The following is a 564,338-nucleotide window of genomic DNA, read 5'->3' as shown; positions in this document are numbered from 1 at the left end:
AACTAAAATAAAAACAAACTTAATAATGTAAAACAAAGAATAACTAAGAAAAAAAGTAACATTCACATAGAAAAGTAAAAAAAGAAAAAAAAAGAAATGAAGAACTAAATAATTCCATACATTGTGTTCCAGATCAAAATTTACCCTCAAATGGTTCAGGAATGAAAAGTAGTCTTAAACTTCTGAATATTTTGTAAGTGATGATTATAAAAAATAAATATAAGATGTATTCTAACTCAGAAAACGGGGAAATTACATAAAATTGACATTAGAAAAAAAGATGTGGAATATTCAGAATCCAGTCTAGGAAGGAAAAAACTCTGTCTTTCCAATTCTAAAAGTTAGGATGATGTGTATAAGCAGTAGAAATGAAAATACAGTTGAGTTTTTGTTGTTATGTGGCCCTTTTATGAGCCAGAAATTTTTTCAAACTGTAGTCAGTTAAAGGGTGGCCCCTGAAAATATATTTCTAAGTCCTAACCTCTGATACCTGTGAATATGACCTTTTGAAAATAGGATCTTTGCAGATGTAATTAACTTGATGATTTCCCAATGAGATCAATCTGGATTTAGGATGGGACCTAATTCCAATGACTGGATAGAAGAAATTAAAGGAAGGTCTGAGACACATAGCCATGTGGCGACAGAGGCAGAGACAGAGTTCACTGGAGCTATGCTGCCACAAGCTGATGAAAGCCAAAGGTGGCCGTCAGCCAGCAGAGCTAGCAGAGAGGCAGGAGGTGGATTTCCCCTCAGAATCCTCAGAGGGAACCAATTCTGTCAACATCTTGATTTTAAACTTCAGACTTTGAGAACAGTGAGAGAGTGAATTATTGTTTTATTTGTGATAGTTTATCACAGCAGCCCCAGGAAACTAATATGCAAATGGTTTTACACTTTCTATTTTATTTTTTTCTTCAAAACTCATTAGGTCGTTTTATGCTTGCTGTTCCATTACTTAGATGATGGAATCTGGGGCCAGGCATGCTTACTCCTGTAATCCCAGCACTTTGGGAAGCCAAGGCAAGAGAGTGGTTTGAGCTACAGAGTTCAAGACTAGCCTGGGCAACAAAGTGAGATCCCCAGCTCTACAAAAAAAAAAAAAAAAAAAAGGAACTAGGAAAACTAAGAATTTATATAAGGCCAAGCACAGTGACTCATGCCTGCAATTCCAACATTTTTGGAGACCGAAGCTGGAAGATTGCTTGAGCTCAGGAGTTCAAGACCAGCCTGGGAAACATAAGAGAGACTACTCTATTAAAAAAAAAAATTAGCCAGGCATAGTTGTACATGCCTGTAGTCCCAGCTCCTCTGGAAGCTGAGGTGAGAGGGTGACTTGAGCTCTGGAGGTCGAGACTGCAGTGAGCCTTGAGTGCACCGCTGCACTCCAGCCTTGGTGACAGAGCAAGACTCTGTCTCAAAAATAAATAAATAAATACATAAACAAATAAAAAGTTCACATAGTTTCACAAAGTAACACAAGTAATAACAAAATATCAAAAATAACAAGATGCTATAAAAAGAACATTCAAACAACAAAATAGATTGTGTCAATTCAAAATACCACTATAAAGTAATAACTTTAGTGGAATATTAGGAAAATAAAAAAGGCTATTGAGCACTTTGAAAACTTTGCAGATAACCAAGGCTGCAACCTGAAGTTCCAGACAACATAGCACTTCTCATATTCTACAAGAAAGATTTCCAATTAAATTTTAGATATCATGCTGTACATAAAACTGTATAATATCTAGGACTTTCCCTCCAGAAGTTCACAATTTGTATAAACAAAGAATGAAAAATAAAAGAAATACTTATCTGCAGACTCTGTAGGTCTCCACCTCCTCTCTTGTCTGCTCTGGGTGGCCTAAGGATATGCTTGCCTTGGGAAGGTGCAAGCACTGTGGGCTCAAGAGTGGGGAGCCTCTTTCCCTGGTAAGGGGAGGGCACCATTGGGATCACTGGTGCCATCTCCTGCAATGGATCTTCTGATGTTGGGTCGAAGAGAACCTCAGGAGTTGATTTCCCTGGGCGCGTGGAGCGGGATCCTTCCTTAGCTATCTGTCCCGTTGCTCCTAGTATTGCTGCTGCCTGCCCTCTTAGCCACTTTGGGGGGTCTAGCACCAGCTGTCACCAAGTGTCTATGTATGGGAACTGGTCTAGGTATCCTTTACCAGTTACCTTGTGCCACACCTTAGAAACAAGGGACCTGTCCAGGCTTCCTTCTGATGGCCAACCCACTATTAAAGTTGGGTAATCTACTTAGCATGAAGTTGTAAGTTCCCCTTGTAGTCTAGTGGTTAGAATTCTGCGGTCTCACAGCCGCGGCCCGGGTTCGATTCCCATTCCGGGAACCAAGAAATGGTCTGGACAAGACATGGACAAAACCACTCAGACACCAAATTCAAAAAGGAAGAGGGTGTTTTTTTCGGCCTGGAGCGTCGGCAGACTCGCGTCTTAAGAGCCGAGCTCCTGGAAGGAAGACAGAGTTCCTGGCCCTTTTCAGGGCTTACAACTCTAAGGGGTTCCACGTGAAAGGGTCGTGATGGATTGAGAGCACATGTGCTTAGAGTGGTGAGGGGGTGGGGGAGTAATTTTTTCACCTCAGGCCGGCTTATCAGTGGCACCGGCTGCTGTTGCCACTGACTTCATTCCTGTTGTTTTTCAACTTTTACTTCCTCCACCTCTTCAGAGACAGGAGACAGTCAGAGAAATGGCTTCTCTCCTCAGGGCGACAGGATGATATTACTTCCAATATCGCAGGGGGTGTACACACCCCTGTGAAACTCTTCCTACTATCCAGAGGGAGAGAGAATGATATTACTACCAATACCGCAGGGGGTGTACACAGCCCTGTGATACTCTTCCTAATATCCACAGTGAGAGAGTATGATATTACTCCCAATATCGCAGGGGGTGTACACAACCCTGTGATATTGTTCCTAATATCCAGAGAGAAACAAGATGATATGACTCTCAATATCACAGAGGGTGTACACCCCTCCTGTAATATTGTTCTTACTACCCTGGGAGGGAGAGGATAAGATTACATTGAATATCGCAGGAAATGCACACCCTCCCCCTCTGATACCCTTCCTAATATCCAGAAGAGAGGATAATTTTACTCCCCATATCGCAGAGGCAGTACACCCCCTGTGATATTGTTCCTAATATCCAAGGGGGGAGAGGATGATATTTCTCCCAATATCGCAGGGGTGTTCACATCCCCTGTTACATTATTCCTAATATCTAGGGGAGAGACAATTATATGACAGCAAATGTCACAGGGTCTGTACATCCTTTCTGATATTGTTCCTAATATCCAGGGGGAAAGAGGATGATATCAAATACCAAAGGGTGTGTACACCCCCCCCCCCACCGCGACCGATACTGTTCTTAATATTCATGAGGGGAGACGATGATATTACTCCAAATATCGCAGGGGTTGTTCACGGCCCCTGTGATATTGTTTCTAATATCCAGGGAGGTGGGGGGAAGAAAATAATATTACTTCCAATATTGTAGGTGGTGTATACCCCACCTGAAATATTGCACCGAATATCCAAAGAGGGAGAGGATGGTATGAATACCAATATCGAAGTTTGTGTACTCGCCCCTTGTGATATGGTTTTTAATATCCAGGAGGCAGGAGGATGATATTAGTCCCAATATCTCAGAGGGTGTACGCTACCCCTGTGATATTGTCCCTAACTTCCAGAGGCGAGAGGATGATATCATTCCCAATATCTCAGAAGTTGTACATCCCCCGTGATATTAGGTTGCTCACTCCTGTAATCTGAACAGTTTGGGAGGCAGAGGCGGGCAGATCACCCGAGGCCAGGAGTTCAAGACCAGCCTGACCGACAGGGAGAAACCCCCATGTCTACTAAAAATACATTAGCTGGGTATGATGGCACATGCCCATAATCCCAGCTACTCAGGAGTTGAAGGCAGGAGAATCGCTTGAACCCAGGAGGCAGAGGTTGCGGTGAGCCAAGATTGCACCATTACACTCCAGCCTGGGCAACAAGAGCGAAACTCCATCTCAAAGCAAAAAAACCAAAAACAAAAAACCAGCATGATTTCAAGAGCAGAAAGAATAGCTTAAAAACTAGCATAATGAGAAAGTTAGGAAGCTTCTTATCAAAGCATCTGGAAATATGCAAGAAATTCTTGTGAACTAAAATTTTCATACTGTACTATCAAACACTAGAACTCACTTACTCCATCTTTCTGTATTTTGGGACCCAATTATCCACTTCTCTTCACTCCCCATCCCACCCCTTTTCTTCCCAGCATCTGCTAACCACCTTTATACTCTCCACCTTCCTGAGATTCCTTTTGTGTGTAGGTGTGTGATGGAGTCTCTTTCTGTTGCCCAGGTTGGAGTATACAGGCACAATCCGGGCTCACTGCAACCTCCGCCTCCCAAGTTCAAGCGCTTCTTGGGCCTCAGCCTTCCAAGTAGCTGAGACTACAGGCACGTGTCACCATGCCCAGCTAATTTTTTGTGTTTTTAGTAGAGATGGGGTTTCACCATGTTGGCCAGGTGGGTCTCGCACTCCTGGCCTAAAGTGATCCGTGCGACTCGGCCTCCCAAAGTGCTGGGATTACAGGCCTGAGCCACCACACCTGGCCAAGATTTTCTGTTTTGTTCCTACATATAAGTGAGGACATGTAATATTTGTCATTCTGTGCCTGGCTTATTTCTCTTAATATACAGACCTGCAATCTCATCCGTTTTTTCCACAGTGGAGAGGATTTTATTCCTTTTGAGGCTGAATAATACTTCATTGTGTGTGTATACCACAGTTTCTTAACTGAAACAAATTTCTAAACAGCAAATATTTTTAAAATGTCTCAGAATGTGAAACTATAGGGATACTGTGCCCATTTTATTCTTTTCTATTTCCCATTTTATGTATATGCAAGTGTACAATAAAGCAGCAATCAATGTGTGTATAGATCTATAACTTCAACAAATGTAAAATGAAAATGCTAAGTGGTGGCTGGGTGCGGTCGCTCACGCCTGTAATCCCAGCACTTTGGGAGGCCGAAGCGGGCTGATCACCTGAGGTCGGGAGTTCAAGACCAGCCTGACGAATATGGAGAAACACTGTCTCTACTAAAAATACAAAAAAAAAAAAAAAAAAAAAATTAGCCGGGTATGGTAGCGCATGCCTGTAATCCCAGCTTCTTGGAAGGCTGAGACAGGAGAATCACTTGAATACGGGAGGCAGAGGTTGCAGTGAGCCCAGATCGTGCCATTGCACCCCAGCCTGGGCAACAAGAGTGAAACTCTGACTCAAAAAAAAAAAAAAAAAGAAAAGAAAAGAAAAGAAAAGAAAATGCTAAATGGTAAGAAAAAACAGCATAATAAAACTTTGTATGGTGTTGAAGGACAACGCATTTGAAGATAATATTTGAAGAAATCATATTACAATTAACTTCTTTTCTTACTTATTGGAGCTTGATGCCTCCAAAAACTTCATCACTGGAATCACCTCTGGTGCTTTAAAAAAAAAAAAAAAAAAAAAAAAAAAAAAAAAAATCCATATACCTACACAGGTGCAAGTAAATCAGAATCTCAGGTAATGAGACCCAGGCCTCATCATTCATTTGGAACCTCCCCAGGTGATTTGATTCAAAGACAAGATTGAGGACCGGTGACATGGATCTCTACATACAACCTGCCTAAATAGATTCTCTAGAAGCAGTTTATAAAGAAATTCCTCATGAACTCTGGAAGAGGATATGAATTTGATGTACAGTATGTCCTCACTTATCATCTTTGAAAGTCTCTTGGAAACTTCACCTTTAAGCAAAATTATGTATAGTGAAACCACTTATTCCTCATCAACATCATAACAATTGAACCCAACAATGTTGTTGGAGGACCTGCTGTACATTGTTTCCATAAAGTCAATGTTCAGGGAATTCCAAAATGAAGTGAGGACTTCCTGTATATAAAAAAATTGTTGTGATTCCACCTGGATGACAGGGTTATTGGTCAGAAACTAAAGGAGGCCACCTAGGTATAGAGGATACAGCATGAGGTTTATGCTACACAAAAGATCCCAGAATACTCACCCATTCCAGTTAAAGGCAAAATGAAGAAAGGAATATTCACATAGGAAATGTGGAAATGAATAAAAGCCATCAAGCAACAACAATAATGTGACTAAGGGGCAGGATTTGCAGATGTAGAGATTTAATGTGGTTGACCTTTCTCACCCACACAAGAAAAAGGATGGAGCAGATCTTGAGATAACAGATCATGAGATTCGACTGTTCTGCTGCGCAGCCTCCACAGGGCACTTTGAATGTCCCTATTTCTCAGGCTGTAGATGAAAGGGTTCAGCATGGGGGTGACCACAGCGTACATCACTGATGCCACCACACCATTCCTGGGGGGTGGTGACACAGCTGAAGTCAGGTACACGCCAATGCCTGTTCCATAAAATAAGCAAACAACTGCCAGGTGAGAGCCACAGGTGGAGAAGGCTTTAGACTTCCTATCTGATGATGAAATTCTTAGAATGGAGGGGACATTGTTAGCGTAAGACAAAAGGATCCCTGAAATGGGAAGAAAACCAAACATAATACTATCTAAATATATGAATATGCTATTGATGACACTGTCAGAACAGGCAAGGTTGAGAAGTTGAGATGGGTCACAGACAAAATTGGAGATTTCCACATTCTTGAAGAAGGTGAATTGTAACACAATCCAACTGTGCAGCTGGGAATCCAACAGGCTGAGGAAAAAGGACACCAAAACTAAGAAGACACCAAGGTGAGGATTCATGATGACTGGGTAGTGCAGGGGGTGACAGATGGCCACAAATCGGTCATAGGCCATCACTGTCAGGAGCATGTCTTCTATACATGCAAAAAGGACAAAGAAAGACATCTGTGTCAGGCAGCCCGCATAAGAGATGACTCTGCTATGCGACTGCATGTCCACAATCATCTTGGGAACCATGGCCGAGGTGAAACCGATGTCAGCCCAGCACAGGTTGGAGAGGAAGAAGCACATGGGGGTGTGGAGGTGGGAGTCAGAGCTGACAGCCAGGATGATGAGCAGGTTCCTCAGCACCGTGACCAGGTACATGGACAGGGACAGCCCAGGGAGGACGGGCTGCAGTTCTGGATCCTCTGAGAGTCCCAGGAGGAGGAATTCTGAGATACCTGTGAGATTCCATGGCTCTGTGTGTCTTGGACACCTTAAGAAGAAAAGAGGATTGGAAAAATAAAAGATAAAAACCAGCCCTTAACGCTGTGTGTATATTTTGGATGCAAGCAATTCACAAGGAACATTTTCACACTTGAGGACCATACACTGTCAGCAATATTTCTCAGGTGTGACAAACCCAAAAATCTCAGAATTATTACATGATTTACTTTTTTGCTATTCAACTCTTTCTGTACATACTACTTTAGAGAAAATCCACTGAAGAATGTTAGAAGACCAAAATGTAATACTTAACACATCCGTGATCTCAGTAAAATACGGCCTACTCTTTTCAGAAACAATAACATGCAATAAAAATATTCTTCTCTCTTTAAGAAAAAGATCTCAGTCTAATTGAAAAAAATTAAGCAGCAGTGAAATACACTTTATTTTATTCTGACACAAATTCCTTTGATGTAGAGTATTTAAAAGGACGATAGAAGAGCTAGGACTGCATTATCTAAAAATGAAATCGAACCTTATACTTCTTAATCGGAAGACCTTTTAGCATGCTAGTTACTTTTCATATTTATTGCCATCCTTAGGTTTTCTGACATCATTTCTTCATAAAAGTACATACACACTCAAATATGGGAGCTGTGTTTCCAAATTAATTGAATATATAACTCTTGGCCGAGTGCGATGGATCACATCTGTAATCCCAGCACTTTGGGAGGCCGAGTCTGATGGATCACCTGAGGTCAGGAGTTCCAGACCAGCCTGGCCAACATGATGAAACCCCATCTCTAGTGAAAACAAAAGAAAATTAGCTGGGCGTGGTGGCGGGTAACCCTAGCTACTCAGGAGGCTGAAGCAGGAGAATCCCTTAGAACCTGGAAGGCAGAGATTGTACACCCTGTGATATTAGTTTTGATATCCTAGGGAGATGTTGCTCCTGACATCAGAGTGGGCATACACCTTGTGATATTATTTGTAATATCCTAGAAAGATATTGCTCCTAATATCACAGTGGGTGTACACTCTGTGATATACAAATAATATCACAGGGTGTACACCCACTGTGATATTAGGAGTAATAACTTCCTAGGGTATTACCAATAATTTCACAGGGTGTACACCCTGTGATATTAATTGTAATATCCTACAGAGAAACTACTCCTAATAATACAGTGGGTGTACACCCTGTGATATTATTCATAATATATTATGGAGATATGACTCCTGCTATCACAGTGAGTGTACACCATGTTTGTACATCATGTGGTATTATTTGTAACAACTTAGAAAAATATTACAGCTAATATCAAAGTGGGTGTATACCCTGTGATGTTATTTGTTATATACTAGGTAGATATTACTCCTAATATCACAGTGAGTGTACACCATGTGTGTATACATTGTGAAATTATTGGTAATACCCTAGGAAGATATTACTCCTAATATCACAGTGGGTGTACACCCTGTGATATTATTTGTAATAAATTAGGGAGATATGACTCCTAATATTACAGTGGGTGTACACTCTGTGATATTATTTGTAATGTCCTAGGAAGTTATTACTCCTAATATCAGTGTGGGTGTAGACCATGTGTATACACTCTGTGATATAATTCGTAATATCCCAGATATTTCTCCTAATATCACAGTGGGTGTATACTCTGTGATATTTTTCATAATATCCTAGAGAGATATTTCTCCCAATATCATAGTGGGTGTACACCCTGTGATATTACTTGTTATATACTAGGTAGATATTACTCCTAATATCACAGTGGGTGTACATCCTGTGATATTATTTGTAATAACCTAGGGAGATATGACTCCTAATATTACAGTGGGTGTACACTCGGTGATATTATTCATAATGTCCTAGGAAGATATTACTCCTAATATCAAAGTGGGTGTACACCCTGTGTGTACACTCTGTGATATAATTTGTAATATCCCAGAGAGATATTTCTGCTAATGTCACACTGGGTTTACACTCTGTGATATTATTCGTAATATCCTAGAGAGATATTGCTCCCAATATCTCAGTGGATGTACACTCTGTGGTATTATTCGTAATATCCTAGAGTGATATTACCTCTAATATCTCACTGGCTATACACCCTATGATATTATTCATAATATCCTAGGGAGATATTATTTCTAATGTTACAGTGCCTGTACACCGCGTGTGAACACTCTGTGATGTTATTCGTAATATACTAGGGAGATATTACTCTAAATGTCCCAGTGGGTGTACACCATGTGTGTACACACTGAGATGTTACTTGTAATATCCTAGAGAGAAATTACGCCTAACGGTACAGTGGGCGTACACCATGTGTTTGTATTCTGTGATGTTATTCGTAATATCTTAGAAAGTTATTATTCCTAGTGCCACAGTGGGTGTATACCATGTGTGTACACTCTGTGATGTTATTCGTAATATCCTAGGGAGTAGTTCTCATAACATCACAGTGGGTGTACATCACGTATGTTCACACTGTGCTGTTATTGGTTATATCCTGGGTAGATATTACTCCTAATGTCACAGGGGGTGCACACCATGGGTGTACATTCTGTGATGTTATTCATAATATCCTAGGGAGATATCCTCCTTATTTCATAGTGGGTGTACAGTCTGTGATATTATTTGTAATATCCTTGGAAGGTGTTACTCCTGTTATCACAGTGGGTGGACACCCTGTGATAGTATTTGTAATAACCTAGGGAGATATTGCTGCATACCCTGTGATATTACTTGTAACATTTTAAGGAGCTATTTCTCCTAAAGTCAGAGTGGGTGTACAGCCAGTAATATTCTTCCTAATATCACAGTGGGTGTACATCATGTGTGATATTTTTTCTAATATCCGGGGGGGTTAATATTGCTTCCAATATCACAGAAGATGTACACCCCCCTGTGATATTGTTCCTAATTTCCAGGGAAGGAGAGGATGACGTTATTCCCGATATCACTGACGGTGTACCACCCCTGCCGTGATATTGTTCTTAATATCCAGGAGTGGAGAGAATGATATTATTCCCAATATCACAGGGGGTGTACACCACCCCTGTTTGATATTGTTGGTAATATTCCAGGAGTTAGAGCATGAAATTACCTCCAATATCACGGGGTGTGTAAACACCCCGTGATATTGTTCCTAATGGCCTGTGAAAGAGAAAATATTGCTCCCATTATCACAGGAAGTGTTCACCCCTGACAATATTGTTTTCTAATATCCAGGGAAGGAGAGTATGATATTACTCCCAAGGTTGAAGGGGGTGTACACATTTTTTGTGATATTGTGTCTAATATCCAACAACTTTTCCCTAAAGAATTCTAATTTCTCTTATTTACATGTGTCTATAAATTTTTATTTATTTTTTGTAGTTGATTTTTCCCTTCAGCCTGAAAGAGCCAAAGTCATATCTTCCTGTATGGAGATTTGAGAAGCCTGAATGTTGGATGTGACCCTCAAGATGATCCCCGTATCACTGCAAAATCGGAATGTTTTCTCGTATGGGGCGCTCAGACTTTCACATCTGGCAAATACTATTGGGAGGTTCATGTGGGGGACTCTTGGAATTGGGCTTTTGGTGTCTGTAACAATTATTGGAAAGAGAAGAGACAGAATGACAAGATAGATGGAGAGGAGGGACTCTTTCTTCTTGGATGTGTTAAGGAGGACGTTCACTGCAGGCTCTTTACCACACCCCACATGTGGTGCTATATGTTCCAAGACCTAGCAGCCGAGTAGGATTATTCCTGGATTGTGAAGGTAGAACCATGAGCATTGTTGATGTTGATCAAAGTTCCCTTATATACACCATCCATAATTGTGCCTTCTCACCTCTTCTCAGGCCTATCTTTTGCTGTAGTCACTTCTGACCAGAGACAAATCAGAAATGTGTCCACATGCTGTGGGAACCCCTTTATCCCAGGAAGCCCTCTTTTTTGTGCCTTGTCAAAGAGGACAAACAAGTTACATTTAACTTCTTTAGTTGCCTTCTAATGTCATCACAACTCATTAATAGGGTTTCTATTAAATATGGTGAAAACACTATAACCATGTGTATTGGTTCTTTGTTTAATCATTTTTGGAAAATCATTACCCATGATGCATGGCAGAGAATATATTCTCTGGTTTTTCATTATTTCTGAATGTCACAAAGTGAAATCAGAGATGACAGAGGTGTCTAAATGAAGTTAAAATCAATGGAAGAAAATAGGGATCTTGTGCTTCATGAAAAAACTTGGAGTAAAAAGACTCAGTGGTAACTTGGAAATATTCTCTTTCTCTTCATCTAACAATATTATACTTATCCATGTGTTTTATTTATGAATCTATACTTTGAGGTAATCTTATTTGACCTCCTATGCTGTGCTTATCTTTGTAAATCTCATCTTATATACAAATGCTCATGCCTTATTAGAGTGCTGTTCTACAGTGAAATTTACAAGGTGATCAGGACAATGCTGGATCAATTAAATATTCAAATGGACATAAATGCTCACCCCTACCTCAAACCATACACAGTTCATTTCCACATGGATTCATGGTCTGAAGGTGATGAGAACACAATAAAATATTCTCAAAGAGAAAGATTTCCTAACCAGGACAAAAAAGTAACAATTAAGAAGGAAAATTTAGTTAGTTTATATCAAAAATGATTCTGTGTTTCAAAATATACCATCCAAGAATTAAAATGCAAACCGAGTGGAGAAAAATATTTATCCCGACATATATGCAATAAAATATAATACATGTGATTAAGGATTGTAATAAATAAAAGAAAGTGAACCCAATATAAAATTGGGTAAAATATTTGAACAGGCACTTCATAAAATTGGAGCCATAAATAACTAATAACTGGCCAAATATGAAAAAGGGATTACTTTTATTAGTCCTCAGAATAGTAAAAATTAATCCGTAAATTGAACTGCAGGCCTCCATAAAAATTAGTAAAATTTAAAGACACATAAAATTGTGTGTTGTGAAAGATAAAGAATCAATGAAAGTTATTCATGGCTGGAGGGATATAAACTGAAACAGCTTTTGGCAAACTGACTATGAGTATTCCTTATGCGCTAGATATTCTAATTCTAAAATATGTTCCACAGATTACCTATGTGTATTTCAAGATAAACACAATGTTGATCATTGCATCAATTTTTATAGTAGCTCCAAATTGGAGACATAATAAATATTCATCAATAGTAGAATTGCTAAATAAATTGTGATCTCATCATACAAAAGAATCCTATAAAACAAAGATAATAACAATGAAATGTAACAAATTAATGAATCTCAAAGAGAAGTTTAAGAAGAAGAATTGAAACACACAAATGTTATATTACAGTGTTTTATTTAGATAAATTTCAAACTCCATTAATTAATATTAGAAGTTAGAATATTGAATATTTTGGAAGGTGATCGTTAGGAAACTTAAAAATTAACCAGGATAAGATACAGGAAGCATTGCATTCAAGGAGAGAAACTGTAATTATTTTTCATGAATAAGAGAATTAAATATTTTTAAAAAATATTTTAACATGTAAAATAAGGAGTTTGACATAGATGAATTTGATGTTATGCCTAATTTTTCAAATGCATATATATATAAATAATTTAATTTATGGTAAGTTAACATCATCATGAAGACATAAAACTTTTTTTATTATTATACTTTAAGTTCTGGGGTACACGTGCAGAATGTTCAGGTTTTTTACTTAGGTATACACGTGCCATGGTGGTTTGCTGCACCCATCAACCCATCATCTACATTAGGTATTTAACCCAGTGCTATCCCTCCCCTGTCCCCCCACCCCCTGACAGGCCCTGGTGTGTGATGTTCCCCTCCCTGTGTCCATGTGATCTCATTGTTCAACTCTCACTTATGAGTGAGAACATGAGGTGTTTTGTTTTCTGTTCTTGTGTTAGTTTGCTGAGAATGATGGTTTACAGCTTCATCCATGTCCCTGCAAAGGACATGAACTCATCCTTTTTTATGGCTGCATAGTATTCCATGGTGTATATGTGCCACATACATTTGTTTTACAGTCTGTGAAGAGATTCAGTGAATATCACATTTAAAGACCTGTATTTACCTCCCCGTCTCTCCCGTGTAACAAAACCTAAAACTACAAAGGAAAAGATAAGGAATATCATTGCCCTTGGGACACTGGTAAAACTAATTGAACTTTGGAGATGGGAAAACAAAAAAGAGGAAAAAAATATGTGGAGGATTTAGATGTACACCTGAAGTTTGGACAGGATCATTAAGAAGGTTCCAGCCATGAAGACCCAGAAACAGTGTCAACCTGTGACTGAGCTTCATCAGAATGACAGAGTATGCTTCTCCATCCTCATCCCCACTCCCAACTAGGCTAACAATTGTTGAGTAACAGGTCAAAGCAGTGTCTTCTGGGGGACTGAACGGAATTTGAAGGGAAACTTAAAGGTGAGGATACAGCAGATACTGAGAAAAGCTGCTGAACCAGTCCAATCCGAAACACAAAGTAATGCTAGATGAGCAGGAAACCTATGGTGCACTGAAATTAACTCTAAGAGGAACAAGACCCAAAACCAAATCAACTCCTGACTAGATTGATTCAACCTTCTCCCTCAAAACACACACATTCAGCCTAGTAAAAGGGAACACATGTTGGTTTTGCTTTCTATATTAGTCTACTCTACACAGTTCACTTTTTGAGTAAAACTTACCAGACATATATAGAAACAGAAAAGATACATAAAGGAAACACTGTTAAGAGACTAAGCAATAAATAAAGCCAGATTCAAATGTGGCAGAGGTGTTGGAATTACCTTTCAAGTAGATCTCATAGGTACTGTTTTAGAAGCCCTTAGTAGGGTATAAAGCCTCCTTTTTTTTTTATTATACTTACGTGACAAGATCATCCTTTTATCCTCTTATATAAAAAAATTTCTAATCCACATTCATCTCCGTATTGGCAGTTACATTTTTTGACACTTTACAAATATTAGTCCACTGTCTTATTCTTACATTTATGATTGTGGAGCAGTCTGTTGTCATTCTATTATGTGTTCCCTCAAAATGAAACAGTTTATTTTGGCTTCTTTTAAGAGATTCTTCATCTTCAGTAGTGGTTTCAAACTTAAACACATCATCATGAATCAGCCACCAAAGAAGAAAATTACTAAAAATCAGCCAAAATATATTGTTTTGCACATTCAATACAAAGTAAAGTTATATTTTACACATCCAAAATGGGGATTGGTTGGCTTCCTGAATTCATTTGTTTACTCTGAAAAAATTATCAAACATTATACCCTTGAATATGTTCTCTCCTCATCTTCTCTAGTTAGCTCTACTTTGTGCTACAGCCAATCACACATGATGCTGTTTATAAAGCACATACATGATACTCTCATCCTCGATGTGTCACTCACTCTCCTAGTTTACCTCTGTTTGTCCATCTGTGAAGCCCTCATGACATATCTTTATATCTATTAACCAATTCACACTTTCTGCAGCTTCATTTAAGTTGCTAAACAAAGTTTTCACTAAACAGCAAATTTTACTTATTTCACTTTTTATCAATATAAATTATAATTTTTATTCTTCAATGTCTGCCAAATGTGAAAAAAAATTCATGTATATATTATATATATTTATATATGTATGTGTTATATGGATATACACAAAATTGCTATTGGTAAAGGTGGTTTTCATAGGAGCCTATAATTACTAGAGATTTTATTTTTCCTTAAAGATATTATATTTCCTTAAAGATATTCTATTTCTTAATTTATAATACAGATAATTCTTATGCTTTTATTAAAAACATAAAATAACAGGCTGGGTGCAGTGGCTCACGTCCATAATTTTAGCTCTTTGAGAAAATGAGCCTAGCAGTTTAAGGCTGCAATGAACTGTGATTGTACCACTGCACTCCAGCCTGGGCTACAGAACCAGAATATGTACATATATACATAAATTGACAGTAATGCATTAAAACCTGAAATCAAGTTTTAAAAGCAACAGCAAAGTGCATTTCCAGTCTAGTTCAGTGACTATTAAAATTAAAGCCAACTTCAGGCAAAACATTTCCAAAAACATAAGACAAAAAACAAACACAAAGAAAAAGGAGAAAAAATATTCCAGACTTTTGAAGACATTTATTAAAATCATAAATTGATGGTATCCTCTTTCTCATCTTTTGATGAGTAAAATAAAGTACCCCAAAAATTATCTACAAATTTGGTATTTGAGGGTTCTTTTGTTGTAAACTCAGTGGTTCTTGATGAGAGGAAGTTTAAAGTTTATTTATGGAAATTAGCCAAGGTGTCGAATCAATCATTTTTTCTCCTCTGGTGAAACCTAATCAAGAACCCTAATGGCTATCCCAAACTCCAAGAAACATACAACCTTTTCAAAAGGGCTGTGATTTTTCAGAGATTCAATACAAAGAGGTACAAGGAGCCAAACTCATTCTTCTCTGGGACACACAGAGTGGCTTCGGAACTGGCTGTGAAGATGTCTGAAAGCTACTATCACTATATGGTGAGGCCCTGATCCCTGATCAGACTTTATATTATTACTTCTACTGCAAGTATCAGTGAGACCATAAGTATATTTCTAGGGTGAGAACACAGCTAACAGAGGAGGAGTTCCTGCTACTTTTCCAATCCAAAACAGACTGCGCTATGTTTAATTTTTCAATAAACTGAGCTTGTTTCTATAAGTGATGTCATTTGCTTACTTAGTAAAAATGTTTTTACACTTACTTTGTCATCCTGTCTTCCTACATACTTGTGAACTACAGTGAAGATTAATTTTAGTTGTATCATTTATGCATTCCTTAGTTGTTCCTATGTATTGTAAGAACACAGAAAATAGTTTTCAGATATTTTACAATTTTATACTTGCTGTATATACTAAATTTTATTGAGAATATTTTATTCTATATGTTGTGCATAAATGTAATACCCTCTGTTATAAAGGTGGCACACAAATATATGCGCAAGACAGAATATTCTATAATATACAACTTAGGTAATGCATTGACTAATTTGAGGATAATATTGTTTTAGAGTATACTAAATGTCTCTTTAGCATTTCTGGGTGAAATCTGATCAAATTTCAGAATGTTCAGTAAATAAATAATGGTTATATAGAAATTATTTTGCAGTGGTGGACTGTGATTGAGATTCTTCAAAATACTTTAAAGGAGAAAATTATGATATCTAAATGAAACAATGGGAGAAAAATCTCAGTTAAATACCATTTCCTAAACTAATCACTTTTTTATTCTTTTGTACAAAATCAATCTTTTCTAAACCAATCACAACGAGCATTAAGAATGGTTTTCAGAGTATTCAGGACCCATCATCTAATGGTATAAATTGGTCCTAATTTCATCCCCTTAAACCTCAAGCTTTTTGGAGTAAAGTCAAAATTCAACAAAACTGAGGATTCTTTTGTTTTCTTCTTTCTTTCTTTCTTTTCTTTCTCTTTCTTTCTTTCCTTCTTTCCTCTCTTTCTCTCCTTCCTTCCCTCCTGCCCTCCTTCCTTCCTTCCATTCTTTCTTTTTCTTTCTTTTATAGGTCTTGCTTTATTGCTCAGGCTGAAGAGAATTGGCTCAATCTCAGCTAACGGCAACATCAGGGTTCAAGCGATTCTCCTGCCCAGTCTCCTGAGTGGCTGGGATTATAGGCATGTGCCACCACTCCTGACTGATTTTTGCATTTTTAGCAGAGACGGGGATTCCCCATATTGGCCAGGGTCGTCTCCAACCTGATCTACCAGCCTTGGTATCCCAAAGTGCTGGGATTACAGGTGTAAGTCACCACACCTGGCCTCTCTGAGGTTCATTCTTCTATGCAAAAGAAAAGGGTAGTATGTAGTGCCCTGTGAGTTATGCATGAACCCAACAATTTTACCTACAGATCTGAGAGCTCTCTTTGTACCTCAGGTTCTATTTTTGTCTTATACAAAATAAAGCTTATTCTACTCTAGACAGAAGTTTATCATTGAGTTACAACCTGAGTCAAATTTTGCTTTGGTCTGTGTTTCTCCAGGGCATAAGATGAAGAAGTTTGAATGATACCTTTCCTAATTTCCTTCCTTCAGGAAAATGGTCTCAGAGATCACACAAGCCTTCCAGAAAGAGCCCATCTGTCTCTTCTGTCTGAACTAACTCGTAGATCCCATCACCACAGGCTGTGTCCCCAGCTTCTGTAGACCCTGTCTCTGCCTTTCCTGGGAAGAAGCCAAAATTCCTACCTGCTGCCCACATTCAGGGAACCATCACAGCAGGAGGACATCAAAACCAATATTCTTCTGAAGAATCTAGTGTGCATTACCAGGAAAACCAGTCTCTGGCAATTCCTGAGCTCTAATGAACAAATGTGTGGAACCCACAGGGAGACAAAAAGATATTTGAAGAGGTGGACAAGAGCCTGCTTCATTTGCTGTTCTGGGACACTCAGGAGCACCAGGATCACAGACACTGTGAGGGGCAGCTAAGGAACACTGGGTAAGTGATGGCTCTGAGAGCACTTTGAAAGCTGGAGGATGGCACAAGTAAAGAGATTAGGGGGAAGTTGAAGAGCATGATGATTAGTCTGTTCTGTACTGGATGTCATGTAGTGCCTAGGTATCAATGATAAAAATTTCAGTGGAATCTGTGAGAATACCTTCCTTCCTTGAACTTACATTTCACTGAAGGAGTGATGAAGTTAATAATCATTATAATAATTTGACTATTTAGTGTAATGTTCAAGGCACTGTAAAGAGCTCAATATCAGGAAGAGTTTCTGGCTATCCAAACTACAAGTTCAAAAGGCTTCTATATAAGAAACCTATGTACCAACACTGGAAATAATAGAATAAAATATGCTAGAATTAGCAAGGCATGGTGTCAGTAGATTCCAATTCTGCTGCAAGATGCCACATTATCTATAAATTAGCCCTGCTTATGATTTTCCTATAAACTTGTTGCATTACATGTTGTGGTTCTACAGTCTGAGATCTTCCCAAATCTTTCATATCTCATCAGTTGATTTCTTTATCACTGGGGGTCTGAAACCCAAAACGATTTGCTTCTCTGATGTTCACATTCATAGTTCTTTTACAGGAGAAGATCATGAAGCAAATGAGATCTTTATGGGCAAAAATTCAAGAAAACCAAAGAAATTTAAGTGAGAAAAGCAGGAAACCCAGCCAGTGGATTGTAAGTATTAGGCCTTTTCCCTCAGATTCAACCTCAGACAGACATGCTAGAAATGTATCCACTTATCACTTGAATGGAAATCGTGTTGGTTAGGATTTGAGGAAGATTTTTTCTCATGGCTTCCAATCCTGAGGGTACAATGCAGCATTGATTACTGCTCAGAGAGAGTGGTCAGGCTATGCAGTAGGGAGACTTGGTACTAAAGACTAATTTAAAAACACAGAGATCATAATACTGCAAACAATTATCTGTGAATCAACCATTAATTCCAATGGCTCTCATGTAGGTTTTTCAATATCAAAGGGTATATATTGAAGAAATGATCAATAATAACCTTTCTTCAGGTGTTTCAGGAAGTCATATAATGAATAAAAGTGGTATGAGAAAAGAATGAATTTGACTTCTAGTATTGTTAAGAAACAATAAAGATAAATGAAAGAAAGGGAGGAATGATTGATTTCATGGTTCTGAGAAGTAGGAAGACACAAATTTATGTACATAGCTTATTGGTAGAATACATGAGTCAGTCTAGGCTTGGTGTCTCAAGTCCATAATCCGTATAATTTGGGAGACCGAAGCAGGAGAATCACTTGAGACCAGGAGTTTCAAACCAGCCTGGCCATCAACATAGTGAGACCCCTAACTTTATTATGAAGAAAAGATGAAAGAGATAAAGAAAAGAGAACCTGAGTTAAAGTGAATAAAGGATGTGTAAGAGGAGGAGGATGAAGTCAGAATAAATATGTCATCTAGGAAATCCAGGTCCCTGCAGTGCTATGTGCAGCTATGGGCAGAGATGACCAGAGCTGAGTAGAGGAAGCTGCATTCAGTTCCCTATGAGAAGTAAAACAACATATAGAGAAACTTACAGAGGATGACAGAAAGATTTTACAGCAACTTAAGAAAAGCAAAAACGCAAAATGGTTCAGAAAAAAAAAAACACCTAAGAAAAATCTATAAGGAGCTGATGAAAATGTGCCATGATCTAGATGTGGAGCTGCTCCAGGAAAGAACCAATAACATGCCTAAAAAATTTTTATATTATTTGAAGTTCATACCTTACAACAAGCTTGTCCAACCCATGGTCTTTGGGCCACACATGGCCAAGGATGGCTTTGAACATGGCCCGACACAAATTCCTAAACTTTCTTGAAACATGATGAGATTTTTGTTTGTCATTTTATTAAAGCTCTTCAGCTATAGTTAATGTTAGTGTATTTCATGTGTGGCCCAAGACAATGCTTTTTTCTAATGAGGCCCAGGGAAGCCAAAAGATTGCACACCACTGGCTTAGGTGATATTATTTATTCAACACCATAGATGTGTGTGTGTATATATATGTATATGTGTGTATGCATATATATATATATATATATATATATGTATATGTGTGTATGCATATATATATATATATATATATATATATATATATATATATATATATAAAATATTTAGCTCCTGCTGCTAAGATGGAGGATCTTTTCCAAATAGAAATAACATAGACAAAATGTAATTCTTTTCCTAACCATGAACAAGCAAGCTTGTGGAATTTTTAAGTGGATATAATTTTCTATTCCCATTTATCAAAATTGGCCACAGAGAATATTACCCTCTAGTAAACTTCTTTTGTAGCTTGCTTTTCAAAAACAGAAAAAAATTAACTTATTTGTGACTATCCCATTTTTGTCTCCAATTTAGCGAAATGGAGAATTTGGGGAAGAAAAACACTTATTTCTTCCTCCTGTTTGTTCTTAATTTATAACATATTATCCTTTAGAAACAAGCCCTGGGAAAGTCCACTTTGTAGGCAGTTGATTGCAGCAATGCATGGCCACACATTTCCTTTCCTCTATTCACCACCAGGGCTTTGAATTCATCAAGAGTTTAAAGCCATCCTGTAAATATGTTGTACTGGGATCAACTTTGGAAATGAAAAGGAAAAGGAATTTACAAAGCATTTCAGGGATGGCACTATTCTATACTTTACCAAACCTAAAGGTTGGGTTGGAAGAGTAGCCCATTTCTGAAGCTTTTCTTGTTTTCTTTGCAGGATTTGGGAGACATATTGACCAAGTAAGTTTGGTCTCAATGCAAACTGGGGTAGCATGAGAGCTATTAAGTGGATCAAGCCATTTCTAACAAAATGAAGACACAACTTATGGAAACTCAATTGTTGGCATATGCATACATATGGGTTCAACTGGCTATAATTTCCTGTTCTCCTTTATGAAAAATTAACCTTTTTCCTCCCTGTGGCTATTGAATAAGTGTGCTTCCAGACTCAATACAGCAGTTTTTGAAGCACAGCTGTTTATGATTGTGGATTTCAAGTCATAAAAATGTTTAGGTGCATGAACTAGTTTTTTCCCAGGTGGTAGGTGAGTGAAGTAAGAAAAGAATATAAGAAAGATTCCCTACAAATGGCTCAATCCTATCTCATGAATGTGGAGATACATTGCTATATCAGGAAAGGGTTTTAAAGGTGAATTTCCATTGAATGATTATTTGTTTTTAAATCCTGTGATGAAATAGTTGGTATTAGAAAGCGCAATTGTATTTTCCTCTTTAAAGGAGTGAGTCAGAGCAGTGGCACATGCCCCAGTGTGTGAGCTCAGAGATCCGTGCTCAACCCATCCACTGGACTAATGGACAGATTCCACCACCTCCAGGTGAGTGTCAACCTGCTGAAGTGATGAGCACACAGTGCCCTTCAGGCATGGTCTTTCTTTCTTTGCTTTCTTTTTTTTCTTTCCTTTCTTTCCTTTCTCTTTATTTTTATTTATTTGTTATTTTTTTTTTGTTTTTATTTATTTATTTATTTATTTTTCTGTGGAGTCTTGCTCAGTCCCCCAGGATGGAGCGCAATGGTGCCATCTCGGCTCACTGCAACCTCTGCCTCCCAGGTTCAAGCGATTCTCCTCTCTCAGCCACCCAAGTAGCTGGAATAACATGCACCCACCATCATGCCAGCTAATTTTTTTTTTTTTTTTGTATTTTTGTAGAGCTGGGGTTTCTCCAAGTTGGCCAGGCTGGTCTTGAACTCCTGACCTTGGGTGATCTGCTTGTCTTGGTCTCCCAAAGTGCTGGGATTACAGGCATGAGCCACTGCTCCTGGCCTCAGGCATGGTTTTCTACAGGCAATTTTTTGTTCTTTATTAATCTTTCACCTTATAAAAGGGAACAGTCTGTAAATAGCATTTATAAGCATACTTAGTAATACAGTCCCTATGATCATATGGAAACAAATAAATGAAAGCTGGTGTAATGGTAAATGTGATTCAGTCTCCCTTGGGTCTGGGCCTTTTGGGTTTGGGTCCCTCTGTGCGGCCAAGGCAGGTCAGTTGCAGAGAGATGGTCCAGACCTTGCCAAATGGTTTCTATATGAGGCTTCTGGGTCAACACTCCCTTTCAATAAAGACCTGGGCTATGATGACTCCAGCCGTGTTCTGCGCCACAGTGGGTGGAGTGCTCACAGTGGGTCCTCGGGCCATGGGAGACCCCATTAAATACACTGAACAACATGCCATCAAAGCACTTCCCATCTGACACTCCCCAGGGCCCATAGAAAGCCACAGCAGCATCACAGCCTTTGCCAGCACAAAGCCCAGTGTCCTTTCGGTTTATCTGTGTGTATGAGTACACACACTTAGGCTCGCCTGTGCACACACTCACACCATAGTGTACACTGTCCACAGTGGCACTGCCTGCTACTTAGGGCTGTGCCTCTTATCAAGTCTTATTTCAGGCTGGCTCAGCATGAGGAAATTATGTATGCAACACTGAGTTTCAACTGAGTCACTGGAAAATTACTCAAATCAATTCAGGTAGTGTGTGTTTTTCTTTTCCCTGTTTCTTTCAAAAACAACCTCCAGAGGAGTTTTTAACCACTTATTTAAAATGTTAATGAAGGAACCTGTGAGTGCAGAGGCACAGAAACGAGCAGCTGACTCAAGTTATTCCAATGCATAAGCAAGTTCCAAATGCACTGAGAGGCGTGGATGGGAAGATGCAAAGGGTGCCTTAGGAAGAACTGCTTTTGTTGTAAGCCCTTGGCAGCTCCCAGCATGCATGCTGTGACGACATTCACCCCACTGCACTCATCATCATCAATGTGACTGTTGTTTTAGAAGGATCTGTTGTGGTCAGGGTTCCACCTGTCCTTCCCCATACCATGGCGCTCCAGGCAGTTCCAGGCAGGTGCCGGCCAAAAGGGACTGGGGTAGAAACCAAGGACCAGGCCCGTAGAAACAGGGATCCTAGGGGCTTCCAAGGGGGAAGACCGACTGCCAGGTGCGGAATCCACAGAATGACCCACCGGGGAGGCAGAAGGACATGCACAAATCCCTGGGGAGTGTGTTAGAATTTCCCCAAATACTGTAAAATGGAAAAGTGCTTGCACTTTATCACGTGAAAGACTAATGCTATGTAGGAGCTGACACAGCACGGGAGGACTATGACCACCTAAGGAACAGTGAGCTGTGTCAGGACAGAAATGAGCAAGCTTGAGTCTCCGGGCACATCTCAGGAAACAGTAATGCAAGGCGCACGTCAGGGCTGTGACTCACTCCTCAGAGCAGGCTTGGGTCCCCAGTGTAAGAATGAACAGACAGCCCTCCCACATCATGTAGTGTGGATGGTGGGGCTGCAGGGCATGTCGTGCTCTTGCCGGTGGGCTGCCAGAGACATGTCAGACCCACTTCTTAGTGAGGGCCCATTCATTTCCTCTCTGGGTTGCATTTCATCATAATCACTCGGTACCCACGATTCTTCCTGACAGCCTGAAACAGCAGGCTTTGCATCCTTTTCAGGCCTGGGGTCTGGTCCTACCCCAGGGGCTTCTGTTTCACCCACAACAGATTCGCCTCCATGCCAGAGACACTGCTGACAGCAGGGAGAGAAGCGAAAAGAGGGGTCCAGCACAGCCCTTCTGCATTCATATATCCTATTTTCCATCCAACATCACAAACTCCTTGTCTCCTGCTCCCAGGAGGAACCTTGGGTCTCAGGAGTGGTCAATGCTGAGATGACAAAGCCATTGCAATTCTGATCTCCATAGTCTTGAGGCCTCTAGTGTTGCCAGGAGGCTGTCAGGAGGAGCTTGAGAAGAAAGAGGCCCACGATGTTTCACAATGTTTATCCCAAGTGGAGCCAAGGGACAGCCTCTGCACACCGAGGTAATTCCAGATGAATTGCTCCACGCTGTTCCCTCCTCCTTTCTGGTGTTTAGTGCTGGCTGACTGTAGAACACTTTATTCACAGAAGCAAGTAGAAAAAAATGTCACTCTTAGTTCACATGCTCCAACGTCAGACTGGGAGTGACCGGTTCTGGAGGGAAGAACCAGGACTGGCTCACTTGTGTTCTCATCAGCCACCTCCACGCACACGGAGGTGGATTTCACTGGTGTCAATACACGCATTCACATCCATGAGAGGCCACTCAGAGGGGCAGAAGCAACTTCACACCCACCATAAAGCCACTTCTGCTGCCAGAGTCCCCAGTCTCCAATCACCAAGAAATTCTCCACCAAGGGGCAAGCTCCAGCCATCTAACTTGTAATCAGTAGCATCAACATTGTCTGAGAAATGTTTATTCTGTCCAGTTTAAGCTTACTTTACACAAACACTAAAAACTAGTAAAATAGATTTTAGCTTTTCCTCTAACTATATTTATATATAAATCCCTGAGAAGGTAGCTGTCAACTTGAAATTCACTATCTACAGCTCCCCGGAAGATCAGACTTCCCAGTCCCACCAGAGCGCCCCATGCAGCTGTCATTTTCTCTCAAGTTGCATACACTGGCCAGGTAAAGGCAGCTTCTACTCAGCAGGCAAGTGGCCCTCTCACCTTCAGATTTGCCAAAGAAATCCGGGTCCTGCCCTACACTTGCTGGCTCGGCAGGCTTTTCAAAATGCAGGTATCTCTGGAGCCATTTTGTGAACACCAGGAGCATCACTGGACAAGCCCTGTGCTGGCCCCAGGGTACTCTGTGCACCTGGGTAAGGCTGGAACACACTGGGGACAGGGACCCAACATACTCACTCCGCAAGAGCGTGGGACCTGGGGAAATCGCCAGTTGTTTGCTGTCCTGCCATTGCCGTTCTACACATCCCTGGAGACTATGAGCATGGGTTGTGGTGCCGTAGTGGCTGGGCAGTATCAGAAATGTCCATTTTTCACCTGGAAGCAGCAGACACCCAAGGCTCAGGGTAGAAGTGGGGGCTCCATACCATTCCCAGTGCCAACTTCCCATGGCAGAAACAGGAAGGAATGTCTGGCAACCCACCAAGGGTCAGACGCCACATCAGCCTGAGCAGAAGCTGCCTGACACTGGCTGTTCCAATGACAATTAGACGTTCTTGGGAAGGTGGCGCCCTTTGTGGGAGCTCAGGATGGGTGTCCTGGAAGTGCCACTTAAATGGCACTGAGGCCTCTCAAAATCCCTGTGTTAGAGCTGCAGCTCTCCATGTGGGCTGCAGTGCAGTCACCTATGGAGCTTTAGGACAGGCCCAAGGCTCAGTTCCCTGGGCCAGTGCCTCAATAACTTTCGCAGTTCGGCTTGGAGAAGCGAGCCTGGGAGACCACGTGGCACTGCCTGGCTGGGTCCTGGGCTGACAGAGGTGAGCGTGGGGCTTGTGGTGACTTGGTAATGCTGTGAATTATGTACGTGTGGCAGGAAGGTGCCACAGTGCTAAGGCCCCGCATCTTGGAAATTCCATAGGGTCCACATGAGGATGAACTAAACACCAAATGCAGTCCTCAAAGGAATAATAAAACAAATACCCACATAAGGGAATCTCTGGAACTGAGTCTGGAAGAGGGGGCTGCCTGGTCCACTCCAGGAGAATTTGCCTAAAACAAGTTTGCTTCTCATTGCATTCTCTTTGCTTCTTCTAAACATCACCTCCTCTAGAGGTTACATTACACCCCATTCCTGTAATTTACATCATTCTGGGCTCCTTACTCTTGTTGCATCCTTTTTTACATTTTAAGGATGCCTAGATTCGATTTACTTAAGAGCATATACGGCTTAATTTTATATTTCTGGTAATCATTTATTACATTTCCCCCATTTTATCAAATGACACATTTTTCTCATGTCTATTTTAATATGTTAAAGATTTTTGTATACAGTTTATCTAAAACTCCTTGCTTAAAATGAGTTTAATTCTAGCAATACAGACATGCCTATCTCTGCATTGTTTTATAATTTGACGATAAATGTTTTTCCTCAATATATGACTGTATTGGATAATACTTTTTAAAAAGATACAATAAAATCTGATCTCTCTGTCTCACTTGATCATGTGGCTGAACCAGTCAATCCCTCCATCAAATAGAAATATCCGGCATCACTTAATCTAATTAATAAAAACATCCACCCATGATGAGAAGACCAAAGCAAACAGCCCAAAAAGGAGAGAATCCCATGATTTCTGTGTAAAGTCCTACAGATATCATAAATATTTATTGCTGGAAACAGTGTTTTAAATAAAAGGTCTTCAGGTAAGTGTATAAAAACTTCCTTGGATACAAGGGACCCTATCACTTGTAAAACTTGGCAAATTGGACAACAATTAAAAATACAAAATTACACAGAAAATATCCTTTAATAAATTGATTTTTTTTTAATTGAGACGGAGTTTGGCTCTTGTTGCCTAGGCTGAAGTGCAATGGCGCCATCTTGGCTCCCTGCCACCTCTGCCTCCAGGGTTCAAGCGATTCTCCTGCCTCAGCCTCCCGAGTAGTTGGGATTACAGGCATGTGCCACCACGCCCGGCTAATTTTGTATTTTTAGTAGAGATGGGGTTTCTCCATGTTGGTCAGGCTAGTCTCAAACTCCTAACCTCAGGTGATCCGCCCGCCTCGGCCTCCCAAAGTGCTGGGATTACAGGCGTGAGCCACCGCGCCTGGCCTAATAAATTAATCTTTAAAAAAATCTTAATTGAGGTTCTCTAAAGGGAGCCTTTTAGGGAACATGCCCCCTAGGTGTACTGATTGCTAGGGTGGCTGGTGTGAAGCGAATCGATGTGGCTCCCCCAGCCCCTTTCTGGGAGCATCCTAGAGAGACAGCGTGGAAACGCGCGCTGCCCGGTGGTCCCGAGAGCTGCCATGGTGCCCAGCCCCGCGGCCTCACCCAGCCCTCAAACCCCGTGCCAAGCACCCGCGGACTCTCACGTCCTCTTCTTCCAGGGCGGCGGGCGCTTCTCCTGCACCTTGGCCTGGCGCCTCTTCTCGGCCTCCTCCGCCTCCCGTTTCTCCTCCTTGGCCACCTTGTAAGGCCACTTGGGTATCCGCAGGTGGCCGCTGCCTTTATGCTGCCCTTCCGCGCCGGCCTTTTGGGTTGGAAGGTGGGCGCGGGCACCTTGCTGAGGCGGACCTGGGCACCACCACGCTGGGCCCCAAGCTGCTCTGCTGCAGGCACTGCAGGGGCAGGAGGCTGGCCGTCCGCGGGGCGGGGGCGGCGGAGCCCCAGGACCCCGGCAGCCGGGCAGGTGGGAGGCCGGCTCTTGGGGAGGCCTTTGTGGAGCCAGCGGCCGCTAGGCCGAGCGGCTTATGCTACTCTGCGCCCTCCTCTTCGCCCGCCTCCTGCGCCTGCCTCCCCCCACCCCTCGCCGCGCCGCCGGAATTTCCTGCGCCGCCAGGATTTCCTGCACCGCCAGCCGCCTCTTCCCCCAGCACAAGGTGCTCTCGGGGCACATAGTCTGGCACGCGAGGGCCCCGGCGGGGCTGTTAGAGGCTCGTGGTCATCCTGACCATGTGGTCCAGGGCGCCCCGGTCCTCTGGGCCCCGCATGGAGCGCGGCGTCAGCGCGGACAGCTCGCAGTCCCTGAGCCTCTGCAGGCAGTTCTTGGAGCCCTCGGGCTTTTGCGGCCTCTCGGGGAGCGGCGGCAGCTCAAGCTGGTACTTTTTCCCCAACAGCTCCCGGCAGGGGCGCTCCAGGAGCCTCTGCATGAGGCGGACGTATAAGTGGCCACTCCTCTGGCGACATCCCACGGCGGGGGCCCTCGCGTGGACACCCGCCCCTGCTAGCTCAGGGCTCCGATGCGATCCGTTCGACCCTGCATGGCGGCTTTCAACCCGAACGCGTCCCTCCTTCAAGATCAAGACCCTGAACGTAGTTCAACAAGTAGTTGGTGATGATAGCGTGCCCTGACTGGGCCAGGATAGCCTCTTTAGTAAAACAGCCACGAAAGTCATGAAACAGATGCTCAGCTCCTTTCTTCATTTTCACTTTAATTCGGTGATGCCTCTGTGTCTGTCTGACGACATCTCTCCTGGGGTCTGTGATTCTGCTGATGGTCTTCAGTGCCTACTGAGAAGGGTTCCTGGACATCATCAGGTATGAAAACCTCAAAGCTCTCGGTCCTCAACGTGAGAACCCTGGGCCAGCGGCATCAGCCTCACCAGGAAACCTGTTCTTCTGCTCATTCTTGGGCCCCACCCCAGGCCTATTCAAAGAAAGACTCCAGGGGCAGGGCCTGGCAGCCTGTGTTTCCACCAGATCTGTGTTAAAGCTCAAATGAACCAGCCCACGTGATGCTGACCAGGAAGCACAAGGCTGAGAGCCAGTGTCCAAGGCAACGGTGCCCATGGGGCCAGAGGCAGCTCCTGCCTGTGCAGCTGTATTTAGGGCTGCGTTCCCCTCCCTGTCCTGCCAGTTGACGTCAGTGTGGGGTTACTCAGCTAAGGCCACCACGGTATATCCACAAAGCCGTGGTAGCAGGCGACATTAAGGCTGGTCCAGCCATTGTGGTCAGTCTCCTGCGCCTTCTCAACGCTCACCCCTCGCCGCACCAGCGTCCGCAGCAGCCCCATGCCTCCTGGACGCCCTCCTCCGGGACGCTCTCCAAGCCCTCGACGCCGTGCTCCTCCTCGTCCTGGAAAGGGTACAGAGTCGTCCCAGGCTATGCTGCAGGTGTGGGGCCCTGGAACTCTTTGTAGTCAGCGCGGTCCTCCTCGACCTGTGCGCCTAGGAGTGGGGACGGCGGTGGCGGGGTCATGCAGCGCTCCCAGCCACCCTGCGGCCGGGTCCCAGCCAGCAGCACCATGCCAGCGGCCGGAGGCGTGGGCTGGGGGCCGGGGCACCGTCCCGGAAAACCGGGCGCGCCCCAAGGTCCCTGCTTCTCGCTTCCGCGTCCCCAGAGAAGCCGTAGCTCCCGCCCCCAGCCCGGCAGAAACCTCCTTTCTTTACATTATTAAGTTTGTTTTCATTTTAATTTTCTTAGGACATTGATAAAATCACTTTCGGATTTTTGAGATTAAAAATTAAATAATTTTCATCTTTACCCTTTTTAAATTTTTCACACTTTATTTTAATGCTTTTATTCTTTTGTAAATTTTAATTATTGTAATTTATATCTTCAATTATTATGGAAGAATTTTAGAAAAGTCTTTTCACATAATAAAGACTAATTAATGAACTATTATTTATTCTCTCCTCTATCTCAAATACGGACTTTAAACTTTTAGAACACTTTTTGTTTTGAGACTCTTGTTACTTATGTGACATTTTAACTATTCACTCTTCTAGTGAATTTTTAATGTCATTCAAAGGGTACATCTTTCTACACTGAGAATTAAACAAAGTTCTCAAAAATATTCTCAGATAATTTAGAATTTCACCTTCCACTGGCATGTTAAGTATGTTCTCCTTCCCTTCTAATGCATATTTTCCTCACACGTCCTCATGTTATACTCCTTATTCACCCTCCATGCAAGAGGTGATTTTATTTATTTATTTATTTATTGAGACAGAGTCTCAGTCTGTCACCGAGGCTAGAGTGCAGTGGCATGATCTCGGTTCACTGCTATCTTTGCCTCCTTGGTTCAAGTGATTATCCTGCCTCAGCCTCCATAGTAGCTGGGATTGCAGGTGTGCACCACCATGCCCCGCTAATTTTTGTATTTTAGGTAAAGACAAAGTTTTACCATGTTGAACAGGCCAGTCTTGAACTCTTGACCTAAAGTGATCCACCTGCCTTGGCCTCCAAAAATGCTGAGATTACAAAAACAGCAACTAAACGCTGGAATGATGACTGGGAACTTGTCTAGAGTCTCCAGTGATTATCCTCCTTATAACAAGGCAGAAAGCCTTCCTCAGAATTATCTGGACTGACATCACTCATTGTCCAGACCTGTTAACAGCAACAAGTGCTGTGAGTCTCAAATGTGCTCCTTCAATAATGCAGTAGAAGGCCTGAGTTTCCACATAATAGTATCCTTGAATGCCTGGAGACTTAAGGCACAAGAATGTATTGATCCTATGAACTTTATGTTTTGTAAAATTTCAGATTATGTGAGGTGTTTGGACAAATTAAGTTTCAGGGTGATATCCACTATTGAGACAGAAAATTAGTTTAAAGAATTAAGACCTCAAAGTCCAGAATGAGAAAAAATTGTTTTTCTTAGAGCCTCCTTATAACTGTCTTATTTGTTTTATAGATGTAAGTACTAGAGGACAAGCTCTACCTGATATAGCTGGCCTAGACATATGCAGATTTATTAATTGTAGAAGAAATAATTATACCTTTCAGGTAAAATGGCTATGCAAAATAATTAGTTGCTGTTTTTGAGACAAGTTCTCACTCTGTCACCCAGGCTGGAGTGCAATAGCACAATCAGAACTCACTGCAGTCTCAAACTCCCAGCTGGTCTCAAGCAATCCTCCCAACTCAGCCTCCTGAGTAGCTGGGACAACAGGTGCACACCACCACTCAAGGCTAATTTTCTTTTTATTTTTGGTAGAGATAAGGTCTTACTATGTTGCCCAGGCTGATCTCAAACTCCTGGCCTCAAGTGATTTTTCTGCCTTGGCCTCCCAAAGCACTGGGATTATAAGTATGGCCACTGTTACCAGCCTTAGATCATTTTTTTTAATACAGATAGCTTCCCAACTAAAAATATTTTATTAGAATTCTCTGAATTCAGCAAAGCAATGTTATTACTGACCCAGTCTTCACTTATTTTCAGCTGACATGGAAGAACAAAATTACCTTTATTTTTAAATTTATTTTATTTTATATTTTCAAGGTGCAAAGTATGTTGTTTTGAGACACATATACATAATGAAATGATTACTATAATGAAGAAAATTAACAAATCTATCATATCACTTAGCTGTGCTTCTTTTTTATGATAAGAACACCAAAAATCTAGTCCCTCAGAATATTTCCCAAAAACAATACATTATCAAATATGCCTACAGGTTGTACATCAGATTCACTTATTCTACTACGCCTTTACAACTTTTGCCCTTCATTTACCTATTTCCTTCCCACCAATGTAACCACCTTTTTTAATGTATTGAACTTTTAAAAATAGATTTCAAATATGAGTGGAACCATGAAGGATTTTTCTCTGTGTGTCTGTCTTATTTCACTTAGGAAACGTGCCATTTACATGCCTCCTAAATTTAGTACAGAAATAGAGTGCTAGTCAAGAATGTGTCTCAGTGTTGTTATATTAATTTTTTCCAAGTTATCCTCTTTATCAATTTTTACTTTTTGTACTATAGAAAAGTCAAAATTATTGTATTAAAAAATCTGTAACAAGGCTATTGATAAATAACTTCTTTTAGGGATAGAAAACTCAGGAAGTTCAAGATTTCTGGATTAATGATTGACAATGTTCTTAGTGGTCCCTCTTTGATTTATTTCAATTGTAAGTAATTCTTGGTGATATTCTAACATAAATTCTGACAGGTGAAGAGAATAAATAAATTAAGTATCTCTAGGAGAATCAATAGAATAAGATTATCTTGGTTAAATAGCTAAGAAAGTATGCTAAATAGACACAAAAACTTTTTCATCTTCCAAAATCAGAGTTAAATAGTAAATAATCGTAAAGTAGCTAATTCTGTCTTTCTGCAAAAGTGAATCTGAGCTAAATTAGAAGAATGTCAGGAATAAATTTTTCCTTGAAAACTAGGAACAAATAATGTAATTAAATTATGAGGCACTGACTGTTGCATACAGTTTTATGTTGCATAGAGTTTTAGCATCAACAGAAAAGCTTACAAAACATAGGTGAAAATCAAAAAGGAGTGCTGGGTTGGAGCCCTAAGGTGAATAATTTTATCATCTCAGATCACTTGGAAAAAGGCAGCGAGTCCAAAAGAAGCTGGTGATAAGCTTTCTCTCTGCTAACCCCTAATGTTCTGCATGAAATATGTGGAGGCAGAAGAGAGACAGTTTATTATAGAGTCTACGTGGTATAGAGCGAAGGAATAAGAACATTTCTGATAAGTATTTTCAAAATTTGAAGAATCATTCCTATATAAATCATTCATTTAAGAGACTAAAATACAAGTAAGATGTTTCTTGCCACATAACCCTCAGCTTAGCCAGGCTCTAAAAAGGACAACACTGGACACCTTGACAGTGGTAAAAAGCAGGGTTTACTCACTCTTGAATACTAAGATCTGGTGCTAACCTTAGGCAGCAACTTGTCTATTTGGTTGAGGTTCAGCTCAAATCTCTTGGGTTATTTTCAGTTGTGCCAGTCATTTAATTTATTTTCTGAATCAAATAATAAGAATGGATATGGTTTTGAGTGTAAACAGCATTCCCAGATATATCTTACAACTTGGTGTGCCATCTGCCTAATTTTGAACCTATAGGACGGGAATAACTGCATTGTGAAAAATACCAGGTGATTTCCTTAAAGCCAAATACTCTTGTCCCTCCTACTTTTCTTTTGGCTTTCCTGCTGCATGGGACGTGGCAATAAATGGCAGTTTTCTGCACACAGAGATAAAATTCACTTGTTGAGGATGTCAATCTTCTTGACAACTCCTATATTGGTACAAACATGTGAGAGCAATGCACCTTCTGAATCATTTCAAATTTGTGGTCTTTGTTAGAGCAGGTAAGCCGGTGCCCTAGGAGACATAGCTATTAACGTTCTATTATAGAATTTTCCATTCTGTATCATCTGGATTCTTATTTAAAATGTAGACTAATTTTGTTCTTTCTACTGCATAAGAAGGTTTATACCACTTTATGCTTAGTAAATAATTAAATTTATATGTCAGTTTAAATAAGGACAGTCTCCATTGTTTTAAGTCCTTTTCCTGTTCCCCATCATCTTATATAGGAAACTTCCTCTTTCAATGGTTTATATTAAAAAACCTAAGACAATTGAAATCAACCCTATAAAAATTATGCTACAATTATTTTAAACCCTAACATAATAGTATTATCTTTGATATGAATCTGAAAATCAATTTATTTCTTATCTTTTGATAGATATTCATTAGTATGTTCTATCCTATTTTGTTACTTATATTTTGGAAAAGTTTCTTAACGTTAGAATAATATTTATACGTATTAACTCCTCTACTTATCCATTTATTCATCTTATTTATTGTGTAATCTATTCTAAAAATTTCACTGGATAATGGTAATATCTTAGCAAAGAAGACAAATACTGCCATTGCTTCCTTGGAATTTTCAATCTGGTAGTAATAAGTATAAGAGTTTTCTGAATATTATAATCTGATATAATATACTCAGAGAAGATGTTATAGCAGAGCAACCCAGCACTGAAAAACTGTTGTATGAGCTGAAATGTGATTAATAACTAAGATGTTGAGAAATAATAAAGTCTGTGAGGTCAACTTAACTTGGTCAGACTTAAAAAGAAAATAAGCACTCTTCTTTATTCTTTATAAGATAAGGTATCCACTACTTCATTTTTCTACCCCAGCCTGGTTCAAATATACAAGTAAGACAAATGGTTTATAGTGTGTACACACAGAGAGTATGAAAACCTACTCTCTGAAAAAGAAATCAGATTAAACAAAACGTATATTGTATGATTTTGTTTATCTGAATGCAAAAACCTAAAAAGTAGATTATGTGTTCTGAAGGAATGGGGGAGGGTGAATGGAGAATAAATGTTAATGGGTATTGGGATTCTTCTGGAAGTGATAAAAGTGCACAGGCAGTAGAGAGTTCTGATGGCTACACAAGTGTGATATGCTAACAATCTCTGAATTAAATACATTAGAACGTGACTTTCATGGTAAGTGAATGAATCTCAACAAAACTTGTACAAAAAAAGCCATTATTGATGTTCTAGTAAAGATTCCACAATAATTTACTAATTAAAATAACTTAATTAACAAATGTACACATTCAAGTTGGTTATCCAATTTATAACCATAAAGTAATTACATTCCACGAAGTTACAATGAGCTCACAGGCTCTCACACATAGGGTCTTAGGACACTATTTGCCTCATATATGGGATGTCACAATAAATCATCATGAAACCAAATTTTCATGTACAACCAAAGCAAAAGAAAGGCCTCAGAGGGGAAGAGAAGGAGGAAGGAGGAAAACCATAGATAGGAGAACCTTTAGAAATATCAAAAAAACTCACAGATCCATTATCATAATCCAGAGACACCCCAACCCGACCCAGAGGCCTTTGTACATACTGAATTAAAGGTGGAGAGTTGGTGGAGAGACTATAGTGATTGCTCCTCTTTGAGGAAATTTAAAAAAGTGTTTCATCAGAATCAATAGCGATATTGGTATCTGCTGTCCTGGAATCTGAACAGACTCCCAGAATCCAGTTGGAGGAGTGGGTCACATCCACTTCCCAGTAATGCCTGCAGGAGGTGAATGCTTGCGCTCCCCACACAGCAAAGCTCTCCACTCCGTGGGGATCCATGGGTGCACTGCGACGGTCATCTACAAATATCACATGTCTCACATCCTCAGAAAGGCTCATATAGCAAGAAGTCATTTCCGTGCTCAGAGCGTTATCCACTGACAAGGAAAAAATATTATATTAGTGAGTGTTATGAGGGACAGAGGCTCTGTGGCCCAATTATTCACTTCATTTGCTCTTCTTCCAACAAAATACAGAAAAAAGGAAGCCAAGAGAGTTCAGACCCATGCATCCATGAAGATAAAATGTTATTACAACTCTACAGCACAAACAATTATATATTATTCCTTAATGTCTACATCTGCATAGTTTGTTTCAGGACATATCTAAAATGGTTTTTTTTCTTCAATAGAAAACTCTTCTTGTGTTATTTGTCTTTAAGATCATCAACAGGTAGACATCAATTTGCTATGATATGAGTATTGGAATGTATGTTATGCCTGTTATGGACACAAACATCAAAAATTTGGTAGAAATTAACACACGTAAAGTTTTTAAGTTTCTGAAAAAAATACTCTGGCTTTACATTATCTGTTTAGTCCCTGATTCAATCTACTCTGGGTTCCTGCCCTCTGCTACCTAGACCTGCTCTCTAGAATGGGCCTAACATGGTTAAGCCATGTTCACAGATCCCTCACCTTTCAGTTGTTACGATATGTATCTGATGGCATTAGAATTGTCCTGATTATGGATATTTTAGTCATTTTATTTGTTGATCAAAATGTTCTGATTTTGTAAATAATAAAGATTACTTGTAGAATGCATGTAAATGCACATAGTATAGAAACAATTAAAAACCATTATGCCAAATCTAAACCTTCAAAATTGAATTAAATTGAATAAACACGAAATACTGATGCCACCAGGAGAACTAGTGTCTTCATAACTACATGATATGAATATTCTTTGTCTTCTTATTCTGCAGATAAACTATGTATCTTGCTTTACATTTTCATCAAGCTGTAAGTCAGGAAATTGAGTTTTGATCATTGTAATATTACTACGCAGGTAGAGAAGATGCACATATTTTGGAAAAGTATGGGTTACCTACATGTCAAAAACAATAAAACTTAAATGGGAAAATCCTGAGCCAAGGGACCCAATAAGGAAATAATTGGAGGCTGGACTGCCAAGCAGCTGGCTCTTACCTCTGAAGTTGTTGAGCATGTCTAGGACTCCAGTTATGCACCATGAAATGAGCTCTGGGTTCACTGGCTGGGGCTTTTGCATCTGTGCCAAATCACTCCTGCAAAAAATGGCCTCAGTGATATTTCCAGGCCCAGAGCTAGTCACACAGTCATACAAAGATATCATATTTTCATAGAAGATGTTTCCTCAGAATTCTGCCAGTTTTGGTTAACTGGGTGTACATTTTATTCCACACTCTAGGGGCCATAAGGATGTTACTTTTTCTAAATTTTACTGGCGTAAAAATCAGTGTGTCCAGATATGTTATTCTCAGACATTATACAACTTCTGAAGTCATTAAAAGTCATGGGCTGCCTCTGCCCATCACACTCCCTGAGGGTATGCAGAAATTCTGGAAATATTTCAGAGAGCAGAAAACTCAGATAAAAACCTTTGGGACCTCAGCCGGCCGTTGCCACTAATGCTAGTCAGTGTCTAACAGAGAATGTTCACTGAGACAAAAGGCTTTAATCTTTTGTGCAAAACAAAGGAGTCTAATTCCAGCCTGAGAACCCTGCTGCTGAGGGTCCTGAGGCAACCATTTTCCTGAGGTCTTTCCTAGTACTGGGTGTATGGTGATGGAGCAGGCCCGGGTCATTGATGCTTTTAGGAACAAAACCTCCCTCCTCAGCCTATCCTTAGGGAATCTCTGTCCTCCCTCTGTCTTTTTTTTTTTTAACCTCCCACCCCTCTAGAGTAGAAGACACCTCTATGATTCCTCAGAGTAATTTTGTATTAAGATCTGTGGGGTAGGGCTGGACAGGATGGATGGATTGGGAGAACAAACTTCAGAATGGCAAATTGTTTTTACGTATATTTGAATTCATACAAATTTTAAGATGAAAACTTTCCAGACCAGAGAAAAGAAGACCTCAGGCCCTCTTTTGAAACAAAATCAGAAATAGCCACTGAGAATGATGTTAGTACCTCAACATGTGTACATCCCCTTCATTCGCAAGAGAACAAACTTTTCAGAAATAGCATTTTTTAATGTAAACTCACCTTGCTGATACATTTCCCACATCCTGCAAAAAAAAAAGATACTCTTAATTATGAGACTTTTCCTTCTGCATCTTTTCTCACACTCTTGTTTCTTTCTGTTTTAGTGTTTTAATAATGTATATCTTTTTATTCCCGTCTAAGGAATCATTCATGTCTATGTTAATAACAGAACCTCAACTTAACAATGAAAAGCTTCATCGTTTTCATAAGAAGAAAGGAGCTCAGCAAGAGACGGTGGAGTAAAGCAAAGATATCTAGGTTTCCAGTGTCATTAATTTCCTAATCTTATTTCCAAAGAAAGTTCTGACCACACATGACAACTATTAAAACAAAGCAGAGAACCATATGAGAAACAGAGTACATGGACATTGATGAGCAGCTTTTACAAACCTTGCCCAGGCCAGGGAAGACTCTCAATGTCTTCAGCAAATCACTGTTGTATGGGACATCAGAGAGTGAAGAGGAACTAGGGCATATACATGGAGTATTACTAACCTTCCCCTTGCCTAGAGTTCTAATGATTTTAGATGATCTCTCTGTGTGGATAGTACTCCAAATTATATTGAAGAGAACTTTGTTATATGTTATCTACTAAAATGGCAAAAATTTCCCAGAGACTACCAAGGTATGCAGTAATAAGTGACTGGACAAATGCAATGGTGGAAGTCAGACAGCATGTGTCACTTAGCTTAGAGCAGTGACATATGAAGGTGACATTTGCATGTCCTGGCAGCATTGTCCAGCAAAGGCTTCCTTTCTTTGGGGATGGACCCTCCCTCCTCACCTGGAGCAGCTCCACGTCAGGCATGTGGCACGTCTCCCACAGCTCTCTGTACATGTCTTTCATCCTTTCTAAATGTTGGGTCATTCTCACTTGACTGTCTTGTAGTTGTTGGAAAAGCTCTTTTGCTTCTCTTTCCAGTTCCTGCAGATGCAGTTGCTCCTACTTATCGAAAAATAGACGCATCTTTTGATATTGAATATTGATTATCACCTTCCTTAATGACACATAGTCCTGCAGAGACATTTGGTTAAAAGGATTACATGTTCTCACTCTCAACAGAAAACTTCAAATAATTATATGCTGGGTGTAATCAAGCAATTTATAAACTTTGTGCCTCACTCTTTCAAAGAGTCTTGAATATTTGCTATATTTTTCTATTTTTTCCTATTTTTTCAATGCTCCTATTCTCTCTCCCTTTTTAAATCAAAACCTGTATAAAGACTTCTAGTTTCTCTCACTGTGATGCTTCTTCACAGTTCTTATTGAGTCAATTATTTCCTCTATTAATCTCTGTTTTAGGATTTTTCATGTCTGATTTGCCTAAATGTTAAAAAACATTTAGCCATACACCATATTATGCAGTTGTTTTTTACTTTTACTATATTTTTACTCTATATACTATTCTATTTCTTTCATCTTCCTCACACTCAATCTTAGTGAAATGTTGTCTCACCTGCAGTGTCTGATAAGGTTTATACCAACCTTCAAATTTGAACTAGAATACATATCATGCCGTTTATCCAATATACTAGAATTAATTTGGCTAGCTTGTGTGGACTTCTCTGTTTGCAATTCCTATTATATCAATTGAAATCACTACATTTTCTTGGGATGAAATCACTATCTTTTAACTGGTAGTTTGAATTTAGCCAAAAAGTGTAAGCCAACATTGTGTTTATTGGCATAAAAACAAAGGAAACATTTTCATTCTTACCACTAATGAATGAAATTTGCTAGTTTCCTGATTTAGATTGTTTTGTGTCTCTTGATTGATTTTCCATAAATAGTCCATTTCCTTTATAAGTTTCTCCTGCAAAAGAGGCAAGAAGCTTAGCAATAATGAAGACAGTATAGTAGATTTCATCCCCTTATCAATAAAAAAGGCTGTTATTGAAAGAAACATAAATTTAAGTTAGAGTGGAGTGGTCAGATTTTTCCATGTTAAACAAATTTGGTTCTAATAATTTGGATGTGAAAAGTGATAGAAACATAGAGAGTTTTAAGGGACCCTTCAGATAATATCATCAATTTTCTGAGAAACTGGCTTTTATATAACCAGACTTTGAAAAGTGTTCTTGGTGCAAACCTCCTTTAGTGAAGTCTCAACACAGCTATGATTAGAATGTCAAATTAGTCAGCAACATTGAAAGGACACATTTATGTGTTATGATTGACATGGAATAATCACCACTTCCACCATCTGCATTCTCATCACCATCATTATCACAGGCCCTCATCATTCTTATTTGGGATTCTACACAATTCAAACTGCCTTAGAGGCATCATGTACCCTGCATTCCTGAGCAGCCCATCCTATTGGGCTGTGGCTGTGAGCCATGTGCTCTGGTGACTTAGAGCAGGGCCCACAGAGCAATCTCTTATCAGCCTCACAGAAGAGCTCCTTAGTCTCCTCGTGGAGCACACAGATATTGTCTGAGCTGTTGATATTCTGAGGTCTGGTCTGTCTGGCTAGGAAAGCCAGCTTTTTGAGTGCCACATTGGTGTTGAAGTCGGGCTTCTCTGAGATTTCTCTGCACTCAGGGCAGTGCATTGGTGCTCTGCCTTCTTCCCAGCAGAGGCGGAGGCAGGGCCAGCAAAAGCTGTGTCCAGTCAATGGTGACCGGGTCTATGAAGTAGTTCATGCAAATAGAGCACATGAGCTCATTCTGGAAGGCTTGCGGGGTGTCTGAATCCATGTTTCAGAAAATTTAAAAAAAAAAGTGAGAATTTCTTTCTCTTATTTTTATTTGCCCCAATGAAAAGGAAAAAAAAGCCGGTGGACAATTTTCCTTGTCTACTTGAGCTATGTCCAATATGTCTAATAAGTTAGCTCCAGTACAAACTGAGACATAGTAAATGCAAACATGCTGGATTTATAAAGTTTTCCCTCAATAGCCATTGAAGATTGGGTCCAGGACTCCCTTAGATACTGAGCTTCTAAGATGTTCAAGTCTCTTATTAGTAAATGGTATGGGATTTGCATGTAATCTAAAACTATCCTCCTGAATACTTTATGTCTTGATTACTTTGAATGCCTAATACAATGTAAATGCTGTATAAATACTTGTAATGCCATACTGTTTAGGAACAGCAAGAAGCTTGTTAAAAATATGTACATGATTGGCAGGGCGCGGTCACTCACGCCTGTAATCCCAGCACTTTGGGAGGCCAAGGCGGACGGATCACAAGGTCAGGAGATCGAGACCATCCTGAATAACACGGTGAAACCCTGTTTCTACTAAAAATTAAAAAAAAAATTAGCCAGGCATGGTGGCACGTGCCTGTAGTCCCAGCTATCTGGGAGACTGAAGCAGGAGAATCACTTGAACCCAGGAGGCAGAGGTTGCAGTGAGCCGAGCTCACGCCACTGCACTCCAGCATGGGTAATAGAGTGAGACTCTGTCAAAAGTACATGTTCAGTACAGCTGCTTTTTTCTTCCTGTAAATATTTTTTATCTGAGATTAGTTGAATCCATGGGTATGAAATTTATGGATATGAACAACCAACTGTGATTCAAATAAGAAAATGAGATGAGAATAAAATACCTCATGGTATTTTATTAAACATTTTGTTAAACAAGTCATGCTCTCAATCATTCCCAGTTACTTAGACAAGCTTAAAGCCTAGGCAGAGGGTAAAAGCTGGGATGATTTCTGAGTCACTTACATAAGCTGATTAACGAAGAAGCACATTCTGAATCTCGTCCTGTCTCTGTCATTCTATCTCTTTTGATGATTCCATGATGATAATATATGAAAGACACTTAGTATCTATGCTATTATTCTATACTCCCTGCCTCCAAACTCACCTATAAAGTTTGCTCAGACAATTATAAATGAAGTAGGTTTTATCTAAGATTGATTAATCAGAGTGGACTGTCAACTCCTAAAATTATCAATCATTAAATTTGTCCCTTTAACTTTAATATCAAACTCTTCTGTTCAATACATTAAACGTAAATAAGTTCTATTATTTTTAATTTTTTTTTCTGTTGTTGAGACGCGGTCTCGCTCTGTCACCCAAGCTGGAGTGCAGTGGCGTGATCTCAACTTACTGCAACCTCAGCCTCCCAGGTTCAAGCAATTCTCCTGCCGCAACCTCCCGAATAGTTGGTATTACAGGCACCCGCCACCACGCCAGGATAATTTTTTTTGTATTTTTAGTAGAGACGGGGTTTCACCATGTTGGCCAGGCTGGTTTCTAACTCTAGACCTCAAGCGATCTGCCTGCCTCGGTCTCTCAAAGTGCTAGGCTGCAAACATGAGCCATTGTGCCCAGCCGATTAAATCTATTTTCAACAGCTTTCAAATCTAGTCTACAAACTGCAAATTTTGAAGAGATAGCAAATAGACGTTTGCAACAAGAATTTTCAAAGTAATTCAACATTTTTAACATTTACTTTGGTGTACATTATAACCATTACTACAGGCCCACATTCTAGTGTACATTTTAGGTATTTTATGGGTTCTATCATTTCACGAAACTATGGAAATATATCTTTTCACATCTAAAAAATCTAATAATACAGAATATAGTCACATAAAAACAATCAAATAGCAAGGGAACACAAACCCTATGTTACAAATTGAACATACTTTATATTGATTTTCTGTAAAATCACTAAGACAGTTACTTGTTTGCTTAGAAAAGACCCAAGCATGCTGCCAGGTAAATTTAAAGTGTTTTGAAGAGAAAAGGTGAGCATGATGGGTTTACTGCAAATTTTATACTCACAAGGCTATTGTGAATGGTCTCAGTCTAGAAGCTCTGTAGATATCCAGATTAGAAGTAACTCCTGGTGCTCCAAAGCCCAGCAGCCACGATTCCAGTGGGTCCTCACTGAAGGAGACAGAAATCTCTGGACAAGCATCCCTTTAAAGGGTATGGGCCCACGAAAGACCACACTCACTTCCTGAGATTGATTAGATTGCATGGAAAGGGGTAAATTGGCTGATTAGGTTTATAAAGTATTGAAAACCACACCTGAGGGCTCAAAGCTCAACAGACAAGTTTGGAATGAGATGCAAGAAAGTTGACTTAACACAGGTTATTCAAAGAAATATTTTAATTAGCCTGGCGTGGTGGCTCAAGCCTGTAATCCCAGTGCTGTGGGAGGCCCAGGTGGGTGGATCACGAGGTCAGGAGTTCAAGACCAGCCTGGCCAAGATAGTGTAACTCGGTCTGTACTAAAAATACAAAAAAATTAGCCGAGCTCGGTGGCAGGCACTTGTAGTCCCAGCTACTTCGGAGGCTGAGGCATGAGAATCACTTGAACCTGGAAGGCAGAGGTTACAGTGAGCTGAGACAGCGCCACTGCACTCCAGCCTGGGAGACAGAGCGAGACTCTGTCTCAAAAAAAAAAAAAAAAGAAATAGTTTAAGTATAACAATTATTTCATTAAATATTATCACTTGCTAACTTTTTTTTATTTCTTTTGAGACGGTATCTCCCTCTGTCGCCCAGGCTGTAGTGCAATGGCTCAGTCTCAGCTCACTGCAACCTCTGCCTCTCAAGTTCAAGCGATTCTCCTGCCTCAGCCCCCCAAGTAGTTGGGATTACAGGCGCCCGCCACTAAGCCCAGCTAAGTTTTGTATTTTTAGTAGAGATGGGGTTTCACCATGTTGCTCAGGCTGGTCTCGAACTTCTGACTTCAGGTGATCTGCCCACCTTGGCCTCCCAAAGTGCTGGGATTACAAGTGTGAGCCACTGCACCCCGGGCCACATGCTAACTTTAAAATTTTGTTTCTCACTCTGTTTTAAAATTATAATTGCTTAAGTGCCTAGCCGTTATTTATCTGAATATGTTCAAAGATAACACATTAACTGGGATTACCAACACATCTGTGCTGTGTAACTCTCTTGTTTAAAAAAGTATAGCAAGGAACTCAATTGTGTTTCACATAATTGTATATATAATGGTTGATAGAATTAGTTGTATCAGCCTGTTTTTCTTATTTTTACTATTTTATGACTATTTCCTAATGATTGTTTTATATGAAAATAAAATCTGTTTTTATTCATCCACCTTTTTGAATAATTTTAAAACTGATACTTTACATATATGTACATAACTGTCTATAACAATGTTATGTATTCATATTTTTAAAATTATATAATAATTATTTACACAATAATAATTAGTATTATTACTTTTTTTTGAGATGCAGTCTCGCTCTGTCACCCAGGTTGGAGTGCAATGGCATGATCTTGGCTCACTGCAACCTCTGCCTCCCAGGTTCAAGTGATTCTCCTGCCTCAGCCTCCCGAGTAGCTGGGATTACAGGTGTCTGCCACTGTGGCCAGCTAATTTTGGTATTTTTAGTAGAGATAAGGTTTCACCAAGTTGGCCAGGCTGGTCTCGAACTCCTGACCTCAGGTGATCCGCCTATCTCGGCCTTCCAAAGTACTGGGATTGCAGGCATGAGCCATGGCACCTGGCTGCTATTTACACAATAATTATGTGCATAATTATCTTTAATAGTGCATGAAAGTTATTTTTAACACAGTTGCCATACTAACAGATTTTGTTGTCATTTACCATGATTTAATAAATCACCAATGTTTACACATAGTTGTATTCATAAATTATCTAATGTTTGGCGATTTAGGTCATTTCTATAAACTTAAAATTAACAAACCTTGCTAGAAGTTGAAAAAGTAAAGATCTATATAAAAGTCACCATTTACATATTAATAGACATTTAAAAAATTATAAAAGACAGCACATCCCAGAAAAAGATGAAGTGGCTGCCTTTTTAATCAGTCCATGGCATTGCAAATTAGTATGTTTTCTGAAGTGTCATTTGATCAGCATTATGCTTCAAAAAATATATCCAATAAAGTTAAGAAAAGATAATCATAGATACATATATGCAGACTTTTCCAGAAATGTTCTTTGAAAACTGCTTCAAACACTTCTTAAAATGTTGCATATTTTCTACCTAAGTGTAGAGAAGAAAGACTTTCTAGTATTGTCACTTATCAGTCAAAATTCAATTCTACATTTTGTAGACTGCCCTGTATTAGACAGAAATAAACAATAAGCAACTTACGAGATGCATATAAAAGAATAAAAAATAGTTGCAAATTTTAGTGCTAGAAGCTGAAAAAGTTATTATCTATTTTACTACAACTGTGTTATCATGCAGGATAGGTAAGAGAGAAAAAGCAATATTTCCTTACCTAACCAAAAAATACTCTGTCATTTTGACAATGAGAACACTTGGACACAGGAATGGGGAACATTACACACCGGGGCCTGTTGTGGGGTGGGAGGAGTGGGGAGGGATAGCATTAGGAGATATACCTAATGTAAATGACGAGTTAATGGGTGCAGCACACCAACATGGCACATGTATACATATGTAACAAGCCTGCACATTGTGCACATGTACCCTAGAACCTAAAGTGTAATAAAAATGTATATATATAAAAATACTCTGTCATTCAAGTGAAAAATCAGACATTTATTGATTACCAATTCTATGCTAAAAACTGTTCTAAGTGCTTCACATGTTCCAGCTTACTTAATCCTTACAGCGACCCCATGAGATAAATAATATTTTATACTCATTTGAAGATCAAGAAACGTAAGAATAGGAAACTTTAATAAGTTGCCCATAGGCATACTCTAATTAAGTAGGAGAACTAGGGTTTGGAACCAGGCCATCTGTCTCTGAAAACTGCTTTCCTTTCAGTTACATTAAATATGTTGCCAAAGTATGTTCCTAAGGCACCAAATTACATACAATATTTTGGGGGGATGCTTCTCGCATGCTGGCAGAATAGATCAGAAAGTTGAAAAAGCTTTCAAGTATTGTGCAGGTTTTGGTCCTTTTTTTTGAATAATAATATGCACACTGTCCTACATCTACCATACTGTCCAACTCTCTTAATGACATGACAAAAAGCCTGTGAGCATGCTCAGCCACACCCCATAACTAAGGCATTGTGGAAATCCTAGTGTGAAGTGCAGCTCTTCTTTTCAAAACACAGAATGTCTCAGAGGGTCTCATATGTGCGCTACTCTGATTACTCACAAAATGAGTGTCTACTATGGACTCTCCTTACTGGTAGAGATTGGAGCCAAAATTGTAACAAACCTGCAGGTTCTGCACGTGTATCCCGAAAATTTAAGTAAAATTTTTAAAAAGTGTAAAAAAAAAAAAAAAACAAGACTAAGTCCATAAAGAGCTCATGGTCTAGTAGTTCATACAAACGAAAGGACAGTCATCCTAAAAGTCTTCATAAAAGAAATGACACCTAAGCTGAAATCCAAAGGATGAAGGTAGTCTTTTCTTTTCTGATAGTAAAGTCTATGTGACAGCAGTTGTCATGAGAAAAGATTTTGGGACCTGGTATGGTGGCTCATGCCTGTAATCCCAGCACTTTGGGAGGCCTAGGTGGCTTGACTGGTCAGGCGGAGAAGTTCAAGACCAGCCTAGGCAACATGGTGAAACTCCATCTCCACAAAAATATAAAAATTAGACAGGCACAATGGTGCACGCCGGTAATCTCAGCTACTTGGGAGTCTTAGGCTGGACAATTGCCTGAGCCCAGGAGGCAGAGGTTGCATTGAGCCGGGATTGTGCCACTGACTCTGGCCTGGATGACAGAGCGAGACCCTGTCTCACACACAAAAAAAACTGTTAGTTCTGTTCTTTTGCTGGGTTGATGTCCTTGTATTCTATCTAGGCCAGAATGTTTCTGAAATGCAAATATGCCTACATTCCTAGCTGCTTAACCTTATTATGGGATTTTGATAAGCTACAAGTAGTTACACTCGTCTCGATGTCTTCCAAAATGTACTTCATGTATTTGGTGCTCAATGTATGAATCGTTCTTCCCACAAATGCCTTGGATTCTAGTAAGGGTGAGTTCTTTGTAGTTCTTTAACTTGCCATAATCATCCATATTTCTATTATTTTGTATAACATGATTACCTTGTCAGTGGAAATATAAATACGTAAAATTACTTTGAAACACTGTGGCATTGCCAGTAGAATTGACGATCAACAAATTTTATAACCCAGACATTCCAGCTATCAGAAGATACTGTCAGGAAAGAGAATCTATTGAACATTTGCATTAGGAGACGTGTTCACAAAATCAAAATACAAAAATCATTCCAAATGTACAACAGCAGAAAATGAATAAATATATATTTTATTATGCAACGTTTATCCAACTTTGGGTTATCCACTACAAACTCACTCTTGGTTGTTTACATAAATAGATCTGGACCCTTTAAATATTTTTTCTTTGCCACGTGTTAAGATGTCAATTTTTGTGAGTAGAAAGCACTGGAGAGAAATTCCAAAAAAGCGCTTCCAATCTGCTTTGGAAATGACACCTCCAGTGTCTGGCCCGGAGGGCATACAGGGATACACCGATGACCAGATTCTGTAATTCAGGCTGCTGCTATAGCACGCACTTCCTGAAGTTCATGGTGGCCAGGAGAACTCAGCAGCCGTGAGCTCCTCCTGATACTGTCCTTTGCCATATTTGCAGTGGAGCCCGTCTAGCATGACATTTCTTCATAAACAGCTTTACAAGTGGCCCAGAAGGCAAGTTTCTGGGGAGCTCTGAAGTGTGGATTTAAAGCAAGTTTTTCAAGCACAACAGCACAGCGACTTCTTTTTTTTTTTTTTTTAAAGAATTCTATTGATGGTATCTAAACAGCTAATGAATGTAGATAGCTAACATGAATGAGAAATATCTGTGCCAGAACATTCTGAATCTTAGTGTGGAAAAAAAAATACATGTCTTTGTATCACAATTCCCATTTTCAAATGTGAGGAAAGTGCCACAACATAAAATGTTACCAAACAGATGGGCGTTTTTCAAGATGCAAGAGCTCTAAAAGTAATTATATGTATATAATTATATACACCACATGCAGGTACACACAAACCCACCAGCAATACCACCACCATTGTCAACTTTCCACATTATTAAAAACAGCAAGGATGTTGAGTATTTTATTATGAAAGCTGAGTCCTTCTTGGTCCTATTTGCTGGCTCTATTTTTTTTCCAGATTTCTGGTACCTGGGAGTTTTCAGAGTCTGGAACAGACAGTGAGCCATTATAGAAAAGTTTAATTAAATTAATATTCATTTTTCATGCTTCTAGTTTTCCTTCACCTTACGTGGAATAGGACTATAAGGGTTTTTCATATTAATTTATGAGATGTAGTTAAAAGGAAATATTGGTAATGCATTGGTGTGTCAAACTGTAAACAGTGGTCCATTAGACGCGTTATAGGTTTGTCTTATGTAATATTACATCATATAGAAAGGGCAGCAGTCCTGAGTTTACCACTGTCCTCTCTGTATAATGTTATACATTTTTAAATTTTAGGGATTATCAAGTTTACCTCCCATTTTGCAAGAAAGCAGTTGACATTTAAAGAGGTTAAGTAAATTGTCTAGAGGTCAAGGAGCAAATTATCCACGTTTTCAAATTCTTCAATTCCTGTGTAAGCTTTCCATTTATTCTCAGCTCAGGGAGTGGACCTCATGTTTAAAAAAAGTGATAAAAGTAAGCAAACAAATGGCAACCATCAACAAAAATGACACAATTCCCTCCTTTGGAGTGTCGTGAGGGAGTTATATGTTATAAAATTCATTATTGAAATTTGAGGCATGAAAGTTCATGGCCCAAGTAAACTGGGGGCAGAGACTGGGTTAATGGAAAGGCTATGTAGCCATTAATGGCTCATCCCAAGCATAGCTGACCATGACCTCCACTGTGTGCAGTGGAATCCTGGGAAATTTAAGAGCTACTCTCTAGTACGCCGAGACTTTGTAGGCCCATTCAGAGAACTTAATAAAACAACATGGTTGCAGGTAATGGCAACAAGTTTTGTAGCTCAAATCACCCAAGACATTTAGATATGTATTCCAGGCTGTTAGTTTAATGTTTGCTGTATGTACCATGTAGTCATTTCTGTTAATTATGTTTCTTAACTAATTTTTAGAAAGAGTACTCTATTTGAGTGTTCACAACTGATAGGGAAAAAGGTGGGAATGGGAATGGGAAACTGTACAAATATTTAATGACTCTAAATATTTGGGAGAACTGAGGAAATGTCACATGGATTATGGTGCTAAAAAGGACTGTTATCTAATTGAGTTGTTTGTCCTGATCCATTTCCTGATCCTTATCTTATTGTACTATTCCATCTTCTGCCACTTAAATTCACAGAAACAAAATGCAAGCAAACGTCTTTCTTCAACCTGCCTTCCCAGACTGATTTAATAAAAATGGCTAGATTTCTAGGAAGCACAGCGACTTCTTAACATTCAGTGAGGCCAAGGGGTGAGGGGACTCTTCATTGGAACTTCAACTTCACCCTGGAAACAATGGCAATTCCTTATATGTGCTCATCACGTATTATTTAGACTTCTTAGATTCTACTAGACAATATTTCATTGCTCAAATGCTGTTATAAATAATCATTCTTTATATTAACTTTCCCTATTCACATTATTATATGTTTTCTCTGTCTTGATGGACCCTGAATCTTACTTTCATTTGAATAAATGCTCTCTATCTATCTATCTATCTACTTATCTAACTATCTAAACCCTTAAAGACCGGTGGAAAAAAAATCAAGTACCATAAAAATATACATGGTATGATTTTACTTATAAAAAGTTCAAAACTACCTAAAGCCAAAACGTAAGACATGTAAATAATATAGCCACGTGTGATAAAATTATAATGAATAACAGAGCAAATAAAGATAAACACAAAATTCAAGAAAGTGAATGAGCACAACTGTCATTAGTGCATGGAGAACCAAAAGATATTGGAAATGTTATTTTCTTAATAAGGTTAGTAGGTTCACAGATATTCATTTCATGACAATTTTTCTCTATACTCGTGTGTTACATTATAGTCTTTTATATAAATAAGATATTTTTGATAAAAAATAATGATTTCTTATGCTATAGAGTGATCACATTTACTAAAAGTGTAGTTTAATCGGTGTCCCAACTACTGTGCTGAGATAGTGATCCTCTCAGCCTTGGGAGGCCAGGCAGGGCGTGAGACCTCTGGCTTGGAGCAGTTGTGCATATTCCGCAGTGTGCTCTATGACAAACTGATGTTTTCCCATGTGTGAAGCGTCATGAACACATTAGACTTGATTCTCTGATAATGCCAGATGAGAGTTTCACAATATTTGTCTATTCCCCTTGGATTTAATACTGAGTTTGATTCTTCCACTTCAGAATAACCTTGTATAATTATAAATTTTAATGTTTTATTTTTAATCCATGACAAGAAAATAAAACATATACACAAACATATATATGAACACTCACATAACTTTATATAATATGTAGCTTCATTTCTAATATACTAATTTAAAAATTCATCAATATACCCATCATGATTCTTTCTGAGTGTTATATCACACAATTCAATATAGGTTCTCTAAAGAATCCTCATAGGCTACTTGGTTCAAAGCCTCTGAAGCTGCCTGCACTGTGAAGGCAGCAACAGAAATCTTTCTCTTCACTTCTCCCCTAGCCTTGCAAGGGTCCACCTTGCTTTTAATTTCAAACAGAGCATTAGAAATTCCTGGAAATGACTCCCCTGAATACTTGCTGTGGCTGCTCGAAGCATAGATGACATGCCTGTTGATAAAACAGTAGGCTGTTTACTAGTTGCCCAAATGATATAGAGGAGAAACATAAGAGCACTCAGCAATTCTAACATTGAATATTTCTAATTTAACAATTAGAACAAGCCACTTGTCAACTGAACCTCCACATTCAATCATCTCTAAAGACTCCTCTGGCCAGGTGCGTTGGCTCAAGCCTGTAAGCCCAGCAGTTTGGGAGGTTGAGGCGGGTGGATCATGAGGTCAAGAGTTCAGGACTAGCCTGGACAGCATGGTGAAACCCAGCCTCTACTAAAAATACAAAAAATTAGCCGGGCACGGTGGCATGTTCCTGGAATCCCAGCTACTCAGGAGGCTAAAGCAGGAGAATTGCTTGAACCTGGCAGGCGGAGGTTGCAGTGAGCCAAGATCATGCCACTGCACTTCAGCCTGGGCTCCAGAGCAAGAAGACTCTGTCTCAAAAACAAAACAAAAGAAAACAAAACAAACAAACAAAAACAACCAAACATCAAACAAACAAAAAAACTTAAAGTGGTAAGTGGTTCAGTGCTACAATAGTAACAACGGTATAGTAACCACAGCAATCATGCTCAGTATTAAAGTATTTACTTACAATTTTTCTAATTCTTTAAAATAAACTACGCACAGTTGATATTAGTATTTCACAGAGGAGGAAACTGAGGTCTGAGAAATCAAGTGACTAAATGATTTGTCTCAAGGCACATTACAAGTAAGTGTTGATTTTTTAATACATTACAATAAATTATAGCACAACTGTGATCATCAAAGTCTTGTTTGTGATTAGCCAACCTTCTATTGTAATTTTTTGTCCTTTTTAAAAAAGTCACACTACCATGTTAGAATATGTAACATAAAACATGAAGAATCATCAAAAACAATTTTGTAATGTTTCACATGACCACGGCAGAAGAATGTTTTATAGAACAGGCTGAGACAAATCTGTCTAGGACCTAGGAAAGAAGGACAAACACGGAAGTAAAGAGATAAATAAGGCCAGGAGTGGTGGCTCATGCCTGTAATCCCATAAATTTGGGAAGCTGAGGTAGGAGGATTGCTTGAGGCCTGGAGTTGTAGACCATCCTGGGCAACATAGGGACACTCTGTCTCTACAAATCAAAGTACAAATATTAGTTGGGCATTGTGGCATGTGACTGTAGTCCCAGTGATTTTGGAGGCTGAGGTGGAAAGATTGATCAAGCCCAGGAGTTTGAGGCTGCAGTGAGCTAAGATTGCACCACTGAACTCCAGCGTGGGAGACAGTGTGAGAAGCTGTCTCTTAAGAACAACAACATAAGCGAGGGCGATGGGTAAGTTAAAAATATGCTGCCATTGGTCAACCAATCAAACTGTTTAAAACATGCTCTTACTCCCAAACCTGACGCTTTGATAATCCCTGGACAGAAAGATAGAGCCATTTCTGGCTGTCCAATGACCTAACTCCGTCTGCAGTACATATAAGATCAACCTGGGGATAGTCCATGTTTGGCAGAAAAAAATTGCAATAGTCAAGATTTAGGAGAGAAAAAAACCTCTACATATAAAACATGAGAAAAAGAATAAATAAATATATGTTTATTATATAAATTATATATAGAGAGATTTACTTGGTTTTGTGTATACATAAACAAAAATATATTTAAAATAGGAAAGGGACTAGAATTATACACCTAAGACTATAACCATGATTTTATATTTTTCTGATGGAATTAGGGAGATATTTATTTTCAGTTGTTGCTTTCTTGATCTTAACATTTTCTAAAATAAACACATATTCTTTTAAAATAAGAAACAAAAAGATACTGAAAATAAAGCTATGCAAAAACTATATTATACTGTATGAGAAAATATTATATTTATCATTTACTACATATATTTTGAAATTTTCTATTGGCTTGCAAGAAATCAACTATGATATTTTTCCACCGTACAAAAGGAAGAAAAAGTGATATTATAAGTGGGAGTCATTTTTTATTTTCCTATCTATAAAAACGTCTATCTGGTAACCCTAAGTACCAATAAGTGCTCATTACAGAAACATCAGTTGATCATTCATAATTCTTAATAATATTGGAATGATAAATGAACATAGTTATAACTTCATGAAAATGTTATTTCTACACACAAAATAAAAATTTCAGAACAAAACTGAACTTAATCAGTCTTCTCTGGGAATTGGTTCCAGGACCCTGATAGATATCAGAATTGGTGCATACTTAAGTCCTGCAGAAAAGACACGTATATATGAAAAGTAGGCCCTCCTCTTCTGTGGAATTAACAAGCTGAAAGTGAGCAAACCACTAAACAAATCAAATTGACCTATCAGAATAATAATCTAGATTTTAGTATAAATTATTTAATATTTCATCTTTTCAAGTGATTTTTCCAAATAATGTAAGTACAGCATTCTCAGAGTCTGATAAGACTTTCTGGATTACCTTGCTCTGCCTCAGTGAGGAAAGGTAGCTGTGTATGTGGAATCTGAAGCCACATCTGACCTCCCTTGGGTTAACTGCCCATAATATAACTCCCACCACATGCTTAATGCCCTTTGATGTCCTGGTCTTCATCTTGTTAAGACAGTGAAGTAGGCAATAATATAAAACAGAAAATATTTCTGAAAAACATGGCTAAGAGTCCAAATGGAATGTAACAGTTTTGTTTTATTTTGTTTTGTTTTTTAGAAAAACATTCATAATTCTCTTACTTTACATTATTCATTGGTTCTTTATTAGCTACATCTGAGGTTCTCAGATTCAAGCTCATGTAATGAGTATCATTCTTTGGTAAGTTCTAACGTATCAAAGGTAAAGGAAAAATAATTGTTGAGATTTGTTCCATAGAAATAAATTTACTCACTTAAAAGCCTTTTTTCTGGGTTTATGTCCTTCCTACTTTGTAATATTTTTAACAAAATCATTTTCTGTATGCAATACTAATATTTGAAAATATAAGTTTGAAAACAAAAAAAAAATTTTGGCAAAATAAAGCTTACCATCATTAAAAATAAAAAGTTGGCCCCCCATATGTGTGGATTTCTGTCCTTCAATACAGTATTTTATTTTATTTTCTTAAGAGATAGAGTCTTGCTCTTTCACCAGGCTGGAGTGCAGTGGCGTGATCATACCTCACTAAAGCCTCAGACTCCTGGGCTCAAGCAATCCTCCTTTCTCACCTTCCTAAGTACCTGGGATTACAGTGAATACTGTATTTTCTATCCAACTTTGCTTGCTGATGTGAAATCTACAGATAGAAAGGGCTGACTATATGTATTTTTTTAAAAACTGTGGACCGGGCGCGGTGGCTCACTCCTGTAATCCCAGCATTTTGGGAGGCCGAGGCGGGCGGATCACCTGAGGTTGAGAGTTTGACCAGCCTGACCAACATGGAGAAACCCCATCGCTATTAAAAATACAAAAAAATTAGCCGGGCGTGGTGGTGCATGCCTGTAATCCCAGCTACTCGGGAGGCTGAGGCAGGAGAATCGCTTGAACCCGAGAGGCTGAGGTTGCAGTGAGCCGAGATTGCGCCATTGCACTCCAGCCTGGGCAACAAGAGTGAAACTCCATCTCAAAAACTAAAAAAAAAAAAAAATTGTTCTTAAGTAGACCCGTGCAATTCAAATCAGTGTTCTTCAAGCATGAAATGCATATTTTAAATTTCTATAATATGCAAATTAAAAACAATAACATACATAGCTACCATATTTTTAAATCTTATAAAATACTATTCTGCTGAGGCTTATGAAAGCACAGAAACAGCTGCATGTGCCAATGGGAAAAATGGTAGTGATTTTTATTTACATTGGAATAATAATTAACTGATAAACCCAGATATACAAATATAGGCAAGACTTTCTTCAACTTAGGTATCCTAGTAATCTACTCACAGAAGTAACATCAACATTAAAATAAGATAATCTACTAATGTTCAGTAAGATGCCTGGCAAATTATAAATATTTGCCAAGTGATAACTAACAATATTCTTACTTTTAAAGCTAAACCTATTAGGAAACCAAAACATGGTGTTTATTTCAGTCTTTCTACAATATCTGGATGCCCACTACGCATCAAACACTCCCTGCTTTCACAGAACTTACATTCCAAATGGAGTGATGGGATTGCTATTGCAGTAAGAATGATTCCGTCTAATTGAGAGTGTATCAACAAACTCTGAGCAGACGAACAATGAGTCACCGAATTCAATATACCAATTCTGTCACAATGTAATTAATGAGAAACAATTGTTACATTAAGAAAGTATTAATTATTACATTCATTACTTTATTTCTTACTTTTTTAAAATTTAGTTTTACTAGCAGTTAGCATTTAGAACTGGCTGATCGCTTCCTATGTGCCAATTACTCTTTCGAATGTTTATACAATACGTGATTTTTAATCTTCAGAGCAATTCTGCAAGTTGGGCAGCGTAGTAGCCCCATTTCACAGATAAGATAACAAAGGGTCAGGAGTTAAATAACTTGCCTATATTCACACTGAAATGGGAGGTCCATATTGTTCTTTCAACTGCACCCTGTTGACAAAATGAAAACAGGAATAACCTATAATAGGAAAACCTCTATAATCCGGATTTCAGCTGTATTCAATATTTATGAATTTAACATCAAGAACTCAGATTTTGTAATAGTGTATGATAAATGAAACCCAGAATGTCTGTTATCCCATAAACAGTTAAGACAATCAAATGAAACATAATTTCAATAAAATGCTATGGGTTTCTGAATCAAATTCACAAGGCATTCTTACAAATACAAAAATTGATGTGGCTACACATAGGTAAATGCACACACACACACACACACAAACACACACTTCTCTTTCTCTGTATCCTGTGTTAACACCCTGTATTCTTTGATACAGGGGAAAGAAGTCACACAAGAAAAGCAGGATGAAGACATGTCTCTTCCTTAGATTTCAAAGTTTTGGTTGAGAAATTCAACATTCAGCTTAATTGACTTAGTGAGAAATTACTATTATTATGTGCAACGCACTGCTCACATGTTTCAGGAATTGTAAACATCATATAGAGACACAGACTAAATCTTTACTATCATTTGGAGAAAATGAACCAAATATAGAAATACTCAAGGAAGAAAAAGCTGTGTGTCCTTAACAAACCATAATTCAAACGATGAGGCATTTTGTCAGGGAAAGAAAACATCATTTTTCTTTTAAAGATAGAAAATCAGCTTCATGGAATACGCCATGTTTGAAATCTGCTTAAATTTTCATATTCACTGTTGACTTTTTACCCACATAAAAAAATTGGAAAGAATTGTAAACAATAAGGAAACAATTCTCCCAATATTTCCCTGAAGATAACACAATTATTATGCTAATTAATTAACTCCCTTTAAGTTTTCCTATATTTGTTAAATAAAATTAATCAAGTTATATTTGCAATTTTACATCCTTTCTGCTTGCTTCTTATTTTGTTATAAATATCTTCTTATATTGTATTTCTAATAATCAATTTTTTTTTTTGAGATGGAATCTCGCTATGTTGCTCAGGCTAGAGTGCAGTGGCAGGATCTTAGCTCCTGTCAACCTCTGCCTCCAGGTCTCAAGCCATTCTCCTACCTCAGACTCCCGAGTAGCTGGGATTACAGGTGTCTGCCACTGCGCCTGGCTAGTTTTTTATTTTTGTTTATTTATTTATTTATTTTTTGTATTTTTAGTAGAGACGGGGTTTCGCCATGTTTGCCAGGCCAGTTTCAAACTCCTGACCACAGGTGATCTGCCCACCTCGCCCTCCCAAAGTGCTGGGATTATAGGCGTGAGTCACTGCGCAAGGCGTCTAATGATCAATTCTAATTATTATAAAATGTTCAAATTGGTGAATATCAACTTATTTAGTAATTTCTCTTAGGAATAGGTTATTTTGAAATACTTGCCATTATCATTTTAGAACTCAAGTTTTTTTCAAAGCAGTCTTTCTTTTCCAAAATTGAGACTTTTTCTTAAGAAATAATTCAAGAAATGAAAATACTTTGATAAAGTATAGAACTTTGTGACAGCTGTTTGACACTTTAGCAATACATAACTATCACTTTCAAAAAAGGTTAATATAATTCACAATATTATCAGAAAAGCATGGGGAGCATATGCTTCAGTGTACCAACTAGAGCAATGGGCACTACCAAGGTATAAATTGTTATGCTACTGTGAGCAGCAGAACAATAGTGAAAGGGTTCCATCTAATCATTTCAACATGGAAGCAAACTTTTTATTAGGATTTCTTCCTAATATCAACATATTCAGCTAAAATATTTTTCATTTCCTGGGGAATGATATAAAATATTAATAGCTATGAGAAAACATACTATCACTATGGAATGCAATAATTATTGCATGAGATAAACACAGGGTTTCACAGAAAGATAAAGCCTTTGAGTGTTCACAAAGAAATTCTCAGATTATTTGAATGATATAAAAAAATTTAATAAACTTAGAGTTGACCCTTGAACAAAATGGTGATTGGGGTGCCGAGATCCCACGAAGTCAGAAATCAACATGTAATGTTTGACTTCCTCAAAACTTAGCTATCAATAGCCTACTGTTGACTAGAAGCCTTACTGATAATGTTAGCCGTTGATTAATGCATATTTTATATGTTATACTGTATTTTTACAATAAAGATAGCTAAAGGAAAGAAAATGTTATCAAGAAAATCAAAAGAAAATAAATTTACTATTCATTAATGTAATAGTAAATATAATTAGTGGAACTGGATCATTATAAGGTTTTCACCTTCATCATCTTCATGATGAGTAAGCTGAGAAGGAGGAGAAAGAGGAGGGGTTGTTGTCTCAGGGGTGGCAGAAGCAGAAGAAACTCCAATTATAAGTGACTCACATAGTTCTAACCAGGGTTATTCAAGGATCAACAGTATATGTAAGTCAAAAGTTTTAAAATTATATTATCTTTCATTTTCTAAATAAAATTAAACTACACTACAAAAAAAATTAATGAGAAATTCCTGAGAATTTCAGGCAGATAAACTGGGGAGGGGGTGTTGGAAACTATATACAAGATCCATCATACTACTGGAATTCTATATAGTTCACATATGTGATTTACACATATATCATGAGAGAGGCAGTGCTTAGAGATGTAGCAGAAAAAGTAGCATAGCGTAGTTGAAGATGGGGCCTAAATTCATGGCTGAACAATCTGTATTGATTATTTATTGATTCAAACATAAAATGAATACTGCTAAGAGAAGTGACGAAATGAAAGTACATATATATTCTGAAAGGAGTACAGATTTCCTGACGGAAAAGTAAAAACAAACAATATATATTTTTTTTGAGACGGAGTCTCACTCTGTCACCGAGGCTGGAGTGCGGTGGCGCGATATGGGCTCACTGCAAGCTCCGCCTCCTGGGTTCACGCCATTCTCCTGCCTCAGCCTCCCGAGTAGCTGGGAGTACAGGCGCCCACCACCGCGCCCGGCTAATTTTTTTGTATTTTTTTTTAGTAGAGACGGGGTTTCACCACCTTAGCCAGAATGGTCTCGATCTCCTGACCTCGTGATCCGCCTGCCTGGGCCTCCCAAAGTGCTGGGATTACAGGTGTGAGCCACCGCTCCCAGCCAAAAACGAACGATATTAAACACACTTCTAAGCACTAAGAAAGAAATCAAATGGCTGTTTGTGAAAGACAGAGAGAGATATCATCAGCTTAATTATTCATATTATAAGTCATCCTGTTTCTTTAAAGGTGATATCTTTAAGGATATTACTTACAATACTTTTTTCTGCAAATTATCAAGTGCCTACTGTGTCTTAATAAGCATTCTAAGCCAATGCAGAAATGAACAAAAGAGATAGATTTTCTGGCACCTAAAGAGCTAATGAGGTTTTGCAGAAATCTGCCTTAAGTTATCACTTATAATTTGGACATATGGACTTTTATCCAGTTATCTAGAGTAGTGCTTGAGTAAGTGAAACTCTTCCCATTCTTGCCAAAGTTATATCACTAGTATTTAAGAACAAGAAATATTTTAATAATAATGACCTTGATAGCTAAAGGACAGTCAGGGCATATAATATCTCACTTTTACATTGGAAATTGGATTAAAACAGGCTGGTCTTATATTTGACTCTCAATTTTTGAGTTTCCAAATTTTCAATGTCTGTTTTTAGGGTTTTGTTTTTCCTGTAGAGAATATTAATCTTCCTTGTCCTTTATTAAATGTTATAATCAAAATTATCCTGTTCTTGTAACTTCAAATTCCTTGGTAAAGTAGATACTTGGTAGAACAATTTTTCCCTCAAGAATTTTAACTTTTATTATTTACATGTGTCCATACTTTTTTTAAAAAAATTTGCAGTTGATATTACTCTGCATCCTGAAAGAGCCAATAGTCATATCTTCCTGTATGGAGACTTAAGAAGCATGAATGTTGGATGTGACCCTCAAGATGGTCCCCGCATCATGGCAACATCTGAATGTTTTCCTGAGTAGAGCGCTCAGACTTTCACATCTGGCAAATATTATTGGGAGGTTCATGTGGGGGACTCTTGGAATTGGGCTTTTGGTGTCTGTAACAATTATTGGAAAGAGAAGAGACAGAATGACAAGATAGATGGAGAGGAGGGACTCTTTCTTCTTGGATGTGTTAAGGAGGACGTTCACTGCAGGCTCTTTACCACACCCCACATGTGGTGCTATATGTTCCAAGGCCTAGCAGCCGAGGAGGATTATTCCTGGATTGTGAAGGTAGAACCATGAGCATTGTTGATGCTGATCAAATTTCCCTTATATACACCATCCATAATTGCTCCTTCTCACCTCTTCTCAGGCCTATCTTTCGCTGTAGTCACCTCTGACCAGAGACAAATTGGTAATGTGTCCACATGCTGTGTAAACCCCTTTATCCCAGGAAGTCCTCTTTTTTGTGCCTCATCAAAGAGGACAAATAAGTTATATTTAATGTGTTTAGTTGCCTTCTAATGTCATCACAACTCATTAATACGGTTTCTATTAAATATGGTGAAAAAACTAAAACCATGTGTATTGGTTCTTTGTTTAATCATTTTTGGAAAATCATTACCCATGATGGATGGCATAGAATATATCCTCTGGTTTTTCATTATTTCTGAATGTCACAAAGTGAAATCAGAGATGACAGAGGTGTCTAAATGAAGTTAAAATCAATGGAAGAAAATAGAGATCTTGTGCTTCATGAAAAAACTTGGAGTAAAAAGAGTCAGTGGTAACTTGGAAATATTTTCTTTCTCTTCATCTAACAATACTATACTTATCCATGTGTTTTATTTCTGAATCCATACCTTGAGGTAATCTTATTTGACCTCCTATGCTGTGCTTATCTTTGTAAATCTCATCTTATACACAAATGCTCATGCATTATTAAGAGTGCTGTTCTAAAGTGAAATTTACAAGGTGATCAGGACAATGCTGGATCAATTAAATATTCAAATGGAAATGACTGAATACTGACCCCTATCTCAAACCATACAGAGTTCATTTCCACATGGATTCATGTTGTGAAGGTGAAGGGAACATAATAAAATATTCTCATAGAGAAAGATTTCTTAACCTGGACAAAAAAGTAACAATTAAGAAGGAAAATTTAGTTAGTTTATATCAAAAATAATGACTTCTGTGTTTCAAAATATACCATCCAAGAATTAAAATGGAAACCAAGAGTGGAGAAAAATATTTATCCCAACTTATATGAAACAAAATGCAATACATGTGATTAATGAATGTCATAAATAAAAGAAAATGAACCCGATATAAAATTGGGTAAAATATTTGAACAGGCACTTCATAAAATTGGAGGCATAAATAACTGGCCAAATATGAAAAAAGGGTTACTTTTATTAGTCCTCAGAATTATAAAAATTAATCCACAAGTTGAACTACAGGCCTTCATAAAAATTAGCAAAATTTAAATACACATAATAAACAACCCCGTCAACATGTGGGCAAAGGATATGAACAGACGCTTCTCAAAAGAAGACTTTCATGCAGCCAAGAGACACATGAAAAAATGCTGATCATCACTGGCCATCAGAGAAACGCAAATCAAAAGCACAAGGAGATACCATCTCACACCAGTTAGAATGGCGATCATTAAAAAGTCAGGAAACAACAGATGCTGGAGAGAATGTGGAGAAATAGGAACACTTTTACACTGTTGGTGAGACTGTAAACTAGTTCAACCATTGTGGAAGTCAGTGTGGCAATTCCTCAGGGATCTAGAACTAGAAATATCACTTGACCCAGCCATCCCATTACTGAGTATATACCCAAAGGATTATAAATCATGCTGTTATAAAGACACACGCACACGTATGTTTATTGCAGCACTATTCACAATAGCAAAGACTTGGAACCCACCCAAATGTCCAACAATGATAGACTGGATTAAGAGAATGTGGCACATATACACCATGGAATACTATGCAGCCATAAAAAATGATGAGTTCATGTCCTTTGTAGGGACATGGATGAAGCTGGAAACCATCATTGTCAACAAACTATCACAAGGAAAAAAAACCAAACACTGCATGTTCTCACTCATAGGTGGAAATTGAAAAATGAGAACACAAGGACACAGGAAGGGGAACATCACACACCGGGGCCTGTTGTGGGGTGGGGAAGTGGGGAGGGATACCATTAGGAGATATACCTAATGTTAAATGACTAGTTAATGGGTGCAGCACACCAACATGGCATGTAACAAACCTGCACGTTGTCATGTACCCTAATACTTAAAGTATAAAAAAAAAAAAGAATCAATGTAAGTTATTCATGGCTGGAGGGGTGTAAGCTGAAATACTTTTTGGCAAACTGACTATGAGCATTCTTTATTGGCTAGACACTCTAATTCTAAAATATATTCTACTGATTGCCTATGTACGTTTTGAGATAAACATAATGTTGATCTTTGCATCAATTTTCATAGTAGCTCCAAATTGGAGACAAAATAAATATTCATCAACAGTAGAATTGCTAAATAAATTGTGATCTCATCATACAAAATAATTCTATAAAACAAAGAGAATAACACCAAAATGCAACAAATTAATGAATCCCAAGTTTAAGAAAGAAGTTTAAGAAAAAGAATTGAAACACACAAATGTTATATTACAGTGTTTTATTTATATAAATGGCAAACTCCATTAATTAGTATTAGAAGTAAGAATGTTGAATAATATTTTAGGAAGGTAATGGTTAGGAAACGTAAAAATAACCAGGATAAGATCCAGGCAGCATTGCAATGAAGGAGAGAAACTATGAGTTTCTTTCATGAAGAAGAGAATTATATATGTATTTTTTAATATTTTAACGTGTAAGAAAAGAAGTTTGAAATAGATAAATTCAATTTTATGCCTAATTTTTCTAATGTGTATATATATAATTTCTTTTATGATAAGTTAATATCAATCAACATTAAGACATAAACCATGCTTTTTTGTTATTATACTTTAAGTTCTGGGGTACATGTGCAGAATGTGCAGGTTTTTTACATAGGTATGCCTGTGCCATGGTAGTTTGCTGCACCTGTCAACCTGTCATCTAAATTAGGTATTTATCCTAATGCTATCCCTCCCCTGGCCCCCCACCCCCTGACAGGCCCCGTTGTGTGATACTCCCCTTCCTGTATCCATGTGTTCTCATTTTTCAACTCCCACTTGTGAGTGAGAACATGCAGTGTTTGATTTTCTGTTCTTGTGTTAGTTTGCTGAGAATGAGGGCTTCCAGCTTTATCCACGTACGTGCAAAAAAACATGAACTCATCCTTTTTTATGACTGCATGGTATTCCATGGTGTATATGTGCCACATACATTTTTTTTACAGTCTGTGAAGAGATTCACAGAATATTACATTTAAATACCTGTATTTACCTCCTCATCTCTCCTGTGTAACACAATCTTAAATTACAAAGGAAAAGATAAGGAATGTCATTGCCCTTGGGACATTGGTAAAACTAATTGAACTTTGGAAACGGGAAAAGATAAAAGAGGAAAAGAAATATGTGGAGGATTTAGACCTACATCTGAAGGTGGGACAGGATCATTAAGAAGGTTCTAGCCAGCCGTGGTGGCTGACGCCTATAATCCCAGCACTTTGGGAGGCTGAGGCGGGCGAATCACCAGGTCTGGAGATTGAGACCATCTTGGCTTTAGTCTCTGCTAAAAATATTTTTTTAAAAAATTAACTGGTCATGGTGGCTGGTGCCTGTAGTTCCAGCTAACTTGGGAGGCTGAGGCAGGAGAATGGTGTGAATCCAGGAGGTGGAGTTTGCAGTAAGCCAAGATCATGCCACTGCACTCCAGCCTGGGCAACAGAGTGAGACTCCGTCAAAAAAAACCAAAAAAACAAAAAGGATTCCAACCATGCAGACCCAGAAACAGTGTCAACCTATGACTGAGCTTCATCAGAATGACAGAGAATGCTTCTCCATCCTCATCCCCACCCCCATCTAGGCTCACAATTGTTGAGTAACAGGTCAAAGCAGTGTCTTCTGGGGGACTGAACAGAATTTGAAAGGAAACTTAAATGTGAGGATACAGCAGATATTGAGAAAAGCTGCTGAACCAGTCCAACCTGAAACACAAAGTAATGCTAGATAAGCGTGAAACTTATGGTGCCCTGGAAATAACTCTAAGAGGAAAAAGTCCCAAAACCAAATCAACTCCTGACTAGATTGATTCAACCTCCTCCCCCAAAACACACACATACAGCCTAGTAAAAGGGAATACATGTGGGTTCTACATGTGTTCTAATGCTTTCTACATTAGTCTACTCTACATAGTTCACTTTTTGGGTAAAACTTACCAGACATGTATAGAAACAGAAAAGATACATAAAGGAAACACTGTTAAGAGACTAAGCAATAAATAAAGCCAGATTCAATGTGGCAGAGGTGTTGGAATTATCTTTCAAGTAGATCTTATGCGTACTGTTCTAGAAGCCCTTAGTAGGATATAAAGTCCCTTTTTTATTATACTTATATGACAAGAGTCATTTTATCCTCTTATATAAAAGATATTTCCAATTCACATTCATCTCCATATTGGCAGTTACATTTTTTGACACTTTACAAATATTAGTCCACCGTCTTATACTTACATTTATGATTTATGATTGTGGAGCAGTCTGTTGTCATTCTATTAAGTGTTCCCTCACAATGAAACAGTTTATTTTGGCTGCTTTTAAGAGATTCTTCATCTTTGGTGGTGGTTTCAAACTTAAAATATCATAATGAATCAGCCACCAAAGACAGAGAAATACTAAAAATCAGCCAAAATATGTTGTTTTGCACATTCAAAACAAAGTAAATTTATGTTTTACAAATCCAAAATGAGGATTGTTTGGCTTCTTTAATTCAATAATGTATTTGTTTACTCTGAAAAAACTATCAAACATTATATCCTTGAATATGTACTCTCCTCATCTTCTCTACTTAGCTCCCCTTTGTGCTACAGTCAATCACACATTATGCTGTTTATAAAGGACATATGTGATACTCTCATCCTCCATATGTCACTACTACTCTCCTAGTTTACCTCTATTTGTCCACCTGTGAAGCCCTCATGACATTTTTTTACATCTATTATCCAAGTCACATTTTCTGCAGCTTCATTTAAGTTGCTAAGCAAAGTTTTCACTAAACAGCAAATTTTACTTATTTCACTTTTTATTAATATACATTACAATTTTTATTCTTCAATGACTGCCGAATGTGAAAAAATTCATGTATATATTATATATATTTACATATGTATGTGTTATATAGACATACACAAAATTGCTATTGGTAACGGTGGTTTTCATAGGAGTCTATAGCTACTGGAGATTTCATTTTTCCTTAAAGATATTATATTTCCTTAAAAATATTTTCTTAAAGATATTCTATTTCTTAATTTATAATAAGGATAATTCTTATGCTTTTATTAAAAACATAAATTAATAGGCCGGGTGCAGTGGCTCACATCGGTAATTTCAGCTCTTTGAGATAATGAGGCAAAACGATCACTTGAGCCCAGCAGTTTAAGGCTGCAGTGAGCTGTGATTCCACCACCACACTCCAGCCTGGGCTACAGAGCCAGAAAATATATATATAATATATGAATTGACAGTAATACATTAATACACTAAAACCAGAGATCAAGTCTTAAAAGCAACAGCAAAGTGCATTTCCAGTCCAGTTCAGTGACTATTAGAATTAAAGCCAACTTCAGGCAAAACATTTCCAAAAACACAAGAAAAAAAAAGAAAAAGGAGAAAAAATATTCCAGACTTTTGAAGACATTTATTAAAATCATAAATTGATGGTATCCTCTTTCCCATCTTTTGATGAGTAACATATTAAAGTACCCCAAAAATTATCCACAAATTTGGTATTTGAGGGTTCATTTGCTGTAAACTCAGTGGTTCTTCATGAGAGGAAGTTTAAAGTGTGTTTATGGAGATTAGCCAAGGTGTTGAATCAATCATTTCCTCTCTTCTGGTGAAACCTAATCAAGAACCCTAACGGCTATCCCAAACTCCAAGAAATGCATAGCCTTTTCAAAATCAGTGTGATTTTTCAGAGATTCAATATAAAGAGGTACAAGGAGCCAAGCTCATTCTTCTCTGGGACACACAGAGTGGCTTTGCAACTGGCTGTGAAGATGTCTGAAAGCTACTGCCACTATATGGCGAGGCCCTGATCCCTGATCAGACTTTATATTATTACTTCTACAGCAAGTATCAGTGAGACCATAAGTATATTTCTAGGGTGAGAGCACAGCTAACAGAGGAGGAGTACCTGCTAGTTTTCCAGTCCAAAACAGACTGCCCTACGTTGAATTTTTCAACAAACTGAGCTTGTTTCTATGAAATGATGTCATTTGCTTAATTAGTAAAAATGTTTTTACTCTTATTTTGTTATCCTGTCTTCCTACATACTTGTGAACTACAGTGAAGATTAATTTTACTTGTATCATTTATGTATTCATTAGTTGTTCCTATGTATTCTAAGAACTCAGAAAATAGTTTTCAGATATCTTGCAATTTTATACTTGTTGTATATCCTAAATTTTATGGAGAATATTTTATTCCATATGTTGTGTATAAATGTATTACCTTCAATTCTGAAGGTGGCACATAAATATATGCACAAGACAAAATATTCTATAATATACAACTTAGGTAATATGTTGAATAATTTGAGGGTAATATTGTGTTTTAGAGTATACTAAATGCCTCTTTAGCATTTTTGGGTGAAATCTGATCAAATTTTGGGTGAAATCTGATCTGATGAAATTTCACCAAATGTTCAGTAAATAAATATTGCTTATTTATTTAGAAATTATTTTGCAGTGGTGGCTTGTGATTGAGGATTTTCGAAATACTTTAAAGGAGAAAATTATGACATCAAAATGAAATAATGAGAGTAAAATCTCAGTGAAATACAGTTTCCTAAACCAATCACTTTTTTCTTTTGTACTAAATCGATCTTTCCTAAACCAATCACAATGAGCATTAAGAATGGTTTTCAGAATATTCAGGACCCATCATCTATGGTGTAAATTGGTCCCAATTTCATACTCTTAAACCTCAAGCTTTTTGGAGTAAAGTCAAAACTCAACAAAATGGAGGTTTCTTTTCTCCTTTTCTTTCTTTTCTTTTCTCCTTCCTTCCTTCCTTCTTTTTCTTTCTTTTTGTAACAGGTATTGTTTTATTGCCCAGGCTGAAGAGCAGTGGCTCAATCTCAGTTGACTGCAACCTCAGGGTTCAAGCGATTCTTCTGCCCAGTCCCCTGAGTGACTGGGATTACAGGCATGTGCCACTACTCCTGGCTGGTTTTTATATTTTTAGTAGAGATGGGGTTTCCCCATATTGGCCGGGCTGGTCTCCAACCTGATCTACCAGCCTTGGCATCCCAAAGTGCTGGGATTATAGGTGTGAGCCACCATTTCTGGCCTCTCTGAGGTTCATTTTTCTATACAAAAGAAAAGGGTAGGATGTAGTGCCCTGTGAGTTATGCATGCATCTGACAATTTTACCTACAGATCTGAGAGCTCTCTTTGTGCCTCAGGTTCTATTTTTGTCTTATGCAAAATAAAGCCTATTCTACTCTAGACAGAAGTGTATCATTGAGTCACAACCTGAGTCAAATTTTGCTTTGGTCTTTGTTTCTCAGGGCATAAGATGAAGAAGTTTGAATCATACCTTTCCTAATTTCCTTCCTTCAGGAAATTGGTCTCAGACATCACACAAGCCTTCCAGAAAGAAAGAATCCATCTGCCTCTTCTGTCTGAACTAATGTGTAGACCCCATTGCCACAGGCTGCAGCCCCAGCTTCTGTAGGCCCTGTCTCTGCCTTTCCTAGGAAGAAACCAAAATTCCTACCTGCTGCCCACATGCTGGGAACTGTCACAGCAGGAGGACTTCAAAACCAATATTCTTCTGAAGAATCTAGTGTCCGTTGCCAGAAAAGCCAGTCTCTGGCAATTCCTGAGCCCTAATGAACAAATGCGTGGGATCCACAGGGAGACAAAGAAGATATTTGGAGAGGTGGAAAAAGAGCCTGATTCATTTGCTGTGCTGGAACTCTCAGGAGCATGGGGTTCACACACACTGTGAGGGGCAGCTAAGGAACACTGGGTAAGTGATGGCTCTGAGAGCACTTTGAAAGCTGGAGGATGGCACAGGTAAAGAGATTAGGGGAAGATGAAGAGCATGATGATTAATCTGCTCTGTACTGGATGTCGTGTAGTGCCTAGGTATCAATGATAAAATAATAAATATAATCTGAGTGTGCTTTCCTTCCTGGAGCTTACATTTCACTGAGGGAGTGATGAAGTTAATAATCATTGTAATAATTTGACTACTTGATGCAGTGTTCAAGGCACTGTAAAGAGCTCAATATCAGAAGAGTTTCTGGCTATCCAAACTACAAGTTAAAAAGTCTTTTCTATAAGAAACCTATTTACCAACACTGGAAATAATAGAATAAAACACGTTAGAATTAGCAGGGCACGGTGTCAGTAGATTCCAATTCTGATGCAAGGTGCCACATTATCTGTAAATTAGCCCTGCCTATGATTTTCCTATTAAACTTGCTGCGTTACACGTTGTGGTTCTACAGTCCGAGATCTTCCCAAATCTCTTTCATATCTCATCCCTTGATTTCTTTATCACTGGGGGTCTGAAACCTAAAATGATTTGCTTCTCTGATGTTCACATTCATAGTTCTTTTACAGGAGAAGATTATGAAGCAAATGAGATGTTTGTGGGCAAAAATTCAAGAAAACCAAAGAAATTTAAATGAGGAAAGCAGGAAAACCAACCAGTGGATTGCAAGTATTAGGCCTTTTCCCTCAGAGTTAGCCTCAGACAGACATGCTAGAAATGTATCCACTTATCACTTGAATGGAAATCATCTTGGTAGGATTTGAGGAAGATTTTTCTCATGGCTTCCAATCCTGAGGGTACAATGCAGCATTGATTACTGCTCAGAGAGAGTGGTCAAGCTATGGAGTAGGAAGACCTGGTACTAAAAACTAATTTAAAAACACAGAGATCATAACACTGCAAAAAATTATTTGTGAATCAACCATAAATTCCAATGGCTCTCATGTAGGCTTTCAGATATCAATGGATATATATTGAAGAAACGATCAATAATAACCTTTCTTCAGGTGTTTTAGGAAGTCATATAATGAATGAAAGTGGTTTGAGGAACGAATGAATTTGGCTGTCAGTATTATTAAGAAACAATACAAATAAATGAAAGGAAGACAGGAATGATTTATTCCATGGTTCTGTCAAGTGGGAAGACACGAGTTTATGTACTTAGCTTATTGGTAGAATACATGAGTCAGGCTAGGCTCAGTGGTTCATGTCTGTAATCCCAATAATTTGGGAAGACCACTTGAGACCAGGAGTTTCCAACCAGCCTGGCCATCAACATAGTAAGACCGTGATCTTTATTATAAAGAAAGGATGAAAGAGATAAAGAAAAGAAAACGAGTCAAAGTGAATAGAAGAGGTATAAGTGGAGGAGGATGAATTCAGAGTAAACATGTCATCTAGGAAATCCAGGTCCCCGGAGTGCCATGTGTAGCTACGGGCAGAGATGACTAGAGCTGAGTAGAGGAAGCTGCATTCAGTTCCCCATGAGAAGTAAAACAACATTTAGAGAAACTTACAGATGATGACAGAAAGATTTTACAGCAACTTAAGAAAAGCAAAAAGACAAAATGGTTCAGAAAAAAAAAATAATCTAAGAAGAATCTATAAGGAGCTGATAAAAATGTGCCATAAACTAGATGTGGAGCTGCTCCAGGAAAGAACCAATAACATGCCTAAAAAATTTTTGTAGTATTTGAAGTTCATACCTTAGAACAAGCTTGCCCAACCCACGGTCCGTGGGCCACATACGGCCAAGGACGGCTTTGAATGTGGCCCAACACAAATTCCTAACCTTTCTTGAAACATGATGAGATTTTTGTTTGTCATTTTATCAAAGCTCATCAGCTATAGTTAATCTTAGTGTATTTCATGTGTGGCCCAAGACAACGCTTTTTCTAATGAGGCCCAGGGAAGCCAAAAGATTGCACACCACTGGCTTAGGTGATATTATTTATTCAACACCATAGATATGTGTGTGTGTGGGGGTATATATATATGCATATGTGTGTATACATATATATGTACCACATATATATATATAATATATATATCATATATGTGTCTCCTCCTTCTAAGAGGGAGGAACTTTTCCAAATAGTAATAACATAGGTGAAATGTAATTCTTATCCTAACCATGATCAAGCAAGCTTTTTTGGAATCTTTGAGTGGATGTAATTTTATATTCCCCTTTATCAAACACTGACCACAGGGAATATTCCCCTCTAATAAGCTTCTTTTGTAGCTTTTTTCTGAAAAACTGGACAAATGTAATGTGGGAGTCAGACAGCATGTGTCACTAAGCTGAGAGCAGTGACATATGCAGGTGACATTTGCATGTCCTGGCAGCATTGTCCAGCAAAGTCTTCCTTTCTTTGGGGATGGACCCTCCCTCCTCACCTGGAGCAGCTCCACGTCAGGCATGTGGCACGTCTCCCACAGCTCTCTGTACATGTCTTTCATCCTTTCTAAATGTTGGGTCATTCTCACTTGACTGTCTTGTAGTTGTTGGAAAAGCCCTTTTGCTTCTCTGTCCAGTGCCTGCAGATGAAGTTGCTTCTCCTCATCGAGAAATAGACGCATCTTTTGATATTGAATATTGATTATCACCTTACTTAATGACACATAGTTCTGCGGAGACATTTGGTTAAAAGGATTACATACTCTCACTCTCAACAGAAAACTTCAAATAATTATATGCTGGGTGTAATCAAGCAATCTATAAACTTTCTGCCTCACTCTTGCAAGGAGTCTTGAATATTTGTTATTTCTTTCTGTCCATCTTTTTCAATGTTCCTATTCTCTCTCCCTCTTTAAATCAAAACCTATATAAAGACTTCTAGTTTCTCTTCCTGAGATGCTTATTCACAGTTCTTACTGAGTCAATTATCTACTCTATTAATCTCCCTTTTAGGATTTTTCCATGTCTGATTCACCTAAATGTTAAAACACATTTAGCCATACACTATATTATGCAGATTGATTTTTCCTTTTACTATATTTTTACTCTATATACTATTTTATATACTATTCTATTTCTTTCCTCTTCCTCACACCCAATCTTGGTGAAATGTCTCATCTCCAGTGTCTGAAAAGGTTTATACCAACCTTCAAATTTGAACTAGAATACATATCACGCCATTTATCCAATAAACTAGAATTAATTTGGTTAGCTTGTGTGGGCTTCTCTATTTGCAATTCCTATTATATCAATTATATCAAACCCCCTCTCTACTAAAAATGCAAGAAAAAAACTAGCCAGCGACAGAGCCAGACTCCTTTCAAAAAAAATAAATAAATAAAGATAAAACTTCTGTTCTGAAGAAACTTAATCATCTATGTTAACACCCACCTACGCCCTGTGAAATGCAATCAATTGGAAGAAAGGGGTGTGGTCTTCAGAGATTTATAAACCGACACTTCAGGAGCCAAGCTCATTCTTCTCCAGAGCCCACAGAGTAGCTTTGCAACTGGCTTTGGGGACTTCCGAAAGCTACCAGCACTGCACTGTGAGACTCTCATCCCTGAGCTGAATCCATCTGATTCGACAGCAAGCTTTGGTGAGAACATAGATATATTTCTGAGGTAAGTACACAATTTCCAGAGAAGGATCTACTATTAGGTTACAAACCAAAACAAAATTTGGGGACTTTAATTTATCTGCAAACTTAGATTATTTTTAGATGGAATGATCTCATTTTCCGAGTTTTAAAAAGGCTCCATTTCTTTTTTAAAATTATTTTAAACATAATCCATAGGTTTATGGATTAAACATGGGCCACCATGTTCAGCTATTTATTTATTTGTTTATTTATTTATTTTGAGATGGAATCACGCTCTATTGCCAGGCTGGAGTGCGGCGGCGCTCTTGGCTCACTGCAACCTCCGCCTTCCAGGTTCAAACGATTCTTCAGCCTCCGCCTCCAGAGTAGCTGGAAATATAGCCGCCTGCCACCACGCCCATCTAAATTTTGTATTTTTTTTAGTAGAGACGGGGTTTCATTATGTTGGCCAGGATGGTCTCCATCTCTTGATCTTGTGATCCGTTCACCTCGGCCTCTGAAAGTGTTGGGATTACAGGCCTGAGCCACCGCGCCCGGCCTTTTTTTTTTTTTTTTTTTTAAATTTATATAAGTATTTTTAGAGACAGGATGATCTAGACATTTTACCGTGTCACCAGTCTAGAGTTCCTGAGCTCAAAATACCTGCCTGACTTGGCCTCCCAAAATGCTGGGATTACAGGCTTGAGTCACCTTCCCTGGCTTGGTTTTAATTTTTATTTGTATTTTAGCAAAACATACATTTAAAACGCTGACTTAACTGTCTAGTGCCTCGTTTTTGTTTTTGTTTTTGTTTTGGGGGGGAGACAGAGTCTTGCTCTGTTACCCAGACTGGAGTGCTGTGGCACTATCTCGGCTCACTGCAAGCTCCGCCTCCCGGGTTCACGCCATTCTCCAGGCCCCGCCTCCAGAGTAGCTGGGACTACAGGCGTCCTCCACCACTCCCGGCTAATTTTTTGTATTTTTTAGTAGAGTTAGGGATTCACCATGTTAGCCAGGATGGTCTTGATCTCGTGACATCGTGATCTGCCAGCCTCAGCCACCTCGGCCTCCCAAAGTGCTCGGATTACAGGCGTCAGCCACCGTGCCCGGCCTCTAGTGCCTGTTATTGCATGATACTTACTCTTTTCCTGACTGTGTGAAAGAGTAATGATAATGCTTCAATTATCATTATCTTTTTGTAAATTGAATTAATTGTCTGTCTTTTAAAGATGTTGTAATATTAACCAGTATATCCCCAAATTAACAGACTGTCCAGGAACAGGAAACATGCCAGAAAGTTTTTGTTGATTAAATTAACATAGCAGCCTAGAAAAACAATGATTCTTAGCTTTACCTTGGAGAGGTAACTTACCTTGATTTGACTGTTTTTCCTTGGAGAGTAAAGGCTGGCTTTTTCTGATTTGGGTCAAAGTATGAGTTCTGCTCTAACATTTTCAAGCAATGTCCTTCTGGAAAAGTCATTATGGATGGTTGTTATAGTTAAATAAAATAATGAGAGTAGAAGAGCTTAGTTAGCTTTCCTTCTCTAAACCAATCACTGGCAATGAAGACTGTTACTGATTTTCAGACCGTTCAAGACTCAAACTTTGAGTTTACAGGTTGATGAAACCCTTGAAGCCCAAGCAATTTGGTGGATACTAACACCTCAAAAAATCCGACATTCTTCCATGCAAGAAAGTAGAGTTTGGAAAGCTGGTCATGTGTTGATTGGAGAACAGTCACTTTTTATAGAGATTGATGTCTCTTTGTGCCTTAGTTTTCTATTTTTCCTATTTCTGTCATTGCAAATTAAAACCTATACTTCTTTAGAAAGAAAGGATATTATTCGATCACGATCTGATTCAAACTTTGCTTGGATCTTTGTCTCTCCAGGGTAGAAGATTAAATTCCTGTGGTTTTCTTTCCTTAGGAAAATGGACTCAGACTTCTCACATGCCTTCCAGAAGGAACTCACCTGTGTCATCTGTTTGAACTACCTGGTAGACCCTGTCACCATCTGCTGTGGGCACAGCTTCTGTAGGCCCTGTCTCTGCCTTTCGTGGGAGGAAGCCCAAAGTCCTGCAAACTGCCCTGCATGCAGGGAACCATCACCGAAAATGGACTTCAAAACCAATATTCTTCTGAAGAATTTAGTGACCATTGCCAGAAAAGCCAGTCTCTGGCAATTCCTGAGCTCTGAGAAACAAATATGTGGGACCCATAGGCAAACAAAGAAGATGTTCTGTGACATGGACAAGAGTCTCCTCTGCTTGCTGTGCTCCAACTCTCAGGAGCACGGGGCTCACAAACACTATCCCATCGAAGAGGCAGCTGAGGAAGACCGGGTAAGAGATAGCTCTGTGATCACCTGAAAGCTGGAGGGTGGCAGAGTTAAAGAGATTAGAAGGATGATGAGAATCACGGTGATTACTCCATTCTTTACTGAGTGCCAGGTGCTGTTCTAGGTACCAATGATGACATTTTGAATAAAATGTGCAACTCTACCTTCCTTCATGGAGCTTGCACCCAAAAAGAGACTGATTAAGTAAATGTCATTATTATTGACTCTACAGTTCAATGCTAATGACATTGAAAAGCTACCAAAACTACCAGTGCAAAGAAAGGTATTTTGGAAATATATTTAATATTACTGGACAAATGAGTATGGGAGTAGCACACTACAAAATCAGGGGCTAGCATAGTGGGTTCTGAAGCAGGATGTTTCCCTGAACTAATTTAGCTGGGTTACAGGAAATCTTCACTCTTCAGTTCCCTAAACTGTTCTACATTCTGAAACCTCAAACTGAAAAATATCAATTAAGGATGAGCAATGAAAAATTTTGTTTTTTTCTCCTCTCACTAATGTATTTATATATTAGATCCCTTGCCTGCTTATACCACTCAGATGGTGGAATCTTTGGTATTTGACTTTCTGTTCAACCTTTAATTCTTTTGCAGGAGAAACTCTTAAAGCAAATGAGGATTTTATGGAAAAAGATTCAAGAAAATCAGAGAAATCTATATGAGGAGAGAAGAACAGCCTTCCTCTTGAGGGTAAGTATGAGACCGTGAGTCCTCCTGACCAGCTTGAGACAGGCATGCTGACAACATTTATATTAGCAACTTGAGTTGAAATTCTCATATGCCAGATTTTGTCATGTGTTTATTCATAGGCTGGAAAACAACCAGACTGTTCAACATAACGATTGTTCAGGTTTTCTGTAAATGCTTTTCAGATAAGTAAAAAATAAATATAAATTCTGAAGGGCAAGTATGTGCTTAAAATTAATAAGTATTTCAGACAGTTTTCTGTATAAAATGAATTATGAAATATTGATTAAATAGTATATAATTGAGAAATAAAGGCATTTATTGGTGAATATGGTATTGTCCGGGGGAAGAAATCGGGTGGGAACAGTAATTTAAGAAATGTGCCTGTGCTGGTGAAATCTGGTAGCAAAGGACCCACATGATGCCAGTCCGAGTAGGAGAAAATGCAACATGAGGAAAAGCTGAGGAGAAGGGATAAAAAATGACTGGGGCAGTGAGAGGATAAATATGTCATTATTGAGAGGAGAAACACAATGGAATGGGGATTAATGTTCTTAGAATGGCAGTGCAATACAGAGTCTATGGATTTGACAGAAGAAAGATAGGAGACAGAAAAGAGGTAGTCGGTTTGAGAGATGGGGGTTAAATTTTTTACTAAGATCCTTTTTGTGTGATGGCTTCTGATCCTGATTATAATATACTAAAAACATTTCTACTAAGAGTGATTGTTCAGGCTGTGAAGTACAGAGATTTGAAACAACAACCTAAGTGAATAACAAAGATTATGTGTATTATCCATGACAATGTAACAATCAATCATAAATTTTAGTTGTTTTCTAATTGTATTTCCGATTTGATTTAAACATTTAAACCTAAAGGGCTTTTTTGCAGGTGTTTGGGAATTGATGAATTACATAAATTTTGAAGGAAGGTCTTGCTTAACTCATCATCCTGTTTGTAAAGGATGGAAAATAAAAGAAGGAATGAGGAGGATGAAGTTGTGGGCTCTGTGAGGTGGAAGTAGGCCTGGGTATATAACCTACAAAATTCATATCCCTACAGGGCGATGTGGTTTTACGGGCACAGATGATCAGGAATGAGTATAGGAAGCTGCATCCGGTTCTCCATAAGGAAGAAAAACAACATTTAGAGAGACTGAACAAGGAATACCAAGAGATTTTTCAGCAACTCCAGAGAAGTTGGGTCAAAATGGATCAAAAGAGTAAACACTTGAAAGAAATGTATCAGGAACTAATGGAAATGTGTCATAAACCAGAGGTGGAGCTGCTCCAGGTAAGAATGGAGGATGCCCCTTGAGACACTTTGTGTTAGCTGACCTTTACATCTTTGCCTTCCATTGGGTACCAAAGACATTATTTCCTCATCTCCTGCACTGACGGTGAGAGTCATTCCCACCGGTTATAGAGATAAACTATAACTCCTACGCTAATCATGGAAATAAAGCTTTATGGAATTGTGCAACTAGATTTCCATACAACATTTTCTACCACAAGCTTCCTCCTCCAGCACATTTCATTAAAACTCTGGAAGAAAAAATTTCATGCTTGATTTGAGCCACATTACACTTTGGGGACTAGCCCTGAAAAAGACCACATTGTAGACAGCTGCAGCAATGCGCAGTCACTACTCACACCTTTCTCTCTCACTCAAATTTAGGGTCCTTAATTTATCAGAAATCCATATTGTCAATAGGTCTTACTGGTATAATTGTTAGAGATGAGAATACATTTTAAAAGAGTGGCAGTAATAGTATACGGTAATTCTAAAGTTTTGAAAACCTAAAGACCAGATAGGCAGAATAGCAACTTTTTTGTGTGTTTATTTTGAGACAGAGTCTTCTTCTGTCACCCAGACTGAAGTCCAATGGCCCAATCTCAGCTCACTGCAACTTCTGCCTCCTTGGTTCAAGCAATTCTCCTGCCTCAGCCTCCCTAGTAGCTGGGACTAAAGGCATGAACCACCACACCCCACTATTTGTGTGTGTGTGTGTATTTTTAGTAGAGACGGGGATTTGCCATGTTGTCCAGGCTAGTCTGGAACTCCTGACCTCAGGTGTTCCACCCACCTTGGCCTCCCAAAGTGCTGGGATTACAGGTGTGAACCACCTCACCCAACAAGAATAACAACTTTCTAAAGAAGTCATTTTTTTTTTCTCTCTCTCTCTACAGGATTTGGGAGACATCGTGGCAAGGTATGTTTTTGGCCGTCAGTGCAAACTGGAGCACAAGGCATGCTATGAAAAACATCAAGCTGTTTCCAACAAAGTGAAAACATAATTTACTAACACCATAATGTGTCAGTGTGATTGTGTGTGTATGTGTGTGTAGTCATGTGTTTATGTGGTATGATGAATGTCATCTATGCCTTTTATCAGACATTAATCTTTTCTTACTTTCCCAAGTGACTCAGGGGTTTATGTTTTGAAGAGTGCAATGCAGAGGTTGCTAGAATACAGTTGCCTCTTTTTGCGATTCAGAATCATAATTAGAGATAAACTATTTGGTGGCAGATAGGGAGAGAGGCATTTATCTTTCAGGGGCAGTAGGTTAGAAATGGAGTGAATAGTTAGAAAGATTCCCTAAGAGCCACAAACCCATCCTAGCGTTGTGGAGGTACATTACGGTATCAGAAGTGGGTTTGAATGAAGCATTTTCTGTTGGAATCTGTTTCTTAAACACAGACATCAGAAAGTTAACCAACTCAACCTACTTCCTTGCAGGAGTGAGTCCGTGCTGCTGCACATGCCCCAGCCTGTGAATCCAGAGCTCACTGCAGGACCCATCACTGGACTGGTGTACAGGCTCAACCGCTTCCGAGGTGAGTGTGGCCCTGTTGGTGGGATCCACATGCAATGCCTTCAATTATGGTTTTCTATGGGCAGCTTTCCCAGTGTAATGATCTTTCATCTAGAAGAAGAGAATAGCCTGTGAATAGGTATTTATATTTATAGTTTCACTATCATCAAACAGACAAAACGAAATAAAAGCTGGTGAAATGTAATAGGAATCAGCCATATAACAAATTTCTTAGAAAAATAAAACATGCAGAAGGGCTCTTTAGGACTTTAGGAACCATTCTCTGATACAATTTCATGTATACAATTATTACATGAAGTATACAGAACTGAATTCAGGACATTTCAATTTCAAATTCAGTGCAGTTAACGACTGATTTGAGTGACAGCGTTTTTTTAAAAAAAATACATTTTTAGGTGATGTTTCATAGCATTTATAATTTTAATCATGTTTTTAATCAACTAAAGCATACATGAGTAACTTATATAACAATGCAAAAACTGAGAATCTGTCAACAATAGGAACATGATTTGGTGGTTGATGAGGTCTTAGATAGAACTCCAGGATAGATCATGACAAATCCAGCAGAATAAAAGAAGTCTGTGCCTGAATCTGGCATGAAAGTCAGATAATTTTTGCAAGGAATCAGCACTTTTCAGAAGGCAGATTCAGGTTTTCTCTTTAAGTATGAATTTGCTAGGTTAAGTGGCAGATCATAATATTTCTGGAAAGTGATAACTTTTTTATTTGGGACTAAGAATAGCTCCCCACCTCATCTCCTGTCCAAAGCCTCCTGCTCTGCCCTGACAGAGACGAGACAATGAAGGTTAATTTTATGGCTATGGACTTGGCTGCAGTGGAGGAGCTTCCAGTTTTTCAGTTGTTATGAAAGGTCGCTAACGAGACATAGACATGACCTTCCTCCCCTTTATACTTTTTGAGTTTATGGAAATTGTGATCATCCTAGTTTAGCCATTTACTTGTGCAGATCTCCTAACACCCTTTGATTCCAACATTTTTCCAGACAGAAGTTTCTTTCTAATCTTGACCTGTGTTTTCTAGTGAGAATCTCTTTCTTATCTGAACATAAGAATTTACAAACTGATTTTCACTGGAACATTCTCTTTTTTCTACAGTGGAAATTTCCTTCCATTTTGAAGTAACCAATCACAATATCAGGCTCTTTGAGGATGTGAGAAGTTGGATGTTTAGACGTGGACCTTTGAATTCTGACAGATCTGACTATTTTGCTGCATGGGGAGCCAGGGTCTTCTCCTTTGGGAAACACTACTGGGAGCTGGATGTGGACAACTCTTGTGACTGGGCTCTGGGAGTCTGTAACAACTCCTGGATAAGGAAGAATAGCACAATGGTTAACTCTGAGGACATATTTCTTCTTTTGTGTCTGAAGGTGGATAATCATTTCAATCTCTTGACCACCTCCCCAGTGTTTCCTCACTACATAGAGAAACCTCTGGGCCGGGTTGGTGTGTTTCTTGATTTTGAAAGTGGAAGTGTGAGTTTTTTGAATGTCACCAAGAGTTCCCTCATATGGAGTTACCCAGCTGGCTCCTTAACTTTTCCTGTCAGGCCTTTCTTTTACACTGGCCACAGATGATCAGGATTAAGAAAACTTACTGTTTGGGAACTCCATATACAAGGGAGCCCTTCACTGTTGATACAAAGAAATCATACTGTTCAGGCTTTTTTGTACTTTAGTGTCACTTCATTTTTATTGCTATTAAATAAAAAATTTGTAAAAGGCAAAACTTTTTGTACATTTTCTTACAATTAAAATAATCTCTTATGGACCATTACCTAAAATACGTATTGTGATTTTCAAGTGTTTGTGAATTTATTGGATGGAATTCTGGAAATATGTGGGTGTGTGATTCCAACTTAATGATCTCATTCAGGAACAACTTTTGTACATCATGGGCAGACGGGGTTTTGTACAATGCACTTGTAAGTGTGAGAGTTCCCTCCTATTAATACAGTAAATTCTACACCTCATCCCTTTGGGGGGAAAAATTTATTTCACACAGAAGTTGTCACTGAATCTTTGGGCTAGAACAGGAATTTAACAGTCATGCATCCTATGGCAACAAAATACATTCTGAGAAATGCATTATTAGGCGATTTCATCATTGTGTGAACATCAGAACACACTACAAAAACCTAGATAGTATATTCATCTACAGACATAGGCTAATGGTACAGCCTATTGCTTTTCTGAGAATTTGCTAGCGATGTCTGAGCAAGAACCAAAAGGGTTTAACCCACATTGAATTCTGCAGCTGTTTAATAAAGCAAACAGCATCATCCAGGGAATAATAGATGTGCAGACTGTCTGCTTTAAAATGTGTTTATATTTCCAATTCACACAGACTGTGAATTCTCATTGACAACCTAGAGACCAGACATAACCAACACCTCATGTTACATTGGAAACATATTAGTATCAGGTAAAAATAAATAAATAAATAAATAAACAAACTAACTAAATTAAACCAAAACAAAAAGTGAAACAAACAAAACCCAGTTCTGATGAAAACCCAGTTTATAGTGAGTCCATTGAGTCTGTCTAGCCACCAGATGGTCATTTTCATGATCACTGATTAAATAATGGAAACATTCTACTTCCAGTCCAGCAGATGATCCTGGCTGATGTCTGAGGTTCATTGCTTGGGGCTGTTACCTAGAATATATTCAAACGGCCTTTCCAGGTAGCTCCCTGGGCTTGCTCACAGCATGGTAGATAATTTTCCACAGTGAAGATTCCCATAGAGTCAGGAGAATTGTATACTACCATTATTCCAGAGAGTAAAACATCAGCTGTAGCCACAACCCTACACAAAGTAAAGGGACTAGAACACACACACAGCAGTAGCAGTCTTGAAGTTACATCATAGAAAAACAATGTGGGATGGAATATATATTTTAGCACTCTTTTAGAGAGAGTGGGGGAGGAATATAACCTACTACACCTACTCTTCCTAAGAAGTGGACACTGAGGATCTATATCCAGAGACTGGGGGTCCTGTAAAACATGAGATCCAACGAGCCCCTTATAGAAACACCATTCAAGTTCCAGATTCCTGGAAAAGGGCAATTGACAATTGACCAGGTAAATATTCTTTTGGAAATTTTCTTCAAGATTTGGTATCAACTGGACAATCATTATGAACACAGCACAGCAAAATCACTGAGGAAGATGCACATGACACTGGAGTAGAGGGGGGGAAGGGGTGGTCCATCTCCTTCAAGATGACCAGGGAGAGACACAGTAATTCTATGTCAATGAGATGAAAAAGGTCAGGGCATCCTTGTCAGGAACCGCCTTCTGATGTCTATACGCGGCTGCAAACTATTCATGTAGGCCTTCTGAATGCCTTGTACTTCCCAAGATTTCTTGATGTTAAGAACCACTGACTGGGGTTCATAGTACGTAGAATACCTTCAGCATAGAGGGTGACAAAGTCTTTCCCTCAAAAGCCAGAAATTCAGAAACCTGTAGCTGAGTCATCCACTGGACCTTACCAGTAAGTGTGGGCTGAAGAGAGAGACACTGGCTTTAACCTCAGATAAAAGCTGTTCCATTCTCATTGCCTTGTAGCCTCTCATACTCAGAAGGAAAGGTGAGGCTCGGTCCTGTGACTGTTCATTCTTCCAGACTGTGAAAGTTTTTGATGCTGACTCAGAGAAATGTCCTCTGTTTACTAAAATATAATATCTATTAACATTCTGCTGCAAAGGAGATAGGCCCTGTCTTGTCGCAGTCCTCTCAACCTGTGCCCATATGTTCCACTCCTCTGGCCCGTACTGAACCATGATGCCTGCCAGAATCACTCTGAAATTCTTCTGTCCCTCTGTCAGTTTTCTGGCCCAGTTCTCAGAACGCAGGTCCCTGTCTGTCCGCTTTGCAATGATCTGTCCATGCCCTTCAAATTCACAACATAAGAAGAGTTGATCATTAAAATATCCCAGAATGGGAAATAGGGGTTCCCTGTTCTGTCTGAGACCAGCAATGCAGATGCAGGATTCTAAGGGAGGAGGAGAAAGCAAAAGTTGGTGTCCTTGAAACTGCTCAGTCACATCCTTGTGACATCTAAAAGGGTAAAAGGTATTCAGGGTTAAATAATTGGAACAGAAGGAGGACAGTCAAGTTCAGGCATATATGGAGAAAGAGAGCTTCTGTCAGTGCCTGACACCAAGTAAAACTCTTTCTTTAATGGAATGCACCCATAAATGTGTCAGAAAAATAACCCTTGGTGAGGAAAACCAAAGTTGCAGAGAACAAGGGATAAAGAAGACAGCAAGCAACATTTCCTGCAGATTTCAAAATAATTCTTGAGTGCTTACATTTCCTGGAATTGCTGTGAGGCTACTGTGTATTATCACCCACTATGAAAAAGTCAGCTGAGAGTAATATGGTATCATGGTTAAGAGCAATGTCTTGAAGCTAAATTGCCTGGGTTTGATTCCCAAACTCACTGCTCATAAGCCTCCTTCCCAGAACAAAGTGCCCTTCTCAAAGCCTTGTGTGTGGGTGTGGGGTGTATGGGTGTGTTAGGCATATTTTTATATAATATAGCAGTTGTATATTCACAGTAATTGTGTGTGTGTGTGTGTGTGTGTGTGTGTGTGTATGTATATATATGTGCTGGGATTATAGGTGTCAGCCAATGCGTCTGGCTTACTCTCACTTTTAACTATTGTCTTAGAAGCATGCATGACTCAATTTGTTTTTCAATTCACGAATATATCTAATGGTTTAGAGAGTTATTTTTTAACTGAACTGTCACGTTTTGCAATTATGATATCTTTATTTCTATTCAACCCTCACATTATTTACTTCTTTTTCTTGTCTAGTTGCATTGAAAAGGAGATCAAGCAAGGTGTTGAACACAAGTGATGATAACAGGATTTATATCTCATTCCCATTCCTGGGTAGAAGCTTTCAAATTCTCCATTAAATATGGTACTGGCTCTAAGTTATTACATTCTTATTAGAGAAAGTTCATGGCTATTTGTTTTTAATAGTGCTTTCAAAATCATAAATGACCATTTCATTGTATCAAATATTTTCTTCCTCTTTTTACAGGAACAATGATATGTATTTCATCCTGTTCATGTCGTGATTACTTATTTCATTTTCTGATGTTACATTAGTCAACCTTTCTAGAATAAGCTCCACTTGGAGATGATATGAGTTTATCTCTCACAAGATTTGACTAGCTAGCTTTTTTGAATTGTTGCACCTATATTTATTTTAGAGTCTGTACTGCAATTTGCATTTCTTGTAACACACTTTTCAGGATCGAATATCAAAATTATATGTTGGAGCTTGGCACAGCAGCTAGAGCCTGTCATCACAGCCCTTTGGGAGGCCAAGACAGGAGGATCACTCGAGCCTAGAAGTTCTGGGCTTCAGTGAGCTATGATCTTGCCATCGCACTTCAGCTTGGGCAACAGAGAGAGAAGCTGTTTACAAAAAGTAAAAGAAAACACAACAGAAAACCAAAGTTACAAGTTGGGAAGTATTACTGCTTTTTTCTGTTCTCTAGAAGGGTTTGTCTAAAAGCGTGTGATTTTTTTTTCTTAAATGTTGTGAATATTTCACTGAAAAAGATCACCAGGTTTTTCGCTGGGAGAAGTTTTGTTTTTTAAATAATAGGGTAAATTTTTAGAATCTAAATCATATCTTAGATTTGTCTATGGTTTCTTCTGTTGGTTTTTGTCAGATATGTTTTTCAGGGAAATTTCTCATTTCATCTAAATCATCAAGTGTATGAACATAAAAGTCATCTTAAAATCTTCTTATTAACATATTAATTTGTGGATGACCTAAGTGTTGGCCTATTTATTTTTGATTTGAACTCCTCTTCTCCATTTTTTAATTGAGTCTCACTAAGAATTTATCAATTTAATTGATCTATTTAAAGAGCCTACTTTTGGTGGGTGTGGTGGCTCACACCTGTAATCCCAGCACTTTGGGAGGCCGAGGTGGGTGGATTATTTGAGGTTAGGAGTTTGAGACCAGCCCAGCCAACATGGTGAAACCCCAGCTCTACTAAAAATACAAAAATTAGTCAAGCGTGATGGCACGTGCTTGTAATCCCAGCTACTCGGGTGGCTAAGGAAGGAGAATCACTTGAACCTGGGTGGCAGAGGTTGCAAGGAGCCGAGATCGCACCACTGCACTCCAGCCTGGGTGACAGAGTGAGACTCTGTCTCAAACAAACAAAAAAAAAGCCTACTTCATTGATTTTATCTACTGTATGCTTTTTAATCAATATTCTACAATTTTTTTTTTTAGATTTTGGCATGAATTTACTCTTGTTTATCTGGCTCTTTGGGATAGATAACAGATGAATTTAATGCTTTATTTCTAAATAACAGATGAATATAATGCTATACATTTTCTTCTTAACATTGTTTTAATTAAATCTCAGAAGTTTTGTTTCTATATATCTTGAATATTATCCCATGAAAAATATATTCATTGCTTTTCTTTAATTCATGCATTTACAGAGACACTGTAAAAGAAAGAGAAGAAAATACTTTTTTAAACCTTTATTTTAAGTATAGCAATACATGCGCAGGTTTGTTACATGGGTAATCTTGTGTCATCAGGGTTTGTTGTATAGATTATTTTATCAACCAGGTCTCAAGCCTAGCACCCATTAGTTATTTTTCCTGATCCTCTCCCTCTTCTAATCCCCCACCCTCCTATAGGTCCCAGCGTGTGTTGTTCCCCTCTATGTGTCCATATGTTCTCATTATTTAGCTCCCACTTATAAGTGAGAACATGCACTATTTGGTTTTCTGTTCCTGTGTTAGTTTGCTAAAGATAATAGCCTCCAGCTCCTTCCCTGTCCCTGCAAAAGACATGATCTAATAATTTTTTATGGCTGCATAGTGGGAATACATTTTCTAGTTACATTATAAAACAATAAGAAACAACTGAAATTAATTTTAATAAAAATCGTTAACCAAATATATCCAATAGGTTTCGACACGATTAACATTACAAACGTTAGTAAGATATTTTGTATTGTTACTTTTTTGTTTATCTGTTTGTTTTGAGACAGGGTCTTCCTCTGTCACCCAGGCTGGCATGCAGAGATGGGCATTCCAGCTAACTGCAGCCTCAACACCCTGTGCTCCAGCAATCCTCCCACCTCAGCCTCCCCAGTAGCTGGGACTACAGGTGCTTGCCACAACACCCGGGTAAAGTTTTTTTTCTGTAATGATGAGGTTTCACAGTGTCGACCAGGCTGGTCTCAAACTTCTTGAATCATGAAACGTCCCACTGCAGCCTTCCAATGGCTGGTATTACAGGCATGATCAACTGCACTCTGCTTTCTTACCTTTCGTGCTAAATTTTTGAAATTATGCACTAGAAGATCCGAAGTAAGAGAAGTGTTAAAAAAGATGAAGCCCCCAAATTGCAAGAACCACAGAGAGTAATAAACTGTGGTCCAAAGGTAATCAGACAGATTTAAACTCATATACAGAAAAACCAATCTAAAAAGAAAAGAAACGTTGATTATAAAGCGAGATTCTTGACTTTGTGATTGCAGACTTTGTGATTAGCAGTTTTCTATAATGGTAAAATCCAGGTCAGGCCATGAAAGTGGAGGCAGAGATACAATAAAGGAGAAGTTCTTTCAACCAGACCTCACAATCTAGTAGAAGTAACAGACACACTAGTAAAGCAACAATCCCAGTACAACATGGAAACTGCCACAAATATCTATCTATTGGACATATAGAATCAAAGATCAAATCGTTTGCATGAGTCTTGAAGAATGAATGGAAATTTTCCGGGTGAATAAACAGTAACAGTTGTCCAGGTTCAGAAAAATGCCTGCATAAGGGAGAATTTGCTGTCTAAGGTGGTTTTCAATACCTGTGATTCTCGGCAGATGAGCAATGCTTTGATGGTCCAGAAAAACCGAGGGGTTAAAAGTGTATTTGTGGAATGCAACTTTTTATAAATCCAAAAAGTAACTTTAAAAGGAGACTGTGGATGGATTTCTGAATCACAAGTAAGGGAAACTCTGTCAGAGAGGACTTCCAACTGGACAATTTCAAATGAAGAATCCTTAGCTCATTTGAAATACCAAGGTCTTAGAAAAAGAGAACAGAGGCCATGGACTGGAGACGAGAGTTTGAGTTTTAAACAGGGTGGTCAGAAAATGCCTCAATGAAAAATTCATATTGAGACAACGTCTTGAAGAGGAAGGCAAACACAAGTGTGTGTGTGTGTGTGTGTGTGTGTGTGTGTGTGTTTGTGTGTGTGTGTGTATGCTTAGAGAGAGAAAGAGAGGCAGAGAGAATTCTAGGTGAAGAAAACAACATGTGCAGTAATATTGAGTTTGTGTTTATTTTGAGGGCTGAGGAACCACAAAGAAGTTTATGTTTTATGTTAAAGTCAGTATGAAAAACAATGGAAAGAAATGAGATTAGATAGACAAAGAAGGCCAGATCATAAATGAAGCCTTATTAGCATAGGTTTTGCTTGGTGAAATGCATTGAGTTGAGCATGCTAGTCTGAGGCTATTTCACACATAATGAATTTAAATAACTTGCCCCAAATTTCAGAAATGAAAATAATTATTCCCTTTCTAGTCAATATAGCTCTAGAGTCTAACTATTAAGCCCGAACTGTCTTACTTTTCTATAAATATGAGTTGGAAAAGAGGAATCCAATTTGTTTTTCTTCTTTATGACTATCTTAGAAAAAACACTTTATCACGAATAAAGTGAATATATTTGGTTAGATACATCTATGTTCGTTGATCTTCATGCAGAAAAGAAAACAGAGTAAAATTTCGTATAGTCTGAGAATTGGCAAGACTAAGAGTTAAAATATGGGATGTTCAAGAGACAAAGAGGAACCAGTGAGATTCAATAGGAGATGAGTACGTCGGTTTTGTTTTTGACTAACCCGTTGTTACTGCAGGATTATGTGAATTTAAAGATAGAAGCAATCAGAGCTGAATATCAGAAGATGCCTGCATTTCTCCATGAAGAACAGCAACATCACTTGCAGATGCTTCAAAAGGAGGACGAAGACAATTTTTAGCAACTCCATAAAAGCGATGCCAGAATGGCCCATGAGAGGGAGATTTTAAAAGGAATGTATGAGGAGCTGAAGGAAAAGTCCCATAAACCAGATGTGGAGCTAATCCAGGTACTGACTGACCATGGGGTATCAGGATGTGGAACATTCATGTGCACAGGTGTTCTTCCTCTTTCCTGAAATGCCTTCTTCCCTGTATTTCCACGACTTCTTTCCAGAAACACATTTCCATAACTCATGCTACTTTGTGGGTAGAGTATAGCCCCTCCCAGGGATTTTACCAGAAAAAAAGGTCCCTCTTACTTTATCCACCAGCAACAAAACTTTGTGGAATGGTCAAGGTAACAGCCCTAATAAATATTCCCCATCTACGGTCAATAATATATTTGGCTTTTTGAACATTTATAAAATAGTGAGAAATTCATTTACATTAGGTCAGTTTGGAGACATGGCAAGACTGGGAGTTTGGGGAATCTAAATATTATTTTTCATCCATTCACTTTTATAATAGGGCCTAGGGAAGATGACTGGATAGGTTCTTCATGGTTACTGCAGAAGATAGACTCTGGGCCTTTTCTCCCTTCACTTGTATAAAGAATGTCTTCAAGACTCTGACTTCACTAGGACATTAATTCATAACAATATGATAGACTATGTTTTTCATTAGAGAAGAAATATAAAATGCTTTCCAGAAGGGAAAATGGCAGGAAAATAATATTTTCAGAAACTGCCTCCAGATCTCACACTGAACTTAGTGGAAGATTCATCTTGTAGAAAGCACAAACCCTTTCTATTTTTTTTTTACAGGTGTTTGGAGACATATTACACAGGTGCACGTGTACCTGGATTTTAGCAGGTGTTCTTTCAGTTTCCACAAATATCAAACAGGATCTACTAAAGCGAAGGCATACATGATCAAGATATTAATATTACTTTTTCCTGGTTCTACTTTTGCTCCCCCACCTTATGTAGTCATCTATTATGTCACCATACTCAGTGATTTTACTGGACAGATGCAAAGAAAGTATTGGGAAAAAAAAGGAGAAAAAGCAAACACCAATACATAAATAAATAAACAAAAGAAGAATGAAAGAAAACAAGCATCTCAATTTCTGATTTTTTTATACCTCCAAATCCTGGATAGGTGAAAGATAAAGTGTTGTTTCCTGGATGGTGGGAAAATCACCAGGGGAAGCAGCAGGAGAGAGAAGGGGAAACTATTTTAGAAGTGAGAAAGTGTGGATGATTTGTTGTTTACATTATATATATATACACACACACACACATATATATACACACACATACACATATATATAATCAGTTGATGCTCTGAAAAATAGATTAAACAAACTGTAAAGGGTTAGAAGCCTGTAAGCCTCTAGAGAAGTCTGGCACTAAAGAAGAAGAGCACACTGACAGGCACCAGCAGATGCTGGCAGCCATTAATGGTAGAATGACATGGAAATCAGCTGAGAGCTCTTGGAGGCGAGCCCTGCTGCTGAGACGTTTTACTGCAGGGGAACACCACCTTCCCACTCCATCCCCCTTCTGGCACACCATTTATCTGCTGAAAGCTGCTTTCACCAACCAATAAATCTTGCACTCATTCTCCAAGCCCACATATGATCCGAGTTCTCTGGTACACTCAGGCAACAACCCCAGGATACAGAAAGCCCTCTGTCCTTGCAAAAAGGCAGAGGGTCTAATTGAGCTGGTTAACACCAGCCAGCTGTGGAAAGGTAAGCTAAAAGAGCACAATGAAACACAAGCCCACTGGTGCTTTTCTTTTCTAATAGTATAAAATCTAAAACTTAAAGAAATGTCAGTTTTATTTACGACTACACTCCAGGAAATAATAACAATCAGTTAATATAACGTCTAGGACATAATGGAAATGTAACAAATATTTGAATAATTAAATTTAAAAATGCATAAGAGAGATTTGAAAACTTTGATGTTAAAGATAGGAGCATTAATTTAATGGTTTGCGTTTTTTAGGATTTTAGGTTGATGTGAAAACCAATTAAATTCTAGAAGCTTATTTTAAACCTCATCCATTTTTCATCTTTTTAGAAAGATTCCTGTTTGTTGGGATGCAGGGAGTATAGAGAGTGTATTAGCACAGAAGCCTAATGTGTGGGTGTGTGATAAAGTCATGGCAGTTATTCATTATTCATTTTATTTATATATATTTGGATAGAGAGATAGACTGAATTTTTAAAATGGAGATAGGGTCTCACTATGTTCCCCAGGCTGAACTCATACTCCTGGGCTCAAGGGATGCTCCTCCCTCAGCCTATGGAGTAGTCAGGAATATAGGAGCTGGCCACCATTCCTGGCAGTTTGTTTCATTTTAATTTAATTTGAGGTCATCCCCCAGGCCATAAGAGAAGAGATGGGAGAATAGAAGAACAAAATGTAGACATATACTCCCTTCTTTCTATTCTCATTTCACCATCATACAATATCCCCTTGGTTTTTGTTTTAATAATTGTTCTGCCACAGTTAATTACACATTCACTAGTGTGTTTCCACTATCAAACGTACTTCTTCGGTATACTGTGGAAATTAACAAATGCTTGTTAACAGAAAAAAAACAAAACCTAAAGCTTGGTCAACATCACTGTCTTCCATACCGGGGAATGAGTGTTGCTGTGGGGTCTTGAACAAGTCTCCTCAAGGTAGGAGGCTAAACTTGACTTTCGAGGTAGGGCTCAGACACCAAACCAAGTTGAGGTTAGCTAAAACAGGGACCAGGCAGAAGCAGCTTTCCAAAAGACACGCCCACCAGTGTGCCAGAGCAGGTTACCATTGCCATGGCAACACCCAGGAGTTATCACCCATTCCATGGCAATGACTTGACATCCCAAATTACCCTTTCTCTAGAAATTTCTGCATAAACCCCTTAGTCTACATGCTATTAAAAGTAGGTGTAACCATGACTGCAAAACTGCTGTGAGCTGCTAATCTCTGCCCATGGAGTAGCCCTGCTCTGTGGGAGCAGCCACAAAGCTGTAACATCACCAGAGCTGAAACGCTACTGCTTCAATAAAGCTGTTTACCTCTACCTTTGGCTTGCCCTTGAATCCTTTCCTGGGCAAAGTCAAGGACTCTCAAAGGTTAAGCCCCATTTTGAGGCTCAGCTTCCCTGCATTGAGCTTAACTCACTTTGCCAAAGTGTTGTCAATTATCAAGCCTAGTGATGAGAGCTTACAAAGCTTACATTTATTGAGAACTTATCATGTGGTACGCATGTGTTTTAAATGCTTCAAATATAAAAACCTCTATAATCCAATATTTACAATAAAAAACTGAACTGTGGGAAATTTAACAGATCTGAACTAAGGCAACTAGTCTCCCACATCTGTACTCTTCATTTTGCAGTGTGTTGCCGTCTCCAGTGAAATGTGGGTAATAGACCAACATTCCAACGACCACTGGTTGAGAGTCAGGTCACATCATGCTGTATCCAGAATTGGTGGGTTCTCGGTCTCGCTGATTTCAAGAACGAAGCCACGGCCCCTGGCGGTGAGTGTTACAGTTCTTAAAGACAGTATGTCAAGAGTTTGTTCCTTCAGATGTTCAAATGTGTACAGAGCTTCTTCCTTCTGGTGGGTTCGTGGTCTCATTGACTTCAGGAGTGAAGCTGCAGACCTTGAGGTGAGTGTTATAGCTCATAAACACGGGGTGGACCCAAACAGTGAACAGCAGCAAGATTTATTTTAAATAACAAAAAGAACAATGCTTCCACAGTGTAACAGTGTGGTAAGGGACTCTAGTAGGTTGCGCCTGCTGGCGCAGGTGGCCTGCTTTTATTCCTTCTCTGGCCACACCCACGTCCTGCTGATTGGTCCATTTTGCAGAGAGCTGATTGGTCCATTTTACAGAGAGTTGATTGGTCTATTTTGACAGAGTGCTGATTGGAGTTTTTACACTCCCTTAGCTAGACAGAAAAGTTCTCTGTGTCCCCACCTGATTAGCTAGACACAGAGCCCTGATTGGTGTGTTTACAAACCTTTAGCTAGACACAGAGTGCTGATTGGTGCGTCTACAATCCTTTAGCTAGACAGAAAAGTTCTCCAAGTCCCCACCCATCCCAGAAGCCCAACTGGCTTCACCTCTCACTGGCACTTGCCGCTGGACTTTGTGGCACCTAGCCCGGGCACTCTGGCATCCCAGAGGGATCTCGTCCCAGACAATCTAGAGGAAAAGAGGGGAAGCGAGAAAGAGACAGAGACCTACTAACGTGGCTAACGATCCCGCGAAAAGGGAACAGGGGTCCCACGCACGGGATTGAGCCTCCTATCAAGCCCAGCAGGCTCCGACGGGCTGCGCTGAGTGCGGGACTTGCCGAACCCTCGCTAGCCCGCAAGAGATGCGTGCGGCCCAGGCTCCTGCTGGCGCGTCTCTCTTCACACTTCCCCTTCAGCAGAGGTAGCCAGCTCTGGCCTAGGCCAGCACCAGAGGGGTCCCTCATAGCGCAGCAGCAGGCTGAAGGGCTCCTGGAGCGCGGCCAGAGTAGACACCGAGGCTGAGGAGGCACCCAGAGCGAGCGAGGGCTGCTAGCATGTTGTCATTTCTCAGTGCCACTAAAGAGTTTATTATAATACCTAACACAATAAAAAATAAATATCTGCTGTAATATTAAAATATTAATAAAAATAATATTTACCACATAATTTACCACTTTCACTCCATCTCATCACTGAATAATCTATAACTTTACTGCAACATCAAGCCCAATCCACCTTCTCTTTCTTTCTCAGGAGATGACTTTGCATCTCATCTTGTCAATAAAATGGAGTTTATGTAATCTTTTACATTTAGGCTCAAAGCCATTTTTTTCATAACCTTAATAGCACCCTTCATCACCGCATTTCAACTGTTTACACAAAAACACAATTTAAAGTTTTTTATGGCTTGGCATGGCAGCTCATGCCTGTGATCCCAGCACTTTGGAAGGTCGTGGCAGGAAGATTGCTTGAGGTTTGAGACCAGCCTAGGCAATACAGCAACACCCCATCGCTACAAAATATATATGTATATATAAGCCATACGTGGTGGCTCACACCTGTAATCTTAGCTACTCACAAGGCTGAGATGGGAGGACCCCTTCAGTCTGGGAGTTTAAGGCTAAAATAAGCTAAGATTGCACCACAGTACTCCAGCCTGGGTGACAGAATGAGACCTCGTCTCAAAAAAAAAAAAAAAAAAAGTTGTATGTGAATATATGTTTACAAAAATGCCTGCTTTGTTCTAGACATGGATTGTTGTGCTCTGGATATATGAAGTTCTTAATATTCTCCTTACATAAGAATAAAAGAATTAATATAAACAAATATTTTTCTGTAATAGAATTAGGAAATTTTCCCAAAATATGGGTAGCATAATATGATAGAAAATATTAAAGGATAATGTCAAAAAACGTAAGAAGATTAGTGTCAAGATTCACATGCTAATGAAGTGTCAAGATTCACATGCTAATGAACTTTCATTATTTATATATTTGAAACAATTGTATCTTATTTTTATTCTATAAGGTTGATTGTGAAATTTTCTGAGGATGGCCAACATGTACCAGGAAAATACGAAGATTCTTAGTGATAAGAAAATATAAAAAAGGACTTACAATGATGGAGACTGTCGGGAATTAAACTGACATACATATTAAGCTACTCACTAAGAATAAAATGATTTCCATCTCATTTACTGTAGAAATATACAAAACACACTTACATCATAAAGAGGAATACAGATGATAGAGAGTGCATATTTTTATAATAAATTGAGAAACCTATGTTAAAACAAAAAAAGGAAAGAAAATATCTTGGATTATAAACAAGGGATCAATTATGACTAATATGTAAAGAATTTGTATCATCTGTAATTCATTCAGTCTCATAAACCTGAGGGTACATTTCTCACAGATACCCAGAATCAGCAAAAACCTCTCATGGGATCAGTTAGGGCACAGGCTAATTTACTCTAATAAAGATCCCAATTTTAAGTAAATGGGGGCTATTTTTTACATCTACTTATCTAAATAGAGGAGGTAATCAAAAAAAAACGACTGTTACTTTCAACAACTGGATTTCATCTCTATTTGCAAGAAAGTGAAATTTGTTGCCATCTCCTGTTCAGCGAGAAAACTGAAAAAGCATCCTGAGCAAGAGGACCTGAATGTCAGGAAATGACGTGGTGCTTTCTACAATACTTCTGTTCCCATCCTCTTCCTTCAAGCTTAGGCATGCAGCACACTGAGCTGCCAGATGTATCTGGAAATGCTGAATACACATTAAATGTTTATTTTTATTTCCTTTATTTTATTTATTTTTATTTTATTTTATTTATTTTTTATTTTTGTTTTTATTTGCCAGAGACAAGGTCTTGCTATGTTGCCCATGATGGTCTCAAAGTCGTGAAATCTAGTAACCCTCCTACCTCAATCGCCCAAAGCATCGGGATTAGAGGCATGTGACACTGTGTCTGGCCTTTTCTTTATCTTTTTTTTTTCTTTGATTTAGAAGAAAAAAAAAATTCAATGACAGACAGAGCAGAAGAAATACCCAGAGCTTGTGTTCAATGAAAATCAGGTGATCCTTTACTAAAGAGTTGCTTTTAGTTCGAACCGGGAATGAGTATTCAGGAATAAGTAAACTCTGCTTTTCACCACTGTCGAGGTGTCCAGTGTTTCCCCATTCAGCAACTGGCTAACTGAGGATCATATGGCAAGAAGGATCTTATGTGTCTTTTAATCTCTTAAATTGGTGGCTAAATCAAGGTGATTATCCAAATTATGAAAATACTTATCAGCAATGCTTCCTTATTCTTTCTGTCTGTACTACCTAGACTGCTTAGTTAACTTTCTCTCTTCTCCTCCTACACATGTTTTGTAGCACTTTACTCGGCAACAGGAAAATTCTATCACCTTCTGAAATTTGTGTCTCTCCAAGTGATCTCACATTGTGGAATTTTACCTTCTGGGCTTTCAACCCAATTTTCCTTTCTGTTTCCACCTAAAGTTCCTGAGCATTCTCTATTGACACTAAAATTTCCATAAGCAGCAGCCATTACACTCTCAATTACCTTGTTACCAATTTTGTTTGTCATTTATTCAAAGAAAATTTTGTAGCTAATCTTATTTAGCTTAGATTTACTTGTACATACAGGTGGTATTAGCCACTAAGGACATTTAAGATATAGGTTGGTAAATTTTCTCAGCCATTAAACCAAAAATTTATTACATTCTTCTGTTTTGATAACTTCTATTATAATTATTATCACCTGGGACATTCCTAAAATTCAGAAATAAAATTAAGGTAAGACACTGGGAACCTTGCCAGTTATATCAGAAACCTAAGATTCCTTCTCACCTCGTGAAGAGGTTATTGATCCATTTGCCTTGTCACATTTTGGGGGGCAGAAGTAAAATTCTTCATAGAAATAAAATTAAAAACTGATGTGGAAACATAGTATGTGTGTAGTTCAAACCAGAGAAGTGATATGAAATTTAAGGAAGAGTATACAAAATGCGAAGAGATCACAGTCTATGATGAAATTCTGGGAAAGCCGTAGCATAAAGATCACATCAAGGAATATGAGCCCAGGAAGGAACTAAGATGTGTTAACCATATACTTAAAAAAAGAAAATTACATGTTGGGAGGCTGAGGCGGGCAGATAACTTGAGGTCAGGAGTTCGAGACGAGCCTGGGCAACATAGTGAAACCCTGTCTCTACCAAAATTACGACAATTAGCCAGACATGGTGGTGGGCATCTGTAATCCCAGCTACTTGAGACACGGGGCTGGAGACTTGCTTGAACCCAGAAGGTGCAGGCTGCAGTGAGCTGAGATTATGCCACTGCACTTCACCCTGGGTGCCAGAGTACGACTCTGTCTCAAAAGAAAAGAAAAGAAAAGAAAGGAAAGTTGTTTGTGGCAAAATAAAGCAAATGCATAATAGTAGCATACATAGAGTTCTTGTCTTGTGTTCTCAATTTAGCCAGCATAATTTAATTTATCATTTCAACTAACTATAGCTGTTGATGCTGCAGACTCAGAGAGGAATGTCTACCCAGGTGTCCTCCCGTGAGCTTTCCTCTGACTCATTGCTAGTAACCAAAAATTCAAGATTATGTAAAATAAAGTTACTGTTATTAGACAATAAAAATTCTACTGCCTTCAAATCAGAAAATGTTATTTCTGTTCTCAGTTCAACTCCTGGTGTGTGTGTGTGTGTGTGTGTGTGTGTGTGTGTGTGTGTGTGTGTGTAATTTTGGCCAGATTTTCTCATATCTCTTCAGGTTTTCTCATTGTATATTTGAAGATATGAAAAGACAAAATTTTTGCAAATTTAGCTAAATGATCAAATTGGCTTCTATCTGTGATTCAAAAATAAGAAAATATCTCATCCAAAAATAGAGAGTTTCTGTGCTGGGTATGGGACAAGAGCCAGTTTCTGTAAGGTTTCTTGAACAGGAACAAAGAAACAAAATAATACAACAAACGAAATGGTTAACATCAGGTTACTCTTCTTGCATAGATGAAAGAATAGAGGACTTCCTTATCATGCTGGCTAAAGCTGGCCTGTTTTGGCATTTGGCTATTATGCATCCGTCCTGATTTTTTACTAAGTCAGGTAAACAATGTAATTAAAAACTCAGGGATGCAGAACTTTAGCATGAATAGCTGCATTTTGATTTGGTCTGTTGGGGCACAGTCCAAATAAATGGAATTTTTAAAAATTTGAATTAACAGAATGTTTTTACATTTATCTCATATTTCTATAGTATTTTAGGATTTAATTTTCTATCCTTGATACTCATCTGAGGTTTCCTTAAAATGTCTGAGGACAGTCACCTAATACATACTGGAATTTTATACTTCTAACCTTTCTAACTTTTAGGAATACACATGAGCTTATTTTATAGGGGGAGCTTAAATTCATTACTTTATTACTTGAAAATTTCAGAAAGAAAATATCTTTCTTTCTGAATTTTCTGGGAAGTAGGCAGAATAATCTGGGAGATAGGCAGAAAATCTAGAGACAACTGAGAGAAGAGGGCAATATAATCACAATGTGGAAAAGAGATCAGTGGCAATTTTTTCTTTTAATCCAATCTTGGAAACAGATCATTTATTCACTCACCCATTCTTTAATCCCAGCCACTTGGAATTCCCTTGTGAGTCTCTTCCCTCACCTGTAGTTTATTTCCAAACATATTCGGGAAACATGCACAGAGAACACTACATTACCCTAATCCTATTAATAAAACAATCACTTTAATAGGAAGGAAGAAGCCTGTACGAATCAAAAAGGATGATCAAGACAAATTTCTGTGATTTTTTTTTGTAGCATCGTGCATGGAGGATCCACATGGTTTCCACAGAGCTGGAGTCATTCAGGGAAGCTTCTTATATCGAGAGTGGTCCAGAAGAATTCTACCAAAGATTTAAGAAGTGTTTTTCTGCAACTCATATCTTCATAAGTATGAAGGGTAAAGATTCTCAGAATACAGTTCATGGATATCTGATTCTTAACAGGTAAGACAGATACTGTCCAAGAGCATTTCCAACAGGATAATATTGAGTAGTGTATCCTTCCATGCACCTGGAAAGCCAGGAATTAGAGAAAAGTATGAAGATGAGAAAGCAGTGTCATCTGCTATTGTTGCAGTGATGGTACAAGCTCCAGCTTACCAAACTATCAGTGGGCAGCATACTGCCATTACTCAGTGAGGAGCTTTAGAACTAACTAGTAATGATACTCTTGGTGCACAAGGACTGCAGAAAAGATAACGGATTAGAGGAGCCACTCTATTGCTGGTGACGTACACAGTGCACTATCTAGAGACCACTGATGGGCAGAGAATGCTAGCAGCCAGTAACCAGGTTGTGGTACCAGCTGTCACAGAAAATGTGCCATCATCCCAGATTGGCATCCTCTATCAGCATTGTGCCTGGAGCGGGTAGGGCATCTTTCCCAGGTCCAACTGCTCAGCTTTTCAAAAGGCAGTGGAGAAGAGAGAGAGGCTGGCCCAAAAAGAAACAATGAAGCATCATGAGAATATTGTAGAAAGTATAAGGAAAATGGGAACAATTTAGAAAAGAAAATGCAGAACTTGGAAAAGCAAACAACTCTTTCATTAAGGACATAAATTCACTTAAGAGGTTTGTTACGGAAAAAAATAAAATAGATTGTGTTTCAATGTATTTGTTGTGTTTATTTGCATGGCAAGTTTCCTGACATTAGCTTTATTGAAAGAGCTATTTGTTCTGAAGAAAAGCAGCAGGAGTATCTCAGATTAGTACTGAAAAAGCAAGGATACCATAAGGAAGAGTTTGGACTATAATAGGAGCTTCACTTGAATGCTGAGTTATAAAATCTGGTCAGGTAGTGGTGTGCAAGATGTTCTATAGGCAGAAAGAGGCAACGGCTAAGAGAGTAGAATAATTTCCATGGAAAGGAGCCTTGGTTGTTAGTCTAGGATACAAGTAACAGACAGAGAGATGGAAGGAAAAACAATATAGGAACATCTCTAGCCAAATATTTCAGGTATTACCATCTTATCCCTCAAAAGTACTTATCTAGGCCAGGCGCGGTGGCTCACGCCTGTAATCCCAGCACATTGAAAGGCTGAGAGCGGCAGATCACCTGAGGTCATCAGTTCAAGACCAGCCTGGCCAACTGGTGAAACCCCGTCTCTACTAGAAATAAAAATAAAAAATTAGCCGGGCGTGTTGGTGGGTGCCTGTAATCTCAGCCAATTGGGAGGCTAAGGCAGGAGAATTGCTTGAACCGAGGTGGCGGAGGTTGCAGCGAGCCGAGATCGTGCCAGGGCACTCCAGCCTGGGGAACAGGGCAAGAGTCCATCTCACAAGCAAACAAACAAACAAACAAACGAAAAACCAACTTATCTAATGCGGTCCCATCTTCTCCAACCCAGAGAGTGTGAGGCGTGGATTCCTTATTTGGTCCTAAGCATTTGGCTGCATGGCTGAGACAGCTCTTCCTCTCAGTTGTGCTCTATGTCCTTGTTTCTCTGCTGTGATATCAATTGTGGGTGTCAGTTTGAGTGCGGACTTTCATGATTGACACGGGTGGCACTTTGTGGTATGTGTGACGGCAGATCCTCATCAGGACACAGATTCAGAGTTAGTTTCTCAGAAAATGAAGATCTCAGAGGGAAGAGCTGTGCCTAAACTAGCCCCGTAAAATTTGAGAATCAGTCAATTACTCTGCAGAAAAAGAAACACGCCTAAAATTTCACATGGAATTGTCTTCATTGACAAGTGTCTTGCCATATTTTAGTTTAGAAACTGTACATATGAGTAGGTGACTATGAAGTAATGGCAACAGTAACAACAAGTTGATAGTATTCCTAAATATAGAAAACAGCATTTTGCCTTTGTGGAAATAGGAGAGAGGACATTTGCACAGAGGAGCGCCAGGCACCATCGGATGAGGGATGGGTACCAAGACTGGAAATGGTTACAAGGAAATATATAAATAGCAATAGATGATAACCACTTTTAATTTAATTTATTTACCAATCCCCCAATTTAGTGAGGTGTACTTTGTATGTAAGATCTAGTTTTGTGATTCTTATTGTTGAAATCAAAGAAAGTAAATGGTTTTGTATCTGAATTGATGAAAACTCCAGCAGTTGCAGCTAACTTGAGATTGGTGAGAATATCCAGAACCTGAACTGATTCTGTTAAAGCAGGAGGTCATATTGGAGAGGTCACTATAGACTCTGTATACAATCTGGATGGATGTTTTGGGGTCAAATTTTGTATTTCTCAAAAAGCAAAGTGGCCTCAATTAACATCAGAGGATCTGAACATATCTGCTCTGTTTTTGTCCTGTGTGAGATGTTGTGAAGTGGAACAAGGAAGAAAGAAAGAGCACAGCCATGAGCTACCATGGTAAGTAGCGGCCCTGAAACCAGAGTTCTCCAGCACAGGGCTGGTCCTCAACAATGAAATACTAGCTGATACTGGGTGTCTAATTTGCAAGAAGAAGACCAACATACAAAGAAAGAGCCTTTTTACTAAGCATTAGGGGTTATGACAGAAATAAAATTTTTTCTAGAAATGATGAGACAGAAGCTAACCACCAAAATTACTCATGCAGGGAATATTGCCATAATAACCAACGAATGCATGTTTTACATGTTGGGAAGAGTTTTCTTAGGACTTCTTAATTTTCTTAGGACTAGCACCAGAAAAAAGCAAAAACATCTGGAAAAGACTGAATAAAAATTCCTTTCAAGGCCAGACATAGTGCCTTATGCCTTTAATCCCAGCACTTTGGGAGGCTGAGGTAGGAGGAAGGCTTGAATCCAGGAGTTCAAGATGAGCCTGGACAACACTGAGATACTCCATTTCTATAAAAATGTTTTTTTAAAAAATTAGCCAGGCATGGTGGCACACATCTTTGGTTCCAGCTACTTAGGAGGCTGAGGCGGGAGGATCACTTGAGCCCAGGAGTTTGATGCTGCAGTGAACCATGATTGTTCCACTGCATTCCATTCTGGGCAACAGAGCTAGAGCTTTTCTCAACACCAACTAACAAACAAAAAAAGGTATTTTATTTCACTACAATATTTTATTTGTATATATTTACATGTGCACATATATGTGTGTGTGTTGATGTATTTTAGAGTAGAAGACAAACTTTAAGTCACTAGATGGATGACAGTTTGAGCTTACATTCCCAAACTGTAGCATGTGTTAGAATTATCCCCAGGGCTTGCTTTCTAGATATTTCTAAACCCCATCATATAAAGCTTATTGTAACTACAGACATCTAAATAATTATTTATGTTAGCTCTATAAGAGATGCATATCTGAGAGTATATTCTTATAGAAGCAAAGATTTCATTTTCAGTAGAAGCTTATGCTCATTAACAAATGGCCATAAAATGTTTTTTTAAAAGATGATAATTTTAAAAATAATATCAGCAAGCTTTTACCATTAAAATCTCCAAGGGGTTTAGTCCTTTTGATATTTTTCTGTACATGTTTTTGTCTAAATCCACCTTTGTCTATACTTTTTTAGAAATTTTTCTAAAATAAGTCATATTTATTTATTGTATTTTAAAGCTCAAAATGTATTTAAACATTTTATTAATTTAGGTTCTTTTAAGTAATATCTTATTATTTGATATGTTCAGTTAATTACTAGTTGGTAACTTTAGATATAAAGTTTTTAAATGGCAAAAGTCTATTTTATAAATTATGAAGCCTGAGGTTGTCAAACCCTAATTTGATCAATGCACAATTTATACATGTATCAAAATATTATATTGTATGTCATACATATGTGCAATTTTTATATATTGATTAAAAATAAAAATTTAAAAATTATTCAAATAAGTTGTCATTTAAATAAAGGTTTTTTTGATTAGTTTGAATTTAGTAAAAATGCTTTAAATAAAATCACCTGAATATTTTTTATGCACAGTACCTATTTCATTTCCCTGAGTTTAAAATTAAATCAGCCATAGGTGCCAGACATTGAGGCTCTACTTGTCTTTTTCCAAAACCATCCATCATGGTCATTAGCATTTTGATCTTCAAATCTAAAGACTGGTAGAAATTGATCAGTACTGAAGGGATTTACCTGTCGATGAGCCAGGTGAGATGGTAGCAGATCCTAGATTTCAGTGAAGAAAGGGCAGAAATTATCAAAGAATGGAATGATGTATTCAAATATCATATAAAAATACTATCAGACGTGGGAGCAGAAATGAAAGTAGACTTGGGGCCCCAGAAAATCAAACATGAATTTGCCACGTGGGTGTTGTTTAATAATCAATGACAAAAGCCAGGCATGGTGGCTCACACCTGTGATTCCAGCATTTTGGGAGGCCAAGGCGGGCGGATCACCAGAGGTCAGGAGTCCCAGACCAGCCTGGCCAACATGGTGAAACCGTGTCTCTACTAAAACTACAAAATCAGCCGGGCCTGGTGGCACATGCCTGTAATCTGAACAACTCGGGAGGCTGAGACAGGAGAATCCCTTGAACCTGGGAGGCAGAGGTTGCGGTGAGCCGAGATCAGGCCATTGCACTCCAGCCTGGATGACAGAGGGTGACTCCCTCTCAAAATAAATAAATAAATAAATAAATGACAAGATAAACCAGCACTAACCACAACTAGAGGGTGTTTGTAGAGGGCTATTTACAGAGATTAGAAATTGAGCTGATGTAAACAATGGTGGAAGGGTAAATCCTTTCATTGGTCCTCTGTACTGCAGAAACCTAATAAGGGAGGGGCTTTAAGGATCCTATAATACATTGGCCTCCAAAAAGCAAGGCTTATTATTTATAGAGGCATTTGGAATTTGCTAGACTGTGGAAATCTCAGAGAATAACATCTGTTATCCAGAAAGCCCAGAGGACACCCAACTCCTGAGCCAAATGCATGAATTTTCCTGCAAGCACTGTTCAGACCAGTTATAGAATATTCAGGTGAGTATTTCCTTTAATTTTTTTCTTTGGGTATAAAAATTGTGAACTTCTGGACGGAAAGTCCTGGATATTTTACAGTTTTATCTGTAACATGACATCTAGAATTTAATTGGAAACATTTATTGTAGAATATGAAAAGTTCTATGTTGTCCGTAACTTCAGGTTGCATGCAGCCTTGGTCGTCTGCAAAGTTTCCAAAATGCTCAAAGGCACTTTTTTATTTTCCTAATATTCCACTGAAGTTTTTATTTATGTAATGGTATTTTTAATTTACAAAATCTGTTTTGTTGTTTGAATGTTCTTTTCAAAGCCTCTTTTTATTTTTTGATATTTTTACTCTATAAAATAGAAAACATGTGACTTTGTGAAGGTTATACATTTTTATTTATTAATTTATTTTTATTTTTTACTTTTTATGTCACAAAAATTAAAAAATAATAATAAAAATTAAAAATTAAGAATTCATACAGCTTCACAAAGTCACAGGAGTCCATACATTATACTTAAGATCAAAACTTACCCTCAAATGGTTCAAGGATAAAAGGATGTCTTAAACTTCTAAGTATTTTACAAGTGATGATGATAAAAAATAAAAAGTAAACAAATAAAAGATGTATTCTAACACAGAAAAGAGGGCAATCACATACAATTGACAAGGTTAATTTTTTTGAGACAGGGTCTCACTCTGTTGCCTAGTCTGAAGTGCACTGATACAATCAAGGCTCACTGAAGTCTTGCCCTCCTGTGCCCAAGCCATCCTCTCACCTCAGCCTCCAGAGTGGCTGGGACTACAGGCACTACAAGTGTGGGTCTGGCTAAATTTTTGTTTTTCTAGAGATGGGGTCTGTCTATGTTGCCCAGGCTGGTCTCAAACTCCTGAGCTCAAGCAATCTTCCTGCTTCAGCCTCCCAAAGTGTTGAAATTACAGGCGTGAGCCACCGTGCCGGGCCCTGTATAAATTCTTAGTTTTTCCCAGCTTCTTTCTTTCTTTTTTTAAGAGACAGGGGTTTCTCACTTGTTGCCCAGGCTTATCTTGAACTCCTGAGTTCAAGTGATCCTCCCATCTTAGGCTCCTAAAGTGCTGGGATTACAGGCATGAGCCTCCACACCTGGTCGCAGTTTCATCATGGAAGTAATAGAACAGCAAGCATAAAATGACCTCATAGAGATTCAAGGAGAAAAATAAGATATTAATAATAAGTGTAAAACATTCGCGTATTACTTTGCTGGGGCTGCTGTAATAAACTATCACAGATGAAACAATAATTTGCTCTCTCACATACTGAAAACCTAAAATTTAAAATCAACATGTTGACAGAGTTGGTTCCCATTGGGGATTCTGAGTAGAAATCCAGCCCCTCCCTGTCTGCTGGTTTCTGGTGGCTGATGGGAACATTTAGCTTTCATTGGCTTGTGGCAGCATAGCTCCAGTGAGCTCTGTCTCCGCCTCTGTCTCCACATGGCTGTCGATGTGTCTCAGATCTTCCTTTGATTTCTTCTATAATGATACGAGTCATTGGACTTAGGTCCCACCCTAAACCCAGACTAATCTCATTAGGAGATTACCAAGGTAATTACATCTGCAAAGATCCTAGTTTCAAAAGGTCATATTCACAGGTTTCAGGGGTTAGGACTTAGACACATATTTTGGGGGGCCACGCTCTTTAACTGGCAATTTGAAAAAATGTCTGGCTCATAAAAGAGCCACATAACAACAAAAACACAACTGTATTTTTATTTTCGCTGCTTTATACGCATCATCCTAACATTTACAATTGGGAAGACGGTACTTCTTTTCCTAAATTCAGATTCTGAGTATTCCACATCTCTTTTCCCACATCAAGTCTGTGTGACTTCCCCTTTTTCTGAGTTAGAATACATCTTATATTTATTTATGTATTTATTTTTTGTAATCATCACTTACAATATATTTGGAAGTTTGACATCTTTTTATCCCTGAACCATTTCAGAGTATGTTTTGATCTTAAACACAAAGTATGGAATCAAATATTTTTTAATTTTTTTATTTTCCTTTGTGAATGTTACTTTTTTCTTAATTACTCTCCTGTTATATTATTAAGTTTTTTTTTTTTTTAAGGACACTAATGAACTGACTTTTTTTCAGATTTTTGAGGTTAAAAATTCAATAACTTTCAAGTTTACCCTCTTCTAAGTTTTTCACAGTTTATTTTAATGCTTTATTATAAATTTTAATTTTTTATTTACATTTTCATTTATTATGAACAATTTTCCAAAAGTCTTTTTCACATAATAAATTTGATATATGAGCTATTCTTTATTTTATCTTCTACCTCAAATATGGACTTGAATTATTATCCAGTATTTTAAAACATTTTAATCTCTATATTAAGGAATTTGTGTTTTGAGGCATGTGATATTATAACATTCTTCACACTTCTAGTGAATTTTTAACGTCATTCAAAGGCTACATCCTTCTGTACTCTACTGAGAATTAAAAATAGTTCTCAAAAATATTCTCACATATTCTGAAACTCATTCTCAGAATTTCAACCTCCACTGACATCTTAACTCTGTTCTCTTTCCCTTCTAATGCATATTTTCCCCCGAAGGCCCCATGTTACACTCCTTATGCACCCTCTATTTAAGATCTGGTTTAATTTAATGTTGTATGTGTTTGTACACAATTTTACTGAAGTTAGGCTTTGTCTTAGAATAGAAGATTATCCTAAAAAGACAAGTGAAAGAGTTATGAGAATTTGGAGAATTAGTTGGGAAATCATGTCCCAGAGGAATTACTTTAGGCAAAACAAAATTGGTAAAAATAAATAAATAAATAAAATAAGCAGTAGTTATCGGATCTGCCATGTTTTCAAGTTCTATAATGGAAAATGCCAGGTATTTTGGAGGCACTTTCCGGAGGAAGCCAAACTTTCACTGAGGCTTAAAGATGACGAACAGTTAACCAACTGAAATTGAAATGTTTTATAATTGTCATTAAATCCTTGATATTTAAAAGGAGAAGCGGTATGGTTCGCTAGAAAGCATTCATTCCCATGCATGGGTCCTGGAGAATCTTTAATTCAGTCTTTTATCACAGGTTCACATTCCCTCATAAAAAGGTAACAGTTGGATGCATGTCTGGAGGAGCTCTTGGGCTTGTCCTGTTGCATCTTTAACTTCTCATCTGCACCTTTAGCTATGGCTATTTGGGCTGTGCTTAGAAAATGGCGATACTCAGGGCACTGTAGAATGAACAGTCTTTCCGGTTTAGGCATTTCTCCTTCCACTTTAGCTCTTGACTCTGTCTTCAGGGCATTTCTGTTCTATTAAGCTTCTTAAGTGATGAGTGGTCTGGTGTTTGCCTTATGCAACTCAATTTAAGATCGGTTCATGCGAGATCTGGCAGAAAGAAGGCTGGGGTGGGGTGCGGAGATGTTGAATATTGCGCATGTAGCATATGAAAGGCAAATATGGATTTTCATTCAGAAATGGGCTATATTTTATTTATATCCTTAAGAGTAAATTAATTATACAAGGGATATATGGCGAATAGGGTGTAATTTTTTTCATTAATCCCAATGAAGCAGAGTAACTTTCCTTTCTTTCTCCTCAGAAATACAGAATCACACATACTGCAGGACTTCCAGAAAGAAATCATCCACTGACTCTTAAAAGTAAGGAACTCTGTGTTCTTACTCTGGTGTTTGCATAACTGGGATCTTATAAGTAAGCCAAAGACATCAAAATGGCTTTGCCTAGAAGCCAAGGCCATTGGTCCAACGCAGACATCTTGAGGTTACTGGAATGCATGGAGAATAATCTCCCATCTGATGACAACGGCACGTTCAGCTCAACTCAGTCACACATGGACTGGGGAAAAGTAGCTTTTAAAAACTTTTCTGGTGAAATGTGCAGACTCAAATGGTTAGAGATTTCTTGCAGCTTGAGAAAATTCAGCACTTTGAAAAAATTAGTCCTGGAAGCTAAGAAATGTGTTAAAAATACAAACAAAAGCCAAAAAGGCAGGAACCATCCAGACTTTCCAAAGAGGCCCCTTACTGCTTATATCCGCTTCTTCAAGGAGAATTGGCCCCAGTACTCCCAAATGTACCCTGGGATGAGAAGCCAGGAACTGACCAAAATCCTGTCAAAGAAATACAAGGAGCTCCCAGAGCAGATGAAACAGAAATATATTCAGGATTTCCAGAAGGAAAAGCAAGAATTTGAGGAAAAACTTGTTCGATTCAGGGAAGAGCACCCTGATTTAGACCAGAAGGGCAAGAAATCTGATATCTCCAAGAGGATTCAAACCAAAGTGCAAAAGAAAGTTCAGAAAAATATTGAAGAAGTGACGTCTCTTCCAAAAACGGATCAATTTTTCAAGAAGGTAAAATTTCATGGAGAGCCTCAGAAACCCCCCATGAATGGATACCACAAGTTTCACCAAGATTCCTGGTCAAGTAAGGAGCTGCAACATTTGTCCCTGAGGGAGCGCATGGTAGAGATTGGCAGACGCTGGCAGCGCATCCCGCAGAGCCAGAAGGATCATTACAAGAGCCAGGCTGAGTTGCTGCAGAAGGAATACAAAGTGGAATTGGATCTCTGGCTCAAGACTTTGTCACCTGAAGATTATGCTGCGTACAAAGAATCGACCTATGCTAAGGGTAAGAATATGGCGATGATGGGAGGCCCGGCCCCCAGCTTGAAACAAACAGATCCGCAGTCCTCATCAGCAAAGGGTCTGCAAGAAGGGTTTGGGGAGGGGCAGGGGCTCCAGGCTGCAGGAACAGAGGCATCACAGACTATTTGGGTAAACTGTCAGGTCTCCATGGAACCAGAAGAGAACAGGAAGAAAGATGGCGAAGAGGAAGAAAGCAGTAACTCTTTAGACTGCAGCAGTGGGGAAGACATGGAAGTTGATGTCTGAGGGCAGTGACTCTAGTGCAGCTTCCTCAGAGGACTTCTAACTGGGACTCCACCTGACTCAGACTCTGCCTGACTCAGACTCCAGGGTCAGGCAGAGTTTCTCCGCAAAAGCCCATTCATGCCATCCGTGTCAAGGAAAAGGGACTGTCCTTCTGCCTCTTTTTACTTCTTTGCTTTTTTTTTTTCTCTTTTCTTCCTTCCCCGCTCTCCTCCTCTACACAAAGTAGGACAGGTTGGAAAGAAGCAACTTGGTGCAGCACCCTCTTACATCAGGATTACAAACCTGGGAGGGACTCTTTGCGGAGAATAAATATAAGTTTGAGCCAATACCAACCTTATCCTTAAAAAACAGACAAATATCATGCCTTTCCCAGTGAATTTTGTGCAATTAAAGCTTCTGGAATGAAGCGATGATTAGATGTAGGATACACACTGTACTAGACTGAATATTTCTGAAGCAAGAAGCTTTGCTTTACTCATTTTTGTTCTGCTAAAGGCAGTAAGAAGACACCCATGAGCCTGGGACCCCGACCTTCCCTGTGGAAATGTTTTTCAGGACTCCTGCACTTAGTCTAGGCTTGGGGATATTTGATGAAAGGTGGGGTAGGTGTCTTAACAAAATTGTTGTACTCTTGATATCTCACTCCTCCACTCCCTGAAGTAGGGAGTTGGTCACTCGCATGCCTGGGAGTAGGCAGCAATATTTCCGTATATATGTCTGACTCTTAGCTTTCATTGAGACTTTTCTTTCTCATTTCCAAAAAAATGAAAATACAAAATAAAAACTTACCTATTTCATTGGAATGAGCTCCTCCACAGAATCCCTTATGACATCGGGTGCAGCATCTCTAAGTGCCATCTGCATTTATTCTTGAAGCTCCAAATATTTTCTGCTGATTCAGGTGCAAGTGAATCTCACCTTAAGCACTCAGGATTGATAGAAAGATGCACAGAAAGACACATATAGATAAATACACTATTCTGTTTCACTATCTGCTCTATGAATTCATGCACCAATATAACATTGTTTTAATTTTTTTTGGTTTACTAATATGTTTGAAAATCAACCTGAGGTTAGTGCCTTCTCAGTATACCTTCATTCTCTTAAACATTTCTGGCTATTTTCATATTTTGTTCTCATGAATATAAGCATCACAGAAGTAGATGTATACTTTTTGTATGAAAACCACTGACTATCATGTGTTTATTTTGTCCCTAGATATCTTAATAAATTTTTATTTAAAAGTTTTTTCTAGGTAAATAAGTTTCAGAAAATAATGAAAATATTTACCATTTTATACCTCTAAATGTATCAGATTAAAGTATCCAGGAGAATGTTAAGCAATAATAAAGTAATATGTTCTTGGCTTGCTTCTGACTTTCAATCTAATGCTTACAGAATTTAAAATCATGAAAATTATGCTGATGTGTACATTTGAAATAAATTATAAAAAAAGAAAATTGCTATTTACTGTTATTATTATTTGGTTAACTTTATAATGTATATCGATTTTTAAAAATTTATTTTGTTAAATTTATCATATATTTATGTAATTTTTCCTTAGTGTATTAGTCATCATCCTTCAGAGAAACAGTAGCACCAACATAGAGAGAGAAACAGAGTGACAGAGGGAGAGATAGAATAATACAGAGAGGAGACAGAGAGGGACAGATACGGTGTCTTGTCGCCCAGGCTGCAGTGCAGTGGTGCGATCTGGGCTCACTGCAACATCCGCCTCCTAGATTCAAAAGATGCTCCTGCCTCATCCTCCTAAGTAGCTGGAATTACGGACACCCGCCACCACGCCTGACTAATTTTTGTATTTTTAGTAAAGACAGGGCTTCGCCATGTTGGCCAGGCTGGTCTCGAACTCCTGACCTCAAGTGATCCGCCCACCCAGAAAGACCAATTTTATGATGAAGAATTGGCTCACAAAATTGTGGAGGCAAAAAATACCATGATCTGCAATCTGCAAGCTGGTCAGTTAGGAAAGCCAGAGGTGTCATTCAATCTGAGTCTGAAGGCCTGGGGACCAGGGAAGCCAATGGTGTAAACCCCAGGTCAAGGGTAAGAGAAGAGAAGATGAGATGTACTAGCTTAAGAAGTGAGGCAGGAACAAAAGGGTCAAACTCCTCTATCATCTGCCCTTTGTTCTATTCAGGAGCTACTGGGGAGGGAAACCTACTTTACAGAGACCAATTCAAGCTGACACATAAAATTTACTATCACACTTTCATTTTCTTACAGATTCTGGGGATTTAGGCATTTTCACCATTTTTTCATGAATTCTAGATGGCTGATGGGTTGAATTTATTTAGAAAATGTATTTGCATATTATGCCCCTTGTTTCGCTTCTTAACATCAAGTTTGCAAAATTAACTTTAAAGATCTGATTCTTTTTACTTCCAATTTAGAAGATACCATAATTCACATTTGCCACTAAGTGGTAGTAAGGCCTATAGCTCAGGCTAGATGGTGAGATGTACAAATGCAGTTGGGGCTTTGCTTGTGATTTTAAATACAGCGTTTTAAAATTCATTCAGCATCTACTCTTTTTTAAGTCTTGCCCTCCTTATGTGTGACACACAGATGAAAGGTACAATTCTTGACTTCGTGACACTCAGAGTTAAAGATGGTATTATTTGGTTTAAAAAGCAGAAGTACTGACAAATAGAAACTGAACTTCTGAGTTTGCTATTATAATAAAATATCATTGGTTAAAATAATGATCTCTTCGCTTTTGTTACCTCATCTATACATTCATGAAGTGGGAATAAAATTACAGTGAGATTAGGCCAGGCATGGTGGCTCATGCCTATAATCCTAGCACTTTGGGAGGCTGAGTGTGGCAGATCACTTGAGGTCAGGAGTTCGAGACCAGCCTGGCCAACATGGTGAATCCTCCTCTCTACTAAAAATACAAAAATTACCGGGGTGCAGTGACACTTGCCTGTAATCTCAGCTACTCAAGAGGCTGAGGCAAGAGAATTGCTTGAACCTTGGAGGCAGAGGGTGCAATAAGCCCAGATCATGCCACTGCGGGCCACTCTGGGTGACAGAGCGAGACTCCATCTCAAAACAAAACCAAAAAAAAAAAACCAAAAAAATTACAGTGAGATTACATATAGGTAAAGGTTACACTTAATGCTTATAAAGTACCTATCTCACAGTAGATTTACAGAAAATGTTAGGTTGATTTTCACATTTTTTTTCCTTTATTCCTTTCATCATCCATATTTCTCCTTTATTTAATTCCAACAAAACCTTTAAGTAATGCATATTACATAACAAGATATATTACATTCAATAAATAAAAATTCAATGAACGATATTTGTCTGCAATGCATAAAGACCTGCACCCTTGCTAGAATTTGATCCCAACTTTGACCTAAGTACCAGAAATTTTAAAAAATAGTGTTGATTCTATGGGTGTGTGTATATGTATGTGTGTGTATATATATGTATGTGTATATGTATAGGTATACACACTATATATATATTTGTACATAATAATGGGAGATCCTTGAATGCAATGCAATTGATAGAAAGTACAATACAATTTTTTAAATGTAAAAATGTTTCTGCAAGGCAATTAAATCAAAATTTATCCTTGATAAAACAAGTATTAATTCAAAAAAGAAGTATTGGAAGTGGAAGTGACGTCCAGACAGAGGAAACAGCATACCGAAACACTCGAAGAGAAGAAGGCCGTGATGCCTGTGGAGAAGCTACTTCTACAATTCTTTTGTTCTGGTCTTCTGTTACACACAGCTCATGGAACCTGCTAAACACATTGAGATCCAGTTTAGAGGCATTCCTTGTTTGCACATTTTAAAAATTTGCACCTTAAAATTCTGAAAAGTTAGAGAGGTGCAGTATACTTACAGACCATTTCCAAACCTCTAAAGAAAAACAGTAAAATCTAGAATAACAAAATCAAAATTCATGAACAATATCTACAACAACACTGAGTGACAATGTACCCTACAAAAATCCCAAATATGAATAGTCACAGACAAATCAGGTGCAACAGCAATATCCATGAGGAATCAGAATCCTTTCAGGATGAAGCAGAGAGGGTGAACAGAACACATGTAGATTTGAGAACGCCCCAAGTCAGCAACGAGGATTCATTAGAAAGTGTGCAAGGTAATTAAAAAAGAGCTGCTGAAACTGAGTAGGGTGGGAGTTTGCACACATCAATAAGCAAGAGTGCAGGATAAGATAAAAAGCGGCTGGGACCATATGGCTTCTACAGCTCTTAAAATAACCAGCCCAAATTCTCTTCCAGGATCAAATTCCATACTGAGAAGAATATACTGGGAGTAAACTACATATTAAACAAGGCTGACACAATAGGATCAAAAAAAGCGAAGGCCCCCATAAAGTAAGTGGAGACAGAAGCAGAACCAGGACAGAGCAAAAAGTCGACGCTCTTATTATTGAATACCTTATGGAATCAACAGGAGAGCTCTAGAGTCAGGATGCTAGGAAAGCTATCTTGACCGATCTTTACCTTATAAAAGTTCAAGTTTCGTTCCATACAAATAGCATCAATAGGACATGCTGTTGTTGTTATTGTTCTTTGTTTCTTATTTAAGGAGAGGGCAGAGGGAAGAAAATGCCTTTCCAAAAATAGTATGCCTTGATATGACTGTTCATGAAGTAACAACTAGCGTTCTTAAAAGAACCTTAGTGCCAGGGATACAGTGAGCTTATACTCTTTGGCTGCAACCTTGACAGAAGTGTCTCTGGGCAGTCCTCTTGGTTTCCAGCCCAGCAGAAATCTCCGCCCCACCTCACTGGATCCAGCTCCATCACTGTGCCTGGCCACCTCCAGCTATTCCTGAAGGTCAATTTCTGCAGTATGTCCTGATCCTCTCCTCCTCCAAGCACTGCTCCTGGTCCCTGCAGTATCCCTCCAGGACCCTACCTAGCAGCCTTTTTGCCCATCCTTGCTCCAAAACACCTCATCCAGGAATGTATTATAAGCCTGGTGTGGTGGCTCACACTTGTAATCCCAGCACTTTTGGTGCCCCAGGCAGACAGATCACTTGAGGTAAGAAGTTCGAGATCAGCCTAGCCAACAAGGTGAAACCCCCTCTCTACTAAAAATACAAAGATTAGCAGAGTGTGGTGACGCATGCCTGTACTCCCAGCTACTTAGGAGGCGGAGGCATGCGAATAGCTTGAACCTGGGGGGCAAAATTTGAAGTGAGTGAGATAGCAGCACTGCACTCCAGCCTGAGCAACAGTGACGACGAGTCAGAAAGAAATACCATAGGTAGAGCTAGAGGTACATATCTATCTACATATCTATGTATCTATGTCTTTAGCTATATATAATATATATATGTATATTATACATATACATGAATATATGTGTTATATATTGTTTAATATGTAGTTTACTTCCAGTATCATATATAATACATTACATATATATATTGCATATACGAGAGAGAGATCTGAAATGTATAGAATCCCTAATAACAAGCAGCTACCACCCCCATCTTTCACAATGGCTAATTACCTGACTGTGTGGTTTACTCTCAGATATGGTACTGTGGACCATGAGGTGTCTCCAGCAAACTATCAGCAAATTCAAGTGCAAGTTTTTGGCTTTAGAAAATGTTTCAATTAAGTCAGCTACACTTGGGAAAGGAGGTTAGAAAAAGGCACCCAAAGGGTTGATCTTGACCATTCCTTATTAGTAGTGGGAAAATTCTGGAGATGAACGGATGTTTGGGGTGGCTGTCTTGCTCTGACAGGAGTAGGGATGGGGGATGGATTTCTCCTCTATTCCTCTTGTGTTAATAATGGCGGGAGATTTTGGTTACTGGGAATAGTATCTACATGAGCTGGATAAAGTGTGAGCACTAAAGGTCTTGGGAGGGTAAAGAGAGGGGCTGCAGGGAGTGCAGGGAGGAGGAACTAAGGCTTTTTCAGAGAGTGTGCAGAGAGAAAGCAGTCAGCTTCTCTGTCCATCATCCACAGCTCCAGGATGAAAGAAAACTCTGCTTCCTCCCTGCACATTCTTTGTATGTGTAAGTGAAAGTGGGTGGGTTAAATTAGTGATCTGAAATGATTATTTTCCAGAAAGACAATTGAACCGCTACCAAAATATGTAAAGGCAGCTGGGGCTTTGCGAGGCCACCCAACCCAACCTCCATATGGGGGAATGAAAGGGGAACCAGCTGTCCCCAGTTCTGGAGCTTTCAGGTTAATCAGGAAAGTGCCAAGGAGGCAGTGGAGGGGTGGGGTTAAATAAAACACCTTCTGTAATCCATGTATTAATGGGCCAGGCTAGGAAAGAAAAACTGGTAAACATGAGTTGATAGAAGAAAAATATGAGAGAAGGTTTTATTTTATTTTTAAAAATAATTTTCAGAAACCAAGTTTGTATGAGTTTTACAGAAGAAAGGACTAGAAATAATGGGAATCAAAATATGTGGGTTTAGCAAAGGAAGTTCGTGGTCAGATAAAGAATGTAGTTCAAAGGATATTGGTGGTGAGATGAAGAACATGGTTTGTGTAAACTGTTGGGTATGAAAGATTTCATTGAGTTGAAGAAAGATGGAAAGTTTCACAAATGAGTACAGCGAACATACTCATGTGGTCAGGAATATGCTTTGTTATGGACAAAGGAGATAGCACAAAAATCAAGTGAAGATATTGGGTCAATGTAGCTATTTAGTTTTATTTCGAAACAGTGGGAGTAAATAAAGTAGGTTTTAAAATTGAGAGAAAATAACAAAGAGAAGGCGAGAACAAGAAAGTGAGAGAGGAAATTAATATTGGAAGGCGATTGTCTGTTGAATAATGTCTCTGAGAATAGCATGGAAGTCAGCTTCTACGTGTAGGGCAAAGCCTTAGAAAAGAAGAAGCAAGTTGCACTAATGGGGTCAGGCTCTGGTTAGCAGGTAGTTTTTGAATTGCTAAAAGAAAAAATTTTGGAAACATCTTATGTCATTCTATGAAGTAATATTCGCTACTGTTTTTGAGAATAAAGAATCAGCGTACAGGTAAAATATTTGAGAATAAAGAAACTAAACGGATTTAGTAATGAGGTTTTTGTGTATTATAAGATAATTAATTATCAAATCATAAGCTACCATTTTTAAATCAAGTGTAGATACTTGAGGGCAAAGAGTTGAAGGCCAGATTTTGACTTCTGGTGCAAATACATATATACATACATACACAGAAAAGAAGGAAAGAAAAGGAAGAAACGAAAGAGAAACCAGTCTCTAATTTTTGGTTCATTCATTGCAACAAATTGCTAAATATCTTAAGATAAAACAAGAAATAAAAAGGCATGAATAAAAGTAGACTATGTGTTCCAATGATTTCATTATTACTTCAGGGTCATGTGAATCTACAGAGGAAGATGATTCATGCTGTGTATTGCAGAGTTTGTCATTTGCTTTATGAGGAAGAGGAATGTCACTTGGAGAGACTGGAATAGGAAAGCAAAGAGAAGTAAAGACAGTAAAGACAGAATGAAATGAAAGGAGAAAGCCGTAGGAGGAATGTATAAGAAACTGAAGGAAATGTACCATAAACCAGACCTGGAGCTGCTCCAGATTAGGACTGAGAACAAGAGAGTCCACTGGGAAAAATGACCTCATTCTCTTTGCCTTCTGTGATGTGTTTGGAATGATGCTTTCATGATGCTTGAAAGTGAATTGCTTGTCTAGTAACAAAAGAGACAAAGTCAGTTTTTCTTGATCCAGGAGCAAAACACAAACAAACAAAAACAGTAGAAAACACCCCAGAAAAAAATTTCCTTTCAAAATTCATTCAATTGCTGAAAAACTGCAGTAAAAAAGTTTATTTGAAGCTTTTTGAATTTGTATTTAAATATATTCAGATATTTAGAAATTTGGGAATCCATGCAATATATTTCCTCGATGGCCATTTCCTGGATACCAATTGCTATAAACTTTGGGCTCACCCATCCTCAGGAATCTAATAAATTAAGCCTTCACTATGAATTTTGTGATGAATGCTAAGACTTTCTCTATTCTTTCTTACCTAATTTTAGAAATGTGTTAGAAAGGTAAATTTCTTCCTATATTCAAGTTTTGAGAACTGTAACAGTGATCAGTCTCATACTGAAGTGGGAACATAGTTTCTTATGAAAATGTACCCTCCTTCATAGTATATTTAGTCTTCCCCTTCTTAAAGGGTAGAAAGATTTTGTTTGTTTGTTTGTTAGGCAGGGCTATTATTTTCAAGGAACTATAGAGAAATCACGTAGAGAAAATTACCATTTCCAATTTTAATTGTCAAAGTGTATAAAGAAATTGACATAACAGCCCCAAATTACGCCAGGACTTATGGGGGAAGGGTAAGTATTTCTGACAGTGTATGGTGAAAGCAGGGTGTAAAGAAGCAAAAGAAAAGACCCTCAAGGATTTGGGGCTTTTGTAGGTAGCAGATGGTGGATTCCAACTTCAAATGGAAAGGCTGTAGGGTGCCCTTAGGGAAGCTGGGTCTGAGGAAGCAGGATGCCTGCCTCAGGTAAGCTTGTCAAGCCCCAGCTTGTGGTTACTGACACTCAGTATTACAGTGGTGTATAACAATACACAAAATAGTTTGTATAATCATCCACGATATTAAAATCATTAGAGGAATATTTATAACAACAGCCACAAAGTCAACTGGCAACTAATTTCACTGGATTTATCCCTTTCTCAAGAGATACTCTGGCAGAGAATTCTCACAAAGAAATCTTTCAAAAGCATATGTGGATTTTCTTTTACTTTATTATACCTATGCATGCTTCAGTGAAAAATCCGTAAATCGGAGACAAAGTGGTTATTTAAAATAAGAGTTATTATTTACATTATTTTTCTGAGAATAAGAGCAAGCTGCTTTTGCTACTCACTTCGAATTATTAAAAATTCTACAAATTTAAATGTTCTAGGGCATGTGAGCTTAGCAATAATTTCTGTTCTTTATAGATTCCAAAAAATATTGTAATTTTTCCCCATTTTTCTGGTTCAGGATTTGCTTGTTATGAATATGGAGTAACCCTTGAACATCAGTAAACTTCACGAGTATTCCTGCTGTCCTGACCCATATTTCCAGTGACAACCTGACATATGTAGACACTATGCAAAGCCCACCTCCATTAGAAGTTTATAACACTGTGTTTTCATGTGACTGTTTTCTTATTCCTGCAGCACATATTTCCCGGGATAATAAAATAACCACTTCTTGCATCCCCCTCGTTTGAAGTTCTGAGACAGCTACTCTTTGGTTCTGATGATCTCAGCATTGCCCCAGCTCCAACAAAATCTGTTTTCTTGATGGCAAGCCCTGCCATTCACTTTTGAAGATATTACTGAGAGGTGGATGTTGGGCAGTGTTGGAACTGGGCTGTTGGATTTTGCAACGATTCTTGGACAATAAGAAATGACATGCTGGTTAACTCCAAGAATTTTTTTCTACATTTCGTGTCAAGAAGGCTACTGGTGTCATCTCAAGACCTCTTCCTCACTATTACCTCAGTATACAGAAAGGCCTCTAGGACAGATAGGGATGTTTCTAGATTATGAATCTGGTATGGTAAGCTTTGTTAATGTGGCCAACAGGTTTCTCATTTGTAGCCTCTCAGGTTCTTTCCCTTACACTCTTAGACGTTTGCACTCACAGAATCAGGGATAGGTCAGTAACATGACTAAAGGTATCAGAAACACCATCTTCTGAAAATGCTAACCTACTGACTACTTGATTTTCTTTATCTGTTTCTATAAAATTTGTACCATTTTTAAATTGCGGAGGTATACATTTGTTTTGATTTTCATTAAACTACTCTCTCTTAGAATACTGTGCATGTCTTTTCTTTTATGCTGTATCTTTTTTTTCCCCTAGATTTCCAAGCCAGCCCAGGTAAATGAATACCTGCGTGTGTTTATCCAAACTGATGGGTTAATGCAAGAGCACGGGGTTCTTCCCCTTGAACCGGAATTTCCTTTTCTCTGTTCCACATCTGCTAAGTCACATTTCATCAAGTGTAAGTTCCAATATTTCTTCAGGGAATTCTTTCTTTAGCTCCTGGGCTAGATTAGGCTATTTGTTTTAAAGACTCAGAAAACCTTATACTTTTCTTTGTAAAACTCACAATGTAATAGTAGGCTTATTTTCTGCTTTTCAAATTACAAGAAAAGGATTGTGTTTGTACTACATACAGTTATATTCCAAGAAAGTAGACAATGGTTAAGATATAACTGATATTCAATAATTGTCTGTTTGAATAAAAGAATAAATGCACAAACTAATTGATGAAAACATATGATACAACTATTTAAAAGGCTACCAAATTTACCCCTGTATTACTATTGATTTTGGCTACTGAATGTAACCAAAATCAACAGGGATACTGAGAAATATTATTTAATGAAGATATAAATTGGATGCTTATCAAATTGATAGGCTCAGTCAATTTTCTTTAGCTCAGGAACAAACTATTGATGGACACAGATCTTAACAGAATGACAATGATACAGATAAAAGACTGAAAACCTGTTAGGTTTTAGTAATTTCACCGATGGCATCCTACAGACAGTTACCTGGGAACATGTCATTACCAGAATAGAAAGTAAGACTCACTTTTTGCTTCAGAAAATACAGAATACTCAGAAGCCTCATTACACTTTAATAAAATTCCAAATTTATTAAGGTCTTTGAAATTTTTAAGACACATGTGCAGTAAAATATCCTTATTATCAGAAATATGTATATTTTGGTCATGTTAACTTGGTATGAAGCCTTTCCTTAAGTATCGACTGGAAATTGATTCCAGGACTCCCCACAGATACCAAAATCTTGGATGCTAATAATCCTCAGATGTCCTTACATAAGATGGTGAAGTATTTGCATGTAGCCTAAGCACATCCTCCAATGTACTTTAATTATCTCTAGATTACTTAAAATACTTAATGCAGTGTAAATGCTATGTAAGTAGTTGTTACACTATATGACTTAGGGAATAATGACAAGCAAAAAAAAGTCTGCACATGTTCAGTGAAAACGTAATCATTCAATTCTTTTCCTGAAATTTTTAAATCCATGATGAGTTGAATCCATGGATGCAGAACCCTATCATATGGAGGGCCAACTGTATATCAAATATCATATTTAATGGTGTATTTTCTAGTATTTAATTTAATTACTGACAATATGGCACACAACAAACATATCAAAAGTTTCTGATATGTGTTTTTTGAATTTATTTAAAGCAAGAAAATAATGCCTCCTTTAATGAGGATTGCTGAGGACAAAGTCTAAAAAAGGCTGACTCCATCTATAAGGAGTAACTCTGATCTACAAGTTTAATGACAGAGAGGATCTCTGAGTTGTTAGTCCACTGAATGTGGGACATAATTGTCAACTTCCTGATCTGTGAAAACAGTCTCCAAGCCACACACGCATTGAATGGTAAAGGATAAAAATCTAACTAACTAGGAAGGCTTAGGCACAACTTTTCAAATACAGATTTAGGTAGAAATAGAGAAAAATAGACATGAATATTGCTGAGTTTCATGTTTAGCTGAATTCATAGTAAATATTTATCATCATGAATATGTTCATCTCAGAAGCCAAAAGCGTACCTACTGTCACTGGAAGGTTGCATATATATGCATATATATGTGTGTGTGTATATAGATATGTATATATATAAAATACATATATTTCAAAGCGGTCATTCATATATATTTTTTCAAGCAGTAAGCTAATTTTCCAAGGACTATTATTATAGATACAGAAAATATACATATATACATGTATATTATATATATATATAGTCCCAGCACTTTTAGAGGCTGAGGTGGGAGGATCACTTGAGCCAGGAGTTGGAGAGAAGCCTGGGCAACAGGGTGAGACCCTGTCTCTCCAACAACAGCAACAACAAAATTACTCAGGCATGACAATTCAGCCTGTAGTCCAGCTATTTGCGAGGCTGAGGTTGGAGGACTGCTTGATCTGGGGAGATCGACTCTGCAGTGAGCTGTGATCTCACCACTGCACTCCAACCTGGGTGACAGAGTGAGAGCCTGTCTCAAAGAAAAACAAAACAAAACAAAACAAAAACAAAAACCTGATTATTTATCCATTCTTCCTTATTGCTCTAATAGCTGTATTCTAACATACAATGAGATTATATACAAGATGAGGATGGTTAAAAGAGTATAATGCTATTAAAATATAAGTGGCTACAGAATTGTATGTTTGCATTACTGCTGTCATTGGAATACAGATCCTGTCACCTTGGTAGTCAGCATAGTACCCAATAGGTAGTTTTTAAAAAATATATTATCATCATTATTATCATTTATTAATGTGGAGAATAGCCTTCCAAAGACAGCTGCAAATGTCCTTGTCACACAGAGGTAGCAGTCATCAGGAACTCTGCTGACCGATGCTTTAGGTGCCTGTTTACAAGGAAGACATTCTGGAAAAAAAAAGTCAGGAAACTTCAGGGTAAAAAAAAACAACAACAACAACAAAAAACACACCTTTCTTCCAAAGTAAGTATTTTCTGACACTCACACCTTCAGGCTGTTGCCCCTGTTGGAAGTGAGAGAGTGACTAGTTACTGGCAGTGTGACACCATGAGCACGCTCCTAGGCTAATGGAGCTGACTGAAGAGCTCCCTCCAAGACAGGTTCCCTGCAGCCCTCCCCTTTCTTTCTTCTGAAAATGTGTATCTTTCTTTTCAAGCCACGACTTAAAGTCTTATTTTGTTCCTACTCTTAGAAGCAGTCAAAAAGAGCCCCATACCAGCCATTTTATCAATCAATGAATTTTAAAGCAGAGGGATAGTAAGGCATTATTTGTCTCTCTGGTCTTGGTTCCTTTTCTGCATACTGCAATCATTCAACTACATCTCACACTCTACCATGTCCACGACACCACTTATGACTAGCGCCTAGAAGACTGAACATCACTTGTGCCTACGTGCAGATAGAGAGAAAGTCGTCTGGTCACGTTACCACTTTGGTGGAAGGCACTCTTAAAAAATTCAACGGCCAGGTCTGCTATTATAAACACTGGGTCAAAACTGTGGTTGACTTCAAAGTGTTCTCAGAAAGTTTGATAATACACTATTAAAAGACAGTTTTCCACCTGAAAACCTCACTGGTGGCAACCTTCAATTGGCCTCTGCATTTCCTCTGAGCAGAAGCATCCAAGAGACGGAATCGTTTGCATGAGGAGTTCTTACTGCCACTATGGTTGTTAGAAAACATGGAATGATCCCTCTGCCCTCCAGGTGATTGAAAGCTATGCAAAACAAGGTTGTTTCTTCCTGAAAGAAGGAAGGAATGGGTAAGAAAACTTTTAAGGCATAAATAATATAAAAGGGCTCACACTTTAAGACACATTGACATGACATTATGCTACAAAAAAAAAAAAAATAGTCATTTTCTCTGATTTGAATTAAGGTCCTTCAAACAGTTCACTCCCAGGCCTGTTTTGTGCAGTTAGTTACAGGATTGAAGTTGGAACATGACTGGTTGTTTGCACATCCTCCAGTTTCCTGGAGCTGCTGGAGGACCCCTGAGGGGCTGTGCAAAGGAACACCAGGCGGAGGCCATGTTGTCTCTTCAGCACAGTCCTCTGAGATAGGTGGCAGAATAAGAGGATTCCAACGTAAAATGTTGCTGTCTGTTTCTGAATAGACACAGCTGTCTCCTCTGCTGAACTCTTCTGGATTTTCTGCACGATCACAGCTGACATCGTTTCTATTATCCTGACAGCACTTTTTCCTCCTCTGTAATAACATACTTTGTGGATGAACCAAAATCACCAAAAACTGCCACGGATACTGTTACAGGGCCACTCAAAATAATACCAACGCTATTGTTGGCAATGGATTGGTAGAAACCCAAAAGAGAGAAGTTCAGAGAAAGCATTGTCAAAGTCCCCTGATGAAGCTTTGTATGTTCCATATTTCTATCCTTTTTTCCATTATGCAACCATGAGCTATGAGTGGTCACAGGTTTGGCAGAACAATGTAGTTCTACAGGTCCACCACCTTTCTGGACGGTAGAGGTGGCTCAGAAGTAAAATAAGGTGCCAAGTCTGAGCTCATGGAAGAGCAGAGAATCATGACAGTAACATATAGCAGTGTCCATATAGATCCAAGATTCACATGCAGAGCGCCAGATTACAGAAGCAGGCAAGGCAGGCTTCCAGAACAAAACTCAAGCCTTGGTTCACTTTCCAAGGTACTACAGTTCAGGGTAATCAGACGCATTCCTTAACCTTGACTCCTTCCTGCTTACTAAGACTTTGATCAGGGACAGGCTTCATGCTGTCCACAGGGGGTCTCCGAAACTCAGAGTAACAGTTGGCTTACATCTTCAGTGATTCGTCTGCAAGGTGTATACGATTGTGCTTCTGGGGGAAAGCAGAGATGCCACTTTCTGTACTTACAATGGAGTTCACTTCAGTGCTAAAAGCACATCATAGCAGTTCTGCTTGTAATAAACTCCGAACTGGCAATCTGCCTTTGAGTTGAGCTGTTCTCCTCCAAGATAAGCTGTTAAGTCATGCCTTGACTTTAGAGCTCTCGGCCGGGCGGGCTAAGCATCCAGAGGTCCTGTGTGGCAGCCGGCTGGGAAAGCCACTCTCAGGTCCTTCCCACTGACGCCTGCCTCAGCGACTATGGTGGCGGCTATGGTGGCAGCGGCTGCGATCGATCCGAAGGGGCCCCTCCACGCACCACGCAGAGCAGAGGAGGGCGTGGTGTCTTGCAGGCCGGGGCGCAGGCGCTGGGTAGGTCAGGCCGGCGCTGGGTTCTTGTTCTTCTGGCATCTTGACGCTGGAGCTGGGCATCAGGGCTCAGGGTAGGGGACCTGGGGCGCGCCCCCGCGGCAGCACTCCTCCAGGCAGAGGCGAGTGGGCATGCAACCGGGCGGGCTCATGGCTGCCAGGAGCATGCCAGGAGCAGGAGGAGGGATCCTGTGAGAGACAAGCGGGGCTGGCTGTAGAGGCCGCCCCAAGTTAAGTAGTTTTTTTAACCCATCCCTCTCCCTCCACTCTCAAGTAGATCACAGAGTCTATTTTTCCCATACTGATGTCTCTGTGTGTTCAATGCTTAGCTCCCAATTATAAGTGAGAACATACAGCATTTAATTTTCTGATTCTGCATTAATTTGCTTAGGATCACAGCCTCCAGCTCCATCCCCATTGCTGTAAGAGAGTTGGTGTGCCCAGAGTAAAGCCCTCCATTTAAGCTCCCATTCACAACTACACTGACTCCACACAACTACACTGACTCCATTCACAACTACACTGAGGACAGACCTTATGGTGAAGGTGGGAACAGCCACTGCTGAAACCTCCATTGCTCAGTAAGCCTCCATGAACATTTCCATTTATCTCATTTGCTCCTGAGAGAGTGGTGCATTACATCATCTGCCCATTACTATCTGATCCTTGTTAGAGGTATCCTGGAGGGTCATATTTCTCTATGATACTCTGCTGGTGATTCTTCCACAGGCACATTTCAATGAAAACCATAAGAATGAGAGCAGCTCACCGGGCAGGAATGCCCTCCCCTCAGCTAGGCCCCTGTGGTCCAGCCCAGAGCAGCAGGAGTCAGGGCGCAGGAATCCTCTCCAACCAGTGCCAGGGCCCTGGAGTGGCTGCCTTCCTGACAGCTGTTCTTGGGGAAGTGCCAAGGAAAAAACCCAGGCCCAGGGCTTTTCAGCAGACTCAGGATTGGCTTTTGTTCTTTGTGGCCTTGGAATGCCAGCGGTTCCTGCTGTGGGCACAAACCACGGAACAGGGCCTATCCTCCCCAGCTCCTGGCAGTGCCCAGGGACCGTTGAAGGGACCAGGGACTCTGCAGGTTTGAGTGGGGCAAGGGAATGAGGTTGAGGCATAGAGAAGATTCAAGAGATCTAACTGGCCTTTTGCTTACCCCAGGAGGGCTTCTGGCACATTCTGAGTGGAGCAAACTTGGGTGCTTCACCCACTCCTTCATGGGGCTAGGCTCACTACAGGGCTGTGTCCTCCTGTGTCATGTTGTGGACCACACAGCGCCTGCCTTCCCTGCATCTGAAGGAGCAGCCTGGAGGGCTTAGGGGTCTGGAACCCCATTTTCCTCTCTATGCTTCAGTGGCTATCCTTGCTGCTTATGGCCCCCACACCAGGGTGGACATACCATTACCCCGAGGGAATGCTAAGCATGGTATTTCCTTCTAACAACAACAGCTACTACTACTGTAATTTACTAAGTATTACTTAATGCCAGGAACTGTGGAGTGCCTTCTACACAGCCCCATTTATCTTTCACAACACCCAGTGAAGCCAGGGCTTTGAGGCAACTGTGCCGCAGAGGGTGCTCTGGGTCACCCATTTGCTGAGCAGCAGAACCAGGATCTGAACTCAGGTCCATCTAACACCTGAACCAGCATTCTCTTCACTACCCCATGGAGTAGCTCCAAGGCATGGACAACTGTAATAACTCCAAGGAAGCATTAGAATAAACTAGAAAATAAACTTAAAAACCGTGTCAGTGTTAGGGGCCACTAGTGGACTGTTGAGAAGAAGCTTGACCCCAGTAACGAGATGTATGATTTTTAGGCCCACAGAGTGGGTAGGTAACTGCAAGAATGTAAAGGAATCAAAGGCTGGTGTCATGGTGAATCCCATCGCTCTCCGACTGAACTCCTACTGGGCTTGCAAAGCACAGACACAGAACACACTTGTGGCAAGAATGAGTGAGTCATCCATTTACACATTTTCTAAACTTGTTTTAAAATTCTTTCTATTTTTAGGCCTACCATATTTTATGTCATGTAGCGTTTCCTTTTATTTGTTCCAAACACCACTCCTTTGAACCTCCTGGAGTGTGCTGTGTCTCTGGTAATTTCTGTCCACTTTGTCCACATTCCCTGCACTTTATAGATTTTGATCCCATCTGCTCTGAGATTTTATTTTTTAAGTAGAATCACTTGCTCCAGTGAAGATGGCCTAGAGTCTTGAGAGAATGATTTTTTTCCTATTTGGGGTCTGGTACCCTTTATTCCATAATGCAGAGAGACCATAGGGCTCACACTGCTGGGCTGGGAATCTGGTGGCCAAAGCCAGAACCCTGGCACATTCTCATACTGGCTGTGTGACCTTGTGCCAATCACTCAACTTCTCTGAGCCAAAGTTTCTATGTCTGAAGACTGAGACTAATAATGGCACTTCTCTTGTACGATATTATGATGTTTAAGGCAGACAAAGTGTTTGGAGCACAGTGAGTGCTCAATAAATGTTAGTGGCTGAAAGTCAAACTAGCCACAAGAAAGATGGCAGAGAAGCATTGCTCATGGACCTTGGTGAGGTGTCACTGTCATTATACCAGGTATACCGAGAGACAGAGAGAGGTCCCAAAAATGGCAGTGGGGCAAGGCGGCTGGGGAGAAGGAGCAATGAGGACAAACTGAGGAGGTGGTCTCTCAGGTGTGAGTGACCTTATTCCTCCCTTCCATCCTAGATCTGACTGTGCACTCTCTGGGGCTCAGGAGTCTTCTCTTACGGCATCCAAGACTACAGTCACAGACTAGAGCCTACTCCAGCAGCTCAATGGGCTGCCAAGTTCTACTGTCTGAGAACTCTCTGAGTTCTGAGAGAGTGTTCCATGCTACCAGGGACCTGTGACTCTGGAGAGCAGAATCCAGAATAGAAGATACCATTCCCATGGCTTCCAGAGCCATGGCGTCCCAGGCTCAGTTTCTCCATGAACCCAGGAGTTGGAGGTTGCAGTGAGCCAAGATAGTGTACTCCACAAAAAAAGATTGTTCTGTAATGAACTGTATGTATAAATATTTTCCTGGAGAGATGAGAAGTGACAAATGGAACTGTGGGAGTACAGGTTGGGCACCTTTAGAATGAATATGGACAAGTTAGCTTCCCATAAACCTAGTCTGTCTTGTCTTTTTGCAGCTTTTGAATATCCCTTTAAAGACTAAAGGTAAGCAGGTAGGGAAGCGTAAGAAGGGAGTACCTGGAGAGATTCCCCAGTCCAGGGCCATTGCCATTTTCCAGGCAGTGACCAAGGTGTACAGAAGCTTAGGATGCACGTCCTGACTGGGTAATGCTCCTGATCCTGAAAGCAGCCTTGACTGCCCACAGGTAACCAGGAAATAAAGAGAGGGTACACGCTGACCCCCTGAGATCCTCGAGCCACTTTGACAAGTCAAATTAGGTGACTGAGTTCAGTCTTATGGTCTCTTGTTCAGGATTCAAGAGATAGCTGTACTGCCATGTTTGAAACTTAGTCTCTCCATTCTAGAGCCCAAGGAGTTGTGAGTTGTGGAAAGCACCCTGGACTCAAAGTCAGAGAGACCTGGGTTCGTGATACCGCTCTGCTCTGAGCATTGACCTCAAATTCTCGGGTTTCTCACACTTAGTAAAACTATACATGTAACAGCCACATCTTATTAGCAGGGTGACGTGAAAATGACTTGTAAACTATTAAGAAATGGAGAAAAGTAAGGGATGAGGCAATTATGATGATCAATATAATGCCATGGTTCCCTCACCAGGACAGCCCTTTCTATTTTCGATCTCCTCCCCTTTGACGTATTTAGCTGTACAAGCATTTACTGAGCATCTACTAAGTGCTGGACTATCTGCTAGGGCCTGGGAACACAGTGGCGACTGAAACAAGAACCATGTCCTCATGGAACCAATAAACAGGTCCTGGTAGGGAGGTATGCTTCGTGCTGTAATGTGGCTAGAGTGTAGAGGTGGAGGTGTGGGGAGCAGTGAGGGTAACCCACAGAGTCTTGGCTGTCCAGAAAAAGAGACCTCTAAGCAGAGACTAGAAAGAAAAGTTGGAATCCACCAGGCAAATGTGAGAATGTGAAGGGTAAAGGTGGAATGTTTTGGTACTGGCAGAAAAAGGTCCAGAATCCAGACAGGGCCAGGTACATTTAGGGAACTAAGTTCAGTGTAGTGGGAAATAAAGTACAGTAATAGAGTGCATGTTGTGTGTGTGTGTGTGTGTGTGTGTGTGTTATCTGTAGTGAGAGCTGAGAGATGGGTCTGGGAAAGTGTGCTGGGTTAGATCACAAAAATCTTTGTAGGCATGTTGCGAAATGTGGACTTTATACTAAAAAGCAAAGGGATCTTAGTTGGGGAAAGTGAAGGAACAGACATGTTTTGGAAAGCTTTTTCTGGCTACAGTGTGGCGAATGGATTGCAGGAGGCCAGGTTGTAGGCAGGGTGGGGTGTTGGTGGGGCACTGTGTTCCCATAATTCTAAGGGATGATGGCAGCCCTGAGGATAGAGGGAAGTGGTGATGGGGATGGGTGGGGAAATATTGTCATAGTCAGCTTTCGACTCTCAATTCTATCCTTGACTGCTGGTGATGGGCTGCAGCCCTGTGAAGACCAGAATGAGTGTAAGCCCCATCCTATCTTCCCATGTCCTTTGGTGAGCTTCAGCTTCCCCAAGCCCAGTAGTCACTGCAAGCAGATATGGCTCCTCCCACCTCAAAATCTTCCAGTGGCCCAGGGGAAGTTTCTGTCTGATGACAGTCAGATCAGAGAAGTGAGGAGGGGATGCTGGTCTAGGACCAATACTGCCATAGATGGGCTGATGAGATGCTTGAGCCCTCACCTCCAAGTCTTGGCTCCAAGATAGCTTCTCAGGGAACTCTTCTCCAATCCCCCTATTGCAAACCAACGCTGCCTCCCCCACCACGCCGCCACCGGCTTTATCCCTTTCACTCTGCTTTATTTCTCTTCACCATTTGACATATTGTCTACTTCACTTATTTATTTATCATCTGTCTCTCCCCAGTAGAAGGTAAGTTACATGAGGGCAGGAATTCTTGGTAGTTTTGCTTACTGCTGTATCCCCAGTGCCTAGAACAGTGTCTGGCACAGAGACAATGCTCAGTAAAAGCTTGTGCTTACATGAGTGTTCGATGGAATGACTGAGTGGCAAGGGTTACACAATGGCCTCATTGTGATGGTGTGGTGCTGGGTGCTGGGCACACAGCAGTTAATAAGATAAACACTGGACTGAAGTCTTAGCTGTGCCTGCCGCTCTTTGGTTCTTGGCAGCTAGTGGCAGAAGCAGAAACTCAGTAGCCTTTTATTGTTTACCTGGGCATGCTGCCTGCCTCTCTCTTTTTTCTGGATAGCTGAGGACCCTCTGAGTAGAATATGGGTGAGAATTGGGCACAGGCCATGGGCAGGGTCAGGGAGTGACCTTCCCCAGATCCCAAGGGCAGTGGGAGACAGCCAGGCCGCTCTCCTCCTCGTCGGCACTCAGTCTCACCACCGAAGGCTCCAAATCTCTGGGCAAAGGTTATAGCACCTGCTGCCCAGGGAACATGTGACCACTTGAGCGCTGCTGGGTTGGAACAATCCACACAATCACGCCATTGTACTAAACATGCAGGTCTCCTTGCCAAGCCACACCTCATTCCAGCACTGCCAGACCCTTTTGGGGCCCTGATTTACAGGTGCCCCAAAGGGGGAGGTATTGTTCTAATGGCCCTGGGGGAGGATGAGGTCAATTCTGTGGGGCTCACTTACTCTGGCCTGCGCTGAGATCCAGGGAGAAGTAGATGGGAGAAGGAGTAAATAACCGCGTTCTAGCTTCAGGCCCTATGAGGAGTGGTAGACAAGATCATTACTGTTTGACTCCTGATGACATTGGCATTGACTATTGTCCTCCAACATTTGCTTTGCTTGGTGAAGACTGTTGAGCACTTGCTGATTTTTCAGAAGTCCAAAAGGTTCCCTTCTGTCATGACTGGGTCCAGAAATTCCCATCAAGTCACTATCCATTCTTGAAGATCTTCCTTCCCAGAACTGGTTCTCAGCAGACCATTAGACAAGGATTTGGTGCTACTGAACTCTTGGTCTGTACAAGATTGTGTTTGTTATTGTCCTTCTAGGAGCAAGGAGTTCTACAGGGCTTTGTACCCTGTTGACACTCAGGCCAAGGTCACTGGTAGGTTTCACTCCACAGGACCATTCAGTGACTGCAAGGAAGTCCCTGCTTAGGCTGTTTATTTTTTTCATTATTAGTAACCGCACAGGAGATGGCATGATGAGGTAGAATCCAATTTGAATAAAGCAACCTTTTTTTTGAGACAGGGTCTCATTCTGTCACCCAGGCTGGAGTGCAGTGGTTTGATCACAGCTCACTGCAGTCTGAAGCCTCAACCTCCTGGGCTCAGGCAATCTGTCTGTCTTAGCCTCCTGAGTATCTGGGATCACTGGCGTACACCACCATACCCAGCAAATTTATTTTATTTTATTTTATTTTAGTAGAAATCAGTCCCGTCATGTTGCCCAGGCTGATCTCGAACTCCTGGGCTCAAGCCATCCTCCTGCCTTGGTCTCCCAAGTTGCTGGGATTACAGGTGTGAGCCACTGTGCCTGGTGTCCACAGGAACCTTGGTTCTAAAAGGCAAGTGAATAAGGATATACCTTTGCTTGGCACATTGCAAGATACTTGAGTGCCTGGCATGTAGTGAGTGCTAAAAAAAGGTGAATCTGAATCAAGAAGCTTAAAGCCAACCAGGGCCATTTTGGGTTCTGGATATTAGTTACAGGTTCAGAGATATCAGTTCTGCTTTATCCCCAATCCTCATCATACCTTTCCACAAAGAGAGAGGAAGAGACTGCGCCAGCACTCACCCTTTCCCATCTTCACTTGCAGAAAAGACCCTGGTTTAGAGGTCAGGACCCAGGCATCTGAGATGCCTTTGCCCCTGACCCTGGCTCTTGGGGGCCAGCAGGTGGTCCCTGTGTCCCATGTTTTGTCTCTCCAGAGTCATCCTCCAGGGGAACACACACACCCTGACCATGGGAAGGGAGGTCTGGCTAAAGGAGGAGGCCACTGCAATGACTGAACACCTACTTTATGAGCAAGCACCAACTATGTGTCAGATGCTGTCCAAAGCGTGGCGTGTCCAACATTTTCACCATTCTTGGTGCCTTATCTCTAAGGAAAAAGGTCTGCAACCTTGAACTTCTGAGTTGGACTGTCTTGGAGACTCCTCTATGCAAGTTACTGTGGGACCTTAACAGGTGATTTAGCCCTTCTGGACCCCCAGTGACCTCACCTGTGGAATGGGGATCATGAGAACACCTTCATTTCAGGAGTTGTGTGAGGATTAAATGAGATGATGAAGCGCATGGCACAGGGCTTGTTAAGAGCTCTGCAAATTTTAGTCATGCCGGTGATGATGAAGAAGAAATGCGAGTGCTCTAAAGGCTCCCCAAGGTGTTATCCTTGGCTTCACTGCTGCCTAGAATTTGCAGCAGGGCAGCAAGAAGGCCCTGATGCTGGCAGTCCTGGGAAGCCTGAGTGTTTCTCACTTGCCTAGTGGCCTGGGGACAATCACTTTCTCCTTCCGCACCTTCAGATCGGGGTCTGAGGGTTGAGTCCCCAGGGCTCTGGGTCAGAGGCACAATGTCAGAGTTGTTCCAAAGGACAGAAAGTCCCCTCTCCTCCAGGCGCCCAAGCCTCACCCTTAACTCCTCTGGGTCAGGCCACCTCCTGTCCCCTCTGCCTGCTGAAGGTGGGAGGAGTAGGGAGGAGGGGTGGGGTAGCAGAGGAGAAGGGCCCTGGAGGAACGGCGAGCCCCTCCAGGGCCAGGGTGTCTCTCCCCCTCCCCGCCCAGAGCACAGCGGACTTTCTCTAGTTCACTCCTCCCAGCGGCTGGGTCTCCAGGTGCCTTCCTTTAATTAAAAGTATTTAGCCTTCCGCTACACTGGCCTTCATTTGTATGGGATCCTTCTTTTTATGCAGCCTCAGTATCAGAACGAGCCAGGAGGTTAACGGAGCGTCGTCCTGCAGCGTCCCGGGACACCAGGGCCCAGCGCGCGCTCTGCTTCCCCGCGCTGCCCTGTGGGATTCCGCAGGTGGCGGCCCTCACAGGTCGGGAGCTGTCAGGTTTCCAGCCCCTCCGCCCCGCAGGGCTGGGCCTCCAGGCGCCAGGAGAGGCGCAGCAGGTTCCCCATCCCCCCCTGGCAAAGCGCGTTCACAGCCCGCCTCTCCGTGGGCTGAAAGAAGGAGGAAGACAGCTGTTTTCTGATCACCTACGTGTGCCAGACACTGGACTGAGTTCCGTGGGTATTCCAGGGAAGGACAGTCACAACTCCTGCCTGGAACTCATAGCTCCTCAGGAGGAATCTGTATTGGTGACTACACAAAGAACTATGACATCAGGTAGCAGGTGGTTAAAAACTGCAGGAATGTTTCACCCGAAGTGGCACTGATTGTTAGAGAAAAGCAGGACACGAACTGTCAGCGGCAGATCCTTACGAATGTTTTTTGTTTGTTTTCTCAGATGAACATTCTGATGCTTAAGATAATCAGGCAAATTCACCAAGGCCATGTAGATGGTGACAGGCGGGCCTGGGGTTTAAACCCCAGCCAGCTGGTCTCCCAGGTCCATCGTTTCCCATTCAGGAGAGGAAGCTGACTGCTTGAGACCAGACTCCTTTCCCTCCACGTACTTGTGCTCTGATGGAGGCTCAGACACAGACCTGGGAGACTCCAGATCATGGCGTTTGTTTCTGACTCCAGTCGCCTCTGTCTCATGGTTCTGGCTTCCTCAACCTACCTGAGGTTTTGTCTGTAAACTGCTCCTGGCCTGCTCACTGTCCCACTCCAGTCCCTCTCCATCCCCAGGCCAACATCCACCCCTTCCAGCTGCCCCAGGGTCTTAGGAGCCAAGGGACAAGAGCAGGAAGGAGGCCTGATTCTTACAGATAAGGAAAGGGAGATGCAGGACGGGCTTCTCCAGTTCTGCTTAAGTTTTTACTCGTTATCCCAGACTGACTCAGGAGTCCCACCCCCTCCCCCTCACTTCTGCAAGCTAGTTCGGATGGTCCTTTCCTACAAATTTCTCTTCCTTGGACTAGGAGACAGGCATCATGGGGGTGGGGGGTGGTAATGGGAGTTGCTGTGTTTCATTTCCATGCAGAGTGTCTGATGCAGAGTAGACAACCAATACATAGTGAATGAATGAATGCATGGGTCATAGATTGGGCTCAGAAGTAGATGTAGACGCCCATGTAAAAGACAGAGGAGGAAACAATGTGGACGAAAAGGTGGAAGGGGTGTGGAATCCCTTAGCCACCAGCATTCTGTAGTCTTCCAAAGAGTACACACCAGGGGTCATGCCACAGCCCCTCCCATGATACTCCCGAGGAAAGCAGGCAACATTTCCTTTCACTTTGCTCTGTGGAGCCTCTGGAACTGGGAGCCTAATGGATCACCATTGCTGTCTGGAGTCAGCCCAGAAAGACAGTCAGTTAATACTATTCTAGGTTCAGTGTAGACCTAGGTCCAGGGACAAGAAAGGGAATGATGAGCTTAGGATTTATTTTAGAGGTGTGCTTTCAGCACGTTTTTAGTCACTCCTTCCCCTTCCCTGCCCGCTGGTGAAGGACCTAGAAGATAAAAGTGTTTCATTAGCACTTTCTCAGCCATGCACCCAGAGTGGGTTGAGCTCTCCTGTCTCACATCTCCTTTGCCACGGGTGCTGTGCTGAGTTGGGGGAAGGCAGAGAGACTGCTTGAAATAATGGCAGCATTCGTATCCCAGAGTAATTTAATAGCATTATCTCATATCATTTTCATGAGCAGTTGATAAGGTTACTGTTGATCTGTTTTACGGATGAGCAAAGTGAAGCTCTGATGAGCTAAACACCATACTCAAGGTCAGGTCATTTAATGACTGTGTGCAGAAATCAGGACTTGGACCCAGGCCTTCCAATTCCAGAGTCTGTCTCTGGGACTAGGGAACACCATCAGGAAGGGAACTGGAATCTGGACAAGATCCTTGAATCCCCAGGCTTTGCCCAGGAAAAGTGGAATCTTCATGAAGAGGTCACTTGGAAGAATAAGACAAGCATCTTGATTGAAATGACACTCAATAGGTCAGGTCTCTTCTCTATTTCAGGCACTATGACTTTAGAGATGTGTTAAAACACAAATATTTTTGTTGGGAGTAGTGTGATGATATTAAGCCAAAGGCTCAGCAGAGTTATTAGCAGACACTGGACCATTCAATGAGCTTGCCATCACTCAGAAACCAGAGAGCAAGACCGTCAGGGAATAGATCTTTAGGTGCAATTTGATGGAGATGCAGGCAGGCTGGGAATGGGAAGGGGATGAGGACAAGTATCTGAGCAGTGAGCTCTGTGAGTGGTGGGATTCGGAAGGCTGCAAGGAGGGCATTCTTAGAAGCTCTCTGAGGCCAGAACCTGGGACTGCCTTATCCTCTCTGTGTCCCCACTGACCTACACAGCTCCTGGTACACGTAGGTTCTCAATATTGAGAAGCAGTAAGTAGTAATTGAGTGTTCCAAGAAGAAATAGTTGAGAGAGAAGGTATGGAAGTAGGAGAGCAGACTGGAAGGCAGCTTTCATGTAGGTGAATTTCACTTTAGGGTTGGAGCCGTGTGAGAGGGAGTGAGGTGGTGTGAACATGTCAGTGTGAGCTGAAGCTCCAGTTTTCTCATAGTGCTTTCTTCACCCCAAAACGGACATTTCCAAAAAATTTTTAAAAGGTTTTGTTGATTTTATTGTTGAATATAAAATTGGGCTGACCCTGGAGTGGGCTGTGATAGGGGTGGGAAAGCTGCTGGGCTTAATGGAGTGCAGACAGGTCCTCAACTGATTTAGGTGAAAAGAAAGGTCTTGATGGGTCTAGAGGCCCAAGGAATAAATACCAACCCTGCACAAGGGAGGCTTGTTTCCACCCAATGCAGACATAATAGCACAAGCAGTGCCAAAGGTCTTCTGGAAATTGTATTCTATTCACTGACATTCTTTAGTTGAAAAAATGGCAAACAATTAGGCCCGATTAGGCAAAAAATATAGGAGATGGGTTATAGAGATGCAGAGATGGGTTATGGAACCCAAGGTCAATGATGCAGCTGAGTTTCAGAAATGACAAGAACTAGGACCCAGAAGGTCACTCACTGGGCTGCTGACCATCTGTTTCCCTCCCTCCCTCCCTCCCTCTCTCTCTCTTTCTTTCTTTCTCTCTCTTTCTCTCTCTCTCTCCATCTCTTCCGCCTCCTCCCCCCTCTGTTTCTATTGGAGCATTGGCTTCTCTTTCTGTATCTCTGCAGGGAAGTTCTCTTTTCCATCAGGCAAAAGGCAGGTCCTGAGATTACTCATTAGATCCTCATGAAGAGAGTGACCACTCCTCTTTCATCAAAGAGAATCTCCTCATCCCAGCCTGTGTTGCTTGACACCCTGGTCCAGTCCACTCTCACTGAGGCTATTGGGGGTTCATTTTTGTGAATAAAGATTGCAGTTCTCAGAGAATAGGAAGTCAAGATCTTTTGGGCTGCTTAGACATCTCGAAGATACTCATTGAGGGTGCTTTCTCAGATGGCTTGGGAGTTTTCTAAATATCTATTTGTCATAATTTCCTATCCAGTGTGCTGGGACTGACTGAAAGGTTGTTATATTCTTAGGTGGGACCAATAGGAAAAGCACATCCAAGATAAAAGTGCTATATTTCCTCTATACTTCTTTGAGTTGCACCACACTTGGGTTAATAGCTCCATTCTAACCATTACCTACAAAGAAGGAGACTGAGAAAGAGAAACAGAGAGGACTAGGAACCATGAGAACAGTGTATACCATGCCCACTGAGGATGAATTACAGGAACAAAGGATATTTTGCCTAAAAAATAGAAGACTGAGGGTGAAATAAAAGTCCTTTTTAGAAAACTAGACAGTGGTTATGAGGAGAGAGAATCCATAGGCTTGGTGAGCAATGTGTGAACATCGTGGACAAGTCAGTTTTGCTTAAGTCCGAGTAGCACGTTTGAGGCAGTTGATCTGCCCACACTGTAATGGGCATTGCCTTAGGAGGGAGTTAATGGCCTATTGCTATGCTACAAGTCTTCTTTAAAAAAAAAATTCAATAGGTTTTTGGGGAACAGGTGGTGTTTGGTTACATGAATAAGTTCTTTAGTGGTGATTTCTGAGATTCTGGTGCCCCCATTACCCAAGGAGTGTACACTGTACCCATTGTGTAGTCTTATCCCTCACCCCTCCTCCCACCCTTTCCCCCGAGTCCCAAGGTCCATTGTATCATTCCTATGCCTTAGCATCCTCATAGCTTAGTTTCCACTTATGAGTGAGAACATATGATGTTTGCTTTTTTATTCCTGAGATACTTCACTTAGAATAATGATCTCCAGTTCTATCCAGGTTGCTGCGAATGCCATTATTTCATTCCTTTTTATGGCTGAGTAGTATTCTATGGTATATACATACACCACAATTTGCTAAGAGTCTTCTTTAAGAGGAGGGTTGATGCTGAGGATGCTAAGCAGAGGAGACTTTGGGGTTGGGGATTTCCAAACCTGATTGATCATGAAATTGGCTAGAGGAGTTTAAAAAATCATAGACTCTTGAGTTGGGGTGGGGAAGAGTCTCCCACAGGTGATTCTAATGGTCATCTGGACTTGGAAACCATTGAATCAGAAGACCTTTAAGGTATGTTCAAATTCGAAATTTTGACAGACTTATCTACAACAAGTGTGGCCCCCAGACTAGCAGCATCAGCATTATCTGGAAACTTACTTGAAATTCCAGTTCTTCAACCCCACCTAAGACCTACTGAATCACAAACTCTAGGGGTGGATTCTAGCTATCTGTGTATTGCTAAATACACAGGTGATTCTGATGCCTGCTCAAATCTGAGCACCACCAATCTTCAGTATTTATTAGTCATTCTATTTTTATTCTATATATTGGAGTCATGAATTCCATTGCATTTACCACCTAATATGTTGTAGCCAGCCTTAAAGGTGGCCACTAGAGAATCCCAAAGGCAAAGCATTCCCTGCCTCCCACTATTTAGGCCCTTGTGTATTTCTTTCTCACATGTTATCAGAGTTAGTCTATACGACCAGTAGAGTACAGCAGATTGATGGTATATCAATCCTGAGTCTAGATTTTGACAGACAAGGCTTCTGTCCTGCTCTTTCTTGGATCACATGTCCACTACTATGTCATGAGAACACTCAGGTATCCCCATGGAGAAGCCCATGTGGAGAGAAACTGAAGCTTCCTGCCAACAGCCATTAGGAACCCAAGGCCTCCAGTCAGAAATTAGGCGACATTGTGGATGTGGATCCTTCAGCCTCAGTCAAGATTTCATATGACTGTAGGACTGGTTGACAGCTTGACTGTAACCTCATGAAAAACCCTGAGCCAGAATCACCCAGCTGTGCAGCTCTTGGATTGCTGACCCTCAGGAATAGATGTCTGAGATAATAAATATTTGTTGTTCTAAACTTCTAAGTTTTGGGTAATTTGTTACATGGCAATAGAGAACTAACACTAAACTCTTATTCTCACATCTGCTCTGATAAATTCCACTCTTGGTCATATAGGTGTTCTGACAGGAGACTCCTCAGAGAATATTTTCACAGCTAGAGAATAAAGTGAAATTTCTTCTTCTTTTTTTTTAAACCGACTTCATTTGAGCCATAAATCTGCCTCTAGCACTGACACTGAAATTTGGTGACACATTGATTCATTCTTGGCATTTTAAATGTGTCTATGATAAAATCCCCTCAGGGAATCCTTTCAGAACCCAGTTGGGAGATATCAGGGGCACTCTTTTAGGTCCAGTAGATGCTTTATTCTGCTTTGGCTGGACATTCTGGCTGGGACAATGCGTCAGCCTGAGGGAGAGGTCACATGGCCTTTTCTAGAGACAAGTCAGAAAGAATGGCAGTTGCAGGGGATGGGGAGTAGTAGTTCAGGCCGGTGATACTTCCCTTCCTGTAAAAGAAACAGAGAGAGAGGCTAATTGGGTCTTAGTCTTTGCATTTTGTATATGTATATGTATGTGCATGCATGTGGGTTGTTCTTTCCATTTACCATCTTGGAAGTCTTCAAAGAATTAGCGTCCACGACCACTGGTCAAACATTATACCTTTTGTTCGTTGCTTTCCCCCTGGTTGGTATTTTCTTGTATGAAAAGGGAGCTACAGAGGAGGGATCACAGAACTGGAGAGAGGGGCAGCAAACATTCTGAGTCTCTGAGGACCAAGGCTAGTCCATGAGAAGCTGGCCTGGGTCTGTGAAGGAGGCCTCAGGTCTCAGCTCTTAAGATTTTCTTCTGGGATTCCAAGACAGTGTCCTCTGCTGCTTCTTTCCACTGGCTGGACTCTGCCTGTCATTCAGGCAGGAGCCACCAGGTGGAGAAATGTGTAGATGACATCCTGGGGACACACACACACACACACACACACACACACACACACACACACAGAGGTTCATTCACAACAAACATTGTACATTTATGAAAGTTAGTTACCATTAATTCTCTCCCGGCCTTTGTTGTCTCATCTTTAAAGTGAAAAGGTTAAGGAAAGTGTTGTGTAATGTCTGTTCTGAATTTCTAGGATTCTATAGTATTGCAGTAATAACAAGGCTTCTTTTACTTTTTAAAAACATATTGCAGGTCCTTAAGGTTATGGGGTCATAGCCATGTTCCCCATTCCTTCCTTTCCCATAGTTTACTTGAGATCTCTCTGAACATCACCTACCACTCAAAGTCAGTTTCCTCAACTTCTTTTTATTTTAAAAATGTCTCTATATTTTCACTTACCTGTTTTTCTTTTTTTATCTCTCTCTTAATTTTGGACACAAACTTTGTGTGCTTTCTTGGATTTCCTCAACTGCCTCTATTTTCTCTCGTTAGGTGCCCAGACAATTCTGAGTTTTCCCTCCTTTTCCAGGCTGGATCACACCATGGGATTTGGTGTTGTGGTGAATGGGGACTGGATGATGCAATCCAGAAGCCCAGGGGGATTTGCTCACTGTTGGGTAAATCTTGATTGGTGGGAAATGGGAGACTGGAGGAAGATGGTCAGATAAATCCTCCTCCTCCTTCCTGCAAATACTTTAAGGTATGATTTCTCCTTGCAAATCCTACAGAGAAGCCCAGCATGTCAAGCAAGCATGTCTCATGAGTGACCTGCTGTATGTCTGTGATGGTTAATTTTATGTATCAACTTGATTAGACCATGGGGTGCCCAGGTGTCTGGCTAAACATTATTTCTCAGGTGTTTCTGTGGGTGTGTTTCTGGATGAGATATGCATTTGAATCAGCTGACTGAATAAAGTAGATTGCCCTCCCTAATGTAGAAGTTCCAATCAATTGAGGGCCTGAATAGAACAAAAAGGCAGAGGAAAAGTGAATTTGCCCTCTGTCTAACTGCTTGAGCTGGGACATCAGTCTTCTACCTTTGAACTGGAACTTACAGCATTGGAATTCCTAGTGGTCAGGCCTTTGGGCTTGGACTGTAGAACTGTATTGCTGGCTTTCCCGGTTCTCCAGCTTGCAGATGGCAGATCTTGGGAATTCTCAGCTCCATAATCACATGAACTAACTCCTTATAATAAATCTGTCTCTCAATGTGTCTCTCTCTGTGCCCCTGCCCCCACTCTGTTCCTCTCTCTCTCTCTCCATGTATAGATATATAGGTCTGTATGTGAGAGATCTATCTCTATATCTATGTATATATCTCTATCTCTACGTTGTATTAATTCTGTTTCTCTGGAGAACTCTGACTAATACAGCATCTTTGCAGCTTGGTGTGAAGTTGCCACTAGGATAGCAATGCGTTTCATCACAGGGCCTTCCATCTGCTTCCATTTATTCCTCACTTTCATTGTCCTGAACTTGCACCCTTCCCCCACATAAAATGTCAGCACTTCAATCCTTGCCTCAGGCTCTACTTTCTATAGGATCTAGGCCAAGACACCTCACCCAGGATGACAAAGTGTCCCTCACCTTTTTAGGCCAATTATGCCACTTGAGTTCTCCTTTTAATCTTTTTCTTCCTCCTCCATATTTTATTAACCATCCTTCCATTGTTTTGAATCTTCAACTTCTCTCTCTCTCTGTCTCTAGATTCTTTCCTCTTAGTCTGTAAACATTCTCAAGTATGTCCATGAAAAGCAAACATTCTCTTTATTAAAAGCATTTAACTCCATCTCTTCATGAACACATTTCTTATAAAAGTGCCCTTACTGCCTCTATTAGTTTTCTAGGGGTGCCATAACTAAGTCCCACAAATTGGGTTGCTTCAGACAACAGGAATTCATTCTCTTGCAATCTTGGAGACCTGGCTTACAAAATCAAGATGTAGCAGGGCCTTGCTCCCTCTGAAGGCTCTAGGGGAGGATACTTCTTTGTCTATTCCAGCTTTTGGTAACCCAGGAGTTCCTTGACTTGTGGCTGCATCACTTCAGCCTCCATCTCCATCTTCTGTCTTCTCTCTGTATGTCTGTGTCTTCACTTGGCATCTTTCTCTCTCTTACAAGGACACAAGTCATACTGGCTTAAGGACCAATCCTAATGACCTCATCTTAACTTGATTACACCTGCAAAGACTTTATTTTCAAATAAGATTCTATTTCTAGGTACTGGGATGAGAATTTTGACATATTTTTGGTGTGTATGATTTAACCCATAAGACCGCCTTAATGTCCTTACTGCTAATTCCTTGGCTTTGTGTAGTTAGGTTTCATTCCACAGGTTTCTCCTTGTATGGTTCCCATGAAGGTCATCAATGCCAAGCTCGATGGCTTTTACTCATTCCCCATCTTTGTGAGTGTCCTGCAGTGTTTGTCATGAATGCCTTTTCCCTCCTTCCTGAAGCTCTCTACTAACCTCACATCCCGGTTACTGTGCACACCTGTGGCTCTTCCTGTCTTTCAGATTACTCCACGTATGCCCTCTTCTCTGACTTTTTCTTCATTCCCCATCTCCAATTCAAGGTTCATTTTTAATGTTGGGGCCTTGGTCACATTCTCTTCTTTCAATACACTATTCTCTGGCCTCCTCCCAACCTTCATGCATCAGTGCTCTCTTCTAAGTAGGGAACAGATATATCTCTCTGGCCTGTTTCCTGAGCTCAGGGCAAGTATTGCCACCAAACAGCCTCAAAAACAATATATCCCCATGTATCCCAAGTACAAGACATCCTCTTTCCTTACACACACACACACACACACAACCACCCCCAACCCCATACTACCATCTATCCATTTTCTATTTTGCCTGTATCTATGTCAGTCTTTGTGATACTGCTCAGAGACTTCTACAGGTACTTGTGGTACTTTGAATGTGGATAGGCCCCTGAAGGAGTAGGTGAGATTAATCCAGTGAATTGTGGCTTATTGCCATTATTGTGACCCAATCTTTAGATTCACCCTATTGAGGCCTAGAGAAGTTTGATCTACACTCGATTCTATCGTCTGAGATACTCAAAGCAGCACCAGAACAAGCATACATATGCAGACAACTTAGGGGTATTTGTTTTGTGGACTGCATATTTGTATACTCCCAAATGTATGTTGAAACCCTAACTACCAGTGGGGTGGTATTTGGAGATGGGGCCTTTGGGAGGCTATTGGGTCATGGGGATGGAGCCCTCATGATGGGATTAGTGCCCTTATAAGATAAAATATGAAACTGCTTGCTTCCTCTCATTCTCATTCTTTCTCTGTCTCTCTCTCTGCCATGTGATGACACAGCAAGAAGATGGCCACCTCCAAGCCAGGAAGAGGGCCCTCATCATGCTCCTGACCATGGTTGTTCCCTTCAGCAGCATGTGAAATAGACGTTTGTTGTTTAAGCCACCCAGTCTATAGTATTTTTGTTATAGAAGCCTGAACTGACTTGACAATTAGGTAGCTCCAGGCCTAGTTTTAGATCAAATGAGGCCGAAGGGCATCCTTGGATATCTTTTCTCTCATAGGTAAATATGTGATCTTTACATTAATTCTGCATTTTTTTTCCCAAAGCCTCTGGTAGAGAGCCTCCCAAATAGCCAGCTTCCTGTAAATGTAGCTGAATGGTGGAATTTGCCTGGCTGCTTCTCTTAGTCAGGAAGCCTGAAAAACTGGCACTAGAGGATCTGTAAATGGGAAGCTGCTGCAGCTTCCTGCAACTCAGCTCCCAGATCCTTCATTCCCTGCCTAGCCAGATAGCATCCTAAGGGTGATGTTTAGGATTCAGCATTAAGGTCAACTCAGGGATGAGCTGCTTTGAATCCTTCATTTCATTGATGGAGGCAGATGTTCTGAGACATTAAGGAACATCCCTATAGTCCCCCAAGGTCTTCTTATATGGCACCTGCCTTTATTTACTTTCTTTTTAGAAAAGATTGCATCATTCTTAGATGGCCATTCCTGGGATGGGCAGAGGGGGCACTCTGTGTGCCCCTTGCCTGCAGTGTGTTGGTGGGAGATACAGTCCCATGGCACATTTTCATCCTGTGACTTTCACCCACAGCTCTGTGGAAATGCTGCCTGGAAGAAAAGCATATCAGGGTACCTTTGGAGAGGTTGTCCTGGGTGGATCCTTAGGGTCTAGAGGTCTCAGCAGAGAGACGAGGGAAAGAAGGAGTGTTCAGGGGTAGTTATGTATTGGGAAATCCAAGCCTTTGTGTGGGTATCTCCTAGTTCATATGGAACCCAAGAATTCTCAACTATTCTCGAGGACTCTGCTTGGACCTTGTAAGGATCCGTGCCTTCCTGGATAGCTGAAACTCGGTGTCAGTCACATTTTCAACAGCTTTTATTGGGTACCCGCCTCTGCGTCTTGTATTGTCATAGCAGTTTACACACAGCAAGCCAGACCAGGAGTGAAGAATTCATGTCATTTGTTATTTTCTTTTATTTGTGAATATGTGTGGGGTTGGGAGACTGGGTGCTAGACATGAGCTGAGGTCCAGGCTAGGCACAGGGAGCTGACAGCTGCAGGACATGCTAATTGGTCTGGGAAGGCCTTTGGAATCTAGGGAATTGGCTTTCTGAGCTGAGGCGGGGTCCAGGCAAGGAGGCAACAGGCTGCAGGAATCACAAAGGGACCGGGGACCTCCATGTACCCAATATCTAGGTCTCATCAGTCGGAGAAACATTCTCAGCTCTTGGTGACCTTGTCCTCCCTCAACACGGTACTCACTGCATATGGACTCATTTGACAATTGCCACAAAGGCTTTGGCCTCAGAGGCACTTTAAGGATATAACAGTAGGAAAGGGAGGCTTGGGGAGCCAGAGAGTCACCCACACAAAGCCCCACACGTGTTCCTAGCAGAACCAGGATACACACCCAGGCTTCCTGAGGCCACATGTCCTCCCTGTGGCTGCCTGGTCATTCCCCTTCACCTAGCAGCTGTCTTGCTCCCATGTAGAACAGCAGGGCCCAGCGGCCACCTGCACCTCGCCATTTCCTCCAGCTCTGTGCTAGAAATGATGCAAGCAGGAAAATCATTTGCTTGTGGACCTACTATGTGTCAGGCACCTGCTGAACAGTAGCATTTGATGCTCTCGACGGCCTTAACAGGTCGGCACTGATCTGTTGATGCTGCAGTCGAGGAGCTTTAGCTTAGAGAGGTTAAATAGCATCCTCAAAGTCACCCAGGTCATGCTCTGCTTCTGGAGGGGCTGGGATGCAGCATGGGAGTGTGACCTCCTGCGCACGGACTGCACGGGCCGCCTCGCAGCCGGCATGGTGAGGTGAGATGAGTTGAGGTAAGCTCGCAGCTCCTTGGTGCCAGCCCTTCCACAACCAGAGCTGGGCGGCAGCAGGCTCTTCCCCAGCTTACCTGGGCAAGAGAGTGAGGACTGCACGGCTGGCGAGTGATACATGGAGAGTGTTGCCGCCTGCCTGACAGGCAGAAGATAAACAGCTCCCCGTTAAATCTCGCTTAATGCTGATATTTATAAATTTATTCAGCTTGTGTTTACCGAATCAAGAGAATGCCTAATAACATAACATGCTTCATCTCACATGTTCCTACTAATGAGAATGCAAGTATTGCTTTTTTTTTTTTTTTAACATTTCATTTGCTTTCCACTCACTCCACCCTGTTCTGTTGTTGTTGGCTTAGAGTTTAATCTGTTGCTAAACACTGGGAAGTCTGGGCTTCTCGGGTGTTAGTGAGGAGAGAGCCAAGGTGGGTCTGGGGCAGTGGCTGGACCAAGGCCTCCAAACTGTGCCCTGTCCTACATGCAGTGCTTGGTGGACATGGAGTTGGCATACCCAAAGGATGGGCCATACTGAGGGAAAATGAAAGTCCTGGTGTCCTCTGCTGTATTTTGGGGTGGCTTCGTGCATTGGGTCAGGGTTGCAGTATTTGGGGGCTTCGGGACAAAAAATTTAGAGTAGAGCAGTGTCCTTGGCTTTGGACAGACAGGAGGATGGACAGAATGACCAAGGAAACATAAGCAACATTTGTGGGGTGTGGTATAGCTGGGTGTGAGGATGAGTGTGTGAGAGGGGTGGAGGGCTCCGTCTCTACCTTTGTTTAATCTGCTTACTGAGTTATTGGTTTTGTTTTTTGTTTTTTTTTAAGAAAGCCTTTCCCTGGCTGCTTATCGCCCCAAGGTCAGCTGTGCTGGCTGCTGCAGGTTCAGTTCTGGGATACCCAGGGCAGTCTTCACCAGGCAGGAGGAGCCATCGGAGTGGGGCAGGGAGAGATGGCAAAGAGATCAGCAAAGCTCATGAGGGTGTTTGGAAATGCATTTGGCAAAGAAGTGATGGTGGAGTGAGATGAGATGGTCTGTGCTGGGCTTCCTTGGGTGGGGTGGGTGGGAGAGGGGAATGAGGGTGCCTGGCCTCAGAGGCCAGGTGGACAATGAGTCGAGTGGGGTTGGGGGGCACCAAGTAGAATTCTGGAGCAGGGAGGAGGAAGGCCGCGGAGAGGCTGTCCAGTGAGGCAGGACCAGGATGGGGGCACACAGGGGACGGGAGAATGGAGGGAGACTAAGTCTGATTCAGGAAAACAAAAACAGAATCTGGGACGAAGCAGTGGAGGAACTGAGACGGGGTGCAGGCCTTCCACAACCTTTCCTTCCCCATCCCACCACATCCTCTGTTTTCCCAGCTCCACATCTTCATACTCTATATCCACCCAGCACTAGATTTTCTTTTTGATGTCTTCTTTTTCTTCTCCTCTCCAACAGCTGTTCCAGTTCCTGCAGGCCACCGCCCAGGAAGAAGGGATCTTTGGTGAGTCCCAACCAGTCAGCCCAGGCTCCTGCAGGCAGTGGTGTTTGCTGGTGGCTGCTGCCCCCTGCCGGACAGTGACAACCCAACTCTAGGAAGGCGGGCTGCAGAGTAGTCTTCTGTCCAGTCGGAGATCTATCCCTCCCTGGGCTTCTTTAAACAAGAGGAGAGAAGCCTGTGCCCAGTGTCTCCCTGTCCTCCCTACCTAGAGCCTTCACTTCTCTCTTCTTTCCAGAGTGTGCAGACCCAAAGCTTGCCATCAGTGCTATCTGGACCTTCAGAGACCTAGGGGTGAGAGGAGCCAGTGTCACCATCTTCTGTCCCCCTGCTCCCACCCCAATAGAGTGGCTCAGGGAAACCCAGCTATGTTCCCATCACCCCACAGGGCTGGCCTGATGGTGCCTCATTAAGACCCTGGGATTTACTTGGTGTCTTCCAGCAATAGACGTGGTGATGGGTTGGAGAAGGTGGGATGGTTTCCTGCCTCTTGGTCTCCCAAATCACTGGCTCATCCTTCTAGGTGGGGTATTGGGGCTGCTTTGAGGCAGCATTTGCACTCAAACACTGAGGCCTAAGGGGTCAGAGGTCTCAAGGCAGGTTTCTGGGGGACAGGCCTGGCCCCTGGGCCATGTGGACACAGTCCCTGTGGTGAGTGCACTCACGGCCCATCTTCCATGGCCCAGGTTCTGCAGCAGACGCCGAGCCCTGCAGGCCCCAGGCTCCACCTGTCCCCTACTTTTGCCAGCCTGGACAATCAGGAAAAACTAGAACAGTTCATCCGGCAGTTCACTTGTAGCTAGAACTGTGAGAAGGAGCCTGTGCTGAGACTTCTGAGCCCCAGAACACAGCTGTGTCCTAGAGCCAGAAGATGGAGAGGAGGCTGCAAACCCTTAGCTATAAATATAATCATTGAGGCTTGATTGTCCCTTGCCATCTCTTGCTTTTTCCCTTCTTTGATGTGATAAACAAGGGGACGACACGAATTGTCTTTTCCCCAGCCCAGCAGCATCTTTTTGGCATATGTGTGTGTATTTGCTCTCTTCTTCCCCAGTCCCACAAAATGCCCCAACTTGTCCCATGAAACAAAGCCCAAAAGAAGACAAACAGCAGAAGCAAAGCTGCTGCTTTGACCTGACGAATTTATTGAAGAGAGCTCTGTCCTTCTCCCTTCTACCGAGAAGAGGCGGCTTGCAGGGCTGGCACCTGTCCACACCTGTCACTGGGCCTTTCCCTGGGCTAGGCTGAGTGGGAGCAGATGCCCTCATCCTATGTGCAGGGCCTGTGCAGGAGCCATCACACCACCTTGTTGATGATGACACCTAGTTCTTCAATCTCACACTGGACTTCATCCCCCTTCTGCAACAGAGCAGGCCATGACAGTGTCAGCCCTTCCGTCAGACACACATACACAAGCCTGTACTTCTCAAGTCTGAGGCAAGCCTGCCAGGCCTTTGGGGCCCTTGCTCTTTGCTTTTCGCTAACCTACCTTGAGAAAGACAGGAGGTTTCCTGAATACACCGACACCTGGGGGGGTCCCAGTTAGGATGACATCCCCTGGGTAAAAGGTAACAAACCTGGATCAAAGCAGAAGGACCCGGTGAGACCAGGGGCTGGCTGAGGTGGCCACAGCCAAAGATGGAGGGCTCAGGTCAGCCTCCACATGTGTGGCAGGTGAAGCGGGGCTGGCAGGACAGCCCCTGTCACTCACTGGGAGACCCAGGCTATCAGGTCCTCTGTCTTGAATACCATCTGGTTGGTGTTGCCGCTCTGGACCACTTCCCCATTCACTCGGCAGCAGATCTTTAAGTTGTGTGGATCTGAAATGCAAAGATGGTACCTTGGAGTTATCCCTTTTCCCCCTCAAACCCCCCAATATTTTACAAACACAACTGTAGGGGTGCTTCGTGACTTGGCAGGTGAAAGGGCTTCAAAGTGCCCACATTGACTCAGTGCTCTATGTTAGAACTTTCTGTATAGACATTGGCCTTCTCAGGCCTCCCCGCATCCCCACCAAGAGCACCAAGCAGTAGTAACAGGGATGGGTTGAGAGGATGTTTCAGACTCTGAAGGGGAAGAGAAAAATGGCTAGGGTTTTTGCCTTGAAAAAAATAAGGGCATCTGTCTACAGCATAGGATGACACCTGTAGATTGACTCAGCAGGGCCAAGCGTGGTGGCTCATGTCTGTAATCATAGCACTTTGGGAGGCCAAGGCAGGCGAGAACTGATTAAGCTCAGGAGTTCAAAATCAGCCTGGGTAACTTAGTGAGTGCTTGTCTCTACAAAAAATAATAAAAACATTAGTCAGGCGTGGTGGTGCGTGCCTGTAGTCCCAGCTACTCAGGAGGCTGAGGCGGGAGAACTGCTTGAACTCAGGAGGTTGAGGCTTCAGTGAGCTGGGATTGGGCCACTGCACTCCAGCCTGGGTGACACAGTAAGACCATGGCAAAAAAAAGACTCAGCATCTATAAAGCAGTGAGGCAATGGTTCTAGCCGGGACAGAGAAGCCTCGTGTACTGGATGCTGGCAGGGGATGGATTACTGTAAGAACATCCTGGCTAACCAGCACTTTTTACTGTTGGTGGTGGTCCTAGTGTTCTACCCCCCTTAAGTAGAGCAGCTGAAACACAATTTAACTTTGCTGAGGACTCTGCATGGGGTGCTGAGGCACTGGGGTCTTTGGTATCCTGGCATGGCTGGCCCATGTGGACACCCCCCACCTCCACCACAGTTGTGGGTGGCTGTGTAAGAGGCTGCGCTCTGCCCTCTGGGGCACTGCCCCCATCCTGGCGCTGTATCCTGACTGTGTGTGGTCAGTGCTGTTCTATTTCCACAGTGGCTGGGTGAGTCACACTGGCTTTCATCTCCTGTAGTGTGGAAAATGCCTTGGCCTTGGGATAACTATGCTCCATGATGCTCAACTTAGATTGTTTCAGAGGTGGCAGCCGCAGGAAGCCCGATCCACCCATCAGCTCAGTGTTCTTTGTAATTTACTTCACGCATGCAGTTTCACATCCTCTGCAGTTGTGTTCCCTCTAGGGGGCTTGGGAAGGAAGCCCATGGGAGAACTCGTGGCTGAGGATAAGAGACTTGCCCTGTATGGAGTCAGCAGTGAAAGGGCGGCCAGGGAGGGCAGGTGCCACATGTACCTGAACCCATGCTCCTCCCTGAAGCGCTGTTCATCTGTGCAATGGTAGGTATAAGGGGGCAGGGACCAGGGACCTACCTGCTACACTGTCCTTGGTCACCAAGGCAGGGCCCAGAGGGCAGAAGGTGTCGAAGGTTTTTCCCAGCAGCCATTGTTTCCCATTACGTCTCATTTGCCAGTCACGAGCACTCACGTCATGAGCCACAGTGAAGCCGGCCACGTGGGCCATAGCATCTGTGGCCTATGGGGGCAGGGGATTTGGCCATACAGGAGGTTAGATCATGGGTGACACCAACACCTATGGCAAGGGATCTCTAAGCTGTTATCCCATGTTAGTAGCCAGAGCCAGCCAAAGGTGGGTGAAGGGAAAGGCAGTGTCAGGGAGCAAGGAGGCTGACTGCTTCCTAGTGTCAGGGACAGCTGGCACCGTGTGTTGGTGAGTGGGGTCAGAACTAGGAGAGGCAGGAGCTGGGGCCTCTGCTGCACTCTGGACTGGGAGCCCACCCTTTCCACCTCACCTTGATGTGCTTGCCTTTCTTTCCAATGACCACGGCCAGCTCCACTTCCCAATCTACCTCCTGTAGGGTGGGAGAGGAACAGTGAGCTGCAGTGGCTTCAGGGCCCACTGTCCATGCTGAGAGGCTGCACACCATGCTGAAGGGCCTCAACCTTTGTCAGTATGGCTTCGCTGCCATCCCATGTTTGCCATCACCACGAACCAGAGCCCAGTGAATGACAAGGGAGGTGTGACTTGTAGACCCATACATTTTGGGCAGTGGCAGACAGCATCATGGGATGCAGGCACAGGTCCCCACACCACTGACTGCAGAAGAGCAACACGTGTCCAGGGCACTGAGTTTAAAAGTCACTCTGGATACTTTTAACAAAGGATAAATACGAAGTAATATCCCCTAGCAATATGTAACCCTACTGTGTGTCAGGCACTGTTCTAAGTGTTTTAATCTATTAACTCCCACAAAGGACTTGAGTAAGCAATTCACAAAAAGGTAACGGACATGGCCACAAAACATGAAGAAATGCTCAGCCTCTCCCATAATCCATAAAATACACTATAAAATAGATATAATTTGGCCTTTAAAATTGGTGGCTCTTTCTAATAATAACCAGAGTTGGTGTAAGTACACCCGACATCCAGATGTTGGTCTCTAATACCACTCCCCACTAAGGAGCACTGGGTTCCTTGGGGAAACGGCCAATTCCAGTTCCAAGACAGACAGTACATGATAAGCCTAGAACATCTTGGCCAGAAAGCTAGGATATACTAAAAGTGACGGGAATGGAGCCAACTTGAAGGCCCCTCACTGGCCAAACTGAGGTCACCTAAAGAATGTAAATGATGAATTACAAACAATTGAGTAAAAACAGAATTCACAGTGATATTGAAGACAGGAATAAAAAGGAGGGAGGCAGCTTTTCTTCATAGAAGAATGCCAGCCAATAAAAACAGAAGGCATGATTGAGAAGTCATTGATCTTGTCTGGGAGTGGTGGGTCACGTCTGTAATCCCAGCACTGTGGGAGGCCAAGTCAGGTGGATCACCTCAGGTGAGGAGTTCAAGACCAGCCTAGCCAACATGATGAAACCCCGTCTCTACTAAACATACAAAAATTAGCCAGGTGTGGTGGTACACGCCTATAATCCCAGCTACTCAGGAGGCTGAGGCAGGAGAATCACTTGAACCCAGGAGGCAGAGGTGTGCTGAAATTATGCCACTGCACTCCATCTGCACAATAGAGTGAGACTCTGTCTCAAAAAAAAAAAAGGTCATTGTTCTCTAACCCCCAGTGCAATAATAGATTCAGTCAGGATGACCACAGGATCCCTGGATGAGATGCTATGGGGCAATAAGATAGTTATGTGATCTCAAACTACCACCCATGGATTGCTTATTACAAAAATAGAAATGCATCTTCACAATGGAGGGACCTAGTGAATGTCAGCTAAACCAAGTGGTCAAATTCTGGGACCACTGACATGAGCCTCCCAGTGGGATACGATGGAAAATGTATAACATCTGCTTTGTAGATCTCTTGATAAAAATGCTTACCCTGACACTAATCATGAAGAAACAACCAGACAAACCCAGAATGTGAAACATGCTATGAGACAACTGGATTCTTCAAGGAAAGGGCAGGGGGTATTGTTTGAGAGCAGGAGTTGGCAAACTATGGCCAGCTCAACATCTGCTATAATCAACTTTGATTGGAAACCCATCATTCATTTCTGTATCGTGGTTTTCACACTATAACAGCAGAGTTGAATTGTTGCAAAACAGAACATATGACACGCAAAGCCTAATATTTACTAATTGGCCCTTGATATGGTTTAGCTCTGTGTCCCCACCCAAATCTCAACTTGTAGCTCCCATAATTCTAACGTGCTATGGGACGGACCCGGTGGGAGATGACTGAATCATGGGGGCAGGTCTTTCCCGTGCTGTTCTCATGATAGTGAATGGGTCTCATGAGATCTGATAGTTTTAAAAATGGGAGTTTCTCTGCACAAGCTCTTTTCTGCCTGCTGCTATCCACCTAAGATGTGACTTGCTCCTCCTTGCCTTCTGCCATGATTGTGAGGCTTCCCTAGCCACGTGGAACTGTAAGTCCAATTAAACCTCTTTTTTTTGTAAATTGCTCAGTCTCGGATATGTCTTTATCAGCAGCATGAAAACAGACTAATACAGCCCTTTAAGAAAAAGTCTATGGAACCCTGTCCTAGATTGAAACCACTAAAGAGATATAACTGAATACAGTGTGTGGCCTTGGTTGATCATGGAGCAACAAACGAAGTAACCAAATTAGAAGTTATCTTTGGGGAAGTCAGCAGTACTTCCGATTGGGAATTGGGGCAATTGGATTTCATATTAAATATTATTCAAGTTAATTTTTTTGGTTGTGATAATGGTGGGATGGTCATGCAAGCCATTGTCCTTATTCTTAGAAGATGCCTATTTACGTTTTTATGACTAAATTGTCTTAATATTTCCAATGTGTTTTAAAAGGTCCCCTCCACCCCATACCCTGCAAAAAAAAAAAAAAAAAAAAAAAATGTGTGTTTGCCATGTGGAGGGCAGGGAGAAGACAAGGGAGAAAAAGGATATATGGCCAAATGTTTACAATGAAACCAGGTGGAAAAGTTATCTGAGTGTTCACTGTATTATTTTCCCAGCTTTTCTATAATTTTCAAGACATTTCTAAAATAAAAATCTGAGAGAAAAAGTAACCAGTGTTAGAAAGGGTATATACACTACTGGTGGATGTGTAAGTTGCTTTTACAATTTTTTAAAAGGCCAATTGGCAGAATTTTTCAAAAATTTTGAAATACTGCCTATACGCTGACATATTTAAATTCCAAAGGGTTTATTCAAAGGAAATAATAATGTATTAATGGACATGCAAAGCCTTTTCCACATAAGGATGTTTACTGCAACATTTATTTATAGAAGCCAAAAACTAGAAACAGTATCCAGCAGTAAGGTACTCAGGAATAAACTAATCTACATAACAAACTCCGTGGTGTCAGGGCGAATACTTAATGGCATGAAAAAATGCTCCTGATGGAGTCTTAAGTAAAAGGTAAGTATATGTACAGTATAAACATATACAGGAGCGGAGAAACACTGGGAAGGTAGACAGAAAAACATTAATATTCCGAGCCATGGGCAGTGGGATTATGGGTGACATAATTTTTTAATGTTTATCTCTATTTTATTATCTACAGTGAAGGTGCATTGCTTTTGTAACCAGGAAAACACGTACATTAACTTTTTTTTTCCAAGGCCAGTGTTACTACTGTGTGTACAATCCTGTAGAGTTTCTGCTGAATGCGCTATTGAGCGAGAGGTGGCTCCAGTAGGCTCAATACTGAGCTCAGAATGCCCTTGTGATGGGCCCAGTGACTAGGGAGGGCAGTGGGGAGACACTGACCTGGCTCTGTGGTGGGAGGACCACCTCATCATAGGGCCCCACGATGGAGCTGGCAAACTTGCTGAAGATGATGGGCTCCTTGGGCACGGGCACGTTCTGTTCTTTGCAGTGGTCCACATAATTCATGCCCACACACACCACCTTATCTGGTCGTGTGACTGGAGCCAGGAAGGTTACCTCCGACCGTGGTAGGACTGGCAACTGGGCAGCCAGGGCTCTGTAGAGACCAGAGCAGGTGAGAGGGTCTGGCTGGGAACAGGTGGGCAATCCCGGGCAGGCTGGGCAGATCCTGCAGCAGCTACAGGTTTTGCTTTTTGAAATCTATTTCCTAGCTCTATCAACCATCAGAGTCAGTGTGAAAATCACTGACTATTGTCCTTTGCTATCAGAGCAGGGCTTTTATTTATCCAGTGTTGATTTCCTCTCCCCCTTAGGTAACTCATGTCCATGTAAAAGATACAAACTGGAATACATGGAAAGGTTTCCCTTTCCCCTTCCGGTTACCCCGTTCCCCTGGCTCTTCGCAGCTACTCTATGGATATTCTTCTCCCACCCTTTTGTATGCAAATGATAGCATACTATTTACATCTTTTAAAAAAACAACTGATTTTGGAGATCTCTGCTTAACAATATGTAACAATACATAGAGAGTGTCCTCTTTATTTCTTGTGGCTGCATATTACTGCTCTATAGAGATATACCCAAGTCCCTAATGAGGGGCATGGAGATTTCCAGTCTTTGCAGAATATGGCAATATGGGAACATACTGTTAATACTGTGAGCTGTGAAACATTTGTATTTTTTTCCATTTTAATAGATGAAAATGACATCTTAAAGTATTTTTAATTTATTGTTCATCAGCTCCTTAGACCAGATTCTATAGGGGTCCAGGCTTCAGGGACACTCTCACCTAATCTAGTCCAAACCCAGGAACCAAGTGTCTTATAGAAAACCTCCTTGCAGTCCTCTCTCCTTGTAGGAGCTGGGAGTCTATATCACTCCCCCAGCTGCATAAGATGCCTTTTAGGACCCCCGGGCCCAGACCCGTCAGTCAGTCCAGGACTTCATTCCCAGAGGAGGCAGTGTGATGAAGTATAGAGTCCTGGTTCCAGCACCACATGTATGGCCTTCAAATTGTTAATCACCTCCCCTAGCTCTCAGTTTTCTCCTCTGAAAACTGAAGATGTTATTATGTAAGATTTCTAAGGATCTTTTAAGAGAACGGGAGAAAAGGAAAGGTGGGGTTACTCTGCTCCCTTGCAAAAGAGCTACCTGCTGGTGCTGTTTCCCAGAGCGGGGAGGGTGCAGGGGGACCAGGGCAGCTGCTTCAGGGCGATGCTGCCCACTTACTTACCTTCTTGCCACTGAGAGGGTGGCCTCTCCCTGCTCTAGGAACTGCGTCATCGTCTTCGGGAGTGTGGGGTCAAAGGCATTGAGGTTGATAACCCCTCCACCATTCCCTGTCTCCAGGCCCAAGTGAGGCCCCACCAGGTGGGGTGCCCGGAACTGCACTAGTCTCATGTCTCTGGAGGGTTGAAAGGGCCACTTCTGAGCCTGCAGCAGAACTGTGAGTAACCTTCTTCTACCAGACACCAGCATCAGAGCCTGCAGAGAAAAATGCAGGATCCAGGAGACAGAGGATCCCAGAGCCATCATCAGGTTCCCTGAAATTCCTAGGGCTATAGCCCGAGGCCCTTTGCCCCATCAACCGTTCCCTGCATACCACACGGGAAGTGGTCCAGGCTTGTATTTTACCTGCTATACTTCATAAGGTGAAACTTTTCTAGAGGAGCAACTACTACATGCTACGCAGTAAGTCCCAGGGATTCCAGCGTTCCTTCAACCAGTGCTTTCTGAAAGTTCCCACTGTGCTTGGCTCTGCTGTAGGTATTGGGGAAACAATGTAGGTGAAACTCAGCCCTGCCATTCTCCCTGCACAGGTCACAGATGTTAACAACTGACGTAAGATTCAGCTATCAGGACTAATGCTGTGAAGATGGTCAGGGGCTCTACCCTTCTCTAGTTTCTGGAGGAAGTGATGTGAGCTGAGCTGGGCTAAATGAGCAGGACCAGGAATTAGCTGGGTGGCAGCCCAGCATGGGCAAGTGACGCTGGTGAAACTGGCTTCACAGTGGCCATAAACAATTTTTTAAATGCTATTTTGGTCCTGTTAACCTCCTACTTAAAATGGTTTCCACTGCTCACATGATCAAGCTAGAACCTCTACCAGGCTGTCCCAGTCTTCTAGGAGCAGCGCCCCCACCTGCCTCTCCAGATAATAATTATTTCGTTTCTCCTGATAGAGAACAAGTTGCCTGAGGGAAGAGGCTGCAGACAAACAACAGGGTCTGGGCCTGACAGCCATCACTTGTCATCTCCCTGGGTCCAGGGCACATGTCTGTCTCTTTCACTGCCCAGCACTGTGCCTGGTGCACAGAAGGCTCTCAGTGACTTTCTGCTGAATGAACAAATAAGTGACAGAAGCAGGGGCTTGACATTTCACTACTTGGGAAAGCTTAGTGCTTGTTAACTTCAGGAGACATGGCTGTGCCTTCCCACAAGGGCCAGTTGTAGTGGCTCATGCGTGATATCCCTAACAATTTGGGAGGCCGAGGTGGGTGGATCACTTGAGGTCAGGAGTTCAAGACCAGCCTGGCCAACGTGGTGAAACCCCGTTTCCACTAAAAATACAAAAAACTCGCCGAGTGTGGTGGCAGCCACCTGTAATCCCAGCTACTAGGGAGGCTGAGACACGAGAATCGCTTGAACCCAGGGGAAGGAGGTTGCAGTGAGCTGAGATCGCGCCACTGCACTCCAGCCTGGGTGACAGACGAAGACTCCATCTCAATTAAAAAAAAAAAAATCCTCAGGGCTCAGATCCTGTTTTGAGTCCAAGGCTCCACTTAAAGACAAACACTATTCTCTTGTTTTGTTCTTAATCCACGTCTGGCCTCTATTCCTTACCACATGGTGCCTTCCCTGAATGGTTCCTTGCTCTTACAACAAAGGCGGTATTGTACAGCCTTCTATGCCCAAAAATGTGGAGGCAGCTGATCCCCAGACTCTTGGTCCTCACCTGGAGATTCAATCTGCCTTGTTCAGTTGAAGATTCATTAGACTTAGGTCACCACTGTTGTGGCCCACCAGTTTGACTAGAAAACCGAGGGCTTTGACTTCTCTGCCCTGCTGTCTTACACAAGCACCAACTGTGCCACTGTCAAAAGGCTGTTCGAGCCAATGTGCACACACTCAGACACTCCACATGCTAACATAACAGTAACTGCTGCCGCTGAATGCCAACTATTAAGTGCTCTACCTACAATGTCTGATTTAATTCTCGACAATTGTGGAAGGTAGGTACTGTTAGCCTCATTTTACAGATGAAACAATTAAGGCTTAAAGAGGTTAAGAGATTTGCCCAAGGTTACACAGTCCTAGAGCTAGGAGAGGAAGGAGCTGGGATGTGAATCCAAGTCCAGGTGACATGAAGTCCTTGGTTCAGAAGCTTGTAATGCAAGCAAAAAAATCCAGCTTCAGCCCCCATCCCCCTACCAAGGCCATTTTAACCCAGAATGTTGTGGTGAGAAGTGGGGACCTTCCATAGGAAATCCTCCAAAGTCTCTAAAGATTGTAGTGAGAAGTAGGGACCTCCCACAGGAGATCCTCCAGAGGCCGTAACTGCTAACAGACATGCGTGGGGAAACTACAGGCGCCCTCTGGCTGTTGCCTCAGGGACGAGGCTGGTTACCAGCTCTCCAAGAGAACCCCAGGCCCCACTGACTGTTCCCTTCCCACATGACACACACATGCAGGTTCATTCCAACCTTACAGCAATCTCCTCAGGTAGAGCGCCCTCACTTTAAAGAAGAGGACACTGAGACTCAAAGGGATGATGTCAGGTGCCCAAGGTACTAGTCAGAAAGTGGCCCTGGGGCTTCTGCAACAACCACTATATCACACAGCCCGAGCTCAATCCAACTCTGCAAGAGTCCATAAGCAAAGGGGCGGCGACATGAGGTGGAAACAGTAGCCTCCATCAAACAAAGCCTGAGACATGGGTGTGCACGTCGGATTCCATCCCACCGTCCACTCGCCTGGAACCCGTGCCGGTCCCCCAGTTTCCCCATATGCCCAGCTCCAGCCCCGACAGTTAGTGAGTGCTCACACAGGTCCGCCCCGTCTGTGTGGTCAGAAGCGGCTGGGGATCCGGTACTAGTTCTGCGCTCCGCGGGAGACCGGCGCCACGGACACCCTTCTGGCCTAGACCCAGCCAGGCTCGTCCTACCTGGCCGCGGCGGCCGATCTTCCTGCGCTGTAGGGTTAGAGCTCGCGGGGCCGAAGGTCAAGGGCGGCGGGCGCCTGAGCACTGCCACCAGTGACCGCAGCCAGCCGGGGAAATGCAGCAGCTGCTAACCCAGGGCCACTCGGCCGGATCACCCGAGAGAAAAGCGGGCGCGATCCTGTGACGTCACAGGCAATGGCCACTAGCAGGGCGCCAATCCCGGAGGGGCGGGCCCATCGTGGGGCGGGCGGCTCCGGCGGGTCTTCAGGCTACGGGTTCAGCCAGGCGCCAGCCGCGTTCTCTGGAGACGCTCTCTCTCGGAGGGACCCTGCACTTGCCTGAACTCGAGAGTGGGCGCTGCCCGAAGGTTTGTCCCTGGGCGCTTCGCTGGCCTCATCCGGTCTCGGCCTTGTTCTGGGCCTGGCGCCTTTCCCATTGTTGGGGAAAGTGGTCTAGGAGACCAAGGCAGCGTGCTGGGTGGCAGAGAATGATTTGTGGCTTCTGATTCTGACATATGTCGTTGAGGAGGGGAGGGATGACTGCCCCCGTTTTACTTATGGAGAACCTGGGGCCAGAGCTGTTTTCCCAGGGTGACACAGGCGGTGAGTAGTGGAGCTGGCATTCCTGACCCCAAAGCGCAGCGTTTCCCAGCCACTCTCCGCAGCCAGGCCTTCACCTGCACTGCTGGGCGCAGGTGGGGAAGTGGGGAAACGGGACTCCATCCCCTGCAGAGGGCAGGCGTGTAGGGAGTGGCAGCTGAACTCCACAGACAGCTACTGCTCAGCTCTTCAGCTGCCGACTTTGAACAGTGTGAGGGGCTCTGTACAAGTGGCCCCCACATTACTCAAGGACCAGATCATCAAGAGCTTTACTTGTCCCACGAAGGAGTCTGGACCTTGTTTACGTGCACAGGAGACCGCTGGAAGGTTCTCAGTGGCGTGCCATGTCCCGACTTCTATTTGAGAAGTTTTTCTCTGGCCACCCGTCTGAGGAAAGGTGTCTGGGTGGGTGGTGCGGTTGAGAACAATGGTGGTGCGGTGCGTGGTGGAGAAGGTGAGTGTCCAGAGATGTTCAGGAGGAAGAACTGACAGCTCTGAATGACAGGAGGTGGAAGTGAGAAGGAAGGAGGTACAAGGCCAACTCCTGGGTCTCTAGCTCGGTAGGTGCAGGGCCGTTCATGGAGACAGGGCTCCTGGAGGAGCAGCGGGTCTGGGGAGAGGATGGTGAGCTCCGATTTGCATGGGACATCCAAAGGGCATTGAACGGTGGGCAGTTGGAGACATGGGTCTGGAGCTTGGGACTTCAGCCTAGCTTGCAGAAGGTCACCACAGATATTGAAATGGAACCTATGGGGGTGGCTGTGATCAGGGGGATTCGCTGAGGAGAACCTGGCACAAGGGTTTCACTAAGCCATAGCTCCCAAAGACTTTCTGAAAAGCTAAGTTACAGCCTGGAAGAAAATATCTGTAAAGGCTATATTTGATAAAAAGACTTGTATCCAGAATATAGAAAGAATGCTTAAAAGTCAGTAGATAAAATCAAACAATTCAATTTTTTAGATGGACAAAATATTTGAACTGACATTTCATCAAATAAGATATACAGACAGAAAATTGGGACATGAAGGCTGGGCGCAGTGGCTCACGCCTGCAATCCCAGCATTTTGGGAGGCCGAGGCAGGCGGATCACAAGGTCAGGAGATCGAGACCATCCTGGCTAACACAGTTAAACCCCATCTCTACTAAAAATACAAAAAATTAGCCGAGCGTGGTGGTGGGCGCCTGTAGTCCTAGCTACTGGGGAGGCTGAGGCAGAAGAGTGGCGGGAACCCGGGAGGTGGAGCTTGCAGTGAGCCGAGATCGTGCCACTGCACTCCAGCCTGGGCGACAAAGCAAGACTCTGTCTCAAAAAAAAAAAGAAAGAAAAAATTAGGACATGAAAAGATGCTCAACATCATTAATCATTAAGGATATGCAAATTGCAAGCGCAATGTGACACCATCTCACACCTACTAGAATGGACAAAGAAGACTGATTATACCAAGTACTGGCAAGAATGTGGAGGACCTGGGATTCTTGTACACTGCTGATGGGATTATAAAATAGTACCACCACGATCGAAAACCATTTGTCAGTGTATGAAGAGAATTAAACATACACCTACCATATGATGTAGCCATTTCAATCCTGACTATTGACAGTATTGAATTTTACCTTAGCCCTTTGCTTCTAGAAATAGTGAAGGTTAAGGAATCCCACCACTCTTTTGTTCCAGAAAACCCCCTACTGGAAAGAACCAGTGACTTTCTATATAACCTGGATAAGACTCCCAGATGCTCCCTTGTTTATCTGTGACCAGGCCAGACACAGACCCTCTAAATTCCCATTCTTGGCCTCATAAATGATTAGCTGGGCTGCTTGTCCCACAGATCAATAAGAACAAAAGCCTGTAACCAAACCTTGGTTCAGATTCTCTCCTTTTCCAAGCCCTTGAGCTTTGGCCCACCCACAGCTTGTGCCAACCCGCAGCCCTCCTGAGGTTCCCTCCTGAGAACAGGCTGTCCGCAGGGTAAGACCTCCTCGATCGTGACACTCTTGCTCAGCCCACTTTCCCATAACAGTTCTTTCTAGCCACGTTTACGCCTCCCTATACAAGATCAGCCCTTTGCCTAACCTCTGAGACACTTGCAGATCATATGGGAAGCCTGCGAGTGGCCGCACTGCAACGTTTCCCTATTGCAATGGTCACCCCCACAACAATCCTTTGGAATAAATTCGCTCCTTATATAATCCAGATTTGTTTTTTTGTTTTATAGTAATTACCTGAGAAATTTAAAAAAAATGCTTATGCAATGGCTTATACAGAAATGTTCACAGCAGCCTTTTTACAAAATCCCCAAACTGGAAACAACTCAATTTTTCATTAACAGGTGAATGTGTAAACACTCTGTTATAGCCACACTAGGGAATACTACCCAGCAATGAAAAGGGACAAATTGTTGATGCAACATGGATATATATCAAGATAATTATTCAGAGTGAAAAAGAGATTAAAAATGAGTACATATGGAATTATTTCATTTGTATAGAGTATCCTTGGGGGGTACTTTCCAAGACCCCTAGAGGACGCCTGAAACTGCAGATAGTACCAAACCCTACATCTGCTACGTCTTTTCCTATATATACATGCCAGTGATCAAATTTAATCCAGATGAAGTTAACCTGGTGCTACACGGTTGCTGTTCAATCAGAATATGTTTCTGTTCACGTCTTCCACCCACAAATCTAATGCCTTTTCCATCCTAACTAAGTGCTTCTCACACACTGTAGCCATAACTTTTGCAGTTTGAGGTGCGACAGCAAAACTGGCACAAATTTCTTTTTCCTTCTTCACAATTTCATGGATAGAAGATTCGTTCTTTCTGTAGCTCTTAGCAACCTCATTATGTGATTTTTGTTTTATTTCCTTAAGTCAGGAGCGTTCCCATAAAGGAAGGCTTCTCTTTGGCATATCGGAAATGCCGACACCACTCCCCTTTTGCTCTGGGGCCATTATGAAGTCAGATGATGGTGCCTTGCACAGAAGCACTGCGGTACCACGACAGTGGATCTAATCACGGAGCCAGCTCATTGGTGACTAAGGGGCAAGGAGGGCAGACGTCATGGAAAAGCTGAACAGAGGAATGATTCTTGTCCCAGGTAGGATGGAGCAGGACAGTGCAGGATTTCATCACAGTACACAGAGCAGCACACAATTTAAAACTTATGAATTGCTTATTGCTGCAATTTTCCAGTTAATATTTTTGGGCCATGGATGACCTTGAGTAACTGAAATTTCAGAAAGCAAAACCATGGATAAGAAGGGACTACAGGCCAGGCGTGGTGGCTCACACCTGAATTCCCAGCACTTTGGGAGGCCAAGGCGGGTGGATCACGAGGTCAAGAGATCGAGACCATCCTGGCTAACACGGTGAAACCCTGTCTCTACTAAATATACAAAAAGTTAGCCAAGCGTGGTGGCGGGCACCTGTGGTCCCCGCTACTTGGGAGGCTGAGGCAGGAGAATGGCGTGAACCCAGGAGGTGGAGCTTGCAGTGAGCCGAGATTGCGCCACTGCACTCCACCCTGGGCAACAGAGCGAGACTCCATCTCAAAAAAAAAAAAAAAAAAAAGAAGGGGCTACAGTACACTAGAAATGCAAATGAATGTGTAGTGACAGGAAACAGGCCAGTGGTTGTTTGGGTGTAGACACCTCCTTGGAGAAACTGCTTGTACCTAGGACAAGAGATGGTGGAGAGCTGGACAAATCCAGGGTTGTAAAACAGAGATCATAAGACTGATGGAATGGAGTCTTTGTGGCTTATAAATTATGAAATTATAAATAAGACTAAGGCCATGCCAGGCAAAAGTCACATACCCCTACACTAAAATAATAAATGTTCTAACTTACCAATTGTCAGATGCTAACTGATGCCCCCAGACTCCAGACTCCATTCCACAAAGCATAACTACAGGTTTGATTGAACAAGAGACTGACTTCAGTAATTTTCTCCTGATAAGACACCACTGACCATGGGCTGGTTCTGGCCAGTTTATAGAGGCTGCGCACTGAGTACCTTTGTGTTCTTTTTTTTTTAAGGCAGACCTGGCTCTGTTGCCCAGGCTGGAGTACAGTGGCATGATGCTGACTCACTGCAACCTCTGCCTCCTGGGCTCAAGCCATCCTCCCACCTTGGCCTCCCAAGTAGCTGGGACCACAGGCACACACCACTGCACCTGGCTAATGTTCTTCTACCTTTTGACCTATAGAGCCTAATTTTAGGCATTTAATGTTATGTTTCCACCCCAAAGTGAACATGGGTTGTATGCAACACACAGGATTATTCAGTTGCATGTGTTAGGATCCCCTCATAAATATTCATAAGGGTCTCATAACTTACTGAATATGTATGTATAGTTCCTGTCTTTGGGCATACACCTCAGCCTCTCCGCTTTTTCCTCTGAAGTGCCTGCTTTTGGTTTCTGCTAAAGGCCACGTTTCCCCACCTGTGGGATGTCCATCCTGCAGGTGGCAACCCTTTCTAAGAGATAAAGCTCTCCTGGCTAAATTTCTACATTTTGTGACTTTTTCCATTGACAATGTGGCTGAATAATCAAAGGGGAAATAAAAGCTTTTGAACCCTGCTTTCTCTATGGCCACCCTTATGATGTGGGTTGGTTTTGCCATGAATTCTTTGTCACTGCCTCAATGCACGCCCAGCCCCACAGGCGGCTTGCTCCTCTCTCTGCCTCACCCTCGCTCTGGTTGGTAACTCGCATGTTTAACAGAGAAAACAGAAGCCCTCACTTGGGGTGAATGCCCTCCATTTCCTACTCCCATGCCCTCAGACCCTCCACACCGGCACCTGCCATGTGCTAGCCCCGCTGATGAGGAACGACCCCTTTCCAGGCCTCAAGTCCTGTGCAGGAGCCCCTGCACCTTGGTTGCCTTACACTGAGAATTACCCCGTATTCCTCTTGAGCAGGGCTCTGCCTCTTCTGCACGTCCTTCCCCCATGCTCAGATCTCTCTATCTTAAACAAAACCAAGCAAAACTCTTCTTTGGCCCCACTTCCCTCCAGCTGCCCCTCCCACATCGCTCACCAACCTTCCTTGGAAAGTCTCCTACAGGAGCTTAATTCCCATATGAATCTTCGCTTTGATTTCCTTGTCTCCCATTCATTCCTCATTCATCCTGATCTGACCTTTGCCCCCATCCTTCCACTGAAACAAGTCTTACTTAAGTCCCCAGTGATTTCCATGGTGCTAAGACCAAAAGACACTTTTGTTGTTGTTGTTGTTGTTGAGATGGAGTCTCGCTCTGTCACCCAGGCTGGAGTGCAGTGGCGCGATCTCAGCTCACTGCAACCTCCGCCTCTGGGTTCAAGCGATTCTCCTGCCTCAGCCTCCTAAGTAGCTGGGACTACAGGGGCACCCACCACCATGCCCGGCTCAAAAGACACTTTTTATCATTACCTCTAAGCACTCTTGGCCTCTCTGGGCCATTTCCCTGTGCTTTAAATACTGCCTTCCCATGGCTTCCCAGCAGAGGTGACTGGTTGCCCTCCAGTATTCTTTCTTTCCCTCTTCCTCAGCAGTAAAACACCATTTATTTGCTAGATATGTGGCTGCATAGAATAGAGAGATTCATTTCTCAGTCATGCTTTGAGGCTACATGAGACCATGAGAGTTAGTCTGGTTAGCAAGATCTAAATAGAAAAGTTTGGGAGTTAAAGGAATTATTTAAAAAGAATCCGCAGTCCCTTACTCTTCACCCTTCTTTCTTTCTGCTGGCTGAAATGTGAATGTGATGGCTGGAGCATGAAGGGCCATCTCTGGCCTTGAGGTGACAGGTTACCGGAGCTAGGAGCTGGATCCCTGAGGATTGTTGAGCTGCCAAACCAATGCCAAACAATGCTCTGTTGGCCTTTTATGCAAGAGAGAAAAAACAAATCTATGGTTTTAAAAGCTACTATTATTCTGGATCCCTGTTACTTGCAGCCAAACATAGTCTCTATTGATAGGTCTTCCATCATATCACATTGTCTTGAATTTTCCTCCTCTATCTCAGTCATTTTTCAGACTCACTCTCCTCCATCCAACCTATAAATGTTGCTGCCTCTCAAAGCACGGTACTTATGTCTCTTCTCACTCAGTAGGATCCCTCAGGCCACATTTTCACAACATCAACTACAGGCTTGATGGTTTAGTTGCCACGTACAGAAAGAAGACTCACATGTGTCCATCTCCATAAACTCAGCTGTTTATTGGACACTTTCATTTTGATGTCTCAAAGGCACCACAAGCTCAACATGAACTCATGATTTTTCCACATCAAATGTGGTCCTCTTCTGTATCTCAGAGGATGTCATGGCATCCTCTGACCATCCACCTGGGCAGACCCCAAGCCAGAATTCAGTCTTTGCCGTTTCCCCACGTCATTCCCATTTGCATCTTCACATCCTGGCAACTTTACCTCCCCACATCATCTGAACCAATAGACTTCCCACCATCCAGGCCAAGACGCTATTTGACCCTGCTGGCTGCACTCCCACTATGGCCTCTGTGGTGATTTAAAAACATGTCCTCAAATTATTTGACATGTCTTCCATGTCCATTGCCTTTATTGCGGGCGGAACCTAGCAATTCACTTCTGACAAGTAGAGTATGGGGGAAGGACCCTGCATTCCTTCCACAGCTAGCCTGTCAGCCTGCTTGGCTGCTGCAAAAAGTACCATAGCCTGGGGGGCTTAAACAGCAGCAATTTGTCACCTCAGTTCTGGAGGCCAGGAGTCTGAGATCATAGTGTCGGTGGGCTGGGTTCTTCTGAGGCCTTTCTCCTTGGCTTACAGGTGGCTGTCTCCTGGCTGCCTCTGCACATGGTTGTCCCTCTGTGCACACATGGCACTTGTGTCTCTTTATGTGTCCTAATTTCCTCTCCTTATAAGGATGCCAATCAGGTTGGATTAGTGCCCACCCTAGAGCCCTCATTTTAATTGCATTACCTCTTTAAAGGCGCTATCACCAAATCCAGTCACATTCTGAGGTACTGGGGTTAGGACTTCAACATGTGGATGAGGAGAGGGCACAATCCAGTTCATCACAACTAGGTTCTAATCAGTGACCCAGCTGCCTCCTGGCTCTCAGGACAGTGCATCAGTCTAGGTCTGATCAGGAGAGAGAAATCACACAGGGATTGGAACAGACTGAGTTTAATACAGGGAAGTAGCAACTATGACAGGGGATTGGAGCCATGAGGGATAGGCTGGTAACAAGTAAAGAGAACTCTAAGGACTAAGGAAGAACTAGATATAAGGAGCAGCCAAGTTGGGCGTGGTGTTTTATGCCTGTAATACCAGCCCTTTGCAGGCCAAGGCAGGAAGATCTCGTGGGCCCAGGAGTTTGAGACCAGCCTGGGCGACATAGTGAGACCCTGTCTCTACAATAAAAAATAAAAAAATTAGCCAGCCATGGTGGTGTGCATCTGTGGTTGCAGCTACTCAGAAGGCTGAGCTGGGAGGATTACTTGAGGCAGGGAGATTGAGGCTGCAGTGAGCCATGATCACGCCACTGTACTCCAGCCTGGGGTACAGAGGGAGACCCTGTCTCAAAAAAAAAAAAAAAAAAAGCAGCCAAACTCCTAAGATACAAGGAAGCACCCAAGGAAGAAGCTCCCACCCCACAGACCATGAGAGCCAGATCTCGCTGGAGACGGCAGACAGGATGCTGTAGTTTTACACTGGTGAAACTCGCTGGAATCTTGCATCTATTGTAGCAACCATATTTCCCTTGGAACCAAATTTTCCCCTTGGTCATCAGGACCCATCGCTGCAGCCACTGGATCGACCCATCGCTGCAGCCACTGGATCAACCCTCTTGTTTTGCCTGTTGATTCAGTGGCATAAGGAACCCAACATGACCAGGAAGCAGTCTTAACTTCTCTGTCTCCTGGGGGAAGCACTGTCCCTTTGAGTACTAATATCTCCAAGCCAGCAGAGCTCAAAGTGGCCAGGACAAGAAACAAAACTGCTGTAAGTGAGGTTATTAGATGTACTCGTGAGAGAAGCACTCCCGCTTCTTATAGTCCATAGACGATGCTGGGCAGGGAAGTTGAAACCCTCTAGAATATGTGTCCTATCGGGGAAAACCTCTGCCTCTTCCATGATGGAGGAGGTCCAGTGTAATCAACCTGACACCAGGTGGCTGGCCAGTTTCCATGGGGAATGGTGCCATAGCAGGGACTTGACATTGGTCTCTGTTGTTGGCTGACTGAGTCTGAGCAGTAGCGTCAGCCAGGTCCACCTTGAGAAGGGGAAATCCACATAGTTGAGACCATGCATAGACCCCATTCCTGCCACCATACTTTCCGCCATCTCTTACTCCAGACAGCCAAATATACTGCTTAAAGTTCTATCTAATGGGAGGACTTCCTTCACCACTGCCCTTCAGAGTCATCCCTGAGTGGGGCTGCCATGTGCAGTTTGTCACTTTTGGGTGGTATAGGCCGATTGTACAGATCCATTAGTAAGTCTTGCTTGAGTTTCTTCTTCCTCAGTAAACTGATCCTAAAGAACATGCAGAAAGCCATAGGCAGGGATGGAGGGAGAGGAAGCAATGCAACTGAACTTGCCATCAAAAGAACCTGAGCCACCTGCTCCTGCAGCTTAGCTATCCCCTCCCCACTGCCTGAGCTCCAGCTCTTATCTGCCACTACCACTTGATGGCACGTCCAGCTTATGACTAGGTGGGTCAGACAATACAGATTGTTTTAGGAAGCTCAGGCCATGTGGTCGCCTGACAGCCCATGGTTAGGTTTTCAGTCTTTACCAAAGCCCAACAGCAAAGCAAGAGGCTGTTTCTCAAAATAAGAGTGATTGTCTCCAGGAGACGGTTTAGACTGGCTCCACAATCCTAGCAGTCCAGCTGTGATGGTTCTATTAGTGCCTTCCAGAGGCTCCACAGCTCATGCCTATTGGCCATGAACACTCCAACTATCAATTGACTTCTGCCTCAGCTGCTATCTAATTGCAATCGGCTTGAGAGACCGTGCCAAGAATCACCTAGTGGGCCCAGTCAAGCCCCGGCCTTGTGACATGTGATAAAGCTCAGTGGCTATGTGGCAATAGCTAAACAGAATAGCCTCCTCTCTGGTTTCTCTGCATCCACTCGGGTCCTTTCCAATCTGGTGTCCATGTTTCAGTCAGAGTGGGGTTTTCAAACACCAATTTAATTTAATACTCCTCAGTGGCTCTGTGCTGCTCTCAGGCTGAGGCCAACACCTTCAGGGTGGCTCTGCCCTGTGGGCCTCTCCCATTTCCCCAGCATTTGTGCCTGGGATCTGGCCACAGCCCCTGGCAGTGCTGTCTCCCTTCCATCCCTCACCCCTTTCCCCAGCCCCTTCCTCCTCATCCTGCAAGCTGGGCTCAAAGGCTGCTCCCTGGTGGAGCACCCAGGTCATGGCGCCTGGCCCAAAGCTCTCATCAAACCATAGGCCTCATCTTCCTGATCATGACATCGGGTGTAAATTTATACTTTTCATAGGATTTAATTTATTAACGTCTTGTCTCTGAAAAAGTATAGGCTCCACCAGGGAAGGCTTTGCAGGTATTCTGCTATTTTATCCCCATTCCCTGGCACAGTGCTGGGTGCACAACTTATTTTTTGTTGGTTTTTGTTTCAATGAATGAAGCAATGGGCAGACGGGGGATCGGGTGGGATAGATGGGATAGATGGTTGTCCCTGCCAAACAGTGTCTTGTCGCTTTTTCCACATCTGCAGGGGCAGCAGGAATGGGGCCCTGGAGTGGGCAGGGAATGGGGTGGGGGCACGGTGGGGGTGAAAGGAGGAGACCAGTGATTCTTCTCCTCTGGGGCCCATTTGCTCTGCCCAGAACACACTTCTACCTACTTGGGAAGTTTTCTGCTGGGAAAGTTTGTCAACAAAGCAAGAAACTTGCGGATTTCTAAATCCTGGTTGGCTGTCAGGAAATAACGGATGCCTGGCTCCTTGGGGCCTTATTTTTAGTTTCTGGATGTTTTACTGTATTTAGTGATTTTTCAAAACTGGGAAAAAGTGCCACCTGGCGTCACATGCTGTGTTCCTGGGTTGGGACACAGCCAGGAGAGCTCGGGAGAGGAAAGTACATGGAGGAGGGGCTGGGCTGGGGTGGGTGCCCAGGCTGAGGCCCTCCAGTGCAGGCAGCCTGCCAGCAGATATATCTCTAAGAGCCTTCAACCCTGGTGTAACCCCACAGCTGGCCTCACGACCCCAAAGGCTCAGGGCCCTGTGCCTGGCCCCTCCCTGGGAGCCCTGCCAGGGCCTCCCTCCCTGTGACCTTCACTTCAGCAGCACTGGCTGAGTCTTGCCTCCCCACTGGCTCGCATAAGTGAATAGTCCAGCGATTGGAAGGAGGTGGCTTCAGGTGCAGTTGCAGGGCTGATGCTCTCCCAGGTTTTGTTTCCTCTCAGTGAGGACTTCCCTTGCTGGCTTCCTTCCATGGCTCCTCACAGTGACAAAATGGCAGCAACAGCTCCAGGACTCACACCTTTGCAGCTTCAGAGATGGGGGAGGAGGGAGCATCTTTCCCAGCCTTCCCAGCAAAGGTCTCCCTGGGCCTTAATGACGATAATCAGGTCATGTGCCCGCCCCTCCACCAATCACTATGACCCGAGGGGGGCAATGCACCCAGTGGCTTAGGCCTGGCCTTGCTCTTTTTTCCTTGGAGGTGAGGGCTGACTCCAAGGCTTCATGGATGGAGAATGGAGGAGGGGTCCCCCAGTGAGACTGGGGGCTACTGGCAGTAGAAGAGGGAGGAGGCTGGGGAGGCAGAAGAGTGGTGCTCGGTCAGGAGACCTTCCTCCTTGCCCTCATGGTGCCCAAGGCCACAAGCAAGAGAGAAGTTCCTGGGGGCCTTTTATCTCAGGCAGAGGGATGGGGTAGACATAGATCCTTTATCCGTGGAGGGTTTGATTATGTTCAAAGCTGGTCAAGAGCTGAACAGAGGGAGCTCTGTGCACGGGTCAAAGAGCAGGAGCAAAGGCAGGTATGGCTGGGCCTGGTGAGCTCCAGAGAAGCCGGGTTTCCTGCTTGAGGAACAGAGAGAACAGAAAGGTGCGCAGGGCTGGCATGGAGCCCAGTGCTAAGACTGATGGCCCTCGGTGGCCAGGCAGCAGTCGGGTGGGGGTGGGCAGGGGAGGCAATGGTGGTCCACTGAGTGCTGCCACCACCACTTAAAGATGGCTGCACTCTGGCGCTGTGCAGGAGGAGGCTGACTCCCTTCCAGGGCCACACAGGGCCTTCCTGACAGGTCCCCGCCCGCTACACAGCCCCTTCGCCAGGACCTCTCAGCTCTGGCCAAAGGCGAACAAGACCCGTATGTTCCCCTTCTAGATCCATGAGATGTTTGAGTGGCGGGGGTGTGGGTGGGGTGGGGAGAGTTTCTTCCTGGTACCATCTTGGCCTCACACAGGCATGAGGTTACTCCTGGCCATGCTGGCTCTGTCACCGGCCCTCAGATCCCCTTCCCTGTGAAGCAGGGCCCCACCTCTCCCCAGCCCCCAACTCTCTTTCCCAATCTCTGACCCCTGTGAAGCTCACCTTGCAGGGAGCTGGACTCTGCACATTCCCTTGGCAATCAGGTGGCTGGGACAAAGTCCAGGCCACCGCAGCTGGCCCACACATGACCAGTGATTTCCTCTCCAGGAATGCCCAGCCTTTGGTAGGCCCCTAACCCAAGGGGCTGGGACCCAGGTGAGAGGGCCAGAGGGCTGGGGGAGGGCCCAGTACCTACTTTGGGCTGGCAGCAGTGCCTCTGGACTTGGGGGCTTGTCTGGGACACAGAAGGTTGATGAGGGCAATGAACAGATCAAAGAACCACCTTTGGAGGAGGGCAGAACTGGGTCAGAGAGGTCCTCCACAGTAGGTGTCAAAGCCTTACTCACTCTAGACAACTCCGCCTGGAATGCGTCTGCCAGAAAGTCAGGGCAGGTGATGGGGATCAAAGGCTCCACAGTGATCTGAACACATGGGAGACATGTCCCACACCAAGGAAGGTTCTGCTCACTCCTATTCTATTCACAGTTCTAGGGGATGTATGTGCCATCCATCGCATCCCCACAAGTGCAATCTCCAGCCTGTGCCCTGAGGTCACTTCCCGCATCACCCCATCACCATCAGGGCCTGTTCTCACTGCCTTCTGCTGTCCCCACAAGACTTGAATTTCCTGACAGCAGGAACTGCGGCCTCTTCCGTGTGGACTCAAGATGCAACTGTGCCCTGTGTGTGGAAGGTGTTTAATAAATGGAGAATGGCACCTGCCTTGCCTAGAGCTGGGAACACAGCGCTTGGAAGGCGTGGGGAGTGAAGGTCAAAGCCTCGCCCGAAGCAAAGACGCAATGATTAGGCTCAGGGAGGGCGAAGCACTGTGCAGCCTCGGGAGCCTGGGAGGTGGCTGTGAACTTGAAGGACGGTGTTGGTGTTCCTGAGGGTTCGGGGCCACGGGGCACAGGTTAGGGACCACAGAGTCCCTAGAGAGTGCAGAAACGTCTCCACCTCCCTGGGGCAGGCCGTGGTCCTGCCAAAGTCCAGGTCTGTGAGCCTCATTTATCTGCAAGGGTCTCCTTCCGTGGGCTCCTGGAAGGCCGCTGTCTCCTGCCTTCCGGACCCGACAGGGGCCTGTGAAGGGTGTGAGTGGGGTTCGCAAGCTGTCTTCGGTCCGGTCCGGAAAGCCTAGCGGGTCACGTGCAGGCTTCTTAGGAGCGCCCCGGGGAATTAGGCCGGGGCACGCGTCATGCCTGTCCCCAGCACCCAGCTTGGTGCACTCGGTGCGCTCGTTACTTGATACATTCAGTTTTGGGGGCAAACCATGTGGAGAGTGAGGCAGAAATAGGAACGTGTATTTGGGGCTGTGAAGGAAATGACAAGCTCCCTCCAAGGAGCTTCCTCGGGCCGAAGGACTGAAGGAGCTGGAGGCCGCGGTGGGGCCCAGTCGCCCCCTGGCGGTCAGTGGGGGACGCAGCACTCGAACGCCTCACTCCTGTCTCCTGCGAAATCTCTCCTGCAGCCGAGAAGCCTGGGACCTTCTAAACCCGAGCGGCCAATTCTCTGGAAAGCTGTGCTACAGGGCACAACGGGGAGGGTGTGGGCACGCTGGCCACCGTCTCTGGACCCGCCTTTCCCACCCTACGCTGTCGAGAGGGCCCTTGTTGGGGTGAATGAGACAGGCCAGGCCCACGGGTGCCAGCGCCAGCTCTGGGCCCTCTTCCCTCCCTATTTCCGCGCAGTGAGAGTGGCCTGCTGTGGCCCGATGGCCCAGACTACCCCTCCTCAGCCTGCTGGTCCTCACACGGGCCTTGGGGTTACCAGGAAAACTGGGGACCAGCACGGATTTGTTTCCAATACCTGGAAACTCCTGAAATGTCTGTCCGCTCTCTGATGGCTTATGGGTGTGAGTCACCATTTCGTAAAAAGGGAGAGATGCAGGCACACGTCAGTGGCTAGGAAGGAGGGACGCCCGTGTTTATTAAGAGACGAGTAGATGTGCATGCGAAATCATCACACCAGCCCTAGCAGAGGAGTTTTGTGTTGTCGTTGCTTATTTTACAGATAAGGGAAACCGAGGCTCAGCAAGGTAAACTGACATTCTCAAGATGACACAGAAAGTTCCCGAATGGAAGCATTGCCCTGCGCCCTAGATGCTACAAGGCTTTAGAGACATGGCATATGTCAAGCAGTCACCTGGGATGTGGACTGGGGACACAGCTCTACTCTGTCCTCAGGGCAGGGTGAGGGGAGCAAGAGGACTCCCCTGCCTTTGCCCCTTTCCCACCCAGACTTCTGCGTTGATGTCTGGATGGGAGCCGCACAGTGCTGGCTCCCAGAGCGGATTGGACCAGCCCCGACCCTGTCCCATGGGAAGCCAATCCATGGGCCATTGAAAGGCTTGGCAGGGGAAAGACATGCCCAGCAGAAAGGGCCATCTTCAGTCCAGTCAACTCCTCTGGGGGAGGTGGGAGTGTGCCCTAACGGAGAGAAGATGCTGCACATGACAGAGAATCGAGGCAGAGGGCAGCCGCGTTTCGCAGAAGCAGTTCTGGGGCAGGGAATGGTCCGCTCCCAAAAGCCAGGCCATGAGATGGTCCACCCATTGCTGGAGCTGGATGTGGTATCTGAACATCCTGTGCTCATCTAAGCCGGATTCTGTAATGCAGGCTCTCTCCTTGTGCTTGTTTTACAGATGAGAAAACCGAGGCATAGAGAGATTGTGTGACTTGCCCAAGGTCACACAGCTGGTGAATGGTGAACTGGGGTTTGTGTTGTGGCAGATGGGTGACTATGTCACAAGGGTGCGTGGGGAGCTTCTGTCTGTCCTGTGTGCTTGAGGCTGACGCAAGAAGCATGAAGGGCGTAGAGAGCAGTAAATATTGAGGGAATATAAAGAAATGCAATGTTACTTGCAAAAATAGTAAAAAAAAAAAAAAAAGTATAATTTCCAAAAATAGCTAATGCAATATTTCTAGCGCCATTGCTCTCCCAGACTTTATCACTTCCTCATCAAGAGATGGAGACTAGTTCTCCTACACTCAAAACTCAGTAGGACTTCATGTGACTCTTGTTGACTAGAACGTGGAAGAAGTGATGCAGCTTGACCTCTGAGGCTAGCTCATCAAAGGCAATACGGCTGGTGCTTGGTTCTCTCTTAGGACACCTGCCCTTGGGAACCGGAACCTAGCTGCCACATTGTAGGGAAGCCCAGGCCACATGGAGAGCCCATATATGTTTCCTGCCAACAACCCCAACTGATGTTCCCGCTTACTGCCAGCAGCACCGGCTATCACGCATGTGAGTGAGTGAGCCTCACTTCTGCCATGTTCTATTCATCAAGACAGTCACATGAAGTCCTACTGAGTTTTGAGGGCAGGAAAACTAGTCTCCATCTCTTGATGAGGAAGCGATAAGGTCTGGGAGAGCAGTGAGGCTAGAAATATGGCATTAGCTATTTTTGGAAATTATGCTGATTTTTTTTTACTATTTTTGTAAGTAACATTGCATTTCTTTAGATTCCCTTAATATTTACTGCTGTCTACACCCTTCATGCTTCTTGCATCTTGGAACTTTTAGCTGGGAGATCGCCTTGCTTCCACATGAAGTAAAGCCCTTTTCTCTATTATCTATTGGTGGCAAAGTCTCCTAAGTTATTTATTTATTTATTTTTTGAGACTATGTATTTTTTGAGTCTATTCCTCCCCAGACTGGAGTGCAGTGGCACCATCTTGGCTCACTGCAACCTCTGTCTCCCAGGTTCAAGCAATTCTTCTGCTTCAGCCTCCCTAGTAGCTGGGATTACAGGCACTCGCCACCATGCCCAGCTAATTTTTTGTATTTTTAGTGGAGATGGGGTTTCACCATGTTGGCCAGGCTGGTCTTGAACTCCCGTCCTCAGGTGATCCACCCACCTCGGCCTCCCAAAGTGCTGGGATTACAGGCGTGAGCCACCATGCCACATTGAAAATATTTTATTTGCCTGGTGTAAAATTCCAGGTTGGTAGTTACTTTTCTCTTGGCAAACTGGACATGCCATTCCCGTCTTTCCGCATCACTGTCACTGAGGAGAGCTGGCAGGCAATCTGTCTCTGGCTGTCTTTGCCATCTCTTTGTCTTTGGTGTTCTGCAATTCACCGTAACGTGTTTAGGTGAGTTCCCTTTTATCTCACTTGCTTAGAACGTGTTTGGATTTCTTCAATCTGAACTGGTGAGTTGGGGAACCCTCCTCCTCCCTCCTCCCAGGCTTTCATTCTTGTCCCTTCCCTGGCATTGTCCTCACAGGGCTTATACTTCTGAAAATAAACACCAGGAGATGTGTTCAGGCAAATATTGCTTTCTTCTGCCCCGTGACCCTCACTCTCCAGCCAAGGGGACACCCAGAATGACTTCCTGGAACTGGGAAAGAAAAATTATCTGGGGGTGAAATACACATGGTGCCTCAGGAAGAAGTCCTCCTGCCCTGTGGGGTCTGTGCGGAGGCTGCAGGGCTGGCGCTTCCCATGAAGGCCACAAAGGCCCACTGTGTGCATCTCGGCCTCACTCGGCCTCAGTGAGGTCACACTGTGAGCCTGAGAATTTGAGCGGCATTCTCTGCCCCCAGAGCCAGCTGTCAAACATTTACCAGCACAGCACCAGGCAGGATCCACGGCTAATGGCAGCAGGGGTGGGAAGAGCTGAGCTGAAGTTCAGAGCTAGGATAAAGCCAACAGGAATCCCTCTCCTTTGTCAAGTTTATTTTATTAAAATATACAGGACTGAATATTAGTGGATGCTGAGAACAGGAACCACCCTCCCAGGCCGTGGCCAAGGGAGACGCTTCTGCCATGCAGACATGCGGCCGGTCTGTGTCCCAGCGTGGGAGGCAGACCCCTCCTGGTTGGGCTGTGCAGCCAGTCTGGCCCCAAGGCCAAGGCCGGCAGGGGTGTGGTGGTGATGCTCTCCTGAGGCCTTGGCCTTAGAGGCAGAGTGACACCAGCTGGGAGGGCTGGGCAGCGGGTGAGGGGAGGGAGAAGATCCCTGAGCCAGGGAAAGCTGATGCCCTCCTGGAGGCAGAGGCCCCCAGTCAGCCTGGAGCCTGGAGCCAGGCGTCCATGCAGCTCCGCAGGGGAGGCCAGGCTGTGTGTGAATGCCGAGGGGCCCCCATGGCCTCCGCCATACTGCCTTTCCTCTGAGGGCCCTGCTCACCCTGGGGCTAGCCTCTTGGGGCACACGGGGACTCCCCGGGCCAGCCCTGAGTGGAGCTGGGCTGGCTGTGATGGAATGTATTATGTGGGAATGTTCCTGGAGGGGCCATGCGGCCTGGGACCGGGTTCCTTCTGGGTGAGGCCCCAATCAGGCGGGAGCAGCATCTCTCTCCTCCTGGGGGTTTCTGCTGACCACCCAGCCACAGCCCTCTCAGCCCTCACCATTGGCTCCAGCTTTGGGCTGGCATTCTCCATCCCCAGATGGAGGGGACAGCCAAGCAGAGTCCCCAGGGTTTGTGCTTTTGAATGTTGGTCAGCCGGGCTGGGCTTTGGGGCCCCACTGATCCCAGGCACAGAGCAGACCCCCAAGGCCTCTTCCCCAGGGCCACCATATTGGGGCTACTGGGCCCAAGCCTCAGCCAGCAGGAGGGCCTGGCCTCCGAGAAGCAGTGTGCTGGGCTCCCACTAGGGCTGCGCCTGAGCTGCTAAGGAATGCTTGTGCTTTTTGTGCAAGGCAGAGGGACGGCGACACTGCTTCAGGAGAGGGGGCTCAGCCAAGCTGCTGGGCCATGGGAGGGGCACTACAGGAAGAGGAGGGACACGCCCCTTCCCAGACTCCTCTGAGCTCTGCCCCGGGCTCCCTGGCTGCCAGTCTCTGAACCACGTTCCTCCCGGGACCTAAGAGGACCTTGGAGGGAACAGTCTGTGCTGGAGGGTGTGTACAGCCCCACCCACTGCATTCCCACTGAACCAGGACTGGGGCAAGGAGAGGCTCATCCCACCCTGTGGAGCTGGCAGAGAGTGCCCTCAGATTCTCCACCACGACCCAATCCCTAAACTTGAAATCCCCCGCCTTCCTGCCATGGAGGGAGAATGGGGCCCAGTGGCCCCTCACCACTCAGGCTTGCCCCACAGTGGGTGGCCTGGTACCCAGCTCTTCCAGGTCAGTGGAGTAGCAGGGGATCCTGGGACCCCCAGGGAAGAATTTCCAGAAAGCTGCAGGCTTGGCCTCCATTACCCCCTCTCCCCCCTGCCCCCCAGCTGGTCCCTCTGGGGTCCTGAGGTGAGGGGCTTTCTAGAAGCATAGGTAGTGGGCAGAGAGTGGCTACGGGGAGGAGACCAGGGGAGCCTGGGGCCGGCCCACTGTGTGGCAAGAAAGCAGAATGGAGAACGGGACGAGGTGGGCTCACACCGGAGATTGGACCCTCCCCTGCAGGGGCACTCGAGCCCCTTCTTGGTGACATCCAGCAGCTGGTGGCCTGCAGACCTGCTCTGTCAGCCACTCACCCAGAGGCAGCCTCGCCTCGCTGGCCTGGGAAGGGCTGGCTGGGGCTCCTGGACTCGGCCCCTAGCCAGACTCAGCCCCTCCCTGAACTCTGTCCCCTCTGCCAGCCCAGATGAATGGCTGTGTGTGTGTGTGTGTGTGTGTGTGTGTGTGTGTGTAGCAATCTGTTCACTTTTTGCAAATCTATTTTTTAAAAGTTTCTTGGAGGCTGCTCCTGGCAGGATGGAGGTTTCTTGGGGGTGGAGGTGGCTGTGGCCATGCACTCCTTTGGACGTGTCCTAGATGACATTCTCAAACAGCTGCATGGAGCTCATGATGTTCTCATCCTGCATGGAGAGAGGAAGGGAGGCCTTCAGGTGCTGGGTGGGCTCCAAATCCGACCCCCTTGAGCAGATTCCCGCCAGGGACTCGGAGCCTGCAGCGACTGCCTGTCTGTCTGTCTTATTGGGTGCAGGGAGCTGGGGGACAGGGAGGTGAAGTAGCTGGTCCGAGGTCCCCAGCTGGTGAGGCACAGCCTGTCTTCAACCCCACTCCTGACTGCAAGCCCATCTGGGATGAGCTGATGAAGGCGATCCCGGCTGGCCTCCAGAGGAGGTGGGCGCTAACCAGGACTGCTCTGGGAGTGGGGCAATAGAGGCGCTGGAGGCCCAGCATCCTGCCCCCTGAGGTGCTCTCTGGAAGGGCCAGCAGCAACACTGCGGAAGCTCTGGTGCCTCCCCACGGTGACCCTCTCCCTCTGGCTGGCCCCATGTCTGCCCCTAACTTGAGGTTCTCCAGGGACTGGGCTGAGGGAGGGTGTGGGGGTAGTGGGGGGATGCTGTGGGCTGCAGGGGTGGGTGGGGAGGAGGAGACTCAGACAAGAGGGCAAGTGGAGCTTGGGGCTGTCCAGGAGGTGGCAAGGGGCCAAGGACAGCTGCCACATCCTGGACTGGCAGGGGTGGGACTGGGGTGAGGGAAGGGGCAGACGCTGCCAACCACCCACCTCCGTGTAGAGCCTGCAGAGAACTGTGGCCCAGCCTCCCGTGCCACCTACCTTCTGACAGGCCTCCAGGAACTCTTCAATGGTCACTACCCCATCCTGGTTCCGGTCCATTTTCTGCAACCCAAGCCATGCCCAAAGTGAGTCTGTGCCCCAGCAGAGACAGCCCCGCCCCTGGCCTGAGGACGCAGAAGTCATGGGTGGGTGGATGGGCGGGTGGGTGGATGGGCGGGTGGGCTCCCTCCACTCTAACTTGTCCCCTGTGACTACTCTGGATCCAGGCCACATAATCCACCCTTCATAGCCACCTCCCAACCAACTGCTGAGGCTCCAAGCATCTCCCCACTGCTCCCCTAGGCCAATTCCCTGAGCCCTCCTGGGCTTGGGTTTCCCAGAATTTGTCCCCATGCTCATCTGACCGCCTCACCTCCCTGAGAGGCAGCCAGGGCAGAGGGAGCAACTGAGTCACAGGATGGCCCATGTCTAGTGGCCCCAGCAAGTAGGAGGCAAAGCCTGCAGCCCCTGCAGCCGCCATGCATACAGGTGAAGGCCCCCAACCTGCTCCTCTCCCAGAGCGTCTTCCTGGAGGAGCCACACAGCTCTCAGGAGGCATGGAGCTCCGGCCCAGGGTCAGCTGCCTCAGGATCCCCAGCTCTGGCCCCCAGATGAGGTCCACAGGGCAGAGCAGTGGTGTAGTTCACTTCTCAGGGGTTCTGACAACCAGCCAGACTGGAGGGGCAAGTTTAACCTCCTCATGGGGAGTAGGGAGGCTCAGAGGGGCAAGCCACTTGCCCGGGGTGGCCCCAAAAGCGAGAGCCCCTTCCTCTGCCAGGCTCCCCTCCCTAGGCAGGGCTGGCGCTCGCTCACCTCGAAGAACCTCTCCACGTGCTCCGCCGGCGCGTCCTCCCGCAGGATGGGGTAGGTGTGGCGGCCCATCATGTCATAGATGGACTTCATGATGGCCAGCATCTCCTGGAGGGGGAGGCTGGCATGAGCCTGCTGCAAGGCCGGGGTGGCTGTGAGGGCCCAAAGGGAGCGGGCGGCATCCAAGGGTGCAGGGCACCTCCAAGGCAGTGAGTGCGAGGGGCCGGACGAGCTGGAGAGAGAAGCCTGTCCGCTTCCAGGGCACCCAGAGCGAGCTTCTGACTCTAGGGGAAGCTCATCTCCCAGAGAAGTGGGAGATGGATTGCTATGTGCTTATCTCCAAAATGTGACGCGGCAGCAGAAAAAGTGCTTGGACCAAACAAAACCTGTCTGTGGGCCCATGTGCGAGGGCTCCCCTCTCCACCCATGCCTTAAGGGACCGCACTGCCCCCTTCACTTGATGGGGGCCAAGGCCAGGACCTCTGGCTTCTCCACTTAAATCTCCCCGAGGCCTTTTGTGTAAGACAGTATGACCGAGAACACTTGCTGAGCTGGACCGAGATGTGTGGTACAGGGTACCTGAACCCACACTCCACACCGGGGTGTCCAGGACCGAGCCCAGGAGAGGAGAGCCCACTGGCTGCTGTCCCTGGGGCCAGTCTCTGGATGGACAGCGGGAGAAGACAGGTGGGCAGCAGGAGCAGGGAGAGGAAGAGCGGCGGGAGGGGTGGAGCAGCAGGAGGGGAGGAGGGGACAATCCCTGCCCCCAGCCCCCTACTACCTCTTTGGTGATGTAGCCATCCTTGTTAATGTCGTAGAGATTAAAGGCCCACTTGAGCTTCTCGTGGACTGTGCCCCGCAGCAGGATGGAGAGGCCAACCACAAAGTCCTATGGGGAAAGGAGAGTGTGGGGCGTGACATCCAATCAATGCCCAGGTTCTAGTTCCAGTTGCTGTGTGGCTTCCACTGAAATTCACGCCTCCAACAGGCACAGAGCCTCCCTAAGAGACTGACGGCATCCATTCAGGTCAGCACAGGGTGAGTGTGTGCCCGTGTGTGAGCGCATGCACGGGTGTGCACCTGTGTGTGTGAACTTGTGTGAGGGTGTGCACCTGTGTGAGAACTTGTGTGAGGGTGTGCACCTGTGTGAGGGTGTGCATCTGTATGTGTGAACCTGTGAGGGTGTGCACCTGTGTGTGCACCTGTGTGAGTGTGTGAACCTGTGTGAGTGCATGCGCATGTGTCTGCATGTGTGGCAGGAGTGGCATGGTAGCTGATACTGATGCCAGAGAAAGATATTCAAATATATATGGTGTCCTAGACCCATTTAATGCAGTGCTGCCGCTGGAGACGCCTGGGGTACTCTTTTAATAAAGGAGGTGCTCTATGTTTATTCTGCCAAGCATCTGCATGGCAAAGGTGCTTGAAAACTTCCAGATTAAATAGCTAGAGGAATGATGCTCAGCTTTTTGTTTGTTGTTGTTTTTAGAGACAGAGTCTCAGACTGTCACCAGTCGCCATCATGGCTCACTGCAGTCCCAAACTCCCAGGCTCAAGCGATCCTCCACCTCAGCCTCCTGAGTAGCTGGGACCACTCGGAATAATCCATGCCTGGCTAATTTATTTTATACTTATAGAGATGGGGTCTCGCTATGTTGTCCAGGCTGGTCTCCAACTCCTGGCCCCAAGTAATCCTCCTACCTTGGGCTTCAGAAGTGCTGGGATTACAGGTGTAATCCCAGGGCCACCTCGCCCAAACCTGGTGCTCAACTCTTGAGTCATGACATGCTGTGTGTGGCCATCGCCTTTGGCATGGGAAACTTTACTACTAATATGACAGAATATGGCTGTTTAAATGGTTTCCATGTGACAACTTCAACTGTTTTGTTACAGCAGTTGGTAGAAAGCAGGTTTTCCCCCTACCTCTTGGAAGGTTTAAAGGTGAAACCCTCCCTGCACCCTGGGGTCCTCCCAGGCTACTCTGAAAGAAAGGGGTGAGAAAGGGGCTGTACCAGCGAAGTGGGACAGAGGACGGTCAGAGTGCAAGGGACAGGGCCATGCACCAAGGCCCCGAGGCCCCTCAAGTGTTAGATTTTCGGGACTGGAAGAAGTCTGTACCATGAGAGAGACAGAGACAGAGGAAAGCGATTTGGAAGAACAAAAATTATCCCAGGAGAAAAAAATTTGACAACAACTATTAGGTTCAGAGATTACAAATCTTCCATCACTAAAATAAGAATAGGATGTCCCAAAAAAGAGGTAACTGGAAAAAAGAAAGAGCTCTTGGAAATTAAAAATAAGAAAGCAAAATGACAGACTTAAAAAGAAAGGTTGGGAGAGCAAATGGAATCTTCCATGAAGTGGAATGAGAAGGCAAATAGCTGGAATATAGGGGAGAACAGAGGATAATGAGAGTTGCACTCCAGAGGGGCCAATGCTGGGACACAGGCAGTTCGGGAAGAACGGGAGAAAACAGAGGAAAGTGGGTAGGAGCAATCAGGAAAGACGATTTCCCAGAATGGAAGCAGAGATTTCCAGTGTCCACCAAGGCTTGGCACAATGCATGAAAACAGCCTGCAGTTTAGCTGCAAGCATAGATCATGGTGAAATTTCAGCAAATTGGGTGCAGAGGATCCTATAAACTTTCAGAGAGGAAAGCAAAGCCAAACAGAAAAAGCAAAATCGGGACCCATCACGGGTCAGTGTCAGCAGGGGCACCTGCTCTGCAGCAGCGCCTGAGGCAGGAGGCCCAGGGAACGAAGCGACCCCCAACTTTGAAGGAGAACAGCTCCCCCTGGGGGTGCTGGTCCCTACAATGGATCAAGCAAGAGTAAAAACAGAATAAAGACACTCCCAGGTGCTCAAACGCTCCAAAGTTACAGCTCACATCCTCTTTTATAGGAAGCAGCTGGGCAGTAAGCCCCTGAACACACAGAGAGTAAAGCAAGAGAAAGGCAGATCAGGGATCCCAGAACCAGAAGGCCCAGCCCAGCAGACAGGGGAGGAAGCCCCAGAGGCACCAGGCCCCAGCGAGGATGGAGCTGTGGGAGGCTGGTGGGGGGGCCTCCTCTGGCAGATGCCGGGCAACAGGTTCAGATGACTGGAGAAGGGCCTGGGCTTGAATGAATAATGAGGTCACAGAACACAGACAAACTAATCATCAGGACCAATGTTAACCGTAGGCAAAGGAAAGGAAAAGATCATCGCAATGGACAACAAGCCTCAGCGAGGGGTCCAGTTCACAAATCAGAGTAAACCAAGGCCTTATCCAACCTGAAGCCTAGAGTCTGTTGGAAAGCTGAACTCCTGGGCTCAAGCGATCCTCCCACCTCAGCCTCCTGGGGGATGGGTGGGGGGCTGGGGGGACGGGAACGTTGTATGTCTGAGGGAGTCCCAAATTCTCACTTGTGGCAGGGGGTGGAAAAGTGGAAGCAAGCTTCTGGGGGACATGGAAACAAGCACAGGTGACTGGCTACAGCAGACAAGGTGGTGGTCACCTGCTGGTTTTCCAACGTGCACCCTGCGAATGTGTTGGACTCCAGTCATGTGTGTGTATAACTGAAGACAATGAATATATATATATATATGTGTGTGTGTGTATATATATGTGTGTGTGTGTATATATGTGTATATATATGTGTATATAAATATGTGTGTATATATGTGTGTGTGTGTGTATATATATATATGTGTGTGTGTGTGTGTATATATATATATATTTTGTTTTTGTTTTTGAGATTGAGTCTCACTCTGTCACCCAGGCTGGATGGAGTACAGTGGTGCAATCTCAGCTCACTGCAACCTCTGACTCCTGGGCTCAAAGTGATTCACTTGCCTCAGCCTCCCAAGCAGCTGGAATTATAGGCACCCGCCACCATGCCCAGCTAATTTTTTTTTTTTTTTTGTATTTTTAGTAGAGACGGGGTTTCGCTATGTTGGCCAGGCTTGTCTCAAACTCCTGACCTCAGGTGATCTGACCGCCTTGGCCTCTCAAAGTGCTGGGATTGCAGGCGTGAGCCACCGAGCCCGGCCAATGAAAATATTTTAAAGAAGCAACACCCAGGTGTGGTGGCTCACACCTGCAATTCCAGCACTTTGGGAGGCTGAGACAGGAGAATTGCTTGAGGCCAGGATTTCAAGACTAGCCTGGACAACATAGTGAGACCTTGCATCTACAACAATTAAAATAAAAAAATTAGCTGGGCATGGTGGCATGCACCCGCAGTCCCAGGTACTCGGGAGGCTGGGGTAGGAGGATCACTTGAGGCCAGGAGGTCGAGGCTGCAATGAGCTATGGTGGTGCCACTGCACTCCAGCCTGTCTAAAAATAAAACAAAAAAAATAAAAATTAAAAAACAAGGAGAAACATTGTTATATTTCTACTATGCCCAAGTTTAGGGAATAATAATCACTGAAGCTTGGGCATGGTTTACACAGTAGTGAAGATTCTAAGTTATCCCTGAAGCCCTGGGTCAGACAGGCCTTCCTAGTGGGTAGCAAAGGCGTGGAGCACACCGTTCTCCTGGGGACCCTGGGCAGGCACCGCTGTCCTCCACCTTATCTTCAGCTGACATGGGCCCCTCAGGTGGTCTGTCTGTCTGCTGCGGAGAAGCCCTCATGTTCAGCCACAGAGCCTGCTGCTAGCAGCTGAGGAATGTCCCTATGCAGTATCCCTTAGCCTCTCTCTGTGTGTTGGCTACAGTAGTGACAGTACTAGGAGATGGTGGGAATGTCCTGTTAGGCCACTGGCTAGTCTCCATTCATAAAGGTAATACACAGATGACCCCAAGTCCAGCCAGCCCATGTCTGAGTGCACGCTGGTTCTAAATTCCTTGGCCATACACAGTGCAACCATGGCAAGTTGTAACTCCATGCTCTGAATGCCAAAGTGTAGGAACCCTGTCACATCCACAGCCTCTGTTCTACGGCTGTCCCCATGGCAGGGGCTAGGCAGGGTGAGGGCTCCAGTGACACAGCATACTTCCAGGTGAAGGTGCACAAGAGTGCACAGGAGGGTCTCCCGGCAGAGCCCGGAGCAGGTGCTCAGCGAGGGGGTGGGAGTCGCATGTGGTTGCTGGGCTTGCAGGCTGCCCTCACACGGCCCTGGATGCCGCTTGGCCACTGGCACATGGAGCAGTTTACTGTCGGGGGAGGTAACAGAGAAGCGGCCGCACCTCCAGATGCCTGCCTGGCTGCCACTTCCAAACTGGGCCTGACTTGATCCTGGGCACTGAAGAGGCCCCAACAGTCTACGGAATCGTTTTGGAAGCTCTGCACGTCCTGGCAAGCCAGATGAGTTGCACGAGAAAGGCCCTGGTGGCCAGAGCGTTCAGCAAATCTGTGTGTGGCGCTGCTCACCTGGGGCTCCCTGCTGCTGGCAAATCCCAGAAGGTCCGTGGGGATGGGAGCAGGAGCCACTCCAAGGTGGGGTGTGGGGATGGCATCGCCCGCTTGGCTCTGTTGAGGTCTGTGTGTTTTCCGATTTGGTCTTTTTGGTTATTCTTTTTGGTGAGCGGAGGGAGGGTATTACCTTTTACCATATCAGTAAACTGTAACTAATATGCATCTTGTCTCTAAGAATATACAGAAAGGGACAGAATCATTGCAGACAGTGTCATGCAGGGTTGCCTTGCATTACAGACGCACGTAGGAGGCTCTGAGGGCTGGCAGTGAGGATGGCCCGGTGTTCTCCAGACTAGATTTGGTGCCTCCGTCCCTGGCAGGATCCTTTGTGACCACTGGGATCCCAGTCTGTGGGGCTCCCAGGATGGGGCCATGGGGGCTTGTGCCCTCCTCCTTCCCAGAGCAGAACACTTTGAAATCGAGAAGTTCCTCAAGGTAAATGTACCTGCGTGAAGCCAGAGGACTTCGTTTCACGTGCAGAGAAGCTGCAGAAGGCCCAGGAAGATGCCAGGGATGAGTGATCTTCTGAGAAGGTGCCCAGCAGAGGGGCCACAGCACAGCCACTGACAGACCCAGCCCAGAGGGCTGCCACCTGCTTCCTTAAAGGGCCACAAGGCTGTCCCTCAGGACAGCGAGGGTGATGGCCACAGGAGGTGAGGGGCGACTGTGACCTTCCTGAGCACTGCCATGAGCAGGGGCTCTGCCGAGCCTCTCAGTCATCTCATTCCTGAACAAGAAAAACCACTCGCACCCCGCCTGCTCCCTTACACCGTTTCCTAAAGATGCTTTACTGCCTGAAGTGTCAGGTGCCTCTTAAAGGGCACCCCAGGAGAGAGGGGCAGGGAAAGGACCTTGAGTCCTCCCTGAGGCTCCTCCATGCTAACCGGGTGTTTTCTGTGTGCTGTGGGGTTGGTATTTCAAATCTGAAAACAAGATTTGAAAACACGGTCTGCTTCTATGTGCAGAGCCCTCAGAGTGTGGCTCAGAGTCGAGGGGTCCTGTGGTCACAGGGCAGGCGGGGAGCGTCAGTGTGCCTGGCGGGCTTGCGGCATAAAAATAACCCGCGCAGCTTATCGACAAGTTATTATTACCCCGTGTGGCCGGGGCCTTCTGGCCCCATGTGCTTCTCTGTGCTTTCCTGTTAGCTGCCCTTAGCCCAGTGGAAGCCAAGCTGTCGGGGTATCGATCAAGCCGGCTCTCAGAAAGGTTTTCCTCCCCAAAGCGGTTTCAGCTTTTCGCCTGCAGCTATTTTTAGAGGCTTGGGCTCCGCAGATGGGGCCTCTCTCCAATGATCCTGTGTGGCGGGGCTGGGGAGGAGCCCAGGCCAGGACCCCACAGGGAAGCTGTCTGGGTGGGGGACAGGCTTCTCCTTCCGCCAGTGGGTAACACCAGGCTTTGCTCTCAGTGCCCAGCTGGGATGAGCCCTGGAGGCTGCTCCGGCTGGGATGTTTTCTAGATATTTTTGGCCTATTTTCTGGGTAACAAGGAGTAAATTCTGAAAATGGAGGTCTCACATCCCACCGTCAGCAAACCAGGCCTCTGAGTTAAGCCCTGATCCCTTTGAAAATGCAAATTCCCGCTGGGTCACTACCACCCGTGTGTGTCTCGGGGGCTCCCTTGACCAGGCAGAGCTGGATGCAAACTCTCAAATGGAAGAAAAGGCTGAGAACGTGGTGCCGGCCCAGCAAAGTCAAACACCCCAGAGCTCACTGGCCCAGGGCCAGCCACATCCACTCATTCCCAGGGTGACTCACAAGATCCTTCCCACCCAGGACCATGGCTCTCTCGACAGCCCTGACAGTGACGCCAGGGTAAGGATTCACTCCTGCAACCACAGGGGCAGGACACGTGGGAGGAATCCGCGAGGACCTACCTCAAAGTGGATGGCCCCGTTCCCGTCCGCATCAAAGGCGTTGAAGAGGAAGTGTGCATAGGTGGTGGCATCTGGGGAGGGCAAGGAAGAGGCTGGGGTGTGTCGGGGCTGCCTGGCGGCTCATCTCCCACCCCAGGCAACCCCAGCTGAGGGTGCTAACTGCGTCCTGGCTTGGAGTCCCTGTTTCCCACGGGACAGGGGCAGCACCAAGCCTCCAGGATGCAAGGGGCAGCAGGAGGGTCCCCTCCCTCCACACTGGGACACAGCAGGGCTGCCCTGCCTCAGACTCACCTCCCTGAGGGAAGAACTGCGCGTAAATGAGTTTGAAGGTGTCTTCGTCCACCAGGCCCGTGGGACACTCCTGCAGCAGGAAGGCACCCCCTCAGCCCTCGGCCACCCCCAGCTCCAAGCCCGACTCTGCATGGTGCCTGGCTGGCCTCTCTCCACCCCCTTGGGGGCTGCCTGCTGCCTGTGGCACTGCTGGGGCCCCCTGGCCTGGGTTGTGGAAAGCCTGGGTAGAGGTGGGGTGAGAGGGAGGAGGGGTGAATAGGAAGGGGGTGACTGCTCCCCCATACCCTCCTCCTCTGTACCAGCAGCAAAGACACGGAGGGAGGAGCATGGCGGCCTCAGCGATGCCCATTCCGGAGCCTGCCCCCGCCACACAGCTTTCCCACAACACATAAGCCCCTTAAAGGCCCCTGGGATATTTACTGTGGCATGGAGAAGTTTCCAGGTCTCCCTGAGCCAGGGTCTCCAAGGCCTCTCCCGGGGGAATGGGGAACACTCACATTCTTAAAGCCCCTGTAGAGAGACTGCAGCTCCTTCTTGGTGAACTTGGTCTGGGCCTGCAGCTGGTCCAGCCCCTCTGGCTGGTGGCGCACCGTGGACAGCTCCAGCTCACTGTCGCTGCTATCTGGAGTGGGACACAGACCAGAGAGTGTAAGGCCTGTAGCCCTGCTCCTCCATCTTGCTCCAGTGTGGCCAGGGCATGGGCCAAAATAGCAGGTGGAGGAACTCTCTTTGCATGACTACCATGGACAGCCACACAGGCTGTGCACTGCACAGAGGGGGTGTGACTGAGTGGCCCACACAAGAGCTGTGCCTCTGCTTTCCTGCCCCCCACAGGGCGGGCCTCCCCATCGCAGCCCCTGCAGTGTGCCCCCCTGTCAGCCGCACAGTGGGACAAGGTGGGAGCTGCTCTTGTCCTAAAGAGGCACTGAACAAGGGGATATAGGAGGGGGAAAGACAGCAAGACAGGCATGAGGGACACTTGAACTTCAGTATCCAATTCCTAGACCACTTCCTCCATGTGGCCCTCCCTGACTTTCCCCAGGAATGGAGAGGGTGCCTCCCTTGGCCCTCAAGGCCTAAGGCGATGCTGTTCAGCTACAGTTGGCAGAGGGGTGTTATTCACATCTGGTTAGGAGGCTAAACCTCCAGGGCTGTGGGGGCAGGGATCAGACCTGTCCTTTAAAAACAATACACAAACTTGGCAGGGTGCGGTGACTCACACCTGTAATCCCAGCACTTTGGGAGGCTGAGGCAGATCACGAGGTCAGGAGATCGAGACCATCCTGGCTAACACGGTGAAACCCCGTCTCTAATAAAAATACAAAAAATTAGCCAGGCATGGTGGCGGGCGCCTGTAGTCCCAGCTACTCGGGAGGCTGAGGCAGGAGAATGGTGTGAACCGGGGAGGCGGAGCTTGCAGTGAGCCGCGATCGCGCCACTGAACTCCAGCCTGGGTGACAGAGCAAGACTGCATCTCAAAAAAAAAAAAAAAAAAAAAAAAAACCACAAACTTGTTAACTAACCATGGCTACATTTGAGGGGGAGGTGCAATTTCAGGTGATTTTTACTTTTTTATTTATGATTTTAAAAAACATTTTCCTAATTTCTTTTGGTGTGACATGCATCACTTTTACAATGCAAAATAAAGCTAGGGCTGAAACAGCACTGAGTGCCCACACCTTGCTGAGCAGCATCCTCGCATAATTACAGAGCGCCACCTTCCCACAGACCCAGGACTCATGGGCCCCGCTGCACCGTCGCCCTGTCTCCCCTGGGCCACACAGAATGGTGGTGATCCATAATCACCCTCATGGCTGGTACTCTGGTGCTGGCTGCTGCCTCTCCCACTGCACAGTGAGCTCTTCAGGGGCAGCTGTCCTGCACAGCTCATCCTGTGCCCGTGGTGCCTGGCATGGTGCTGGGCACTGGTCCTGTGCTGAGCTTGCTCCATACCCAGGCCTCTCCCGAGAGCGTGGTGGGAAAGACAGCCTGCACTGCCCACTCACACTAACCACAAGAGCACCCTGAAAGCTGCTCAGCAATTGGGCTGTTTCTTTGGTCCACACATGCTCCCCATCTCCAAGATAACTATTTCATACCATCCTTCCCCTTAAGTTTCCAGTATCTCCTCTCCCATCCTTACCCTCAGGTTGCTTCCCACTTCACTGAGAAGACACAAGCCATGGAGGAAAACTTCCCCAAGCCCTCACCCCACACCTACCCACCTGCCTGCACCTGGCCCAGACGTCTGCACGCCTGCCTGCTCCATGGCTGAACTGTGCCTGCTCCCAGCAAAGGCAAACCTGCCACTTGTGCAGTGGGTCCCGATCCCTCTCACCTACTCAGGCAAGCGGTGCCAGCCAAGTCTCCCACTCTTTCCTCATCACCTTTTCCCCTCTTCTGGATCATTCCCATCACCATATAGACATACTGTAGTATCTCGAATCCTTAGTCATATTAAGTATAGGCAAACCCTGTAAACCAGCATCCCACGCCAGGCAAGCATCCCACATAGACTCTTCCCCTGCCCAGGGGCCTGCACAAGGATGCTCACAGCAACAGCATTTTTGGCAGGAGAGTTGGAGGCAACTCAGGGGTTTATGGCAGGCAGGATGGGTAGGCAAAATATGGAGGCTGCACACTGGGGAGAACTGTGCCGTGGAGCAGATGTACACACAGCAGCGTGGATGGATGGATGGATGGATGGATGGTAAGAATCCTTTGATTAAGAGGCAGACTTTTCAGACTGGAAAAGCAAGATCCAATTATATCCTGTTTACAAGAGGGATACTCCTAATACAAAGATATATTAAGGCTGGGTGCTGTGGCTCACTCCTGTAACCCCAACACTTTGGGAGGCTGAGGTGGGTGGATCACCTGAGGTCAGGCGCTCAAGACCAGCCTGGCCAACATGGTGAAACCCCATCTCTACTAAAAATACAAAAATGAGCCGGGTGCAGTGGCGGGCACCTGTAATCCCAGCTACTCAGGAGGCTGAGGCAGGAGAATCGCTTCAATCCAGGAGGCGAAGGTTGCAGTGAGCCAAGATCGCGCCATTACACTCCAGCCTGGGTGACAGAGTGAGACTCCATCTCAAAAAAAAAAAAAAAAGATTTAAAATAAAAGAATGGAAAAACATTAAGAAAGCTGGATGTTTTATAATGATACAAGGATTAATTCATCAAGAAGGCAGAATAATCTAAAACAGACATCACCTAGTAACAGAGCTTTAAAATACCTAAAACAAAAAATTCAGAACTAAAGAGAGAAACAAAAAAGTCACAATCATAATTGGAAGATTTTAGCACCCCTTTCCAGTAAATGGTATGACAAGTGACGAAATAAAAGGTTTGAAAAACACCATCAACCAATTTGACCTAATTAATATTTATAGAACACTGTATAATTGTAGATACACATTCTTTTCAAGAGCATATCCTGAGGTTACCAATATATATCAGATGCTGGAACACAGACTCTTACCACAATGGTACTAAGTTAAAATTCAGGACAAGATATTTAGAAAATCTCAAGTATTTGGAAATAAACAATACATTTCTAATTAGCTCATAGGTCAGAGAATAAACTGCAAGGTGATCACATTTTGAGATATTTTGAATTGAATGATTAAAAAAACAGAGCATATCAAAATTTGCTGGATGCAGGTAAAGCTGGGCTGACAGGGAAATTTATTGCTTTCAATTCCTTTATTAGAAAAGAAGATAGGTGTAAAAGCAATGACATAAGCTTCTAGATCTAAGAGTCAGAATCTAAAAAATGCAGAGCAAATTAAATTCAAAGTAAATAGAAGAAAGAACATAATAAAAACAAGAGTAGAAATCAATGACAGGCTGGGTGCAGTGGCTCACGCCTATAATCCCAGCACTTTGGGAGGCCGAGGCAGGTGGATCACTTGAGGTCAGGAGTTCAAGACCAGCCTGGCCAACATGGCGAAACCCTGTCTCTACTAAAAATACAAAAAAAAAAAAGTTAGCCAGGTGTGGTGGTGCACACCTGTAATCCTAGCTACTCAGGAGGCTGGGGCATGAGAATCGCTTGAGCCCAGGAGGTTGGAGATTGCAGTGAGCAGAGATCACACCACTGCACTCCAGCCTGTTGACAGAGCAAAACTTCGTCTCAAAAAAAAAGAAAAAAAAATCAATGACAAATATAAGCATAGCCACAAACCTTATAATAAAGTCATTAAGAAACTCAAGTCACAGGCTGGAAAAACATATCTCCAGTATATGTATCTGACAAAGGACTCATTTCCAGAATACATAATTAACTTCTACAAATCAGCATAAGACTAATAACTCGATTTTGTAAACAGGCAAAAGACAAGGACGTGTCACAAAAAAAGATATACAACTGGCCAATAAGCACAGGAAAAGGTACTTGAAAGGACATGTGAGAATTCATGCAGTGATGGGAAAACTGGAGTACTGGCTCAGCCAGAGTGGAGATACCTCCCTAAGCATCTCAGGTGTTGGCTGAAACCCCAGAAAAGCTATGCTTTAGGACTGTGAACCACATCCTTGAGTAAGCGCATGCTCTAGACCCAATGACAAAGTCAAAACAAACCTACTCTGACAAAGCCTAAAATAAAGTCTGTGAAGATCACATGAGTTGGCCAATAATTTAACTACATGCCAAACCAAAATTTGTTAGCATTTATATTAAAACAATATAATCCATTGCCTACACTATCCCTTTCACAATGTCCAACATACAATAAAAAATAAAAAGACATGAGAAGAAGCAAGAAAATGTGACCATAATAAAGAGATGAAGGATAAGCAGAATTATTAGACTTTTGTTAGAATTATTAGAAAAGAACTTTAAAACAACTATTATCAACACTTTGAAAGAAATAAAGAAAAGAAAGCATAATAGATGAGAATCTTAATAGAAAAATTAAAAACTATAATAAAAGAACAAAATGGAACTTCTAAGCTTGAACAAAACAATACCTAAAATTAAAAATTCACTGGATGGACTGAGTGCAGTGGTTCACGCCTGTAATCCCAGCACCAGAGGCTGAGGCAGGTGGATTGATTGAGCCCAGGAGTTCGAGACCAGCCTGGGCAACATAGCAAGACCCTGTCTCTACAAAAAAATTGCCCAGGCATGGTTGTGTGCACCTGTAGTCCCAGCTGCTTGGGAGGCTAAGGTGGGAGGAGCACTTGAGCCTGGGAGATTGACGCTGCAGTGAGCCATGGTCATACCACTGCACTTCAGCCTGGGCAGCAGGGCAAGACCCCAGCTCAAAAAAAAATAAATTGAAAAAATTGAAAAAAAAAGAGAGAAAAGACATAAGCTACCAACATCAGGAAGGAAACAAGGGAAATAAGTACTAACTTTCCAGACATTAAAAGGATAAAAAGGGGATATTATGAACAAGTCTTCACACACAAATTCAACAACTTCTATAAAATGGACCAATTCCTGAAAAATTACAGACTACCCAAATTCATCCCAGGTGAAAAAGATAACCTAAATAGTCCCAACCAATATTCTTCATGAACACAGGTGTGAAATTTCTCAACAAAATATTAGCAAATTGAATCCTTTGATGAATAAAAAGAATAATACACCACACCAAGAGGGGTTTTCCAGGAACATGAGGCTGATTCAATATTTAAAAATAAAACAACATAATCCACCACATTAATAGTCTAAAAAAGAAAAAAGCACATAATCATATCAATTGATGCAGAAAAAGCATTTGACAAAATTCAACATCCATTCATTAAAAATAACTGGGAATGAAAGGGAACTTCCCCACATTATTAAAGAGCATCTACACAAAATCTATAGTTAACATCATTCTTAACGGTAAAAAACAGAATGTTTCCCCCCCAAGAAAAAAGGTCAATATACAAAAATCAATCACATTTCTACAGATCAGTAATGAACAATTAGAAATCAAAATTTAGGCAAAGGTGTCTCCAGAATTTCAGTGGCAGTAAGATCCAAGAGTCTTGCTCCGGTCTCTTTGATCTGTTTTGGAGCTAAACAGGGAGAGGGAAGGATGGTGGGGGCTTTTTGTGCTACCTGGAAGCTGAGGGACAGTCAGAACTCTGATGACGACATGAAGGGTCATCAAAGGTGTAGGCTTTGCCACTGGGCAGGTGGAAATGTGACCAAACCAACAGTGATTATCAGTCAGGAAGGAGACAAAGTGGTGAGCAGGACTCAAAGCATATTCATTCACACAGAGACACCACTGCTGATGACAGACACTGTACACTGGTAGAGTATGTCTGTTGTTAGCCTGGATGGAGACAAAAGTGTTCACACACAGAAACGGGATGGCAAAGACACAAATTTTGTAAGAGAAATTAAGGATGGCAAAATGGTTATGACTCCCACTTAATTTTTTTTTATTTCCATAGGTTATTGAGGAACAGGTCGTGTCTGCTTACATGAGTAAGTTCTTTAGTGGTGATTTGTGAGATTGTGGTGCACCCATCACCCCGGCAGTATATGCTCAACCCAATTTATAGTCTTTTATCCCTCACCCCCTCCCACCCTTTCCCCAGAGTCCCCAAAGTCCATTGTGTCATTCTTATGCTGTTGGATCCTCACTTTTGGTGACATAGTTGCTGTTTGCTACTATGAGAAGGCATAGAAAACTACCTGGCTGGGAACTGGAGAAGATCTTCAGCTTTTCTGTTTACTCAAGTCTCAGGGTTATTCTGCTATTACAGTACAGCTGATCACTAATTAGAAGGTTATCCTTAGCATGGAAGTAGAAAATGGTGACTTAAAAACTTGTTACTCCAAGCAGCTAGCCTAGTTTGTCCTGCAACTTTATCATGTTTTATAATTTGCATTAAAATGTTAAGTAACAGGCCGGGCGCGGTGGCTCATGCCTGTAATCCCAGCACTTTGGGAGGCCAAGGCGGGTGGATCACCTGAGGTCAGGAGTTCGAGACCAGCCTGGCCAACATGGCGAAACCCTGTCTCTACTAAAAATACAAAAATTAGCCAGGCGTGATGGCAGGCGCCTGTAATCCCAGCTACTCGGGAGGCTAAGACAGGAGAATCGCTTGAACCTGGGAGGCAGAGGTTGCAGTGAGCTGAGATCGTGCCATTGCACTCCAGCCTGGGAAACAAGAGCGAGACTCCATCTCAAAAAAAAAAAAAAAAAAAATGTTAAGTCACTTTTTTATATAAAGAAGTGAATGGATTTTGTAATTTCCTTTGGAATGCAAATTAGAATAAAAATCTTACACACAAATAAAAAGACAGAACTTAAAAAACAATACCATTTACAATTGCTCATCTCACAAATGAAATACTTAGGTATATATCTTGCAAAACATGTATATAATCCGTATGCCAAAAACTACAAAATGCTGATGAAAGAAATCACGGAGGATTCAAATGATGGAAGAAACATAACTATGTTCATGGATTGAAAGACTCAGTGCTATAAAGATGCCAGTTATCTCCAAAATGATTCACAGATTTCATACAATTCCTATCAAAATCCCAGCAAGAGTTTTTTTGTACATACAGACAACATGCTCTAAAATTTATCTAGAAAGACAGAGGAACTAGAATAGCTAAAATAATTTTGTGAAAGAAGAATAAAGATATTGGTTTTTTTATTTTTATTTTATTTTATTATTTTTTTAAGACAGAGTTTGGCTCCGTCGCCCAGGCTGGAGTGCAGTGGCATGATCTCAGCTCACTGCAACCTCTGCCTCCCGAGTTCAAGTGATTCTCCTGCCTCAGTCTCCCGAGTAACTGGGACTACAGGCACGCACCACCACACCTAGCTAGTTTTTGTATTTTTAGTAGAGACAGGATTTCACCATGTTGGCGAGGCTGGTCTCGAACTCCTGACCTCAGGAGTTCCTGAGTGATCCGGCCACCTCAGCCTCCAAAAGTGCTGGGATTACAAAGATATTGTTAAATAAAAAGGTAAGCACAGACTGGGAGAAAATATTACCTTTGCAAACTGCATATCTGACAAAGGATATACAGAATATATAAAGAAGTCTCAAAACTCTGCAGTAAGAAATCAAAGAACTCAAATTAGTAAATGTCAAAAAACCTAATCAAACACTTCACTATAGAGGATAAAACGCTGATAAAATAAGCACAAGAAAGAGGATTAGCATCATTTTCCATTAAGGAAATGCAAATTGAAACCTCAGTGAAATACTGCTATATACCTATGAGAATTGCTTACATAACAAATATTGACAATGTCGGGCGCTTGCAGTGGGGGGATGCAGAGCGACGGGAACCACTATATGTTGCTGGCAGGAGAGAGAAGTGGTACTGCCATGCTGGAAATCACGTTGCCACTTTCTTATAAAGAGGCTCTTCCCATAAGACCCAGCAATCCCATTTCTGGTTATTTACCCAAATGAAATGAAAGCTACTATATTCAACTTTAGGCAAATGTTTAGAGCAATTTTATTCAAAATTGCCCCAAACTGTATATACAAATGCCCTCCAACTGGTGAGTGGATGAGCTGTGGTACATCACACAAGGAAAGATACTCAGCAACAATACGGAACAAACTCCTGACACACGCAAAACATGAATGAATCGCACATGCAATGACGTGAAAGAGTCCAGACTCCAGAGGCAGATCATGTCTGACAACATCCATGGGACAGTCTGGAAAAGATAAAAGGACAGAAAATTACAGGGAAAGAGAACAGATCAGTGGCTGCCTGGGGGCTGACTACCAAAGAGGCAGCATAAGGCAATTTTTTGTGGTGACGACATTGTTCTATATCGCCAGGTGCCCGGTGTGGTGGTGCACACCTGTAGTCCTACCTCTCAGGAGGCTGAGGTGGGAGGACTGCTTGAGCCCTGGAGTTCAAGGCCGCCATGAGCTAGGATCACACTACTGCACTCCAGTCTGGGCGACAGAGACCCCATCTCCAAAAACTAAGTAAGTAAATAAAAATTAAAATTAAATTAAATTAAAATAAATTGTTCCACATCTTGATTGTGGTAATGGTTACATGACTATGCATGTATCGAGATTCATAGAACTAGACAGCCAAAAAGGTAAATTTTACATTAATTTAAATTAGAAAAAATGAGAATACTTAGCTATGGGGAGGAGGGAAATAGGGGTGTAAAAGAGGAAAAACAAATGAGAGGCTGTAAATGGGTCAAGGCTGATGATATCCCATGAACTACAGAGTAGGATGAACTTAATCCTCTTTCCCGAGGGCCAAGAAACAAAATAAGACAGAAACTCCAAACCTGCTGCTATTTCTTCCATTAAAAACAACAAAACTCCTTGACCATATTTTCCCCTAAGCCTTTTTCTCACCTCCTGTAACTCCCTGCCTTCACTTCCTCTCCTCCTGTTCTCCCTCAAACTTACTCCACTCCAAGAAAACTGCTCTTACAAGGATCGTGGATGATCTCCATGTGGTCAATATTGTAATTTTGATTTAAAAAATGACATAAGGGGCCAAGTGCGGTGGCTCATGCCTGTAATCCCAGCACTTTGGGAGGCCGAGGCGGGTGGATGACCTGAGGCCAGGAGTTCAAGACCAGCCTGGCCAACATGGCGAAACCCCGTCTCTACTAAAAATACAAAAATTATCTGGGCACAGTGGTGCACGCCTGTAATCCCAGCTACTTGGGAAGCTGAGGCAGGAGAATTGCTTGAACCCTGAAGGCGGAGGCTGCAGTGAGCTGAGATCATGTCACCGTAATCCAGCCTGGGCAACAGAGAGAGACTCTGTCTCAAAAAAAAAAAAAAAAAAAAAGACATAAGGACAAGGTGTTAATCCATTCTTGCATTGCTAGAAAGGAATACCTGAGACTAGGTAAATTTTTTATTTTTTTGAGACAGGGTCTCACTCTGTTGTCCAGGCTGGAGTGCAGTGGTGCAATCACAGCTCACTGCAGCCTTCCAGGCTCAGGTGATCCTCCCACCTCAGTCTCCCAAGTAGCTGAGACTACAGGCACACACCACTATAACCAGCTAATTTTTTTTATTTATAATAGAGACAGGGTTTTGTCATGTTGCCCAGGCTGGTCTCAAACTCCTGGGCTCAAGTGATCCTCAAGACTGCATTATTTATAAAGAAAAGACGTTTATTTCACTTGTGGTTCTGCAGGATGTACACAAAGCACAGTGCTGGCATCTGCCTCTGGTGAGGGCCTCAGGAAGCTTCCAATCGTGATGGAGGGTGAAGAGGGAGCAAGCAGGTCACGTGGCAAGAATGGAAGCAAGAGACACAAGGGAGGAGGTGCCAGGCTCTTTAATGTATTATATAAATTGTATAAAAGTCAGATTTCACATGAACTCATGGAGAGAACTCACTCATTACCATGAGCATGGTGCTGGGCCATTCAGGAGGGATCCGCGCCCGTGATTCAATACTTCCCACTAGTCCCCACCTCCAACATTGGGGATTCATTTCAACATGAGATGTGGGGGGGGACAAACATCCAAACCATATCAGAAAACGCAAGAGTGAGAGTGAACAACGTATGCCTAATGCCACTTTTGAACACAGATGCAAAACCCTAAACCAAATGTTAGCTAAATGAAGCCAATGGCATTTTTTTAAGTACATCATGATCAAGAAGATTTTATCTGGAAGAACATAAAGAGGAAAAATCACATGAAAATCTTAATGCAGAAAGGGCATTTGATAAGCTTTCATGTCTATTTATAATTAAAATAAACGATGACCAAAAAAAACTCTCAGCAAACCAGGAGTCAAAGGGAAGTTCTTTAACGTGATTTGCTTATATTTGCAAATCACATATTTACAAAAAAAATTACAGAAAATATTGGATTTAATGGCAAAAGCTTAGATACATTCCCTTTAATATTTGGGACAAGTTTGGCCACAGTCCCCACTAATCAATGTCCTGCCAATGCTCTTAGGAAATTTAGAAAAGAAATAAATAGTGTACGAATTGAGAAGTAAAGGATAAAATTAACATTATTTAGATGATAGGGTCCCCAGAGGGACTAAAAGAATCAACAGACAGGAGAGTTCAGTAAGGTTGCCAGATATAAGATTAATCGATACAAAAATCAATAGCAGTTCTCTACACCAGTAATAACCATCTAGAAAATATAATTAAAAATACCAAGATAAACACTCACAATAGCAATAAAACTAAAGAGTATCTCTAAGTAGTAATAAAAACTCAAAGGACCTCTACATGGAAAGATATTCTGAATACATGAGACATTCCATCTTATGGCCACATATTAATGTCATTTCTCCCCAAAGTAATCTGTAAGTAAATTCAGTGCAATTCCAATAAAAAATTCAGTTGGATTTTTTTTTTGGAAAGCTTGATAAACACACACTGAAATGTATATGGAGAAACAAACAATTCATAAAAACCTAAAAAGAAAAATAACAAGGGAGGAGTTTCTCTCAGACACTAGTACATGTTGTATAGTCATTGTAATAAAAATTGTATGGTTGGTACAAGAACAGACAAACGTACCAACAAACAGACCAGAGAGCTCAAAAAAGAGAGTGACGTGTAGGAGGGAATTTCATGAAAGCTATGGGAAAAAAGGTCAGAGTGTTTAGTAGATGGTGTTAGGAAAACTGGATCACCACATAAAGAAAACAATCTAGACTCCTTCCATATCCCACATGCAAATGTAGGTTCCAGGTGCATTAGAGACCCCAATGTGAATGGTAAATGATAGAGCTATAATAAAATGTAAAAGAGCCTCCTGTTAACCTAAGATTCTGGACAGATTTCTTAAAACTCCAAAAGCTCAAACCACAAGGAAAAAAAAGGATGAATCTGATTACATCAAAATTAAAGATTTCTGTTCAACAAAGGTCAGAGTGAGACACTCAACAGAATAGAAGAAGATAGCGTAGAGTGTTCACAAATGATGAAAGAAGAATCTCTAGAGCAGGTATCAGCAGAAAGGGAAACCAGAAAGATGGATACAAACCCAAAAGATGGCTCAATTTCAGTAATAAACAGGAACACGTAAATTAGCATGAGAATGCAGTACCTCCTAGATTGCTAAGAGATAATAATAATGAAAAAATAAGTTTTTTTGGCAAATATGTAGATCAATGGTAATTCTGAAACACTCTAGTGCAGGGGTCCTCAACTCCCTGGGCCGAGGACCAGTACTAGTCGGTGGTCTGTTAGGAACTGGGCTGCACAGCAGGAGGTGGGCGGCAGGTGAGCAAGTGAAGCTTCATCTGTATCTACAGCTGGTCCCCACTGCTCGCATTCCTGCCTGAGCTTCACCTCCTGTCAGATGAGCAGCGGCATTAAATTCTCATAGGAGCGCAAACCCTACCGTGAACTGTGCATGCGAGGGGTGCATATGCAGATTTCTGTTTACTAGTGCATAGGATTGAACTGTGTCCCCTCAACTTCATCGTTGAAGTCTTAACCCCCAGTGTGACTGTATTTGGAGATAGGGTCCTTAGGAGGTAACCAAGGTTACGTGGGGTCACAAGGTTGGGCCCTTATCCCATAAGATTGGTAGCCTTATATGAAGAGTAAGAGAGGCCGGGTGTGGTGGCTCATGCCTGTAATCCCAGCACTTTGGGAGGCCGAGGTGGGCGGATCACCTGAGGTCGGGAGTTCGAGACCGGCCTGACCAACATGGAGAAACCCTGTCTCTACTAAAAATACAAAATTAGCCGGGCATAGTGGTGCATGCCTGTAATCCCAGCTACTCGGGAGGCTGAGGCAGGAGAATCGCTTGAACCCAGGAGGCGGAGCTTGCAGTGAGCTGAGATCACACCACTGCGCTCCAGCCTGGGTGACAGAGCAAGACTCCATCTCAAAAAAAAAAAGAAAAAAAAAAGGGTAGGAGAGACAGCTATGTCTGCCTCCACGTGCATGCAGCAAAAGGCCACATGAAGACAGAGCAAGAAGGCAGCCGTCAGCACACCAGGAAGACAGCCCTCACCAGAAACTGACCCTGCTGGCACCCTCTTCTCAGACTTTCTTTCCAGAGCTGGGAGAAAATACATTTCTGTTGTTTAAGTCCTTCAGTCTGTGTTATTTTGTTATGGCAGCCAGAGAAGACTAAGACATCTGGTATATTGTTGGTCTCTCCCTCTACAGGGTGACCGCAGCAGGGATTCGGGTCTCCTCGCTGCCGTACCCAGCCCTGGAACAGTGCCTGTGCATGGGAGGTGCTCTGGAATGCAGGCTGGGTAGGATCCTCCCAGCTATGTTTCCTAGGGTGAGTTTATGGAGTACTGGCGTGGGCTTTAATTTTAATGTCTCTAGGCAGAGCCTGCCTCCTGCAGATTGTCCCAGGCCCCAGCATTCCCTGATGTTTACACCTGTTGGGCACAGAGTGGGCAGGAGAATCAGAGAAAAAGAGATAATATTCCAAGACTCAGGTCCAGTGACAGCAGGTGAACTGGGGTCAAGGGCACCCGGGCATGGAGTCTAAGGTGAGCCAAGGCACATGTGGGCATGAGAGCTATCGAAGGGTCCAAAGCAGAGAAAGGGTTGTCTGATTTCCACTCCAGAATGGTCACTCTGGCCACAGGGTGTCACAGTGACGTGAAGAGAATGGAGTGAAGGGAACTGGCGGGAGGTGTCAGGAATGAAGAAGCCAGAGTTCCTAGCTGCTGACTTGACCAGGATGGGGCAGGCAGAGTCCAGAATGACTCCACATTTCTGACCTGGGAAACAGGGTGACTGCTGGTGTCATCCACCAAGACATGGAAGAAATTACCCAGAAATGGAAGAAAGGCAAGAAGATGGCTGCATGGCTTTTCAACGTAACATTAGAGCACTGTCTATAGGAAACTTGGGCTTTTTACTATTGATCAGCGCTCCAGCTCTGTGTGTTTAGATGTTAACTTGTAGAAGACTGCTCAGGGCAAAATTGTGATGCCAACGAACTCAGCCATTTCCCTTTCTACCTCTCCCCCAGCGTGGCTCTCTTCCTCCTTCTCCAGGGGCTAGTCCTGGGCCACCTCCTCCCCATCAAAGTCTCCATTTGCTGTGGTTTGAATGTTTGTCTCCTCCAAAACTCATGTTGAAATTTAGTCACCACTGTGACAGTATTAAGAGGTGGAACCTGTAAGAAGTGTTCAGGCCATGAGGGCCCCACCCTCACGAATGGACTAATACCATTATCACAGTGGTGGCTTTGCCCCCTCTTTCTCTCTCTCTCTCTCTGTCTCTCGCTCTCTCTCTCTCTGTCTGTCTGTCTGTTCTTCGCCATGGAATGATGATTCAGTAAGAAGGCCATCCCCAGATGCCAAGCCCTCGATCTTGGACTTCCCAGCCTCCAGAACTGCGAGCCAATACATATCTGTTCATTATAAATTACCCTGTTTGTGGTATTCTGCACAAAACAGCCTAAGACAGAAAACTGGTACTGAGAGTGGGTGTTGTTATAACAAATACTTAAAAATGTGAAAGTGGCTTTGGAACTGGGTAGTGAGTAGAGGCTGGAAGAGTCTGGAAGAGCAGACTAGAAAAAAGCCTGTCGCCATGAACAGAACATTAAGGGCTCAGAAGATGAGAAGAGCTGTAGGAAAAGTCTGAAACTTCCTGGAGATTAAAGTGGCTGTCATCAGAATGTTGGCAGAAATATGGATGGTGATGAGGTCTCAGAGGGAATTGAGGAATAAGGTATTGGAAACTGGAGAAAAGCCCATCCTTATAGTGAAAAGGAACTTGGCTGAATTGTGTCCACACCCAGTGGCTTTATGTTTATGGAAGGCAGAATTTTTTTTTTTTTTTTTTTTGAGACGGAGTCTCACACTGTTGCCCAGACTGGAGTATGGAAGGCAGAATTTAAGAGTGATGAACTGGGATACCCAGCAGAAGAAATTTCTAAGCAAAATATTGAGGTGCTGTGTGGTTTCTTTTAATATCATATAGTAAAATGAAAGAAGAAAGAAATGACTTAAAGACAGAATTTATCATGAAGGCATTTCAGGATATTCCAAGCTGCCCCTCTCATCACAGGCCCAGAGCTCTAGGAAGGGAGAATGGTTTTAGGGGATGGGCCAAGGGCCCCCTCCAAGGACCTGCTGCCCTGGACTACCTTTGGGACTCTGCTCCTCACATTCCACCACAGTGCTCCTTGGCTGCCCCAGCTGTGGCTCAAGTGGGCCTGGGTGTGGCTCAGGCCACGGCTCCAGAGGGCAAGCAGTAAGCCTTGGCAGCATCCATGTGGTGCTAATTCTGCAGGCACACAGAGTTCAAGAGCAGTGGAGGCGTGGCTGCCTCTGCCTGGATTTCAAAGGCTGGATCAGACAGACTGGGGGTCCAGGCAGAGACCTGTTGCAGAGGGAGAGCCACTCCAGAGAGTCCTTGCTAGGACAATGCCTTGTGGAGCCACAGGGGCTGGGCTGCCCTTGAGACTGCAGAGCTACCAGCGTGACCGGCTAGCAACATCAACCTGGGAGAGCTCCTGTGGCTGCCGAGCCCACCAAAGCCATGGGGGTGGGGGTGCCCAGGGCCCCAGTGTGTGATGTGGAGTCAAGGAACATTATTCCCGAGTCTCAAGATTTAATGTTGCTCTTCATGGTTGGTTTTGGACGTACTTGGGACCAGTTACCCCCTTTTTTCTTGCCGGTTTCTCCCTGAATGGAAATGTCTATCCCACAACTGTCTCACCGTTGTATTCTGGAAGCATGTAACTTGTTTAAATTTCACAGGCTCACAGCTGGAGAGGAATTTGCCTCAGGATGAATCATGCCTTGAGTCTCACCCATATCTGATTTAGATGAGACTCTGGGCTTATGAGTTGCTGCTGGAATGAGCTAAGACCTTTGGGAGCTATCAGGATGGAATGAATATATTTTGTATGTGAGAAGGACATGAATTTTCCAGGGGTGGGCTGGGCAGAATGCTACAGTTTGAATGTTTGTCCCCTCCAAAACTCATGTTGAAATTTAGTTGCCACTGCAACAGTATTAAGAGATGGGACCTTTTTTTAAAAAAAAAAATTTGTTTGGTTTTTGAAAGGGGGGTCTGACTGTGTTGCCCAGGCAGGTGTCCAACTCCTGATCTCAAGTGATCCTCCTACCTCAGCCTTCCACGTAGCTAGGACTACAGGTGCACAGCATCATGCTTGGCAAGAGGTGGGACCTTTAAGAAATGTTTAGTTTACGAGGGCTCTGCCCTCATGAATGAACTAGTGCCCTTACTGCAGAAGTGGGTTTGTTACCATGAGAGTAGTTTTGCCCCTCTTACTCTCTCTTGCTCCCTGTGCCCTTCAGCCATGTGATGCTTTCCGCCATGTTATGACACAGCAAGAGGGCCCTCGCCAGATGCCAGCCCCTCCGTCTTATACTTCCAAGCTTCCAGAACTGTAAACCAATACATTTCTGTACAATAGAATTACCCATTCTGTGGTATTCTGTTATAGCAGCAGAAAACAGGCTAATACACCGTTGATAGCCAGGGGGGCTGCAATCAAGTTTGAATTCCTCTATCCAACAAGCATTTTGCCAAAGGAGTAAAAGCATGAGGACTTTTTGATGTTTAAAAGTTGTACAGCAGCCTGACAGACTACAAGCAGGGCTTTCTTCCCAGTGTGTAAAAGTCTCAGTCCAGGTCCTGTCCCATACCCCATGTAGTCCTCTCTGTGCAAAAGCTCAGCAAAGTGTCTCCAAATCTTTAATTCACTAAGCTGAAATGCACCAGGTACTGGGCAAGAGGCACTTTTTCGCCACCCCATGGGTGAAGCCTGTGAAACCTCTCTGAGCTGCACCAGTACCTCTGCAAAGCCCCTCATAGGCCTCCTGCAGCTTGCCACATAGGAGAGAAGCAGAAGCAATGGAAGATTCTCTAAAAACCTCTCGAGCCTATGTCCCCTGACAGCTGTCACCCATCCTGTTCCCCTCTGTGGCAAAACTCCAAAGAGGTGCCATGTTCCCCGGCTCCCATCCCTCCTGAACACACTCCATTCAGATGCTCCCCCCACCAGTACTCCCCAAAGCTGCTGGTCAAGGTCCCCTTGGTGCACTGCAGCACATTCATGCCCCTGTGTGACACTGCGCACGGCCTGTGCCTGACACACACAGAAGCCAGGGGTGGACACAGCTGGCTCAGACAACAGCCAGCCAGTTCCAGCTCCAGCCACAGCAAGGCGAGGCCAGCAAGGCAGGGCACCAGGCTGGGGTGTGACTGGATCTGATATTTCCAAAAGTACACATGTGGTCACCAAGGGGAACACTCATGGCCTTCCTGACATAGATACTGCATTTCAATACTAATTTAATTTAATGATGGGAAGCCCTGGAATTCCTGCAGTCCTGGGTCCACTGAGAGCCTTGGTGTGGCCCTGCACTCATGACTTCACATGATACCCTCCTTAGTGACTGAGCACTGGGCAGGAAGGCTGCCTAATCCCCATAAGGCCTGTGGGGACCAGGGAAGAAAGCAGCCCTAACCACCGCCCCAGGGGTCCAGCCTCTAGACGACCGGAGCTCAGCTCCTCAGAGGCGCAGTTAGCCCTGGAATTGCCCACTGGTGCCTCTGGCTGACAGTCCATGAGGGCTTGGGGAAGAGGCAGGCAGGGCATCCAGCACACCATGAAATGGGGCTCCCTACCCCTGTCCCAGGCCGGGGATCTCAGCCTTCACTTAGTCTCTGCTGCTCAGGTCACTACTAAACCATAGGGTTCCACAGAAGGTCCAGGAACTGCCATGGGGTGAAGGGAGGCCTTTCGGGCAAGACTCCCTTTGAATCTGAGCTGAGCTGTCCCTTTTACCCATCAAGGGGCACTGGACTTGTAAGACTTATTGGAAAGTCTGTGGTGAGACTGCTGTGATGCTACCACCTGTGTCTAGGTATGTGACAGTAGAGCCGCTGACCTGGGGAGGGAGGGGCCTTGCCCAGGTTCCCAGCCTAGAGCAACATCAAGCATCCAGCTCCAGCCCACACTGTCTCCTGCAGAGGCCACCCACGCCGGCGAGCATGGCCCAGCAGTCCCTGGGCCAGCAGCCTCTGGGCTCCTGACCCTACAGGGCACGGGATGAAGAAAGCCCAACACAACCAAGTGTGGGCCACATGCATCTTCCCTTCCCACTAACTCCTAGGACACAGGTAGTGATGTGTAGCTGTGGGGGAATGTTGCCTGGGTCATTTCGGGCAAGAAGTAAAGCGAATGTACACTCCAAAAGTGCCTCCTCCTAGGCGTCATGCTACCTGACTTCAAACTATACTACAAGGCTACAGTAACCAAAACAGCATGGTACGGGTACCAAAATAGATATATAGACCAATGGAACAGAACAGAGGCCTCAGAAATAACACCACACATCTACAACCATCTGATCTTTGACAAACCTGACAAAAACAAGAAATGGGGAAACGATTCCCTATTTAATAAATGGTGCTGGGAAAACTGGCTAGCCATATGTAGAAAGCTGAAACTGGATCCCCTCCTGACACCTTATACAAAAATTAATTCAAGATGGATTAAAGACTTAAATGTTAGACCTAAAACCATAAAAACCCTAGAAGAAAACCTAGGCAATACCATTCAGGACATAGGCATGGGCGAGGACTTCATGACTAAAACACCAAAAGCAATAGCAACAAAAGTTAAAATAGACAAATGGGATCTAAGTAAACTAAAGAGCTTCTGCACGACAAAATAAACTACCATCAGAGTGAACAGACAACCTACAGAATGGGAGAAATTTTTTGCAATCTACCCATCGGGCAAAGGGCTGATATCCAGAATCTACAATGAACCCAAACAAATTTACAAGAAAAAAAAACAAACAACCCCATCAAAAAGTGGGCAAAGGATATGAACAGACACTTCTCAAAAGCAGACATCTATGCAGCCAACAGACACACGAAAAAATGCTCATCATCACTGGTCATCAGAGAAACGCAAATCAAAACCCCAATGAGATACCATCTCATGCCAGTTAGAATGGCGATCATTAAAAAGTCAGGAAACCACAGATGCTAGAGAGGATGTGGAGAAATAGGAACGCCTTTACACTGTTGGTAGGAGTGTAAATTAGTTCAAACATTGTGGAAGACAGTGTGGTGATTCCTCAGGGATCTAGAACTAGAATTACCATTTGACCCAGCAATCCCATTACTGGTTATATACCCAAAGGATTATAAATCATGCTGCTGTAAAGACACATGCACACGTATGTTTATAGCAGCACTATTCACAATAGCAAAGACTCGGAACCAACCCAAATGTCCATCAATGATAGACTGGATTAAGAAAATGTGGCACATATACACCATGGAATACTATGCAGCCATAAAAAAGGATGAGTTCATGTCCTTTGCAGGGACATGGATGAAGCTGGAAACCATCGTTCTCAGCAAACTATCACAAGGACAGAAAACCAAACACCGCATGTTCTCACTCACAGGTGGGAACTGAACAATGAGATCACTTGGACACAGGGCGGGGAACATTACACATCAGGGCCTGTTGGAGGCTGGGGGGCTGGAGGAGGGATAGCATTAGGCGAAATACCTAATGTAAATGATGAGTTGATGAGTGCAGCAAACCAACATGACACATGTATACCTATGTATCAAACCTGCACATTGTGCACATGTACCCTACAGCTTAAAGTATAATAATAATAATAATTAAAAAAGAAAGAAAGCGCCTCCTCCATGCCAGACGCTGCCTTACAAGCTCTGTGCACACTCACACATGCAGTCTCCACACCAGCTCAGGGCAGTGGGTCCTCTCACTGTGGACTTGGACCAGGGCAGCTGCCTCCACTTTGGGCTCCTGACACCTGTCCTGTAAGAGGCTGGGACACACACAACCATCTCCGGTGGTCCCCAAGGCCCTGCAGCTGTGGATGCATTCAGGGCAGGTGTGCCGGTGTTCAGAAAGGTCCTGACTCTGCCGCTCCCCGGCCCTCAGTTTCCTCGTCGATGAAACGAGCCTGCTCATGAGGACAAGATTGGGATATGCATAAAGTGCCCCCAAAGAGAGAGCATTCTCTAGAGGCTGGTTCCTATCACTGTCATCAGCATCCCAGATCTGGAAAGCCTGCTCAAGGAGCTGCACAAGACCTGAGGGACTGGCAGTTTACAAAGGGCACCAGACCCAGCCAGGGAACAGAGCACCCAGCACACCCACAGCATCACCACTGGCCCCAGCAAAGGTGGGAGAGGGTGTTGGGGGAAAGGAGAGCAAGAGAACGAGCAGGAAGGATCACAATGGCCCCTTGGGCCTGCTCCAAGCCAAGAGGTAGCTGCAGACCCAACAGGCCCCAAGGTCACCTTTGTAAGACCAGGCCCCTGGTAGTCCCCTTGGCCCCGCAGTTAGAGACGCTTTCAGGGCAAGTGCGCAGAGGGCATGTGCAGTGTTTGGGGTCACCTCCCAGGATGGAGGAGCAAGGGCAGTGGGCCAGACCCTGCACATCCTGGTTCTAGACATTCTCCTCTTCCCCATCACACCTCACACCTCTGCTGTCCCCAGACCCACAACCCAGTCTCCCTGCCTCCGCCCCAGCCAGAGGGACCCTCCCTGCAGAGGGCACCGTCCCAGAGCTACTGTAAAGGTAGGGCCAAGACTCCATGTTACCTGTGCTGCCTGGCATAAAACGCATGTCCAATAAGTGCGTGCTATGGTGGCATATAACTTACATTTACTGAACACCCGATGCTTGCCAGGCAGTGTTGGGCATACCGTGAGGCCCTAAGTATAGAGACACACGCCCCTGCTGCTCTGAGAAGAGCCCATGGCAGGGCAGGACAGGAACACAGAAAATCTGAGGGCAGTGTTATCTAACACAACCTGAGGGGGCAGGGAGAGGGCAAGGTCCGGGAGAGTTCCCAGGGGAGATGGTACCTCTGCTCCCCACCCCTCACTTACAGGTGAGGAAACCACTCAGACAGAAGTGACTTGTCCACGTGAAGTGGCACTCCCAGTCCTCGGCCAGCACTGCTTTTAGAACAGCATCCTCCACTTCCGTGCCACTGACATGGGGTCAGACACCTCTCTGTGCTGGGGCCGTCCTGTGCACTGCCAGATGGTGAGCAGCACCCCTGGCCTGTAACCCCCAGATGCCAGTAGCACCTCCCCAACTGTGACAACCAAAAATGTCTCTCGACGTTGCCAAACGTCCCTGCAGGGTAAAACTGCCCTTGGTTGAGAGCCGTGTGGAAATCTGAGCCGAGCTAAGAGAAGCCGCAGCCAAAGCCGAGCCTCATGCCACAGATGTGGTCACAAAGCTCTGGGTCGGGCTGCATCAGCCTCGCAACAGCACCCAGGCTCGCCCGCCTGCACCCACTTCTGCTTGCCCTCCCCTTCTGAATTTCTGAGATCTGAGTTCCTCTTTCAACTTTTCCAAAGTGTTTTTGGCTCAGCACCCCCTCTGGCTAAAGTGGATACTGGGAGGTATTATTATCCCCATTCTACAGATGAGGAAGGTGAAGCTCAAGGAGGTTAAACGTAGAGAAGTCACCTGGTAAGCAGGTGGCCAAACCGGGCTGGAACGGAGGGAAACCCAGTGTGCTCGACCAGGCAGGGCCTGCGGGTCAGGATGCCCGGCTCCAGCCCAATGCTGGCTGCCTCGCGCTCTGGCCTCTGAATCCGATCTGATCCCAGAAGGCCCTTCATGGGGGAGCTGAACTGGACCACACAGCCACATCCGATGAGGGGCCTGGTGTCAGCTGCTCTTCCTCTGGGATCAGTTGTGTGGGGAGTGCTGGGAGAGGCCCCCACCCAGGTTCTCTGCATGGAAAGCATCTCTTTCTCTTCCCAGGGCCTTGCCTCCTGTACAGTCTTGGCAACTCACTCACTTTGTGCATAGGGCTCAATCCTCCCACTAGGAGACACTCCTGCCCCAGCCAGAATCCAATCCTGCCCAGCTGGGAGGCCCTTACAGCCCCCCACCCCAACACACACTCTCAGTGTTTGCTCGCTAACCCATATGACTAATGGTGGGACTATAGGCATTGGGATAGAGTGCCAGGTTTAGAGGGCAGATGCCTGGGAACCCCCAAATCACTGAAGCAACAACCTGACAGCTGCACACCCTCTTCAGCCATGGACTGGAGGCCTCCTGCAGGGTGACCAGGCTGTTAACAGCTCCACACAGGAAAGCATCTGGCCTTCCTGTCTCCCTCCTGGACATGTCTGGTCACCAGTTGTGATGACCAAGGAAGGTCCGGCATTGCCAGTGGGTCAGGGCCCTGGCTGGCCCCCTGGCCAGCCCCTAACTGGCAACAGGATGTCCCTGAACTGGAAGGCAGGGGAGGAAGGGCTTGGGGGAAAGGCAAGGGAGGGAGGACTAGGGGAAATGGCAGGGGAGGGAGGGCAGAGGAAGTTTACAGGCCACTGGCAAATGTGGGGACACAGCACTGTGAGACTCCTTCGAGAGGTAGGGAGGGAGAGAGGGCTGGAGAGGGAGGGCTGGGGGGAAGGCTGGTCGGGGAGCATGGAGATTCCAGGAGGGGCTGCTAAGTCCAGTGCTGGGTCTTGTTCTCAGGTGACCTGGAGCCTGGATATTCGGGGTCCACAACCAGCTCGTCAGCAGCCTCTGACCCCAGGGTCACTCCCGCCCTCCCCAGCTACCCTTCCTCCCCTGGCCTCCAGGACACAGCTCTCCAGTGTTCCTGACCCTGCTCTTTCTCCCTGACCTGCTAACAAATGCTGGAGGGCCCCAGCGTTGGGCCCTTGAATCTGGTCCCCTTTCTGTCCTACCCACTTCTTGTTTGTTTTGAGACAGAGTCTTGCTCTGTTGCCCAGGCTGGAGTGCAGTGGCGTGATCTTGGCAAACTGCAATCCGGGTTCAAGTGATTCTCTTGCCTCAGCCTCCCAAGTAGCTGAAATTACAGACGCCCGCCACCATGCCCGGCTAATTTTTGTATTTTTAGTAGAGACGGGGTTTTACCATGTTGGCCAGGCTGGTCTTGAACTCCTGACCTCAAGTGATCTGCCCACCTCGGCCTCCCAAAGTGCTGGGATTATAGGCCTGATCCACCGCACCTGGCCTGTCCCACCCTCTTCTCTGGTGACTCCCCCAGTCTCACAGTGCTATATCCCTACATTAGCCAGTGGCCTGTAAACTTCTTTCTCAGCCAGACTACTCCCATAAATTCCTGACACGTACACCCCAACACCTCCTTCATGGCTCCACTTGGATCTTTTTTTGTTTTGTAGAGACAGGGTCTTGCTATGTTGATGAGGTTGGTCTGGAACTCCTGGCCTCCCGTGACCCTCCCGCCTCAGCCTCTCAAAGTGCAGGGATTACAGGCATGAGCCAGGGAGGTCCCTGCAGACCTCTGAGCCACAGAGCTATACGACAGTAAATTTGTTTTGGTTTCAGGCATGACATCTGTGGGAATCTGTCACAGCAGTGATAGAAAATACATCCCAAACTTACCAGGTCCAAATGGAGCTGCTGAGCTTCCCACAAACCTGCACCCCGCCCCAGGCTTCCCCATCTCAATAGATGGCCACTGCACCTTCTAGGTGCTCAGGCCAGTCTTCCAGACTCCTCCCTTCCTCTCATGCCCCACTGCAAACCAACAGCTCTCCCCGGGAAATGCATCTGGAACTGGCGACTTCCCCCAACCCCAATGCTGTCTCCCTCCTAAATGGCTGCAAATGCCTCTCATAGGATCTGCTTCCCCTGGTGCCTCGCACCCCAAGTCTGCTCTCAACACAGCAGCCAGTGGGACCCTGCGGAAATGCAAAGCCACTTCACTCCTCTTGTCAGGACCTTCCGATGGCTCCAGGTTTCTCCTACAGTAAAAGCCAATGTCCTTGCGGAGGTCCACCCCTGGCCAGGGCAGTAGTCTTCAGGCTTGAGTATGTCCCTAGCACCTGGAGCTGGGGAAGAGAGAAGCCGCTGGGCCCAAGCCCAGACTTTCTGAGCCCGCAGGTTTGGGGCAGGGGCCTGAAGATGCATTTCTACCAAGCTCCTGGGCTGCTGCTGCTGCTGACCCAGAGCCCCTGTCCTCGAAGGCCTTGCGCCCAACTCCCAACTCTGGCTTCAGAGTTTGCTCACCCCTGATGACACTGAACACTGCTCAGGAGAAGTGGCTGCAGTGACTCCCCCATGAAGTCACCCAGAGAAAGGCACTGATGGGGGACCCAGGACAGAGAGTCCCCCAAGAAACTCCTAAAAATCCCAGTGCCTGGGTTTCACCCAGAGATTTAGAGTTCGATGCCCCAGGGTGGGCACAGCGGGTATTTTTTAAAGTTCCCAGGTGATTACAATGATAATGTACAGCTGGGTAAAGAGCCCACTGGCCCCCCACCTCCACTGCCACCACTCCTCACTCACTCGGCTCCACCCACTTACCCTGATGACACCGAGCACACCCCACCTCCAGCCTCTGTGCTCTCTGCAGCAGCCCCCACCCCTGCTGCTCCGGGCCCCCTGCTCGGTGCCCATCCAGGCAGTAGCTCTCACAGGACCTGGCCTCAGGTTCGCCAGCAGGAGGTGGAGCAGAGGGGACAGGAGAAGGCTCCAGTTCTCCCTCTTGGTCAGCAGGTTCCCTCATGAATTTAACAAATCCTCCCCGAGCTGCTGCCTGGTGCCAGGCACTGTTCTAGGCACAGGGTGCTAACGTGACCAAGACAAAGTCCCTGCCCTCATGTGACCCGCAGCTGGGGGAGACAAACCACAAACTAATGATAAAGAAACTGAGATACCCAGTATCTTAAGGGAGTGACAAGGCTGTGGAGAAAAATCAAGTGTGTAAGGGAGTCTCTGCTCCTACAAGGAATGTGCTAGGAGCCAGGAGACACAGAGGGACAAGGAGGACCTTTATGTCACCAGCACATCAGGAATGCTGCCTGCCGGGGCCCACCAACACCCTCCACCAGCAAGGCTCCAGGGAGAGCCACAGGGGCGAGCCTTTGAACACTTTGGGAACGCAGATCCCCTTGAGAACCGTATTTCAGCACTCCAGGAAGAAGCACCAAACACATAATCTTGCCCATAATTTCAGGAGCTTTATGGACCTTCTGGACTGGGACCCCACTGTGTTAAACATGGAGTGTCAGGCACCATAGCCCTTCAGATGCAGACCCCACCCCCAGCCCAGCCCTACAGGGTCCAGGTCCCAAAGCCAACATGAGATCCCCTTGATGGCCCTCGGGGCCGTCCCAGCAGCTCCAAGCTCTCGCACACTTGCCGAAGCAAGGCTCGTGGATGGCAGGCAGCTTCTTCATCTCTGATATCCCGTAGGTCACCAGGGAAGGAGGAATCCTAATTAAGCAGACAGGATGAGGACTGCTTTTCTGCCACCCAGGGTCTGTCACACTGAGGCTAGCCTGGCCTCTGGCCAGGCCCATGCCCTGCTGCCCACTGATTTGCCCTGGTGGTCAGGACAGCCATGCCACCACCCCGGGCTCAGCCCCCTTGTCCATGGATCAAGGGGCGAGCTTCCTGCTCCATTACTGCTCAGGAAAAGTGACTGAGGTGACTCTTCCATGAAGTCATCAAGGGAAAGGGACTGATGGGGGACCCAGGGCAGAGAGGAAGGCTTTTTGACTGCTGCATGTATTTCTAGAAGGCTGCATCCCCAGAACCCAGATCCATTAGTTCCTAACAATCCCCAGGGCACCATAACTCTGGTCTATTACAGATGAGAACCACGGAGGCTCAGAGAGGACAAGAGACCCCTCTGACTGCACACACGCAGACTTGGAGCAGAGCTGGGGCAACAGTCCCCTTCCGGCCCCCAGTGGCACTGAGGATAGCTCACATCCAGGCTGGTGGGACAGCCTGGGCTCCTCACAGCTCATCTGACAGTTCCTTAGACACTGCCTGGCCAATGGGAGCTTCCAGGCCCTCGGCTGGCTGACACCATTCCCCACCAACAGAACATCTGGAACTCACGACGCCCTCCCTCTGACGGGGGGCGGGGGGGGGTGTCTGAGTGAGAGAATGGCTGCAACCATGAATCAGTGCTGTTATTGTGAGTACCACTCACATACGCATTGCTAATATCCCTGATAAGCACGGCTCACAAAGCCTGCACATTTATTATCCATGCAAGCCCCACTGACTGGTTCAAGCCTGCCACAGCCCTAGGGAGCAGGAATTCTTATCAGCCCCACTTTACAGATGGTGAACTGAGGCTTCGACTGTTTAAGGGATTTTTACAGCCAGTTTATGAAGGTGACAGGATCTCAGCACAGGCCTGGCTGACTCTGAGGCTCTGAGCTCCCCCAACTGGATCAAGACCCCAGAACTCCAGGGGTATGAGTGGGCACATACCCACAGAAAACGGAGCCTCATGGGAGCCTGAATGGGGTTTTTGGCAGGTGGAATAAACCATCTGTCATCTTGTGCATACTGTCCACCTTGCAAAGAAACCTCCTCAGAAATCACAAAGGCAAACCTCACACTGCCCCCGACTGTGGGTGAACCCGCTGTTAGGAAGGTCTGAGGTACTAAGTGAAGTGAGGCTGGCTGTTGCTCCTGGCCACTGGAGGCCCCGAGGATCAGGGAAGAGCAATGGAGAGATCACAGCTTCCCTGTGCACCAGCCACCCCCCACGCCCACCCCAGGCTCCAGATGGGGAAAGAAAATGGGGCAAGGGGACAGGGGATGGCAATCCCTGCAGGAGGCACGGTCCTCTGAGGCACAGCAGCACAGGACGCTCACCCCTCCACACTCTGCCCCAATCCCAGCACCTGTATGTCCCACGAAGTTCCCTGTCACAGATTCCTCCTGCCAGGGCCAGCATCCGGCCGAGCGAAGGCCCAGCCTGGGCCACTTTCTCCCCCATCTCCAATCCAAAGCTCCTGGTGGCACCCCTCTGAACCACTTGGAGCAAGCCCGTTCTCTCTGGGCCTCATACACTCACCAAGAGAGAAGGTGTGGCAGAGCCCAGTGGCTTCTGAGGGGCATGTGGCTGTGGACTTTGGGAAAAGGGCCAGCCCTGGACATCGAAGGTAGAATGGAGGGAAGCCTTGCTTCCTGCCCCTTCCCGCACTCAGCAGCCCTTCGCAGGAACTTGGGGCACTTCCCCATGCCCGAGGGGCTGCTGGGCAGCTCCCAGGCAGGGGCAAGCTCGCTCTCTCTCATTCTCAGGCCTCTGGGTCTCAGTACTGAGAGTTGGAGCCCGGCAAGGTCAGCAGAGTGCTGGGGCAGGCAGGATGCCCATGTCCTCGGAGAGGGCAACAGGGACGAGAACAGGACGAGCTAGCCCCTTCCCCACGGCCAGAGGTGCAGGGCCTCTTTGAACAGGGGAAAAGCTACATCCCTGGCTTCAGGGTCCCCTTCAGAACCAGGTGTACCATGGAAGGGCCCCAGGGGGCCGTCAGTGTCTGATCCAAGTGTGGGTCTGTCTCCTCAGTTAATATTTTATTGAGACAGAAATGTGGCGCCTGCGGGTTTGGTTACTGATCCCATGGGCTTGAACCTTGCTTGGGGAGGGGTAACTGGATACCAGGTGCGGGGCGAAAGGGGAGGCCCCATCACAGGGCAGAGGCCTCAAATCTCTCCCCACCGCCGGCTGCCAGGTGCCCTGGGCTGAGGGTCCTTCCTGTCATCTGCACCCTGCGCCACCTCCCGCTACAGGGCGACCCAAGCCGGTGTGCTCACCAGGGGCGCCCGGACTGCAGGCCTAGGATGGCAGGAGCTGTCCGCTCAAGGTGTCACCAGGCGCCTCACTCACACCCAGCCCAAGCGCTGCGGCTTCGTCCCCTCTGGGGCTTCCTGGGACTACGTCTCCTTAGTCCCAGGCCCAACCCTCCGGAGCCGGGAGGGGGCGGCGGCCCAGGCCGCTCCTCGCCAGACCAGTGCACCCCGGCGTGCGGGTACTGGTCCCTCCCTCCAGACCACTGGTCTGCGGCGGAGGCGGCGAAGGGGCAAGTGGCCACGCGTTACCTTCCATGGATATGGGCTCCAGGATGCCGAACTGCTTGAGGACGGCGATGAACAGCAGCACCACCACGGCCATGGCGCACAGCTCCATGCCCTGGATGCCCATGGCAAGCCGGGCTGCCTGGGGCCCTGGGGCCCGGGCGCACCCCTCGCCCACGCGCTGCCTCGGAGGCACCGGGGCCCCTGCAGCCCGCACGGCCTCTCGGGGGCGGCGACGGCTCACATGCCCCCGGCAGGCGGGGCTGCTGGGTTGGCTGGGCCGGGGCCCCGTGGAGGGCGGCGGCGGCGGCGAGCGGGTCAGGCCGGAGGCTGGACGCGGGGACCGGACGCGGCGGCCGAGCCCGAGCGCAACTTTCCGAGTCAGCCGGCAAACTTCGAGGCGCGGCGGCGGCGGCGGCGCGAAACGCAGCGCGGACGGCCAGCGCGGGCCAGCGGCGCCTCCATGCCCGGCGCGGGCGCTGCGCCTCTGTCGCCCCCTCTCCAGCCCCGCGGGCGCCGGGGCGCGGGGGCGCGGCGGCGGCGGCGCGGCGGCGGGGGTCCCGGGCGCTCCCGGCCGCCCCAGCCTCCATCGCCGCTCCCCGCGCGCTCATTGGCCTAGGCGCGGCGGCCACTCCGGGAGGCGTCCCTGCGGCCCCCCCGCGCCTGCCCGGGAAGGGCGGAGGGAGCCGGCCCCGCCCCGCCCGGCACGGGCCAGCCCAGGACGGAGTCTGGCGCGTCGCCACCGCTGCTCCGCCAGCCCCTGGAGGCCGCGCGGTCGGCGGTTTCTCCCACGCGCAGGATGGGGGCCGAGGGGCTGGGGAGGGGCCGGGAGCCCGAGAGGAGGGGGCGGCGGCTGCGCTCTCCCGGGGAGGCGCTGATCCCGGCCCGCCCCGCGCCGCTGGCCCGCGCGGAGTCGGCGGCGGGGGATCCGGGAAGCCCTCACTCCCCGGCGCATTTCCCGCAACCCCGGTCCTCCGCCGGAGATTAAACTGGGCCCAGGCTGGCCCCCTTTGAAAATGCAGAAGTTGGTCTCCAAAGTTCTCCCGTTCTGGAAACGCGCGTGCACTCGGGGCTTTAGGGAAAGTGTGGGCTTTGGCCCTGGCGTCTGCGGAACAGAGCTTGGTCGCTGACTTTGCTGCGTGACCTTGGTCGAGTCACGGACTCGCAGCCGCCGCCGCCTGCTCCGCAGAGAGGGGGAGACGCCCGCCTTCGGGCGGCGGGGAAGAGCTAAGCGGATGCGGAGTGCCACGCACGGGCAGGGCAAGGGCATGCTTATTCGTTTGTGGGTGGCTTTCTTCCTGCCGGGTCTGGTAGAGGAGGGAAAGCCGCGAAAAGGAAGGAGAAAATAGGGGAGGACGAGGCGTGGCCGGGCGGAGCCCGGGGTCCTTGGAGCCGCGAGGCCGGAGACCTGAGCCGGGAGCCTGGCCCTCTGCTGCCCTCCAGCGGGCGCGGCGCACTGTGGGCATCCCCGCCGGACGGACTCAGCGCGGCAGCGCGGCTACGGCCCGCACCTCATCCTTCCCGCTGTGTTAGCCAAGGGAGAAATCCAGCTCCGCTCCACGCCTATAAGCGCGAGTCCTGTTTGGACTCACGGCCTGAGCAATTGCAGCTTCCATCTAGGGAGCCTCTGCCACTCACTCGGCCATTCATTCAGCTGATGTTGAGCGTAACACGGTGCTTGGTCCCAGGCACAGAGCTCGCTGCCTGGGTGGGGTGGGAGCCGCGGCGCGTGGCTGCGAGGGCCCCCTGGAGCGCGCCTACGTGTGCCAAGCCTTTGAGCTTACGTGTGATTCTTAAAGGGCTCCCCCCGTGGGCTTTCCTCTTCCTCCATTTTACGGGGGAGGAAACCTAGGCTAGAGGGCTAATTACGTGAGGGGCACAGGGACAGCCAGGCCTGCTGGAGTCCGGAGCGGGGACTTTCCCGTGACACCAGCCTGTTTCTGGTGGGAAATGACCGGGAGAGGGGCTGCGCAGTGCAGCTTCACTGTATCACATGCCTAGTTAAATGTCTGAGCCGTTGGCGTTAGTTTTAAAGAACTGTAAATGCATAGCTTTTAATTCTAGTTAATTGGGATGTGGTGATTCTCCACTGACCAAAGGCAAAAGTCCTAAGCAGAGAGGCTAACAATCCCCAGAGAAAACAGCTCTGTTGGAGCAGAGCTTTTAAGGTTAAAGAGCCTCCTGCAATGTAATTTACACACTTAAGTGCTGAACAAGATCCAGCCTGTGCCCAGGTAGTGCCGGCTCAGCCTCCATTAGTGACCTGTAAAAGTGTAGTGGTACATAACCCCTCTAAGCCTCAGTTTCCTCATCCATAAAATGGGAACAATAATCCAGCCTCTCCGGGGGCTTGAAAGGATGGAATGAGATGCAGGCTGGCACGTGGCAGGGGCTCCAGTGGCCCCTACAATGCACCCTCAGAGCTGCATGTGCCCAGCTTCACAGGGTGGCACGTGTCAGATGAGACAGAGAACTGAGCATGCAAAGGAGGCCATCTTGGGGGTCCTGAGGCTGGCCTCCAACCCTCTTCTCTGCCTCTGTTTCCCTGGATGCTTCTGAGCATCTTCCCAGTTCCCAGTGAGAGCTTCGATGACTGCCTATAAACCCTGAGCTATAAACAAGACATCGATCCTCTGGCTGTGCCGTGTAAAATATTAACAACGCCTAAGTGGATACGAGGCCTGAGAGCAGAGTATCCACGTGGCATTAGCCACCTGGGCTACGGGCCTAATGGATGGGGAGCTGACTCCCAGGCTCACTCACCAGCGTAGGCCCACTGAGGCTGGGCTGAGGGTCTTATCACACTCCCCTTCCCTGGGACTTGGAGAAGGAAGCCAGCAGGCGAGCCCTGAAGCCCCATGTGCCCCCCCCCACCCCGCCACCCATGAAGTGCCTTCCCAGGCGACTGTCTGCCCTGGCGTGCATTTCCTTGGTCCCCAGCACATCCCAAGTGCCTCCATGTGGCAGTATGCTGTGTATGGGTAGCACTCATTGCTTTGAGGAAAGCACAGGCTGGAGGTGAGGGACATGCAAAAAAACCTCTTCAGGGCGGGGAGTTAGGGAAGGACTGCCCCAGAGGTGGGGACAAGTTGAGGGGCAATGTGGAGGGAGCAGTTCACTGGTCCTTGGGGTGATTGGAGAAGGCTGGGCCCTGAGCCCTCTCCTGAAGTCCTCAGGATGACTAGGAGACAGGGGTGTCCTGCATCTTGCTCTAGTTTAGGAAGTTTTCAGAGGAAATTGCTTTGGGGTCGGGGTGGGGGGTCACTCCAAACCTGGACAGGCACCCCACACCTGAGGTCACAACCATGGCTGGAATATTGAAGCTGCCATCCAGTTCTGTCTCCAAGAAGCCAACCCAGATTCTACCAGCCCTGTCTTGACTGCCTTTGCCTATGAACTAGCACACACCTGCCTGGGCCACACTCTTCCTCCCTGCATTTTGGCTCTCTGCCCCGGCATCTTCCATCTTGTTACCACAGCTGTACTGGTGGTTCCCAAGGCCTGGGACTCTGTCAGTTTGACCGACATTCCCTGGATGTCCCATGCTAACTGTTCCTGACCACCTAGCTGCCCAGGGATTTCATGAGGTCTCCTGACTCATAAGGGCGGGTCTGGGCTGGATGCATGCTGTTTGAGGGACCCATTCCGTGAAAACAGCTCAGCACACTGGTCCAGTCCCAACTCTCCGGAGTGGGGCTGGGGGAGGCCTGCCTTATTCTAGTTTAGTTCTAATGCTTTCTACTGGGCAAAGCAGGCATTATTCAATTTATTTATTCTTCCCATATTTCATAGAAACCAGACAAGAATGCCCAGGAATGGAATTTCACACTCTCAAGGCTCCTCAAACTCAGCACCTCCAAAGCTGACCTCTTCATCCTCTCCCAACCTGCCACTTCCCAAGTCTCCCCATCTCAGCTGTTCAGCCAAAACCCTGGCTCTTACCTTGGAATATCTGCCTGTCCCCACCCCGTCCAGCCTGTCACCACACTCTCGCCCTGTGCCTCCTCGTCCATCTCTGCCCCACTGCCACCAGCCCAGCCACAGCATTGTTCTCCCTCCTGGACTCCCAACATGGGTCCCCAGTGCCTCTCCCCACCTCCACTGTGGTTCTCCTCCTACCTCTTCTCGGTTCAGCAACCAGCATGATCATCTCAAGACAAAAATCAGACCGTGCCCTTTCCCAACTGGAAACTACCAGGGGCCTCCTGGTTCAGCAATGGCCATGTTTGCCTGTGTGGCTGGTGACCACACCCCAATTTCCTTTCCCAGCCTCAGTGCAGTGACTTTGGAGGTTGGCTCAATCAGTGTCAATTTCTCTTTTCCACTCCATACCACCCCTCTGCTGCCACAGTGATTGGCTCAGGGATGGCCACCAGACGGGAGCCAGGATAGTGAGAGTCCTCCATGAGACTGGCCCCGGGGAAAAGCAGGCGATTATAGTAGATAAGTGGCCAGGCTGCCACCATGTGGGAACAGCGGGCCTGAGAACGGAGTCACCTCAGGAGAAAACACAGCTAAAAATGAAGACAAAGAGATCAAGTCCAGCTGGCAACGCTGCGTGCCCCATGACACATCTAAACCTGTATCTTTCGGACATATGAACCAATCAATCCGCCAACTGTGGCTTAAGCCAATGTGAGTTGAGTTGCTGTCCCCTGCAGCCAACAGGGTCCTAACTAATGCATTCTGCACTTCTCACGGAACAAAGACCACAGTCCTAAGAAGGCCCCTAATCCAAGCAGCTAAAGCACTTACTATGTACCAGGTGTTTCAACATGACTTATCTCTTCATTCCTCACAGTTCTGATAAGGTAGGAACTGGAAAGGAGGAAGAAGTTGAAGCACAGAGTGGTTAATGCTTTGCTTAAGGGCACACAGCTGATAAACCAGAGTCAGGATTTGAACCCAAGCAGTCCAGCTCCAAAGCCTGTGATTTCAATTCAACCTTGCCCCCCATGGCCGGGCCCCTCCTCTCTCTTTCTCGTGTGGCTGTGGTCACACTCGCAGCTACCAGAATGAGCCCAGCACTCTCTCATCTCAGGGTCTTCGCACATGCTCTTCCGTGAACTGTGAACACTTTTCCACCTCCCTGTCTTTGTCCAGTTTATGCCTCATCATCCTTGGGGTCTGCACTCTAATGTCACTTCCGCAGAGTCACCTTCCTAGATCTCCTCCATCATCAGTCTCCACCCCGCCCCCGTCCTTTTCCCTCCTTGCAGTTACTGCAATGGGAACATAGATATTTGCTTACGTGTTTACTTGTTTCTGCTCTCCCACTAGACTGCAAGCTTCCCAAAGGGACAGCTATTGCCTGCCTTGTATAAATATTTATTATAATTGATAGGGTTCACATGACACCTTTTCCCAATTGTTTCAGCACAGGATGCCCTGGTGTCACTAGCAAGAGCACAGGCCTGGGAGTCCAGGAGAACCAGGGCTGAGTTCCTGGTCCCAACCCTAGCCTGTTCATGGACTTGGCCACAGCACATTGCCTCTTTGAGCCTTCCTTTCCTCCTTGTAAAATGGAGTCACTTGGTGATATTTACCTGCCTGTTGCACAGTGGGCTATGGATATGAAAGCATCTCAAGACACGCAAGAGGGACTTTGTTTCTGGAGAGCCTGTTTCCTCACAGCCAAGACAACCTACGAAATGACACCAAGGGAGCCCAGCTATCTTGACCTTAGAGTATTGACCAAGCCCTCTGTATTAGTCCATTCTCACATTGCTATAAAGAAATCCCTGAGACTGGGTAATTTATAAAGAAAAGAGGTATATTCATCTCATGGTTCCACAGGCTGACCAGGCAGCGTGGTGCTGGTATCCTCAATCATGGTGGAAGGTGAAGGGGGAGCAGGCACATCTCACGTGGCAGGAGCAGGAGCAAGAAAGAGAGTGAGGGGGGAGGTGCCACACACTTTTAACACCCAGGTCTCACAAGATCTCACTCTGTATCGTGAGAACAGCTCCAAGTGGATGCTGCTAAATCATCAATGAGAAACAACGCCATGATCCAGTCACCTCTCACGGGACCCCACCTCCAACATTAGGGATTACAGTTCGACTTGAGATTTGGGTGGAGACACAGACCCAAACCATACCACCGTTGAATCAGACCCCCAGGGGCCGCACAGAACCCTTCCACACAGCCTCTGCTCTGGCCCAACTTCACATGAAATCTGGGAGGCTTATGGCTACAGGTAACAGAAAACCCCATTCCTTGGCTTAAATCATAAGGAAATGTACTATGTCACACATGGAAAGTCCAGCCAGAGGGTGGCTTCCAGGGGCAGCCAGCTTAGATGCAGTGGTATCAGCAAGAACCTGGGCTCTTGCATCTAACTACACTACCAGCTTTAGAGCATCTGCCTTAACCACAGCCTGTTCCCATCATGATCACAAAACAGATGCCTAATTCCAGATATCACATTCTGACATGATACTGTCCAAGGGGAGAAGAAACCGTCTCTTCCGGCATCTCTTACTGTGAGAAAGACTTTCCCATAAACTTCTCATGAAAAATCCCCTCATGTTTCATTGGCTACGATTGTGTCACATGCCATGCCGAAATTGCTGGCAACAGAAAAGAGGCCACCACTGTGGCAGAGACTGCCAGCTTGCCACCAAAACCCATTCTTCTCTCTTCTACAGTAAAGTCTTAGCTACACGTGTGACCATCTAGCAGGGACTGCATTTCCCAGGCCTCTTTGTAATTAGTGTGGATGTGCATTGTTGCCAAAGGAAGCTATGAATGCTGCTTTGGGGATGGAGGTTTTGTTGTTGTTGTTTGTTTGTTTGTTTGTTTGTTTTTGAGATGGAGTTTCACCCTTTTTGCCCAAGCTGGAGTGCAATGGCACCATCTCAGCTCACTGCAACCTCTGCCTCCCAGGTTCAAGTGATTCTCCTGCCGCACCTCCTGAGCAGCTGGGATTACAGGCATGCACCACCATGCCTGGCTAATTTTGTATTTTTAGTAGAGACAGGGTTTCGCCATGTTGGCCAGGCTGGTCTCAAACTCCTGACCTCAGGTGATCCACCTGCCTCAGCATCCCAAAGTGCTGTGATTACAGGCATGAGCCACCGTGCCCAGCCTGGGACGGAGTTTTTAAGACGGTAAGTGACTCTCCTACTTGTTCTCTCTTCTCTTTTCCCACTGGCTGGAACTCACACATGTTGGTGACCAGCCTCACTCATGCAGATCTTAGGGGTTAGGGGAGAACACAGCCACAGGGTAGAAAGGGCCTGGGTGCCTGAATGGCTGCATGGAACAGAGCCTCCCACCAATCTAGAACTCTCACCCAGGGAGAAAGGGAGAAAGAAATATACTTTTTTTATGCCTTAAGGAAAGAGATGAGATCAAGTAAGAGCTATCGATTTGGAAATAGAGGTGGAAAGAGAGATGGAGATACCAGGTATTGAAGGCTTATTCACAGTGTTGGAAAAGCCAATTGCTTTTGGACCAAACAGAAGAGATAAGACTGATGCTACTGGGTTTTGGGGGTCTCACTATTACAGCACCTGGTCTGACTTCATTATTATTATTATTTTCAATCTTTTTTTTTTTTTGACAGGGTCTTACTCTGCCACCCACGCAGGAGTGCGTTGGCACAATCTCACCTCACTGTGACCTCCGCCTCCTGAGTTCAAGTGATTCTCCCGCCTCAGCCTCCCAAGTAGCTGGGATTACAGGCATGCACCACCATGCCCAGCTAATTTTTGTGTGTTTTTTTGGTAGAGACGGGGTTTCACCGTGTTGGCCAGGCTGGTCTCGATCTCCTGATCTCAAGTGATCTGCCCGCCTCAGCCTCCCAGAGTGCTGAGATTACAGGTGTGAGCCACCGTGCCTGGCCTGACCTAATTACCACAAGCATGATGATCAGATCAGTCAGGCCTGGCTCCCCTTGTGGCTGAAGGAGGAGGGGGGACACCTGAAATTGGGGCCAAAAGCAGAGCTTGTAGAAGAGGAAGAAGAGAGGGATAGATTGGGGCAGATAATCAGCAGTGTCTGCACTAACTCCCAGCTCCTTATGATATTTAGGCACAGGGCCCAGAGCCTCATCCTCCACCCGCTGAGTCAAGATAGCAAGTAAAGAGCATCAGCTTCCTCCAAGGCAGGGCTTTACAAAGGCTCCAGGCTGTGTCCCATCGGCCTGTACAGATGGGTCTCTCTTTGGGTGGGGCTTAGACAAGTCAATGCTGCAAGCACTTATGAAGCCTTTTCTCTGGGGATGGGCCTTCGAGGGATCATTAGAAAAGTTCCTCAAACTCAAGAATACCTGTTGCCATTTGCTGAACGAGTACCTGTTAGGTGCTTTACACCAATATGTCTTGATTTCCTCCTCACATCAACCTCACAGATAAAGGAAGTGACATCATTTACCCCTGTGGCAGACAGAGACTTCTGGTTGCTGATTTCACGTCACCTCTCTCCTTCTTCCGCTCGAGTAGACTCCTTATCTTGTTGGAATTGCTTCTCTGCCTTTTGGTTAACATCAAGTCTAATTTCATTGGGGGCGACAGTGTTCTTTGCCACAGAATTACATTTCCCGGGGTCTTTATGGCTAGATGGCCATGTGATATAGTTTGGGCCAATGGGTCATAAGTAGAAACCACTGGGTAGGGCTTTTAGGAAACCATCTTTATGGCAGTGGGAAGGACTCAGCTAGCATACTCTTGTTGCCATTTCTCCCTCCTCATTTCTGGGATGGGCTTATGATGACTGTCCCTGGAACCATGAAAGAAGGACACAGGTTCCTGGGCTCTGATGGCTGGAGCTACCAAGCTAAACGTCTGGATTTCTCATTGCTTGAGAAAGCTAAACTCGTCTCATTTAAGTCGCCATAATTAGGTGTTCTATTTCACGAAGCTAACATCAACCTCAAATGGAGTCTAAGGTGGAGAAACTGAGCCTAAGAGATGTGCCCAAGTGTCCACAGCTGGTGAGAGGCAGAGCTGCGGTTTGAACTCAGCCTGAAGGCAGTGCCACAGTGACATGCTGCCCCACAGCCCCTGCCTCCCCACCTACCTCCTGCCCTGGCTGTGCCGATGCCTCGGGGCCTCTGCCTTGCCTGGTGTCTGCCTGCTCCTCGTGGGCCATCAGTCTTGGGCCCGTGTCTCCTCCCACAGGCCTAATACCTGACTGAGAAACATTCACTGTTTGTTCTCCTGCTTCCCCCACCACCTCCAGTTTCCCACACTGTAGCCCCGTGGTTGGGCCTGGACTTTCTTGGCCCCAGTCCTCATCAGCACCCCCAGCCTAGCTGCCCGCCTTTCTATTCTGACCCTGCTTATCAGAGAAGTCTAGAAGCAGAAAAGCCCATCATGAGGACAGCAGAGAGCTTGGGTGAAAGATGAGGGTGGCCTGGACTGAGGTAGCGGCAGAAGGACTGGAGAGGTGAGGACATCATCAGGGGGAAGTAATAAAGCCAACAGACCTTGGGCAAGTAACTTAGCCTCAACATCACTCAATGTCTGCAACTGTAAAATGGGAATGATAGTAGTGCATATGTCTCAGAGTGAGTGGGAAGGTGACAACAATTAGATGTATAAAGCACTTTAGAATAAAGCCTTGGTCCATTTGAGGTACTCAATAAGGGCTATAGCCTCAACTGTTATGGCAGAGAAAGGATTCATCTTATATCCCAATGACACACTCAAGAGACCTAGCAGGAACATAGACAAGTTTGAATAAATTTGTATTTTTAACCATACAAACATCATTCCCTCCCCCGCCCCCTTGAATCCAGGAAAAGAAGGTTCCAACCATGTTAGAGTAGGTGGCATCAGACTAATCTGCCCACTGAAAACAACTCTAGGACCTGGACAGAGTATGTACAGCAACTCTAGGAGGGCACTGGACAGCAACAAATCATTTCTCGAGGCAATGATCCTCGAGAAAAGAGAATCGCACTGAATGGACCCCGCAGTTTACTTCATCTTTATCCTTGAGTATATTCTCCAAAATGCTGGGCATACAAGGTCTCCTAGCACTGGCGGTCACACTGGATAAAGGAAATAGAGCTCAGAGTTCAAGGCTGCTAAGGCAGCTAACATTTGAGATGATGGGGGTCTGGAAAGGAGGGAGCCACAGAGAAAAAGTAGCCCCCAAAATCTGCACGAACAGATCCTTTGGGGCCTTGGCTAATTGCTAGGCTCTGCATTAGCAGGGAGAGACTCTGGAGTGCTTGCAGGAACAACTGCAGCGATGTTGAGAGCAGAGCAAAGATCCCAGGGGTCAGAGAGCATTGAGGAAATATGGAGGTTCAGGCCCACCCACGCACTGGTGAACACCCTGGGCTTTCTGTTGAGACCTCAGAAAAGCCATTTGTTAGGATTAAGATCACACCTTAAGAGAAGAGCTATACTCTATGAATAAGGCAAAAAGCTGAAACAGACCCTCCCTAACAAAGGCTAAAAGCAAACTTTGACAGGAACGGTGTGATTTGCCAGGAATTTAAATGCTCGCCAAAACAAAACTCAATGCTCTTTATAGGGAGGTAAGTAAATCCAGGGCCTGTATAACATATCACTCACAATTTCCAGCATGCAATAAAAAATTGTTAGACATGAGAAGAGGGAGAAAGTGGCTGATTATGAAGTCAATAGAAATAAAATTCAGAGATGACTCAGATGTTTAAGTAAGCAGATAAGGACATAGTTCAAAATAACTATGATAAATATGTTTTTAAAAATAGAAAAAAGAAATGGACAAAGTAAATGAAAAGATGTAGTTTAAAATTTAACAGAGAATTTGGATCTTGTATCATTGAAGGCTTGATCAGAGACGTGGAACCACTATGACTGATACGGAGTCTGGGCTTTGTTATAAGAATGAGACTTTGTATAGTTGTGGAAGCTGGGGAAGAAGTCTTATTGAGGGCTGTTGCCTCTGCATATGCCTGAAGTTGCTGTAGGTTGGCAGGACCAGAAAATGGGAAGAGAGACTGGACATGAAGTAAGATAAAGTGAGAACAAACTGGAACTCAAAAGGACAAACTAGAATCCACATCTGTCTCTCACTGCCCCCAAACCTGACAACATGGGTGACCTGCAAAAGAAGTTCACACTGTCTGTCACAGAGCTACAGTGTTCAACTAAAAATTATAAGACATGGCAAGAGACAAGGAAGTGCAAATACAACAGATGATAATAACGGAGGAACAGAGGAACAAAAAGGCATGTGACAAATAGAAAACAAGTAGCAAAATGGCAGTGTAAATCCTATCATACCAATCATTACCTTAAATGTGAATGGACTAAAAATGAATGGAAGAAAAAAACAGAAAAGAATTTAAGGAGGATATGTGGGTCGAAGTAAAAAAGTCTAACAAATGTATAACTAGACTCCCAGAAGAAAAGGAGAGAGAGAAAAGCATGGAATTAGAATTAGAAGAAATACTTAGAACTTGAATAAATTATGATAATAATTTTAAAAATAATTTAAAGAAATAACAATAGAATTTGAAGAAATTTTCCAAAACTGATGAAAGATATCATATCATGGGTTTAATAAGCTCAATGAACCCCAGGCAGGATAAATACAAAGAAAACCACAGGTAGGTACATCTGCTATGGTGTGGAGATTCTGACATGTGCATGGTCAAACTGCTGAAAATTAGAGGTAAAGAGAAAACCTTAAAAGCATCCAGAAGAAAAACAGACACATTGTACTCAGAGAAATAACAATACAAAAATGATGGTAGATTTCACAACAAAAACCACAGAAGCCAGAATACAATGGAAGAACATTTTTCAAATGCTATTGCTCAAAGAACAGTAACTGGCCATCCTGGAAATCTATACCCAGCAAAAATGTCTTTTAAAAAATGAAGGGTAAATTAAGGCATTCCAAGTTAAGTAAAAATTGTGAGAATATATCATTAGTAGATACATTCCACAAGAAGTACTGAACAGGTAAAATTTCCCATGTGGGAACCACATTCTGGGAATAGATCTTTTCCCATCACAGGAGCTGTGGGATCTCTTAGCATCTCAGGCCAGAGTCAGGACCAGTGATCTGAAAGGAAAGGAATTTCATGTTCTTAATTAAGTAGTTCTGGTTCCCATGGTTCTCATGGTCAGGAAAGACTTGGAAGGTAGGAGAAGACCAAGCTACTTGGCCAAGTGGGGACTTGACACATGCCCAAGTGTTACTGTGGTAGCAGGCCCCTCACTGCATAGCTCTGGGAATATTCTCCTTTGAGCGCTCAGTGACCTGTTTGATTCCCCCTTGGTCAGGGGAACGAATCTGTCTTCATGCCCCCATCCCCTTACAAGGTATATCCAAGTCCCCATCTGTTCTGCCAGAGGTCTGCAAGTATCTAGTAACATTGAACAGGCAATGGAAGGGGAACGTTTGAGGCCAGCTTGTCCTGTGAGCCCCTCACCCTGCTTCCTGGTCCCCAGTGATGAAAGGTTCCCATTTCCTCTCCCATGTGGAGGATTTCTCATCCCATCTTGTGTCTTTTCATGCCCCTACCCAGATTCAGTGCAGGGGAGCTGACCAGTCCCAGCATGGCAGGACTGGGTAAGGCCAGCTGTAGCTCTTCTCTTCATACTCTTAGAGTTTGTACAAGGCCCACCATGTTGGTTTGTGAGTTTCTCTGGGTAAATTTCTGGGTTTTGGCTGAACGTGGCTTTCCCACCTCTCTCTGCTGGCAAGAGGGGAGGATAGTGACGGTAGGGAGATCCAAGGCTGTGTGACCTCAGCTGCCTGGCTTCGCACCTCCTTGAGCCTCAGTTTCCTTCATCCCCAAAGTGGGGAAGCATTCCTTAACCCCTGCCCACCCTGCATATTGTCATGAGAACCAGGTGCACACATGCCCATGCAAGTGTGCTGTAAACAGGGTCCTATGGGACATGCTAACTAGTGCGGTGCTATTCTAACCCCCCCGCCAGTCTAGGCTGGCACCCTCTGCACAGAGTGTATGCAGGAAGCACGGCCGGCCAACTCAGAGCCTGTGTTCCCCTGGCACTCGCCCCACTCACACGGGTCATCAATCCTCATGTTTTATGATGCTGACGCAAAGTGTTCTCAAGTCACATCCTCGCTGGTGATCTGTGAAGATCTCTGAACATAAGCATTTCTTTGTTTGAACTTGAGCCGAGGGCCCAAGGGTGTCTTGGGGAATTTCCATCTGGGACGCTTGATGCCAGGATCTCAGCTTCTGCAGTGTCTTCTGACAGCTCAGAGAGGTGTGTGTCTTGCAGATGGCCTGTGTCAGCTGAATGCAGACGAATGACTTGGGAATCACAACCTTGGGGTCTGAGTCAGAAAGCAGCAGGGGAGCAGCCAGGGTGCTGGGCAGGAGTGAGACGCCCCCTATCCAAGTCCCACCTTTGCCTCAAGGAAGCTGGGAGGACTCAGCCACCCATCATGCCCTCTGCGTTCAGTGAGGGAATTGGGTAATAATAATGGATAGCAGCAGTGTCATTCATTGCTGCTTACCATGTGCCAGGCACTGTCCTAGGCACTCACTGACATAGTATCATTGAATCCTCACCATGCTCCTACGAGCTGTCACAATTGCAACCAACAGAGGCTACAGGACTTGCCCATACGGTCTCTAGAAGCATCAGGACTCTATCCTGAGCACGTGCTCTGAGGAGTCTCTGGAAACACCCAAGCATTCCCTTCTTCGAGGCTAGGTTGACCGAGGGCGGGCCCTGGTGAGGCCACCACAGGAGAGGAGTCAGGGTCCAGGGCAGTCTGTTTCCCGCAGCAGTAGTGGTAGAATGGCTTTTGATTCTTTTCTCAATCCGGAGGGATGTAAGATTTCAGAGTTAGAAGAGGCCTAGGTTCATGCATTTACTCATTTGACAAATACTTCCCAAGTCGACTCTGTGCCTGCCAGATGTGGCACTACATGCTGCAGCTGCGGCCCTGGCCTCAAGGAGCTTACACTCTAGAGGTGCAGGCAGATAGTCAAACAGTTATAAGGGCATGGCCAAGTCTGTGGCCGGGGATTTATCCTCAGAGCAAGGGAGCATTCGTTTGGTTTTTGTTTTCTCTATAACAACCACTCTAGCTGCAGCGTGACTGCATGCAGAGTAGGGGAGCTACAGTGATTTTACCCCAACTCCCATTTCACAGGTGAGACAAGTGAGGCCCAGCAGAGGCTGTCACAGAACTCACGCGAGACAGGGCATTTCACATTCACATAACTTTACATTTTATTAAGCATCTTCACATTTGTCTTGTCCCTTTGTCCCTAAGTCTGGAAGACCCCCAAGGATGTAATTGTGATTCCCATTTAACAGATGAGAAAATTGAGGCCCAGAGGGACAAAAGGTCTTCCCAAACACAGAGACAAAAAGAGGCAGGGAAGGCTTGAGAACCCAGGTCTGAGATTCCAAAGCCAGGGCTCTTCACCACCCCCATGTTGTCTTGAAAATATAAAGGGTGTATAGTAAAGGTTCTGAGAAGTTCTGTAGTGAAAGAATTTGTGTAGCCTCATATGACTAGTACTCCCCAAATGTGTTTGCCCACAAAATACCTTTCCACATGACACATATTAATATCCCATGGCCCACACTTGAAGACGAAATGAAATAATGCTTACATTTGTTCTCTTTAATATTAAGGAACACCTCCTCCTCTCCGTCCCCTCACCTGTTTTCTGGGACTCCTTTTAGATGAAAGATGAGCATGCTGAACTCTCCTCCATGACTTTTAAGTTCTTTTTGATATTTTCAAAATAAGAGATGGCGTTCCGCCATGTTGGCCAGGCTGGTCTTGAACTCCTGACCTCAGGTCATCCACCCGCCTCAGCCTCCCAAAGTGCTGGTATTATAGGCATGAGCCACCAAGGCGGGCCAGACTTATATAAACCTTAAAACAGTTGACTCAGAATAAAATCAGATCATCAATACGTTCTCCTGTTGGTACGCATCTGCCCCAGAGCGCCAGGGCCATTTGTGTGTCACATGCATGTTCTCGCCTGGCTCTGTGCAGTCTGGTTGAGGGCTCAGGAGGACCGGCCTTTTGCCTGTGCTCCTGGGCCCCTGGATTCCTTGGCCTGTGCCTCCTCTCTCTGTCTGAATGCTGAGATGCTGTATTAAGGCTAACTTGAGTGAACTTGCTCAGTCAAAGGGACCTGTTAGCCCTTAAACCAAACCACTGGAAGAGAACGGGGCGGGGATGACCAGAAAAGTCCGCTCACACCGTGTCCTTCACCTCTCACATGCAGACGCTGCATGTCAGCGTCCCTACTCAAGTGGCTTCTTCCATGTGGCTTCATGGTTGGCTACAAGAAGTTGCCCAGGCCTGCATGTCACAGCCTCTGCATCCCAGTCACAGGGCCTCCCACTGTCAAAATATCTGAGAAGGGATCTCCTTGGCCCAGCCTGGGTCGGGCACCTGCCCTGGCCAGTGGGTATTCCTGTCGTGACTGGCCAGCTGGATCGGGTAAGAAGCTGGGAGCCCTCGTGGCTACCGATGGCAGAACAGGATGTGGGGCGCTCTTTGGAATGTGGATAGGTGTCTTTCTGAACAGAAGAAACAATAGCAGCCTTCTGCAAATGTCCAAGCCAAGCTCTGAGGATGGGCGCAGGCAGCGGGAGCAAGGAGGCCTTTAGACATCAGCGTGCACGACTGGCTCAGTCCTGGGCCTCTTCTGCTCGGTCTTTTGGCTTCAAATCCGTCTATGTGCTGATGACCCCCAAATGTATCCCTCCACTTCCAACCCTTGCAGATCCCACCTGCCTCCTTGAAGCCTCTGCTAGGATCTCTTTAGATGTCTCAGACTTGAAATGCTACCACCAAGCCCCCTCCTCCCCTCACGCCAGGCCAGCTTCTGTTTTTCCCACCACAGTGAATAACAGCTTGGTTCTTCCAGCAGCTCAGGACAAAAGCCTTGGCCTGACTCCTCTCGTTCTCACGCAACAGACACCCAGGACATCTGCAAATCCTTTCGGTCCCATCTTCAGAGTGCCTCCAAATGTACCGCTGCTCCCTCCCGCCTCCGCTGCCACCCTGGACAGCCACAAATCCCTGCCACTCCCTCGCCTACCCCTCGGGCTCAGCCTCCACCCCTCATCAGCAGGAGGGGCCTCTCCTGCCAGCTCACCTCACCCTGAGCTCTGGCCCTTGCTGCCCCTCTGCCTGCCTGGACAGCTTCCCTTTCACTCTCCCTCACCCCTCGGATCTGTATTTGAACGCCATGTGCCCTGCAGGCCCTGCCCTAGGCACCCCTCCCTTCTTCCCAGTCCTAGGTAATTTCTGCAGCCCTATTCCCTTGCAATATATCGTTTACTCATCAATCTCATTTTATAGCCTATAAGCTCTAGGGGTTTTTATTCTGTCTGGTTCCCTGCTGTGTCCCCAGAGCCTGGGACATTGCCTGCCAGAGGAGGCAAGGAGACCCACGGCTTCACAATGGGATGTTCTCAGACCAGAGAGCAGAGGAGGGATCAGTGCCAGCCCAGTGAACTGGGATTGGGAGCCACAGCCCCGGCACCCTGGCTGAAAGGGCCCTCTGCATCGGTGGCCACTGGCTCCAGGCCAGCTGCAGTTCTAGTGACTGTGTGCCTGTCCTCTCACGCCCCTTGTGGTGTTTGTCTGGCTGTGAGAGTTTTACACTGGGCAGCTGCCCTGGGGGGTACGGACGGGTGAGTCTCCCTTAGCACCAATGTGTGACCCGGACTGGGCCTCGAGGGAGAGGCAAGTGAAGTTGGTAGTGGAGCTCTTGGGAGCGCCTGGTCACCCTGCCCTGAGAGCAGGGCTGGGACACAACGCAGTCCCCTAGACTCCACCCCATATGGGATGGCCCTCAGAGGCCACTGGGGAGCAGCCCCAGCCAGGAGACCTGGTGCCCAGGAGATGCTATAAATATTGATTTGGCTTCACCTCCACCCCCAGCCCTTGGCAGGGGAGGTCTGGGCTGAGGCCTGTCCAGGGACCCATTCAGAATCAGCCTCCCCTGTCACCTCGAGATGCCCCAGGTCCCTGCCCCTCCCTGCCCAGTATCACTTCAGGGCACCCTGGGGAGCCGCGGCCAGACCTTCCTGCTCCTGCCTCTTCTCACCCCAGCCCTGCAACTCAATTACTCCCAGCTCACTTCTGCTGCGGCAGCTGGCGGTGGCTGCGGCCGGAGGTGAGGGACGTCCTGAGTCCCTCCTAGAAGTGGTCAGAGGCAGGGCAGGGAGGCCAGGATCTGCAGCAGAAATGGGGAGAGGGGCCTCCGGCAGAGGGGACGAGAGGGGGACCAGAGCGGGGGCGAAGGCCCTGAGTTGGCATTTTCAGGTTTGCGTTTGGAGACAATTAGGAGTTGAATTATTAAAGACGCGCAGGGAAGAGCTGTTTTTAAGAAAGCATGAGTAAGCAGGGGCATCTCACAGCAGCACCCAGGATCGAAGGCGATCAATGGCCGTAATGGCTGTAAATATTTACTCGGCTTAATTGGGAACGTGCACGCCAGCCACAAACCTGACGCAGGGGTCCATGCCCAGCAGACCCCCGTCAGGCCAGCCAGAGGGCACAGCTTCAGCCTGCTCCCGGGTCCCCCCACTCCCGGCAGCCAGGCCAGCACTGTGTGAGACCAGCGGTGATGGAGCCCCAGCGGTGCAGGTGCCCTCAGGGCACGGGGTCTGGAGTCAGATACAGGGGGGCCCTACCAGCTTGATCACACCAGACAGGCTGCTTAACCCCCCTGTAGGATGGGCTAGTGATGCCCATGTCAGGGCATGTGAGCAAGCCCAGTGCAGTGTCCAGGGTGGCCAGTGCCCAGCGAATGCCAGTCCTGTTGGCCTGGGGCCTGGTGGTCCAGAGGTGGAGGGCAGGTATCAAGGGAGATGCATGGGCCTCTGCTCTTACCCCAGACCTTTGGCTTAGTCGAAGTACAGGATCAGCTTACTCTAGAAAGTGGGATGTTCTCCATAGGAGTGCTATGGGATAAGAAGGTTGTAGGGCCACTCTGAGGCTTGGCCCGCGCTGGGAGCCACAGCACTAACTAGGCACTTACTGTGCACGGAGTACTCCTGGGCTAATCGCCGTGTTCTATTTAATCCTCGAAGTAACCCAAAGAGACAATTTCTTCTCTCATCACAGCCCATGTTAAAGATGAGGAAGTGGAGGCCAAGAGAGGCATGGTGACTTGCCCAAGGTCTCTGCAGTCCAAGCCATCCCACCTTTCCTAGGAACCGCTGGGCTACACTGAGACCCATCCATTCTCTGCCCTCCCCTCCTCTGCAGCTCCCCTCTTCCTTCCATGGGTCACTGAGAGGAGTCCCTGGCCCCAGCCAGCAGCCTGCATTCCTGAGGGCATAGCTAAGGCCCAGCAAAGGCCAGAGCTCGGAGGCAGCTAGAACTGAAAGACATCTGACCTGTGTTTCTTCCTCCAAGGTGTGTGCTGGGGCACACTCTTCCCCACCCCAAGAGTCTGGTACTGGGGAGCAATGCCTGCTCAGGCCAGGCTCCCTGGCGGTCAGTTAGCAGATCTGACTGTAGACTGAGAATGCTGCCCTAAGAATAGCACCCGAGCCCCTCCCCAGCACACAGGGACGGCAGTCACAGACGACCTGAAGGCGGTGAGCACGCTCACACACACAGGAGTGTGCACACACATGCATGTGCCACACACATGGGTACACGCACCTAAGCAGGCACGCAGCGGCGTCCAGCCCACCCTCCCCAGATTCACCACTTCCTTTGTGAGATCAGTGCTTGGAAACAGCTCAGCTGCCCACTGCCCTCCCCACCGCTCTCCTCCAGGCGCTCAGACAGAGCCCACAGCCTCTCTGAGTGGGCCTCACATTTCCCAAGCGGGATACTGTGGCTCAGACAGTGTGTGGAGCAGCAGCAGCACTGCTCTGGGAGTTAGACCTAAACGACCTCAGACAGCTCACATTCTTTCTCCAGTCCTCAGTTTCCTCATTGGTGCCATGAGAGCTCAGAAGGTCTACGATGAAGGCCAGAGGGGCCGGGGGAGGGGGGAGAGTGTGCCATCATGTTTGGCCCATTTTCCCAGTCCTGGGGAAGCTGGTGGGGGCTGGGGGTGGTGCAGGCTTGCGTGTGTGAGATCCTCATGGTGAAGTCCCCATGGGGTGAGGCTGAGATAAACTGCACACGGGCCCTTGCCCCTGCTCTCTTCCCCTGAGAGGGTGTGGGGGCCACGGAGCCCCAGCTCTTTCCAGTACAGGCTGGCAGCAGGTCTGCAAATCTCCCCAGGTCAGGTCTGTCCCCGACAACCCAACCACAGCAGATTCTACGGCAAGTTTAGCATGGAAGTTTGGGGTGAGTGTTTGGGGTGAGATTGGAAGGGGACCTGCAAGGTGGGAGGCAGAGGGGAAGGCTTCCCTGGCTCCTTCTTCCCTCCCAGCTGGGCTGAGTCCTGCTGCGTGTAGCCTCTAGGGTGCCTCATGCTGTGTGTTGGACGGATAGATGGACAAACAGATGGATGGACAAACCATTCCCTCTCTCAGCCTCAAGCTCTTCCCCTGGAAGATGGGGGCGATGGTGACGCCCCCTGCAGGATTAGCATGAAGACTAGCTGAGGGCACAGGTGTGGGCACCAGCACCTGCCCAAGACAGAGAAGGTGTCCTGCCACTCCAGATCCCTCCTCACAGTGGACATCCCCTTGCTCTGGCCCCAGGAGGTGCTCAGAAGCCACATCAACTGTGGCTACAAATGAAAACAACAGCCACTGCTTCCGGTGCATGTAAGTGTGACAGAGAGTGTGAGTGTGCATGGTGACTGTGCGTGTGTGGGTGTGTACGTGTGTGCATGTGTGAGTGTAAGCGTATGTGAGAGTGTGTGTATGTGTGCGTGTGTGTGAATGTGTGTGAGTGCACATCCAGGGTTCTTAAAAAGCAGGTAGGGTGGCCTCAGCCACTGAGCTGGGATCCCTAAGTGCAAGGGGACAATGAGGTCCTGGGGATGGGAACTAGGGGCAAGTGATGCCACTCACTACAGACAAGGTGGGCATGGTTAGTGTAAGGCACCATCATCAGGACTCGCAGAGACCTTGGGAGTCGGCCAGTTGACCTAGGGTTCCTAGAATGGAGCTAGGTGGTGACCTACTCAAGCCTTCCTTGTTCCGTAGACGTGGCACAGTCTAGGTCTAGTGAACAGTCAGCCTTCAGTCCTCCGGCAAGAGAGTGACTTGTCCCGTGCAATCTGACTGGGCAGCCGGCACGTGCCGAGCACTGTGGTGATAAGAGGGAGCAAGTCTTCTGAGGAGGCGACCCGTAAACCGAGGCCTGCTGAGGAGAGCGGCCATGAGGTGCGGGTGCTGGGGGCAGCGAGGGCCCCACGCATGAGTGCCCTGCCGAGGAAGGGCAGGGCGAGGGGAGTTCCAGGCGGAGGCCTACTGGGGCCAAGGGGCTCAGCCATGTGGGCAGAGCCAGGTCCCACGGGGCCCTGTAGGCCGAGGTGCATTTGGAATTTATTCGAGGACCAACGGAAATCAGGGTTTGGGCAGGAGAGTGGCAGACTCCAATTTACATTTCTGAAGCTGCCCCTGGGCCAGGTGGCCAGAGGAGGCCTGTCCTCTGGGGAGACCGGGGAACAAGGAAAAGAGTCAAGAGCAACCCCCACCATGGGCGTTCCCACCGCCATTCACAAGCACAGCCGCAGTGCAGCAGGGGGTGTCCTGTAGGGCTTCCCATTTGAGAACAGGGCCGGCAGGCCGGTCCAGTTACACAGGTCCTGTAGGCCATGTTGGGCGCTAAGAATTTGGGAGCCGCTGCCCTCCCAGAGCCTGGCGTGATGCTGTTCTTGGCCCTCCCGAGTGCAGTGTGTGAACGTGTGTGTGCATGTATGTGTATGTGAGTGTGAGTGTGTACTGGGGTGTGTGTTTATGTGTGCACATGTGAGTATATGTGTTTACACGTGTGTGTGTATGTGTATGTGTGTAATGAGTGTGTATGTGTAGTGAGTGTATGTGTGAGTGTATGTGTGAGTGTTGTGTGTGTGTATGTGTATGTGTATGAGTGTGTGTGTATATGAGTGCGTGTATGTGTGTATGACTGTGTATATGTGTATATGAGTGCGTATATAAGTGTATGTGTGTCTGACTTTATAAGTGTGCGTGTATGTGTATGTGTATATGTGTGTATGTGTATATGAGTGTGTTAGTATGAGTGAATGTGTATGTGTGTGTGTATATGAGTGTATGTGTGTATGAGTGAATGTGTATGTGTGTGTCTGAGTGTGTGTGAGTGTGTAGGAGTGTATGTGTGCCTATGAGTGTGTGTATGTGTGAGTGTGTATGTGTATGTGTATGAGTGTGTATGTGTATGAGTGAATGTGTGTCTATGAGTGTGTGTATGTCTGAGTGTATGTGTGCCTGTGAGTGTATGTGTGTATGAGTGTGTATGAGTGTATGTGTATGTGTGTATGAGTGTATGTGTGTATGAGTGTGTATGAGTGTGTGTATATGAGTGTGTATGTGTGTATGAGTGCGTGTGTATGAGTGTGTATGTGTATAAGTGTATGACTGTGTGTATGTATGAGTGTGTATGTGTATGAGTGTGTATGTGTATGAGTGTGTATCTATTTGTGTGTATGCGTGTGTGTGTGTGAGTGTGTGTGTGTACGTGTGTATGAGTGTGTGAGTGCGTGTGTGCGTGCATGTGCCCTGACCTGCCCCCTGCTCTGGGCATCTTGCCTCGCTCCAGGACACCTGTTTTGGGGGTAGGGGACAATGGCTGCCTTGGCCCCCTGAACCTCCTGCCTGGCCAGGACCCTCCTCACGGGATACCCAGCTTTCAGCCAGACCCCAAGCTGCTGGGACGTCCCCTGACTGTCCTCTTGTGTTCTTTCTTAGGCTCAGAGGCGGGCACAGGTTTCCGCACCCGCCCTCCTGCTGGGCTGAGCTGCGGCCAGCACTCCCTGCCACAGCCTCCCCGCTGCTCAGGTGAGCTCCTGCACCGTCTCCGCCAGGCCCCACTCCAGTCCCAGGATTCCGGTCAATGCTCAGGCCCAGGCCCAAGCCCAAGCCCTTCCCTCTCTGGGAGGGCCAGCTCTCAGCCACCCGAGTTGGGGTCCAGGCCTGTGGACCCCACCAGCGTGGCTGCACCTTGCTCCAAAGGCTGGCAGGGGCCCAGCCAGTACACTTCCCTCCTCACGCTGTCCCTGTCCTCTGCCTGTCGCTCAGCCAGCAAGGGACTGGAGCCCCCCTTCTACCTCCCAGCCCAGCCTCAGCCAGCCAGGGGTTTGTCACCGTGGTCCTGGGCTTTTTGCATTTCCTCCCAAATTGGAAGAGATCATAAAACTGTCTTTTGTTTTGTCTTGTTTTTGAGACAGAGTCTCACTCTGTCACCCAGGCTGGAGTGCAGTGGCGCCATCTCAGCTCATTGCAACCTCAGCCTCCCAGGTTCAAGCCATTCTTCTGCCTCAACCTCCCGAGTAGCTGGGACTACAGGCGCCCGCCACTACGCCAGGCTAACTTTTGTGTTTTTAGTAGAGACGGGGTTTCACCATATTGGCCAGGCTGGTCTCGAACTCCTGACCTTGTGATTCGCCCACCTTGGCCTCCCAAAGTGCTGGGATTACAGGCGTGAGCCACCATGCCAGGCCAAAACTGTCATTTTTTTTATTTTGCAAAGCAAGGGCATGAAAAAAATGTTTTTTAAAAAACTACTCACGTTATTTTTATTTATTTATTTATTTATTTATTTATTTATCTATTTATTTTGAGACGGAGTCTCGCTCTGTCGCCCAAGCTGGAGTGCAGTGGCGCAATCTCGCTTACTGCAAGCTCCGCCTCCTGGGCCCACGCCATTCTCCTGCCTCAGCCTCTGGAGTAGCTGTGACTACAGGCGCCCGCCACCACGCCCAGCTAATTTTTTTGGTATTTTTTAGTAGAGACGGGGTTTCACCGTGTTAGCCAGGATGGTCTCGATCTCCTGACCTCGTGATCCGCCTGCCTCGGCCTCCCAAAGTGCTGGGATTACAGGCGTGAGCCACCGCGCCCGGCCCTCACGTTATTAAGAAAAACTTCTGAGCATTATTTCAAACAAGAATGAAAACCTGAATCTGTGTCAGGGAATCCGTTTAGTTCACTGACTAAGTCAGCCCAGCGCCCATCTCTCCTCATTCCCCACAGAGGCCCCGCCAGCCCACGGAGGGGAGGTGGGGAGCCCCGGTCTATCTGCGTGGGTGGGGATTCCAAGGCAGTGGCCGCGGGCTCCCTCTGCCTCCCCGCCCCATCAGGTGCAGGCCCGGAGTGTGGATGAGGCACCTGCAGTCAGAAGCCCTGCACGTGGCCCTGGCAGCCCTCCCCTCCCCTGCCCTCAGGAGCTGGCCCCTCATCCATACAGGAGGACAGGTCTTCCTAGACAAAACCATCTGCCTCCCGAGGCCTCTGGGATGACATGGGACAAGGCCACTGCCACCCCAAGGCCTGCGGGGCCCTAGGGACCAGGGCAGGGGCTGCTAGGGAGAGGTTCCCAGCCTGTCCGGGGCTTAGCTTGGGGCATCGGGAGCCAGGACACATCCTGGAAGACAGGTGGCATCCCGGGGATGCCAGATCCTGGTGCCTTTAAGCCCCAAAGTTGTGACGGGGTGGGAACAGAAAACGCGGTGGAGCCAGTGACTTGAAGGAGTGAAATGGTCCAGGGAGGCGGACGCGTTGGCACCTGCTACCCCCTGGTGGAAGAGGAGGGAATGCCTGCAGAGAGCACTCCTGCACCCGCAGGGAGGGGCCCTTTCCTGGAGGGGTGGCCAGGCCTGCGGGCTCCAGCCTGGAAGATTGTGCCACGGAGCCCAGAGCACTGACTGCCCTCTCTGCCACCGCAGTTCTGCCTTTTCCTTGAGTAGCTCTAAGCACACAGAGACGTTTCCTCCCACCCCAGAGCATCTGAAAGCTGCTCCTGTCTCCTCTCCCCACCTTCCCAAAAAACTCCCAACCTCCTGCACCCCAGAGGGCAGGGATGTGGGCCCCACATGCCCAGCATACTGGGGAGGGACCTGGTGCCAGGAAGGTGGCCATGGGGCCAAACGGCCCTGTGCCTGGGCAGGTGGCTCTGCACCTTTCTGGAGGCTGCCCTGCCCATCTCGCCAGTCATCACGTCCTTCCGCTGACCCTCCCATAGTGTTCCTGTTCACCCCCCTCCTACATGTTCTATTTGGCCGTTAGGAGGCAGGCAATGGGGGAGGCTGGGTGGGTGGAGGCCAGAGCGGGGGCCAGGACCACAGCAGCCCATTCTTCCTTGAGAATCCCAAATTCCTGGGTAAAGAAGAGCATGGACCTGCTCGCGGTGGCTCTTAATGAACTCTGCCTCATTGGCAAGGCCCTGGGGAAGTGTTTGAGGAGTGCTCTGAGCAGAGGGGCACAGGGCCTCGCAGTACTCAGAAGCGCCAGGGAGAGCTGCCAAGGGCTGGGGTTGGGTGGTGTTTTGAAGGCAGGCCCCGTCCCGTGAACAGGAGCCGCAAGCACACCCCAGGCTCCCTGGCCCCTGTGCCGGGATAAGCGGGGTGGGGAGAAATCACGGGATAGACATCTGGTCTAGACCTTGAAAATCCTTCTCTCCAGCCTTCACTTCACAGACAAGAAAACCGAGGCCCCAACTCAGGGCCTTGAAACCAGTCCAACTATCACCAGCCCTGCCCTTGTGGCCAGGGGCAGCACTGCTTTGGCCCTTTATGGACACTGATAGAATCCTTAAAACCACTCTCCACTGTGCGCATTTGATGGATGAGGAGACTGAGATGCATAGAGACCCAGCAACTTGTCCAGGGTCACAGCAAGGTGGGGAGGGCAGCAGGCTGTCCCACGGGGACAGGGCTTTTCACGTGCCTCTGACAACCCTCTACAGTGACCTCATTCTTTTTTATTTTTTTCTTTGAGGCAGGATCTCACTCTGTTACCCAGGCTGGAGTGCAGTGGCACAAACACAGCTCACTGCAGCCTTGACCTCCCGGGTTCAAGCGATCTGCCCATGTTCCCTGCAAGTAGCTAGGACCACAGGTGTGTGTCACCATGTCCGGCTAATTTTTGTATTTTTTGTAGAGATTGGATCTCACTGTGTGCCCAAGCTGGTCTCGAACTCCTGGGCTCAAGCAATCTGCCCACCTCGACCTCCCAAAGTGCTGGGATTACAGGCATGAGCCACTAGGCCTTGCCAACCTCATTATTCTTATGGCCATTTTGCAGATGAGGAAACTGAGGCTCAGAGAGGTTAGAAGCAATTTGCTTCACACAGAGCTATGAGTGGCAGAGATGAGATGCTTAAGAGTAGTGGAAACGTGGCCTGAGGAGAATTGAGTGGCCTTTGAGGTCCCACCAGGCACTGTCTAGCATGGCGGTCAGGGGATCTGACTCTCGGAGGGGCAGAACTAAGCTGCACGATTGATTAGGGCTCCGATGTCTTCCAGGCCTGTAACACAGTTACAGATGCCATGGTTTCCTCTTCCCTCTGGCAGAGGAGATAACCCTGCAGGCAGTGGCCTCACTCACCTGGGTCTTTCTCAGTTTCATATCCCTTCTGTTTAACTGAGCAGTCCTGTCTCTGTGTGCCTTTTGTTCCCACCCTCTCTAAAGAGCCCCGTGTTTCTCTTAAATCAGCTCTGTCGTTCGTTAGTCCCCTCATTAGGGAGTTCAACAGAACCTTGACACGCACTCAATGTCTATTTGCAGAATGGCATTTTTAGTGCGTCAGAATGACGCTGTGTCAATTCAAGCCAGATGTGCCCAATTTTGTGTGTAACTTCTGGTCTCTGCTGCCTCCGTCGGGTGCCCCAGCCCCAGCCCTGACCCCCCTTCTTCCACTGCACCCCAGACTTGTCTCTGGGGCTCCATCCGGGGCGCCTGCCCTGTGATAGGGTGAGTGACCCAGAGCACAGGGCTGACGCTCTCTTGACGTGAACTCCATGCTTATATCTGGTATTAAATGTAACTTTTCCTGTTGAGTTTGAGAGAAGTCCCAACAGCCAGGAACAGCACGAGAGATACAGGACCAGCTCTGCAGGCCACACTAAGGTGCTGCGAAACCGGCTCTGTGACCCACCCCTTCATCCACAGAGGGTGGCGTAGGGAAGGCTGGGGGTGCCGGGGAGGAAAGGGCCTAGACTTCCCTAGGCTTGGGGGACTGGGGAGGGGAGGGCCTAGGGAAGGCTCGGGGGGCAGGGCCAGGGAGGAGAGGCTTGGGGTGTGGGGAGGAGAGGCTGGGGGTGTGGGGAGGAGAGGCTGGGGGTCAGGGAGGAGAGGGCCTAGGAAAGGCTGGGGATGCCAGGGAGGAGAGGCTGGGGAGGGGTGGGGAGGAGAGGGCCTAGGGAAGGCTGGGGGGGCAGGGAGGAGAGGCTGGGTGGGGCCGAGGGGGGCGGGGAGGAGAGGGCCTAGGGAAGGCTGGGTGGAGTGCTGAGCATTTTCCCTCCTTCTCCCACCCTGGGGAGCTTCAGTCCATCCTCCCTCCAATTCAGGGACTTCTGAGAAGGCCATGGTGATCTGAATGTGTCCCCTGGAGTTTGGGGGATGCAGGGCCAGTTGGGTCTGACGTACTCCTGGAGGAGGTCGGGTGGTGACTGTGGCTACACTGGCCAGTGGCCGCCAGGGTGAGGACAGTGAACTGGACACCCACCCAGAGGCCTTCATGGAGCCGGAGGGGATGCTCCCAGGGAATCCATCTTCAAAGTCCCATCCTCCCCACAAGAAAGACCACGGGAGAGGGGCAGGCTCAGCACCTGGGAGACAGGCCGAGGGGTGGCAGGGGCTGCTGAGGGGTGGCGGCCTTGGGCAGGTCTGGGAAGGGCATAGAGACCCGGGACCCGCCCACACCCCACCACACCCTGCCTCCTCCTCCCCGACCCCTCCAGGCTGCCGTGAGTGGCAGGAGGGAGTCCTGAAGCAAAGAAGGGGTGCCGGGCTGGAAAGGATTCCCTGAGTACTTGCTGACACCTGAAAGGTGACCACAGGATCTGCAGAAAATTTAATGCAAATGGCAGGGAAGAGCAGCCACACCGAGTGGACTGAGGGTCAGAGGCCACAGCGCCTCAGGCTCCCTCCGTGTGGTTCCATACCTTGGCAGCAGGCAGTGGTGTTTTCAGCAGCACCCACCTCATTCTCAGCCGCGCCTCCGGGTCCACACCCAGCCAGCTCTAGCCTCCTCACCCCTGCTCCCAGAGAGCACCTCCCTGGCTGGCTGAGAATCCCAGAACCGGCATCGCCAGAGCTGGGAGGAACTCAGAGGTGGACCAGCAAGCCCCAGCCCTCGGTGCCAGGAGAGGCACCTGGGGCCCCGGGCAGAGGCAAACCTGCCGCTCTTGCCCTCCCTCCCTTGTTCTGAGATGGGGCTCAACGGCCACCTTGGGAGCAGCCCTCCTGGCCTCCTAATCCAATACGAGGCTTATGTCTCACTCTCCCTAAGGAAGGCAAGGAACATGGACTGAGACAGACGGCGCAGCGGAGGGAGAGAGAGGGAGCACCATGAGCCCAAGAGCCTGTGAGGCAGGTAAAAGGCATGACACAGGCGCCCGGAGCTCCAGACGATACGGACTCTTGCTTATGGCAACATCATGGCAATAAACTGGCCCTCTGGGCCACCCAGCGGAGGAGGCACTATCGCTCTAGCCCCTCCAGGGAAGATAAGGAGCCAGGCCAAGGGCGGGCAGGAGGGATGCTTGGGGTCACTAGCCAGGAGGAGCAAGGAGGAGCACCCAGCTTGGAGGGTCATGCCCAGCAGCTCAGTGACCTCAGGTACATTCCTCTCCCCCTGGGCCTGGCCCACCAGTGTCTCACCTCACAGAGAAGCGGCCCAGGGTCCACTGTCTTCAAAGTTCTCTCCTTCCCCAAAATAACTTCCTGAGGAAGGGAAGGCTTGGGAGCCTAAGGCACCGCTAAGGGACAGCACATGTAGCCACAGCATTCCCCTCTCTTTTGAAAAACTGGAAGGCCCAGGAACCCTGGGCTCTCCGAGTCCCCACTCAGAGCCACCAAACTTGCCACCTGGGGCTAGACTGAGCCCCCGGCTCCACCAGCCTCCGCACAGCAGGGTCCGCCTTCCTCCTGCAGACTCTGTGCTGCTCTACCGCTCTCCAAGCCCCTGTTATTCTACTTGTTTGGGGATGCGTGAGTGTATGCTCAATCTTACATTTGCATGCTTCTCAAAATGTCATGCATGAATTTGACAGGTATTTTATGTGCCAGGCTCTGTGCAAGGCACTCAGGACAGGGCAGGGACAAGATTGGGGGATGAGCCCCTGGTCCCTGGAGATGCTGTGGCAGCCCAGCCCTGCCGGCGGCTGCAGGTGACCTCTCAGCATGGGGGCAGCATCTTCTGGCAGCATAGGCAGCTTGTGGCACCAGGTCCTGGGATGTACATGTCACATGTCTACACCAGCTCATCTTTGTTTTAGGGACATCATTTTATCTCTCTTTGGAAATCACTTGACTTCTTTAGCCTACTCTCCTCCGCGTCCCCACAGCACTTGCTCAGCACTCCAAGCTGCTGATGCTCACTCCTTTCAGGGTCTGAAGCTCCTGATATCAACCCTTCCCAGCAAATGCCAGGTCCCCCCATGCAGGGCACCACCCCTGTGCCTGCTTCGTAGCCCCGTGGCCGAGACTTGGTCTTGGTCCTGCTCAGCCCCGGGTGCAGGCAGAGGAGGGAGAGCCTGGAGTGGAACTGGCTGGCTGTGGATCACCCACCTCCCGGTTCCCCACAGGCCTGGGCCCACAAGTACCGACTCAGGGAGTCCCCTACATCCCTGCCAAGGCCTCCAGGTTGCTTAGGTTTCATAGGTTTTGGGAGGTGGCTGTCATTAACTGAGCACTTTCTGTATAGAGGTCTTAATACACACCTGCCCATTTTTGTTAATCCTCATCACAGACACCACTTCTGCCTTTGATGGAAGAGGAGAGGGTTTCCAGTGAGGGAAGGAGACGGGGAGGGCCTGGGCGGTCGAGTCAGTGTGCACAGGAGGAGGACTGGCCTGAGAGCCACCCCACTCTCTCCCAGCCCAGGCTTGTCCTGAGTCTGTGTACCCCATGGAGAAGCCAGCGGCTCCCCATCTGCTCTCCCTCCCTGGGCCCATGAGTGGGGGATCCCAGGCTTGGCATTCACTGTCCCCAGGTCACAGTGGGGAGGGGTGGGCTGCAAAGACTGCAGTCCTTCCTGGTCCTGCTCCCAGGGCCACTGCCCACCCCTGCCCCCTGTCACCCCTACCCCAGATAAGGCAGGCCCAATCCTTGACCCGGCCCAAAGCTGTCCCTTCTGTAGCCCCATCCCAGCCCCACCAAAGCAACCCTCACCTCCAGCCAGGTTCCCAGAGATGAAGCGGAAGAAGACGCTGATGATGCCTCCCAGGTGCTTCCCACAGCCATGCTGGCACTCCTGCAGCCTCGGGCCAGGGCCGCACCCTGCCATCCTTGGGCCTGGCTTAATCCGCCCGACTCCTGCCCTCAGCTCTGCCCTGCCTGCCACTGTGCAGGCGGTACCCCCACAAGCCTGCTCCCTGACCTCCTCTGCCAGCCTCTCCTCAGCCTGACACTCAACACCTTTCTTTTTCTAGGACTCCCCACTCCTGGTCTGTCTGTCTGTCTCTGTCTCTCAAAAGCAGCGTCTCTCCTCTTGGTCTCAGCTTGTCCCCAGTGTCTTGGGCGCTCTGGGCCTGTCCTTCTCTCCTCTGCTTTCTGTCCCTGCTTCTGGCTCTCCCAGCCTTTCCGGGGACTGCCTGCCCCTCAGCCCAGAGCCCCGGGGCAGCCAGAGTGCACTCAGTCCTCCTGCCTTGGGTTTGCCTTCTCAGGTAGCCCCTGCCCCTGCCACAGGGCTGGCCCCTTCACCTGGTGCCTGGCCTCAGCCTCCAGGCCCCCGGAGCTCACTGTTCCTGGAGGCAGAAGGGCCCCTGCGGCTTCCTGGGCTGGGAGGCGTGGGGATGGGGTGGGCGTCACTCCTGAGCTCCCAGCACCAACAGAGGAGGTGACACTGGTGTGATTATCAGCTGAGGGTGTGATCTCACTGCAGAGGGGCCTCACCCGGGCCCCAGGGCTTCTCTGCAGCCAGACAGGGAACAGCCTGCTCTCACACAGTCCCCTGCCTAGGAGGCTCAGGGCCAGGGGCCCTGAGTAGGACGGGGGCATAGGTAGGGCCCTAGCCTTAGGCTGTCTCTTGACCTCTGACCTCTATCCACTGGCCTCATCCCTCAGCCCTGCTGTGCCTCTCTAAAATGCAGAAGGGGAAGTGGGAAGCGGTTCCTCTGCTGAGGAGCAGAAGGGAGAGCCAAATTCATGACTGGAGCTGACCAACCCCCTGCCCTCCACATTTTTGAGCACTTAGCAATAAATAAAGGCGATAACAGCCAGGCAGCTTGCTAAGGTCTTTCTGGGTGCCAGTGAGTGCCTTCAGTCATCAAAACAACCCTGCAAGCCACATGTGGCTGAGAATGCCAGTTCTGTATTCATTCTTCCTGAGTTTCACCAGCAGGGTTCAGATGCTGTTGGAGATGGAAATGCGCCCAGCTGAAAACTCCACCATTCCCCTGCCTTCCTCGCAGTGAGGGCAGCTTATCTCTGGCCAGTGGAATGGAAGCATCTGTCTTCCAGAGACTTCTGTGAGTGCTGCCTTCCTGACATGGGGACCACCACTCTCCGCTTCCACCTGGGTTCTCCTTCCTGTTGCCTGAAATGAGGCTGTGTGGGCTGCAAAGCAACCACATTGCCACAGTGAGGGGAACGGTAGAAGAACCCAAGACATTGACACTGACGTCCCCCAGCTGCCAAACTAGTGCCAGCCACCGCCTCACCCCATGTTTCCCATATAGGAGCCGATGCACCTGTCTTGATCAAGCCACTGTTATTTGGGGTTTCTGTTATATGCAAGTTCAGGCAAGCCAAGGGATCCCTTGCAGAGGGAAAGACGAGCTGCTGCGCCTCGCACCCCTGCCAGTAAAGGAAGGTGCGGTGCCCGGCGGGCCTCCTGTGCACCACAGTTAAATGTGCGGCTCAGAGGCTGTTCCGCAGGTGCAGGCCAAGTACAAGCAGTGCTGCCCCTTGGGCCTAATGACCCAGAACATTCAATGACACACGATGAGTCTAAGGCAAGTTGGAATGCTCTACGGGGCCATGGCAGGCCCCCAGAGGGGAAATCTGTGGTCTCTTGGGTTTTGAGCAATGCCAAAAATCTCTCCTGTTGGCATTCAGCTAACTTCCCACTGCTGGGCTGCTGTGGGGGTGGAGCGCCTGATGGTGAGAGAGACAGAGACAGAGAGACAGAGTAGGTGGCCATGAGCCCCGAAACACCCAACAGCAATCGAGTATCAACCTCTCGCCCAGCCCCACTGGTATCTGCATGTGCACACAGTGCTCTGTCGTCATGCCCAGGTGCTGTGGATGGGGCCCGAGGCAGGGCAGGTCTGGAGGGCGCAGGGAGGCTGTACCTGCGGGGGCTGCGACTCCCACAGTACCTGCTGCATTGCCGCTTTCCCCACAGCCCACCCGCCCCCTACGGTCTCGAAGCCGTCTGAGGAGGAAAAACTTTCGGAGGTGACTTATAGACAGAGCTGCAAGAAATGTTGGCCCCAACTCTAGGTGACACTGAGGCCCACCTAGGGGAAGGACGTGGAGAAGGGACATCTTCCTGGTACATGTGTTGCCCACATTGTCTGAAGAAGAGAGGGCCGAAGGCACAGGTTTACACTGATTCATGGATGGCTGTTAACCATTAGTTCAGGGGTCAGGGAGGTGGAGGGGCAGGATCGGGGGAGTAAGGGCTGGGAGGCCTGGGGAGGAACCACCCGGAGTGTGGGACAGCAAGTGCTTCACAAGTGCCCTCCAAGGGGCGCTGGGGCCGAGGAGGCACTGGACGATCAGGTGGGCCAGTGGTCCCCTCTGTGCACCTCACAGCCTCTGTTCCTGGCTCCTCTGGCATTTGCTTGAGAACGAAACACCGTAGATTCAATAAAAGAACTTCTCCCTGGGCCGATCAGGCTGCAGCTGCAGTTCAGTGCCCAGCCAGCCACCAGGTGGCAGGTCAGCCACTCTGCATCCCTGCCATCACTCTGGGGCTCCCATTATCCTCATGGGAGTGATGGTCACTCTGGGTGTGACCTTCCCTCTGGCCTGCCCTGGTGCTGCCAGCACCTCCCCCATCACGGTGCCTCCACGCCATAGATCCCAAGCAACAGACTCATTTCACCACGGAATAGAGCGGTGTGACCAAAGACCAGGGCTCACAGGCTCCCGTCCCCGTCCTGTGCCCACCCCCAGAGGCAGCTGGCCTCACAGAACAGTGATGAGACCCGCTGAAGACTGGTTCTGGCAGCCGTTGCGGGTTCCAGGGCTGCCCTGTCGGGTGCCAGTGACACTGCTGGATGTGCTGCCTCTCCCCCAGCCAGAAGAACAAGCCCGGAGCCCGGGAAAACACGCAAAGGCCCCTCCCTCATCCAGTGCCTGCTCACCGCACCTCTGCTGCTCCTCACCAATACTCCAGGCTCTGGATTAGAGGCTTTAAATTCCCATGGGAGAATGGGTCCCCAGCAGGAGGCAGCAGGGGTTCTGCTAAACTGGAAGCTGGGACGGCCGCCTGGCCATGCTGGGCCCCTCACACCACTCAGACCAACTGGCATCAAGGGCCATCGGCCAGTGAATGACCCTATTATCGAGGGGAGCAGGGAGGACTCTGCTTCAAATCCAGTGAATTCTCCAGGGAGCCTAGCAACACTGCCAGTTACAGTGATGAAAGTCAGTGGGGGCTTCTAGCAACCCCAATGAGGCAGGACCACCCAGGACTCAGATCCCTCAGGAATGGGGGTTTGGATCACTCCACCAAGGACTCAGCCACATCTTTGTGGCTTTAATCCATCTTTAATCCATCTTTGTGGTGGATTAAAGATGGCCACAGATGTCATACTACAACCCCATGGAAAGGGGTTAATTCTCAGAAATCCTTGAAAATTTGCACTGATCTGACATCTCACTTTGATATCATGTATCTTGATGCTTCATGATGTCAATTGTATCCTGTATCTTCAAATACGCGAAAATTCTGTTTATAGATCTTTACGTATTAGAGACGAGTTAACTCACCTTTTGTTCCGATGCCTTTCTGCTACCCCTCTTTCCCAGGAGCACTGGTGGTGGTGTCTTTATGATTTTACGTGGGGTTGCCATGGCACCCCGGGGAGAATGAGCATCTCCCTGGGATGCATCGGCGACTGAGGAGGATGTGGGTCTTCTCTCTGGGGGAGGGGCATGTGCATGCGTGTGTGTAAGTATGCGTGTGTGTGTGCTCATGTGTGTGTGTATGTGTGTGTGCTTGTGTGTGTATGTGTGTGTGTGTGTATGTGTGTGTGTGTGTGTGAGGAATGGCTGCACCGTGTCACACAGAAGCGTGCAGCAGCTGCTAGAGCGTTCCTGCCAGAGTGGTCCAGGATGCCAGGCATCTCCCAAGGCGCTAGGTGGGGCCCTGGCTTCGTCCCATTCAGACCTCGTTCTCTGGTCCTCCGGAGTTTCTGTGAACTTCCTGAGGCCTGGAGCCCACCCTGTTTCGGTTGTCTGCAGCTGGGACCCCAGGTTATTTGTGGGTGACATTATTATTCCAGTTGAAGAAACCCAAGTCCCACAGCCCTTGTGGGCATCAAACTTGAGAAACAGGTCTGTCCAGTTGTGGCACTGGCCATGCCTCTGGAGAGGCATCCTGCAGGGAGAGGCTTTAGATGCAGGGGAGGCATGCAGGGCAGGCCAGAGTCCCAGCTTCCGGGTCATGGAAGAGGGTCCAAGGAGCTTCTAGGCTGAGGATGGGGCGCCTCTCCTGGGTAGGGTGGGGCCAGGCTGCCTGTGCTCTGAGTCTCCTGGGCTCCCCTCTTAGAGGCCCCACTGCTGGCCACCTCCTGACTCCATCCTGGGGTCTTCACACCCAGAATTGGCCACCCAGGGCCCAGCCACAGATGCTCTAGCCCTTGCCCACTGTCTCCAGGACCCTGGGTCCTGTCCACTCCTTGCCGACGTTCTACCTCACCCAAGCCTCCAGGACTCCCAGGCTGGGCCTTGGCTTTCACTCCCAGCTGTTCCCGACATGTGTCTCTGGCCCCACTTCTGCTGAATGGAAAAACCCCAGTACAAGGGCACAGTGTCTGGGCCGCCCCCCTCCCACAGGACCCCAAGGCTCAGGACACCGTGCTGGGCCTCGCAGAGCACACAGTGGGGCTGCACTGAATGGGCCCCATTGTTCTTTGCACCCAGAGCCTGTGCCAGCTCCCAAAGAGGGGGGATGCCTCATCTGCACACCGCGCAGCACTTCACACGTGCACAAAGCCCTCAGTGTGACCACACCAGCCCGGCCTCCTTGCGGGACACACACGGGACGTGTTTGGACTGAAGAGAGGAGACCCGGGAGCTATGGCCAAGGGAGACAAAGGGCACATTGGAGTCCCGGCTCCTCTGTCCGTGAGGTCCCTGGGCTCCCTCGTCCCTCAGCTCCCACCAAAGACGCTCGTCAGGGTGGGCACCGTGGAGCTCTGGGCCCGAGCCTCCCCCACCCCAACCCCCGCTTCTTGTGCCATCTGCTGAGTCACGTGACCTCTCTGAGCTGCCATGGACGCTCTGGTAAATCAGGGTGATGAGCTCCACACTGCCTTCCTTGCACAATCAAATAGGCTCTTGGATGTGTCGTTCACATCTGCTCCCAGTGCCGGCACAAGGTCCGGTAAACACATCCATGCAGGGGAACAAACCCATCGCTGGTGCCCTGGCCCAGCCCTGGCCCTGTCTCCTGTGCGCCTTTGACAAGTTGTTCAGCAAACGTGTCCTGACAGCTGGGTGTGGAAAGGCCCTGCCCTCTAGGAAGCTTCCGTGAGGTGGGATGGGGCATGCAGGGGTGGGCCGTGCAGGGGTGGTCCCCCCCGCCCTGACTTGAACACGCCATGCCGGCCCCTCTGTCACCTTTCTCCCCGTCCACCCCACTCAGCATAGCTGCTGCTGTCACGGGTGTGCAGAAAGCTTCGGCAAAGGATGCACACCAGCCCCACCCGTCCTGAGCCACCTCTGCCTGCCAGAGAGAGACGGGAGGATGAGGCTGAGCATCTGCAGGACCTGAGGGATGGAGGGAGGGTACCACTGCAGCACCCCTTAAATACTTGTTGCCACCAAGAAAACCCTGGAAGACTGAAGTGGAGGAAATCTGAGTCTCGAGCGACCTGAAGCTGTGCCCGTCAGAGTGGACCTGAGCCGCCAGCACATGCGATGGCCACCGTGCTCTCGCCCCCACCCTAAGGGAGAGCAGGCGCATTTTCATTCTGATGCAGAATGAACAGTGCCCTGAAGGCGGTCCTTCCCGGTCGAGCTATGTGCATGTGCTTTTAGTGACCTCATCATGTTTCTGCTACCTGCAAAACCTGCCACCCCCATCCCCGAGAAGTTGGGGGTGCATGTGGAACTCACTCATGCATTCACAGGTGCTAGCGCTTCCATGGGAAGGGGTTGGGGACAAGTCTCAGCCAAGGTGACAGCATCACAGATGGGTAGGGGCTCTGTGGGGAAGCAGAGGTGGTGGTGGCAAAAGGGAGGGGGCTGGAATCGTGCTGGGAGCACCCTGGAGTGGCATTTGTGGGTAAAGGACGGGGATCTGGTGCGTAGCAGCCAGTCCCTTTGTGCACAGGCATGGACCTCTGGCTGTGGCTGTCAGCCACTGTGCCTGCTGTTTGCCCAGACCCCTCAGTTGATCCCCTCCACTCATGACCCCCATCAAGCCTAGGAGGCTGGGACCCCGATCATGCCCATTCTCCTGGCCAGGGGACAAACGCTCCCTGGAAATCACACAGCTAGAGAGGGTCCAAGAGAGCAAACAAGATGCAGCTGTCAAGGGCAAGTCTGCACCTTTTCCTTAAAGTCAGAGGCAGACTCTTATACGCACCATACTCACATGTGTGATCCCATGAGTGTGCATGGTGTGTGGGTGCCTGCATGTGGTGTGTGTATGTGAGTATGCAAGTGTGTATGGTATGCCTACCTATGTGTGCATGATGAGTGTGCAAGCTTGTGTGTGGTAGAGGCACCGGTGTGTGTGCATAGGTGTGAGTGTGAGGTGTCTGAATGTGTGTGTGAGATCGTGGGGGCCGCATGAGGCTGCCATTGTCTGTTCAGCCCTGTTATACTCGGCAAACACCAAATATCACCCATGGCAAGCCCAGGGCAGTGATTTCTGCCCGTTCTCTCGTTAACACACCACCAGAATGCAGCCCAAGGCAAAGAGCCAGCACCAATCCTTGGGGTGCACTGAACAGGACCAAGGAGGGGCTGAGGGTGGGGCCTCCTGATCACCAGGCACTGCACACATTATTTCCCATCTTCAAATGTGCCCTGTGGACAGGTTCCAGCCTGGCTTCTCACGGAAGGCTTAGAAAGGATCAATGAGGTGCCCCGGCTTACTCAGGGCGTGAGCAGTGGGCAGGGTGGAGCCTGGTTTGTTGGACTCTGCAGCCTGGCTCTGTCTTCCTAGCCAACTGGAAAACCGCAGTGTGGTCCCAGCTCTCTGTACCCATGCTCTGTGGGTCCCACTGGGAGCTCAGTGGCCTGTGTGAAGCAGGCACTCAATGAATGGGGAAGGGTGTGAATGAATGAAAACACACCTCCAATAGAGACAGGGGCGATGTAGCCCAGGCTGGGGTCCCAGGCTGGCCTTTGAGCCCTCAGAAAGGACAGTGCTCAGAACAGATCTCCCCACCCCCACCCTTGACCACAGCCCACCCTGGCCCCTACCTGAGCCCTGTGGGGCTGTGCTGGACAGGATCCACTTGACCAGGCAGCATCTCATCAAAGCCTGGCGGCTGAGCCTCGGCCTCTGCCACTTGATACCCTCCTTCTTGCTAAGTGGTGTGTGCCCGAGGTCCCCCAGGAGGCTGCCGTCCGACGCCTTTGTCACTTCCTGCAGTAGGAACAGGCAGAGCAGCCCTGAGCCCCTGCTCAGAGGGGGGACCCCTGGATGGTCCCGAGCTGCCCTGATATCCTAGATGAGGCCAGCCTGAACACAACAGAGGGCTCACCTTCCGGGGCTGCATGCCTAGTGCCCCTTGTCCTGGCCATTCCTGCCAGACCTGGGGAGGTTCCTTTCACTCTACACCCTGGCTATGGTGTAAGATGGGACCCCTGGAAGAGGGGCAGACAGGGGTGCAGAGAGGGGATGTCAGCAGTGATCCCAGACTTACTCATTGGATTCTCCACCTTGGCACAGGCCAGGTTGTCGGAGCTGGACAGCCCCTTAGAAATCACGATCCCAATCCCTCATCTGCCTGAAAACCAGAGAGGCAAGTGGATCTGTACAGGGTCACACAGCCACGTCTGGCTCCCTCACTCCCCCAGCAGGGCCCCTGCTCTGCCTGAGTTTTCATGCTGAGGCAAGCTGAGAATGAATGAAAGGCTGGGTGGTGACCCCAGGAGGGCTGCACTGGTGGAACCGACCACTGAGGCTGGCAGGGATCTGAAGAAACAGCTCCAGCTATGGGCAGGAGAGTCTTGGGAGGAGTGAGTCATGGGTGGTCATTAAGAGGCAGTGGATCAGCCGGGCGTGGTGGTTCACGCCTGTAATCCTAGCACTTTAGGAGGCCGAGGCAGGCGGATCACCTGAGGTCAGGAGTTCGAGACCAGCCTGACCAACATGATGAAACCCTGTCTCTACTAAAAATACAAAAATTAGCCAGACGTGGTGGCATGTGCCTGTAATCCCAGCTACTCAGGAGGTTGAAGCAGGAGAATTGCTTGAGCCCGGGAGACGGAGGTTACAGTGAGCTGAGATCATGCCACTGCACTCCAGCAAGGCCAACAGAGCCAGACTGTCTCAAAAAAAAAAAAAAAGCAGTGGGCCATGTGCCTGAGTCGGTGTGGATCAGAAAACAACCTCCTGGGGTCATGGTGGAGGCCCCAGGGCAGCAGGATTTGCTCTCCTACAACGTATTTCAGGCCCCCCAATCCTGACATCCAAACTGCCCACCATGCTCAGTTCCCATGCTGGCAGCTGGCCCATGAGGCACAGAGGAGGGAGGTGCACCGCAGGCTGCCGCTGGCCACACCTCTGTGCACCTGCTGGGTCTAGTTTGCTGCCTTTGTGCTGTCCTCTCCTGCTCGGGGTGGCAGGGGGACAGGTGTGGTCTGGCCCATTGGACCACAGCCCACCAATGGCCCTCATTTTGTCTGTGACGCACTGCCTGACCTCTAGCTGTGGCAGTGGCACCACCCCCACATGCATATGTGTTCTGAGCAGTTGGGTTCCTTGGCCAGTAAAGAGGGCCACTCAGGGGGTGGGTTGTCCATACCCTTCCCAGGTCACAGGGTCTCGTGTGTGCTACCTTTGCACGGTCCTGAAAAGTATTTGGTTGTTCAAAGTAAATAACAGATGGACGGGGCCGTCAAGCAGCTTCTACAGAGGCAGCCCTGGAAGACAGCCCCTGTGCTAGTTGGACTGTCAGGTGCAAGAGCCAGAGACTGACCCAGGTTGATTTGAACTGGAAGAATTGGCAGCAGGGAGCCCGGGCCAGTCACAGCCTGCAGGGAAGCACAGAGAGCCAGTCCTGGAAAGCAGACGAGATCAGAGAGCAGCGCCGGACACCAGCCCTGGCCATGCCCGTCCACACAGAGCCCAGCGACAGGGCTCTGCTGCTGCTGCAAAGGCTGGCCCCTCTCCCGAGGCATGGGCCTGGCACCCCCACTGGTCTCTGCACACTGCAGGCTCCAGCTGGGGGAGGATTCTCTGGGTGCTTCACTGGCTCATGGTCCCCTGAGGCCTATCCACATTCGGGATGGGCAGCTGGCCCACTAGTCAGTGTTTGATGAAGTGGTCCCCTAGGCAGGGAGATGTCCAGTTCCCTTATCCTGGCTTTTGGGCCTTCCCCAGCTAGGTCCCAACTACCAGTCCTCCAGCTCACAGTCATCATCCACCCTTCCTCCGACACACCCTTGGCAACAACCCCTGCACGTCCCTCCCCTTCTCCAAGGCTCACCAAGCAATGAGGGGGCTCAGTGGTGCCCAGAGCTGCAGCAAGAAGAGGCACTGACCATGCTGATGGAGCAGAAACAGGGGGAGAGCTGGGGGTGGACGGGTGCCTGGGGTGCTGAGGGAAGCTCCCTATGTGCACACGCTATGCACACACACGTGTACAATGCTCACATGCACACACACGCACACACATGCACACAAGTACACATGTTCATATGCACACACAAGCACACATGCATAGGCACACACACGTACACATGCTCATATGCACATGTGCTCACACATACATATGCACACACACGTCCTGTCAGGCTGGGTCAGAAACGCACTTTCTCCATTATTCATGATCTTATTCAGGAGTCTTTATTTTGGTTAAGGAGGGTCGTAGGGGAGAGAGGGGCAGCAGGTGCTTCATTACATCACAAATTCTTTGCTGCAGGCTCTGCGTGGGGGGTGAGCAGAGGACATCAGAAGAAACTGAGGCGGCCTCGGAGCCCCTGGCAGGAGCTCTTCACTGGGACCCCCAGCCCCGTCTGCAGCCCATCTCAGAACAGCACTGGCTTGGCTGGCAAGGCTGCTTCTCGGGGCCCAGGGTTAGTCACAGGGATTCTGTCTTGAAGCCCCAGGCCCAGGTCGTGCGGGAGATCCCATGGGTGTCCTGGGTTCTAGCTCACAGGGCTCAGTCCTCCCGGGAAGGCTGGGTGAGCCCAAAGGGCAGGCTGAGCACCTCCCAAGTGGATGTCTATGTTGAGCTGAAAGTAATCTCGTCACGACAACCCCCTGCAATCGGTAAGACGATCCCCATTTCACAGATGAGGAAACTAATTCCCTGAGAAGTTTTGGGACATGCCAGGGCCACACTACACATATAGTCTTCTGATTCCAAAGTTCACATGGGCTTGACCACAGGCTTTGCTGCTGAGGCTGTTTCTCGGCCTGGGTCCCTGGGGCGGTCTCTGGAGCTGGGTGTGTTCCGAAGCCCCTCAGGCACATCAGCAGCCTTCCAAAAATATCCGTTGAGGAGTGCTGTGATGCCCTCCTGGGCTAGGGGGCCCCAGTGTGTCTTTTCTCCCTGTGGAGAGAGTCTGGGTGGAGTGGTGGTGGGGGTTCCGGGCCAGGCTCCTCCATCTGGCTGAGGGGCCAGAATCCCACCTGTGAGCCCCACAAGGCAGGCCCATGATGGGCACCCCTCTTTGTGAGGCAGGGGGTGGGTTCTGAGAAGAGAAGGGAGGGGAGGGCCAGGGACAGGAGGGCAGGGAGACCCCAGCAGCCGAGCCTGGGAAGCTGGGACTCATCAGGCTGCGGCCTGGGCCCTCAGGCTGCTGGGGAGGCGGGAGGAGGTCATCCTCATGAATATCTGACACTTGTCTGTCTGGAAGAGGGTCTGACTGAGCTGTCAGGGAATGTTAAATAGCAGCCCAGGCACCCTCCTGCTGGCTTGGGAGGCTCACAGCATGGAAGGGAGGGCGTCCTAAGAGGCGGCCCCCTGGCCCCTCACCCCACAGTGCCTTGGTGCTGGGAGAGAAGCTGGGGCAGTGATGAGATGGAACATGAATTAGATGCCCCAACCCTGCCGGGAGCCCCAGTGCCTCCTTGCCAGGCCCTGACAGCCCCACCGTGCCCCTCCAAGTCTGCTCCCACACCACCGCCTTGGCACCTGCTGCTCCTGGCACTGGACACTTCTGCCCCAGGCGTTTAAGGCCTCACTCACGGCTCAGGTCCTAGAAGAGCCCTGCCTGACTACCTAGGCCACCCTCCCCCATGCACCTCCATCTCAGCACTTCTTCACCCAGCCCTTGTGAACTGATCCTATTATTGTGTTTTCTGTCTCTCCCCTTTAGCGCATCAGCTCTGCGAGAGTGGAACCTGATCCTCATGTGACCTGCTTTTCCTCGTGACACAGCCTGGCACCCAAGAGATCCTCACTCCCAAAACTCAACAGTAAAAGAGCAAACCATCAGGTTAGAAAATGTGAAAGACATGCACAGACATTTCACCAGAGAGGACACGTGGATGGCAAAGGCGGCGGGAAGAGATGTTCGCCGTCATTAGCCATTCTGGCAACGCAGAGGAGGACCGCTGTGAGACACCACCATGTGCCTGTCCGAACAGCTAGAACCAAAGATAATGACAACTGAAAGCTGGTGAGGATGTGGAGAAACGGAATCACCCCTCCATTGTCGGTGGAAAGGGAAAACGCCTTAGCCACTCTGGAGAACAGTCTGGCAGCTTCCTATAAAAACTAGGCATGCGCTACCACAGAGCCCGACCACGGTATTTTTGGCCGTTTATCCTGAAGAAACGAAAAGTTATGTTCAAGTGAAAACATGTACACAAATGTTCATGGCAGCTTTACTTGGAACGGCCCCATACTGGAAGCAACCCAATGCCCTTCAATGGGTGAATGATTAAACAAACTCCAGTGCATCCATACCACGGAATTCTGGACAAGTAAAACAAACAAACTGTTGGCGCACACCACACCTGCGTGAACCTCCAGAGAATTACGCTGAATGAAAAAGCCAACCCAAAAGGTCACATTCTGTGTGATTCTATTTATATAACATTGTAAAATGACAAAGTTTTAGAAATGGAGAACAGATTAGAGGGCCAGGGGTTAAGGATGGGGGGAGGCAGGCAGGAGGGAGAGGGGTGTGGCTCTCACAGGGCGGCAGGAGGGGCCTTGAGGGGACAGAGCTGTTTTGCATCTTGATGGTGCTGTTGAGTGCCTGAACCTACACGTGATAAAAATTGTAGCAAAAAATGCACACGGAAATGAGTGCGTGTGAACTGGGAAATCGGACTAGGACTGGTGGGTTGCATCATTGCAGACACTCCAGTTGTGCTATTGTGTTGTAGTTTTGAAATATGCTGTCATTGGGGAAACCAGGTTAAGTGTACATGGGCCCTCTTTGTGAGCTCCTGCAACTGCATGTGAATCTACAACGAGCTCAATAAAGATTTCCATCAAAAAATACTCTCATGCACCCAAAAAGAAGGTGTTAAAAACGCAAGCATGCACAAGGCTCTGAATAAATATTCACGAATGATCAAAAGTCCCCTGTGCTCTTCACAATTCACCTGGGGCTCTCTCCTCCCACTCCTGCTCGATGCCGGCCTCATTTTAATGGGTGACAGAACTGTCATTGTCTACCAGCTTTAGAGGATGGCCAGGGTTGAGTGGCAGAGACGAGTGAAGCCAGAAGATCTGGGCCCTGGGTTCAGGCAGAGTCCCTGGTGGCATACTTGGCAGTGTGGGCATTTAGGGCTGTGTCCCAGAAACGGCCCTAGGCTGGCCCTGGGGACCTGCAGCCTTCTCAAAGGTCACAAGTTTCCCTGAAGGATAGAGGCTGCTGGTGAGCCAGGCAGGCCATTCTCTGCCAGTCACCTGGTGGCCGAGATCTGTAGCTCCTGCCCAGCCAGGCAGGCCAGGACCAGGCCTCAACTTCCTTCTAAGTCCTCCTGGCCTGTGGGGAGCCAGGGAGGGATGGAAAAAGATGGCGTGGGTGATGCCCCTGCTGTGTGCTGGTGCTGAGTTAGTTGTTTGGAGGGGTTATCATATTTAATGGTCACACCAACTTTTTGAGGTTCCTTAGAACCTCAAAATTACCCAAAGCACCCAACTGAGCCCCAAATCCGGTAATGGATTCTAGCTCACCCGTTCTCATGCAGCTTGCCAGGGTCCCTGGGGTATGCGTTCTCCTGTTATTCAACAGGGGTAAACCCAGCCTGTTCTGAGTCAGCTGCGTCCTGGGGGCTTTGGCCTGAGGTCTCTGGCAGTGGGGAGCTGCACCTACGAGGTGCAGGAGATGACTTAGACTCGGGGCCAGCACACTCTCCAGCTCCCCACTGCCATTCTCTTTACAAAGGGAGGGCACGGCCTCAGCTCAGAGCCTCAACAGGCCACAGACCATGGGTGGGAGTTTATCGCTGCTGCCTTATTTCATGGCAATGTGGTGGTTACCTTCCACTTCTGCTCCCGGCTTCCCACTTACAGTACTGATTTAAAGATTCCCTTTTAAATGAATTCACTAAAATTCAATGCATGAGTTAATTTAAAGAAAAATAATAAGAAACAATAGCACAGGTCACAACAGATACAGCAAAACGGTAAAGGCAGGAAGTGTATGTTTCTCTCTGTGGCTGAGGCTGGGGGCTTGCTCGACTCAGCCAGGCGACCCCTCAAGTCTGAGTGACGGCGGCCTCTCGCCAGGCTGCTGAGACTGACATGTGGCTGGTCCACACTGAGACGTGCCCTCGTGTAAACACACACTGGGTTCCAAACATTTACTTACTAGACTATCAAATAGTTCATTAAAAATGCTTTATATCAATTGCAGGTTGAAATGATAATCATTTACACTGGGTTTAATAAAACATATGGTTAAAATAATTTAACCTTTTTTTCTTTCTTTACTGTGCCTACTGGCACATTTTAAGTGACATCTGTGGCTTGCATCATGTCTCTATTGGACAGGACTGATCCGGATGGTTCTCAGACCTGCCAGCCGGCAGGCTTGGGGCAGCATCCTCCTGGCAGGGCACAGCCGCCCCAGCTGCTCTCTGCCACTCAAGTCCAGCTGGACTCGCAGCTGCCTCAGAAGGGTGGCCTGGTGGAATGTGCAGATCAGATTGGGGGTTCGATGAGGCAGGCGGCCATCTGGGGGAGGCGAGGGATGCCCAGGCCCAGGAGAGCGGGGGAAGGCTGAGCCAGGCGGAGGTCATGGCTGGGTGCTGGGGATATTATGGAGACAGGTACTCAGGACCTACTCTAGATGTGGCCAGTGAGGGAGGGGCGGCGACTTCCCAGTGCCTGAGAAAACTGTCACTGCGGGAATGTAGGAGGCAGGGCTGTCCCCCATGCCTTCCTCTCCCCCTGAACACAGTCCAGTCTCTGCCGCAAACACCACACCATCATCCCGAGAGTTTCCACACCACAGACAGAGGCTGAGCACTTGGAACAAACCTCCAGGACCTGGACCGGACATTTTGCCTCGTGGCTCCCTACACTCTAGGTCCCCTGAGAGGCCAGGTGGCCCACGGAGCAGCGTCCCACTCCTTGCCCCATGCCCAGCATGGCACAGCTTCGTCTTGAGGAGGCCCATCTGGCTGAGAAGATGGAGTCAGACTGTCAGGAGTGTGCCAAGGTGAAACCCTCGAGCCGCTAGTTCAGTCTCCATGGTTCTCATCAACTGTGCTCCAGAGAAACTCCCAGAAAGCCTTCCAGAGCAGATGTGGCAGAGGTGACTGGGGGGCACATGACAGCCTGTGAGAAGTGGGGGTCCTGGAAAACCTGCGTTAAAGTATCCAGGCTCCCGGGTGGCGTTCTAGGAGTACATGCATGGGCAAGATGCATCGCTGACTCCTCCCAGATGTCTACAGACTTAACGGATGCAAAACAGAAGTGAGTGGCTTCGTATGTGCCACCAGGGCCCCTGGGTGTGGGCTCAGAGGGCACGGCTAGTTGGGGGCAGGGCAGGAGATCGAAGGCAGGTGGATGTGATTTCCAGCAGCCGAGGACAGTGGGAGGGGTCTGTGGCCAACCAGTTACATGAATCCCGCACCCTCGCTTCCCAGCTCGGTGACCCTGACAGAGAACCTGACAGCTCCGAGCCTCAGTTTACTCATCTGCAAAATGGGGGTGACAATGTGCCCTCACAGGGTTAAGGGGAAGGCAAGGTGACAAAGCCCCCAGTGGGGGAGAGTCAGTGTTCCTCGCCCTTCTGATCCCAGGGAGGGTCTGGCTGTCCAAACCCACAGCCTAGCATGCCTGGCAGGGAGGCCCAATGTGCCGCTCTCAGCTGCCACATGCCAGAATCACGTGGGGAGGCTCTCACCATCTGCCTGCCCAGGAGCTGGATTGTTTGATGCAGAGAGGGCTGGGCTACTCTGTTCTTATAAAGCTCCTCAATAGATCTGAAAATGCAGCTTGGGGAATTTGTTTAGAGTGTCTGTCCCTCCAGATAGAAAATTCTTGGCCTTGCCTGAAAGGCAAAGGGGGTCCCCCGATTCTCACCCCCTTCCTTTCCGGAAGGGCTTCACCGAGGCCAGGGCCAGCATGAGACATCCAGGCTACTCAGATGTGGGGCTCCCCACCCCCCACCCTGTCCACGGCTGCTGCGGTGCAGACTGGCCCACCCAGCACTGCTTGCTGTCACTGGCTCTATTTCCATCACTCGGGACAGATGGCAGGAAGCAGTGGTGGGCGTTGTGTCGTGCAGGCCCCAGGGTATGGAATGGGGAAGCTTTGGGGAGCCTGGATTCTCCACCCACCCCTGGGCACAGACAGACATAGGCAAGGCAGCTCGCCTTGTCGGGGGAGCCGAGGTTGTCATGAGTCCCTGAAGATGCATGTGTGCACATATGCACATACACACACACGTACACATGCCTGCAAACACACCTATGAGCGCGCACACACACACACACACACACACAGCCCTGGGCCCCAGCCCTCTGGCAGCACTGGAGCAGGAGAGCTGGGCTGTCCACCCCTGCTCTGATGGCTGCCACCTTGACAAGGACAAGCTCCCCATGCTGCCTGGCAGTGAGGGTGTCACGTTAACCCAGGGGTGAACTTGAGTTGCCCATGGCCAAATTGCCTCTTGGTGGCCTTCCCAGGCTCTCCTCAACAGTCAGAAGGGATGGCATAGGTATTCCCTTCATGTGTGGAGGCCTCACTCTGTGCCAGGGGCCAGGCCAAGCTGGTTGGTATAGGATCACATTTATCTGGGGGTTCTGTGATATTCATACTTCCCCCAGGAAAATGAGGACACAGTGGCACAGATGAGCTAAGTAACCTGTCAGAGGACACACAGCCAGTGTGTGACAGGGCCTGGACTGAGCCCAGGTCTGCTGGTGCAGTCAGGGCTCACAGCCAACAAGGCACAGCCATGATGCCTCTTGGCCATGCCTGTCTCCTGCCCGGGGTCCTTTAGTCCCGCACAGTGAGGATCAGGGCTCTGCGCAAGACCCATGGACATTTGTGTGCACATGTGGGGCACTGCTGGCAGTGGCCCTGACTTGAGTCAGCCAGGCCCGTGCCTCCCAGCCCTGCACTGCTCATCACAAGGCCTGGCAGATGCTGTGAGCATCTCTCAGACCCAGATGGGAAGACTGAGGCCCTGAGTCAGTGGGGCAGAGGTGGGGCTACAGTTTGGTTCTCTGGAGCACTGTCCAGAGTGCCCATCTTGAGAGAGGATCCCACGACAGAGCTGGGCACAGGGGCATGTGGCACCAGCAGCAGAGGACTGGGATGCAGGGGACTTGTCCCTTGCCTACCCTGGCATCTGCCTACTGTCCATGTGATAAAGGCTGGGGAAGGCTGGGGGCGTTGGGCAGGCTGGGAGGTGAGGCCAGAAAAGACCAGCAGCTGCTTTTCCTGGCTGAGCCTGGCCCAGGCATGGCCAGGCTGATGGAGAGGGCATGCTGGGCAGAGAGCTGAGGTGGCAGGTCAGAGGGGGAGGCTGGGCCGACTCTAGTGTGGGACACGCCACCCCCACGCTGCCCTCCCGTCTCAGCTCAGCTGCTCCCTCTCCAACTCTGCAGGTCCCCTTGCTTCTTTCCCTGCCACAGGGCTGCTCTTTGGCCTTCTAAGGCATGGGCTGATCTCAGATGACAGACGCACCTGCTCAAAGGCAACATCAGTCAGCTGAGGCCGGGAGCCCTGGGCAGGAAGCAGCACGGGACTCGCCCCATGCTGTGCCCTCCCCCGACTCTCAGGCTCCTGCCTGCCCCAGGTCTGGGCACTAGGCCAGAAAGACGTGCTAACTTCTCTCCCCTCTTCTGCTTCACCTTGGAAACTGAGAGTGCTTTCTTCCGTGCAGAAGCCACATTGGCTGCTCCTGGAAGTCACTGGGATGCCCAGGGGTGGGCTGGGGAGGGCAGGGGGGCTCTAAGGCCCCTCTGCTAAGTCAGTAAAGCAGTTCCCTGCCTCACACAGAAGGTCTTGATAAGACAAGGCAGCCTGAATTTAAAATGTTGGGGTCCTTTACTTCCTAGCTCTGGATCCACAGTCCAAAAATGGGAGGCAGCTAGCTCCAGGTCACGTGGCTAACGCAGGGGATGCGGCCAGGTGGAGTCTGGCTTGTGTGCACTCACTGGAGGGCTCAGAGGGCACAACAGACCACCGGCCGCACGGCTGGGATGGGCCCCTCCTCTGCCATCTGGTTAAAGGCATGCCCTTCTCCTCCTGCGTCTTCTTCCGCAACCCCCAAGCCCTAGGGACTTGCTGCGCTCTGGAGTAAGACAGAGCAGGGTTCAAATCTCAGCCACAACTCTTGTAGCCTGCAGTCTGGGGCAGGCCTCTGTTTCCCCATCTGTGAAGTGGGGATGATACCAACAGCTGCCTTGTGGGCTGCGTGAGGGTCCAGGGAGATAATGCGGGAGACAATGTCCTAGATGGGCGTTGGTACCCTCAGGCTTCTGGCTCTCAGCTCTGCCCTTCTCCTGGGCTCTACCTGGAGGGCTGAGGCAGAGCCCCTTTCTTCCCAGTGCAGCCTGGGGTCTTTTGAAATGTGGGAGCAAATTAGGGCCCATCTCGCACAGTGCCCTGCAACAAGGCTGGAAGCCAGGCAAAAGGGGTTCCCAGTGCACGGGCTGAGCTGTGAAGACACCACAGCCTCAACACCGCGACAGCAGCGCCTGTCGCAGAAACTGCGGGTCTTTCGCTCCTTTCTCCTAAGAGCTCATGGGATCAAGCTCATGGAGTCCTGGAGCTGTTCCAGTTTTCTGAGCCTCAGTGTCTAGAATAGGAATGGCAGTGCCTCCCCGCCTCCCCATAGGAGTGAGGTGAGAATTCATGAATGGCTGGGGAGTAGGCTAGGGAGCCGGGCAGTCATGGGGCGTTACTGGGGGACAGCCACTGACCGTGACCCTGAGGAGTCAGAACACCTCCCAACCTGAGCTCTGACTACAGTCCCTGCTGCCACAAGAGAGGAAGGTTATTTTTCACAATCTCCCATTGATCTTGATGAGAAACCTAATGGTGGCTTCTCCTAGGACCACTGTCTCTGCTGGGCCCAGCACCAGGAGGTGTGGGTCCCACTCCCCTCCCTGGCCAGGCCAGCCACAGGAAGGCCACCAGCAGACATAAGGACAGTGAGACCCACTGGGGCCCAGGAGCTGGTTGTGGGAGGGTAGAGCGCAGTGTGGGGTCACAATGGCCAAGGGAAGAACCAGATGTAAGTGCAGGACTCAGGCCACCCACTCTGCCAGTCTGGCAGGGGCAGGAGTGGCCAAGCTCCCAGAGTGACCTTTGGCAGTTAAGGCCCGCAGAGGAAAGGCAAAGGAGGGGAGGACTGTCTTCTGCTGGAGGTCAGAGCTGGCTGTGTGCACATCTGTGTGCAGCCTGACTCTGGAAATTCCCATCTCTGTAGTCATGCAGGGTCGCTCAATGTGTCTCTGCCTATGGGCACGGTTGCACTGTGCACCCTGACGCCGTAGTGTGTGAGCCTGGGGCAAGGCGCTACGTTTCTCCACTCTGCCCTGCCTGCATGGTGGTTGCTGGGGAGACTTGAGGTGACAGGAGAGAAGGCACATTTTCCATGTGTAGTGTTGCCATGCTCAAAGGGCTTCATGCCATCACCTCAGCTGATCCTCTTGGCACCCTGGAAGATGGAGCAGATAGCACAAGGGAGGCCTGGGGTTTGGGGGCAGTGTGGTCCAAGCCAGCCACCCGCCCATGCTTGGATGCTTGTCCTCACAGATGAAAGAGGCAGGAAGCCATCTGTTCAGGGCAGAGACGCTGAGGTGCCAACCCCATATCCCTTCTTTCCTACATTCAAGACCCTGATTGTCTCTGGGTCCTTTTGCCCTTCTTTCTTTCTCCTTCCTGCTCATATGTCAGTATGAGCCCATGTGTGCTGGCTGGAGCTCCAGCAGTTATGTTGCACCTTAAGGTAACCTCAGGGGTGATACAGGGCAGGCCTGAAATGCTGCTGATCAGGCGGCCTCCAAGCCAGCCCTCCACTGCCCCTCTGGACTTCTGCATGAGAGAGAAACCCCGCTAACCTTGTTCCATCCACTGTTATTTGGGGCGTTCTGTTATGAGCAGCCAGACCTGAACTATCCTGAATGTGTGAGCAGCTCACAGGGCATCAGGCCAGACCTTTTGAGAGTCAGCTAGAGGCTGGAGGGCCAGCTTATTTCTCCTTCCCTCATTCCTCCTTTAATTCTTCACCCTTCCCTGTTCCCCACCACTGTTTCTCAAACTCTGTGCCAGGCGTTTTCCTTGCATTCTCTCTCTGACCTCCCCACAGCCCTACTGAAAGGGAATGTGTGGGAAGTGCTCTTGTTAGGGGCTCCTAGCCCTTTCAGAGGAAGTGGGCACTCATTCGTTACTTGATTGCTTGATTAGAAGATGCGTTCATTGACCAACCTCCAAGCACAAGTGACTCCCTCCCAGGCTCACCCCTCCCCCAAACCTGAAGGCTGTGGGGCCCGGGCTCAGTGTCAGCCACGCTGGCACCTGACCCAGGGACCTAACTGAGCAGGATGAGTCGTGGGCTGACCCCAAGCTCCTCCTCTGTCCAGCTTTTCTTCCGCAAACACTTATAAACCTCTCCCATCCAAAGGGAGCCCTAGGAGTTCAGCCTCCCAGCCAGGACACCCCAACACCAGCCAGGACACCCCAACGCCAGCCAGGACACTCCAACACCAGCCAGGACACCCCAGCGCCAGCCAGGACGCCCCAACGCTCACTTTCCCCAAAGGAAAGTGGAACAAGAGGGGACAAGGGTCAAAGAAAAAGGCTTCCTGGTCCAGAGCAACCCCCAGAAGCCTCCATTCCTCCCCCCGACCCCCCTCCAGAGCAAGACCCCATTCCCCCAGCACCTACCTTAGCCGGCTGCATCCTGGGCGCTGAAGAAAACTGTTGCCAGCCTCCCCACTTCACAGCCGAGGCAGACAAGACTGCCCAGGCCGGCTGGCAGCTGCCTCATGTTTGCTTGGACCCAGACGTAATTGTCAACGGCGGCTTCTCGCCCTCCCCCTGCCCACCCCTTCCTCCCTGCCGGCTTCTATCGCTCCACCCCTCTGCCTCCTCGCTCCCTCCCTTTCTCTCTTTCTCTCTCTCTCTCTCTCTCCCCTCTTTCTCTCTCTCTCTCTCCCCTCTTTCTCTCTCTCTCTCCATGGCCCCTAATCCTGGTCTCTCAGAGCCTGTCCAAGCCTCTGTCTGGCTCTCCTGGCCTCTCCCCTACCCTGTCACCAGCGGCTCTCTGTGCCTCCCCTGCCCGCTGCCTCTTTCTCTGCTCCTTGCCCTTTTTGGTCACCAAGGAGGAATGGGGGTAGAGGGTGCAGGGAGCTGGGGCTGGGGAGAGGGGAGTTCAGGGCAGGAGTTTCTGCCCCAAGAAGTGGGGAGGAGCAGCAGTTGAACCCAGAGTGCCCAGGAGGGACTGTGGAAGTGGAAAAGGAAGGGATCATTCCTGGAGGTATTTTCCAGAACAAGCCAGGACACCCCCACTGCCCCAGTCCCGCCTGCCACTCTTCACAGACACAGGACAGTGCCACCCTTATGATGATCTCAGCCCAAGGGGCCCCCAGGACAGCAGGGAGCCACTGCACCCAGCATCTGAAGCGTCCTCTCTCAGGGTCCTGGCCTGAGGTGCTGGTCTGCAAGGTGCTGGTCTGGGGCTCACATCCTAGAAACAGCAACAGCCACCAGGGCTACATCAGCAGGGTGACACTCAGGGTCCTTCCACCTCTTTCATCTGTCCCTTATTAACTACCTCCCATTCACCCATCCGAGGGCCTCGAAGCACGGGTGTCTCCCCAAAGCATGACCTGCTCATGCTCTCCAGCTGTGCTGGGTCCCCTCCCAGCTCCCAAGTCAGGATGCATCCAGGGTGGCTGAGGACCTGACGGGATCTCCTGGGGTGTGAGGGTGAAGGATGGGGCCGAGGGCTCCCAGGCATCCCTGAGAGAGGGGGCTGTGTCCTGTCCCTTGGGCGGGCAGCTCCTGGGCATTTGCTTGGCCCCCAAGCAAACCACTCAGGAGCCAGGTGCCTGAAACCTTTGCCAAGTTTCCCTTTTTGGAGCCCAGAGGAGCCAGCCTGTGCCAGTAGTTCCCATGGAGACGAAGCCCTAGGATGCCTCCCTCCTTTGCAGCCTGCACAATTGTGCTTGCATGCCCTTTTCCTTTTTTTTTTTTTTTTTTTTTGAGCCAACCAATTACCTCCAACTTTCAGATCCTCAGGGGAAGAAAATAGCCTGGAGCTGTCGACCCACCGAGGCAAGGAGGACTGTTTCCAGAGGGGAGGTGGCAGCCCAGGTGTCTGGCCCTGTGCGACTTCAGAACAGGCTGGACTTCACACTGGGGAAGGGGCTCGGCAGAGCCCGGAGGACTCCCTAGCTGCCCCCGCCCCACCCACACTGCACCCTAGGAAGTGGAGGGAGGCAAGCGCCTTCATGGCTGCCAGCTCAGGGCCGGCATCCTGGGAGCTCATCTGCTTTTTTTTTTTTTTTTTTTTTTTTTGAGACAGGGTCTCACTCTCTCACCCAGGCTGGAGTACAGTGGTATGATCATGGCTCACTGCAGCCTTGACCTCCCAGGCTCAAGCAATCCTCCTATTTCAGCCTCCCAAGTAGCTGGGACTACAAGGCTCATGCCACCATGCACGGCTAATTTTTGTATTTTTTCGTAGAGATGGGGTCTCACTATGTTGCCCAGGCTGGTCTCAAAGTCTGGGGCTCAAGTGATCCACCTGCCTCTGCCTCCCAAAGTGCTGGAGTTCCAGGCATGAGCCACCGTGCCCAGCCCCATCCTCCTTTCACTGCCTGAGACAGTCCTGCCCTCCTGACTCTGAGCAAGCCTCGCCTCCGCAAGCAGGGACGCATTGAGCATTTTGAGTCCTCATAGTGACCTTGGGAGAAAAGTGTAATTATCTCACTCTACAGATGATAATGGTGAGACCCAGAAAAGCTAAAAGACTGGCCCAAGTCACAGGCTAGGGAGTGGTAAAGCCAGGTCCCAAAGCCTGTTGCCTTCTTCCTAGAGTGAGCACCGTGGATGCTGAGATCCCGCTGGCGGTTCTATGCCCACGGCTTACACAGCAGCTTGGAAACTTGGTGACTGCACTGCCGTGATGGGCTGGTCTTCCTGACGGCCTGGCCGGAGGAGTCAGGAGCAGAGGAACCCACTCATCACAGCAGCACCCCCAAGAGCTGCTCGCCCCTGCTTGGCACACTCGCTGACATCCCACACTCAGATGCGCTGTCCTCGGAGTTCACCAGCCGTGACACCGCGGGCCTGGGACAACTGCCCTGCTCTGCTGGACCCACCGGCTGTTCGGGCCTTGCGAACCTCCCACTGCAGCTAGCACCTGGGTGGACACCCCTCATACAGATGTGGGGCGTATGTGACCCTGCCACCACACCCCCCTTCCTCAGTGGCCTATCCAGGGCCCCAAGTGCTTCCAGCTGGGTCCCTCCCCTGGGCCTGTGGGGAACACAGGAATGAGAAGGGGAGGAGAAAGGGGGCTGGACTCCCACATGGGCCTCAGAGGCGGACCTGTTGTGGGCACACGGGCATCTGCAGACTTCCCAGAGACGGCCTTGGCAATTCCCAGTATTCTCTGCGGTATATCAGACCCACAGAAGGTTAAGGAGGCTGTGGAAGGACCTGGTCTTGTCCACTAGGAACGCTTCAGCCCTGTGTTTCCCACTGTGGTTTCCTCACATAGGGGCTGTGGGGAGAAACTGAGGCTGGGGGGAGTTTGGAAGTGGGAAAGGAAGGGATGATTTCAAGCCCGGATGAAGGTCGGGTTTTCTCTCGTCACAGTGTTTCAGGAGGCAGTCGTGGGCTGTTTCAGCTGACCAGGGCCTTCATTCTTGTCCTTCCCCGGGCGAGCGGCTCATGGTGCTCATGCCCACAGGTCTTGGGGGCCTCTGCGCCTTCCTCCATTGTTGCTCATGATCCCACATTCCAGGCCCAAATTCAAGTCCCTCCTCCCCAGGCCTCCAAACGCAACTCTGTGGAGCCCCAGCCCAGGGCTCTTTTCCTTAGGCCCTATTTTTTGTTGGGCCCTGGCTGAGGGGTACAGGGGGAGAGAGAGAGAGCTGAGGGGTACAGGGGGGAGAGAGAGAGAGAGACAGAGAGAGAGAGAGAAAGCCTCGCCAGCTGGGTGCATCTTGGTAAGAAAATACAAATGGTCCTCATCACTTCACATCACAAAACACAGGCTCAGCCCCCATCGAAGCCCATGCCATCATCAACTCTCCTGCTCCCCACCCAGCTCAGGCCTGGGGGTGGCAGCTTGGGGCAGGCAGTGGGCATGGCAGCCTCTGGCTGAGCTGCGCTCTGGGTTTGCAGAGGTTGAGAGCTGTCCCTCTTTCTCTGTGGGCTCCTCCAAGGGTCCTAAGAGCCTGGCCCCATGGTCCCCTGACTAGAGTGTTTCACATGGGCCTCAGGGGACCCATAAGCCCCCAATACTTAGTGGCAGCTCTGCCTCCTCTTGGCTGAGGTCGGTTCACTCTCTGGGCAGCCTCCTTCGACTGGACCTAGGAGACTCCATGCTGTCTCTCACAGGAGGCCCTCACCTGGGCCGCCAGCCCTCTCCTTAGCTCCGCCTTCAATGCAGCCAGCCTGACTGCCCTCTAGACTTTGCAGTGGGTGAGGCATCAGTCCAAGGGATTTATTAAACTGCAGGGGACACGGTGAAGCTCTCTGGCGGCTTTCTTTAAAGCCCCTTTCCTTGCAGCTTGAAGTGAAGAGAGGGCGGCCGACCGCACCCCTTGGACTCAGCTCGCCTCTCTGAAACCTCCCTCCTCTAACCTCAGCGCCTGACTCCTTGGCTCCCACTCCAGCCCTTAGTGTGGGTAGGGGCTCAGCCACCTCTTCCCTAAATTCTGCTTCACTCGTGGGCAGAAGCCAAGGGCTCGGACGGGGCCCCACCCTCTGCACACCCCCTCCATCCCTCCTCATCCGAGCTGCAGTTCTCGGTCAGCATTTGTAAGACGGATGAGTGTGGACCACCCCAGGACGGGCACACCCAGCATATGCTAGGAAGGGCTGGGACCACGGAGAAGGAGCTTTATTCCGGCAGCATGTGCTGTGTGCACCAGGTTGGCCACTAGCCTCCTGGTTCAGCTCCTGGCACTCAGGCTAGAAGCGATGGACGACTCTGGCTCAGGGAGAGTAGGGAAGGGGGATGCTGTCCACATCCGCCCAGATCAGGGCCTCAGGCTGATTCCAGAAGACTCAGATGTGGCCTGAGTGGCACTGTTCTCGGCTGATTCATTCGGATGAGCGTTGCCCTTTCCACTCCGCCCACATCCAGTCTGTGTGCCTGAGCTTTCTCAACTGTCAGGCAGGTAAATAACAATGCCTGCCTCCCAGTTAATTCATGGAAAGTGCTTCCTGACTTATGCTCAGAACTCCGTAAATAAATGTTAACTCACATTGTTTGTCCCTTCAGGTAGTTGGGCAGGCTCTTGCCCCAGCCACTTGGCTCTCCCTTTGTACACCTCAAGCCAGCTGGAGCTGCCCTGAGCAGCCACCTGGGACCTTAGACACCTTGGCCCATCTGGCATTTGTTTGGCAGAATCTACCATGAGGCCTTCTGTTGGGTGGCCAGGTTGAAGGGTCTGGAAGAACTCCTAGCACCCCCAATCTGTCATCCCTGCCACAGGGACAGTAAGGACACTTGGTTCAAGTCACCTTGGAGATAGGGCCTCGCTCCCACATGCCCACAGGGAATGGGAACTGGCATTGCCTCCAGGAAGAAACCTCCAGGGCCACCAGGACCAGGGGACCTGCTTCCAAAGCCTGGCTGGGCTTCAACTTCTGAGACCCTGAACCAGCTATGTAACTTCCTGGAGCTTCCTCTGCTCAACCAGATGATAATTTGCTCCCTCAGAGACAGTCATGGGCCAGAAGAGAGAGATTGTGACCTCGAAGGGGCTTTGTTTCACATATAAAGTAGCATTAGCATTTTAGGATTCCAGCATTTTAAAAGCCAGAGAAATCGGTAATTTATTTTTCTCTGTGGCTATTTCTTTCTCTCTGCCAACTGCCGAGTGCCACCCCATCCCCGGGTAACCAGTATTACCGTGCTGCTCTCTAAACAAAACTCCTTTCAAAAGACAATGTTCAATTAGCTGGGCCACAGTTTCTGAACACTAAATTCAAAGAGTGGCAGCCTTTTCCCAATATATAATGGGAACGTCAAAGTCAGTTTTTTAGGACTACTTCTAATAACTGTGGACTGGGTAATTTGGACCAAATTCCCAGTTCAGGACAACTTAAAAAGCTGCTCAAAATTTGCGTGTGTGTGTGGGGCGGGGGAGGACATTTTGAACAGCTTTTAAAGTTATATATATATATATTTAATAAATATATGTACGTATATATATATATTTAATAAATATATGTACGTATATATATATATTTAAGTCTAATTGAGAGTATTGGGCAGGAAACAAAGCAGTGAAGAATTACAAGGCCAAGATCTGGGAAAAGAAGGCAACTCAGAGACATATGCATGGCATCTGGGACTACGTTTTCTGTAGGGGGTCTGCTGATTCTAGAAGACACTGCAAAGCCCACCAACAGGAAGGCTACCTGGCAAATGTTTCATGCTTTGGGTTGGAGCCCCAGTGGGCTTCACCCTATGAATATGAATGAAACAGAAGTAGGTCAGCCCTTAAAGTGACTCAAATCCTCTCATCCCCTACAAGTAGATGAAAGAGATCTGGCTCACTGCATCCCCAGCCACCTGCCAGATGTAAACATAATCCTCATAGAGGAAGATAACTCCATCCTAGACCTGAAATTACTTGTACTCAATTAAAACATTGCCAAGTATGGGAGGAGACAGGACAAAACTAACAAAAAACAAGAGAAACAACAGGCACTAGAAACAGACTCATGGAGGCTCCATATAAGGGACTAACTGAACTTTAAAATAACTATGCTTAATATGTTCAAATATATAAAAGATAAAATAGGTAATTTTGAAAGAGAACTGAAAATATTTTAAAAATGGTTTCTATTCCATTTGTAATGCCATCAATTTTATTTTTGAAATGCAAGGGTGCTACTTCCCCCAGGTAGGTCAACAGATGAGTAACAAGCAAAAAAAAAACCTCTAGGAAAAGCAAAAAGAGGCAGTCATGCTACATTCAAGCATGCTCATCTGACAGTGATAATAATACATTGTGTATGCACCATTCTAATTCCCAGTAGAAAACTTGTTGCTGGTTTATAAGATGCAGTTAAACATAGACACTTCCAGCCTGGGCAACATGGCAAAACCCCGTCTCTACAAAAAATACAAAAATTAGCCAGGCATAGTGGCACACACCTGTAGTCCCAGCTACTCGGGAGGCTGAGGCATGAGAATCGCTTGAGCCCAGGAGGTGGAGGTTGCAGTGAGCCAAGACTGCACCACTACACTCCAGCCTGGGTGACAGAGCGAGACCCTGTCTCAAAACAAACAAACAAACAAAAACAAACAACACAGACACTCCCTGAAACCCAGCAGACCACAATCTTAAAGGAATTTCTGCCTTTGAATAGAGGCCTGCCTCCCTCTTCCCTCGTACATGCCCGGATGCTAGCTCTACCCCCGGCCCAGAGCAGTCATGGCAAACAACAACAACGACAATAATAATAGGCAGCTTCCATCCACTGAGCATTTGTTTTGTGCCAGGCCACTGCTAAGGGCTTTCCACAAATTATCACATTTGATTTTCACAACCCTTTGAGGAGGCTGTGACTATTCTCCCCATCTCATAAATGGAGAAGCTGAGCGAACAAGCATCACAGCCAGGCTGTGAGTCCAGGTCTGCCTGCTCCTGACAGCAGGCTCCCAGGCTGGGACCCACTCCCTACCTGCAGATTGCTGGAATAATCCCTGGATGCCTGCAGCCAGAGGTGACCTTAGAACTCTCCTCTCCATAAACACTCATTAAACACCAACTATGTACAGGGTCCCAGCCTAGGAAACCTGGTTTTAAGGACCCAGAACCAAGTCTCAGGGAAGTGAGAACACTTTAATGGATCTGAGGTCTGTCCATCTCTTCTCTCTCCTCTTCCTCATTTCTGGAACGCAGTGTCCAGCACTCAGGGCTGACACAGGGATGGGCTGGGGATGACCCTAGGCCACATGCGCAGGATAAAAGGGGCCGTGCAAAATCCTGTTCTGGCCACCAGATCACTCCTAAGAAAGTTGGGTGGGGGCTGTGGAAGATGCTTCCTTCTGAAGAGGTAAGGGCAAGCCCCCACTGTGGCCCAGGTCCCAGGTCCCTTCCTTGGGAGCCAGCACTCAGAGAGAAGCTAAGTGCTGGTACCCCCATTTCTAACTTGGGTGCAGGCAGGGAGGCTCGGCCTTCAGACAGGCCTCCCTCACCCCACTGGACACCAATAAATCCTGGATGAGATCTGCAGAGGGCCCAAGGCCCTGGGGCAGTGGAGGGCTCAGAGGCCATGAGGCAGGGCCTGCAGCCAGCCCAGACCTAGGCCATGGTGGCCCCTGCCTGATTAGTGGCGTTACCTGAGTGGTTTGGTTGGGCAGGGTGGTCTCTGGGGCCAGCAAGGTAGCAGTGGAGATATGGTGAAGAGGGGACTAAGGGAGGAAGCAAAGGGCCAGGAAGGGCATAAGAGGGAAGTGGGGGCCAGGGGGGAGGCCAGATGAGGACGGTGTGGGGGGCGAGGGGCTCAGAGAGGGGCAGGGGGAGGCTTGGCAGGGGGAGGCTTGGCAGGGGGAAGACACACGGGAAGGGGAGTGGGGTTGGACGAGGCCTCTGTCCCACCCCAGGGTCCAGGCTCCAGCAGGTGGAGAACAGGCTCTTCCTGTGAGGATGCCACCAGCATGGGGGTAAGGGGTGACACCTGGAGGGACTTGCTGGCTCTGCAGCTGCACAGAAGTCCCATGTGATTCTGAGCGTGAATGATGGGGGTCGTGAGCAGAAAGGGGTGGAAAGGAGCAGGCAAGGTGGGGCCAGGTAAGCCGGAACTGGGGACAGTCCAGGCCTGGATGCCAGCCTGGGCTCTGGGGCAAGAGCTACCGAAGTCCTGTGGCCCAGGCTAAATCAAAGGGGAGGACAGGCAGCCTCAGGGTCACCTCACCCTGTCAGGGATTAAGAAGGAAACGGGTGAAGGGGAGGGAGGGGAGAACAGGGCTGTCAGCCCCACTGCTGGATGGGCCACACCCAATACCCAGACTCCACCATGTCCCCAAGCCTTCCTGCCCTCCTAGGCCCTGGAAACCCCAGACCCCAGCCCCTCCCCACCCCACTCCCTTAATCCCTGGCAGGGAGCAATTAAGCGAGTTGGGGAAAACTCACCCACAAGGCCCTACAGCTTCAGGGAGGTAACCCGGGGGATGTGGAAGAGCTGAGTCTCCTCAGAGCTGGTGGAGCTGCAGTGTCAAAGACAGAGAGTGAGCATACCCTTCCCCCCAGACCCTCAGCCCTGACACAGGGACAAACCCAGAGCCCTGAGGGTTTCTCCTCGGAAGCCCTGTGGGGGATGGGAAGGGTCCCACGAAGCTGCGCCCAAATGGATGCAGCAAGAAGGGTAAGGGGCAGACATACGGGAGAACTTCCTGGCTTTGGAGCTCCTCAGAGTGTGGCTCTTCAGGGCTCGCTCATGAGCCTCCTCTGCCTGGGAGGTCTCAGGAGGGGCTGTGACAGGGGACCCTGGCGGCTGAAAGGACACCTCCCTGGCCCCTGATGCTGCCTGCAGCCCTGGCAGCCCCTCACCTGAGGCGTTTCCGGATAGGACGGAAGTATTTGGAGGTCTTGACGGCAAAGATGATGCTGGGGATCAGGAAGAAGGTGCACCATGCCAGGCAGAACCAGAAGGCATTCTGCAACAAGGCGTGAGGTCGGCTCACCAACCCACGTGGCACCCAGCCTCACCCAGCTGCCTTGTCATCAGAGCCGGGGCAGAGGCCATGCCTGGCTTCACACCCTGCTCACCCGGCCCTCCCTGGAGAGCAGGAAGGCTCCGGGACTTGGTGAACAAGCCCCGATGAGCTGGGGCACTCACCCAGGGGTCAGCCATCATGTCACACAGGATCACACGGCTGTTGTCCAGGGCTCCGGAGAGGGGCTGGCAGGTGGCAATGCGCTGAGTCACCTGTGGCGCCAACATGAGGCAGGTGATGCAGAGACACCTGGACCCACAGGCGCACACCCATATTCAATTCAGGGAGAGTGGTTGACAGGGACACAGAAAGGCCTGGGGACACCATTGGGGCCACCGCACACTTGTATACACATGCAGAGAGGCAGGTACAGACAGATGCGGACATACTCTACAGACTCCTCGCTGGGCCCCTCCCCTTTCCATCTGTTCACCAGCCTGGATTAAGGCCTACTATGACCCAGCACTGTGTGTCAAGCCACAGTGCTTGAAAGCACACATGTGTGTGCATGCATACACACACACTCACACACACATAGACACACAGACACACTCAGGGTAAAACCAGACCACTGTTGCCCTAGTGTGGGCATCCAGACAGCTTGCAGAGGCTGTGTTCAGCAAGGGTCTGCATCGGGAGGTGGGCTTTGAGGATTGGCCTTGGACAAGCTGGGGAAAGGGCCAGCCCAGGGAAGGACCTGCAGGCCAGGTGTGATGAAACATTTTGGAGAACGCCAACCCTGCTCACACTCAGCTCAGGGAAGCGCTGCAGCAGAGGTGGGGTGGACAGAGCTCAGCCAGCAAGCAGGGGTGCAGATGCCAGGTTTGGGAGTTTGGGTTTGATCCTGAAGGCCTGGGTCACCCCCAAGGGGCTCCGGGGGCGGGGGCGGGGCAGAGCAGGGTGAACAGCTGGTCCGATGGAGCAGGGAATCAGTCATTGCTTCTGAGGCCCCACTCACCTCCTCTCTCACCCAGGCCACGTACTGGGAGAAGTAGCCCATCTCCCGGGCCAGGAAACACTCACTCACCTGCAGGAAGGAAAGGAGGTCTGAGCTGTAGGGGTCCCAGAAGCAGCAGTGCCCCCCACCCACGCCACCCCCCATGCCTGGCAACTTGAGGACAGGCCCAGCTTTCCTGGGAGCCACAGTGAGAAGCTGGGACTGGAGAAGCCTGGGGTGGAAGCCCCTTCCCTGTCCCACCCACCACTCACATTCCTCAGGATCCTGGCTGCCCAGGCAGGCAGCTCTCCTTTCAGGTAGGTGACATTGGCTAGGACATCTGAGGTCTCCAGCTGGAGGGGACGAGAGCCTCAACTCAGTGTCCCACATTCACGCATCCATTCATTAATTCAACACACACCACAGCACACTCAGCAGGAGAGGGTTCAGCTCCAACAGACAAGCCAAGGGTGGTGATCCCCCAGGCTCTGCTGCCACCCCCATCTTCCTCCCAACCCCACCTGCAACCTGGGCAGAGCTCTGAGGTGCAGAGTGAGATGGGCTCCTACTTCCTCCCCGCCTCTGCAGCCCCTGTGCTCCACCATACGTCCCCACCAACAGCAGCCACCTGGAGATTCGGGGCAGAGGACTCCAGGGCCCTGACGCTGAGGTTGAGCTTTGCCTGTGGAGAAGAGATCAGGGCTGGTTAGGGGAGTGCAAGGGAAGGGGAGGGAGGAGAGGGGAGGAAAGTGGAGGGGAGTGGAGGGGAGGGGAGGGGAGAGGAGGGGAGAGGAGGGGAGAGGAGGGGAGAGGAGGGGAGGGAAGGGACTCTCAGAACTTCCCTCCCCTTTCACTGTCCCCTCTCCACGTCTCCCCTCCCCCAGGCCCCAGGCTCCCCGGGCCTCCAAACTGACCACAAGGCTCTGCTGGGGGACGACCTTCTCCTGGTGAAGGTTTCTGAGTCCTTGGGCCTCCTCCTGCAGCCGCTGCCCCAGCACAGAATTGTCCTGAAAGGATACAAAAATCAGAACGGCCCCGCCCAGGACCCATCTACCCGTCACCCAGCCTTTCAGTCTGACATACCAAGAGAAAGTGGGAGTGCTGGGCTCAGAGGCAGAAAACTGAGGCCTCCTTAAGCTCCAGGGCCTGATCTTGGTTTGGGGGGCCTAGATCCAAATTCTAGGTTCACTCTAGCTTGCTGGGTGCCCCTAAGTCAGTCACAGAACATGCCTGAGCTGCAGGGGCACCTGCTGAAATTGAGGATGCTTCTGGCTCTGCCCACCCTGTGGGGTTGTTGTGGGGCCTATGGGATGTTTCAAAGAGAACTTTTAAACCCTAAATAGTTATAAATACAAAATGCTATTTTTCCCCTCAAGGGCAACTGCCATGACATCTCATTCATCCCAATGTCCTCACAGCACCTGTCCCAGCAAATCCCACAAGTGGCACACACAGAAACACCTGCCCAACTGCGTGAGGCCAGAGAAGTGATTTCATCTGCTCTGAGATGGAGGACAGTCCACCCAACAGATGAAGAACCTCCGGCTCAGAGATGCTGCATGTCTTGCCCAAGGCCACACAGCCAACGGGTGGCAGAGCTTGAGTCAGAACTGATGCTGCAAAACCCTCCAGCCCAGCCAGGGGTCAGGAGCCTCAGGCCTCACTGGTGGGGGTCCTCAGTTCCCTGCCTTTGCCCTCACATCCTCCCACCCTTTCCCGCCTCCCAAGCCCCCTGTGGCTCCTGCTGCCCAGTCGGGGCCCTGTTTCCCACTCACTTGGGCCTGGGCCAGTCCTTGCAGCTCCTGGGCCAGCTGCTCCATGCTGGTCTTCACCACGGGCCTCTGGATCTGCAGGTGGACAGAAGAGGCCAGGAGGGATGAACCCAGCTCCCCTGGGGCCCACCACCACCTGATCCCAGCCTCCAAATCCCCAGTCTTATCAAATATAACCTACACCAGCTAAGTGTATTGTGACACATCAGTCACAGTGAGTTTTCCCTGGAACTGTGAAATATTTCAGACATTTTCCCAGTGAGATAGAAACAACAAGAACAAATAAGGCACCCTCTGGTGTAACTAAGGAAGAGGCAACTTCCCAATGCGTCCTCGGCAGCAGTGGGTTCAGGACCATGAACAGCAACACATGCTGTTGGGTTGGGGGAGAGGTTGTCCATTCCTGTGTGACCGGGGTGGTGGCAGGAGGACAGGCCCAGGGGCACATGATCTGGGGACACCTCCACAGGAAGAGGCCCCAGGAAATGTGGAAGAGCCAGAGCTGGGACAAGGCAAGATGCACACCCAGCTCCTCTGTGGGCCCCTTCGTTCCATCACCACCTGCTGAGGAAGCCCTGCTGAGGTGCCCACCGCTGACCTGAACGAGGAAGTCGGGGTAGTGGATGCGCTGAAGCCCACTGCTCTGCAGGGCCTCCAGGTCCCGGCGGGCGGCTGAGCTCAGCAGGTCCAGGCTCTGTGTGTCTACTTTCAGGCTCTGCAACTCCTGCCGTAGCTTGTTGGTATACTGGGAGAGCAGGCGCAGGGTGGGAGTCATGCCCAGTTGCTGAGCCAGGACCCCAGAGATGCTCCCCTAAGCACAGGGGTCACCAGGCGATATGGTTTGGATATTTGTCCCCTCCAAATTTCATGTTGCAATGTGATCCCCGGTGTTGGGGGTGAAGGTGGGCCTGGTGGGAGGTACTAGATCACGGGGGCGGATCCCTCACGTATGGCTTAGTGCCATTGCCATGTGATGAGTGAGTTTTGCTCAGTTATTTCACGTGTTTGAAAGAGTGTGGCACCTCTGCGTTGGCTCTCTCGTTCCCTCTCTCCCTATGTGATGTGCTGGCTCCCCTTGGCCTTCGGCCATGAGTGGAAGCTTCCTGAGGCCTCCCCAGAAACGGCTGCCGGTGCCATGCTTCCTGTACAGCCTGCACTTAAACCTCTTTTCTTTATAAATTATGCAGCCTCAGGTATTGCTTTTTTTTTTTTGGTTGGGGAAGCGGACAGGGTCTTGCTCTGTTGCCCAGGCTGGAGGGCAATAGCACAATCACAGCTCACTGAAGCCTAGATCCCCCGGGCTCCAGTGATTCTACCACCTCAGCCTCTCGAGTAGCTGGGACTACAGGTGCAAGAAACCACACCTGGCTTTTAAAAAAAATTGTAGAGGAGGGTCTCCCCATGTTGCCCAGGCTGTTCTTGAACTCCTAGGCTCAAGTAATCCTTCCACCTCAGCTTCCCAAAGTACTGGGATTACAGGCATGAGCCACCATGCCCCAGCCTCAGGTATTCCTTTATAGCAACACAAGAACAGACTCACACAGCAGGCCCTCAGGGCCCCCTGCCCTGGACACCCCAAGCCCCAGACAGGCTCCCAGTAGGCCCCTGCCCCAAATGCCAAGACCTGGCCTTCCTCCAGTGCCCATCTGGCTTCTGGGCAGAGACACAGACCTTCCCTGGCCACCTGAAATAAAATAGCTCTCTCAGCCGCTCTTTATCCCATCAGCTGTGTCGAGGCCTTCAAAGCACTTGTTGCTCTGAAATGATCTTATTTGTGGGTTAATTGTTCAATGCTGTCAGCTCCACAAGAGTGGGACTTTGCCTGCCTATTCAGCCCCAAACCCCCAGCATCTAACTCGGAGGGTCACACATGGTGGGCAGGAGACAAGTTTGTTAGCTGTGTGAATGAATGAATGAATGAATGAATGAATGAATGAATGAAACTGTATTTTCAGGAAAGAGCCTTAGCATTTTCCTACTATCACTGGAAGAGATTTAGAGGTCATAAAAGTCAGCCCAGTGTTTAACAGATAAGAAACTGAGGTCAGAGTGGAGCGTCCACTTGCCGAGGTTACACAGGTGGTTAGAGACTGCAGCCCAGCTTGGCTCTCCTCCCCGCATCCCTCCAGGCTGCCTTCTCCTGGAGGAGAAAAGGCCTGGCCCTCTCGGGTGGGGGCCTTCGGGCCGTGTCTCAGGCATCAGTGGCAGCAGCTTCAGGAGAAGTGGAAAGGTGGCTGGTGCCCTCCCCGTGCTCTGGAAAGCCCTGTGTGTTACTCATGTCTGCCTACCCATCAGTGTCTCCTTTGAGGACGAGGATTCTTACAGCCACATTTGGTACATTGTCAGGTGGCCTCAGAGGACTGCCCAGTGCATCTGAATCCAAAGCCCTATCTATCCAGACTCTCCTGTGAGCTGGACCCTCCCCTGCCAAGGACCAGAGCCCAGGACTCCTCCCCTCGAGAGCCATGGCTTCCTGCCAGTAGAGGATGGGGGCTCCTCTGCCCAGGCCCCTGGTTCATCCCTCCCTGGCCAGGCTTCCTCCACAGGGCAGTGTCTCAGCCTAGCACTGAGATATCGCCTGCTCGGGGAGCTCCTGTCTGGTTAAAGATGCGGAAGGAGGAGTGAGCTGCATAACTGTCCCAGGTTGTGCAGTTCAAGGTACAGAGTTGGGGCTGGGCCATCCGGCTGTGCTGTCCGTGGGCCGAGGCTGGTTGGTGGATCCAGGGGTTGGAAGGGTTTCCCAGAACGATGCAAAATCAGGAGTTAGCATGCTCTGTGTTTGGGGAGGGCGAGGGGAACCAGGGCCAGGGGATGTGGGTTTCCCCAGCATATGCTTAGGAGCGTGGAAGTCGAGGAGTGAATGTCTTCCAGCTGCTGTGCACCATGAGGAGAGCCCCATTCTCAAAGTCCATCCCTCTTGTGAAACAGCCCTTCCTTGCCTTCATTCTAGAACTGTCTCTTTCCAGCATTGGCAAGTGTCTCCAGTTCTACACACCAAGTTCCAGTAACTCCAGAGGTTACAGGAAGAGGCTTGTCAGGCTGGGGATGGAATCCTGCCACCACCACCTCCCACCTGCGTGAGCTTGGCAGGCCCTCCACCAACGTTAGCCAGACTCACCACCATCCTTGTCACTGCCACGTCCTTCCCCAGCCTCCCCCTCCCAAGTGGAGCATCCCAGCCAATGCCTGTCCTCAGTCAGGACACATGGGCCCCCTCATCCTCCTGCTCACTGTCACCAGCCTTTCCTGCTGCCACCTTGGCTGTGCTTGGGGCTGGACATAGCCTTCAGGTGCACACGGACCCACCTACACACCCGGAACCTTCCCCAGAGCTGATAACTGGGCCTCTGCCCTTGGGCACCTTAATCGCTCACACAGACTTCTCAGGTCTCCTAGGTTCAAAGAGACGGTGCCTCCACAGAGGCAAAAAGACCAGAGGAGGGGGATCTGAGGAGGGCTCCTCACAGTTTCCAAAACGTTCTCTCACCTGGTTGATATCCAGGTGCTCCTCCAGGTCGTAGGAGTCGTTGAGCTGCAGGACTGTCCAGAGCGCTGCCCCTTCCTTGCACTGCCTGAGGAGGAGTGAGGGGTGCAGACGATGAGCCTTGGGGGTGGCGGGGGGGCTGATGTCCCCTGAGGGACACCGGCCCTCCTCCTTCCTTCCCCGGTCCCAGCTCTGCCCAGGCTGTCCACTCACTGATAGGCTTGGTGGATGCTGATGTTCTTCCTCAGGCCAAGAAGTTGCGACAGGTTCATGGACGGGGGCAGGTTCCCTGGGGTGTCTGCAAACTGGGGATGGGGCAGTGAGAAATGGGCACAGAGCGGGGTGGGGGCAAGGCCACCCTGGTCCCCTAGGGCCTGGCCCTGTGCTGCTGTGGCACAGCACAGACCAGGGGTAGGAAACATCCCCTCACCCCAGCTCACACCTGGCCTCTAACTCTGGTGACCCCTGGGCCCCAAATCCTTACAGGGGCTCTTCCCATGAATCCCTAGGAGGGTTGCCCAGCCCGATCTTCTGCAGAGAACCCAGTCCAGCATCGCAGCTCACCGGGCACCAGGGTCCCAGCTCCCAGACAGTGTTAGGAGATGAGAGGGAATGGGTCAGGGTGCCATCTCTCAGGGTCCCTGCCCTGGGGCCTGGGCAGCATCTCAGGGACTCATGGGTGCTCTCTCCCTCCACCATCCACTGGCGGGTTTCTGTCTCTTTCCTTGGCCATGTCTGTCTCACTCCTCCCCTCCCTCTCTCCCTTTTACCCCCCGACCCCCACTTTCCCCCAACCCTCCTGCTCTGCTGATACCGCCCCCCACCTCTCTCCCCAGGAGGGCCTGTGAGCAGAGACAGGCCTACCTCAAAGAGCTCGCCGTTCTCCCAGCTCTGGCACACCAGCGTCTGCACGTTGCCACCCACCAGGAAGGTGGCGAACACCAGGAGGATGAGGGGTGCAGCAAAGAGGAAGCTGAGGCCCACACCTCTGGGGTAGGCGAGAGGCAGGACTGAGGGACAGCAGGGACTGGCTGCCCTGACCATACCCTCTGTCCCACCCTCACCCCAGGGCCAGCCTGCTCAGCCAGTTGGCCCCAGCACAGAGCCTTTAGAGGAAAGGAGCTTGGAGGACTTGGCCTCCTGGAGAGGAGGGAGAACCCAGTATTCCTGACTGTCCCGGCCTCACCTTCACCTCATCCCCACCCTGTTCCTGGTTCCCTGGCTGGCCCTGGCAGCCTAGAGGAGAAAACAGCTGTTTTGTTCAAAGAGCCAGGACTATCCGGGCTCACACCTATAATCCCAGCACTTTGGGAGGTTGAGGTGGGAGGACAGGTTGAGGTGGGAGGATAGCTTGAGTCCAGGAGTATGAGACCAGCCAGGGCAATAAGTGAGACCATGTCTCTACAAAATTTTAAAAATTAGCTGGGGGTGGTGGCACACGCCTGTAGTCCCAACTGTTTGGGAGGCTGAGGTGTGAGAATCGCTTGAGCCTGGGAGGGTGAGGCTATAGTGAGCCATGATGGTGTCACTGCACTCCATCCTGGGTGACAGAGCAAGACCCTGTCACAACAACAACAAACAAAACAAAAAACAAACAAAACCCAAAGAGCCAAGACTGCTCACTTCTGTGCCTAGGGCCCATGGAGGTGACCTACTCCAGGACCCAGCACTCAAAAGGGTCACCTGGCATGACCAGGCATGACCTGCCGACAGGGCAGAATCCCAGCAGGTCTGAGGAGTAAAGATCTTAGACCAGGGGGCTCGAAGGGCTTATGAGGCAGGCACAGCCCCATGTCAGGCTGTGAGGCTTGGAAAGTAAAACATGGGGTGGATTTCAGCCCCCACTTACCCCCTTAGCCAGGTACTCTTGTTCAGTGAACAGCCTGTACAACTGTATGTGGCAGCCTTGGCCTTAGAGACCGTCTAGTCTGGGGTTGGCAAACAGATTCCACCTCTGGTGCTGCTGCCTATTGGTGGTGGGGGCCGCCTGGAAGCTGGGGTAGGGACTCTAGGCTGTGTCTGACTCAGGGTAAGGAGTGCCCATTAGGTGCTACAGTTGCCCCTGCTGTAGGAAGGAAGAGCTCCTTGTTGGCCATTCCTGCTCTGGTTCAACCCCTTTATTCAGATGATGACACTGACACTGGCAGCCACACCGGGAGCTATGCTCAGGAGCGAGAGTAATCAGCCAGCCCTATAAGAGGGGACCCTTCCCCTCTCCCAGCCCTTTCTTACGCCATGAGGAAGCGGGCTCCAGCCTCGCCCTTGGCTTCTGGGTGGCTGGGGTCGTCCCTGGCAGACAGGCCCCAGATGCCCAGATTGAGGCCCAGCAGGTTGCAGAGCACCACGAATAGGACCACGGAGCACAGCACGCAGCCCACGATCCACCTGCCACAGAGAGGACATGGGTGTCACTAAGAAAGGAGGTGGCTGGCACCAACATGGACAGGTGCGGGACGTGGCGACCGGGTGTGGCCTCTAACCCCAAGGCTGGGGCTTCAGAAATGCAGATACAGACTCTTCCTGAGGCCCTACTGCTCTTGTGTGGTCTCCAGGCTCAGGTTCCAAGGGCACACAGCCTCATAGGGACTTGGAGGCCTCTGGAGTCAGGGGTCTTGGCTTAAAAATATGCAGAAGCGGCCGGGCGCGGTGGCTAAGGCCTGTAATCCCAGCACTTTGGGAGGCCAAGGCTGGTGGATCACAAGGTCAAGAGATAGAGACAATCCTGGCCAACATGGTGAAACCCTGTCTCTACTAAAAATGCAAAAATTAGCTGGGCGTGGTGGCGCACGCCTGTAGTCCCAGCTACTTGGGAGGCTGAGGCAAGAGAATCGCTTGAACCGGGGAGGCAGAGGTTGCAGTGACCCAAGATCGCCCCACTGCACTCCAGCCTGGTGACAGAGCAAGACACCGTCTCAAAAAAAAAAAAAATGAAAAAAACAAAAACAAACAAACAAACAAAAAACACAGAGGCTCAGTACAGTCAGGGGCTGATAGAGGCTGGGAATGGGGCTCAGGGTGTCAGGGTGGCATAGAGGCTGGGCTGCCCACCCCACCCCACCCCATCCCACCCTGCGGTGCCCAGCACCTGTAGGTCTCGTATCTCTGCACCTCCTGCAGGTAGGGGCGGCTGCTCTCCTCCACCTCCTGCAGTGCCTGGGCCCAGCGGGAAGCTGCCTCCAAGCCCGGGAACCCTTCAGCCAGTGTCCTCACCCCTTCCGGCTGCTGGGCCACTGCCTTCTTCAGCTCTGCCCAAAGTAACAGGGACTTGTGGGATGCGGAGGGCACCCTGGGGCCCAGGAACAAGACAAGCGGGCAGGAAGAACATCTGGGAACCACAGAGGGAAGACAGTCCCCCGCCACCCCAGTCCTCTCTCAACAAGCCTCCCTGGTAGGGGTGGGGTGGGAAGCCATGCCTGGCAGCTGCCTCTGACCCGTGTGGCCTAACCTTGCACCACGCTGGATGTCTGCATGGCAGCCAGGGCTGGAAGGGCGTTGAAGGTGCTGTTCTCCTGCAGGAACCAAGTAGTGCTGGGCCTCCCCATCTCTGCCCAGTGTCCCCTCTTGGGAGACCCCAAAGTCACCAGGCCTAGAGGGAGGGCCCCCCTCAGTGCTCCCAGTTTCCCTCTTTTCTCTTGGTCGCTGCCCTCCTCTCCCATCCCCTGGCCCAGTCTGACTCAACTTCCCAAAACGTTGCTCCTCCCGGACCTCTTCTTCCTACCCCCATCCCTCTCCCACCATTGCAGTGAACTCTCAGCCGCCCTCCACACAACTGCCAGGTCTAGCTCCTGAAGGTCCAGCTCCAGTCCACCCTTCTAGCCTCAGCTCTGACTTCCTTCCTTCTGGAACCTTCCACTCCAGCCACCCAGCATGGCTGACTCATCATTTCCCCAGCTCCAGGTCCTGGGTCCTGGGCGCTGACTCACAACACCGCATCCTCCCCCTTGGCCCATCTCCACCCAGGGGAGCCGCCTGCCCTCTGGGCTCAGACTGAGCACTGCTCCCTTGCCACCCCCAGACGCCTGCCGCCTTGAAGGGCCCAGCTCTCCCATCTGAGCACAGATTGTGTGCACACCAAGGATGGTCGTCGGGAGTCCCCTGCCCAGGGTGCTGTGTGGTGGGTGGGACCCCAAATATTAGGTTCAACTGGGTTCCTGCCCAAAAGGGGGAAACAGAGGCCCTCACTTGGCAGGTGAGGGAGAAATCAGGCAGACCAGGTGGCTCTCACCTCCTGGACCATGCTGGAGAAGTTGGCCTCGGGGACACCTTTTAGCTGGTGCAGGACATGGTCCACAGAGGGCACCTGAAATGGGGGAAGGTGGGTTATGACAAAGTTCATGGAGAGGCCTGAAGGGGATCCCTGAGGGTGGATGAGGGGGGCAGGGGCCTCTGAACCCCAATGTCCTCAAGTGTAAAATGAGGACTGCCATGGCTCTTACTGCCCCTGGTGGCAGCAAGAACTCAAGGAGCTCACACACATGAAGTTCACGTACAGGGCGTGGCCTGGGGAGCACTCCACCCACTGCCAGGATGACCCGCATTAACCCTGGGTGGGTGGAGCAAGGGAGGAACATTGGGGCAAGGGGACTGGGAATTTGCCAGATCCCAGGAGCAGCAGGCAGCTAGCCCTCCGTGGCTTTAAGAGGACTCTGTCCTGGGTCTGCACCTGGCTGAAGTCAGCACCCAGCTCCAGGGTGCGGGCCCAGCTCAGGGCCCCTGCACAATCTCCCTGGCACCTGGCCTCCTGCAGCAGCTCAAGGAGGCGGTCCCGGTGTTCCCGGATGGCTGGCTCCAGGTCCTGCTGCCCGGCCTGCAGCTCTACCACTGTAGCATTCAAGGTTTGCAGGTGGTGCACGGAGACCTGCAGGACTGAGAGACCCACACCCAGCCTGAGCAGGGTCCACCATATGCATCCCCAGACGCCTTGCAGGAGGCAGAACTCCCCTCCCCCAGCCAAAGGGACCTGCAAATCATTGACCTCCTGCCTACAGTGGAAACTGCCCCAGGGCACATTAAGCCAGGGGAGGGGGGCTGGATCCTGGGGTACAGCGATGGGGAAGTCACAGGTGGGGCAGAGGTGGCTCAGGAAATCCAGGGCTAGGTGCAGGTGGGATCGCCCCAGGAGGACACCCGCTGGGCTCCACACTATCCAGGATGCGGCTCCAGCTCACCCTGGCCCAAACTGCCCACGGCCGCCAGCAAGGGGTACACGGAGCTCCTGAGCTGAGTGTGGATCGCGCTCCCAATGCTCACACCAACACCTGCAGAGCACAGGGCAGTCTGCAGGGTGGGACCCCAAGAGTGGAGGGGCCCTCCCCATTCCCATCCTGCCTCCCCAGGCCCCACCGGGCTCTGCAGGAGCCGGGGGGTGGAGGGGAGTGAAGGAGCGGGGACACGGCTTCTTCCTCCAGCAGCTGAGTGGCGGCCACTCTTGCTCTCCAGCCGGCCTGATCCCCACCTCTACCAGCCTGTTCCCGGGGGTGTCCAGAATGAGGGAGTGAGAGGCCCCCACCGAGGCACCCGAGCAGGGGCCCTGGAAGGAGCCAGCCCACCTGCCAGTCCCCGAGACCCTCACCATCCAGCTCCTCTGAGACTTGCTCCTGGGGCAGGGAGAATTGCTGTGCCACGGCCTGCAGCTCCTAGGCAAACACAAGGCCCTGAGGCTGCCCTTCCTGGTCACCCACAGTCCTTACGCCCTTCTCTCCCTGGCCCCTTCCCTGCCCCTATGGCATCCACCCTGAGGGTGGTCGACTCTCAGGCAAGGGCGGGAGAGGAGGCGGCTTTCAGATGCGCTGGTTATGGGCCATCGAGGGCCCACTCGGCTCTGTCCTGCCCGGGCCCAGTGCTCACAGGGGCACATGAGGGTGAGGGGTAACAGTGCTCACTTGGGGGACATCAGAGACCAGGCCCCAGAGGCTGAGCAGGGTCTCAGGCATGGCCTCGATGCTGGGGCCCATCTGTTCATGCGTGCGCTGGTTGGTGACAAAGGCACAGACCACACCAATCCTGTGGGAATGGAGGGAGGAGGAAGGTGCTTGCTGGGTAAGAGGGAGCCTGGGGGCCACAGCCCGCCCTACCCGGGCCCTGGGCAGCGCCTTACAGCAGCAAGAGGGTGGTCAGCAGCAGGAAGACCATGAGGGCCGCGCGCTCACAGGCCAGCGCCTTGTGCTCTGTCTTCACTCGTCCCCCGCAGCGCCGGTGGCAGCGGCAGCAGCAGAAGCAAAGCCCGGCAGTGGGCACCAGCAGCAGGTAGAGGCCCGCGATCACAGCGCATACCACGTAGCCCGCCTCGTACCGCACCACCTGGGCAGGCAGCAGGGCATGAGGGGTGACCCGACCCCCACTGCCCAGCCCTGGCTTCTGCCTGAGTCCAGAGGGAAACCAGAAGGGGCGGGAGTGCCGTCAGGGGCATGGCCTGCATCTCATGGAACCCGTCCCAGAGGTGACCGCATTCTTACTGCTCATCACCATCTTACACAGGAGGAAGCTGAAGTTCAGGAAGTTCCAGCTCCCTGCAAACCTCACTGCCAGTAAATGGCAGAGCTGTGGTTTGCACCCAGGTCTACGGACTGCAGCGCCCACAGAGGAGGGGAGAGGATGCCTGAGCCCCTGCCTAGTGGACACCCAGCGAGGTGGGCTAAGGGGAGCCAAGGCTTTTCTGCTCCCACCCTGCTGCTCACCCCAGAACTCCCTCCCCCAGCACCTTTCCCCAGCTTGCTCACCTCATTCACCTTCACGGAGGCCAGCTCATTCAGTAGGGCCTTTACCAACTCTATGGGAAAGAGCCAAGCTGAGGATTTGGGGACAGCCACTGCCCTGCCCCTGTGTCCCTCCTCTCCCCACTGCCAGGGCAAAGTGGCTCTGAGGCAGGGCTCCTGCCACCACCATGGCACCCTCGCAGAAGGCTGCATCACCGCAGCCCTGTGCCATCCTGCCCTGACCTCAGCACTGCTACAGGAGGGCGAGCAGAGAGGAGGCTGCAGACCTCTCCTCCTGGACCCTACAGGTCAGTCCTGAGCCTGGGCAAAGGCAGAGAAGGGGTCTGGCCTGGCAGTTCTTCCCCTCAAGCAGCAAGGGACAGGACTGGGAGGGTCCTTCAGACACTCCTGGACCACCCAACCCAAGCACCGATAGACTAAGAGGATGTCTGAGTCAGGTCTAATGTATTTCCAATGTAACCTCCTCACTTTACAGACAGAGCACCTGAGGCTCAGAGAGGAAGTGAGGCTTACCCACAGTCACACAGCAGGTTCTGGAGCCCTCCCCAGATCCTCCGCCTTCTACCCCAGGAAGATGGCAAGTGCCTGCTTGTAGGTTGGGCACATCCCATGGTAGAGTGGGACAGAGGAAGCCGGGCTGGGGACCCAAATGCTGAGGCCCTCATGGGGGAGGGGCACACTCACCTGAAGGGAAAGGATTGAGCTGCACCACCGAGAGGAAGCGGCGCACGGTGCCATAGAGGGAGTCCAGGAGTCCTGGCGCACGAACTCGAGGGGCCAGCCACCGGGCCCTGGCTGCTGGGGTGAATGTCAGGTGCTCTGCCGGGCCAAGGAACTTGCAGTCTGTGGCCCCTGCAGCCAGCTGACTCAGGGCCAGCCCCAGGCCCAGGCCCAGCAGGGGAGCCAGCAGAGCCAGTGTGTGCTTCATGGGGTCAGGAAGGTAAGGGGCTCAGGCTCAGGAGGGAACAGACAAGCCCAGGGCAGGCCATACATCCTTCTCCAGCCTCTGTCCCTCTCTCCACAGCTCTCAAAACCTGCCCGACAGGTTTGGGTTCCTGAGCTACCTGGCCTCCCGCCTCCCTGCCTGCCTTGGAGCATAGGAAGGGCAGGGGTGGAGGCACAGGGTAGGGGGCAGGGCCAGGCTGGGACCGCCCTTGGTGGCCTCGGGTGGAAGCCTGGGCTCCCCACCACCTAGATCCTTGCAGGCAACGGCTGCCACCAGCTGGGTCCGAAAGGCACCTCAGCAGCTTGGGATCACCTAGAATGGCCCCATTTCAAATATTCTGTTCCATGCCCAGCCCCAGCAGCCCAGTCTAGGAGCTGGGAAAACAGCTGCTTGGTGAAGCCCTGGTCAAAATGGTCATAAAACCAGAGACACAGGGCCAGGACCCAGGCTTGCTCTCCCTGCTTCATCTGGAACCTGCTCTGTCCCTGCAGGTCATGCCCGGTGCCCACTGCCAGGCCAATCCTGAACAGAGGCCCACCCTGACACGCACAGGCCTTTGGGAGGGCAAATCCCAGAGGTATGCCCTTTGGCCTGGCCATACCTCATCCAGTCAGCAGTTGAAAGAACTGATAGGATATGACCAGAAACGTGTCTGCACAGGTCTCTGTTTTGTGAACAGCTGTATGCCCAATGCCCAGAAAGTCGCCTGTAGCTGAGCAGGTCATGGGGAAATTCACTGAAGGGCTGGAGGATATCAGAAACAGTCCTGAAAGCCACCACTGAGGAACCAGCAAAATGAGCCTCTTACATCACACACTGGGCAGTTGCTAAAGAACATGCCGTGGAAATGTCTCTTGTGACTGAAAAATATTCACATGCACTCATAAGTGCAAATAGCAGATTACAGACTAGCACACGCAGTGAAGGTGTAAAACGGTGATCATTTCCGCCAATAGCAGATTACAGACCAGCACACGCAGCGAAGGTGTAAAATGGTGATCATTTCCTCAAACAGAAGATTACTCCGTCTCTACTAAAAATACAAAAAAAAAAATGAGCCGGGCGTGGTGGCGAGCGCCTGTAGTCCCAGCTACTGGGGAGGCTGAGGCAGGAGAATGGCATGAACCCGGGAGGCGGAGCTTGCAGTGAGCTGAGATCGTGCCACTGCACTCCAGCCTGGGTGACAGAGCGAGAATCTGTCTCAAAAAAAAAAAAAGAAGATTACAGATCAGTACACACAGTGAAGGTGTAAAACAGCAATCATTTTGCAGTGGAGTTGCCGGCAATTTTTCATTCTCCTTTGCTCACGTGTACTTCCTCATTTCTGTGCACTAAACGCGTGTTACTCGTATTTAAATAAGTAATCAAAGTTTGTGAGATTCCATGGCAGCTCCCTGCCCCTGACTGGGAGCCTTGGAGAGAAGGGCTGGCTCCATGGCTCCCAGGACCCCCAAGCTCAGCCCAGGGCAGTAGTTCAGGATGGTCTGCAGGGTGGGTGAGAGGCTCAGGGATGTCCTGCTGTCCCTGGTAGGGTTATCAGGCAATTAGGGCCTTACGTGTGAATCAGGGCTGGGCCCACAGTAGAGCTCTTACCCTCCCCATTGCTGCCTCTGTGACTTTCTCAGAGCCAGGGGATGAGAGAACACAATGGTAGAAGGCATAGTCCAGTTACAGTGGGGTGAGACAGGAAGTGGGGCTTCATCAAAGGGTGATTCAGAGATGAGGATCAGGGATGCAGTGAAGAATAGTCTAGGGGTGTCCTGGCACCCTAGGTCTGGTGGGAGCTGGCCATGGACCCCAGGGAGGGTCCAGGGCCAGCTCCTCCTGTAGGGGTCCAACCCCAGGGTGTGCAGAGAGGCCCCTAGCCACACTGCCTATGACTGTGTTGTGAAGCTCAGTGCAGGCTGTGCCTAGGCCCTCCCACAGCCCTTCCTCCCGACTCACCTGAACCCAGCATCTATGTTGGGGGCTCCTGGTTCCACAGAGGCTGCATTGAGGAAGGGCTGGTCTCTCCAGGGCCTCACTGCTTCTCCCTTCTCCTTCTCCCTCCAATTTAGGCTGTTAGAAAGAATGCCTTCCCCTGGGATGGCTTTCTAACCACCCCATCAGCAGCAAGATGGACACAGCCCTCACCCGAGCACCTGCCGCTTAGGCGATTTTGTGTCTTCTGACTCGGGTGCACTAGTGGTGGGGGAATTCAGGTCCCAGCTTCCTGGTTAGTAGTAAAAGCCCTTGGAGACTTGGGAAATAAGCAGCTTTGGCCCCACGTGCTCCACTCCCACCCCCTCTCTCTTCTCAATTATTGTCATAATTAAGCCAATCATTGGCTACTGCTATTGTTTTTATTTGTGTGTATGGTGAAAACACTGTAGTTTGAAGATAATAATTCCCCTAGGAAAAACAAAAACATACCAAGCCTCTTCTTCAGCCCAGGGCGGGATGAAGATGCTGAATCTGCCTGTTGAACAGATGGAGAAATAGATGCATGGAAGAAAGGACTATTCTGAGTCAGCAGCCAAGCCAGGAGTGGACAGGACAGTTCCCCTTCCCCCCAGCAGGATCCCAATAAACAATTTATCATCGGATCCACCAGTCAGCCCCTGCCTCCACCCATCCCCAGCCCTGTGTGGGAGAGCAGGTGGGGTTCAGGATCCAGCCCTGGAGTTGGGCAGAGGAGGCAAGGAAGCCACTGCCCTAATTGAATTCCCTGGAAAAGCCCAGCAAGCAGGCAGGTGGGGGCTGCTCACAAGCATGGGTGCCCTTGGGGCAGCCACTAAGGGGCTTGGGGGGCAGGGCAGGCCACCCAGCTGCAGGGCTTCTGGAAGTGGGGATGGGAGGCCAAGGGGGGTCCTGGCCCCTCCTTTCCCTCACATCTTTCTGGGCATACCTGCACTTTCTCTGCTCCTGTTGACCCCTGGCACCCTCTGACCTCCGTGGGGAATTCTTTGGTTGACCAGGAGAAGCTTCTCCTGGTTGCCCTGGAAACACCTCCTGGGGCCACGTGCTCACCCTGACTCACGCATCTCCAGAAGATCGATGTTCCCCAAACCCCACAGCCCCAAGGTGCGGAAGAGGCGGGGAGAGATGGAGACCTCAGCAAGGGAAGGGACTCTGCCCTCCAGAAAGCCCCAGGGCCCCTCTGGCTGCCTCACACAGCCATGCTGGGAATAGACCAGCAAGATGCTCAGACACTCTCAAGGAAACAGCAGGCAAGAAGACAGGTTCCTCTTCTTTCTTGCCTCTGCTATCCATGCCATACACTGGGAATGAGTTTTAAACCAATTCAAGGGGACAAAGACCCACTTACCAGATCATCAAGGCTACGCACGGCCACTGTCTTAGTCAACATTTTTGATGGCAACAATGAAAAACCCACTTAGGTCAGCTGAAGAATTTGAAACATGAGGATTTATTATAGAGATACAAGGGCACTTTTGGAGTCCAAGGTCCTTCAGGAGGGCTCAGATCCCGGAAAAGGAAATCCATCAAGTGCCCCCATGTCTGTCTCAGACCCTCTCTCTGGGACGGGGCCTCTCCCCAGTGCACGCTGGCCTCCTCTGCAGAATAGATTCTCCTCATCCAACATGGCAGAGAGGGCTGCCCTGCCGATCTGAGTCTATGTGTTCTCCCAGGTGGTCTACTATGAGTCCCACCAGCACCACAGGCCACACTCTTCATCCTAGTGGGAGGAAACTGATGGTCCCAACCGGAGGCAGGGTCTCCCAGTCCACCAGGGCCCTCTGGCTACAACAGCCTTATATGGAGTAAGCATAGCGGCTGGGCCCAAGCTTGTGGCACATGGTGGCCATGGGGGAACAGGCCTCTGGGATGCCTTTCTGGGAATATTTTGGAGCATTTTGACCACCACGCTCCCAAAATGTGGGTCCCTGCCTGACTTCTTGTCCCTCATTCTGGCATGCAGCCAGACATCCAGCCTTCCAGCACCCCTCCTAAGTATTGCTTCAGAAAGGACCATCGTGAATGCAGATGGACCCCAGGCTCCCCTGCTTCAAACCTCCTAGCGGCTCCTACACTGGACTCCTTAATTTGTCTCCAGGGCCCTCCAACATTGGAGCCCTTCTCCGTTCCCCTGGCTAGATCCTGCAGTCCTCGGCTCACCCTACCACACTCCCCTCCATCCTGGCCCTGCTCATGATTTCCCTTCTTTATCCCCAGCCTCCACGTTCACTCAATTTCTGCTCATCCTTTAAGCTTGGTTCAGTGGTCACCTTCTCTAGGACCCCTAGGCTGAGTGAGGGGTCCTTTCAAGGCATCCCTTAATATGAAACCTGCCCCCATATTACCCGTTTACCTGTCTGTCTCCCCCACATAGACAGGACTGAGTTTTACTCACCGTCACATCCTCTTCAGCCCTGAACACAGAACCCAGCATATTCTCAGCATATTCTCCAGTCTCGAAACTTTGGAAAAGCACATCTGAATACATTTAAAGATAAGATCTGTTCCCCATAAGGGCCATGAAAATAAACAAACCAAAACCCCTGGCCGGGTGCAGTGGCTCACGCCTATAGTCCCAGCACTTTGGGAGGCCAAGCCGGGTGGATCACTTGAGGCCAGGAGTTCCAGCCCAGCCTGGCCAACATAGTGAAACCCCATCTCTACTAAAAATACAAACATTAGCTGGGTTGGTGGCAGGCACCTGTAATCCCAGCACTATGGGGGCCGGGGTGGATGGATCGCTTGAGCCCAGGAGTTCAAGACCAGCTTGGCCAACATGGTGAAACCTTGTCTCTACCAAAAATACAAAAAAAAAAAAAAAAAAAAAATTAGCCAGTCTCATAACCTGGTCTTCAAATAAATAAATAAATAAATAGATTTTTTAAAAAGAAGAAGAATGAATGGGTGAATCCCCAAACTAAAACTCTGTGCCGCTGTGATGAGTGAGCCTGGTGAGGAAGGGCGAGGTGGGTCGGGTGGGAAAGGGAGGAGGCTCTTCAGTGAGCCCTGGGACCTTCTTCATGAGCCTCTCCAGGCAGTAAGGATGGGATGCAACCCAAACAGAGGCTGCCCAAGTGTGGAAGTGTGTGAGGGTTTCAGCAAAGTGTCGAGAGTCCCCATGACGGCGACGGCAGGCCAGTAAGGCACTAGAAGGCCACGGGACATCAGGGCCTCAGGGAGCTTTGTTAGAAGTGGTCAGATTGGGAGGGCAGGGGCCTGCAGGCAGGGATGGCTGTGCTCTGGTTCCCTGTGGCAGGGTGAGTTTCTAGAAAAAGCAGGCCACAATCAAACAGATCCTCCAGAAAGACCTGCTGTAGGAAGGCTTCCGGTCAACTAAAAACTTCAGTCCTTGCAGCCCAGGCCCACGGGATAGGCTATGCCTCCTCTCAATGGCCAGGTGGGTCCCCTCAATGAGTACCCTCTGCTCCCTCTCCATGGTCCATGGCCAGGTGAGTGCTCTTCCCCCATCTCCATGGTCAGGTGAGTCCCCTCTGCCCCCTCTCCATGGCCTCTGTGTCAAATGGGAAAGCAGCATCTTCCAGCCTGACCCAGATCTCCTCATTGCCCAGAGCCTCCTCGGCTGCCCTCTCTCTCCAAGATCAGCAGGGGACTTGTCTCAAGGTTAGGCTCAGGCCACATCTGACACTGGCATCAGCTGCCCCTCTCCCTGGGGCCCTGGAGCCCTGACCCCTGGGGAGGAGACAGAGACAGAAGTCTGGTGTGCAGAACCTCGAGGCTGCTGAAGCCATGTGTGGTCTGGTAGCATCACGGAGCCCCCCTAGAACTGGACTTAGAAAGACAGTGGACACACGTTGGCCAAAAGCCGCTGGGCCTAACCTGACACCTTCTCCCCTTCAGTCTCTTCCCCCACATCAGTGGAAGGAGAGGTCATTGGTGTTCCCCCTTTGGAGGGGCCATGTGTCTGTTTCTGCCTCTTGGGGGCTCACAACAGCACTGTCCATCAAACTCTCCCGAGCACTGTGGGGCCCCCGGAGTCTCCTGATGTGACCTGCTCAGGTCCTCAGGAGCTCTGCACTAACAAGCTGAAATAGACAGACTTTCTATTGCATCCTTTGTCCCTGAGATAGTTCTGGGAGTCCAGGGTGGAAGAGCAGAGGCTTCTCATCAGTGGGGCCCGGGAAGAGGTAGGGCTAGGCCTAAAGATGAGCCTGCCCAACCATAGCCCGGAGCCTGGGATGGGGGTGCCACGCTGGGGTGAAACGTGAGACCCAAAGCCTGAAGGAAGTTTCTGGCGGCCCATTACCTACTCTGATCACAGCCTGCCCTGCTCAGCACCTGGAAACCAGTCTCATCAGAGCACCTACTGCACAGAACCATGGGGAAAGTGTGTGGTCCCGATGGCAGGAGGAGGCCTGGAAGGGATCTGGAGAGACTGGAATGGGGCTCATACCCACTGCCCGAAAGGGAGGATGAAACGGCCAACTCAAGGATTCTCAGACTCACAACTGTTTGTGGAAACAGAAAGACCATAAAGGATTAGCTGACCGCAAGTTATTGTGAGTTAATAATGTGGCGAGATGCCCAGGATGCTTTTGTAAGGCTAGATGGCCCTGGAGGTCAAAGGTCTGGCAGCTGGGGCCTGTGCTGTCGTCCTGCACTGCCCAGCCCTGCTCTGCAGCTTGGACTCCCTCTCAGGACAGTGACAGTGAGATGAGGCAGGGCCAGGAGCACTGAGCCAGGACAAGAGCCGCCCCCAAGGGTAAGGAGGCAGAATGGGAAGGTCAGGGGAAAGCGGCATTGGCTTCCCATCTTCCACACTGAGAGGAGCCAGAGATCTGACCCTACCCTGCCTTCTCCCCCACTTCTTACTTACATTCTCTGCCTTACAGACCTGGCCACCCACACCTGGTTCAAGGCATGGAAGGACGAGCGCAGGCACTTTGGCGCAGGCCTCCAGGGTCCCACTCCCAGCAGCATTTCCCTTTCCTACGCAGCTGGTGCACTCTGCAGACCAAAAGTGCATGCTCTCCCCAGACCATGGGAGAGGACATAGGACACCTGACACCCAAGAGCCCCAGGTGCTCCCACACCCACTGCACAGACCCCTCAGAAGTAGAGCCATGTGGCATCTCCCAGGAAGCAGGAAGGACCTGGACCATTGCTTTCTGAGGCTCTTTGAAAGGAAAGGCCTTTCCTCTCTGGGTGGGCTGCAAAGAAAACTCATCTCTCACCCCCATGTCTCCACCTGGCTGCCTGTCAGAATCACCTGCAGATCTCTGGCTCATGCCCCAGAGCTCCCAAATTCGAATCTCTAGAAGTGGAGTTCAGTGTTTGTGAGTTTTGTGAGCTTGCCAGGACGTTCTGGTGGGCCAGGAGGCCCAAGAGCCACTGCCAGGGCAGCCCCAGGCCCCCCTCACAGGAAACAGCTCTTATCCTGTAGGGCAGGGGCACCCCCACCTCATAAGCTCCTGACCTTTCTATGTGGGCTGGTGAGGGGGCATCAGGATCCCTTTCCTGCCTCTGGCCGTCTCTCCCCCCACCTTCCACGTCCACCGCAGCCTGCACCCTAAATATAAGGAGCCTTTGCACCAAGCCTCAGGGACCAATACACACAAGTAAGGAATAGGCATGAGAAAGGAGGGTGGGAGACGGTGGGTGCCCTCCACGCTGTCACAAGGGGTGGGGCAGGAAGCAGCTGGGTGGCCGGGAGGAGCCTAGGCTGCAGATGGGCCCAGAACATATCTCAGGAAGCCTTCAGCTAGTTGGGGGGCAGCTGCAGTTTAGGGTGTAACACCCACTGTCGGCATGTGTAGAGATGCAGACGCTCCCTGCCAAGGTCTGGGCAGCCTATGGGGTGCTCTGGGGGACCACTGGGGACCAGCAAGGCTACATGGAGCTCTTAGGGATGGACTACCAAGCTGGCAGGAAAATAGATGAAGTCAGTGACCAAAGCAGTTCCGCTGCAGCGAATGCCTGCCTCACTCCAGCTGATCATTCCAAATGCAGAGGACAGCAGAGAAAGGACCTCAAAATCAAGACGGCAGTGGAGCAGTGACATCCAAGTGCAGAGGACAGTGGGGCAGGGCCCCCCAAATGCACAGGAGAGTGGATTATCAATGCATTAGAAAGACAGGGAGTGTTGGAGCCATTCCTTCCAGAAGCACAGGACTCACTTGGGAAGTGGAAGGATTGTTTGAGTTCAGGAGTTCGAGGTTACAGTGAGCTATGATTGAATGTGCCACTGCACTGCAGCCTCAGTGACAGAGTAAGACCTTGTCTCAAAAAAATAAAGAAGCATATGATGTGGAACAGCAGCTCCAAATGCAGACGACATTGGATCAGTGACATCCACATAAACTCAGAGGACAAGAGCTCCAATGTCTCCAAATGTGGAGGGCTGTGGGCAGAGCCTCTGACACAGGTTATGTTAGGCTGTTTTCGCATTGCCATAAAGGCATACCTGAGACTGAGCAATTTATAAAGAAAAGAGGCTGGGCACGGTGGCTCACGCCTGTAATCCCAGCACTTTGGGAGGACAATCACTTAAGGTCAGGAGTTCGAGACCAGCCTGGCCAACATGGTGAAACCCCGTCTCTACTAAAAATACAAAAATTAGCCAGGCATCGTGTTTCACACCTGTAGTCCCAGCTACTCGGGAGGCTAAGGCAGGAGAATCATTTGAGCCCAGGAAGTTGAGGTTGCAGTGAGCTGAGATCACACCACTGCACTCCAGCCTGGGTGACAGAGTGAGACTTTGCCTCAAAAACAGAAAGAAAGAAAAGAGATGTAACTTGCCCACGGTTCTGTGGGCTGTACACAAAGCTGGGTGCCAGCATTTGCTCAACTTCTGGGGAGGACTCAGAGAGCTTTCACTCCTGGCGGAAGGTAAAGGGGGAGCAGGCAGGTCACATGGCGAGAGTGGGAGCAAGAGAGAGAAGGGGAAGGTGCCAGACACCTTTAAACAACCAGATCTCGCGTGAACTCACAGCAAAAACTCACTCATTACCAAGGGGACGGCACTAAGCCATCCATGAAGGATATGTCCCCATGATCCAGTCCTCCCATCAGGCCCCACCTCCAACATTGGGGATTACATTTCAATATGCGATTTGGAAGGGACATAGATCCAAACCAAACCACAGGGTAAATGGAGTGGTGTCCCCAAAGGCAGATCACAGTGAAATGCCTCCAAATGTAGAGGAGAGTGGAGCCGTGCCTTCCACATGCAGGGGACAAGGGGCAGGCCCATGGAAGCGCACAGTGGAGTGAGGCAGTTCCACCGAAGGCAGAGGACAGGGCAGCTGTGCCTTCCAAATGCACTGGGCAGGGAAGCAGTGACTCCAGATGAAAGTGAGAGAGCAGCAGAGACAGCCAAGTGCAAGGGGCATGGGAGCCCTGCCTCCCAATACAACAGTGTGGGTTGTGAGCCTTCCCACATACAGAGCAAAGAGGGAATGCTGTCTCTTTAAATACATAAGACTGCCAAGCAGTCCCAGGTCAGTGAAGATGACAGGGGAGCATTGACTCCAAAGGGAAGCAGTAGTTGTGGAGCAGTGCCTCAGCCTGCAAAGGGCAGGGAGGCAGTGGCTCTGCAGCAGAAGACAGGGTTTGTGCCTGCAGATGAAGATGATGGTAAAGAAGAGAGCAGCAGAACAGTGTCCCCCAAACACACAAGCAGAGCAGTGCCTTCCACATCCACAGAAGAATGGAAAAAGGGCTTCCCACTGCAGAAAACACTGGAATGTTTCCTTCCAAATGCAGAGAATGTTGGAGCCGTGCCTCCAGCTGGAGTACAGTGAGCAGTAACATCCAAATGCCGAGTACAGCAGAACAGTGCCCCCAAATGCAGAGACGGCAGAGCAGTGCCTTCCTAATATGTCAGACGGTGCATAAGCGACTTCCCAGTGCAGAAGACAGTGCAGCAGCGCTTCCAAATGCAGAACAGTGTGGATCAAGGGCCTCCAAATGCACAGGCCACATGATCTTCCCTCAGACTGTTATAACCAGCCAAATTACCATTTCAGTGGCATAAAGATGGCAATATTAGACCTAAAGAACCTAAAACATTAATATATCCTGCATTCTTTTTTGTAGAACTTCCTAGAGGATGTATTCCTCAAAAATGGTGGCACAAGCCAAGAATAAGAAAGATACAGGAATCAGGAAACAGTGAATCAATGCCAAAAGAGAGGCAGAGACACCTCAGGATGACAACCACCTGTTTACGTAACTTGGAGACCACCCAGACCAGATTAGAGTGGGAGAGGAGCAGTGTGTGTGTGTGTGTGTGTGTGTGTGGATGGAAGGGAAAGAGGGATACCTGGGGATAGGGATTCTAGAATAAAGGAAAACTCTGTAGAAGGTGCCTGATGGAGTATTGGAAATAAAGATATGTGTCTAGTAAATTATGCAAGTTACCAAACAGGGAAATTTTATAACATGGACTAAGAAAAGAGATGCAATCATAGTACACCTGCAAGAGTTAGGCCAACACTGGAGGTGGAATTCATTCATATTATAGCAATTGTGGCCGGGTGCGGTGGCTCACACCTGTAACACACCCTAGCACTTTGGGAGGCCGAGGCGGGCAGATCACCTGAGGTCAGGTGTTGGAGACCAACCTGACCAATGTGGGGAAATCCCACCTCTAGTAAAAATACAAAAATTAGCTGGGTGTGGTGGTGCATGCCTGTATTCCCAGCTACTCAGGAGGTTGAGGCACAATAATCGCTTGAACCTGGGAGGCAGAGGTTGCGGTGAGCCAAGATGGCACCACTACACCCCAGCCTGGGCAACAGAGCGAGACTTTCTCAAAAAAAAAAAAAAAAAAAAAAAAAAAACCAAAGAAACAAAAAATAAAAACAAACATATTAAAGCAATTGTAGTGTGATGAAAAAGGATGAAGGAGCTACATTTGATTCTCTCATAATAGAAAGTTAATACGCAATGTCTGTGTTCACAAATCTAGATACAGCAACATTTTTTAGAGATATGGAGGTAATATCAGAAAAAATAATTAAGAGAAGAAAGTTGGATTGCAGGCAGCAAGGGCAGGGCAGGGTTTTGCTGATTTTGCAGTATAGTTCTTTTTGTACTGTTTTATTTTTTACCAAATGTATGTGTTATTTTGCCAAAAATTTAATATTTTATGTGAAAGTGATCAGGTTTCTGTATTCATTTTCTATTATTTCTGAAAGAAATCCCCACAAGCTTAGTGGCTTCAAGCCATGCAAATGTATGATCTAATTGTTCTGTAGGTAGGAAGTTGGGTAGCTCGGCTGGTTCCTCTGCTCTGAGTCTCACAAGACTAAAATCAAGGTGTGGGTTGATGGCTTGGGCTCTGATCTGGAGGCTCTGTGGTAGAATCTAGGCTGTTGGAAGTATCCAGGTCCTTGTAGCTGTAGGACTGAGGCCCCTGTTTCCTTGCTGGCTGTTAGCCATGGGTGCATCCAATCCTCCTCACCTTTGGAATCTCTCTGACTCCTGAATCTGCCATATTCTCTCATCTTTTCTGCCTTATCTCTCTGACTGACTCATCTGCTTCCTAATCTGTATTTAATGACTCACACTGGAACCAATTACATATTTCAGGATGATCCCCTACCTTAAAGTCTGCTGGTTAGTAACCATAATTACATCTGCAAAGTCGTGTCACAGCCATACCTTGAATGACATTTGATTGAATAGCCAAGGGACAGGAGTCCTCCAGGGACATCTTTAGAATTCTGCCTATAATAGGTTTGTTGATTATAAAGCTCCTTATTGTCTTTATTTGCTACTATAACTTCTGAGTCTCCCAGAAGGGGGATTTCTGTGTCAAGTATCTCTTGGATTAGGTTCAGTTGAATACGTCAGAAAACTCCAAATAACAGTGGGGAAACCTAAGCCGAAATATATTTCCTCTCACATAAAATGAGACTGGAGGTTGAAAATCTAGGGCTGTCCCGGCAGCACCATAAATGTCAACAACCCCTGCTCCTTCTCTCTTTCTACTCTATCATCCTAAGGCAGTCTCTAACCTTGTGGTTACTTCAAGGAACAAAATGGCTGCAGAAGGTCTAGTCATCCCTTCCACATCCCAGGCTCAGAGATGGCTGAGAGGAGGTGTATCCCTCCTGGTCTCAACTTCCTTTAAACAGCCTTCCCAGAGGTCATCCCCAGACCTTGAACTCACATCTTATTAGTCAGAACTTGGTCATAAGGCCACACATAGCTACAGGTAGGGTGGGAAACATGAACTTTCGGCCGGGCACTCTGCTGCCTGGAATAAAGACACAGCTCTGTGGCTCAGGGAGAAGGGAGTGTAGACACTGTGTGGATGAAGCCTTCAATGCCATCCTCTGTGTCTCGAGGTTATCTGACTGTAGATGCATTTTGTTCTGAGTGTACCAAGCAAATTCTCCCTGTCAGAGCACAGCTCAGAAAGTGTGGCTGTTCTCCCTCACTTCTCCCTCACTTGCATTCTTGCTGCCTAATACATTTAAGTTTTACTCTCCTAGTCCCCAATTAGTAAAAGTATTTTAGAAGCAAATGACATAGTACTGAAGAAAATAAAAATACATATCCATAAGTTGTGTTGTATTAAAATAGGATCCTGTACTTGTCAAGCGTAAACGAAATAATTCATGTCTTCTCTTTTCCCTTTCATTCTTGTTTTACTCTGCTGGTACTTAAATACGTTAGAGCGTGCACTGACTGGCACCACACCTCCATGTAGCTCTGAAGGAGAAGGGGAGCCCCCAATGCCTGCACGGGGCCCATTCCTACCAGCCTTGGCCCTGGAACTTGATGCATGACCAGTCGCAAATGAGGAACTCCCGGGACTTCTGCCTGGAGGTCCCCAGGCCCTCTCCTTTCATATTCAACTAGATGGCTCAGCCCATCCCACAGCATCCCTCCCACCTCCTTGCAAGGCAACTTCCTCTATCGAAGACCTCAGCACAGTAGAGGATTCTGTAGTGTCCCTTTGCTCACTTTGCTACTGGTCACAACCTGGAATCTGGGAGCCAGTCCCTGTCCTTTGTCCTTGAATCTCCACTAAAAGAATTGTGGAGGCCAGTCGTGGTGGCTCACGCCTGTAATCCCAGCACTTTGGGAGGCTGAGGCAGGCAAATCACCTGAGGTCAGGAGTTCGAGACCAACCTGGTCAACATGGTGAAACCCCGTCTCTACTAAAACTATAAAAATTAGTTGGGCATGGTGGCGGGTGCCTGTAATCCCAGCTACTCAAGAGGCTGAGGCAGGAGAATCACTTGAACCCAGGGGGCGAAGGTTGCAGTGGGCTGAGATAACCCCATTGCACTGCAGCCTGGGCAAAAAGAGCAAAACCGTGTCTCAAAAAAAAAAAAAAAGAATTGTGTAAGGGTCTTTGACAAATGGTTGGAGGTAAGGAAGGTAAGTGCCACAGAGGAAGGAATGTCAGTCATCACGTTCCTCCTGATGCCCTCACAGGTGTCCGTGGTGGGGAATCTCTCTGGGCTCTGCCTGCCTGCAGGGCCTCCCTCTTCTGGGTTGTCATGAGTCTCCTCCTGTCTCAGATCCTGGCACTGAAAACTCAAACTTGTAGCCTGATGATAACATCATATGGGGTTCTGTCTGGGGCTGGAATGTGAGCCCTCTCCATGTACACAACCCTTTGCAGGTCACTGTTGGAGGGATGCCTAGAGGACACTGCACACTAAGAGAGAACCACCTGGGCTGCAGGCCGCCCTCACCTTCTCATTTGGGATTCATGAGCCACTGAGGACTCCAGTCTTCCATGTGCCAAAGCGGGGTTTGGCCTTGCTGACCTCTGAGATTGACCCCCGGCTTCACCAATCAGCTGCTGGTGATCCCACCTCCCATCATGCAGGAAGCAGGCACTTCCTGAGCAGCATTCTTGCAGATGAGGCAGGGCCCAAGACAGCAGAGGCAGAGGCAGCAGTTTGCCTGGGCCCAGGGAGACAGAAATGGGCCCTTTACTCTTGCAGTCAGTCTTCTTGTCCCCAGAGGGAGAGAGGATGAGAACCCAGGAGACTGGCTTTGTTGTCAAGGTTTCCATGGAGACTGGCAATGTCCTAGGGGGACCTGTGGTGTAAATTACAACCTGGTGAAGTAGGCTGCTCTAGGATGTCCAGGAATGCACTTTGGTGAGGGAGGCAGTGCCCCCAAATGAAGATTGGGCCTTTGATAAGAAGGGGAGACAAAGAAGGAATTATGAGTGTCAGCAGAATGGAGCCCAGGAGGAAGAGCTGAGGGGGATGGCTGGCATTCAGGATCTAGGCTAGATCAGGGAGAAGGCGGGTAACACGGAGGCCAGACACTGTTTCAAAGTCAGTGTGAAGCAAGGAGGTGGCAAACCCAGGAAGGGACAGAAGGTCAGCAAAAAAGGGTGGGTGTGTGTTTGGCGCCCAGGAGGAACTAGATGAGCTGGTGAGTACAGATGCAGAAATGAAGTGTGGCATGTGAGCACATGTTGCAACAGGCAGCAGGCTGCTGGGAGAAGCACCAGAAGCATAAAGCAGAAACTCAGACATGGGCCAGCTGGAAAAAGGAGCCTTGGTTCTGTGATATGTTGGGAGCCACGCAGCAGCCGGACCTGGGTGTGAATCTTGGAGACAGAAGCTTCCCAGGGCACCTCCAGGATCCAGGTTTCACCTAACCAAAGCTCTGACAAGAAGCCCCAGGGTTAAGTGCGGCTCCTCCCTGGTGGTGTCAGGCTCCCCAGGAGCACTCCTGTGGGAATAATAGCCTTTGCTTCAGGTGGGGTGGGGAACAGCTGGAATCCCCTCCTAGGACTCTCTCTCCAGGAAAATCACTGTGATTCAGCAGTGCTGCTCCTCTACAGAGAAGCCCAGCACCTCTGCACTTAAAAATTAGTCAAAGGCAGCAGACTGCCTGTCCTGGAGCCCAGGGCTCAGGTTTAGCCTATATTATCATGAAGAATAGATCACAAGTGAAGCCATCGGATCATAACACTCGCCTCCCACTGGTGCCCCTACAATCAAGTTCTGTCCCAATGTTTGTTGGCCACCACAGCCAAGACAATGCTCCATGTTCACTTTCCTCTCCCAGATGCTGGGGAAGATTGCATATTCCAGGCTCCATTGTAGTTGGCTCAGGGACATGTGGCTAATTCTGATGAGCAGGCTGTAAGTTAAAATCAAGTGGGTTACTTCTTGGCTGAAGCACAGCAAAGTAGGTGTGAGGTCACCTGGCTTTCTTCTCCATGGGGGAGACCCTGAAGCAGCATGCTGAGATGGTGATGTAATAAGATGGTGGTGCCTCCATCTGCCTGGATCTCTGGGGTCTTGTCAGAGCCGCCAAACTCAAGCCTCCAATCTCCCCCAAATACACACATACACACTCCAATCCCAGTGAAGAGTGGCAGAACATTCAACCCCAAAATAGGCCACTTTGACATAAGGATTACCTCAAGCTAAGGCAACTTGAAAACAGCAGATGCAACGAGGGCACTCTGATCTTCCTTCTTTCCCGGAAAACAGGAGACAAAAACTCCCACGTGAAAGGTGCCCTCCTTTCTCCAGAAGAAAGGAACATTCTTCAATGGGGAGTTGTCGCCAAGAGAATTCCCTGCAAACAGACCTTGTTAAAGTAATTCTCTCCCTTGCACCTCGCCACATATCCAGTTATTCTCTGCAATCGCTTCTCCTTGTCTAACCTGATACACATGCAGGCAGTTCTTGCCATTTCTTTCCGCCTTTGATCCCTTATGAGAATTCCCATGTTATGTAAAACTTACATAAATGTGTTTGTTTTTCTCCTGTTAATCTGTCTGATGTCAATCTCATTCTCAGGCCCAGCAGAAATCCTAACAGGTGGAGGAAAAGGTTTGCCCTCCCTACAGTTTCTGGTGATGAGGATGGGACCCTAAAAGGTTAAGATGCCCCATTTGCTCTAGAACCTATGGACGGGGCCCTGGGAGAGGTAGGAATTCTTACGGAGTCAGGCATTGTGTCTGTTGTGCCTAGTCAAGGGATCCAGGTGTTGGATACAGTGAATTCCTCTTCAAAGGTTCCACTTTTTCAACTCCCTCGTTCTTTGTCCTCTATTTTCAAAGCCTAACTTCTTTGCCTCCTTGCCCCTAGTTATGGTAAACAACCTTCCAGCCATTGCCAATCTGTAACCCACATCTGTTCCCAATCTGTAACCCACGTCCATTCCCAATTTATAACAATCCACATCTGTTCCTTATTTGGCACCCTTAGTTTCAAAACTGCTCTTCCTGCTGCTGTAGCCCCCAACCCTTGCTCCATTAGAAGTAGCCAATCAGGATCAGCTTAGATTGTGCCATCCAACTCCAGGCAGTGGGGACTGGACAACAGTAGCAGGGACTGACTGCATTAGGGATAAAAACCCCTTCCCTCCTTTGTTTGGTGTGCTCTCACAGTGACAAGAGTGAGCAGCACCCTTCTGCAGAAGTAAATTTGCCTCGAGTGGAGCCAAGATGGCCAAATAGGAACAGCTCCAGTCTACAGCTCCCAGCGTGAGCGACGCAGAAGATGGGTGATTTCTGCATTTCCAACTGAGGTACCAGGTTCATCTCACTGGGGATTGTTGGACAGTGGGTGCAGGAGAGTGGGTGCAGCACACCGAGCGTGAGCCAAAGCAGGGCGAGGCATCACCTCACCCGGGAAGCGCAAGGGGTCAGGGAATTCCCTTTCCTAGCCAAGGAAAGGGGTGACAGACGGCACCTGGAAAATAGGGTCACTCCCACCCTAATACTGCGCTTTTCCAATGGTCTTAGCAAATGGCACACCAGGAGATTATATCCCGTGCATGGCTTGGAGGGTCCTACGCCCACGGAGCCTCGCTCATTGCTAGCACAGCAGTCTGAGATAAAACTGCAAGGTGGTAGTGAGGCTGGGGGAGGGGCGCCCGCCACTGCCGAGGCTTGAGTAGGTAAACAAAGCAGCAGGGAAGCTCGAACTAGGTGGAGCCCACCACAGCTCAAGGAGGCCTGCCTGCCTCTGTAGACTCCATCTCTAGGGGCAGGGCATAGCCAAACAAAAGGCAGCAGAAACCTCTGCACTTAAATGTCCCTGTCTGACAGCTTTGAAGAGAGCAGTGGTTCTCCCAGCATGCAGCTGGAGATCCGAGAATGCACAGACTGCCTCCTCAAGTGGGTCCGTGACCCCCGAGTAGCCTAACTGGGAGTCACCCCCCAGTAGGGGCAGAATGACACCTCACATGGCCGGGTACTCCTCTGAGACAAAACGTCCAGAGGAATGATCAGGCAGCAACATTTGCTGTTTACCACTATCTGCTGTTCTGCAGCCTCCACTGCTGATACTCAGGCAAACAGGGTCTGGAGTAGACCTCCAGCAAACTCCAACAGACCTGCAGCTGAGGGTCCTGACTGTTAGAAGGAAAACTAACAAACAGAAAAGACATCCACACCAAAACCCCATCTGTACGTCACCATCATCAAAGACCAAAGGTAGATAAAACCACAAATATGGGGAAAAAACAGCAGAAAAACTGAAAATTCTAAAATCAGAGCGCCTCTCCTCCTCCAAAGGAATGCAGCCCCTCACCAGCAATGGAACAAAGCTGGTCACAGAATGACTTTGACAAATTGAGAGAAGAAGGCTTCAGATGATCAAACTACTCTGAGCTAAAGGAGGAAGTTCAAACCCATGGCAAAGAAGTTAAAAACCTTGAAAAAAGATTAGACGAATGGCTAACTAGAATAACCAATGCAGAGAAGTCCTTAAAGGACCTGATGGAGCTGAAAACCACGGCACAAGAACTACATGATGAATGCACAAGCCTCAGTAGCCAATTCCATCAACTGGAAGAAAGGGTATCAGTGATGGAAGATAAAATGAATGAAATGAAGCGAGAAGAGAAGGTTTAGAGAAAAAATAATAAAAAGAAATGAACAAAGCCTCCAAGAAATATGGGACTATGTGAAAAGACCAAATCTATGTCTGATTGGTGTATCTGAAAGTGACAGGGAGAATGGAACCAAGTTGGAAAACACTCTGCAGGATATTATCCAGGAGAACTTCCCCAGTCTAGCAAGGCAGGCCAACATTCAAATTCAAGAAATACAGAGAACACGACAAAGATACTCCTCAAGAAGAGCAACTCCAAGACACATAATTGTCAGATTCACCAAAGTTGAAATGAAGGAAAAAATGTTAAGGGCAGCCAGAGAGAAAAGTCGGGTTACCCACAAAGGGAAGCCCATCAGACTAAGAGCTGATCTCTCGGCAGAAACTCTACAAGCCAGAAAAGAGTGGGGGCCAATATTCAACATTCTTAAAGAAAAGAATTTTCAACCCAGAATTTCATACCCAGCCAAACTAAGCTTCATAAGTGAAGGAGAAATAAAATCCTTTACAGACAAGCAAATGCTGAGAGATTTTGTCATCACCAGGCCTGCCCTAAAAGAGCTCCTGAAGGAAGCACTAAACATGGAAAGGAACAACCAGTACCAGCCACTGCAAAAACATCCCAAATTGTAAAGACCATCAAGGCTAGGAAGAAACTGCATCAACTAATGAGCAAAATAACCAGCTAACATCATAATGACAGGATCAAATTCACACATAACAATATTAACCTTAAATGATAAATGCTCCAATTAAAAGACACAGACTGGCAAATTGGATAAAGAGTCAAGACCCATCAGCGTGCTGTATTCAGGAAACCAATCTCAAGTGCAGAGACACACATAGGCTCAAAATAAAGGGATGGAGGAAGAGCTACCAAGCAAATGGCAAACAAAAAAAGGCAGGGGTTGCAATCCTAGTCTCTGATAAAAAAGACTTTAAACCAACAAAGATCAAAAGAGACAAAGGAGGCCATTACATAATGGTAAAGGGATCAATTCAACAAGAAGAGCTAACTATCCTAAATATATATGCACCCAATACAGGAGCACCTGGATTCATAAAGCAAGTCCTTAGAGACCTACAAAGAGACTTAGACTCCCACACAATAATAATGGGAGACTTTAACACCCCACTGTCAACATTAGACAGATCAATGAGACAGAAAGTTAACAAGGATATCCAGGAATTGAACTCAGCTCTGCACCAAGCAGACCTAATAGACATCTGCAGAACTCTCCACCCCAAATCAACAGAATATACATTCTTTTCAGCACCACACCACACCTATTCCAAAATTGACCACATAGTTGGAAGTAAAGCACTCCTCAGCAAATGTAAAAGAACAGAAATTATAACAAACTTTCTCTCAGACCACAGTGCAATCAAACTAGAAGTCAGGATTAATAAACTCACTCAAAACTGCTCAACTACATGGAAACTGAACAACCTGCTCCTGAATGACTACTGGGTATGTAACGAAATGAAGGCAGAAATAAAGATGTTCTTTGAAACCAACGAGAACAAAGACACAACATACCAGAATCTATGGGACACATTCAAAGCAGTGTGTAGAGGGAAATTTATAGCACTAAATGCCCACAAGAGAAAGCAGGAAAGATCTAAAATTGACACCCTAACATCATAATTAAAAGAACTAGAGAAGCAAGAGCAAACACATTCAAAAGCTAGCAGAAGGCAAGAAATAACTAAGATCAGAGCAGAACTGAAGGATATAGAGACACAAAAAACCCTTCAAAAAATCCATGAATCCAGGAGCTGGTTTTCTGAAAAGATCAACAAAATTGATAGACCGCTAGCAAGACTAATAAAGAAGAAAGAGAAGAATCAAATAGATGCAATACAAAATGATAAAGGGGATATCACCACCGATCCCACAGAAATACAAACCACCATCAGAGAATACTATAAACACCTCTATGCAAATAAACTAGAAAATCTAGAAGAAATGGATACATTCTTCGACACATACACCCTCCCAAGTCTAAACCAGGAAGAAGTTGAATCTCTGAATAGACCAACAACAGGCTCTGAAATTGAGGCAATAATTAATAGCTTACCAACCAAAAAAAGTCCAGGACCAGATGGATTCACAGCCGAATTCTACCAGAGGTACAAGGAGGAGCTGGTACCATTCCTTCTGAAACTATTCCAATCAATAGAAAAAGAGGGAATCCTCCCTAACACATTTTATGAGGCCAGCATCATCCTGATACTAAAGCCTGGCAGAGACACAACAAAAAAAGAGAATTTTAGACCAATATCCCTGATGAACATCGACGCAAAAATCCTCAATAAAATACTGGCAAACTGAATCCAGCAGCATATCAAAAAGCTTATCCACCATGATCAAGTGGGCTTCATCCCTGGGATGCAAGCCTGGTTCAACATATGCAAATCAATAAACGTAATCCAGCATATAAACAGAACCAACAACAAAAACCACATGATTATCTCAATAGATGCAGAAAAGACCTTTGACAAAATTCAACAACGCTTCATGCTAAAAACTCTCAATAAATTAGGTATTGATGGGACGTATCTCAAAATAATAAGAGCTATCTATGACAAAACCACAGCCAATATCATACTGAATGGGCAAAAACTGGAAGCATTCCCTTTGAAAACTGGCACAAGACAGAGATGCCCTTTCTCACCACTCCTATTCAACATAGTGTTGGAAGTTCTGGCCAGGGCAATCAGGCAGGAGAAAGAAATAAAGGGTATTCAATTAGGAAAAGAGGAAGTCAGACTGTCCCTGTTTGCAGATGACATGATTGTATATCTAGAAAATCCCATCGTCTCAGCCCAAAATCTCCTTAAGCTGATAAGCAACTTCAGCAAAGTCTCAGGATACAAAATCAATGTGCAAAAATCACAAGCATTCTTATACACCAATAACAGACAGATAGCCAAATCATGAGTGAACTCCCATTCACAATTGCTTGAAAGAGAATAAAATACCTAGGAATGCAACTTACAAGGGACGTGAAGGACCTCTTCAAGGAGAACTACAAACCACTGCACAATGAAATAAAAGAGGATACAAACAAATGGAAGAACATTCCATGTTCATGGGCAGGAAGAATCAATATTGTGAAAATGCCCATACTGCCCAAGGTAATTTATAGATTCAATGCCATCCCCATCAAGCTACCAATGACTTTTTTCACAGAATTGGAAAAAACTACTTTAAAGTGCATATGGAACCAAAAAAGAGCCCACATTGCCAAGTCAATCCTAAGCCAAAAGGACAAAGATGGAGGCATCTCGCGACCTGACTTCAAACTATACTACAAGGCTACAGTAACCAAAACAGCATGGTACTGGTACCAAAACAGATATATAGACCAATGGAACAGAACAGAACCCTCAGAAATAATGCCACATATCTACAACTATCTGATCTTTGACAAACCTGACAGAAACAAGAAATGGGGAAAGGATTCCTTATTTAATAAATGGTGCTGGAAAAACTGGCTAGTCATATGTAGAAAGCTGAAACTGGATCCCTTCCTTACACCTTATACAAAAATTAATTCAAGATGGATTAAAGACTAAATGTTAGACCTAAAACCATAAAAACCCTAGAAGAAAACCTAGGCAATACCATTCAGGACATAGGCATGGGCAAGGACTTCATGTCTAAAACACCAAGCAATGGCAACAAAAGCCAAAGTTGACAAATGGGATCTAATTAAACTAAAGAGCTTCTGCACAGCAAAAGAAACTACCATCAGAGTGAACAGGCAACCTATAGAATGGGAGAAAATTTTTGCAATCTACTCATCTGACAAAGGGCTAATATCCAGAATCTACAATGAACTCAAACAAATTTACAAGAAAAAAACAAACAACCCCATCAACAAGTGGGCGAAGGATATGAGCAGACACTTCTCAAAAGGAAACATTTACACAGCCAAAAGACACATGAAAAAATGCTCATCATCTCTGGCCATCAGAGAAATGCAGATCAAAACCACAATGAGATACCATCTCACACCAGTTAGAATAGTGATCATTAAAAAGTCAGGAAACAACAGGTGCTGGAGAGGATGTGGAGAAATAGGAACACTTTCACACTGTTGGTGGGGCTGTAAACTAGTTCAACCATTGTAGAAGTCAGTGTGGCGATTCCTCAGGGATCTAGAACTAGAAATACCATTTGACCCAGCAATCCCATTACTGGGTATATACCCAAAGCATTATAAATCATGCTGCTATAAAGAAACATGCACACGTATGTTTATTGTGGCACTATTCACAATAGCAAAGACTTGGAACCAACCCAAATGTCCAACAATGATAGACTGGATTAAGAAAATGTGGCACATATACACCGTGGAATACTATGCAGCCATAAAAAATGATGAGTTCATGTCCTTTGTAGGGACATGGATGAAGCTGGAAACCATCATTCTCAGCAAACTCTCACAAGGACAAAAAACCAAACACCGCATGTTCTCACTCATAGGTGGGAATTGAACAATGAGAACACATGGACACGGGAAAGGGAACATCACACACTGGGGCCTGCTGTGTGGTGGGGGGAGGGGGGAGGGATAGCATTAGGAGATATACCTAATATTAAATGATGAGTTAATGGCTGCAGCACACCAACATGGCACATGTATACATATGTAACAAACCTGCACATTGTGCACATGTACCCTAAAACTTAAAGTATAATAAAAAAAGAAAAGAAGTAAATTTGCCTCACTGAGAAATCCTTTGAGTGCTCATTTTCTTTGCGACTCCGAACTCTTATTTCCAACACAGGCCAAGGTTTTTCCTTGTCCCTTCCTTTCCAAATTTGGATTGGAAGGAGGAAAACATTTGTAAGAATTAGATATTTTAATTGCAACACTTGTGAATTTGGTTCTGGGTACCCACTGGTCATTGATCCACAGCCTCCCTAAAGAGTCTTCGTTTTCTTGTCTCTGACCTTTGAAAGTGTGATTTGTCACAGGGGGAAAATCCTAAGAAGAGATTCTCCTTTCATCTTGTTTCATGTCCTAAGAGTTTTGCTTTGTAACCAGCAAAAATATTCTCTGGTCTCTGTCAGATAGGGACGCAAGTGGTCAGGCTTCCATCAGGCGCCAGCCTGTGGCTAGCAGTCCAGAAGCTCTTGGGGAAGCTCATCCTAAAATCGGGGTCACAGTCCACAGGGGTCATTGCCGTCTCAGCCTTCCTTGCCTTGTTAACAATGAGGGTCTCTGCTTTCCTAGGCTCTCATGGGGACAGTCTTTGATTGGGGAGTTCCACATCCTTTGCACACTCTTTGGGGATGTCTCTGCCTCTATAGGTAGTCCAAGAAAGGCTAACTAATGTTAAGCCTAAAAAGGCTTATTGGCTTTGAGTCATAATTAAAGTAGGTGTACCTTGGAAGATTTGGATTTTTATATCTGAAAGGATTGTTTTAGAAAGTTCTCATCCTCAACAAATGTCTTATTGTTACCTACAGGAAGATCAGACTGAAAGGAAAAAGTGAATAAGGCCAAGGTGAGAATCAATGTTTATATAAATTAGTAAGTTTGTATTCCTGTATTTATACCTAACTCATGGCTAAGATTTAAGATGAAAACTGTAAGATCTCTGTTTGCATTTGTATGTTCATATCTACATATGTATGTTATGTATAGGTGATTTTTTTACCACCAAATGGTGATTGCCAAAATTAATTTGTAAAAGAGCTCTACTGAACTGGCTTAAAGAATAATAAGCATTTATTAATATGTAATATTTATTATTTAAGCATTTATTACATAAATAATAAATATTTATGTAATATTTATATAAGCATTTATTTTTTTATATAAGCATTTATTTACATAAGCATTTATAAATACATAAATGCTTATATAAATAAGTATTGACGTCAATGTTTATTTAAGCATTTATTAATATGTAATATTTATTTATTATTTAAGCATTTATTACATAAATAATAAATAACTGTGAATATTTATAATTATTTATAATTTATGAATATTTTATATTTATAAATTTATAATTTATGATAAATTTATAATTTATGGATATTTTATATTGATAAATTTATAATTTATGAATATTTTATATTTATAAATTTATAATTTATGAATAGTTTATATTTATAAATTTATAATTTATGAATAGTTTATATTTATAAATTTATAATTTATGAATAGTTTATATTTATAAATTTATAATTTATGAATAGCTTATATTTATAAATTTATAAATAATTTATGACTATTTTAAATTTATAAATTTATAAGTAATTTATAAATATAAACAAATAATAAACATTTATTACATAAATGCTTATTATTATAAGTATTCTTAAAACTCTCAGACATATAGAAACTAACCCAAATGTTTTTCATGTTCATATGATCTGAGATAATGTTCCATAAATAAAAGCTAGTTTAAGTTTGTTGGTTTAATTAAATCAGGCGTGTCTTGAGAGTTGTCAACATTAACTGTACTGCAGACATACAACTTATTCTACCTGGGTTTACTAATCAAGTAAACTTATATTATCTTTACTAGATGTTCAAGATTATAAAATTATAAATTCAACCTAACAATAAAATACACAATAAAAATAGATTGCTTGACATATGCCAACTGCTGCAATAAAAAGAAAAACGAAGAAAACATTGGAAAGAACTTATTTTAACCTTTATATTCTTACTTCCATGATTTTTAAAATATTGCCTGATTTATCTACAAAATAAGATTACTAGCTTTAATGTCTCATGAAATTTTCACAAACAATTCAAACATAATTGTTAAAAGCAAGTAAATTAAGTGACATAAAAGTTTATAAATGGACTTTTTAACAATGGTTATGTTTTATATGTCTGTTTAAAAATAAGTTCCAAAATCTTTTTGGAAATTTGAAACTTTAAAGTTCTACTAAGTTAAAAGATGAATATTCATTGACTATCTAGATCATTTCCAAATAAGATAAAATACTGAAACACTATTACGCGTGTTTAAGTTTCTCTAGTTTTTGGCTTCCTGCTTTTTGTAGAGAGACAAAGGCTATTTCATTCTATTAATAAATATGTTATTTTTGTCACATCCAAAAATTACATTACGAAAAAGAACACACCTAAAAAATGATGAGATGGTATATTGGTAAAATGTGCTGGTATACTACAGGATGTTAATATTGAGATGATTCAAATATTGTTTACTTTCTAGGTTGCTCTGTAAAAGAAAGGTTATTAATGATTAAAAATTATAATCAAGGCCGGGCACTGTGACTCACGCCTGTAATCTCAGCACTTTGGGAGGCTAAGGCGGGCGGATCACAAGGTCAGGAGTTCAAGACCAGCCTGACCAACATGGTGAAACCCCGTCTCTACTAAATATACAAAAAAAAAAAAAATAGCCAGGAGTGGTGGCGGGCGCCTGTAATCCCAGCTACTGGGGAGGCTGAGGCAGGAGAAACGCTTGAACCCAGGAAGCAGAGGTTGCAGTGAGCCGAGATCGTGCCACTGCACTCCAGCCTGGGTGACAGAGCAAGGCTCTGTCTCAGAAAAAAAAAAAAAAAAAAAAAAAAATATATATATATATATATATATACATACATATATACATATAAAATCAATATATGTAAATGAAACTATTAGAAACCAAAAGGGTGAAGGGTAAAAACCCTGTGTTCAAAGTATGGGAGAAAAACAGGATGTGTTTTTATATTAAAAGTCTGCAGTCGGATGCTGTGACAGGTCCCTGCAGTCCCAGCTACTTGGGAGGCTGAGGCAGGAGGATTACTTGAGCCCAGGAGTTCACATTCAGCCTGGGCTATGTAGTGAGACCCCCAATTCAATCAATCAATCAATCAATCAATAAGGTATGCAAAAAAGTAGAATGTGTTTTTGATTTTAAAAAGAATGAAGGGCATGTTTCCATTAGGTGAAAGTAGAGTAATTTTGTCCTAAAATAAAATGACCGGTTATTCCAAAATAAAAGAAAAAGATGAAACCTAAATGAATATAGAAAGTTGCAGAAGTTCTGAGGAAAAGAAATTTTGTGTTGCAAGGTCAAAGCTGGCTAGGATTAAATAGATTTACTTATAAATATTTTTAAAATGTGCTGATATAAAATTAGAGATTAGTTTTTTTTTTCTCTCTGTTAAAATAACCAGGTTTCTTAGGTTATTGGTCTATTCCTAATAAGAGATTATGAAGGGTTTTTCTTTACTTTTTTAGGGATCTGCCTGGGAAACAAAAAGTCTATATCCTATCAAAATAATTTGTTGTGCTTCGTGTTCTTTTTAAAATATAATTTCATCTGTTGTTTTAGATTCAGGAGGTACATGTGCTGGTTTGTTACCTGGGTATGTTCCATGATGCTGAGGTTTGGAGTATGATTGATCCTGTCACCAAGGTGCTGAGCATAGTGCTCAATAGTTAGTTTTTCAACCCTTGCCTCTCTCTCCCCACTTACTCCTCCCTCTAGTAGTCCCCAACATCTATTGTTTTCATCTGTGTGTCCATGAGTACCCAGTGTTTAACTCCCACTTATAAGTGAGAACATGTGGTATTTGGTTTTCTGTTCCTGTGTTAATTTGCTTAAGATAATGGCCTCAGCTGCATCTATGTTGCTGCGAAGGACATAATTTTATTCTTTTTTACAGCTGCATAGAATTCCATGGTATATGTTCCACATTTTCTTTATCCAATCCACTGTTGATAGGCACCTAGTCTGATTCTGTGTCTTTGTTATTGTGAATAGTGTTGCAATGAACATATGAGTGTGTGTGTCTTTTTGGTGGAATGATTTATTTTCTTCTGGATATACACTCAGTAATGGGATTGCTGAATTGAATAGTAGCTCTGTTTTAAGTTCTCCAAGAAATCGCCAAACTGCTTTCCATAATGGCTGAACTAATTTACATTCCCACCAGCAGTGTATAAGCATTCCCTTTTCTACATAGCCTTCCCAGCATGTTATTTTTTGTTTTTAATAATAGCCATTCTTACTGGTGTAAGATGGTATCTCATTATAGTATTGATTTGCATTTCCCTGATGATTACTGATGTTGGGCATTTTTTCATATGTTTGTTGGCCACTTGTATGTCTTTTTTTGAGAAGTGTCTGTTCTTTTGCCCACTTTTTAATGGGGTTGTTTTTAATTGTTTAAGTTCCTTATAGATTATAAATATTAGACCTTTGTCAGATGCATAGTTTGTTAATATTTTCTCCCATTCTGTGGGTTGTCTGTTTACTCTGTTGATGGTCTCTTTTGCTATGCATAAGCTCTTTAGTTTAATTAGGTCCCACTTGTCAAGTTTTGCTTTTGGCACAATTGCTTTTAAGAACTTAATCATATATTCTTTCCTGAGGCCAATGTCCAGAATGGTGTCTTCTAGGTTTTCTTCTAGGATTCTTATACTTTGAGGTCTTACATGTACATCTTTAATCCATCTTGAGTTAATATTTGTATATAGTGAAAGGTAGGGGTCCAGTTTCAATTTTCTGCATATGGCTTGCTGGCTATTCCAGCACTGTTTATTGAATAGGGAGTCCTTTCCCCATTGCTTATTTTTGTCAACTTTGTTGAAGCTCAGATGGCTGTAGGTATGCAACTTTATGTCTGGGTTCTCTATTCTGTTCCATTGGTCTATGTGTCTGTTTTTGTACCAGTATCATACTGTTTTGGTTACTGCAGCCTAGTAGTATAGTTTGAAGTTGGGTAGTGTGATGCTTCCAGCTTTGTGCTTTTTGCTTAGGATTGTCTTGGCTATTTGGGCTCTGTTTTGGTTCCATATGAATTTTAAAATAGTTTTTTTCTAATTCTGTAAAGAATGTTGATGGTAGTTTAATGGGAATGCCATTCAATCTATAAATTACTTTGGGCAGTATGGCCATTTTTATGATATTGATTCTTCCTATCCATGAGCATGGAATGTTTTTCCATTTGTCTGTGTCCTCTCTAATTTCTTTGAACAGTGGTTTGTAGTTCTTGAAGAGGACCTTCACTTCCCTTGTTAGCTGTATTCCTAGGTATTTCATTCTTTTTATAGCCATTATGAATAGAAGTTCATTCATGATTTGGCTCTCTGCTAGTCTGTTGTTGGTGTATATGAATGCTAGAGATATTTGCACATTGATTTTGTATCCTGAGACTTTGCTGAAGTTGCTTATCAGCTTAAGAAACTTTTGGGCCAAGATGATGGGGTTTTCTAGATATAGGATCATGTCATCTCCAAAGACAATTTGACTTCCTCTCTTCCTATTTGAATACCCTTTATTTCTTTCTCTTGCCTGATTTCCCTGGCCAGAACTTCCAATACTATGTTGAATAGAAGTGGTGAGAGAGAGCATCCTTGTTTTGTGCTGGTTTTCAAGGGGAGTGCTTCCAGCTTTTGCCCATTCAGTATGATATGGCTGTGAGTTTGTCATATATGGCTCTTATTATTTTGGGGTATGTTCCTTCAATACCTAGTTTATTGAGAATTTTTAACATGAAGTGATGTTGAATTTTATCGAAGGCCTTTTCTGCATATTGAGATAATCACGTGGTTTTTGTCTTTAGTTCTGTTTATGTGATTAATCACATTTACTGATTTGCATATGTTGAACCAACCTTGCATCCTGGAGATTAAGCCAACTTGATTGTCGTGGATAACCTTTTTGATGTGCTGCTGGATTCAGTTTGCCAGTATTTTATTGAGGATTTTTGCATCAATGATCATCAAGGAAATTGGCTTGAAATTTCTTTTTTTGTTGTATCTCTGCCAGGTTTTGGTATCAGGACAATGCTGGCCTCATAGAATGAGTTAGGGAGGAGTCCCTCCTTTTCGATTTTTTTGAATACTTTCAGTAGAAATAGTACCAGCTCTTCTTTGTACTTTTGGTGGAATTCAGCTGTGAATATGTCTGGTCCTGGGCTTTTTTTCATTGGTAGGCTACTTATTACTGCCTCAATTTCAGGACTTGTTATTGGTCTATTCAGGGATTTAATTTCTTCCTGATTCAGTCTTGAGAGGGTGTATGTGTCCAGTATTTTATTCATTTCTTCCAGATTTTCTAGTTTATGTGCATAGAACTGTTTAAAGTATTCTTGATCGTTGTTTGTATTTCTTTAAGGTCAGTGAAGATATCCCCCTTATCATTTCTGATTGTGTTTATTTGATTCTTCTCTCTTTTCTTCTTTATAGTCTAGCTAGTAGCCTATTTTATTAATTTTTTTTTTTTTTTTCAAAAAACCAGCTCCAGGCTGGGCACGGTGGCTCATGCCTGTAATCCCAGCACTTTGGGAGGCCGAGGTGGGCGGATCACGAGGTCAGGAGATCGAGACCACCCTGGCTAACATGGTGAAACCCCCCCCCCCCCGCCGTCTCTACTAAAAAATACTAAAAAATACAAAAAATTAGCCGGGTGTGGTGGTGGGCGCCTGTAGTCCCACTTGGGAGGCAGAGGCAGGAGAATGGCATGAACCCGTGAGGCGGAGCTTGCAGTGAGCCAAGATCATGCCACTGCACTCCAGCCTGGGCAACAAAGTGAGACTCTGTCTCAAAAAAAAAAAAAAAAAAAAAAATCAGCTCCAGGATTCATTGATTTTTTAAGGCTTTTTCATGTCTCTTTCTCCTTCGGTTTCCCTCTGAGCTTGGTTATTTCTTGTCTTCTGCAGTTTGTTTGCTCTTGGTTCTCTAGTTCTTTTAGCTACGATGTTAGGATGTCAATTTCAGATCTTTCTAGCTTTTTCATGTGGGCATTTAGTGTTATAAATTTCCCTCTTAACATTGCTTTAGCTGTGTCCCAGATATTCTGGTATGTTGTCTCTTTGTTCTCATTAGTTTCAAAGAACTTCTTGATTTCTGCCTTCATTTCATGATTTACCCAAGAGTCATTCAGGAGCAGGTTGTTCAGCTTCCATGTAGTTGTGTGGTTTTGAGTGAATTTCTTAATCTTGAGTTCTAATTTGATTGTGCTGTGATCTGAGAGACTGTTTGTTATTATTTCAGTCCTTTGCATTTGCTGAGGAGTGTTTTACTTCCAAATATGTGATCAATTTTAGAGTATATGCCACGTGGTAATGAGAAGAATGTATATTCTGTTGTTTTGGGGTGGAGGGTTCTGTAGATATCTATCAAGTCCACTTGATCCAGACCTGAGTTCAGGTCCTGAATATCTTTTTAAATTTTCTGTCTCAATGATCTGTCTAATATTGTCAGTGGTGTTAAGGTCTTGCACTATTATTGTGTGGGAGTCTAAGTTTCTTTGTAGGTCTCTAAGAACTTGCTTTATGAATATGGGTGTTCCTGTATTAGGAATATATATTTATAATAGCTCTTTTGGTTTAATTGAATGCGTTACCATTACGTAATGCCCTTGTCTTTTTTTTAATCTTTGTTGGTTTAAAGTCTGTTTTGTCAGCAACTAGGATTGCAACCCCTGCTTTTTTCTGTTTTCCACAGGTTTGATAAATTTTTTTTTTTTTTTTAATTGATCATTCTTGGGTGTTTCTCGCAGAGGGGGATTTGGCAGGGTCACAGGACAATAGTGGAGGGAAGGTCAGCAGATAAACAAGTGAACAAAGGTCTCTGGTTTTCCTAGGCAGAGGACCCTGCGGCCTTCCGCAGTGTTTGTGTCCCTGGGTACTTGAGATTAGGGAGTGGTGATGACTCTTAACGAGCATGCTGCCTTCAAGCATCTGTTTAACAAAGCACATCTTGCACCGCCCTTAATCCATTCAACCCTGAGTGGATACAGCACATGTTTCAGAGAGCACAGGGTTGGGGGTAAGGTCACAGATCAACAGGATCCCAAGGCAGAAGAATTTTTCTTAGTACAGAACAAAATGAAAAGTCTCCCATGTCTACCTCTTTCTACAGAGACACGGCAACCATCCGATTTCTCAATCTTTTCCCCACCTTCCCCCCTTTCTATTCCACAAAACCGCCATTGTCATCATGGCCCGTTCTCAATGAGCTGTTGGGTACACCTCCCAGACGGGGTGGTGGCCGGGCAGAGGGGCTCCTCACTTCCCAGTAGGGGCGGCCGGGCTGAGGCGCCCCTCACCTCCCGGACGGGGCGGCTGGCCGGGCGGGGTGCTGACCCCCGCACCTCCCTCCCGGACAGGGTGGCTGCCGGGCGGAGACGCTCCTCACTTCCCAGACGGGGTGGCTGCCAGGCGGAGGGGCTCCTCACTTCTCAGACGGGGCGGCTGCTGGGCTGAGGGGCTCCTCACTTCTCAGACGGGGCGGTTGCCAGGCAGAGGGTCTCCTCACTTCTCAGACGGGGCGGCCGGGCAGAGACGCTCCTCACATCCCGGACGGGGCGGCAGGGCAGAGGCGCTCCCCACATCTCAGACGATGGGCGGCCGGGCAGAGATGCTCCTCACTTCCTAGATGGGATGGCGGCCGGGAAGAGGCGCTCCTCACTTCCTAGATGGGATGGCGGCCGGGCAGAAACGCTCCTCACTTTCCAGACTGGGCAGCCAGGCAGAGGGGCTCCTCACATCCCAGACGATGGGCAGCCAGGCAGAGACGCTCCTCACTTCCCAGACGGGGTGGCGGCCGGGCAGAGGCTACAATCTCGGCACTTTGGGAGGCCAAGGCAGGCTGCTGGGAGGTGGAGGTTGTAGCGAGCCGAGATCACGCCACTGCACTCCAGCCTGGGCACCACTGAGCACTGAGTGAACGAGACTCCGTCTGCAATCCTGGCACCTCAGGAGGCCGAGGCTGGCGGATCACTCGCGGTTAGGAGCTGGAGACCAGCCTGGCCAACACATCGAAACCCCGTCTCCACCAAAAAAATACGAAAACCAGTCAGGCGTGGCGGCGCGCGCCTGCAATCGCAGACACTCGGCAGGCTGAGGCAGGAGAATCAGGCAGGGAGGTTGCAGTGAGCCGAGATGGCAGGGGTACAGTCCAGGTTCGGCTGGGCATCAGAGGGAGACCGTGGAAAGAGAGTGAGAGGGAGACCGTGGGGAGAGGGAGACCGTGGGGAGAGGGAGAGGGAGAGGGACTCCAGGTTTGGTAAATTTTCTTCCATCCCTTTATTTTGAGCCCATGTGTGTCTTTGCACATGAGATGGATCTCTTGACAGCATACTGATGGGTCTTGGCTCTTTATTCAGCTTGCTAGTCTGTGTCTTTTAATTGGAAGCATTTAGCCCATTTACATTTAAGGTTAGTATTGTTATTTGTGACTTTGATCCTGTCATCATGATGCTAGCTGGTTATATTGCAGACTTGTTTATGCAATTGCTTCATAGTGTCACTGGTCTGTGTACTTCAGTGTGTTTTTGTAGTGGCCGGTAACAGTTTTTCCTTTCCATATTTAGTGCTTCCCTCAGAAGCTCTTGCAAGGCAGGCCTGGTGGTGATGAATTCCTTCAGCATTTGTTTGTCTGAAAAGGATCTTATTTCTCCTTTGCTTATGAAGCTTAGTTTGGCTGGATATGTAATTCTGGGTTGGAAATTCTTTTCTTTAAGAATGTTGAATATTGGTCCCCAATTGCTTCTGGCCAGTAAGGTTTCTGCTGAGAGGTCGGCTGTTAGTCTAATAGGCTTCCCTTTGTAAGTGGCCTGGCCTTTCTCTCTGGCTGCTCTTAACATTTTTTCTTTCACTTTGACCTTGGAGAATCTGATGATTATATGTCTTAGAGTTGATTTTCTCATGGAGTATCTTACTGGGGTTCTCTGCATTTCCTGAATGTTGGCCTATCTTGCTAGGTTGGGGAAGTTCTCCTGGATGATATCCTGAAGTATGTTTTCCAACTTGGTTCCATTCTCTCTATCTCTTTCAGGTACCCCAATCAGTCGTAACTTCAGTCTCTTTACATAACCTCATGTTTCTCAGAGGTTTTGTTCATTCCTTTTCATTATTTTTTTCTCTATTCTTGTCTGCCTGTCTCATTTCAGAAAGATAGCCTTTGAGCTCTGAGATTCTTTCCTCTGCTTGGTCTATTCTGTTATTGATACTTGTAACTGTATTGTGAAGTCCTCATGTTGTGTTTTTAGCTCCATCAAGTCAGTTATGTTCCTCTCTAAACTGGCTATTTTGGCTGTCAGCTCCTGTATCATTTTATAATGATTTTTAGCTTCTTTGCATTGGGTTACAATATGCTCCTTTAGCTCAGCAAAGTTTGTTATTACCCACTTTCTGAAGCCTACTTCTGTCTCTTCAGCCATCTCAGCCTCAGCCCAATTCTGTGCCCTTGCTGGAGAGGTGTTGTGGTCATTTGGAGGAGACAAAGCACTCTGGCTTTTTGAGTTTTCAGCACTTTTGCATTGATTTTTTTCTCATCTTTGTGGGCTTAGCTACCTTCGATCTTTGAGGTTGCTGACCTTTGAATGGGATTTTTGTGGGGTCTTTTTTGTTGATGTTGTTTTGTTTTCTGTTTGTTTGTTTTTCTTTTAATAATCAGGCCAGTATTCTTTAGGGCTGCTGCGGTTTGCTGGGGTCCACTCCAAACCCTAGTTGCCTCAGTTTTTCTTGTGCCTGGAGATATCACCAGTGAAGGCTATGAAACAGCAAAGATGGCAGCCTGCTCTTTACTCTGGAAGCTCCATCCCAGGGGGGTGCTGACCTGTTGCCGGCCCAAACATGCTTGTTGGGGGGGTTTCACCCAGTCAGGAGAAATGGGATTAGGGATCCACTTAAAGAAGCAGTCTGGCTGCTTTTTGGTAGAGCAGGTGTGCTGCTTTGGGGGCAGTGGGGTGGGGACACTTCCAGGTCTGGACAGTTTGGACTCTCCAAAGCCAACAGGCTGGAATGGCTGAGTCGACCAAATCACAGAGATAGCTGTCCCTCCCCTTGGGAGCTCCATCCCTGGGAGAGATCAGAGCTCTGTTCGTATAACCCTGGCTGGAGTGGCTAAAGCCCCTGCAGGGAGGTCCCACCCAGTGAGGAGGAATGGATCAAGGTGCTGCTTAAAACAGTCTGGCCATGATCTGGCAAAGCAGCTATGCTGCATTGTGGGGGACACTTCCTCTTCCGCACCATTTGGACAGGCTGGAACGGCTGAGTTGACTGAACCACAGAGGTGGTTCAGCTGCCCCGCCCCTGGGAACTCTGTCCTGTCTCAGGCAGACTCCAGCCAGTTGCTGTTGGCTGGCTGGAATTCCAAACCAGTGGGTCTTATCTTAAGAGATGCCATGGAAGTGGGGCCTGCAGAATGATACTGCTTGGCTCCCTGGATTCAGCACCCTTTCTAGAGGTATGTACGAGTGGACCTCCCGCCTTGCTGGGGATCCCAGGGCTGGAGTATGTAAAACTCCTGGGTCTCTGTGTATGCCTGAGTTGCTGCTTTGCTGAGACTCCACACAGCTTTGTGTATTGGACCCTAGGCCCTGGTAGTGTGGGCTCACGAGGGGATCTCCTGATCCACAAGTTGCAAAGATCCATGGGAGAAGCATGGTTTCCCGAGTGGGGTCACACAATTACTCACCGCTTCCCTTGGCTGGGGGTGGGGGTTCCTTTGGCTCTGTGCTGCTCCTGTGTGGGCCATTGCCCCACCCTGCTTTTCTTCATTCTTCATGGGTCAAGTCATTTGCCTAGTCACTCCCAATGTGAGAACCTGGATATTTCAGTTGAAGGTGCTGTATTAACTTGCTCCTTTCATTCCTCTCCATGAGTGCTGCAAACCGCAGCTGCTTCTAACTGGACATCTTTGCTCCTCCCCAAAACCAAATTCTAAATAAAGTCTTTTTTTTTTTTCAACCTTGAACTAACTTCGGAATTTCCCAGAGAACCCCTGGAAGATCTTAAAGGATTTGTTTCTCATCTTATAAAAGTAGATCTACTAGACTACTTAAGCTTATTTGATATGTTAAATATTGCAATAAAGCAAGTGACACAAATTTTTTGTTTCCTAGTGCATATAAGTTATGTTTAAACTATCCCGTAGGTCAGACACAGTGGCTCATACCCGTAATCCCAGTACTTTGGGAGGCCGAGGTGGGTGGATCACCTGAGGTCAGGAGTTCAAGACAAGCCTGGCCAACATAGTGAAACCCTGTTTCTACTAAAAATACAAAAAAAGTAGCTGGGTGTGGTGGCAGATGCCTGTAATCCCAGCTACTAGGGAGGCTGAGGCAGGAGAATTGCTTGAACCCAGGAGGCTGAGGTTGCAGTGAGCCAAGATTGCACTATCGCACTCCAGCCTGGGTGACAGAGCTAGACGTGCTCCAGCCTGGGCGACAGAGTGAGACTCCATCTAAAAAAAAAAACAAAAAACTATCTTTTTGCTGGTGGAGGGTCTTGCCTCAATGATGATGGCTGCTGACTAATCAGGTCGGTGGTTTCTGAAGGTTGGGGTGGCTGTGACAATTTCTTAAAATAAGACAACAGTGAAGTTTGCCACATCAATTGGCTCTTTCTTTCACAAAATATCTGTGTAGCATGCTGTCTGATAGTGTTTTACTCACAGTAGAACTTCATTCAAAATTGGAGTCCCTCCTCTTAAACCCTGCTGCAGCTTTGTCAACTAAGTTTATGTAACATTCTAAATCCTTTGTTGTCATTTCAACAGTGTTCACAGCATCTTCACCAGGAGTAGTAGATTCCATCTCAAGAAGCTACTTCCTTTGCTCATCCACAAGAAGCAACTGTCTGTTCAGGCTTTACCATGAGATTGGCAACAATTCCAATTCAGTCACATCTTCAGGCTCCACTTTTTTTTTTTTTTTTTTCCTTTGAGACGGAGTTTTGCTCTTGTCACCCAGGCTGGAGTGCAGTGGTGTGATCTCGGCTCACTGCAACCTCCACCTCCTGGGTTCAAGCGATTCTCCTGCCTCAGCCTCCTGAGTAGCTGGGATTACAGGCACGCGCCACCACGCCCTGCTAATTTTTGTATTTTTAGTAGAGACGGGGTTTTACCATGTTGGCCAGGCTGGTCTCGAACTCCTGAGCTCAGGTGATCCACCCACCTCTGCCTCCCAAAGTGCTGGGATTACAGGCGTGAGCCACCGCGCCTGGCCCAGGCTCCACTTCTAATTCTAGTTCTCTTTCTCTCTCTGCCATATCATCAATTACTTCCTTCACTGAAGGCTTGAACCCTGCAAAGTCATCCATGAGAGCTGAAATCAGCTTCTTCCAAACTCCCAGTAATGTGGATATTTGATCTCCTCTCATGAATCACGAATGTTCTTGATGGCATCTAGAATGGTGACTCCTTTCCAGAGGCTTTCAATTTACTTTGTTCAGATCCATCAGAGGAATTACTGTGGCAGCTATAGCCTTACGAAATGTGTTTCTTAAATAATAGTAAGGCTTGAAAGTTGAAATCACTCCTTGATCCATGGGCTTCAGAGTGGATGTTGTATTTGCAGGCATGAAAATATTAATCTCCTTGTGCATCTCTATCAGAGCTCTGAGGTGTTTAGGTGCACTGTCAATGAGCAGTAACATTTTTCTAAGCAGTAGGTCTCAGCCCTGGGCTTAAAATACTCAGTAAACCATGCTATAAACAGATGTGCTGTCATTCAGGCTTTGTTGTTCCATTTATAGAGCACAGACAGAGTAGATTTCACACAATGCTTAAGGGCCCTAGGATTTTCAGAATGACAAATGAGCACTGGCTTCAATTTAAAGTCACCAGCTGCATTAGCCCTAACAAGAGAGTCAGGCTGTCCCATGAAGTTTTGAAGCCACACATTGACTTCTCTCTAGCTATGAAAGTCCTAGATGGCATCTTCTTCCAATAAAAAGCTGTTTTGTCTACATTGCAAATCTGTTGTTGCGTGTAGCCCCCTTCATCAATGATCTTAAATATCCTGGATAACTTGCTGCATTTTCTCTGTCAGCACTGGCTGCTTTCATCTTGCACTTAATTTATGTGATGGAGCTGGCTTCTTTCCTTAAACCTCAGGAACCAACCTCTGGTAGCTTCAAACTTTTCTTCTACAGCTTCCTTACCACTCTAAGCCTTCATAGAATTCAAGGTTTGCTCTGGATTAGGCTTCGGCTTAAAGGAATATTGCAGCTGGCTTGATCTTCTATCCAGACCACTCAAACTTTCTCCATGTCAGCAATAAGGCTGTGTTGCTTTGTTATCATTTCAATGTTCACTAGAGTAGCACATTTAATTTTCTTCAAAAACTTTTCCTTTGCATTCACAACTTCGCTAACTGTTTGGTGCAACAGGCCTAGCTTTCAGCCTGTCTCGGCTTTGGACATGCCTTCCTCACTAAGCTTGATCATTTCTAGCTTTTGATTTAAAATGAGAAACATGTGACTCTTCCTTTCTCTTGAACACTTAGAGGCCATTGTAGGGTTATTGATTGGCCTAATTTCAATACTGTTGTGTCTCAGGGAAATAGGGAGGCCCTAGGAAGGTGGGGAGGGGAGTGTCTGGTCAGAGGAACAGTCAGAACACACATTTATCAATTAAGTTCACCATCTTAATGGCGGTTCATGGTGCTCCCAAACAGCTACAATAATAGCATTAAAGATCACTGATTGGAGTTCAAGACCAGCCTGGCCAACATGGTGAAACTCTGTCTCTACTAAACGTACAAAAATTAGCCAGGCATGGTGGTGGGCACCTGTAGTCCCAGCTACTCGGGAGACTGAGGCAGGAGAATCACTTGAACCCAGGAGGTGGAGGTTGCAGTGAGCCGTGATCGCGCCACTGCACTCCAGCCTGGGTGACTGAGGGAGACTCTAGTCTCAAAATAAAAAAAAAAAAAAAAAAGCTCACTGATCATAGATGACCATAACAGATCCAACAATGGTGACAAAGTTTAAAATATTGTGAGAATTACCAAGATGTGACACAGAGACACGAAGGGAGCACATGCTGTTGGATAAATTGTGCCCATGCAGGGTGGCCACAAACCTTCCATTTGTAAGAAACACAATATCTGCAAAGTGTAATAAAGAATCAAAGTGCAATAAAAATGACATATGCCTGTATGTGAAATTCCTAGAAATTTTTCAATGCCCTTAGTGTCCATATAATCAGTCATAATTCTATGTATCTTAAGGTATTGTATTCCACAGAAATAATAAAATTTTCTTGCCAACTCTATTATAGTAAACTCTCACCATATCCTCAATCATGACTATTCTAGAAGGTTGTTATTTTTTGTTTGTTTGTTTTGTCTATCACAGACAGTTGTTATACTCTGATGCTTTCCTGAAAGCTCTTACAACCAGCTACAGACAAAAGTGTTTCATCTTCAAAGAGATTCATGGAAAGACTCTGACAAGTACTATGCAATGATACAGGCTCCTGACAATGTTCAGATCATACCACTGAATGTGGTAAAAATTTCCACAGCTCTAATGAAAAAAATGGATGGATTCAGAAAACTGCTAATCCAAGATAGAGCAGAACGAGAATTAATTACATGGAACTAAATGAACCAAAGAAGATGATTGTAGTTTTTATAACTGTTTAAAACATTGGTGATTCTTTAATGTCTTGTTTACCATATTTAAGGAAACTCTTTTCTCTTTTCTCTTAAGCTATCTATACCTTACAGCAGTCTGGTAAATTATACCTTTGTAAATAACGTTGAGACATTTCTCCTTTACTTCCTACTTGATTCCTCCAGAATTCTGGAAACTTTGAGTATTCTTATTTTTATGGCAATATAGTTGTTTGCATAGGTTCAACAAGAATCTAAAACAAGACACAATTTGAAAACATTAACTATATTGCCAAGGCTTTGACTGGAATGTCCTATTTTCAGATATGACCAGACAGATTTAAGGAACTAGAGGTGACTTCGTGGAATCAGTAAAGCCCCCTGACTAAACCAGCCTGACTCCTTGCCCACAGAGTCCCCTGCCTTCCAGGTGAATAAAGAAGGCTACTTCCTAGTGGGCCCAAGCAGTTCAGGAGATCTCTGATGAAAATGGAGGTGATTGTAGGAAGACAGTTCTGTTTCAACTAAAGCTGCAACCTCTGGGGAGGCGTTGAACAGTACTGTATTCACCACCTTTGAGCTTCTTCCTCTTTTGAACTGGCTCCTGTGGTTTTATACATTTCCAATTTTTCTCCCGCCCTTCTGATTTGGAGTCATTAAAAAGTAAAACTTCCCTTTTCCTGAAACCCTAACAAACTAAACTTGACCACTTGATATAAACTTCAGAGAAATCACCACAACAAATCCTATATGGACAAACTTCATGCCTGCTGTTGTCTGAGCCACTGAGAAAGTTTACTGGGGCCGGGCGTGGTGGCTCACGCCTGTAATCCTGGCATTTTGGGAGGCCGAGGTGGGCGGATCACAAGGTCAGGAGATCAAGACCATCCTGGCTAACATGGTAAAACCCTGTCTCTAGTAAAAATACAAAAAATTAGCCAGGCATGGTGGCTGGCGCCTGTAGTCCCAGATACTCAGGAGGCTGAGGCAGGAGAATGGCGTAAGCCCGAGAGGTGGAGGTTGCAGTGAGCCGAGATTGCGCCACTGCACCCAGCCTGGGCGACAGAGCTAGACTCTGACTCAAAAAAAAAAAAAAAAAAAGTTTACTGGAACATCCAGTGCTATAACTGAAGACATTCCAACTGCAAACCAGGAGGTGCATTAAACTACAACTGCTGTCTCCATTCTATCATCCAAGGATGCTCTGAGCTCAACTCTAGAAATCTTGACTGGATGCCTTCTGAACTCAGAGACTAGGCGTCCAATTATTAATCTTTGTGAAAGTCTGGAAAAAAACAACACTCAGTTTGCTTTTTCCTGTTCTCTCCCTCAGCAATAACCAACACAGAAGACTTCTGTGACCAAATGTGTGGGGATTTCTCCCCACATGCCAAGCAAGCAATGAGTTGTGCAGCGGACACCAGCTGGGTGACCTCCAATTCAGTTCAATTCTGATGCTGTCCACCCAGAGATAGCCCAAGAAACCACAAGGTGAGAACTCACTCCCACAAGGCCCTCCCCTCCTTCTAACCAGCCACAAGTCCAGACCTCTGGAACTTCTGACCCACCAGATTCATGTGTTTCCCTGAGTCCTGTGAGCTGCTCCAGCAAATTACGATAATAAAACCCAAAGAGGGTTAGTTTTCAGAGAAACACTTCTGTTTACCAGTTTATTACAAAGCACATTTTAAAAGGTACAAGTAAACAGCCAGATGAGGAGACATACAGGGTGAGGTCTGGAAGGGCCCCCGTGGAGTTGGAGTGCTCCACCCTCTGGGCACAGGAAAGAGTTTTGTTCACCTTCCTGTGAGCCCCCATGTGTTCAGCTATCTGGAACCTCCTACCCTGTCCTCTTGGGCCTTTTATGGAACCCTCATTGGATAGGCATGACTGAAGCCTGAACAACCATGTAGAAATGTGATTGGACAAGAAGAGCATGATCAAATGCTAACAGACCGAGTGGGAAGCCCTGCCAGGCCCGTCCGTCCAGAGTCTCCTTGGCCTCTCTGTGCGGCACTCCTTCTTCCAGGGTGAGTGAGGCAGGACCTTCTCTGAAATGAAGGTCTTAGACCCACAATCAGATTAGAGTCCTGCCTTGGGCAGGTGAAAGAGGGATAGGAAAATGTCAGAGAGAGAAATTACTTTTCCTGGGTTCTTCTTCTAATCATAATAACCACTTTGTTTTTCTTTTGTTTCCAAATAAATGCTCCTCATTGAGCGCCTGACTGCTGGCGCCATATGGAGACCTCATCCAAATGGACACCTACTCCCACCTGCACCACTGCCTCCTGGAATAAGACACACATATTTCACAAAACTAGGAGGCTGAGGCAGAATTGCTTGAACCTGGGAGGCGGAGGTTGCAGTGAGCCGAGATCGCGCCTGCACTCCAGCCTGGGCAACAAGAGCGAGACTCCGTCTCAAAAAACAAAAAAAGACACACATATTTCACAAAACTGACCTATTCTCAAAATTAAGAAATGAGCCAGGCACAGTGGTTCATGTCTGTAATCCCAGCACTTTGGGAGGCCAAGGCAGGCAGATCACTTGAGCTTAGGAGTTCCAGACTAGCCTGCCCAACATGGTGAAACACCATTTCTACAAAAAATACAAAAATTAGCCCCCAAGACATTTCAAAGGAGTTGGGGGAAGTTTCAAAGGAGGGCCAGGCGTGGTGACTCATGCCTGTAATCCCAGCACTCTGGGAGGCCGAGGCAGGGAGATTGCTTGAATTTGACAGCAGTTTGGGCAACATAGCGAGATTTTTTTTTTTTTTTTTTTTTTTTTTTTGAGATGGAGTCTCGCTCTGTCGCCCAGGTTGGAGTGCAGTGGCGCGATCTCAGCTCACTGCAAGCTCCGCCTCCCGGTTTCACGCCATTCTCCTGCCTCAGCCTCCTGAGTAGCTGGGACTACAGGCGCCCACCACCACGCCCGGCTAATTTTTTGTATTTTTAGTAGAGATGCGGTTTCACCGTGTTAGCCAGGATGGTCTCCATCTCCTGACTTCGTGATCCACCCGCCTCGGCCTCCCAAAGTGCTGGGATTACAGGCGTGAGCCACCGCGCCCGGCCGAGATGTTTTTATTTTTTTCAAAAAATAGCCAGGTCTAGTGGCACGTGCCTGTAGTCCCAGCCACCCGGGAGGCTGAGGTGGGAGGATTGCTTGAGCCCCGGAGTTCTAAACCACAGTGAGCTATAATTGCACCACTGCACTCCAACCTGGGCGACAGAGTGAGAATCTGCCTCCAAAAAAAAAAAAGAAAAGGAAAAAATAAAATGTAAGTCTGGTGTGTATGTGTAAAACTAAAGCAAAAACAAAAAAACTAATTTGGAGTCCTTAAAGAAACTCTGGACAAAGGTGTGCTTCCAGAAAATAAAACCAGAGGCTCAGGAGGTGACCTGAAGTCGTCCCTCAGGAAAGTGCCTTTCAAAACCAATCAGGCAGGAAACAGGACATCCCACATAATGAGGCAAACTAACTAGGGAGCTAAACATAATTTCAGGTGCCTTTTGCCAAGAATTCAACAGGCCATTCAGCTCGCAAACCTGTACTTAGTACCCATTATGTGTCCTCCACCACACAACGAGCAAGAGGGAATGGAGGAATATTTCTGCAACTCTATTCCCTTAAATACATACATATACATACATGTATATATAGGTATATTCAAAGCAGTCTATATTAGCATTTAAAAGACCAGGGTACAAACATGTGCTAAGTAACGATGATAAAATAGAATCCTTTTCCTGTTGCTGTTGTTGCTGCTGTCCATAGACAAAGCCTCTAAAGAGACTGACCTCCTTACAGTGTGCTTTGAAGCAGATAGGCTGTAAGTGGAAGCTCCAATGTCACCAAGTACACTAGATGTACCAAGAGAGACAAACACTGAGCTGGGGAATCCACCCAAGATTTTAAAGAGATGAAGAACAAAATACTGTAATGGAAATGTTTGCCAAAATCTCTCTCCTATCATTCTGCTCAGCCACTAGGCTAGGAGTGTCCCAGGCGCCCTGCCTGGATTGTAGCCTGGAGTGGACTGTCTGGTCAGGCCAGCTGCCTTCTCACAAGCACTGGAATGTCACAATGCCCCTTGGTATCTGTTTCTTCTCCTGAAAAATTGGGATATTCATAGTCCCTACCTGCTAGACCAGAAATGATATCATGTATGTTCAACAATTAAAACAGTGCCTGATGCATGGTAAATGCTCAATACATGTGAATAATCATCAGTGAAGCCCAGGGCCCCCCGGTAAAATCGAAAGTCGCAGAAGTACGTCTCTGTGGAGGGAAATCATTTCCATGTTTCCAAACCCCTCCACAGGGAATCATGCCGCACACAAGTCTTCCATTTCGGGGAAGCTTACATGTTGGATTTGGGAGCTCTTCCTCCACCCAGCTTTCCATGGGGCCTCAGGCACAGTCTTTTGAATACCTGCAAATGTGACACATTTGTGCCCCAGATATAATTTTTGGAAAAAGATAAAAAATGTCCAGCTAAGCCTGGTGAATGAGTATGAGTCATAGTCTGCTCAAAGACCACTGATGATGACACAATAGCACCCGCTCTCCAGCTGCTCCAGAGAGCACCAGGGTCTCCTGAGAGCTGACCTTTCTCAGGCCCCTAGCTGATATGACACTGCCACCTGGTGAGGCTGAACGGAACTACAGGGAAGTTCTTGAAGCAAACAAATCCCTAAAAAAAAGTAAAACCAAAGCTGAGCCCCTGGATGACAGCCCTGAAGCTCAGTAATAGTACAGAGAACTCCAGTTTCCCCTTTTGCCAAATGTTCCCCTGGAGTTAAATTAACTTGATCTACTCAGCCAACTTCAAGCTTTTGCTAGGCAGTTAATATTTCTGTCCTTCCTTTTTGTTTTACACTTGGAGACATAATTTATACACACACTCTCGCATATTTATATGCATTTTAGGAAAATTTTATATACATTGCATATGTAAATCTTAACTGTACAATTTTGACAAACAGATACACAGTTGTATGCACACCCCAATCAGGATAAGGAATGTCATCGCCCTAGAAAGTTTGTTCTGCCCCTTCCCAGGCAGTCCCCCTCAAAGTAGCAGTGACTCTTCTACTTTCTGTCACTATAGATCAGTGCTGACTTTTCTAGAGTTTCATATAAATGAAATAATGTAATACGTACTGTAGTGTTCTGACTTCTTTCACTCAACATGAGGTTTTGAAATGAGCTCATTTGTTTTATTGTTGAGTAGTCCATTGTGTGAATACACTGTAATTTGTTTTTCTATTATACTGCTAATGGACATTTGGGCTGTTTCCAGTTGTGAAGAGCATTGCTAGGAACATGCTTGAAGAAGTCTTTTTGTGAACATATGTGTTCATTTCTCTCGGGCAAACATCCAGGAGTCAGATTGCTGGGTCAATGGGTATCTTTATAAGAAATTATCAAACCATTTTCCAAAGTGGTAGTAGCATTTTTATCTTCCCACCAGTAGTGTGAGACCTTCCTTATATTTTTTTAGGTTGGAAGGGGTCCAATTGTACATAAGCAGCAACATAAGTGCTAAGAAGCACTCACAGACACTATCGTGTCAGCACTGGGTGAAGTGGGCATTCTCTACAACTCCCCACACTTTAAAATGGAAATGCTGGATTAAAACATCATAAATCAGCTCATGAAAACATAAGAGCAACCCCCAGAGCTTTAAAAACACATAGTCATTCCTCACTAAAAGGAACCAAGGATCCTTGGCTGATTCCAGATTTGGTGCAAGGAAAGAACAAAGTGAGCCTGAAACCTCCATCCCATCGGAAGCAGGGAGGCACCCAGAGGCGGCGACGGAGGAGCCAGCGCGGGGGTCTGCCACTTCCCGTCTCACCATCGCTGAGTGCTGGGAGACAATGTTCCCAATGCAGACAGCTACCAGAGGACTTGCATTAAGAATACAGATAAAGAACTTCCGCAAAGCAACTTAAAAACACTGAATTTTTTTAAATGGATAAAAGATTCAGTCACTTTTAAAGAGAATATAACCAATATCCAATAAATACTTGAAAAAGTGATCAACATTAGTAATACTCAGAAAAATGAAAATTTATTTTATTTATTTATATTTCAAATTTTGGAGGGAACAGGTAGTGTTTGGTTACATGGATAAGTACCTTAGTGGTAATTTCTGAGGTTCTGGTGCACCCATCACACGAGCAGTGTACACTGTACCCAATGTGTAGTCTTTTATCCCTTATCTCCTTCCCACCCTTTCCCCCTGAGTCCTCAAAATCCATTATATCATTCTTATGTCTTTGCATCCTCATCGCTTAGCTCCCACTTATAAGTGAGAACATACAATGTTTGGTTTTCCATTCCTGAGTTACTTCGCTTAGAGTAATGGTCCCCAACTCCATCCAGGTTGCTGTGAATGCCATTATTTCATTCCTTTTATTCCATGGTATATATATATATATACCACAGAAAAATGAAAATTTAAACCAGTATGAAGAGACCACTGCACATAAGCCAGATGGTTAAAATGTAACAGACTAAAAGTACAAAGTGTTGACAAACTGGAACTCATGCCTAGCTGACAGAGGTGCTGTAAACTGGTAAAGTCAAAACCATTTGACATTATCTTCTAAAGCTAAACATCTGTCTGCTCTATGACTCAGGAATTCTACTCCTAGGTATATGTACCCAAGAGAAATGCATATGCTTACTAGGAATGTTCATAGCACTTATATTCATGAGAGCCCCCAAACTGGAAACAATTCAATTATCTATCAACAGTAGAATGAATAAACAAACTGTAGTATATTCCTACAGTGGAATACCACACCATCAGTGAAAAAGAACAACTGATACATACAGAATGGTTGAATCATACAAAATGTGGGGTAAGGAAGCCAGATACAAAGGAGTATATACTACAGGATCTTATTTAAATAATGTTCAAACAGATAAAACTAGTAGAGGAGATAGAAACCAAACCAGTGATCACCCACAGGGATGGGGAGGTGAGGCATTGGGACAATGAGGTGGGGTGGCGTGGGGTGGATTAACTGGGAAGGGAAGGGCATGGAGGAGCCTTCCAGCAGAATGAAAAGGGTCTGTATGGTTAGTTGTTACCTGGGTTTATAGACATGTAAAAATTCACCAAGCATATACTGAAGATCTATACATGTTACGAATGTTAACCCTCAATTAAAACTTTAAAAGGAATCCATGGACCCATAGTGATACCGTGAACCTGGAAAATCTGAGACAGGTCTCAGTTAATTTAGAAAGTTTATTTTGCCCTGGTTGAGGACATGCCCATGACACAGCCTCAGGAAGTCTTGACGACACATGCCCAAGGTGATCGGGGCACAGCTTAGTTTTACACATTTTAGGAAGACATGAGACATCAATCAATCTATTAAGAAGTACATTGGTCCGGTCTGGAAAGGCGGGACAACTGGAAAAAAAGGCAGGAAGACTGCAAGTGGGGAGGGAGGTTCCAGGTCACAGACAGATGATACACAAATGGTTGCATTCTTTTGAGTTTCTGATTAGCCTTTCCAAAGAGGCAAATCAGATATGAATCTATCTCAGTGAGCAGAGGGGTAACTTTGAATAGAATGGGAGGCAGGTTTACTCTAAGCAGTTTCCAACTTGAGTTTTCCTTAATGATTTTGGGGGCCCAAGATATTTTCCTTTCACAATATATTAAAAAAAGAAAACCACCAGGTGGAAAGTGGAGATAGAAAGCTCCTCTTTTCATGAGAATGCCTGCACTAAATGTGGGAGGAATAACAGAATTATAAAAACACCATTTTGTAGGCACTAATGTAATAATTGATTCAGGCAAGTATCATCAATGGAAAGCAAAAACACTAGGTGAAAAGTTGTTAGGAGCCAAGATATTCATAGATTATTTTATTAAGTACAAAGGGAAAAGTTATTAATTACAACTAGAGAATTTGGACAACATGTGAACAAAGTAATCAAATTTAGCATTAGGAACAGGACAAATTGGCATCTTGAGTCTCTTGATGTGATGCAAAAAAAATTTTTTTAAAAACAGGGTCTCACTCTGTTCCCAGGCTGGAGGGCAGTGGCATGATCCTAGCTCACTATAACCTTGAACTCCCAGGCTCAAGCAATCCTCTTGCCTCAGCCTCCTGAATAGCTGAAATTACAGAGGACAGCCACCAAGCCCAGCCCTCCTGTCATTTAATGAAAATCACACATGTGTAGATTTCTTGTCAAAATTGCTTAATCTGGATCTAATCATGAGGAAATAGACAGAAAACGCAGATGGTAGAACATTCTACAAAACAACTGGTCTGGACTTCTCAGAATATTAATGTCATGAAAGACAAAACGAGGTGGAAAGACCATTCCAGACTGAAGGAAACTAAAGAGGCAGGACAAATAAATGCAGTGTGTCCCAACTGATTGGAAATTGGACAGGGAGCTGTACATGACATTTGGGGATAACTGTGGATAAATTTAAACTAACTGTGTGTTAGACAGTAATCTTGCATCAGAGTTAGATTGTTTGGGTTGAATAACAGCATTGCGATTATGTTGGAGAATGTACTTGCTCATAGAAGACACATGCTATAATCCCAGCACTTTGGCAGGATGGCTTGAGCCTAGGAGTTTGAGACCAGCCTGTGTACCATAGCGAGACCCTATCTCTACAAAGAAAAAAAAAAATCACTTGGATGTGGTGGTGTGTGCCTGTAATCCCAGATACTCGGGAAGCTGAGGCAGGAGAATTGCTTGAGCCCAGGAGTTCAAGGTTACACTGAGCTATGACCATGCTGCTGCACTTCAGCCTGGGCAACAGAGCAGAGACCCTGTCTCTGAAAATGAAATATCTGGGCGCAGTGGCTCAGGCCTGTAATCCCAGCACTTTGGGAGGCTGAAGCAGGTGATCACTTGAGCCCAGAGTTTGAGACCAGCCTGGGCAACATGGCAAAACCCTGTCTCTACAAAAAAAAAAAAAATTAGCTGGGCATGGTGGTGTGCACTTATAGTCCCAGCTACCTGGGAGGCTGAGGTGGGAGAATCACCTGAGCCCAGAAGGTTGAGGCTGCAGTGAGCCATGATTGCGCCACTGCATTCCAGCCTGGGAGACAGAGTGAAACTCTGCCTCAAAAAATAAAATAAAATAAAAAAATACACATGCTGATACATATTCTTGTAAGATACAGGACATGAGTAGTAAAATGTCATGATGTCGGCAATCCTGTCGCAAATAGTTCAGCAAAAGGAAAACATGCATAGACAAAGATAAAGCAGATGTGCTAGAAAGAAAAAAACAAGGAGAAGGAAAGAAGGAAGGAAGGGAGGGAGGAAGGAAGGAAGGAAGGGAGGGAGGGAGGGAGGGGAGGGGAGGGAGGAGAGAGGAGCCTCAGGTCCCTCCTTTCTAGGGCCATATCAATAAATTGTGGTAGCGATTATTTCATTGTCTTGAAAAATAATTCATTTAATAAAATACTTCATTTATAAGGACAAAAGAAACCAGAAATTTCCTGCCTTGCATGCTACTCTTAACTCCCTGGGACTTTGGGACTCAAGAGCCACTTAAGCCAGGAGACCAGAACCTGGGCATGAACAGGGCAGTGATTTGGATCCAGGACACCACAGTGGATTGAGACCCTTAGTGAAACAGGTGGTAGAAAATGCATCTAACCACTAAAAATGGGGGCCCACAGGGACACGTGGGCCTAAGCAACCCCACACTTGGTGATGAGAGTTGGGAATGGGGTGTTCTTCCCTTAGTGAGTCAATAACCACAGACCTGTCCCAAGGAGAGTTTGGCATTTGAGGTAATGTTTCCTGCTTAGTCCAGGAAATCTCAATTCAAGAAATAAATTTATTTAATTCTTCTTCAGAGAAACACCCCACAACACAGGCCTTCCAGAATCCCTACATACTAAGGCCAGTAAAACGTAAGCTCACAATTCATGATTATAAAACCATAAGAAGCTAAGTCGAACCAAAGTAGGACACTGTCTTTAAAGAGATGAGAGAAAAATAACAGCAGCCTAGAACTTAACATCCAGTGAAAATACATTTCAGGAACTGAGGCAAAAATGTCAAACAGAAACAGAAATGTCATCAGTCAACAGAAACTGACAATTTATCAGCTACCGATCCTCACCAGACTAACTTCTATTCAACATAGTACTAGAGGTCCTAGTAAGAGTAATTAAGCAATAAATTGGAAAGGAAGAAATAAAATTATCTGCAGATGACCTGATCTTAAATGTAGCCCTAGATTTCCAAGGATGTCATGAACAGCCTGGGGCAGAGGCTTGTTACAGGGGTGGAGCCACTGTAAAGAGACCCCACTAAGGCAATGCCCAGTGGAACTGTGGGATCAGAGCCACTGCATAAAGTCCCCCACTAGGCCTAGAAGAGCTGTGGGGGCAGGGCCATTCCCATGACCCCAGAACTGTAGAGCTACCAGTGTGCAACACCAGCCTGGGAGAGCTGCAGGAACAAGATTTCAACCCATGAGAGCTTCTGTGTGAACTGAGCCCAGGAAAGCCACAGAGTGGACTTGCTTAGGATCTCCTCTCTTTTTTTCTGTGTCTCCTTTTTGCATTGCAAATGTCTATCCTATGACTGTCTCACCATTGTATTTCAGAAGCACATAACTTGTTTAATTTCACAGGCTCAGAGCTGGAAATTTGCCTTAGGATGAATAGTGATTTGAGTCTCACCCATATCTGATTTTAGATGAGACTCTGGGCTTTGGAATCTGAAGTTGATTATGAAATCAGTTAAGACTTTTGGGGATATTGGGATGGAATGAATGTATTTTGTATGTGAAAAGGACTAAAGTTTTGGGGAGCTGGGGTGGAATGCTATGGTTTGAATGTTTACCCCCTCCAAAACTCATGTTGAAATTTAATTGCCGGTGTTAAGAGTTTAAAGAGGCAGGACCTTTTAAGAGGTGATTAAGCCATGAGGGCTTCACCCTTGTGGGTGCAACTGGTGCCATTACAAAAGCGTGAGTTCAGTCTCCTCTTGCTGTCTCTCTTACCCTTCCATGTTCCATCATGGGATGATGCTGCAAGGAGGGCCTCATCAGATGCTAGCCCCTTGATCTCGAACTTCCCTGCCTCCAGAACTGTGAGGCAATAAATTTTCCACCCTTATAAACTACCATCTGTGGTATTCTGCTATGGCAGCACAAAACAAACTAAGACAATGGTTAAGAGGGTAAATTTTATGTTATGTGTTTTTTACCACATAAAAAAAGTACTATCACATTTGAGATTTTTTTAAAAAAGGAAAGAATGTTTTTAAAATAAATGAAGCACTAATATATTCTATAACATAAACCTTATGAAAACATTATGGTAAGTGAAAGAAGCCAATCACAAAGACCATGTCTTAGCCCCTTTTGTGCTGCTATGACAGAATGCTATAATGGGTAATTTATAGCGAATAGAAATTTATTTCCTCACCGTTCTGGAGCCTAGGAAGTCCAAAATCAAGGAGCTAGTATCTGTTGAGGGCCTTCTTGCTGCATCATTCCATGGCCAAAGGGCAAAGAGAGGGCAATAGAGGAGCAAGAGGGAGCCAAACTTGTTCTTTTGTAAGGAACCCACTCCTGTGATAACAGACCCACTCTCACGAGAATAGTATTAATCCATTCATGAGGGTGGTGGCCCCATAATCCATTGACCTCCCATTAGGCCCTACCTCCCAGAACCACCTCACTGGGGATCAAGCTGCCAACACATGAACTTTAGGGGACACATTCTGATATGGTTTGGGTCTGTGGCCCTGCCCAAATCTCATGTCAAATTGTAATCCTCAATGTTGGAGGTGGGACCTGATTGGAGGCGATTGGATCATGAGGGCAGATTTCCCCCTTTGGTGCTATTCTTGTGATAAGAGTTCTCATGAGATCTGGTTGTTTTAAAGTGTGTGGCACCTTTCCCCCTCTCCTGCTCTGGCCATGTAAGATGAGCCTGTTTCCCCTTTGCCTTCCCCCATGATTGTAAGCTCCCTGAGGCCTCCCCAGCCACGCCTCCTGTAAAGCCTGTGGAACCGTGAGCCAATTAAACCTCTTTTCCTTATAACTTACTTAGTTTCCGGTTATTTATAGCACGTGAAAATGGGCTAATACACCTTCAAACCACACCAGATCATATACTGTATGATGACTGTATGATTCCATTTATATGAAATGTCCAGAACAGGCAAATCTACAAACATAGACAGTGTATTCATGGTTGCCTAGTGCTGGGGAGAATAGAGGAGTTAGGAGTTACCTTAGTCTGTTCCAGCTGCCATAACAAATGCACCATAGACTGAGTAGCTTATAAACAACAATAAATGATTTCTTACAGTTCTGGAGGCTGGGAAGTCCAAGGCACCAGCATAATGAAATGTGAGTGAGAACCCACTTTCTAGCTCACAGATGACTGTCTTTTCATTGTGTCCTCACAAGGGAGAAGGGGTGAGTGATCTGTTTGGGGCCACTTTCATAGGAGCACTGAGCTCATTCATGAGGGCTATGCCCTCTTGACCTAATCACTTCCCAAAGGCCCCATCTCCTAATGCCATCACCTTAGGGGTTAGGATTGCAACTTATGAATTTCGAGGGTACACAAACATACAGACCATAGCAGAAGTTATAGCTAAAAGTTTTATTTTAGAGGTGATAATGTTCTAAGATTTATTGTGGTGATGGTCATACAACTCTGTGCACTGAATTGTACATTTTAAATGGATGAATTTTATGGTATATAAATTATATCTCAATAAGTCTGTGGTGGAGCAGAGTGGCTCATGCTTGTATTTCCAGCACTTTGGGAGGCCAAGGTGGGCAGATTGCTTGAGCTCATGATTTCAAGACCAGCCTGGCCAACATGGTGAAACCCCATTTCTACAAAAGATGCAAAAAATTTAGCTGGGTGTGGTGGTGCATGCCTGTAATCCCAGCTACTCGAGAGACTGAGGTGGAAGGACTGCTTGAGCCCAGGAGGTTGAGGTTGCAAAGAGCCAAAATCGCACCACCACTGTACTCCAGCCTGGGTGAGAGAGTGAGACCTTGTTTCAAACCTCCTCCCCCCCAAAAAAACCCCAATATTATCTGTTATAAAGTATTCTTATGTTTAAAGAAAGTTGCTACATAATGGGAAAACATTCAAATCACCAGAGATTTGACAATTCTTAGCCTGTATTTGGATAACAACTGAGTGTCAAAATATATAAAGTAAAACTTGACATAATATATAGACAAATATATGACAGTGGAAACATATAAATTAGAAAAAGAATAAATTTGAAGGGCTTACATTACCTGATTTTGAGATTTACTACAAAGCTACAGTAATCAAGACAATGTGTGGCTTTGGCAAAGGGATGGACACATAGATCAATGGAATAGAACAGAAAACTGAGAAACAGACCCGCTTAACTATGATCAATCAATTGTTGACAAAAGGGCAAAGGCAATTCAATGGAGAAACACTATGTTTTCCACAAATGATGCTGAAACATCTGGATAACCACATGTAAAAACAATGAGCTGGGCCTTTATTTAACACCTTATATAAAAATTACCTAAAATGGATGTAAGTGAAAAACATTATCATTAAGCTACTAGAAGAAAAATTTCCTAAACATTAGTTAGGGATGGGGTTCTTAAATATGACACCAAAGTATGGTCCATAGAGGGAAAAACTGGACTTCATTAACATTTAAAACCTTTGCTTTATAAAAGACACTGAAATAAAAATTGAATAAAAGAGAATAAAAAGACAAGCCACAAACTACAAAACTAAACTAGGAAAACAAACAATAGAATTCTTTTAAAATGGCAAAAGATTTGAACACTTCATCAAAGATACACAGATGGACAATAAGCACACGAAAAGATGCTCAACATCATTAGTCACTAAGGAAATGCAAATTGAAGCCACATTGAGATACCACTACACATCTACTAGAATGGATAAAATAAAAACAATGAGAATACCTGGTGTTGGCAAATTATGGAGCAACCACATCTTCATACGTTGCTGGTGGGAAAACAAAATTAATCATTCTGGAAAAGGTTGGCCCTGTGTTACAAAGGTAAACATACACTCACCATATGACCTAACCATTTCACTCCAATATTTACCCTACAGAGATGAATATTTATGTTCATACAAAAACCTAATGTTTCTAATAGTTTTATTCATAATCACTAAAAATTATAAACAACCTAAATGTGCTTCAGTGGGTTAATGGCTAAGAATATTGTGGTACCTAACATGGAAAACTACTCAGCAATAAAAATGAATAAATGACACAACACTGATGAAAATCAAAGCCTTTATACTCAATGCGGGGTGGGGAGCCACTCTTAAAAAAAAGCAGCACAGGTGGAATTTGTTGGTGCAGTGGAATTGTTCTGTACCCTTTGTGGTGATGGTGACACAAGTCTACATAGGTCATTTTAAGACAGAACTGTGGAAGGAAGAAAGGAAGAAGGGAGGAAGAAAGAGAAAGGGGTGAAAGGAGAAGGAGGAAGATAGGGAGGAGGAAGAGAGAGGGAGGGAGGAGGAGAAGAAGGAACTATTATAACCACACACACAATTATGGTGGTAGTTACAAGGGTAATATCTTCGTCAAACATAGCAAACACCTTTAAGTGGGTGAATTTTATTGTGCACTTTGATAAAAGTTGATTTTTGCAAAAGTTCAAAAAGTCAGTTATTTTAAAAGACTAGTAAAGTTGACACATCTCTAGAAACATTACCAAGAGAGGATACAAATAAGCAATATCAGGAAAGAAAAAAGGGACTAAGTTCAAATAGAACAAGTACTTGAAAATAAAAATATTTTAAACAACTCGATGACCAAAAAGGATACATTTTTAGAAAAACCTACAACTTTCTAGAAGAAACAGTAAATCTAAATAGCCCCTAAAACCAACCATACCACACACTACAAACACAATAATCCCAGTTTAACAGATGAATGCAACTAAAATTCAAGGGACACAAACTCCCCCAGAGATGGAGAAAAAAATCACGAAATTGCATCCCAGAAGTGCGAGGATTCTTTAACATCAGAAAATCAATGTACTTTACCACATTAATAGATTAAAAGGAACCATATGATTATCTCAAAAGATGCAGATTTTAACAGGATCCCAGAAAACTTACTTAAAAAGATAAAAAGCCTCATTCCATTATATTCACAGTTGTTTTTATTGGGCTACACCACTGTGAAGCATACATGATGGATATGTCTTCTAAATGACTATATGAATAATACCTAATAGTTACGTAGCACCTGATAGCTTACAAACCACATTTGCATCCATTTTCGACCTAACTCTTGCAATCATTCTCAAGTAGGCATTAAATTTTAAAACATATATCTATGAGGAAACAGATTTCAAAGGATGAAGGTGACTTGTCCCAAATCTCAGTTATTTTCATTCTTTATTTTGTTGATTCTCTATGATATCATATGTCATATGGCAAATTAAAGTGAACAGATAGCCACATGTACATAATATATAATTGTAAAAAAATCCAAAATTCTGAGTCCAGTTCTCCAGTGCTTCTCATATGTTTTTCAAACAAAAATACAAATAAAAAAATGTAACCCTATAGTTTATATTCTTAGTCATAGCTATTCTTCTCCAGTTTATAACCTACAATTAAATACTGGTGTTTCCTCAATTTATAAACTATTGTTCCTTCAAAGCTAGATGAAGCAGGCTGATAGTTTCTACCTATCAAATTGGCAGCTTATCTTCAGGACAAATGACCTGTATATACCACAAACCCTTAGGTTATATACCACAAACCCTATATATACCACAACTTGATGTGTGATTTCAGTGTCAAGCACCAGGATGTCACGGGAAAGGTGGAGCACTACTTTCTCCTATCGCTCTCACTAACTACAACTAAAAATCCGGGATATTATATACAAAGCAAACATAAGAAAGTTCTAAAAGGTGGAGAGAGAATGGACTGGCCAGGGACCTCAGAACCTGAGGAAGAACACAGCAGTGACTTTCTTGGGCTTTCTTATTGCCTCATCTATCCCAGATCGGGTTCTAGAGAAGCTGGCAACCCGGAAACGCCAACAGGCACAGACCAAAAAAAAAAAAAAAGCCCCAAGAAAAATCTGCTTTTTTTAGCCAAAGGACTGGGAAGGGAGCAGCCTAGCAAGACAGAAAATGTTTAGAAAACCACAATCCTACTTCAAAGACCACAGAAGAAAGCTATGGTCCTATCCCCGCCAACAAACGCCTATACTTCCACCCTCACCAGGCTGTAACAAGGCTCCTCAGTCCTCCACCTTTACCCTGGGGTGGTATCAGAGAAGACCAACTGAGCAGACAGATTTCTAAAACCCACCCCTCCCCACACATTGCCCTGGCAGCGTCCCCCCTACCCAGAGCCATCTCTCTTCTTCCTTACTGGTGTGGTTTCAGTGGAAGCCAAGTGGGGGGTCAGGACTTATACCAATTCCCAATAGTAATGATGTTACCCTCAACCCCACAGCATGCTGTCAATCGAGGCCATGTAAGTAGCAATAACAAGGCATTCCTGATCTTCCCCAGCCAGTGTGGTGTCAGCAGAGGCCTAGTGGGGAGCTATAAATCCCACCCTTGCCGAGCAGTATTAAGGACACCTGCCCCAGGAGTCATTAGAGGTCAATGGTGAACCTGGACTTCCAACACCAACTTAAAGTAATGAGGCAGCACCCCCTGCAACACTTTCTCCACCACAGTGGTATCAGAGGAGGCCTGTCAATGCAGAAGACTTAAATAGGATACCAAATCTCATACCAAAATACTCAAAATGTCCAGACTTCAACTGAAAATCACTCATCATACCAAGAACCAAGAAAATCTCAACTTAAATGAGAAGATAACCCAAAGATGTCAACACTGAGATGACACAGATGTTAGGATAACCTGCAAGGATTTTAAAGCAGCCATCACAAAAATGCCTCAATGAGTAATTACAAACATGCTCAATACAAACAAAATAAGCAAAGAAAGGCTCTCAGCAAGGAAACAGAACAAAGAATCAAATGGAACTGAAAAATACAATAACTGAAATAAAACTCAAGGATGGTCTCAACAGCAGAATCAAAAGGACAGAGGGAAGATCTAGTGAACTTGAAGATATAAAAACAGAAAATACTTGGCCGGGGCGGTGGCTCATGCCTGTAATCCCAGCACTTTGGGAGGCCGAAGCGGGCGGATCATGAGGTCAGGAGATCGAGACCACCCTGGCTAACATGATGAAACCACGTCTCTACTAAAAATACAAAAAAAAAAAAAATTAGCCGGGCATGGTAGCAGGCGCCTGTAGGCCCAGCTACTTGGGAGGCTGAGGCAGGAGAATGGCGTGAACCTGGGAGGTGGAGCTTGCAGTTAGCTGAAATCGCGCCACTGCACTCCAGCCTGGACAAGAGCGAGACTCCCTCTCAAACAAACAAACAAAAAAAAGAAAATGCTCAATCTGAAGAGAGAAAACTGTTATGAACTATGTCCCCACGACCCCAATTCATTGTTGACACCCTAACCCTCAATGTGACTATATTTGGAGATAGGTTCTGAGGAAGTAATTAAGGTTAAAAGAGACCTTAAAGGTGGGGTCCCAATCCAATTTCTCTCCACACCTATGCACTGAGAAAAGGTCATGTGAGAACACAGTGAGAGGGCAACCATCTACAAGCCAGGAACTGAACGCTGTTGGACCCTGATTTTAGACTTACAGCTTCCAGGACTGTGAGAAATAAATTTCTGTTGTTTGAGCTGCCCAGTCTACGGATTTTTGTTATGGCAGACCAAGCAGATTGAGATTTTGGTACCCAGAAGGGGGATGCTGCTGTAACAAATACCTCAAAATGTGAAGGCAGCTTTGGAACTGGGTGATGGGTAGAGGCTAAAAGAGTTTTGAGGTACATGCTAGAGATATGGATATTAAAGGCCACTCTGGCAAGGTCTCAGATGGCAATGAGGTACATGTTATTAGAACTGGAAAAAAAAAAGGTGGTTCTTGTTATAAAGTGGCAAAGAACTTCTCTGAACTGTTCTAGTGTTTTCTGAAAGGCAGAACTTGAGAGTGATGAAACTGTTTATTTAGGAGATTTCTAAGCAAAGCACTGAAGGTGCAGCTTGGGTCCCCTTAGTGCTTGTAGTAAAATGTGAGAGGAGAGACATTAAGTGAAAAAGGAACTGTTAAGAAACAAGGAAGCACAATTAAAGAGATTTGAAAATTCTATCCATATCACAAAAATATGGGAAAATTTGCTACGAAGAAAACACTAAGAGTGTGGCTTAACAACCATTTGATAAATAGATCAGATGGGTTTAGCAGCCCCAGGAGAAGCCAGGAATATAAATGGGATTATAACAGCAGAAACACAGCCACCTGGCACTAAAGGGGACAGAAAAACAACAAAATAAAATGAAGGCAGGCTTTAGGACTTCTTAGATCCTACAGAACCAGACTAGAGAGCCATTTGTCTATGAATATGTGTTATCCTTCAAGAAAAGAGAATGATCCTGAAAGCAATTCAGAGACCATTGGGGATGCCTCCTGTTTCAAAGGGTGGAACCATCACCCTGGTCTCAACAGAACAGAAAGCCTCCAACTGAAGACTTAGGGGCAGAATTGTCCTGCAGAGGCTTAGGAGAGGGGCTACCTGGCAGTACCACAGAGATAGGACCACTACCCCAGTGGATCTGGAAGGCAGAGCATTGAGCAAAAGAGGGTTATTCTCACAAGATCTGACGAAACGAAGGCCTAATGGAATTTGCCTTGCTAAGTTTTAGACTTGCTCAGGATGCATCCCTCCTCCTACTTTCCTATTTCTCCCCCTGTGGAATGGGAATGCCTACATTATGTCCAGATCACAAATGTATTTTGGAAGCACATAACTTGTTTGGTTTCACAGGTTCACAGCTGCAGAGTAATTTTGCCTCAGGATGAATTGTATCTTGAGTCTTAGCCATATCTGATTTAGGTGATATTTACCTGAAGGTCTGGACTTTAGAGCTAATGCTAGAATGAGTTAGGGCTTTGGGGGCTGTTGGAATGGAATAAACGTATTCTGCACAGAAGGACATAAATTCGGTGGGGGGCTGGGGTGGAATCTTATGGACTAAACGTATCCCCTCTTCCCCAAAATTTTGTTGAAGTCCTAATCCCCAATGTGAATTCATGTGGAGACAGGGTTTTCAGGGGGGTAATTAGGGTTAAATGAGGTAATAAGGGCAGAGTCCTAATCTGCTAGAACTGGTGGACTGATAAGAAGAGGGAGCTATTTCTCTCTCCCTTTCCCAACTGGCCCCCCATCTGCATGCACTACAGACATGAGAAGACACAGTGAGAAGGCAGCTATCTGTAAGCCAGGAGGAAAGCCCTCACTAGAAGCAGAGTCAGCAGGCACCTTGATCTTGGACGTCCCAGCCTCCAGAACTGTTAGAAATACATATTTTTTTGAGCCACTCAGTCAGTCTATGCTATCTTGTTATGGCAGATTGAGCAGATTCAGACAAAAATCCTCAAGAAAAAATGAACAGAGCCTCAGGAACTTGTGAGACTACAACCAAAGAGCTAACATTTCTTTCATTAGAGTCCCAGAAGAAAAGGAGTAGAAGGTGGGGGCTAAAATGTATTTAAAGAGATGAGGGCTGAAAATCTCCCAAATTTGGCAAAAGACATAAACCTACAGATTGAAGAGCTAAGCAAACCCCAAACAGGGTAAACTAAAAGAAATTCACACCAAGATACATCATAGTATAACTTCCTAAAATTAAAAACACTGCACTCAAAATAATATGTCCAATAATCTTCAAAGTTTCAATGAAAAAAATATAAAAAGATGCCACCTGCCTCTACCCAAGAGTAAAATGGTAAAAGGTATTTCAAAATCTTTTCAAGTTTTTCATAATCTAATATGCAGTGTCAGTGCAAATCTACAACTAAACTTTACTATAAGCTATAAAAAAATCTAAGGTACAAACTAGATACAACTGAGGTAAATCTTTGTAAATAAGCACATTCTCAGGTAACTCAGATAACTTAAAACAGTTTGAACACATCAAAGGTCTCTTCTGTACTCAATTTTCTAAGCTGTTGTTCTTGACCCTTGGAATTAACATGATTTAGTAGGCAATGTCTCAATAAGCAAGGTCTAAAAGACAAAAAGTCCAAAAGCAAACACCCTGCATTACCCTGCAGCCAACATTCCTTAGTTGCAGGGTAAGGCTACCCTCACAGAAACTTTTCAACTGACCAACTAGCAAGTCTATATTTCTCATGGTTGTGAATATTCAGTTGAGTAGTTCTCATAATCAACATTTCTTGGGTTCATTCCCCTAGCTCTTTTTTTCTATCCTTTCCCTCTACTTCCTTTGGCTCCTTAAACTTAAGAATGAAGGACAACTTCCCTTCCACCACCACTCCTGACTCTGGACAAACTCATTGTGAATTCTCGATCTCTTTTTTCTACCCATGCAACTTCCCTAAAAGGATAACTTATCTCTTTAAAACTTATATTGTTAGTATTATGAAAATACCTGGCACAGTCAAGATGTCCCGTTTCCACCATGGCACACCCCATTTCTCTCCCAAGGATATGGCAATTTACATACACGTTAGGGTGTTACAAATAATTTTCCTCTTTCCTGAGGGAATGTCAGTGTCCTCTGCCAGAACACTTTTAAAAATGTAAAACTATACTTTCACAGTCTAATCATGTTACCTCCCACATCAGCAATGACTTGTCAATAACTTTTTTGCAACACAGTCTTAAATTTCTTTGTAGACCCCCACAGCAAGTATGGTAAATGCTCAATAACTATGCTCTGAATGTACCACATTTACATAGTCTTTATCCAGTATGAATTCTCTTGTGTTGGCCAAAGGTTAAATGCTCACTAAGAGCTTGGACATATTTCTTGGTTTTCACTCCAGCATGAGTTTTCTGATGTTGAGAGAGGGATGAACTCTGGCTAAAGGCTTTTCCACATTCCTTACACTTGTAGGGCTTTTCTCCAGTGTGAGTTTTCTGATGCTTTGTAAGAGATGAGCTCTGGCTGAATGCTTTTCCACAATCTTTACATTTGTAAGGTTTCTCTCCAGTGTGTGTTCTCTGATGACGAATAAGGGCTGAGCGGTCACTGAAGGCTTTGGCACAATCATTGCATTTATAGGGTTTCTCCCCAGTGTGAGTCCTCTGGTGCTGAGTCAGGGCTGAGCAGTAGCCAAAGGCTTTCCCACATTCGTTACACTCATATGGCCGCTCCCCAGTATGAGTTCTCTGGTGCTGGATAAGACCTGACCGATCACTAAAGGCTTTGCCACATTCGTTACACTTATAAGGTTTCTCTCCAGTGTGAATGACCTGATGCTGGGTAAGGAATGTGCTTTGGCTGAAGGCCTTCCCACATTCATTACACTCATAAGGTTTCTCTCCAGTATGAATTCGCTGATGTTGAGTGAGGTATGAACTCTGATTAAAGGCCTTCCCGCATTCATTGCATTCATAGGGTTTTTCTCCAGTATGAATTATATGATGCCGAATAAGGGCTGAGCGGTGACTGAAGGCTTTCCCACACTCATGACATTCATAGGGTTTCTCCCCAGTATGAATTCTCTGGTGCAGAGTAAGGTGTATGCTCTGGCTAAAGGCTTTACCACATTCGTTACATTCATAGGGTTTTTCTCCTGTGTGAATTCTCTGATGCAAGACAAAAGCTGAGTAGTAACTGAAGGCTTTCTCGCATTCATTGCATTTCCAAGGTTTCTTTCCTGCACAAATTCTCTCATGCCTAATTATATCTGAATTTTGTTTTAAGTTATTTTTAAATGAATCACAATGATGTAGTCTCTCTCCTTGCTGCTGAACAAGTAAGGACCTCTGAGTGCAATTTCTTCTAAATTCATCAGATTGGTAGCTTCTCTCCCTAGAAGATTTCTCAGTGACAGCCTCTTGTATTAAATGTTTCTCATGGTTTTCCTGCTGACTCTCTAAAGAATCCTCACATTCACTAGAACTTTCCTTTGAAAATCTTACAATTAACACCCCAGGAGCCGATTCTTCTTCAGAAATATCCTTCTCTGGAGTTAGCTCCTTGCTTTCTGGTATTGTTTCCCAGTCTGAAATAAGCAAAAACACACATGTGTATCATTTCCTACACTGAGAGAAAAATAACTGCTGTGGTAGGAAATTAATGAAACATGTTTGTTTCATTCTTTGTTAGGAATATTTACAGGGAACACATGAACTTGAAAGCTCTCAAAAATAGTCTTGCAATCTTGAGAGAACACAAGAAAAAAAAGATGACTGGACAAAGAAGTACGACGGCATAAAAGGAGTGTGTGTGCAGGTACTCAACATTCCTCTATGCAGCAGGATAGGAAATAACAAAAAATAACAGAATGAGACTAAGAAGAGGTGATATGGAGAAATAGCAGATTTTTTTAAAAAAGGATCTAGAGGAGATAGATCCTTTAGAGGAGATAGGATCAGAGAAAGATGGTCTTCCAAAGACTCACTGTACCCATCTGACCAGAGCCTTATCATTTCATGCCTCAAGAATGACCATCTTTAGCTAATCTCCTTGCCACCAATCTTTTCCTACTCCAATATGTCCCAACCACTGCTAAAAGACTAATTGCTCAAAACCATCTCCCTTTCACAAAAATCTGTTGGTTCTACTGTCTCAAGATAAGACACAAATTCTAGAAGCTAGCATTCAACATAGTCCAGGTCTACAAACTCAAATGACCACAAAGCTTATTAATTGGAAAGCAACTAATCACCTCTGATTGCTTACCATCACCCTAGACCCAGCAAACTGGAAAGAGTAAAACAGAACCAAGAAGAAAGAAAAAAGAGAGAAAGGAAAGAAAGAGAAAAACAGCAGTGTGTTGGGAGGGGAAGGTCAAAACTCCATGTGTTCAGATGAGTCCCCAACCTCTCAAGATATCTACCCCAAGTTCCTGGGCTTCCTAGTAAGAATTTGAGGGGGAAAAGCTTCATTGCTAAAAATGTTTAAATACTTCCAAGCTTAAATGGTCTTTAACACCCATTCCAATCATGTCTCTACATGAAATAAATTAATACAATACAGTGTTCTCAACTAGATATATTCAGGGAAGTGCCTGGGATTTTAAAGGACAAATAGGTAGAATAGGTTAAAAGCAAATGGACATCCAGCTAAGGGGAGTGGAAAAAATTAAAGCCCCAAATGTTCATGAACACACAGTTAGTGGAGGATAGTGAGGGACTTGCCTATCTGATGTTAAGAGTTCAAGTTGAAGAACAGAGAAGGCAAAAAAGTTAGGCAGACTAACAACGGCTTTGAAAGCAGGTAGAGGAATACAGAGCTGGCAGAGTAAGCAACTCAATGGGGAATCTAGCAGTATTATGCTGCCTCAATTTTACAAGGGTAAGAGTAAAAGAAAGTATAATTAGCCAACAGTCTTTTGCAGTAATCCAGTTTGACAGAAGTAACAGGGTCAAATCCATAACATCTTTCAAAAAAGTTACTAGGACTTAATAGCTATCTTTGCTTAGCATATAGCCAGGTACTGTTTAAAACATTTCTCTTGGATTATTTCCTTTGATCACCACCAAAACAGTATAAGCTCTGTGCTATCATTATCCCCATTTTAATTTAAGTCACAGAGAACACAAGTCATTTGTTAAAGGTCACAAAGCTAATGAGTAGCTAAGATCAGCTTTAAACCAAGGAAGCTTAGTTCCAAAGTCTGCAGTCTTAACCATCATGCTATGCTGCCTCTGCTTAGACAGAGAAGGTGGCAAGGGAAAACCCAGAGATGAATTTACAGTCATTGATCTGAGACTCAAAAAAATGGCATCCAGCAAAGATAAAATAACACATGTAAAAAATCCTGCTTTAGAGCCTTGAACCCAAGCAAGTTATTAACAAACATTAAAATGTTGGTTTCATTTTACCTTATTTGGGAAAAAGAATTGGTTTGAAAGAGTAGAAAGTATTTACTTTCTAAAAAATCAAATTATAACTTTATAAACAGATAACCATCCACAGAGCTAGGATGTGGCATAGGGGTGAGACAGGGACTTCAACTTTTCCATGGGTCTAGCAAAATCTGGACAGGCTCCTCCTCCACAAGCATTTGCATTGACAATCTGGGTTTTACTTGCACTGTTTCCAACACTCACGCTTTTGACTGGCTGCCTTTGAGACTTCTCTCTCCAGCTCTTCCTCATGCTCCAACTGAGAGATTACATCAGGTGTGGAAATTGGAAGCCCTATTCATAGGGAAAGAAAAAGGAGTCTGGTGAAGACCTCAGTGTTCATTCCCTGGTCTTTAGGAACATGGTAAGAGAGGGAGAGAGTGAGGTCAGTTCTCCATTTCTTCCTCAACAGTGTTCACGAGGTAGGAAGATTGATAGGGGTTTGAGTCCCTTATCAATTTTACCTCCCCCTATTTAAAGAATAAGCATCCATTCTCTTAAGAGTTGTTTTCATTAGCACTTTGTCTCCACATCCTTGGTCAAGGAGTTGAGAAGAAGGATGCTACAAGTCCATAAAATAAAGGTGTTTATGTCTAATTCCAGGAGTGTTAAAACTATATCCAGAAACAAAAGGCAGAAATTGCCTGTCTCAGGCCCTACTAGAATTAAGAATCATTGAATATAAGGACCTTGGAGCTCCTAGGAACTGAGGAGGACAAGGTACCACACTGGGTAAATTCACAGGCATTGGGGGAGCCATCCTTACCCAGCAAGACCAGATTCCTAGGCTTCTCAGGCACATCTCCCTGAGGAGAGTTCAGCTGCCTCCACTGGGTGAGAGCCTCGGCCATATCCCTGATCATCAATTCCTGAAAAACCAAACACATTGGTGCTCACCAATGAGCCTCCTTACAGAGGCCTCTGAAGAGGAATAAAACTGACAGCACAGGAGGAGGAAGACAGAAAGGATAAAAAAAGGACAGACAACATGGCCTTGGCCACCCTTTCCAGTACTAAGATTCTCTGGTGAATATGTAGTCCACAGACTCACTCTCTGCCTCCAGGCAGCAGAAATGCATATTACCTGCAAGTAGGAAGGAAAGCACCTTCAATGTAAAACTTGAACGTATGAACTTTTTAGTTTATGTATCAATAAATTACAGAACTACAGAATTTGCTACTACTTATACAGGAAAAAGGAGAGAAAAATGTAATTATGAATTAAGTATTTTCCTTATGGTATAGTTTTTAAAACATATGGGGTTCAAGAAATTGAAGTATTTTTTCTCTAGTTTTCCTAAGAATGAAATCAGTCCCATATATATTAAAAATTAAGATGTTTCCTACACGTCACAGAATATAGACTTATTTGTAAAACAGTATCTGAAGCCCAAATGATTATGAAAGTTCCCAGAGTGTTCTTGTCATTTTTCACAACGACCCTGATCAATCTGCCCGCGTCCCCCAGTTGGTGGCATTCTTTCATCTGCTTGAAGTGTGTGTCCTATTCCCGTTAGCCCCTTTACACATCCTGCTTCCTATTCCTGAATATTCTGCCCTCTGCCCCATCCTTTCAGCAATGTGAATCCTTCTCTCCCTTCAGATCTCAGCTCAGGTGTTACTTCAAGGGAAGCCTTCCCTGACTCTCTAGTTAGAACACATGTTCCTTCCATTCCCTTGGGTTGCACACATAGAGGGGATCTTGTGGCTAACATAAGCTCCACAGGAGCAGAGGCCAGGTCTATTTTTGCTCACTGAAGCAGCCTAGTACTTGGCACAGAGCAGAAACTCTGTAAATATTTGTTGAATATTTGAATGAAAGAAAGGAAGGAAGGAACAAGAATTAATAGAAACAAGTTTAAATGGGGTGTTCTATAAACGTGTGCATGGGAACAGAAGTGGGGAGGAGAACAGAAGCCTATTAAACATTGAAAACACTGCAGGAGTATTTAGCCTAACCTTCATCTAGATGACAGACACAAAGTTTAGTTTGTTTACTAAAATACTGAAATAAGGGAGTAGGGCAGGTAATGCTCTTTTGAATCTGTTAGTGCTGATAAGACAAATGTCTAATAATTTTTCAAATTCTATTTTTAAAATTTCTATGCAACTACAATTTAACTTAGAGTAAAATAAACCATCCCTTGGGTTAGCAAATGAATCAGTTTTACCGCTCTTTAAACTACCACTTGGGCCAGAGCCCCTTGAATATATATACACACACATATATATACACATATATATATACATATATACACATATATATACATATATACACATATATACATATATACACATATACATATATACACATATATACATATATACACATATATACATATATACATGTATACACATATATACACACATATATACACACATATACACACATATATATACATATATACATATATATATGAATCGAACGGTTAATTTTGTTTATATTCAGCTTTCTAATGCATATTTCAGTCTTTCAAAAATGACTGGTAAAACAAAGCACATAATGACATAAAGTTAAAAGAACTACCTACTCTGAAAATCCTCTGCCCAAAATACACTCTTTAACACTTCAAGTAAGAAATCCCACACTTTTAAGTTTATGGCCCCTTAAGGTCATATGCCTCAGGAATGATCAGCACAAGTAATATAACATGCACCATCTTCGTTCTGTACAAACAATGCTAACACTAACAGACTAACAGGCAGTTGCTTTCAGACTTCAGTTCCCTAAGAAAACCTCAGTAATCAACTCACAGGCAGGCCAATCAGACACTGTCAGCAGGTGCTACTTTCTCTCCCCTCATCTTTCTGAAAGCGATCTACCAATTCACAGATCAAAATCAATACTGGCATTTTCTCCCATGGTTTTATAAGGATCATCAGTACCTGTATGCTGTTAGGCCTGGTGTGACGGAAATAAAGAGTCCCAGCACCTGAACCAAGGGGTCTGCCAATCTCCCACTGTCTTGGCCAGATCTTACAGAAGCATCTTTACTAATCCTCTCTCTCCAATCAGCTATGGCATGTTTCATCTTGCTGGGCCTCTAAAAACCTTCATGAGGCCTTCATTTGCCTCTGGAATAAGACCGAGTGTAGACTGTCCTGGGGTCTGGGTACAACACAGCCGAGCTTCCCTCACCACAGTCTAGGTCAACCCACAGTGACTCACACATCCACACATCCTCGGAAGACCTCCAACTCCCTCATCATTTGAAGACTTTTTTTTTATTTTTTGGCCAAAGCTATTCTGTCTTGTAATATTCCCTTATTCTACCCTCCAACTACCCACTCTCTCTTGTTTTTCAAAGTACAGATTTATCCCACACTTCTCCCAAACAGATGATAAAAAAAAACTCTTTCAGAGACTTTCATGACTTGTCTGGACCAATGATTTCTATGTTTAAAAAATACCTATTTCTTCGTGTTTAACTATTTTATTTATGTATTTCTCACTGCCTTAGTAAACTCCACGATGCAGGAGCAAGTGGCTTTTACTTCTTTGCATCTCACCAAGGCCAATTACAGTACTCAATGTGTGTGCAGCAAACACTCAGTGGGCAGAGAGAAAGCAACGCTGGGAAGAAAGTTCTGCACAACTGAAGAACACTTCCTTTGGGGTCATCAGTCATCAGTTTATCAGGATGAACCCAGTGGTCTAAGCATCAGGGCTGAGCAATTCCATAAGCACTGGAAGGAAAGACATCCTTGCTCTGAGAACAGAAGGAAAAGAAAGAAGAAATCTAAACTTACTTGGGACCCAGGGGTCAGCAGCACAGCAGTCACGTCATTTTCTTTTGGGTTTCCAGCATGGAGAAGGTCTGAGTCCTCAAAAAGTGATCCTAAAAGTGGAGACAGGAGCCATGATGATTACTCTGTCCTTGCAATAAACTAGCAGGAAGTGCCACACACCAGCTAGTTGTCATCTAAGAAGAGTCAACACTGGGAACCAAACGAAAATCGCATAATATCTTTTAATCAAGACACCTTGACCATTGCTGTCTCAGGCTCCTCCTATTCTCTGTCCTTAAACTCCAGTAGAACTCCTATGAGCATCTGGACATATAAATTAAACATATTTTTATATTGCATGTGCTAAGTAGTCAAAATAATACTCAAAGTCTTTGTATGTCCACGCCTCAGTGATTCATCTGTGTTGTATTCCAGGCTCACAGGATAAACGAAGACTAAATTCTTTTTGAACACTGACTTTTCAGATATTAATACAACACCGCCTGACTCAGAAAAGTGATGCGTCTTATGGAAAAACCACCACCACCACCAAAAACAAAACAGGATTGTAAACAAATTCCGTGACTTCTCAAATCCCTGCTTTCCCTACCTTCCAAAAGGGTCGGATAGTTCCTTCCTACTGCCTTATGGGGCTCCTCTGAGATCAAAAAAGAAGTCATTATCAAAAGCCAAATTGTCAGATGTGTTGATATTTTCCCTTGAGCAAGGGAGGCATCCAGCGCCCTACAGACCAGGAGGGCAATGGAAGTGGCGGGCTATCCCTCAAAACCCCAAGTGAGACCGGCTAGTAGGAAGGGGCTCGTGACGCTACTCCTTCCTGAGCCTGCGCCAGCCAGAGGTAGCCTTTCTCCCTTTCTCCCTCTGCAGCGGGCACCAAGGCCGCATCACTCCCAAATCCTCACCTCTGCCCTCAGGTTCCATGGAGACTCCTTCCTCCGGCCCGCGCTGGAGGCAACCGCGACAGGGGAAGGAGCCGGAGGTCCGCCGCTCGGGTCCCCCAAGAGGCCGGGAACGCACGCGTGGGCAGCCTGGCGCCCCCACCCGGGGGTCCTCCCGCCACCCTCCTCCCGGACACTCAGATTAAAAGGGGATGCGTTCAGCCCTCCTCTACCCTGGGTTCGACCTCCAGCCACACACTGAGGAAGCCGAGCCCGACGACAAAGGCATCTAACAGCCGGCGGGGACGCCTAGCGCCGGCCAACCATGAGGCCGAACTACCACTCCCAGAATCCTCCGCGGGGCGCGGCTGACGGCCCTCACTCCCAACACCGCTTCCCAGAGGACCCTGCGGCCACCTGCTCCCGGGGCTGCGTTTCTTGCCGCGGCACGCTCCTGACCGACCTGGAGGAGCGCTGACCAGCTGGCTGAACCCTGCCAGCGACTCTGGAAGGGCCGCTCCTCCCTCGGTGCCGACTCTGGGCGGTGGCCGCGCCAAACCCCGCCCGGCGTGGGACTTTTCGCATCTCCGCTACTGTGAGGGCGGAAGGCGGCGCCCTTGACCTACGCAGGATCCTTCCCGGGCTGCGGTGCTCCATCGGAGGGGAGGCGCCCGGCGGTGTCCTCGCTGCTGCGCCTCCATGCATCGGCCCTTCGTGGCCAACACAGAGGTGATCTCAGTTTACTTTAACCAGGGATGTTTGTACCATATTGCACCTCGGAATAAAGAAAAATGGAATTTCAATCCCGAAATCACTTCAACCCCAAAAACGGCCACGTCTCCAAGAAGAACCAGTAAACTAGTCTTGCTGCCCCAAGGAGGCTGGAGCCTGGAGGTCTTGCTGAAATCCCTAACCTTGTTTTTACTCTAACTCGTTACTTTGAATTTTATCCTGCTTGTCTCTTTAATCACCTAGCCTTGCTTCTCATGTAAATAAGACTCTCTCTAGCTGGGAAAGCCGGACAAACTCCAGTTGACCCCTTAATTTACAAGACACTAAGGGCTCCTTACCCAACCCCCTTCCGCAAGGAGTTGACCTGTGTAAGCAGATCCTCAGCATTTCAAAGGAGCCCAATTAATTGATAAGGTATTAGCACCAACAATGTATGAAGTTCCCAGGATTTTTCTCAAAGAGAAAACATAAAGCCTTGAGTTCGTGTCCGGCATACCCCGTATATCTAATTATAATGAAAGATTTAAAGCCTTGCACCTGGTACCGTTGCTCTTCTTGTAACCGTTTGTCTTTTAAATTGTTTATCACTTTGTAACCATTTGTTTTTTGATTTTGGCATGTTTTTACTTCTGTAGAATTATTGCATTTGAGTTCCCCTCCCCTTCCTAAACCTAGATATAAAAGTTAATCAACTCCCTTCCTCGGGGCCGAAAGAATTTTGAGCTTTAGCCGTCTCTTTGGCCGCCGGCTTAATAAAGGACTCTTAATTCGTGTCAAAGTATGGCGTTTTTCTCCAACTCGCCTGGGTACAACATTGCAGACTCCCCAGGAGCTCTAGGGGTGGGCGGGTCTTCAGGCTAGTGCGTGTTTTCACTTACCTTCCCACAATAAAGTGTCAGGTTTCTGTCCAGTTCAGATTCCCAAGAGAAAATTTAATTAGCTATGTCCTTGTGGATACAAGCCACAATGTCCAATTGACCTTTCTCCAGCAGAATCTCCAATTTTTAGATAGGCTCAAGGCTTCCCAAGGCTTCTCATTATTCCTGCCCTTTGCCCTCCCCAGCACCCACAGCCCCTTGCTGACTGGAACGTAGGAAATCATCATGGGCTGTGTGAACTAGGTTAAGACCCTAGGGATGGTAAACCAACAAGATAGAAGGAACGGAGCCCCGGGTAATTTGTTGGAACAGAGCTTGGGCTTTAGCATGAGAGAGATGCAAACTTCTATTTTGTATAAGCCAGTATTATTTTGGGTTTCTTCTGCACAGATAACCACACTTAACCTCTAACTGGTCCGTAGATTGGCTGCATTTGGTCCAGGCAGCTAGGGCTGGTGGGGATAAAGGACTTGTGGTAGAGACACAACCCTGCCACCTCAAATGACAGCCAAAGGGAGTCTCCCCACTCTTCCTTCCGCAGGAGATATGGGATGGGCAGTTTCCTTCAGAAGATGCTTCATATGAAAGACACTACTCGCTGATGTTGCTACGGAAACCCCAGGGATAAGGTCTAGGCCCTGCAGCTTGCTGCACAAAAAAAGCCAATCACTGAGAGGAGTATTGCCAAGGAAGAAGGCTTTAATCAAATGCTACAACCAAGGAGATGGGAGACCAGCTGTAAATCCATCTCCCTGACCTACTAAAACCAGGGGTCTATATAGCAGGGAAGAAATGTAACTGTGTGGGGGAAAACAGGAACTAGGGAGGAATAAGGAAGCAATCATGATGAATGAGGGGTCTGGTGTATCCTTGTCTGGGTGCCATCATCTGGTGTTTCAGTTCTTTGATACTTGTTTTTTTTTTTTTCATCAAATGCTCCCTCAGAATCATCTTTTCATACTTTTTTGAGAGGCTTGAGGGTCTTTCCTGAGGAAGGAACTATGATAAAACAAGTATAAGCTTCAAGCTTTAAGACCAGAGAGTCTGCCGGGCGCGGTAGATCATGCCTATTATCATACCCAGCACTTTGGGAGGCCGAGGTGGGTGGATCACTTGAGGTCAGGAGTTTGAGACCAGCCTGGCCAACATGATGAAACCTCGTCTCTACTAAAAACAGAAAAATTAGCCGGGCGTGGTGGTGCACGCCTGTAATCCCAGCTACTCAGGAGGCTGAGACAGGAGAATCGCTTGAACCCATGAGGGGAGGTTGCAGTGAGCAGAGATCGTGCCAGTGCACTCCAACCTGGGCAACAGAGCAAGACTCTGTCTCAAAAAAAACAAAAAACAAACAACAACAACAAAAAAAAAAACCACCAAAGAGTCACTTTCTATGTTTATCCAAAATAAAGTCTATGGGACTATTGACTGGTTTCAACGTGTCTAGAGTACCCCTTTCTTCTTGTTGCTAACCATCCCCATCACAGATATCCCTTCTTTGTTACCATATCAATTGTCAGTCCTCATCTCACTTTATTAACAGCAGGTGATAACACTTGGCTACTCCCTGCTCCTGGAAATACTCCCTGGTTTTCTTCCTCCTTGACTGGTCACTCTTTCTCAATCTCATTAGGTATTTCCTCTTCTACTCACCTCTAAGCCAGTGTTTTCCAAACAACAGTCATGCATCACTTAACAACCAGGATACTCTCGGAGAAATGCATTCTTAGGTGATTTTGTTCTTGTGTGAACGTCATAGAATGTATTTATGAAAACCTAGACTGTACCACCTACTGCACACCCAGGCTATATGGTATAGCCTGTTGCTCCAAAGCTATAAACATGTACAGCAGGTTATGTGGTGAATACTGCAGGTCATTGTAACACAATGGTATTTGTGTATCTAAACATAATATAGAAAGGATAAAACAAAATATAAAAGATATGGTACCCCTGTATAGGGCACTTACCATGATTGGAGCTTTCAAGACTAGAAGTTACTCTGTTACCAAAACACTTTCATCTCCTAAGATAGCAATGCCTGCTTCCAGGATACCTCCCGAAGGATCTCTCTGAAGCTGTTTTACAGTTAACTTTTTTCTTGTAAGTCTAGGTCCTGCCACTCACAGCACAGGAAGCCGATGACTGAGACCATAATCTCACTGCACAGGAAGCCAATGACTGAGACGATTATTGGGTGCTGCAGCTGTGAAGATGGGAGATCAGTATCAAATCCATCTCCCCGACCCACTAAAGTGAGGAGTTTATATAGCAGGGAAGAAATGTAACAATGTGTGGGAAAATAGGAATTCAGGAGGGGTAGGTTAGCAATCATGATGCATGAGAGGCCTGGTGTCTCACTGTCTGGATGTGGTGATCTGGTGAGTTTCCGTTCTTTGATACTTTTTTATTTTATTTTATTTTTTTCAGAACGAAGTTTTACTCTTGTTGCCCAGGCTAGAGTGCAGTGGCGTGATCTTGGCTCACTGCAATCTCTGCCTCCCAGGTTCTAGCAATTCTCCTGCCTCAGCCTCCTGAGTAGCTGGGATTATAGGTGCCCGCCACCACACCCAGCTACTTTTTTGTATTTTTAGTAGAGACGGGGTTTCATCATGTTGGCCAGGCTGGTCTCAAACTCTTGACCTCAGGTGATCCACCCACCTCGGCCTCCCAAAGTGCAGGGATTACAGGCATGAGCCACCGTGCCCAGCCCGTTCTTTGATACTTTTGAGAGGCCTGGGGTTCTTTCCTGAGGAAGGAACTCAGATAAATTTAAGTTTCAAGCTTTAAGAGTAGAAAGGAAGGCTGGGCGTGGTGGCTCACGCCTGTAATCCCAGCACATTGGGAGGCTGAGGCGGGCGGATCACAAGGTCAGGAGATCAAGACCATCCTGGCCAACATGGTGAAACCCCGTCTCTACTAAAAAAAAAAAAAAAAATTAGTCGGGCGTGGTGAGGGGTGCCTGTAGTCCCAGCTACTCAGGAGGCTGAGGCAGGAGAATGGCATGAACCCGGGAGGCAGAGCTTGCAGTGAGCCGAGATCGCACCACTGCACTCCAGCCTGGGTGACAGAGCGAGACCGCATCTCAAAAAACAAAACAAAACAACAACAACAAAAGACTAGAAGGGACACATTCTATGTTTATCGAAAAAACTTGTCTGTGGGACTATTGGGTCGGTTTCAGCTCTGGGTGTGTCAGTGAACGGTGAGTGAATGTGAAGGCCTATGACATTACTATACACTACTATAGATTTTATAACTATTGCACACTTAGGCTACATTAAATTTATAAAAAGAATCGTCCTTCAACAAGTTACCTTTTCTGGCCAGGCGCGGTGGCGGGCAGACAACCTGTCAGGAGTTCATGACCAGCCTGGCCAACAGGGCGAAACCCCGTCTCTACTAAAAATACAAAAATTAGCCACGTGTGGTGGTGCTCACCTATAATCCCAGTTACTGGGGAGGCTGTGAACAGGAGAATCTCTTGAACCCAGGAGGTGGAGGTTGCAGTGAGCTGAGATCACGCCACTGCGCTCCAGCCTGAGCGATGGAGCAAGCCTCCGTCTGAAAAAAAAAAAAGAAGAAGAAAAGAAAACTAAGAACTAAGACACAAACACATTAGCCTAGGCCTATGCAAGGTCAGGGTCATCAATATCACTGTCTTCCATCTTCACATCTTGTCCCAGTGGAAGGTCTTCAAGGGCAATAACAGGCACGGAGCTGTCATCTTCTAGGATAGCAATGCCTGCTTCCGTGATACCTCCCAAAGGACCTCTCTGAGGCTGTTTTACAGTTAACTTTTTTTCTTAGAAGTAGGAGTATACTGAGTATACTCTAAAATAACGATAAAAGGTATAGTATCGTAGGTACATAAACCAGTAACATAGTCGTTTATTATCATTAGCAAGTATTACATACTGTACATAATTGTATTGCTGTACTTCTATACAACTGACAGCGCAGTAGGCCTGTTTACACCAGCATCGCCACAAGCACGAGTAACGTATTGCCCTAATGGCTACAACATTACTAGGCAATAGGAATTTTTCAGCTTTATTGTAATTGTTTGGAACCACCATCACATATGTGGTCGGCCATTGACTGAAATGCTATTTTGTGGCACACAATTATATGGTAATCAGAATCATCTGAAAGTCTTGTTAAAATGCAGTGCTGAACTCCACCCCCATTCGGGTGGTCCGAGGTGATTCTGAGAATTTGTGTTTCCACCAACTTCCCAGAAGATGCCAAAGCTGCTCATCTAAGAATCAACCAAATGTTGAAATGCCCCAGAGCTCAGGCCTTGGGCCTCTCTTCTTCTGTCAACACTAGGATAGCAGTGCCTACTCTTAGATGATCTTGTTCCACCCACATGCTCTAAATACCACCCAAATGTGGTCAGCTCCCAATTTATATCTCCAGCCTGGGCTTTTCCCCTGACCTTGAGCTGTCTTCTCCACCTCTTGACTTGATGTTTCATAAACATCTTTAACGTAGCATATTCGAAAGTGAACTCTGCTGTTCCCCCTCCTCCACTGCCAAATCTCTTCCCCCTGCAGTTTCCCCACCTCAGTAAATGGCAACCTGATCCTTTGGTTGCTCAGTTCAGATACCTTGGAGTCATCATTTTCTTTATCTCATGCCACATATCCAGTTGCTTTGGCTCTACTCTCTTTTTTTTTTTTTTTTTTTTTGAGACGGAGTCTCGCTCTGTTGCTCAGGCAGGAGTGCAATGGTGCGATCTCGGCTCACTGCAACCTCTGCCTCCTGGGTTTAAGAGATTCTCCTGCCTCAAGCCTTCCAAGTAGCTGGCACTACAGGCGCATACCACCACGCGTGGCTAATTTTTTGTATTTTTAGTAGAGACGGGGTTTCATCACGCTAGCCAGGATGGTCTTGATCTCCCGACCTCCTGATCCACCTGTCTCGGCCTCCCAAAGTGCTGAGATTATAAGCGTGAGCCACCGTGCCTGACCAGCTCTACTCTCAAAATACATGCAGAATCTAATGACATTTCACCACCACCACCATGACCACCACCACCCCCCTGGTTCAAATCATCATCTTTTGCGTGGATCACTGCAAATGCCTGCTAACTAGTCCCACCCCTTCTACTCTTGTCCTGCACATTCTATTCTCAACACAGTGGCTCCCTCATCTCAGAATAAAAGCCAAAAGTCTTTACGATGGCCCACAGCCCCTTCATAACCTGCACCACCCACCTCCACTAGCTCTCTGATCTCTTCTACGACTTGCCCCTTGCTTGCTTTGTTGCAGCCACGCTGACCTTCTTGTCCTTCTTCAGTCAGGTGAAGCTTCCACTCTGGAGCCCTCTGCCTCTTCCTCAGCCTGCATAATCCTTCCCCCACATGGCCACCAGGCTTGTTCTTTCACCAGCGCCAAGCCTCTGTTCACCGTCTCTGTGAAGCCTTTTTGTCCTTCATTACTTTATTTCTTTTCCATAGCAGCTATCTCTTTCTAATATTATAATTATTAATTTTATTTCTTTAGTGTCCCCCACTGTGCATGCACCAGGGATCAGGCTCCATGGGGAAGGAATATCCCCAGAGTATTTACTGGTACTTACATGATCAGTAACTGAAGGAGAGTATACTCTTCTCTGTATGATGCAGAGAAGGTAAAAGTACCTGAAGCTAATATGGTTCTCATTGCTTTTCTTGGCTTTAATTTGTGTGCTTCTGGAAAATTCAGACTTTCTTCACACACGGACACAGGCACTACTTTAGAATAATGTGGCCTTGAACAGCAGTGGCACCTCTCTCCCACTGCAGCACATAAATTGGTGTCACACAGCAGTAGGGTGGAATTGGAACACCTTGTAATAAAAACCCATGAGTCCTCATTGTCTCTTACAGGTAGATTAACCCTGAGTTCTTCAAAACTTATGAGAACATCTATTTCCTTCTAATAGGTCTGACATCCTGTCAGGAAAGCATCCTTGCCTTTCTTAAGCAGCAGTAGTGCCATAAAAGGCCATTTACTTTGATGTGAAAGCTGATGTTAAGAGAAATGAATATGGAATCTGTTCATCATCATGGAAGAGGGCAAAGCCAAAAATGTGAAGGAAGGATTTGGGTGGCAAACAGGTGAAGATTTGGGGTACATGAGATTCAACATAACAGAGAGAGGTGCCAAAGGCCTCAGATAGTGTGAGAGGCAGGCAGACCTGAGGCAGGAAGTCAGGCTTGGAGTGAAGCAGCAGAGGGAGTTCATTGGGCATGTGTCTTGTGCCTCATCACATCCCTTAGCCCTCTGCACAGACCCTCGGCCATTTGCTCCACCTCAGCTGCCAGGGCCTGTGAACCCACTCAGCTCTTCCATTTGCACCACCTGCAGCTGGACGGTTACCTACCTGGGAGTGCCAGGCTCTCCTCCTGCCAGCCGAAGGCCAAAGAGCTGCACACTCAGGTTTCGGACCCCTCACACCACTTCCAGCCTTATTGAAGGGCTATACAGTGGGTTGTGGGGGCTGGCTTCCCTAGGAGTGGCTGGGTGATGCCATCTGAAGGGCGGGGGCATCTGAGAGATGGAGGAAGCTGATCAGATTAATTCCTTTGGCTTCCCTTTACCCATTATTGCTTCGAGGCATGGTTGCTCCACGTACACTGGAATGTGGACTTCTTACAGAGCCAAGCAGATGCACATGCTGAATAATCTCTCCTTCCCAGCTGGTGAAGTAGAAGTCGACAGGCAAACGGATCGTCTTGCATTTCTTCCCATCCTTTCCTATTTCACTTCCTTTTCCTCACTCATGTTGCCCTAGGTTTGCACCTCATAAAGCACCAGCTCTTAATCCTTGCCTCAAGCTCTATTTCCTAGGGAATTTGGGCTAAGACTGGGAGCATGGCTGCCTATGACCCCTGGTCCCTCTAATGGCAGCATTTTTGAAAGGGACAACTGTGGGCGAGGAGCGATGATTCATGGTGGAGCAGGAGCAGTGGCTAGGATCAAGTGATGAAGGCAGAGGCACAGGCCTGGATCGAGGAAGGAGGAACCTGGAGACAAGCCCCTGGGGGAGAATGACAGAGGGGCTCTGATCCTAGCACCAGGAACTTCAAGGAAGCAAATCCCTTACTGTCTTAGAGTTGCTCAAGGAGCCTTAGTGTCGTGGCCAGATCCTTAAAGAACTCTAGTATAGCAGGAATTTACTTGTGAAATTTCTGACCATCTCTGACTGATGAAGTTGCGCTGATGGTAGAGGAGCTGTTGCAAACAGCAGTCCAGGAAAGAGCCACAGAATGAGGCCAAGACAGCTGCTGACATCACAAGCAATAACCAGATGGACTTCTGGGACCTGATAAATGTTGATCTGGCATTTTATCTGGTATTTGAAAGGAGCAACCATGACGACTGAAGAATGCAAAGGTATCTGGGACATGGAGGTCTATCTGGGCAGTTTCTGTCAAGCCAAGTGATACAGTGGTCCACATCCGCTTTGCCCAGACACAGGACATTCAGGGTTGGTTTTAGCTTGTCTTTGGTTTGCTGATATCTGCTTGGCTTGTTCCCCAACAATAGCTAAAGGAGTATTATGGATTCTTTGAAACTCATAAAGTCATAATGAATAGAGGAGATCTTATTTCCATCCATGCTTCCATCAGATAGACTTACTGATATGCCTTTTCAAGGAAGTTACAGAAAACTCCCATTTCCTAGCAGGGTAGCTGTTGGGGGTTATTAGGAAAGAAATAGCAGGAATGGCCACACATGTTGTGAGGAAAGCAAGTAGACCTTTAGATGAGAAGCACCTTCCAGCCTATATCATGTCATTCTCTTGCACCAAGAGGATGCTTGGGATGTCCCTTTCACCACCTCCAAACAACAAAATGAGATAAGTAGTAGACCTGGAAGTTCATCAGGCATCTCCACAGCCAGGTGTAATAATAGTCAAGAACTCCATATTGAAGTGACTCTTGGCAACCAGTTAGCCAACTGTGAATAGTGTGGTTGTATATTTTGTTTATAATTCATTCTGTGTGTACTTTGAAAAGACAGTTTTATATGGATGAATGGATATATTTTTAGTAAGAGTGGCAGAGAAGTTGGCCTGAAGAGAACCAGCCAAAGGATGTTTGAAAGATGCTGGGATTGAACTATCAGATACTTATGAGGGATTTGCAAAGAATGATGCTGGGCTATGGGGACAGGGAAGGTCCACACCTCCTCTGTGACTATTATTCTGCCCTTATGAGCTACAATCCTGGAGGTGTCAGTGCTCTGGAGCTGACCGTAAAGCTTCTGAGGTCAGGCCAGCCGCACAGTGAGGTACAGCTCACCTCCCTTCTGGTCCCAACATGAGGATGGAAGAGTTAGCTCTTTTTCTGTGGATTCTATGTATTGTTTTGGAAAGTTTAACAGGAACTTTCTTTGGCTGTAAGTACAATGGTTAATTACATCAGGTTTTATTCTCTCACATTCAAGTCCAGAAGTAGGCAGTCCAGGGCTGATATGAAGCCTCCGTAAGATTATCGGGGAATCAGGCATCTTCTGTTTTTCTCCTCTGCCATCCTTAAGGCATGGCTTATGTCCTCAAAGTCACAAGGTGGCTGTTGGGGTTCCAGCCATTAAATCCACATTCCAGGTAGAAAGAAGGAAAAGGCAAGGCCAAAAGGGAGTGTCCTAGTTGTCACTCTTTTAAGTACCCTTCCAGAAGTCCTATCCAAAAAATTTGAATTTTATCAGCATAGCATTCACCTGATATTTGATATATCAATATTTCATTGGCCTGATTAGCTATATCTAGCTGCAAAAGAAGCCAAGAAATATAGTTGGGTGCTCTGCTGCTCAGAATAGAACCAGAGTTCCTATCATTAAGGAGGTGAAGAATGACTTCTGGCTAGACAACGAACAGCTTCTGCCGCAGTAAGCATTACTCAATGCTCATTGTCAACACTTTAGCTCTTGCAAGTTACTTTATCATGAGCATCTATAAAGTGGCTCGAAACACTGAACCTCTGATCTTAGAGTAGATGGTCTTTTGCATCTTCTGCAGACTCTGCACAGGTTTTGTACACAAGTGTGATGGAGAAGAATCCACATCTTTATATGGCACCTCTGGCATGTTCAACAGTCTGGGTACCACACCAGGGGCCAGATAGTTGATCATTATGAGGACTGATTTTTTTGAGGCCTCTGCTACTGGGGTTCACCATCACTCCATTTATCCTGCCTGAAGTTCCACATTCCTGCCCATTTACAGGATGAAAGAAGGGAGGGCCATGCTAATTCTCTATCCTTCATCCACAGGAGTGCCAATATGGGATAAGAAATTAAAATAATTAAGCTTTTTAATGCCTGGATAGCAAGAGCCTATCCTCCTCCTCATCCTGGTGCTGACGCTCTCTCAGCTGCTGTCTGAAATTACTGCTTTACTACTAAGCAGGAATTCTTAAAGCCATAGATGTGAGGAAGCTGATCTAAGTCTCTATTGTGTAGGTGTGGACAGGACAGTCTGTGTTTTGGCTTCATGGGTACTGATGTTGAGGGCAAGAAGGAGGACACCATGTCTCATAGGCCTGGCCTTCAGTCACATCCTCATGTCTGCTGCTTTGGTACTGAGGGATGACCATTTGTGGACGAGCAGTGTCTGGAGTTAACTTTGGCTTTGTGGTATTCTTTGAGATTAGACACAGCCCCATTTCCTGTAGCCATTTTCACAGTGGCTAACCTCTTCAGCCTGGGACCCCACCCAGCTGCCACGGCTGCGCCTGGATGCTGCAAAGGACTCCGAACTTTTTGGGATGAACATGTTTCCCTTCCACAGCTACAAGTGAGTATATGATGAGAAAGGGAAAGGCCCGGCACGGTGGCTCATGCCTATAATCCCAGCACTTTGGGAGGACAAGGCAGGTGGATCATGAGGTCAAGAGATCGAGACCATGCTGGCCAACATGGTGAAACCCCGCCTCTACTAATATTAGCTGGATGTGGTGGCACACGCCTGTAGTCCCAGCTACTCAGGAGGCCGAGGCAGGAGAATCGCTTGAACCCGGGAGGTGGAGGTTGCGATGAGCTGAGATCGTGCCATTGCACTCCAGCCTGGGTGACAGAGCAAGACTCCATCTCAAGAAAAAAAAAAAGAGAGAAAGGGAAGGGGCTATATCCAGGGTGCTGTGGAATGGCAGAGCCAGACTAAGGAAGCTTGGTTATCAATAAAATTAAACAAAGATGAAACAACTACCACCACTGTAGAAACAAGGATAGTTGGGTGATGGGTTTGTCTTCCAGAATCCAGAGGTCAGGTCTGGGGCCAGAAGACCACAAGTAAAGGGAAACACAGGCTCCTGAGCCGAGTGAAGAACAGTAGCACATAACCAGAATCAGAGCTCCAGGAAGAGACAAGAGGAGCGGATGAAGAGCTCACAGCACAGCTGTAGTGAAGGCATTGGCAGCCATAAGCACATAGAAGCTTGATGTTTCTTATCTTTTTTTTTTATTATTTTTTTTTGAGACGGAGTCTTGCTCTGTCGCCCAGGTTGGAGTGCAGTGGCGCGATCTCGGCTCACTGCAAGCTCCACCTCCTGGGTTCACACCATTCTCCTGCCTCAGCCTCCTGAGTAGCTGGGACTACAGGCACCCGCCACCACACCCGGCTAATTTTTTGTATTTTTAGTAGAGACGGGGTTTCACCGTGTTAGCCAGGATGGTCTCAATCTCCTGACCTCATGATCCGCCCGCCTCGGCCTCCCAAAGTGCTGGGATTACAGGCGAGAGCCACCACGCCCGGCCGATGTTTCTTATCTTTTTTAAAAAACAATTTATTTTTGGCGAGGCATGGTGGCTCACGCCTGTAATCCCAGCACTTTGGGAGGCCAAGGCGGGTGGATTGCCTGAGGTCAGGAATTCAAGACCAGCCTGACCAATGTGGTGAAACCCCATCTCTACTAAAAAAATACAAAAATTAACCGGTCGTGGTGGCGGGCACCTGTAATCCCAGCTACTCGGGAGACTGAGACAGGAGAATCACTTGGACCCGGGAGGCGGAGGTTGCAGTGAGCTGAGATTGCGCCATTGCACTCCAGCCTGGGTGACAGAGTGAGACTCCATCTCAAAAAAAAATTATTTTTAATTGTCGTGGATACATAGTAGGTGTGTATAGAGTACATAAGATGCTTTGATATGGCATTGCAATGTGTAACAATTGCATCATGGAAAATGAGGTACCTGTCCCCTCAAGCATTTATCCTTTGTGTCACAAACTATCTAGTTATACTATTTTAGTTATTTTAAAATCTACAGTTAAATTATTATTGACTACAGCCACCCTGTTGTGCCTGGCTAATTTTTTTTTTATTTTTTAGTTTTTTTTATTTTTAGTAGAGACAGGGTTTCACCATGTTAGCCAGGATGGTCTTGATCTCCTGACCTCGTGATCCGCCCGCCTCAGCCTCCCAAAGTGCTGGGATTACAGGCGTGAGCCACTGCGCCTGGCCCATTCATTTATTTTTTTCTACCCATTAACCATCCCCACTTCCCTCCCACCCCCCACTACTCTTCCCAGCCTTTGGTAACCATCCTTCTACTCTCTATGTCCATGAGTCCAATTGTTTTTTAGATCCCACAAATAAGTGAGAGCAGGTGATGTTTGTCTTTCTGTGCCTGACTTATTTCACTTAGCATAATAACCTCCAGTTCTATCCATGTTGTTGCAAATGACAGGATCTCATTCTTTTTTATGGCTGAATACTACTCCATTGTGTATAAGTACCACATTTTCTTTGATGTTTATTTTCTTACTAAAGTTTCTAGTTGTATAAGTGCATTTGATTTTTGGCTCAAGTTCTCAGGTATTCATTCGTTTAGAAAATGCATGATGAGGCCGGGCACGGTGGTTCACGCCTATAATCCCAGCACTTTGGGAGGCTGAGGCGGGTGGATCATGAGGTCAGGAGTTTGAGACCAGCCTGGCCAATATGGTGAAACCTCATCTCTAGTAAAAACACAAAAGTTAACCAGGCGTGATGGTGGGCGCCTGTAGTCCCAGCTACTCAGGAGGCTGAGACAGGGAGAATCTCTTGAACCCAGGAGGGGGAGGTTGCAGTGAGTTGAGATCGCGCCACTGCACTCCAGCCTGGGCGACAGAGCAAGACTCCAACTCAAAAAAAAAAAAAAAGAAAGAAAGAAAGAAAATACGTGATGAGTGCCAGGCCCCACACTGGGAACACAGCAATGCACAGATATGAAGGAGTTCTTGCTCTCCTGCAGCATTCAGCCTTGCGATAAATAAATACATAATATGTCTGTTCCCTATCTTAGGGTCTCCTTCAAACACCTGCAAAGCATATTGATTGGAGAGCTTCTGACCAATTTGGGGATCCTCCAGGCATCATCTCAAATTTGAGATATCCCAATGAAGTGTATGGGATGGTTAATTGAGACTATTTATTAAGACTGTGGTACCAAATGGAGGCATAAGGATAAGCAGTTGTGTAGGGACCAGCCCCACAGGGTCGGTGGGTCTCTCCCTGTGTGCTGCGACGAGAGAGTGTAGAAATAAAGACACAAGACAAAGAGATAAGAGAAAAGGCAGCTGGGCCCGGGGGACCACTACCACCAATGCGCGGAGACCGGTAGTGGCCCCGAATGTCGGGCTGCGCTGTTATTTATTGGATACAAGGCAGAAGGGGCAGGGTAAAGAATGTGAGTCACCTCCAATGATAGGTAAGGTCACGTGGGTCACGTGTCCACTGGATAGGGGGCCCTTCCCTGCCTGGCAGCCGAGGCAGACAGGGAGAGGAGACAAAGAGAAAGACAGCTTACACCATTATTTCTGCATATCAGGGACTATTAGTATTTTCACTAATTGACTACTGCTATCTGGAAGGCAGAGCCAGGTGTACAGGATGGAACATGAAGGTGGACTAGGAGCGTGACCACTGAAGCACAGCATCACAGGGAGACGGTTAGGCCTCTGGATAACTGCGGGCGAGACTGACTGATGTCAGGCCCTCCACAAGAGGTGGAGGAGCAGAGTCTTCTCTAAACTCCCCCAGGGAAAGGGAGACGCCCCCCCCCCCCCCACCTTTCCCGGTCTGCTAAGTAGCGGGTGTTGTTTCTTGACACCTTTTGCTACTGCTGGACCATGATCCGCTTGGTGACGGGCGTCTTCCCAGACGCTGGCGTCACCGCTAGACTAAGGAGCCCTCTGGTGGCCCTGTCCGGGCATAACAGAAGGCTCGCACTCTCGTCTTCTGGTCACTTCTCACTATGTCCCCTCAGCTCCTATCTCTGTATGGCCTGGTTTTTCCTAGGCTATGATTATTGAGTGAGGATTATCATAATATTGGAATAAAAAGTAATTGCTACCAACTAATGATTAATGATACTCATATATAATCATATCTAAGATCTATATCTGGTATAACAATTCTTGTTTTATATTTTATTATACTGGAACAGCTCGTGTCTTCTGTCTCTTGCCTCGGTGCCTGGGTGGCTTGCCACCCACACAGTTGATAGAAGGTGCTCAAACATAAATCGTCATTACCTTGAACAAAAACATGCTAAGTCTCTCTGGGGACTGCTTGTCTGGCTGAAGCACCTCCATGGTACCCCGAAGCCTGTTTGGCATAAACATCACTGATGTTGGATGATAGAGGACTTGCGACTGAGAACTTTCCCACACATGCTGCACTCGTGGAGCTTCTCTCCAGGGTGCACTCTCTGATGGTGAATGAGCCATCTTTTCTGGAGGAAGGATTTCCTACATTCAATGCATTCATAGGGCTTGTCTCCACTATGAATTTTCTGTTGCTGATTAAGGGACGAGCCATAAAGAAAACCTTCCCACCCTCATTATCTTCGGGATGCATCTCTACAGTGTGCACTGTCCTGTGTCGAATGAGGGATGAATGGTCCAACATGAAGGGGTGGCCTGCCCCTCCACACCTGTGGGTATTTCTAGTCGGGTGGGACAAGAGACTGAGAAAAGAAATAAGACACAGAGACAAAGTATAGAGAAACAATAGTGGGCCCAGGGGACCGGCACTCAGTACACCAAGGACCTGCACCGGCACCGGCCTCTGAGTTCCCTTAGTTTTTACTGATTATTATTTTCATTATTTCAGCAAAAAGGAATGTAGTAGGAGAGCAGGGTGATAATAAGGAGAAGGTCAACAGAAAACATGTGAGCAAAAGTATCTATATCATAATTAAGTTCAAGGGAAATTACTATGCCTGGACGTGCACGTAGGCCAGATTTATGTTTCTCTCCACCCAAACATCTCAGTGGAGTAAAGAATAACAAGGCAGTATTACTGTAAACATGTCTTGCCTCCCGTCACAGGGCAGCTTTTCTCCTATCTCAGAGTTGAACAAATGTACAATCGGGTTTTACACCGAGACATTCAGTTCCCAGGGGCAGGCAGGAGACAGTGGCCTTCCTCCATCTCACCTGCAAGAGGCTTTCCTCTTTTACTAATTCACCTCAGCACAGACCCTTTACGGGTGTCAGGCTGGGGGACAGTCAGGTCTTTCTCATCCCACGAGGCCATATTTCAGACTATCACATGGGGAGAAACCTTGGACAATACCCCGCTTTCAAGGGCAGAGGTCCCTGCGGCTTTCCACAGTGCATTGTGCCCCTGGTTTATTGAGACTAGAGAATGGCGATGACCTTTACCAAGTATACTGCTTGTAAACATTTTGTTAACAAGGCACGTCCTGCACAGCCCTAGGTCCCTTACACCTTGATTTTATACAACACATGTTTTTGTGAGCTCCAAGTTGGGTCAAAGTTGCTGGGTCAAAGTGGCTGGGGCAAAGCTACAAATTAACAACATCTCAGCAAAGCAACTGTTTAAAGTACAGGTCTTTTTCAAAATGGAGTCTCTTATGTCTTTCCTTTCTACGTAGACACAGTGACAGTCTGATCTCTCTTTCTTTTCCCTACACAACAGAGCTCTACCCTACCCCTGCATTCCTAGGGCCACTCTCCAGGGCGGGTTTGCTGTGGCCAGTCAGAATAACTTTCCCACTGAAGGATTCCCCACACTCTGTGCATTCATAAGGACTTTCTCCAGTATGAGTTCACTGATGCCCAGTAAGGGTTAATCAGTTGTAGAAAGTTTTCATTGCATTCAAAGGGGCTCTTCCCAGTGTGTGACATCAGGTGTTTCTTTTTTCGATTTTAACTAATGTTATAGAGACAAGGTCTCACTATGTTGCTCAAGCTGGTCTCAAACTCGTAGGCGCAAGTGATCCTCCCAAATTCTGGGATTACAGGCATGAACCACTGGCTGACATCAGGTTTTTCTTAAGACTCCTACAGCTAAAGGCTTTTCTGCATTCCTGACAGTCATGGGGCTTTCCTCCACTGTGAGTCCTCTGATGGTGGGTGACGACTACGTGGTTATATGGGGTCTTCCCATACATGCTGCATTCAAAGTTCCTCCCCTTACTGTTAGTTTTCTTGGCAAGAGTAGATCTTTGCCTCAGTCCTTCTCCTTGGGCGCAGATTTCTTCAGCGTTTCCCTGAATGGTTTTTCTTCTTTCTGCGCTCAGGCTTTTCAGGGATAAGTGCAGGACCCAGTGGAAAATCTTTTCAGAGTTTTTCATTAATGTATTTAGTGATTTTATTTTTTTAGAAACATCCTGCCTTTGAGTGGAGTCCTGGCTCTTAGATCTAGTCTTCTGGTCTAAAATAAATAGCAAATAGAGATCAAAGCTTTGAGTGCTAGTTAAGAAGAAAGTATTGTATGTGTTAAGAACAAATACAAAATACTGGCTGATTGATTGGTAGCTCCTTAAAAGAAAAACAACAGGGACAGAGTGAAAAATAGCAAAGGAAAAGAGAAATAGAGATTAGAAGTGGAAAGTGGGCATTTAGCCCACTAAACACGTTTCAGTTATTCATGCATTAGCTATTTATCATTTAGTGTGCCTGTTAAGTGCTGGGCACAGTAAGTCACTGAAACACGAATGCCTAAGACAGCCAGAGTCCCTGCCCTCATGATGCTTATATTCTACTACACAGATGGCAAAGAAACAAACAAACTATAACAGATGGTGATGAGTGTAGTGAAGGAAATAATGAGTAGGAGTTGGAGTAGGGGCTTCAGAGAGATCCTTAAGAGTGGTCATCTAGAATTGATGTTTAAACTAAGATCTGAAAGAAAGAAGTTAATCATGTGAACAGCCAAAAGAAGTTAATCATGTGAACAGCCATTTCGAAAAGAGGTATATGAAGAAAAATAGGAGATATGCACAGAACTATAGAAGAGGGAATGACCAGGGCAGCTTGCTACAGGTAGAGGAGTGTAAACTCAGGGAATAAGCAGGGAGACAGGATAGCTCCTAGGAAAGTAGCTGCCTGTGACTACTGAGTGGATCTAAAAGGAAAAGGAAGGTCATATGGTAAAAGACAAGCAGGAGAAGCCAGGCATGGTGGCTGACACCTGTAATCCCAGCACTTTGGGAGGCTGAGGCTGGCGGATCACCTGAGGTCAGGAGTTCAAGACCAGCCTGGTCAACACAGTGAAACCCTGTCTACTAAAAATACAAAAATTAGCCGAGCGTGGTGGCAGGTGCCTGTAATCCCAGTTACTTGGGAGGCTGAGGCAGGAGAATCGCTTGAACCCAAGAGGTGGAGGTTGCAGTGAGCCAAGATCATGCCACTGCACTCCAGCCTGGGTGACAGAGTGAGACTTCATCTCAAAATAAATAAATAAATAAATAAATAAATAAATAAATAAATAAGCAGGAAAGATGAGAAAGTGTTATCAGAGTTGAAATAAAGGTGTGTCTCAACCCTCTCCTCTCCCACCCTCACCCCTCACCACTACCACCCCCAAGAAAAATAAACAGGAAGGGCCTTGCTGTAGACAGCTCCACTTTCTCACTCATCTGACAGTATCTGTGTGTGTGCTGTGTACCAGGTAGTGTTTTGAGACAGTAGGCGAGAACATAAAACAAAACATCTCTGGTGGTGTTGACATTTTAATTAGGGGTAGGTATGTACAGACAGTAAACAAAATTAAAAAGCAAAAATGTCAGGAAGACAGAGCTGGGAAGACAGCTGGGAGTGCAGGGGCTGGGAGTTGTGGAAGGGATGGCGAGAGTTATGTTTTATTTTATTTTATTTTTTAATTTTTGAGATGGAGTCTCACTCTGTCGCCCAGGCTAGAGTGCAATGGCATGATCTCAGCTCCCAGCTTCAAGTGATTCTCCTGCTTCAGCCTCCCAAGTAGCTGGGATTACAGGCATGAGCCACTATGCCCAGCCAATTTTGTATTTTTTTAGTAGAGACAGAGTTTCACCATGTTGGCCAGGCTGGTCTTGAACTCCTGATCTCAAGTGATCCACCTGCCTCGGCCTCCCAAAGTGCTGGGATTACAGGTGTGAGCCACCGTGCCTGGCTGAGAGTTCTGTTTTTAGACAGGATGGCCAGCGAAAGCCTGGCTGAGAAAGGGGCACATCTGAGCAAAGACTTGGAAAAGGTGACAAGAGAGCCACGTGGCTATCTGGAGCACAAGTTTTTGCAGCAAAGGCCCAGTATGGCCATGACCATCTCCATAGGCCTATGAGACCCCAAGGAGGGGTCTCTATGTGAACCTTCCACTAAATCCCATCTGCCCATCCACACATGCCTACAGAAGTACTTCCTGCACCCTCTCTCACTTCACCTTCCTGTATATCAAGTTTCCATGGCTCTCCACCTCCATTCAACTGGAAAATCACATCAGGTTTAGGAAATAAAAGTCCTGTTCACAAAGAACAGAATGAGAAATGGCTGTTTAGGATAGAAACCCATGGCCACCTCAGGGTCTAGTAGCAGTGCCTTACTTTCTAGGGGGGAACATGAAACTGTCCAGAAAGCATATGCTACTTTCCAGAATCACATACACAGCTCTCTAAAGGGAAGTCAGGGCAACTTTCTAGAAAATCTGAGTTAGGTCTCTTTGAAGTGGTTCACGTGTTCTTTCCCTGATGAATATCTGGGAATGTCCCCCATGTGGACCTGGTGTTCTTGTGGGTTGAGGGAAAGTTCTTGGCTTAGAGCAGTGGAATATGGAGAAGGTTCCACACCTCAGGAACAACCCCATGAAGCCATTTTCTTTTATAGCTTTAAAAATAATGAATTTGTATCCGTTAATTATATTTCTGTGCAATTTTGTTGATTTTGATGAAAATACAAATTCAACTGGAAGAGTTTTAGATAATATAAAACACAACTATAAACATCAATGAACAGTTTTTTAGAAATCCTTAAAAAGATAAATTATGATGGCTTTGGCTTTTAAAAATGTAAAATAGGCTGGGCGCAGTGGCTCACACTTGTAATCCCAGCACTTTGGGAGGCTGAGGTGGGCAGATCATCTGAGGTCAGGAGTTCAAGACCAGCCTGGCCAACATGGTGAAAACCTGTCTCTATTAAAAATACAAAAATTAGCTGGGCGTGGTGGCGGGCGCCTGTAATCCCAGCTATCCCAGAGGTTGAGACAAGAAAATCGCTTGAATCCAGGAGGCAGAGGTTGCAGTGAGCCGAGATTGCACCACTGCACTCCAGCCTGGGGGACAAGAGCGAGACTTTGTCTCAAAAAAAAAAAAAAAAAAGAAAAGTAACAGTGAAATTTATAAAGTCTTCATTTTCTGTATTTAGTTTCTAAATGCATTATGAAATGCATAAGACATACAAGAAGCATAAAGACAAGCAAACACCTATGGACCCACCACCTAATTTAAGAAATAAACATTAACACTAAGATTGAAGCCCCTCCCTCATCTCCTCTCTTCCCCTCCATGAGGTAACCACTGTACTAAATTTGGTGTTCATTACTCCATATATTTTAAAATGTGCTTCCTCATTTTATTTGCAGTTTTAAAAATATTTTAAAACATTCCATGTTCACTGGAGACAACTAGGAAGTATAAAAAGGAGATAGGCCGTGCACGGTGGCTCACACTGTAATCCCAGCACTTTGGGAGGCCGAGGCGGGCGGATCATGAGGTCAAGACATTGAGACTATCCTGGCCAACATGGTGAAGCCCTGCCTCTACTAAAAACACAAAAAATTAGCTGGGCGTGGTGGCACACATCTGTAGTCCCAGCTACTTGGGAGGCTGAGGCAGGAGAATCACTTGAACCTGGGAGGTGGAGGTTGCATTGAGCTGAGATTGCACCACTGCACTCCAGCCTGGTGACAGAGTGCGACTATGTCTCAAAAAAAAAAAAAAAAAAAAAGAGATGGAATACTATGAAGCCATAAAAAATGATGAGTTCATGTCCTTTGTAGGGACATGGATGAAGCTGGAAACCATCATTCTCAGCAAACTATCGCAAGGACAAAAAACCAAACCAAACACCGCATGTTCTCACTCATAGGTGGGAATTGAACAATGAGAACACATGGACACAGGAAGGGGAACATCACATACCGGGGCCTGCTGTGGGGCAGGGGGAGGCGGAAGGGGTAGCATTAGGAGATATACCTCATGCTAAATGACGAGTTAATGGGTGCAGCACACCAACATGGCACGTATACATATGTAACAAACCTGCACGTTGTGCACATGTACCCTAAAACTTAAAGTATAATAATAATAAAATTTTTAAAAAAGAGAGATAAAGAAAAGTTATAAACTGGCCTGGCATGGTGCTTCATGCCTATAATCCCAGCATTTAGGGAGGCTAAGGCGGGTGGATCACCTGAGGTCAGGAGTTCATGACCATCCTGGTCAACATGGTGAAACCCCGTCTCTACGAAAAACAATACCAAAAATTAGCTGAGTGTAGTGGCACATGCCTGTAATCCCAGCTACTGGGAAGGCTGAGACAGGAGAATTGCTTGAACCTGAGTGGCGAAGGTTGCAGTGAGCCAAGATCGTGCCACTGCACTCCAGTCTGGGCGACAGAGCAAGACTCCATCTCAAAAAACAAAAAAAGGAAAAAGAAAAAAAGAAAAAGAAAAAGTATATAAGCTTTCTAGTCAAAGATAATTAGGGGTAATATCTTGGTGTTGGTCCTTCTTTTTCCATGCATATATATGGAACTATATTGTAAATGTATTCAAGTTCCAAACATTTTGTAACCTGCTTTTATCATTTCGCAATATATCATCATCTTTCTAACTCTGTAAATATCACTGCTAAATGTCACTGATAAACTCCAGTGGAGCTTTCTCAGGCTTTGTCTTCCTTGATTACTTGGCAACTTTGAGTGCTTTTTGACCATTCCCTCTTTCTTGAAAATCTTTTGACTTCTGTGACACGGCTGTCCCCTGGCATTTCTCTGACCTCTCTATCTCCATCTACTCCTTCTCCTTTGAAGTCTCGTCCTGTCTTCACGCCCGTTAAATCTTGATCTTCCTGTGACCCATCACATGAGATCAGATGTGGAATTTTCCACTTGTGACTTTAGCTCAGCACTCAAAAACTTCACATTTTGGAGCATTTCGGATTTCAAATTATAATGGTCACTCTGTTTATACATTTCCCAATCCACTCAAACCCTCGTAAAAGCATTTCAGAGAAGCCCCCTCACTAGGATCCCCATCACCCAACTCAACATACCTACTTTAACTTTCTTTTTACCACAGGAGTCTTGCCTCAATAACATAGACCACTTAGGAACTTGACATCCACTGCAGTCAATCTCTTAGACTTCCTGAGGAATCGGTTATAGCTGGTTATTGAAAATGAACATATTTATCTTGTCTAATGGCTGGCACCTGGTATCTTTGCTTCCTTCTTCAGCTCTGTGTGATTTATTATGTAAGACTTGCAGAGGGGGTTATTCTTAGAAATGCAGGCCTGAGGAGGAGGGGGTGGGTGTGCCTGAGCCCAGAAGCTGGCCAACCCTCCCACTGGCCCCCTGGCATCATGACACCCCAGATGCATTTCTGGGATTGGTGGGCCTGCCAACTGTCTGTGCCAGGCTGCGGTGCCCAGCTTTCTGCCATCTGCCATATTCTTTCCATCGCAAGATTCTCTATCATTGCCAACCTTTCTTTTGATTCATGGAATGCTTCTGTGCCTTTGTGTGGCAAGCACTCAATTCTCTCTTAAAACTTAGAGTTTGGCTGGGCGCAGTGGCTCACACCTGTAACCCCAGCACTTTGGGAGGTGGTGGCGGGTGGATCATGAGGTCAGGCGTTCAAAACCAACCTGACCAACATAGTGAAACCCCGTCTCTACTAAAAATACAAAAAATTAGCCGGGCATGGTGGCGGGCACCTGTATTCCCAGCTACTTGGGAGGCTGAGGTGGGAGAATTGCTTGAACCTGGGAGGCGGAGGTTGCAGTAGCCGAGATCACTCCACTGCACTCCAGCCTGGGCGACAGTGCGAGACTCTGTCTCAAATGAAACAAACAAAAAACAAAAACTTGTCATCAGTAATATTATTTCTTTGAAACTCCTTTTAAAGCTTGACATCAGTGATATTACTTCATTTCTTTGAGGCTCAAACCCCTGCAAACACTATCCAGTCATTTTTGCTTTATACCTTAAGAATGCTGATATTCTTCCAATTTGATCAATTTCTAATTCCAAGGTTTCATCCTACTAATGGCCATTAGGTGAAGCCAATACCTCAAAATTTAAGGTCTCCACTACTACATGCCATATTGGGAGATATTAATTAAAAGGTAAAATGGCCATTTCCTGTTTTTAGAAGGAAGTGGAACAGTATCCACATTAAAAAAAAAAAGCTCTGATAACCAAATTTAAATGGGAAACAAAGAGAAAACTATCAAATCCATATCCCCACTCTGTCTCCATTACTACTGTGCTCAAAAGTCCATTGGTATCTTTTCTAAGGATAATAGAGTAAAAAAGATGTCCATTGGAATCCTAAATTTGTTCCAATCTCATCTTGCTGAAAATGGTAGAATGTATTAGAGAAATACCTGACCCTCAATTTACTTTTAACAAGGCAGTAAAAATTCAGAACTCCCAGGGACAGTCATCAGCCAAAAGTTTGTCAATAGTCTCTTTTATTTCCTACTTGACATTATTTAGCAATATCACATATTGTCCACACCTATAGATTCTGTTATGTGTTTTTCCTCAAGTTGCTTTCAAAAGTCCACAGATCAAGTCTTCCCTGCCGTTCGTCTGCTCTAGGGTGAACAGAGTAATAGGGTCGTTAGTAGGTTGGGGAGGGTCTGTTTGGTAATTCAGCTTCTCGAATCCGACTTGAACTTCCAGAGGAAATTCATCTCAATTCACTGGGAATCACGTAGGACAATCTAATTCCAGACAGCCTTTCAGAACCAAGTCCTTTTCTGAGCTTCACCCTAAGCAAAGATCAAGAGAATGCAGATGCCTAGAGTCAAGGTCATCTAGTGCCTAACCTTTAATAAAATAAAAATATAGGCCGGGCACGGTGACTTACGTCTGTAATCCCAGCACTTTGGGAGGCCGAGGCGGGCGGATCACGAGGTCAGGAGATTGAGACCATCCTGGCTAACACGGTGAAACCCCGTCTCTACTAAAAATACAAAAAATTAGCCGGGCGTGTTGGCGGGCACCTGTAGTCCCAGCTATTCGGGAGGCTGAGGCAGGAGAATGGCGTGAACCCGGGAGGCGGAGCTTGCAGTGAGCGGAGATTGTGCCATTGCATTCCAACCTGGGTGACAGAGTGAGACTCTGTCTCACAAAAAAAAAAAAAAAAAAAAAAATAGGACTGGGCCCAGGGAAGAGAAGAGTTTTTGGAGTCAGGAGGTAAAATTCAGCAATGGGGATCACGTTAAGGCAGACCTTAAATATTCAGATAATTTTTCACTAAATAGGGAGCTATTTTAGGTCTTGAGGAAGGCAGTGATGGGCAGGAAGGGGTCATTTGCAAAGACTGGCTTAACAGTAGTATGCAAAATATAACTGTGAGAGAGGTTCTTGGTATTAACCAACTTTCGAGGTGCTTGTTTACTTTCCTAGCTTCTAGGTGCTGGGTTCTGGCTTATTAGATGTGGACAGAAGTGATGTAAGCCTGGGTCTAAGAAAATATCCTACAAATTCCTCTAGCTTTCTCTTCCGCCCTTGTGGTGACTTTGGAAGCCAGATGTTCCAAATAATGAGGATAGAATAAGACAGAATGGTTCCCGTCAGGTTTTAAGGGAGACATAGCTCTCTGCGGGCTTGTTACTGTACCACAGCTTAGCACATCCCTCTTCAATAAAGCAGGAAGAACTGGAATTAGAAAGCTACTGCTGCCAGGAGTGGGAGCTGGGGATGATAAAAGTATAGGCTGGGCTGTGAATTCAGAGAAAGTATGCAAATCCAAGAGGTGTTCTGAATGGAGAGAATTTGGTAAGTAGAAAAGTCATTCACTCATATAAATATTTATTGAGCACCTATTAGCAAGGCACTGTGTGAGATACAAAGACCTGTAAGTCACACCTCCAAGTGCTTACAATCTAGTTGAGAGGATAATACATATACATAAATTATAAAACAAACAAACCATCGAGCATAATGGTAAAGAGAATAGATTTTGAAGGTGGACCTGTCTTCAAGACCTGGCATCACCTTTTACCAGCTGGTTCACCTTGGGCAAGTGATTTAATCTCTCTAAACCTCAGGGTGCTCATCTGGAGATGCAGATGGTAACAGTGCCTACTTCATATGGTTGGTGACAGGATCAATTAATCTACTTCCTGTAAAACCCTTAGCTGAGTCTTTACCTCATCGCAGGTGCTCAGTAAGTGCTAGCTACTAGCAGTGGAAGTAAGAGGTCTAAAAGCTGGGACACAAGAGAACAAGATTAGTGCCCCAAAATGCTCCAAGAGAGGGGGACTAACAGCCATCAAAACAAATGTTCTGAAAAAAAAAAATAGTACTGCTGTGATATCATTCTGCCTTTCCCTCCTGTTGCAGCCTCCAGTTTCTTAAAGTGCAGTGATACCTGGGGCCTAGGTTCTCAGACAAGAGGTGTGTCTCCTCCTAACATCTATCCTATTGTCTGACAAACCTCTTCAAAATTTTGTATCTTTAGAGTCATTTCCATGGCCTCCCCTACAGTTCTATAACACAGCAGGAAGGGAGTGCTTATTAAACACTCTGGCGCAGAAGCAGGACAGGACAACGGCAGCCAGAGTGGGTAGAATGAGCAAATGGCAGCTTTAAGACAGGCGAGATCTATCTCAAATTTGTATGGAAGTTCTTGTCCTACCCAAGCTTTTGCCCAACTCAGTCTATTCCCTGTTTGGCGTAACGCCGTTGATGTTGAATAACAGAAGATTTTGAACTGAAAACTTTCCCACACACAGTGCATTCAAAGGGCTTCTCTCCCGTGTGGACACGCTGATGCCGCGTGAGCCGGCACCGCTGGCTAAAGGCTTTCCCGCATTCGCTGCATTCATATGGCTTGTCTCCAGTGTGGATCTTCTGATGCTGTGTAAGGGATGAGCGGTCAAAGAAAGCTTTGCCACACTCGTTACACTGATAGCGAGGGTCCCCAGCATGAGCTTTCTGATGTCTATTCAGAGACGAGACACCATAGAAAGCTTTCCCGCACTCGTTACACTCATAAGGCTTCCTGCCAGTGTGGATTAGCTGATGGCGAGTAAGAATACTTTTCTGGCTAAAGGCTTTCCCACACTGATGACATTCATAAGGACTTTCTCCAGTGTGAATTCTCTGGTGTCGAGTAAGGGATGAACGGTCAAAAAAGGCTTTTCCACACTCGTTGCACTGAAAGGGTTTCTCTCCAGTGTGAATTCGCTGATGGACAGTTAGGGACGAACGGTCAAAGAAGGCTTTTGAGCACACACTGCACTCGTAGGGGCTCTCCCCAGTGTGTGACATCAGATGTCTGCTGAGGCTGCTCCTGTGGCTGAAGGCTTTCCCACACTCGCGGCAGTCGTAGGGCTTCTCCCCAGTGTGAGTCCTCTGATGGCGGGTGAGGGATGAGTGGTCAAAAAAGGTCTTCCCACAGTCACTGCATTCCTGGTGTCTCTCTTTAGTGAGAATTTCCCTGGACAGGGCTGACCGTCGCCGCAAGCCTTTGTCCCGGGAGAGGGATTTCTTACGAGTCTCCCCTGAAGGGCTTTGCTTTTCTGTTCCCATCCTGCCATTGGGTGTATGAACTTCAAATTTAGGACACAGAGGACTTTGCCTTCCAAGGCATTCCCTCAATGATCCTTCTGATTTTTTGTCTGAAGCATCGTGAATCTCAGGCTTAGTTTCCCAGTCTGGAACAAACAGAAAACAGATGCAGTTTTTTTCCTGGGCTAGGAAATATTACAGAAAGAAGAGATGCTCCGATGAGTCTGAAAGTAATGTATGGTCACTGCATTGCTTGCTCCCATAGATAGTCTTACACGGCAGGGAGGGACTAAGACCTGGGAGTGAAGAAGGTGGCAGGGAACAGAATGGATGGTGGACACCTCAGAAAACAGGAGAATGTCCAGTGGGAGCATGGCCAGGACAATCAGGAGAGCATGCCGAATAGACAGGATGGCACTCAATAGCAATAGCAAAGTGTGGCTGGGCATGGTGGCTCACACCTGTAATCCTAGCACTTTGGGAGGCCAAGGTGGGCGGATCACCTGAGGTCAGGAGTTCGAGACCAGCATGGCCATCATGGCGAAACCCCATCTCTACTAAAATACAAAAATTATCCAGGCGTGGTAGCGGGTGCCTGTAATCCCAGCTACTTGGGAGGCTGAGGCAGGCAGAATCGCTTGAACCTGGGAGGTGGAGGTTACAGTGAGCTGAGATAGCGCCATTGCACTCCAGCCTGGGCAACAGAGCGAGACTCTGTCTCAAAAAAAAAAAAAAAAGAAATAGCAAAGTGTGAGTGCACAACGTTACAGACGTGAGAAAGTAACACTTGGTGAATATAGATGAATAACACGTTAAGGTGTAGAGGGAAAAAAATAAAAGCTATTGGGTGATATACAATAAATAATAAAGCAGAAGACTTGAATTTGAGAGAAAGATGATACCTGTTATTTCCCCCATCACCCAAATAACAAAAAGCCAAACAAAATTCCATTCTGTCTTGTTCACACTCAGTTACCTAGAGAGACACTCTCTGGCCATTCTCTCTCCTCAGACCCATGAAGATCTACCATCCACGGCTTGTCCCCTCTCTTCAATTGGAAAATCACATCAGGTTGAGGAACTGGAAGGCCTGCTCAAAGAGAAAGAAACAAAGCAGGTGGCTGTGTGTGATGAAAATAATATCACTCTCCCAAAGCTCAATCCCAGCCTCTAAGATTTTTTTGTTGTTGTTGAGACAGCATCTCACTCTGTCGCCCAGGCTGGAATGCTGTGGCCTGATCTCGGCTCACTGCAACCTCCATCTCCCAGGTTCAAGTGATTCTCCTGCCTCAGCCTCCCAAGTAGCTGGAATTATAGGCGGGTGCCACCACACCTGGCTAATTTTTGTATTTTTAGTAGAGATGGGGCTTTGCCATCATGGCCACGCTGGTTTCGAACTCCTGACCTCAGGTGATCCACCTGCCGCGGCCTCCCAAAGAGCTGGGATTACAGGCATGAGCCACTGAGCCTGGCCACAGCATCTAAGTCTTTTAGAGAGAAAATGCAAAAGGCAGAACGCACAAGCCAAGAATGCAGAGTCCAAAGCAGAGGAACCTCTGGACGGAGGCCAGGACTGAGGCTATAAAAGGAGCAAGTGGCACAAGGTCAGAAGGTTGAGAGAACCCGTGTAGATTCACGTGTTTATTCTTCCCTGTGAAGTGAATGGGAAGTTCCCAGTGTTAGCACTGGTAGGATGAAGGTCGTTGGCTTAGGAGAGATGAGAATGAAATTAAGTCACCTTGAGTAAAAAGTGTATCCAAACTGCCCATTTTTGTTTATTTGTTTGCCTTGAACATTGTGCTTTCATTGAAACAAGTCTGTCCGGTGCATTCTAGGAAAATTAGAAGTGTATACAAGCAAAAAGAAAAAATCACCTTGCCTACAGTGTATTTTCTTTCTTTCTATTCAGATATCCAAAGACACCCATAAATACATTCTGTTAAAAACTGGATAATGAGGCTGGGCACAGTGGCTCCTGCCAGTAATCCCAGCACTTTGGGAGGCCGAGATGGGTGGATCACCTGAGGTCAGGAGTTCAAGACCAGCCTGGCCAACATGGTGAAACCCTGTCTCTACTAAAAATACAAAAATTAGCAGGGCATGGTGGCCCATGGCTGTAATCCCAGCTACTTGGGAGACTGAGGCACGAGAATTGCTTGAACCCTGGAGACAGAGGTTGCAGTGAGCCGAGATTGCATCACTGCACTCCAACCTAGGCAACAGAGTGAGACTCTGTCTCAAAAAAAAAAAAAAAACAAAAAAAACCAAACCTGGATAATGAAATGACGCTGATTTGTAAAGCTGATTTTTTTTCACACAATAAATTTAAAATACCATTTTATTTATATCAGTACTGATCTACCTCACCATTGTAATGGCTACGGGATATGACATTGTATGGATAACATAATTTATTTAATGAATTCCCTTATGATAGAAATTTAGACCATTTTTAACGTTTTGCTATTAACAAACAATAGTGTGATGAACATCTGCATACACCATGGACTACTAGTCCTATTATTTCCTTAGGATAAATTCCCTGAAGCAAATCTATCCATTTTTGGTTATATTAAAAAATAGATCCTGGAAATAGGCTTGGGCTCTAAACTTCCCTTTTGCTGAGGCCCCAACTTGGGAAAGAGGCACTTTCTTATTGGGCCCAAGGATTGTCTACCGGGTTTTCTGTGGATTCTCTGTTGACAAAACGGCCACACCCAGCATCTCCCTGTGGCTCTCTGTCCCTGACCTCAGGGGTTCTATTTTCCTCAATATGCCATCTACTAAAGCCTGTAACAAATGCTCCTTTGATGCCTCCTGAATATTCCATTCTGTTTGGGAGACAATTGGCCTGATTAAGTTAATCTGGGGGGTGTTAGCACTTACTTTTTGACCTGCCTCGTAGGAAATCTGCAATGTGACTCCTTTTACTGCCATCTGCTGCTTATTTTAAGCCGGTTTCTCAATCTGGGCACTCTCTCAGCCTCTCGTGAAGCTCCTGAAAGGTTCTCATAACCTCCAGGAGCCCAACTTTACTTTTCACTAACACCAGAATCAGCAGTGACTCTTAACTTTCTCTTTGTCACACAAGTCTCTATAATTACAAAGTGTCTTCTGTGAGCATCTAAGACTGTACCTAAGACAAATATTCAAAATCAAACATATATCTGGTGACCTCAGAGGCACAACCCTGAATTCCGACAAGATGGCCCCCTACCCCAGCGCACACTCCTCTGGGTGAGCTGAGTTACCTAACTGGCGAACTGGGAGAACTGGGCATATGAAACTCAGCGTCTTCTGCCTGCCCCTCTGGAGCGCCAGCTCCCTGCCTCTAACACACATTCCGCTCTGTCCCTCAGCCCTCGCTGGCCCTCCCTGAATTTTGCCGGGCAGGCTGCTGAGCGAGAGAGCCTATGGTCATCCAGCACTGCCCATGGCTGGGGAGGCATGTCTGCCCAATGCTGGGGTTCAGTATTGAGCCCGCCGTTGCTGTACTCTGATGCCACATCTTTCGACTCTTACTTTATCTCTCAGGTGGCTCAGAACTCAGCGGGGAGGAGAACGGTATTAATTCCTCAGCCCTCTCAGCCCCACATTAGCATAGTACAGACTGTACCTCCTCATGGAGGCTCCCCTTACCCAATGACACAATGCTGTTATAGTTCTCCAGCATCACCTCCTTGTAGAGGTCCCTCTGTATGGGGACCAGACGACTCCACTCTTCATCTGTGAAAACCACGGCAACGTCTTCGAATGTCACTGATTCCTGAAAATACAATCACATTCTCCCTTACTCTTAATCCTTCTCTTTACTTGGACCAGACCAAAAATGTCAAAGATGACAGCCCTGGAGGACGCATGGTGGGAGGAAAGAAAAACAGTTCTGACTGAGTAGAACTTTAAAGCATTTGGGAAAAGTGGCCTCATCACCCAAGACATGAAGTTCTTGGTCAGAATCTCACACCACTATACTTACAGCTGAGCTTCTGAATATCAGACTCTTTTTTCAGACTTCTAAAAACAGCACAAAAAAATTCCTGTGTACCCTTCACCTGGCTTCCTCAACTGTCAACATTTTCCACATTTACTTTATTTTTCTGTCTCTCTCTAGATACACATTCTCCTATCTTTTTGTTAGGCCTCTTGACTAACTTGTCAACATCATGTGTCTTTAATCCTAAATATTTCAGTGTGTATTTTGTAAAAACAAGGATGTACTGTTGTTATAATCACAGTATAACTATAAAAAATGGAGAAAATAGCATTGATCTTATACTATTATCTAATCTACAATCTTACTCAAATTTCACCAATTGTCTTTTTTTTTTTACAAATCCTTAGAATAATGGTGTTGATTAGATCATCTGTAGGATCCCTCTCATTTCATTCTAATGCTCTGTGATTCTGTAAGATTGCATCTCTTTACCTTCAGTTCTAAAACCTCAGATGAGTCTCCAGTGTGTCTGCAAAAGTTCTAGGCCAGGATGCAGAATTTAAGACTCTGCCCTCGGGCAGGAATGGAGCAAGCCACACAGTCTCTAGCACAGGAGACTCTCTTCAGGGCTCTTAGCACCCCACAGAGGTGCTCTACAGTGTGTATCACACGCCCCAGCCTAGCCCCACACTCCCTGGAACACTGGAGCCTCCTCTCAGTCCACACATGAATGTACCAAAGGGACTGTCAGGACCAGAACCAGCCCACTATTCCCCAAACCTTCCAATCAGACCCTACCATTGGCTTCTAGGCAAAATCACTCACAGTGAAGGCTCCAGGAGTTGTTAAGCCTGGTGACAAGCTAATGGGCACATGCTCACAGCAAGAAAAGGTCACTAAAGGATACCTCAAGTCAAATAGGAAAGAAATACTCCCTGTGGAGTCCTTCATCTGCCTGGCTGGGTCTGCTCAAAGAGGCTCCAGGATAGAGAAAGAAAAGTGGTTACATTCTGGAGATGAATGGAGTATTTCGGGAACACAAAAGTCCACCTCACCTGGCATCTGGTGGTCGGAGACACAGCAGCCATTCTCTCCTGTGTGCTCTCCTTGTGGACAAGGGCAGAGTCCTAATGAGGCAGAAGTGGGGGGTGAGAAAGAAGGTAGGAGAAAGACCAGTCCTGTCGCATAGTCTTTTGACCCATGAAGCACATACCAGGGGGATATGTCATCCTCAATACCTTACAAAAGGGGGTCTAAGTAAAGCAAAGCCAGGAACAATCCCAGACCACCCCAGAATTAGAGCCAACAACCATGGAACTGCGAATTAGACCACAATGTGGTGGTGGTTTTTACCACGATGCTAGAGGCAGAGTTCTGTTCCTGAGAGTCAAGAACTGTGTAAGATTCACACAGTACGTAAAAATTCACATTCAATATTGCCCTGAATGATTACTGGGCAAAAGCCATTAGCAATTTTATAAATGACTACATGGACAAGACATATCAAAGACAATCCAGTCTCTTCAAAGGAAAAATACCCCACTCATAGCCCTTGCTAAAGGAGCATCCCTTGGGCAGCCAGGTTTTGTACCATGTGACCCTGTGTCTTATTCCCGGAGCCACACTGATTAGGCCACAGGTGGGTAATGCACACATGACTAGTAGATTGAGATGTGATCTGGCTTGAAAAGATGACATCCTTCCTTGGGAATGTGAACTAAGAAATGTCAGGACAAGTGGGTGACGAGCTGAAAGGATATCATGAAAGGACGTCCTGAAGCAGCCACAAGGATCGGGGAACCAAAGTTACCAGCAGCAGAACCCATGGGCACATGGGAGGTACAAGGTAGAGAAAAGGTCATAATAGACCACGGGACCAGAGGCAGGCAGGGGGAAGCCCAGCGCAGTCCCATCAGCGGTGAAACACTGACGCAAAGACCTAAGAATTCCTGGGGAAGCCCTCACCTCGCCTAGCACCACCCATGGGCTCCAATTTCCATGCAAACCATCCTTATTTATTCATAGATTGCCATAATACTCTAACTCTCTTGGGCTCTGTGCAAGATCTTATCACTAATTCCCTTTACTGGGATTAGCTAAGTCTCAGTTTTTCACAATCAAGAGTCTAATTAAAACAACAGACCAGGCACGGTGGCACATGTCTGTAATCCCAGCACTTTGGGAAGCCGAGGTGGAAGGATCACTTGAGGCCAGGAGTTCTCAAGACCAGCCTGGGCAACATAGCAAGACCTCTGTCTCTATAAAAATAAAAAAATATAAAAATAAAACAAGAGCATTAAATCCCACATTTCTGGGATTTATGGTGGCTGGGAGATGGTGTGGTCCTGGTGAGGAGGAGGAAAAGGCATATTTGCGGTGCACTGACCATTCTCCAACAGTCAAGGGGATATGGTCACTGCTTCTTGTGACTCATTCATTCATCCTTCTATTCAACCAGCATTTATTCAGCACCAACTACTTACATCAAGCACAGAAAAACTGTCAGACACTGTCTTTGTCCTCCAGAAGCTATAGCTTAGCACAGAGAACAAACAAGTAAATGAGATAATATTTCACTCCAGGATGCATTAAGAGCAGCAAAGCGATATGCACAGCAATCCATGAGAGCACCTCAGAGGCTCACCTAACCCAGCAGGGAGGGATGGAAGGAGGAACTCTGCAGCTTTCTTGACAGGAGTGGGATCTAAGCTAAGTTTTCATTTGTGGGAGGAGCTAGAACATTCTAAATCTTGAGAAAAAAACCTCAAGTTTTTCAAAAAGAAGGAGGCAGGTCTTTACATGGAAAGGATTAACAACAAAAATTAGCTTAGAATGGTAGAAGTCTAGGCTGTGAGCAGTGCTGTGGGGAAGATGAGGGAAAAGAGGTAGGCAGAGGCCAGTTTCATCGAGGAGAGCTTTGCATGGCCCTTTCTCCACAGGCATGGAGATTACTGAAGGATTTGGGTGTGGACATGTCATCACATCCGTGCTTTAAAAAATCACTGTGACTTATAGCAAGGGCCTTGAAACATACTGTTTGACCCAGCAATTCTCTCCTAGGAATTTATACTAGGAAATAAGTAATGATATATGATATATACACAGCTTTTTATGACTCATCATTAACACTAACCCTTATTGACAGCTATGTTCCAGGGCACTTCCTAAGCACTTTATATGTATTATCTCATTTAATCTTTTCAATAAGGCAGCAAAAATTTGAAATACCTTAAACATCTGGAGACTTGGTTAAATAATTTATGGCCCAGTCCATACATATAATGGAACACTATTAAACATCATCTTGGCCTGGCACGGTGGCTCACGCCTGTAATCCCAGCACTTTGGGAGGCCAAGACATGCGGATCATGAGGTCAAGAGATGGAGACCATCCTGGCCAAAATGGTGAAACCCAGTCTCTACTAACAATACAAAAAAATTAGCTGGGCGTGGTGGCGTGTGCCTTTAGTCCCAGCTACTTGGGAGGCTGAGGCAGGAGAATTGGTTGACCCTGGGAGGCGGAGGTTGCAGTGAGCCAAGATCGTGCCACTGCACTCCAGCCTGGCGACAGAGCAAGACTCCATCTCAAACAAACCAAACCAAAACAAAAAAACCCATCATCTTAATAACAACTAGCATTATTGAGTATTTTCTATTTGCCAGGTACTGTGCTAAGTGCTTTTTATAAGGCTAATTTAACTCCATCCTCATAAATCAATAAGGTAGGCACTATTTTACAGATTAGGAAATTAAGGCTTTGTAAGAATCTGAGGTAGAACTTGAAACCATGTCTGCCTGGGAGGTTTTAACTTTCATGCTACCATGATTTATTTTCATGAAAAGATAGCCACATCAATTACAGACCAATAGACTAGAACAGAAAATCCCAAAACATATCCAAACATTAGGGAAGCCTGATGTATGACTGAGGTGGCATTACAAGTCACTGGGGAGAAGATCACTAGTGATAAACTGCAAACAACTTCAATGTCCATTAATCAGATAAAGGATTTGTGAATATATATACATTATCTCATATATGAATATTATATATGAATATGTGTATTATACATTATATATGAATATTATACATTATCTCATGTTAACAGAGATAAATTACAAAAACATAATTACTGGGCAAAAAATAAGTTATAGAATGACTTACTGTATAATATTTACATAAAATTTAAAAACAGGTAAATAATACCTACAAAAATCTATTAACACATGGGACAATAAGCAGCAAATGTGTACATATCTGAGAAGAAAGGGAAATAAGACTGGGGAAGGATACCCAGGATACTTCAGCTTTATCTGTAATGCTTTGTTTCTTACAAAAAAAAAAAAAATCAACAACTGAAAAAAAACCACAAAGAACGGCCAGGTGCAGTGGCTCACACCTGTAATCCCAGCACTTTGGGAGACCGAGGCGTGTGGATCACTTGAGGTTAGGAGTTCAAGACCAGCTTGGCCAACATGGTGAAATCCCGTCTCTACTAAAAATACAAAAATTAGCCAGGCATGATGGCACGTGGCTGTAGTGCCAGCTACCCTGGAGGCTGAGGCAGGAGAATTGCTTGAACCCAGAAGGCAGAGGTTGCAGTGAGCTGAGCTCACGCCACTGCACTCCAGCCTGGGTGACAGAGTGAGACTCCATCTAAAAAAAAAAAAAAAAACCACAAAGAAATTCAAAACACTTGAAGAATGCACACTTTTAAAATTACATATTTGTACATGCACATTATGTATAGAAAAAGGAAAAACACATAATAAAATGTAAATGAAATTTGAGTGGTGAGTTATAAGTTATTTTTATTTTCTTACCATTCTTCATATATTTTTTTCAACAAGAGTAAGTCCTTATTTTGGTGTACAGAAAAAAATAACAGGAAGGAAAGAAGGGTGGTGTGCAGAAAAGTCACAGCAGACCTGAGACTGCTATTCCTAGAAAGTTCTGCTTGCATGCTGGCCCTTCGCTGGCAGCTGGAAACTTCGATTTTGAGAGGGTTCCCCAGTTCCCTAAGAGATAACGGTGGTCTACTATGCCTAAACTATTTGTGCAAACAATGTCGTTTATGGTGAACATGTGCTCTCCTATTGGAGGGTCTGGAATTTTGGTATGTGTTAGGCAGACGGTGCCTATGTGACTTAGCCCTCAATAAAAAACATGGGCTCTGAGTCTCCAATGAGCTTCCTTGAGCAGAGACATCACACTTGTTGCTGCATTTTCGTTGCTGGGGGAAGGAGTGTGCTCCATGTGACACCCACATGGGAGAAAGAGAATAGAAGCAAGCCTATATACGGATTCCTCTACCCGGCTTGTCTTTTCCCCTTATGATCTGGCTGCCTATCCTTGCAGGGTCATCATCATACTCTTAGCCAGAAGTACAACTATGGGTCGAGTCTTGAGTCCTTCTAGTGAATCCCTGAACCTGGGGTGATCCTGGGGACCCCAACACAGGTGGCCACGCCACACTGAGTGGCTGTGGTGTGATGGGATTACAGGAAGGAAAGAATGGAGGTGAGTAGACCATTGAGGAGAGTGTTATAATTAAATAAGAAAGATGACAAACTGAATGAAAGCTGTGAAAGCAGAAATGTTGGAAACTGCTGTCAAGCTATTAAGAACAGACAGGCTGGGTGCGGTGGCTCACGCCTGTAATCTCAGCACTTTGGGAGGCCGAGGCGGGTGGATCACGAGGTCAGGAGTTCAAGACCAGCCTGGCCAAGATGGTGAAACCCTGTTTCTACTAAAAATACAAAAATTAGCCAGGCACCGTGGCAGGCACCTGTAATCCCAGCTACTTGGGAGGCTGAGGCAGGAGAATCGCTCAAACCCGGGAGGCAAAGGTTGCAGTGAGCCGAGATCACACCACTGCACTCTAGCCTGGGTGACAGAGCAAGACTCTGAGTCGGGGAAAAAAAAAAAAAAGAAGAAGAAGAAAAACAGACAATACACTGGCTGGAAGAAGAGGCTGAAGGTGATGAGGGCAAAGATGACGCCCGGGTTACCAATGCGGCATGGATAACGATGCCGTTCATGGAGATAAGGTACAGAGAAGGACTGAAGGGAAAACCAATGAGTACAGTTTTGGACATTCAGAATTTGAGCCGACCCCACATCTTTGAATAAGAAAACTCAGATGACTCTGGCTCCCACTGGCCAGATAAATAATAAAAATCACTAGCGCTAAATAAAATAATTTGAACTTTGAAGGACTATGAGTTTCATATTCAAAATAGAAAAGTTAATATAAAATATGCCATAAAAGTTGTAATACAAGGAAGGCAATGTTTAAAACTTTACTTACATAAAAAGGTACTTTTTTCTATTAATTGTATGACTATAGATGTACCCTCAGGATAGATACTTGTATCTACTCATATAAGTATGTAAAAAGAAATTTGGAATGGGAATAAACCAGGTAATTCTAGATACAGAACTACATACCCCAAACAGGGAGGACTAATCAGTACTGGGGCCACACGTAAGTATCAAGTAGAAAGAGAAATGGGCTCTACTAACAATGAACCAACCTCTGCTTCCAAAGAAGCATAGTAACTGTGCAGACTTCATCCTTTCTCCCTTAGGATATGTCTCCCTACAGCTAGACTTATGAATCAAACACAAAAATAAGGAACAACTAAGTTTTCAAAAATGTCAAAAGACCAGATCAATAGATATTTACTGGTCTGTTTGGTAGCATTTAACTCTATTCTATAACAGGTCTATCATATTCTTGGATATTCGGGGATTTTCTGTTCTAGTCTATTGGTCTGTTACCTATGCTATCTTTTCATGAAAATAAATCATTATAGCTTAGAGTTAAAAGTTGCCAGACAGCTCAGGGTTATTTAACAATGGGTTCACACTGGCCAAGCAAAATTTTAAAAGAATATTACCTTGAGGGTGAATACCAGTTTGCAAAAACTACGTGAAAAGCAAAAACTTATTGGAAAAACAAGTTTAGCTAAGTATAAGCAAAAACTAATAAACAAAAAACACCCCCAACCTAACGGGGAGAGATTAGGGTTTGAATCTTGCTGGGAGGAGGCAGATATAAACACAAACAGAAACAAAGACATGTCAATTGATAACCAGAGCATGCAACGTGTATTGTCTAAAAGTATTCTTTTCCTTTTTGGTCTGTTAAGATTCGTCCATCACAAGAGGGTATCCAAATATTACCCTTAGGCCCTAGAAATAAGTCAAAATTAGCATTTAGAGATACAGGAAAGTGTAGTCATTGGGAGTACAGGCTCTGGAGACAGACTGCCTGAAATCAAAATCCACCTCTGCCTCTTCCTACCGGTGCTACCTCAGGAAAGTTTCTTAACCTGTCTCAGTCTGCCTGTTTGCAAAACTGGAATAACGGAAGTAATATCTCTTGCAGTTATCTTGATGCTTAAATAGGGTAACACATGTAACACATTTAGAATAATGTGCTAAGTAAAGTTAGTATAAGCTAATGTAATGTAATAAGTAATGTTATAATTCTAGGAAGGTAGACACACTGAAAATATTAATTACACTGAGTTGTTGCATTTTTTTGTTTGTTTTTTTTGAGACAGGGTCTCGCTCTGTCTCCCGGGCTGGAGTGCAATGACATTATCTCGGCTCACTGCAACCTCTGCCTCCCCGGTTCAAGCGATTCTCCTGCCTCAGCCTCCTGAGTAGCTGGGATTATAGGTGCCTGCCACCATGCCTGGCTAATTTTTGTATTTTTGTAGAGGGTTTCACCATCTTGGCCGGGCGGGTCTTGAACTCCTGACCTCAGGTGATCTCCCCACCTTGGCATCCCAAAGTGCTGAGATTATAGGCATGAGCCACTGCGCCTGGCCGAGTTGCTGCTATTTTAGAGTAGGTTTAAATGTAAGTGCAGTAATAACTTTGGAGTCAAAGTATTTGTATATGTTTGTCTAAAGCACTGGAGCTTTTTGAACAAATCAAACCATATCCAAAACTGCAGTCGAAACTGCTCAGTGTTAAATGTTTAAAGACAATTTTCAAAGTTTTGTTTATTAGATTACAACTTTAATTAAACTGAGCACTGAACGAATTACAAATGGTGGTGAACATATAAGCTCCCCAGTTATTAAACAACCAGTGGATACTCCCAAAGTGCTCCTCATCCGTAGACTTCTCTCCCCATTAGGTTTAGACTCCACCAGCAGTCACTTCAGTAAGCTCACTGACACTGAAGACTTCTCAAATCCACCAAACTCACAGGGAGTTACTGCTAGCCAAGAACCACCTCCACTTCTGTGTTCTCTTTTCCTATCCCTGCATCTCAGAGTATCACTGGAGAAAATGTCCCCTAAATTCAGTCTATATCTTCAAACGAGCCCTTGACATCGTCCAGAAAGCTTTTACTGCTCCCATCTTAGCTACATGGCTATTCCAAACCTCCATGGGTACCATTCAATTTCCGCATAACTTTTGTCTTCTACCACACCAAAGATTCCCAGGAATGAGTTTCAAGGGAAGCAGGGTTATATGGTAGAAAGCATTCCACAAGCATGGAATTATTAACCATGAAGCCTTGGATGAGTTACTTAAGCCAACAGTTGTTTACCACCTAACTCACAGCATAGTTATAAATGGTGAGACCATTAATATAAAGCATTTATCATACAGTTCATTCAACAAATAAAGTTCTCTTCCTTTCTACTGCCCAATGCAATCCATCCACTCATCCCACTATTTGATGAATATGTACCAAGTAGCTGTTATGTGCTAGGGCAGCGAGATGTGTGAGGTCAACAAGACAGAAATGTCTGTCTCCAGGACTTTACCTTTGTGTCCTATACCCTGGGTTCCACTGTTTTTCACATTGCTTCCTCTCAGAATTTGTCCCTGCACTTCCCAGTATTTTTTTTTTTTTTTTTTGAGACGGAGTCTGGCTCTGTCGCCCAGGCTGGAGTGCAATGGCACGATCTTGGCTCACTGCAACCTCTGCCTCCCAGGTTCAAGCGATTCTCCTGCCTCAGCCTCCTGAGTAGCTGGGACTACAGGCGCGGGCCACCATGCCCAGCTAATTTTTGTATTTTTAGTAGAGACAGAGTTTCACCATTTTGGCCAGGATGGTTTCAATCTCTTGACCTCATGATCTGCCTGCCTCAGCCTCCCACAGTGCTGGGATTACAGGCATGAGCCACAGCGCCCAGACCCCAGTCTTTTTTTTTTTTTCTTCCAGCATTTTCCACCCCAGTAGCACTTTCTTTCAACATCTTCAAAGACATACAAGCCTCCTCTACCTGAAACTATTTTCACTGAATCCCATGACCTCCTTCTAGCAAAGCAGTTCTCATTTAGGTTGTCCTTTCATGATCAAACTTTTTGGAGAATAATAACCTACTGACTCCACACTGTTACCACTTACTCTTCTCCAGTCCCTGTTTTTCAGCTTTTGCCCCTCACACACCTGAAATGGCATGCTTGAAAACTACTTTTTTTTTTTTTTTTTGAGACGGAATTTCACTCTTGTCGCCCAGGCTGAAGAGCAATGGCATCATCTCGGCTCACTGCAACCTCCACCTCTCGGGCTCAAGTGATTCTCCCACCTCAGCCTCCCAAGTAGCTGGGATTACAGGCACCCGCCATCATGCCCTGCTAATTTTTGTATTTTTGTAGAGACGGGGTTTCACCATGTTGGCCAGGCTGGTCTTGAACTCCTGACGTCAAGTGATCTGCCCACCTCGGCTTCCCAAAGTGCTGGGATTACAGGCATGAGCTACCGCACCTGGCCTACCAATGCATTTCTGATCCTATTATCTCTATTTCTTTCTTTTTTTTTTTTTTTTTTTTTGAGACTGAGTCTCGCTCTGTCACCCAGGCTGGAGTGCAGTGGCGCAATCTTGGCTCACTGCAAGCTCCGCCTGCCGGGTTCATGCCATTCTCCTGCCTCAGCCTCCCGAGTAGCCGGGACTACAGGCGCCCGCCACCACGCCCGGCTAATTTTTTGTATTTTTTTAGTAGAGACGGGGTTTCACCGTGTTAGCCAGGATGGTCTCGATCTCCTGACCTCGTGATCCGCCCGCCTCAGACTCCCAAAGTGCTGGGACTTACAGGCGTGAGCCACTGTGCCCGGCCATATTATCTATTTCTCTGTAGCTTTTCACTGTTCGGACAAGCTTCTGCTTATTCAAGTGGTTACTGTAACTGCTATGATACTGCACTAGCTTTTCTTCCAACCACTAAAATTGCTGTCTTTCTGTGACTCTTTTTCCCCACTTTTGCCCTGGAAACATGGATGCTGCCCATAGCTCAGTCTTTGTACTTTCTTCGTTTTTGCCATCCCTCAGAAAGTCCATCCACATTCAGGGCTCCATTTTCAAACTCTACAGATGTCCATGTCCTGTAATTGTATTGTAATTTTACAATACAACTGTATTGCATTCTTCCAGACTCATCCTGCATTTCCAAATGACTGCAAACCTTAAATCAGGCGTTCCACCATCACCTCAAAACTATCTTCCTTTAGGCAATTCCACACATCAACGCCTCTTCCTGGCTTTACATTTGTATCAGATGTTTTATTGTTCTCCCAGGTGTCCCAAATTCAAACTCTTACCTCACTCTCTTTCCTCCCAAATCTAGTCACCAGGCCCTTTTGACTCTTCTTTTGCAGTGTCATCTGTATCCTTCCCTTTCACTACCACCACCATAATTCAAGTCCACAACATCTTACTCCAAAACTACCATACATTCCTAAGTAGCTCTCTGCTACTGGTCCTTTCCCCTCTCTAGTCCTGAATGTGACCTCTAGAATAACTGTCTCCAAATAGTTTCATTCGTGTCAGTCCCTGGATCACACCTATATAAGCCACCTTGCCTACTGAGTCTTGTCCTGATTCTCTGAGTCCCGGGCCCTGGCTCCCAGCGTACCTTTTCTTCAACCTTGTCTACCACTGTTCCTGCATTTCTGTAAAAACTATCTCCAGCTCAAATCTGCCTAACGCTTAGCTGCTTCTTTCGTGGTTTTTGTTTTGTTGTTGTTGTTTTTCTTTCACGTCAAATCCCACCTCCTCCATGAAGCCCTCCAGCACTCGTGCGGAGGCCCAGGGCAGGGAGCTAAATGAGGCAATCTGAGGCGCTGTCTGGCAAAGACGGAGCGGCAGCATCCTAGATTTGGTGTCAATTCCACCCACGTTCATTAAGCACCCATTATGGGAAGAAGAAACGGGAGAGGCGGAGGAAGACTCCAAACCTCCAACCTTAAAGTCCGGGACCGACATACAATGGGTGCCCAGACCCCACGGGACACACGCACACACGGGGGTGGATGCACAACTTTCCGTCCGCACCGAGACGTCGCGACACACGCTCTGCAGGCTGGCCTCGCCCGTGTCACCCCGTTTTGCTCCCACAGCACCTCCCCAAAGTTCTCATGTCCCCTCTCTCGGCTGCTGCGCTCACTCCGCTCCTTGAAGACACACACCCACAACCCTCACCTCCGGCACAGAGTGCTCGGGACCCGGGAAGACGGCGCCTCTTCAGGTCGGGAAACCAACGCGCCTGCGCACAGGGTCCTGGCGACTGCGCTCCCAATCAATGCGGGGCCTTCGCAAGGACTTCATCTCCCAGAAGTCTCGGCGTCCGGTGCGCTTTAATATGACGTCCGAAAATGTGTGCAAACGCCGGCTTCCCGTGGCTGAACAGGATCCAAAATGGCAGCGCTGTCGCCTTAGCTGGGAGAGCGAGCCGTTGTGGCTGTTTGGGAGACTTATGGTCACCCTGAAGTACTGCCTGCCTCTAGTGTCGCGTCCCTCCAGTATCCGATGGGAGCGCCGTCCGCAGGGAATGTGTCTCTCTGATCATGGTGCCTCGTGTCCAGCTCTGGGGAAGACCGAGACGAAATCGAGTCAGCTGGCGTTGGGAGAGGGCTTATTTCCGCTTCCGCTTGCCCACTTTCAGGAATTTGATTCTGAGAGCAGGGCTGCGGTTCCAGGCAGGGTTTGTACACATATTTGCGTTGGAAGGAGAGAGGAGCCTAGGACACATATGTATTAACTGTGCAGCTGGTCCGACTCCCGACAGCTTCAGCGCACACCAGCCAGCCTTGGAGTTGCTGGAACGGCCCTGGCTGCAAGCTGGAATCACCCGGAGAGCTTTCGACATTGATGCCTGAGGCCCAGCTGTGGAGCGACAGTTTGAAAAGAGCTGCAGGTGACTCTAATGTGCAGCTAAAGCTAGGAACCACTGAGCTACATCTCAGGGAAGACTGAAAATTACAAAGAATATGATAAAATCTTACTTCAGGAACAAAGCTACGTTTTTCCAGGTTAATTTATTAGTGGTTTGGGTTTTTTTTAAGTTTTTGTGGGTACACAGTAGGTGTGAACATTTATGGGCCACCTGAGATATTTTGACACAGGCATGCAATAAGTAATAATCTCATCAGGACAAATGGGATATCCATCACCTCAAGCATTTGTCCTTTGTGTTACAAACGATCCAGTTATATTCTTTTAGTTACTTTAAAATATACAATATTATTGGCTGTAATTACTCTGATGTGCTATCAAATACTAGTTATACTATTTCTTATTCTATTTTTTGTACCCATTAACTATCCCCACTTCCCCACCCCGCCAACCCTTCCCAGTCTGTTAACCATCCTTCTACTCTCCATCTCCATAAGACTACACTTTCATTCAAAAAATCCAAATTGCTCACCATAAGCAAGGCACAGTTACAAATATGAGTAAGTTACTGCCCCAAATGAACTCTTGGTCCAATGGAAAAAATCAGAATGTAAAATCACAATAGAGGCAGTATGTTCTATAATTATGTCACATTCAACATACTATGAGAGTACAATGGAGGAAGCTATTAACTATGGCCGGGAAAGGTGGGAAAGGATTCCTTTCACTGGTATACTTAAATACTTAAGAAAAAAAAAGTGTGATCTAAACAGTGAATAGTACATGCAAAGGCATAGTCTAGAGGATAAAAGTGAAAATAATTAGTAGCAAAATGAATGCCTTGTGGATGAGGTTTAGGGGCCAATAACTATCTTGAGGTAAGGCCAGGTTGTGGCTGCCTTTGTGTTGTACTAAGGGGTTTGGACCTTCCTAGGAGATTAGAGCTTGATTAAAGTCACAACATCCATAAGAGAAATACTTTTTTTTTTTTGTTCCCTTCTGTGTGGTGGTTTTTATTATTTAGCCTTATACTGAGGGTGGAAACTGGGGTCCTGAAAGTGTTTCCTTCTAGAATATTCCCCACCCACTGGCAGGCCCTAGGCTTTGTCTTTACCGCTTCCAGGTAGCTGCCAAAGTGGAAGTTTATGTGCTCTAGGATTTAGCAGTCTAAAAGTCAGGTTTGTTGCTCGATTCTCAGAATTCTAGCTCTCACTTTATTTATTTTTTGAGACAGGCTCTGGCTGTGTCAGCCAGGCCAGAATGCAGTGGCATGCTCTCAGCTCACTGCAACCTCCACCTCCTGGGCTCACGTAGTCCTCCCATCTCAGCCTCAAGAGTAGCTGGGACTACAGGCATGCACCACCATGTCTGGCTACTTTTTGTATTTTTTTGTAGACATGGGGTTTTACCATGTTGCCCAGGCTGGTTTCAAACTCGGGCTCAAGCAATCCACCCTCTTCGGCCTCCCAGAGTGCTAGGATTATAGGCATGAGCCACTGCACCTGGCCCATTTCACTTTATTTTTTTAAATGTTTACAAATTCCTCACTTTCATGCCTGCTCATCAGTGTGTTTATAAAGATGTTTGCAATTTTTCAGCATTTTTAGTTTTTTTATTAAGAGGGCTGTTTAGGCCATCTAATCGGCCATGTTACTGGGAAGATTAAGAGAATTTTAACTGATATTCTCAAAAGAGTTAGGAGGAGCATATGGAAGCTAAGCAGCCAAGAAGTGACATACATCCATCTTTTTAGAGTAAAACAGGTATCTCTTGGGCCCAGAAGCTTGTAGGCTCTGCCAAATTGCAGGATGTTATGGCCGTCTGATGCTGTTTAACCACTCCAAACTTAGTGGCTGAAAACAACAATTTTATTAGGCCAACATGTTCTGTGGGTCGGGAACTTGGATGGGCACAACAGGGATGGGCACACAGGGATATCATTTGGATATCCTCTCCAAATCTCATGTTGAGATGTAAACCCCAGTGTTGGAGATGGGGCCTGGTGGGAGGTATTTGGGTGATGGGGGCAGATCCCTCATGGCTTGGTGCCGTCCTTGCAATAGTGAGTACTCCTGAGATCTGGTTGTTTACGTGTGTGACACCTTCCTGCCCTCCCCAACTCTGTTTTGTTCCTGCTTTCACCATGCAAAGTGCAAACTCCCACTTCACCTTCCACAGTGAGTGAAAGCTCCCTGAGGCCTCCCCAGTAGCCAAACAGATGCCGTTGCCATGCTTCCTGTACAGCCAGCAGAACCAAGAGCCAAGGAAACCTCTTTTCTTTATAAATTACCCAGTTTCAGGTATTTCTTTATAGCAGTGCAAAATGGCCTAACACAGCTCGTTTCTGCTTCACAATTTCTGGATCCTCAATTGGGAGGACTATATCTGGCACCCAGATTGGCACCCGTGGCTAGGCTCAGCTGGGACTGTTCGCCAGTGTCCCCGCATGTAGCCTCTCTTTGTGCTTGGACTTCCTCACAACATGGTGGCCTCGGGGCAATCAGGCTTCTTGCACCTCATTTCAGGGCTCTAAGAGGGTCCCAGTGAGCAAGACAGAAGCTGCATGGCTTTATTTATTTATTTATTTATTTTGGAGACGGTTTCGCTCTTGTTGCCTGAGCTGGAGTGCAATGGCACGATCTTGGCTCACCACAACCTCCGCATCCCGAGTTCAAGTGATTCTTCTGCCTCAGCCTCCCGAGTACCTGGGATTACAGGCGTGTGCCACCATGCCCAGCTAATTGTGTATTTTTAGTAGAGACAGGTTTTCTCCATTTTGGTCAGGTTGGTCTCCTGAGCTCAGGTGATCCGCCCACCTCGGCCTCCCAAAGTGCTGGGATTACAGGCATGAGCCACTGCGCCCGGCCAAGAAGCCAGTTTTCGTTTCTTTTTTTTTTTTTTTTTTGAGATGGAGTCTTGCTCTGTCACCCAGGCTGGAGTGCAGTGTTGCAACCTCGGCCCACTGCAGCCTCTGCCTCCCGGGTTCCAGAGATTTTCGTGCCTCAGCCTCCTAGGTAGCTGGGATTACAGGCGCACGCCACCACACGCGGCTAATTTTTGTATTTTTAGTAGAGACGGGGTTTAGTAGAGACAGGTGTGAGCCACTGCGCCCGGCCGCCAGTCTTAAAAATTTACAAACTGTATGATTCCATTTATGTGACATTCAGGAAAAGGCAAAACTATAGGGAAGGTAACAGAGCAGTGGTCACGGGTTGGGGTGGAAGAGGCATTTGACTGCAAAGGAGCAGTAAAAGGAATATTGAAGGTGATGGAGAGTGTATAGGCTGGTGAGGACTGGAGCCCCACCAACAGTGCTTTGAGATCAAATGGTGCACTAGAGCACTGAGCAGGAGAGAGAATATTCCTGGGGTAATGAATGTGCATTGTAACAAACAAGGGCCTCTGGATCAAGATCTGTCCCAAAGGACACAATGTAAGAGTGGGGAATTTCAGACACTGCAGCAGGCCTACAGAATGGGCATCAGGGAAAGGCAGTGGCCCTCAAGTTCTTCTGAAGTAGTTCCATTTCTAGTTCTGTTGAGCCATCAATGAGATGAAAATCTTTTCTCATTTGTCCATCCCCTCACCTTTTTGGTTCGGAGCACCGAAGATGGAAAAGCTCCTATATCAGCCATGGTTCCCAGACAATGTCCCCCTGCGTGGAAAAGGGCTTGCTTGCTGCGCCATCCTGGCCATCTGTGCCACTGGAAGTGCTGGCAGAAAAGTGAAACAGAGACTGCAAAAGCAGGAAAGGAGAATGGTCTCTTTGCCTTGATTTCGTGTTATTTTGTCTTTGCCTTGATTTTGTAAGTTATTTTGTCCTGAACTCCTAAATAGGGTTGATAAACCAATCTCTCTGTCCTCACAAGTGGCCCTTCTCTGGCTGAGGACTGCCTCCAGAAAACCACCGTTTTAATACTCAGACTGTGTCTTAGGCATTGGCGCTGCTATAACAGAGTGTCTTAAACTGGGGAATTTGTAAACAACACAAATTTGTTGTTCACAGTTCTGGATGCTGGGAAATGCAATATCAACGTGCCAGCCAGTTCAGGGGCTGGTGAGGGTACGTTTCTCATAGATGGCACCTTCTGTGTCCTCACATGGCAGGAGGAGCAAAGGGGGCTTAAGGCCCGTTTTTATTTTTATTTATTTATTTAATTTATTTTTTGAGACGGAGTCTTGCTCTGTCGCCCAGGCTGGAGTGCAGTGGCACGATCTTGGCTCACAACCTCTGCCTCCCGGGTTCAAGCAATTCTCCTGTCTCAGCCTCCTGAGTAGCTAGGATTACAGGCGTGCACCACCACGCCCAGCTAATTTTTAAATATATTTTTGGTAGAGACAGGGTTTCACCATGTTGGCCAGGCTGGTCTCAAACTTCTGACCTCAAGTGATCCGCCCGCCTTGGCCTCCCAAAGTGCTGGGATTACAGATGTGAGCCACCACGACCGGTCTAAGGGCTGTTTTTAAAGGGCACTAATCTCATTCATGAGGGCAGAGTCTTCCAAAGGCTCCACTTCTTAATACTATCACCTTGGGAGTTAGGTTTCAACATATGAATTTGAGGGGGACACATACATTCAGACCATAGCAGGCCGTTTTTCCATTTCTTTTGGGTCCTAAATGATATTTGTTTCTGGAGTAGGAGGGCGTTCAAAGTCCTCTTTTGTTCTTCAGCACCCTTCGCTGAATTCAGGGGCAGATGGAGAAAGGCAAGAGGCACGGGGCAGCCTGTAGAAGCAGTATCTAGCACTGAGTCCCCAGTATCCCCTAGGCACGCCAGGAGAGCCTCCTGGAAATCCTCACTCAGCAGATCCAGGGTAGGAACGCGGCTTCTGTTGAATAGCCTTACATCGAGATATGCAGGTTGGGGGCGGTGGCTCACACCTGTAATCACAGCACTTTGGGAGGCTGAGGCGGGAGGATCATCTGAGGTCAGAATTCGAGACCAGCGTGGCTAACATAGTGAAACCCCGTCTCCACTAAAAATACAACAAATTAGCTGGGCGTGGTGGCGGGAACCTGTAATCCCAGCTCCTACGGAGGCTGAGACACGAGAATTACTTGTACCCAGAAGACAGGTTGCGGTGAGCCGAGAGCGCGCCCCTGCACTCCCACCTGGGCGACAGAGTGAGGCTGTCTCCCCCCTCCCCCCAAAAAACGAGAGAGATATGAGGCTCAGCTACCAAAGTCACGCGCGAGAAGGGAAATGCTTGTAGGTCCCTGCCCTTGGGGGAGAGCGGAGTGAAAACCGGCGCGTGGCCGGCGAGCACGGCCCCTCCCAGCGGAGGTCCTACAGGCGCCCGCGAGCCCCGCCTCTCCAGCTTCGCCGCGCCAGCACCCCGCCACCGGCGCTGGCTCTGAAGGGCCCCGGCGGCGGCCGCGTCTGCGCAAGCTCGGGACGGCCTCGGGAGGCGGGGCTGGCGCGGGGCGGACGCGGGGGCTGGCGCGGGGCGGACGCGGGGGCTGGCGCGGGGCGGACGCGGGGGCTGGCGCGGGGTGGCGGGCGGGGGCTGGCGCGGGGTGGCGGGCGGGGGCTGGCGCGGGGTGGCGGGCGGGGGCTGGCGCGGGGTGGCGGGCGGGGCCTGGTCCTGTGAGCGTTCGGAGACTGCGGGCGCGCAGACCTGTACTGGGCCCGCGCCCCGGCCCCTTACAGAGCTGGGTGTGTCCCTCCGAGTGCCCCCCGCTAGGGACTGTGCAGGCCGGAGCTAGGCAGGGACAGCGGGGCGAACCGGGCTGATAGAGTCGGTCCCTGCTCCTGTGAGGCTCTCACCGAATCCCTGCTGTTTCCGGGCAGCTGAAGAGCGCTGGGCCCTCGCGTCGCGGGCGTGGCTGTGGCCGTGTCTCCTGGTAGTCTGAGCCCACTGTGCGTGTGGATCCACGTGGGAGCTGGGTTCCAGAGCCTGGTCCTGAGGAGGAGCCGAGCCGGGGGTAGGAGGCCGGACTTGGCGAGGGAAGAGCACGACCCCGGGCAGCAGTGCGCCGCGCTGGGCGCACCGGGGTTTGCCGGCCCTGCTCTGGGCCCTGCAGGTCCGCTGGCCCCGCCGCGCCTAGTGGGGATGCCCCGTGTCCCCCAGGCAGCCCCAGCCTGCGTCCCGCTCCCTGAACCCTCGGGAGGACCACAGGGCTGTGGCCGAAAGACAGAGATTTGGACCTAGTGAAAGGACGCCGCTCCTTAGCCCCAGCTATGGACTCCACAGCATCAGGTTTGGCTCTGGAGCGTGCAGAGGGCCAGGAGCCCTCTTGGGGAGCTAGTACCGAGCCCGATATCAGGAGGACCCCAGGAAGAGGCCGGGGAATCCCACTGAAGGGTGAGGCTGTACTTCATCTGCCTTCCGTGTGGCGACATCTAACCTTCCAGACCCAGAAGGCTGAAGCCGCAGTCTCCTGGGTCTGGCAGGGGTCTCTAGATGACCGTGGCGGAGGTGGAGGGGATGGCCATGGAAAATTGTCCCAATGGCCAGAGGAGAGCAGAAGAGGATCTGATCTCTTCCTGCTGCGGCAGGGAGAGGGCAAGCAAACCCAAGAGGGAGTGGCCCTTGGCCAGGGATCAGAGGACGATAGGGCCATTTGGAGCCTTGTCATCCACCTCCTTAATCACCTCACTAATAAGGTTCTTCCAGTCGTTCTAGCTCAGCGGTGTATAAGGTCAGCAGTGTACATGGTGGGTATCTCCTCTGAGCCCCTTCCCCCAATAGCGTTGGGGGCAGGGCAATCCAGGTGACCCAGGAGGTTTTAAGCCAGTCCTAAGTTTAGAACGTCCTATCTCTAACCAGGTGGGCATTTTAATCCGACTGTTCATCCTTCAGTGCACATGCTCAAGGACACATAACTGGCCAGTGGAAGAACTGGGCCCAGTCCGTGGGCTTCCCACCCCCTCTTTTTTCCTTTATACCCTTGTTAATCAGTGTGGCTCTGGGAACAGCAGAGGCATTGCCCAGAAGTTCTCTAGAATTGCAGACTCTGGGGCCCCACACATCCTCAAACAGTGTCTTAGCAAGTCTTGAGCCAGAGTTTAACAAGATCCTCAGGGATCCACACACACATGAAGCTTGAGGAATGCCTAACTGTGCTATGCTTACACCCATGTTGTTAGCCTTAACTACTTCTCTGGCATGGTTTGGGTTAGTTTTTTTGTTTGTTTTAAGGCTTTTATGAACAGTATGATGCAAAGCTTTATAATGAAGGAGCTCTCAAGTGTGTTGCAGAGACCTAACAGAGCTTGGGAACACCAGGGGCAGCTTCTCAGAAAGAGGTGGCCTCTGAGCTGGGTTCCCAAGGATGAGGGGAGAGGTGTAACTTCCTCCCCTTAAAGCCTCATAATCCTGCATGGCCTTGCCTTGGGTCTTGTGTAATTGTTAACCTGTAGGCTAGATTTAAAGTTCCTTGAAGTTCTTTTCCATATTTATATTTCCAAAAGTCCTAGGAGATGACCTGCATACAGTATGCCCAGTAAATAACTTCAGTGGTATGGCCAGACTGGTCACACTTCACTCACTTGTAGACTGATGTGGGCTGTGGACAGGTGGGAGCCTCATGCAGCTGTGTACAGGGGCACTTCTCTCAATGTTTGAAGGCTAGAAGCTGCCTCTCAGATCCTTTTGATCCACTGGTGTCCTCAGAACAACGGAGGTGACATTCAGAGCTGTTCTGGGTCTCAGGCTTGGGAAGTCTGAGAGCTGTGTGTGCTGGCTGGGTCAGCTTCCCTTATGTCTCCTTCTACCTTCCCAGCTTCCCCTTCTCAGAATCCTGCTCTTCCTCCAGAGAGATTCCCAGGAGAAGAGGGAACAACCAATTCATTCCTGAAAGCCAGGCCTCGGGTGAGTTGTATTCTTAATTTTTCCTCAAATGCCTGAACGATGGTTAGCTTTGCCTACTTTTCACCAAAAAGTAGCCTCTTTTTTCACTAAGGGAACTGACCCAATGCTGTCTCTGCAGGAGGCTGAGCCCATCCAAGTGAATGATGGCTCCCTGACCTGTCCGGGGTGTTCTCTTCTTGCTGTGCACCCACTCAGATCGTTTGGGCTTACTCTGACATATTTCTAGAAAGGGCACTGTGGTGACCACCAGGTAATGTGACAGCCCTGGCCTTGAAAGAGTGTCACAGCCACAGTGGAAGAGGACCCTGACACCCAGGACGCAGCCACCAGTAACAGGATGTGAATGGTTTGATGCCAAATGGAGTGGCACAGACAGGCCTTTCCATCGAGGTTCACGAAAAGGGGAATCGGCCTGTTCTGGAGAGGTTGGGAAAGCTCATGGAGAATTGGGGACAAGCAGGTTCTGAGGGTATGGACAGGTGGGCAGGCTATTTGAAGCTGGGTCCCTGTTCAGATGTTATCTCCCTGGATAAGGGAGGAGGCACACTTAACTTTACTACTTACAGGCTGTGTGGCCTTGGATGAGTCACCTAACCTCTCTATGCATTGGTTTGCCACCAGTAACATGTTAAGCAGGCAGCAGTAACATGAAGACTATAATAATGTTAATGATGATGAAAATAGTTATTATTTATGGAGAACAAAACCTGTATCAGGAACTATTCTCTACAATTTACACATACTAATTCATTTTGTCTCTAAAACATTCCCATAAATGGTTACCATTTTGAAGAATGGTAACCAAAGTGTGGAGAGGTTAACAGAAGAAGTCAAGGCACAGAGAGAGAAAGTAACTTGTTCATGGTTATCTAGTTAGTGAGGAAGGGACCCCAATTTTACATCCAGGCTGTCTGGCTCTGAGATCTTAACCACTCAATCATAGAGCCGCCTCATGTTGTTGTTAGAGTCCGCTGGCAGTTCCGCTGGCAGATGGTAACTGCCTAATCCTTGTTGGCATCAGGGATCATGGTGACTGGCCCTCAGGGGGGATTCAGGTTTGTCTCTAGTGAGCTGGATGTGGAGGGGTACAAATGCCAGCCTCCGGGGTTTCCCAGCATCCAGGATAGGCATGGGATTCAGGTTTGATGATAGACACTGACATTTAACTTTCAAGCCAAAAGGGGGAACCCCCCTAGTAAGGAATTTAATCAGTAAAGTCATAAATAGCAGTTAAATATTTTTGGCCCTGATGTACATCATTCAGAGGTTTATCAGAGCACTTAGGTGGGTTCAGTGTGGTAATGACAGCCCCACATCTCAATGGCTCGCAGTTAGAAAGAGTGCCTTTCTTCTTTCTGCTGTCTTTGTCAGTAGTGGGCTGACTGTGACTCTGCTCCACACCCTCTTCTCTCTGAGCTTCAGGCTGAAGGGTCAGTTCCCTCTGGGATATGCTCTTCTTGTATCAGAGGGAAAGAGCAGTGTGAGAACCCGGGGATGGCTCTTTGGGTTTCCACTCAGAAGCGGCACATGTGGCTTCTGCTCACAACCCACTGGCTGCTGCAGGTCCTGTGGCCAAGCCTAATGTTAATGAAGTGGGAAGTATTAGCTTCCTAGAGTGAGGATCCTAAAGGGAAGGGCAGGGATTATGTTAAGCGAATAATTCATCTATCACTGTATATTTTCTTACCCATAGATGTTCACTTCCCTCTCTCCTGCACACAAAATGCCCTCCAAGAGAAATAACCCAAGAGCTGCATCCAGTCAGAGCATCATGATCAAAGTCCTGGATGGCGCGATAGTCTGGATGGAGATCCTGTGGGTCTGGATACCTATAAACTAAAAGGACAATTACCTGAATCCATATATCCAATATACAATGAGCAATGGGGACAGGATGGCCATGGTAGACACTCCTTTGCAGAAGAGGGAAGCATGGGAAGAGTCAGTCCCGGGTCCATAACAGTCGTGAAATTCCACTGGACAGACACTGTGAGGACCCTTGGTCTTGGGAGTGGGAAAGTCTGTAGGTTACACCCTGGTTCTGCTCCCTGGGTGGAGCTCCCTGGCCTAGTGTTTTCCTTGGCTGTTGGCTTTGCCATTGGGAAGTTCCTTCGTTTTGATACCTCCTTGGTGTCATATGAAGATGATACTGGAGAATAAGCTTTCTTGGGGGCAAAGCAGCTTTTTCATCCTGCTGGAGTAGGTTGGTGGCCCAGGATTGTTTTAAGTGCAACTCTAAAAAACTTAATCAGCTTTTTATGAATTTGTTTCCAGTTGGCTCCATGTGTCAGTGGTTTGACCCACAGTTCTTTTTGAAATATGCCCCCTTCTTTAGCCTTAATTGTGGAGTTTTTGGATTTCCTTGGGAAATCTATACTTTTTTCACTCTGAACAATTTGGTCCCACTGAAAGCCTTTATTGGGAGCCTTTTGAAATTACTGGGAGATTTACTGGGAGCCTTTTGAAATTACTCAGAGGTTTAAACAAAAAGGTTTGACAACCACATCCATGATTTGGTCCCTGATAATGGGCTGAGTTTTAATTAGCTGTTGTCACGCAGAAGCTGATGTATATTGTCTTTGGCCAGTTGGAAATGAGAATTGGTTGTCTCCAACCCTGCAAGCCCTAGCATTTCTGGACATTTCCTATTGCCTTCCATTTTTGTTTTGCAAACCACAAACTCTTGAGCTCATTTTTTCTTGTAATACTTTGTCAAACTCAGCCAATAACAACCAGCTCACACTACTAATGTTATGTTTCCAGCCTCTTCTCATAACATCACAAGCTCATGCTTTCATTGTTCATCTTTCAAGTTACTGAAGGCAATAGTTTCACCAAACAGTTCACCACCAAATTACATGGGTTGCCACCTTGCCAATAAGTTTCTTCACTGCCTGGCCTGGATGCCAGTGTCATCTATTTTTGGCTTTTTGTTATGGCAGAACTCCACTGTGAGTACCAGTTTTTTAAGGAGTCAGTATAGGCTAGTTATGCCATGATAGCAACAGCAAACCCTCAGAGACTTACACCATGAAAGGTTCCCTCTTGCCCATGTTACGTGACAGCTGTGGCTTTGCCCACATCTTCACTCAGATCATTTGCCATTTGCAAGGCAGACAGGAAAGGACAATTGCAGAACCCCCACTGGCTCTGAAGGCTTTTGCTCACCTGTAGCTCGTGTCTTTCACGTTCAGTTTGAGAAAGCAGATGACATCGCCCCACCTGGGGCAGGGTGAGGCAGAAGCTCAATTCTTTAGGGAGGGTCAGTGGATATTTTGGACAAATAATATAACCTATCAAAAGAGGTCACTATAGTAGTGAATTTTTCATGTTTGATTATTTTGGATGATTTTATATTATAAAATTGTTACTTCAGCTTTTCTGTGGAATCAGTATCTAAATGGGATTTGATTTTTAAATACTTTGGTGTAAAAGTAACAGGAATTTGTAGTACTTACTTTCACCTATTTTGCTCTTTAGTGGATTGCCATACAATATAAGCTAAATGGGAGGTGTTCTAATTACTGAGATTGAAGGTGACAGGATAGTTCTGGCCAGGACCTGTAGAATAATTATGCTTTATAATGGTGACCTGGGATCCAGGGTCTCATGCTCAGCTTTATAAACTTAGGAACTGAATAATGAGTAGGCTTTGGGGGAAAGGATCATGCTAGTCAAACGCACAAAACTTATTGTTTCATCATAAAGCCACTTGTGATTTACTTTTGCTGAACTGTGTGCTGGCAGGCAGGTGGAGGATAAATTATCATAAGCCCCAGATTACTTGATTTGGCCTTATTGTTGTCAGAATCATAGGTCACAAGTTTCAAAAATACTTTATTAGAAAACTGTTGATCCTTGTGTATTTGAGAATGCAAAGCATATTCATTTGTTAATTCTAATTGATTCCAATTAAATGTAACTAGATTGAGAATAAAACCTTTTGACAAATGAGGAAATGTATTACATTTACCTCCACCTGAGAAGAATGTCTCTGTAGGCCTGATTCACCTGAGACCCTGATTATATTTCCTAGCAGTTTCATATTGATAAGCATATAAGTGGACACTGGAGTGTCTTCTGTGTTTCAGGACCTGATGACATTTGAAGATGTGGCTGTGGAATTCAGCCAGTGGGAGTGGGGGCAGCTGAACCCTGCTCAGAAGGACCTCTACAGGGAGGTGATGCTGGAGAACTTCAGGAACTTGGCCATTCTGGGTGAGCACAAGCCCTCCAAAGCCCACCCAGCAGGACTTCTTGATTTCCTTGATGTTTAAGAGCTAGTGGTGTCTGGGCTGGTTGGCTAAGTTTGGCCCTGGGTTTCCTTGGGAAGTCTGGAATCAGACATTTACATTCTCTTTGGGGCCCAGTGATACAGTATTTCTGTTCCTAGTTCTAGGAAACATCCAGCTACTTATGGAGTTGAAATAGGAAGTTACCTGGCTGTGTTCCTAACTTTTCACAATGCCTGTTCTCTGGAGGCTTTCCATGCCTACAGTATTTCTCCACCTTGAAGATGAATATCCAAAGACTTGGCCACTGGCACACACAACCAAAATCCTTTTCCTTCTCTACCATCAGGCCTTCTAGTATCCAAACCATATGTGATCTGCCAGTTGGAGGAAGGGGGTGAGCCCTTCATGGTGGAGAGAGAAATCTCAACAGGAGCCCACTCAGGTGAGTGAGTGAGTGAAAGCATTGCATATGATAAGGCCCAGCTGGGGTGGGAGGTAGCCCAGAGCCTTTGGTCAGTGTGCTGTCCTTTCAGAAGATGAGATCACTTGGCAGGAGCCCTCAACTCTGGTATGTTGAATTTTGTAATTATTTCTGGTGTCAGGAGAGGAGATGTTCCTTTGCTTTTCTAGTCTTTATGCTTTGTTTGGTTCCCATCTCTGCCCATGCCTTCTGGGTTATTGGTGCCATGCAGCATCACTAGATGTCTCACAGTCAATGTTAGATGGATCAACAATCGTATAGGGCCAGGCAATCCTAGATCAGCAGAGTTAAGGGAGTTAGTGAGGGATCAAACAAAAAAGTTGAGCACCCCAGAAATGAAGGGGTTACAGGCAAGGACAGACAGAAGATGTCACGAAGATCCAGGTGAGGACACTTCAAGCTTGATTAAGGTGAGTCTCAAAAAAAGTGGTTCCAGGAACAAAGACTACTCCTTGACAGCTGTTAACAGCATCCCTTTGAGACCTTTGATTCTCAGGTGACTTGAGAGTACCTGGTAGGCTATATGCCTTGGAGCAGAATTCTTGACTCAAAGCTTTCCTGACTGCTGTGTGTAACCCAAGCACACTGGAGGCACGTGACAGTCTATGCCAGTTCATTTCCATGAGCCAGAACCTTACCTGTGGCCAGAGCTGAAGCTCAGGAAAGTGGTGCTAAATTCCTGAGAGGATAGGCTGGGCTTTATGAAAGGGAACTAGGTTATGGCAGAGAGGGAAGATGCTGATATCCTCTGTACTGGTACTTACTTGATCTTTTTTCCTTCCAAAATGAGATCAAGGGTCTGACATCTGGATCTAGTCATCTGTTTATTTAACAGTGGTATATGAGCATGGCTGTGTTTCAGAATGTCCCAGGGAGCTTGTTAAACATTCAGGTTCCCAGGAGCCACACAAGACCTATTGACTCAGAAACTCTCTGACTGGCCTCTGGGACCACTGGTTAGGCATTACCAGTCATTTCCTTCTTCAGAAGTGTGCTTGTTATTATTATTTTATTAATTTTCCACTGTGGCTGAAACAGAGTAGCACAAACTTGGTGGCTTTAAACAACACAAACTCATGTCATAGTTCATAGGTCAGAAGTCTGGCATGTGTATCACATGGTTCCAACCAAGATGTCCACAGGGCTGCACACCTTTCTGGAGTGGCTGGGCACCTTTTTTCTTTTCATTTGGGTTGTTGGCAGAACCAATACCTTGCAGTTATAAAACCGAGGTCCTTGTTTTCTTGCTGGCTATAAACAGATGGGTGTTCCCAGCTTCTAGAGACTGCCAGATTACTTGACTGAAAGTGCCCCTCGTCCATCTTCAAAGCCAACAATGGTTTACACATCTTTCTGCCCAGCCAGGAAATGCTCTCCGATTTTAAGCACTCATGATTAGATTTGACCTATTTAAATAATCCAGGATAATCTCCCCATCTCCAGGTCTGTGCTCTTAATCACATCTGCAAAGTCCCTTTTGTCATATAAGGTAACCCACTCACAGGTTCTTGTGATTAGGGCATGGGCATCTTTAGGGGAGAGTTTCTCTTCCTATCATATAGAGTAATATGATACATGTTATATGTATATGTGCATAATATATAATAATATAGGGTGTGCACTAAGGTGTTAAAAGAATACTTCGTGGAGGACATGAGCTTGTCCCTGAAAGGTACGCAAAGTCTTAAAGAAAGAGAGTGGTGAGAGGGGCAGTGGATATATGGGAAACAGGAAGGCAGCCAGTTTCTGTGCTCAAGGCACTTGCTGAAAAAGAGGACAGGACCTGGTAAAGTATTATAGAGCTATAGTGGAAGATAAAGGGTTTATCCTGTAGGCACTGGAGAGCCTTTGGAAGATTAAGACTGGGAAGAAACTTAAGGAAATGGGCATTTGGAAAAGAAGAAAGTGAAGGGTTTCAGGAAACCTGGAGGTAGGAAGACTGGGTAGAATTCTGTTACAATTATGTAGGCTTGAAGAAATTGTGAGAATATAGAATCTGTACCTGGGTGACTTACGATCCTATACTTGGTTTATTGATTTTTGTCTCCATCCTTTACACTTAGTCTATTTCCTTGTCACCCTTCCTACCCTCCTCTCATCTTTAGTCTTTGGACTTACCTTGTGTACTGGAATCTAAACACATATCTCTCAGATTTTCTTAATCTCCAGTCATCTGCTCATCACTCATTCTTGATACTCCAAAACCATCTTCAGACATAAGCCATTATTGAAAAAATCTGTACGTCCCTTTTAGGTGTTATTTTAAAGCTTAATTATTTCACATTCATTATAGGAGCTTGCTTTTCTTGCTACATAGGACATTCTACATACTAGAATGTCTTCTTTTTTTTTTTTTTTTTTTAACAGACTGGAAGAGAAGGTCTAAATCCAAGGAATCAATGCCAAGTTGGGGAATTTCCAAAGAAGAATTATTCCAGGTAGTATCAGTGGAAAAACACATTCAAGATGTGCTGCAGTTCTCGAAGTTGAAAGCAGCCTGCGGTTGTGATGGCCAGTTAGAGATGCAGCAGATAAAACAGGAGAGACACCTGAAACAAATGTCAACCATTCACAAATCTGCCACCACCCTTAGCAGAGATTATAAATGGAATGGATTTGGGAGAAGCTTAGGTTTAAGATCAGTCCTTGTTAACCAACACAGCATTCTCATGGGAGAAGGATCTTATAAATGTGATACAGAATTCAGGCAGACTTTAGGGGGAAACAACTCTCAGAGAACCCACCCAGAAAAGAAATCTTGTAAATGTAATGAGTGTGGGAAGTCCTTTCACTTCCAGTCAGAACTTAGGCGCCATCAGCGATGTCACACTGGAGAAAAGCCGTATGAATGCAGTGACTGTGGAAGAGCCTTTGGTCATATTTCATCCCTTATTAAACATCAAAGAACTCATACTGGAGAAAAGCCCTATGAATGCAGTGAATGTGGGAGAGCCTTCAGCCAGAGTTCGTCTCTTGTTCTGCACTATAGATTTCACACTGGAGAGAAACCCTACAAATGTAATGAATGTGGACGAGCCTTTGGTCACACTTCATCCCTTATTAAGCATCAGAGGACTCATACTGGAGAAAAGCCCTATGAATGCCGGGAATGTGGGAGAACCTTCAGCCAGAGCTCATCACTCATTGTGCATTACAGATTTCATACTGGAGAGAAACCTTACAAATGTAATAAATGTGGGAGAGCCTTCAGCCAGAGTTCATCTCTCACTCAACATTACAGATTTCACACTGGAGAGAAACCCTACAAATGTAATGAGTGTGGAAGGGCCTTTGCTCATACTGCATCCCTTATTAAACATCAGAGAAGTCATGCTGGAAAAAAAACCCTATAAATTCAGTGAATATAGAAGGGCTTTCAGCTGGAGTGCAGACATCACTGGAACTTAAAGAATTCATATCAGAGAGAGATCCTAAAGGTGTAATGTATGTGGGAAGACCACATCTTGTTCCACATCAGGCAATAATTACTAAAGAGAATCCCTGTCAATGTCAAGAGGGGGTGGGCTTCCCCTCTCTTACCAAACATGGGAGAATCCATACTAGTGAGAAACCACGTGAATGTAATGAATGTGGGAACGCTTTGATCAGAGGATGCATATTATTCAGCATCAGACAGCCGACACTGGGGAGGAGCCTTATCAATGCAGTGAGTGTGGCAAGCCTTCAGTTACATACTGATTCTTTAAGAAAATCAGATAACTTGTACTGGAGAGAAATCCTACAAGTGTGGTAAGTATGGAAAAATCTTCAGTTGTATCTCTTCCTTTACTAAGCATCAAGAACACATACTAGAGAGAGGCCCTATGAAAGCAGGAAATAGAGGAAGGCCTTCAGTCAGGGCTCATCCCTTATTAAGCATCAGAAAATTCATACCTGAGAAAAACCTGTGAATGTGGGTAATGTGGGAGAGCCTTCAGCCAAACCTCATTGCTTTATAAACCCCTTAGAACTCTCCCTACTAGCTGGAAACTCTGGTGACGTGATGAATGTGGGAAGGGCTTTGGTGGATGTTCCACCAAAACACGTTAGAGAATTTGTACATTAGAGAATTTGTGCTAGAGCAACTCTTCAAATTTAGTGAAACTGGGAAAACCCATTAGTAGAGTTCAAGCTTCAGTATTCATCTCAAAGAGAAACCTTGGGAACATGATGAATGTGAGGAAAGTTCCTTTCCAACTTGAGATGTATAAAACTAGAGCTGAAAAGAAGCTGAGAAATCACCTTGTCTGGTGATTTTCTGCCTGGTGGGGCCATTTGTATAACGACACTTGTGCATTGCCTCCTCATGCTGTTACTGACGGGGCAGGGTGTCATGCATGGGTGCAGAGGATGGAGGCTGAGAAAGGTAGACAGCTACCCATGATCTAGCCCAGTCGTATTTTAGAGCTAATAAAACTGATGTTCAGAAAGTGACATGCCTTGGCCTATAGTCCTAACTGGGCTGGGCCTCTTTCCTGTGGTTCACAGCTGTAGTATGGAGATTAATAGACTGGATCTTTGCAGTACAACACCTCTATGCACTTCTTTCTCTGTAGCACATGTTACCTTTCTTTGTGAGGCAATGGAGTGGTCTAGGATTGAGCAAAAAGCAATTTTTGTTACATCTTTATGCTAATAGATTTGGAATTTTTGAAATGAAATGAAACCTTGTTTAAACATTAAAATTACTAAAATAGGCTGGGCGCGGTGGCTCACGCCTGTAACCTCAGCACTTTGGGAGGCCGAGGCGGACAGATCACGAGGTCAGGAGTTCGAGACCATCCTGGCTAACACAGTGAAACCCTGTCTCTCCTAAAAATACAAAAAAATTAGCCAGGCATGGTGGCGGGCGCCTGTAGTCCCAGCTACTTGGAAGGCTGAGACAGGAGAATGGCGTGAATCGGGGAGGCAGAGCTTGCAGTCAGCCGAGATCACGCCACTGCACTCCAGCCTGGGAGACAGAGTGAGACTCCGTCTCAGAAAAAAAAAAAAAAAACAACTAAAATATGGGTATTATGCACAATCCAGATCTCAAAAACGTGATTCTAAGTGAAAGAAGGCAGATGCCAGAGACCAGGTATTTTCTAGTACCATTTTAGGAAATGTCCAGAAATGGCAGATCTTCAGAAACAAAGTAACTGCAAATGTTACAAGGAATCTTTTTAGGGTGACGAAAATGTTCTAAAACTAGATGGTGGTGATGGTTGAACGATTTGGTAACTTCACTAAAAATCATTGAATTGTTCACTTTATATGGGCAGATTTTATGGTAAATATACCTCAATAAAATCATTTTTCAAAATCAAATTTACACATATACCAACCATTGCTAAACAAGTATTCCTGTTTTGTTTGTTACTTCAAGCCATCTATGCATTTTTGGTATCACTTTTTATTTTCTGTAACAGTTACCCCTACATTTACTGGGTCTCAGAACCTTGTCAGGCTCTGCTTTAAAGTTCCTACCATGTTGGCTCTGTAACTCAGGTGGAGAAGCCTAGACCAGGAGCTGGCGTAGACCAAAGGATACTTGCCTAATAAGGATTAGCTTATACTGAGGAAAATACTTTAAGCATTTAAAGTCCAGATGAGGAAGTTGAGCCCAGAATTCAGGGAACCAGCTCAAAGTGGGCCCATGCAGACAGGCTGGGTCTAAGAGTCCACAAGGTTGGCCAGGGCAGGTAGGATGCACAGGAGGCATCTGGATCTGGAAGTACTTGGACAGCTGAGGTCAAGATCACACAGAAATTTATTCCTGGACAGCCAAGGTTTACAGGAGCAGAAATAGCAAATATTTTCTTGCTCCGTCTCTCCCTTTTTTCCCAGTGCCCTTTTCTGTACCTACCCAGATCACTTTATACCTAGACATCTGTCACAATTTTGTAACTGGTCTTCGTCCAAAATCTGTCTCCTCTTCTCATGTATCCTTGCCATATTAACCATACTTACCAGTTTGAACCCAGTGTCCTGCCCTCCAAAAATCCTTTGCACGGCCTACAAGATAAATCCTCACCCCCCGTGTGTGGTATATAATGCCCTCTTTAGGCTGCTCCAACCTCCTGCTGCTCCTGACAGAAGCCTCCATTGCACACAAATGCTCTCTTGTCATCCCTCAGACATGCCTTTCCACATCTCAGCCTGCAAACCTTTACCTTAGCTGTTCTATCAGCCGGGGGCACCTTCTCTACTTACCTAAAGCCTACATAATCAGTCAGAAACCTGTGTAAATTTCCCTTCCTTGGAGAGGTGTTCTCTTGAAAACTGATATGAAGTCATATCTTACCATTTGTAATCATAAACATATTTGTTTGTGTAAGTTTTTAAAAATGGACAATATCTAGACTTGTGGTAAATCGTATCACTGTCTTGATCTATTTAAATAATTTTTTATCACTTTACCACTTTCTTGTTTCCTGAACCAGATGACAATGGAAAAAGTCAAATGGTAAAATATTTTAAGAGATTTATTCTGAGATAAATATGAGTGACCTGTAGGCACAGTTGACCAGCATTTGCCTTAAAACAGAGACCTTAAGACTAACAAAAACAGACTCTTTGTAGCAATAACAACATGACAGTAAGTCCTGAGAGAAATCAAAGTGTTTTACGCCAAAATAGATTTAAGTCTGATAAGAAACAAGTCTGACACAGCCCCAGGAGATCCTGAGAACATGTGCCCAAGGTGGCTCTTGTCAGGAGCAGCAGCAGGTTGGGGCAGCCTAAAGAGGACATTACCAAACACGGGAGTGAGGATTTATCTTGTAGGAAGTGCAAAGGATTTTTGGAGGGCAGGACACTGGGTTCAAACTGACGAGTATGGTTAACATGGCAAAGGTACGTGAGAGGAAGAGACAATTGTGCTGTCAGGCTACAGCTTGGTTTCATGCATTTTTACATTTTAGGGGAATGTAAGACATCAATACATGTAAGATTTACATTGGTTCGATGGAGAAAGGCAGGACAACTTGAAGCTGGTGGGGAAGGGACAGGGACAGAGGGAGGGCCTTCTGGGTTATAGGTGGATTCAAAGATTTTCTGATTGGCAGTGGGTTTATCCAAAGACCTGGAATCAATAGAAGGGAATGTCTGGGTTAAGATAAGGTGTTGTGGAGACCAAGGTTCTTACTGTGAGATGAAGCCAGAAGGTAGCAGGCTTCAGAGAGAATAGATTGTAAATGTTTCTTATCAGACTTAAGAGAAATTTATTTTAGGATAAAATACTTAGATTTCTCTCAGGGCCTGTTATCTGTCATGTTATCTTATTGCTACAAAGAGCCTGTTTTTGTCAGTCTTAAGGTCTCTGTTTTAATGTTAATGCTGGTCCACTGTGCCTGAATTCCAAAGAGAGGAAGGTATAATGAGGTATGTCTGACCACCCATTCCCATCATGGCCTGAGCTAGTGTTTCAGGTTTACTTTAGAATGCTCTTGGCCAAGTGGAAGGGTCGATTCAGTTGGTTGTGTGCTTAGAATTTTATTTTTGACTTACATAGACTATCAGCTGCTTCATGTCACATCTCATGCTTCTCTTATGTTGCCCAGTTTTCTCAGTGCTTCCGACTGCATGTTTTTGTACTATATGAAAAGCCTTCTTTCTAGAAGACTACCAATTAAATATTTCTTTAGAAAAATGTAATATTGCTTACTGTAGTTATTTTTCAAATTCAAATATAGATTAGCACTGTTCCATCTTTTAGGGATAGGTTGGGGTGTGTGTGTGTGTGTGGTTACATAGAAATTCAGTGTATTTTGTAGGACTGTGATGACTTCTGATACCAATTACCCAGAGTTAAGCCAAATTTCATGTGTTAAGGATACAGTAGCCCACAAGACTGCCCTCACTTCAGATAACAGCCATGAATTTGGGAGTTCCCAGGCTACCTTTACTTATAATCAATTGGTTACAAATTCAGGAATTCTCATGATATCTGCAGGTTGATAACTTTCTAGAATGTATATCAGAACTCAGGAGAGTACTATATTTTTGATGACAATTATAGAAAAAGGACACAAATCAGAACCAGCCCAAGGATGAGATGCATAGGGAAGAGTATGGGAGTACCCCAAATGCAAAGCTTCTGTCTCCCCAGCAGCATGTTACCCTGCTGGCACACTGATGTGTGACAATGCACAGAGAAATGCCTACCATGGAAGCTCACATGAGTTTTGGTGTCCAGAGTTTTTATTGGGGTTTTATTAAATATTCATGAATGATTGAATCATTGACCTCACAGTTGAACTCAATCACCAGCTCCCCCTCCTCTCCCTACTGATATTACATGCCTGAAAGCCCCAACTCTAATTACATGCTTGGTATTTCTGGCATGACCAGCAACCATCCTGCTATCTCATTAGCATAAAGTAGAGGCCAACTGTCAGTCACCTCTGTAGCATAAACTATCAGAAAATGCGGGGGTCTGTCCTGCAGACCCTGACCCAACAATGGATGAATAAAGTACACTGACACACAGATACTCTGCTTTGCCAGTCCAGCTGAGTGTCTGGGCTGCTTACAGACTCCAAGCAGAGTGCTATCAACAGTTGGGACCGCTGCCCTGACCAGCTAGTGAGACTTGCATTTATTCAGTAAAGATTAATTGACAGAGGCTTGAGTCAACACCACTAGATGGTAATTGACACTGTGGACTTCCCAAGTAGAAAGCAATTAAGCACCCACTGTAAATCAAAGGTTAGTCTTAGGACCACATGAATAAACAAACTAGTTAGGTAAACTCCCCACATTCCTTTCTTTCTACTTTAATTTATTTAACTAAGAGTACAAGGCTGCCTTCAGCCAAGTTTATTACTGGAGCAAGCCCTCCAGGCCTTCCAAGAATGTTTGCGTCATTTAATTTTCCCCACCATCCTGACTGAACCCCCACAAGATGTGGCCCACCATGAATAGTAAAAGGCACTTGTATCCCTCAGGAAATTCCAATGATCTAGAGGTTATTTCTCAGGAACTAGGGATAAAGTCCAGCCAAGTTCTTTATTTTTATTTTATTTATTTATTTTGAGACAGAGTTTCAACTCTTGTTGCCCAGGCTGGAGTGCAGTGGCACGATCTTGGCACACTGTAACTTCTGCCTCCCGGGTTCAAGCAATTCTCCTGCCTCAGCCTCCTGAGTAGCTGGGATTACAGACATGCACCACCATGCCCGGCTAATTTTGTGTTTTTAATAGAGACGGGTTTCTCCATGTTGGTCAGGCTGGTCTTGAACTCCTGACCTCAGGTGATTCACCCGCCTCGGCCTCCCAAAGTGCTGGGATTACAGATGTGAGCCACCACACCTGGCCCAAGTTCTTTATTACACAAGCACACACCCTCAAACAAATCAATATGAAAATGATTCAGTTATTATTCAAATAAGTCACAAACACTAAGACTGTCAAGGACTTCCCTTTTGATCATTCTCTTTGTTGAGAAAGATTGACCAGTTCAGAGAAGGCAAGAGATCCAGATCTTCACCACTTGGAGATTGTTCAGTTGTCTCTGTAGTAAACTGTACCAGGATATCTTCTTGATCTTTTTGTTCTATCATTATGGCAATCATCTGATAAGAGAGCAGCTGTACAGAAGCATTGAGCAAAGAAGTGCTTTCTTTAAGGTGATGTATAGCTTATTCTACCATGTCTGTTTGATTAATCCAAGTAGAGTAAGAAGTAATAGCAATGACACAGATGCTATCATGATTAGCCAACAAATAATCCTAGCAATGCAATTGTCCATCACAACTTGTGCCAGTAAGTTGAGACAGATCTGTATTCCATCTAGGGAAGAGGTGGTGTCATTCATAACTTCGGCCAGAGTTAGTGATAGGTCTTTTTCAGTCTTTTTATTTCCCACCATTGGAGCACTGCTCTGTTCACATAAACAGTAAGTAAGCAATTCCTCAAGTAGAGTGCCTGAAGAATCACGGGTGATCTCATTTGGAGCTCCTGCCTGAGTTGGAATTTCCAGCATTGGTGACTAGAGTTAGGATTTCAATACACAGGCAAGTCTTGAAATACTATTCCTTAATCTGGGGAAAATAAGACTAGATGTCCTGGGAAAAATGAAGTGAACCTGGTAGGGGCACACAAAACTCCAGAAAAAAAGGGAGTTGTTTCATGGCTCAAAATTGGAACAAAGGCCTTACATTAACTGTGTTACAAATTTGGATTCCTATTAATGTCTCTTCCAGGTGATAAGTAACTAATTCATCACCCTATGAAGTTCATTGGATTCAAATTTAGAATTACCTGGAGTCAGATCAATATACTATCATAATTGGTTCTTTTTCTGGGAGAGAAGGACACTAGTAAAACCACAGCTGGGTTTATTTAATGTCATTTGTTCTGTAGGTGCAAGTGAAAAAGCCATTGTCTATTATTCCCTATAGACTCATTTGATGAGACTAGAGCTTGTCAAATGTATTTATCATGGTGGTCTGGTGACAGATGGTATAACCAATGTTGGTAAGATTGAGGGTACTGGCTACTGTTTAGGAAAATGTAAGAATGGCATTAGAATGAGCATGTTCTGATGTAACAACTATAACAAAAATGAAAGAAAAGAGACAAAGGGCCACTGTGGGTGGGTGACAACCAGGGGTCTATAGAAAATGAAAAGAAGAATGACCATAAGCAAGCAGATGAAAAACAAAACAGAATTTTTACAGACGTCTTGGACTGATATCTTGGGCAGAGGCTATCTACTATTCAAGATAATTTATTCTGAGGGTCTTGAATTATCTGTATAGTTCTGAAGATCAGCTATGTATAGAATACCCTGGAGAATCCTAGTTTGTAATTTTCTATTGGAGTAGCCATCTTGTTGTGTCAATTCTTAATTTTTTCCTTAGTTGCAAAATGAGTACAACTTGACTCCCTAGAGTTTGATTGATTTATTCCCTGGAGTTTCACTGCTGTATTTTTTGCTAATGGTACCTGATAATGTCCCTCACAATAAGGTTCAAAAACAGTTTTTCTTGGATGACTCTTCCAGTAGACAAAATCTTATGATTTAACATTATAAAGAGGCTGTTTAGGAAGATGCGGGAAGGTGGCCTCAACCTGTTGGTGATAAGACTGTTGGTGACAGTACTTGAGTCCTTTACCCTATTTTTCCATGCCTTCATACAGCATGGTAGAGTATAGTATTGGAGGTAAAATCCCTAAATAAGTGGGCCTTCCAGTTACCAGTTCTTAGGGGGAGAACTGATACGTCCCCAGGGGAGTGAACCAAATGGCCCTAAGGTATTCTGGAAGTACCTTTGCCTAGAGAGTGCAAGGGTTTCTGAAAATTTTGTTAATTTTAACTTAAGGATGCTATTTATTCTTCCAAGCTTTCCAGAAGATTGTGGATAGTAAAAGAAGTATAATTTTTGAGTAAGCGTTAATGCCTTATGGAGTTTTGTTATGTGGTTCCTGTATTAGCCTGTTCTTGTAATGCTATAAAGAAATACCTGAGACTGGGTTTTTGGGGAACAGGTGGTATTTGGTTACATGAATAAGTTCTTTAGTGGGGATTTATGACATTTTGGTGCACCCATTACCCAAGCAGTATATACTGTACCCAATGTATATTATCCCTAATCCTCCTCCCACCGTTTCCCCTGAGTCCCTGAGTCCCTGAAGTCCGTCTGTTGTATCATTCCTTTCTTTTCTTTTTTTTTTTTTGAGATGAAGTCTCACTCTGTTGCCCAAGCTGGAGTGCAGTGGCGTGATCTCGGCTCACTGCCACCGCCACCTCCCGGGTTCAAGCAATTCTGCTGCCTCAGCCCCCCGAGTAGCTGGGACTATAGGCACACAACACCATGCCCGGCTAATTTTTGTATTTTTAGTAGAGACGGGGTTTCACTATGTTGGCCAGGCTGGTCTCTTAACTCCTGACCTCGTGATCTGCCTGCCTCAGCTTCCCAGAGTGCTGGCATTACAGGCGTGAACCACTGCACCCGGCTCCATTGTATCATTCTTATGCCTTTGTGTCCTCATAGTTTAGCTCCCCCAACATCCCAACATATATATATATATATTTTTTCAAGATGAAGTCTTGCTCCGTCAACCGGGTTGGAGTGCAGTGGTGCAGTCTCGGCTTACTGCAACCTCTGCCTCCTGGGTTCAAGTGATTCTCCTGCCTCAGCCTCCCTGGGATTACAGGCAAATGCCACCACACCTGGCTAATTTTTGCATTTTTAATAGAGATGGGGTTTCACCATGTTGGCCAGGCTGGTCTCAAACTCCTGACCTCAAGTGATCTGTCCACCTCAGCCTCCCAAAGTGCTGGGATTACAGGCGTGAGCCATGGTGCCTGGCTCCCCAACATACTTTTTAAAAAAATGTTAAAAAATTTTTTCTGGAGTTTTATTATTATTATACTTTAAGTTCTGTGGTACATGTGCACGGTGTACAGGTTTGTTACATAGGTATCCATGTGCCATGTTGGTTTGCTGCACCCATCAACTCGTCATTTACATTAGGTATTTCTCCTAATGCTATCCCCACCCTCAGCTCCCCTCACCCACTGACAGGCCCCGGTGTGTGATTTTCCCCTCCCTGTGTCCAAGTGTTCTCACTGTTCAATTCCCACCTATGAGTGAGAACGTGTGGTGTTTGGTTTTCTGTCCTTGTGATAGTTTGTGAGAATGATGGTTTCCATCTTCATCCATGTCCCTGCAAATGACATGAACTCATCCTTTTTTATGGCTGCCTCCCCAACATACTTTTAAATGACCAGATCTTGTAAGCACTTTTTCCATTCATGAGAACTCCACCACCATGAACAAATCACCTCCCACCAGGCCCCACCCTCAACATTGGTATTACATTTCAACATGAGATTTCAGTGGGGACAAATATCTAAGCCATTTCATTCTGTCCTTGGCCCCCTCCAAATCTCATGTCCTTCTCAAATTGCAAAATACATTCATGCCTTCCCAATAGTTTTCCAAAGTCTTAACTCATTCCAGAGTTAACTCAAAAGTCTGAAGTCTCAAGTTTCATTTGAGACAAGGCAAGTGCTTTCACTTATGAGCCTAAAAAATAAAAAAAATCAAGTTATTTACTTTCAAGATACAAGGGGTGTATAGGCATTGGGTAAATATTCCTATTCCAAATGGGAGAAAATGGCCAAAAGAAAGGGGCTACAGTCCCCATGCAACTCTGAAATGCAGCAGGGCAGTAATTAAATCTCAAAGCTCCAAAATAACCTCCTTTGACTCCATATCCTGCATCCAGGGCACACTGCTGCAAGGGGTGGGCTCCCAGGCCTTGGGCAGCTCCACCTCTGTGGCTTTTCCATGCTGAGATTGCAAGCTGCTGGTGGCTCTACCATTCTGGAATCTGGAGGGCAATAGCCCCCTTCCCACAGCTCCACTAGGCAGTGCCCCATTGGGGACACTGTGTGGGGGCTCCAACCCCACATTTCCCCTTGACACTGACCTAGTTGAGGTTCTCTGTGAGGGCTCCACCCCCACAGCAGGCTTCTGCCTGGGCACTGAGTCTTTCTCATACAGACTCTGAAATCTAGATGGAGGCTGACAAGCATTCTTCACTCTTGCACTCTGCACACCAACAGGTTTAATACCACGTGAAAGCTACCAAAACTTACTGCTTGCATTCTCCAAAGTGGCAGCTTGAGCTGTACCTGAGCCCCTTTGAACCCCAGCTGGAGCTAAAGCAGCAGATATAGGCAGCACTGTCCTGAGGCTGTGCAGGGCAGCATGGCCATGGGCCTGGCCCATAAAACCATTCAGTCCTCCTAGGCCTCAGGGCCTGTGACAGGAGGGGCTGCCACAATGGTCTCTGAAATGCCTTAGAGGCTTTTTTCCCATTGTCTTGGCTATTAGCACTTGGATCCTTTTTAGTTATGCAAATATCTCTAGCAAGTAGTTGCTCCACATCCTGCTTGAATTCCTCTCCCAGTAAAGCTTTTTCTTTCTCTGCCACAAGGTCAGGCTGCAAATGTCCCAAACTTTTACACTCTACTTCCCTTTGAAATACAAATTCCAACTTTAAGTCATGTATTTGCTTCCACATCTGAGCGTAGGTTATTAGAAGCAACCAGGCCACATCTTGAATGCTTTGCTGCTTAGAAGTTTCTTCTGGCAGACACCTTAAATCATCACTCTGAAATTTAAACTTCCACAGATCCCTAGGGCATGGATATAATACAGCCAAGTTCTTTGCTAAGGCATAATGGGTGACCTTTGCTTTGGTTCTCAATATGTTTCTCATTTCTATCTGATACCTTGGCAGCATGGACTTCACTGTCCATATCACTATAAGCATTTTGGTCACAAGTACTTAACTAGTCTTTAAGAAGTTCCAAACTTTCCCTCATCATCTTGTCTGCCTCTGAGCCCTCCAAACTCTTCCACCCTCTCGCTGTTACCCAGTTACAAAGCTGCTTCTGCATTTTCAGTTATCTTTATAGCAATGTCCCACTGCTGGATACCAATTTTCTATATTAGGCCGTTCTTGCATTGCTATAAAGAAATACTTGAGACTGAGTAATTTGTAAGGAAAAGAGGTTCAACTGGTTCATAGTTCTGCAGGCTTTACAGGAAGCATAGTGCTGACACCTGCTCAGCTTCTGGGTATGGGCTCAGGAAGCTACAATCATGGTGGAAGGTGAAGGGTGAGTAGCCACATCACATGGTGAAAACAGGAGTGAGAAAGAGTTGATGGGGGCAGGTATCTCCTAAATGACCAGATCTCATGAGAATGCACTCCATTCATGAGAACTCCACACCCATGATCCAGTCACCTCCCACTAGGCCCCAACCTCAACATTAGTGATTACATTTCAACATAAGATTTGGGTGGGGACAAATATCCAAACTATTAATTTATCAGTTCCCCTAAAGTGTATGTGCCTTGATCACTTGCTATAAAAGTTTGGATGTTCCAGGTTGGAAACTTCTTAGTGGCTGTAAGGACTGCAAATTTTCAGAAAGGAAATGCTTCAACCCCATTAATATAATACATACAATACTAAAACATACAATAACTAAAACATATTCAAATATCATGAAGGGAGGAGGCTGGATAAAATCCATCTGAAAGTTTCCAGAGGGCTCTTGAGACTTTGGTTCCTGGCCATGTCCTACCTTTACAGTTTTTCCAGGACTATGTTGACAGATGGTGTGCAGCCTAAAAATACTGTTAAAAAGCTGTTCTTTAAAGTTTCTGCATCAATGTTAATTTAAGATAGTAACAGTCATATGTACCATAATGGATAATATAATGGAGAAATTTAGCTGATATCCACTTGAAAAAACCTGGCACAACCACATGGCCATTTTGGGACCACTAGGGATTATTTGAGTGAAGATTATAATTTTTAACACTTTTCATTTCCAGAATCAGGGCCTTAATGTTGATATTTTTGAATCTCTTGGAATTCCTCCAGAGATGGATCCTTTGAGGGTTCAGTTAGGAACATAGCCTTGGTTAAGGCTGCTTCTTTGGCGTGGTAATCAGCTAGAGCATTTTCTTTCACTTCCATATTATCTTTTTCGTATTATCACTTCTCATACTATCTTTTCATGAGCCTTAGCTTTCATAACAGCTACAATCTAAGAAGTAGGGGTGCATCTACCTAATATAAGTTCTTTAATTTGTTGTTCATTTTCGAAGAGGGTTCTATCTGAGGTTAGGAAACACTCTTTGTTTTTAGAGTACCCTAAAGTCATATACTCCTCCCAAGCATGTCTGCTATCTGTATATATGTTTACTCTCTGGTATTTGGCTAGTTGATGAGCTCTATATAGTAACTGAGATAAGTTCTGCCATCTGGGCTGATTTTACCTCAGATAGGGGACTATATTCTAAAGAGAACTTAAATTAGTAATAGCTTATCCTGCTTAATAACTTCCAGTTTCAGTTTTCAGGTATCATCCATCATAAACAACAACAAAAATATTAGGCCATGGTTGTCACAGGAGTCTCTGATGGATCTGAGGTACAGAAAGTTCCATAACTTTCTGTTAGGTAAGACAATTGTGAGTTCCCTCTTTTTTTTTTTTTTCCTGTTAGGAGCAGGAGAATGGCAGGATTCAGAGTGCTGCAGTGGTGAACAGAAATGTCAGAGGGAGAGAATAATAGAGCCAGGTGTGGTGGCTCATGGTTGTAATCCTAGCACTTTGGGAGGCAGAGGCGGGTGGATCACCTAAGGTCAGGAGTTCAAGACCAGCCTGGCCAACATGGTGAAACCCCATCTCTACTAAAAATAAAAAAATAGCCAGGTGGGGTGGTGTGTGCCTGTAATCTCAGCTGCTCAGGAGCCTGAGGCCGGAGAATCACATGAACCTGGGAGGCAGTGAGCCAAGATCACACCACTGCACTTTAGCTTGGGCAACAGAGTGAGACTCCATCTCAAAAAAAAAAGCATTGTAGATGTTTAATTAGTTGGTTGAACATGAAAAACTATTTCTATTCACAAGTGATATGATCTTGTGTATAGAAAATGCTAAGGAATCCATTAAAAACCTTTTAGAGTAAATGAGTTTAGCAACATTGCTGGATACAAGATCAATATACAAAAATGAATAATATTTATTTACTTAATTAATTTAATTTTTATTTTTTTGAGATGGAGTCTCGCTCTGTCGCCAGGCTAGAGTGCAGTGGTACGATCTTGGTTCACTGCAACCTTTGCCTTCCAGGTTCAAGTAATTCTCCTGCCTCAGCCTCCCGAGTAGCTGGGACTACAGGCCACCACGCATGGCTAATTTTTGTATTTTTAGTAGAGAGGGGGTTTCACCATGTTGGCCAGGATGGTCTCGATCTCTTCACCTTGTGATCCACCTGCCTCAGCCTCCCAGAGTGCTGGGATTACAGGCATGAGCCACCGTGCCTGGCCAAAAATGAGTAATATTTCTATACATGTGTGATGAACAATTCAAAAATAAAATTAAGAAAACAATTCCAGACCAGACGTGATGGGTCATGCCTGTAATCCCAGCACTTTAGGGGGCTGAGGCAGGAGGATCGCTTAAGCCCAGGGATTCAAGACCGGCCTGGACAACATAGTGAGACCCTGTCTCTACAAAAAATACAAATATTAGCCAGGTATAGTGGTGTGGGCCTGTAGTCCCAGCTACTTGGGAAGCTGAGGTAGGAGGATTGCTTGAGCCCAGAGGGTTGAGCCTGCAGTGAGCCATGATCATGCCACTGTACTCCAGCCTGGGCAATAGAGCATGACCCTGTCTCAAAAAAGAGAAAAAAAAAAAAAGAAAGAACGAAGGAAAGAAGGAGGGAAGGAAGGAAGGAAAGAAAACAATTCCATGTGTAATACAATGGCATCAAAAAGTATAAAATACTTAGGAATAAATTTAACAAAAGAAGTGGCAAAACATATTCTGAAAGCTACATGACACTGTTGAAAGAAATTAAAGAAGATATAAATAAATGAAAAAACATCTCACGTTCATGGATTGGAAGACTTACTATTGTCAAGATAACAATAGTACCCAAATTGATCTACAGATTCAAGGCAATCCCTATAAGAATCCCAGCTATATTATTTGTAGAAATTGAAAAGTTGATTCTAGCATTTATATGAAATTGCAAGGGATCTAGAATAGCCAAAACAATCTTGCAAAAGAATAATGAAGTGGAAGGACTCACACTTACTAATTTCAAAACTTACTATAAAGCAACTGTAGTCAAGATAGTATGGAACTGGTAAAATTATGGATATATAGACCAACAGAATAGAATTTTGAGCTCAGAAATAAACCTATGTGTCTATGGTCAACTAATTTTCAACAAGAGTGCCAGGACCATTCTATGGGGAAGGAATAGTCTTTTCAACAAATGGTGCTGGGACACCTGTACAGCCACATGCAAAAACTGGACTCTTACCTAACCCAATATACAAAAATAAATGCAAAATGCATCAAAGCTAAAATGGTAAAACTCTTAGAAGAAAACGGATAAATTTCATGACCTCAGATTTGGCAGTGGGTTCTTAGTTAAATTAGTGGTTTCTTTAAGCTAGGGTGACAGACTGGACGAAGTTTAGGGGAGAAACAGCTAAAGGGTATGGGGTTTCTTTTCGCAGTAATAATAGATGTTCTAAAACTGCCTCTGTTCATGGGTGCACAGTCCTGTGAATATACTAAAACCCACCAAGTTTACACATTAAATGAGTGAATTGTGTGGTAGGTGAAATATATCAAAATGTAGCTGTTATAAAAGGGGATGAGGTCAGCCCTAGGGAACTGGAGAGCCTTAACCATGGCCTGAACTGCCTGTATCTGGTTCTCCAGAGCATTGGTAGCGAGTCCTTCCAGGGAAACACCTGGGAGGGAGGCCTTAAAAAGCGGTTCGAATAACCAGGGTGCAGAAATAGGGGTGATCCCTAAGACTGAGGCCTAATTTGCTGGCCTGGTTTGAGCAAATGAGTAAGGGTGATGAGATGTGGCTTGGACATCCAGGGACCACCAGAAAGAACCTTTGTAAAAATCACAAAGTTTATGATTTTTGAGAGGCTATCAACTCCCAATAAAAAAATTTGGCCAAGATTCTTGGTAGGGGAAAAGATTCCTTTAGTCCTTGGTATAAGATATCCATTCTCATGGTCAGCTGAACTTTTTTGAGTTCATATACTTGTTACATTAAAATTTTTATTTGGAAATAACTGTAGATTCTCATGCAGTTGTGAGAAATAATACAGAGAAATCCCATGTACCCTTCACCTAGTTTTCCTAATGGTAACACTTTGCAAAACAATATGACAACCAGCATATTGACATGGATACAGTTAAGATACAGAATATAGTAATTCCTCAATATCCCTGAGGGATTGGTTCCAGGATCCCTGTAGATACCAAAATCTGCGACTTTTCAAGTCCCTGATACAAAATGACATATAATAGTATTTGCATATAACCCATGCACATCCTCCTGTAGACTTTAATCTCTAGATGACTTATAACACCTGATACAATGTAAATGCTATGTAGTAGTTGTTATACTGTATTGCCTAGGAAATAATGACAAGAAAAAAGTCTGTACATGTTTAGTACAGACACAACCATCCTTTCTTTTCTGAATATTTTTTATCTTGGTTGGCTGAATCCACAGATAAGGAACCCATGGATATGGAGGGCCAGCTGTACTTCCATTACCACAAGGATTCATGTTGCCCTTGAATAGCCACACCACTTCCCTCCTGCTGCCACCCCCTTCCTAACTCCTGACAACCACTCATCTGGTCTCCATTTCTGTTTGTCATTTCAAGAACATTGTGTAAATTAAGCCATGCAGTATGTGACCTTTTGAAGTTGATGTCTCCTTCTTCTTTTTCTTTTTGAGACAGGGTCTTGCTCTGTCGCCCAGGCTGGAGTGCAGTGGTGTTGTCGCAGCTCACTGCAGCATCAACCTCCTGGGCTTAAGCGATTCTCCCACCTCAGCCCCTCAGAGGGCTGGGATTGCAGGCATGAGCCATCTTGCCTGGCCAAGATTGGCTTTTTTCATTTAGCATAATTCTCTGGAGAGTCACCCAAATTGTGTGTATCAATGACTTACTCCTTTTTATTGCTGAGTAGGAGTATATGACATGGATTTACGAGAGTGCGTTTAACCATTCACCCATTGAAAGATGCATGGGATGTTTCCAGTTTGAAGGCTATTACAAATAAAGCTGCCATGAACATTCATAAACAGGTTTTTTAGTGTAAATAGGAGTTTCCATTTATCTGAGATAAATTTTCAGGAATGCAATTGCTAGGCGTAGTAGGGTAGAGGCATGTTTAGCTTTTTTTTTTTTTTTTTTTTTGAGATGGAGTCTTGCTCTGTTGCCCAAGCTGAAGTGCAGTGGCATGATCTCAGCTCACTGCAACCTCCGCCTCCTGGGTTCAAGCGAGTCTCCTGCTTCAGCCTCCTGAGTAGCTGGGATTACAGGCACATGCCACCACGGCCGGCTTATTTTTGTATTTTTAGTGGAGACGGGGTTTCGCCATGTTGACCAGGCTGGTCTTGAACTCCTGACCTCGTGATCCACCCATCTTTGCCTCCCAAAGTGCTGGGATTACAGGTGTGAGCCACTGTGCCTGGCCTGCATGTTTAGCTTTTTAAGAAACTGCCAAAATGTTTTCCAGAATGGCGGTACCATTTTATGTCCCCACCAGCAATGTATGAGTGATCCCGTTTCTCACATCCTCATCAGTTTATGGTGTTGGCACTACTTTTTACTTCAGTCATTTTGATAGGTGTGTAGGGATATATCATTGTGGGTTTGATTTGCATTTCCCTAATGGCTAATATGGTGGGACATCTTTTCATGTACGTCTTTGCCTTCTGTACATCTTTTTTGGTGAAATGTCTTTTCCTCATTTTCTAATCGAATTGCTTGTTATTTTACTGTTGAGTTTTGAGAATTCTTCATAAATTCTAGATACTAGTGTTTTGTCAGGTATGTGGCTTGCAGATATTTCCTCCCAGTCTGTAGCTTGTCATTTAATTTTCTCTCTCTGTTTTTTTTTTTTTTTTTTTTTTTTTTGAGACAGAGTCTTGCTCTGTCGTCCAGGCTGGAGTGCAGTGGCACACAATCTTGCCTCACTGCAACCTCTGCCTCCTGGGTTCAAGTAATTCTCCTGCCTCAGCCTCCTGAGTAGCTGGGATTACAGGTGTCTGACACCATGCCTGGCTAATTTTTGTATTTTTAGTAGAGACAGGGTTTCACCATGTTGGCCAGGCTGGTCTGAAACTCCTGACCGTAAGCGATCCACCCTCCTCGGCCTCCCAAAGTGCTGTGATTACAGGTGTGAGCCACGGCACCTGGCCCATTTCATTCTCTTAATGGAGTCTTTCATTGAATAAATGTTTTATAAAAAATTTGGGGAAGTCTAATTATTTGATAAAGTATAAGGTTCAGGTTGTGGCTTGCTTATTTATTTTGCCTGTGGTTGTCCAGTTCTTCCTGCACCATTTGTTGAAAAGGCTATCTTTTCCTCACTGAATTGCTTTGGCCTCTTAGTAAAAAAATAAGTTGGGCATTGTTTTAATGCCCTCTCATTCACTCTGTTGGTGAGGCGAAGATTCCAGCTCTGGGGTTTGGGGATGGCTGAACACCTGACACCCGACACTGGAAAGAAGAGCTCCACAGTGGTTTATGACTCACATGTACTGAGAGGAGGATACCCCATGCCCACTGGGCAACATAGGGGCTGCATTTGGGAACAGAGTGAACCAGCAAGGGCTGTGGGAAACAGGCTTTGTAGTATTAAGAGGGAGAGATAACTCCTGGTTCCTGTGGGAGGAGGTACCGGTTTGTTTGAATAATTCTGTGGGCTGGCAGGAACTGAACCCCATTACTCTGAGATAAGCAGAAACTGTGCCTGGTCCCTTTGATATAGAGCATTGCTTGATTCTTATCCATGAGGAAGAGTGGGGAGTAGATCTTACAGTTAGGGCATTAGGAGCCCTCCTGATTTCACCAGATGTCAAGGCAGCAGTCCATATTATTGGGCTTTAATTTTAGGCCTTACACAACAGGCATATTTGTGTATTGCTGGATTTTCTAATTTGTTCTGTCAATCTGTCTATCCTCCTATTGCGGGAAGTCAGGGACCCCAAACAGAGGGACCGGCTGAAACCACGGCAGAAGAACGTGAATTGTGAAGATTTTATGGACATTTATTAGTTCCCCAAATTAATACTTTTGTAATTTCTTAACGCCTGTCTTTACTGCAGTCTCTAAACATAAATTATAAAGATTTCATGGACACTTATCACTTCCCCAATCAATACCCTTGTGATTTCCTATGCCTGTCTTTACTTTAATCTCTTAATCCTGTCAGTTGAGGAGGATGTATATCGTTCCAGGACCCTGTAATAATTGCATTAACTACAAAAATTGTACAGCATGTGTGTTTGAGCAATATGAAATGTGGGCACCCTGAAAAAAGAACAGGATAACAGCAATTGTTCAGGGAATAAGAGAGATAACCTTAAACTCTGACTGCCGGTGAGCCGGGCAGAACAGAGCTATATTTCCCTTCTTTCAAAAGCAAATGGGAGAAATATCACTGAATTCTTTTTCTCAGCATGGAACGTCCCTGAGAAAGAGAATGCACACCTAGGGGTAGGTCTCTGAACCGGCCCCCCCGGGGCATACCTGTCTCTTATGGTCGAGATTGCAGAGGTCAAATAAACTCCAGTCTCCCATAGCACTCCCAGGCTTATTAGGAAGAGGAAATTCCCACCTAATAAATTTTGTTCAGACCCGTTGATCTCAAAACCCTGTCTCCTGATAAGATGTTATCAATGACAATGGTGCCCGAAACTTCATTAGCAATTTTAATTTCACCTCGGTCCTGTGGTCCTGTGGTCCTGTGATCTCGCCCTGCCTCCACTTGCCTTGTGATATTCTATTACCTTGTTAAGTACTTGGTGTCTGTCACCCACACCTATTCGCACACTCCCTCCCCTTTTGAAAATCCCTAATAAAAACTTGCTGGTTTTTGTGGCTTGTGGGGCATCACGGCTCCTACCAATGTGTGATGTCTCCCCTGGACACCCAGCTTAAAAATTTCTCTTTTGTACTCTGCCCTTTTATTTCTCAAGCCAGTCGACGCTTAGGAAAATAGAAAAGAACCTACGTGATTATCGGGGCAGGTCCCCCGATATCCTCCTCCAAAACCACATATTCTTGATTATAAATAAATAAATAAGAGACCCCTGGAGGCCTCTTAGGTGTCTCTTTCTGGCTGACCTAGCTGGCTGTGCTTAATTAAGTGGTGTTACCAGACTCCTACTTGCTGACCAACAAAATCACTGTTCTTAAGAGTTCCCTTAGGTTTGAACTTCCCCAAACTCTGTTTTAAATAAAGTCAGTTCCTTGAGGGGTAGCTTTGGAGCTCTCTGGTCTTGTGGACTCTCTCTCCTACTGGGCAACATCTCTGAGCCACTACTCCCAGGCAATGGGTGGGGGTGGTAGCCTCAGATCTTCTTGGCTTGATTCTCCTGGTGTGGAATCCCTGTCCAATGAATGAACTGAGATGAGGGCAACGGGAGCCCCTATCTCCTCATCCTGGTGCACCAGTGATCCAGGCTTATCCTGTAAGTGGGGGCAGTTTGGAGGAAGGAAGCCTCTGATCTCTCAGCCACACATAGTAGGAATTTAGCCTCTTCAACTAGGAGTTGGAGGAGATGAAGAATCTTGTGGTCTGCCTTTCCCAGCGAGACACCACATCCCTTGATTGGGAGCTGAGGTGAGCCCTGTCTTCTTCATCACACCTGTCGAGAATGGAGCCTTCATCAAGCTGAGCTGGGAAGGAGGGTGCTGAGGGTTGGAGTGGACTGTAGCTCAAGTGCCATGGACTCTTTTGTTCTTATTGAGTTTTAGTAGCTCTTCCTGAATAAATGTTTCTTCATTTGCTGCACGTCCTTAGGACAATTTCCAGAGATTAAAAAGCTTCTTAATAGTTTTCACCAATTATGCTTATTTCACTGAGGAGTGGGTCTGCATAACTCCTCACCATGCCACCCTGGAAGTGAAACTCCTCCCTAAGCAAAACTTTCAGAGTCAGTGTTTTGGCTAAAGAGGCTAAAAATGTCACCAACAGTTTTCTTCGTAGACTGACGGAAGTGTAGGCCCAGAGTGGCCTATACCAGAGGAAACTGAAATACCAGAATTTCCTTGGTATACTACAGAAGAAGCGATCCAAAGGCTTGGGGAGATTAGAATGATAGAGTGGATTTATCTTATGAGAACTGCTCACCCACCTTGAGAGGGTCGGAGGATCCTTCTTTCACTACAGTTGTGAGAAATAAGTTGTGAGATGAGCTTCAGTGTCCTTGATGCTGTCTGTGATGGCTCTCTTTTTCCACCTTTCCTTCTCCTCCTCCTCCTCCTCTTCCTCCTCCTTCTCTTTCTCCCTCTTCTTCTCCTCCTTCTTCTTCCTTCTCCTACTCCTCCCTCCTCCTTCTTTCTCCTTCTTCCTCCTCCTCCTCTTCCTCCTTCTTACTTCTTCTTCCTTATTCCTCCTCCTCCTTTTTCTTTCTTCTTCTCCCTCCTCCTCCTTTTTCTTTCTTCTTCTCCCTCCTCCTCCTCCTCATCCTCTTCCTTCTTCTTTCTTCTTTTTCTTGAGACGGAGTCTCACTCTGTCGCCCAGGCTGGAGTGCAGTGGTTCGATCTTGGCTCACTGCAACCTCCGCCTCCTGGGTTCAAGCAATTCTCCTGCCTCAGCTCTCAAGTAGCTGGGATTACAGGGACACACCACCATGCCCAGCTGTTTTTTTTTTTTTTTTTTGAGACGAAGCCTTGCTCGTGTCGCCCAGGCTGGAGTGCAACGGTGGGATCTCAGCTCACTGCAACCTTCACCTCCCAGGTTCAAGTGATTCTCCTGCCTCAGCCTCCTGAGTAGCTGGGATTACAGGCACCTGCCACCATGCCTGGCTTTTTATATTTTTAGTAGAGATGAGGTTTCACTGTGTTGGCCAGGCTGGTCTTGAACTGCTGACCTCAGGCAATCCGCCCATCTCGGCCTCCCCAAGTGCTGGGATTACAGGCGTGAGCCATCACGCCCAGCCCTAATTTTTTATTTTAAAAACTTTTTGTAGAGGTGGGGTCTCACTGTGTTGTCCAGGGCTGGTCTTGAACTCCCAGACTCAAGTGATCCTTCCACTTCAGCTTCCCAAAGTGTTGGGATTACAGGTGTGAGCCACTGCATGTGGCCATGGCTCTTTAGGTCAAAAATATAGAGGGAACAGCTACCATCAAACTAAAACACTAGGCCGGGTGCGGTGTCTCACGCCTGTGATCCCAGCACTTTGGGAGGCCGAGGCAGGTGGCTTACCTGAGTTCAGGAGTTCAAGGCCAGCCTGGCCAACAGGCTAAAATCCTGTCTCTACTAAAAATATAAAAATTAGCCGGGCGTGGTGGCAGGCACCTGTAATCCCAGCTACTTGTGAGGCTAAGGCAGGAGAACCACTAAGGCGGAGGCTGCAGTGAGCTGCGATCATGCCACTGCACTACAGCCTGGGCAATAAGAGCAAATCTCTGTCTCAAAAAACAACACAAAACACAAAAAACAAAAAAACAAAAACAAAAACAAAAAAACAAAAACAAAAACAAAACAACCAAAAAACACTAAACACAATGAAGATAGTGAGGTGACAGGCACTATGTGGTGGCACTTAATCACTGAACAGAAGTTGGGTATGGTTACCATATAGACAGTAGAACAAACACAATCATCAGAATGGCCAGGCTCACTAGGACCTTTGGTGTTGACCTTTGGTGTTTCTGGAAATAAAAGAGATGGAGAACCTACTGAAGTCTTACTGGATTTGTATAGGCAGAAAAGATCTAGGCCTAGTGAACAGAAGTCTGACTTGAATCACCAAAAGAGGGAGTCATGTCTCCTCAATCAATTCCCAGACTTGAGTGAATTCACAGATCCAGAGTCCCTCGAGTGAAGGGCAGGCTGGGTCCCCTCTCAGGAAAGGCATTGGTACACTACCAAAAACGTACAGCTAATCTTCCTTTCAGCCTTCCCCAAAGGTACTTGTAGCCATTTACCAGGGTGACTATGCATCAAGGACAGAGAAATATCCAGATGTTTTAAGGATTACTCAACACTGCCTCTGAGCTGACACCAATTCCTGGAGACCCGAAATGTCACAGTGACCTGTCAGAGCAGAGGCATAAAGAGATCAGGTGATTGGTGGAGTTTTAGGTCAGGTCTGTCTCACGGTGGGCGCAATAGGTCCCAGAACCCATCCCGTGGTTATTCCTGTAGCTATGGGAGGCCAAGGCAGGAGGATTGCTTGAGGCCAGGAGTGTGAGGCTGCATTGAGTTATGATAGTGCCAGTACACTCAGCCTGGGCGATACAGCAAGATCCTGTTTCCAAGAAAAAAGAAAAGAAAAAAAAAGAAAATGGGCTCACATGTAGAATATACAAAGAATTCTCAAAACACAGCAGTGAAAGAAACCAAACAATCCAACTAGAAAATGAGCAAAAGACATTTTACTCAAGAGGGTATACAGATGGCAATTCTAGAAGCACATGAAAAGAAATTCAACATCATTAGCTATTAGGGAAATGTAAATTAAAACCATGATGATATGTCACCATACCTATGAGAGCAGCTAAAAAAAATGGGGATAACACTGAATGTTAGTGAGGATACAGAGAAACTAGATCTTTCACATATTGCTGGCAGGAATATAAAATGGAATGGCCACTTTGGAAAGTAGTTTGGCAGTTTCTTTCTTTTTTTCTTCCTTTCTTTCTTTCTTTCTTTTTTTTTTTTTTTTTTTTTTTTGAGATGGAGTTTCACTCTTGTTGCCCAGGCTGGAGTGCAATGGCTCAATCTCGGCTCACTGAAACCTCTACCTCCTGGGTTCAGGTGATTCTCCTGCCTCAGCCTCCTGAGTAGCTGGGATTACAAGTGTGCGCCACTACACCTGGCTAATTTTTGTATTTTTAGTAGAGATGGGGTTTCACCATGTTAGCCAGGCTGGTTTCTAACTCCTGACCTCAGATGATCCACCCACCTTGGCCTCCCAAAGTGCTGGGATTACAGGCGTGAGCCACCATGCCCGGCTGGCAGTTTCTTTAAAAACTAAACATATACTTACCACACAATCTAATAATCTCACAGCTTGACATTTATCCCCCCAAATTAAAACTTATAGCCACACAAAATCATGTACATGATGGATATATTTCAAAATAATTGAAAGCAGAGATTTGAAGAGATTATCTGCACACTCATGTTCACAGCAGCATTATTCACAATAGCCAAAAGGTGAAAGCAACCCAAGTGTCCATTGACAGATGAATGGATAATAAAATATGATCTATTCATACAATGGAATATTATTCATAATATTAAAAGTAAGGACATTCTGGCACACGCTATACCTGGATGAACCTTGAGAACAACATGCTAAGTGAAATAAGCCAGTCACAAAAGGACAATACTATATAACTGCACTTACATGAAGGGAGAGGGGAATGGGGAGTTATTGTTTAATGGCTGCAGTTTCAGTTTTGAAAGATAAAAGACTTCTGTGGATAGATGGTGGTGATGGTAGCACAACAACGTGAATGTACTTAATGCCACTGAATTGTACACTTAAAAATGATTAAGATGGTCCAGGTGTGGTGGCTCACGCCTATAATCCCAGCACTTTGGGAGGCCAAGGTGGGTGAATCACAAGGTCAAGAGATCGAGACCATCCTGGCTAACATGGTGAAACCTGTCTCTACTAAAAATACAAAAATTAGCTGGGCATGGTGGTGGGCGCCTGTAGTCCCAGCTACTCAGGAGGCTGAGGCAGGAGAATCGCTTGAACCCAGGAGGCGGAGGTTGCAGTGAGCTGAGATCATGCCACTATACTCCAGCCTGGGCGACAGAGCGAGACGCGACGCGAGACTCCGTCTCAAAAAAAAAAAAAAAAAAGGATGGCAATTTTTATGTTATGTGTATTTTACCACAATTTTAAAATTTCTGGCTGGGCACAGTGGCTCATGCCTGTAATCCCAGCACTTTGGGAGTCTGAGGTGGGCGGATCGCTTGAGGTCAGGAGTTTGAGACCAGCCTGGGCAACATGGTGAAATGCTGTCTCTACAAAAATACAAAAATTAGCTGGGCATGGTGGCACAGGCCTCTACCTAGCTACTCAGGAGGGTGAGGCAGGAGAATCGCTTGAACCTGGGAGGGGGAGTTTGCAGTGAGCCGAGATCGCGCTATTGCACTCCAGCCTGGGCGACAGAGTGAGACTCTGTCTCAAAAAAATAAAAATAAAATAAAATTTCTAAATATCAAAAAATCACATACATGAATGTTGATGGCAGCTTTGTTTGAAATAGTTAATAACTGAAGACAGCCTGGGTGCAGTGGCTCACGCCTGTAATCCCAGCATTTTGGGAGGCTGAGGTGGGTGGATTGCTTAAAGGCCAGGAGTTTGAGACCAGCCTGGCCAACATGGTGGAACCCCGTCTCTACTAAAAATACAAAAAATTAGCTGAGTGTAATGGGACACGCCTGTAATCCCAGCTAATCAGGAGACTGAGGCACGAGAATCGCCTGAACCCAGGAGACGGAGGTTGCAGTGAGCTGAGACTATGCCACTGCACTCCAGCCTGGGTGACAGAGCGAGACTCTGTCTTAAGGAAAAAAAGAAAAGGAAAAGGAAAATAAAAATAAAAATAATAATATGAGACAAACTAAATGTCCTACAATGGGTGAATGGTTAAACAAATGTTAGTGCCATGGAATACTACTCAGCAATGTAAAGGAAGAAACTATTGGTACATGGAACTACTTGGATAGACGTCAAGGGTATTATGCTGAGTGAAAAAAAGCCAGTCATGAGATCATGTATTATCTGATTCCATTTATATAATGTTCTTAAAATGATAAAATTATAGAGATGAGAAACAGATTAGTGGTTGCCAAAGGTTAAAGATGGTGGAGGAGAGGATAAAAGAGGGGGTGGGTTTGACTCGAAGGGAGATGCACAGGTGATCTTGGAGATAGAACAGTTCTGTATCTCGATTGTGGTGCTGGATACAGAAATCTACATGTGACACAACTGCATAGAACTACACACACATACACAAATGAGTGTATGTAAAACTCATAAAATCTATGGATTGTACCGATGTCAGCTTCCTGGTTTTGATGTTGTACTATAGTTATGTAAGATGTACCATTTGGGGAAACTGAGTAAAGGATACATGGGACCTCTCTGTACTATTTTTGCAACTTCCTATCTGTATCTTTGAATCTGTAATTATTTCAAATTTAAAAGTTAGAAACAAACGACTAAGTAATCAAAACTTGCTTTGGGCCTTAACAGAGTCTGGAGGCTTGACCATTGACCAGCAACTTACCATGCAGTTTAAGCTGCTCATCATGAACTGGCTGTTGTATGATCACCAAGCCATAAAGTTGTGTGTGCACAGCAACACTCCATCATCGAATGGAAGTGGTACATATGAAACTGAACTGGAGCAGGACCTGAACATGCAAGCTACATGATCTTCTCTCTCTCAACCCCTACCCACAGCTTCATGAGGAATTACCTGTGACCAGTTGCCTGAAGAAGAAAACTCTTGGGCTTGGTTTACTCATGGTTCTGCATGATCTGTTGGTATCACCTGAAAGTGGACAGCTGCAGTACTGCAATCCCACTCTGGGATGCTTCTGAAGGACGGCGGTGAAGGGAAATCCTCCCAGTGGGAAGAAGATAAGAGTAATGTGCCTGGTTGTTCATTTTGCCTGGTTAGAAGTATAGATCTATACTTTTTCATGAGCAGTGGCTAATGACTTGGCTGGATGGTCAGTACTTGAGAGGAACATAATTAGGAAGTTGGTGACAAAGAGGTCTAGGAAACAGGTATGTGGATGGACTTCAGCCCAGAATGTGAAGATAATTATTTCCCACATGAGTGCTTATCAAAGGGCGACCTCCACAGAGGATTTTAATGAGGTGGATAGAATAACCCATTTAGTGGATGTCAGTCAGCCTCTTTACTTAGCCAAATGGACTCATGAATAAAGGGCTAGGGATGGAGGTTACACATGGGGTCAACGTGGACTTTCACTCGCCAGGGACAATCTGGCTACAGCTCCTGATATGGCAACACTCCTGGGGGCTCAGCCAGCTATCTGGTTGTAGGTTGGACCATGGAAGGGGCAGCAATTGTTCTCACTAGAATAGACACTTTGGATATGGATTTGCTGTTCCTGCCCACAATGCATCTGCCAAAACAACTATCCTTGGGTTTAATTATTTCACACACTGTTGCCTCTGACTTAGGAACTCACTCCACAGCAAATGAAGTGTGGCAGTAGGTCCTTGCTCATGGAATTAGCTGGTCTTACCATGTTCCCAATTATGCTGAAGCAGTTGGCTTTACACATAGGTGTAATCAATCTCTTTTCTCTTAATTTCGCCAACTCAATATATAAAAGGCCTGTTGAAAATGGTGTACATCAAAATAACCTGGAGTGAAATAAGTTGTCTATTTCAGCAAAGAAAATGGGAAAATAATAGATGAAACAACTGTGTTCCTCTTGATAATCGTTAAGTCTAGCTTGTCAGTATTTTTACTCTTCGGTATGTTTGAAAATTTTTATGCTAGACTCGAAAACCAGACTACCCTCTTACAAGACATTGTATCTGAGCAGGCTACCCTCTTACAAGACATTGTGCCCTTCTGTGTTGCAGGTGTGTGGGTCACTTGAGTAGGCGTAGATGGTATGGAGGCAATAAAAAAACCATGGCCCAGGGCTGAGATATGCATGTGTGACCAAACGTTAGAATCAGTATGAATCCACAAGTGTATGTGAAATGCAGGTCATTTAAGTGCTTAATCTAATGAAACTCAGAGCTTTACTGGAGTTGGGGATGAACACTTTCTCTACATTCCTCGCTTATTCATCCCTTGGATCCTCATTGCACTTGGCCCCCTTCCGTGCTTCTATGAACCTCGCAGGGGTCCGCAGTGCCAGCTCGGGTAAGTCCGAGGGTCCCCCGCCAGCGGACCCCTTCAGAGCTCCTGCACGAGCAGCCAAATCCACCCGGCCGGTCCTGCCCTCTCTCCGGCGCTGCAGGAGCCAGCTAGCCCCGCCCACGCCCGGCCGCCAGTCCAAGCCCCGCCCTCGGGTCCTAACGGGAGGCGCCCGCGGGGCTGTCCGCGGTCGCGCCGGGCTCCGCCTGCAGTGTGGCCCGTCCGGACAGTCCCTCACCCCGGCCTGCGCTGCTGCGTGGACTCGGGCCTCAGGAATTCCGCTGCGGCCCAAGGCTTGCCGTTTGACGAGGAGCAGTCGCGGTAGGCGGTGGGCAAGGCTGCCCTGGGCGGAGGCCGAGGCGCGGCTCGGACTCCAGCATGGCGACCGCGGTGCGCGCTGTGGGCTGCCTCCCCGTGCTGTGTAGCGGGACGGCAGGTGAGAGCTGGGACGCCGGGAGCAGGGGCTCTGAGCGGGCCGGGAGTGGGGGGCTCGCCTGGGGCCTGCAGAAGTCGGGGCGGAGGGAAGCGAGAAGCCGCGGCCCCCGGCTCTTCACGCCGTGCCCCCACCTTCCGCCGGAGCCGCTGTGTGACCTTGCGCGCGTCCTCTCCCTCTCTGGGTCGCGGAGCTCTTGTCTGTAAAATGAGGGGGAACTGGACGTCGTTCTTCAGGGTTCTTCCCAGTTCACGAAACCGCTTGAGCGTGCTTGGCGAAGAGGAGCGGAAACTGGCAAGCATCGCCTTTGGGGCGCGTGCGACCCCCGGGTTCATTTGATGTTGACGTGGGTTTGTCGTCCAGCATAACGTTTATCTCTAGGAGACGCTCCGTGATTGACTTTGCATTTTCTGTTTGCTCAATTTTACTGGAAGTCCACAATCCACCGTTTGTAGTTTCGAAATCTGAAGAGCCCTAGAGCCCGAATATGTGTATTTTAAAACTCATTTAGCTGCAATCTTTGACCTGAAGTCATTTGGCAGAAAATCTGACTTGAACATTGTTTTGTCCGTGTTGTCTCCGTCTCCTCCTTTGTTTTTTTGTTTTTGTTTTTGTTTTTTTGAGACAGTCTTACTCTGTCGCCCCGGCTGGAGTGCAATGGTGCGATCTCGGCTCACTGCAACCTCCGCCTCCCGGGTTCAAGCGATTCTCCTGCCTCAGCCTCCTGAGTAGCTGGGATTACAGGCGTCTGCCACCATGCCTGGCTAATTTTTGTATTTTTAGTAGAGACGGGGTTTCACCATGTTGGTCGTACTGGTCTCGAACTCCTGACCTCGTGATCCACCCGCCTCAGCCTCGAAGTGCTGGGAGTACAGGTGTGAGCCACCACGCCCGGCCGTCTCCTGCTTTTTCAAGGTCCTGTTCAAATGGCTCCTAGCTGTTGTAGCTTTCCTTCATTTTCCTCACCTTATCTTCGAAATGCCTTCATGAGGTATATACTGCTGTTCCCATTTTACAGATGAGGGAGTTAAGGCACACAGCTTCAGAAACTTGCTTAAGGTTAGGCTAGGTGGACAATAAGGTTTTTGCACCCATATCACCTGGCTCCGAAGCCTGTTTTTTGTTTTTGGTAACGGCTTCCTTGTTGAGACATAATTCACATACCATACAATTAATCCGTTTAAAGTGTACATTTCAGTGGTTTTTAGTATATCACCAGAGCAATGCAGCCAACATTATAATCACTGTAAAAAGAAAACCTGTACCTTTTAGCTGTCACTTCCCAGCTTCCCATTGGCCTCCAGCACAACCACTGATGTACTTTCCTTCTCTCTCTCTGTAGCTTGCCTGTTCTGGACATTACATATAAGTAGAATCATGTAATATGTAGTCTTTTGTGATTGGCTTCTTTCATTTAGCATAATGTTGTAAAGGTTCATCCTTGTAGCATGTACCAGCACTTCATCCTTTATGGCTGAATGATATTGTATGAATACCACATTTTGTTTTTCTGCTCATCAGTTGAACATTTGGGTTGTTTCCACCTTTTGGCTCTTAGGCCTATTTTGCTAGAAACATTTGTGTGCAATGTTTTTGTAAGTATATTTTTATTTCTGTTGGGTATATACTTAGGATTGTAATTGCTAGGTCATATGGAAACTGTGTTTACTGTTTCTTCTTTAACCCCCTTCTGTCGCCCTGGCTGGAGTGCATTGGCACGATCACGGCTCACTGCAGCCTCCATCTCCTGGGCTTAATCCATCCTCCCACCTCAGCCACCTGAGTGGTTGGGATTACAGGTGCATGCCACCATGCCCGGCTAGTTTTTCTTTATTTTTTGTAGAGTGGGTCTCACTATGTTGCCGAGGCTGGTCTCTAACTCCTGGGTGCAGGCAATCCTCCCGCCTTGGCCTCCCAAAGTGCTGGGATTATAGGTGTGAGCCATACATGTGACATGTATGTTTAGGTGTCAAGGAACTGCCAAACTGTTTTCCAAAGCTGCACCATTTTACATTCCCACCAGCAGTATATGAGGCTTCCAATTTCTCTACTTCCTTGCCAGCACTTAATGTCTGTCTTTTTTACTATAGCCATCTTAGTGGATGTGGGTTTTTTTTTTTTTTTCGAGACAGGGTCTTGTCCCATTGCCCAGGTAGAAGTGCAGTGGCACAGTTGCAGCTCACTGCAGCCTCAACCTTCTGGGCTCGGGTGACCCTCCCACTTCAGCCTCCTGTGTAGTTGGAACTACAGATGTGTTCCATCATGCCTGGCTAATTAAAGAAAAAAATTTGTAGAGACAGGGTCTCGCAATGTTGACCAGGCTGGTTTTGAACTCCTGGGCTCAAGCAGTCCTCCCGCCTTAGTCTCCCAAAGTGCTGAGATTACAGGCATGAGCCTCCTTACCTGGCCAGCCCAGTGGATGTGAAGTGGTATCAGTTTGTGGTTTTGATTTGCATTTCCCTCATGAATAAGAAGCATATTATCATGTGCTAATGGCCATTTGTATATGTTTTCTTTTGTTTTTGTTTTTGTTTTTGTGAAATAGCTATTCAAATATGTTGCCCACTTTTATATTGGGTTGTCTTTATTGTTGAATTGTAGGTGTTCTTTATGTTTTTTAGGTACAAGACCCTTATATCATATATATGATTTGCAAAATTGTTGTCCCATTCTGTGTGTCTTTTCACTTTCTTGATAGTATTTTTGAAGCCACAAGTTTTAAATTTTGATGAAGTCTCATTTGTCTATTTTTTTTCTTTTTGTTGCTGTGCTTTTGGTGTCTCATCTAAGAAGCCATTGCAAAATCCAAGGTCATGATGATTTATCCCTATGTTTTCTTCTAAGTTTCATCGTTTTAGCTCTTACCTATAAGTCTTTGGTGCATTTTGAATTAATTTTTATATATGGTGTGAGGTAGGGTGCCAACTTCATTCTTTTACATGTTGATATCCAGTTGTCCCAGCACCACTTGTTGAAAACATGATTCTTTCCTCATTGAATGGTCTCAACACCCTTGTCAAAAATCACTTGCCCATAAATGCTGTGTCAGAGCCTGTTCTGGAGTACCACACTGTGTGAGAGGGTACACAGTACAGTCAGCGTGGTGCTGCAGGGATTCCAGAGGGAAGGGGGAACATTGTAGGATCAGGGAGGCTTCACTAAGAGGTGATGTTTCAGACAAACAGAGAACCTTGCAGAGACACAGAAGTATGCGAGAGCACAGTAGGTTCAAGACTGACTACAAGTCTGGCATGGCCAGAGGGAAGATGGAGGAGAGAAAGGTGGGGCAGCAGGCTGGTGTGGAAGCTTGGGGCCATGTGGCAGGCCTGTAGGCCATGCTGAGGAGTTTTGACTTTGTTCTGAAGATAGTAGGGAGTCAGAGAATAATCTATCAGAGCTGTGAAGTGACCAGACCTGTTATTTTAGAAAAGCCATGAAGCAGAGGGGGAGAGATTGAAATTGGGAAACCTGCTAGGAAACTTGTTACTCTGTGGCTGAGTGGTGATGAGGCTTGAGCAAAGAAGGGGCATTGAGGCCACAGGAAAAGGTACAGCTGGCAGGTGCATTGATTTTTGAGGAGACTGAAGGGCTTGGTAACTGGTTGGATGTGAGGGTGAAGGGAGAAGATGAGGTATGGTGTCAGCTACTTGACAAGTTGTCCTGGAGCCCAGAAATTACTTACTCCCTCGTCTTGGTTCTTTATTCTATAGATATATTTTGTGGGTGTTACTGTTTAAAATGTTCCTTTAATGTAGAAATGTATCTTAAATTTTTTTTTTTCCAATTTGCAGGTCATTTATTGGGGAGGCAGTGTTCCCTAAACACCTTACCAGCAGCTTCCATTTTGGCATGGAAGAGTGTTCTCGGCAATGGTGAGATTCATTAATGCTACTACCTTTTCTCATAAGATCTAATGTCAAAGTAGTTTCTGTAGTTTTAAAAAATATAAGTAATCACCTGCTTTTTTCTTTTCTCTCTTTTCTTTTTTCATTTTTTAGCCTGGTTAGTCTTACTGCAATAATCACATTCTTTATGATGCGATTACATAGGTTCTGAAGAGTATTTTCAGATTTCTTATGATTGCAATTGTTATAGTTCAAGGCTTTATGAAATAGTAACTAAATAACAATTACGGGGTAGTTTCTGTGTATTAGGCTTAGAGCAGGGACAATGAAGAGTTAAATTTTCAATTTATCAATTGTTATGTTAATTGAAAATTTAACTCTTCATTGTCCCTGTCTTCTCCAACATAGTAAGAAGCACAATTTTGATGAATCTCTGGTCAGTGTTTTTATTATTAAGTTTGTGTGTATATTTACAGCTGAGTTAGGTAGAATTCTATCATTACATTTTCTTTTTCCTACAACAGTTTCCTTAGTACCTGTTACAGTATTTTTCTAAATGCTGCAATAGATTGGTCAGACAAATAGCAATAGTTTTCTAAAATCTCTCAAACACATCACTGATCAGCTGGTTTGATTTAATAGAGGAGATTTAAATTAGGAGGAAGAAGTTCATCATGGTGAAAACCATAAATGCTGAAACAAAACCCTCCTTGAGGTCAGACTGTGTTTCTTTTTTTTTTTTTTTCTTTTTGAGATGGAGTCTTGCTCTGTTGCCCAGGCTGGAGAGCAATAGCTTGATCTTGGCTCACTGCAGCCTCCGCCTCCTGGGTTCAAGCGATTCTCCTGCCTCAGCCTCTCGAGTAGCTGGGACTACAGGCATGTGCCACTACACCCAGCTAATTTTTGTATTTTTAGTAGAGACGGGGTTTCACTATGTTGGCTAGGCTGGTCTTGAACTCCTGACCTCAAGTGATCCGCCCTCATCGGCCTCCCAAAGTGCTCGGATTATAGGCATTACAGGCATGTGCCACCACACCCAGCTAATTTTTGTATTTTTAGTAGAGACGGGGTTTCACCACGTTGGCCAGGCTGGCCTCAAACTCCTGACCTCAAGTGAGCCACCCGCCTTGGCCTCCCAAAGGACTCTGCATGTCTTTGACTTGAGCCACACGAGGGTGCTTTTTGGGCTTGGCCCATTTTGGATTCCAGGGCAATTGTTAACTGAGATGGGGACTTCATGGTCTGAAATTAATAATAATTCAGAGAATAAGAACAAAACCAAAACTGGTAATTGATCATTGATAATCTGTAACTGAGTAATTTAGCATAAGCTGATGCCATCTCCTGTTATAAAAATTATAACACGTTTTAAACAAAGTTGGTTGTAACAGTGTATTTTAAGTGACTGTTTCTCAAATCTAAAGTCAATTTCTTTCTGCTTTTGACAGTTGGACCTTTTAAGGTACATTATTAGATAGGAGAAGTATTTCAGGCTTTCAAAAAAAGTTAATTCTAAATTTATTAGTAATGATTTTACACTTTTTAAAGTATATCAGAGATTGCAGTGCTAAACAGTACAAGATTAAATATCTTATTTAATATTAAGTTAATAATTAAATATTTAATATTTAGTATTAAGTTACTTATGTTAATATTAAATAAGATATTTTATTGAAAATTAAAGAGCTGGCCAGGCGCGATGGCTCATAGCTGTAATCCCAGCACTTTGGGAGGCCGAGGCGGGTGGATCACGAGGTCAGGAGTTCAAGACCAGCCTGGCCACCATGGTGAAACCCTGTCTCTACTAAAAATACAAAAATTAGCTGGGTGTGGTGGCGCATGCCTGTAATCCCAGCTACTTGGGAGGCTGAGGCAGGAGAATCGCTGAACCTGGGAGGTGGAGGTTGCAGTGAGCTGACATCGCGCCACTGCAATCCAGCTTGGGTGACAAGAGCAGAACTCCGTCTCAAAAAAAAAAAAAAAGAAAATTAAGGAGCATACAAGAAAAGCTAAAGCTAAAGTGTATGCTGCATGATGGAATTTAGAATGATGAAGTCCTGAGTTTAAAAATGAAAAGCCCGTATTTCCTGTCTACTTTTTTATTGACTAATTCATTAAGTGAGCTAAGAGGGAACTCAGTGTGTCATCTGTCTTCCTCTGTGCAGTTGAGTAACTCATCTCCCAGAGGCAACCGTTGTTTCCAGGTTCTTACATACTTCTGGGTTAGTCTATAAAATGCATTCACACCCACTCCTTGTTTTTTAACATGAAGAGTAGGATAGTGTACATGCTCTCCTGCACCTTGCTCTTCTGACCTGGCCAGTTGCAGGTCTTTCCACAGCAATACGTTGCTGGCTGTTTACAGCAGAGGGCGCCAATTGCCCAGAGTAGACTGCTGACCTAGGTTAGCGAATGCAGTGCTGAAACTGCGGTATGGACAAATCTGCTTCTTTCTTTACCCAGCTGCCCCCGTTGTGCGGATGAACTATAACTTTCCCAACTAGGCTGGGCATTTAGGTTGTTATTGATCAAAAGTTTTATTTTTAAAAGAAAGACTCCTAAAAATCTGATTCTTAAAAGTTCAGGATTTTAGTGACTTATTTTTGTTAGTAATGATTATTTGATGCTAGCAGTGTTTTTCCACAGCTGTGAAACATCTAACTCAAAGTTTAACCCATCTGCCTACAGGCCATTTGTCATCACTGGGAACCAGAGACACCCATCCCTACGCCAGCTTGAGCCGTGCACTGCAGACACAATGCTGTATTTCTTCTCCCAGTCACCTGATGAGCCAGCAGTATAGACCATATAGTTTCTTCACTAAATGTATGTAGAATGGCCACAAACTTCCTGTTTCTTGAAACAGGAAAAGGATTTCTTATATCTGAATTTTTCTTCTTTTTTACATGAATTAAGATTTTAGTGATTAGTTTACAATGTACTGTTAAAATGAAAATGTTCCTTGATGTACATCCTAGAATTATCTCACATGCTACCAGTTGTATTCTGGGGAGTACTAGTTTGCTTTAGTCCCCTTGTTTGGGGCACCTGAGGCCTGAAGGGTATTGAATCATGGCCCATATCTCTTGCTGACTTAGATTCACACCAAGAATATACTCATGTTTTCATTCGTGCCTTAGTTGAGGAGACAGGACATCTAATTGGAAAAAGTTAATTGTAAGGAGATATTGTTCACTAACACTAGTCTTATTTGTGATAGCATTTAAAAGAGTCTAATCTGAACTGAGACTAGCTTGTCAGGTAACAAATGGAGATTGAGTTTAAAACTCAGCATTAGGCAAATTAAAAGAAATTAGGATTGGCCGGGCGCGGTGGCTCATGCCTGTAATCCCAGCACTTTGGGAGGCCGAGACGGGTCGATCACAAGGTCAGGAGATCAAGACCATCCTGGCAAACACAGTGAAACCCTGTCTCTACTAAAAATACAAAAACAAAATTAGCCAGGCATGGTGGCGGGCGCCTATAGTCCCAGGTAGTCCCAGCTACTTGGGAGGCTGAGGCAGGAGAATGGCGTGAACCCGGGAGGCGGAGCTTGCAGTGAGCTGAGATCGTGCCACTGCACTCCAGCCTGGGCCACAGAGCGAGACTCCATCTCCAAAAGAAAAAAAAAAAGAAATTAGGATTATAAAGGCAATTCATGATTAGTTTAGAATATTTGGTAAATACAGAAAAATAAAAAAGAGATAATCACCTGTATTCCTACTATGAAATACTGAGTTTGCTGCCTTTTTTTTTTTTTTTTTTTTTTTTGGGAGATGGAGTCTCGCTTTGTCACCAGGCCGGAGTACAGTAGTGCGATCTCGGCTCACTGCAACCTCCACCTCCCGGGCTTGAGCGATTCTCCTGCCTCAGCCTCCCAAGTAGCTGGGACTACAGGGGCGTGCCACCACACCCAGCTAATACTTGTATTTTTAGTAGAGATGGGGTTCCACCATGTTGGCCACAATGGTCTTGATCTCTTGAACTTGTGATCCACCTGCCTCAGCCTCCCAAAGTGCTGGGATTACAGGCGTGAGCCACCGTGCCTGGCCTTCTGCTTTTTTTAATGTAATATATTGCATTTTTCCGTGGACTTCTGCAGTGCGACGTTATGACCATAGAGTATTTCATTGTATGGATACAGCTCACTTTAATTTGGAAGTCTCCTAGTAGGTCATTTGTGTAGCAACAACGCAGAAAAGACTTGGTAGAGGATTAAGCAACATAGGCTTAGTTGCACAACTACAGATTCCAGTACAGAGAAAAGAGAGATGGATAGAGTTGGGGCCATTAGTCTCTCCTCTTAGTATCCATAGCCCCAGTTTTTTCTAAGAGTTGACTTTGTACTTTAGTGGGTATATCAGATTTACAAGCCTTGGGAATTTTTATTTATTTTTATTTATTTATTTATGTTTGAGACGGAGTCTTGCTCTTGTCGCCCAGGCTGGAATGCAGTGGCGTGGTCTCGGCTCACTGCAACCTGCACCTCCTGGGTTCAAGCGATTCTCCTGCCTCAGCCTCTTGAGTAGCTGGGACTATAGGCGCGTGCCACCACGCCCAGCTAATTTTTTGTATTTTTAGTAGAGACGGGGTTTCACCGTGTTAGCCAGGATGGTCTCGATCTTCTGACCTTGTGATCCACCCGCCTCGGCCTCCCAAAGTGCTGGGATTACAGGTGTGAGCCTCTGCACCTGGCTGGGAATTTTTATTTTTTAATAGCCTTTTCCCTGTTCTAAAAAGCCTTGTTCTAGAGGTGGCCTTACTCTCCAAGACCTCATCCTTCATGGTTGTCCCACCCCTGCCTCGGACTCTCTTCATTCACTGGTGTTCTTCCTCTTCTTCCTCAGTGACATGAAGCAGTACTTTTTTTTTTTTTCTTTTCTTTTTGAGACGGAGTCTCCCTCTGTCGCCCAGGCTGGAGTGCAGTGGCGCAATCTCAGCTCACTGCAAGCTCCACCTCCTGGGTTTATGCCATTCTCCCGCCTCAGCCTCCCAAGTAGCTGGGACTACAGGCACCCGCCACCACGCCCGGCTAATTTTTTTGTATTTTTAGTAGAGATGGGGTTTCACCTTGTTAGCCAGGATGGTCTCGATCTCCTGACCTCGTGATCCGCCTGTCTCAGCCTCCCAAAGTGCTGGGATTACAGGCGTGAGCCACTGCTCCTGGCCTGACTCAGTACTTGTGTGGGTTTATGGCTCCAAGTCACAGTAAGATTTGCTCCAATTGGGCCAACTCAGTTGAAACTAGCATGGGGCTAGTTTTTGCTGTTTCAGTAGGAAATAGTCTTTGATTTCTGAATCTCCAAGAAATAGAAGGACACACTTTTTCAAAAATGATTTCCTATGAATATTGAATCTTATAAACCTATCTGTTTTCTGTAGAGGATCCACTGTTTAAATCCCTTTGATTCAAATTAGCAATCTGTGTTACTTAGCATGATTAAGAGGGAAATAACTCCATGTATAAGATTAGACACTACAGTGGATTTATGTATATGTATGTGTGTGTATATATATATAACATGAGGCCGGGTGCAGTGACTCAATGCCTGTAATCCTAGCGCTTTGGGAGGCTGAGGTGGGCGGGTCACCTGGGGTCAGGAGTTGGAGACCAGTCTGACCAATATGGTGAAACCCCGTCTCTACTAAAAATATAAAAATTAGCTGGGCGTGGTGGCAGGCACCTGTAATCCCAGCTACTCGGGAGGCTGAGGCAGGAGAATCTCTTGAACCCGGGAGGCGGAGGTTGCAGTGAGCCGAGATCGTGCCATTGCACTCCATCTGGGGCGACAAGAGTGAGACTCCATCTCCAAAAAAAAACAAAACATGAACTTAATCTTTTATAGTTAATAGGTGTATATATTAACCTAACTGCACCCTTCTGGAAAAATGACAGAAAGAATTGAAATGATAGTAGATGTATTCTAACTAGCCTTTTAGGTTATTTAGAATCTTAGACCTGAGGTAAAAATAGTAAAATCTCTGTTAAAAGAACTTAATTCACCTTGCAGCCATTACACAATTATGTTGATGAATAATATTTAAGAATATGGGAAAAGACTCACAATGTAATATTAAATTTAAAAAAAACAGGATACAAATGTGCATATGGTATAATTCTGCTTAAATATATACTATGTATGCATGCATAAAGAAAAAGGCAGAATATACATTCTTATCTAACAATGGTAATGGGATTATGATTATTTTTGCATTCTGTATTTTCCAGATTTTTAAAAATAGCTATTTTATAATTTGAAAAGTATTAAAAACGTTTTTAATAGCATAATGGCATTCAAAGGTTGACTAATGACTTGCTGTCTTTTTCAAATATAGTTAGATATTTTATTTTCCTCTTACTATATATATATAAAAGAGCTAAACTCTTAATTCAGTCTTTTTACATTTTTGTCTCAATGTCAAGTTCTTTTTAAAATTGAGTCTCTTTTCATCTTAATGAGTGATTTAAGGGTTCTGATTCTAAGTGAAAGAAAACTCTGTGATTGATTGGCCTCTTAGTATGCCTCCATTACAAGTGAACTTTCAAGTTTTCCATGGCATTTATAGGTACCACCATTTTTTAGCACTTAGAGAGAAAAATCAAATCCTTAGTGAGAGTTTGGTTGGAGGTTGGTACTTTTATTTTGAGCCTGTGGTCTTTTAAAGTGAATTAGAGTTGGCTTAAAGTTGAGCCGAATCCTTTGTTCTGGTCAGGGATGTCCAAAACAACATGTGATGTGGAATCTCACTTTCCCTGAGCCTCACTTACGAAGACCAGCTGTGTATATGTGTGTGTTTTTGAAAAATTGGATGCTATACAGATATAAAGCATTTAAAAGTATTATAACCCTAAAACATTTTTCTCTTTTCGTGTTATCTACCTGGAGGATCAGCGTAAGACCTTGCAGGAAGCAAGTAGGTAGAAGTTTTAAACTCTAAGCATTCATAAGAGAATGAAGGTACTCATTTATCTTCTAGAATTTGTTTAGTATTTCAGTTATATAGATATAAATATGTCTTAGATTTTTTACTGTTATAACATTTTGTGGTTCCGATTCTTTATTAAAGAAATTGGTAATGGAACAATTATTTTTTTGAAGGCAGGGTCTCACTCTGTCCCCAAGGCTGGAGTGCAGTGGCATGATTATAGTAATCTCAAACTCCTGGGGTCAAGTGACCCTCCCACCTCAGCCTCCCCAGTAGCTGGGACCATGGGCACATGCCATCACACCTGGCTAATATTTGAAGTTTTAATAGAGATGGGATCTCACTATGTTGTCCAGTCTGGCCTCCAACTCTGGCCTCAAGTGATCCTCCTGCCTCAGTCTCCCACAGTTCTGGGATTACAGGAATGAGCCACTGTACCTGGCCAACAGTTGATTTTATAACCATAGATTGTGTTCCAGATTTGTGGGTTCAGATTGAAATGTTGATTCTTGTTTGGACTAGAAAACTTATACTTAGGAAGGATAGTTATTAGTTATCTTAGTGGTTATAATGGAGGCAAGAGGACAGGGAAGACGCCTATATCATGGTTGATAAAATGTCAGGGAAACGAACCTATTGGTAAGTAACTGAGATTTGAATGCTGGCTTTTAAGCAGTTAGAGGGAAAAATAAAATATTTAGTGAGAGTTTTGTGGAGGAAAGTAATAGAATTGTCTCTTCTTGGGCTTTCCAAGTGTAACCGTCTGATGTGTGCAAAGGATGATTTAATTTTGCTTTCATTACCTCAGTGATGCATGGGTAAAGCTGTAAGCTGACCTCCACTTCTCTTATTATTCAATAGGAGATCATAGACCATTGCTTGAAAACTACAGAATTAAGAAAAGAAACCCTGTTTCGTTACAGTGACTGCAGATGAGCTGTGGAAAGGCGCTTTAGCAGAGACTGGTGCTGGAGCAAAAAAAGGAAGAGGCAAAAGAACTAAAAAGAAGAAAAGAAAGGATCTGAACAGGGGTCAGATCATTGGTGAAGGTAAACTTATTTATAAAAATAGCTAAAGTGCTTTGTAAGTTTCTTACCCCAGATTTTATAGATATTTTACAAACTAGAAGCATCAAAACATTTCTTATGAAGGGCACTACGATCTATGGTTTTAGAATTCAACCAGTTGACTTACTCATTGCCCCAGGATTCTGGGGGAGGAAAATCCCATAGAAATGGATTTATTCATTCAGCAAGCATTAAATGTCCCTAGGTGTCATCTCCTATAATAGTGCCTGCCCTCAAATAGGTTATAATTAGTGATAAAATAGAGACTAAATGGAGAGTTGGCGAATATTCCCTGCAAAGGGAAGATAGTAAATGTTTCTGGCATTGTGAGTTACATAGTCTGTTTTGCAACTGCTCAACTCTACTGTTGTAGCACAGAAACAGCCACAGATAACACACAGTCGAATAGGCATCGTTATGTTCCAGTACAATTTCATTTACAAAAACAAGTCACGAACTGAGTTGGCCTGTGGGCCTTAGTTTGTTGACACCCAGAACACGTGATTGTTTATACTCATGCTTTTGGAAGAGTAAAAATAGTGTAGTGTACTTCAATCAGCCCGTCTTGTACTGTGCTTGCTGACAAACCATCTTTGATAGTAATGGCCTTCAGGGATAAAGAAAACACCTGGCACCACACTTCCAGCATCGCATGTCTACTTGGATATTTTTCTTTATTACTTATATCTTATTTTTTTAACACTTTTTTTTTAAATTATAAGAATCATGTATTTATACTTTCTCAGTAAAAAATGTAGATTATAGAGAAACTTGAAGTCCCCCTGGATGCTTCTTCTACCTTCTTCAATCCTATTGTCTCCCTCAAGGAAACCACTGGCCTCATATTGGTGTGTTTCCTTCAGTTTTTTAATACATAAATGCCTAAAAAGGTATTTATGTATTAAATTTTAGGTATTTATACATAAATACCTAAAAAGATGAATACAAAAGGTATTATGTATTAAATTGTTATTAATTTATATATAAATAGCTAAAAAGAAATAGATATCTTCTTTTTTAAAAAAAATTTAGATTATATCACATGGTACATGCTGTCTTACAGTTTACTTTTTTCACTCAATAATAGGTCTTGGAAATCATTCCACATCAGAACCTAGAGAGTTACCTTGTTCTTTTGATTTAGTGCAGAGTGTTTCCTATGCTGGAGACGCTGTGGTTCATTTAACCAGTCCATAATTGCTGGACATTTGTATTAGTTGCATTTCTTGCCTTTGCAAATAATGTTTCAGTGGACGTCCTTGTCCAAGCATCCATATGCCTTGTACCTGTATGTGAGTGTTTCTCTAGGTAATACCATGAAGTATATTTAAAATTTTGATTGTGCCAAGTGACCTACCAAGTTAATAATGTTAGCTTAAGCTCCAGTGAACAGTGTGTCATCATTATCTGTACATGCATTGCCTGACATTTTAACACTTGAAAAATGAGTACTTTAACAAAATTATTATTTATATTTTTAAACCTTCAGGGCGTTATGGTTTTCTATGGCCCGGACTGAATGTCCCTCTTATGAAAAATGGAGCAGTGCAGACCATTGCCCAAAGAAGCAAGGAAGAGCAGGAGAAGGTGGAGGCAGACATGATCCAGCAGAGAGAAGAGTGGGACCGAAAGAAGAAGATGAAGGTTAAACGGGAGCGAGGATGGAGTGGAAACTCATGGGGAGGCATCAGTCTTGGCCCCCCTGACCCTGGTCCCTGTGGAGGTAGCAAACTCCTGGTTTTGTTTGCCTTTGTGACAGAGAGTACTTGTAGTTTAGAATTTCCTTGAAATGGTGTTATTACTTGTCTGTTTATACTACCTTTTTCCAAAAAAGATTTGAACATCTTTGAAATAACATATCACATCAATATCCCAACTGTATTTTGTGGAGTGCAGAAGTATTCCACTAACAGGATAGAAAGCACTGGGTTCCTGGTATTTATCATGTACCTTCTCAGATCCTTAAACGTGGGGATGTGCACTGTGGACCTACAGGAGCTGCCTATAGGATACACTGTTTCCAAAACACAGGTGGCCACAGGGACACCTGTGGAGCAGCATGGCTTGGGAATGCTGTTTCTGTACTAGAAATCAGCAAAGCAGATAGTTGTCATGTTAACCCTATAAAAACACAAATGAAGCAAAAATTGAAAATACTTAGGCCAAATTTGAAAACAAAGTTTCCCCCAGCCCTCCGTGAGTATGTAAAGCAGTAAAAATCATCCAAGAGATGTGTTCTTGTCAATGAGTGGGAGAAGAGGAAATAGGTAAGAGTTTCGCTGCTTTCTTAAGAAGTTTGGCTTAAAGAGGAGGGAAGAGGTTGAAACTGGAGGGGAGAGATTCCAAAGAACATGCTTAGAACTGATCAAAATGCTTCAGTCAGGAGGATGAAGGTATGGAAGGGAGAGAACAAAATCCATGAACCAAGTCCCTAATGACAGCCCAGATTCAGAGTGTGAAGTGGCTTCACTTGCTCACAGAAGGAAGGGCAGGGCACAGAATCAGGTGAGCCTGTGGGGTTGTAGTGGAAAGGTAGGTGGGGGTGTTGTGTGATGTGGCCGCAGTTGGTCTGTAAGGAAGAGGTGGAATCATCTGCGGAGAGTGAGATGGGGACATTGATGATTATGGCCTCCAGATTATTTCTTTACGAAAAGGTAGAGTATCTGAAACTGGCTTCAAATTATCCAATGTAGTGAGAGTTGAGCAGAGTTTAGAGGAAAGATTGGCTGTAAGTTGATGCGTGTTGAAGCTGACTAATGTATACATAAGCTTTCTGCTGTTCTATTTTTGTTTGATTGAAATTGTCTGTGATAAAAATATTTTGAAAATAAAAGAACGTAGGGAGTCTTTGAAATGGCTGCAGTGGTGAACTGAGAGAGACCTAACCGAAAGGACATAAAGGCCAGCTGGCAGCAGGGAGGACTTGACGGAATTGGGGCTCATGGATTTTTAGTGGGCCCTGTGTATGCATACTTTGACTTCTTTCCAGCAGCACCCAGCAGGTCAGGAGTGGCCAGAGAGCTGCATGGATTCAGGCCTGGCTAGTATGGTGGAGAGAGCAAAGGGTGAAGGGGTTGAGGGCATCACAAAGTTTCGTGGAAATGATGGACTGTGGTGTCTTGGCCTAGGGGGAGAGGCCGTGAGAGGGAGGGAAGCAGAAGGGAGAGCAGGGATCCAGGGTCTGGAGGGGCCAGGAGCTGATGAGAGATGGATGGGGAGGAGGGTGCAGGTGGGGAGATCAGTGACTGAGTTTATGAACTTAACTGGTGGAGCAGTCTCTAGTGATGAGGGGTGACTGGGGCATGGCCTTGAGAGTGGGACCAAAAGATCTGAGATTCTTTCTCCCCGAAAGGTCTGTGATGGTGCCTGTGTTGAAAATGCTTTCATGTTAATTGTGTACACACATTTCATCTGTATCCCTGTTTCTTTTCTCCCTACAGAAACATATGAGGATTTTGATACCAGGATACTTGAGGTAGGCATGCAGAATTAAATACCTGGTTAAGCCTTTGGAGAGGTTGGGGTGGGTGGGGCAGGGACAGGGCAAGAGGAACTGTAAGGGAAGGCCTTGGATGCATGACTATTTCTGACACACAGCTGATCTGCGTAAGGAAAATTGTGCAACTTTAATTTCAGTTACTGGATACTGGCTCTTCTGACTACTACCCTCTCTGTGGGGCGGGGAGCTACCACTGAGGTCTCATAAGGTGGTATTGTTAACTACAGGATTTGGAGATGAGATTTAAATTATCTCCTTCCTAAAGTAGCATTGGGAGTCTATGTTTGAATTATAAACCAGCTGTATCTAGCAGTCTATGCAGGGATCTGGGATTGCAGGGAGCCCTGGGCAGGGTAGAAAGCTTAAGAGTTGTGGTGCCTGTCTGGTTCTTGATGGGGAAATGGTCTCTGGGTTGCTCACAGGCCCTTGAAACTAAAGTCTGTATCAGGTAAACTATAGTCACTTTGCGGAGCATTCTCTAAAATAGCCAACTTCCCTTTGAGCTGGCACTGAATGCTCAGTGTTAAATACCATGTGGAATAACCATTTATTGAGTTTGTGATTGAGCCTCTGAATGTATGTATTGTTTCCTCAATATCAATTGCACTGTAGGATTTAAAATGTTTACACATATTATGTCTTTGGTATTCCCACTTACAGCTTTTAGAAGTTAATCTCTTTGAAGAATTTGTATATATGTGGGTGATTTTCTATAAGATCCACAGAGGTGGATTCAAGCTCCCTTTTCTTTTAACCCCATTTTATGGGGAAGAGACAGCTATGCACCAGAGAGCCAGCTGCCACGTAAGCAGTTTAGTTAACAGTTTAATAGTTCCTGGCCTTTTTTTTTTTTCTGAGGTGGAGTCTTGCTGTGTTGCCAGTCTGGAGTACAGTGGTATCGGCTCACTGCAAGCTCCACCTCCCGGGTTGACGCCATTCTCCTGCCTCAGCCTCCCGAGTAGCTGGGACTACAGGTGCCTGCCACCACACCCGGCTAATTTTTTGTATTTTTAGTTGAGACGGGGTTTCACTGTGTTAGCCAGGATGATCTCGGATCTCCTGACCTCGTGATCCGTCTGCGTCGGCCTCCCGAAGTGCTGGGATTACAGGCATGAGCCACTGTGCCCGGCTGTTCCTGGCCTTTTAAATACACAGAAAAAAATACACAGAATAAGCAGGTATTTCCAAATATGTTAATCCTTAGCGTAGAGGCCAGTCCTGTGCTGGTTATGTCTATATACTGCATATCATAATTTCTGAGGTGTACATTTTCCTCACATTTTAACATCTCTGACATTGGGCTACATCTTATAATCAGTGATAAATTACATCAAAGTTTGATCAGCAACTTTTTTCTTTCTTGTAATACATTCATTAAGATAGGGTATATCGAGATGTATAATGTCAAATTCCTTTAAAGGTTTTCTCAGTTATCATAAGCCTGTGAAATGAAGAGAAAGTCTCATTTCTGTTTTCTCCCTGAAACAGTCCAGGAGGAGGTTTTGTTTGGAAAAAGGCTGTTACTTGTGCTCAGGAGTTGGAGGATGGTGTGCCTGTTCTCTGTGTGTGCCTGTTCACCGTGTATGCCTGCAAGGAAGGCGGCTCCCTCCAGTTCCCTCCTTCAGATTTTCTTAATGTGCAATATTTATGAGACATTTTGCCTTTTAGGTAAGAAACGTTTTCACTATGACTGCGAAAGAGGGAAGAAAGAAATCGATCCGTGTCTTGGTGGCTGTGGGGAACGGAAAAGGAGCTGCAGGTGAATGGGGAGTGATGGCATCACAGTGGCGGTGGTGTGCAGGGAAAGGCGTGGCACGGGCCATGCTGTGGAGCCCATGGGCTCATGCTGCTGGCCGGACTTTTTCCATTGATTAAACCTTTTAGTGGTTTGGGTTCACAAAGCTTGTGGTAAGTCCATGACTTCCCTTAGAGAGAAAAGAGAGAATAGATTCTACTGTACTTGCCTTTTCCTCTGAGGAAAAGGAATATTATAAAAGGCTGAAGACATTATTTTATTATGTATAATAGTGGAAAATTAGGGAGAAAAACTAAATGTTCAATAGGGCCATGGTTATAAAAACAGTGTAGCCATACACTGTAATATTCTGTATCCATTAAAGAATTATGGGAAATTAGTTTTAAAATAATGCTAAGTTAAAAAAAAAAACACAAAAACGTTATATAAGACCATATAAAATCCTAGTTTTGTTTTTTTCTTTTTTAAAAGTATATTTATGTGCCAAGAAAAGACTGGAAAACTGTACACTGTAAAGGTTAATAGTGTTTACTCCAATTAGTAGGTTTGCTGATGATTTAAATTTTCTCCTATGTATAGTTAACATAGTGGACACCTGTTTTTGAAATGTATTCATGTCTGTTGAAGGAAAAGAACACAGGAAAATGGCCTAGTTAGCCCATACTGACATTTAACAAAAGTAATACATATATATATAGTATGTGGCCAAAGGAAACCAGGCCTAACAGCTACTTTTGTAATTTTCCTAAATTTTATGTTCATATTATTATCATACATCTTTAAAAAATTTACATAAAGGGATCACATTATAGCCATAATTTTGCACCTTGATTTTCTGACATAGTATTATATTCAGAGATATTAATACTCAGATTAACATAAACATTCTCCTTGATTCGTTGTACTGGTTGCAAAGTGTTCCATTGTGCATGGATAATTTTTGTAACCTTTTCCCTACTGCTGAATATTTAAGTTGTTTCCAAATTTTTACTAATTATAAAAAACTGTACAGTTCGTTTATGTGTAATTTGTTTTACTTCTGCAAGTATATCAATAGGGGAAACTTCTTGCAGTAAAATTGCTGCCCCAAGGTTATATGTATTTTAAGTGCTGATAAATATTCCTAGATTGCCTCCCCACAAAAGGTTGCATCAATGTCTGTGTTTCTCTACACCATCTCACCCTTGCCAACTTCGGGTTTCATCAGACCTTACTGATTGTCAGTATGATCTGTGAAACAAATCTCTCAGTTTTGATTTGCATTTTTTAAATTATGAGAGCTTGAACACCATTTTACATGTTTATTGGCTGTTGTTATTTCCTTTTTGAGATCTGTTCGTTATATGCTTTGCCCGTTTTTCTGTTGGGTGGTTATTATTTTTCTTATTGAATGGTATAAGCTCTTTGTAAGTTAAGGACATTAGCCCTTAGTCAGATATTTTGACTTAGGTTTTAATTTTTTTCCACACAGAAGTTTTAAGCTCTGTGGCAAATTTATCAGTCTTATATCACTACAGGGTTATAAATATTAGTTATCACTTCGGGTTTGTGTCTTGCTTAGAAAGCCTCATTTGAAGATTGTAAATGTTAGTAAGTTTCCCCATATTTTCCTCTAGGACTTCCATGGTTTAATTTGTTTTGTTTAAACTAGGAATTGGCATTCACATCCTCTTTTGTCCCAGGTCTCAGAGGTCCCTTGTATCTTATAGAGCAGTATTGTTTTATGTTATTTTCCCATGTATAATTTAAAAACAAAATACGTTGTTCAAAACAAAATACAGTGGCAGCAGATAATGGCAGTATCTCTGTAACTGCTGGTAAACTGTATTTCATAGTGAAGTGTTCATAAACTAAAGAGTCATTGATTTGGTTTCCTGGCTAATTAAAATCTGAATTCCATTTGAAGTTCCATTGAAATCATGGTTTTACTCTATAGCAGTGGATGTTTTTTCCCAACCTTTCTGATATTTTTTTCCTTCCTGAGACAGGGTCTTGCTCTGTCACCTGGGATGGAGTGTAGTTGCACCATCAAGGCTTACTGCAGTCTCAACTCTCTGAGCTCAAGTGATCCTGCCACCTCAGCCTCTTGAGTAGCAAGGATTACAGGCACCTACCACTATGCCTGGCTAATTTTTATATTTTTTGTAGAGATGGATTCTCACTATGTTGCCCGGGCTCATCTTGAACTCGAGCTCAAGCAATCTGTCCATCTTGGCCTCCCAAAGTGCTGGGATTATAGGCGTGAGCCACTGCACCTGGCCCCTTTCTGATTATTTTAATCTATCTTTAAATGTTCAAAGTGATTTGCCTAATTCATTTAAAGCATATTTAGTTTTTTTTAAATTGAGTGTATTTTATCTAGATATTTTTAAAAGGCAGCATCTAACCTTGGATTTTATAAATACATCTAAATTTGTTATTTCCAGAATGCTTCAAAACAGATCTCTGTAGCCTCGTGCTTTGTTATTGTTAGGTTTTTTTTTTTTGTTTTGAGACAGGGTCTTGCTCTATCTGGAGTGCAGTGGCACAGTCATAGCTCACTGTACCCTCAAACTCCTAAACTCAAGTAATCCTCCCATCTCAGCCTCCTGAGTAGTTGGGACCACAGTCATGCACCAGCATGCCTGGCTAATTTTTTAAATTTTGTTCTTAATAGAGACAGAGTCTTGCTGTGTTGTTCAGGCTGGTCTCAAACTCCTGGGCTCAAGCGATCCTCCCACCTCAGCCTCCTAAAGTGCTGAGATTACGGATGTGAATCATTACACCCAGCCTATTAATGGTTTTGTATAGCAAGTCTTTTGTGGGTGGTGGAAAGATGAAGTGCTGTGAAATATTGTAGGAGCAGAAACTTGAAATGTGGCAAAAACCACATGGGCAAAATTTCTGTCTCTTTTCTTATTTTTGCTTTTTTGTTTAAAGGTTTTTCTATTGGGAAAGCTACTGATCGGATGGATGCTTTCAGGAAAGTATGTACATTTTTTTTCTTTGTTGACACTCAGTAAAAGATTAGTAAGTTATATGCCAGACACAGTGGGAACCACAAAACAATAATAATTTGTCCCAGAACCTTCCCATGAGGCTTGCTGTCAAGGGTTAATTAGCTCATAAAAATCAGTTTCAGAAGTACTTATATTCCTTTGCACCATTTTTTATCAGATTTGTAATTGTCTAGCCAAGTTATGAGACAATTGTGGAAGTTTGAACACTGACAGAATGTTTGAAGATACTAAGGAATTGTTACTTTTTTTTTTTTTTTTTGAGACGTTGTCTCACTCTTGTCACCCAGGCTGGAGTGCAGTGGCACGATCTCGGCTCACTGCAACCTCCGCCTCCTGAATTCAAGTGATTCTCCTGCCTCCGCCTCCCAAGTAGCTGGGATTACAGGTGCCCACCACCACACCCGGCTAACTTTTGTATTTTTGGTAGAGATGTGGTTTCTCCATGTTGGTCAGACTGGTCTCGAACTCCTGATCTCAAGTGATTGGCCTGCCTCGGCCTCCCAAAGTGCTGGGATTGTAGATGTGAGCCACCATGCCTAGCCAGGAATTATTGTTAATTTTTTTAGGGGTGATAGTGATATTGTAGTTAAGAGTTTTAAAAAATAAGTCCTTATATTTTAGAAGTATATACTAACCTTTTTGCGTAAGTGAATTTTTGATAATGAAACATTTTTATTAAAAGTGTTTTTGGAATCCTTGAAAAGATGTAAATTTCAACAATAGAGTTAAGAAAAACATTTTCCTTTCAGGCAAAGAACAGAGCAGTTCACCATTTGCATTATATAGAACGATATGAAGACCATACAAGTGAGTGATAATCTATTTTTTTTTTTTTAATTTGCAGGATTACATTTGTTAAAGTCTGTGTGACAATGTATCTCTATAGGTATCTTTGTGTTTCTCTCTTATTACATTCTTACAAATATATGAAGTGTGAAAACAAATCTCCTAAGAAGGTTACTAAAATGAATGAAATCAGAGCTTACCATTTATCTTTGGTCAATATGTGCTGGCTGTTGAGGCTAGTATACATTGCTTTGTGATATTTGCAAAGGCTTATTAAAGCCACACACCTAATCCTCTTGTGTTTATGTTTTTACCCTCCAGTATTCCATGATATTTCATTAAGATTTAAAAGGACGCATATCAAGATGAAGAAACAACCCAAAGGTAACTTTAAAACTCTTACCATTTGTTGATGATAAAGCAGAGAAATTATAACAGTTCTATCCTCTCCTCTATTTTTGTTCATCTTTAGTTGAACTCATCTTGGAAACACCAAAATGTAAAAGGCTTATGTTAGATTTAAGAACGATGAGGCTCTTGGAGAAATAAGAATAGTCAAGGCACACAGGCTACTGTGAGCACAGGCCTGTTCCAGGAATAATTTACGGTGGGGAGAGCACATTGGAAACGGGAAATAGCACCTGAGTGAGTAGTAGGGTTTGGAGGAGTGGGAACATTAGTTCCTCATAGGGAATTCATTGATGCATTTAGGTGTTTCAGTTCTGACTCAGGTCCAGGTGTTTAGTGCTCATCAAATTCTGATTGAATGCCTTCTGTGAGCTGGGTGCTATGCTAAGCACTAGGGATGATGCAGAGATGGTCTTTCCTGTTTTGTGGACAAGCAGGCAGGCAGGCAGAGTTCAGGGTCATGGGCTAGGGCAGTCATGCCTAGTGGTCTCTGAGTGTAGGATTCTTGAACCTGCTGATTTGCATTTCACCTGTAGTTCTACAGTAAAAAATGATTTTATATAACTTTTGGTATATAAGTCTCAAAAAGTGTGAGTCAGAAGAGATGAAACATTATATTTAAAATTTCATATCAAAGCTTCTAATACAACGTTGCTAGAGCCATGGCTTGGAAATAAATCAGGAAAAAACCCTCAAATACAGAATCAGTTGTGTTAATGCACTAGAACTTGCCTTCTGCTTTAAAGCCATAATTAATCATTTAAATGCTGGATAAAAACCATGTGTTTTGTCTTTAGAAAAGGTGTTGAGTGGACTTCAAGGTTTAGATCTGTGCTGTCCCATACAGCAGCCACTAGTCACTAGCGGGCCTGGCTATTGAGCACGTAATATGTGGCTATTGAGATGTGCTCTAATTATCAAATACACACCAGGATTCAAAGACCTAGTACAAAAAAAGAATATAAAATATCTCAAAAATATTATTGTATTGATTACATTTTAAATGATAATGTTTGGACATATTGGGTTAATAAAACACATCTCTAAATAAACTTTTTAAAAAAAACTTTTCAAAATGCATCTATGAGAACATTTGAAATTATATATATGGCTTCTGCTTACGACTTGGATCATGTTTATGTTGGGCAGCATAGTTTAGATACATTTATATCTCAATGATGTTTGAATGACTGCTACAACTTTTTTTTTTTTTAATTTTAAAAATAATTTTTGGCCGGGCACGGTGGCTCACGCCTGTAATACCAGCACTTTGAGAGGCTGAGGTGGTCGGATCACGAGGTCCGGAGATTGAGACCATCTTGGCTGACATGGTGAAACCCCATCTCTACTAAAAATACAAAAAATTAGCTGGGCGCAGTGGCAGGCGCCTGTAGTCCCAGCTACTCGGGAGGCTGAGGCAGGAGAATGGGGTGAACCTGGGAGGTGGAACTTGCAGTGAGCCGAGATATCACCACTGCAGTCCAGCTTGGGTAAAAGAGCAAGACTAGTCTCAAAAAAAAAAAAAAAATAATAATAATAATAATTTTTATTTCTCTGGCAAGGTCCCCATATGTTTATGTATTATATTCATGTTTTCTTTCTTTCTTTTTAAATTATACTTTAAGTTCTAGGGTACATGTGCACAATGTGCAGGTTTGTTACATAGGTATCCATGTGTCACGCTGGTTTGCTGAACCCATTAACTCGTCATTTACATTAGGTATATCTCCTAATGCTATCCCTCCCCCACTGCCCCCAACCCACCACAGGCCCCAGTGTGTGATGTTCCCCACCCTGTGTCCAAGTGTTCTCATTGTTCAGTTCCCACCTATGAGTGAGAACATGCGGTGTTTGGTTTTCTGTCCTTGAGATAGTTTGCTCGGAATGATGGTTTCCAGCTTCATGTCCCTACGAAGGACATGAAACTCATCCTTTTTTATGGCTGCATAGTATTCAGTGGTATATATGTACCACATTTTCTTAATCCAGTCTATCATTGATGGACATTTGGGTTGATTCCAAGTCTTTGCTATTGTGAATAGTGCCGCAATAAACATATGTGTGCATGTGTCTTTATAGTAGCATGATTTATAATGCTTTGGGTATATACCCAGTAATGGGATGGCTGGGTCAAATGGTATTTCTAGTTCTAGATCCCTGAGGAATCGCCACACTATCTTCCACAATGGTCGAACTAGTTTACAGCCCCACCAACAGTGTAAAAGCCTTCCTGTTTCTTTACATCCTCTCCAGCACCTGTTGTTTCCTGACTTTTTAATGATTGCCATTCTAACTGGTGTGAGATGGTATCTCATTGTGATTTTGATTTGCAAAACCAGTGATGATGAGCATTTTTTCATGTGTCTGTTGGCTGCATAAATGTCTTCTTTTGAAAAGTGTCTGTTCATATCCTTTGCCCACTTTTTGATGGGGTAGTTTGATTTTTTCTTGTAAATTTGTTTGAGTTCTTTGTAGATGCTGGATATTAGCCTTTTGTCAGATGGGTAGATTATAAAAATTTTCTCCCATTCGGTAGGTTGCCTGTTCACTCTGATGGTAGTTTCTTTTGCCATGCAGAAGCTCTTTAGTTTAATTAGATCCCATTTGTCAATTTTGGCTTTTGTTGCCATTGCTTTTGGTGTTTTAGTCATGAAGTCCTTGCCCATGCCTATGACCTGAATGGTATTGCCTTGGTTTTCTTCTAGGGTTTTTATGGTTTTAGGTCTAACATTTAAGTCTTTAATCCATCTTGAATTAATTTTTGTATAAGGTGTAAGGAAGGGATCCAGTTTCACTTTCTACATATGGCTAGCCAGTTTTCCCAGTACCATTTATTAAATAGGGAATCCTTTCCCCATTTCTTGTTTTTGTCAGGTTTGTCAAAGATCAGATGGTTGTAGATGTGTGGTGTTGTTTCTGAGGCCTCTGTTCGATTCCATTGGTCTATATCTCTGTTTTGGTACCAGTACCATGCTGTTTTGGTTACTGTAGCCTTGTAGTATAGTTTGAAGTCAGGTAGCATGATGCCTCCAGCTTTGTTCTTTTGGCTTAGGATTGTCTTGGCAATGCGGGCTCTTTTTTGGTTCCATATGCTCCATATGCACTTTAAAGTAGTGTTTTCCAATTCTGTGAAGAAAGTCATTGGTAGCTTGATGGGGATGGCATTGAATCTGTAAATTACCTTGGGCAGCATGGCCATTTTCACGATACTGATTCTTCCTATCCATGAGCATGGAATGTTCTTCCATTTGTTTGTGTCCTCTTTTATTTCATTGAGCAGTGATTTGCAGTTCTCCTTGAAGAGGTCCTTCACATCTTTTGTAAGTTGGATTCCTAGGTATTTTATTCTCTTTGTAGCAATTGTGAGTGGGAGTTCACTCATGATTTGGCTGTCTGTTGGTCTGTTATTGGTGTATAAGAATGCTTGTGATTTTTGCACATTGATTTTGTATCCTGAGACTTTGCTGAAGTTACTTATCAGCTTAAGGAGATTTTGGGCTGAGACGATGGGGTTTTCTAAATACACAATCATGTTATCTGCAAACAGGGACAATTTGACTTCCTCTTTTCCTAATTGAATACCCTTTATTTCTTTCTCTTGCGTGGTTGCCCTGGCCAGAACTTCCAACAGTATGTTGAATAGGAGTGGTGAGAGAGGGCTTCCCTGTCTTGTGCCAGTTTTCAAAGGGAATGCTTCCAGTTTTTGCCCATTCAGTATGATATTGGCTGTGGGTTTGTCATAAATAGCTCTTATTATTTTGAGATGCGTTCCATCAATACCTAGTGTATTGAGAGTTTTTAGCATGAAGGGCTGTTGAATTTTGTTGAAGGCCTTTTCTGCATCTATTGAGATAATCATGTGGTTTTGACATTTGGTTCTGTTTATGTGATGGAGTATGTTTATTGATTTGCATATGTTGAACCAGCCTTGCATCCCAGGAATAAAGCTGGCTTGATCGTGGTGGATAAGCTTTTTGATGTGCTGCTGGATTTGGTTTGCCAGTATTTTATTGAGGATTTTTGCATCGATATTCATCAGGGATATTGGTCTAAAATTCTCTTTGTTTTTGGTTGTGTCTCTGCCAGGCTTTAGTATCAGGATGATGCTGGCCTCATAAAATGAGTTAGGGAGGATTCCCTCTTTTTCTATTGATTGGAATAGTTTCAGAAGGAATGGTACCAGCTCCTCTTTGTACCTCTGGTAGAATTTGGCTATGAATCTGTCTGGTCCTGGACTTTTTTTGGTTGGTAGGCTATTAATTATTGCCTCAATTTCAGAGCCTGTTGTTGGTCTATTCAGCGATTCAACTTCTTCCTGGTTTAGTCTGGGGAGGGTGTATGTGTCGAGGAATTTATTCATTTCTTCTAGATTTTCTAGTTTATTTGTGTAGAGGTGTTTATAGTATTCTCTGATGGTAGTTTGTATTTCTGTGGGATTGGTGGTGATTTTTTATTGCATCTGTTTGATTCTTCTCTCTTCTTAGTCTTGCTAGCAGTCTATCAATTTTGTTGATCTTTTCAAAAAATGAGCTGCTGGATTCATTGATTTTTTTGAAGGTTTTTTTTGTGTGTCTGTTTCCTTCAGTGCTGCTCTGATCTTAGTTATTTCTTGCCTTCTGCTAGCTTTTTAATTTGTTTGCTCTTCCTTCTCTAGTTCTTTTAATTATGATGTTAGGGTGTCGATTTTAGATCTTTCCTGCTTTCTCTTGTGGGCATTTAGTGCTATAAATTTCCCTCTACACACTGCTTTAAATGTGTCCCAGAGATTCTGGTACGTTGTGTCTTTGTTCTCATTGGTTTCAAAGAACATCTTTATTTCTGCCTTTATTTTGTTATTTACCCAGTAGTCATTCAGGAGCAGGTTGTTCAGTTTCCATGTAGTTGAGCGGTTTTGAGTGAGTTTCTTAATCCTGAGTTCTAGTTTGATTGCACTGTGGTCTGACAGACAGTTAGTTGTGATTTCTGTTCTCTTACATTTGCTGAGGAGTGCTTTACTTCCAACTACGTGGTCAACTTTGGAATAAGTGCGATGTGGTGCTGAGAAGAATGTATGTTCTGTTGATTTGGAGTGGAGAGTTCTGTAGATGTCTATTAGGTCTGCTTCCTGGATATCCTTGTTAACCTTCTGTGTCATTGATCTGTCTAATATGGACAGTGGGGTGTTAAAGTCTCCCATTATTATTGTGTGGGAGTCAAAGTCTCTTTGTAGGTCTCTAAGGACTTGCTTTATGAATCTGGGTGCTCCTGTATTGGATGCATATATATTTAGGATAATTAGCTCTTGTTGAATTGATGCCTTTACCATTATGTAATGGCCTTCTTTGTCTCTTTTGATCTTTGTTGGTTTAAAGTCTGTTTTATCAGAGACTAGGATTGTAACCTCTGCTGTTTTTTTGCTTTCCATTTGCTTGGTAGATCTTCCTCCATCCATTTATTTTGAGCCTATATGTGTCTCTGCACGTGAGATGGGTCTCCTGAATACAGCACACTGGGTCTTGACTCTTCATCCAATTTGCCAGTCTATGTCTTTTAATTGGGGCATTTAGCCCATTTACATTTAAGGTTAATATTGTTATGTGTGAATTTGATCCAGTCATTATGATGTTAACTGATTATTTTTCCCATTAGTTGATGCAGTTTCTTCCTAGCATCGATGGTCTTTACAATTTGGCATGTTTTTGCAGTGGCTGGTACCGGTTGTTCCTTTCCATGTTGAGTGCTTCCTTCAGGAGTTCTTGTAAGGCAGGCCTGGTAGTGACAGAATCTCTCAGTATTTGCTTGTGTGTAAAGGATTTTATTTCTCCTTCACTTATGAAGCTTAGTTTGGCTGGATATGAAATTCTGGGTTGAAAATTCTTTTAAGAATGTTGAATATTGGCCCCCACTCTCTTCTGGCTTATAGAATTTCTGCTGAGAGATCCGCTGTTAGTCTGATGGGCTTCCCTTTGTGGATAACCCGACCTTTCTCTCTGGCTGCCCTTGATATTTTTTCCTTCATTTCAACCTTGGTGAATCTGATAATTATGTGTCTTGGGGTTGCTCTTCTCAAGGAGTATTTTTGTGGTGTTCTCTGTATTTCCTGAATTTAAATGTTTGCCTGCCTTGCTAGGTTGGGGAAGTTCTCTTGGATGATATCCTGAAGAGTGTTTTCGAACTTGGTTCCATTCTCCCTGTCACTTCCAGGTACACCAATCAAATGTAGATTTGGTCTTTTCACATAGTCCCATATTTCTTGGAGGTTTTGTTCGTTTTTTTACTCTTTTTTCTCTAAACTTCTCTTATTGCTTCATTTCATTAATTTGATCTTCAATCACTGATACCCTTTCTTCCACTTGATTGAATTGGCTACTGAAGCTTATGCATGCATCACGTAGTTCTCGTGCCATGGTTTTCAGCTCCATCAGGTCATTTAAAGTACTCTCTACACTGTTTATTCTAGTTAGCCATTTGTCTAATCTTTTTTCAAGATTTTTAGCTTCCTTGTGATGGGGTTTGAACATTCTCCTTTAACTTGGAGAAGTTTGTTATTACCGACCTTCTGAAGTCTACTTCTGCCAACTTGTCAAAGTCATTCTCCATCCAGCTTTGTTCTGTTGCTGGCGAGGAGCTGGGATCCTTTGGTGGAGAAGAGGCGCTCTGGTTTTTAGAATTTTCAGGTTTTCTGCTCTGGTTTCTCCCCATCTTTGTGGTTTTATCTACCTTTGGTCTTTGATGATGGTAACCTACAGATGGGGTTTTGGTGTGGATGTCCATTTTGTTGATGTTGATGCTATTCCTTTCTGTTTGTTAGTTTTCCTTCTAACAATCAGGTCCCTCAGCTGCAGGTCTGTTGGAGTTTGCAGGAGGTCCACTCCAGACCCTGTTTGCCTGGGTATCACCAGTAGAGGCTGCAGAGCAGCAAATATTGCAGAAGAGCAAATATTACTGCCTGATCCTTCCTCTGGAATCTACGTCTCAGAGGGACACCTGGCTGTATGAGGTGTCGGTCGGTCCCTAGTGGGAGGTGTCTCCCAGTTAGGCTACACGGGGGTCAGGGGCCCACTTGAGGAGGCAGTCTGTCCATTCTCAGAGCTCAAACACTGTGCTGGGAGAACCACTGCTCTCTTCAGAGCTGTCAGACAGGGACGTTTAAGTCTGCAGAAGTTTCTGCTGCCTTTTGTTTAGCTATGCCCTGTGCACAGAGGTGGAGTCTACAGAGGCAGGTGGGCCTCATTGAGCTGCGGTGGGCTCCACCCAGTTCGAGCTTCCTGGCCGCTTTGTTTACCTACTCAAGCCTCAGCAATGGCGGACACCCCTCCCCTAGCCAGGGCTGCTGCCTCACAGTTTGATCTCGGACTGCTGCGCTAGCAGTGAGCAAGGTTCCATGGGCGTGGGACCTGCTGAGCCATGCCTGGGATATAATCTCCTGGTGTGCCGTTTGCTACCACCATTGGAAAGACACAGTATTTAGGTGGCAGTGTCCCGGTTTTCCCGGTACAGTCTGTCACAGCTTCCCTTGGCTAGGCAAGGGAAATCCCTGGACCACTTGTGCTTCCCGGGTGAGGCGATGCCCTGCCCTGCTCCATGGGCAGCACCCACTGTCCAACCAGTCCCAGTGAGATGAACCAGGTACCTCAGTTGGAAATGCAGAAATCACCTGTCTTCTGCGTCAGTCACACTGGGAGCTGCAGACTGGAGCTGTTACTATTCGGCCATCTTGGAACGGAATCCTATTCAAATGACTGCTGTAATTTTAATTTAATTGAAGAACCTACCTTTTAAAATCTTTCCTGTCTTCTAATCAAAGCTGTATTTTTCAGGTTTTTGTATGATCTAGACCATTACCTATGTATCGGGGTTAATATTCTGATTTTGAAGCTAAAACAGTATATAATACTTTTAGACGTTTCCTGAATACATACACATTTATAGACATTTTGTACATACGTGTACAAATAGGCATTTCCTAAATGATGTGCCTATGTGTTACTAGTTCTGTAGGAGATAGAAAAGGTTTTACTCCAAAAAGGATGCCAGATGGCAGAACTGGATTAAGGAAAGGCACCAAAAGTATTTTTGCATCTTTGTGAATGTTGCAATCTTTAATGCACTGCCATGCAATATGAATCTCCCAAGAGAAATGGAGGGTGTGGTGTTCCCAAATGTATTTAACCATGGAACACTTCTACTTCGGCTATAGAACAGTATTCAGTTCCACACACAGCACTGCAAAACTTTGCCATATTTATTAAACAAGTGTTTTTTGACAGTCTGTGCCTGGAAGGTAGTCAAATCATTACCATCGGACTATGACCACTGTCACGTGGGTGTTTGTGTATGTGTCACACAGTGGCCAGTGTTCATGCAGTGTCTGTGCTGGTCCAGGTACTGTGTATTACACATCTCAGTGCTCATCAGCAGCACTGCCAAGTAGGTGTTGTAGGGAGGGATCTTCTTGCCACAGTCATTCAGCGAGCAGTGGCAGGGTAGAGGCTGCCTCTCAGCTCCTTCCAGAATCTGCATGATACCCCCTTCCACGTGTACCTCTCTCTAGGTGTGTGCACACCAGTGCTCATCCAGACATGGGTGCATTATGTTCACGTGTCGGCGGCACCTGTTCTGTGTGTACATAACTCCACCTGGAAGAACAGAGGACCCCATTGTGACCTGTCTTTAGCTATCCCCTTAAGTTCTTGCATGCTCTGGCATAATTATGGAGGCCACAGTTCATTGGCCCTTTCAAGTAGAAGGAATAGTTTTTGACCATAAAAAGTCAAACTAGAAAGCCATTAATGTCCAACTTCCAGAGTAGATTTTCTGCCTTGGAGCAGAAGAGGTGTGTGCCGAGTTTTATGTCTGGCAAATAATGTTAGAGGCCAAACTTGGGCCCTGCAGCTCCCTCACTCCACCTGCATTTGCCAGGTACTGCTCTGGGCTCTGGGGACACCGCGGTAAACAATATCCTGGCCCTCATGGGAGCCATCTTCTACTCAGGGGAAGCATTGGATAAACAGGTTTCGTTGAGTGCCCTAATCAGGGTACTGTGTTAGAGTAGGAGGGAGGAAGGCAGAAGGAAGGATGCCACCTTGAATAGCATGGTCACAGAAGGCCTGTCTGAAGAGGAGCAATTTGAGTGGGACCTTGAAGGTGAGAAGGAGCCAAGGGGGCAGAGCTGGGAGGACATTCCAGGCAGAGGGAATCCCAAGTGCAGTCCTTAAGGTGAGGAAGCCAGCAGGAGGTGGCGTGTCTCTAGATGAGGTCAGGGAGGTGGGCGGGCAGGACTCAGGCACAGAAGGCTCTGAATAGGCCATGGTGCTCTTTATATTAATCTCGAGAACAGTGGGAAGGAGGGATCTTTAAATGGGGAGCAACTTGTTTGGTTTGTGTTTTTAAAGCTCTCTGGAGAAGGAATTACAGGCAGAAAAGGGTAGGGCCAGTGGCTGGAGGGGAGACCCCCCAAGATTTAGAGGCCAGCAAGGAGGAGAGGACAGGCCAATAGCTAGGAGGAAATCCAGGAGAGGATGTGTTACCAAAACGAAAAGAGGAGCTTCTTCAGGAGGAGGAAGTGGACCCTCTGCTCAGGGCAACGGAACTATCAAGGAGGGTGAGAAGAGACGTGTCCCTCCATCCTTAGTTAAATGAGTCTGGGGTGCCAAGAATTTTCATGCATGTTTATTAATCTCAATAACAATCCTGTTTTTTTGCCCTCAAAATGTGTTCAAGATATTTGTAGATGTCATCTTCTTAATCCTTGTAGTATCCTGTTTGAGTAAGTGTCATCTTGGAAGTTAAGTAAGTTGTCAAGGGTCAGCTCACTAGGAAGTGGTGATACCAGAATATGAACCAGTTTCCCGAAGCCCAGAGCCTGAAGCCATGCGAAAGCCAGCAGGGTGACTCCTCCGGCTGCAGGCGAGTGGGCTGTGTTTCACCCGGTTTCTCCTTTTCTAGGTTACGGCCTCCGCTGCCACAGGGCCATCATCACCATCTGCCGGCTCATTGGCATCAAAGACATGTATGCCAAGGTCTCTGGGTCCATTAATATGCTCAGCCTCACCCAGGGCCTCTTCCGTGGGCTCTCCAGACAGGTAATCCTTTCCCGGGGTCTGAAACAGAGGTTCTAGTTTGTATTTCAGTTGTGTGTGTTGGGGCTACGATGCCCTGGGGCCTCCTGGAGATGCTTTCCTGGGGCCACCTGAGGAGTTGGGCATTCTTTGTTGTCTGTGACTGCATCAGTTTAGTTAAATCCATTGACAAGTTCATGAAAATTACCTTTTTTTTTTTTTTTTTTTTTTTTGAGACGGAGTCTCGCTCTGTCACCCAGGCTGGAGTGCAGTGGCGGGATCCCGGCTCACTGCAAGCTCCGCCTCCCGGGTTCACGCCATTCTCCTGCCTCAGCCTCCCAAGTAGCTGGGACTACAGGCGCCCGCCACTACGCCCGGCTAATTTTTTGTATTTTTAGTAGAGACGGGGTTTCACCGTTTTAGCCGGGATGGTCTCGATCTCCTGACCTCGTGATCCGCCCGCCTCGGCCTCCCAAAGTGCTGGGATTACAGGTGTGAGCCACCGCGCCCGGCCTGAAAATTACCTTTTAAAAAGTACTTCATGGGTTTTTCTAAGCAGCATTTTTAAAGCCAATAATTACAATCTACATGTTATTATGAAAATAACACCTGCTTGTTCTAAAGCTCCAACAGTATAGAAAAGTAAAATCAAAAGAGAAAGTTCATTTCCTAATTTAGTCCTTTCAGTTGGGGCTAGGATGAAGCACCCAGGGCACCTCTGCACACAGGGCAGGCACAGTCAGTTCCCTGTTACCTGTGTAGGTGGTTCGGACTGATGCCTGGGTTGGTAGGGAACTATGAACATTAACATATCAGGTTACTTTTCCTCATAGGTGGGAGCCCTGGGCCCGGCTCCCAATCACCCACCATGGAGGGCAGGGCTGTGACTGCACCGGGCCCCCATTCTTGGGCAGCTCCCCTACCTGCCCAGGAGGGCTGGCCTGTCTCTTGAAAGGATGGGTAGACCTTAGCATAGGTGGATGAACAGAAAAGACAACCAGGTTCAATAGGCTCCATTTGCTGAACTCTGTTAGCTGAGGACTTTGGCAGGCTTCCTGACATTTCAGGAGTACAGTGGTGGGTTTTAGGTAAAGTGATCCATGGAGTAATTTTACATGTCTCTGTTTAAAGTAGGAAAATTAAAAGAAAAAGAAGGCTTTGGGTAAAAGCCTTCTGTTTTCTGAACAGCTTTTGTGTGTGTTACTGTCTAAAACACCCTTCAGAGCACTTGTAAATTGAAACATTAGAGGTTTAATTAAGATGTTGATTTTAGATAGGTTGTATTTATGATCCAGTAGACTTGTTCTGTTTTTGGTTTTTGGTTTGTTTGTTTTTGCTTTTTGAGACAGAGTCTTGCTCTGTCACCAAGGCTTGGAGTGCAGTGGCTCCATCTCAGCTCACTGCAACCTCCGCCTCACGGGTTCAAGCGATTCTCCTGCCTCAGCCTCCTGAGTAGCTGGGACTACAGGCACGTGCCACCATGCCCGGCTAATTTTTGTATTTTTAATAGAGATGGGGTTTCACCATGTTGGTCAGGCTGGTCTTGAACTCCTGACCTCGTGATCCACCCGCCTTGGCCTCCCAAAGTGCTGGGATTACAGGCGTGAGCCACCGCGCCCAGCCTAGACTTGTTCTTTTATGTGATATCTTTGTTTTCTTTTAGTCTTTTAAACCTTCTGATATAGTTACCATATGTCATCTCTCCTAAAATGCCATCAGCTATAAAAGGTTGCATTATTTAATATGTCACTCAAAAAGGAAAAGATGCCACCACTTTAGGTGATATGCCTTTGATTGAAAGATACACCAATATAAATTATTTTGTTTATGAAATGGCTCATCTGTTTTCTAATTTCACACATACTGCAGGGCATTAGATATATAATTAGAATAGTGCAAGGCAGCCATAAGGCCTGGGATCACGGGATTGACATAGCAGGTATGTCATTGTACCATGAATAACGTCTACTGAACTAATCTGCCTGCTTCCAGATCTCTGTGGCTTCCCTCTGCAGTGAATCCCCATGGCCCTGTTACCCAGCTCATGACCAGTCTTGCTTCTTAGTACACCCCCAGTTATTTTGAACCAAATCTCAGACATTTTATTTCAACCCTAAATATTTTAGTATGTATCTTCGAAAAGATGAGGATTTTAAAAAATACCCTGTAATACTATTATCATACCTAAAAAGTTAACAGTAACTTGTATCATCAAATATCCAATCAATGTTCATACAAATGAGCAAATTCCATTTGTTAGATTAAAAAAAATTTTTTTTTTTTTTACACAATGTGTTTGAATCAGGTTGCAGAACAGGTTAATGTATGTTTTTGCTATGCCTTTTAAATAGGTTCCCCTCCTCTTCCCCCACCCCCGCCCCGCTTATGATTTTTTGTTGAGGAAACCAGGTTGTTTGTTTTGTAGTGCTTCCTGGCCTGTTGCTGACTAAAATACCTGTAGGGTCCTTAGTGTCTTATCTCCCCTATATTTACTGTAAATTGGTAGTTAGATCTAGGGGGTTGGTGAGATTCAAGTTCAGTGTTTGGCACAGCATGGTGCATAATCAGGAGGGTTTAGAAGGCAAGAGACCAGAGGCCAAGGCCCTTCCTCTATCCAAGTTTGGGGTGGGCAGATGCAGCAGATGAGGCTGAAATGACTCCACCCATGACAGGTTATTAGAGTTTAGCCACAAAACACATTAACCCAAATCCACTGAAATGGCCTTTGAATACCCCCAGGCTGTACTGTTGTGGCCTGTGGAAGTTCCTGCTCTTTATGTTGCAAATGTACTTCAGACCTAACCTGTTCTGAATTTGGTCTTGCTTAGGAAACCCATCAACAGCTGGCTGATAAGAAGGGCCTCCATGTTGTGGAAATCCGGGAGGAATGTGGCCCTCTGCCCATTGTGGTTGCGTCCCCCCGGGGGCCCTTGAGGAAGGATCCAGAGCCAGAAGATGAGGTTCCAGACGTCAAACTGGACTGGGAAGATGTGAAGACTGCACAGGGAATGAAGCGCTCTGTGTGGTCTAATTTGAAGAGAGCCGCCACGTAACCTCTCTGGCCTTGTGCAGCCAGTTCCTGTGCTGCCCTGCACCTAGGAGAGACTCAGCCCCTCACAGCTTGGGATGTTACCTTGCCTTTTGTTTGTTTTGAGGGAAGTTTAATCTTTAAACTCTTTGGAAATAAATAATTATAGCTTTCATTTGTTGAGCACATGTTATATGCCAATGTGATAGAACCTTTACATACATATCTCAGTTCAAGACTACTTTAAATATTCATCCAAAGTAACAAAAGTAAATGAATTAGGGAGACGGGGTTAATAATTTGACCCAATCAGTAATAATGTACACAATGATAATTGCTGTAGTAATTATAGCTAATATATATGAACTCATTCATCCAAAGTGAATGTGATTAACTTCATTTTACAGAGCAGTTAAGTAACTTGACTACCGTGAGGAACTTCCAAACCGTTTTCCACAGTGGAAATGGAAGTTGTAGGCTACTATTGGGAATGTTAAATGGTATATTAATTGTATACCATTGCAATTTTGACTTGTATTTCCCTGATGGCTGATGATGTTGAACATCTTTTCATGTGCTGATTGGCCATTTGTATATGTTTTTTGGAGAAATGTCTATTCAGAGCCTTTGCCCATTTAAAAAGTTATTTTTTATTATTATTGAGTTCCTTATAGTTTCTAGATATAAGCCCCCCTATCATACATGCTTTACAGAAGTTTTTACCCATTCTGTGGAATATATATATTTTTATTTCTTTGCATACTCTTTCTGCCCCACCCACATCCTCTTTCTGGGACACTGATGACCAAAATGTTGAATCTTTTACTATTGTCCCGTGAGTCCCTGAGGCGCTGTTTATTTTTTTTCCAGTCTGTTTTCTCTGTGTTGCTCAGTTTAGGTAATTTCTATTGTTTTATCTTCAGAATAACTGGTTATTTACTCTTTCCTTTCCATTCTGCTCTTGAACCATCCATGCAGTACTTTAACTTTGACTGTCATTGTATATTTCAGTTAAAATTTCCATTTGGTTTATTTTTTATGTCTTCTCTTTATTTGCTGAGGCTATTTGCTGAGACTTTTTTTTTCTTTAAATGGCTTCAAGAGTGTTTATAATTGCTCACTGAAGCATTTTTATGGTGGCTGCTTTAAAATCTTTGTCATCAGGTAGGTGTGGTGGCTCACGCCTATAACCCCAGCACTTTGTGAAGGTGAGGCAGGAGGATTGCTTCAGCCCAGGAGTTTGAGATCAGCCTAGGCAACAAAGTGAGACCTCATCTCTACAAAAAGTAAAAGTAAATTTAAAAGTTAGACACACATGGTGGTGTATGCCTGTAGTCCCAGCTACATAGGAGGCTGAAGTGGGAGGATCATTTGATTGCAGGAGGTTGAGGCTGCAGTGAGCCTTGTTCATGCCACTCCAGCCTGGGTGGCAGAGTGAGACCTTGTCTCCAAAAAAAAAAAAAAAATTGTCATAAAGTTTCAACATCTGTGTCATCTTAGTGTTGACATCCCTTGAGGTTTTTTCTCATTCAAGTTTACAATGTCCTAGTTCTTGTTATGATGAGTGACTTTGGCTGTATCCTGGTCATCTTCACTGTTATGAAGCTCTGGGAGTTATTTAAATCTCTCAGCATGCTTCCTCTGACGGTGCTGGTATGGGATGGGGCACTGCCTCGTTACTGCCTGGTGAGGATGGAGATCCAGGTTTCCTCCTGTCGCTGTCCTCGGGACCTCTGCTGAGGCCTTTCTGCTGGAAGTAGGAGGAGCACCCTAATGGCACCGTGGGATAGGGAGCAGGCCATGTTAGGCTGGATGGTGAAAGTTTTCAGCCTGTGACGTTGTCTGGTGTGGGTGGGTCCCCTTTTTTTGTGTGTGGTATTTTGCTAGAGTAAGGTAGTTATTTCCTAAAACTTATCTGTCCTGTTAGTTTTCCTTCTTAAGTACCTAACAAATATAAAGACAATGAACTTTAAGCAATAAAAGACAATGATCCTTTGGAGAGGGGAAACAAAATTATCTGTACTTACTATCTGCGGAGAGTCCGTGGTTCTAGGAAGGGTTACCCCATCAGGACCTGGCGGTCTCCTGGAGTTGAGGTGCAGTTGGGCAGTCGAAATGACTAGAGTTCACAGGGGAGAATGCCTTGGAGGAGAGAGTTGCACAGCAGGAGAACTAAGATCTGCAGAGAGTTTCCATCAGATATTTAGTTACACACTAATAGTGCATGCCGGTGAGGAAACTCACCCAAAAGAATTAGAGGGAACAGTGTTTGGAGTGGAAAATAGTGCCTGTTATCAACAGTCACAGTGGAAAACCTTGTAATCTAGGTGGCATTGGAAGAGAACTAAGATGCCCTAGTAGTAGAAAAATTAACTCTACATAAAAACTACCCCTGGTCCCAACTCAGAAAGCTTAAAAACAAGACCAAACTGGAACACAACTGTTTCAAAGTAACTTAATTGTGTTCCAGAACAAAGCTCAAGAATATAGGAATACAAAAAATATACCCAATAAAGTAAAATATACAATACTTGGCATCTAATAAATCACTAGGCAGCCAGGCGCGGTGGCTCACGCCTGTAATCCCAGCACTTTGGGAGGCCCGAGGCAGGCGGATCACCTGAGGTCAGGAGTTTGAGACCAGCTTGACCCACATGGAGAAACCCCATCTCTACTAAAAATACAAAAAAATTAGCCAGGCGTGGTGACACATGCCTGTAATCCCAGCTACTTGGGAGGCTGAGGCAGGAGAATCGCTTGAACCAGGGAGGTGGAGGTTGTGGTGAGCCAAGAACATGCCATTGCACTCCAGCCTGGGCAACAAGAGCGAAACTCCATCTCAAAAAAAACAAAAACAAAAACAAAAATACTAGGCATGCAAAGAAGCATGAACATAAGCTCATAATGAAGTGAAAAATTAGTCCATCAAAACTGACCCAGGAATGGCACAATGACAATCAGTAGACAAGGACATTAAAGCAGGTATTATGACTGTATTCCATATGTTCAGAAAGCTAGAGAGAAAAACATGGAAGATACAAAACACCAAGTTGAACCTCTAGAGATGAAAACTGCAATATCTGATGAAAAACGCTGAATGGGATTAACAGCAGATTGGACATCTCAGAAAAAGATATGAAAGAATTGGAAGACAGCAACTTAAACAGGAAAAAGACTGAAGAAGGTAGGAGAAATTGGGCATTAGAGAACTATGGGACAACTTTGGGAGCCAAATACGTGTATAATTGGAGTCCGTGGAGAAGGGAGGTATAAAAAACAATTTGAAGAAATGGCCGGGCGCAGTGGCTCACGCCTGTAATCCCAGCACTTTGGGAGGCTGAGGCGGGTGGATCACGAGGTCAGCAGTTCGAGACCAGCCTGGCCAACATGGTGAAACCCTGTCTCTACTAAAAATACAAAAATTAGCCAGGCATGGTGGCAGGCGCCTGTAACCCCAGCTACTCCAGAGGCTGAGGCAGGAGAATCACTTGAACCCAGGAGGCGGAAGTTGCACTGAGCCGAGACCGCGCCATTGTACTCCAGCCTGGGTGACAGAGCAAGTCTCAAAAAAAAGTTTTTTTGAAGAAATAATAGCTGAATTGATGGCAACTACTGAGACCCAAGAAATATAATAACTATCAATCAAATTTCAACTAGCAATAAAGAGGAAGTTTTAGAAGTGAGGAAGAGAGAGAAGATTAGGTACAGAGGAACAAAGGTAAAGATGACAGCAGCTTTCTTGTAGGAAACAAGCCAGAAGCAGGAGGAGCCTGGTAGGTGTTCACTGTGGGGACATGGTAAGTTCCTGGAGGTAAAACTCGTAGAAATGTTCCCCACCAGGACTGGGTCCCTCTGGAGTTTTCACCTTTCAAATTTGGCCGCACTGAGCGTCTAGCAATTCATCAGTTAAGTTGAGTTTTCCCTACCCTGAACTTCTTCCTGGAATGGTTCTGCCAGTGGGTTTCTGCTCTGGTAAGTTGTGATTCTTTGAGTCTAGCCAATTTCTCAACTTCTGGAGACACCAGTTTGCCCTGTGAACTCAATTCTTTGATAAATCTAAGAAGAGGTTTTGATTTTTCAGTTTATTTAAGTTTTTACTTATTAGTATGGAGTGTTGGCCTCCAGGCTCCTTATACACCAGACCAGAAACCAGAAGTCTAAACATGTCAATTAAACAGTAGAAATTACCAGATTTCATTTTTAAAAAGCAAGACCCAACTATATGTTGCCTATAAGAAATCCACTTTAGATATGAAGACTGATAGGTTGAAAGTAAAAGGGTGGAAAAATAAACCACGCTAATGTAAGTTCATAGAAAGCTGAAGGATATGTTAATACTAGACAATGTAAATTTCAGAGCAAGGACTATTATTAGGGATAAAGAGGGCCATTTTATAATAATAATTCATCAGGACAACATAGCAGTCCTAAACATTCAGACACCTACAAATAGAACTTCAAACGCATAAAGCAAAAACTGATTGGACTACAGAGAAAAATAGAGCCACAATTAATAGAGATTTTAACATCCCTGTCTCAGTAATTGGCGCAAATAGAATTGGTAAGGATATAGAAGATGTGAGCAGCATTATCAGCCAGCTTGGACTTCATTGGCTTCTTTTTTCTTCTTTTCATTTTTAAGAGATGGGGCCTTTCTCTGTTGCAGAGGCTGGAGTGCAGTGACACAATCATAACTCACTGCAGCCTGGAACAATGAAACTCAAGGGATCCTCCCACCTCAGTCTCCTGAGCAGCTGGGACTGTAGGCTTGTGCCACTGGACTCAGCTGATTTTTAATTTTCAATTTTTTTTGTAGAGATGGGGGCCTCACCTTTTTGCCGATGCTGGTTTTGAACTCCTGGCCTCAACCAATCCTCCTGCTGTGGCCTGTCATTGACTTATAGAACACTCTACCACCAACAGCAAAATACATACTGTTTTCAAGGGCATACAGGACAGTTACCAAGATGGACTATGTTCTGGGCCATAAAACAAGTCTCAATAAATTTAAAAGGATTTAAGTCATACAGAGTATATATTCTGATCACAGTGGGTTTACATTAGAAATCAGTAGCATCTGGAAAATCCAAATATTTGGAAACTAAATGACACCTAAATAACCATGAGAAAGAACAAAAATAAAAAGGGGGAAATTAGCATTTTGAACTGAACAGACTAAAGCTACAGTCATTTACCTTGTGGTACCAGTGAAGATAGACACAGATCAATGGAAGAAAATAGAATATAGAAATACACCCTCCAAATGTGGTCAGTTGAGTTTTGACAAAGATGCAAAGGAAATTTAGTGAAGAAAAGATAGGAGAATAGGAGAAAGATAGGAGTGGTGGAATAGATGGATATCCATATGCAAAATATGAGCTTTGAACCATATATCACACTATATACAAAAACTAACCAGTGATGTTTCACACCTACATTTACAACCCAAAACTAAAACTGCTAAAAACCTAGACGCAATCTTTGTGACCTATAGCTACAATATCAAAGGCACAATCTGTATGTTGATAAATTGAACTTTATCAAAATTCAGAATTTCTTCTCTTGAAAAGATAGTTTGAAAAAGTCTTCCACAGACTGGGTGAGTCACACATGGAAGAAAATGTTTGCCAGACATATCTAATAAAGGACCTGTATTCAGGATACATAAATCTCAAAACTCGTAATTAGAAAATAACAATAAAAATGGGCAAAATATTTGGACACTTACCAAAGAAGATACAGATATGGCAAATAAGTCCATGAAAAGGTGCTTATCAGTCATTAGAGAAATGCAATTAAAACCACTGAGAGATACCACCACATACATTAGAATGTCTAAAGATCCTTCTGCCAAATGGTGAAGATAGGATGAAATAACTGGAATTCTTGTACATTGTTAGTGGGAATGTAAAACGGTACAGTCACTTTGGAAAATGCTTGGGCAGTTTCTTAAAATGTTAAAGATATACTTGCCACATAACCTGACAATTCCCTTCCTAGGTATGTATCCAAGAGAAACAAAAGCATCTGCCCTTACCAAGACATGTATATAAATGTCCATAGCAGTTTAATTTGTAATAAAAACTGGAAACAACACCAATGTATATCAACAGGTAAATGGCTACATTTTTATTGCTGAGTAATAACCATTGTATGGATATACCACAATTTGTGTAGCCATTTACCTGTTGATATACATTTGATAAATGAATGATCAATAAAAATGGACTATTGGGCCTGGCGTGGTGGCTCACGCCTGTAAACCCAGCACTTTGGGAGGCCGAGGTGGGTGGATCACGAGGTCAGGAGATCGAGACCATCCTGGCTAGCTTGGTGAAACCCCTTCTCTACTAAAAAAAAATACAAAAAAATTAGCCAGGTGTGATGGTGGGTGCCTGTAGTCCCAGCTACTTGGGAGGCTGAGGCAGGAGAATGGCGTGAACCCAGGAGGCAGAGCTTGCAGTGAGCCGAGATTGCGCCACTGCACTCCAGCCTGGGCAACAGAGCAAGACTCCGTCTCAAAAAAAAAAAAAAAAGAAATGGACTATTGATACACAATACAGATGGATCTCAAAATGCGTTGAGTGTAAGAAGTAAGACCAAAAAGTGAGCACATGCTGTATGATTTCATTTCTGTAGAATTCTAGGAAGTGCGAACTAGTCTATAATAACAGAAAGTGGATCAGTGGTTGCCTGGGGCTGGGAGGGGGTAAAATGGGTGTGAGGGAGGGATTACAAAGGGGCATGAAGCAGCTTTTGCAGGTCAGGTGGCAGATATGTTCAACAAATTGGTTGTGTGATGGTTTCACAGTGTATATATATATATCTCAAAACTTCACCAAGAGTACACTTTTTTTTTTTTTTTTTTTTTTTTTTTTTGAGACAGAGTCTTGCTCTGTCGCCCAGGCTGGAGTGCAGTGGCACGATCTCGGCTCACTGCAAGCTCCGCCTCCCGGGTTCATGCCATTCTCCTGCCTCAGCCTCCCGAGTAGCTGGGACTACAGGCGCCCACCACCATGCCCAGCTAATTTTTTGTATTTTTAGTAGAGACGGGGTTTCACTGTGTTAGCCAGGATGGTCTTGATCTCCTTACCTCGTGATCTGCCTGCCTCGGCCTCCCAAAGTGCTGGGATTACAGGCATGAGCCACCGCGCCCAGCCAAGAGTACACTTTTTAGTGTGCAGTTTATCTAAACATCTTTACAACCACCAGGGGGCAAGAAGAGCTTCCCAAATATAGCAGTCCCTGTTTACTGGATGCTGCAATGTAGACATTGATGATTCTAGTAGAAATCTATCTGTCCTTTTAGTGAAATAGTTTGCAGTTAGAAATGCTTGTGTCCGGGCCAGGCACGGTGGCTCATGCCTGTAATCCCAGCATTTTGGGAGGCCGAGACGGGCGGATCACGAGGTCAGGAGATCGAGACCATCCTGGCCAACATGATGAAACCCCGTCTCTACTAAAAATACAAAAATTAGCTAGGCATGGTGGCAGATGCCTGTGATCCCAGCTACTCGGGAGACTGAGGCAGGAGAATCGCTTGAACTCGGGAGTCGGAGGTTGCAGTGAGTCAAGATTGCGCCACTGCACTCCAGCCTGGGCTACAGAGCAAGACTCCATCTCAAAAAAAAAAAAAAAAAAGAAGAAGAAAAGAAAAGAAATGCTTGTGTCCTACAGAGGTAATCATTTCTGTTTGAAATGCTAGATGTGGGATCTTCAAGCTATAAATACCTACTAGCAACATGATTCCAGATTTGCATGACAAAGACTACCTTGAAAGAATTGCATTTGCTTTTCTTCCTCTCCTGAGCGGTTTTCAAACACCTTTCAGCTGCAGATCATGCATTCACACTGCAGTTTATCACTAGCCTAAAGTGTAAGTCAGGGTTGTGGGGCAGAGGCAAAACGCACACAGGATCTGGGGACTGCAGCTTGAAAACTCATCAACTTGCTGTGTGACGTCAGTCGTGTTGCTTAACTCTTCTGTCCGCCCCCAGCACCCTCCACCACCATCTTAGCTTTCTGAAAGTAATGAGCTCTCCATCGCGTAAGTGTTACATAAAATCCACACTGTCAGCCAGTGTAGCATGGGTGGAGAGTAAAGCATCCTGCTGTGTGTCATTGGTGGCTGATGGGCTGCAGGGGACAAACAGCAGCTCAGCTCCTAGACCTGTGGCATGTGAGTTGAGTCAGCATCTCAATAGCCCAGTGCTGCTACTTCTAAGAGGCTCATTTTTAAAAAAATTTTTAATTTTTTTTAGGGACAGAGTCTCGGTCTGTTGACCAGGCTGGAGTGTAGTGGTGTAAACAGCTCACTGCAGCCTCGACTTCCTGGGATGAAGCGATCCTGTACTTCAGCCTCCAGTGTAACTGGCCACAGGCACATGCCACCACACCCAGCTAATCTTTTTTTTTCTTTTTGTAGACACAGTGTCTCACTTTGTTGCCTAGGCTGGTCTTGAACTCCTTGCTGAAGCAATCCTCCTGCCTCAGCCTCCCAAAGTGCTGGGATTACAGGCGTGAGTAACTGCGTCGGCCAGAGGCTCATTTATTTTTAGAAAGGCAAGCAAATGAGAGCCGAGCTCTGGGTGCAGGCAGAAGCAATGAGTGTCTATGCTGCACAGTGCTGTCACTGGCTGCCACAGCTCTGCAGCCTGCGACAGGGAGAAGCACCTTGGCTTTTTCTTAGCACTCAAATCAGTGATTCTGGACCCTCAGAGATTTGCTCGTTACTTTGATATTGATTGAGCTCCTCATTCTTAACTAGAATATTGTTTGGTGTGTGTTAGTGTCCTGTGACTTTAAGGTTTTTTTTTTTTTTTCTATGTGCTGACATTTATTGAACACTTGACATGTGCTTGACAGTGTTGTAATCCACTTACATATTTAAATTAACAACCTTGAGCACTTAGATCCCCAAATTAAAAAACTTGCTCAAAGTAACACATAGCTAGTAAGAGGTGAGGCCACGGTTGACACCCAGGCAGGCTGGCTCCAGTGCCCAGCTCCTAAGACAAGCTGCCCCAATGAGGCTGGACAAGTTCCCTTACCTGGGAATCCCAGCTCAGAGAGTTGAGGGGAGGCAAGGGTTTCAAGGCCTTTGAAAGAAAGCTCAAGGAGCACTGAGGAGTGAAAGGATTTTTGCGTAGGGTCATAAGGGACAGTAGGAGGTGTGTGTGTGCATGTGCGTGCACACACTGGGTAGAGGGCCAAGGGACTGTGGCCTCGGGGAGCTTATGGCTAGTTCAGAGCTGAAGCTGGATTGTGTGTGCATGTGGGTCCCGAGCCATCTGTCGTGAGCGGTGCAAATTCAAGGATAACCCGGTCCGCACATGTTTTGTCTTTCCACAGTGTCAGACTTTGATTGATGTTATTTCAATCACAGGAGCCATGAGCGCCATGGAGTTCCCCAGGGGGCAGTTCTCCTTAGTACTTTCTGTTCACTTCCCAAGTCAGAGCACATATGCTCAAGCCACTCCACAAGCCAGTCAGTATTACAAGCCATGCAGAGTCATATATACTTAATCAATATATAGATGTTATATATTAAACATTCCACAGCACACAGTAACATTTAACATGAAGAGAAGGGCGGCAGGAAAAAGGTTAACAAACCAGTCCAAGGAGAGTAACAGAGAAAAAGAAATCTCCTGGTGTGGGCTGGTGCAATCTTCGGTACTTTTAGGAAGTGTCTTTGATGTGAGCAGATGTCAGGTGCTGATCACCAGTGACTGTAAGACTGGGTCTGTTAAGACGGCCACTTGGGGCTGCTGAAGTCCTGCTCTTATGGCCACAGTGTCCTCTGATGAGGACTGAGTGGAGGAGTGTGCTTGGTTATGTCCTTGTCTGGCTGGATGCAGTCTTTATTGATCAGGCGAAACATCGGGTCCCTGTTAGCAAAGTGTCCTATGATATGTAAAATGCAGTCTTTTTCTAAGATGGAGTTAGTTATGTCAAGGGTGCTGTGTACAGTGGGACACATAGTGGTTGCGGAGGCTTGTGGGGAGGGGGGAAGGGAGAGGACCCCGGCAGCTGCACAGGCCCCTGTAGGGTGGGTGGGACGCCCCGCTGTAGTCATGGGGCCCTCCGATCCCCCCCAGCTCTGCCCAGCGGGCTGTTGAGCCCTGGTAGGGTCCCTGCAGGTTGGGGGCGCCCCGCCAGGATAGCGGCCAGGAAAACCTCCCTGTTTCACCAGGCTCTCTGGGAGGCGCGGGCGGAGTGCGCTGGCGTTTGGGACGCTGGTGGCGCCTGCTGGGACCTGGGGAGCGTCCCCTGCCCCCACCCTCGGGCTGGCGGCGCGCTCAGCCGCAGGAAGGAGGCTTTGTTCCGTGTCCCCGGCAGTCTCATCCTCTTAGCTGCTGCTGGTTTGAGGAGCGTTCTGTGCGGGTCTGGACGCCCCCGCCTGAACAAGGTGCTTTCTAGAGGGGGCGAGTAAGCGAGCACCACTCGGTGTTTGCTCCGCGAACGCCACCTGCTGGCCCGAACTGGGTTGGGCACTGGAGTTTCACGAGAGTGCTGAGGCGCCGGTCCCGCCAGGTGAGCTGCACCCAGGAGGCACCCTCCTGCCAGGGGTGACCTAGTGGGCGGGGCCTGCCTGAGGGTAGCCAGGAAGGGTGTTCCGGGAGGGAGGGAGGTACTGCTGGCCGAGGGCTCAGCACTCTGCACTGATTGTGTGGTTTTTTTTTTCACTGTTTTTGTTTTTTGAGACGGTTTTTCGCTCTTGTCGCCCAGGCTGGAGTGCAATGGCGCAATCTCGGCTCACTGCAACCTCCGCCTCCCGGGTTCAAGCCTCAGCCTCCCCAGTAGTTGGGATTACAGGGGCCCGCCACCACGCCCGGCTAATTTTTGTATATTTCGTAGAGACGGGGTTTCACCATGTTGGCCAGGCTAGTCTCTAACTCCTGACCTCAGGTGATCCACCCGCCTCGGCCTCCCAAAGTGCTGGGATTACAGGCGTGAGCCACCGCTCCCGACCGATTGTGGTTATTTAAACAACCCGAAGTAGAAAAAAACCCGTGAGCTTTACTTTCAAGCATAAAGTAGGATACAGGGATTGGGTGGCACTGGAAAGCTTCAGAACGTTCTTTCTTGGATGCATGGCGCAATGAGAGACCCAACAGACCAAGGGTCAGGAAGAAAAAACAATTTACTATTCAAATAATGAGATATGGGTCCAACCTCTGCAGTGTAGTCAGTGAATGAATAATAAAAAGAGGGTTGTGTGGCCTGGGGCTGCTCTTGCTTCCTCTGGGTCCTCAGTTTCCCCATCTGTAAAACAAAGGGACAGACCAGACCGCATGATCCTTAACTGGGGCTGAGGCTACAGCCTTAGGTTTCCAGGGTGCAGATCTTGATATTCCCTGGGCACAGCGCCTGAGCACAGATTCCTCTGTGGGGAGATGGACTCACATCCCTGGGAACCCTGCTGGAAGTATCTGCCCAAGCAAGCAGCTCTGAGCCCTTACCTGAAGGTTCATCTTTGGCAATGGGATTCCTTGGAAAGAAAGCTGCCCCTTAACCCCGGGGGCTGCCGTGGGGTGCCCACATAGCAGGGCTGTAATATTTTTTTCTTATCTCTGGAGAGCAGCTCAATTCATGTCCAGTAAACACAAACCCGGAGGCCCTTTCTTGATGAACACTGCAGATATAATGAAAAACTGGCTCAGATCTTCATCTTACAAATGCAGCTGCTGCTTCAGACATGGTGCTTCCCCCAGGCTTATGGGGATTCAACTCATAGACTCATGTAAACACACATGTAACCCATGGCACCCTCAGGGCCTGGGACAGCAGTCCAGAGCGGGATCTCTCTGCCTCCTAAGGCTGGCCCTGGAGAAGTCGCTTGGGGCAGATGTGAGGGGGATCACCAAAGGGAGGGGGAATTGCCACCAGCACATCCAAGATCATTCCTAGAAGGCAAGCAGCAACCTCCACGCCAGGTTTTCTGTGGCTCTCCGGAAGCCCTTGGATGCCTGTCCATTAAAAGAGGAGTCATTCAGGCCCTTCGCAAATGCTGGTGCCACAGTGGCTTTCAGAGGAGGCCTCATGGCCCCTCCTGACGTCCCCTTGGTACTTGGCTCCCCGGCCCTCTGCAGTCTCATCTGGAACACTGTCTGCTGTCCTGCTCCTTCCAGGGGTTCTGTGGCATTGCCCTTTTCAGCCCGGCCTGAGCTCCTGGGCAGCAAGGCTTCCCCTCCGACCCCCAGCAGCCTTCACCCACCTGCCCTGGGGGCTTTGTTCCTGCCTCTGGGACCCAGGGATGTGACCATGCCTCCAGGAGCCTTCGTCACCTGCTCCCAGGGTTGGGCAGGGTGTCCCTCCCAGCAGAGCCATCCTGGCTGCCCTCAGGCTGTGGCTCCCACCAGAAGCTGACAGCCTCCAGCAAAGCCAGAAATGGCCCCCTTGGCGGTTCCACCTGGCCCTCCCTTCCGTTGACAAGAATGCGACCTGAGTTGTTGCTTGTTGTTAACCCCTGTGCAGCAGCTTCCAAAGAAACTGCTTCAAAGCACGGGGCAGGGAGGGCTCCGCAGGGTTTGGAGGCAGAGGCAGCCTGAAAACAGGTGGCAAAGCTCTGAGGGCGGGTGCAGGAACAAAGCTGTGTGCGCTCTGCCCCATGTGTTCCAGCAAAACAGGATGTCGGTTAGTGGAGAAGGAGCAAAAGTGCCTCTGAAGTATTCTTGAGAAGGTCATGGTTGCTTCTCAGAAAGGGCATTTACCACAGACCAAGCAGAATTTCCCAGCTGGGCGCCTGGGGACTGGGGATCGTGCTGTTGAGCACAGGGGCATCTGAGAGCATTCGGACACTGCTGGCCTTCACCTCACACAGCCTCAGGTGTCCGGTGTGCTCTCCTCTCCAGATGGCCATATGGCCAGGGCTTCTTGTGTCCTTGGGCTGCGCAGGAGTGAAATCTCCTTTCCTGCCCGCAGGAAGCCACGTGGGCTTCAGTGGCCGTTTTGATTTGCGCCTATGAATCAGACGCTGGCCAGATCACCCTCCATAGCCCCTGCCCACGCCTAGGGAAGGACAATGGGGTCAGCCATGCGGTTGGCCAGGTATTGAGGGCTTGTTCATGGTGTCTTTGTGGGCCTGACAGAAGCCTTTGAGGCCATTAACACCCAAACCCTTCCACTCAATGTTGGGCAGGCTGAGAACTCTTCTAAGAATCTAAGAGTCAGCCTGAAGTATCGGGTGGGGTGGGGCTTCACTAGGATGGCAGCCACGGTGCCCTCACCCTCACCCCAGGCAGTTCCATGGTCAAAAGGCTCACTCTGTCCCAGGCCCTCCTCTCTAACGTTGCCCTCCCTGTCACAGACTGGGATGACTCAAGTCCTGGACTGCCCCCGGGCCAGCTGTCACCCGAGTGGGGTGGGAGTGGGGTGACTGCCTGCCCAGCGGTCAGGGCAGCAGCCACCCAGCTGCTCATTAACTCAGAGGCAGCCACTGGCTTCAGGGAGGCCCTCTCCCCAGGACTTCCCAGCCTGTCCATGCTTGAAGAGCTCTGTTTAATATACATATATTTTAAATTTGCACATTGGTCCTCTACCCAATACGCATGTTAATAGTAGGTACACTTCTAGTAACTGTCGATGGAGATATAAGTTTGTAAAAAGCTGCTCTGAGGTTAGCGGTGTTTTTAACGTAGGCACCATGAGCACAGGTATACATTTTGGAAAACAACACTGGAGGGTATAAGGGGCTTGGACTGCTTATGAATGCACAAAGCTAGTTCCCAGAGCCCTCAGGATGGAAGCCACAGGTTTAGGGTCCCCTTGAGTTCCCAGTGAGAGCTGGACTCAGCAGTGTGCACCCAGACACACACATTCCTGCTCCACTTGGGCTAGAATTAGCATGGTGACCATGCCATCTCTGAGACCTTCCAGGAACCCTTTGATCTCAATGATGATGAGGCTGAGGCCAGAACCTTCCAGTACCTTCTCAGTCAGTGGTTTTCAAACCTGGCTGACCATAAATGAACCTTCTGAAAAAGCTCTTTAAAAATGCAGATTTCTCGCCAGATGCAGTGGCTTACCCCTGGAATCCCAGCGTTTTCAGAGGCTGAGGCAGGGAGACTGCTTAAAGCCAGGAGTTTGTGACCAGCCTGGGCAACATAGGGAGACCGTGTCTCTACAAAAAATTAAAATTAGCTGGGCATGGTGGCATGCACCTGTAGTCCCAGATACTTAGGAGGCTGAGGCAGGAGGATGCTTGAGCCCAAGAGTTCAAGGCTGCAGTGATCTGTGATTGCACCACTGCACTCCAGCCTCAGCAACAGAGAGAGAGAGAGAGATGCTGTCTCAAAAAAAAAAATGCAGATTTCAATATCCATCACCTGGCAACTGGATCAGAATTTCCAAGGCTTGGGTCCTGGGCTGTATTTTTTAAAGCTCTCAAGTCCAGGCAACACACAAAGAAAATGGCATGTCAATTCCATGGATGCCTCCAAAGGTGAAAATCCCAAAAAAATTATGGCACTTCTATAGAACATTACAGTAGTCCTGTGGTGGAAACTTCTGAAATAAGAATTATTCCCTTTTCTAGGTGAAGCTTTTCTTAGATTCCTTTGGTATCTGACAGATGAAGTTTTGAGACACCAACAGATGGAGGCCAGTTAAAAGGCTGCTCATCTCTGGTCATCTCTCTTTCAAGGTGCAATTTCTCCTGAGCCTGAATGTCCTGGACTCCAGAACTGGCGGCTCATGTGGCCCCACAGGTGGACACAGATGGGTTTGGCTGCAATCCACAGGCAGGCTCTGAGACTGGGACTCGGTGGGCACGGGGTGTTCTGGCTCTTGGTTATAGCCTTTAAAGCAGAAAGCACAGGTCTGGGCCATAGCCTTCCCAGGCTATGGGAGCTGACCTTCCTAGGAAGGGGATCACAGATCGTGGTGGAACTTGCCTGAGTTCATGGGTCCTGATTTGATCTCTCAGCCTTTCTCCCTGAGAAGGAAATATCCTCATATGATGGGGTTGGGGTGTCCCTAGGGCTGCCAGAACAATGGCCCCAGGACTGGTTGAACAATAGTCTATGACTGTAATTTTCTAGGGCATCAGTTTAAAAGAAGAAAGGCTTGTGATCGATCTGCTCCAAGAGAGACCCTAAAAACTGATAAGTCACACCCATTCTTGATAAGTCTCTTGGCAAACTAGGAGTAGAAGGGAACCTCGTTGAGATAAATGTGCTTACTAGAGTAAGCCTGGGACTGAATGGTAAAACCTTAGAAGCATTTCTTCTTTTGCTGTAGGGAACAGGGCATGCATGCCTGCTCGTTAACCACTCAATTCTGTCTTGGGAGCTGACCCAGCACAGCAAGCCAAGAGGAGGGACAGAAAGGAACAAAGCAGTCTTCATTCCAGGGGACATGATTGTCCACACAGATAATCCAAGAGGATCAATGGCAGACTCTTAGAGCAAATGCAAGTAAGGCTCAAGGTGGCCCGATACAGGTTACCCCATAAAAAATCATAAGGTGGCCAATGCCCCAGCAATGGCCAGTTAGAAAAAGTAACGTAAAAGAGATCCCAGGCATGGAGCACAAGTTACAGAGACCACAGGAAGCGGGAGGACTTCATGCTAAGTGAAATAAGCTGGACACAGACCGACAAATACCGTATGATCTCACATGTGCAAGCCGAGAAAGTTGAACTCATAGAAGCAGAAAGTAGAATGGTGGTTACTTTGAGGAGATAGTAGTCAAAGTATACGCAATTTCAGTGGGGAAGAATAAATTCAGGAGTGATCTGTTGCACAACATGGTGACAATAGCTATAATAGTGTATTGCATTCTTTAAAATTGCTAAGAGAGTAGATTTCAAATGTTCTCACTGCAGAAAAATATGTGAGGTAATGCATATATTAATTAGCTTGATTTAGCCATTCCACAATGTACACATATATCAAAACATCGTGTTGTACACCATAAATATATACAATTTTTGTTGGTTAAGTATTCTTTTTTTTTTTGAGATGGAGTCTTGCTCTGTCGCCCAGGCTGGAGTGCAGTGGCACAATGTCGGCTCACTGCAAGCTCCGCCTCCCGGGTTCATGCCATTCTCCTGCCTCAGCCTCCCAAGTAGCTGGGACTACAGGTACCCGCCACCACGCCCGGCTAATTTTTTGTATTTTTAGTAGAGATGGGGTTTCACCATGTTAGCCAGGATGGGTTAAGTATTCTTATATTTAAATATATATATAATATATATTATATATTATATTACATACAATATATTATATAATATATAATATATTACATTATATAATATATTATATAATATACTATGTTATATAATATATTATATAATATATCACATTATATAATATATTATATAAAATAATATATAATATATAATATATTATGTATTATATATAATATACATTATATATATAATATATATATAATATATATAATATAATATATTATAACATAATATATATTATATAATACATAATATATTATATAATTATATAATATATATTATATATTATAACATAATATATATTATATAATACATAATATATTAATTATATTATATATAATAATATATAATATATATTATATCATATATAATATATTATGTATTATATAATGCATAACATATATATGATATAATATATAATATAAAATATAATATATAATATGTAATATATAAATATATAATATGTAATATAATATATAATATGTAATATAATATATAATATAATATATATACATATTATATATAATATATAATATGTATATATATTATATATATTATATGTTGGTGAGAGGATAGAACGAAATAGACTCATACATTTTGGGGTCACATTTTATATATATATATATATAATATATATATAGTACTCAATGCCAGACATTCTTTTCAGTGTGTTGACTATTCTGTTCTTGCAACACCTTTAAGAAGTTGGCATCATTTCCAGAATAGGCAAAGAAATTAATGGAACAGGCCAGGCGCAGTGGCTCATGCCTGTAATCCCAGCACTTTGGGAGGCCGAGGTGGGCGGATCTCCTGTGGTCAGAAGTTCGAGACCAGCCTGGCCAACATGGTGAAACCCCGTCTCTACTAAACATACAAAAATTAGCTGGGCATGGTTGCGGGCACCTGTAATCGCAGCTACTCAGGAGGCTGAGGCAGGAGAATCTGTTGAACCCGGGGGGCAGAGGTTGCCGTGACCCGAGATCACGCCATCGCACTCCAGCCTGGGCAACAAGAGTGAAACTCCGTCTAAAAAAAAAAAAGAAAAAAAAGAAAGAAATTAATGGAACAGGATAGAGAGTTGGAATGTTTACTATACATGCATGGGAATTTAGAAGATCTTTCAGATTATCTGTTGGAGCAATTGTTTATCCAATTTGGAAATAAAGTCAGACTCCTACCCCACAATACTGACTAATTAACTTCATGGAAAAGTAAAAGCAATGATAACCAAATTCCACTATTAATACCACTATGTTACTAATTGTTAATGCGTATGCCTGTTAGTAATTGGTATGCTAGTTAACAGCAGTCATTTGTGAGTGTGCTAAGTGCTGTGTGGGCCAGGCTCTGGGCCCGGCGCTCCCCTGCATCATCTCATTTGATCCTCACAACAGCCCCGAGAAGTGGACACAGGCAGGTCAGGTCCCCGCCCAGTGTTGTCAGCTAGTGAGTGGAGGAGCCTAGGATGTGAACGCAAACTATGGGGTGTTCTGGAGCTTGGTTATAGCCCTTAAAGCAGAAAGCACAGGTCTGGGCCATAGCCTTGCTTGACTTCTTCCTCCAGTACCTGAAGTGGGTATCTGGTCACTAAACAATAAGCAAACACAGCCTCCAAAGACGGATCCGACCAGGAAACTGCAGACCCACATGACGCAGCAACCTGAGCTGACCTTCCCAGGAAGGGGATCACAGATCGTGGTGGAACTTGCCTGGGTTCATGGGTCCTGATTTGATCTCTCTGCCTTTCTCTCGGAGAAGAAAAAATCTTTTTCCTTGAACAAAATAACATGCGTATAAAGTATTTATTGTAATTTGAGTAAAAAAGCTAAACAAATATGCTTGTGGTCTAGAAATAGGGAAAGTTGGCTAATCTCAAAAAATCTGAAGCCATGAAGTCACGATTGACAATTTGACATCCACGCTAAAAACTTTCCGCAACAAATTACATCCTCAATGTTAAAATATGAGGGACAGATTGGAAGGAAAGGACAACCCAGTAAAAAAGTAGGCAAAGGATATAAATAGATGATTCTCATAAGAAGAAACACAAATAACCAATATGTGTATGAAAAAGGTGCAGAAACTCACCAGCAATTAGAAAAATGTGAGTTCAAATGACTTTTTTTTTTACAAAAATTAAAAATATTGATAATGCGTATTGGTGAGAGGATAGAACGAAATAGACTCATACATTTTGGGGTCACATTTAACATTATCTGTCAAAATTTAAAATGCACATATATCACCTACTACTGAGAAGTTTCACTTCTTGGCATCTACCCCGAGAAACGCTCCCAGAAGGGATTCATGATAGTCCTGGTACTGTTTTGAAACAGTGGTAACAATTAAATGACTGTTGACAAAAGTCCTCATCAACAATGTATAATATGCATCTATCCAGACGTGCAGAGTTCTGTAGGACATATGATCATGCAGAGAAAAGTGTCTGAAAACAAGCTTGTGGGACACAAACACGCCCCCGCCCATAAGCAAATAAAATATCAGTATGCGTGCCTCTCCAGACCCTTCCAATGGATCCACCTAGAGATCACTTCACTTTACAGATAGGAGCTGATGAAATCCTCCAGCCTAGGGCATCAGGTTTGGACAGCTGTGCACCAAACAGATGACCACAGCCACCTCTGGGGAGGTTCTGGCAGGGGAGTGATGGGAGAAGAGGAATTTAACTTTATCTGTTGTGGTTTGTTTGTTTGTTTATTTATTTATTTATTTATTTATTTATTTATTTATTTTTAGGAGAAAATGTGGTCATGGCCTCCTCGTTTCCCCTCAGAGCTGCATGTGAGCCCTCCTTTCCATCCCTTCATGGATCCATTTCTTCATTGTTATGGGCTGTATTTTGTTCCCTCGAATTCACATGTTGAAGTCCCAATCCCCAGAGCTGCAGAATGTTACTGTATTAGGAGACAAAGCCGTTAAAGAAGAAATTAAGTCAAAATGAGGCCGTTAGGGTGGGCCCTAGTCCAATATGACTGGTGACCTTATAAGAAGAAATCTGGACATGCAAAGCACCGAGAGCTACAAGTGGACAGAGGGCCAATCATGTGACAAGGCAGCAAGGGGACAGCCATCTGCAAGCCAAGGAGAGCAGCTTCAGCTCAAAACCAATCCTTGGAAGACTGAAATGTTTTCTTTAAGATTGGGAACAAAGCAGCCAGGTGCAGTGGCTCACGCCTGTAATCCCAGCACTTTGGGAGGCTGAGGCGGGCGGATCACCTGAGGTTGGGAGTTCGAGACCAGCCTGACCAACATGGAAAAACCCTGCCTCTACTAAAAATACAAAATTATCCTGGTGTGGTGCCGCATGCCTGTAATCCCAGCTACTTGGGAGGCTGAGGCAGGAGAATGGCATGAACGCGGGAGGCGGAGTTTAGAGTGAGCCAAGATCACTCCATTGCACTTCAGCCTGGGCAACAAGAGCGAAACTCTGTCTCCAAAAAAAAAAAAAAAAGGGAGCAAAGCAAGGATGCCTGCTTTGGCCACTTCTATTTACATAGTACTGAGTCTTAGCCAGAGCAACTAGGCAAGAAAAAGAAATAAAAGGCATCCAAATTGAAAAGGAAGAAGTAAATTATCTCTGTTCGAAGAAGATATGATCTCATATGCAGAAAACCTGAAGATTCCACACATGCACAAACCTGTTAAAATAAATGAATTCAGCGAAGTAGCAGGGTACCAAGTAAATAAACCCAGATCCATTGCATGTCTGTATACTAATAATCTAATAATGAACAATCTGAAAAAGAAATTATGAAAAAATAATACTATTTACAACAGTATTACAAAGAAGTTTAGGAATTAACTTGACTAAGGAGAAGAAAGATTTGCACAAGGAAAACTACCAAACGTTGCTGAAAGAATTTTTTTTTTTTGAGACACCCCAGAGTCTTGCTCTGTCACTCAGGCTGGAGTGTAGTAGCATGATCTCGGCTCACTGCAACCTCCATCTACCAGGTTCAAGTGATTCTCTTGCCTCGGCCTCCCTAGTAGCTGGAATTACAGGTGTGCACCACTACAGCCAGCTAGTTTCTTGTATTTTAGTAGAGACTGGGTTTCACCATGTTGCTCAGGCTGGTCTCGAACTCCTAAGCTCAGGCAATCCACCCGCCTTGGCCTCCCAAAGTGCTGGAATTACAGGTGTGAGCCGCTGCGCCCAGCCAGGTTGTTTCTTTTCACGTTGCTGAGTTTCAGGAGTTCTCTGTATATTCTGTATATGAATCTCTTATCAGATACATGATTTGCAAATATGTTCTCCCATTCTGCTGGTTGTGTTTTGGTCTGTTCATGTTGCCTTTTGGTGTACAAAACTTTAAATTTTTTTTTTTTTTTTGAGACTGAGTCTCGCTCTGTCTCCCAGGCTGGAGTGCAGTGGCGCGATCTGGGCTCACCGCAAGCTCCGCCTCCCAGGTTCACGCCATTCTCCTGCCTCAGCCTCCCCAGCAGCTGGGACTGCAGGCACACGCTGCCATGCTCAGCTAATTTTTTTGTATTTATTTTTTAGTAGAGACGGGGTTTCACCATGTTAGCCAGGATGGTCTCGATCTCCTAACCTTGTGATCCAACCACCTCAGCCTCCCAAAGTGCTGGGATTACAGGCGTGACCCACCGCGCCTGGCCTTTTAAATTTTTATGAAGTCCAATTTGCCCACTTTTTCTTTTGTTGCCTGTGCTTTTGGTATCATATTCAAGCAGTCATTGTCGAACCCAACGTTGTGAGCTCACACTGTAAACAAGTATTCTTTTTGTTGCCTACGTAGTGCCGCTTTTTTCACATTTGGTGCTTTTGTGTTCAATGGCCTCAAGCACAGTGCTGAAGTGCTGTCGAACGCTTGAGTGTGCTTCCATGTGCCTTGCAGAGAAAATACATGTGTTAGACCAGCTTTGTTCAGGCATGAGTTATAGCGCTGTTGGCTATTATTTCCATGTTAATGAATCAATGACATATGTTAAATAAGGGTGTCTCTAAACAGAAATTCACATAAAACAAGGTTACATATTTCTCAGCTGATAAAAATATCGTGACCATAGGCTCATAAGAACCTAATCCTATATTTATCGTATGAGCAGCAGTTCAGTATTCTCTAATTCAGTGTTTGTGTTGAATTTATAGAACATAACTACTGTGGTTAACAAGAATTGCGTCTGTCTATCTATCTATCATCGTCTAATAGAAAATATGTAAAAGATTTGAATGCACACTTCACAAAAGAAGCTATACAAATAGCCAATAATCACATGAAAAATTGTCCAACATCATTAATTGTTGGGGAAACGCATATTAAAACCTCAAAGGGCTACCATTATGTACCCATAAGAATGGCTAAAATTTTAAAAGATTGATAATAGAAGATGTGGAGAAACTGGAACTCTCATACATTTTTGATGGGAATGGAAAATGGTACAACCATTTCAGAAACCATTTTGATGGTTTCCTAAAAAACCTAAGATTCACTGACAATTTGACTTGGCCACTCCAGCTAGATACGCCCACACAAAGACTTTTATGTGAATGTTCCTAGCAGCTTTAGTCATAATAACTAAAACTGAACCAAGCCAAATGTCCATTGGCAGATGGATGAATAAATAAAGACATATTCATACAATGGGTTACTGGGGAAAAACAGCAATAAGAAGAAATGAACTGCTGAAGCACTCAACAACATGAATGAATGTCAGGCACATCATGCTGAACAAAAGAATGCAGGCACCGTGTACACTGTGTATGAGTATACCGTGTAAGATTTTATTTATACAAAATGCTAGAAATGACAAATCTAATCCATAGTGAAGAAAGTAGATTAGTGGTTGCGTGGGACTGAGGGGTGAGGGTGGTGGGGATTGACTGGGAAAGGGCACAGGAACTGTCTTATGTGACGGAAATGTTCTTTCTTTTGATTGTCGTGGTTGTTACATGCATGCATGTATGTGCCACACTTATCAAAATGTATGTGGAAAATAGTTGTCTTTTATTAAATGCAAATTGTGCCTCAATAAGGTTGTTTTAATTAACTTATTTATGATTAGTTTTGAGACAGAGTCTCGCTCTGTCGCCCAGGCTGGAGTGCAGTGATGTGATCTTGGCTCACTGCAACCTCCTGGGCTCAAGCGATTCTCCTGCCTCCGTCTCCCGAGTAGTTGGGACTACAGGCATGTGCAGCACCATGCCAGGCAAATTTTTGTATTTTTAGTAGAGATGAGGTTTCACCATGTTGGCCAGGCTGGTCTCAAACTCCTGGCCTCAGGTGACCCACGCGCCTTGGCCTCCCAAAGTGCTGGGATTATAGGCGTGAGCCACTGTGCCCAGCCCCAATAAGGTTGTTTTTCAAATATAAGCTATTAAACAAAGATTTCCAGAAATCCCAGGAATGCCTTTAATATAAAACAGAGAGCTCAAAAGAAACAAAAAGTGAGTATAAAGGAGAAGAAAACATCCATACGATTATTCATACCCTAGGAGGGGAAAAAAGAAAAGATAACAGATCCATGAAGCAAAGAAGGATGACTTTGAAAAGGAAAATCAGAGCACAGAAGAAAGCTCTTAGAAATAAGTTTTTAAAAATTAACAATAAAAATTAAAAACTCAGTAGAATAGGATGACAAATTTGAGGAACTTCCCAGAAAGTAGAGCAAAATGACAGAGATAGAAGACAGTAAAATAGCTGGGCACGGTGGCTCACGCCTGTAATCCCAGCACTTTGGGAGGCCGAGGCGGGTGGATCACGAGGTCAAGAGTTCAAGACCAGCCTGACCAACATGATGAAACCCCGTCTCTACTAAAAATACAAAAATTAGCTGGGCGTGGTGATGTGTGCCTGTAATCTCAGCTACTCAGAAGGCTGAGGCAGGAGAATCACTTGAATCAGGGAGGCAGAGGTTGCAGTGAGCCAAGATCGCGCTACTGCACTGCAGCCTGGGCGACAGACAGAGACTCCGTCTCAGAAAAAAAAAAAAAAAGAAGAAGAAGACAGTAAAATAAAGAAGCTTAGCGAGCCAGTTCAGAAAATTGGATACACAAATAATAGAAAGCCCTAAACAGGACAGAAAAATAGCAGAGGAAATCATGGAAGAAATAGTAACTCTGGAAGCTTGAATGCAATAGAACTATGCCTCTCACATTTTGAACGAAAATTATTTAACCCCAGTTTTATTCTCAGCTTAACTATTAATCAAGGGTGAAGGTAGAATAAAACATTGTCCAACAGTAGCAGTCTAAAACTCAGCCATCTCAACTCCCATTAAACAGTTTCCTAGGAGGTCACCAGAGCATGTGTCCCCGCATGAGTGAGCCTAAAGGGGCAAGAGCTAGCTGTGCACACAGCAGGAAAGGGGAGAGGGGTACAGGGGCAAGGAGGGGCATCCAGGAAGATGACGCAGGGACCGCGGGCCCCAGGCATTGAGGGCACCTAGTGAGAGTGGGAAGGCTCTGGGAGAGACCCCCCAGGAGGAGGAAGAATACCTGATGTGTCTGATGATCTTGAGGGAGACTTAAAAAATTGTCACGGCCCAGGAGTTTGGACCAGCCTGGGCAACATAGCGAGATCTTGTCTCTACAAAGAAAAAAATCAGCCAAGCTTGTGGGTGCACATCTGTAGTCCCAGCTACTCAGGAGGCTGAGGTGGGAGGACGGCTTGACCCTGGGACACTGAGGCTGCAGTGAGCTGTGATCGTGCCACTGCACTCCAGCTTGGACAACAGAGCGAGACTGTCTCAAAAAAAAAAAAAAAATTGTCACCAGATTTGAGTTGAATTAATAAGTAAATAGAAGAAAATAAGCCCCTTCTCTTGAAAAACAAAAACAAAAAAACAAAAAACCCCCAAAAAACCCCACAAAACCCCAAACCGCAGGCAATTATTAGCATCATGGGAAACAAAAGAAAGAAGTAGTTCTGGTGCACTGAATGGCTTGTCTCTGAATAGCATGACATAGCTTAATACAGCACTACAAACGATGAATTCTGACCTGCACAAGATTACCACGCAGCCACACAGGAGGGTGGAGGGAGAGGAACTGAATGCAGGAGGTGGGGATGGAGAAGGACAAGAGCTCAATTCTCATCATCCAAAGTGAGGAAGTGAGGAGTCTGTAAATCTACTTTTTTTTTTCCTTTTTGTGGAGAACTGGGCCTGGCTATGTTGCCCAGGCAAGTCTCCTGTGCTTAAACAATTCTCCTGTCTCTGCCTACCTAAGCGCTGGGATTACAGGTGTGAACCACCACGCCCAGCAAGAAAACCTAAATCTAAAAACCCAGGAAGCTTCAACACAGACTTGTTATTTACACACAGAGCAAATGCCAACACGATTAGCATGAGAGGTGGAAGCAGCTGCCTCTCTGCCTCTAGGGGAAGAGGAGAGTGCAGGAGGGCAGGAGTGCAGGGAGTATTGGGAGCTTTTATGAACTATTTGAGCCTTCAAACCACGTTCACATCTATGCTTGGTAGAAATAAAAATGTAAGGATTACTAACACAAATGAAGAGAGCACATTGGAGGCAGAGGAATGGGCAGAGCTGTGGGCTGACTCTTTCAAGGAGTCGGGCTGGGCAGGGGACAAGAGGAGCGGGATTGGTGGTTTTCTTGGGTCTGGTGTGATTTGGGTGTTGTGAGATTTTCGCATTTTCATTTTTGCTTATGTATTCATCTGGTTTTGGGTGTGTTGGTGGTGCTGTTGTCTTGAAGGATGCTGAGATTGGACTGGATGCCGTGGGGGCGACCCCGAAGGGAGCAGAACAGCCACTGAAGATGGGGGAGACAGCTGTGTTGGAAGGAGGCCCGAGTCTGGCAGTGGGGGTGGATGTGACTGGGAGGATGGAGGTGGGTTTGTAGAGAGGGAGGGATGGGCAGGAAGAAGGGGTCCAGGAAGGGTCCCTTCCTCTAATAGGGAAGCTTCTTTTTTTTTTTTAACTAAAAAATTTCTATTTTTAGAAGTAGGAGGTGAAGTTACTCCTTGTGCCAAAGGAGTGACCAATAGGGGCTTGAGGATTGAGTGAGTTCCACAGGATGCTTCAGTCGCTGACTGAGGCCCTGCTTGGGTAGGAGGCAAGGGTGCACCGATTCTGTGAAGACACAGACTGTTCTCAGCACCCCGGGTAGGAGGGCAGGAAGGGAGAGGGCTGTGTCTCCGTGGCTGGGGAGGAAGGAAGGCTCCCTGGCACCCACTGTCTGGGCAGGTGGCTGGACCACGGCTTTGCACCTCACAAGGGTCTGTGTGTGGATGTGGAGGCCCCACGGAGCCAAGGCCGCACACCAGAACCACAGCTGTCAGTGTGCTGGTGCCCAAGGAAGGGGCGCTTTCATCCATGCCTGTCCCTTGCACCTCTCTCTGTCCCCAACCACTCGCTGCAGACCTCAGATGGCCTCTGCAGCCTGTTCTCTCTCACAGTTGTCTGGGAATTAACTCGACTGGAGCTTGCTTGAGTCTGCTGGGGCTTGCTTACAGCTCCTCAAACACTGGGTGGAGGGGCTGCTCCTCTGGGTTTGTCCTCTCACCCCTGCGGGAAGCACATGCTCAGCAAGACAGGCTTCAGAGCAGGAAGGAGTGAACAGACCTGAACAGCCAGCCTCTTCCCAAACCTGGACCCTATGTCAGGACCAGGCCACTGTTGGGGCCAGGGGACCTGCCTGTCTGGACTGGGAAATGCTTGCATTCTATTCCCCTGAAACAATACAGAAAGCAAAACAGGATCAGGCAACTGTCTTCTTTACTAAAGTCTCATCTGAGTCCTGTTAGGTCAAAAGATAGCACCATTCCTGTTTGGGGTGTAAAGTAAACACTTTTTTTTCTTTTTTGTTTGGAGACAGGATCTTGCTCTGTTGCCCAGGCTGGAGTGCAGTGGCCCAATCATAGCTCACTGCAGTCTCAACCTTCTGGCCTCAGGAGATCCTCCCACCTCAGCCTCCTGAATAGCTGGAAACACAGATGCACACCACCATGCTCAGATAATTAATTTTTTTTTTGTAGAAGCAGGGTCTCCCTGTGTTGCCCAGGCTGGTCTCAAACTCCTAACCTCAAGCGAAGCTCCCACCAAAGTACTGGGATTACAGGCAAGAGCCACTGCACCCCACCAGTAAGTTTTACTGTAAAACATTAGTTTTTTCTTTCCAAATCCCCAAATACTCCCCATTCTGGTGCCCCATGCACCAGAGGTTCCCTGGCCAAAGTGCAGGCATCGTTGGGAACAATAGCCCTTTTAAGCCTCAGAGGGAAGCCGGGACAGCGGAGAGCGTGCATCCAGCGCAGTCTGCGTACAGGGCTAGGGTGGGAAGAGTGCTCAAGGGAAGACAGACTCACAGGGAGACAGGGAACACTGAGGATGCAGAAGTCTACGTGATGCCTCTGCCTGGCTTCATCTGTGTGTGGCATTAGCCAGGCACGATTCAGCCTCAGAGAACCTGCTTCCTCATCTGCATGGTGGAAATGATCGTAGCATCTCCCTAGGAGGATTGTCTTGAGGTGACAGTGGAGAACACGTGCGGAGCTCTTAGTTCCACTTATATGGAGAATGCACACCGGCCGCTGTGGGGCCTCATGTTTGATACAGGAGGTAACGACATTCAGCAGATGGAGCGAGTGGGATGGGGCACGAGACTGACCATGTGGCCAGCTTTCTCTGTCCCTCCTTAACCTCTTTCTACCCACCTTCCTGCCAAGTGAGGCCAGAAACCCTGCCCCTTCCATTCCAGCAGGGACAGTGCCAGTGTCCGAGAGTGTACTCTGTGGGGACAGCCACCAGAGAACTGGGTATCTTTAGCCTTCGCCTGTCAGCACCAGAGCCAGAAAACTGCCCACCTCAGAAAGTAGGGTGAAGGGCAGGGCAGGCCCTATCCCAGCATCTGGCCACCCAGGCTGGCTTGGCTGGGCACACCATCTCGGTGCACATTCCTGTCATTGTTTGTCCAAGATGGGGCACGGGCCTAGATTGGAGGCCCCAGCCCCGATTGTAGAAGTGAGTAGTCCATGAAAATATGCTGTCCTTCCACCTGCACTTCCCCTGCGGGCCACCGTCTCCTGGCTTGGTGGCAGGGATGAACCATGGGTGGGGCCCTCAGGGTCAATTCTCTTCCTCTTCCCTCGGCCAACAGCTGTCCTGGGGGGCTGCGTGGGGCCTCTCAGTCCTCCTAGCCTGTTGAGGGTGGCTATGGGTGAGCATCAGCTGAGACCCAGCCATGGTGTCTGGGAGGCAGTGGAGTATCGGGAGTGGGGTCTGGAGGGTGGGGGCTTGCAGGCTTAAGGACAGCAGGTGGGGTGTGGGGAGCCAGGATGCCCAGAAGCAGGAGTGGGACAGGTGTAGCGCCCTGGAGGAGGGAGTATGTGAGCTGGGCAGGGTTTAAGCCAGTGGATTACATCCTCATCACCACCATCGTGCCACCTAACACCCATGGTACAACACACCTGGACTGTGCTGGGTGATGGGTGCATGATGTGAGGGGCAGCCGTGCCCCTCATTCCAGCCACCGGTGGAGGTCTGTCCTGCATGATCCACAGGTGTCACCAGCTCTCACCCTAGAAAGTGGAGGCCACGGGGCCAGACTCCCAGTGGGCAATAGACCTGGAAGTTGCCTTCAGTGAGCCTCCCCAGCCCCTTTTTGCCCCCTTGCCCTGTCTTTATCGTGGGTTACTCCTTGCTCTCACCAGCCCCCGTCTCTCCCTCTGCCTCAGTGTGGGAAGCAGTGAGGTACCATAGGAGAGGTGGGCAGCAGGGGCTCACAGGGGAGGGAGCCTGGGAGGCGGGGCCGAGGCCACCCTGGCGCTGACTTGTCTGGTGCCCTGGGCCAGACTCCCACCCTCCTGGGACCTGGGCTCTTCATCTGTAAATTCCTGGGCTTCTCCCGGTGCTGCTGTGCCGGTGGCTGAGGCTTCTCTGGCTTGGCTGCTCATGCCCTGGGCGAGGGAGAGAAGAGGCCCGCCCAGTGACTGTGACCCTCTCAGGCCCTCTGGGAGCTCCTCCCTCAGTGTCAGGGGCTGTGGCAGGAATGGCCTCTCCCCAAAGCACTGGAGCTTGGTTTCCTAAGTGGGACTGTTTTAAACTATGTCATGGCTGATTAAACGTTCAGTTCTATGGGAAAAAGCAAAAGTACCAGCCCAAGTTCATGACAGAATGCCAACAACATGGTTAATGAATAAGCATAATGTGAATAGCCATCGTCTGCCCAGGCTGGAAAGTTCAGGATCATTCTAGACCTTCTTTTTCTTCATTCCCACAATGATAACAGCGGCCGGTACTTCCTGAGATGTCCTTGGTCCCAGGGACTTATCTGAACCGAGTCCTCAAATCCTCCCAGCTGCCTGTGAGGCAGAATTAATATTCCCATTCTGCAGACAGGAAGCTGAGGCTGAGAGGGACCACACACTTGGGCTGGCTCAGGGATCCATGCCCTCGGCCACTCCCTTTGGCTGCTCTCAGCTCACCAAGATCTGGCCACATCTCTCCTATCTCCCTGGTCCAGCCTGCCCGCTCACACCCACAGCATCTCTCGGCTGGATGGCTGCCACTGCCCAAGAGATACCCCCACAGGGCTTGCCCCTTGGGTGAAAGCCAAGCTCAGCTCTGCCTCCAGGACCAGCCCAGGCCCTCGTAACCTCCTAAGACACCCCCTCACCCCCCAGCCTTCGACACACACCTGGCCCAGATCACCCTTGCTCTGCCCAGGGAAGCCCTTTCCGACTTCTTTGTATGGCAAAGTCTCCCTCATCTCAGACATCCCTCCGCAGCAGGTTGGGCTCCTGGCTAGGTTTTCCTGACACTCCTCAAGTGCCATTTGGAGTTTTCAGTATTGGTAAAGTCAGCATTGTGAGTATGAAGGACATCTTAGCATGTGCCCCCTGCTCCCAGAGAGACAAGGACCCTGTCACAGTGAGACATGAAGCATGACGGTTAGCCTCAGGGGCCCGGGAGCCACTCTGCTGGAATCAGGATCCATGCCTACTTGCTGTGTGACCTTGGGTAAGTCACTTAACCTCTCTGTGCCTCAGAGTCCTCATCTAAATTGTATCTACCACATAAGGTCGTCACAGGATTAAGTGAAGAAGTAAAGCACTTCAAGCAGCACCTGGCACCCAGCGGCGCTGGGAAGTCATCTCACGCCGTATGTCATGGGTGCCTGCCTCCAGCTGAAGGAAGTCCTGGCAGCCGAGCACCCCGTGTGAATCCAACCTCTCTGGTACCCTCTAGAGAGCCTGGCAGTGTGATGATCTCGTTACCTGTGAAGGAAGAGAGCAGCCACAGCTAGGAACCCCCGTGTCTGCTCCAGCGCCCCAGCTCTTAGAAGCTGCTGTCGCCGGGTATGATGCAGACAGAACAAAGGCCACTGAATAACGCGGAGTAGGAAAAATCACTTCAAATCTGTTTTTTCAAATCGCGTTATTTTAAATGCCCTGGGCGGATGCCCACGTGTGCAGGGACACTCAGCCTGTCCAGAGGCGCTTTGTCTCTTTGAAAGGCCTCTTTGTAACCCCACACCGGCCCCAGTTGATACCCAGAACAACAGGCCCTTGTGTGGGCCCCGAAGGCAGGCTCGCTCCAGCCCACGGCTGGCAGCGCAAACCCTTTGCTGTCTCTTTAAGGTCAGCGTAAGGCAGCCTTCAATCCTCCATTTGGGCTGCTTTGCAAAAATAGTCCTACAACCTGCGGGAGTGGGGGTACGAGATGCTTTTTAGAATTCGGCTCTCAAATGTTGAAGAAGCCCGGCTCATATAAGCTGTGTCTTCTCCAGAAGGGAAGATCGATGGGGCTCTATCATGTGCAGAATGGGGGGCAGGAGCTTAGCTCCCTGGGACACCTCCCAGGCCACCCTGCCCTGCACAAGGAAGGCCACCAGGAGGATACTCCCAGGATCGCCCCCTGAAGCAAGGGGGCCACAGCCTGGGAAGTCACAGGCCATAGCCTCCAAAATGTCCTGGCTGGATTTGGCTTATAGTTACCTTTTGCTGATTGCTCTCTGGTGATGTGCCCCCTCCCCACACACGTGTCCATAATGAATCATAAGCCCCATGGAGCTGCTCGAGGGCCATGGAAAGCAAGAAGGAATGCAGTGACCAAATCACTGTCCAGTGAAATCTACACCAGAGCGCTCCCAGACACTGTACCAAACCCTGGCTGCACCCCCATCAGAAACTCCCTTTCACCTGGCATCTGTCCACCACAAGGTCTCATCTCACTGTCATTTCCTGAGAGGCCAGAGGACAGACATGCATGAGCACAGGTCAGCTGGAGCGGCCCTGGGGCGCTGGGCCTGCTCACTTATGCGGCCGTGTTTATTGAGCACTGGCCCCGTGTCCCTCCTGGCGCCTGACCGGGCACTGCACGTTCCTGGGTCCATGGACAGCACACAAGCCACAGGGACAATCAGGGGAGGGGGAAGCCCTTAGCAGTGACCCACGAGGCCCAGTTGGTCCAAACCCCTCTGTTCTCTTCTCTGCTGGGCCCACAACTTGGTGGGGACAAAAGTGGGGTGACTGACTATGGTCTGGCCTATTCTGCAAGCTTTGGCTCTGAGTCACAGCATACACAATGGCCTCTTCCTAATCCTTTCTCAGGCTTGTGGATAGATTTAGCTCCTTATTCTGTGAGCTTAAAAATACCCAGTTCCTCACCTTTGCAAAGTATCAGCTGGACTTTGGCTTTGGCTCTATGGGGGCTGCAAAGTGGACCCAGCAGCTACCTGAGCTGGCGTGGCTGTGGCTGCAGCTCTGAGCAGCCAGCTCTTCTCCAGGAGACGCTGAGTGCAGGGCCTGGCCGTGGCCGTGGGCTGCTATAGGCCCTGCTGGTGGACTGGGGCTATCCTAAGTGCCTGGCTTCATCACTCTCTGAAGGCTCCTGCCTACCAGCATCCTGTCAACCACTAAATCTCACTGCCACTTCCTGGGAGACGGGAGGACGGCCCGCGTGAGGACAGGTCTGGGTGCCTTGAGGTCATATCAAGCCCAGGGCTTCAGGGCCAGAGGGAGGCGGCCCTCAGTCCAACTGCACTTCTCACCACCTGCACCAGCCTCAGTTTTCTCACCTGTAGGATGACGTGGCCACTGGGAGAGTGACAGAAAGCTATATATGGAAAGTGCTTACACAGTGCCTGGCACAAGGCAAGAGCCCCCAAAATGGCAGGGAAGATGGTTACACAAGAGTGAATTTGGGTCTTCTGGGCAGTTGCGTTTGATCTAAGTGAGGGCCACAAGCAGGCAGTCTGTGAGTGCCTTGGGTGGCACCAGGCTCTGCCTTAGAGGAGGTCCCCTCCTGTGTAAGACAGAGGCAGAGAGGTGAGGGGTGCCAGCAAGAAGCAGCTTTGGGGGCTAGAAACCATCCCCTCAATGGTCCCAGCACACAGAAGGTGCTCAGCCGGTGCCCCTCTCTGCAGCCTGCTTCACCCAGCAGGCTTCTCTAATGTCCCCATTCCCAACCCTTCCTACCCAGGCATCGTGGGCTCCCAGGGGAGCAGCACCCATGGCTGGCAGGGCTGCCGCCAGCACTCATGTGTACCTGCAAGCACAAAACAGCCAGATAGGGACAGAGCTGGGAACAGAGATGCAGGAGCAAAGAAACCCGACAGGGGCTGGGGTGTGAGGGTGGGGGGTGAGGAGGAAGAGCAAGACCGGAAGGGGGCATTTTTTGAGGCTGGAAATGAAACCTTGCCCATCCAATTTACATCCAATGTGAATAGGATGCAAGTCAAATGTGAAATGAAACTGCAAATTTAAAATATGCCCAGGGCTAGAAGGAATAAGAAAGTGGCGTCAGAGAACCATCTGCAAAGCCTTTGGCTAAATTAAAAATAGAGAAAGAGTATATGAAAGATTTTTTTAAAAAGAGAATGATTAAAATGTCAAAACATTGAGAAGCCCTTGGGAAACTAAGCCTTCCATTTCTCCTCCTCCTTCTCCCCCTCCTTCTTCTTCTTCTTTTTGATGAGGGTAAAAAGTGAGCTTCATTAACATGTTGATGGCTTCCTGTGGACAGTTTTGTTGAAAAATGAGACTTCTCTCAATCAACACTGGATGGAAATTTTGTTAAACATGTAACAAACTTCCTATTACTTCTCATTAGGTAAAGCCCCAGTCAAACCTTTTGCTCATGATATACTATGAAATGTTGGCTGTTTGACGTGTACTTACTAAGAGTGGCTGGTTTCTGGTACCAGTTATCCTGGATTAACAAAGGACCTCCTGAATAGACCAATTTAGTTGTAGACTCTCCAAGTTGAAGAGCAGTAAAATGTCAACTAAACTCACCACTTGAGGCTTGAATTTTATTTTTATTTTATTTTATCATTTTATTTTAGAGACAGGGTCTTGCTCTGCTGCCCAGGCTGGAGTGCAGTAACACCATCACAGCTCACTGCAACCTCAAACTCCTGGGCTCAAGTGATGCTCCCACCTCAACCTCCTGAGTAGCTGGGACCACAGGTACATGACACCGTTACAGCCTGAAGCTTGAATCTTTGTCCCCATGGCTGCCAGCAAGAGGTTGCAGATGCTCTACCACACACCTCCATGGCAGGAAGCTCACGGGTCTTCAAGCACCTCTTCCAGCGTCCCATCTCTGGAATGGCACTAACTTCTCGGAGCCATGGGATAAGGGAGCGTTTCATAACAGAGCTGGGCTTTCCAGATTCCTAACTCAGTGCCTCCTTCCTAATCATCCCATCTCCTTTCAACCCAGACATCTCAGACTTGAAACATGGCATTCACCCCTTGTCACCGTACTTCCTTTCACTCTGTAATTTCCTCTCCTTTCTCTCCTATGGAGTGGCCCGAGGAAATTCTAAAATAATGTATTATCCACACAATGGGAACAAAGCAGACTGCCCAGGAACACGCTGATGAGCTTCACAATGAGTGAATGAAAACTTGTGCACCGTGTTTTCTTTTGGTGGAAGGAGGTTCTAGTGGGGCACAGACTGTTGTGTCTTGTAGGAAGGAGAAGCTGCCCCTGGCTGGCACTTGGCCAGTTTCCAGAGAGAGGGGAAGCCATCTGGGCAGGTAGCTGGGAGGGTGGGCTCCCCAGCACCGGGCTCTGAGAGTGCAGTGGCCTGGCACACACAGTGTCCGTCGTCTGAACTGCCACCTGATGCTGTCTCTTGAGATTCAGGTTAAGTCAAAGGATTCCTCAGAAAGAAAGCTGAATTGATGGTATTCTTGATGCTGAGGAATTCAACCCAAACCCAAAAAACACCCAACAAATGTATTGAACATTAAGACATTTTATAAAGTATTTCACAGGGTTATCGTCTTCCACCATGGACCTCTGGAAAGATCTGTTGGGTGAGTTTTAGTCCCCATGACATGCAGAACATCCATGAAGACTTAAAACATGGCACAAGATGGGGCGCTCGGGAGAGCTTGTGGACAATACCAACAGGTAGTTCTCGAGAGCTGCTCCAGGGGTCAGCAGAGGATCTTTCTTTCCTTCTCAGGTCACGGTCGCCACTTCCCACCCCCGAACAAGAAGGTCCCCTTTCACAAACAGGAGGTGACCCTAGCAGACAGCACAGCAGTTGGAGGTTAGACACAGCAAGCTCCCAACCCGGACGCGAAGGCACACGGGAGAGTAAACACAGCACCCACGAGCAACAGGGCAGGGCTTTTTTTTTTGGGCAGTGGGGGGGTGGTTGTTTTCTTTTTTCCACCATCAAGGGCATTTCTGTTTTCTAAAAAGTTATGCCGGAAAGTGGGGCGGCCAGTTAACACCATCTGGGTTTTCAGCTCAAGTTCTACTGCGGCTTTATGAAGACTTCCATCTGATTAAAGAGAACACCGCATGGACCACGTAGAGCAGAGTGGCTATGTAGGAGAACACCTGGAACCAAGAGAAATGGCCGTTAATGGGTTTGTGTAGGGAGGGCGAGGCACAGCGTCTGCACTGCATCCAGCCCCACGTGGCGTAGGGGGGGCCAGACCCAGAGAGCTTGGGCTGTCATTGCTTCTCACCCTCACATGGACGCCCTCCCTGCTGAGCCCAGGTGTGCACCAAATCCTCTCAGTACAGAGCTCCATGTGACCTAACAGTCTCCTGGATCTGGTGTGGAAGGTAAGACTCTCCACTATCACCCAGCATCACATTCGTCTCAGCTTGAGGTTTCGGCTGACTTGAGATGGAGTCCTCAAAGACCCCTCCAATGAAAGCATCTCAGGCAGGTAACTCTCCAGGGACAACTTCCTCCCCCAACACCAGTGAGACCAGCGCCCTCCAGCTGTGGTCCTGGTAGCTCGGTTGAGAGATTGTAAATACCTGGGTTTGCTGGCCCTGGTGAAAGTCTCCATGCTGCCTGGACATTCTCACCCTATCATTATTTTGTTTTAGGATTCTTAATATCACAGGTGTGGCTGAGAGAGCCAGACTTCATAGGAAGTGAGGGACAGAGAAGGGGAGAAGGGATTTTGAGCTTTTGTCTAAAGGAGGGGCCTTACTGTTGGGACCATCCAGTCAGCCACTGTGGCCCTTGGAGCGATGGCCCTGCTTTCTGGGGACTTGCTGTGTCCTCCTGGGCACTGTCTGCTCCCATCACCCTACTCCCTGAAGGCCTGCCTGCTGCCAAGTCCAATCTCTGCACCTGGTTTTGTGACCTTGGTTAGGGGTCAAGAGTTTCCAGCTCAGGCACGACGTCCATTTAGGGCGGCTACGCCTCTGTGACTCCTGAAAATGCTCATCAATCCCAGCCCTCAGGGTGCCTGCTCTCCTGCCCCTACACCTGGCCAAGCCCTTTCCCTCATTGCCTGGAGGCGGTGAGTAAGCTGAATTATTGAATAACACATTTAAGAGAACGTATCTGGGCAGGAGCAGTCAGACACCAGTGGGCAGCCCTCCATAAAAGGTGGGCATTCCAGACCAATGAAAGCCTTTGGCAGAAGCACCTTGGAAGTCCCCAGCAGGAAGAGCAGTGGAGACTCATTTTCCAAGTGGGGTCAAGAAATGGCCCACTGGGAACACGTAGAGCTGGGCACGAATGGGCAAATTTTGGCTTCAGAAAGCCCTCTCCCTAAACTGTAGCCATCACTGCCCACCATTGTATAATCTAGAAACCTCCAGATTTCTCCAGAAATTTCCATCTCGCCCCAGGCGACTTCCACCCATCCCTGGGGTCCCTTTGGCAAAGCAGCTCCGCCACCCACAAAGGAGAGAGGGAGGAGCTCAGCTTGGAACAGACCCTAATTAGTAGCCACACAGTGGATGTGAGGCAGGCTGGCTGCTTCCAAAACCAGGCTGTGTGAGAGAGGGTGTGAGGTGCCTCCCTGTACCCAAGTATCCCCTGGACTGGGCATGCTGTGGTTGGGCGGGTCTGGGATTGAATCCTGAGTAACGAACTTCTTTCTCTCTCACAGACGGATGCAGTTGATACCGTGAGTTGAAAGGTGTGACTTTACATCGAACGCCGTGCAGATTTCCCCTTGGTGGTTTTATCTGGGCACATCTGCCAGCTGAGAACACTCTGGTTCTCAATTCTAACGCTCCTGTCTGCGTGAACATATTCGTGTCTATCCAACTCAACTAAAAAAAAATGGGAACATGGTCAGTCATGGGATGGATAAATAGATGTTGGTCTATTCCTACAAGGGAATACTATACAGTAATGAGAACAAACAACCCACATCTACACCCAGCCACTTGGGTGAGTCTCACAAACACAAGGGTGAGAGAAAGAAGCCACACATGAGTACCCACTGTATAATTCCACTTATATGAAGTTCAAAGGCAGGCAAAACTGAACATGGTGCTAGAAATCAGAATTGGGTGGTGGTGGGGGTGCACAGTGATGGGGACAGGACTTGAGGGGATTTCTGGGAGTTGTTTATCAGGCCCTAATTCTTAGTCCAGATGCCAACTACACTGGGGAGTTTGCTCTATGAGAATTCATCAGACTGTGCGCTGGTAACTGGCCCTAATTCTTAGTCCAGACACCATCCACACAGGGAGTTCGCTGTATGAAATCCATCAAGCTGTGGGCTTGTAACTGCACACCTCTCTGGCTGTGTGCTGCCTTTGATAAAAGGTAAAAGAGGAAAGTCAGAAGGCAGTAGAGCCTAGTGGTTCTCAACTAGAGACCTGCCCAGCGGGAAGGGGTGTTCATTCCCCTAGCTGGGTTTTTCCATCAAGTGCTGACCCACTAACCACATCCCATCTACATTTCGCAACCTTTGTTCACAACAATTTTATGGAAATTATTGTCAGACACTTTGTTGATGTTTGTTAAAAGAGAAGGCTTGGCTGGGATGGGGGAGGTATGAGGCAGTCTTGGGAGAGGGAGATGAGATGGAATTGTGTGAAGAAGATGGAGGGTGGCTCACCAGCCTCCCCAGGAAGGAAGATCAGTCAAGATGCCCCCTGGCTGTGCTGCTGCTTGGAAACCAGCCATGTTGGGAGATGGGCCAACACGGGAGATGTTTCCACACCGCGGGACCCCTGGGGGGATGCCAGGATCCTGAGGGGGCCCTTTTTAGGGGAGCGATTGTAGGCTGGGAGCTTGAGGGCAGTGTGTGGTTTCCCCAGGGCAGGGGACTGTGCAAGGGGACCAGCAAGTGAGGCTTTGAGGGATTTTCCCCTGGGGCCCTCCTTCTGGGAGTGGGAAGAGGCACTTCACCAACCCCATTTCTAAAGCCTATCTGTGGGTCTTCTCTCAGCCTCTGCCCTACACTTTCCAAAAAGAGGGGATGACACAGCTTTGGCTACTAGAGCTGGTATCTCAGGATCTGTCACCACATTCTACCTTGGGATTTGCATAATTCATAGGTTAAGTTCTAGAGATCTGAAGAGTGCTCTTTCTGAAACTTCTTACTTTTTAACAATACCCATGGTCAGAAGCATGTTTTATATCGTAGACTGGTGCAAGGGCACACATGCACAGCTCTGAAAAACATGTGATGAAACAATATATTCTGTTACCCTGTCATTCTGATCCAGTCCATTAAGAAGAAAATCCACCTGGCCTCAGCGTCCCCACCCCTGGCTGGATGCTTCAATGGACGACCACTTGGGGAGAGTCAGGAGACCCATGAGGTCAGACTCACAGCCCCAAACTGGTGCTGAGAGTGTGGGGACTGGGCCTCCAGCGTTGATGCCAGGTCCCACAATGACTGGTGATCTTGGGCCAGTCACACTCTCTGGCCCCACTTCTCCATCTGTGAGATGGGTGTCATAATCCTGGGTTGTAGGGTTGCCATGGATGTTAAATAAGATTGTTCAGGGAGCACTCGGACAGGGCGCTGGGCAGCCGCATCCCCTCACACATCTGCCCTCTGCAAAGCCCACGCAGGCCTGGGGCATGCAGCCCTGGCCGGACGACTAAGCGGAGTCTTGGGCACAACATGACACTGCCCTTCTCGGGGGCTTTCCTGCTCCAGGCATGAAGGCAAGGTTTGACCTCACTCAAAAGTTAGTGAACTGAAAACAGACCAAGGGCCTAGGCAGCCTCCACACACACCCTGCCAGCCACGGAGCCGCCCGCTGTGGACACAGCCCCAGGTGCCCGGACTCACCACGGCAGCAATGTTTTCATGGTAGTGCCTGTAGGTGAAGCCGTCTTGCATCGTGATGGTGGCCAGGGCCTCCAGGACTGAGGCGCTGAGGTAAAAGAGGGCAGCGGTGCAGTGGTAGGCTGCGTCCTATGGGGCAGACGGGGTGTCAGAGGGATGGGGAGAGAGAGACGGGGCCCAGATGCAGAGCTGAGGTCCCCTCCACCCCCGCCCCTTGCCTCTCCCCCCACTTCCTTTGAATCCCACCCCTCCCAACCTTGTCACGGAGGTCCCATGCCTGCCCTGCTGTGCTGAGTCTCACTTCACTGCTGTGGGGCCAGAGTGAGCACTTTGCTGGGGATGGGACACTGGTCTCCCCTGAGGAAGGGTCAAGGGAGAGGTGGAGGAAGGGCCAGCAGCTTGGGGTGTCCCAGGGAAAAGCTGGTCCTGGATCTGAGAAGTGTCGTGCATGGCCACAGTCCAGGTTGGGTGTGGCCTCGCTGACCAGTGCAGGGTGAGGGAGGACCATGCTGTTTCTTTCGTTTTGTTTTGTTTTGTTTTGTTTTGTTTCATTGCTTATTTTTGGCCCCTGGTATATTTAAAAGCAAAAAAGGGCTGGGCGTGGTGGCTCATGACTGTAATCCTAGAGCTTTGGGAGATTGGTGCAGGAGGATCTCTTGAGGCCAGGACTTGAGACCAGCCTGGGAAACATAGTTAGATCCCCATTTCTACACAAAACAATACATCTTAGCTGGGTGTGGTGGCACATGCCTGTAGTCCCAGCTACTCAGGAGGCTGTGGCAGGACGATCACTTGAGCCTGGGAGGTTGAGGCTGCAGTGAGATGAGATTGCGCCACTGCACTCCAGCCTGGGTGACAGAATGAGACCCCCAACTCAAAATAAAGTAATAAATGAAAGCAAAAAGGTACTAAAACAGGGTTTTGTGTAGTTGTGATTTGGAAGTGATTTCAAAAGTCTAAGTAGCAGAGCTTTTGAGAGTGACAGCCTTGGCCAAATGGCCCCACCACCCCTACAGCAGGTAACAGGCAAGTGTCCTACATGTAAAAGTTACCTTTTCATGGGTCTCAAAGCAGAATTTATACAGAATAATGACCAAAGGCCGCTTCTGTTTCCCAGTGCTCTCTGGCAGCCCTGCTTGGAAGGCAGTGGCTGAGGAGCTGGACAGTAAGCATGGCCTGACCCTCAGAGCCAGGGCCAATTTCTGGAGCCCAACACCTTGGTCGGCCTCTGGGGCCCTGCTGCCTTGAGGTGAAAACAGCCCTTGCAGGTGATGGGAGGGGCAGGCAGGCACCTGGCGGGTACAGGTGGTGTGGGGGCTGGGCAGCTGGTTATCCATGGAAAGGCAGTCATGCAGGAGAACACAGAACAGGTCCAGTGAGGGTTGGCAGCGGCGACCTTGCCTCTGCCCCTGCCTCTCCTGATTCTGCTGCCAGGAGCCCTGGGCAGGCTCAGCCTTGGAACATGGTGGGGTGACATCTACGGAGAAGTCTCACCTGGCACTGGAAAAGCCCATCCTACTGGGCCAGGGACCAGTACTTCCTGCGCCCCCCTACAACCAGCAGCCACCCTGGGCTGGACTCACCAAGGTGACCCAGGAAGTCTCTCCACCGTGGGCTCCAATTATGTACAGGATGATCAAGGTGGTGGTGGCCACGAAGCAGAACACAGACACGAACATCACCCAGCCCTGGACCAGGGGCCAGGGCACCAGGGAGGAGGCCACCAGGATCCACACCAGGCCCCCGAAGATCTGCGGGGGAGGAGGAGGGGTGAGTTTTGGCCTAGAGGAGAGCCCCAGCCCAGGAAGGGCCCCCGACCAGCGGTCACATGGGGTGACTGGAGTGCAAAAACACAGGAAGCAGGCAAAGAGAACAGGGCAGGCATTTTCCTCTGCAAAAATGCATCTTTAGTCCCCCCAGGGCCCTGTGCTGGATCTCAATCCCAATCCCCGGCACGCTTGCCCTGATTAACTTTTTAAAACTTTTTTTTCTTGAGACAGAGTCTTGCTCTGTCACCCAGGCGTGAGTACAGTGGCGTGTGGCTCACTGCAACCTCTGCCTCCTGGGTTCAAGTGATTCTCATGCCTCAGCTTCCTGAGTAGCTGGGATTACAGGTGCATGCCACCATGCCCAGCTAATTTTTCTATTTTTGGTAGAGACGGGGTTTCACCATGTTGGCCAGGCTGGTCTTGAACTCCTGACCTCAGGTGATCTGCCCTCCTCAGCCTCCCAAAGGGTTGGGATTACAGGCGTGAGCCACTGCACCTGGCCTGAGTAACTTTTTAAATATGGGTTTAATTTTTTTATTTAACAAACACTTATATCAGACCTACATTCCAGGCACTATCCTAAGCACTTTACAAATAATAACTCAGTGATTCTCACAGTAACCCTCTGAGCAATGCTGACCTGTTTGCCAGATGAGGAAACTGAGGTAGGTGGAAGTTAAGTAATTCATCATTCTGAGAAAGGATTTATGCCATTTGGTATTGTCATGAGAAGAGCTGCTATTTCTTCTGATATTCTAGCCCTCCTACTTGCTTTGATATTAAAATGTCCTTTCCTTTATGCAATGGTAGTGACCAGCAGATCTTTTTGGTCTTTATTTGGCAAAACAAATTAACCACACTGTCAGTAGTCCCCTGCCCTGCCCTTCCTTTCTTTCTCTCTCTCTCTTTCCTTCATTTCTTCTTCCCTCCCTCCCTCTCCTTCCTTCCTTCTTTTTCTTTCTTTCTTTCTTCTTTCTTTCTTTCTTTTTTCTCTTTCTTTCTTTCTCTTTCTCTCTTTCTTTCTCTCTCTTTCTCTCTCTCTCTTTCTTTTCTCTCTCTCTCTCCCTTTCTCTTTCTCTCTCTCTCTCCCTTTCTCTTTCTCTCTCTTTCTTTCTCTTGCTCATTATTTCTTTTTCTGGATTCAACTGTTTATATTCCCAAGTCCAGGAAGTGTTCTGATGATCAGATTTGGAGTTGGAATGGAGTAACCAAGGACAGCCTTGTCTCTTTGGATGGCTGAGGATGGGCATGAGGAAAGTACAGTCCCGTGGTTATCCAGAATACACCCCAGTTGATGTCGCCAGGGTCAGTGAGCCCCATACAGTCAAAGAGGAGCAGACATGGGGGCCAGTAGCACCCCTCAGTAGCCCAGCCCCGCTCCTCGCCGTGGATGGACACATACAAACCCGCTCCCCACCGCGGATGGGTACGTACAAACTCCGTTCCTCACTGTGGACAGGCGTGTACAAACCCCAGCGGGGACTTTCTGCACTTCTCTTTCCCTTCTCCTCATCTCCCCCAGCGCCACCCCCACCCAGTAAGAATCAGCTCAGCCTCATCCACATGTTCCCCACTTGGATGAGGACTGGGCTCGAAGCACTCCAGGCCTATGTGGAGATTCCTTTGCAGCCAAAAGTCTCCAAGGTACTACAGAAGTGTCTGGGGGGCTGAGGATGGGGCTGCCCTCCCAGGCCTATGTCCCCTGTGGTTTGAATTCACATAGCACCTTGACCCCCCCACCTCCCTGCACCTGCTGCCCACCTGCTGGGTGAGAGATACCGCTGTCTTCACAGGTGTTCTCTGAGCTGCTTGACTGAGAAGCAATCAGGAGAGAATTGCATTTGGGTAGAAAAATCAGTGCAATGAAGACTTTGGATTTATTAAAACCAAGTTGTCCCTAAGGAATCAGATGTGGGCATCTCTGACCAGAAAGCGTCCTCTGCTGATGGATCTTAGGTTGCCTGAAGGCACGTGGCAGGGCCGGTGGGATGCACTGTGCATCTTACAAAAATGGGAGCAAAATCAATTAAATAAAAATGCCCAGACCACCATGGAATAAGATGTGTGTGTAGATTTCATCCACAGTTGAGTTTAAGATTCAACAGATTATGTGGCCTTTTCCATAACGGGCACTGACGGAGGGACAGGAGCACATTGGTACAGGCAGGGCTTGGATTCAGGAGGCATGCGAGGGTGGCATGGAGAAATAGGAGGAGGATCCAGCGGGCACATCCAGTGGGAAGAGGGAGGCCCTGGCCTGGGAACCCCTCTCCTAAGTGCCTTTTGCCTGGTGGCTACGTGACCCTCCCAGGAGGACCAATTTAAGTTGCTTCCTCGTTCACACAGTCTCAGGGAGTCCTGCACGTCTTCTCTGTAGCACTCAGCACAAACACAGGTATATTGGGTTAGGGATAACATGGCGCTTTCCCTGACCAGGTGATGGTGGGCTTGAGGTCTGCCTTGCTCACAGCTGCCTCACTGGTGGGGACCAGGAGAAGACCCATCCAGCCATGCATCGGTGTCCAAGTCAGCTAACGGGCCTTGGTCTCCTGGTACCTGGGTGTGGCTGAACTAGAGCCACTTATGAACCAAACCCCAAAGGAGCAGCTTGGGTTGCACATGGTTGGGAAGAGACTCCGTTATGGAATCCCAGTGGGACCCCGTGGGCCAGAGGCGCTTACGGGTGACCTATACACATGCTATCGAGGAACACTGAATTTCACAGTGAGGAAACGATTTTCCTCCTCCTTTACTCTCTTTGGTTTTTCTGATGAAGGCAAGAAGGGCTCAGGGTGGAGCCAGGTGTCTGGAGTTCTCTAATAGCGTGGATAGGCAAAGGTAAACCGGATAGTGACATTGTTTCTATGCTTATGGTTGCAATGTCATTATTTTGGGAAAAATTAACTGTAAAATACATATGAGGTAAATTAATGCACAGATGGCAGCTGGAAATGGCAAATCTGAGAAGGTAGTCCTCAGCTCCTGTCTGCAGAGTCATCTCACTCCACTCCATTCTTCCCACGTGGCTTAAGATGTGACTGGTGTGAGGAATCAATGGCAGGAAAAGTGAGGGGAAGTCAGTGTGTGGAGAGCTGGTCACAGCCTCCTGTGTGCACCTTGCTGGCTGCAGCCACAGCCTGGGCTCTGAGCTTCCGGCAGCTGCGCGGAGGGCCTTGAGGTCAGGCCAGACTCTGCCCTGTTCCAGTGTGTGCTTTTACCAACCTGATGAAGACTATTTTCCAGCTCCCTGGGAAATTCCATGCTCCCCACACTGGCTCGCAGGTTCCTGCAGTCTATAGTGGGAACCTTGTCCACAGTTGTCCATAGAACAAAGCCCACTATGGGTTTAACCCCAGCTCCTGACAGATCTCAGGACCCCACCCAGCCTCTGGGGGCATCACCTTGCAAGTGAGTCCTTTAAAAAATGAGGCCGACTTTTTTCCTTTGCATGGTATATTTATAGCAGTATGTTTCATAGTGAGATGGTGGGGAGACATTATCTTTTTCTTTTCTTAAACAGCTTTATGAGCTATAATTCACAGCCCATGCAGTTCCCCCATTGAAAGGGTATGATTCCCTGGTTTTCAGAATATTCGCAGATACGTGCGTCCATCACCACAGTCAATCTTGGAACATTGTCATCACCTTGGAAAGAAATCCCATGAGCTGTGGCTTCCCTGCCCCCATTCCAAGCAACCACTAATCTACTTTCTATCTCTACAAACTTCCATATTTTGAACTTTCATATGAATGGAATCATTCAACATATGGACTTTTGTGGCTCACTTCTTTCATTTAGTATAATGTCTTCAGGTGAGAAATTCTCTCTCAAGGGGACTTACACAGAATATCTCTACCGTTGCAGCTGCACAGTGCCCCTTTTGGACCCCACCATTCAGGGGGCCCTGGGTGAGTGTGTCTCATGTCCCTGGAGCCTCCAACCCAGAAGCCTCTGAGGAACCACGTTCCTAGGGACGCTCTTACACCAGTCCTTGCCTGTCCCAGAAACATATGAAGGTGAAGGTAGTCACAGATGTCTCAGCACAGATGACATCATGAAAGCCAGGGGTTTGCTCCCAGGGGATGGGCAGTGGGGCGGTCGACCTTCCGCTCAGCACTGCCCAGGAGATGCCCAGGGAGGACTGCAGAGCCCAGGGTCACAGGGGCCATCTGGGGGACAGGGCGGAGGAGGGTGAAGAGCAATCCTGAGAAGAAGAGGAGGATACGGGAAAGGCACAGCCGAGTCAGGAGAGATTTCATTCCCGGCTAGGTGTCTGTGGAACAGAAACAGCTGTTGCCTCAGCTGAGTCATGCCCCTTGCCTTTGGAGCACAGGCCTTTGCCGCGGTCTTCTCTGGGAGAATTCTAATGCAGAGGCGCCCTGCCAGCTCCCTCCCCTTGGCAGGGGACTCCCGTTCTCAGAGGAGCTGTCCTCCGAAGTCACTGTGGGACGCTGCAGCAAGTGATTCTGCCTCTTGGCCCCAGCTTCCTCTCTGCAAATGGCAACTCACAGCAGTCTCCCCACACTGGGGGCTGGTGTGAACTGGCTAAAACTACAGATGTGAGTATGAAGCTTCTGGCACTGAGCCCAGCACTACCAATACCTGGGAATAAGTTGTCGTTCATGCAGGAGGCTGACAGCTCAGTGGAAACAGATGCATAAGCAGCCACTTAACATGCAGGTGGACAACCAGCCCCGAGTGGGCAGAGCAGCCTGGACAGGTGCATAGGGTCAGTCGAGCCTTGGAGAGAGAGGTGGACCTAACTGGTTAACCAGGCCAAAGGACTGGGAGGGGCTCTCCAGAGGGCAGAAAGGGCACATGCCAAGCTCAGAGGATGCTGAAGCAGCTGTGAGGGCTTTGGAGGCTGAAGGCTGGGCAGCCGGGCTTGGGTCAAGGAGTAGCAGAAGGTGGGGCTCCAGGGAGGGTGAGCCTCCAGCCCCGCTGTGTGCAAAGCTGAGATTTGTTGTAAACCATGAGTCAAATCTGGTTCCTGCCCTGCTCCACCTACTAAATGTACAGAGAGCAAACAGAGTAAGAAGGGCACCCACACCAGGGAGTTAAGGCACTCCTGGGCACAGAGCAATCTGTTCCAGCCTGGCCTCAGGACCCCGCTGGCCAAATATTTGTCCAGAGCAAGGGAGTATGTGAGGGTTCAAGCATTTCCTTTCATCAAGGAGACTCCAGGTGGCTCCCAGCCTCCAGGTGGCAGTGCAAAGAGGCAATTATTTTGAAAACATTATTGGCACCCTGGAGGCACGGTGCTGTGTCCCCTTTGTTTCTGCCAACTGGCCAGACTTCCTCCGACCCCACAGCTGCACCCTGTTACTGTCCATCAAAATAGAGATGGGACAGCTGGCTGGGTGATCTCAAAGGTCTCCAGTTGGGTGGCTGCAGAGGGATAAGGGTTGAGTGCTCTGAGTCCCAGGGCCTTGAGTTAGAAGATGGGAGTGGGGCCTCAGCAAACACTCTATCCTCCTCAGCCCTGACTATACATTAAGTCACCTGGGGCACCTTTAGAAAAAAACCACCAAAGCCCAGGGCTCATGCCCAGAGTCTGATTCCCATGAAAGAAGCAGAGTGATGGGGCAGATGTCCCAGACTCTTGGCCAAGGCCTCGTGATGTGTTGCCGTAACATAAGGCCATGGGCGATGCTCTGTAACTCCTGTAAGACAGAAGAGGAAACGGCTCCTGTCTCAAGGCCCTGCCTGCCTTCCAGCGATGCCAGCCGACTGCCCCCCTCCAGGTCCTGCCCAGCCTCTCAGTGCAAAATGTCGCCCTAGTGTTTCCTCTCCTTTCCCCTCCTCTCCTCTCTTCTCCTCGAGCTTGGAACCCTTTCTTGCCTGGAACATGAGACTAGCTCGTCCTTGGGTTTCCTCTGAACTCTGAGATGCAGCCTCACTGTCTCAGGATGGGGACTGAGAGGGTGCATGGGCGTTTGGAGGCCCCTCCCAACCCTGGTATGACAGAGCTGGAAACCACCCATCTTTAATTCTGTCCAGTTGTCGGGGGGTTAGCAGAGTTGAGCTTCTCTAAGAACATGGGGTAATGTACAAAACTGGACAAAAAGTTTCCAGAGTTCACATCCATGGTCTACCCAATGAAATGATGTTTGTGAAAAAAAAAATCTGTCAGGAATTGTCTTCCTGGGAGCTCTTGTGTGAACTTGGAGAAGCTTCTCATGTTTTCTTTCCAAATTAATCATGGGAGGCAGCCAGGGTGCTTAAGAGGTGGTTAAGGGTGTGCACTTGGGAGCCAGGGTTGACGAGTTTGAAGTGAGCTGTGTCACTAGCTGGGTGACCTGCTGTCCCTGGGCAAGTTATTGAATCTCTCTGTCCCCTCATCTGAAAAGTAGTGATAACAGTAGTTGTGACTCAGGTTATATCTGCAGGGGACCAGCACCCGGCTGCCACTAAGCGCTTGTTGTCACAACTGTCATTAGATGAAGCAGCCTCTTCTGTAACTATGTGAAAAATCCCAGCAGTCTGAATATGATCTCAATACACACAATCATCTACTCCAAAACTTGTCCAAAAAGAGCCAGAATTTTAAAACAACCTCAAAAGAATCAAAAAGAGAAAACCTATGGTCTCCAGAAACCAAAAGTTGAGAAAAATGTGCCTGACCCGCACAAGGAAGCACAAAGGGCACTAAGATATGAGCCGGCCTTCCTTCCAACAACGGGCCTGGTCATCAAGGACGGGAAGACGCATTCTCTGGCACATTCTTGAGATTCGTCTGGAGTTTCCATTCCCTGTGGCTGAAAGAACTCTTCATCCACAGTCCCCAGTGTTTCCGCTGCAGGGCTGGGTAACAGAGGCAATGCAGAGGGCTTGCTCAAATTCTCTGGATATTTTTCTGGGGCTCCATTTCACTCTGTTAGGGCCTCCACAAACGGAAATTCTTCCAAGGACACATCAAGACATGAACCAAAGAGGTCTTCCCAGGCAAGGCTTTCCATCTACACACCTGGTGGTGTGGTCCCCAGAGCCCAGCATCAGAATTCCCAACAGCACCGAGCACGTGGTGTGTGCCTTTAAAGGCATATGTGAACAACAGTTTGTGCCTTGAATTCTTGAGGTGTAAAGGAAACCAGCCACAGAACAGAGGCTGTGCACCATTGTTGAGCTCCCCTGCCACTTAGGTCAAGTGGCAAAAATCATCTCCCCAGAAAGGAAAAGAAGAGATGTCCCCGCCAGACGAGGGAGGCATGTGGACTCATCCCCGTCTGCTGGGAGGACTGCGGGAAGCTCCCAGCCCTTCTGTGCTTTCCCAAGGCCACCAGGAGGAGCACCCCCCACTCATGTTTCTGGCAATCTATTCACTCACTGAGTCGTCTTAGCAGCCAAGGGTTATTTCAATGCCAGGAGGACATTTTGTGTAGGTCATCTGACCAGAAAAACAACTGTGTGGTTCAGGAGAGGCTCAGCAGGCTTTGCCCAGCTCTATGGGTTGATTGATTTAAAGCTAATCATTCTAAGAGTGAGATAGAGGGTAGGAAGCATTTTTCTGTGCGTATGTATGTGTATGTGTGTGTGTGTGTACATGTATGCTTGTGTATATGTGCATGCATGTGCCTATAAGTATGTGTATGTATGCACATGTGTGTACTTCTCTGTATGCATGTGTATGTGTTTGCGTGCAGGTGTGTATTCATGTATGTATGTGTGTATGTCTGTGCATGTGTATGTATGTGTATGGTGCCGCATATGCATGTGTATATGTATGTGTGCATGTGCCTGTGTATGCCTGTGTATATGTGTGTGCACGTGCATGCATGTGTGTGCATGTGAATGCACGTGTGTGTGTGTGTGTGTGTAGGTAGGTAGAGCTGGGTTAAGGATGAGCTACTGTAGAGCAAGTAAATGGCACAACAGGCTTTGATGCCCGGATGAAGTTAAGAGGGCACCGAGCACCAGGTGGTAGGAGAATGAATATGCACAGAGCAGGAGGTCAGGGGAAGACCCAAGACCCCTAAATGCTGAAGGCTTCCGCAAAGTCCTGCGGCTCTTCCCCTAAGAAAATGCATCTGAGAGGGAGGATAGGGGACTCTGTTCCAGTTCTGAGAGGCAAGGAGTAACACCGTTTGGCTTCTTTATTTGTGTTAGCCCTACCTACCTCCTGGTACGAAGGAACTCAGTCCCAGCAAGCCAGAGGGAAGCTTCCCTCACTCACTCAGTCACTCACTCGCTCACTCACCCACTCACTCACTCAGTCACTCACTCAGTCCTCACTCAGTCACTCAGTCACTCACTCAGTCACTCACTCAGTCCTCACTCACTCAGTCCTCACTCAGTCACTCACTCAGTCACTCACTCACCCACTGTCACTCACTCACTCAGTCACTCACCCACCCACTCAGTCACTGACTCACTCAGTCACTCACTTACCAAGTCACTCACTCACCCACTCAGTCACTCAGTCACTCACTCAGTCACTCACCCACTCAGTCACTCAGTCACTTACTCACTCACTCACCCACTCACTCACTCACTCACTCACTCAGTCACTCAGTCACTCACTCACTCACCCATTCACTCAGTCACTCACTCACTCACTCACTCACTCAGTTACTCAGTCAGTCAGTCAGTCACTCACTCACTCACTCACTCAGTCACTCACTCACTCACTCACCCACTCAGTCACTCAGTCACTCACTCAGTCACTCACCCACTCAGTCACTCAGACACTTACTCACTCAGTCACTCAGTCACTCACTCACTCACTCACTCAGTCACTCACTCAGTCACTCACTCACTCACCAAGTCACTCACTCACCCATTCAGTCACTCAGTCACTCACTCACTCACTCACTCACTCAGTCACTCAGACACTTACTCACTCACTCACTCAGTCACTCAATCAGTCACTCACTCACTCACTCACCCACTCAGTCACTCAGTCACTCACTCACTCAGTCACTGACTCACCCACTCAGTCACTCACTCAGTCACTCGGTCACTCACTCAGTCACTCACTCACTTGCTCACTCAGTCACTCGGTCACTCACTCACCTACTCAGTCACTCACTTAGTCACTCACTCACCCACTCAGTCACTCACTCACCCACTCAGTCACTCACTCAGTCACTCGGTCATTCACTCACTTGCTCACTCACTCACTCAGTCACTCGGTCACTCACTCAGTCACTCACTCACTTGCTCACTCACTCAGTCACTCACTCAGTCAGTCAGTCACTTACTCACTCAGTCTCTTACTCAGTCAGTCACTCACCCACTCAGTCACTCAGTCACTCACTCAGTCAGTCACTCACTCAGTCACACAGTCACTCACTCACTCAGTCACTCAGTCACTCACTCACTCACTCAGTCACTCACCCACTCAGTCACTCAGTCACTCACTCAGTCACTCAGTCACTCACTCACTCACTCAGTCACTCAGTCACTCACTCAGTCACTCACTCACCCACTCACTCACTCAGTCACTCACTCACTCACTCAGTCACTCACTCACCCACTCAGTCACTCACTCAGTCACTCACTCAGTCACTCAGTCACTCATTCAGTCACTCACTCACTTGCTCACTCACTCACTCACTTAGTCACTCACTCACTTAGCCACTCACTCACTCAGTTACTCACTCACTCAGTCACTCACTCACTCAGTCACTCACTCACCAAGTCACTCACTCACCCACTCGGTCACTCAGTCTCTCACTCACTCAGTCAGTCACTCACACACTCAGTCACTCAGTCACTCACTCACTGAGTCACTCACTCACTCACTCAGTAACTCACACAGTCACTCAGTCACTCACTCATCCACTCAGTCACTCACTCATCAAGTCACTCACCCACTCGGTCACTCAGTCTCTCACTCACTCAGTCAGTCACTCACACACTCAATCACTCAGTCACTCACTCACTGAGTCACTCACTCACTCACTCAGTCACTCACACAGTCACTCAGTCACTCACTCATCCACTCAGTCACTCACTCAGTCACTCACTCACTCACTCAGTCACTCACTCACTCAGTTACTCACTCACTCACTCAGTCACTCACTCACCAAGTCACTCACTCACCCACTCGGTCACTCAGTCTCTCACTCACTCAGTCAGTCACTCACACACTCAGTCACTCAGTCACTCACTCACTGAGTCACTCACTCACTCACTTAGTCACTCACACAGTCACTCAGTCACTCACTCAGTCACTCACTCAGTCACTCACTCACCCACTCAGTCACTCACTGACTCAGTCACTCACTCAGTCACTCACTCACCCACTCACTCACTCACTCAGTCACTCAGTCAGTCACTCACTCACTCGCTTGCTCACTCACTCACTTACTTAGTCACTCACTCACTCTGTTACTCACCCACTCACTCACTCAGTCACTCAGTCACTCACTCACTCAGTCACTCACTCACTCACTCAGTCACTCACTCGCTTGCTCACTCACTCACTCACTCAGTCACTCAGTCACTCACTCAGTCACTCAGTCACTCAGTTAGTCACTCAGTCACTCACTCAGTCACTCAGTCACTCACTCACCCACTCAGTCACTCACTCAGTCACTCACTCACTCAGTCAATCACTCAGTCACTCACTCACTCAGTCACTCACTCACCCACTCAGTCACTCACTCAGCCACTCACTCACTCATTCACTCACCCATCAGTCATTCACCCAGTCAGTCACTCACTCACCCACTCAGTCACTCATTCACTCACTCAGTCACTCACTCACTTGGTCACTCAGTCACTCAGTCACTCACCTACTCAGTCACTCAGTCACTCACTCAGTCACTCACTCACCCACTCAGTTACTCACTCAGTCACTCACTCACTCACTCACCCACTCAGTCACTCACTCACCCACTCACTCACTCATTCACTCACCCACTCAGTCACTCACCCACTCAGTCACTCACTCACCCACTCAGTCACTCATTCACTCACTCAGTAACTCAGTCACTCATTCACTCACTCAGTCACTCACTCACTCGGTCACTCAGTCACTCAGTCACTCACTCAGTCACTCACCTACTCAGTCACTCAGTCACTCACTCAGTCACTCACTCACCCACTCAGTTACTCACTCAGTCACTCAGTCACTCACTCACTCACTCACCCATTCAGTCACTCACTCAGTCACTAAGTCACTCACTCACACACTCAGTCACTCAGTCACTCACTCAGTCACTCACTCACTCAGTCACTCACTCGGTCACTCACTCAGCCACTCACTCACTCACTTGGTCACTCACTCAGTCACTCACTCACTCAGTCACTCAGTTAGTCACTCAGTCACTCACTCTCTTACTCACTCACTGACTCACTCACTTGGTCATTCATTCATTCATTCACTCACGCATTTAACAGATGCTGACAGTGGCATGGTCAACACTAAGGCAGGCACACCCAGGGAAATGGATCTCATTCAAAGACACACTTTAATGAACGTAGCCCATCTCTCCCTTCCTCTCCTCTCTCATGCAGTCTTGCCACAGTCCCCACTGGAGCAGTTCTGGGTCCACCAAGGGTGGATTCAGGCCTGGTGAAAGTGTCAGTGTCTGAGCAATGGTGACCAGATACCAAACGTCACACAGGACAGGTACAGAGCCCGGTAGTTGGCACAAGATCCCCACCTGAGCCCATGAGGAGAGATCGGGGGAGGGGTCCGAGATTCTCTGGGTGGTGACCCTCTCCCTGCATCAACTGAAAAGGCAGATTATTGGGAGTCTGACCCCTGGGACTGCTACCAAAGAGAACCCTGGGAGCGGGGCTGGGACCTGACTTGGTTTACCTACACCAGTCACTCTCCCCTCCTGGCCTCTTCATTAGCAGGCTTCTTCCTCCCAGAGGGACCCCTCATGCCATCATCACCCCCAGCTAGCCTTAGACAGTGTTCCTTATCTAATCTGAAGGCAAGAGCAGGACTCAGCGGGTTTGGATCAGTTTGTGAAGAAGGGGATAGAGATTTGGGATTAAAAGATCGAAGAGCTGTTGCTGGGCACGGTGGCTCACGCCTGTAATCCCAGCACTTGGGGAGGCTGAGGTGAGCGGATCACGAGGTCAGGAGATTGAGACTATCCTGGCTAACACGGTGAAACCCCGTCTCTACTAAAAATACAAAAAATTAGCCGGGTGTGGTGGTGGGCGCCTGTAGTCCCAGCTACTCAGGAGGCTGAGGCAGGAGAATGGCGTGAGCCCAGGAGGCAGAGGTTGCAGTGAGCCGAGATCATGCCACTGCACTCCAGCCTGGGCGACAGAGCAAGACTCTGTCTCAAAAAAAAAAAAAAAAAAAATCTAAGAGCTGAGTGGAGGGCCATAGTTTATATTAACAAGGCAAGTTGGACTGGGAAGAGCCCCCTGTTCAGGCTTGCAATCTCACCCCCCTTGAGCCCCAGGGAAGCCTCTCCCATAGCACACGCTGCCAGCAGGACAAAGTGACTGCTGACTTAACACCCACCTCCCTCATGAGCTAGAGGATGGTCACTAGTTCCTGAATGCACAAAAACTCCTCTCAGATCCACAAATCTAGGGGCTTTCTGATAGGCATGTCTTCATTTGAATGGAAAATTCTGCCTACCACATCTACACCTGCTGGCCTTACCCAGCAGGATAAACAGAAACCAAGAGGTTCTGTGAAAATACTGGGTAAGCCACCTGTAAAAGGCAAAATCCGTGGAAATGCTGGACCAGACAGGAGTGGCTTAAATGCAAGAAAAACAAAAGGGATTTATGGGAGTCACCAGGTAGGTTAGTAATGTGAACAAACCAACAAAACAGGTGTACACCTGCCAGAGGCGACAGAAGGCTGCCCGCCCAGGGTCTGGGAGGGTCCAAGGGAGATGGAACTCCCAGAGTCTCTTGGGGACTGGCAGCCTTTGTCAGTTTCACCCTCTGTCCGCCTTTGAGGTCAAGGACTCATCTTATGATTCATCAGTGTTAGGTAGGTGAGAGAGGAGACCCGAGCCCCTTCCCTACCGATGCTTGCTGAGAACAAATGTTTCAGAGTTCTTGATCTGTGCCAGGGATGTGGGCAGACTTAGGGTGTAGGCACGAGACAGACAATAAGCAAAGGTCTGCAGGATGTGCTCTGAGTGCCAGGAAAGGGTGCTAGAAGGGTGGGCTTCCCGGTGGAGGGGATGGGTTAGCTCGGGCCTAAAGGGTCACCTCCAACAAAGAAGCATTCCCACTGCTGCCCCCAACCTGACCACAGATGGAGATGAAGGAGGTCTGTGGCTGGTTTTAGAAATAGTCCTGAGACCCATAAGCTCGGCGGTTCCTTTCCTGCCAGGCCCCTCAATCCAACTATGCCCTCCTGCCAAGCAGCTGGGGGCCAGGATGGAGGCTGGGGGAGGTGAGGGCACAGGTTTTTGCCAGAGGCTGCCCCCTCCCTGAACTGATGCCCTTGCATACAGCCGACACACTGACACTGATGACAAATCGCTTTTGAAAGCTTTAATCTGAGCCTGCTGATAATTCATTCCTACGCCTGCGGGCAGATGTAGCTATGTGTCACACTCAGAATCCACAAAGCTCTGCCTGCCCATCTTGGCACCAGGCTGGCAGGGTGATGCAGAGAGGCTTAGAAAGCAGCCTGCTCCCTGGGCAGAAGGCAGGCTGGGGCTGCCACACTGTCCTCCACCCCTTGGCTGCTCCATCAAGCTCTTAGCTGAGGACACACTGACCTCTGCCCTCAGTTGTTCCTTCTTGGTGAGAGGAGAGCCACTGGGAAGGCCCCAGGAAGGTGGTGTCTGTGCAGGACTCGGTGACTCCAGGGAAAAGTCAAGTGTGCCCTCCACAGCCTGGCCCAATCCCAATCCTCATGCAGCACCTGCCTGAGAATGGAACAGAGGGCACCTATGGCAAAGGTGATGGGGGCGGGCCTTGCGGACCCTGCCATCGGCACAGGTCGGCCAGTTGGTTTCAGAGCAGATGCTTAAATTATTAGTCAACTAATAATAACAGCACTTGATAGCTATGGGGCAGTAGCTATGTGAGGCAGGTGCTGCTATGTCCAAATTTTACTGATGCAGAAACTGAGGCACAGTTACCTGCCCACGTTCCCACAGCTGCCGGGTGCTCCTTTGATGAGCTGGCTGAGGCCCAGATCCAGGCCCCCATGGGTGTGACAGTTACCTCTTGTGTCTAGGGTCAGCTTTGGAAATGGCCATGAGATTTTTGTTTTGATGACAGGTTCTCACTCTGTCACCCACACTGGAGGGCAGTGATGCGATCACAGCTCACTACAGCCTTGACCTCCAGGCTCAAGCAATCCTCCCATCCCAGCCTCCTGAGTAGCTGGGACTATGGGTGCAAGCCATCATAGTTGGCTAATTGTTTACATTTTTTGTAGAAATGGGGTCTTGCTATGTTGCCCAGGCTGATCTCAAACTCCTGACCTCAAGTGATCCTCTCACCTTGACCTCCCAGAGTGCCAGGATTACAGGCGCGTTAACATGGAGCCTCCTCCATGTTAACTAAGTGGCGAATAACCACTTAGTCTTTAGGCCACTCCCAGCCGGCTTCTCCCTCCCTGGCCCGCCACTGAAACAATGAGTCTCAATATCCTCTGTTTCTTCAGAGGAAAACAATAGCAAGGTTTGTGTTTAAGACACATACAGCACAAGATGAAATGCCAAAGGATCCCGCTCCCTCTTCGGCAGATGCAGGCCTGTAGTTCAGTCTGAAGAAGAGGGAGGGGCTGCCATGCAGACCCCACCCGCCCCACTCCACTGACAGGTCAGGGAACGTCATCTTCTGTCCTTCCCCGTGGCCCTATTCCTGGAGTGCCCACCTCCCGGGCCCCCCGTGGGCCTCCCTCCAAGTTGGTTCTGGGACCTTCACTTTCTGTCTCCTCCCCCTGCCCTTCCAGCCCCTCCCCTCCCAGCCCACTGCATTCTCACAGGGACTGGAGGCTGTGGCCAGGAACTGCAGGTCAGTGAGGCTGGCTGTGCGACCCTGCACCTTCTCTTCCCGCTGCGGAGGTGCTGTGGCTGGTGACAGGCTTTCCTTTGATTTCCTACATATGTTTTGCAGGACCCAGGGCCCGGGTACATTAAAATGATTCACCCAATCCTGGCATAGAACACTAGCTGTGAATGAGGTAGCAGCGGCAGAGAGCCTGGGGAGAAGTGCTGCAGAGAAGCAGAGTGTGGCACGTTCATGACCCCAAGAAGGGAAATGGCTACACTGCTCATGCCCAGCTAGGAGCTCACTGGGTATCAAACCTTTCACCAGGGTGTCAAAGGCAATTTGGAGCCTTCCAAATTGATGAGAGACCACGAGGGACCTGCTCCATGCTCCATGCCCTTGGGAACAATCTGAAAGCTGTGAGAAGGAGCTGGCCACACACCCCAGAACGTTCCTGCTTCAAGGACAAGGGGCACAGTCCCCCACTGTCCTCACACCCATCAACACCAGGAGGGTACACCCTCTGGGGTGTCCTATCAGCACCTGTCCCTGAGGCCTGCTGGTCCAAAGCACCATGTCCGGCACTGACACTGGAGGGGCCAGGAGGAAGCCCTGGAGTGGCTTAAGTCAGCCCCCAGCCCCTTCTAGTTCAAGTCTGGCTGGCTCTGTCCTGTGTCAAGGCAGGTCCCAGGTGGTCCAGTCCCTACTCCCAGCCCCTTCTCTGGAGAATGTGTCTGGGCCCAGGACAAAGCCAAGCCACTGCTAAGGCTGTGCAGAGCTAGTCTGTGCTGGCAGCACAATATGCTCTGCCCCTCGCCTGCTGGTGTGGCGAGTATAGGTGCAAAATTCAGCCCTTGTCCCTGGCCGACCTGAGTGTGAGCGCTGCTGGCAGCAGCATCGTGGGGCTTCCTACTCACTTCTGAAAGCACTGGGACAGAAAGGGTGCCTTTGCACCAGTTCTGGCATTGCCCCATCCCTGTGAGGTGGGGGAGTGACTTATGAAAAGCTAAAAGGCAATCTTTTAAAATATAGCTCAGGTGTGATGACACATGTCTGACAATCCTGTGGAGATGAGCCCCATCATCACACTTAGCAGTTTCCAGGGAGCAGCTCAAAGTTACTGAGTCCTCACCAAAGCCAGCCTCTGGTCTTGAAAAACCAGAAAAGTCACTTCTCCACCAAACCCCTGTGAAATCTCTGTCTAGAACACTTCTCCTCCCTTTAGAGAGGAAGAGAGGAGAAAACACGGAAGATCAGGCAGTAGCCCTCTCTAAATAGCTACAGAGAAGGGACAGAGCCAGGAGCCAGTGGACACAGTCAGAGAAGGCCAACTCAGCCACCATCCCATTCTGGCCAAGCGGGGCCTGCCCCACTCCCTGGTGCCTGTAGGAGAGGCTCCTAGCTAGCACAGCAGGGAACTTTCTCCAGAACAGAGGAGGTCCCTGGTCTGACTTGTGAGAACCTCAGAGCACCTGGCTGCTTGCCCCAGCCTCTCCCTGAGAACTGTTCCCACTATTCTATCCCCCATAAAAATATCAAGAGGGTGGCCTGGCCTCGAGATGTCCGCTCCAAGTCTCAGCCAGTCAGTGGAGGGTGTGCAGTGCAATGCGGGTTCTTCAACCTGCCCTGGACCTCGTGACTCAGAACCTGCAGGGTGTGTTTTTGACAAGGAGACCCAGAGGAGGTGTGAGCTTCCCAGTGGTCCTGAGCTGTCCCTTCATTCCTGTTGGGGGAGAGAAGGGACCAAGCCTTGCCCAGAGCTGCCAGGTGGGCAGGGCTGCCTACTCAGGATCCCAGTGTGCCTTCTAGTGCAAGCAAAATCTCGTGTGGCTGATTAGGTGAAAGGAGAAGCCTGGGCATGATCTGCTCACTGCCAGAAGTGCTCACTGGACCCTGGAGACCCGGTGACCCAGGCAAGTTGCTCCCTGTCTGAGCCTCAGTTCCCTGCCAGCTCTGAAAGTGAGGTTTCTGTCATTCTACGTCTCTGGTCTCCTAGGAGTTCCCATGCCACCTTCTCAGTGCAGCCACAGCTTGGACCACCTAATGCGAAACTGCCTCGCTGGCCCATGGCCCAGTCCCGGCTCTGTCGGGCTGGCTATTCCCCAGCCAGGTAGAAATCTAGCAGAAGTCCCCAGACCTCTCTGGTCACTCTTAATAACAGTCCAGTCACTTTGGGTCACAGAAAAGGTGTCATTTTAGTCATTACTCTGTCCAGTTCACTGTAACTGTCAAAACTGCAAACTGATTGCGGGTGTCTCCCCACCCCAACCCCAACCCGTGATGTGACTGCACTTCTGTTCGTGTTTCTGAGGCACAGAGGAGGAAGGGCATGCCCCTGGAGGGCTGGGCGGCATTCCTCACACCCTCACTCACAACCCTGCCTCCTTTGTGGCCTGGGGAGGAGGGGGCTGAGTAGATGATCTCACAACCCTCTTCAGGCACTTCCTTCACAAGTCCTGAATGGGTAGGGGGTCTCTCCTGGCACTCTGTGGGAGACCTCGCATCTGGGGGCCCCAGCTGAGACAGAAAGCCTTCCCTGTGAACCTTTCATTCCCTGAATGGTGGCCCAGTGTCAAGGAAGTCCCTGGCTTAGAATGGAGACGGAGACAGAGACAGAGAGTGGCTCCAAAAGGAAAAGTTCCTCACTGGGTGGGACTTTTGCAGGGGAGCAGACGAGAAGCAAAGCCCTGGGTTTTGTTGGAGGAGGGGAGAGCATTGGCTATTTCACCCTTGGCCTATATGGGGCTGCACTGATGACCACACCACCTGCAATAGGGGCACAGCCTCTGTGGCTCTGGAGGTATTTGGAAAGGCAGTCTCACTTCCTAGTTGGGCCTGCCTTCCTCTTCCTGTGAGGACTCTGCAGCTTTCAGAGGTCAGGAGGTCTGGGATAGGGGTGCTGGGCCAAGGAGAGGTTGCTATGCCCCACCCTGAGCTGCCACCCTCACTTGCTCCAGTGGGCAGTCCCCTCACCATGGAAGTGGCGCTCCACCCGGATCAGCTTGGACATCTGCGCCTCCCAGGCTGTTGGGAGGTCAGGCATGGGAATCTGAACTATGAGTCATCAACAACTCAGTGGACTACAGATTTAAAAAATAATCAAGCATTTCACACCCATTGGACTAGCAGAAAATTATAAAGTCTGACGCTACCAAGTGATGAGGAACAATGGCGACTTTCATGTGCTGCTGGTAGGGGCCGGGGAAGGTCCAGGTTTAGCCTGAAGCTTAAACAATCAGGAGGACCATCTTTATAAGAGAATACAAAATTAGGCAGAGTCTTGGAAGGGGCTTGAGTAAGTAGGGGTCTTGAACTTAATTAAACATCAGCTTCCCAGTAAATCTGCTCCTGGGGTGTGTAAATTGGAATTACTCTTTTGGACGGCAATGTGATAACACCTGGGAAAATGACAATGTGCATATCCCCTGTGACCCAACAAGTCACATCCTCCAAGTGTCTCTGGGAGACATTTCCAACAGGTAACTACAGAGGCAAATATGAGAATGTTCTTAGCAATGCTGTCTGCAATAGCTAAAGGCAGCAAATTGGAACTATCCAAAGTGTCTATTAACAGAAGACTGGGTAAACAAAGTCAACATGTATAAATCTCAGAACATAATGTTGCCTGGAAAGCATGTTGCAGAAGGATACGTACTGTATGCTGGCATTTTCATAAAGTGCGAAAACATGTAAAACAATGCCATGTGTAGTTCATATGTGTGCAGTAAAAGTCTAACCTGTGCTTGGAAGTGAACACCACATTCAGCCTACAGGTGGCCCTGAGGACGGAGGGAGAGAGAGAATAAGATAACAGAAGGATGTCTAGGAGGCTTAGATGCCATCTGAAAGCTTCATTTCCTTAATACATAACAGCAAACAAGGCAAAATATTAAGATTTGACAAAGTTGGGCAATAATTATGTAGGTGTCTGTTAAAGTATTGTATATGTTCTTCTGTGGCATTTGAAATATTTCTATTTTTTGTTTTTTAAACTTGAGGTGAAATTCACATATCATCAAACCAATCATTTTAAGTTGACAGTTCAGTGGCATTTAGTACATTCATGGTGTTGTGCACCCACCAACTCAATCTAATTCCAAAGCATTTTCATTACCCCCAAAAAGAAACCACATAGCGATTAAACAATTGCTCCCCTTGGTCCCTGGCAAACCACCAGGGTTTGTGTTCTGTCTCTATGGATTTATCTATTCCAGTATTTTATATAAACGGAATCATACACTATATGACATTTTGTGCCTTGTGTCTTTTGCTTAGCATAGAGTTTTCAAGGTTTATCAACTTTGTAGCACGTATCAGTACTTCATTCCTTTCTATGGTCAGGTAGTATCCATTGTTTGGATATGTCGCACTTTGTTATTCAGTTCATTGCTGATGGCCACTGGGCTGTGTGTTATTGTGAAGACTGCTGCTATGAACATGCATGTGCCAATACTAAAGTCCCTGCTTGGAATCCTTTGGTTATATACCCAGGAGTGGAATTGCTGGGTCAGAGGGTAATTTTTTGAGGGAACACCAAACTGTTTTCCACAGTGGCTGAACCATTTCACATTCCCGCCAGTGGCATACCAAGGGTTCCAATTTCTCCACATCCAATACTTGATGTTTTCCGTTTTTTGGATAGTAGCCATCCTAATGGGTGTGAAGTGGTATCTCATTGTGATTTCTTTCTTTCTATTTATTTAATTTATTTACTTATTAATTTATTTTTTTGAGACCGAGTCTCACTCTGTTGCCCAGGCTGGAGTGCAGCGGCATGATCTCGGCTTACTGCAACCTCTGCCTCCCAGGTTCAAGCGATGCTCATGCCTTAGCCTGCTGAGTAGCTGGGACTACAGGCATGAGCCACCCAAGCCGGGTTTTTTTTTTTTTTTTTTTTTTTTGTATTTTTAGTAGAGATGGGGTTTCACCATGTTGGTCAGTCTGGTCTCGAACTCCTGACCTCAGGTGATCCACCCACCTCAGCCTCCCAAAGTGCTGGGATTACAGGCGTGAGTCACCGCAACTGGCCTCATTGTGGTTTCAATTTAGTTTTCCTAATGCCTGATGATGTTAAGCATCTTTTTATGTGCATATTGGCCATTTGTGTATCTTCTTTGTAGAAACCTCTGTTCAAGTCCATTGTCCATTTTCTAATTGGGTTGTCTTTTTGTTGTCGAGTTGTAATATTCCATAATTAAAAAAACCTCTCGAGTAGCTGGGAGGCTGAGGCAGGAGAATGGCGTGAACCCGGGAGGCGGAGCCTGCAGTGAGCCAAGATCGCGCCACTGCACTCCAGCCTGGGCGACAGAGCGAGACTCCGTCTCAAAAGCAAAAACAAAAACAAAAACAAAAACTCTCCCGGGGTGGCCAGCGCCTTCTCAGGCCCTTTAATTCTCCACTCCTTCCACACATCAAATATATACAGCTTCGTATTTACAGTCCATGCAGAGGAGAACTGAGAGGCTTGGGGTCAGCTTTCTCCTCTTCTCTCCCAGGCACCTGCGAGCCCACCCCTAATCTAGAGCATGTGGAAGATGCCTGGAGATGACTATGCATTGCGGGTCTCCTGGGAAGTGAGGAAGGGAGGTGGGGAACAGGGGTGAGGTGGAGAAGTGACTTTCTAAGTCAGCTGAGAGAAGCGTTCTGGGCGAGGGGGAGTTGTTTCTTCTGGAAGCCCCGCTACCGGCAGGCCACAAAGCCACGCTGGAAGAGCAAGCTGCCAGTAGTAGATGGTTCCAAGGTTTCCCACGCCCCTGTAATTTCTGCAGCATTGGCGGGTTGGGTGGGAGTCTCCGGTCACCTTTCCCGCAGATCAGATCGCCCCGTCTAACTGGACTGTTCCTACTCTCAGGGGCACTCCTTCTTGTATGCTGAACTTCTAAAAGGAGGCCAGCGGGGGGCTGGCTCTCTGTAAACGGTGGGGCTGCGTTCATTGGCGTCCAGGGTTTCTTCTAAATGTAACTGCTTTGATTCCGCCTATCCCTAGGATTTCAAGTCACCGGTTCCACCCAGGTTTGGGTTCGACTGGACTTTCACCCTAAGTTCAATGGTAGCCCTGCTCCCAGGCCGCCGCAGCCCTCTTAGCCTCTGCCCGCAAGCCCTCTTTGGATGAACTGACCTGCTCCCTTTGGTATTCACACCCTCCCCCTCCAATCAGGCAATAACAACCTGGGGTCCAATTTTTAAACAGCCAGGCTCCGACATTTTCTTTCCCGCCCAACTCTCCACGCTGACACTTCTGAGGGTGGGGTGCCGGAAAAGGTGTCCCTCAGGCGGTGACGGACCGCACCCACAGGACATACAGGGCACACCCCTCCCAGGTGAAGGCCAGCGGCCCCCGGGGAGTTGAGGCTGAGGGAGGTCACTTCGGCTTCGCGACACCGTGAGCGCTTATCAGGAGTTCTCAGTAGGAAGCGCTTTCCTGCAGCCTCAGGCAGAGACCGTGCGTGCAAGGCGGGACCGACCGCAGGTGCAGAGGCCCCGGGCCTGCCCAAGGTCAGTCGAGGCGCGCGGATCGCTCTCGCCGCCACCCCCCACCCCCCACCCCCCATCTCCTCCACCCCCACCCCGCACACGGGGCAGAAGGACTGCGGCCAAGCAAACGATGGCCTCATTTCCAGATCGAATTGGTCGCAAATACGTTCCCTCGCCAGAAACTTTAAAAGGCCAGAAGAAAATAAACCGGATTCAGCTCCCTCTCATCTCCAAATCTCGGTTGGTAATACTAATGTTTCTCTTGCTGATTTTTTTTTCTTTTTTAACGAAACCTTCTCCCTTGTAAAAGCTGCGCACTTCTACCCAACCGCGCAAAGCGCGGCGGGAGCTTCGGTGGCGCTGCGCGCGTCAAGTGGGCCCCGCGCGCAGCTTTGGGACCAGCGAACCAAGAGCCGTCCCCCCCTGCCCCGCTGCCTACATCTGACCCCAGTTGGGAACCCAGTTTTTCCTCCATAGTCCTGTAGACTGTTCCCCTCATTCTGTTGGTCTAGAAGGGCACAAAGGACCGGAGGTGGGAGGGGACTTCCCTGGCTTAGTCCCCGCCCTGCGCCTGCTGCCCCGATGCTCCCAGAACCTGCGCAGCTAGCGGATCCCGTCCGACAGCTGTGCTGGGCGCCCGAGAGAGCGCACGGCTCAGCCCACCCCGTCCCTTCCCCGGCCAGGAGCCACTCACAAACTCAAAGATGAAGAGCAAGTCGGGCAAGGTGGTGAAGACCGAGAAGCCACTGGGCAGGGTGCTGCCCCCCGTCGCCGCTGCGGGGGCCATGACGGCGTGCTGGCGTCGGCCTTGGGACGGGACGAGCGCCGCTCAGACTCCGCGCAGACCTCTCGCTGGCTCCGCGGAGCCCAGTGGCCTGGGCGCCCCCGCGCGCGGGTTAAGAGCAGGGGAGCCCGGGGCAGAAGAGGGAGGAGCCCCGGCCGCCGCCCAACCCCGCCCCCCGCCCCACGCCCCGGGAGACCCGGCCCGAGCGCCGCGGGCACCGCCCTGAACCTCTTCGAGGCCCCGCTGCGGGCGTCCAGAGCTGGGGACTGTGGGTCTGACTCCTGCGTTCCAGCCGTGGGTGCCACCTCTTGCGGGAAGCAGGGCAAAACCACTTTGGTCAGGCGCTCCTCGTGCCTTTCTCCCTTCGTAGGTGACCAGCATCTCGTAAGAATGATAACCATCAGTAACCGGGACCCCAAACCTTCTCATCAAGGCACCTCTCGGGTCACCATTACTTTAACTTTGAATTTGGGTCTCCTTCATTTTTCCGCTGGATGCGTTAATGTGCGCGACCCACAGCTCCAGGCGGCGGTTTCCTGGCGGAACTGGACCACCGCCACAGGCTGGGGGTCTGCAGTGGGGGATGGGACCGGCCGCGGCCGCCGGCCCCTTCCGCGTCCACTGAGCCGGCGCTGGTTCGGCGCTGGGATCCTGCACCGGGCCTCTCTGCTTGGTGCTGCGCGTCTGCCTGAGAGTAGGAGGTTGCTCCCAGCTGTGCCGGCCCCAGCAGAAGGCTGCTGGTGGTGGTGCTGGGGCAGGTCGGCCTTGAATCCATGCGACAGGAAGGGACGTTACCAGAAGAGATTCATCGCTTTCTCTTGGTCTGGGCAGCCCGGGCCTTTTGAGGGTGGGACCGCTGCTACCCCCACCCCCAGGTTCTTTGCCTGCCTGTTGACTGCCGGTGTTTCATGTTTTGTTTCTCTGTTTCACTATTTTTTATTTTTTGCCTTAAAAAAAAAAGTATTACCATGCAGCAGTTGCCCATTTATTTTAATTTACTATTAATAGTGTGATTGCTGTGTTTCCTCCTACAAACACTGAAGCCTGAAATCCGCCCGAGTCCGGATTCTCGCCTGCCAAAAGGGAATTGGCCCCGCAACCTCCAGCTTAGACTCCCAACTCTTCTTTCTTTCCATTGGCAGCTGCTGCAGGCAGGACAAGGGGCTCCCCTTCTCTCCAGTGGGGCCTTCACCTCTCCCTGCTGCACAATTCTTCCTCCTTCCCAGTCCCTAGGGAGAGAAGTATATTCGTGGACGCATTTTCCAAAGCAAAAGTAGCACGCCCATCAGCTGGCCATTCTAAGTGCCTCTGGAAAGGGGCCAGGCATTTGAAATGAGAAAACCCCACTGTGCCTCTGTGAGCTGCCAGCCCGGACGGCTGCAACCAAGGTGCCATTGTGTCGGGTCCCCAGGGCAGCATCTCTCTGGACACAATGGGCTGTGGGACTTTAGGAGCCCAGGTCCTCATCCACCTTGGGCATCTCATAGCTCGTTAGTTGGACCTGCTGGCCTCTGAGAGGACATCTTCTTCCTCCCCAGGAGACCGTCCTGGGAACAAGCCTTAAAGCAAGGTGGCCACAGGAAGCCGCAGCCTGAAGAGAGGTGAGATGACCCTCAGGCAGTCCAGCGAAAGCTGCTTGGAGATTTCCTATCAGCACATACTAATTAAGAACAAGAAGATCCTATCAACTCCTAATAATGTCCTTACCTGGCCTGGAGGGCTTTTGTTTGTGGTTTGGTTTGGTGATTTCCTACTTATTTCAAGCCTTTGTTGCTAACTCATTCCTACTTGGGCCTGAGCCTTTGGGGAAAGCTCGCTCCCAGGGGCAACTCAGTGGAGCTCAGCAGTCCCAGCCCTCCTTTGATAAGGCAGAGGGGCAGCAATCTCTGAAAGAGGCTTCAGAGGATGAGGAAGGCAGCCCGGCCAGGGTCAAGGGGGTTTGTCCCTATCTCTGTGACCCCCTCCTCCCACCTGGAGTTCTCCGCTCGACGTTCATCTTCCTGACCAGACTCTACCCTCGGCAGGGCATCCTCCAGCCACCCCCATCTGCCCCTCTCCTTCCCCACCCTAGCATATGCTCAGCACCCAAGCAGAGCCCAGCCTCTGGTGAGTGCTCATTAAACCTTAGCCAATGGTGGATGACTCCAGCTTTGTCTGTGCTTGACCACCAGAGGAGGACATGGAAGTGCCCTGTTTGGATGTAAGAAGCACTGGTGAGGAGTGAGGCACTGGTAATAGAGAGACATTGGTAAATAGAGAGGCATTGGTGAGAGAGAGGCGTTGGTGAGACAGAGAGAGGCACTGGTGAGAGAGAGGCACTGGTGTGTGAGAGAGAGAGAGAGAGGCGTTGGTGAGAGGAGGCATTTGTAAAACAGAGGCATTGGTGAGAGAGAGAGACATTGGTAAGAGAGAGGCATTGGTAAGTAAAGATGGGCCTGTCTTCATTCCCCAGCACAGCTTCTGCAGGTGCTCTGGGCCACCTGCTGGTGAATGAGGTGGTTGATACTTATCAGAAGCCCAGGACCATATTTTGGTTTCCAGCAGGATATGAAAAAATAATTTCAGCCAATAATAACTCAGTGAGTATCCTTGGTCTTCCCAGTGGGTGTGAATAAGAGGGTGGGTCTGGGGCTTCTGTCAAATATTAATAACGTGGCCTTGGGTGGGTTTCCACAAAGTAGGAATTGGAAAGTTGCCATTGCAGAGCCAGCCTGGGGAAGGAAGAGGTTACCACCTCCAGTTTGTGTGTGTTCAGGGGGAGGGAGGAGATTGTGGGGAGAGGGACGTGTTCAGGGAAAGATTAATGGGCAGGAGTTGCCCATCCGTAACAGTAGGTGCATTGGTTTTTGAGGTAGGTAAGATGACTCCCATTTTACTGATGAGCTAACAGAGGCTCAGAAGTGTTAAGTAGCTGCCCAAGGGCACAGAGTTGCTGAGCACCTTGAACCTGAGTGACGCTGCACCTCTAAAGCTCCGAGCCCTCGATGAAAACCCTGCTCAAGATGGGCAATTGCCAGTCAAATGCCAGCTCCATGCAGACATCGGCAGCCTCCCAAATCCAGTCTTCATGGTCATCTCAGGTGTGGCCCCAGGCACCTGCCCTGGTGGACAGGGCTTGGGACCTTCACCTCTGGGAACACAAGGAAGTGGGGGTCATCATCCCCATTTATGGATGGCGAGGCCGGGTGCCGACATGAGTTCAGAGAGCTACCCTGAACGCGCACTTCCCCCTAGGGATTTTATTTTTCTCACAGACACAGTCACCCACAGCCCTGGGTTCCATAGAAGGCATGAAGCAGTGAGGGCACCTGCTGGCGGATGGGGGAATGGCAGCCACAGCTGCCATGGCGTCAGCGCAGGAGGGGAACCTGTTACTGAGGGCTTGCTGAGTCCCAGCACTGCCACAGGCACTTTGCCTGCATGGCTTCATTTAATCCCACAGAGGCTTGCTGGTGGGTGTCACCCAACATACAGGCTAGGAATGGGAGGTAATGTGCGCAGGCCACATGGCTGGTGACTAGGCCTCTTGATTCCAGCAGGCAGGCTCTGTGTCTACTGCACAAAATCCACAAACTGGAAAATCTGAAGTGGTGGCTGCTCACCAGGGCACTGTCCTTTGATGGGCCATGGGCTCCGTGTGCCCACTGCCTCCAGGGACAATGATCCGCATGTGCTCTTTTCCCCACCCTCTTGTAGGATCATGTTTTCTAGAACCAGGGAGATGTGGCACTCTGCCACTGTCCGACAAAGTCCTCATGATATTCTGAGCACAAAACAGGCTGGCATTGTCTGGGTGACTTGTGGATGGGGATGGAGGGTAGAGGGTGTGTGAGTAGGAAAGACAGAGTCCCTGCTCCCTAGGAGAGCTCTTTCCAAGAGGGACAGCACGTGAGGCTGAGAGGCACCTGGTCAGGGCCTGTGCTGGGCATGCTTTGTCCATGACTGCAGGCAAAGTGCTCAGAGACGGTGTCTTAGTCTGTTCGGGCTGCTGTAATAAACTACGGTAGACCAGGAGGCTTGTCAACAGCAGGAGCCTGTTTCTCACTGTTCTGGAGGCTGGAAATCCTAGATCAAGGTGTTGCAGATTCCGTGTCTGTTGAGGGTCCACTTTCTGGTTCACAGACGGCACCTTCTTGCTGTGTCTTCACAGGGTGGAGGAGGTGAAGGGTCTCTCTGGGGCCACTTTTCTAAGGACACTGATACCATTCATGAGGCCTCCATCTTTATGACCTAATCACCTCCCAAAGGCCTCAGCCCTGATACCATCATCTTGGGGGTTAGGATTTCAACATAGGAATTTGGGGAGGGGACACAGACATTCAGATCATAGTAGGTGGCACATGGACCAACTGTTCTAGAACAAAGTTGGGGTGGGGGCAGGCTGCACAGTGGGGCCCTGTTTCTGAGAACCTCTTGGGTGGTACCCCTGTGCCCGCTCTGCAGATGTAACAGTAAACTCAGTAGAGCCTCCTGCCTCCAGCCCAAGTTCAGTAAGCGCTGGGTGATGGGGTTGCCATGGAGGAGGGGCCCCTGCCTCTTTGAAGCTTATTATGAGGCTTGGGAGGCAGATCTTAATCAAGCATAGCACACTGCAGGGAGCCCAGGTACAGCACCGGCCCAGCCTGGCCTATAGGGAAGCTTGTGGGAGGAAGGGCCCTTTGGATTGGTGAGCAGTGGTTACCAGGTGAAGGGAGAGAGCCTTCCCGACACTGGAACAGCACACACCAGGCCCCTTGCTGTCTCCTGGAGGAGGGTCTGGCATCGCACCACACACTGCAGGCTTCAAGTGCACATACAGAGATCAACAGTGAGTCTGAGGAAGGCGATAGAGCAGGGAGGAGGCAGAATGTAAACAACCACAGGAGTCCAGGGCAGAAGGAACAGGCATGGGGGCAAGTTCTGGAAGGGGAGGAGAACAGGACTGATGCTGCGGCGGAACTTGAGGAAGGCCTGTGAGGTTGCATGGAATGTGGATGTGCAGGAAGAGGGAGGGAGTGTGCCAGGCCAAGGGGACAGTGCAGGTGAGTCCTGGGGCCAGGGAGGCCTGTGACCTGTGTGAGAAGGTGGCTCCTGGGCAGACCCAGAAAGGCCAGGGACAGGCTGGGCTCAGGCAAAATGCAAAGGGTATGCCGCATACCTTGAACTTAGTCCATTCCCTCTGTTGAACCCCAAGAGTAAGACCCCTCTTCTTCCCTGTTTGGAGCCCACCTTCTCTGCCCCAGAGAGGGACTGGACCCTGCGCCTCCACAGGAGAGCTCACAACCTGCCCAGCAAGTTGCACCAGGAATTTGGCCCACGTTGCCCGAAACATCAGACCTGCAGGGCTGGGCCAGTGGATCTTTGGAATGTAGTCTCAGCATGTTTGGGGCTAGGCTGGTTTGCTCCAGTGCAAAGCATCTCCCTTCAGGTTTCACTTACAGCACCCCTCAGATGGCCGCTGCCTGCCTTCTTAGACTCTGGAGTGGTTGTTAAGTAAATAACAGAATTTCGCAGATGCATCCTGCAATGACCTTGGCCCCAGGCCTTTCCTGCTCAAACTTATACTTCCACCTGGGGCTTCCTCCAAAGGCGCCCCCCCCCCCGCCCCTTAGAGTGAGGTCACTCCCTCGTGGACGACCAGGAATCCACCTTCTAGAGAAGCCGCCTGGCCCTATAGTCAAGGAGAGAGACTGTGGCAGTGGAGGCTCTCCTGATAGATACCCTTCTTCTTAGCATTCCTATTTTCTGTTGGAAAAAAATGCACCCTTACTTAGAAAACAGACAAAAACGGCATTGTCCTAATGCCCCCGATTCTTCCAAATCAAGGCAACTATTTTCATTTCTGCACATGATCTTTTAGAACTCATAGAGAGGTGAATTCGTTCCTTCTCTGAGCTTCTCTTTCCAGCTGGTGACTTGGCCACTCATTCAGCCTCAAACACACTCCCCTAGTGTCACACACAGGCTCTGCGAGCACAGGGAGCCAGGCTGGACAGGGAGGCACATGTGGGAGCCTGAGAGGTGCAGGTGTAGGCACTCCAGGGTGGGGCCATCGAGACCTTCGACAAGGCCAATGTGGGTTCTCCTCTGGGGGAAGAAAGCAGGGTCCAGTGAGGGTTACTGTTTCTTCTGTCACTGGAATGATTGGCCAGGGCCAAGCACTTGGAGCACAGCCAGAAGAAACAGGGCACAGGGACCAGCCCAGATGTCTCTGAGTTGGCACAGGGGACTTGGAGATCAGGAACAGCATGAGATCAAGAAACACATCAAAACCATAAAACTCAACAAAGCAGAATGCAAAAACTTGCTGCAAAAGAAGAATGGAATGTTTGCATGGAGGGTAGTAGGAAATTGCTACTTCACGTCTCAGTGCGTAGTGCTTAGCGCAGCACCTGGCCCATGGGCAGGGCCATGAGTGCTTCTTGAAGGACAGGGAGAAAGGGCGGGGAAAATGAGCTCACAGGCAGGCGTCTGGAAAGCTGAGGAACCCTCAGACCCCACAGGGCCTGTCCTGTTGGTTTCCTAAACTTGCTGCCCATGACACAAACTGTGTCCTTTGGGTGCATTGGTTCCTGTTGTGGCAACAGACCTGTTTTTGAAGCAGTAGGGCCTAAAGGAAAAGGAAGGAAAAGCTCTTGGCTGCCCCGGGTCTTGGTCTATGATTCAGAACTGCTAAGCCTTAGAAGGAAGGGAGGGGACTCGCCACTGCCCCACCTGGATGACAGATGAGGAGGCGCCCAGAGAGGTGCACCTCAGAGGCATGTAGGAAACCAGAGGCTGGTGGGCAGAGGGCAGCCACAGCTGTGGAGGGGAGGGCTGCCTGCATCCGACCAGCCCGGTTTGTTTGGGAGTGACCCTGACCGTGCAGGACTAGGCATTGCATCGTGAGGAGGATTCAGACCCATCCCCTCTGCATCACCTCCCAGACCCCAAACCCCCCAGGCCCATCTCTTTCCAGACCCCACCATCTTTCCAAACTCTCACTTGCCAGAACCCGTCACCTCTCGATCCATCACCTTCCCCAAACCCCTTAAAAAATCAGAGAGGTCAGAATCTTGGCGCTACCCGGTCCTCCGAGACATGACAGTCTCTCCCCACCAGCTCCAGGCCCGATCACTTGCTCTTTATGTGGGAAAGGACAGTCTCTTCTCATGAAGTGTTTAATCCACTTGGCATAGGAGGCCTGTGTCCAGGCTGTGGGATGACACCCTGCCGTGGGTGGAAAAGGGACAGTGGATGTCCATGTGCTGACACCGGAGGATGCCGGGACAGCGTCCTTTCAAGGTAAAAGAGGAAGTGGCAGATCCGTGCTTAAAGCATAATCCATTTTTTGCTTCTAATAAAATGTGTCTGCAGATACAGAGGTAAATGCACACCTGGACGGACAGAAACTGCGCTCCTCACAACGGCTCCCTTTGAGGATGGTAGGATGGTATTGGGGGGTGAGAAAGCACTGGGCTGAGGGCAGGAAACGTCATTTTTTCGTTAAACAGTGGACAAAGGATGTAGAATTTGCAACTGAAAACCCACTAAAGGAACGCACACCTTGGCTCCAGCCTGCTGATCTGTGGAGGTCGCCTCCTTCTGCCTGGCCGGGAACTCCTGTGTGTTGCAGAGCTGGGCAGGAGACCTCGGATGCCACATTTCTGGGGACATCCTCTTTCTTTTCCCTACCCTCACATGGTCCCATCCTCTGCGAGGCAGGGCTAGAGGCAGGGCTAGGCAGAAAGGGCTGCATGTTTGCTGTCCCGGGGCGGCCCGGGGCTGCTGAGCGGCCCCTCCGTGCTGGCCTCGCTGCCCTGTGCCTTAGCCTTCCTTCCCAAGAAGGGGTTGCCTGTTTCGGTGCCTGACACCTCTGACCTGGGGCCCCTGGCTTTCTCTTCTGCCTACTGCCTTCCCCAGAGTTGGCTGCACACAGGGTCAGCGCGGCACCTCTGTCTTCTTCACAGGCACCATCCTCCCTCTGATCACATCATGAATGTGCCACAGAATTCCTCCCTTCTGCCAGACCTCAGAGAGCACTCAGATTAGAGTGACCTCGGGGCCTGGATTAAAAATCTCCCTTCTAGGACGGCTTGAGCCCGGTTGGTGGAGGCTGTAGTGAGCCGAGATCATGCCACTGAACTCCAGCCTGGGCTGTAGAGTGAGACTCTGTCTCAAAACAAACAAACAAACAAACGAACTCTCCCTTCTGCTATTTCCTTGCTGTGCAACTTTAGACAAATTACTTGACTTCTCGGTGCCTGGGTTTCCTTGTCTACACAATAGTGATGCTAATCTCTCTCCCAGGGCTGTCTGTGGATTAAACGAGATAATGTGTGTGAGTGCCCTTGGCAGTGTCTGGCATGAGGCAGCGCCCGGGACATGACAGCTGGTGTTGACATAAATAGAGGCCCCCTGGGCTCCCCCAGGATTCTTTGCTGTCCCACACGTGCCATGCCCTGTCTCACAGCTTCACTCTCAGGAGAAAAGTTTTCTCCCCTGTTTGAATGCAGCTTCTGTTAGGGAACATTCTGGCTGTCACACACACACCCAGATCCCTACCTCGTCTCCAGGCTGTCACCTCCCAGGCCTAAGGCTATTTCTGTACCTACCCTCCTAGCAAGTGGTAGTTCTTGTTCTGCTCATTGCAGGAGGCACCGCACCGTGAATTCCTATACAGCAGAAGATGGGACGGCCACCTGAGCCAACCCCACAGCTGACAGCTGAGCCTCCAGCGAAACCCAAGGCTGACACAACGTGAGTGCCTCACTGTGAGCTCTTACAAGGGGTCACTGTGGCCTTGCGATGCTAGGGAAGGAAAGCAAATTCAAAAAGCTTCCAGGGTTGTCATCAGCAAATAAAGTCTCTCAGCCCCAGTGGAAGCCCAGCCTTCATGGGAACCCAGCTCTCATGGGCTCACTCTCTCTACGGCTCACCAGACTGCCTGGTGCACTGACGGGGTCTCATTAGCCCTTAGTCACCTGCTGAGGTGGCTCTAAAGGTTTCACCTCCGGTGGCCTCTCGGGCCTGTGAGGGAGGGCTGGAGCCCGCCCAGCTCAGAAGTATGACAGGGCAGGCTCACCACTGGCACGTTCTGCTTGGGGTCAGGCCTGGTTCAGGGGTCCTGAGGGATGGCTTAAAGCCCAGAGGCTCCATTTCATCGCTGGGAAGCGAACGTGGTTCACAGAAGTCCTGCCCATGCATCTGGACCTGCTGCACTAATTCAGGGACTCGGTTCTTTCTGCTCTTTCTGTGTTGGGGAGGAAGGGGTCGGGAGTACAGGTGTGCGCTGCCACACCTGTCTAATTTTTGTATTTTTTTTTTTTGTAGAGACAGTGTTTTGCCATGTTGCCCAGGCTGGTCTCAAACTCCTAGGCTCAAGCGATGCTCCCTTCTTGGCTTCCCAAAGTGCTGGGATTATACGTGTGAGCCACCATGCCAGGCGGCGGGTGTTTGTTCCTTTTTTTTTTTTTTTTATTTTTTTTTGGAGACAGTCTCTCTCTGTTGCCTAGGCTGGAGTACAGAGATGTGATCTCTGCTCACTGCAACCTCTACTTCCCGGGTTCAAGCGATTCTCCTGCTTCAGACTCAGTAGCTGGGATTACAGGCACGCGCCACCACACCCGGCTAATTTTTGTATTTTTAATAGAGACAGGGTTTCACAGTTGGCCAGGCTGGTCTTGAACTCCTGACTTCAAGTGATCCGCCCACCTTGGCCTCCCAAAGTGCTGGGATTACAGGTGCGAGCCCGCACCTGGCCCTGGTGGTGCTTCTTAACAAAGGTCAGTGGATTTCTGGACTTTCTGAGTAACTTGTGGACAAATGAAGAGAGTCCTCAGGGACTTTCTGAGCTTGGCTAAATTTGATATTCACAAATGAGAAGTTTGGTACCAGAGTTTTCTGAGGCTCCAATTCAGGATTTCCCTAAGAAATCTGTCTGGAAAGCAGTGTCTAGCTTCTGGGCCTGAACCCAGGCACATACGCGAGTGTGCACACACACACGGTTACAGTTTCTGCGATTTTGAGAAAGGCCTCGATATCACACACGTTGTTGCCGTGGGTGTCTCATGGTTTCCAGCTGCTCCTGCACTCATATTGATGAATACAGCCTTAGAGAGATTTACTGCTTTCTTTTGTGGATGGCTTTGTTCCTGCGTTGATGTATCATTTCCATTTCACCGTGGTCTGTGTGGTCATCACGTTCTTCCTGCGTGGGAAAGCAGAAGCAAGTCTGGTGAGCAGCCACTGAAAACCTTGCAAGCCCTGGCCCAAGAGCTCGTGTCTAGAGATGGCCTCACTCAGTTAGTCCAAGAGGCTTCCAGATAGCTAAGGGGTCCGGGGGAGGGTGACCTCACAAGGGACTGAGGACATGGGAGACCACCCTTCACGCAGGTGAAATGGACCAGCGGGTGCAGGCTTGGCTCTATCTAACATCAGGGAGGACTTGGTAGCTGTGCCAAGCTTGTGGGGTGTGGTTGTCATGATCCAAAGAATAATGGGCAGCTGTAGGGAGGCCCACAGGCTCAGGGGCTCTGAAAGCCTCTATTTTCAGGAGAGCCCAGTATGTGACCAGCAATGTTTTCTCTAAGGTGTACAGCGTGGAGCCAAGGAGGACAGCTTTTTCTCAACAGAAGCCCACAGGCAACTCATGGCTGCATTGGTGGTCCAGAGACTCTGGGAGGCTGGAGGAGGCTGCCAAAGAATCTTCAGGGAAGGAGTCTCCAAGTGCACTAATGGGAGTGGTGGCGGGGTCAGGAGAGTGTGAAGTTTGCTGGTGACAGCAGCAAGGTGTGCAGCACAAAGGAGACACGTAGGCTGCAGCCCCCACCTGAGCAGCGTCAGCACTGAGGCCAGGGTTTCACTTCTGTACCAGGGGGGAGTCTGGCAACACCTTCCTTCACAGCAGTTGCTCGAAAGACACAGACAAGCCAGGATTCTGCCCCAAATAATAATAAACACTGACGCTGTAGATGTAATGAGCCCTAGGACAGGCCTCCACCACACACACTGGAACGCCTCCCCCCAGGAAGAGAAGAGCTGCTCTGGTTCTCATCACTCCCCTCACCCTAACATGAGCCTCCTGGGCTGGTGTCTAGTCCTGAAGTTTAGTCAGTTAGCTCTGTTCACTTTGATTAGTCCCATGCTGAGGACATTTGGGTGGGGAGAGACTTGGCAATCTCTGGCAGACGCAGCAGCAGGCAACTGGGCTGAAGTGTAGGCTCAAGTTCTGCCCCAAACCCTCTCGAAGTGGCCTGGGAGAAAATGACAAGCCAAGGGCAGTCCCTGACGAAGCTGTCCAAGGGCCAGTGTCACGGCCATGCCATCCTGCTCACAATGCCAATTGTTTTGTAAGATTTCAATGTTCTTTTGATGATGGACACAACACAAACACTCTGGAAGAGATGAAAGGCGGAGCTTTTGGTTACTTACAGCTCCAAAAGAGAGCCAGCTGCCAGGCAGGGCCACACAGGGGACTCACCCAGGGACAACAGACCAGCACGCTGGGACTATCTGGGCAGCTCGTACACGGCAAGCGGGGTGGCTTAGGTGGGCTTCATGGGCCCCCTGGGAATTGATTCATTGACACAATATTGCAGGCTCAGGAGGCTGGGAGCCATCCCGGGTTGGTCTGGAACTTGACACCAGGCAGTTAGGGCAGGGGCATGGTGGTCTGGAGAGATGGTCATAGTGGCAGCCCCCTAAGGGAAGGGGTTGGAATGTGGACTTAACTGCTCAGGAAAGTAAACTAACTGGCATCTAACCAGGGCCTCAAAACTGGTTCAAGACAGTATATATATATAATTTTATTACAACTGGTTCTGGTGGCAGAGGCCTCTTCCAGGCCTGAGGAAGTAGCACCTCAGCACCCTGGACCTGCCCGCCCCTGCACACCAGAGAAGGACCCCAGGTCGAGCCCAGTCCTGGTGATGCCAGTCTCCCTGACGGTTGTTAGCTCAGGCGTGGGCATGCTACACAGCCCCTGCCAATGATAGAGTTGATCTGCTCGGTTTCCACTGGCACATTTACTCTATCTGCATCAAGCACCTGCTCTTTTCTAGGCACTATTGTGTGAACAGGGAATTCACACGGGATAGAACAACATCCCTTCCTCAGGGAGCTTCTGCCCTAGAGAGAGAGCTCTGCTGTGGGTCAGGGTGTTTTCATCGACTCCCACTCACCCTGCTGGTGAAGGAGGGATTCTCATCCCAGGGTTATGGGGATGGCCCAACACACAACGTTGACACACTGGACAGAAGACACAGACAAAAGTTTCTGAGGCTTATATGCCCACAGCCTGGGAGAGGAGGACGCAGGGCCCATGGGAGCTGCGGTGGGAGCAGAAGGACCTGGCACGGGCTGGGGGAGGCGGACTTTGCAGTACTAAGAGGATGCGGTGGCCCTAGTTTCTATCTGATGGTGTGATTGGCTTGTTTGAATAATTCTGTGGGCTGATAGGGAATGGAAATGCAGGGACAAGCAGGAACTGTGACCGGCCCCCTTGAGAAGGAGGGTAGAGGTGTGCAGAGGGGAACTTGTGGTTAGGCCATTCGAGGCCCTCCCGGTTTCACCAGATGTCAAGGCAGTGCATAATGTCATTAATAATATTAGTTTTAGGCTTTACACCACAGAGGGCTGCTTCTGGGATGTGGCTTTTTTATGTCCTTAGGCCTTATTGTGTAAAGATATGATGCTTGGAGCTGCCACAGCCTCTGTGAGAAGATGAGTGAAAAGCCACAGAAATAACAGAGAGGCTGACTCGGGCCCTGACTAGGGTGGAGCTGCTGAATTACTCAGTCTGGGGGTGCCGTGCCTCCAGCCTTTCCATTTGTGGGATGTGGCACTCAGTTCCTCATTGTTTAGGCCTCTCTGGGTTGGGATTCTATTCCTGCCACTCAGAAGTAGCCTGGTCCTGTGCTCATACTGTGTGATCCTGTGTGTATCAGTGGCCCCAGCTCCACGGTGCTGAGGAGCACAGAGCAGATGTGGGTTTCTTCTGTGTTTGTGCATTTCTCTGTGCAGATGTGATGATATCTCGTGTGCATTCTTTTTTTTTTTTGGAGACAGGGTCTTGCTCTGTTGTTCAGGCTGGAGTGCAGTAGCACAATCATGGCTCACTGCAATCTCGAACTCCTGGGTCCAAGTGATTTTTCCTTCTCAGCCTCACGAATAGCTAAAACTACAGGTGCATGCCATCATGGCTGGATAATTTTATTTTTATTTTTTCGAAGAGACAAGGTCTCATTATATTGCCCACGCTGGTCTTGAACTCCTGGCCTCAAGCGATCCTCTCACCTCCGCCTCCCAAAGTGTTGCAATTACAGGCATGAGCCACTGTGCCTGGCCTGATGTGCATTCTATACAAAAAAAATATAACAAGCCCCAATGTCTCATTGGAGGGTAACAGGAGGAGGAGTCTATGGAGGGGCTGGCCAGTCCTGGAGCCAGAGTGTGGGCCTCTCAGGAGGGATATCCCACCTGGTCTGCAGGACTGGAGACCAGCAGGGCTGAGGTGAGTCCTGGGCCACTCTGGCAGCAGGGGAGGTCAGAGTCTGACCCCCACTGGGGAGACAGATATGAGGAAGCTTTAGAAGAGGGGAGCATTCCCTCTGTTGTTGTCTCTGGTGACCTGAAGACCCATCTAAGTGCTGACTGATGACCAAGAGAACAAGGTGCTGGTACCCGTGACCTGGGCCACCATGAGCCACTGCACCTGAAGGTAGGGAGCCCCTCTAAAGGATGGCAGCCTATCTCATGGCCAATGATAACTTACCTGTGAGCTTGTTGGGGCTTGGGGGCTCTTCCTTGCAACCAATGACTTACACGCAAGGTTGCTAGTACAAGGAGCTCTTTGTCAGGCTTCTGGTTGGTGGATAGAGTCATCTGAAGGCCACTTCTGTCCTCTAAGCCCCACCTGCCCTTCTGAGGATTACAGGATGGGCATGGCCACTTATTGAACATGTATTAACTGCCAAAGGCTTTTTACTCGTGATCTCTAAACCTTACAACCTTCCTTATAAACAAAGGAAGTGATGCTCAGAGAGGCTAAGTGACTTTCCTAAGCCCACACAGCAAAGAAATAGTGGAGCCTGATTTGAACCCAGGTTCCTTCTTCAATGCAGAGCCTGCTCTTCCCTCTGGCCACCATCCCGTGTATCCAATGCTTTGAGCAGTTGCCTCAGTGGCAGGCTGGGCTGTTACTGCTTCTCTGAGCCTCAGTCCCCTCATCTGTAAATTGGGATCACAAGAGTTGAGAAGGAGGTGCCTGGTGCCTGGCACAAAGCAGCTCTTGACTACCGATGCCAGCCCCTCTGCATGACCCGCCTCTGGGCCTTTAAAAATTTTGGCAGTGGCTCACGCCTGTAATCCCAGCACTTTGGGAGGCCGAGGCGGGTGGATCACGAGGTCAGGAGATCGAGACCATCCTGGCTAACATGGTGAAACCCCGTCTCTACTAAAAATACAAAAAATTAGCCAGGCGTGGCGGCGGGTGCCTGTAGTCCCAGCTACTCAGGAGGCTGAGGCGAGAGAATGGCGTGAACCCGGGAGGCGGAGCTTGCAGTGAGCCGAGATTGCGCCACTGCACTCCAGCTTGGGCGTCAGAGAAAGACTCTGTCTCAAAAAAAAAAAAAAAATCTCTCTCTATAGACTGGAGGCAAAGAAGAGGATGGAGCTAATAATGAATGATGGCAGCATGGAGTCAAGCCCGAGGTCTTAGAGAAAGTCACAGATGACCGCGTCCCGTCATCTGCCCACTGCAGAGCCCAAGGCACAGAAGGCCTCTCGCCGTCACAGCTCCAAGTGCTGGAGCTGGAGGCACACAGGCGGCAGTGTGTGAGGGGCAGGGCTGCCAATGGGCTGTAGGCTTTATGGCCTAGTGAGAGACCCTGGAATGTAATCTGGGCTTTCATCGCTCTGCAGCTGGAGTAGGGCAGGTCACTGCCAGCCTGCGCTGGGCTGGACTGCTGGTCACCAGGGACCTCTAGACCTCTGTTCACAGCAGACTGCCAGGCCTAGAGCCCAGGGAACCCAAGGCAGGACTGATGGAGTGGAGAGGAGGGAAAGGCGAGGCCCCCACTCCTGCAGCTCTGCAGGCTCCAGCAGCATTAGAAAGGAAAACTGTTTTAATGGCCTCCTCGAGGCGGAGGGAGTGGTGTTTAACAGGGCCTGAGGAATGGGCCCTCAGTGAGCTCCATGAGGCCTACTGGGTGCTGGATCACATGGCATGAACACCAGAGCCCTCTACCATCTGGAGACTGTGGCAAGTTCTTTCATGCTCATGGGTGAAGCAGGCATCCTGGTGGTACTTCCCCGTGGGGTGGTTGAGGGGTTAAGGGAGGCTTTCCTGTCCTGAGCCCACCCCATATGAGTGGCTACTAAACGACGGCCTCAGCATTCGTTACCCCTGGGAGGGCCTCCTGTCTCTCCTCTCTCTGCATAAGCTGCCCCAGCCGCCTTCCCACCCAGCCTCCGGGCTTCCAGCCCCCAGACCTGGGAGACATAAATGTCTGTTGTTTCAGCCACCCAGCCTGTGGTATTTGGTTACGGCAGCGTGAGTTGACTAAGACCCAAGGAGAGAGCCCACACCCCCGATTTCCACTGGGAAGTGGCGGCAGCAGCACTCAGAGCTCTCAGGTCTTTGTACAGCAGTCCCTGGGCCAAGTCTTGCTGTAGATGAGCTCCTATCAGCTCTACCAGGGCAGTCATGCTGGCATGCCCACTGTAAGGATAAGGAACCAGAGGTACAGAGAGATGGAAAAACTTGCCTAGAATCACAACGGTTAGAAAATGGCAGAGGAGGGATTTGCACTTTTGGGCTCCAGAGTTCACCGTCTTTTTTTGTTTTTGTTTTTGAGGCAGGGTCTCACTATGCCGCTGAGGCTGCAGTGCAGTGGCGATCATGGCTCAGTGCAGCCTCGACCTCCCATAGCCGGCTAATGTTTTTTGCATTTTTTTTGTAGAAATGGGGTTTTGCCAGTTGTTGCCCTGTCTGGTCTCAAACTCCTGAGCTCGTGATCCTCCTGCTTCTGCTTCCCAAAGTGCTCAGATTACAGGTGTGAGCCATGGTGCCCCGCCCAGAGTCCAGGGTCTTAACTACAGTGTTTGATTCTGCCCCAAACCAGCTCAGTTGCCTCTGGGTCTCAGCAATTCCATTTTTAAACTTGTTATTGATATACTCACAGTCTGTGAAATTTACACAACACATAATTATGTGAACACACTGCCAGGTCGCCTTGCAGGGCCATGGAAGGGACTGGCCAGCAAGGGCCCAGCTGCTGAGGCTGCACAGCCCCACAGCAAAACGTCCCTGCGCTGAGCAGGGTTCAACCTTACAAAGAATTGAAGAGTAGATTTATATAATAATGGGATACGTGATGAATTTTGAAATTATTGCCCAGATAATGAAACTTTGGAGCAATATATAAAGATTGTGACCCCTTGGGTAGGCAGGTGTTACCTTGACTAGACTTGCCCTCTTTAAGTTATGGTTATTCTTTTTATTCTTTATTCCACTTCTTTGCCCACAGTGCTGTGGGCTTTAGGGTCACTCTGGCTTCCTCTGACCGGCCCTGGAAAGGAGGCCTCCTTCATGGCACCTTTTGTTGTCCTTGAAGAAAGTTTTTGTTACAGGAAAGGTTAACCAGAGGTTACTCTGCTTTATAGAGTTAATATCTCACTCATTAAACCCACACATTCAAAAACCCAGTTTTTACTCAGGCATTTAATTTCAGCCAGCAAATTGTAAAATTGTACGTGTATATTTTGAAAATTGTACATATTTTGTCTAACATTTTTGGCAATCATTTTAAGGACAACTTTATTTCTTAATAATTTCTTAAGGATTAAATTCCCTTAAACCTTTAGAATTGTATTTATAAATGTAATAGTTTCTGTTTTTCCTGTAAGTATTCTAATTATTAGAATTATTTAAAATATTCCTGAATATTTAAACAACTTATGAATCCAATAGATTAAATCTAGAAATATGGTGTATTTTGAGTTCTCTCAAGTCTTCTATACTGCTTATAAATTTAGGACATTTTAAGTAAAAATCACAAAGCTCAGCTGATGACATATTTTAAATTAGAAGCAAAAAAGGTGAATATTTACTCCATTAGGGCTAATTTCTTTTAAACTTGATGAAACACCTAGAATTTGTAAACTATGTGCAAACTTACATGAAATATTATTATTTTGGGTTTGGTTTATTTAATAATTCTCTACTTTATTCTAACCCTCCCTGGGCCATGGTGACTCAGAGACAGGGTCAGTGCACAGGCTGGGCCCATGGAGAGCAGGGCATCCAGAGCTTGTCAAGGGCTGCTGGCCAGAGCCTGCTCCCCTCACTGCTCTTTAAGTGACTGTAACAGAAACGGGTGGCCTTAAGCCAAGCTGAGCGGGGGTTTCATTACACCTGCCTTGTAGGGATTCTGGGATTTGTCATGGGGACACACTACAATGTGTACCTACAATAAGATGGAAAGATGTTCAATTACACTCTATACACATATACACATGAAAGGGAGGGACCCCTTTTGCTTTGCCTGTGTGCAGTAGATGCTTACACGGAGAGTTTGGTGTAGACAGACAGAGACAAGAGGCTCCGCATTTCAGGGAGGAGCAGACCTCTACAGCGACCAAGGAGGAGGGCCAGATACAACTAACTGGAAGCTGAGGAGCGGGTTCTCAACTTGACCCTCTGAGGGCACAGGAGACATTACTGAGCAGGTGCACAGCTGTGCCAGAATGAAAATGTTCTGTGACAGAGACAAGAGCGCCTGCTGAGAGCGGAGCTGTCTCCATGTGCATGACCACAGCCACAGCCCTGTGACATCAGGCATGTGACACGCTTGCTGGCTGATGAGGCCCAGAAAGGGCCTTTAGAGGTGGCTGCGAGGCAGCGCTGCAGTAGGATACCCTTATAAGGAAGCTTTTTGCCAGGACTGGGCTGGCGGCTGTCCTGGGAACCCCAATCCCACAGTGCTTCTGGCTTTCCTCACCATTAGCATCTCCTTTCCTAGCAAATATCCTGAGAGCGCTTTGAGATTGTGTTTTTCTCCTGGGGCAACCACCTGCAGAATCTCCACGGAGGGGCTGGGAAAATGCTTTGCATGATCCCTCAAAGCTCCCTTTCATCGAGGGAGGAAAGGCTGAGAGGTGGGCCTCAGAAAGAGCTTCGTGGGGGCAGGAGCCATCCTGGGGGTAGAAGAGGGGTGTAACTGGTCTAGTCCATCCGAAGTAAGGGCTTTAAGGAGCCTGCTGGGAGAGTTTAACCTGGGACCCCCGCAGCATGAGGGACATAGAGACTGGCCTCAGACCCAGGCTTGGATGATCCAGAGGGTGAAGTCAGGCTGGCAGCCTGCTCTTATGCTGGAGCCCAAGTGGGTCATGGGAAAGAAGAGCCAAAGCGTTCCCATTGACCAGAGGCCAGGTGAGAGAGTGAGGCGGCCCAAGGTGGTGGCAGCTCCTGTGGGAAGAGACCACCCCAGGGGCTGGAGGTGAGGCTGGCTGCCCAGGGGCCGAGGAAGGAGGGAGTGGCCAATCTGAACAGAGCGGCCTTCTCCTCCTTAGGGTCTGTAGCCAAAGGTGCGCCGTGCAGCACCTGGAGTGGGGGGTGGTGGGGGAAATCTCCGAAGGAGTCAGGAAAGCACCTCTGCCAGGGCCAGATCCCATCACAGGCATCAGTGGGTGAAAGCGCTCCTGCTGCTTTCCTTTCTCCCTTTCCCGTCTCCATACTGGAAGGGCTGGAAATGGCTTTGAGGAGAAGGGGTGTGAAGAAGAGTTAGGCAGCCCACTGTGCCGCCCCGCCCTGGCTGCAGCAGGCTGGAGGGGGTTTAGGGGGTGAGGAGAGAAGGGGACTCAACACTGGATCCAGTTTTTATCACCCAAGAATGAACAGATCCCCTGCTGTGCTTTCATCCAGAACAGGAACTGCCCTGGAAGTAAGTAACCAGAACAGGAACTACCCTGGAGTGAAGTAAAGGGGCGGTGGGAAATTCCCGTGCGGCTGCTGCCGATGTCCTGTGCCACCGAGGCACTGCATAGTCTGTTGGAAGGGAAAACAGAAAAGTAACTTTCAACCTTCTCCCCTCACCCCTTTGAATGCCAAGGAGAGCCCTCCTCCCAGCCCCAGAAGAAACCTCAGCTGTGTTCTTGTGCTGTGCGTCCAAGAGAAAGATGATCAGAGCCCAGCGGCTGCATGCCTAAGCTTCCATGCTCTAGTGGCCACATTAGAAAAAGTGAAATGGAACAGGTAGAATTAACTTTAATAATGTATTATGTTTAGCCCCAAGATCTCTAAAACATTATCACTTAAACATATACATTAATAGAACAATTTTTGAGATATTTTACGTTCTTTCTGTTCCAGTTCTTTGAAGTTCGATGTGTATTTTACACTCACAGCACATTGCTATTTGGACCAGTCTTGTTTTGAGGGCTCAGTTGCCACACATGGGTCTCGGGTATCCAGGAATGGTTTTGTTTTTCAAGATTAGAAAATCCAGCCCAGTCTGAAACCAAAGCTGCAATCTTTTATCCAATCCAAACACCCACCTCCCCAGCCCAGGCTTGAAAACCTTCAGTAGAAGGGGCAGCTTCTGTGTGGGGGCTTTTCTCTCTTCCTCACTTTACCTTTTCTCCTATTTAGCAACTGTGCTTTTGGCCCCACCCCCTCTCTCCACCCCTTCTCTGCCCAGGGCCAGTGGGCAGAGCAAAGGCTGAACCCTAGGTCGCTGGGGCTCTCTGAAGTTCTCTCTGCCAGGCTGTGCCCTGAGGCGCCCTCTCTCGTGCCGTGGTGCTTTTGTGCTAGGGGCCGCACCTGTGGTTCCTTGATGGCGCCCTTCCTTTGCTGGCTGTTAGCTCTCAGCTCTGGCCTGTTGGCTGCCAACTCACCTGGGATTCCCCTGGTGGGGGACTCGCCTTGTCTGTCCAAGCCATCTAGGCCCCTTAGAGAAGCCAGTTAGTGCAGCTGACCCTGCTGCCCAGGGAAGGCCACGTGCTTCTGCCTTCACTCCCTCTTCCCCCTGTTGTAGAGGCAGCAGCTGCTGCAGGCCTCGCTCTTAGGTTTTTCCAGGCACACATCTGGTACTGGGTCCTGGTGCTCCCCACCCCACCTCCAGGGACCCAGCCAAGTTCTCAGAGCACTCTCTTGACACTCCCTGTATTTGGCTTGGGGTACCCTCCTGCCTTCCTCTCTGTCATCAGCATGGGCAATGCACTAATAAAAGTGGCAGAATGCCCCCTGGAAAGTCCTATGTGGCTGGACCTTTGTCATGGGGATCCTTTGGCATGTCCTGCTTTCCATGGAGAAGCCAAGACCCCATTTTAACCCAACACATTTACAGATACAGCCAGGAAGGACACGCCACACCAGCACCAAAATATTCACATTGACCATCATGGGGGCAGCAGAGCATTCCCAGTGATTTCTACTTTTGCTTTATGAGTCATGGAATTTTCTAAAATATTTTTGTAAATTCTATTATTTATTATTTCTATAAGGAATTTTTTTTAAAAAAGAAAAACCAATAACTCCCTAAAGTCAAATAAAATAAGAATGTGAATGTTGTCCAAAAAATATACATCAAGAAGGAAGTAAATAGCAAGTGTTTGCGTCCACGTGTCCGTGCTCACAGGTCCTGGTAAACAGGCTGTGGTGTATTTGGAGTCAGACTTCTCAAAGAGCAACTTGGTGGCCTTGCTTTTTCATTTCCCAGGCGCCTTGCTGCTGGGGTTTAGTTACATTTGGCCAGTGGTGGGCTCTGGCAGGCTGTAGGAAGGTGGGTAGAGGAAAGAAACCATTGTTCACTCTACTTCTGGTGGGGCACTGACTGCAGGAGTTTAGTGCTCCCCCACCCCCACCCCCGCGGGTCGGTGCTGTCGGCAGCAGCGCACTCCTCTGCTCAGACACCAGGACCTCTTGTCTTGTGATCCTCCAGCCCTAAGGGGTGCGCTCACTTCCTGTGGTTATTAATTCTCTGGGTTATCTCTCATCTCCTTTTGTACTCCTTGTGCCCTGGAAACTATTTGTAATCAGGCCCCTGAATTAAATCCCCTCTTTGTGAAATACCCAGCATGGTTTCTGTTTTCCAGACTGGACGCTGGCTGACTCAGGCACGCAGTTTTTGACCTCAGCCTGGCGCGACATCCTCCTCCTTGCTCTTCTCTCTGTAGCTCCCAGGTGGCTCATATGTGCCCCAGCACATATGTGCCCCAGCTCATATATGCCCCAGCTCTGTTTTCTGCCTCCCACAGAGAGCAGGTGCAGGTCATAACACGGAGCATCTGGCCTAAGGCCAGTTTGGCCAAGCCTGCGGCAGCCAGTGACCCCTCAGGCCAGGACTCCTGGTCCTAGTACCTAACGTCCTGTGCTGTGCCTGCCACTGCGGTCCCCCAGGGGACAGGGCATGCTATAGAGGCCTGCCCACTGTATGCAGCTGAGGAGCAGCCTCTTAGACCTGAGGCCTCAGGTCACAGCAACACCACAGCCTTGACTCCGGGCTGTCCACACTGGGGGACACCTTTAGGAAATTTAAACTTTTATCTTCCAGTTAAGGAAAACAGAAGCAGCGAAGAGAAGTGAACTGCCCAAGGTCACACAGTGACTGACTTGGAACAACATGGCCAGATCCCAGGTCCCTGCCTCCTGATCCAAAGCACTTTAAGAAAAAAAAAAACAACAAAAAACCAAAAATGAAACTGTTTATTTTGAGATCATTATAGATTCACAGGCAGTTGTAAGAAATAATACAGAGAGATCCTGTGTGCCCTTTGCCCTGTTCCCCTCCATAATAACAGGTTGCAAAACCATAGTACAATATCACAACAAGGACATTGATGCTGATACACTCCACCAATTTTCAGGTTTCCTCAGTGTTACTTGTATCCATTTGTGTGTGTGTGTGTGCATGTGTATTTAGTTCTGTACAGCTTTATCACCCACACAGAATAGATTTTGTATCCACTACCACACTCAAGAGGCCAAGCATCTGCTGGGCATTGTGGCAGGTGCCTGCAGTCCCAGCCACTCATGAGGCAGAGGCAGGAGGATCATTTGAGTCCAGGAATTCTGGGCTGTAGTGTGCTGTGCCAATTGGGTATCCACACTAAGTTGGGCATCAATATGGTGACCTCCTGGGAGCAGGGAAGCACTGGATTGCCTAAGGAGGGGTGAACTGGCCCAGGTCAGAGATGGAAAAGGTCAAAACTCCTGTGCTGATCAGTTATGGGATCGCGCCTGTGAATGGCCACTGCACTCCAGCCTGGGCAACCCAGCAAGACCCCATCTCTTAAAAAAATGTAAAAGTAGGAAAAGATGCATAACAGCTCCTTCCCCACAGGGATCCCTCATGCTGCCCTTTTAGGGCCACACCCACTTCTCTCCTGCTTCCAGCTAATTAAAAAAATTTTTTTTTAGAGATGGGGGTCTTCACTATGTGGCCCAAGCAGGTCTCAAACTCCTGGGCTGAAGCTATCCTCCTGCCTCAGCCTCTCAAAGTTCTGGGATTACAGGCTTGAGCCAGTGCACCTGGCCAACATTTGATTTTAATCACAAATTTAATAAAGGAAACATCTTCCAACATTCTAAACTGGCTTTAAAAATTTAATATACTCATTTTCTTTTTTAATTATGTCAATGGTCTGATAGTAAATTGGTTTTGAGTCTTTTAAATGAGTCTTTTTTTTTTTTTTTTGAGACAGATACTTGCTTTGTCACCCAGGCTGGAGTCAGTGGCACCATCTCAGCTCATCGCAAACTCCACCTCCCAGGTTCAAGGGATTCTTGTGCCTCAGCCTCCCAAATAGTTGGGACTGCAGGCATGCACCACCATGCCCAGCTAATTAAATGAGTCTTTGTATCTAGTAAGTTGAACTTGAAGTATGTTGAATTTTACATTCTCTTTAATGTTCCAACACTGTTCGTGAACTTAGATTTTAACCTAAAGCCACAAGGCTAAAGCAACGACGCAATTCCACACCGGAGTCTGAGTTCCAAATCTCTAACATATTATCTTCAGAAAATTCCAAATGTGCAGATTTCTTAACACCCAGATACTAACACCTAACCATTATTGAGCTCGCCTAGATCCTTCTGAGACTGGCATGTGTGTGCCTGCTGTGAAGGCCCATTGTCTTCCCAGTTGCCCACGGAGCTTGTTGGCAATTTCACTCCCTCACCTAAAGAGTAATCTAAAAGTCTTGTTCAGTAATTGTAGCTAGTTTGAGCAAACAGACTGACATAAAAAAGTATGTACATAAATGCAAGCCCAAGTTTCTCATTAAGTTTTTAAAAAAGACTTTGTTTTGATATTTTATATCAATTCCACCTTTAATACCTCCCCAATACCTTTAAAATTATTTTTATCATAATTAAATATATACCAAAAGATAATGATTTTTTCATGAAGCCCCATACAATTACCTACTTTATCCCATTGTGCAAAAAATTGTATTTTTTCTGTGCATTCCATGATGTGTAAGAGATCGGGAAGTAAAATACTATATTATTTTCTTTGCATTCCATGATGTGTAAGAGACTGGGAAGTAAAATATTGTATTCTTTCCTATGCATTCCATGATGTGGAAGAGATTGGGAAGTAAAATATAAAATGTGGATCAAAAGCCTGTGCCAGGCTTATTTAGTTCTCACAATAGAAGTGAATTGCCCAGGACAAAGTCTCTGACTCCTAACTAGTTGGCTCTCAAGAGACACTTGCCAAAGGAAGAAATGGCCTGTACCTACCATTGACACTTTAGTGTGAATGTATTTCTAGAGCCTTATTTCCACTTTCTGTGTGAAATGAAAGGTAAATGTTTCACTTAAGCTGCCGCAGTAAGAGACACCTACAAGGCTGGCTGGTTCTAGCTGTGCAAGTGTTTCTACCTGGCGCTGCAGAATACTCTGGCCTAATTCAGTGATGAAGACAGAAGCCTTGTGCCAAGGAGCCACCTGCTTTGGGTATTGTGACTGCACTTGGGCAGGAGGAGAGCCAAGAAAAAAACAGCCTGACACACAGTAGAAACTTCTTGTGTTTTACTTCCCAATCTTGTACACATCATGGAATGCATAAAAAAAAACTTTTTTTTTTTTTCCAGACAGTGGTTTCCCAAGGTGGGAGCTATTTGTGGGAACCTTGCTGATCCTACCTTCTTCCCAAACTCATGGGAAATATGACCAGCCCCATGTCTCACACACACTGAGGACTCAGGAGCCTCCGAGGTCTGGGGAAGGGCCCTGGCTCCTCTGAACCTTCCTCTTGGTACTGCAGGCCATGGGTGCTTCCGTGAGACCAAGGCTTGAATGTGGCCCCCTCAGCCACCCACTTTGTGAGCTGTGGGCTGGCAGCCTCACGTCTTTTAGCACAGGTGGGTGAGGAACCCTGCCCAGTGCTGTAGTGGGGCAGAGGGAGCAGATGTCACATGCCTGGCACATCCGGAGTTCCACCTCATGTCCTTTCCCTCACCCTCCATGACCCCCTCCTCTGAGCTGGGCCCAAACCTCCCTCCCAGGGAAATGGGACCTAGTGACCCACTGGGCTGTGCTTCCACAGGCACCTTTGAAAGGAGCCCGTGGGAAGCAGTAGGAAAGCAGCAGGCTATGTGTGGGGACACGCCCATCCCCATTGCTCCTTACTTGACCACCCTAACAGAGACAGCTAGTGGCAGGAGGGCTTCCCAGCATCTCCAGGGGTTCCCTGCAGCTTCCAGCCAATTCTCACACAGAGACAGCTGCTCTTCTGGCCTTTGCTTGGGGTGTGAGCCCAAGCACATGTATCCATATGTGTGAGTACAGGCTGAGATCCCACAGTGGGTAGCACCCTGTGTGTGTGCCTGTGTGTGTCTGTGTGTGTGTCTGTGTATGTGCACACATACATGTGAACTATGCAGGCTGTTATTTCCAAAACTAAATTTGGCTTTTTTAAAATTTGTAAGTTGTTTACATGAAAAAGTTTAAAGAAGCATAAAAATGAAATTATATTGTTATAGTTTTAGTGGATCATCTCTGAAAAAGAAAAATTTAGATTCTGAGAAACTGGACTTCTAAAACACTCCAGGATTTCCCACAGTTAAAGGCACAAGGCAGAGACAAATTCTGGCCATGATTAAATGTGAAGGGCATGGGTGGTAGGTGTAAAAAATGGGGTTCACAGTCCTGCTGGCCAGCACCTTTCTCTGCCTCTTTCTGGCTCCCCTGGTTTGTCGTTTTCTGGTGTCTGTGAGCACCTCAAGGCCAGAGACCATTCCTCATTCATCCAAACACCCAGCATCCAGGGCCCAGGCTGGCATGAGTAGGGTCCCAGCAATTCTGTCAAAGAGTATTTGAGACTGGGGACTGATTCTGTCTTTTGTTCCCTCCTTAGATTCCTAAATTCTCCTCATTCTGCTCCTTCACATTTAAATCGACCCCCAGACAGGATCAGGACCTCCTGGCCTTCTTGGAGATGTGGGCTCTATGCAGGGATGACAGAAGCCAATGTCTGGAGCCCTCCCCCAACACTGCAGAGCTGGAGCCTGCTCAGAGCTCACAAGTCATCAAGGAAAATCCCCTGGGCCCTCAGAGATATGACCACTGGACCTACAGGGTTCTGACTAGGGCCAACCCCTTTGCAGAAGTCAGCAATCCCTGGGAACCTATGGGGGTGTCATGTAATACCTGCCACATCAACTGACAAGTAGACATCCCAATGGCCATGGAAAAAATGTCTGTGCCAGGGCTTAGATCCTCTGAGGCTCTATAACACTGCTATTAAAATAGTCACTGAGCCTAATAAAAAGTATAATCATCTCCATTTACATCATGATGTGGAATCCTGAAATGGCAATTTTTAGTTCTTGGTGAATCAAAGTACACAGATTCTTGAGAAGGACACAGCCCCTAAAGAGACTTGGGTCCCCTCCTGCAGTTGCCACCCTCCCAGGTGGCCAGTGCAGGCACAAAGATCTGCCACTCGCTGCTTAAACCCCCACCCATGGGGAGCCCCCCATTCACTGTGGGAAGTCATAGGAACTGCCATGCCAGTGAGCCAGACCCGGCCCAGGCCCTGCGGTCAGTCACCTGCCACCTGGCTGCTGCTGTGCCTGTGATCCTCTTCACGCTCTTCCCAGCCGACTCTCCCTGTAGGCTGCCCTCAACTTCTAGAGCGCCAGCCAGGGTGACTCTGGTCCATGTGCTTGACCAGTGATCATTCTAGTAACTTTCTGGAGGTCCCACTTTCTAGGAGGCCCCTGGTAAGTCTCTGCCTTCCACTTCCAGCTGGGACCAGTGACCCCCTCACCTTAAGAAGTGAGGCCCCTGGCCCTGCCTCATTCTGCGCCTGCCTTCCAGGTTCTTGAGAGCAGGAGGGCCTGGTCCAGGGCCAGGCACCCAGCGGATGCTCAGCAGATATGTGTGCAATAGAACTAAGCCTTCGAACTTTTGCTGAGCACCATGGCTGTCCCAGCAGTCATGTGTTCCCAGGGTTGTGCCCTTTCCTGAAGATCTCAGCTTCTCCCACATCTGTGTCTCATGAATCTACACCAGCAGAGCCTGGCTCAGCAGGGACCCCAGGGGAAGGCGCAGGCATCTGTAATCCCAGCACTTTGGAAGGCCGAGGTGGGCAGATGGCGTGAGCTCAGGAGTTCAAGACCAGCCTGGGCAACATGGCGAAACCCTGTCTCTACAAAAAATACAAAAATTAGCCGGGCAAGGTGTTGGGCACCTGTAGTTCCAGCTACTTGGGAGGTTGAGGCAGGAGAACAGCTTGAACACAGGAAGTGGATGTTGCAGTGAGACAAGATCATACCACTGCACTGTAGCCTGGGCAACAAAGCGAGACTCCGTCTCAAAGAAAAAAAAAAAGAAGAAAAAGAAAATGGACCCTGGGTTTGACGGGGACCTCATGACACGACCTGCCCTCTCAGTGCACGAAAGTGGTCCAGGGGCTCTTCTTGAATTTCCCCTCCGCTCTCCCTCTGTCCCTCTCTCAGAGGTGGTAGTGGCCTGGGAGGTCCTTGGAGGGGATCTTTGCATACCCACCAGTCCACAGCGAAGTAAACTGAGGCACAGAGGGAACGGCATGTGCCCAGGATGGGGGGTGTAGGTGCTCGCTGGAGCAGCCCCTTCTCGGACCCAGGGGCAGAATTTCATCAGTGGCTAGGGCCGAATAACAGGACCCCGGGTGCGAGAAACGCCTGTGTAAACGCCTCTCAGAGGGCCCTGGAGAAGGAGGGTGGGAGCCGCGAAGTCAGGGCGCCCCTGGAAGCTTCTAGAGATCTGGGCGTACATCAGACAGCAGCGGCTGAAGAAGGAAACAGGCTGGCTTCTAATAATGTGCAGACAGTCTCGATCCTTCTCCCGTAGCTCTGCGAGCCCATGTTCCTGGCCACGGTCCCTCAGCCGCCCTGGAAGCCGCCGGCACCAGCCGGTGTTCTGCTTCAGAGCGGGCGCGCGGTGACCGGACTGACAAGGAGGGGCTTCATGCGAAAGTCCCCCTCCCCTCCCAGGCACCGCGGGTCCCCCTGCGCAGGTGCCTTCAAGGGAAGATAGGAGGCGGCGGCTCCGCCCAGTCGACCCCACCGAGGGCCGCCCTCCCTGCCTGCGCGCGGAGCCCACGCGCCACCCAGTGGGGCGCTCGGTGGCCGACCTAGCTCTCAACCCAATCCTGCTTCCAGTGGGCGCCCCAGTTACTTTCCCTTCCAAAGAGCCTTGCTCTGCGGCGAGAAATAGTTGCATGACCTTAATGGAAAGGTGGTGGCGTTGTTTCCTCTCATGGCTGAAGGAATGTCACCGTTCAGGTTTCCGCCAGGTTGACGATGCCAATCCAGTAATGACAGTTCTTCCTGGGCTCCCAAACCTACCTTGGCACACTTGCACAGGTACCTCTTAATGGCAACTTGGCATGACCCCACCATCTTGGTCGGCTTGGGCCGCCGTAACAAAACATGAGACTGGGTGGCTTAAACAACATACTTCTATTCTTCACAGTCTTGGAGGCTGGAAGTCCAAGATCAAAGGCTGGCTCTATTGAATGAGGGCCCATCCTTATGACCTCACTAAACTTTAATTATCTGCTAAAAACCCTATCTCCAAATACAGTTATATTGGGGATTAGGGCTTCAACATATGAATTTGGGGCTGGGGAGACACAATTCAGTCCATAGCACCCACCTTGACATAACTACGCCTTACTACGATGGTCCCTTGACATAACTATCCCTTGCCATATCCAAACCTTGGCATTGCTACACCTTGTTGTAATTACACTTAGCCTAAGTGCCCCTTGACATAACCCCTACGCAAGGTGGCATTACCCACCATGATGTAACTACACCTTGACATACAGTGTAGTCTCCATGCATCCCAATTTACGGAAAAAAATTTGACTCTTGCAGCAGTGACATAGCTTTCCTGAGTTGGCAAGGTCAGAAAAAGAAGCAGAAGTGGTCTCCTCCATGTTCTCCTTCTCGCCTCCCTGATCCCCAAATTTGTGGCCTGGGTCAGGTAGCTTCGTGGAGCTGGCCCCGAGAGAGTAGTTCCCTGTGTGTCTCTGCAATGTAAACCATTCTCCTTCCTACTACTGCTCTCAATGCCTCCCTTCTGATACCTGATACCAGCCACTTCTCCAGTTCTCAGAATAGTAATTGAATGTCCTGCAATTTAACTCAATTCTGATACTGTCTACCCGGAATTAATGTCAGATCCCACAAGTTAAGGGCTCGGTCCCACAAGACCACCCTCATTTCTGATGCCAGCTGCCAGTCCAGGTTGGCACCTGTGCTTCTGACCAATCAGCCGTACGTTCCCAAGGCCCTTTCTCGTGTGTATTAATTTGCTAGAATGGCTCTTAGAACGTGGGAAAACAGTTTAGTTCCTGTTATTTATTATAAAGCATACAACTCAAGGACAGCCAGTGGAAGAGATGCATGCGGCAAGGTATGGGGAAGGGGCATGGGGCTTGCCTGCCATCTCCGGGCACACTGCCTTCCCAGCGCCTCCACGTGTTCACCAACCCAGAAGCTCTCCCAGCACCCTCCTTTTGGAAGTGTTCGTTATGTTGGCATTTTTTAAATGGAGGTTCCATTTTGCAGGCATGATTGAGTAAATCACTGGGCATTGGTGATTAACTCCATCCCCAGCTCCTCTCCCCAGCTGGAGGTCGGCGGGCGGTCGGGCTAAACATTCCAACCTTCTAATCACACGGTTGGTTTCCCTGGCAGCTGTCGCCATCCTGAGGCCCTCCAGGAGCCCCCAGGCCCCAGTCATCTCATTAGCTACAAAAAGTCATGTATCACTTTGGAGATTCCAAGGGCTTTAGGAGTTCTGTTTCTTATTATAAGTCACAGTGTCACAGTCTTCACTTAAGAAGCAAAGGCAGAGGAAGGAGGCGCCCCACGCAGCGCTGCTACCGCCAGCTCCGGCTTTCTCCAGCGGAAGAGCGAAGACTCCTGCTTGGGCTTACTCAAAGGCTAGGATTGCCACTCCTGGACCCCAAATCCAGAGTTAGGCTCCGACATTTTTGTAAGCATTGTTTCAGCAGTTCCCTTAGAAGAGATTCCCAATGATATACAGGAGCTCAGGGCTCTGGGGGGCACTTAACGCACTCTTATTAGCCCTATGAAGAAAGAAAATTTAAATTACCAGTCCCAGAGAGACAGTAAAATGAGAGAGCAATCAGCCTTGAACTATATATTCATCTCTGGAAACTGCTTGCTATTGCCACAAGGAGCTATAAATCAACTTAATAATGCCACACCAGACACCATAACCCACACCCTATAGCTTAACAATGTAGAGCCAATCATGAATCAATATTATTTCTGTAAACCAATGAGAATTCCTGACGGATTTGTATCATCCCACTTCTTGCCCACCCCTTTTGTCTTTAAAAACTGCTTGTTACAATGGCCCAACGAAGCTCATTTCCAAGGTTACCTGGGTCTGAGTCTTCCAGGCAGCTGTCCTCACTTTGGCTCAAGTCAACCCTTTATTTTTTTGTGCCTCAGCCTCTTCCTTTTAGGTCGACACCTACTAGTACTGGGCCCAGAGCCGGGGTTGGCCTGGAATCAAGCTGGGCCCTTCCTCAGTGGGCCAGCCTTCTCCACAGCTGGGGCAGCCTTGGCTGTGCATGGGTCCAGGCCCCACAGGGCCACCAAAGCTGGACTGGGTCCTGGCAGTGGCGGGCTAGGCTCTTCCTCTTTGTGCAGGTGGGATTCTAGGGTGAAAGAAGCTGATCCGCCACAGACCAAGAAGGAAAGGAAGGAGGCAGAAAACATCCTTTTGCCCAGGGGAGGTAGACCATGGGTTGTGGGTGAGAACTGGGAGGGCTCAGGAGCCAGCTCTGTCATCAATCCCTGTAGCCTGCCTGTGGCTTTTGAAGTCCTCATTTCTGTCAATGGTGTGAGCAAAGCACTCAGAGCTGAGGTTGGTGGGGTCAGGGGAGGTTCCTAGGCATGGGACTTAGTGAAGGGCAAAGATGACTAAAACATCCAAGAGCCAAACCCCTGCCTGTGGATTCTCATAGTGTTGTGGGTGAGATCAGCACTGCATGTGGGGCACCGCAGCACAGCACAGCACACACAGCACAGCACACACAGCACAGCCCAGCACACACAGCACAGCACACACAGCACATATAGCACACACAGCACATGTAGCACACACAGCACACACAGCACATATAGCACACAGAGCACATATAGCACACACAGCACATATAGCACACACAGCACACACAGCACAGCACACACAGCACAGCACAGCACACACAGCGCAGCACACACAGCACATACAGCACAGCGCAGCACACACAGCACAGCACAGCACATGGCACAACACAGCACACACAGCACAACACACACACAGCACACACAGCACAGCACACACAGCACACACAGCACATAAAGTACAGCACAGCACACACAGCACAGCACAGCACACACAGCACACCCAGCACACCCAGCATACCCAGCACACACAGCACACACAGCACAGCACATACAGCACACACGGCACAACACAGCACACACAGCACAGCACACACAACACACACACGCAGCACACACAGCACAGCCCACACAGCACACACACACAGCACAGCATATATAGCACAGGCTCAGAGGCCCCTGAGGGTGGGGGGCAGTTTGAGAAAAACTTCCGGGTAAGAAGAGTTTTTCATGTAGTAAAGAGGAGGGTCAGGCCTCCGTGTTCCCGGGGAGAGGGGACATAATGTCCACAGCGTGCACCGATGCAGCAGCAGGGCTGAGCTGGCCATAGCAGCCGTGCTGACGCTGGACCATCAGGGCTGGGCAGCAGGGTAGCAGGAGATGCAGCTGGACATAGGGCAGGGTCAGATCTGCAAGTAAGACCTGGGAGGTCACTTTTCAAAAAGCTTGGGCTTCATCCTGAGGGCAGGAAAGGATCTGGGGTGAGAGATGGGCAGAATCTGACCCACAGCTGAGAGACTGGCCTCAAGTCTTTGGCGTGGCTGCCTGACTCTGTTTATCATCCGGACAGCAAACATTGGAAGCTGCTTTTGGGGACCAACAATCCCGGCTTTCAAAGAGCGTTTTCCCCTCAGCCTGGCGCCTGTGCATCAGTGGTAATAGATGCTGAAGGCTGGAGAATGTAGAGCAGCGTGGTGATGAAGGTGATGGTGTTGAAGGTGGTGAAGAGCTGGAAGGAGGCAGAGTGACTGTTAAAGATGGCAGTGCCAGCTCCTGCTCCACCCCAGGGACCCTCAGCCCTGAAGCCCAGGAAGCCACACGTAACCCTGTCTCATAGCCTCCTGCCTGGCCTGAGATAGCAACCACTGGCCAATGACTCCCTCTCCTGGAAACTCTGCCCCCAGGGCATCCCTGGGGCCAACCTGGTGTCCTGCCGTTACCGCACAGTCCCCATCTCATCTGCACCTGGCCGTGAAGCAGGCTCATCTCCACCCCAATTGGGCCCTCATCCCTTGCTGACCTACCCGAGGCCCGCTCTCCTCTGCCCACCTCTGCCCAGCCTCCCTCAGCTCTACTTGCTGGCCCAGAACTGTGCTCTGAGCGCCTGCTTCTCAGCTCCCTGTGAATGTTCAGATGCCGCTCCAGCTCTTCCCGGCCCACACTGAGCTCCCGACGTTCCTCACAAGCCTAAGGGGCCCAGTGGGCCCCCGGGTCCTCCTCTCACCCAGCTCCCTGAGCCAGACGCCTGTGCCCCGACTCCCCTCCCTCCCTTGCCAGCCATGTGCAAAGCCACTCCAAAGGCTACTGGTTTTCCTGCCGGTCTCTGGGGACATGCACTTCTCCCTCATTTCAGCCACCAGCATCCCACCAGGACTCCTTGTGGCCTCACTCATCCACTTCTGCCTGCCTTGCCCCTCGAATCAGCCCCCAGAGGAAAACACGATCGTGTGCCCCATGCTGAAGCCGTGCGATGGCGCTGCTGTTTTCTCGGGGTAGGGCTGTCACCCTCAACATGCCTTCCAGGCCCCACTGGCCGTCTCAGCCTCACTCGGCCCCACTGTCCACTCACACGCTCCTCATTCATTTATTCAATCAGCAAATATCTTTTTCCCACCCTGTGCCACCGGGACATAAATCATCCCTTTGCCCGGCCCACCCACACTGTAGATGGCTCGTATGCTGTCACTTCATAGCTGTCCCGGCGATCACATGGTCTGCTGCGGTGTTGCAGTGCGTGCATTTGAGGAAGCCTTATGTCCTCCACAACGTCCCCAAGTCGCAAGAGTGGTGACGCTGGCAATATGGATATGCCAACAAGCAGCCGGAAAGTGCTTCATTTAAGTGAAAAAATGAAAGATTTCAACTTAACAAGGAAAGAAAAAGATCATCCACTGAGGTTGTTAAGATGTGCAGTGAGGATGAATTGTCCATCGGTGAAACTGCAGTGAAGGAGAAAGAAGTGTGTGCATAGTAGATGCAGGGTTCAGTGCCACCCAAGGTGTCAGGCTTCCCCTGGGGGTCTTGGAACACATTCCCCAGAGACAAGGGGGACCACTGGACACTGTCTTAGGTATATTGAGGAATTGTTGTTAACTTTCCATAAATGTGATAATGTGAGAAAGTTTGCATATGTTTCTGGAAACAGACTGAAGTGTGTGGAATGAGGTTTGCTTTAAAATTCCTTAGGGGGAAAAAAGGCAAGATGAGACAAATACGGTAAAATCTTCGTAATGCTGGAATCTGGGCTATGGCTACGTGAGGGCCTATAGTACAATATTCTGTACTTTCATATAGGTCTTCAATTGTTCAACGTGGGACACTTTTAAATGCCTATTGAGATGATGCAACAACTTGAAGAATTAATGATGTAACATTAAATGAAAGCATCTACATCCAAAATGATTTGTAGAGTGCAATTAAAGTGTGTATATTCTTTGCATAAAGTATATTCTTTGTGTATATTCTTTGCATAAAGTTCACATGGAATATGGAAGAAAGAACCTGTCGCAGGGATTGTGACAAGGCCTTGAGACTGAAGTAATTTCTCTTTCCTACTAGCATTTTCCTCAGTGTTGCTCTAAGATTTTACCAGGAAGAAAATTTAGGGGAAACACATCAGAGTGTGCTCGATTACAGGGTGCTATTTTCGGAACAGGGAAGGCAGTGGAGGGGAATGGAATGAAAGATCTACTCTCGCAGGGAAATGTCTTCATTTTGGCCTAGTAGTAAACACACTAAAATCAAAAGTCTTGGTTCCATGGGAGCCTACCCCAGGGTCTCTGATTCTCCTCTGTGCCCAGAAGTGCCAGTTGTCCTCACCCCATCCAGGACGTCCACCCAGGAGGAGCCATGCTGCCGGTTCTTACTGGAACTCTCCAGGAATCATTTCTTTTGCAAAATCCAAACAAGGAAGACAACAGGAAGCTGAGGGAGATGAGAAATGGGGTGAGTGAGACATACATCACCCATCCTTGCAGCAATGGGTTTGCAACCTGGGTGGTGGCTACAGGATCCAGACCCAGCACCCAAATATCTGGAAAAGAAAAACATCAAAGAAGGGGCTTCAGTAGCTAGTGTGGGGCATGTTTCCCTTTGCAGGGCGTCTCTTTTCTGTCTCTGGTTAATAGCTCAGATGAAGTTAGGGGGGAACCAAGAAGGAAATGAGAAGGAAGGTTGGCCCCCTGAGTCACAGTAGTCAGGCCCTATTGTTAGAAAATTCAAGGGGTTGATGTAGAGGTTGTGAACAGAGGGACTTTCGCCAAGTTGGCCTGAAGATGTGTCCTCTTGGCCCAAGCAGTGTTGGCATATACACTTTTAAACAATTCTGAATAAGTCGCCAACGTTTAAAACAGGATATTTCACATGGAAAATTCAGATTTGGGACATTGCTTTAGACATCGATGGTTCTAGCCACAGGGTACCCATTTCCCAGGTCAGAGCAGGCTGAAATTTCCCCTTTAAAAGGACCTGAAGTCCTCAGTGGACCCCATCCCCCAGCCCTGCTAACCCCATACCCTGCTGTGGCACATTCCCTGTTTCTCGCTGACGCTGTGGAATAGTACTCTTTTCTTGACTCCTTCTATCCACTGACAGTGCCTGCCTGGTGGCTCTGTGAACATTTGGTTTGGAGCCTCCAGATCATAGCATCTGATGCTCTGGTCACCAACTGGACAATATAGTTCCAGGTCCATCACCTCTCAACTCTGTCCAGCTGTTTGTTATCCACTTGGTGGAGAAACCAAAGCTCTGAGCTCTGCTTTTATTTGCCTTCAGGCTGGGCTTGCACCCATGTTGGTGAGCTCAGGGGAGGGAGTGACATGACCAGCAGATGGCTGTCCAGTTAGGGGCTTGGAGGAAAGGGTTGGCACAGGCATCAGGTAGTTTTGTTTTCAGTTTGTCTCCAACTTTTTGAGTTCCTCTCCTTCCTGGGGCCTTCTTAGGAGGTCACTACAGCCCTCCTGGGTTCTCCCTCCTTTCTCCTGTTAAATCTGTGCTTTTAAGCCACATGGGCTGGTAATCTCCGGAACCCACGTCGAGCTCAGTCTCTCTGTGGCCCCACATACCCACCTGTCCAGTGCCTATCTCTGCTTGTATGTCCCTCTGCCAGGGCTATATCCTGCACTTGCATAATCTCAAGAGTGAGTATCTCATTAAAGTGTGTAGCTTAGGCAGCTCGCTTGCCTCACTCCCATCCTGATTCTTGCCCTAAAACGCCTCACATTTAACAGGTTACAAAATCTGCACTTATTACCACTCCCCGATGCCTTCAGAATCCACTCTCCTCAACCCCTGCTGAAAATGATCCATCTGGGAGAGAGAAAGTTGTAGGATGGGGAATGGGAGCACAGAGGCCTCCAAAGATAATGATAATGTTCTATTTCCATTCATAGTGGATACACAGGGCTTTATTTTTTATAAAGCAATAAAATAATCTTGAAAAAGAAGAGTCTATTGGATTGGGAGACCAGTGGAGTTTTGGGGTGATGGGGTGGGGGGCCAGGAATGACTCCTGAATTTGTGATTTGGAGGAATTATATTACCATGTTTTAAAGCTTTCTATAAAGTTAGGTAATCAAAAGAGTTGTCAGCTCAGGTGACTCACATTTTTGCCTATCTCAGGAGACAACTCGTCTCCTTCCCTAGTTTTGTTGCCTTTTCCCCACAAATTTTAGAATCAGCTTGTCAACGTCTACAATATCTATCTGCTGGGATTCTTATTGTGTTAAATCTCTGGATGAATTTGGGGAGAATTGTCATCCTTACTATGTTGAGTCTCCTAATCCACGAACATGATGTATTTCTCCAGTTATTAAGGTGTTCTCTGACTTCTTTGATCAATCGCTTGTAGTTTTTAGCATACAGTGGCTGCATACATCTTGTTACATTTATGCCTAAGTATTTCATTTTGGGGGAGCTATTGTAAATATTATTGCTTTTAGAAAATTTTATTTCTCGATTATCCTTTGCTAGTAGATAGCAATATAATTTATTTTTTGTGTGTTGACATTGTATCCTGCAACTTGCTAAGGTTACTTATTAGTTTATTAGTTAGTTTATAGTTATTATTCGTTTAAAGAGGGTTTTTGTTGTTGTTCTTTGGTAAATTGTTAGCCATTAATATTTCATCTTCTGTAAAGTTTTCATTGTTTTTATCAGTTACATTTTTTAAATAGATTTTTCTTATTGACTTATGGGAATTCTTGCTGATACCGTGGATCTCACTGACTGTCATAAACATTGCACATATATTCTGCCGGCACTCACATATTTTATGGTGTCCTTTGAAGAACTAAGTCCTTAACTTTAATGCCATTGAATATGTCTGTCTTTTCTTTTATTGACTATGCTTTTTATTAAGTTTAAGAAATCTTTCTCTACCTTGAGTCACGAAGTTATTCTTGCATCCCAGACTTTTCTTCTGGGACAATTTTCTTTCTTCCTGAATTGCAGC

General features: G+C 46.4%; 9 protein-coding genes, 6 long non-coding RNA genes and 10 pseudogenes across 63 annotated transcripts, besides 47 other annotated features; 14 read left to right on the top strand and 11 right to left on the bottom strand.

Moving 5' to 3' along the window:
- TRE-CTC13-1 (tRNA-Glu (CTC) 13-1) lies at nt 2,283–2,354 on the top strand (annotated as a pseudogene).
- OR7E102P (olfactory receptor family 7 subfamily E member 102 pseudogene) lies at nt 6,226–7,221 on the bottom strand (annotated as a pseudogene).
- ANKRD33BP1 (ANKRD33B pseudogene 1) lies at nt 26,421–28,585 on the bottom strand (annotated as a pseudogene).
- Nucleotides 26,507–26,636: an enhancer, noted in NCBI's record as "active region_16187". NCBI's record gives its function as "activates an Ori minimal core promoter by ATAC-STARR-seq in GM12878 lymphoblastoid cells {active_cell/tissue: GM12878}" and the evidence as "EXISTENCE:reporter gene assay evidence [ECO:0000049][PMID:35858748]".
- Nucleotides 26,777–27,066: a silencer, noted in NCBI's record as "silent region_11742". NCBI's record gives its function as "represses an Ori minimal core promoter by ATAC-STARR-seq in GM12878 lymphoblastoid cells {active_cell/tissue: GM12878}" and the evidence as "EXISTENCE:reporter gene assay evidence [ECO:0000049][PMID:35858748]".
- Nucleotides 27,046–28,927, top strand: LINC03052 (long intergenic non-protein coding RNA 3052). Its single transcript, NR_182300.1, has one exon. It is a non-coding gene; the product is annotated as a long intergenic non-protein coding RNA 3052 (long non-coding RNA).
- TRIM64FP (tripartite motif containing 64F, pseudogene) lies at nt 33,688–38,973 on the bottom strand (annotated as a pseudogene).
- Nucleotides 69,046–76,792, top strand: TRIM43B (tripartite motif containing 43B). Of its 2 annotated transcripts, none has more exons than NM_001164464.2 (7): nt 69,046–69,194; nt 71,082–71,496; nt 72,110–72,205; nt 73,265–73,495; nt 74,392–74,414; nt 74,943–75,040; nt 76,155–76,792. In NM_001164464.2, exons 2-7 carry the CDS (start codon nt 71,086–71,088, stop codon nt 76,634–76,636), a joined length of 1,341 nt encoding a protein of 446 aa, NP_001157936.1. In that variant the 5' UTR covers nt 69,046–69,194; nt 71,082–71,085; the 3' UTR covers nt 76,637–76,792. The 2 variants fall into 2 exon arrangements, with proteins under 2 accessions (NP_001157936.1, XP_011509971.1); XM_011511669.2 differs by lacking the exon at nt 69,046–69,194 and adding an exon at nt 70,445–70,514.
- LOC100421287 (cAMP responsive element binding protein 1 pseudogene) lies at nt 93,638–94,194 on the top strand (annotated as a pseudogene).
- UBTFL5 (UBTF like 5 (pseudogene)) lies at nt 102,314–103,495 on the top strand (annotated as a pseudogene).
- FAHD2A (fumarylacetoacetate hydrolase domain containing 2A) lies at nt 132,144–151,092 on the bottom strand. Of its 17 annotated transcripts, none has more exons than XM_011511284.3 (10): nt 150,808–151,092; nt 148,398–148,523; nt 147,997–148,247; nt 146,643–146,859; nt 143,214–143,273; nt 142,774–142,936; nt 141,258–141,366; nt 141,036–141,123; nt 139,755–139,834; nt 137,184–139,518 (listed from the first exon to the last, which is right to left on the bottom strand). In XM_011511284.3, exons 3-10 carry the CDS (start codon nt 148,239–148,241, stop codon nt 139,461–139,463), a joined length of 1,020 nt encoding a protein of 339 aa, XP_011509586.1. In that variant the 5' UTR covers nt 148,242–148,247; nt 148,398–148,523; nt 150,808–151,092; the 3' UTR covers nt 137,184–139,460. The 17 variants fall into 17 exon arrangements, 16 of the variants coding, with proteins under 16 accessions (XP_011509586.1, XP_011509585.1, XP_011509587.1 ...); XM_011511283.3 differs by having other exon boundaries at nt 150,928–151,092; XM_011511285.3 differs by having other exon boundaries at nt 148,398–148,520; nt 150,928–151,092.
- Nucleotides 137,491–137,991: an enhancer, noted in NCBI's record as "H3K4me1 hESC enhancer chr2:96081557-96082057 (GRCh37/hg19 assembly coordinates)". NCBI's record gives its function as "activates a minimal SCP1, AML or CMV promoter by ChIP-STARR-seq in naive H9 embryonic stem cells {active_cell/tissue: H9 hESC(naive)}" and the evidence as "EXISTENCE:reporter gene assay evidence [ECO:0000049][PMID:30033119]".
- Nucleotides 137,992–138,492: an enhancer, noted in NCBI's record as "H3K4me1 hESC enhancer chr2:96081056-96081556 (GRCh37/hg19 assembly coordinates)". NCBI's record gives its function as "activates a minimal SCP1, AML or CMV promoter by ChIP-STARR-seq in naive H9 embryonic stem cells {active_cell/tissue: H9 hESC(naive)}" and the evidence as "EXISTENCE:reporter gene assay evidence [ECO:0000049][PMID:30033119]".
- Nucleotides 150,184–150,303: an enhancer, noted in NCBI's record as "active region_16186". NCBI's record gives its function as "activates an Ori minimal core promoter by ATAC-STARR-seq in GM12878 lymphoblastoid cells {active_cell/tissue: GM12878}" and the evidence as "EXISTENCE:reporter gene assay evidence [ECO:0000049][PMID:35858748]".
- Nucleotides 150,444–151,382: an enhancer, noted in NCBI's record as "H3K27ac-H3K4me1 hESC enhancer chr2:96068166-96069104 (GRCh37/hg19 assembly coordinates)". NCBI's record gives its function as "activates a minimal SCP1, AML or CMV promoter by ChIP-STARR-seq in primed H9 embryonic stem cells {active_cell/tissue: H9 hESC(primed)}" and the evidence as "EXISTENCE:reporter gene assay evidence [ECO:0000049][PMID:30033119]".
- Nucleotides 151,374–151,453: an enhancer, noted in NCBI's record as "active region_16185". NCBI's record gives its function as "activates an Ori minimal core promoter by ATAC-STARR-seq in GM12878 lymphoblastoid cells {active_cell/tissue: GM12878}" and the evidence as "EXISTENCE:reporter gene assay evidence [ECO:0000049][PMID:35858748]".
- Nucleotides 151,374–152,322: a biological region, named in NCBI's record as "H3K27ac-H3K4me1 hESC enhancer GRCh37_chr2:96067226-96068165".
- Nucleotides 151,383–152,322: an enhancer, noted in NCBI's record as "H3K27ac-H3K4me1 hESC enhancer chr2:96067226-96068165 (GRCh37/hg19 assembly coordinates)". NCBI's record gives its function as "activates a minimal SCP1, AML or CMV promoter by ChIP-STARR-seq in primed H9 embryonic stem cells {active_cell/tissue: H9 hESC(primed)}" and the evidence as "EXISTENCE:reporter gene assay evidence [ECO:0000049][PMID:30033119]".
- Nucleotides 155,782–156,281: an enhancer, noted in NCBI's record as "H3K4me1 hESC enhancer chr2:96063267-96063766 (GRCh37/hg19 assembly coordinates)". NCBI's record gives its function as "activates a minimal SCP1, AML or CMV promoter by ChIP-STARR-seq in primed H9 embryonic stem cells {active_cell/tissue: H9 hESC(primed)}" and the evidence as "EXISTENCE:reporter gene assay evidence [ECO:0000049][PMID:30033119]".
- LOC124907858 (uncharacterized) lies at nt 162,908–163,773 on the top strand. The gene is made up of 2 exons (XR_007087140.1): nt 162,908–163,211; nt 163,542–163,773. It is a non-coding gene; the product is annotated as an uncharacterized LOC124907858 (long non-coding RNA).
- Nucleotides 167,533–168,433: an enhancer, noted in NCBI's record as "H3K27ac-H3K4me1 hESC enhancer chr2:96051115-96052015 (GRCh37/hg19 assembly coordinates)". NCBI's record gives its function as "activates a minimal SCP1, AML or CMV promoter by ChIP-STARR-seq in naive H9 embryonic stem cells {active_cell/tissue: H9 hESC(naive)}" and the evidence as "EXISTENCE:reporter gene assay evidence [ECO:0000049][PMID:30033119]".
- KCNIP3 (potassium voltage-gated channel interacting protein 3) lies at nt 167,723–256,453 on the bottom strand. 2 transcript variants are annotated; one of them, NM_013434.5, is made up of 9 exons: nt 256,347–256,453; nt 243,280–243,445; nt 179,380–179,504; nt 178,883–178,952; nt 178,592–178,662; nt 172,097–172,204; nt 171,319–171,423; nt 170,506–170,568; nt 167,723–169,798 (listed from the first exon to the last, which is right to left on the bottom strand). In NM_013434.5, the coding sequence occupies exons 1-9, from the start codon at nt 256,359–256,361 to the stop codon at nt 169,751–169,753; spliced, it is 771 nt and encodes a 256-aa protein (NP_038462.1). In that variant the 5' UTR covers nt 256,362–256,453; the 3' UTR covers nt 167,723–169,750. The 2 variants fall into 2 exon arrangements, with proteins under 2 accessions (NP_038462.1, NP_001030086.1); NM_001034914.2 differs by lacking the exons at nt 243,280–243,445; nt 256,347–256,453 and adding an exon at nt 206,678–207,142.
- Nucleotides 167,805–168,099: a silencer, noted in NCBI's record as "tiled region #3005; HepG2 Repressive DNase matched - State 8:EnhW". NCBI's record gives its function as "represses a minimal TATA promoter and a strong SV40 promoter by Sharpr-MPRA in HepG2 cells {active_cell/tissue: HepG2}" and the evidence as "EXISTENCE:reporter gene assay evidence [ECO:0000049][PMID:27701403]".
- Nucleotides 171,618–171,817: a silencer, noted in NCBI's record as "fragment chr2:96047731-96047930 (GRCh37/hg19 assembly coordinates)". NCBI's record gives its function as "represses an EF-1alpha promoter that drives an FKBP-Casp9 reporter gene in an ReSE screen in K562 erythroleukemia cells {active_cell/tissue: K562}" and the evidence as "EXISTENCE:reporter gene assay evidence [ECO:0000049][PMID:32094911]".
- Nucleotides 177,665–178,243: an enhancer, noted in NCBI's record as "H3K4me1 hESC enhancer chr2:96041305-96041883 (GRCh37/hg19 assembly coordinates)". NCBI's record gives its function as "activates a minimal SCP1, AML or CMV promoter by ChIP-STARR-seq in primed H9 embryonic stem cells {active_cell/tissue: H9 hESC(primed)}" and the evidence as "EXISTENCE:reporter gene assay evidence [ECO:0000049][PMID:30033119]".
- Nucleotides 178,825–179,404: an enhancer, noted in NCBI's record as "H3K4me1 hESC enhancer chr2:96040144-96040723 (GRCh37/hg19 assembly coordinates)". NCBI's record gives its function as "activates a minimal SCP1, AML or CMV promoter by ChIP-STARR-seq in naive H9 embryonic stem cells {active_cell/tissue: H9 hESC(naive)}" and the evidence as "EXISTENCE:reporter gene assay evidence [ECO:0000049][PMID:30033119]".
- Nucleotides 184,824–185,265, top strand: FABP7P2 (fatty acid binding protein 7 pseudogene 2; annotated as a pseudogene).
- Nucleotides 210,579–210,815: a silencer, noted in NCBI's record as "fragment chr2:96008733-96008969 (GRCh37/hg19 assembly coordinates)". NCBI's record gives its function as "represses an EF-1alpha promoter that drives an FKBP-Casp9 reporter gene in an ReSE screen in K562 erythroleukemia cells {active_cell/tissue: K562}" and the evidence as "EXISTENCE:reporter gene assay evidence [ECO:0000049][PMID:32094911]".
- Nucleotides 222,258–222,757: an enhancer, noted in NCBI's record as "H3K4me1 hESC enhancer chr2:95996791-95997290 (GRCh37/hg19 assembly coordinates)". NCBI's record gives its function as "activates a minimal SCP1, AML or CMV promoter by ChIP-STARR-seq in naive H9 embryonic stem cells {active_cell/tissue: H9 hESC(naive)}" and the evidence as "EXISTENCE:reporter gene assay evidence [ECO:0000049][PMID:30033119]".
- Nucleotides 222,758–223,259: an enhancer, noted in NCBI's record as "H3K4me1 hESC enhancer chr2:95996289-95996790 (GRCh37/hg19 assembly coordinates)". NCBI's record gives its function as "activates a minimal SCP1, AML or CMV promoter by ChIP-STARR-seq in naive H9 embryonic stem cells {active_cell/tissue: H9 hESC(naive)}" and the evidence as "EXISTENCE:reporter gene assay evidence [ECO:0000049][PMID:30033119]".
- Nucleotides 226,458–227,025: an enhancer, noted in NCBI's record as "H3K4me1 hESC enhancer chr2:95992523-95993090 (GRCh37/hg19 assembly coordinates)". NCBI's record gives its function as "activates a minimal SCP1, AML or CMV promoter by ChIP-STARR-seq in naive H9 embryonic stem cells {active_cell/tissue: H9 hESC(naive)}" and the evidence as "EXISTENCE:reporter gene assay evidence [ECO:0000049][PMID:30033119]".
- Nucleotides 234,668–235,169: an enhancer, noted in NCBI's record as "H3K4me1 hESC enhancer chr2:95984379-95984880 (GRCh37/hg19 assembly coordinates)". NCBI's record gives its function as "activates a minimal SCP1, AML or CMV promoter by ChIP-STARR-seq in naive and primed H9 embryonic stem cells {active_cell/tissue: H9 hESC(naive and primed)}" and the evidence as "EXISTENCE:reporter gene assay evidence [ECO:0000049][PMID:30033119]".
- Nucleotides 237,562–238,062: an enhancer, noted in NCBI's record as "H3K4me1 hESC enhancer chr2:95981486-95981986 (GRCh37/hg19 assembly coordinates)". NCBI's record gives its function as "activates a minimal SCP1, AML or CMV promoter by ChIP-STARR-seq in naive H9 embryonic stem cells {active_cell/tissue: H9 hESC(naive)}" and the evidence as "EXISTENCE:reporter gene assay evidence [ECO:0000049][PMID:30033119]".
- Nucleotides 244,118–245,001: an enhancer, noted in NCBI's record as "H3K4me1 hESC enhancer chr2:95974547-95975430 (GRCh37/hg19 assembly coordinates)". NCBI's record gives its function as "activates a minimal SCP1, AML or CMV promoter by ChIP-STARR-seq in naive H9 embryonic stem cells {active_cell/tissue: H9 hESC(naive)}" and the evidence as "EXISTENCE:reporter gene assay evidence [ECO:0000049][PMID:30033119]".
- Nucleotides 246,774–247,659: an enhancer, noted in NCBI's record as "H3K4me1 hESC enhancer chr2:95971889-95972774 (GRCh37/hg19 assembly coordinates)". NCBI's record gives its function as "activates a minimal SCP1, AML or CMV promoter by ChIP-STARR-seq in naive and primed H9 embryonic stem cells {active_cell/tissue: H9 hESC(naive and primed)}" and the evidence as "EXISTENCE:reporter gene assay evidence [ECO:0000049][PMID:30033119]".
- Nucleotides 254,820–255,320: an enhancer, noted in NCBI's record as "H3K4me1 hESC enhancer chr2:95964228-95964728 (GRCh37/hg19 assembly coordinates)". NCBI's record gives its function as "activates a minimal SCP1, AML or CMV promoter by ChIP-STARR-seq in naive H9 embryonic stem cells {active_cell/tissue: H9 hESC(naive)}" and the evidence as "EXISTENCE:reporter gene assay evidence [ECO:0000049][PMID:30033119]".
- A 6,044-nt stretch (nt 256,454–262,497) lies between the features above and the next one.
- PROM2 (prominin 2) lies at nt 262,498–279,351 on the bottom strand. 7 transcript variants are annotated; one of them, XM_047443449.1, is made up of 24 exons: nt 278,971–279,351; nt 278,290–278,339; nt 277,668–277,931; nt 277,453–277,573; nt 277,143–277,206; nt 276,739–276,828; nt 276,234–276,436; nt 275,796–275,870; nt 275,016–275,079; nt 274,656–274,815; nt 273,803–273,955; nt 272,435–272,558; nt 271,784–271,875; nt 271,574–271,658; nt 268,685–268,831; nt 268,090–268,161; nt 267,229–267,321; nt 266,943–266,996; nt 266,587–266,667; nt 266,336–266,404; nt 265,500–265,589; nt 265,211–265,317; nt 264,794–264,867; nt 262,498–264,576 (listed from the first exon to the last, which is right to left on the bottom strand). In XM_047443449.1, exons 2-23 carry the CDS (start codon nt 278,292–278,294, stop codon nt 264,804–264,806), a joined length of 2,277 nt encoding a protein of 758 aa, XP_047299405.1. In that variant the 5' UTR covers nt 278,295–278,339; nt 278,971–279,351; the 3' UTR covers nt 262,498–264,576; nt 264,794–264,803. The 7 variants fall into 7 exon arrangements, with proteins under 7 accessions (XP_047299405.1, NP_001307999.1, NP_001159450.1 ...); NM_001321070.2 differs by having other exon boundaries at nt 262,498–263,667; nt 276,304–276,436; NM_001165978.3 differs by having other exon boundaries at nt 277,668–277,870.
- Nucleotides 288,652–288,836: a silencer, noted in NCBI's record as "fragment chr2:95930712-95930896 (GRCh37/hg19 assembly coordinates)". NCBI's record gives its function as "represses an EF-1alpha promoter that drives an FKBP-Casp9 reporter gene in an ReSE screen in HepG2 liver carcinoma cells {active_cell/tissue: HepG2}" and the evidence as "EXISTENCE:reporter gene assay evidence [ECO:0000049][PMID:32094911]".
- Nucleotides 290,214–347,445, bottom strand: ZNF892 (zinc finger protein 892). Of its 3 annotated transcripts, XR_007073288.1 has the most exons (6): nt 345,966–346,279; nt 345,064–345,152; nt 342,080–342,182; nt 341,518–341,607; nt 337,883–339,464; nt 290,214–294,724 (listed from the first exon to the last, which is right to left on the bottom strand). XR_007073288.1 is itself a non-coding variant. In XM_047444126.1 (5 exons), the coding sequence occupies exons 3-5, from the start codon at nt 342,174–342,176 to the stop codon at nt 338,197–338,199; spliced, it is 1,455 nt and encodes a 484-aa protein (XP_047300082.1). In that variant the 5' UTR covers nt 342,177–342,182; nt 345,064–345,152; nt 346,405–347,445; the 3' UTR covers nt 329,961–338,196. The 3 variants fall into 3 exon arrangements, 2 of the variants coding, with proteins under 2 accessions (XP_047300082.1, NP_001382890.1); XM_047444126.1 differs by lacking the exons at nt 290,214–294,724; nt 345,966–346,279 and adding an exon at nt 346,405–347,445 and having other exon boundaries at nt 329,961–339,464; NM_001395961.1 differs by lacking the exon at nt 290,214–294,724 and having other exon boundaries at nt 329,961–339,464.
- Nucleotides 312,613–313,812: an enhancer, noted in NCBI's record as "CDK7 strongly-dependent group 2 enhancer chr2:95905736-95906935 (GRCh37/hg19 assembly coordinates)". NCBI's record gives its function as "activates an origin of replication core promoter dependent on BRD2, BRD4, P300/CBP, MED14 and CDK7 cofactors, with strong dependence on CDK7, by STARR-seq in HCT116 cells {active_cell/tissue: HCT116}" and the evidence as "EXISTENCE:reporter gene assay evidence [ECO:0000049][PMID:35650434]".
- Nucleotides 345,950–346,179: a silencer, noted in NCBI's record as "silent region_11741". NCBI's record gives its function as "represses an Ori minimal core promoter by ATAC-STARR-seq in GM12878 lymphoblastoid cells {active_cell/tissue: GM12878}" and the evidence as "EXISTENCE:reporter gene assay evidence [ECO:0000049][PMID:35858748]".
- Nucleotides 346,220–346,469: an enhancer, noted in NCBI's record as "active region_16184". NCBI's record gives its function as "activates an Ori minimal core promoter by ATAC-STARR-seq in GM12878 lymphoblastoid cells {active_cell/tissue: GM12878}" and the evidence as "EXISTENCE:reporter gene assay evidence [ECO:0000049][PMID:35858748]".
- Nucleotides 346,630–346,759: an enhancer, noted in NCBI's record as "active region_16183". NCBI's record gives its function as "activates an Ori minimal core promoter by ATAC-STARR-seq in GM12878 lymphoblastoid cells {active_cell/tissue: GM12878}" and the evidence as "EXISTENCE:reporter gene assay evidence [ECO:0000049][PMID:35858748]".
- SLC2AXP1 (solute carrier family 2 pseudogene 1) lies at nt 356,416–357,305 on the top strand (annotated as a pseudogene).
- On the bottom strand, nt 361,129–363,166 carry LOC100287523 (zinc finger protein 2-like; annotated as a pseudogene).
- ZNF2 (zinc finger protein 2) lies at nt 369,483–387,991 on the bottom strand. 5 transcript variants are annotated; one of them, NM_001291605.2, is made up of 5 exons: nt 387,940–387,991; nt 377,541–377,612; nt 376,191–376,317; nt 373,528–373,641; nt 369,483–372,736 (listed from the first exon to the last, which is right to left on the bottom strand). In NM_001291605.2, exons 2-5 carry the CDS (start codon nt 377,571–377,573, stop codon nt 371,694–371,696), a joined length of 1,317 nt encoding a protein of 438 aa, NP_001278534.1. In that variant the 5' UTR covers nt 377,574–377,612; nt 387,940–387,991; the 3' UTR covers nt 369,483–371,693. The 5 variants fall into 5 exon arrangements, with proteins under 5 accessions (NP_001278534.1, NP_066574.2, NP_001269327.1 ...); NM_021088.4 differs by having other exon boundaries at nt 369,483–372,697; NM_001282398.2 differs by lacking the exon at nt 373,528–373,641 and having other exon boundaries at nt 369,483–372,697.
- Nucleotides 375,402–375,902: an enhancer, noted in NCBI's record as "H3K4me1 hESC enhancer chr2:95843643-95844143 (GRCh37/hg19 assembly coordinates)". NCBI's record gives its function as "activates a minimal SCP1, AML or CMV promoter by ChIP-STARR-seq in naive H9 embryonic stem cells {active_cell/tissue: H9 hESC(naive)}" and the evidence as "EXISTENCE:reporter gene assay evidence [ECO:0000049][PMID:30033119]".
- Nucleotides 387,732–388,366: an enhancer, noted in NCBI's record as "H3K27ac hESC enhancer chr2:95831179-95831813 (GRCh37/hg19 assembly coordinates)". NCBI's record gives its function as "activates a minimal SCP1, AML or CMV promoter by ChIP-STARR-seq in primed H9 embryonic stem cells {active_cell/tissue: H9 hESC(primed)}" and the evidence as "EXISTENCE:reporter gene assay evidence [ECO:0000049][PMID:30033119]".
- Nucleotides 387,875–388,304: an enhancer, noted in NCBI's record as "active region_16182". NCBI's record gives its function as "activates an Ori minimal core promoter by ATAC-STARR-seq in GM12878 lymphoblastoid cells {active_cell/tissue: GM12878}" and the evidence as "EXISTENCE:reporter gene assay evidence [ECO:0000049][PMID:35858748]".
- Nucleotides 388,367–389,003: an enhancer, noted in NCBI's record as "H3K27ac hESC enhancer chr2:95830542-95831178 (GRCh37/hg19 assembly coordinates)". NCBI's record gives its function as "activates a minimal SCP1, AML or CMV promoter by ChIP-STARR-seq in primed H9 embryonic stem cells {active_cell/tissue: H9 hESC(primed)}" and the evidence as "EXISTENCE:reporter gene assay evidence [ECO:0000049][PMID:30033119]".
- Nucleotides 393,876–394,125: a silencer, noted in NCBI's record as "silent region_11740". NCBI's record gives its function as "represses an Ori minimal core promoter by ATAC-STARR-seq in GM12878 lymphoblastoid cells {active_cell/tissue: GM12878}" and the evidence as "EXISTENCE:reporter gene assay evidence [ECO:0000049][PMID:35858748]".
- Nucleotides 393,952–430,695, top strand: ZNF514 (zinc finger protein 514). Of its 10 annotated transcripts, none has more exons than XR_007083314.1 (7): nt 393,952–394,560; nt 396,361–396,449; nt 398,143–398,438; nt 400,541–400,667; nt 401,031–401,126; nt 403,533–404,915; nt 422,719–423,395. XR_007083314.1 is itself a non-coding variant. In XM_047446081.1 (6 exons), exons 3-6 carry the CDS (start codon nt 398,382–398,384, stop codon nt 404,516–404,518), a joined length of 1,266 nt encoding a protein of 421 aa, XP_047302037.1. In that variant the 5' UTR covers nt 393,952–394,560; nt 396,361–396,449; nt 398,143–398,381; the 3' UTR covers nt 404,519–408,800. The 10 variants fall into 10 exon arrangements, 4 of the variants coding, with proteins under 4 accessions (XP_047302037.1, NP_116177.1, NP_001304934.1 ...); XR_001739002.2 differs by lacking the exons at nt 398,143–398,438; nt 422,719–423,395 and adding exons at nt 417,033–417,139; nt 429,974–430,695 and having other exon boundaries at nt 394,215–394,940; XM_047446081.1 differs by lacking the exon at nt 422,719–423,395 and having other exon boundaries at nt 403,533–408,800.
- Nucleotides 431,670–431,939: a silencer, noted in NCBI's record as "silent region_11739". NCBI's record gives its function as "represses an Ori minimal core promoter by ATAC-STARR-seq in GM12878 lymphoblastoid cells {active_cell/tissue: GM12878}" and the evidence as "EXISTENCE:reporter gene assay evidence [ECO:0000049][PMID:35858748]".
- Nucleotides 431,797–468,431, top strand: MRPS5 (mitochondrial ribosomal protein S5). 6 transcript variants are annotated; one of them, NM_001321997.2, is made up of 12 exons: nt 431,797–432,357; nt 435,855–435,935; nt 438,597–438,734; nt 443,759–443,884; nt 445,392–445,546; nt 447,343–447,377; nt 449,070–449,160; nt 452,077–452,123; nt 452,906–452,963; nt 453,264–453,326; nt 463,278–463,414; nt 466,219–468,431. In NM_001321997.2, the coding sequence occupies exons 5-12, from the start codon at nt 445,408–445,410 to the stop codon at nt 466,441–466,443; spliced, it is 795 nt and encodes a 264-aa protein (NP_001308926.1). In that variant the 5' UTR covers nt 431,797–432,357; nt 435,855–435,935; nt 438,597–438,734; nt 443,759–443,884; nt 445,392–445,407; the 3' UTR covers nt 466,444–468,431. The 6 variants fall into 6 exon arrangements, 4 of the variants coding, with proteins under 4 accessions (NP_001308926.1, NP_001308924.1, NP_001308925.1 ...); NM_001321995.2 differs by having other exon boundaries at nt 445,392–445,625; NM_001321996.2 differs by having other exon boundaries at nt 431,992–432,066.
- Nucleotides 465,782–466,347: an enhancer, noted in NCBI's record as "NANOG hESC enhancer chr2:95753198-95753763 (GRCh37/hg19 assembly coordinates)". NCBI's record gives its function as "activates a minimal SCP1, AML or CMV promoter by ChIP-STARR-seq in naive H9 embryonic stem cells {active_cell/tissue: H9 hESC(naive)}" and the evidence as "EXISTENCE:reporter gene assay evidence [ECO:0000049][PMID:30033119]".
- An 8,326-nt stretch (nt 468,432–476,757) lies between the features above and the next one.
- Nucleotides 476,758–488,625, top strand: LOC124907857 (uncharacterized). Its single transcript, XR_007087139.1, has 2 exons — nt 476,758–476,954; nt 485,371–488,625. It is a non-coding gene; the product is annotated as an uncharacterized LOC124907857 (long non-coding RNA).
- LOC105373488 (uncharacterized) lies at nt 477,547–478,910 on the bottom strand. The gene is made up of 3 exons (XR_923076.3): nt 478,639–478,910; nt 477,884–478,056; nt 477,547–477,686 (listed from the first exon to the last, which is right to left on the bottom strand). It is a non-coding gene; the product is annotated as an uncharacterized LOC105373488 (long non-coding RNA).
- Nucleotides 490,724–490,913: an enhancer, noted in NCBI's record as "active region_16181". NCBI's record gives its function as "activates an Ori minimal core promoter by ATAC-STARR-seq in GM12878 lymphoblastoid cells {active_cell/tissue: GM12878}" and the evidence as "EXISTENCE:reporter gene assay evidence [ECO:0000049][PMID:35858748]".
- On the bottom strand, nt 499,808–528,092 carry MAL (mal, T cell differentiation protein (MAL blood group)). 4 transcript variants are annotated; one of them, NM_002371.4, is made up of 4 exons: nt 527,915–528,092; nt 505,674–505,841; nt 504,094–504,219; nt 499,808–500,419 (listed from the first exon to the last, which is right to left on the bottom strand). In NM_002371.4, the coding sequence occupies exons 1-4, from the start codon at nt 528,005–528,007 to the stop codon at nt 500,345–500,347; spliced, it is 462 nt and encodes a 153-aa protein (NP_002362.1). In that variant the 5' UTR covers nt 528,008–528,092; the 3' UTR covers nt 499,808–500,344. The 4 variants fall into 4 exon arrangements, with proteins under 4 accessions (NP_002362.1, NP_071883.1, NP_071884.1 ...); NM_022438.3 differs by lacking the exon at nt 504,094–504,219; NM_022439.3 differs by lacking the exon at nt 505,674–505,841.
- Nucleotides 505,559–506,098: an enhancer, noted in NCBI's record as "H3K4me1 hESC enhancer chr2:95713447-95713986 (GRCh37/hg19 assembly coordinates)". NCBI's record gives its function as "activates a minimal SCP1, AML or CMV promoter by ChIP-STARR-seq in primed H9 embryonic stem cells {active_cell/tissue: H9 hESC(primed)}" and the evidence as "EXISTENCE:reporter gene assay evidence [ECO:0000049][PMID:30033119]".
- LOC124906047 (uncharacterized) lies at nt 505,727–507,915 on the top strand. The gene is made up of 3 exons (XR_007087138.1): nt 505,727–506,524; nt 507,022–507,285; nt 507,653–507,915. It is a non-coding gene; the product is annotated as an uncharacterized LOC124906047 (long non-coding RNA).
- Nucleotides 509,557–510,212: an enhancer, noted in NCBI's record as "H3K4me1 hESC enhancer chr2:95709333-95709988 (GRCh37/hg19 assembly coordinates)". NCBI's record gives its function as "activates a minimal SCP1, AML or CMV promoter by ChIP-STARR-seq in primed H9 embryonic stem cells {active_cell/tissue: H9 hESC(primed)}" and the evidence as "EXISTENCE:reporter gene assay evidence [ECO:0000049][PMID:30033119]".
- Nucleotides 511,793–511,912: a silencer, noted in NCBI's record as "silent region_11738". NCBI's record gives its function as "represses an Ori minimal core promoter by ATAC-STARR-seq in GM12878 lymphoblastoid cells {active_cell/tissue: GM12878}" and the evidence as "EXISTENCE:reporter gene assay evidence [ECO:0000049][PMID:35858748]".
- Nucleotides 521,145–522,060: an enhancer, noted in NCBI's record as "H3K4me1 hESC enhancer chr2:95697485-95698400 (GRCh37/hg19 assembly coordinates)". NCBI's record gives its function as "activates a minimal SCP1, AML or CMV promoter by ChIP-STARR-seq in naive H9 embryonic stem cells {active_cell/tissue: H9 hESC(naive)}" and the evidence as "EXISTENCE:reporter gene assay evidence [ECO:0000049][PMID:30033119]".
- MAL-AS1 (MAL antisense RNA 1) lies at nt 526,771–550,697 on the top strand. Of its 2 annotated transcripts, XR_007087136.1 has the most exons (8): nt 526,771–527,241; nt 527,367–527,460; nt 529,543–529,605; nt 530,457–530,583; nt 536,617–536,722; nt 538,189–538,199; nt 538,555–547,217; nt 550,667–550,697. It is a non-coding gene; the product is annotated as an MAL antisense RNA 1 (long non-coding RNA). The 2 variants fall into 2 exon arrangements; XR_007087137.1 differs by lacking the exons at nt 536,617–536,722; nt 538,189–538,199; nt 550,667–550,697 and having other exon boundaries at nt 538,555–544,957.
- Nucleotides 526,985–527,708: an enhancer, noted in NCBI's record as "H3K4me1 hESC enhancer chr2:95691837-95692560 (GRCh37/hg19 assembly coordinates)". NCBI's record gives its function as "activates a minimal SCP1, AML or CMV promoter by ChIP-STARR-seq in naive H9 embryonic stem cells {active_cell/tissue: H9 hESC(naive)}" and the evidence as "EXISTENCE:reporter gene assay evidence [ECO:0000049][PMID:30033119]".
- Nucleotides 528,063–528,192: a silencer, noted in NCBI's record as "silent region_11737". NCBI's record gives its function as "represses an Ori minimal core promoter by ATAC-STARR-seq in GM12878 lymphoblastoid cells {active_cell/tissue: GM12878}" and the evidence as "EXISTENCE:reporter gene assay evidence [ECO:0000049][PMID:35858748]".
- Nucleotides 531,215–531,715: an enhancer, noted in NCBI's record as "H3K4me1 hESC enhancer chr2:95687830-95688330 (GRCh37/hg19 assembly coordinates)". NCBI's record gives its function as "activates a minimal SCP1, AML or CMV promoter by ChIP-STARR-seq in naive H9 embryonic stem cells {active_cell/tissue: H9 hESC(naive)}" and the evidence as "EXISTENCE:reporter gene assay evidence [ECO:0000049][PMID:30033119]".
- Nucleotides 540,215–540,314: an enhancer, noted in NCBI's record as "active region_16180". NCBI's record gives its function as "activates an Ori minimal core promoter by ATAC-STARR-seq in GM12878 lymphoblastoid cells {active_cell/tissue: GM12878}" and the evidence as "EXISTENCE:reporter gene assay evidence [ECO:0000049][PMID:35858748]".
- On the top strand, nt 549,957–550,255 carry RN7SL575P (RNA, 7SL, cytoplasmic 575, pseudogene; annotated as a pseudogene).
- Nucleotides 558,107–558,654: an enhancer, noted in NCBI's record as "H3K4me1 hESC enhancer chr2:95660891-95661438 (GRCh37/hg19 assembly coordinates)". NCBI's record gives its function as "activates a minimal SCP1, AML or CMV promoter by ChIP-STARR-seq in naive H9 embryonic stem cells {active_cell/tissue: H9 hESC(naive)}" and the evidence as "EXISTENCE:reporter gene assay evidence [ECO:0000049][PMID:30033119]".
- Nucleotides 558,655–559,203: an enhancer, noted in NCBI's record as "H3K4me1 hESC enhancer chr2:95660342-95660890 (GRCh37/hg19 assembly coordinates)". NCBI's record gives its function as "activates a minimal SCP1, AML or CMV promoter by ChIP-STARR-seq in naive H9 embryonic stem cells {active_cell/tissue: H9 hESC(naive)}" and the evidence as "EXISTENCE:reporter gene assay evidence [ECO:0000049][PMID:30033119]".

Source organism: Homo sapiens, chromosome 2 (assembly GCF_000001405.40).
Source record: "Homo sapiens chromosome 2, GRCh38.p14 Primary Assembly".
Lineage (NCBI taxonomy): Eukaryota > Metazoa > Chordata > Mammalia > Primates > Hominidae > Homo > Homo sapiens.
The sequence above is the reverse complement of the archived record's forward strand: the minus strand, read 5'-3'. Positions and strand labels throughout refer to the sequence as shown.

What these genes read in the sequence shown, in the direction of transcription:
- TRIM43B (XM_011511669.2), top strand. Translation starts at nt 70,489, where the DNA reads ATGATTCTTAGCTTTACCTTGGAGAG. An exon ending in CTTAGCTTTACCTTGGAGAG is followed by an intron (nt 70,515 to 71,081) that starts GTAACTTACCTT and finishes TTCTTTCCTTAG; the next exon opens with GAAAATGGACTCAGACTTCT. An exon ending in GAACAGCCTTCCTCTTGAGG is followed by an intron (nt 72,206 to 73,264) that starts GTAAGTATGAGA and finishes ATATCCCTACAG; the next exon opens with GGCGATGTGGTTTTACGGGC.
- FAHD2A (XM_011511284.3), bottom strand. Translation starts at nt 148,241, where the DNA reads ATGCTGGTGTCTGGTAGAAGAAGGTTACTCACAGTTCTGCTGCAGGCT. An exon ending in TCCTCCCACCACAGAGCCAG is followed by an intron (nt 143,274 to 146,642) that starts GTCAGTGTCTCC and finishes CCCACCCTACAG; the next exon opens with GAGGTAGATTGGGAAGTGGA. An exon ending in GAGAGAAGTGAAGGCTCTAG is followed by an intron (nt 139,519 to 139,754) that starts GTAGGGAGGACA and finishes GGTGGCCTGCAG; the next exon opens with GAACTGGAACAGCTGTTGGA.
- KCNIP3 (NM_013434.5), bottom strand. An exon ending in ACGGGGCCATCCACTTTGAG is followed by an intron (nt 172,205 to 178,591) that starts GTAGGTCCTCGC and finishes CTTTCCCCATAG; the next exon opens with GACTTTGTGGTTGGCCTCTC. An exon ending in ACGTGGAGAGGTTCTTCGAG is followed by an intron (nt 170,569 to 171,318) that starts GTGAGCGAGCGC and finishes CTTGGGTTGCAG; the next exon opens with AAAATGGACCGGAACCAGGA.
- PROM2 (NM_001165978.3), bottom strand. Translation starts at nt 279,214, where the DNA reads ATGAAGCACACACTGGCTCTGCTGGCTCCCCTGCTGGGCCTGGGCCTG. An exon ending in AGTCTCAGAGGAGCTGGATG is followed by an intron (nt 276,829 to 277,142) that starts GTGAGGGTCTCG and finishes TGTGCTCTGCAG; the next exon opens with GTGTTGGTGTGAGCATTGGG. An exon ending in CAGAGATACGAGACCTACAG is followed by an intron (nt 273,956 to 274,655) that starts GTGCTGGGCACC and finishes TCTCTGTGGCAG; the next exon opens with GTGGATCGTGGGCTGCGTGC.
- ZNF892 (NM_001395961.1), bottom strand. An exon ending in TAGGAATCTGGTCTTGCTGG is followed by an intron (nt 341,608 to 342,079) that starts GTAAGGATGGCT and finishes CCCTATGAATAG; the next exon opens with GGCTTCCAATTTCCACACCT. An exon ending in AAAGGCAGCCAGTCAAAAGC is followed by an intron (nt 339,465 to 341,517) that starts GTGAGTGTTGGA and finishes TGCTTATTTCAG; the next exon opens with ACTGGGAAACAATACCAGAA.
- ZNF2 (NM_001291605.2), bottom strand. Translation starts at nt 377,573, where the DNA reads ATGGCTGCTGTGTCTCCGACCACCAGATGCCAG. An exon ending in CTCCGACCACCAGATGCCAG is followed by an intron (nt 376,318 to 377,540) that starts GTGAGGTGGACT and finishes TTGTATTTTCAG; the next exon opens with GAATCAGTGACATTCGAAGA. An exon ending in GCCAGAGAGTGTCTCTCTAG is followed by an intron (nt 372,737 to 373,527) that starts GTAACTGAGTGT and finishes AATATTTCCTAG; the next exon opens with CCCAGGAAAAAAACTGCATC.
- ZNF514 (NM_001318005.1), top strand. Translation starts at nt 394,817, where the DNA reads ATGGACTCCACAGCATCAGGTTTGGCTCTGGAGCGTGCAGAGGGCCAG. An exon ending in CCGGGGAATCCCACTGAAGG is followed by an intron (nt 394,941 to 396,360) that starts GTGAGGCTGTAC and finishes CTACCTTCCCAG; the next exon opens with CTTCCCCTTCTCAGAATCCT. An exon ending in CTCAACAGGAGCCCACTCAG is followed by an intron (nt 401,127 to 403,532) that starts GTGAGTGAGTGA and finishes TTTTTTTAACAG; the next exon opens with ACTGGAAGAGAAGGTCTAAA.
- MRPS5 (NM_031902.5), top strand. Translation starts at nt 432,009, where the DNA reads ATGGCGACCGCGGTGCGCGCTGTGGGCTGCCTCCCCGTGCTGTGTAGC. An exon ending in TGACCCTGGTCCCTGTGGAG is followed by an intron (nt 445,626 to 447,342) that starts GTAGCAAACTCC and finishes TTCTCCCTACAG; the next exon opens with AAACATATGAGGATTTTGAT. An exon ending in GGATGGATGCTTTCAGGAAA is followed by an intron (nt 452,124 to 452,905) that starts GTATGTACATTT and finishes TTTTCCTTTCAG; the next exon opens with GCAAAGAACAGAGCAGTTCA.
- MAL (NM_002371.4), bottom strand. Translation starts at nt 528,007, where the DNA reads ATGGCCCCCGCAGCGGCGACGGGGGGCAGCACCCTGCCCAGTGGCTTC. An exon ending in AGACTTCCTGGGTCACCTTG is followed by an intron (nt 504,220 to 505,673) that starts GTGAGTCCAGCC and finishes TCTGCCCCATAG; the next exon opens with GACGCAGCCTACCACTGCAC. An exon ending in ATGAAAACATTGCTGCCGTG is followed by an intron (nt 500,420 to 504,093) that starts GTGAGTCCGGGC and finishes TCTTGGTTCCAG; the next exon opens with GTGTTCTCCTACATAGCCAC.